This window comes from Dromaius novaehollandiae, chromosome 8 (genome assembly GCF_036370855.1).
Source record: "Dromaius novaehollandiae isolate bDroNov1 chromosome 8, bDroNov1.hap1, whole genome shotgun sequence".
In the NCBI taxonomy this organism is placed as follows: Eukaryota; Metazoa; Chordata; class Aves; order Casuariiformes; family Dromaiidae; genus Dromaius; species Dromaius novaehollandiae.
In genome coordinates, this window is record NC_088105.1 from 41715597 (window position 1) to 42292312 (window position 576716).

Genomic DNA, 576716 nt, shown 5'->3' on the forward strand with positions numbered 1-576716 from the left:
TTTTGCCTGATTGATTAACTTTAATTTTGTATAAATTTTTATAAATAAAACAAGCCTTGAAGAAGAGAGTACCACCCCCCCCCCCCAAAAAAAAGAAAAAAAGAAAAAAAAAAAAGAAAAAAAGAAAGTGAAGCCTGCTGGTGAAACCACTCCCAGGCCACAGTGTGTGATATAAATGCAGGGAACAATTTCTTATCACTAGGAAGGAGAAAGAGCAGAACAAATCCACTTTCTTTTGTCTGTAAAAGTTGCAGAGACCCAGTAAATGTTACTCATTTTAGGTATATAATAGTAACAATCATTAACATAGGATGTTTCAAAATTTGCACTGCGAAAGGCAGAAGTATAGAGATTTTTGCATCAAGGGAAAAAGAACGAGTATCTTTATTTTCTTGGCTCAGTGAGTGAATTTCTTACGGAAAACAAAATTAGCCGGGAGTTAAGTAATACAAATTACTAATGCAGGCAAGAAACAGCATATGCAGGATTGTTCTGGCTTAAGAACCCTGAAAAACGAATCAAGGAAAAACTGTATAAGCTATTCTAGGACACAGATTTAGTTTTCAGATTTGCTCAACAGCCAAAGCTGATAAATGCTGTATCTACAAAAACCTCACGTGGAATGTCAGTCATGCGTGGTAAGCTTAGTGTGCATACACACTATCTATTTGCTTGATTATATGTGCTGCTTTGAAATAAATAAAACCAGCCAGCTTTGTGAAAGCAGGCTGATGGCTAGCTTTGCTGTTAGGAGGGAAGCAGGCACACCGCTTCTAAATTACGTTCACATCTGCTGAGATAAATGTCTTGAATTTAGAGTAGTCACCCTGACTGCCCCCTTTGCAGTAAGAGGAATGTGGTTTTCGCCTCTGAGAAATATGACCACTAAAGACTTGAGTGGGATAACCCGGGGAAAAATGATGATGGCATCAGAGCTGCAGCTATAACCCAGTTCTTGAGTTTACTCTCTGAAATTGCTACTATATTTCATTTTCTTTAGGTAGAAAATGTATCTGTCCAGATAACTGATAGGCCTTTGTACCAGTCCTCAAGTACTAGCTTTGAACTGCCCTTGCCGCCTTGCCAGCTCGCACTTGCAGCAGCACTCCTGGATCTCGTTTCCTCAGTCTGGGAGAAGTTCATGTTCTCTGACTGCTGTTGGGGAAATTACTCAAAGCACTGAGCACAGAAATGGATGCAAAATCTTCCCAGCTGCTGTGCTGGGAAAAGGGTGCACAGAGATAAGTTGAACTGCTAGTACACTGGTGACGGTTCAGGACAAAAAGTGAAGGCTGAGATATAAAATTAAATTATTTGAAAATGGGCACATAGAGTTGAGATGAGTTAGGAAAGGAACAAATTAACTGATACTGCTGTTGCTGAGAAGGTTGATAAGCCTATTTCCCGTGATAAATTGGTAATGTTCCTAGTTACAAACTAGCAGTGGGATAAGGAGGTGGTAGGTAGGCTCAGGAATCAAAGACTGAACACGAATACTGTCTAGTGTAAAAAGCATTAGAATTTATAAAGAGAAGATTAATCTCATGATTTGGAAGGAGGACTATATCTTGCTTTTGAACTTTTGGAGTTGGTAATAGTGTAGTTTTCATTTCGTTTCTCTGCAAGCTCTCAACATGAAAATACATGATTTATTTGCTGTTGGGTCCAAATCCAAAATGGAATTGTATTCTGGGTAATACCAAATCATGTTTAACTTGTTGTTATTACTAGAACAAAAATAAGTGAGACTCTGCTTGAAACTCTTTTATATAATCTCCAGTGGTTGTACACCTGCTACTTTCTCATAGCAAGTGAGTTGTTCAGCTGAGTTATGGTATTAGTGTTCAGCGGAATTTATTACTTAAAAGTATGACTTTGATATAAGGAACATAATTCTATTAGAGTAACCAAAGATGAAGTGCTTTATGTAGAACTTAATGCTGATTTCCTTGTATGCATGATGACAATTGTATGTAGGAATCTTAGATTTTCTTTATTTACTTTTCAGTGACTAATATGTGCTATAACTCATGCAGCTTACTAACCATGCATTTCTGCAATCAGCTAACACTAACAAAAGTGAATCTAACTACTTTTTGACTTGATAATTAGCCAGCATGCAGACTTTTATGAATCTCTCTACTAGAGGCAATTGTTTGAGAAGTATTTAGAGAGAAGTGGTTTCAGCCAGTGGATTTGCATATCAATCTTTTGTGTTAGCTTTTTCCCGTTCTCTTTGATGTTCATCACTGAGACATGTGATTAGATACAGCAACTGAGTAGTACTGGACTGACAAAGTCCTGCAGTGACACAGCAGAAACCCCTCTTATGTTGTTTACTGAAGAAAACTGATTTAAGTAGGAAAGTAAACTTGGGTTAATGATAAGAAATTGGTATTTAATGAAATATAATGTGACTCTACTATTGAAGTAAGTACCCAGTAATTTCACTGTCCTGGTGTTTAAAGGAACACAGCTTCAGCTATGCACTGAGAAGAAAGTTTATACATCTCTAGATAGAGGTTGAGATCCAGTCTGATTATTCATTTCTTCAGACATAGTAATGTGGCTCTATAGTTGTTATTTTTCAGACTTTCTTTACCATCCTTATAGTGATGGCTCTGTTCCATGCTATGAACTTGCCTGGTCATATGGCATGCACCATGTGTATTTTAAATATATGTCGTGACAGTAATGGTATAGGGATATATGAAAAAACAGTAAGGAGAAGAATGTACTTTATGAAAGTATATCTTTAAAGTGCTAATAAAATGGTGTATGGAGATTTATTACGCAGGGATTAGGGAGTTCATGAACACTTTTTCTATGTTGACGGTACCCATTTGCAACTGATTAGAAATTGTATTCAATTTTCAAATTAATATTTAGTGCTGATTAAATTAACTTTAAGTTGATACAGTTCTACTGGCTTTTTCCTTCTTCTGTGAGGCCCAGCTTACTGGTCCCACTGATGCTATGGGATTTTCCCACCTGAGCTGAGTGTCTGGGTACCTGAGAAAACAAGAAACAAGAAAGCTTCCCTTTCAGGTCCTCTCCTGTGGAGAGGTGGTGGTTGGCTGCTGCAGGAACATCCCATTGAAGTGAATTTTGGGCAATGGTGAGATCATCCGTTTCCAAGAATCCCTGGGAAGTACCTGTACCTCAGGAAAGACTCTACCAGGAATACCACAAGGAGAAATCCTGGCAGCTCAGTCACATTTTTTAAATGAACATTTTGTTTCTGAAAACAAGATTCTAGTGTATATTTAATTGTGTGCAAGTGACTTAGCTATGTTTCACCATTGCTGTTTTCCAAGAAAACTCACCCGCCCTCCCAGGCTGACTGATCCCTCGCAGCTCTCGGAACATTCCTTATGTACACAGACTGGGTGCAGGGGTAGCCAAAAGAGCAACTGCTTAATTCGCCAGGCCATTCTTTATTAATATTTGGTATGGATTCCTGAACTGGAGGAAAATGCTGTTTATTCTTTCCAGACTTCACGATGGAAAGCAAGCAGCTCATTCTCAGCATAATTTGTAGAAAATATATTAAATATTGACACGAATTAGATTAGCCTGACTCAGAATAATATTAATATTAATTTGATTAGATTGAATTTAAGAGGAAACGCTGTTTAACTTAATGTTCATAATAAATGAAAAAGCAGGTACTAGTGAAGCTTTCTTCCTCCATAAAAAAAGACAGATTAGAAAATATTTTTCATATTTTAGGCTCTGAAAAGGCATACCTTTTCAGGTAATTACTGTTACTGGTTTATAGTACAATTCCCTTGTACATGAACTACAAGGTAAGTCTTACATAAACTTGATAGTCTGTTACAAATCGTAACTGTTGTTGATCAGATCTTCTGCAACCAGTGAGGTCTGCTGCTCAGAATAAATGGATATCCATTTACCCCAATCACACATGTAGCAGCTGTTCATGGATTAATGGAGTAACAGAAACAGGAATATCAGGGGAAAATGGGAATAAAGCCAGTGGCTCTGTGCACAGCCCGAGCCTGCCTGGCCCAATGCCTCTGAGGCTGCAGATCAGTCAGCTGCATTTGCTACTGGCCTCAGCTAGCTGTGCAGCCAGGCCAGCATGGTGTCAAAAATTCAGGCTGAAGATAGAGTCTTTTGACCTTATGATATCTTTATTTATCTTCTTGTGACAGTTGTTTTTCTCCTTCTTTTGGCTTTACTCCTGAGGAAAGGTCTAGCAGATGGGAGCAAGCAGGTTACGGGAAACAACGTAGCATTTCATCCCCAAAGCAAGCAAAAGCCAGAGGGAATGATACCCCTGCCAGGAGCCCCAACATACTCCCTCTGCCACAGCAATCCCAAATTCAGATTAGGGGCTATCTGCCATCTCATGTAGACTCCCTCTATTCTCTGTCCGGTTTTCTGGAAAAGAAAATAACAAGTCTGTTATCTTGCAACGATGTGATAGCAGAAATCACTAACATCCGCCTGCCTGAAGAATACCTGCTCCTCTTGGGAGGATCAACATTACACTTGCTCTTCACCTACCCGAGAAAGCAGCAGAAAGGAGCACAGGGCTTTTGTCCTTCCTGGTCAAGTGACAAAACATCCCGTTTGGGGGCAGAGGAGTGTTTTGGAGATGCTCAGTGCGCTTCTTTTTTGACAGCCCTTATGCAGCAGGATGCTTCACAGATGGGATGCCTTTCTCCGTAGGCTCCTTCCCTTCTTAGGGTGAATCATCCCCTTGTCTGTCTAGCAGCAGACAAGGAGAAAAGTATAACAATCTTTCAGTCATTTTCAGTATGCCACTGGCATGATACTTGAAATTCCGTAATTAATTTTGCTTATTCTCTCTGCTGGGTTTCTCCTATGAGCTATCTAAACGCTGTGCGTTCTGGTGGCAAAGGATAGCAAGTAGGGCATAAGACTGAGCCTTGAAGGAGCCAGTTTTATTTCTTGTTCTGGCACTGGCCTGCAGAGTGAACTTGCCTCACTGAGACTCAGTTTCCCCCAGACAGAGCTAATGATATTAACTTGTTGAAGGGAGAGGGAAAATGTATTTAGCAAACCAAGTAATAAGGTAAGAGCAGCTGGCACATTCTTGCTATCTAAAAACAATGTGTAGTCATTGCAATACTTTAGTTGCATTACAATTTTTTATAAATACATAGAGATATATTGACTCTTGAAATTTCTCTCATCCTACTCATTATTATTGGCCTATTTTATGATTTCATAATGCTGCCTAATTACATCTCATAACAAAAGTGTGGTTATTAGTGGATTTTATGAAGTCATTGGCACTTTTTAGAGGGAAAACTAGTTTTTCATTTCAGAAGAAAAACTAGCTTTTAGGTTTTTTTCTTAGAATAGGCAGAGTTTTGTTGTTTGAGTAGAGACACTTAATCCTAGAAATAAACATGTATGACCATAAGCAATGAGGACATAGTTATGTCCTACTTAATATATCATCTCACAGTAGTGAAAACAGGATGTCCCAGGGTCTGCTGTGCAGAATTTCTACAAAACAGTATGATTTAACACTACTTTTCTGTATCTCTGTTCCATCATAACTAAATGGGAATTAGTAGCTGTAGATAATTGTCATTAACTGCCTATGACTGGGTACAGATAGCAAGATAAAGATCCTGCCTGCAGAGCCTGTAATTTGGCAACAAACAGGGATATTGCAAAGCTGACAGACTGAAGTTTGGTGGATTAGTTTGACATTTTAGGATGAAGGCTATGTAAAAGTGCAAAGTGCCATTAAAACAATTCAATTTAAAGGCCAAGAAATGGTAAAAATGAATGATATTCATTATCTTAGCCAAGTGTTCATCTTTCAGCTAATTCAACTGCTGTAGCGAAACAAATGACTAGGAAACACATGAAAAATAAATCTCTTTTAGAAGAAGGGGAGAGAACAGGGTCCCTGAGGTGGGGGGATGGAGGGAGGAGCACAATAGTGTAATTCAGGTGATACACAGTTTGCTTCAAAATGGAATAACCTGTTTAGCATGGCGTTGTTGCTATAGCAGCAAGGTTTTATTCTAAAGATGTTGGCTGCAAAAAGGAATATAAGATGTCGGATGTGCAGAGGAATTCATGGTGGTCCTGTGTCCAGCTTTCACTGGCGTTTTTGAAATGACTGAGAGGAAAACTTCCCAGGCTTGCTTCTAGTCAGGATCTGAACTCCTTACATGGCACAGAGAATTCAGTGGGGTGTACCCAAAATGTAGAACTGATCTATGTATTTATTTATTTAAATCAAATTCTATCCCTTCAGAACTAGATTGCAGAGGTGGGCTTTTTCTCTTTGCTTAATTTTTTTTTTAATTTGTTTGATCAGTCTTTTAAAAATTGACTTCTATAGATATGAAGGGAAGTGCCAGGATAAAGAAAATAATTCCTTGACTACATTATATGTAGTGTTTCTGCAGTACTACAGTATTACTATTTTTACTGCTTTCATAAGCAGTCCATAGAAAGTTATTAAGTAGCTGTTTGTTAAAATGGTCGTACACTTTCATGGCCCAGTAAAGCATTTGTGTATATATAAATATTCTTGTATTATAGGCATATAACTAATTAGTTAATTTATTATCTTTTTTACAGACTTTAAAAAAATTGATCCCTAGTACTGAAGTCTCACAATAAGTTTTAATAGACAAGATTCAGTGTCAAATCCTGACATTATTTATGAAGTTTCCACTGATTAATACAGTACAGAATTCTTGATTCCATAGCCTGTTCCGCTTGTGTGTATGTACAGTCTACCAGTGAAAAGACTAACTGCATATAAGGTGAGTGTCTTCAGTTTTTGAAATATGTATTACAATTTTGTGTGCATTAGCTCAAGGTGTTCAACTCTTATGCCAGCATCTTTGGAAATTTTTGAGAACATGATTTTCTTGTCCTCTTTCTTTTAAAGTCACCAGACATAGTTTAGTGTAATGTATATAACTGCTGATAACTGCTGCATAATTCAGCATCCCTGCATCACAAAATTAACCCATCAGCCACTAAATATCGAAAGGCTTATTCATTCTGATTTGTAATACACATATGCGCTTTTTCATGGGAGCATTCTAACTCTGGCAAAATTCCATCCCAGGAAATTAGATTTCACTGATCTCCAGTTGTAGCTCCTCAAAGTATGTGTTTCCATTACAATGCAGGAAATCTAAACTTCTTCCTTTCTGATTTATGTGAAATAATTGAGGAAGTTGTTGCTTCAAGTCCCAGTGGTCAAGAAATTAACAATCTCCCCATGATTTATACACAATCTTGCGCCCATCGTATTACCAAATTTCGAGAGACTTGTACAAAAGGCTTTCTGTAAGCTAAGCAATAATACAATATTCATAATCTCATTTATTTAAACTTTTCAATTAAGGAATCCTGGGAGCAGTATTATGTTAAAAAACAGACCAGATCACTGAGTCAAATTGGAGGAAGGGGGAGGTGATTCTGTTTCTAACTCCATTCTCAAGAAAAGAAGTAAGAAAATCCCCATGCCTATTTATGTCATGGTTCATAGTAAATTGCTTTAGTTATGCCTTAATTAGATATGCCTTAAATTGCCTTAATTATGCCTTAGTCACATGAGCTTTTGGGAATCTAATTTTAATTCTTTATCCTATGTAATTCATTTCTATGCCTTTTCCTGTATTTCTTTTGGTCAGAGAGAATAAGCAGTATTTATTCCCTGTCCCTGTTTTAAAGACAATTAAATCATCCATAACGTTAGCTCCTCTATAAACTTATATGCCAGGTTTTTATTTCCTCTAATGCTGCTTAACTTTATTTGAACTGATGCCTGTTTGAGTGAAGATCAAGTCAAGTTTAATTTCACGTAGTGACTTCTTTTTTAAAGCTAGCTGGAAATGGAAATCCTCCAGTTAACTTCTTTTTGTCACCTAAAGGCAGACTTGCTTCAGAATTTGCTCTGAAAAGTTTAGAAATACAATTACACGAAGTGAGAAATGTATTGCTTTTGTTTTCTCTTCTGAATCTGAAACTTGCTTGGGCTGAAAAGGTCTGTGAGCAAGCATGTTAATGAGTTTTGGGATGCACAAATCTAGCTGGTTTGATGTGATCCTAAATAACCTCCATCTCCTGGAGCATGTTACCGCCATAGCAAGCTTATGGGTTGGGTGATGACAGAATCAGAGAAGCCTTTCCTGGTGTTTCTACTGCACAACTCGGGGGATTTTCTCTTCCTGGCCCGCAGTGCAGGCTGCCTGCTCCTCAGGAGCTGTTGCATACCTGTAGCTGTCAACCCAGCCATGGCGGGGATCGGTCTGGGCAGAGACCATGAAATCCTGCCTGATCAGACCTCCTGCTCACCCTGGCAAATTCTCCTCTCCATCTCTTCCCAGGCATCCTTTGCCTCCACCTTTTACACAGCAAGCAACCTTTCATAGAGCACAGCCTATTTTGTCCAACGATGATAAAAGACCTCTTGCATTTGAGGCTTTGGGGTTATTACTCAAGCAGTAGTGAAAGGTGGTTACTGGTCGTGCTCCTAGATAGCAGGGTGAAGGTTTTGTCAAATCTTGTGTGGAAACAAAATAGATCTTGGCATGATGAGTCTGATAAACGAATTCCATAGGAATTTAGCCGTCTAGACATTCCTTTACATTTAATCTTTACAGAGCAGTGTGTTTATGCTATACCTTTGCTTGTTGCTGTGTTCAAAATGCTTCTCATTTCCAGCAGAAACTTCCATTTTCAAATAGTTATTACAGTACAGTGACCGAAATGTTTCCCTTGCATGCGATCTCGTCCCACTGCATACCTGCAGTCTGCATTACGCTTTCCTGGGCAATGCTTGGCAATGTTTCAGTGAAATATGTTCACATTAAGACACAAACCAACAATACAGGACATTTCAAGCCAGAGGCATGTGAAAGCTATATTTAAGAACAGAATTAAAAAAGTGTGACGGAACAGTTTTGGGGTGGGGGCAATGTAGAGACAGTTGTTATGGTTTAGGCTGTATTTTATGTTGTACTTTTCCTTGACTATGTTATGTTCTTTACTGTTATCTCCCTTTAAGAGAAAATACTGTTCTTTTACACTCCTCCATGTGGCTATTATTCATCTAATTGTCTGCATTTAAAAAGCTGCTTCATTTCTCTAATTTACATGACTTCCATACTTGTGCAAAACTTTCCCAGAGGACTAAGCCCGATCCTATGGGATGAAGCTCGGTCAGAGCCTGCAGCAGCAGAGAGCTTGGTATAGACCAGCTACCCGAGCATTCATGCACTGTTTCAGGCAGGCTTTGCAATCAGGCTGAACCCCGATACCACCAAGCCCCTAAAATGTGACAGCAGTGTAAAATGCTACTTGAGGAGATGGGAGGTTTGGCTTTTGCTCTTTCCCCAGGTGCCGTCATCCTCAGGACCTACCCGCAGTTTAGTGAGTATCCAGGCTTTCACCTCGTGCATTTCCCTGCTGCTCTCCCCTGTAGCAGAGGTGGGACACTTTAGGATTTTCTTAGCTTAAGTGCAGAATCTATGTTTGCACTTACAAAGCGCAGGTGCTTGCAGATTCCTACTCACTTTTATTTAGGAGTTTTGGTGTGGGTTTAGGAGTCTTGCTTTAAACCTGTACAGTTGAACATTTTGGCTTTGGTACTTGCTGTCACGTTGGGATTAGGTGTTGGATGAGGCTGGTTAATAGATGCAAGCACACCTTTGCCCTAGACATCAAAAATGTAGGGAGGAAGTGTCTGTAGAAAAGTCACGACCTGTCTTGATTCTTCAAGACGTTTCTCAGGTCCTAAAAGAGAGGTATTTAAGAAGGGTGTATCCACATGAGAGTAGCATTTTCACAGCAGCCCAGAGGAGCTGAGGTTGGCAGGGACCTCTGGAGATCTCCTCGCCCGAGCCCTGCTCAGGCAGGGCCACCGGGAGCAGCTGCCCCGGACCGTGTCCAGGCAGGTCTGAGCATCTCCAAGGGCGGAGACACCGCCGCCTCTCTGGGCAACCTGTTCCAGTGTTTTGATTAAAAGCTTCTATAAAACAATTGCATAAATATACTTTCGCTTTGAAACATTTATTTTATCAATCTCAGGTGAGCATTGGCACATCTTCAATTGGATTTGTTTAATAAACTGGATTAGCCTCTTTTGGAGTGACTTGTTATCCTCGAGCTGTCTCGTTAACGATAACCCCCCGTTCCTGTTTAATGAGGCCTGCATAATAAAAACAAAGTGACATCACGCGGCAGCCCAGCCGCGTGGTGACGGGTTCCCAGTGGTGGAAGAGCTCTGGTAGCCGAGCATGAGGCACCTTCTCCCTGGGAGAACCCAGGGTGGCCACGGCCAGGGAGCCCACCGAGCCCCGCCCGGCGTTGCCGTGGCAACCAACGGCCGTTGGGCTGGGGGGTCTAACGGCCACACCCTGGCCCGGGTCGCCATGGCAACGGGCGGCAGCCGCGGGCTCCCCAGGGCGCCTCAGCCCTCGGGGTGCCCTCAGGACCCGTCTGAGTTTCGGGATGGTGCTGCCAGCCTTGGTGGGCTCGCCTGTTGTGAGCGCTCAGCAGTGCTTGGTGCAGCCTCCAGAAAGGTGGCCCCTTTCTTTGATTTTTTTTTTCATTTTTCATTTCTTTACAACCGTCCGGCAAAGGCCAAGCAAGGGTTGCTCAGCCTCATCCTGACCGTAAGTGCCTAGTTAGATCTTACTGTGCTTGGTTGTTTTACTCCCCTAAATCTCTGTCTAAAAAAAAATCTGAAGACAAGGCAATTTGTCTTCTTCTCTGCCTGTTGTGGTGTTTAAAAACAAAATTTTAGTGTTGGGCCTCTCCTACTGAAATGGATTCACAAATTCAGTCATTAAAGACACAATTTAATTACCTATGCTTTTAAACTGTGACTAAGTTGTCAAAAGGCAGTTGTGTTTTTCCAGGGTTGTGTAAGAGTATAAATTATTTGGCTGTAAATGGAAGCTGTGTTTGAACTACAACAGCATTTTTATATTTTGCGTTGATGCACAGATCACAAAAACATCAGTTGTCATCAGATCATAACTCAAGTTTGTAGCAAAAACAAAGCAGATGCAATAAAAGTAAAAACTACCCTACTATGTTCAGAGGGTTATTTTTCAGAACAGAGCTGGGAATCGGAGCCATCCTGATAATTCATATTCACAAGAATTCATTTCTATAACATTACAGTGGAAAAAAAAAATGGATGGGCTCTATCCTGCCAAAGACGCCTGCTGTTTGAACAGCGTGCTGTCCCTTAAAAAGAAGAAATGTAGTCATGGATCCAGAAAACCTTTCAGATAAAGAATAGAAAGGTTATTTGTACTTTATGATAATGGCATTTTAAGTGGGGGAGGGATGGGGGGACAAGCAACTTAGCCTTAAAACTGAGAGAGAGATGTAGCAGAAAGGGGTGAAGCAGCTTTTCACCCATGCAGATGCACTGGAAGAGCTTGGCTTTAACACCTCCACTTCTCCTTCCCTGCTTCATGCCCTCCTGGGACGGTAATACACTGGCTCGGTTTTGCCCTCTGTGTCCTGGAGGCCAGGCCAAGCTCTTATGCTGCAAGTTTTACACAGGATTATATTTTATAATGTATTGTATTCAGCTTATCTTAAACTCCTATTAGGTCTGTTTCCTGTTGTTTGCTTTCAGAGAGGCCGAGGACTGGACTGACTTGTTTAAGAGCTGTTTAAATAGAAAGCATGCACTTCGTGGAGTTGTCCTGCCGGTTGGTAGGATGGCGTGGGGGGGGGGGGGGGGGCGACTCCTCCAATGTCACATTGCAGGTTTTCTAAGTCTTTTTTGCCCCAGGAGTTACAGCGTGGCCAGGGGTGTCCTGGTGAAGGGTCACTTTCATGTGCATGGCGTGCTGGGGCAGGCCCTGACGCACAAAGTACCCTCTGCTCTCACCTGCCGCAATCCCAGCTCACCCGCAAGAGCTTGCGCTGTGCCGAGCAATGCACCTCTTGCCTATAGGCAAAGAGATAATTCTGCCTTGGTCCGTGGTTCATACAAACAGCTATACCAGATCGAGCAGCCCTGAGTAGGACAGAAATTGTGAGATAATTTGGGCCTTGTGGGCTGTATTTTTGGAAAAGGATGCTATGCTGTCTGGGCAAAACCAACTCTTATAAAACTTCTGGGTTACAAACAGGCCTTCTTGTTTCTGGGAAGGCAATGGTTTGGGGTAAATTCTTGTAACAGGTAATAGCATGCACACAGCAGAGATTCCAGGGACCGAGCAGCAGGAAAGCAGTATTACATCCTGTCTTCCCAGGACAGTCAAATGTGCATATTAATAGTTTCAGTAAAGCCATGACTGTAATGAACCTGCAGGGTGGTTAATATACATTTAATATCCCTTTGTTATTGCTAAAAGTGATCTGAAAATAGAGTCTACCTGGAAACCCTAGCTGTTGTCCTGTGCCACTGAGTATGATGCATGTCTGTTTATAATGCATGGTGAACCTTCCCCTAATTATTTACATATATATTTCATTATTATTAGCTGTGCCTTGTATTCCAGCTACAGTGTGGCTCCCTTTCTAAAGGGCACAGGACTTGAGGAGCTCACCGCACGCCTCTGTCTGGCGCAGATATATCCCAGCCTCTGTGCTGAAGTATAATTCTTATTCAATTCAAGTTGCAGGGAGTTTTGCCACTGACTTGAATAGGAACAGGTTCTTCTATTGCATATTAAAATGTACTACATAATGCATGGCCTGGACTTTATTTCCTTATCTTTAATTTAATTGTTGGTTATTTGCATTTGTTGCTTGCTTATTTTCAGATTGGCAGGTTTTTTTATTTGTTCTGTCTAATTTGAAAGAACATTTTTCTTCTTACATTATGTTATTGGGGTAAAATTGTTTTTCTCCCCAAACTGATAGGGATCTAATGTGACTGCTAAATATTTTACATAGGCAACAGTAATGACACTCCTCGCATTTGTAATGAAATGTACATATTGTTGTAGATTTGTGGAAAAAAACAAATTCATTATTTCCAGTTTGTAGATTTTCAAAAAACATACCTGTTACTGATATCTGAGTAAATTAACTCACTGTTGGAAATTATATATAAAATTTAAACTCGTTGTTCCTTAAAAATGGGGAGAGAATAATATCTGTCCTGAAACATGTTTGCATCATCTTCTCCTTGACATATTGGTGAAATATATATGTGACATATAACTGAAGCCAGAAAACTACTTGGGGGAGTGGAAGCATAAAAGCTTAAGATTTATGCAAGTTAGCTTTGCATGGAGAATTTATATTCGTGGTGCTCTTTGAACAGATGACATACATAAAAATAATTTAGTCTTAACAACCAAGTGAATAGGGAAGGATGTGGCATAAAACATATTGGTTATATGTACCACAACAGCAAAGTTGTAACTTTATACAGGATTTGGCATAAAATCAGAGATGAGATAATTTAATATGGTTTTAGTAAATGTACTGTGTTTTCTTTAAATTAGTACTTTCATGTTCCTTTATATGTGCTTTAATGACATACAGCAGGATGTTTTTTCTTTCATCTGCCTCCTAACTGGACAAGTAGTCAGTTCCCAACTTTTAATTTGAGAACAAGCTTGTTCCTTTATGAATCAGACTCTGTATCGGGCTGGTTAGTTATTATGAAGATACTAATCACCACCCTGAACGCTAATTTCAGATGTGAGTTTTGCAAATGATTCTTGTTTTCAAAGACCTGAAACTGAAGTCACTGTTTGGAACACTCTCCAGAACCGTAAGGGCTTATTTATGTAGAGAGAGAGAGGTGGTTTCAAACAGTGCAGGCTGAGCTCACCTGTTTTCATTTCTCCATTTTCCTAAGTCTTTATTTGCTCTGCTCTTTATCTGCTGGTCATATGATTTCACTTAAGTAGTTCTTTTGAGGGGGGTCCCCCCCGTTTGTGTTTACCGTTTACTTCTCCTGCTTGTGACAGTGAGTTGGTAAGATTTGTGGTCATCTTGCTTCTGAGAGATAAGTATCACTAAACTTCAGTTCTTGTGAAGTGTGCTGTGATGCTCAGAGCAGCGGGGGGTGGGGTGTTCTTTTGTCTTATTTCTCTTTGCTTAGTGTCACTTCTTTTGTTTCTCTTCATCATTGTAGCTGTACAGCAGGTTCTTGATGGTTAATATATGCGTCAGAAAATATACTGGCTAACTTTTGCTCTTCCTTCAGACTGCGCCACAATTTTCCCTTCTTTCCCTTATTATTTTAAAGGAAGCACCAAGTCAGGATGTTATCTTGATCGGACAGAATGGAAAGCTGTTCTTGGCCTTGTTCAGTAGCCTTACAAGCTGAACGGTCTCCAAACTTGCCACTGTGCTGGCTTCAAAGCCCCGTCTAACTGTACAATTTCACAATCCCCATTGTCCACTGGGACAAGATGTCCCTGGCTGTGTTTATACCGCTCTCCTCTACCCCTCCTGTCAATTACAAGCAACCTATCTGGGATGACATCCTGCATGAAATGATGTTCATTAAGAATGTAGGACTGGATCGCTCTGTTCTCCCACGTAACAGCATTGCACAGTTTGCATATTGAAAAGGCTCCATTTTGACAGTAGTTACTCTTTATGTTCTGACTTCTTTTCCTTATCTTCTTTTCCTTGGTGGCTGGAAATGTTTTTTTAACTCATCAGCATTATCCTTGAGCTTTACATAGTTTCATTCCCCCCCACACCTCCTTCTCCCCAAGCTGTTTATAAACAGCAGGCACACACCTTCTTAGTCTTTCTTTTACTAGGCTAAACAAAAGGCTTCCTAGGATGCTTAAGAAACGCTGAATTCCTCTTGCACTGCACACAGTTTTTCAGGTGCAGGGCTTCTGCATTTCCATCTAACATTTCCCAAAGAGAAATTTATGAGCCCTGTGTACTGCATGTGAAATGTCTCTCATGCTTTTAGGAAGCACCAAAGTTGCAACATGGTCTGGGAGCGGCGGCACAGCTCGGGGGGGGGGGGGGGCAGTTGGCCAATCGCTGCTTCCCAGAAGCATTAGGCTGTGTTGCACATGTTCACCATGCCTGATGTTTGGCAGGTGCTGTACAGTTTATTTGCTTACATTGATATGTGCTGATGCCTAGTGAGAGTTATTACCTGGTCAGACCAGTGTACTACTATAAACCTGGAGATCATGGAAAAATATTACAGAAAATTAAAGTTTATGATAAAATTCTGAGGCTGAAAAGGAGGGCAGTCTGAGAAAGCTTCACCAGTTTTATCAAGATGAGTTTTATCTTTTATAATATAGCATTAATAACTATCTCTCTAAAGAACATACAGTTTGATGCTTCTTTCACAGCATCAAAAATCTTGTGGGTTAGCTTATGAATCTGTTAATACACTTACATCTATCTTCTTTTTTCTTTGAGGATATGAAATTTATAGCAGAATCTCTTGATATTTCATAAGTGCATGAACTGTACTTTGTAATAATTAATTCTGCTTGTTTTATTTTGGCCCTTGTGGTTATCTTGTTCTTTCTCCTCCTCAAGGGTTAGAATGAACGAAACAGAAGGTTTTTGAGTGCGGGGTGTTTTGAGAAGGGTTCCAGGGAAGTCCTGGAGTGAAAGAGTCTGGTAGGGATTCCTGAGGGTTGGATATGGATACAGGTAAATATCTCTGTAATGTTCTTCTAGAGAAAGATCTAATAAAAATTTTATAATTTTTGAAAGATTAACTTTCTAAATACACAACAAAGAAGAGAAGCCAGTGGTAATGGAAGTATCTAGGTATTTTGTGATAGTATAGCTGTCATATTCCCGAAAGGATTGCAATTGGAGTTGCAACATGGTTCTAGGCTTCTGTCTATCACAGTGAATGTTTTCCTCTAAAGCAGAGCTGTTGAAACAGGATTAGGACAGACTGCTGGAATTCATCCCACCCTTCGAGTCCAGGTTTTCCCCTTGGAGTTCATGCTCCATTTGATACTTGCATCTTATGCTGCAGAAGGGTTGTGCTCTGCAAACAATGCAATACCAGTGAAGCTTTGGGTGACTGGCATAGGTCCCTACGTGCAGGAACTCAAATAGAGCAGACAGTGTTGCTCAAGAGATACGAACAATGTCTTGTAGTCCTGACTTAGCACTGGGCACAGAAAACTGGCTTTGAAGCAGATGGAAGAGATCTGCTTTTCTGTGAGCCATTACTTCTTACCAGTCAGATTTCAGACTATAAGCTTCTTTTTGTTCACATGAGAATTTTTAAAAATGTCTTCTTAAAATATTGTTCTGCTCAGGATATGGTTTATATGTCATAAATAGTCTTCCATTGTCTTAAGAATTCTGGAAGTTTAGATCATTTTGGGTTTTGCGGTCTGTCAGTTTTTTAGTGTGACTTTTTTATGTTAGCCAGGTATCTTGCTACAGTTGTACTTTTAATTGAAAGTACCTTTAATTGAATTTCAATTTAGTAAATTGCTTCTCTGAAACTAAAGTTCATAACCGAAACAGAAGTTTGTGCTGTGCTTTAATTAAATGTATAGACAGGCCTGGCCAGTGGTGTTCTGCACTATTTCCTGCATTCAGCCTGACACTGTTTATCCTCTCTTTACTTAGGAACTTAATATTACATGCATCTGGTCTCACTGAGGTATCAGACAGACTTGTGGTGTGGGAGAGAAACTGCTACAATGCGGCTGTGATTTGTGCTATCTAGCTGAATCCTGAGTTTAAAGGAATTGGACTGAAAGGTGAGTTTTCCATAGCTATAGGTTGGCAATGCAGTTGTATTCTTGTCCTGTGCTATGTGTGTACCTGTCTGCCACATAACCCAAGCACTGGGGCATGCCCAGGGAGAGAAGTGCTGCAAGTTGGAGGAATGGGAAGATGCAGTGATTATGGATTCAGCAGAAGTCACTCTCTTGCCCAGGGATGAGATGCCAGCTTGCCTCTGTGCCAGACAGCTGCTCCTCTGACCCTTTAACAACACAGCAAGGACTGCTGCTTTCCACAGAGCCAAGATAAAGTTGATCTGTTATGTCCTTTTGAAGAGGGGCAACTCATGATAAATTCTTTCCAGCAGTGATTCTGAAGAATCATATAAGCCTAATTTCAGTTGAGGAAAGGAAAGGACAAAATGTTGGAATCTTTCCAATAAGCCAAGACTTAATGGCAACCCTCTCAGTTGTAGTTTTGCCAATGGTTGCACCTGCCATAATGTCACAAGGAAAGTACCATGTGTTTAAGTATGTAAACAACACCACCGTACATTGTATTGCAGTGGGCAAGGGAATGAGAATGTCTTCACATCAGGAAAAGACATTATATTTGAAATATCTAGAACACTGAGTCCAGTTCTGGGCCCCCCAATACAAGAAAGACGTGGATAACCTGGGGTGAGTTCAGTGAAGGGCCTCCAGCATGGTCAGAAGCATTAGAACTTGTCCTGTGAGGAGAGACTGAAGGAACAGGGTTTGTTCAGCTTGGAAAAGAGATGGCTTTGGGGGGACCTGACAGCAGCCTGCCAGTGCCTACAGGGGGGTTATCAGGACGGTGGTGCATGCTGGGAGGATGAGAGACAGCGGGCATAAGTTGAAACATGAGAAGTCCTGGCTGGATATAAGGAAAATTTTTTTCCCCGTGAGGACAGTCAGGCAGGGGAACTGATTGCACAGAGAGGTGCACAGGTTGCACAGCCTCCATCCTTGGAGGTTTCCGAGACCAGTCTAGATAAAGTCCTGAGCCATCTGGTCTGACCTCAGAGCTGGGGGTTGGACAAGAGGCATCCTGAGGTCCCTTCCAACCTGAAATATCCTGTCAGCCTATGGTTTTAATTTTTCTGAAGGTATAAAACCACTCTCTCAAGTGAATCTTCAGTTCTTAGTTCTCACACTCATCTTTTGAAGGTTTTTATAGATTTCCTTTTGAGGATCTGGACTAAAGACTGGAGATGAAACAGCTGATTTATGAAAAAAGATTCATAACTTTTGTCCTCTAATAAAGGTCAGAATTGTTTCAAAAAATTTCCACTGTGAAATGCCACCAGAGAAGTGATCTATATTAAAAAATTCAGTAACTTTTCCTATCTGGAGGACTTGTGTACATGAAAACTTCTCCAAATTGCCTAGGCTTTTTTTTACTGTTCCATCATAAAGGAAATTAATTTTTATGGTCTTCCAAAGTTTGTGTGCTGCAGAGGACAATACCAATTACTTCATCATTGGCAGGTGATACTCACTATTTACAATATACGTATCCTGAAGGAAAAATGCTTATCAGATGCATAAAACTTTGCTTAGTACCTCTTGTTCTTGTTAATTACAATATATCTCAGCTAGCTAATGTTTTATTGAAAATGAAGCCTCTGGCTTTTCTTACATGCAAAGAGCAAATCAATGCAGGAATTAGCTGAGGGCTTTCCACTGTACGATGCTACTGCTGCAATTGCAAAGCACTCTGTAATTTGTGTATTAACTAAAGGAGTAATTTTGTTGTTCAGAAGGGCATAACTTGAACACATAAGACTCTTCTTAATAGCAAAATATATTTTTCAAAATTGTTGAAGACTCTTGTGGGTTACAAGCAGCTTCTGAGCCTTGATTGTTTTCGAGGTCATTTACAATAAAAAACCTTTTGGACTTGAAGAAAAGCTTCCCAGGTACGGTAGCTGAATGTAAAATATGAACAATGTGGAAAAGCCGCACTGTCCAAGACTCTGAAATTTTACAAATTCATCATACTATTTTTCATTGACAGATTAACCTTTATTGGAATAAGAAGTTTAGTGTTGTTGCATTTAATTAATTTTATGTCTCTTATCAAAAATAGCTTTCTCACAGTTTGCAGTGGGATACTGTCTGGATATGTATTTGACAAATCACATACTGTAGATCTTCATAGCTTAGTGAGAAGACTTGTTTTGCTATCAAATACTAGGTATTGGCAGCTACCACTAAGTTGAGGTCTGACGATTGATTTTTGTGGAAGGAGATGTTGAAATAAAGGTCTTTCCTGCTCTTTCACACTGGGGTTGCTGCGGCGCTCACCTCAAACGCTCCCTGACAGCAGGGACCTGTCAGTATTCCAGGCATGCTTCATCCAGAAGTGAGCTAGATTTAACTCTCCAGTGGACCTTTGTTGCAGACATGGCACCCAAAGCCAGTAATGCCTTTATATCTGGAAGTAGTAATTTGAATATTCCTTCCCCTCTCACCCTCTTCTTCCTCTGCTCACTTAAACCATCATACATTTAATATACCATCAAGAAATCAGATGTAGAGAAAGCAGAAGTTTTCAGAATCATTTCCATGTACATATCTTGTGCCCCTTTAAATCTGTCTTTTGCTAAGTTTCCTGTTTTCTCAAAAGAATACCTTAAATGCATTGTAAAATCATACTGACTCAATTTAAACATCAAACGTGTATTGGTAATGCCCACCCACTGGGTTGACAAATATGTAGAAATAAATATTGGCTGGTAAAGACATATGCAAAACATTTATGTTTAAAATGACCCCAAGCACATACAAGTTATCTTTTAGATGCTTTCAATTTTTTATGATTTGATAATGAAGACAAAATCATATATTAAAGCAGCAAAACTTACTCAGCCTGGTTCACTTACTACAGTTTTATACCATAATGGTGCTATTGCAGTGTGCGTGCTTTTGTGTTCAGTCAGGTTTCTGTTTTTACCCGCTAAGAAAGAGGACATCTACAGCCTGGACAGGCAGAAGGCTAATTATAGGCTTAAAACATCTACTTCCTTAATTTTGCAAATCTGACTTGCAGATACAAAGTTTCAAATGTGTAAATAGAAGTTTGTTAAACTTCTGTCTATGCCCTTTCAAAAAAAAGAGGGGGGGGGATTTAGGGATATTTGGTAACTTTTTAGTTTATTTCTTTAGGGCTTATCTAGACAGAAAGCACAAGATAGAGAAAAACAGTCATAGCTTCTCCTGACTTAGACTTCTTCCTTCAGTGTTTGAAGAAAACTGGAGGATTTGAATTCCGAAGTGAAGCAGTTAAAATATTCCACTCTGAAGAATGTCAGTTTGGCCATGGCATGCTGGAGTCAGGTGAGTTGGGTTCTTCTCATGTTGATGTCTTGTGGGACCTTACGGATATCACCAGCTTGGTACCACAAGAAATGAATTCAGACGTTGGCACACAGGCCTTGAATGTCACAATAGGAACAGCCTAACTTTTAGTGCTTTTGAAAATCTGGTCTTTGTTTTGATTACTGAAGGGAAGCAGTATCTTCCCTGAATGCTTTTTTTTTTAAGCTGTGCTTTTTCCCCTCCTTGGTGAAAAATGAGGTTAATTATGCGTACCTGTCCTGTCTGTGCATAGCATTTAGCATCCATAGAGCTCATTGTTTCTAGTGCTGCTGTTCCATAAAGACAGCTTATACATAGCATGTACTTGCATTAAATGGTAGAATTAAATTTAACGTGGTGTCTTTAAAAAAAAAATCCAGGCAACACATCCCAGCCTCTGAGAGTAAAAGTCTCTCTGAATCTTTAAACATTTGTATGACCCTGGTTAATGCTGGCAACCGTAACTATGTATTTTTAGAATTTAGAAACAGCTCTTGGCAGCAATTTAAAAAAAAGGCTGGAGACAATGAAATATTAGGTCTTGCTTGTGTTCTGTCCACTTGTGCAATCTTATGAGTCTTCTCTCAAAGTTTATGGTTATTCTCAACTTGTCTCAATAGGAACAACATTTTGTTCAGATTTATCGTATGTTTAAAAGAGTGCTCATGCAGATACCACTTTGAAAAATGTATTTTCATGGAGGGTTTTGATGTTGTTTCAGCAAAATATACTGAGTACTCAAATCTGCAGTCTGTGTGCAAGTTTAACAGGAAGAGCTGATTAACCTTTTTTCTGGCAGCTGTTCAAAGGTGTAGTAAATAGTTTTCAAGGTTCTCTAATAAAGTGCAGTGCCTGAGGTTATAAAAGAGCTTGGTCAATGAATAATCAAATGAAACTTGCTGTACATGAATTCACATTATACTGATGTGTGAGTTTGATGCTGTGTAGCAGAGGAGGATGTGTTAATCACTGAAGCTGGATGCAGCGGCACACTGCAACATCCACAAGCTGGTGCCAAGTTTGATTTTTGACTGTTGGCAACTTTCCAGAGTTGCTTCAGCTTTCTATTTTGATGTTATAATATGGAAACAGTTCAGTAAAGGAGAGGCCAAGAATGTTGTCAATTGAACAAAGGGAGTGTGGTCTTTTGTGTGTCTGATTAATATCTTTGAGTTGCCTTGTCTTGCTAGTTAGCTGTCTCTTTCTAAGTTGTTATCTCAGAAGTTCAGCAAAGTAATCTGTTGTATTTTTAGGTTTGATGTTAAATCTAGGTTAGCCCAAACTGTATTGATCTTTGATTACTGTAGATTTTGGAGAATCATGGAAATGCTAGTCACCTATTTGACAGTAATGTAGAAGTATGTTAATTTTCATATGAACTTCTTATTCAAATACTGTTTTCATGTGTAGTTCATGGCTTTGATACGTACAGAGTTTGTGTTTCCTACTTTCTCCTCCAAAGGAAAACTTGTTCCACAATTGCGAAGAAGCAAACCTTTTGGGGAAAAAGGAGTAGTCAAGCTTCTTGTTAAAGGCAGTTTAATGGAAGATTTTCAAATTATCCTTTTGATATGTAACTCATGACATATTTAATTTTGCCTCTTCAGCCTGATGTGCTGAACCACAAACAAACAGATGTGAATTGAAACTTTACTCAAAAATCTGTGCCTTAAATGAAAAATTGACACATGGACTTCAGTCTGACTTTATTAAATAAACTGAAATGAATTCAGAAAGCTTATATGACTTTGCTATTGCTTCCCACAAGTAAACATGCTGCATTCCTTGATGATAAGAGACCTGATCCTGATCTCCTTTCTGTGCTTTTACTGGTTTGACAAGTATATGATCTCAAAGCCAAAGAAATATAGAACTGTTTTGCACAAGATTGTTTTAGAAACATCTGTGTAAATTCAGAGTGGTAGCATTAGCTGGATCCACAGTCAAGACTTGACTTACTGCTGCGAATTACTATATAGTTGTAGAATTGGATGAACTTAGGGCAATTTTAAATTCTTCCTCTACTTTCAGTTAAAGCAAAGACTGATACAAGGATGGTCTCAGGGATGAGAAATCTTAGAGAAAAAATTAACAGACATTAGAAAATTAGTGGATATGAAAATTACAGACTGACCTTATTATTACGTTACATTTGCTGCGGATGTGAAGAAGAGATGCCAAGTTGTGTTTTATTTAGGGTGACAGGACCTGACGCAGCCCTGAGACTAGAACATTTCATTATTCCATTGCAAATATATTCTGACTTGTGCCAGTGACTGCTATACCAGCACTATCACTAATTCCCGTAATGAGGGGGAGAACTACATGATGATTTGTTTGTTCTCTCAGCTTCCTCAGTAATCCCATATAAATCTGCAGGGGCCCTACCTTTTAGCAGCCATTTATTTTGCTCTGATCAAACTCTTGCGTGTCTGTCCAAGACCCTTTTATTACTCACCTACTTACTGGATGACATTCAGAAAGAGAGCAGGACAGTCATTCTTTTCTGTAGTCAACAAGCAAAGCATGCACCATTCTGGGTGTGCAGCAGACAAAGTGGGACCAAGAGGGGAAGCTGGCCATCTGTGAGCACTGGCACAGTGGATAGGAGAAAATACCAGATTTGCTGCTTGTGTATAAACTAAGCAATTGGAGCTTTGTTTGCAGTGTTTAAGTTAAAATAAATAAATCAAAAGGATAATAAACATGGTAGTGATCTTTACATGGGCTCTTTGCTTTCATCCGTGAATGGCCAACAGCATCTGAGCTTCCAAGATGCCAGTGAGAGACCTGCTGGCCTGTTGGTTTTAAGGCCTACTGATATGTGCAAGTCTTTCCTTTGTATCACACAAGCTATGTGAAATACTCAGACCACAACAGATTGGGAGACTGCAGTGTCTTCTAAATTTCTGGAAGCTTAGACTATAATATACTGTATATCTTGGCAGGATACTTAGGAGAACGTAACCTGGCTTGATACCAGTGTGAAAAGCCTCAGACTTTTTTTATTTTTTAAACAGTTCTTCACTGCTTTCCATCACCAGTACTGTACACAGATCTTGGTGACCACATACTTTGCTGTTGTTTTACAGCTTGGCAAAAGCAATCTACTGGTGCTTAAAAAAACAGGTTGAATCTCACCAGAACGCAGCTCTGGAATATCTTTAAAACCATTCCCCTATCAACTGACTTTTCCCTTTCTCTCCTCCATCCTGTGTCTTGTAAAATTAGAAGCAATGACCCTCTGACCTGAACAGAAAGAAGGATACTGCCTCTCCCTCTGGAAATAAACACTAGAAAATATCTTAAGTTATTGAGTTTAAGTTAGACTGTCTCTTAGAGGTTCGAGGTTAAAAGCCATGTAGGAAGGAGCTTCTATGAAACACTTGGAGTCCTATACTCTTGCAATTATTCACTTGCTGATTTCTCGGTTTCTAATATTGGAGAGAACAAATTTATGCCAACTTGCCATTTTTACATGGCTGACTGATCTTGAAAAATAGTCTTGAAATTCAGAAGTCATAGTTTTCCAATCTGTGAGGGCTCCTTAGGTTACACAGTACAAACAGTATACAGTGTTTGACTTCTCCTGCAAATGGAGTCTGATCACATGGGGCACATGTCCTAGGCTTTCCAAATCTACTGTGAGACCTCTTCAGCTTCATGGGTTCCGTACTGGTCAAGGTAGTTGCACCACTTGGTTGTTTTGACCAGAAGCTGACTGAGGGAAAGGGAAAAACACAGACTGAGGGTTAGAAGATATAGAATTAACTTTCCTCTCAATACTGTTGGTAGGGTATTTTGAACTGTGATGATGCTCTGTTCCACATTAAACAAGATAAACTCTTGTGCGTGCAGAAGGCTTTGTATCTCAGAACACACAGGAGAAGTATTTTTTTCCTCTAAGCAGGAAAAAATAGTGACTTAGAGATGCTTTATCCTGAAATGAGATTCCATGGAGAGGTTTAAGTCTACACATGCGTACATCCTTGAGCTCACATTTACCTTCAGTTACACTTTAACTTTCTTGAGAGTCCCTATATTTAGGCAAATATTAAAACACAGAGGTGCTTGTGCTTTGCTAGATACTATTATTAGTGTCTTTGCATTGGTCAAGTCTGAGCTCACCTTCTTACCAGGCCCTGAATTTATGTACTAGTAAGTGGGTTGTATATCAGTCTACCATATCTATGTTTTAGCTCCATCTCCCTCTAGCTCCGTTGTCTCTGGTAAGGCTCTCTGGCCCCCAGACATGCTTTCCTGGGCCAAATGGATGGGGTACTGCTTCTATGAGGTACCAGTTGCTCTGGGTCTCTGGAAACAGTCTTCTGTTTTCTTCTTTCTCTTGACCCTTTCTTTCCTCATGAAGACTTGGCACTCCACGAGCAAGTTCCCTTCAGGCCTGCAATCAAGTTCTACTTTAAACATAGAGTGCCCTTATAAGTCCTCTGAAGACAAGTGTGCATGTCATTATTTTTTTTCTGGCTTAAAAAAAAGTTTTCTAATACTCTGTGTTGTTGATTCTGATACTCTGCTGGGGAGTTTCCACCCCTGTGAACCTGCCCCTGCAGGCAACCTAGGCTGGAGGATTCTCCCCTAGGATCCTTGCACTGTGGTGTTGTGAAGTGTTCCACATGAATGGAAGACTAATCAAGTCGTTCAAGCTGTAATAAAAATTTTTAGTCCATTTTTTTATCAGCTTTAAACTGGTGGCACAAAATACCAGAAGCTTTAAACTTGAGAGCGGAGCAGCTTTGGTTCAGACTGCAGTGGCAGTTATTTTAACACAAACACTATTCTGTTGATTTCTGGGTAATCTACTCTTTTGGTTTGTGTTTAGAAATATTTAAAGAATGGTGAACAGTCAGAATACATATGACTCCAAACTGAAAAAAGTAATAGGTTATGAAACCCTGTCCTTTTTAAAGTCAGTAATGAATTTCCTGTCAGCTTCCAGGAGGCTGGGGCTTCACACAGGGCACGGAGTTAAACTTGATGTTTTCAGCACTTAAAACTGAAGTGGGATAGGAATTACTCTGGAGAAACTGAAAAGGCAAAGCATGAGCCTGGTTCCTCCCTCACTCCCAGCAACCTATGATCTCTGTTGGTTTAGGAAACTCGCTTGAGACCCCTAGTAATTACAGTGAGGCCAAAACAGAATCCAGAGACTTTACAAGTTTAGTTTTATTAAGAAAATTGCATAAAAGATTTTTGAGTGATATGAAGATGCTGTTGTCTTCATACCAAACCTTTCTGTCACTTTGAACATTTCCGATGTGTTGTAATTTACAAAAACTCGTAAAACAGCCTGTTTCCTTTCCTTTCCATGAAACATTTATCTCTTTTGAAAATTTCTAAATGTTTCTGGCTGAACCCCCCTTCTCCATCCTCCTGCAACACCTAACTGTACTTGACAGGAAGAGGGTTAACAAGCAAGGCTGAAGATAGCTGCTGTGGTATGCTGGCCTGGCTGGCTCTCTCCTTCTCACCGAACTTCCTAGCGCATTGCGGGAGAGCTTGGTGCATCCTTGGGCCCCTAACTCCTAGGGATAACAAATATGAAACAATAGCACGTTTGTAAATGGACTGTTTTGGAGACTGGGTAAAAATGAAAAGGTAGTTTGAAAAGGTAAATTTTTAATAGGAAAGCATGCAGGTCATCTGGAGAAAAGGTGGGAAAGAAAATGGAAAATTGTGAGCTGCTCTACCATAACTGGTATTTACGAACTAAGGGAGAGAGTGCTTGTTTGCTTGTAGGTTGGTATTGTTTGGTATCCTGGCAACTTGCTAACTGCTAAATAATCAATACTCGTGGATGTAAATAAACATGTAGATTGGGGGTAACTGGTTTCTGCTTCAGCTCTCTTAGGTTTAAGTGCTTTGGTGCAAAGAGATAAATAAAACTGCATAAAAACAAAGATATATAATTATCGTGACAGGGAGTTGTAATTTTTCTTAAATGTGTTTATATTTCCCACAGTCTTAACACGTCACCTTAACATCAGTTTGTGCAGCTTTTTAAAACAAATCTATAAAATAGTGTTAAATTCAGTTAATTGCTTGGGACAGTAAAATGAAAGGTAAAAAACAAGATTTTGAGAGGTAAACATAAAAATATTTTCTCTCAATTTTTTTTTTTGCTTTCCCTGGGGGAATTTGCCTAAGTATAATAACAGCAAAAATGAAAAATACAAGATTTTAATTTTCAGTAAAACAAAATGTTTTGACCAAGGTAAAACCAGACTTCTGAGTCACTTTTGGCTGATTTCAAGTATGTGACTGTTAATTTATATTCTGGAATATGTTTTCTTTAATGATTTATGATTATTAGCAGATGCTAATAAGGAGTCAGCCTTTTTTTAGCACAAAAATCTGAAACTTAGTAATGGTAAATTGTGGCAGAACTAAAAAAGAATATGCAAAAGTTTTTTGTTGAAAGAGCATATTATATTTTAAGCATGCTGAGTTATTATACTTAATATGCATCCAGAACAAATGTGTGCTTAAGCCTGAAAGAGAAGCCTAACATATATGCTAGCATGCAAAAATCTAGCAGGCGTGGATTTTTGTTCTAGTGTAAGCAACTGCATGATTTGCCATTGAAAATACTCACCATATGTTGGGGCCTGAAGGCACTCACAGCCCTGAGCCGCCCCACCTAGGCCATGATGCTGTCCACGGCAGCAGTGCCGCCGTGGCCCTGGTGATCCCAGCCTCTCCCTGCAGGCGACCGCCTGGCCCGGCCTTGGCCCTGCCCGGCCCAGAGGGTGCCCGATGCCCGGGGCCAGGCTGCCCCTGCCTGCCCCGCTCCTTTGCGGGGCGGTGGGACCCCCGACCCGACTGCCACGGGGAGCCCCCTGCCCCAGCCAAGGCAGCCGCCAGCCTCTGCAGCGCCCTGACACTGGATTGGTAACATGTTGTCTTATATCCCTATATTAAATAAGCAGACATTTAGTAGATTTAAGTGGAAAAATACTGATGAATAGAATATGGAAAAATGTTGATGAATAGAGAAAAAATATTGAGGAAATAGAACGGGGTAGCTTGAAGAACTGAATGACAGCCAGATCAATTTGTTGCTTCCATAACAAGAGCTGTGCTTTAAATCTCTAGCTACCATGAAACTTCTACTTTTGTCCAAGTGTCTCTCCAGTTCATACCTGAAATTTCTAAGATGGTGAAAAAAATAGTTGGCATCTGATGATCAATAGCAAAAGCTGCATAGGGAGAGCTGAGACCTGATTCACACTTGCAGCTGATCTTCAGTGTGACCTGCTGCGACCATCCCCTCCTCTACCGCTTCCCGTGGAGCTTTGCTGGTAGTTCTTTTTATTTTGGGCCTTTGTTTGGTGTTGTCTGCACGCAAGGAAGTGTATCAGACTTTCTTCCTGATAAAGAAGAAGTCTTAAATGGATTCTCCTATCTACTAAGAGTAAACTCCTGTAGGGCTTCGTGAATCTTAAGTAAACAGAGAGTTACTGCTAGCTTTCTTCCTTTTCCTAAGGCCTGTTTTCCCCTTGAGGCTTGACTCTCTAATTTCAGATTAGAGCACCCATTTAGCATCCCCCCTCAATCTCACCCCCCAAAAAGACGCTCTAGGTGTAACTTTTTGGCCCAGGCTTCCCTATGCTATTAACATTTCAGACTCCTACCCACTTCATGATGGAATGACTTTTTTCCTCTCTTATTTAACAGGAATATCTCCTAAGCACAATGAAAGTATATGTAAACCTGAATTCTTTCAGGCCTGCCTGTTTTTCATTTAGCTCCCTTTCTCATCCTCGGACATTAACAGGTCACTTCTCACTTCTGCATTCTCTGTTTGTCTGGAATTTTTGGGAGGAGAGGGGAAGGAAGATTTACTCTGGGGACTTGAGCATTGGATTTGCATATGTAAAACCAGTGTGTTTAAAAAGAAGAAAGAACATGTCTCTGTGTTCTTCTGTTTGACAATCTTTTCTTCCCTCCCCAGAGAGACTTACAGAAATTATATTTGTATCTCAGCCTTGATGAAAGGAAAATTGAGTACTGAATCTGAAGGAGGAAAAACAGTGTTTTGGGATTTTTTTTGTGTTGCTGTTGTTTTAAAATGAAATGAAGCAAATTTGAAAACTGCTTTGTTTATTATGCATCATACAAACTTTTTCCAGGAATATTGCATTATTCCCTTGTGCTGTTATAAAGCTCTGTGGTTTAGTGTCTTCAAATCATTTTAATAGGTATGTAGCAGCTTCATTTAACATTAGAGAAGTGTTTGTATTGGTGCAAATGGGGGAGTACTGCAGTTTTTTAACAGCACCATCCATGGTATGGGCTCAGGTCTGACACTTGGCACATGGAGGAGAAAAACATTGTACTAGCTAGAGGCCTTTGTCAAGTGGTACAGAAAGACATGCGAAAAACACTCTTTTGGCCAGACTTCTGGGGATGTGATTACTCCAAATTTTTACAGTTCTGTCCTGTGTAGAAGATATCAAAACTATGGGCTCACTGTTTGAACTGATCTGGAAGAAATCTTTCAGGAAGAACCACTATCTTGAAAGTGAAAAGTACATGTTTTTAGTGTGTCTTAAAAAGGAAGGAAATCCCCCAAAAACATTCTTCTATTCTTCCTGCCACTGGAGTTTTCCATCAACTTAAGTACATGTTTTTAGTGTTTCTTAAAAAGGAAGGAAATCCCCCCAAAACATTCTTCTATTCTTCCTGCCACTGGAGTTTTCCATCAAATTAATCATTTCTGTGCTTGTTTCTAGACCCTTTCATTTCTGTCCTTTTGGAAGATTATGATAGCAGCCCAGGTAAAGTTGTTGCTTGGACTTTTGTACAAGTAGTATAAATTTTCAGTGTTTTCTACACACATATTCAGTATGTGGAAATAACCAGACATAATGTTAGCTATATTTTCAAAAGTTCTCAGTGAACCATCCATGGTGATGTCCAGGTTTCTTTCCCATAGAGTTTTCAGTTTATCCAGAGTCTCAAAAGGTGTCTAACTAGAATGGATGACGCCTTCAGTGTGCATTGCTGCTTCTTGGTAGCAGTGATATATAATCTGCCATTTTTATATATATATATATATAATATCTGCCATTGCGTATGTTCAATACTGATTAAAACAGTCTTGTCTCCAAAAAATATAGTTTGTCTCATCAACAGACTCCTGCATCATTCTCATCTTCCCTCCCCCCCTCCCCTCCATCCCCTACCCCCCTCCCCTCCATCCCCTACCCATCTACATGGGTCTGTATTTTGGGAACAGAAGAATGTTCTGCTGAAATCTGCAGCAGTGATTTTTGTGGCCTCCGGTCCAGTTTTAAGTTTCACTGAAGGGGTGTTTTTGTCTGCCTCAGTCAACTTCTTTCAAGAATGTAAATGTTCTTCATAGAAGAAAGTATTTCTCTTAATTGTGTGTTACGTGCTTAAGATAAAACACACCACTGTAGTTATTATGTGAAGCTATATCAAGCCATTTTTCATTATTCTGCTTTCCAAAGAGTACTGCTTTCAGTATATTACACTATGGCCTGTCTTACTTATATTTCTAGGGGCTAATTGATTAGACTGGCTGTCATATTCAAATCTCCATAGTTCAGTTAAGAAAATGAAACAACTCCCAAACCTGTAACGGTGGTGATGGACAAACCTGAATGCTATGCCAGTGACTGATATTACTAATTTAGGGGAACTGGCTGTTTGCCATGTCATTAGAAGTGCTGTTATTGTTTGCAAATGCATTATGTTTGTGCCTCATACAAGATGAAAACAAGCTAAATTGGAAAAGGAAGTATTTGAATCTAGTTACTGGTCGGACTAATATTGCCTCAGAATTACAGTACCACATCATAAATGTGAGAGAGAAGATAAACAAGAATTAACTCACATATTTTGTAGTAGAAAGGCCATCAAATAACCTCATGGTCATAGACATCCTTTTTGTAATACAGGAGTGTATCATTTTCAAATCTGTTGTTGTATCTTTGCTTTCATTTTCTTAGCAAAAACTGTGGCAAGCAAGTGGAAAAAGAAGTTAGCTTTCCATTAATCTTTTGAAATGACCTTTTGCACTTACAGGAGGAATTCAAGTACTGTGCATGTCTGAAGGGCACAATATATCCTCCCCCAAATTACAGTGTGTATACTCGGATGTGGTGTGAACGTTGAGTATATGTGAGTGAACATCATTATCATTCTTACAAGAAACAGTACAAGAAAGAATCTGAGAACTGATCCATTCTTGTCCTATCTGATCTTTAAACTTTACACACACACATATATATATACACACTTATGTTTACATATACCTCATTGAAATCTCTGTATAGCAGAGATAAATGTAACTTGGCATTAGCAAGAATGAGCATTTATTCTTTAAATGTTTTATCTGCAAAAAAGTGCTGACTAATATTACTCCTAATAAGAGAATATCTTGAAAACTTCCCTCTTTCAAAACAGCCCCTATTCTGCTAAAAACCCCCACCAACCTCCCCCCCCAGACCCCCTAATCCCCTTTTCCTCCAAAGTGAAAGCTACCCGATTCCAATAGGAAGTTATGCAAACTGAGGTTTGCGTAACTCAAAAGAGGTTAAAAGAGGTTAGTTTGGCTTCCCCTCTAAGCTGCCTATACCTCTGGTTCTGATGTTACTCTTTCGATACTTTTCTTTCTCACTCTTTCTAGGAGTATCACAGAATAAAAATCTCTTTGGGTTTCCTGATTGCTTTTGAATATGACCACTATTTAGAAAAATCATAAAACCAAACCAACCAACCAAACCTTCCAGATCCAAACTGCTTTACCCTAGAGTATGTGATATTAGCCTAGGTGTAAAGCATCGTGACTGAATGTTTGAAGGCATTGGTGTAGTAGAGAAGAGGATATAAATGGAAGGAGAGGCAATTCTCTGCACACACAGAACGTGTGCGATGGTGAACTCGCTTCTCTCAAAGTTTGAGTGACAAAGGCTATGATGGGGGTGAGATTCCCCAGGTCTGCTGGCCACTGTGTTTGGATGGGGACCCAGCAGGACTTGTCTCCTGCAGAAGCCCAAGCCTTGCAGGGAAAAGAGGGAGGTGAACAGTGGAGACAGTGGAGGTCTCCAAGTTCTGATGCTTCTAGAAATGTTATTTAGCGCTTGTCCTACTCCTGCCTGTTCACACCCTTAGCTTTTTCCCCCCTAACTCCTAAAAGTCACTTGCTGTTTTGACTGTGCACAGCTTGGTGTGTGGCAACCTTGTAGGCTCTCAGGACAGGATCTCCTCAGTGCTCTCCCTGACCCCATGCTAGGGCTGTCCTGTGGCTGCACACTTACTGTGTGAAAGCAGGAGAATGCAGTTCTGGTTGCCAGACAGCCTCAGCTCTGAGCTTTCCTGTGGCAGGACTTGGTGAAATTTTTTTTCTTCTCCCATACATTTTTGCAAATCAGTTTTGTCTATAAACACTAACTACTATTGATAATTGCTTGCAGGTTTTCACTGGAACAGAAGGGCAGGATGGTTAGGTGTTACTTGCTTATTTATTGTTTCTGTAAACTATAAACCTAACATGTTTGTGGTGAGTTAAGTTAGCAGCATTCACAGTTAATGGTTTCTCTTCTAATGAACAGAGAAACCAGGATGCAGAAGCAAGCATATAAAAGTCTAGAAAACAGACTTAAGTAGGTGATTGTCAGGTCCTGTAATCTAGTCACATTACTCCTTTCTTCTTATCAGAATGTATATGGAAACTGGGAATGAAAGCTTTAGATGGTCAAAATAATGTCTGTGAACATGATTGTCATAGAAGCTTGCAGTGATTTTTGGGGGCCAGTCACACTAGACTGAGAGAGTGATGAACAGAGGGAGCAGTTTGTGCCCCTCTCTTCTTTAAAGAGGAATGTTATAGATAGGTTTCCCCGGTTATCCATTTACAGAAAAAAAAAATCTGGAAAACGAGGTATAAATTAGTAAGCTAACGAGGTTTAGAGAAAGAAAAGAAACTTTGGGGAAAATGCTGAATGCTGATTGTGTAAGCCTGTGTCTCATAGCCTTCTGCTGTCCTGATGGAGTTACTGGCATGGTTCCCTGCACAGTAGTCTAGTACAGTGCTGACTCCATTTATCTTATTAGCACAGTATTTCATTAACTGCATCCAGGTTTCTTTTATATTGAAAATGACACTTCTTTCTGCACTGCACCAGAAATGAATAGATGCATTTTGTAATATACATTTCATTTTGGTTAATATTTACTTTAATGCTGTGTTTGAAAATGAAAACTAAAAAAAACTCATTTAATTTTTTATCTTGCTTTGGTGCTTAGAACACTGCTTAAATTTCAGTCTACAAACACTTGGAATAAAATAAACAGCTTTTAGATTACTTGCTTTGGAATTGCTAATAGTTTTACAAGGGCAAATACACTACTTATGTTCTTCTAAGCATTATAAATAAATCTAATTGAATACTTTGAAAACATCTGAGTGTTACATTTTAAAGGAAGATCTCTTTACCCCTCCTTTACAACCCCCCCCCCCCCCCCGCCATGATAGTCAGTGTTGTGTCTGGAAGAATGAGGTACAAGAGAAAAACAGCGCAGAAATCTCTGCACAGTGTGTCTCATAGACTCCAGCCCAGCTGCAGCTGGTGGCCAGATGTGCGCGGGGACCTGGGTAGCAGGAGCATAAGACGAAAGGGCCCAGGTTCTGCGCTGTGTCTGATCACCGCTCTTAGCAACAGCACAGAAACTAGTGCCAAGACTTGGCTTCAGCCCTCAGGAAATGTCAGTGACTTTTCCCAGGCCCTCCAGTCTAGCTCTCCTTCTTTCAAAAGTCCTTGAAGTAAGATCAGAAAACAATAGACAGAAATAAAATAATAACCATTAAATAATACTGCAAAAACCTATGTAGTGCCTTAATAAAAAAACAGTATAGCTGTAGCATGTTTCAAATAAAAATTGCAGGTGTGTTAGCACCTGTATCTCTTGTTGCTACCATTCCAGCTGTTATCTGCAAGTATATATTAAATATAATAGCTGGAATGGCAACAGCAAGAGGCTCATCTGTCGTATGCTGTAGAGTTGCTGGACCATCCCATCTGGGTCTCTGTGAAATGTTTTAGCAAGTCTCAGCATTTCTTCTTAGATGGGAAGCTGGATGAGTGTAAAATAAAAATTAGAATTAGAAGTAGTTTTGGAAGTTAGATATAGCTGTGAAGGAAGTAGGGATTTTTTTTTTGTTTTGGGTTTGGGGATTTTTGGGGGGCATTCCTACTTCCTTCTGGTCAAATAAGTCTCATATTGAATCCTGCACCTTCTTGAGGTGTTTTGACGTAGCGTACCACAGGTATACACTTGATTTGCCAAATTAAGTGATATTCATCTCTAGAGTCTCTGCATTGTTGAGACAACTGTGACCCTCAGGAACAAAGAGACAAAACAAATCAGAACCTCATAACATCTGCTTTCTTTGGCTGCATGTGTGCGTCCGCGTGTATGCCTTTGAGTAGGTAGAAAGGAAAAAAATTTAAGGAGATACATGATGAGTGTTAGTGCTGTTGATGACATGGTAATATCATGAAATTAGGACTAAATGTACCAAGGCACTGCAAAAACTTAAAGCAACAACGCAGTACAAGTCCTTTGTATTCCTTCTCTTCTTTTTTTACTTTCTTTTAAAAGAAGGTCTTTTCTGTCTGCCAAAGGCAATGGAGATAAAAGTCACCTCCAAAGCACTCAGAGCTTTCCATGAGAGCACTGCTAAGTGCATCAGTAAAGGCATCAAAGTGAGGCATCAATAAACCATGGATGCTAGTGAATACAGACAACTAATAAGCGGCAGTTTTTTGGATTTTTAGCTTTTGTTTTGTTGTTGCTTTTTCCTCCCCTCCTCCAATATTTCAGTTAAACCAGGGGCTACAGATTTTTCAAGCACTCGTGAGCACCTCTCATAAATTTGGCTAATACTCTTTGGAAATGCTTAATTACCATTGCTTATTATTGATTATTCATTACCATCATAAAACTCTCATCTTGAAGGCTAATCAGGCCTATCTGGTTGATCTCATTAGCGAAGCAAGATCAGTGTAGGTATGTTTTGGAGTGGAAGCCTGCAGATAGCATCCAAATGCTGTCAGGAAACGGTAGGTGTTGGAATAGGAAGTGACACCACAGGTCCAGACAGATGCTAAAGGGTCTGGGTCATAGGAAGGACTGTTTTTCCAAAGTGTAAATCTGTGGGAGTCTATTGCTTAAGGAGTATGTAGTGTACAAATTGAGTTTTTAAGTTTAAGGGTGACCTAAAGAGGATTTTTTTGGTAAAAAGAACATATATATCAGATATTCCGAAATAAGCAGGAGTCAGGGAAGGAGAAAGCTCCTAATGATTTAATGCTTTTAAGACGAAGTTGGATACTGCCGTTCCAGTAAAAATTATCCTGGAATAGAGAATGGGCCTCATTCACATTGTAGGTACTCAAGTTTCTAAGCACTACTGGCTCTGAAATTCAGACTCCTGATTTGTTTTGTTTCCTGTATAGCTTTGAGTCTATGGGATATTCTGCAAGAGAAAAGTCTTTCATTCTAACTAAGTGACATTTGGATGCCCTAATCTATTCTTCTGAAGAAGAGGCAGCTTTTCTTTCCAAGCACGCAGAAAAATGAAATGAGTAACTAACTCGAACAGTTCTTCATAAACACTTGAATAAAAGTCAGAATAACCTTTAAAAAACTGTATGACTGGGATGGGGGAAGAAAACATGAGGTTGCAAAAATGTGTAAATGATTTCTAGCCAGTGTGAATGTGTATGGGATGTTTCAGAGAACAGCCTTTTATGGTTGTGTGTTGAGCTAGAAACCACTGGCCTGTTCTACCTTGGAAACCTTTATGTTAATTGCACATTGATGAAGTTTAGAAAATGTAATTTGCTTGGTTGCTAAATAGCATTAGAAAATTTCATTAAAAAAATTAACATAATTTAGTGACCACGTTACAAATTACCTGACTGCTGAATATCCTCAGATCATGCTGTTTAACACATGTGCTAGAGACAAAATAAAATTATTCACTTAATCCATCTTTTTGCAAGTAAATAAAGCATTCTTCTGGCATATCGCTACACTCTGATAAAAACCTACTGCAGTGTATAGGGCAACTATGATGCATTTGCTTACTTCGCTTTATATGTTGTCTGTGTTGCTATGCCTGCTATGCTGTTTTTATGTACAGAGCTAATAAGTAGGTTCTATCCAGAAAGGTAGAATCAGTTTGTATACCTGAAGTATTTTATACCCTTTCCTCGCCTATGTCCAGCCTCCCTAACCTCCCAAGTGTTAAACTTCCAAACCTAATGTGTAACTAAATTTCCACAATGGCATGGGCTGTGGCTATTGTTGGAGACACCTTGTGATCTAAAGTTGTGGATTCGTAATATAGTGCTGAGATTCAGTATACGTGAAAAGACAATACGTCACTGGGAAGTAAAAGAGAAGGAAGTAGTTTAAGTTTGCTAAAGCCTGTCTGAAAGCTTGAAGCGCCAGCTTGTTATGTTCCAGCTCAGGACCGACAAACAGCAAGGGCTGAGCTTCCCAGACCTTAATGCAGGTCGTGTCTGTGGTCTGAGAAACAAGTTCCCCAACTGGTGACTGATTTTATAATCAAGAGGAGGCTTAGAAAGAGGTCCACTTTGAGAGACACCAGATAAAAGGAATTAAAAAAAAAAAAAAATCTGCAAACTTTTTTTTTTTAAATTCCTGCGTGCTCAATACTCACTTAAAATGCAATTTCTGAAGAAATTAGGCTATTGAAAGATCTATTGGCCTTGGGACTGTAACTACAAGTCTCTTTGATAATCTACTGTATTACATTGTCTGAAAAGTAAATCAAAGAACATGGCAGCTAATACTTCAGAAACTTCAATCATTAAAGTCTCATTGGCGCTTGGAAGGAATAAACTTGTTTTAATTTTAAGTAGTAGTCTGAGAATTAATATCTTCTCATGTCATTCACAAAAGTAACTTAAGGTGCGTGGCCCATGTCTCAGCTGTGAAAAATTGTCAAAGCTTTGCCTGGCTTGTTTATTGCTTCCATGCCAGTCTTATGGCAGGAGGTTTCAGGAAGTCAACAGAGTTTTATACAGTGCTTATGGGTCTTTTTGTGTCTTTTCATGTCTTTTTGGTCTTCTGCAACCTAGTGACAACTGTAAGTGACAGGAGGCCAGATATATTTTACAGTAAATAGATGTAAGTTTTCTTATGCCTGTTTCAGAAGACAATCTTTCTAGAATGTGACTCTGCCTTTGTGGGTTAGTTGGTTGTGTGTGTTTGGAGGAGGATTTGTTGCTGAAAGGTGAGCAGCAGAGGACTTTCTAAAGAGATAAAAAAATATGTTTGTACAGAGCTTCCCCAAAAAGAATAAATTGCTGCTGTTGTGCTTAATTTATAGTGCTTATTAAATCTTTGCAATCTTTGAGGCTAGTCTTGTCATGTCCTATGACAGCCTGGTATCAATGCCAAAGCGAGGAAAGAGAAGGTCTTCAAAAGGATCAGCATGTTACAACATGGTGTATGATATATCATTTTTTTAGCAGAAAATCAGGAATCCCTGGTTAAGTACCATCTTAAGATACAGTAGAGATGGGTGATATATTACAGAGAGTTGATTCCTACCCAGATAATTCTTACACGTAGAGTCTGGGTTTCAAATCATTCCTTTATTGGAAAGGAAAAGCAGAAGGGGAGAGCACTGTATGAGTGAGAGACTCTTCTGGTAAAGGAGCTGATGTGTGTTAGGGAAAAAGAAATCCTGCATTTACTAAAGAAAATTCATTCAAATGTTTTTGGGGGGTGGTAATAGGAGTAGGGGAGAACCCTTCTAATTAGCTGCTATCTAGTAAATGATAGGGGAATAAATGCTCATGTTCCCCATTTCCCACATCTGGAGAGAATATTAATTAGAAGAGCAGTTCATCACCTCAGCCAGAACACGGCCATTTGTTTTCACAGCAGTACCTAACTGTTTATTAAGAAGAGGACCCTGCTGCCATCACTTTTTTGCTCCTCCGGTCTCAACTGCTGGACCCTGTCTTTTCCTGCTCCCTCTCGCAGCCTGGTAGTGCTGCCTGAAGTCATATGATCTTTCGTGACCTTAATCAATGCCTTCCTCAGCACCCGATGTGTGGGATCTTGCCTTTGGCCAAGCAATATGGAGCTGCATTATTCCAGGTAGAACTCGAGGCGTACTGGGAAAAGTCTTTTGAACCTTAGCCAGGCTCTCTGCTTTTGCTCAACTTCTGTGTATTTTGCAGTCAAAAATGGCTCTGTCCAGCCAGCCATATAAAGCAGTGTTTCAGTCTCAACCAGAAAAAAGCAAACAACCATCAGTTTTCATTCAGTATAGCTGAGACTGGCTATACAAATTTTATTATATGCTCTGCAGCAGCAGAAACTATGTATGCACTTCCCTCCAGAACAAGATGAGCTGGTTCTTCATAATTATGAAAGCTACTGCCAAAAATAATAAAAAACCCTCAAATCCTTCAAACACAATTCTCAGCTTCCATAGTTGGAGGAAAAAAGGAGCAAGGATGGAAACAGGGAGTGTTACCTTCTGGGAAACTGTTTCCTGCTCATGCCCTTGCTGTGGTCCACATACATTTCTTATGCTAATGGAGAACTTCATGTTGCAGACTAGTTCCTGCTGTTACGCTGCTGATATTTCTACAGCACTCATTAGATCTACTCATTCATGCAACCGTGGCAGTGGCTGTTTTTCTTCTCCCCTATGGGAAGAAGTGATGTGGAGGGGCCTGGATCTCCACTATGTAGTGGTGCCGTCTGCTTTTTTTACATAATGAAGAGGAAAAATGTAACTGTTCAGCTGGAGAGTGTTTTGTACAGATGTAAATGATAACATAAATAGCAGAATGCTGGGGAACTGGATCTCTGATCTGGACAAGAACCATCTCAAGACTCTGTGCCCCAGGGTCACACAGCAACTTTATTTCATTTCTTTCCTTTTGTTTCTCTGTCACTTTTTAACACACTCTTTTCAAGTTTGAAAGCACTGCTGGTTATCATCTGTATATTTAAAAAATGTGTCACATAAGTACATTGTTCAGTTTGTTTTATTCTGCTTTCTCTGTGCTCTCTGAATAATGGTCACTATATTTTTGAGTATCTTCTATCTGACCTCAGATGTTAACTGCAGAGGCTTGGAGGAGGGGGAGGAAAACTATTCTGCCTGAAAGATTAATTACACCTTCAGGTACTTGCTAAGATCCTCTTCAATGAAAACTGCTTTTGCTCTTTTTGTGGCTTACTGTATTAGCTCAAGCCTTTTCGATCTTAGATTTTCTAATAGGAAGTGAATTGCTTTCTTTTAAAGTGCCTTACTGTGATCCCCTTTATGGCTAGTTCTGTCTGACTTTTTCTGCCTTGATAATTTACCCTGTCCAGTCAGATTCCATTTCAGACCTTCTTAATCTCATTCTACAGTATTAAAAGTGATGGTGCTATTCTCATTCTCTCTCTCTTTCTTTTGTTAGTGGATTTTTTTTTCTTTGCAAGTAACACTGAGTGAACTGTCACATACTCAATATTTCAGTAAAGATCTGAAACCTTGGTGCTTATTCAAGCTATCCAGACATTTTCAGTGCTCTTTCCCTCTTAATGCTTTTATTTTCTCTACCAGAAAACACCAGCTTTCTAGGAAGGAGAGCCCTCCGTGGCGAAACACAAAGAAAGTCTTCAGTGAGCTGGAGTTTAACATTTTATAGCCGTTTGGGTGTTTCTTCTCACTGCAGTGGCATTTCTAGATGGCATGAAGTTGCTCTTGTTCCTCTGTTCCCATTGCTGAGCTGTGTTTTTTTGCCCCATAGGCCCAAGAGAGAATTACAGACTGGGTAGTGCTGTCCTTCTGCTGGACACAGGATTTTCAGGAGCACCTCACGACTGTGTGATCCGGCCTGCTATCTGTGCCTGAAAACTGTGATAGCTTAGTGAAATTTTTTTCTTCCAAATCATTCTGCATCCCCAAACACAGTAAGCCAACTCTGTAAGGAGAAGAGAAGGAAAATTCTGCAGCTTCTTACCTGACTGCTCTAGAAAAAGACCTTCTGGCTGTGGTTGTTGAATCTGTCTGGCCTAGACTTGTGGGAACTCTCCATCTTGTTGCACAAGGTGTGACAAAAGAGGATGTTTGGAACCCAAAGAAGACGTGGGGGAAAAATAGGTGACATCTGTAGAAGAGAACTTACTTCTAAATAATCTTTGAAGCTGAACCTCAGCATAAGGTCTTGTGTCTGTTTAGACAGTCAGTTGTCATTCATATTCTAAGAGAAGGCGACTCATTTTGGTTCCCTTTCTCCTTCCCCCTGCTCACCAAACTCATTTACAAAAGGCTTTTGGAGGAGTGAAGCACTGCTATTACCTCTGATAGATCTTATGCTGGATGGTATCACCCAGTGGGGAATAATCATCACCCACTTTCATTACACAACTAGAGTTTCACTGAGCTTGCCAGATGTTATTACGAAATGTTTGAAGTATTTCAGTAAAGATCCCTTTGAGGAGCATTGCCAAAGTAACATTGTGTCCTAAAGAAAAAGAATTGCTGACAAACAAATAAAATTAAAAACAAACTTTATCAACATCCAGAAAATGTCAATGAAAAATAGAGAGAGGGTATTTCTATAACCGTATTTTGTCCAATCTTACTGACGTGTCTCAATCTTCTCCCATATTTCACCTGTATCAGCTAAACTACTAGTAAAATAAGCTTTAAAAATTTTTAAAAGTGAATATAAACACAAATGTTCCCTTTCAAAGCAGAGAATTAGTACACTTGAAGCATTTGTCAGATAGCTTTAGGTAGCTTATTGGAATTTGTTGCCTTATCTGACTGCTGGGCCTTTGCTAGATGACAGTGGCTGTCAGATATAAAAACAGAGCGAAAATGTGTGGGAAAGCTACAGGATAGGCATTCCCCGCTGTAAGGTTCTGTGTGCCATTCACAATTTTTTTTTATAGAGGTAGTAGCTGAGAGTTTCCTAATAGTGGCATGGGCTGAAATGGGGTTATAGCTTTGCCTCCATGCAGTGACACCAAAATACCTGTCCCAAGTTAGGTAGTTTAGTAAGTTTTGAGGTTTTGGGGCTCTGTTCTGCTACCAGTGTTTTGAACTCTGTGGTTTTGAGGTTCTGCTCAGCCTGAGCTGGGGGTGTACAGTCTGCCTCCAGGATAGTAGGGAGGCAGCATCTTTTGAGGTACACAGTGAGAAACAAATCTGTAAGCCAGCTTTCTCCAGCAAAGAGCAGCTGTGAGGATTAGTAAGACTACGGATCAGTGCCTTGATTAAAGACATTGATTTGAATAGGTTTCCCAGTAGCTAAAATAACATGCAGTTATAATATAGTTATAATAAACTCAAAACTTAGGGATCCTGCTTCTTTTACATACCTAAGCCTAAATGCTTTGAGAATAAAACTCATAGCTGGGTTTGATAGTTAGTATGCTGTTATTTACTGGAAATAATAAATAGGGTAAGAGGGGATGCTTCCATCTTTTGTAATTATGATGAAATTTGGTTTCGCCCTTGGTGCTCCAGCTCTTGCAATCTCACAGTCCTTTCTCAGTTATCACATAGAGGTCAGCGAGCTTTTAGTTTGTGAAAGGTCATGCCTTATGTACAGCCAATATGGGTCTCAATATATTGTACTATGTATTCAGCTGCTATCAGCTGTGGAAAGTGAATGGATTTCGCAGTCAATGTACTGCTAGCTGCAGGAAATCTAATGGTCAGACTTGCTATAAAAACTGTCTTATTTTATTTTATGGGATATTGCTTGCCCCAGATATTTAAGGAAAGAAAAGAGCAACAGGATGCTATGGTATTTCTAAACTTTTATTTTGTTGATAAGGAACAGTTTATTTTCCAAAGGCTGCATAATTCTCACTGAAATTTTCAGAGCCTAGAGGGCTCTGCAGTTGTTACAAACTCGTATCTGATATACCAGGGATCTTCCTTTGAGATGCGTAAGAATTGCCACAGCTCTTGGACTTGGCACCATGTGTTTTACTTACAGCTCCGTGAAATTGCTGTAAACAGCTGCTGATCTATCTGTTTGCAATAGAATAGATGACTGTATATGGTATACAGCAATAGAAAATTGAACCTTTGAGTATTTGTAAATAATTGGTTAAAAAAACCCAAAGTGTTAAGGGAGCTGAAATCCTTACTAGGAACTACAGCCCATACTTGTTTCACAGAAATAGTTCGACTGCTTGGTATGAAGCTTGCTGCTCCTTTTCAAGCTGGTTGATTTCCACCAGCCTTGTGAACTACAGCAATTTACATTATTTGCTGATCTGCTCCACTGAACTGGAATTTGTCAACCTTCTTTTCCTGTATTTATGCCATTATGGAAACTGAAAATGGACAGGTGGCTAGAAAAAAATTGTCCAGTGTATTTGATTCTGGTATAATAAAATGGTATCCTAAGCACTGATTGCAAAGCTGCTCCAAGATCTGTTTCTGGATCCAATCTTTAGAGTTAGGGCTTTTTAATTTATCATGCTGGAAGCTTTAAAATGACTTAAAAAAATCCGGAGAGACAATTTCCACTAACTTCTGAGTTAATAATATCTGTAATAGGCATTTGGATCCAATACAAATTCTGTTGTTTGGGCCAGTCACTGTTGAGCATAGCTAAGTGACTGCTCTATCTGTTCCAAAGAGCAGAGGAAATGTGTGTGATATAGGTCCTCTGTTCAGGTAGAATATTTTAGCAATGCAGCTCATTTGTGTGCTAAAACTAGATAGAAGCCTCTTCTAATAAACTGATGGATTCTGCTAGATTACGCCTTGATCAACCTTGGATGTGTTTTGGTATCTAATCAGGACAACTCTCCTCATTTCCTTCACTGCTTCATGTTACTAATCAACTGCTAGCTTAAGTAGGTAAAACTTTCTGCTTGTTGACTTTTGCAGACACAGCTGTTATCAGAGGAGGAAAGGATTTTGACAAGATGCTACGAACAGCACTTTCAGTTACATGTCCTGCATCCCATCAGTGTACTTAGAAAAGAAATGTGCCTTGATATGTAAAAAAAGGAATGGCTCATACAGTTTTTGAGCTTTTTAGTGTTTGCCAGAGCTCTGTACCTGGACAAATAAACACCATCTTTTTGCTGGAGTGTTTCTGAACAGCACATTTTGCTGCATGCTCAAGCCGTATTTATGCTCTGGAGGAGAGTTAAATTCAGTGAGAGCCTGTCAAATGCCCTCTTTCCTAGGGACAACAGATTGTTTTGAAATATGTATGTGTTCATCATATTTCATTTAGCAGGATAGAAAACATTGTTGTCTTTAGTGCCATTGAGTATAAGGTAATAAAAGGGGTTATTACTTTCTGATGAAAAACAATAGGCCTGTTTCTACTAGTATGAATCTAGGATGAGTGTGAAGACAGGGCTCTCTCTGCAGTGCTGGTCGTCTGTGACACTGACAGAGTTTGTAAGTGAGCCGAAACTTTGCAGACTATTTTCAGACACAGGTCTCACCTCTTCAAGATTTTCTTCTTCACAGTAACAAATATTTCAACCCTGAAGGTTAGCAGAATTTGAAGTTACAGTCTCTAGAGAGGGAAGAAGAAAATAACATGTATATGTTGCAGAACTAAAAAAAATATTTCTTTGTAACATGCCCAGGTAATGTGATGGCCAGTTTTTTTAAAGCCTCAGCCTGCCTAGTATGAATTATAGACTCTTTATTTCCAAATAGCAAAATCTGTTATTGCCTGGAGGCTTATTATACTTTCCTTCTCATCCTGTGGTGAACTATTAGAAAAGATTCAGAAAAATATGCGATAACTTAACACTATGTTGTTCTGCTTGTGAAAGTACCACCCAAAATTCATAAATCAAATCACATAATGAAAAAATTCTCATGCAGCCAAGATCTGTAGTGAGCAGAGCAAGTTTACTATATAGTATGCTGCTTCTAACAGGTTGTGGGACCACTTGCTTTAATCAAGGAGAACAGAATTTAATAAATACACCTTTTAAGTGAATACAGAGCATTTGGTGTTAATATATCCCTTTTCTAGAAATGCACTGACATAAGCAATGCAGAGTAACTTCTTAACTTTTACCACTGTTACTCCCCTACATTTGGCTGCCAATAGATTATCTTCCCTCTGCTCGTACATTGATGTCTTACCCTGTTTTTTCGTATTGTGCATTTTTGCTTGAAGAAGGGAATGGACATAGGAAAGAGGGTAGGCACAGAGAAGAGGTGGAGGGAAACTTTTTAACAAAATCACTATCCAAACCTATCAGTTCTTTTAAATAACTCTTTGACACTTTGCTGCCATAGCTAAGCATCTCATGTGGCTGATAGTTTGTAGTTAGGTAATGAGCTGTGTTTATGGATTAACATGTACCTTTGCACCTTGCTGTCTGAACAAGGACTAATAAAAAACAAGAGAGCACCAGCTATATGCTAGAGGTAAAGTATTTATTTAAAGTGAAGGTTATTTATGGGAGAAACTTTCCAGGCCAAGATTAGGAGAACTAAAATTTTGGATTTTTGATTGTTGATAAGGAAAAATAAAATCCTAAAACACAGCAGACCTTTTATTTCTACAGTGAAAATGCCAGCACAATGAGGAACGTCTTTTGGCAATGTTTTTCAAATTTTTTGGCAGGCAAACAGTCCTGATGTGTGCAGCATTTTGTGCAATACATGTGCTCCAGATGAAACCCAAAGGCTGCCTTCAGAGTGGGATCATACTGTTACTTCCAGTGTGGGCCATAGGGGTGAGTAGCCAGCTGAGCTGGAGATGAGAAAGCCAGGGAGAGAAAAAGAAATACAGATGGAGCCTCCAAAGCATGCTTTCATATATCTTGAGGAATATTTGGCTCCTCTTATGATGAATTGAGAGAGAGGGGAAATACATTGTAAGAGCAGTTGTTTTGAAGTCTAATAACAATGTAAAACTTAGGCATTTATTTTGTTTAATATACTAATTGAAATGATTTGTTAATGTTAGCATTCTGTATAAAAATGGGCGTGAACTTGGCCCACTGCTTCTTTATAAATCGTATAGAAGCATATACTTCATTCGACTAATGCCAGCTGAATATTTACATTTCAAAGTATGTCAAGACTTTGTAGGTACTGTTGCTTTCAGGACTGACTTAAACATTTATATTCACTAAATTAAAAATAAAATCTTATTAAGTCTTTTATTTGAACTTAAATACTTTTTAATGAGAGGAATCTTTTGCACAGTCTTGAACAGACCTTCATCTACATCCTGTATTGCTCTTTCTAGGTTTCTTAAGCTCATTTCAAATGGACAGAAAGGCTGTCACTGTTTGCACAGAGGAATGGTTACATTTTGTATGCTCACATGTAAATGACTTTGTTTTGCAACACAGCTGTAAACCGTGAACTTAATTTTAAAAACTGCAGAAGTGCAATAAAATGATCTAGTTTCTGGTAGAATTGGCACTGTAGCAAATAGAAGATATGCAACTGGTATTCTGTTTCAGAGGGGTACAAAAGGAAATAGTCTGTTTACTTTCCAGCTTTATGAATTAGAGAGGTTTCATATCAGATCCTAATGGCTTTATTGTTTGAAATGTTTATTATGGCAAAGCTGAATAGCAGGTGGAGTGATCAGAATATCTGTGGGATAGGCACAGTGATCCCTTTTGGGTAGAATCGAGGGGAGACCGGTGCTCTCGTTTCGAGGTTCCTGTGAATTTCTGTTGCTGTGTTCACTGTGCTCCCTCATGGCACTGCCCTCCTCTTTTGCTGTGGGTCAGAGGGTTTGAGAGCTGTCATGAGGCTGCTTTGGCAGTTGCCAACCTTGGGATGTTTCACTTAACCCTTTGGCATAGTACTTGGAAGCTTACATGTTGGCCAGTCCATTATGCACACTTGCTGCCAACATGTGTAATGCCAATGAATAATAATAATAATAATAAACATAAGCAGTGAAATAAATGCTACAATAAATTTAAATTTATTGTACCAGAAGAAACATCTCCTGAATCACTATGGCTTTTCACTAAATTTTTTTGCACAGTTAAAAGCTCTCAGAATCTAGTTTTGCTCTCTATAGAGAGCACATGAGGCAGGGAAATACAGACAGCAGGTTTTGCAGTGAAGTTATTTGCACAAGCTGCCATTCCCTCCTCTCCCTCCCCCTAACCTTTTAATTTGAGGTGCTCAGGTTTGGCTAGCATTCATCATGTGAATGATTCCATTTTAGCATCACATTGTAATAGTCCCTCTAAAAACAAGGATAAACAGGCACATGTGATTCTGCAGTCTATCAGTTCAGCAGGAAAGCTCAGCTTGAAAAGCATTTGTGGGAATCTGGCATTACCCATCAAAGAAGTGAGGCAAAAGTGTTTCAGTCCTGGTCACGGGCCGTCTTTGTCTGAGTGTGCTCCATTTGCATGGACAGTCATCAAGTACCATTAGTTACATTTGCTACAAGGACAGCAGGATTTTTCTTGCCACACTGTGTGGATCTGAGTTCAGAAGAGAAGAAAAAGATGACAGTAGGTACTGTCAAGGACACAAACCCTTTTCAAAATGAGTTTCGCCTTCTGACACAGATTGATATCAGCATAGAATGTTCTATAAATTGCTCACAGGCATTTCCCAAATTGTTGCACAGTTTTTTGATCTCATATGCAATTTTCGAGCTGTGCATCCACATCTAATCTACTGCTGTTTATTTCCTGTTACGTACAAGCAACTGAGACTTCCTGAGAAGTGAATCCTCAGATCAAGCACGGTTATTCATGAATTGATTTCTACACATAGTGTCAGAAAATGTGAGAATTAAACAATACTGTAAAGGTTAGTAAATGCATTCCCGAATGTCCTCTCTAGTAAGCAAATAGCTTGCATTTCGTTTGCTTTGCTCTTTGGAATCTTTTAAAATGTCATATTTATCTGCCATAGTCAAAATATGTTGCTTGTAGTTACTATTGAAAAATCACTGTTGGAACCACTACAAGTTTTATAGTAAGTCATGTACTATTTCTACGTAATTCATGGTGAAAAATCCAGAGAAAAAGTTGCCAGAACTTGTGAAAGAATGCTTCTCAGTGTCAGCACAGTGCTTGTTTTACACTGCATCCCACATCACTGTAGATTAGGCGTGTTCAGCTGTGTGCCCATGGATGGCAGAAACAGTTTTTAACAGTTTGCTGGATCTCATCTCAGCAGGATCTCTGGCGGTGCCCGTGACACTGGTGACAGCTCTGTTTGGTCATGTGCCTGTTCAATCCCGATAACATCTAGCATGCTGTTTTAGTACAGCAGTGGGGCAGAAAGCTATTAACAAGGTAATCATTTTATAATACCTGCCCTTTTAATAATGCACACATTTTGTATATATGGACTGGTCACTGTCACGAGATGTGTTTGGAGGAATGTTTGCAAGAACAAGATGTTCCAGTGCACTTTAAAGAATCACACTGGATTTTTGTTTTGTTTTTTTCCTCCTGTCAGTCCTAGAGGAATTGTCTACATAGTAAGCCTCCAGCATGGCTGGAGAATCTCTTTCTGTTTGTATAGCAACTATATGTGAAACTGTCCCCTCTGTTGGAATGGAAGTAAGCAAGCACCAGACTCCAGGTTCACTTTAAAGTCTCAAAATACTGCCCAGAAAGCTTTATTCCTGTATCAGAATTCTCACTCTCCATAAAAAAATTCCTGTTCCTAAAATAGGTCAGAAACATGTAACCCGAATGTATGCCTGGAAATTGCCCTTGTATTTCATCTTGGCAAGTGTGGGGTTTTTTGTTCCTCCACTTGCTTTAAAACATTATACTGTTAGTGATTATTTTACTTTTGTAGTTAGCAAATCTCTGTGATAATGTGTACAGTTTTCATTGAAATACTAAAACAAGAGCTGTTGTCATCCCAAAGTCACTTGTGACGCTCATGAAACTGCTAGTGTGTGCCATGCCCTCTGATATTTTAGGGAATGTTCCCGTTGCATAGAAGGGCTGAAGAGTTTGGGTATAGAAAATGGAGCAGATCACTCTTACCGCAGGTGCATGGGAAGGGCTCAAGGAAAACAGCCCCCCCTCCCCATACAGTCCACAGTTAGGAGGCAGCTAAATCCGACTTTGTCTCTTGAGCAAAGTCAGTCTCCCTCTGCCCCTTGCATAATGGTTTTCTGCCAGCTGGTAGGGCTTCAGCATGATGAGTTTTGTGAAGTCCTTTCTTTGGGGCCTATTCCTATGCATTGCACTGAGGAAGCAAGGTGCACAGTTTGAATGGCTTTGCAAAGTCTCTGAGCCCTTTCTGAAATTAGAGCTTGGCACTAGAGAGATTGGCCTCACTATCCATTGCTGCTAGTTCAAACCACTACAGAGAGCTTGAGAGAAAACTAGTTTTTCATTCTGAATTCCATAGAAGTGGTAACGTGTAGGTATGTCTCTGAGGGGTGGGCTTTAAATTCCTGGCACTCAGTAGAGGGAACAAGGTCTTCTATTGAATCCTTAGAAGACATTTATACAGGGGACAAAAAACAGAAGGGGCTCAGTGATTTGAAAAATGAATCATATACATAAAGGATTTTGACCTATGCTCAAATAACTTCCAAACGACGATGAAACTGAGGCAGCAATGTTGCACAAGTGTTTTTTGTCTCATCTGGATTAGTAGTTTTCTTATATTATCTGAAGTAGAATGATTACTGTTAGAACATTAATACAGAACTTGTAGCTCCAGTTCTTGCTGATCCCAGGGCACAGTTCTCGGACAGAGCGTGTCTTGGCTCAGCACAGATGCTGCATGGTGCAACTAAGTGTAAGAACCTGTTTACATTGAAAACTGATGTGAGAGACTATGACGTGTCAGAAAAGCCAGGAGAAAAAGGGATGGCAGAGCCTAACTAGGCAAAAGGAAATCAAGGGCCAGGTAAGGTTGTTTTGCTGAGATCCAGACATTGTGTCCAGTAGGGGCAGTTACCAAACCTGTTACAGTACATATCAGCTAGCACAGTATATAAAAGTGAAGGCTGATAATTTCACCAAACTTCAGTGAGATTACACAGGCAGAAGGTGTCCAGCTCAAGTACAGGGAAAAAAAGATGCTGCCTAATAAGTAGTTTTAAAAAGCAATACCATTGTATTTTGGCAGTGTAAACTTTTGGACTTAACAGACCAGATGAAATGGAATCAGAACGTAATAAGAATGGAAGGTGACACTTGACCCCGTAATTCATTTTGAAATGCTTAAATTAAAAGAAATGTGTACCTGAGACGAAGTAATTATATAAAAATAATCAATAATGAGCAATGATTGAGTAGCCCAGTAAAATATCACCTGAATTATTAATTTGTACATTGTTACTGTAAACAAACTAATTTATTGATATTGCTGTAATGCTAATTCATTTCCAGTAAATTAGATAATTCTACCGCATCAATAAGTATGAAAGGAAAGGGAAACAGATCCGAAAGCTACCATGGTTCATTTTTCAATTGTCTTTTAAAAGCATAAGAGGGAAAGAGGAGCAGAGAAAACAGAACTAATTCAGCACTTGGCTTTGAGTGCTTTTTTTTCCTTTCTTTATTTTTCTTCCGAATGAATAGATATAAACTGACCACAGCTATAAGTTTCTGACTCTGATAAATGAAGTTTCAAAAACAGCCTCTGTGTGAGAACAGGTGACAAAAAAGCTTGCCAGTTTTAAATTGGAGATTGATCAGTTTATGAAGTGACTGGAAAGGTCTCCACACATTAAACAGCCCCTTGCTTGAGGCCTTGGTTAGTCACATAGGCTCTAAATACATGGGCAAATGGAGCATCTGGGACTTGTTTAGCTGCTGATAGCAGTCAGTGTTCCTTATTTGCCTTGTTTATTCACTTGTGAAATGTAGACCATAAGCAAGTGGAGGCTCTAGAATTTTGACAGTTAAGACTGTTTTTCATAAAATCCTTTCCTAACAAATTTTTGGGGTTTTTGCGTCCTGGTGGACTCCAGTTCCTTGATCATAGCTCATATGATGCACTGGCATTTCCTTGACCGTAGCTCATGTGAAGCACTGGACTATGTTGCTTTGTTTTACCCTTGTCCAGCTGGAAGCACCTCCGGGAGCACATCAAATGCGATGTGCAGGGCACAGAAACTCACAGTGGAATGGTTGTATTTCCCAGGTGACTTGCTGGGTCATTTATTTATTATTACTTACTGGTGCTTTAGTCACTGTTAATGAACTGTATCAACTATTCCTGCTTTCAGTCTTTCATTTTGCCTTAAAGAAACTGTAACCTGGTTTGGTTAGGCTCTGAGGGGTGATTCAGTAGTGCTCCTGATCTGCTGTGCTGTAAACTGCTTTAGACAAGTCCTTAGTGCTGGCCTACTTGGCCTCTCAGTAACAGGATCAGTTTGTGAATCAGTTTTGACTTTTGCATCTGCTTTCTCTTGGCTTGTCAGTTGCCAAATTGTCTGGTGTTTGGTGCAGATACTTCAGGTCGCTTTCTGATACTCTGTTTGCGCATGTGTCTAGATGTAGATATGGTGGCTTCTCCTGAGCCCAAGGGCAACATCTCATCAGTGTTGCTTTTGCCAAATTTTTAAGTAGTCCTTCACTCTAAAAGCATGTTTGACTCTTTTTTCCCCCCTCTCTATGAGGCAGTGTAAATAAAAGCTCTGACCTAGCTAAATTGATGTCCTACATTAGGGACTCTTGGGGACTGGGCTCAGAGTAGGGCAGATAGACGAGAGAGGTGAGGAAGGGAGCTGGTTCTGCTGTTAGGTAGCCGTTGTTAGGGAGAGATGTGCCAAGCAGGGGAGTCCTGGGCATATGTTCTCGAATGTTTGAATATTGTTGCACTATTGATTTGTTTATCTGGGATAAATGTTCTTGGGTGCTTAACAGCTTTTAATCTCGTTATTTTATGAAGCTGTGTTCATAATTTAGGAGTCAAGGCCAACGGGTTTCTGGAGCTCTCATGGAAGCATGAATCTTTGTCTCCTTCTGAGTAGTGCACAGATGCCAAGGACAATAACATTTAGACCATTTATCTGAGCAATTAAATATAGGCTTAGAAGCCAAAATCTTGGTTTCTGAATCTTAAAATATCAGCCACAGATCATGGGGATGGCGTTTGTAGTGTGTGCGGTGTCTGTGCCCATTGCCTGCTAGCAGCAAGATGCTGATGTACTTTGATTATGTGATGACACTGCGCGTCAGTGAGCACTGAGTCAGAGGCTTCTGCAGCAACCCTGGAGCTGTCTGGGAGCAGTGATAGTGAGCAGCTTGTGGCTTTGGCAAAGGCAAGGTAGATTTAAATGTATTGCATGTAAAAAGTTTATGACAGAATTCTAGATGGTGTACAGAGCTGAAGTGCAACTTAATGATCATGTAAACATGGATTTCTAATCAAAAACAATCACTAAAATAATAGTGAAGGGTTTTTTATCTATGAGCAAAGGGAACTATTTCATTAGCAAATGATGTTTAGCTGCTGATAGCAGTCTCTGCTTCCTTATTTACCTTGTTTATTCATTTGTGAAATGTAGACCATAAGCAAGTAGAAGCTCTATAATATCCTTTTAACACTTAAGACTGCTTTTGATAGAACCTTTTATTGGCAACTGCATGTATGAGTTTGGATTCAGTACAGATTTTGAATTAATGTATAAGATCTAGTTAATATATTGAAGCAAGAGTAGCTTTTGAAGTTTCTAGTCCTGAAGAAGAATCATACCCTCTTAGGTTTGAATGCAGCTTTTAAAAAGTGGTGCAAAACAGAGAGGAACAGAAAGGATAATGGGCTATGACTTTGGCCTATAATTTCTTGAGGTGTACTTGCCTTAAGTTATATCAGTATAAGTCAGGAGTAATTTTTTTTGTCTTCCTTGGTACTCCTCTGGCTTTACACTACACGACAGAATGGGGAGCAAAATTTAATACATTGCTGTCTTTAGTCTTTTGAATTATACTGGAGAGGATGAGGAAAAACACTCTGTCATAGGCTGTTCAGTTCAAATATATTGATATTCATGATATACTAAATGTGTATTTTAATTATACAGTAGCAGCAAGAGATACAGTAGAACCAGGCATGTATTTAATGAGAAAGATGATCAGTAGAACTCAGTTTAATAAACTTCTGTAAGGAAGCTACAATGTTACCTTTATTAAATTTCTGATCAGTTTATGAGACTCTGGAATAGACATTTTAAAATTAGAAATAAATTTTGCCACAGCGTAAAATCCTGCACTGCTGTAAACTGACAGAAGTTTATGGACTTTTAACGGAGTTGGGATAGTTTGTATCTCCCACAGACCTAACTTTCTTTGTCTTGTTGCTAAGCATTTCTATAAACTGAAATGTGTTTCTCCGATATTTTGGTTTGTAGCTGAGTTGTGGAAAAGTTTGAATCATCCAACTATAAAGGATATGCATGGGTCTCAGTGAGCTGAAATAATTCAGGTTTAGGTTTGTTCTCTGTGATTTTTTTCATTAATACTTAGAAAATGCCTCCTTGAAAAATTCCTCTAATCTAATTTTAAATGTTAAAAATTAAATGGCTGTGTAACCTTGGTTGTCTTCAGTGTTTGCTTTCAGGTTGTCTTGAAGATGTTTCTGTACTCCTGGTCTCAGAAAGGGGAAGCATACTGATAAAGCAGCACTCATGCTGCTGTACTTATTAAAGATGAGCTGACCTTCAGTCAGAGAAACTCGAGGTCTAATGCTCACTTTAAAGGTTTTAGGAAAGAACCCCTGTCCAGCAGAAACTTTGCAAAGATGGGATTTGTAAGTTTTTAAAGGAAACCTTTCACTCCTGATCCTTTATCTTCAGAGATGCTTATTTAAACAAAAAAACTCCTAAAATTGATTTTAGCTCTCCAGGATATTCTCTGTCTGATGACACTGGAAGGATATGATAGTGCAGGATCAGTGCCAGCAAGAACTTCTGCTGCTTCAGCAGTGGGTTTGGGATAGGACTGGATCTGAGTAGCTGACAGAAACTACACTTCTCCCACCCTGTCACTGGTGAACATACACGATGACATCTGTGTGCACCAGGCGTCACTGGGGGCAGCCCGGGATGGGTGCAGTAACCGTAGCAAGATCTCCTTTATCTCCTGTAACATACATCTGGGATATGGGCCTCTGGCAGCTTTCACTGAAAATATAGTGCACCTCTGTATTGCACAGGTGTTGCTGATATGTGTCCTTCCCTTTTAGTATGTCCTCGCTGCTGAGGCCACCATGTCCTTGGCAGGGGACAAAAATGAAAATAAGATTGTGCGCTTCGTAATGTAAGTTTACCTGGAAGCTTAAACCCCTCAGACTATTTTATCGCTGCTCTTATCATAATGTTGAGTTGACATTGCTAACAATACTGATTGCTTCTAAAATCAGTGGTGAGTCAATTTAAAGGAAATTCTTCAGTGAAGCAGAGATCATTTAATTATTATTATAGTTTGGATAAAGTGTTATCATTAAAACATTCAAAATGAAATTTGTTGCTGTCACTTTTGAAGTAGCCAGGCATTCTTCTCCTTTTTTCCTGATTCAGAAGATCAATTACTGTAGGAATATTTGAAGAATGAAATATTCCATTTCTACAGAACAGTAATTTGCAGTGTCTTTAGCCTAACATTGACTTCCTTTCAAGGACATTTAAATAAACATCAAGAGCAGCGGCATGAAAGGGATAGGAGGAGGAGAAACCTAATTATTCTGATGCAAGATCATTTATTTCAAGAGTGTTTCAACATACATAGTTCCTATAAATTACTAACTTTCTCACTATTTCTTAGATGCATAGTAATAACACAGATTTAAAAGAAAAATTAACAGCTTTTGAAGAGCAGAAAGGGCAATTAGGGTTGTTATTCTGATGACCTGTTTAGCACATCAGTAGAGTTTCTGTCAGTTGTCCTGACGTTGCCTACCTAATGGAAAAATCGGGTCATGATTTGACAACTCCGGGAGATGGAAAGAGTCTATCACATGTTTTGTAGTTTTTTTCTAATGATATATTCAGTGTTTTAAGTACATAGTGCATAATTTGCAATTTGAAACTGTCTGGTTTTAGCCTCCAGCCATTGGATCTTATTGCATTTTATTCTGCTAAATTAGAGACCCTACAAAAGGCTGATATTTCCTTGCCTTTGTGACATTTATGCACCATAATGGATGTTAAAATTTCAAAAATTCTTTTAAATTTAAAGATTTTAAATTACATTCTTTAAATTTAAAGGTGTAAGACTACTTGAATCTGAATTAAAATATCTAGCTCCTCCCTTAGAGCAAAAGAGACCTAACAACTCCACGTAAGCAAGCGTTACAGTGTGGATGACAGACTCGTTCTGTAGTGGCGTGTAGGCAGGAGGCAGGACAGCAGGGTCGTGTGCCGCCAGACCGCCGAGTCCGGGCGCAGAGGGAGAAGAATAGAAACTACCTTGCTTGTCTAAGGTCTCCAGCATAGCCTAGCATGGAGATGGGTTTCTTGTTTGAGTAGGACTTGTTTTAATCAGTAAAGGATTGATGTTGCAATTCTTTAGCACAGATCTGAGCTTTTATTAACTGAACTCTCCCTTTGAAGTCCAGGAGACTTCACCATAAACTGCTTGTCACTGAGCAGAATGTTCATGCACGCCTGGCCCACCCGGCCCACCTGGGGGTCTCCTCTGGGCCCCAGGGAGCTACGCCTGGGCTGGTGGGCAGCTGGCAGGAGAGCAGGAAAGTTTTGACCTGCCTGTTGTCTGCCAATGTGTGTAAAATTGGCGTGTTCCCACAGGACTTCAATTCCCATGAATCAGTATTTTCCGCTGGAAAATTCTCAGCCAGCTCTATTTATTTGCTCGTTTTGAAGAAAAAGTTCTTTAGGGAAGTAGAGAGTCCTGCAACATGTGCTGGGGTAAGGGATGGGGGGAAGGTAGTTGTCAAAGAAGATTTGAAACATTGCCACCCTGTGATGCCCTGGGGTGAGTCAACTCTTAAATGCAAACTTTGACAAAAGCGATGAAAACTGTAGTAAGCACAGTGTCCATGGGGAACAGTCACGCAGTACTGGAGCCCCCCTCTTTGCCCAGGAATTCAGCTTTAGGTTATAAACTCTTTAAGGCTGAGGAATTCAAGGACTGGGGATAAGCCCAGATTGTTTTACATTAAATAAAAATATGTGGTTCAACCTGAAATTATATTAAATGCCTCACTTTGGGGTTATTAAATGTTTGACTTACTATTTTCTAAATTGAATCTGCCTCCTCAGATAACTTCCAGCTTCCCAAAACCGCCTTTGTAATAATGTTACCCTTGGCACACACACTTTTGTCCTAGCTCTGGTTAGAATCTCAGTTCTGAAACTTCTCTCATATTTTGGGGTGTTGTAAAATATTCAGTAGTGAAGATTGGTCCAGTGAAGATTGGTCAGCAAGCTTTTTCTGAGCAGAACTGGAGGCCTTAATTTATTGGATAGCAATCATGGTGGAAGAAACAGGAAAGGTGAAATCACTGGAACCTTCTTCTAAGTTATCGGGACAGGAAAAAAATTTGTCCAAATCTGGACAAAGGGTTACTCGGAGTATTTTTGTCTCTGGTTTTTAAATCCTGTTCACATCCAGAGCCAGTGAATTGTAAATACAACAGGCAAAAATCCAATCTACTCTGATCTGTCATATAAACTGCAAAATGTTGGGAATTCATTCCTCATGCTATAAAGTTGCACTAAAATGGTGTGCATATTTCTTTTCATTTGCAGGCCTAAAAGCCTTTATAAATGCTCGATTTATTTTTTCCAATGGCTACATCTAGTAACTGTGACAAACAGCCTGTATATCAAAGGATGGAGAAGGTTTGTTAAATCGGTATGTTTACAGAAAGTCATAATACTAGACTTTCTATCCTTTGCTACTATTTATTATCAAAACAAAGCAGCCCAAAATATAAATACACTGTCTTTAATGAAATGCATTTAAACATATTTAAAATTTTATATGCAAAGCCGGTCTTTTGTATTATGCTGTGGATCAAGCAAGGGCTGAATTTCAGTACATCCTCCACTAGCATCGATTTCAGAGCGCGTTGAGACTGCTCTTTATGCTTTAAATGGCAAGGCCTCTCAGGGACAGGCAGCAGTAACGGCCTGTAGTGAACTTAGAGTTAATTCTCCTTTTGACTTCAGTCACAAAGAATTTAAAACCTTCAGAGGGAAACCAAAGCTCGATGAAGTCAGTGAGAATACCATTGACTGAGGTCAACCAGAAGTGATTTGCTCGGATCTACACAGTGAACCACAAATTGAGAGTCCCAAATTCTGCTCTGTTGTTGCTGTTGAACATGCTGCCTGTCAGCAAGCCGGTTACCAGTACTGTTCTTGTCACGCACTGGGACTTTGTAGATGGCTAAAATATGACAAGGATAAGAATGCTGTCAGTACATATTTTTACATGTAATGCTTGAGGAAGAGAGGAGTCTAACAGCCAAAAAACAGACATGCTGTGGCAAAGACTTTGCAAACCTTTGTGTATTTGTGCGTATAGTGCTGTTTATTTTTATTATACTTTTCCTCATGCTACTTTAGTCTGAGATCCATTTCAATGTTAGATGCTTTTTTAGATTTTTTTAAAAAACACCTGTTGGCAATGCACCTGTACGGACTTGCCTTCCAATATTTAAAGTAAACAAAAATCAGTGAAAACACTAAAATTCACTGGCTATCACTTAGCACCCGTGATCCTGCCCTGTGCCAAACAGTTCCAAACTATTTATCACACTTATTAACCTCTAATAACCCTGTGTTTCTGGCACCTGAGCGTATCTCTTTATAATGGCTGACAACAAGTTAAAATACTGACTGAAATGGAAAATTCCTCCTTGCACCTACAGAAGAGAACTGAAACACTAAGAAAAACAGAGCATGGACGTGTTTGGCTAAAAATTATCTAGCATTAATTTTGCAGCATGTACAGTTTGGGAACAGGTTAACTATCAAGTATATAGTCAGTTTTGATGTCAGCCGTGTTGAGAGGAAGGGCGAAATTCTGCCGTGGAGAGAGGGGAGAACTTACAGTCCTCCAAACTACAAGGAAGTTGGGGTGTGCTTCTGTGTGGGCCAAACTGGTCTCAGGGCTGTAGGCTAGGTTTCCCTGGTGTGCTGCAGCAATGGCTGTTCCAAGTAAATAAATAACTGCTGTTTGCTGAAGCTGTTCAAAGCTCTGACTCTCTTCAGTAAAAACACATTAAGAAAGTGTTCACTGGTTTGTGTAGTTCCCACGCTTCCTGGGAGAAAAACATGGTAAAGAATAAAAGGAGCAGCCTGTTAATTTATAACCCTGTTTTTCTCAAATGAAAAAGCAACAGATTAACAGTACACAAAATATGTGTTACAAGGAGCAGAGACTCAACCTGCAACCTCAAAATAATAATATGTACAACATTAATTCCAGAGAGCTACATCCTGAATTGTATCCTCATAAACACAGCTATGATCTGCAGGACTTATCTTGTAAATACCTTTCTGGTCCTGTAGCTCTTGCCAACATTTCTTGGAAAAGATCCACTGGGTCCAAAATTGCTGGGCAAAAGCAACCTATGGATTGCAATCTCCTGCTTCACAATTAAGACAAGGTTTGATTATTCCTGATTTGAATGTCATCAAAAATTATTTTATGTCAACAGGCAGCTGGAGGATGGTTCTTCTTTTCCTTTGCATCCATAGTTGCAGATATTCCTTACTTACCCCCTCACAAATGGTACATGAAAGCTGGGGAAGCCAGTCCTTATAATGCAGCTCCTTCAGCTCTAATTTTGTAGATGTCCTGCTCAGCTATCACAACAAATTCTTGCTAGACAGACACCAGGTCTGATATAAGTTGGTAGGTGATGGCTATGTTTAGGATCCACTTTTGCTGTTTTAGCAGGATTTGAGTCAACAAAGCCCACTTTACATACATCCCAAAGTTCCTGTAACTTTGTACAGAAACTTATATGTCCTTAGAAAGCTTTTTGTCCTTGTACATCATGTGCTTGGGTAGCTTTCTGGCACCTCTTGGCAATTAAATCTATCAGTTGTCATTCTTCCTGCCATTTTTCAAGATGCAATGGGGTATTTTGGTTCCATCCCTCTTAATTCATGACCTTTAATGCTGTCTTGCACACTTCATTTATCAAATTTTCTTTTTAAACTGAGATCAAACTGACTGATAAAAGGAAAGTTAAAGTTAGATGTTTTGTGGGGTCAAAAGACTAGGTGGTCAGGTGTTTCCATCACCATGTGTGGGAGTTTCACTGAATATCAGTAAGAGCAGAGCTACATCAATACTGCATTAGAAAATCCATTTCTCCACTGTGTCTGCATTTACGGTTGCAGGCAGGATACGTTACATATCAGCTTATCAGATCAGCAAGAGCTCAGTTGTGGTCAGCCATCTCCGTAGGAAAGTTTTATCTGGTGGTGTGGTTTCCTTTCAAAGTTTTTTGAAAGAGTCTGTGTAGAGAGTCCTTGTCAAATGTTCTGCCAGTCTCGTTCTCATCTTCGGGAGCTCCGTCAGTCACCTCTGTTCCGTTTCTCTCTGAATTTAGGCAGATTTAATCATTCTGGTCATAACTGTTACTTTGAATATGTAGTTGTAAGGTAAAGCTCAAGCCCTGAACTGTTGCAAAGACTGCCCACCCAAAACAGCATAACGGAGGTTAAGAATAAGTTCACGGTTTGCCTTTTATTCTCATTTGTATTTACAAGCATTTACCTTTTCATGATTAACAGCGCTGGTTGTGAGCTCTACCTTGTTTTTACATTGTCCTCTTATCCTACCGGCTTTTAAATAGGATTCCTCTTGCTGTATTCTACTTTAAAAATCACATTTTAAGCTAAGGGCTGACAACTGCTAGTTCCCTGGCAACTTTCTGATTTCATAGGCCCACTTCTGCTTCCCCTGATACCACTGACAAGCTGTCACATAATTTCAAGACGATCCCATTCAGCTCTTAGCCCTTGTGTTTGACAACTGGAGACAGTATCAGCCCTTTCAGCTACCTGACCCCAAAATCTTACCAGCTGTTGAGGTATCTGAACTGTTACTTTGAAATGATAAGCTAGACAGAAAATTGTAAATGAATGGAAAAAAATGTTAAATGAAATGGTGGGTAGTGATTTGAACGTGCTAAACACTGTTGGAGTGCTGCAGGAAAGGTCTTATGCTATTTGTAGATTATCTCCTTTACAAATCTTGAGATTTTACCAGAGTGCTATGAAGTTTTTTTCCTAAATTATTTAAACTTACCTACGAATGTCGAAGAAATGAAAAAAAAATACAGCCTCGGATTTGTTACTCTTGCCTTCTCAAGCTTATGTTTAATTAATTTAATTTTATTTAGAAGTGGATCTCTTAGGCATATGAGGTCTTACTTTGCCGCATAGGGTCTGTTTGAGAGCTTAGCACCTTCTCCTTGCTAGCTTTATTTTTCTTGCTCCTCTGGGGAGAGTGACTCACACATTACCACTGATCACCGTTCGACTCGCTTATTCTTCCACGGTATAGCAAACACATCTGTTTCTCGCAATTACTTTATTGTGCATGATTTGGCCTTTTTTTAATTCGCTTGTTTTGCACATAAACACATTAGGTAGTGATGTGTGTGTGCAACCTGCTCACTTTTAAATCCATGTGATATTCGTGCACACAGAGGTAATGATCAGCACTGAGATCATCTGTTGATTCGCTTCCTGTTCTCAGCAAAGATCATTTGCACGTGCGTGTGAGAAAGGAGGCAGTGTTGCTGGTAAGGCTTTGCTTAAAGCATTGCTATGGCTGGTGAAACCAGGACGTTCTGCGTAACAGGCACCTTCCACGCAGGTACAGTGTAAGCAGGGAGCAGGCGCCCCGCGAGGCCGGGCAGCGCGGGGCTCTCACCTCTCGCTGGGGCAGCGGTGATGCTGGCCACGGGGCCAGCCTGGGACGACCACCGGGAGTGGTGATGGCCCTGCCTGCCATCGGCTGCAGGAGCCCTGAATTGCAGGCACGAGGTCTGCAGCATGCCTGGGCACTAGCTCCAGGGGTTTGCAGCAGAGCAGCTCGACCAGTTTTGCACCATAGGCTATTAAGGCAACCATTGCTTGGGTGTTTTGCTGGCACAAAATCCGTTTGCTAGATCAGCATTTCTGATATAATGTGCACCAAGCACTGATTAGAAAAGGAAAAAGCCCTACAGCACTGGTGGGATGCTGCTGGACAGAAGACTGTGGAGGCTCCTGCCAAGAGCGAGCGGATGGCTCTGTATGGCAGGAGGCCTGCCAGCCTCGCCGGGGCGGGCATGCTGCTGAAGCAGGCTGCTCCTGGGCCCGCTGGCCCAGGCTGCCTTTTGAGAGTGGCTTCGATTCAAATGGAAGTGCGACCGACAGGAAAAGGAACATTTCACCCCCAAGCAAAAAACAAAGCCCCAGGCTTGCTTTTGTCCTGCTGCTTGTAGCAACTGAGGAGGAGGCTATGTACAGTATTATAAATACTCCAGCAAAGGTGCTGGTGCCAGAAATAAGTGGAATTTTTTTCCTCAGGAAGTTGACCCAGGGGAACTGTGGGTAAATTCTTTCTCTTATACATCAAGGCTACTGAACAGAAAGATGGCCAAACCAATGGGAAGCCAGCAGACAATCCCCCCCCCCCCATCATTCACTTCAGACTTTGCTTTCCTGATAGCGTGAATTCACTGGTCCACCACTGAGCTCAGACAAATTGCTCTATCCACGCAGTGCGGTTAGATCAGGAGTTGGTCAGCATTGTGAGTGCCCGGCTCCTTGGCCCTGGCTGCCTCACAGCCAGACCAAGTGTTGCTGTTGTGCATTTCTAAGCGTTGGGTTCACTCTTTTGCTCTGAGCTTATGTTTTTCTAGCTACTGGCAGACTGTTGCTTTGCAAATATGTTAATTTGTTCTCATTTGGTAGGAACTAATGTGGGGTCACAAAGCAGAACAGCAATCTGTGATGTTCCAAAGCGGTCACAACCCAGAGCACTGTTTTGTAGTACTCCTGCGGGCCGCCTCCCCGGGGTGGCTCTCAGCATCAGTTTTTAATCGACAGCAAGCTACAGAACCTAGAGCTTTTGCTCACAGGTCATATTTTACTCATTGGTCAGTCGCATCATCACACTAGCTGCTGTTGTTTGCCTGTGTGTAGAGAAAACTCACTGATGGTGAAAATTTCCAGCTCTGCAGTGACATAATGGGTTGAGAAAACTTAAATAAAACTGCTTTTGGTATTATTAGTTGTGCACCACTGATTTAGAGATATTTATTTAGCCTTCGTGGTTGTTGACATTAATTCCTGTGCCCAGGTAGCTCATGTAGGAAATGTTTAAATGATGAATAAGCTTCTGCCCTGTGCTTTCAGTCCAGTGGACACGTATATGATGTACATGTACATTGGTACAACACATACATGTGTGTACTTTAGGATAGGACTCACAGAGGTTCTTCTCTCAGTCAGTAAATGGAGAGATTCCTATAAATAGGGTCTTCAAGAGATTTCTTACTCTAGGCACTTACGATTCTTGGTTGATGTAGTTAACGTGCAGTGACAAAGGAAATGATGAGCACAGCTCACAAGGACAGAATAGCTAAGTGATGTGAAATGTAGCTCTTTGCTCCACGAGGCTGTGCCTGTTCCTTCTCCTTTTAAGTCAATGCTTTTAGGCATTTCCTGCAGGTCAGCTCCTCCACACGGTAAGTAGTTGGGTCTGTCATCCACTCCCTTGTGTTCGAAGGGAAGCTGCAGTGATGAAACTCCTCTGGAGTATCTCCTCTTAAAAGATAAAAGCTTCTCCTCAAGTCCAAGTGTGCAACACCAGTCCTATTAAAAGGAATATTTATAAAGAGCAGCACAAGATGGGACTAAAAAGAAAGAAACAATCTACAAAGTTTGGCTGCATACGTTCATGACCGTTAACAGGAATTGTTTCTCGCTCCTCTGTCGTCATCTTTTCCTTTCTAGAGGTTTTATCTGCACCGTTATTTCATGGGCTTAAACTGAGATGTGCATTACACTGTAGTTACAGCTGATTTTATTATATTGCCCCAAACGTGTGGAAATTCCTTTACAGATGCTTAGAATTCAGTTTGACCATTGTAGTGCATTTGTTGATCTAGACAAACTAAAGCATTATAAGCCTTTTGTGGATACCGTTGTTCTGGTTTACAAAAGGCTCTGCCTCAGTCTAATGTAATAGTTTGAAGGTGAATTGAATCTAACTGTGCAAGTTCAGCATGTGCATACAGCTGAAGTAAACGTCCCTGTTTGTAGTGGCCTGGCGCAGAGCTGTCCGTAGGCTGTACTGCTGGAGCTCTCCTGCGATTTTCCCTGGGCATCCTCCCGGCTGAAGTAGCTCCTGCACTTGGCAATTAGGACTTCTGGGGCATCAGCTCACCCAGGAAACAAACCACACTAGAGGGGAGAATCTTCTTTAAGAAAAATAGCCAGGGAAAGCTATAATTTGAAACAAATCATCAGAATTGGTAAGCATGAGCTTTGTTCATTATATCTTGTGTATTAGTCAGCGCCCATTTTCTGGGGTTCCAGTTCAAATTGAAATGTGGTACTGCCACATGACAATTAATATAAATCTACAGAGAAGTAAGGGAACAGGCAGGACATTTGAAATAAGGGACAATCACAGAAAATTACTTGCTGTTTCTATTCTGAAGATTATTTAAGCTCAAGAGAAATTCATGATGTCATTTCACTGACTCGTCGGAGGAGCACCTTGAAATGCATGGTGGTGGATGTTTGGACTTGCCCTTCCTAATGACATTTCAAGTATATTAGTGGAGTTGTGTTGCTGCTCTTCAGTAGAAGTTTGTTTTAGAAGCCTAGAAAAGGTCTGTGCTAAAATTACAAAATGTAGCTTATTTGTGGAAAAAACGTTTGAGTAGGTCGATAATTTTTTCTTTGTTATTTTAGGTGCAGAGGGAGTTCCTGAAAATAGAGGAAACTGAGTCAGAGTGGACCTGTTTCTTGCTCCCACTATGTTCACCTGTGAGTAACACTACTGCATTTGTGAGTATATCCAGTCGAAACAGCTAATTCACTCATAATTCAGACTCAAACTGATTATTTTACTTTTAGTAAGGCAAGTGCTACCTAATTGTGATTCCATTCCACTGGCATGAAATTTTAAGGGAAAATACAGAAATGGCAAAGCTGCCATATTCCAGGAAAACCTATTCATCATCTTCAGATCTTCCAGAATAAGAATCATCCATTCATTGTGACTGACTTCTGCCATTTTCTGATGTACCTGCAGCAGAAACATCACCGTAGTGCCTTAGTTAACTAGTGTTCTGGAAAAATGCCTTTGTGGGTAAAAGGCCAAGAAGCATTTTGGAATTCTGGTTGGTTTGTAATTAACTCTGTGCTTAGAAATGCTCGGCAAATTATTTTTGAGATATTCCTCTTTATTGTCACAACAGCAATTTCATATATGTGTGGACTAGAATGTGCAACAGGTAGTGAACAGAACTGCCATCTGCTCTCCGGCAAGATACTTTGCTTGTGTGTTAGGGTCTGTAGTTCCTGTAGGAGTGAGATATCACCACCGTTGGGGAATGGCTAATATTTGTCTTTTGCTTCTTGTTTTAAAATTTCTTCAACAGAACTTACTTCACTGAGACTGACAAAGACTGATGATCTCAAAAAACTGAATGCAACCCAATATGAATGTGAACATGTGGAATAAAAGAACCAAATTTGTAATGCTGTGCTAAGTAGTTCCAGAAAATGATACTGTAACGTATTGGCTCCTGCAATGGGGACAGGTAGGCAAGTGTGTGATGTGTTCTGGCAAGCTTGAGATGCAGTAGCGGTCAATATGCGGTAGTTGTACACATGCCTACCTTTCTGCCTCGGACCCCTGGGACTCAGGTGGGGGAAGTGTAGGTGCCTGTGGGACATGCGTACTTGTGCAGTTAAATGGCAGCTGTGTTTTCAGGATCTCAGCAATGTGTGTTTATCTTGAATGACTCCTGGGGCATTAAATAATAATTTTCGTGCTTTAGCTATGAGTTCCCGGTCAAGCTTTCTGTCTCATTTGGTGACAGCTTAAACATATTGCTATTTTATCTGTTCTCTTTCATAAGAAATGATGCTGATGTTGTAAATTGTTCTGGTTTTACATCTCCTGAAATACTTACAAGTGCAATAACATAAGTTCTAACCCAACAAAAAATATCCCTCCTTGGAGTGTAGTAGTAGGAACACAGAGCATATGTATTTGCCAGAAGAAAGTCATTCACATCTCACCTCAATCAGCATAAACAAAACTCTCTTCTAATGTCTTCTGTTACAATTTCCTAAACTGATACTGGTAAATGAAAATGATTGATATCAATGGTAAAGAAGCAGATATATGAAAGGGAAAATTTCAGACTGGGCATGCAAATATAAGAGTATTTCTGTATGTTATTCGCAAGAGGGAGTATTTTAGAGTCATTTCTGGTTTTCATTTCATTGCAGAACCTGTAAGTTTCTCCATGTTGTGTTAAATGCCATATATGGAGCATGAGCATATATCTGTATGCACGATATCTATGCAGTAACTTCTGTGCTGCATGTTCATCTATTATTGATCCAGCTCTGGCTAGTTTCCCCTTGGGGAAGGTGCCGCACTGTTACACACAGCCTCAGCTCTTTGCTCTATGCATTTGCAGCTGGGCTGCAGCTCGCGGCTGAGCTGTGTCCCCGCTCTCTATCCCAGCACAGATGCTGTGGCCACAACAGTACTTAATGCGCCCCAGCTCCAAGCACCTAACCCCTGGAAGCGGTTCCTCAGGGCTCTTGCCTTTTCCCCTTTAGCATGGAGATTGCTAAACCATACAGGAATCCTGTGGGAACCGAACAGCCTTTACTGAGGAAGTTTCCACATGCCGACCCCATTACCCTGAGCACATGTTATGCATCTGGACAGCACAACAAGTTCCTAACTGGCCTGCCCGCCTTACGCTTATACGCCCTTCGGTGAACTTCAGCATCTGTAAGGAAGGTCATGGATAGGCTTTAGGCGCTCTTTCTGATTGAGGGATTGGCTACTGAGCACAGCATTTGTAGAAGCAGGCGGTGGCCTTTCTCTTGCTTATACTGGGATTTTCTGTGCTTGAAACCACAGCTTCATAACGTATTGACAAAACTGCCTTAAGACATTTTCACAAGCCTTTACCAAGCTCTTTGCTATCAAACAGGATAGTTCGGTGGCTTGTACTGTAAACTGTAAACTGGATCAGTAAGCTGATACAGTTTAAAAAAAATTCTTTTAAATTAAAAAAAAACAAACAGCCCAACGCACAAAAACCTGTGAAGTCATCAAACTGTAGCACAGCTGTGCTACATAAATGAGGACATCCTCATTTTAGAGGATATGGGAAAGAGGTAGGAAGACCTTAAGCAAGGGAGGGTTGCAGGTCTGATCACCAGAATAGCCTGACACACTGCTTTGCTTAAATGTTTTGCGTGTAGTGATGGGGAGCTCAGGAAGTACCTATCAGAGTCAGGCATTTGCAAAAGCCTGATCCTGCTTTCTTTTCTTATCCAGAACCTACAATGAAGCAAACTAGGGCTTAAAATGAATCCGGATCTGGTCTCAAATTCAAAACCTGTATTGATGCAGTAAAATAAAGACAGCCTTCTTCAGCAGAACAGCAACAAGCCTACAGACAAATGTCACTAGCTGGAAGACTGTGTGCAGGTAAAATCCAACAAAGGTAAACCTGTTAAGATTTGAAGTGTTAAGTTAGCAGGTGGTGCTTTTGCAAAACACATTTAACCAGTTTTTTGGAAGTGCTTGCTACTAATTATTTTTCATCTTTTAATTCTTTATGTAGTAGGATCAAACATTCTTCATTGCCTGCCCACTGCAAATGCTATAGAGATGTTTTTCATCGCTTTTTGTATTGCTCCCCTTTTTAAAGTCATTAATATCCCACTGGAATTACTACTACAAGCTCAAATGTGTATTTTAATCTGGTGTCATGTTGGCTCGATCTAATAGTGAATTGAGGGATCCCATTTTTAGGTGCTTGGCGGTGTGTGTCCCGCCATCCTGGGACAGCAGAGCTGTGGGATGGGGAGGGACTGGAGCTCACAGCTGCATCCCTGCCTTAGCCAGCCAGCTCTGTGCCGTCATCACACCTCTGCCTTTGCTTATCGACCTGATAGAGTAAAATAACATGAGAACTACGATTGTGCCCAAACACTGCTCAAGAACAAGAGCACTTAAAGTGTCTATCTGTGCCCTGCCTTCACATCCAACAATGCTAAGCACATTATGTCCTAAATTACTTTACATCCCAGATTATACAGATGTCGCACAAGAAGTATCAGTTCTAACACACCAGAACAAATCATGGGGTTAAATTAAGGAGGAATTAAAATCTTTAAATACAGGAAAAGCTACCAGCAGTTAAATTCAACAACAAAACTAAATTACTTTTCCCCTAATCTTTTGAGAAGAAAAATTTTGGGCTTTCCTCCTCATGGGAGAACTTTCCCTTGGCATTGAGGAGACCAGGATACTTAACAGCGGAGAAGGGATTACTTGTTTCCGGTCATCTGCTCGGGAAGGTAATGCAAAGCCCAAAAAACGCTGCTCTTGTGTAAACAGAAGCGTTCTTGAAACAACTCATCCTGTATTCATTTCAGTGAAAGGACTTGAGCATGCTGCTAGGCTAATTCTCCAAAAAAGGATCCACTACCCATAGATACCAACCAAGTCAGCTCAGCAATTGGTCCATAAGTGACACTGGGGGGTTGCACTTTCACTGAAGTCTGCTTCAGGTTGAAATTGTTGTAAAGTTATGTTCTAGGAAAGAGTAATCAAGGAAATAGAGACCAGTTATTCTGCTGAACTTTTATTCTGACTGATGCAACACACATTTGTTACACAGACAAGCTAGTTCTTAAGGCAAACAATGATCTCAAAATAGTTTTTCAATACACTACTGTTTCCATAAAATCTTTGTCAGAAGTACAACATATTAAAACCAGTCTTGGAAATACTACTGTAATGAAATTTAAATACATCACATAGAAGGTATCTTTAAAGATATGTAACAAAAATACACCTTCCCACTCAAACAAATAAATGGGAAATAAAAACTTTTATTTATGCTAAAGATCTTTGAATTCATTTTTGAAAGTGCGTTCTTCCAGCCATGTCATGTTATGTCAGTCATGGCCGGCAAATAGTGCTTAAACTCCTTTTCTGTAAACAACTTAAGATATTCTTTCCCGTTTTCTGGTATTTAAAGTATCTTCTTCATATGACTGCACCCAAAGACAGACAGAATTGCCTTTTTCTCTGTATTTAAAAATGTGTCCTATTTTACTATGAAAAGTCATGAAGGAAGGCAATTATTTTAAGCAAACTAAAGCAGAATCATCCCCAACACTCAGGAGTAACAACCCCGTGTCCATTCAATCTAGAACAGAACAGTGATCCACTTATGCAGCTGACTAAGGCAATGACACGTTTTAGCTGTTCTTTCGTTACCACGTGTTTCATTGTTTGCGTACAGGAAAAACTAGAATTTTCCTATTGCCACCCTATAAAGAGCTGATAAAAAAGGACTACTGATTCACTCTTTCTCCCAGACCTTCTCCTTCCTAGCTATCCCAGTTGGGACCATGGAGTGAGCTGCATCCTATTTAAGTGCTGCTATTCAGAAACTTCTTCACAAAGACTGAATCACTGTAATTATTAAGGTCATCCTGACATACTTTACAAGCGACCAGCTTGTTTATTTGGTTTAAAAAGCTAATGTACATAAATTGAACAATACTAATCCTTTGGACAGAACAGGCTTTTTACATTCCAAAATAATTAAAAAAAAAAAAAAAAGTACAAATCATGCAAGGCACTTTTTCAAAGAGAATGAGTAAAATTTTTATTTTATAATACACATTTCACTGTGTTTCCCAAAGTGCGCATCAGTAAATGAGCTAAAGGCTAGCAGTACTGTCCACATGCAGGCAGGGGCGGTTAGGCTCACCGCCTGCCCACACACGGTGCAGCAGCAGCGGCTCCCCAGGGTGCATAGCTCCCAGCGCAGCTCCCACCATCTCAAAGGCACGGCCAGCCAGATTCCTCCTCGCTGCTGGGGTGCAAATGCTGCAGGCTGCACGTGGCACTTCTGGTTTTTGCTGTAGAAACCAGCCTTGCCCTTTGTTGCATCAGCATTTTAAGATCAGAATGACATGCTGTGTTCAGATGGAGGAGAATTAGAGTGCACGCTGAGGCGGAGTGCCGAAACGCTCCAGCAGCTGATGAGACTGGCCCAGGTACATGGAGCGACTGAGTCGCAGCAGCCTGGCACCCCGCCGGGACACCAGCAGCGTAGCCTACCTGTCGCTGATAACGGCAGGCTTCACTCACTGCTTCCTCACTCAGAAGATTCGTAACTGAAAAAGCAATTTATTTTATATTGCCATTAAACTGAAGTGGATGATGAGTATTTATAAAATAAAGGCAGTAGCTTACAAAATGTCAAAGTGCCTCACTGTGGTTTTAGGCTGGTTCTTAAATTAAGAAAAAGCATTAGCTTTTAGGTCACAGTAAACCCCAAGATATAATTAGACCTATACAGACAGTGGATTCTGCTGCCAAATTATTTTTCTTTTAACTGTTATGAAGATAAGCAATTAGATAACTCAGGAGCAGAACAGGAAAAGTGAGTAGCCATCTCTTTTGAGTAGTTACTTTTATAAAAAAAGGAAGAGAAGTAAAAATATAGGTTCTATGCAAGAAATTCCTAGCAGTTGCAGGATTATATTTGCCTTTAAGGTCCCTGAATTTGATATTATATGGCATATAATATATGGTATAAAACTACACAGTATATTGTATTTTATTGTATTTGCATCTAATTTACCCAAAAGGCCATGAAATGGGAGATGTTTGAGGCTATAAAAGGGTAAAGGAAATGGGAAGAAAAATGTAGTTCTTATATAAAAACAAACTTTTGATATGATACACATGGATTAGAAATCATTTTTTAATCAAACCTGAAAGTTACCTGGCAGAAAGGTAATGACTCCTGACTAAAGGACATACTGCTACCCAGCTCTTCCAGTCTATTTTATTTTTAAAATTCCCCAGGCGGCCATACCTCTCAAATTCATCTTTTGGGGGGAGATAAGAAAGAGATCTGTTGCTCTCAGGAAGTATTTTGGCCACTTTGTAGGGTATTTTAGTAATGAAGAAGTTTTGAGTGGCATCCCCATTACTTAAGAATCATTCATTGTTCATTTTATTCCTGGGCATATGCATTTCCAAATAAAACTACCCATATGAAAATAGTATTTTTCGCTTTGCAAGCCTTTGCCAATAATTTACAGGAGGAAGAGCATTTACTGTCTCTTACAACCTCTTTATCACTCTCTCCATCTGCTCAAAGTAGTTTTATAGTGTGCTTTGCTAACAGCAGTTCCTGTTATGCCTGAGTATTTCACAGGCTGCTATTGAAAAAAAAATCATAGATTTCTTACTTGTACTCTTTGTCCTAATGCTACATCCAACTCAGCAGATGAGCTTACTTTAGTACTCACACAAAATGAGCATTTATCAGGGCAAGTCCATGTGTCATAAGACTCATAGTACTTTCACCTCTTGAAAGAACAATACCATCATTGCTTCAGCACAGCCTTTTCAGTTTTAAGCCATTGAAATCCAGAGGAAATCTCCTAATTTTGTCTTCCTTTAATTATTGTATTTTTGACCCTTTCTACCCCCCCCACCTCTTAGCATTAAGATTATATATAGGAGTAGGTCTCTTTAGTAATTTAACTGTTGAAACTATGTTCCAAGTGTCTCCTGATACGAAAAATCACTTCTTCTCCCTTAATGCAAGAAAAATCCTTCCAAAATATATTTTAGGCACACAAAAAGTAATGTTCTGCAGCTCAGTTATGAATTGCAATGACAACAGAATTTAGCAACAAAACCAATTTCTTTGTCTATGCTTGAGAATTTTTGGCACATAGGCTATATAATTATTTGGCACTCTAAGTCCACTCGGTAATACCATTTTCAGCTATTATGCAGACATTAACATGCTATAGATACCCCATTTCACAGTAAGATTTAAAACTTGTCGGCAAAAATAGTTTTCATGCAAATTGATCAATATTCCTTCATGCTGGTGTCCGTCTGATTTCCTCTGATAATGTGATTGATCTCTCTTTCCATTCGTTGTTAGAGCACTTGGAGACAGCACTGGCTGCTTGGCAGAACTTCTGGAGGAGAATCTTTCGCAGTAGCAGGTAAACCCATGGATCCAGTATCTGATTTAGTGAGGCCAAGCGCACAGCTGTCAAGAAGAAATTGCATTCTTTCTGCAGTTCTGAGCTTTGGGCTGCACTGGAGAATCCTTTGCAGTGTTCAAAAGATGTGTGGCTGAAGATCATTTTCAACATCGTTATCTAAGAAAAGTTAGGAGAAAAAATGATATATTTTAAGAGACCACATCTGTATCACTATATGCACATATCCCAGAAAACAAAATTCTGTTGCAGGTTTTTTTCCTCCCTCATCCAAGTCAAACCAATATCACAGCATGTAAGTAAAGAACACAATGACTGTGATTGAGAGAGCGGCTCGGTCTCTGCGTGTAAAATGAGAGTGATAAAAATGCTACCTTCCAGCTATCAGTCAGATTGATTTATGGATCTCATGCTAAAATGAGAAAGAACATGCTGCTTCCTTGATTGAGACATAACAGAAAGTTGTGTACTAAATCCCAGTGATTCAAGATGGACTTGCTAGAATGGGAAATTACTGACCTTGCAAAATTGACTTGAAGGTACTCGTTTTACCATTAGCATAATTGTTATGAACAGCTGGATAACTCATAGTAAGTAGAGCTGTTCAAAATTATGTTATGAACAGTAAGTGTCAGAAAAAATAATTTCAAATATAAAAATATCTTCCTTTATTTTCTAAAAGCTAAGATATTTTATTCAATGACTTTCTAAATTTTAATCTTTGATTTTAAGGTGGACTATTCCATTTATGAACTGAGGTTAATAAAAGGTTAATAAAAGTGTTCTGGGCTAGGGTTGAGAACACATTTTAAGTCAACATAAAAATGTATTTCTGTCTTTTTGCTTTGTCAAAAGCTGCAGGCTGCATTTTGTGTTAATCTGACCTGTATTTCCTCCCATTTTTTCCCCTCAGTTCAGCTCCCTCAGTGACTACAGTAACATATTCAGGCATTCGTTTCCCACAACATCCAAGTTGTCTTGACTGAGAGGTGGTAGTTACACTGTAAAATCATAACCACATAAAAATGTTTCACACAAGTACCACTGTCTGTAATTGATATCACCCATACTTCACGACGGAGCTTAGCGAGCTCTGGCCTGGGAGCCAAGGGCCACGTGCAGGTTGATTAGGGGGACTGACTGCAAGCAGAGGCGGCAGCATCTTCACATGCAGTGCTAGTTAGGCAGCACCGAGCAATAGGAGTTATGCCATGGGTAAGTATTACATGGCTGGCACACATCAGAGCATAAAAAGTGCTCAGCTTTTCTTTATAGATGGCTAGGCCAAACATGCTGCAATAGAGTCAGAAATTTATGCAATTTATTCAGAAAAGCCAGAGAACGGGCAGCATTGAGTAATACTTTCACCCCCAAATCTAAGATAATTTTATCACTTGCATTTCAAAGTGCCAGCTGCTATATTCCAGCACCAGCAGACGGAGATGTCAGTGATTTTATTTTTCTTCTTAAAAATATCATGAAGATGTCAGACAATATTTGTGCTGTTGGTATGCTTTATGAAGAGAGGAAGGCAACAGGGAGGATCAATTTTTCTCATGGATTGCTACAAGGCTTACACTCTTTAAAGGACTTAGCAACTGAAGACTGCACTATAATGATACAATCAGCTAAAACAGCAGTACTTCATACTTCATCACTAACTTAAGATATAAACTCGCTTTACGAGTATCAGTGAAATGAACTTCACATAATTGGGATACCTTTATTCTCATGTTACAGCCTAGAAAAGCAAGACACCAGCAAGGGCTGAACTGATTTGCTACAGATTGCACCGAACACCTGCAACAGAAGGAAAACTCAGCTCGGGATGTAGTGCTCCAGCCGCAAGATGACTGTCTATTAGCAGCTGTTTATTCAGGTAAAAATAGTGAGCAGTCTTTTTTTGTCTTTTAAAGCTAGAGAGATAGTTCTGGGTGTCATAAGACTTTCATATACTAATATATAACTACAGGAAATATCAATCACATTTTGAAAGATATCAAAGATATATTTACTTTTCCATGGTGTAGTTGGTGTCTGCTGTCTAAAGTTTCCCCCTGAGCTTTCTGTATTAACTGCAGCTGTTTTTAAATATAATACCATTTTAAGGGCATTTAGTTGCTTCTCTACAGATAAAGCTACTCTAGATTTTATATTGCAAAGTGTTTTCCCAGGAGCTTATAAATGTCTTCTGAGCAGACATTTGGTGTGGAACTTACTGCCAAGGGATGTGTCTGTCAGCTGGGCACTGAGGAAATACCTGTGCTCTCACACCTGGCTGTGACGCACACCGAAGCTCTTGGATGCTTTAAAGCAGGGTGGGAAGGGAAAAAGACAGAGCTGATGTGAGAACAGGGCCTCCCTTATTACTTATGTCAGCTAAGCTCAGAGCTGGCCTTGTTGCTAGCTACTTAGTTCAAACCATAAACTAAACAACAGTAACGTGAACTGACTTAGACACGTGGGAAGCCAGGAGTAGAGCCTATGTGCTATTCTCTGTACTCCTAGGCCAGTGCTATTGAATGCTGAGTTTTCCTGCATGAGTCCTTCTTCTGCTTGCAAATCTTTTCTGAGCATAACTTGAATGCCTTGACTGGTTGAAGTGACTGTCTCGAAATCCTGCAGAATTGGGATGCAGTATGTCCACAAACTTTGGTGTGTCCGCAGTGTATATGTATCAAGGACACGGTGTAGCCTATGCACAATAGCTTTGACGTACAATTTGATTTACTGTGTTTGCAAAGGTCAGTGGTACCGTATGCTAAATAGACGGGCAGCCAGTCCTGAAAATACAAGGAACAGCCTGAGAGACTACATTCATAATTCATTATTCAAAGCCCTTCAGCCTTTCAAAAAAATCAGCACAAGCTGTATCAGCCGCAGTACAAGCCAAGTGATCCTAGGCAAGGTCTTCTCACAGAATGCCAGCTTCAGAGGGCAGTATCATCCTCCAGTGCCATTTTTGGATTGATGCTGTGTCTGGAAACAGGGACAGTTAAAGGAACAGTCATGAGGAAGAGCAACCACGGAGCAGAGGCTATAGGGGAGGATTTTTTCCATTCAAAGGATCTTCTGTGTGCCAGATCAATAACCATATGTTGACCCTGAGAAAGACTTGCAGGGCAACTTGAACAGTAAAGTAGAATTTTTGTTTGTTTGTTTCTTTAAATAGGAGCAATTGAGGATTCCATCTGCTATATTTAATTTAAAATAAAGATCAAAAGAATTAACCATTGGTAGAGTTTCAAAAAAATACAGGATAGACACAGAGCCAAACTGCATCAAACAGCTTGTTGTGCACCAGACCTATGCAACCGCATGATTCAAACCACTTCCTCTTCCTCTGCCCTTTCCAGATATTTAATGAAGATAATGTCATAGTCGCAGCTTAGCCTGTATGTGTCTGTAACATCTGCACTCTGTGCCCATCCACATTCTAGCATCACCCCCATCCTGACTGGGATGTAAGGCATTGCCATACTATAAATAGTAGCACTATTATGTAAATATGCCTATGCCCATGTTACAGCAAACGGAAACCAAACAATATTTGTCCTTCCACATATTTGGATTACTTTCTTCCAGATCAGCTCCCCTAGCCCTTATTTTTGTGAACTCTGCAATAGCTCTGGTTTGGCCAGCTCTGGTTTGGCAACCCTTGTTGTCTTGTTCTTTTGTTAGTGGATCCATGGAACTGCAAAAAATATTACACCAATAAAATACATTTCTCAAGCAGCCAACTGCTGCTTATTTTTGACTTTATTACCTAATAGTCCTCTACTGGAATATTTGTCAGACCATCAATTGCTCTACTGGAAATTTTATTTCAGTTTGATATTCTTAGAGGTTGTTTATCATAGCCTGTATTGGTCTTCTAAATTAATTAAAGAAAAATTATAAAAGGCCCAGAGTCGCAACATCAGGTGGAATAAAGTCAATGGAATTACACTATTTATGCTAATAAGAAATTTGATCATCAGATCCATCTGTTTACACTGCTGCTCATCTCCCTTTTGTCCTAATCTGGTGCTTTAAAAATTCCTTCATGTGTAGAGAAGAGAGCTGTAGAAGGAACAGAGCATTCTCCTGATGAAATACAAATAGTGGCAGTGACTGTTGTTGGTGAGTGAACCGTGCAGAAGCCATGATGGAGAGGATATGATTTTTCCTTGTAAAAACTAACAATATCCTATCTACCACCTTATTTGAAAATAAAAATCATAACTTTGTCTCACTAAAATTTTAGCACTCACTTCCACAAACTCTGCTGGAACTGAGGCAGAATAAAAGCCTTCAGTTTGAGTGAGCCAAGTGTTACTACAGATGCAGACAACTCCAGCTTCCCAGAACGGACAAGGAGTTTCTTTTTAAGTAGAGCTACTGCCTGTAGTGGGCAAAGCCAAGACAAGTCCAGCCAACTAGACCCGCTCAGGGGCGTTTGGCATCCGCATTAGCCAAACCCCCTCAATATGGCTTGACTGGTAGTGAACTGGAAAGGATCTCATTTCTGTGGCACCTGACTACCTTTATTAGCAACCTTCTCTTTGCAGTAGGGCTGTTCACTGCCTCCTGGGTGCATGGACCACAGATGTAACAGAAATGATATTTCCTGATAACAGGAGCTTCTTAGAGTCTGTTCTGCATCACCTCCATGCTGCTCCCTGCCCCGCACATCTGGCAGAACTGCACGCAGTTCCATCTCATCTTCCCGTCCCACAGGACATTCGCCTGCAGAGCAGCCTCAAGCAAACCACTTCTCTGCCTCCATGAAACATATAATAGCGAAATCATTTGCAATTGTGGGAGAACTACTGGAGAAGGATGAGGATTTTCATACAAAGAACACGTTTACAGGAGATGATAATGCAGGGATGTAGGACAAGTCCCAGTCAAGTCAAATGGGCTTCCAAGGAGAACAAATATGCAGTCTGATTTTTTACCACTTGGTTGTGATCTAATGTGGAAAAACACAGTCCAGCAAAATCCAGGCTTTCCCTGTCAGCATGGCCAAAATGAAATGATCAATATACCAGGGCAATTTTAGCAATCTGAAACAGGTGGCCTGAGACGGAAGTGAAGCATTAGTGGGAGAAGAGTTACTGATTCATAGAAAAGATGTGATCTGTTTTCCTTGCTGTTCAGTGGTAGCATTATCTTTTTTGCTTTAAATAAATGTGCTTCCCATAACTATATTTTGTACATCTAAAAATATTACAAAATACTGTATTTTTAATAAAAATACCTGTATAGAAGAATGTAGTTGATTTCCATCTAATAGGAGGGTTAAGGAGGTCTTTTAATAGGAAAAGCAGCAGAATACATGAGCATTTCTGCTTTAAATACCCTTGAGACTATCTGCTTTAAATACCTTTGAGACTATCCTGTGAGTGAATGGATTTTGTAGTCTGGAGCTACTAAAAGAATTATTATGAGAATTGCAGTCTGTGCTGCACCTGTGTTTCTGTGCAAACAAGGAATAGCTTGCTCTCTTTAACCTCAGACATTCAATCTGCTGTTGGTTTGTTTCAATGACTATGTTCAGTACTTATATACCAAAATAAAAGATTAATGCAAACTGGAAACCACTTATGATAAAGAAATGCAACTTAGTTAAGTGGAACGTTTTTCCAGGTTCTCTCTGCTGAATGCAAGTAAGACCTTGACTGCACCAAAAAAAGGAGAGCTGATACTTGCATTACAGATACGGCACCTCTCTTCTACCAAATACAGCACAAACCAAGAAAAAGAGGGTCACTTCTTTGAAGCATTTAGAGTGCAGCCTAGTTTTCTATTATCAGAAGTTTCACTTTTCTGTTAACTCACATTTGATTTTGTCACTTCCCTCAATACATGAAGCCTAAAAAACACTATTTGTGTAAAGAGGCATTGTTTACCTAACTGTAACAGTTGTCAAGACTCCATCAGTGCTCAGGTACAAAATTCGGACTTCTTTCTGTTTTTCTTTTTAAGTAAAAAATCTCCTCTGAAAATCCCTGGATTCTTACTTAAACTGGATGTCTTCAGCTGCTAAATGATGCTCTGAAGTGTTGCTGTTGCACGGTGAAGCAAATTGTTCACAGATGCACTCTGAACTACCTTACGTTAACCAGCCGGGCAGCAGTCACACACCTGAGTGCGAAGGGCTGCCAGCCAGGACATGTTCAACTGCCCCTGCAATTGCCTGGGGCACCTCAGGCGCCGGCAGCGGCAGCGAGGCCAGGGCTGGCCTCCCACTCGCCTGTCCGCTCTGAGTGTCAGGGGATCTCTGCTGGCCTTTGCCAGCTCCCTGAATATATTCTGATGGTACCAATGTTTCTTAAAGCAGACCCTGCTTTAACTCATGCCTGCTCCGCAGCGGCCTCCCCTTCACTGCCCACAGATCCACTCAGTGAGATGGGGCCAGACTACATTGATTTGGCTTGTGACTTTTGAAACTGCAAAATCACTGGAAGGAAAAAACACTGAGAGGACTCACTGCACCGTCACTGATTTTTCTGAGTTTTCAGGTTTGGAAAGAAGAAGAAAGAGCACCTGGTGTTAGACGTTTTTGCTCAGTGCTACGAGGCTGCTTAAACCCAACCCGTGCAACAGCCTCAGCTGCCTCTGCTGCAAAGGACACAGCAGCACCTGCTTCTAAACAGAAAACACAAAAACAATGGCCGAGAGGCAGATATACTTCCTTGACTGAATCCTAGCAATTGTCATCTATTTTTTCATCTATTTAATTATGGACAAGCATGGAGCAGTAACTTTTGTGAAAGTTAAAAATGTAACTGTTTCCCTTTGGGACTTAGCTGTGCACATCAGCAGCACAGCAGGACTCTGAATAACTCCTACGGAGACGTGGCACAATAATGGAAAAGGTTAGCCAAGACACCTAGGACTGACGGCAGAATTAATGCAGTGAGACGCTGAAAGAGTGGTAGGACAGTCTTTGGGGTTAAGTTATGAGAAATAACTTCCTTGGGGGTTTTAGGAGTAGAATATTGTTCTTTGCTCTCAAGTTCTCTGAATTTGCAGTGTGGTTTCAAGGTTAATTTTGTTACAAGCTACTAACTGTCTCTGTAAAGTTAATTTAGGGCCGCTGATAGATTTTTTTAATTTGTTTTCTGTTTTGGGGAGCTGATGAAATTCACAAGGATAACATTACTAAACTAATTTGTTTTATATTTTTACCTCACACACACAAATATTAGCTCTGTCAGCTATTCCTCTTACTATCGCTCCACTAACAAGAACTCGAGCTCTCTGTACATAGGAAGAAAAAAATCCTTCTCAGACCATGAAGTAGCTGTCACATAACTTCATAATCATTATAGCTATCTACACCTCTTTCCTGCTAAAGGACCCCAAGGACAGAAAGTCCAAAAATCACACTGTCCTCTGACAGCAGAATAAGCTGCCCTTTTTACCTGGTGTACAGGACTCCTAGATGTGCCCTCATCCCATATGGCAGAGGCAGACTGGGATTCATACTTCTGTGAGCCTAAATCATGAGGAGGGATTTATCTCAGTTTGACCAAGGCGGGGGGAGGGGGAACGACATAGAAGTGAGGAAGCACAAAGCAGAGGAGAGATACGCAAGGGTTCTTTAAAAAAACAAAACACTGCCCTAAATAAGATATAGTGAACAATCTTATGAAAACCAGAAGCTACTTGCAAAGCCACAAGTCACAGTTTTTTCTCATAAAGCATTAAAGTAGGGTTTTGCCACAAAGTGGGAATAAATAAAAAGTATTAAATAACTCTTTCCCATTAGCACAGGGCTTCATCTCAATAATGTCTGGATAAACTTCTTCACAGGCTCCCCCAGATGAGGAGCAAGGAGGTACTGGTTTCCCTTGTTCCACCATCTCCAGACCCTGTTTGCACTAGCAAGTATGTAAAATCTCCCTGTCGCGCCTCAGAGGGTGGCAGGAGCACAGACATGTCGTCCTGCCGCTGGAGCCCATTGCTGGCACCGCTCTTTCCACCTTCCCTGTAAACCTCTGTCGTTTGCCCATTGCTCGTGGCTCCTTGCCACAGGCACTGCCAACTTCAGTGTGTTTCCCCGAGACCCACAATCTCCTCACATTCTGCCTTTTCCCTCTTTACAAGACCCTTATTTTCCTGATCATCCCTCCTCCTTTTGCTCCCATTCCTCAGTCTTATTTTTCCAAGTATGCTGAACTTCTGCAGCTCTCATGAAGCTTTCCCAGTGTCTCCCCTACAGGTCTTCCCAGCCCGTCCCCCCCCAAGGCTTTCTCCCTCGAGTCACCGTCTCCCTGCTTCCTCTCCTACAAGGTCCTTCACGGTCACACTGTCCTGCCCGCTTTCCCAAGTCCCTGCACCTCCTGCTCCATCCCGCGCGCAGCCCCGTCTATCAGCTGGGGCCTCTCGGGTGGCTCTGCAGGAGGCCCCGGGGTGGCCGTTCCCGCAGCAAACAGAAAGGCACCTACCAGCAGCGGTGACCAGCACGTGGAGAGGACACACATGATGCCCAGGAGCTGGATCAGCGTCTCCATGGCAATCCGCCCCCACTGCTTGCTGGAGTGAGAGGCCGTGGCCTTGGTGCGGCAGCGAGACACCAGGGCCTCGATGGTCGCCAGGTTGCAGGCCACGGTGATGAAGAGGGAGGAGAGCCCCAGGAAAGCAAAGGTGGAGGCGAAGAAGATGCTGCCGGTGAACGTGTCGTCGCCGGTGCTGATGAAGCACCAGGTGCCGGGCCACTGCAGCGTGTAGTGCCCCAGGCCGGCCACGGGCAGCAGGGCGAAGACGACCACGACCAGCCAGATGCCCAGCAGCACCAGGCGCGTCACCCGCGTCTTCATGTGGCTGGCGTACCAGTGGGGCGCGCGGATGGCCAGGGCCCTCTCCACGGCCATGGCGCTAGCGATGAAGAGCGGGCAGAGCCCGAAGACCGTCATGCTGAAGCCGAAGAAGGTGCAGAGGTGGCCCGAGGGGTCCAGGGCGGCCCAGGCCCGGTTGGACAGGTAGACGGAGATGACGATGGGGCTGGTGAGCAGCTGCCCCGCCAGGTCGGTGAGGGCCAGGGAGCCGATGCAGAGCAGGAAGGAGCGCTTGCGCCGGTTCTGCTTGGTGCGGTAGCGGCGCGACACCAGCCCCATGGCCAGCGCGTTGCCCACCACGCCCGTGATCATCATGGTCAGCGGGAAGGCCACGGACACGGCGCCGCAGCCCTCCGCCGCCCGCCCCGTGCCGTTGCCCCGCGGGCGCAGCGCGCCGGGCTCCGTGCCGTTGGGGCCGGCCTGGCACGGCGGCCAGCGGCTCATGGTGCCGGGCTAGCGCCGGGCGGCGGCGGCGCTCCGCGACCCCATCCCATGGCTGCGCGGCGCGGCGCGGGCTGGCGGCCGGGGGCGGCGGTCGCTGCGCGGCGGGGCGGGGCGGGGCCGCGGCCGGGGCGGCGGCCGGGCGGAGCGCGGGGCCTCCCCGCCCCGCCCCGCCCCGCGGCACCTGCGCGCCCCCCGCCGCCGGCCCGCAGCGCACCGCACCGCGCCGCGGGAAGAGGCGGCTGTACGCGGCTGGCCGCAGCCCCTCCCGCACCGGGCTGGGCACGGCCACGGTTCGTGCGCGTTCGTGCGTTTGCTTCGGTCTGTGGCAGCAGCAGCCGGGCCGCGCCGCGGAGCCGCTGCCCAGGAGGAGCCCACCCGGGGTTCGGCTGCGCCCCGCGCGGCCGGAGCAGATTGTTGGTTTCCGCCTGCCCGGACCCGGCTGGCTGCGGGCAGTAGGGCACGACCGTGCCGCCGCATGGCTTTGCCGCCGTCCCTGCAGTCCTTCCCCTGCCTGTTTAACTCTCCCCGCAATCACGCGCTGCTTTGCAGCCGTCTGAGCTTTTACTTTGAAGCTCAACTGTTGCTGCTGTTGGGCTCTAGCACGGCCGCGGGTGCAGGAGGACGTTGCTGTCACCCGGCACCTCCTGGTGTTGCTGTTTGCTGTGGCCGGGAATCTCCACCCACGGTAGTTACTTTGGCCATCAGAATCTTCAGACACGTGGAACAACCTGAACCCCAAAATGAGCAGAAGGAGATTTGTACCAGAATAAGGAAAATGAGCCAGCTTTGTCCAAGTCGTGGGGGTCGAGCTTGGTTAACCAGGGAGTTTGGATGGGAACAGGAGGCAGCGTCACCTGCCTGGTCCCGCGAGCAGCTCTGGAGGTGGGTGATCCTTGGCAGAGGGGTCGCGGTGAGCAATACCGGGAGTGAAAACAGTGATTTCTGGACTGTTGGTGCCGACTGCTGCCTCCAGCACAGCTGGGAAAGACATCTGTGCACAGCTGGCCTGCCTCAGCACTCCTGGATGCTTGTGTGCCCCAGGTGGCAAAGAACGGGCCGTTCTCTTTCTCTTTTTTGTTTTCCTTTTCTGTGTGACATCCAAGACTCACCCACCCTTTAGCACAGATTTCTGTTCACGTTCAGCTCCATCATTTATCTGCTCTCAGACCATAATGTCCCGGCTTGATTAATTGGGGGGGGGGGGGGTGTGTGCCTCAAATGGTTAGTAGACAAAATACCTAACTAGCCAAAACAGCCACTGCTGTCAACTGTAATTGAAGCACATTTGGCTTTATGCCAGAATTTTTTATGTTCTCGTGTTCTTGGGAGTTTGGTGGGCTCTGGCGTTGCTGCCATCCCTGTATAGCTAACAACTTTAATTGTGCTTATGCTTTAATTAGGCTTAGCCAGCAGCCACAGCTCAAGGGGGTCCTTGATGGCAAATAGGGAGCAGCCAGAGCCCCACAGCAATCTCATTTTCAGCTGTAACACCCAGGTCAAGTCCAATACAAACATCACCTGCAGAATAATTCAGAAGTGGATGGTACTCTGGGCCTGATGCAGCTCTTGCCTTGTATCGCAATTGACTCTTTTCCTTCCTCAGGCGTATTCTTCACAGAATACGGTCAGCAGTTTCTGCTTCAGCTTTGTGGTGTTTTATGCCCAGGCGAAGGCAACACTCCCAGCAAGATGGCTAGAAACTTTCTGAGGTACAGACAGCAGTGCCAGCTGCTTCCCCTTAAAATGGCAAAATATAGCAAATCTGGATTTAGGGAGTCACCGTTGCTGGGGGTAGGTGACATTTCCGTAGCACATTAGCCATGAGCATGAGCATTTTTATGTGTAGAGGGTCTTGTCTTTGTCATTGGCCTCAAACCTGATTCATTTCAGATAGCTTTTTGGTGACCTGCAGTGGAGTTATTTCCCCTTCTCCCTGACCAAGATTTGGAATTGTCTAGGGGACAAGCAGGGCCCCCGCCTGCATCTTGAGCAGCATCAGGTGCTGCTGCCAGCGGCGCGCGAGTTCTCGGCTCACAGGCGCTTGTCAGCTCTCCCATAGTACAGCAATACCAACGTCTTTCAGTCATGCTCATCACCACCCCATTCCTGAAATACTCTACAGGACTTAATTCTAACTTATCCTGCAACTGTTGGTATACTACTGTCATGATAAACTTGCTGCCAAATTGAAAGACTATAAACGACTATACCCTGAATCACGATGTGACGCTACGCCATAATCATTCTTTTGTTACGCTAAGGTCTGAGAGATGCGTTGGCAAGTTTAATTTTAACAGTGATGGAGTCAGAACATAAAAATCCAAGAGACCATTTCCATCATCTCTTGTACACATGGACAGATAATGTTAAGAAGTTTGATTTTTTTTTTTTTTTCCCTCTCTAGCTGGACGAGAGCCTGTGCAGAGCTGGAAGAACTGAAGTAAATGGAGGATATATCCGTGGCTGTGAGAGCATGCCCTATAAATGCTGAGATTTCCCTAACCTCTGGTAGGAGAGCTGAAGTGATTCTATTAACCTTGTTAAAAGAGAACTGACGCTATTTTTTTAACACCTCCTTGCTTCACGCGACAATTATTTCTTTGTTTATGAGGAGGATTTTCTAATCTCGCTGTACGTAGTCAGCTACAGCTAGGGATTTAACTCATCTTGCACAAAGAGCAGAATCAATGCTTTTTTTGAAGCAATGGGTTAAAAGGGGCAATGAGTTAAAACAAACCCTGGTTTAAAACACTGCTCTGCGCTGGTTTTGCTTTGTATGATCAAATGGGCACAGGTTAATTCAGGAAATGGCAAAAGCCACATTTCTAATCAGAACTATGTTAAAATGTATGGCTTTACTTATAAACTATTGAGCAGTGGCTTCTTTGTTCATGCTGCACTTTCTAGGACACATCTAACAATCTGTCCTTAAACACAGGAATCTGAACTATATAGATTATTGTTACATGGTAGAAGGATGTCACTTGAAAAGTTCAGTGTTGGGACCATTATTAGCATAAAACCCAGATGTAAACTGCTTAAAGTAGAAAATCTGGAAAAGTGTGAGGAAAAATATCCCTTTCCCCTTCCATTCTCCACCCCCCCCCCCCTTTTAATTCTGACACGGAGTCTTTGATTTGGTATTTCTCTGGAGTCAGTATACAGCGTCTGCGTCCCCCTTCAGCGCCTGGGAAAGTTTTCAAGCCACATTTGATACTGTGCTTCGTACTTGTGCCCCTCAGTTTACAATGGGAATGTTCCCTGTTAGCTTAGTTGTGTGTTATTTCTGGATGGGGTCCATAACCAGTGTATGAGAAAGCATCAATTTATTAGTTCCAGGAACCACAATTTTCTTTTCCAAACTAAATATGAAGCACACTACTGATTTTTTAAACATGTATATAAGCAACCTCTTTTTCCAGTAAAACTACTACTCATTTTGGTAACAGGAGAACAGGTAAAGTTAGTAAACTGTGCAGGACTTTACTCCCCTTTAGTTTTTATTAGCACTAAAGGGATACAACAGAAACTCCAACCCCAATGAAGTTGAGATTAGCCTTCTCCCAGCTATGCCAGACTGAATATCTCCATCCCTTCCAATCTCAGATGCTATTAGCAGTTACAGGCTTGGCTAATACTGTGATAGGAAAAAAGTCAAAGCTAACATGTCCTGGTTAATGCTGGAATAATTAAAAACCATACACCAAGTGTTAAATGCCTTTGCTACAATCTGTTATAATTGCATTGTAAGAGGAGAGTTGCTCCCTCCTGTTGCCCCCACACCCCCAACCCCTATTTTGGAAAAGTTTGTCCAACTATCTATGAAGTTTTATACTTAAAAAAATACAATTGTCAGATCACGTTATTTCTGATTCATGGGGCTGGGGGAAACTCTCAGCCTCTAATGATAATAGCATTCCTTGTTTTACACACCTTCAAATGGCAGTAAGGTTAATATGGCCTCATAATATATTTGTAAATTGTGTAATTGCTAAAGTGAAGACAGACACCACCAGGCAGCAAGGCTAGGCATTCACATTTCTCAATCAATGTGCGAGTATTTATTATTCAGATGTCTAGGTTTGATTATCACTTTCTTCTTGACCTTGCAAAGACAGAAAGCTTCACATACAGCTTCCACATCAGGTACTTTTATTAAGTGTCTGTGTGTGGGTAGCCCGTGCCAGCTGGGTGTGCAGGTACCTCATGTCATTCGTATACTAGGTAAGTTATCACTCTTTTGAGAATTTCAGTGCTCAGAGGACAGTTTCTCAACAACTGTGTCAAACTGACATTTAGCGTAGAGGGCAATGCAAGTAACGCCAGTCAAAAAAAAATCCATGACGTAATTAAAACTTGCATCTGGTCCCATAAATACTTACTTTAGGGCCTTAGTTGCTCATTTAACTTGAAAGGGACTTAAGCCTTAAGTGTTTCTTGGTGGAAGACAACAGCAAACTGTCACAATTACCAGTTCAAATGAGATGATTAAGGAGAATGAAACTTCTAATCCCAACAACTCCATTCACTTACTGCATGAGTCCGGGAAAGCACAACTTGATGGTTAAGTTCTCAACTTTCAAAATTTCCTTTTAAGAAGCCTTCTATGATACTTGGATGAAGTGTATGAGGTGTAGCACACTACCACTACCTCTACTTAAAAGTTATCCTGTAGTACATTGTATTTTAAAAGTTGTTTTTTCAACATTTGAGAGAACCGTACTGAACTTAGAAAAAATGTTTCAAGTGTCCTCAACAATCTTAATGTTATTTAGCACTGCTGGATGTTATCTGTATTTATTATTCCATAAGGGCAGACTGATGATAGCACTGTTGAATTCAGAACGCTATCACTCCCAAAGCCAGCCTGCTCGTCATAAACCCAACACTGCCTGATCTAACAAGCCCATGCTGCAACATGCTAAAAAACACACAATAAAGCATGGCAAAGGATCAAATGCTTAAAACACTAAATGAGGATGAAAATGTTACAAATTACTAGGTATAGTAACTAATTTGCAGTATTTCATTGCAAACAAGAATCAAGTTTGGAGGTTATTGAGAAATGAGACCTAACACAGCAATTATTCAATCTCAGGTGATTCATCATAGTTGCTTATACTAGTCAGAAGTGCACAAGCATTAGTCACCTGGTGCAGAAATTAAGGAATCTTATTTTAAGACACACTGACTTGTACATTTCAAAGCTTTTTATTAATAATTAAATATTGAAGCTGAATTACTAAAAGAACAGAAGAGTTATTTTTCGGCGATGGATTTTACTCTTTATTGCCAAGTTTAATAAAATTAAAGGCTAGTCTGTTTTTACTTCAACTCACTTTCTAGTTTTCAACTACAAGAACGTTTACACAAAACTGTTACAATTCATGAAAGTATTTAATTTTTCATTGAAAAGCATGTAAGTTAAACTTAACCTAATCAAAATTCTTCCTTTTGGGCCATACAGATTTCACGTATTTTGATGCAGCTGCACAGAAATACCTGTTTAATTCTGTAGACTATTTTTCCCTAAAGGGAAATATTTTCTAAAGTGGTATTTACAAAATTTCCTGTGCTACCAGGGGTGAGTGTTGCTCCCCTCTGCCTCCCCGCCCCAAACCTCCAGCCACCACCTTTATACTGCCTAATCTTAATCTGTTTCAGCCACCACCTTTATACTGTCTAATCTTAATCTATTTTTGTGTTTTATCAGAGGTGGACTGTGCTCCAATCTGACGCTCATTTATTTGCAGATTCAGTAACTAAAAATAGGTATTGGTTAGTTTGTAACAGGCATGCAAGGATATATCACAGTTGCTCTGCCTTTTTATTTAAAAATCTAGTAATTAAAAAACAAAAGGTTTGATATTGCTTCCATTAAAAGCTCTCTGAAAAGCAGATATAGAATATATACAGATGGAAATATCTCAAAATTTTTAAAAAGCTCATCTGAAACATGCTGTTTAAATCCCCAAATATTTTCAATACTTAAGGAACTGAAACAATTTGAAAATTTGTGATACATACAGCCAGGTTATTAGACATACAGCCAGTCTTGCACTGCAGTAACAGAGGACAAAAAAAACCCCCCTGTTAGTAATAGGTTATTAAGAAAGATTTGCTTATGCTTCTAAGAGAAAGCACTCACTGCACAGTTGACTCACAGGCTTTATTTACACTCGTCTACAGATTCATTTTGTCTTACATTTCATCTAAGCCAAATGAAACCATAATTTTCCTTTGTCTGTAGCCTACCATTTGCTAAATTTAAAAGCTTTCATCTGTTAAGTACAGCAACAATCTATTACAAAGCACAAGGAAAAAAACAAAAGGTAACAACATAGCATCTATTAGGTCTGATTTTTACAATTTAGTAGGTGGACTTTAGAGAAGTCAGAGGCACAGTTACAAGACTAACCTGTTCTTGTGCAGTCTACACATACTTAGCAAGGAAATCAGATATAAAAAAAAACACTAAAGAAGAAATTGCAGGGTGTTTTTCTGCAAGATTATCAAAATATTTCTTCACCAAAACCCACTTTGCTTATATACCAGTCCAAAGAAGTTTGTTTCTTAAAAAAAAAAAAAGGCAGAATGTAATTTTGCTCTGTTTGTTTTGTGCAGTTCATTTTACAAAAGCAGCTATCAAATAAGGGTTTGGAAATTTTACTATTGAAATAATTGCAGATATATTGCTCTTTGTTGGCTTAAAGAGTTTTCCTTAACATACTTACCTTGTGATGGCACTGAAGATACTTAAACATGTCTTAACCAAAGGGAGCTCAAAGGTGACCAAGTTTTAATGTGATATTGCTATTAAAGTCCATAAAGCATTTTAAGCCATAAATTGTACATGTTTGAGGGACAAGAATGATTGAAAAACACATTTAAGATGTCAGAACTTTCTACAGTTTATTATTTTTCATTTTTAAATATAAAGAAAATTCAGATACCTTGAAAATTTTGGTCAGCCTAAAATTAATTTTACAGATGGCCTGCAGAAACTTCACTTGATTCCAAGAAGCTAGTTCCATATTTCTCCACCTCAAGAGCAGTTCCTAAATAATCCTTTTATAAGAAAGGATCACAAAATCCAGGATCCATGCATGTGAAAATACTATACTCAGTAACTCCACTGCAGCTAGTACACTCGGCTGACTGCAACAAATACAGCGACAGGCGCTGGCAGCTATGAGATCTGAGCAATGGAGAGGCTAGCGCCCAACGACTCAAAAGTCCTCACACTGAAGGAAAAAAAGTCTAGATCACTCTCTACAAAATCATATGATAGACTGGATATTTAACAGCTATTCTGCACTAAACCTGGCTAAAAAGAAAAAAGGGGGCATTCCGCTATATTTTTACTTCAACATAGAAAAAAAATTAAGGTTCAAAACTTACTACTGTAATCCTATGGGTTATATTAGCCCTACAGCTACACTAATCTTTTGTGGTCCCATAAGAGGTACATTAAAGAAGCTCAGGAGTTGGATGCAGAAAGTTTACATGTTCCTCCCATATCCTCATATACTTTTGTAACTGCCATATGAAGAGTAGAGTCGTATTAGAACAACAGATCCAACCCATGTCTGCTTATACATAAGAGAGCCAGGAATGGAGTAACTGAGTCTTTAAAAATAATTAAAAAAGCTCTTTACTCAAACAATAAAACTTCACACTTCCTCTGGGGAGTTTATGGCTTAAAATGCTACCTTTTTGTCTTGTGAATGAACAAAGCTGCAATTTTCCAGAAAGCAAGGACAGACATGCACCTCTACTAGCAGATTCAGCACTTCTGACCAAGTAAGACACCAACTTCTTAAAAATATGTCTCATGCACTGACTGGATTTTTTTTTTTTTAAATGTGAACTTTAATACATTATTTCTTTTTAGAACTTGTACGGGAACCAGAATGGGAAGATCCAGATGACGATCTGCGGCGTCTGCAAGATATAAATGGAGAAAGCATGCAAAGAAATAAGTTGAAGTTGATTTTAGCATCCACCTTGAGTAGTCTGTATCCTATAATAGCTGGAAGCCAAGTATATTTAATAGGGGCCTTTTAAGAATGTAAGAATAATTTTAAACCACTTTAAGCTCATGAATGTGAATTTAATACTAAAATTGTACAGTAAATTTAATACTGAAAATAGAATACAATTTCTAAATGCAATATTGCTTATGACAATAAATCAATGATATACATGTTAACACTTTCACACGCTGAAAGAGTGGTGACCAGGTCTTTCTATGGAACATGCTCCTAACAGAAGGAAGTTTCATTCAGGAAAAAAAAAAAAAAAAAAAAAAAAAGGCAATTACAGAGGTTTTAAAAGGAAGTAATAGAATAGGGGAAGTGAAAGAACTACTTCTAATATTGGAATAACTGATCAGACTCAATTTTTTTTCCCAGTGAATCTCAGTCCTTCAGGAAAAAAAAAAAATCACACATTTAAATACACCCATTCTTATTCTACATAAACCCAAACCTTTCGGGTGACCGTGATCTCGATCGTCTTTTTTTGCGATCACCAGATGAAGAAGATCTAGAACGACTTCGCTTCCTGCTTCTCTCAGGGGAAGATGACGAACGAGAGCTTGAGTAAGATCTTTTTCTTGGGGTTGAAGACCCCCTGTAGGACCTGGAGCTGGATCTTTATTGATTAAGAAATAAATCAGATTTAATTCTGGTATAATATAGAAAGAACAAATAAAGAACAAAAAGACATTTTCATGAACACCTGCTACTCTATTTACATCAATGTTCTTTTGAAAGAAGTTTGTGGATATTTTAATACTTACTGCTTAGTTAACTTCCAATAAAGACTTCTACCTGCATGGTAGTTCTCTTAATAAATTTTGCTAAATAGTATTTCTCAACATACAGAGCAGCAATGGTTTGGAAACCCCTTTCCAGCACTCTCCAGAATTAGGCATTTTGATAACAAGCTATGGGAGACTGGGACAGGACACAGCCTATCATCTTCCTCAGTAATCCAATTCACAAAGCAAAAAGGTTTGAGAATGACAGATGTCATACTAATTTAACAGTGTTTCACTTTGTATTAAAGGGTATTTCACACTGGAACTTTATTTATCTTAACTAGAATTGGAAAAGCCCTCACAAGGTATATTTACAAATGTCAAAGTAAATTTGGGTAATAGTAAGATCTTCCAAGACCATAGTATTAAAAAAAACCCCAGCTTTTGTAATATAGTCATTTTGGCATTTGCAAGAAATGAACCAGTTTTACTTACAGCACTGAAAAATCACCTCTGTTATCTGAGGGAAAAAAATAGCTTTTGGAGCTTTCAATAATAAGGTAATAGAGCTAGAAAGTCCTGAACTCTAATTCCAAAATTACGTAAAAGCATCTAGCAGGAGTTTTTCAGTAAGCTGGTAAAACATTTTCAAAAACACAAGTTTTTGGTAAAATATTTTCAGAGTTCTCATTGTAAATAATAAAGCACTTTCCTATTTCAAACAAGCTAATACACTGAGGACCTTCGGTGGATGCAGTGTGGCACAAGCCAATAAACCCAGGACAGCTGATGAGTCGTTTCAGAACCTAGAGGGGGCACATGCACCACATTCTCTTCGGAAAGCACGGGCTCCCCTGTCGCACTGCTCTGCACATCATCATCCACAGAATGCTTCTGCCACCAACGAGTGGTGGCACCATTTCTGGTTGGTTTTCTTTCCCAGCTTAAATTTCTTTTCACTATTTTACAGTTTAAGGTTCTCTACATGCATGGGAAAGGGATGGGATCTTCACTCCGTTGCAAAAGAAAAGTTCTGCCACCAGGACGCTTGTGTAAGGACACCTCAAGGAATTTATATGATTTTGTTAGTCTTTCCTGCACAGTTCAGTAATTGGTATACAGAAAATACCAGCTAACTCAAACTCCTGTGACCATCTCACATGATTAACTGTCCAACACTTTCATACATTTTCCCCACATTTATATAGATAATCGCAGCACTATCTAGTGGAAGTCAAATATGTTATCACTAAACACAATAAAACCAGAAATATAGCATACTTTCTAATGTTCTTCCACATCAAATAGCCAAAGTGGAAATAAAAACAGAGCAAAAATTACTGTAGCAAGTAAACATGCATTCAGATTCTTCTTCCTTCAGAGTGAAGATCTGTGGAGTCCACTCGTCTAGCTTTAGATCAGACTTAAACTCTTCAAACCAAACCTCGCATTCTCAAGAAATACATTAGCAGTGGTAACAATCTTGTGCAGAGACCCTGGGAATTCTGACTTCCAAGATAAAAACGAGTTAATGTTTTTTGACCAGCATAATTTTATGATGAAATAAACAAGAGGTTGGTTCTTCTGCCCTTTCTTCCTCTCTGCAAGGAGAGAATGCTACCTCATTCACCTTGATTTCGACCCACGAGATCTAGACTGTTCTCTGGAGCTGGAGTGAGATCTTGATCTGGAACTGGAAGAACTTCTTGAATGGGACCTGAAACAACAGGGAGGATTTTTTCCAGTATCTGAACAGCTCTGGGATACATAGAGGCTGTTCTAAAACGAAATACAGAATTTTGCCTAATAAGAGTTTGAAACAGTATTCTATTATTGTTAATTTTTGAAAAATGGTATTGGTGTTCTTTCTTTTTGTTGTGTTTAGCAGAATAACTACTAGTGTTAGCAGTAAAGCCAACAGTTTCCTATGCGTAAAGACATTTGGGCCTAGATTCACTAAATGAATGACAATCTCCCCCATCCCTCTAATTTCACCACGTTACACTTGAAAACAGAAACATAGTAAGAAGGTGCATTCAAAAATGTATAAAGTCCGGTTTTTATTACATTTCCTAAAACAATGCAGAAAAATTAAAGAGGGTTGCAGTTATTTGGCAAAATGAATCAAACAACTGCATAACCTTTTACTATTTCATGAAATAAACATCTTTTAATTTGTGCCTTAATCTGAAACCATCAGCTTCTCTGAAAAACAAAATAATTAGGAGTATTAGGATTATCTCAAATTTTCTCCAAGTCAGTTCTCACAAACATCTTGTAAACAGTTTCAAGTTTTTGTAAAGATTTTCCTCTGCGTTAAAAATTAAGGAGTTATAAAAAGAAGGAAGTTAATTCTTGGCTGAAACATGGACAAGTCTAACACTACTTGTATGCAGAGACAGAAGCATTTTCAAATTTTTCATGTTGATAGTGTTTCTTTAAGGCACAAACCATAAGAAACGTAAAAATGGTACTGGACTTTCAGTAACAATTGCAAAAAGTAGACATTGCAATCAAACTCTAATAATCTTTTCAGGCAAAATATTTTATACATGCACTCAATCTCCCAGTATATATTGTTACCATGTCTTTTTCATTTTATTCTGCAAAATGAAAGCAGTATGAACACATGCTTTCTAATTAGAAAATATATTTAAACCTTTTAAAAAATGTAATTATCTCGTACGTGTGTCATAACAGACAACTGATACTGCCAATGAATTATGTTACTAGAAGCCTAACAAAAAGTTCAAAGATCCATAATAAATTTCAGATAAATCAAAGTACTTTTTGCTTCAATGTTAAGATTTGTGAATTAATGAACAAGGTGATGGTCAGATGAAGTTTTTGTATCATCTTTGAACTTCCCATCCCTAAATCTAAGAACTACACTCAAATACAGCCCATACTGGCTGCATAATGTCCACACACAGGACAATACAGCCACTTCCCCAACGAGGTGACAGTATCTTCTTCCACACCTCACTTCGTAAAAATTGCCACCAGCCAATCAGCCTAGTCACTAATATTCAAAGTGCTCCTTGTAACCATATGGCAAATACTACTTTCAAGAAGGCATCCGAAGGAGCTGGGAGGTGGACAACAGCTATTTTCAAGAACATCATTTCTTATAGAAGAGGCAGCTGAAGAAAAGTGTGATAGCAATGGGGAGAAAAACAGGCAAAACAGAAAAAGTGGCTGACGTCTGGTTAGTAGGAAGGAACCTGGGCAGTGATCAGAGCGGTTAGAGCAGAGAGGTGCCGTTACACAGCTAGGAAGATGAGAAGAAACTTGAACTTCACATGTATGAACTTTCTGTATAACACCATACGCTAGTACTAATTTGAGGTGTTAAACATATTAATTAATATCATCCTTGTATTAGCTGTGAGGCAGCTAGAAAGCTACAACTTGCTTTACAGAATGTTACTGTAAAACATATATTGAATTGTTTATATATTTCTGAATTTAAGTAATTTCTGATCTCTTAAATCTACCCATCAGATTTTTTTTGTGGCCCCATGACCACTATAAACCTTTCCTGTTACTCTGGCAGCATTGCCACTGTGCTTAGAGTCTTGCCTCTTCCCGTCAAACTAAGTTCAAGTTCCTCATCTTTATTTCCATTCAGTCCTTTCACTGAATCCGTCCGGACTGCATCACTGCCCTCTTCTGCCACTTCTCCCACTCTGACAATTCCCACTCTTCTGCTTCTCTGTTCAACAACTCTATTCAATATTACTCAAAAAGTGCATCCATTGAATGACACATGGCCAACAAGTCTAAAAACAAATCTGAAAATAACACTTTTTATTTTTTTAAACTTCTTTCAAGGATTCAATTGAAACATCAACTTAATTTACTAAAACAAGCAGCAAGATATATGAAGCCTTCCTATTGAGGATCCACAGAAGGCCAGGACAGAACATTATCTACCTGTGTAAATTCTGTACATTAAATTGTTAACAGTATTAACTAAAACTGTAAGGCAATCAAGAAAAAAAAAAAGTAAATAAAGAAGTTAGATACTGACATTTTGCCTGGCGTTACCCTTGACCTGTACCCGTTTACCTGGACCTAGACCTTGAGCTTGAATGGGAGGATGAGCGCGATGAAGATCGTGAGTGGGAAGATCGAGACTTAGAACGACTGCGCCTATTAGATTTCTTTTTCTTATTAGTGTCCTCTTCTTCACTAGCATCAAGATTATATTTTGAAAGGTCAGCATCATCTTCATCCTCATCCTGCAAAATGCAGATACCATGTACTTCAATATAGATGAAAAAAACCCTGAAATTTTCAGTTTTATAACCAAAAATGAAGTCTGTGGTTTTTAAAAGACTATGAATAAAATTCAAGAACACTCCCATTTATATGCTAACCATACAGAAAGGTTCCAATTAATCATGTCAAAAGGCTGGATTTTGATCCCACATAAGCTTTTAATTTTTTATGGTACAGAGTTCAGATGCACACACTTCCAGAAGCTGGAGGTACCGTTATCCTCATAGCTATTCCTCCTCATTGCTGCAAAGGCAGCAGAAAACACAGGCCAAACTTTAGCTACTACTACTAAACTACGCTACGGTAACCCTAAAAAATAGTTGCTAGCAAAACCAAACCAAAACACAGTACCTCATCCAATTTATATTTGGAAAGATCTTCATCCTCATCCTCCTCATCTTCCCCTTCAGATTCTTTGTCTTCTACCTCTTTCAGGATAGATGCAGGACCAACCGGCTTCCCTCTATACTTTTTCTTTTTGCGACCAAACTGAGAAATATTATTCCATTAGAATATGATTTATCAAAACTCATTTCCAACTGTACTTTTTGATAAGATTTCTATGAGAAAATATACAGTAAAATCAATTTTAAATAAAGTTTTACTCAAAGAGAAAAAAAAGTAACATGAAATATCGATTAGCAACAAGAGATTTTTTTAAACAGATACTTGTTTTATACCTAAACTAGTACCTATACACAAGATTAATGGAAATCTAAATGTAACAAAACTGTATTTTACATTTGCATCTATATGAAATCTTTTTATAAAACAATGTTGAACATCTAGCTGAAAACAACATGCAATGCCCTGAAGCCAGTTCCTCAAGCAGTTTAATGAATACAGCTTGTACCAGTTTAATTTGATCTGATTCTTGGCTTTTACCCCCCCAAAGACATAGCTGCATTCACTTTCACTTCAAAACTGTTCTGCACTTCACCATTTGACAGAGATGCATCACGAGATACTCTTCCCCATCAGGAAACCAAATGGAAACGTATGTACCCTAAACACAAATCACACAATATGAGTCTCTCCAGAGTAATACATGTACCTAATCTTACCTCATCATACTCTCCATCTGATTCTTCACGTTCTATATATTCAACATTCTCTCGTTCATTAAATCCTCCTCCATATCCTTTAAAAAGTGGTAAAATAAGACAATCTCTTGGGCTGCACCGAATTCAGCTACATTAAGCACAAACTTCAGAATAAACTTTCACAGAGTTTCTGGAAGCCTTCAGTGGATTTATAAATATACATGCCATAAAAATGTAATATGATCTCAAGAGGAGCGCAAGTTTTTCCCACACATGTTTATTAAAAATAGTTCCTCAGGAACCTAATTGAGAAAATGGATTAAACTGCATAAATGACACAGACCGCAATGGAATTCAAAGGACAGAGGGGAAAAAAGTCAGACCATAGCCCTGCTTAGCAACTAGGTTCACCGAAGAGCTGTGCTGGGCCTGCAATGCCTGACAATCCCCCTGGGGCAGATGAACCCACCCAAGAATGTCTCCACGGGGCTACACCAAGGCTACTGTCCTCGATGCCCAACGCCCTGTCTCTGACAGCGGCCAGCAGCAAACGCCCAGGACAGCAGTAAACAAAGAGCGCGACGAGGGCAACGCTTGCTGACTGCTCCCCAGCTGCTGCTGCCAAAGCATCCCTGGCACAGCCAGGTCCCACGCGCGTGCTGCCTCCGGCACTGCTTCTGGGCATGCCAGCCCGCTCCCATGTTGCAATTACTCCTCTGTGGTATAAAGCTGAATATAGATCCTCAGGGAGCAACAGGAATAAAGAAAACTTCCTGTAGCTGCATTAAATTGCACTTGTGCCAAGGTTTGCCTTAAGAATCAAGCAGTGGAAATGTACTTCTTGGGACATCTCTCTCTCATCCTTATTTAGATAATTAAAGCTTAGAAAAAGATACAGTCTAGACTAAAATAAAAATCAACGTCAGTTTCCTCTGTTGGTTAACTATGGTTTGTGTGATGAACTCAAAGGGAGAAAAAAGAAAAGGGAAGACATGTCACCTGGAACATGTTTTTGCTTAAAACAGTTTTTGATTTCACAATTTAAGTCATGCACAACTCAAACACAGAATCTTGAAATTTAATTTAAAATGTATTCTATTTGGTGGCTAGCAACAAAAACAAAGTGACACCACCTCTCTCTCATCAATACGTTCCAAAACTATCTACAAAAGGCATTTGTTCACTGGCCATATCAATTTGTGTATGTATGTATGTGTATATGCATACAAAAAAATACACACACAAATTAAAATGGTCCTCCTTCTACACTGACAGGACCATTTCCAAAAGTCAATTTTTAATTAATGTTCTTGCCACCTGTTCCTTGTCTGAAGTCATAATTGATGTTTTGACATAAAACTAGCACAGATAAGTACTGTGACACAAAATAGGGTGATTGCTGGAGTAGACAGCACAAACAGGTAAGCTTTTAATAAGAGGTCTTTTTATATAAAACTATGAAAAAAGCAAAATCACAGAACTATTGCTCTCCATAGCCCTGAACACTGGAAGCTGTTCTCTTCTGCCAGACAGGAACACACAGGAAAAAAAAGACCTTAAAACAGAAACCCAGTATGCACTTGGGGAAACTTGGGCTTTCACTTTATTCCTTTTCCTAATGCAAGTGGAGAACTCTAACCTGCTCACTCTAATTTCAGCTAACTTTGTAACTCATGACAAGTGTGCGCAACATGCTATGCATCCCAAACATGACCACAAATTTACTCTGAAGGACACCAGAACTTGAAAGAAATTAAGAAATAATCTTTTTTCTTCTTTTGAGGAAGAAGTCCTGTGCTCTTCTCCATGATTCTCTTTTGTATGCATTAGTGCACATGCTTTAAGCATTAAATTCACTAATACAGCGGTAACAGCATAACAGAGTTATAGCCCCATTTAAGTATATCCTCCATTATACTGCTGAGCTTCATCATTAATGCAGAAGGAACTTCAAATGCATCAAAGTATGACCAAACCGTAAGCCTCATTAAGAAACACAGTCTAATCTGTGCAACCTTCTAACATCGCTCTTCTGACTGTTGATTCCTCTGTAGATGGGCCCTATGTACGTACATCACAGGCCTTGGAATTAAAAAAAAAAATGCTGCATTACTCCTTCAACCTTTTCAGTCACAAAATCAAGCACAGAAGTGGTTCAAGCTGAATGTTCTTTGATCTTCCAAATGAAACCACTTAGACGCTTTATATACTAGTAAAGTAATCATGTCTAAGTACTTACAGATTTACTTACATGTGACAGATTATTCAGCTTTGCTAGTCCTACTATGAAAACAGATTCTTTTAATTAAATTGTATTGTGATTTATAAAAAGAAGTTTCTTACAGTAATTGAGTATTTCAAAATCATACACATCTTACCTGTCCTTTCCTCCAGTTTAGCATACTTAGGAGTATTACACATATTACATTCTGATCTTCTGGCCCAGTTCACATTACCACATCTTCAGAGGGAAAAAGAACAGAACATAAATAAAACGCATTTTGTTTCAAATTAACAAGTCTGAGTGTTGAGGCAACACTTCAGAGAAATCATAAAAATATACTGGCCAACTTCTAGCAGTGATTTGCAGTCACTAATGCAAAACAATTAACTCTAAGGCAAACAGTCACTTAGACCCAAAAAACTGCAAAAGAGTCTGTGCGCATCCTGTGAGCACAAAGATGACAGGAATGGGACCACGCTAGAAAAATCAAGGAGAAAAAAGTAAAATAAACACACAAATGGAAGGCTGTAGAGCATGTGTTAACATACAGTTGAAGTTATGTTTTACCTGAAGTTAAAACTAAAGAGATATTTAACCAAAACAGATTCTGAAATGGCTACGAACTCCATGAAGGCAAAGTAGTCACCAGCAACAATCTTATCCATAAAGGATAAGGGGAACCTCTACCATTACCAGATCTCTATTCCAGAATGCAAGGGGGTGGGGGGGTGGTGGAGGGGGGTGGGGAAGAGAGAGAGAGAGAGAGAGGGAGAGAGAGAGAGAGAAGGGAAAAAAGAGGGGGGAACGATACCATTGCCACAACAAATAAAAAAAGCTAGAGTCCAGTGAACTGCTGCTGTTTTAGAAAAAGGGGAGTGCAAAAAAAAAACAACAACAAAAAACACTTGAAAGTAGCTGCCACCTCTTCCCATTAATTCTGTCTTTTCCCTGTTGTTTTTTTCCCCCATTCTCATCACACCCTGACCACCGGACTGCTACACATCTGACAAATCGGACTGCGGATCTGATTCAGGCTGAAACGTACTTTTCCTCCCATGACCAGAAGAAAAATGCATGTTTCAGCAGCAGTGCTCACACCAAGTGCTCACAGAGCTACTGTGTAAGACAGAGGAACCTTGGTATAACATTTATTGAAAGATGAAACAATGCAAATTCCTGATTACTCTTCGCTAATGGCGTTCAGAGGAATTGATGAACAAGCTAATACAGGAATGATGCTTTTGAGCAGTCACTGTCATCTGCTGATGCACACCCAATTACACCGTTCTGTTAACTGCATTTCTACCTCAGTGTCCTAAAATACCACTCATGCTTTTTCTATCCGCAAAATTGATCTTCAGGATGCTGCCCAATGCCAAACAGGAGAGAAGTGGCCCATAAGATGGCCCATAAGACAGCGTTTAGCTATGAGCTTGGATACACACGGCAACCCTGAGGCGTGCCACCAAGCGGGTTCCTTCCGAGTCGGCGGTACCACGGTGCTGCCCGGCAAAACCGTTTGCCTCTCGCTGCAGAACACCGCAAGCGGAAAGCCATGAAACCGAACAGAGCTACGCTGTGACACAAACAGCCAGCTGTGGCTGTCCCTGCTACCTGGCTCACGGACACAGCACACGTCACGCTGCTTCCCTCTTACAGAGGAAGCTACCTGCAAGCTCGGTTATCTCAAGTCTGCCAAATGACGCAATGACAAAGGTCTCACAAATGTCATCACAGTCTGCTGCAATGTAAGTGCACGGTTTTGGCTTACTATTGCCACTTCGTTTTATCGCGTTGATACTTTGCTTAGTTGCAGCAATGCCAAGTCAGAGAGAAAAATAAAGTGCCAGGTTTCACTGTTCAGAGAACTTAGTTGAGTAATAAAAACTGAAATCCTTAAAAGTGGTCCAGAAAAATTGAAAGATCCTCTCAAAAATTTAAAATGTTTAACTACAGTCTTTTTCTAATTTAGATCTTAGTATTCACAATTGATGGCCTAGATAAAGTCAGAGAATTTAGCTATGTGGTTTTATTGAATAAATATTTAAAGAATAGTAAAAATAACCATAAAATTACCGCAATGAAGGTGTTACTTCCATGTATGCATTTTTTCCAAATTGAGAAGTGCCTTGGCTTATCTGAGAGAAACTTTTGCCTTTCCAGTCTTTACTTTCTATTTCTTTCCAATCACATTAACTAAATAACTGCTGTCCACCAACCAAAATTTAATCCTGTTCTTATGGTAAAGCACATTACTAACGGTATAACGGTATATAACGGTGATTTTGGTTGCTCTTTTCTAGTCAGCACAAACAAATTTATGCTGACTGTTAAATATCTGCTTGCACATGAGCTGTGTGGGTGCAAGAGAACAGTGTACGTTTTTTAAAAAGGCATACGTTTTACACTGCCAGTCATTAGCACTGAAGAGGCCACGACTCTTTTCAGCAAGCGTCTTTCCTATTTCAGTCCCTCCAGCTTTCATCATTTTGGCTTCAGTTGTTTTTTCTGGAAGACAAAGAAAAGCAGTTTTCAAGCATTCTCCTTAAATTTAATATTCTGTTCAAAAAAACAGAATCGGATGAGGGGTGGAATGGATGTAATTTAAGACAGTCACCTCTACCACATCTGTTACAGCTGGTTCTTCTGGCAAAATTGACATTTCCACACCTGAAAACAAAAACATGCTCCAGTGAAGAAGAATTCACTTGTTTAGTAAAGAGAATAAAGAAACTGCTAACTTTTGGAAAATGCAAAGACACACAAGATTTAAGGAAAAACACGTTTGTCTTTGAAGCCAATCTTGTCGCAGATGAAAACACGAAGTTTCTTAGGCCTCGCCGCCCTGGAGGCGGGCAGGGGCACGGCAGGACCTGGGCCAGGCGCTGGGCAATCGTGCAGCGGAGCCCGCGCCCGCCGCCCGCAAGGCCGGGCCTGGCCAGGCCGGGCCCAGCAAAGCCGGGCCGACCAGGGCCGGGCGGGACGGCGGCCGCCCCCTGTCCTGGCCCGCACTGCGGCCCCGCGGGGCTCCCAGGCCCAGGCCGGTCTCGGCGCGGCCCTGCGGCGGGCGGACTCGGAGCCAGTCCCGGTCCCGCGCGGCGCGGCTGCCCCCCGCTCCCCGCCCCCGGGCGTCGCCTCACTTCTTGTCCGGGCAGATCCAGTCCCCGTCGCTCACGCGGAAATTCTTGGTCGACATCTTGGGCCGCCGCCGCCGCCAGCCGAGCCGAGCTGAGCGCCGCGGCCGCGGAGGAGGACCGGGGGCCTTGGCCGGCCGGGGCTGCCCGCCGCGCCTGCGCCCCGCTGCCGCAGCGAGCGCCGCGCCGCCGCCGGGCGGGCGGGGCCGGATCCGGCTCAGGCAGCGGCTCGGCCACCTCAGCGCGGCCGCGCGCAGCGGGCGCGGGGGGAAACGCGTCCCCAGCGGCCTGGAGGACTCAGGGAGGCGCCGGGGGCGGGGCGGCAGCGCCTGCGCACTGCGCTCCGCCCCGTGGTGCTGGGGCGGGGCCCGCTGGGGGAGGGGGCGGGGGCAGGGCGGCCCCGCCCCGGAGCCCCGGGGCGCCCGCGCCGCCTCTGCGCATGCGCCTACGCCTGCCTGGGCCGGGCTGGGCCGGGCCGGGCCGAGCAGGTTGGGGCCGCTGTTGGGGCGGGCGGTAAAAATGCACTTACGGGGGTGCGGGGGTGCTCGGCGTGAGGCGCTGGGTTCAGTGCAGAGCCGAAACCAGCAGGGGAGGCCAGAAGCGTCCTGTCACCCTGCAAATGTGAAAATCATCCTGAGTCGAGGGTGCTCGTTCATGGCAATTTATGTTCTTCCAGGCGAAATGAACTTCGCCTGACATGTCCGCAGCGATGCAGCTCCGCTCCCTTTAAAGACTTGGGGCAGAACTGTTCTGACTGTTAGCAAGAAACCCCCCCAAATCATTAATGACTGGTGTATACTGAAAAAGAAATACGGCCTCGTTCAGCTGCCACAGGGAAACGAGCGTGCGTGGTTGAGATGGTTTTTCCTGCGTGATGGCACTAACAAAATTTCCCCTCGGAAGGTGTAGAGAGTTTTAAATACGAGTAAGATAGCGCATCGCTATAAACGCTCAAATAAGTCCATTATTTGGGAATAATTCACACTCCTTTGGGTGGTGGGTTTGTTTCGGCAGCGAGTGCCACCCTCAATGATGCAGCGTGCCGGCCGGAGCACCCGGCCCTGGGTGGACACTGGGTTTCTGCTTGCTCCTGCAGCCACGCGTGTGCGAGCACTCACCCTCCGCGCGTGCAGACGCCGCCAGCCTCTCGTGTGCTGCAGTTTCTGCCTTCAGCCTTGCCCGAAGCAGCGCAACGCAGCCTGGCCGGGAGCGGGAGGAGGGGTCGCGGGCAGGGATGGTGCTGCGTGGGGAGCGCAGACGAGGCGGCGAAAGTGGGTGTCTGCAAAACACAAAGGGGCGTCAGTCAGCAACGTGCAGTGCTGTGAAGGAGACACTCGGCGCAACGCGGCGCGTCCCCCAGGCAGGACAAAACGAACTCTGCCAGCAGCAAGTGGGTACGACTCCATCACCAACCACGTGGGCATGAGAAAAGCAGTGTCCAGCCCCGACTCCCTGGCTGCTGCTGTCCAAGGAGAAAAGGAAAGAGAACGGCCCAAGGTCTTCATCAACGAGCCACCTCCTGTGCACGCAAAGCCGCATCCGGGGGGGCGTCCGTGCCACACGCGGGGACGTTCCTGCACGGCTTCGCTGCAGGGAGCCTCCTGGGAGCAGGCGTGCTGCCCGCAAAGCTCCTCTGCGCAGCACCTGCGAGGCTGCGGATAACCGACCGTGCCCAGCTTTGGGCACCGGATTTCAAGGGCAGTGTTGACCAAACGTCCGGAAGAAAGGAAAAATGATTAGCAAGTGTGACCTACAGGGGAAAACAAAGGAATTGTTTATGTTGGGAAGAGATCTGAGGAGAGACATGACATCCATCTTCAACTATATAAAATACTGCTGCAAAAAGGGAGAGAGATGCCTTCATTGCCGATTCCTCTGAGCTAGGAAGTAACAGGATTGAACTGAAACAGGGAAGTTTTGTTTAAATTTTGGGAAAGAAGTTCTAACCATACAGATAGTTAAGCCTGGCAGGTGTTTGGGAGAGTGTGCAATCCTCACCAGGCGCCCGTCAGCGGCCGTTGGGGACTGCTGTGCTTCAGTGCGGGAAGAGACGGGACCCCACGAGGTCCTCCCAGCCCACGAGCTCCAAGTCCTGCTGCCCCTCAACCTGTGCAGAGGGGAAAGTGAAGAAACAAAAAGAATCCCCTGAAACAAAGTCTCCTTTTTGATCTCAAGCATAAGGATTGTGAGTGAGGAGAGTTGTTTTGGGTGTTCCGGAGCAACGTTTGGTCACTCGCTGATTTTACCTGCCTCTCTTCCGCTGTTTGAATGAACTGGGACAGGCAAAGTAGCAGCCGGCAGCGGGAAAATGAGAACACAGAAACACAAACGTTCCCAGAGGGAACTGCACAGATCTGTGGGTGGCAGTGACAAGCATAGGATGTTCTTTTCTAATTGAAGGCTGTGCAGGCTCAACAGAGGGTATAACCATGTGCCATGTTCCTTTGGATTCCTCCAGTCCTTTCCTCTCCTGTTTGCATCCATCCTTCTCTTTCAGACCTCCTCTGCTCCCTTTCATTTTTTTTTTTGGAGTAGTAATGATCTGGCAAGATCTGCTACCCCTAGGCTGACCAGAATTACCCTATTAAATACACACAGTGTGGTTACTTACAGCAAATTTTACTTCCCTTGCTGTTTTTATTCCCTTTCCCTCACATGCTGTAACTACATCTTGTGGAAAAATCACGTGGAATCTGCTTATGGGGCTGTTTTGTATCACCTTGAACTCCCCAATCCATGAGGCAAGATCACAGTATTACTGCAATTTATTTACAAAAATATAAAATAGTATGAATGCACTGGAAAAATGTCTTCTGAATGGGACATCTGGGTTTGTCTGCCACAGCAGACTCTGTGCAAACTCCCAGTTACGAATTTGCCGTAATAATCAGAAAGGACTAATCCTGCATTTTACTCTAGGCAGAGGAGGTCCCAGGGTGAAGGTCTGTGCTGGAATTTCAAAGTAGGTTTATGAAAACTCTCCTTGCTTTTCTGTACTCCAAAATTTGAAGAATAATGGGAAAGTACCAGATAAAAAGGAAACGGTGGTTGGGCAGCTGCTACCCAACTTACTGATCGTAACTACCAGTAAAATAGCAACAGGCCCTGCACTGCGGGCTGCGCTCCTGGAGCAGTTCCCTGCTGCACCGTACGCTGGGGATGAGGTGTGGACTGTTCTCATCAGTTTCTGTATTTATGAAAATGAAACAGACCAAAATACTTATATTCTTTTTTTTTTGTACACAGCCTATTTTAAGAAGTGTTTCTTCAGACAGGCAGTGTAGTCTGCTAACAAACATTTTTCTCAAAGTGACATAACTTCATGCTACTGAATAATCAATCCAAGCTCAAAAGAGATGTTGTGGTCTTAGACAGCACTATAATAAATGGAAACAAATCTTCTTTGGTCATTTTGTCAGCACAGATCTTTAGAACAGAGTAAATAAAAATAAGAGCTTGGAAAAAGCAAGAGAATACAGCTGCTGCCCAGACTGCTTGGAAAGATTCATTCCTGCCATTATATGATGTTTTTGTCAATACAGTAGGTGGCACTTTAGTAACATACATTCTTCCAGGGATCGTTATTATTGAAGATTAAAATGCCTGCTTTCTGTTAGGGAATTCAGGGGACATTTTAAGTATCGACTTATTGATGAATCTATCTACAATAAAAATAATCACTGCCACCATGCATGATCCACACTGGAATTTGAATGCAAAATTATCTTAACTTACGCATGATACAAAACAAGACAAGGTACACCAAGATCAGGTAGTACGTGTCTTGATTCACCTGCTCCTACAAGCAGGTCTTTTCCACCATCACCTGCCCTTTTTCTGCAAAACAGACACCACCCAGCTGCTCCTCTGTTTTTGTTTGGGTGAGGCTCTGATTATGTCAGTGGAATAGACTATAGAGAGTAACCCAAGCCAGAAGCTGGCCCCTAGAAGTTAATTCATTCTCATATACCCTCAGGAAAGAGCCTTTCACAAATAACAGGAGTATCACTGGTAAAATATATTGTCAGGGAAACAAAAAACATTAGGACCTACAGAATAAATTGATGTGTGATGGAAGGTGTTTTTCATCTGTAGTATTTTATTGCTTATTGAAATATATTGTCCAAAACTAGTATCTTAGAAGAAAAAAAATGCCTGTTGACTTTAATAAGAATTAGATTGAGTTTCAAGGTGCTTATGAAAGACAGTGTTCTGAAATCTCAGTTTGCTATTGAAATCATTATTTGTGATTTCTTTACGATACTCACAGACCCCTCTTGGGGATCCCTCTCATCTGCAGAAACAACACAGAAGGGACTCTCCACTTCAAGATACTGGGTAGGAACAGTTTTCTTGGATTCCAGTTTCTATCACAATACATTTTGACCTCAAATGTCGGTAAAGAATTGATAATAAGCAAGTCAATGAGAAATACATAACCTATCATTTTAACATAATGAAACTGAACAACTGAGAATGAAAAATGTATAGAAAACTTGGCTTAACAGTCTATAGGCAGCCGTTTCATTCCAACCGTTGGAAATCAGTTTTCCTGAAGAAAAACTAAATGGTACAAAGGCCAGCCAAGATCAAAATCATTTAATTAAATGAAGGTTGCCTGGTTATTTACATCACAAATAAAATTATTAATTTAAATCGCTTGACCTTCAGGGAAATACATCCATGACATTCATTATTACTAACCATCTCCGCTCAAAAATTCTGGAGCTAAGAAGATATATCTGTGCTTCATTTCTCTTTCATTCTGTTTTTCATGTTCCTTCCTGGTATGATGATTGCATTGCATACTCCTTATTAAGTTCTTTGGGGCACATGGTTAGTTTTTTAAGCATCAATGTAAAGCACTTAATACATTGTTGATGCTTTCCAAGACATAATAATAATAATAATTTCAAATCTATGAGTTAAAAGAGTGTAATATGCTTCCATCAGGTGAAATCAAACTATTATGAAAATCTATTCATGTCGATGTAATTGAACATACATTAAATTATACTGGGAAATAATGTTTGACTGTCTGTCTGTTTTTTAAAGAGCATTATGACTTGACAGATACTTGCTTCAACAAGAAGCAGTGAAGAATGCAGTACCAGTGTTAAAATGTGCAAATGCTACAAACCATTCAAGACATTTAGCGGTTTATGATTTACTTTGAAATGTAAGGACTGTTCTGTTGGAAAGCAGTTTTAGAATGTAAGAGTTGGTCTTGCAAAGTCTGTTTCAGTTTTCAAATGTGACAGACATTTGGTTATATAATTTTTCAAGAAAATGATGGGTACTCACATGTCCCTCAGGCTGACATGGTTTTGGACAAAAGATTTTCTTCCACGTCTGATCTTTACAGAGGATCAGACATTGCAGGTCATTTAATAATTTAAGAATAGTTCAAGCCTGCTGAGAATACATAAAATGACAAAATAAATGCTATAAATAATAATAAATAAATAATAGTTTAAATATGTTTATTTTAATGAGAATAGAGTCGGCAAATAATCACTAAATCATATAAATGTGGGACTAGAAGTGACTTCAAGAGGTCACTTAGTCCATTGCCTTTGCTCTGAGATATAATCAAGTAAACTTAGACCATTCGTGACAGCTCTGGGTTTAACCCAAAACTAGAGATTCCATATCCATCCTCTGTAATCCGTTCAGATCTTTACACTTCTTTATAGCCAAACAAGTAACAATTAGAAATATTTTCAACCTAAATTTTCCTTCCTGCAGATTAAGCAGCTTTTTGTCTTTCCATGAGTCAGTATAAAAAAGGCCTGATTACTGTTCTCTTCTATTAACATCCTTTTATATGTGTGAAGGGACTGTTTCTCTTTTCTGTACTCAAAACAAACACATATTTTTAAAACTTTCCTCTTGGCCTTGTTTTCTAGATCTTCAATCATTTTTGTTGCTCATCTCTGGGCTTTGTTGCTCATCTTTCAACAACTGACTCACATGCTTTATTGGATAACAAACTGTAGTTCAGGTCTGTGCCGAACACAGCAGAAGGATTATTTCATTTTGCGTCTATGCAACACGACTTTTCAAATATGCTAAAATTAGGCTAACTTTTTTTTTATAGGAGCATCACATCATGAATACATACTTAGTTTGTGATTCACTATAGCTCAATGCTTTCAGCAGTACTGCCGCTCTTCCAGCTATTCACTATTGAAGACTTGCATATTTGATTTCTCCCTTTGAAGTATGATGCTTTGCATGTGGTCTGACTTGAATTTCTTTTTTGTTAAATTCAGATGAATTCTCCAGTTGTCAAGGTAATTTTGAATACTTAACCTGTCTCCCAAATTTCTTACAGCCATTCTCAGATTGATGAATTCTGCTAATGTCATGAATTTACTCCCTACTACATCACCTAAATAACTAATACAAAAATTATGTTAATATTGGACAGGTCTCTGTATGTCCATCTGTCTTCCCAGTTTGACAGCAAACTCTAAATATAAATGGATTATTTTTTCAATCATTTGTACATTGACTTTCTGTTGATTTGATCTGGATAGTATTTCCTTCATCTGTGCACACAAATGTCATACAGGCTATGTTTGAGGGCTTTTCTCAAGTGAAGGTAGATCTCATCTGGATATTTCCCTCCTACTCAGTGGACCAGTTGAATGGAATGCAATGAGGTCTGACCTGATTCTGTATCACATTTTTGTTTTCACATAAACCTTGTATATTTTTGGAGCCAGGTTTGTTATTTGCTGTTGCACCATATGTTAAATATTATTAAATGTTGTTTCAAAGCTGATAATTGGGAAATATTTTGTCTAAACAATGTGTGAAACTACCTCAGCTTCAAAAGGAAAAATGTGCATGTGCATTGTCTTGACACCCTGCCTATATTATACTCTGGTTCCACTGATCCTTTGCATTCACTATCAACATATAATTTAGAAATAACATGGAGTTCCAATAGACAAATGAGTAGCAGCTATGAAAATGGACCGTATTTCATCACTGCATTTTTACTGCAAAACAATAACATTACATTCTCTAACTGAGCTTCACTGTTGTTTTGATTGACAGCAGCCTTTCCTGCAATCAGAATTGCGATATGGATGCATTTTCTCTGGCAAATTTTACCTGTCAGACAGTTGTCTTAGCTCTAGTACTCCTCAGAAATAAATAAGGATACACTTGAGTGTATCCTTTTGACAGGAAAATCCAAACATATATTTGCCCACAATTTAGTTAACATTTGCAATACAGTTTAGGATTTTCTCTAATAGCCACAGAACATCTGGTTTAGTTTTTAAAATTAACCTCCAAAGCAGATGTATAACAAAGTAACATCTCAGCTTATCATTTAGGAGAAATAACTTATGCAGCCAAGCTGTATTTCCAGATATGTGAAAGAGCATAGTTAAAAGTGACATAGTCAAAGCACAGGAGCTCCACTGACACTGTATCTCCAAAGCATAAGAAGATTTACTTTTAAATGCAGCAATTGTGTTTAATTAAGTATTCTGTGGTCAGTTAGCTAGATCTGACAAGTAGATGTTGTAGCTGACATAATTCAGATATATAGAGTATTTTAAGAGCAAGTAAAGTAAATGTTCTTTACATTTAAAATTCTTTAAAATTGGTATAATTTTTCAAAGTTTTTTTTTAAAGGAACCAGTTTGGGAAACCATCAGTTATATCCATTAGTGAGGACCCAGTTTTGCATGATATCCACTAGATCTTGCCTTCTAAAAGTGGAAGACTGGGAAGGGAAACTTCAGAGCCTCTGAGGTCAAGAAAGAAGCACAGCTGGATTTAACAGTTTGGCTGTTAACTGCTGTGCTAGTTTCTACTGCATTAGGTGCCCAGACTCAGCTCTAAGCACAGGTATTCTTGCCTCTCCAGTTAACACGGCAGTATCTTCACACACTGAACAGTGACACAGAAAGAGAAGATGATATTTGTTATGGATATATATGTATTTTTCATTTTGGGCTGCTTATGGAGAGATTAAAAGAGCAGCTGTCATGATGGAGAGTGCCCATGGACTATGTTCTTCACAGATCCATCTTGTGTCTGATCTAATAGAATATATTTGTTACTGACGTATGGTAAGAGCTAATCTCAGAAGCTGGACGTTACTGACGAGGACTGTATCATCTTACAAAAAGAACTGATGTCTGCTTCACTGAACTGACAGATGTGGTTTGAAATTTAATAGCACAAACTCATGCACTTAGTGTCTGCTTGTAAGGATTTTAGCAACGAAAGAAAGACCTATCAACTACAGATAACAAAAGAGGAGGAAAGAACCAGAACAGGGGCGTAAGACAACGTGAAAAAAGCTAGTGCAGTTCTAGATGGAGCATTTTTAGGGCAGATGGAAAAGCACTGTAGAAAGCACTCATATGACTGCAGGTTTTGCCCACATTTAACAAAGAGGAATATAAATTGGAAAAGGTACCGTGAAGGCCAATTAGTTAATTAGGGAAATTGAATATTGATGTTATGAATGGAGATTAAAAGAACTTGGCTTGCCTTACGCTAGGCTTGCCTTACGCTAGCCAAGTACAGGTTGAGAGATGATGATTCTTTAAGAATATATTCAGAGATGGTAAATATAAATGAAGGATAAAAATTCTCTTAGTTAGAGAATAAATGACAAGATCAAATAGTTATGAGTTGATCATGAATATATTTAGATAGGAATTAGAAAAAGGAATTTAGCCATCCAGGAAATAAAGATCTGTAATGGTTTTCCAAATAAGCTTGTGGGAAGAACGATTCTAAACTATTTAAGATGGAGCTTGGTAAACTTATGGAAAGGGTTATTGATTAAATAGAAGTCTTACTGGAGATGGGAAACTATGTCTGTGACATGAGAGTTTCTGAGTTTCACATACACTGGCTTATCCATGGAATTTGAAAGGTGACTAGATCATGGTTTTCACTACATGGTACTAAACTGGCACTATGCTCAGGGTTTCCCTTAGTCACCTGTGGAGGTCAGGGAATTTTTTTTTCCTTCTTGGCATGAGGCTTCAAGGCTGTTGCTTTTCCCAGCTTTCTGTGAAGAACTAACTGATAATGAGATTTGGAGTGAGGAGGAAATTTGTTGCTGGACTAGATTAGCAGGGACCTTTGGTTTTGGAGGGTTCCTTTGCTTTCTTTCACATGGTAGTGTAGCAGTGTACTTCCTTGGGTCTTTGGGATTTTAACAAGTTCTCTACATTTGCAGGGACCTGGAATCTTGGGGATGCCTGATCTTTCCTGATCTCTTCCCCAGACTTAAAGTGGTTGTAGCTTTTGGTCTTTTACAATGGGTTTTGGTCTGTCGTAATGTGTTGATAAGTACTTTTTGGCAATGCTTGTCTCGGCATGTGGACTTTTTGTGTACTTTTTGAAACTAGACATCTATTCCTTTGTTACTTTGAAATTTACTTGTGTTCCTTGTAAGTACACAAAACATATTCATATTCCACCTTATGTTTTTATGTTTTAGATCAGTTGCAAATGCTTATTTTCAGTGACTTTGTATTTCATAACACGTATTTTGCATATTTGCATATTAATTTAGAGTAATTAGGAAATCTTTAGTCTCTGGACCTGAGACTCCACCACAGAATCCATACTGCCATACTTCCCCTCTGCTGTCAAAAGCACATACATGATGTAAAAGCAATAGCTTCTGTTATATGAGTAGGTTACACCAGCCCCATGAAACTGGTCTACAGCTGCCAGGTGCTTGATTTCTCTCACTTACTCTTTTGTTCCCTTCATCTTTCTTCTGACCCACTTCTGCATCTTTCAGGGATGGACTGAAGTATTCGTCTCTGGAATCAGAAGATTCTGTCAGGAAAGAACAAAACAAAGATTTGTCATTTGTTCCTTTTTTAGCAAGTTGCAGGTGCACCATGAACTCTGCAAATCATTACATGAGGATACCTAATTCTCTTTTTAATTTGGTAACTCAGTGTCTCTGGAAAACACAGAAGGTATTTCTAGTATTCAAACCTGACAGTTTAGGTGAGCAGGTGACACTAGTTATAATGATGGCAGGCATGCCATTTTTGAGAAGCATAATATCTGATAGGGTCTCTGCAAGTAGCTGTTCTGTGCTCTTATGTCACCAAAGGAATAGTAAGGTTCCCAGCAGGAAGAGCAGAAGGCATACACTTTAAACCTGCAATCTGCTTAAGAAAAATATACATAAATAAGCCAATATTTATAATTTTGAAAAGGTATTTTTGAACACCATGTACAATCAGATACACAATAAATAACTCCCCTTATCAAAACTGACAGTTATAATTAGAATGGTTCATGAAAAATTTATTTTGGATACAAATTTGTTTGAGCAAAAGCATTTAATGAGCAAGTGCAGTCAACTTAGAAATAAAGGTGAGGCATGTAAAAAGATCTAATATATATATTTTTAAAAGCCAGGTTGAAAAGTGTTCATCATTTAGGAATTCATTGTCAAGAAAAACAAGATGTGATTAACCTTTCTCATGCTAGTCCTCCCCTGCGCTTCTTATGCTGCATGGTATCATCGTTAATTAATGTGCTGTTGAAATCAATGGAATGGTAGAGTCTCTTGTATTTTATCTACTTGTTCTCTCTAGGAACGTTCGTCACCATGGTATCTGAACACCTAGCTACTGTGAAAGCTCAGATATTCAGCAGCACAGCAGGGATATTTTACTCAGATATACCTGGAGTGTTTAAGAAGTTTCCAACTATTTATGCCTACATTTCTTTACTTAGTCAAAATTTTTCATTTGTCGGTTCACAAATTCTGCCCTTATTGAAATCAACAGTACTGTGTGGAAAGTTTTGTAGCTCGGAATTTGGCATTTACTCCTAGAATGAGACAGAATTTTAGCATTAACTGTCCAAAAGTATAAATTAGTCACAAAATAGTTAACTCCTTCATAACCAATCTATTTTAATCTTTATTTTCCACTGTGTCTCTGTATATATAAGTAAAATGTATTTGGCAAAGCATCACTTATTCTGGCATTCTGTCTATAAAAGTAAGTAATACAGTCCATTCACATGTTTCTCAATTGATAAAAACATGTCAATAGTGCATTTAAAGAGTTAGGAACAATTCCAAAAGAAACTGAGCCTAATAGTTTTTGTACCAATTTTATCTGAAATATTACTAATATTAGCTATATTTTGCTAATGTAAATTGAATTATACCAATGTAGGATTCTGTGAAGTCAGAATTAGGCTGCTGTGCATTTTCAGTGCTGCTTTCATTCTCTATCAGGAAGTGAGTGGCTATTTTTGCTTATTTTCTTGCAGAATGGGATTGTGGATCACAAAAACAACAGTATCAGGAAACTGTGTCACAAATGTGGTTGATCTCGAACCCTAAATAGAGTTGCTTGCTTTTCTGACATCTCTCCCCTGTTTCTACCCTGGAAAGCAGCATTGTAATTATAGTCTGCTGTTTTCACAGACAGTCCTGAGGAACAGCAAGCTATTGCATGAATGTATGGCAAACCTGCAGGGATGACGATCAAAGTGAAGGAAGAAAATTAAGAATGGAAAGTGTGTCGGACTATCTCGCAAGCCCAGTCAGGAGTAGAGGTGAAGGAAATTAAAAAAAAATAGTTTGTTTGCCAAAATCTATGTCTGTTTGACCTAAAAAAAATTTAATCCATTGGTTGGTGAATTCTTCCAGATACAGCAGACCCTAGGGCAAAGCCCTCCTTTGCCAAATGGTTCTTAAATATACACCTCTCTGGAGAAAGTGATAATTACATGTTAATTCATAGTCTCGGTTCTCCTTTTCCTCTTTTCTGCTTGATGGTGTTCCACTTTGTGTAAAATATGTAACTATTCAGCCAGCCAGAGAAATAGTATGTGAAAAGAGCTCTGCAATTCAGTGCTTAGGGCGGACATCAGATGTGGTAGGCACCTACTGAAAGCAACTGGACATTGTTAAATCCAGCCCAGAAGACCGTATGGCACAGCCATTAGGAACTACCTTGGGATGTATGGATTAAAAACTGTGATTTTTTTGTTAATAATATAATTGGAAGGGGTGGGAAAGGAAGGGAGCAGGATGGAAAGGAACCAGGTGACAGGCACGAGGCCAAGAGTTGGAAAATGCCGAAGCAGTGCATTAGGGAAGGTGGAGTCCTGTTCTCCACAGACCACCAGACTTGCTTTACAGATGCTGCCAAAGCCATAATATGTTTCCTCCAAAAGTGAGACCTGGCAATCTATATGAGTTAGCACCATTCACACCTGGCCTTGTTTCCTTGTTCCAAGCAGCAAGGAAAAAAGTCCCAAATCCTGTCCCAAATCCTGCCTCAGCAAAAAGCAAAATGGTATTCAACATACCTGGTTCCATTCAATGGAAGCAGAAATTAAATCTGTCCTTATTTTGTTAGCAACTGTGATTTTTCATTAATGACAGAAATTTTCAATGCTGTGCAAAATCTCTGTGTTGCTATGGTTATACTACAGCCATTCCCAGAGTCTCCCTGAAGCAGCCAGCCATGAGAAAACCCAAAGGATAGTATTAAAGTCATTCAGCATCATCTTCAAGTAGCACTGGGTTTTCAAATGTTTCCCCTGGTATCGGGGGGGAGTGAAGGTGGCAAACTAGGTTAGTACCATCGTCTTAATTCTAAATAATATAAAATTAATTTACAGCTGGAAACTTTTCAATTTAAATAATCTCCCAGGAACTATCTGGCCTAAAAATTTGGGGCAAATTTGTAGAAGAGTGTGCAGGGTCCTTTTTTCCCTAAAGTTAAAACTGTCTATGTTTTCTGTTATCTCCTCTCTTTCCTTCACTGGTTTTTAGCCTGCATGTTCATAGTCTTATCTGGCACCTTCCCTGCTGCAAGCACCGAGAAAAGAACTACCTCCAGAATCATCATTACCAACAAACCTTTTAACAGTCCCTCTGCACCAGGCTGTGAAGTTGCTCCTTCAGTCCCTCAGGCTAGAAGATATCATATCCACATGGTTCCACCTCTCCCTGTCCATCTGGCTGGTCATTTGTGTCTTTGGCCTGGCACCCCAGGCCACCAGAAGAGGTAATTGCTTGTGCACAGTAATGGTGACTGACAATTTCATTTTTAAGCTATTTATCAGTTTGCGCTCTGCACATCAGGTGTCACAGGAGCATGACAACTCTTGTCAGTGAAATAAAAGAGTCTTGTGACAGGCTTTCAATTGAATTTCTTCACCCAGCACTCCGAGCATTAGTACTATGTTAAAACAACTTCATTCATTATTCAAAAAAGAAAAAAAGTGAGACCTTGACAAAATATGTAACTTTTCTTGAATCTTAAAAATGCACCTGATCTTGCTTTTTCAGTGCCTTCAGAATAACCTGTCTTGGTTCATTAAGAACCACTTTATTTGCTGCCAACGAATAAGCTAACCATGGGCCATTCTGCCAATGCGTGCGAGTCATTCTTTTGCCGTGAATGATTTGTAACTTAGTCTGTTTTTTAATAAAATACTCATGCTAAAATTACACATATGCTCAGAAGGAAGGAATAAAAAATTCTCTCTATATTTTCATTAGAATTTATAATAAATGACAATCTAGAGATTTATTCTTTTGCACGCCTGTCCTTACTGCTGATGCACCATACTTGTATATGGCTTTCCTTGGCTGCCCGCTATCCCTAAAATCATTCTGTCATGTTGTTCCCATAAAATAGTTTAGAGAGACAGATAAGTTTGACTTTTATCTCATATTAAGAAAATACTGAAATAGAAGAAGAAAGTAAAAGCTCAGGGAAGCAGCACTGTTTGCATGCCTTCTTACCTTGAAAAAGACAAAAGCAATAGTCTCAGTAATACGATCCATGACTTTTCTCCACTGAGAAAGAAGCAGTACATCATAAACAAGTCACTGTAGTTTAAAATACGTACTGTGTTTATTCATGACATATTTTTAATAACTCAGGAATGTCTGATTATTAAGCATAACACCATGCTCTCCCAAGGTGGAACTAAAACAGAAAACCTAGTAATAATCTCCCAAATTTACTGGGGAAGAGTTCTCAGACAAACCTGAGAAACAGAGCACCAAAACAGATATTGAAATCAGTGTAAAGATGCCCTTACCCCCTTCTGACTGTGCTCCAAGTCCCGCTGACTTCCTTCACACCTGCTATTGTGAAAGTTACGGATGATCCGCTTTGAGGCCTGGAGTGCGTTACTCTTCCCTCGTCACTCTATACCCTTTTCACAGTCTCCTCTAGCTGCTGCCGCTGCTTATTCAAGCTGACACGAGAGTTTCACTGGCTGCAACAGTGCCAAGAGCTGCTATGGGACCCATGCACGTTTGTTGCCTTCTGTTACTCCTCTTTGTCCCACCAAAAGTAACACTAAAAAGGGGCTTCCCCCTTATATCCACCAACTACGGCATGGCCTAGAAACCAAACTCTCTATGCTGCACCCCTTCTCTCCCCAAAAGCCTGCTCTCAAAGCGGATCAACAGATAGCAGTAATGCAAGTCTCCAGGTCAGATCTGTTTTGCAAGGGGCTGTTGGTCTGTACTCACCTGGCAGTGCTATTTCTCTAACCTACTTTAGCAATTCATCTTTATTTAACTCTGGGTACATCTGGGAACTTCCTTTTAGTTTGTGAAGCTACGTAGCCATCCTTGGTGTCACCTCTCCCTAGAGACAGTGTTCAGCACTCTCTTGCAGCAAAGTCCTGAGTCTTCATTGGTTTTCACTACAGTACACCTTGCTCTGCCTCTTGTACGATATCCCTATGGTAAGAAAGCCAAGGCATGAGGTCTGTGAACAAAAGCTTGCTGCAAAGTTTGGAAAATCTCTTTACTGCAAGACAGAGAGTCCTTTTCGTTCTAGCATCTTCTTTTGAGAGCCTACTGTTCCCCAAATTCCAAATTAATTATGGCAATTACTCAAGTATTGGTAGAAATTTTCTACCTTCAGCAGTATAGCTTTTCCTTGAATTTCTTAGACTTAGAAATTGCATTATCTTCTCCAGTTTTGTTTAAAAAGTGTTGGTTGCACCTATTTACCTAGACTGCTTTATACAGAAGAATTAGTATTCTACATGGAAATGCAAAACATAAATTGTTACAGCAGGTCCCCAAAGAATCCTTCATGAAACAAAGCATACTGTGCTTGAACCTGTCTATTTAAAGCCCCAATTAACAAATTGGTAACTGCTTCTCTTTTTCTCTTCACAGCTGCTGAATGATGTGGTACAGATCACTTTCAGGAGCATAATGGCAATCAACATCAGTGCTTAATGCACTGCAGTTTGCCCTTTGATTCCAGCTCATTACAAAAACGGTTTATCAGAGAATTAGCTTCCTTTTTCTCCTGTATTTTTTATTTTAAAGAATATTTTTCCTGCAAATATTTTGCTCATGCAAACTTTAATAGGCTGCCTTTTCTTGGATGCTGAATATGATTTCATTTTATTAATGACTGTTCAGTCCTCTTGCTCTAAAACTCTCTTCTTCACCCTTACTCCTGACCCAATGAGTTTAAGCAGACATCCACAGATTACCCAGATTTGACTTAAAGGCCTCTGAGGACCCTATCTCCTGCTAATCTGTTTCAAAGTTTTTTTAAAGAAATGTATACTTTCATATCTGTCATCTAGTTATTAACCTTTATTCTTCATTTGTTGCATCCAAGTATCTCAGAAAACCAATATTTATACCCAAAGACCCTTTAGATCTCTTGGGTTTATGTAGCAGGATGCTCCAACGTCAATAAAATAAGAATCAGGAGTAGTCTAGAGATTTAATAGCCACCATAAGTACTAGTCTAACTCCACTGTCTTCAATAGCACTGCTGAGGAAAAGTGACAATAAAGGAAAGGTCAAGATGTTATCGTTTGCTTGTTTAGTAGGAAGAGAACTAAACAGAATATAGGCAGATGGATATGAGGTCATTCAAAACTCATACCAAGTAACACAGTGAAGTGAATTGGATGGAAGTTTCATGGCAATCATTGCAAGGGAGCTGATGCCTCTCTAAGTTGCATGGCAACACACTCAAGACAAAAATAAAACATCCATATGGCTTTGAAAGTCTTCTGATTTATTTTTGAGGTAAAATAAGCTTTTTTCCTTTATTTTTTTAAGGTTAAAGTCCCTGAGGAAAATGAGTAATTCCACTGATGCCGGAAAAATTTTCAGTTTTTCAAAGATTCCCATGTATAAATCACAAACTTTCTTTCCTGCTGCTTCTGTAATCTCTTCTTTACTTCTTTCTTACCTGCTCTGCACTTGATCATTTCCTTCTCAGCTTTGACCAATCTTGATGATCTTCCTGCTTTCAGTTGCTCTTCCCATTCTTTGTTTTTTTTTAAAAACCTCTTTTTTATTCTGAATTGGTTTAATTGATGAAAGCAGTTCCTCAAATTACTTCTATTTGAAAAGGAATCTCAGAGCATTGGTCTTAACCTGTAAACTCTGCTGACTGCAAACACACTTTTCAGAACAAAACCATTTTTGTTATTGCATCTTGTACAACTTTGTTTTGTTAGAAGGAGGAAAATATGAGAAATGGACCCTCACAAACTTGAATAGATTTTGTTGCTACAAAGGACTCTGATGCCTGAGATACTGAAGACTCTACCAATCATAAGCATTATGAATCATCTTCGGTTATTACTTAGAATTGTCTTTGGGAAAACAAGTATAAAAAATGCCAGTACAGTCCTTTTATAATTTTGTCCTCAAGCAAGAAGACGCACTGACTCACAGCAAGAGGAAAATCTGAGTTAAGGAATCAAACCTTGATCTCACGGTAATGAGAGACAATAGTGTACATACCAATATAGTTTCTGTGGTACCATTCACCATTGCCTCAGCTAGGCAACTGTAATCATTTTAGCAGACTCCCAAAGGGCAAGATCCATGCTAATTAGTGTCTACGTAGTTACGAGAAATTAGTGTCAATTGCAAACGAGGTTTTAAGCTATTCAAGCGCATGGACATCTCATGTTTCCATTTATTGCCAGTGCCATTATTATTTTCTGAACAACTCTGTTTTTTAATGACAGAGAAACATGAAAAAGCTTAAAGATTTGTGGTCAGATCTTGGTCCTCAGCTGGGCGTGTTTACAGTAAGCAAGCAGCAGCCATGCCAGCATGGGTCATCACATGAAAAGCATTGTATTTGAGTAAACCTCATCTTGTGAGCTGTGCTAGAAGGTGCTCAGAAAACCAGCCTGCATATACTACTACAACTCATGTCTGAACAGGTTTCTTACTGCTAACAGACTTATTTCCCTGACTGGTGGTAGAAGCTGGCATAAACTAGGGCTATTCAGAAACCCTTGGTTATCTGAGCATGTTTCCAACATTTGTGGGAGGACTTCGTGTATCCTTGTCTTTGATTACTTAGCAAGTGAGTAAAGAAAGACCTATTAAAATGGTTCTAAATACCTGCAGTATGTCTTGCTTTATGTCTGTTATCCCTTATGCATGTTAAAGTGGGACAGTTTTTTGGATAAAGGCCTGAACGCGGATAACTCCGTCCAGTAGGTGTCATCACCGTGCTATGACAATCCACTCGTAAGGCTGGTCTACATTTCATTTTGAATGGACCATAAATATTCAGTATCAAATATACTGAGATGTAAAATAGCAGGTGCAGCAAATCTGTGGTGAGGCTACATTTAATGGGTGAGGGATTCAATATTCTATCTACTGAGCAAACAACTGTATATAAAAACTCCATCTGTAGCTTTTTATGTGTTGTTGGGTTGCTTTTTTAATTTAAAAACACAATTTATTTTAAAAGATACAGATACTTTCGTTGTGGAAATGGCTTTGTACAATTAAATGGCAAAATGGATTAAAGCCATTGACAAAAATGTAAATATTTGAGTAATTTTAGGTTTCATCTGCATACATTCAGAACAAAAAAAAAGTTCTGTGTAGTTCTTCATGTTTCATTCCCTATAATAAAATTCCGGCTAGTAATTTCGTTTTTTTCTTTCATCCTGTTTTTCGCTTGTTTCCACTTCCCCTTCTCTTTTCTTCCCCTAGCTCCTATAGCTCTTTATGTTTCAACAACAGTCCTTCATTCTTAGGGGAAATACTGCCACATCCCCATACTTTACTTAAAACCAATGCCACGTATTTTTTGTAATGCATTGGTAGTATCCCCCAGTACTTGTCTTATCTTTCATTGACTACAATTCTTAGGAATCTTAACATTTATACAGTGAATTTTCAAAATTTAGATTAATTTATGCTTTAAAGATCTGATTCAAATGCCTCTGAAGTCAACGGGCATCCCAGCTTCTACCAGAAACTTTAATACTGACCAGATCTTCCCCGTCTTCATATTTGTAATGGTTGAGATTTTACAAAAAGACTTATTTTGGTCATAAGCTACCATCTGAAAAACCTGTATCTGTAACTGATGTCTCAGTCGAAATTCAAAGCCAGAATAAGCAGGCAAAACTCACTGGAAAGCAAAGATGAATCTACCCTATGTTACCTAGAGATAAAATGATATGGAATAAATTCTGCAGACTAGGCTGTATGGCATGAAGCCAGAAGACAGCTGTCTGGACATAATGTTGGGTAAGGCCTTAGGCCTTCACTTGGCTTTAGTGGTAAGTGTCTGCATGGGTTTATATAGTGATTACTCTGAAGTCTGTAGCCAGCTTTTCTTGTCTTCTTGTGACTGCTGGAAAATGCACCAGATAATGGTTAATTTCTGTCGCAGAATCCTGTGATGAACCTCAGTTGTTCAAAACTCCTATCAGGTAGATGCCATATGCAATCAGTCTGCAGACTGCAAGTCAGTATTTCAGTTTTCTGTGGAGAACAATAATACATATGCTGCAGTTTAACTTGCAGGTCACCTACAGAACTGCTAATGCCCTTGTCTATGTTAAGGGCCGCTGGGGAGCCTCGGGAGAAAGGGAAGTTGTGTTGTCAGATTGTGTTCCTGTCCTCTTCTAATGGGAACCTCCACAGCTGGACAATTTCTTGAGCCTGATCCAGTTCCACTGAGATTAATGTCTTTTATAGACTGCAGTGAACACTGGATGAGACCCTGTGAGAGCCCACTCTGTCTGCTGACCAGCCATATGCAGACTTTCATTCTTTTGTAAAATTTGAAATATTTGAAGCACTGCAAAGCAGCTCTGTGGAGGTAGTACAGTCCTCTGCCCAGCCAGAGGGTGGAGGTATGGAAGAGAAGAAACCTGGAATTTTCTTCTGTATAAGGTGGTCAACACTGCCTAACATTTTTGGTTTGTCCTCCCTCATTACAACGCTGTCCTCATCTCATTCACTTGTCAGAAGAATAAAGAAAATGGTGAATCAATCAATCAGTCATACTTTTGAACAGCCGCACAAAGCAGTGATACAGTTGATTAAATCTTGTTCTCAAAGTAAAGTTAACAGAAATAATTACAAAGCTTAAAAAGAAAATCTAGTGTGCTGTCATAAGAACGCTCTGCCTTGGTAAGAATGCACTGAACTGAACTGCTTAATCAGAATGAGAACTGTGGACAAGGTACCATGTTTCAGACTTTGCCTTGGAAAATACTACCTGCTTGTACCCCAGGTAAGAAACTCTCAGAATAAAATATTTTTGAAGAATTCACTTCAGATATGGTCATTAATACATTTTATTGTAAAGATGCAGTGAGTACTGTGTGCAAGGTAGGGTCTTCTGGCAGGGTCTGACAGTCTAAAATAAAGGTGATCTAAAGAAAGACATTTTTAGGTGGGGTTTATAGAGCTTTCTGGAAATTTTACCTTGTGGTCAGCAGTCTATAAAGGGGGACTTCAGCATTCTGGAGTTACTGTGCTGCTGAAGAGACTGTAGAAAGAGCTTCTGATTTTTGCAGTGAAACTAGAAAAAGTAGTGGGCTCCATTTGAGTGTCTCAGAGGACAGAAAGTTTCAGAGGAGAACCAAGGCAGAAGACTCCCTCTGAAACCTGGGGAAAGAGATTTCCTGAGAACTTCTGTGAAATGACTGAGGGAAAACTCAAGATGTGGCTGAAGGGAAGCAAAGCACTGAGAATGACAGAGAAATATTTTGACTATTTACATTTCTGGAGGAACTTCTAACCCTGACCCTGACCTATCTTTGATAAAAGCTGTTTCATTTCCCCAAACCATCTGCTGCTTAAGATCAAGTGTACTGTAATCTCAAACGACAATAGCTGGCACTTTAAAAGCCAAATTATCACAGATTTTTCTATAAACTTTATATACAAATGACTTCAATGCCATTGAAATGCAAACATAAGTTTGAAAAGCATTTTCAGAATAAACTGTAAGTGAAATCATTTCAGCTATGAATATCCTACATACTCAGGCTTTTTGCTGTGTAAAGATTATTTTATCCTATATATTTATCATGGGGCAAACCTTGGGTATAAGGACTCAGTATTCTAAGGTGGGCAAACAGAGAACATAATCATGATTTATGGATAAGCTTACCTATTATTTATGTGCTCTTTTACAGGCTGACTTACATTCCTATTGTATCACAGTCACTTTTCATCAATAATGAAAATATGTCCCTCTTGTCCCCCACAAAAAGCTTTGCATTTCCTAGCATGTTTGAGGAAATGATCTGGCATGTATCAATAAAGACAGCAAGAATTACCATGGGCTTACTTCTGTTTATGCAGAAGAAATTTCCCAGTTACGCATGGTGGGCTGTCAGATGTAACACATCATGCAAATGGAGTGGATTATAAAAATAATTCTAACATAGCCAGAACAGAATTCCCAGAAATATTTATCCTGCTAAGAAGAAAATACAGAAAATGATATAGTAGCTGTTGCAGAAGCAATAAAGATGTACCACAGTATTATCCACAATCGTTCATAAAGATCACTTGACTGTAATAGCAAAACAAATAGAGCTGCACGGTTAAAATGAACTGTCTGGATATAATAAAAAAGTTTTACAAATACATGTATTTATATACACACTAATAATTAACAACTGTTATTGATACTAATATATACTCATAATTAACTACTCTTTCAAATGAGTTAACAGTTAAAGCCTTGATTTAAAAGTGCATATATTTCTCTGATTTCTCTGTGATTTCTGATATTTCAAAATATGAAAATATCAATTTTCCAGTAATTGGCTGTTACTGCATTGCTAATCCATTAGCTACTTGATTATGGTCAGGATGGTGATGGAACTGAATCAGCAATGAAAACAAAAAATATATTCGATGTATGAAAATCAAATGGGTTGAACTTTGACTATGCATCATCATTTGTGGTTGCTACTGCTAATGTTAACTTTGGGAAATACTATATTGCTTACAAATCAATGAAAAATGAAAATAAATGTTGTTTGCAGAAGATGCTAAGCATAACTGAAAGGGTAAAACTTGGCAAATAAACTGTCATATTTATGAACTGTTTGTCTGAAAAAGACTATGTACTATGAGATTTAGTAGTGTATGCATGCAGATGCGTGTTTGTATGCATGAATGCACATGCCAAAGAGGCCTGTGTCGCAGAGTGCTCTGATGTGCCACCTTGAAGTCTTCCCAGTTTTTTAAAAGTTGCCAAATTTGTTATTCTACATCAAATACAACAGTGGAAAACAATTTTCTTTGCACAAGCTTATTGCAGAAATCTGTTACATATTGCTTGTATTGTGGATGAGCTTCAAATGCATGTAAATTTCAGTTGTACAGAGAAAGTGTTTTTAGCAATTAATTAAAAAACTCCTGGGCTGTATTGAAAGGAGTTAAAATTGCTAATGAATCTAATTTTAAAGAATGCATTGAAATTTATCATAATCTGAGGGCACTGAAAATCTGAATGAGAAATACCCAAGATATTAAGAAAAGCTGTATTTTTCATCAAATAAAGTGTTAGTCCATTGTATGGCTCTGTGTGTGTGGCTTAAAACATAAGACTAAAGCATAGGAAAATTTTTTTTTACTGTGAGGGTGATCAAACACTGGAACAGGTTGCCCAAAGAGGCTGTAGAGTCTCCAACCTTGGAGACACTCGATAGAAGGCTGGACATGGTCCCGGACAGCCTGCTCCAGTTGACTGTGCTTGGGCAGCGGTTTGGACTGGACGATCTCCAGAGGTCCCTGCCAGCCTCAGCTCCTCTGATTCTGTGATTCTACTTCTATCCAAGAGAGATGCACATTGTAATTTTGAAGAGAACCAAGAGACTGCAAGCTCATTTTCAGAGAAGGCAGAGACACTGGAATTTTGACCTGTGTTTCAGAGTGTGGCAAGCTCAAAATTCTGGGTTATGAAATTTCGTATACATGAATCATACTCAGAGCATTTTAAGCAAATCAAATCAGAATTATGATCAATGAACTTCCAACATGAAGTTCCCAATCAGTGATCAATTTTGAGCTCTAAGCACACAAAACAAGGGTTTACCACATATAAAAACAGGTTGTGCCAACTTGGATCTTTGGTATTCTGTAAAATATTTTAAATCCAACTTCTCTCTCATTTTGGATATTCTTTCATGAGTATCATTGCACCTGCAGAGGTAAAGTTTGGAAGTTATACTTTCAGGCTAAGTCAATACCAGTAGCCAACCAGGATGACTGAGAGAATGACTACTTCTACCTTGTCATGCTGAGACTGAACTTCTCATCTCACCAGATAAAACACCTCTGCTACAGCAGGTTAATTAGAGTTGCAAATCCATTTCCTAGACATCCTCCTGTTTTGGACTTCTGAAAAGACTTCTTAAAATGCTTTTTAATTTTCTTTGCTATGTATTACATTTTTTGTTATTTCATTTTACCTTTAATCTTCACTAAAATTAGTCATCTGCATATCTTTTATTCTAGGATTAACTCTTTTTATTTTATTTTCCCAGCAGACTGATTGTCAGTCATGTTTCAACAGCTTCAACTACTGATGCATTTCTATAGAGCTGCCAGGGCATCTGGGGCAATGAAACCTGAATGTGTTTTAAGAATGTCTAAAACTTCTGCTAGGGGTGGGGGTTATTCATAAGAACAGAATTTTTTGAAAAATGTGTGCATGTTCTTCGAAAGTAGCTTGACAAATTATTAAAGAACACTGATCCCCAAGAAACTGTGGGTCTTGGCTACAAAAAAAATTCTCCCTTTAAGAAATCTTTATCTTTTATGCCTCATTATCCCAGAAGTCAGAAGATAGAGATCTCAAAGTCAGAGACATTTAAGAAACAAAAAGTCCTCCTCAGAGACATGACACACAATACTACACAAAGTTCTGAGCTTTGGGAAAAAAGGAAAGAATAAGAAAAGGAAAAAGGATTATTTTTGGTGTGTTTTGATTATAGGTGCTTATGATTCAACGCTTTGTATATCAGGGGTAGATACCTGGAGGTGATAGAGTCTGTGTGGGTATTTCTAGAGATTAATTTCCACATCAGACTAACATGGGCAAAGAGAAGCCATTTCTTTTTACCCAGAAGAGATAGAAATTGTATATAAATCTTGTAGAAGAAAAGCACACAATCTTTTTCTAAAACACCCAGTGAGGAGGGGAAAAAAGGTTTTGCAATCCAAGGTGAACTGAGTGACAAATAGTGTCTAGAGGTACAAAATCAACAGGCTGACCCTATACCAAGCCAACAGGCAGTTCTGTACCTGTTGTGCTAACACAGCTTGGCGAAGACACAAGTCAGAGACCCAAATGTCACTGCTGTAAAAGCATAATATATTCCAAAGTTGGTCATCTGGGTCCTGCAGCTGCCAAGAACACTCCATGAGTGATTGTCTGTTGGCTCTCACTGCACTGAGGCATAGATGAGGATGGAGGGAAGCACGACTCGACACCGCAGGCAACAGAAGGAGATCATTAGTGTTGAAATTGTATACAGGTCTGGGCTGCTGTTACTGTGGAGCTCACTAACACACCTTTCCATTGCAGAGACAAGCCTGTTAAAGAGTAATTGCACCTTACCTTGGTGACTTAAAGGCATTAATGCTTTCTCCTACTCTGCTTTAGCACCAGCCACCACAGTGTCCAATCCAACAAAAGTGACATGTTAATGCAACTTACATAACCTTTTATTTACCATTTAGATTGGAGCTGCATCTAATCCTGGCCCACCAGGAACCCCAGACTTTCTAGAGGAAACCTGAGCCCACTGCACAACGGAGGCAAATCCTGTTCCACTTGATTTGTCCAATAGTTTTACTATGGGAGAAGATTTAGTGCCGAAGTAAGAGGAAGAAGCATATCTAGTGATTAGGACATGGGAATAGAGGTCAAGAAACTTGACATCCTGACCTGATATTCTGATAGATCTGATGACAAGTGCAGCAAATCACTTGACCTCTCCATGCCTCAATTTCCACATATAAAATGGCAACATACAGCCATGGTACAATAAATATTACAGCCCATACTGTCATTCATTTCTACAGTTACTACATATTTTAAAGCTATAATAAATTAATCAATTGTCTTTCAGGTAGCTAGTTAAGATGGTCACTGGTGTGGCTTCTTAGGACTTTTCTGGCTGTTTTCCATCTTGTTTTTCCCATCAGATTAGATTACGCTGAGTTATGTTCCTGTGTAATGTAACCTGGTAAGATGCAGCAAACTGAGTATATACAGCCTATTTCACAGAAATAATAATACTTAACACTACTAGAGCATATTCTTCTAAAGATCTTAAACTAATAAGCACAGGAAGCTGAGTCTCTGTTTTACGGATAGAAAAAAAGAGACAAAGAGAACAGAAGGCACTTGTACAACATTACATGGGAAAGCAGTGTCAGGACTGAGGGAGTAAAAGGCAAAGAATAGATTCTTTTCAGCCTTAACCATTGCTGAGACTGCATGTAGGAGCAATAAATTATCTTTTCAGGCATGGTAAATTCCCTTGGTCATGTAGCTACACCTGTATCCCAGAGCCTACATTTAGTAAGGCAGATACCATCCATCTAACGTGGATGGTCTGTGCCAGACTAGAAAACAAGGGTCAGAGGAGGAGGCTCATAACATGACTGCTATGGGTCTTCTGGGAAAGCAACAATACTTTACAGTACTGCCTGGCAAAATTATGCCTGTGCCTGTCCTGAAAGTAGTCCAGAAAGGGAAGATAAAGGTGGAGTGAAGTTATCTTTATTCTCTTGCTCTCAGGGTAGTGACTTCCAGGTCTGTTGGTTCCTAATACTATGCTGTAAAGAATCTTAAGATTACTGCCTAGCAGTTCCTGATTCGTATCATGCAATCCCAGAGATATGTAGTAGGATTGCATGAAGCATAAATTACAATAGAATTTGAACTTGTATGTTTATAGTTGCCCAGGACGACACTGTAACACCATCCTCTTTAAAAGTGAAATGAGGCTTATGTAGGATGAGAAAAGATTTTTTCTGAAGAAAATCCACCCTCATATCCCTTCTGGAATTTCCAAGGAAATCCTCAGATGATATCTGGTTAGTTCCAAACCCCTTGTAAAGGCATCCAACTCATTTCATAATAATGTTACCATTAAGCAACTGCTTTTTATGTTTAATATGCGATATTTATAAATTGATGTAACAACATTGTTTACTGTTTGCATTACCTCTCTCAGCCTGGTTCATTAGTTGTCATTAGAAAGTGCTTACAGCATGCATTTTTCATATCGGAAGGTTGAATAATAATCTACATTCACCCCATATAAACCTCGGTTCCTCTCCACCTTCCTCCTCTTTCCAATAGAGTACTCTGAATTATATAAAATAAACGTAAGAAGGTACGGTCACTCAGAAAATTATTTAATTTTGCTTATGCCAGTAAATTCCATGTTCCCTTAAACTTATAGTTCCTTTAGCTTTAAAGAGGACTACAGAAGTGCTACAAAAAATCAGTAAGGAGCTAAAAATTACATGGCATTTTACAGCTAATATCCCCTTTATTTCTTTCTTTTAAAGGAATCTACCAGATTTCTCTAATAAAGTTATAATGCTCCACTGGAATAAATGCTTTAGAACAGCAGTTTGTAATTTTACTGTTGTTTTGACCTTCTGTGCCTAACAGGGAACAACTCAAAATCCTCTTGTCTTGCTGGGTGGTACCTGTCCAATTCCCTTTTGCAGCCTGGAAAGGACAGTCCTGACCCAGAGCTTAGAGCCAACAATATTTGATTTAAAATTCTGCATTGCAACGCACCTACTGCTCCATCCCTTTTTACTCAACAAATGACCAAAAGTAATCTTTCAAACCTTCTTAGTTTGCAGACATCTAATACTCCTGTTGAGTTGTGGAACCGCCTATGCACAATTTAAGCCTACCAACAATATAGAGGTTACCCAGGCTGAAATGCAAGGGGCAACGATGCAAGGGAAACATCCTGATATATAAGCTGTAAGCTGCAGACAGCAAGGTATGTAAGCTATCTGACCTTATTCCTGCAGGTAAAGTGATCAGATGTGAGAGAGACCAGAAAATCTGGCACAGGAGATTTAGTATGTTGGGTGATGGGAGGAGACAGAGATATATGGCTGGGAAAAATATGGGGCAATTTGGGAACTAATCAAATGATCTTTTAGGTACTGATTCATGAGTTCAGATCCTTTGGAGCTAGTATAATTAGTAGGATTCTTCTCATTTAACTTTAGCCATCTGAAAGTTAGCTGTCTAGTCTACACTAGCATTGTAGTCAATGAAGAGAAAGAGGTGCTCCTAACAGGTGATTTATCTTTACTTAAGATTGATGTCTGAAGGATGGACGTACATTTAAAATTTAAGATGAATAAAAAGATTACCAAACCTTAAGCAAACTGATAAGAATGTAACACTATTTCTAGGCCAGAAAATGATCCATCTAGTTAAGTATTTTCTCTTTCACAGTGGCAACCAATAGGCAATGTTTTTCAAGCCTCTGACCCTTATCAGTTTTTGCTACCCATTCCCCTTTTGCTGCCCCAGGATCTAAAAGAGTTGTATTAAGGATGTTAGAAGGCAAATCCCTTCCTAATACCTTTAGTATCCATGGATCTGCTGTTTATGAATTTGTCTATTCCTTTTTGGAGTCCACCGATCCTTTTCGTGTCCAGTCTCCTGTGGCAGCAAGTTACAGAAGTTCATCTCCTGTTGTGTGAAGAACTATGTTGTTTTATTTATTTTAAACCAACCTCCTCCTAGTCTCATTGACTGCTTCCTAGTTCTCATATTGGGAATCTGGTGAACAGCATTTCAGAATTCAGTTTATTCACTGCCTTCAAGTTTTTGTAAACCTCAGCTCTATCCTCATTCTGCCTTCTCCTGAGGCAGACTGGAAAGTCCAGCCTTTTCCACCTCTCCTCATAAGGCAACTGTTCCACTCAGTTGATCATTTTAGTTGCCCTCCTTTGTGCCTTCTCAAACTCCACTACATCCTTAAAATGCAGAAACCAGCACTAAACATAGTGCACAAAAAGTGCGTGCACCAAGGTTTTATATGATGGCAAATGTTGCCAGTGTTGGCAATGTTTGCCTTGTTCTCAATAACCATTATGATGACACTGAACATTTTCTTGTCTTTTTTGTCTGATATTGCCAGTCATTTCAGAGAATTGTCAGGGATGTCTGTAGAACATCGTTCCTGAACTGTAATTGCCAGTTCTGAGTTCAGCACCATATATTCCCTATATATGCTTTACCTTACATTTATCTACACTGAAGTTCACCCACCATCTTTTTGCTCACTCAGTTTTGTGAGGTCTTTTTGGTGTTCCTCACCACAGGCATGGCATTTGATCGTGTCTGATGCTTGTTTTTCCCTCTAGCATGAAACATAGCTGAGTATCTTGAAGAACAGGAGTTCCTCACACCAAACAGAAATATAATTGAGTGTGATGATTTACAACAGAGTAAAACAGAAAACATATTTACAATATTTTACTTCCCCACCCTGCAACTTATCCAAATTTATTTGAAATCATTCTGCTGTGTTTTATGTACAATGCTATAGAATTGCAGCCACCTCTGAGATTCGATTCAAAGCAGGAAATGTATAAAGACCACAGACAGGCAATTCAAAGTATGGATGGATGAGGTATAATACAAAAGGCATGCAGCAACATGCTGAACAGACATGCTTACATTGTTCTGGTAGCAAGTACAGTGATCTGTGTGATTTTTTACAACAAGAGCATCGCAGAATCGTTTGGGTCATGACCTACAGACAGCTGGAAATTTTGAATTAGTTCATGTTTTAATCTATGAAACATATTTTGAACTAGCCAAGATCTATGGAAATAACTTTGAGTAACTGTGCTGTTTGTGTGTTGCCAAGGCTTCAAATCTGGGGAAGAGAAAGAAAAAACATTTCAGGCAACTCACAAAATGTTCACAGCAAAGTGATAAGACCCACATTTCTCATCTATACTTCGACTGACCAAGGACAAATACCTCAACATAATAAGCATTCCTACCAATTTTCAAGAAAAGCAAAATTGTATCTCCCTGTTTGTCCAGCTGAGTGAAGAGACAGTCCTTCCTCTGCCACAGGACATTAAGCATTCTGATCAGCATTTTCATCTTCATTCCAGTGTACCTTTTGCCCATGCTGCCAGTAAGTGCCTGAGTTACAGAGCTTTGAGAATAAGTTTGGAATTTCATATAAAACAAAGAAATCATTCTCACTCTCCTTTTTAAAATAAACCTCCGCTCCTTCATCACAGTAGCAAATGTCAATCTAATCACATACTTGATAATATTAAATTTATCATATTTAAGCAAATATGATACAACTTGCTCAGATGCCAGGGCGAAGGGCACAACAAATATACTCAGAAATTCTTGATGAAGAGAGAAGCCAGAAAAAAGCATTTCATGTATTTGTCCTTCATTACATAGCTGACTGCTGCTACCCATTCCCTCTTCCGCCATTTGGATCCTGATAGAAGACCACCTTAATTTGAGGGTATCAACGGAGCTCAGGCAGTGATGGTCGCTCTGGCCTCTAAGTCAGATCAATATGAATTGCAACACCACCGTAAGATCCTAGACTGGTACTGCAAGAGCTGGCATGAATGTAGCTGAAGGTAAATGAATTGCTTAAAGTGAAGGCTCAGATTTTTATTCCAATCTCTCAGCAGAATTAAGCTCAGAACCTGACCTCCGTCCTTATGCAGAAACAGGACATGTCAGTCTGTCTTGTGGCAGTCACTGGATCTGACTTTGCAAAATCCTGCTTATACAGGTAACTGACTCATGGGAGTAACTGTCTACACAATTGACTCTTTACATGGAAATAGCAACTCACAGGCACATTTCCAGTGCCAGTTCCAAACCTGGTGTTTATTTATTCATTTTCATTTATAAAAAGATACCCAGTCCTCTGTGTAAGCTGTAGCTAGTGCATAATGACAGTCAATGCTTGCCTACAGACAGCACAACCAGTTTCTGACTTATTACATTAAAGCAATGTACTTTGGGACAACTTGAGTATGAAAGGTACTATATAAATCCAAATTCTATTAGACACTTCATGCTATGCATGTTCATTGTACAGTACTTCACCAGTGCTTTATCTTAAAAAGAGAAAGGAACACAAGACTTTGAAAAATGTTTTGCTTACAATCAGCCAAGAATTATTATTCTAGTGCAGTGCTAATACATTGTCATACAAATGCCAAGGCAGCTAGATAAGAGTTCCACTATTTAAGCTGAAGAGCTCTGTTCTGTCTTTAGATATTTGGGATACATTGTTATTCTTAACTTATTTCTATTTATAATATGGAGTGTGGGTTTACACTGAAGACAATCTTATGCTTTTTTTTAGTTCTGTTCAGCTCTAACTACTCATAGGCATCTCCAAATATTTAATTAATTAATTTAGTCTGAATAGTTGGCATTTTGCAGACTCCAAATCCAATCTTTCAGTGGATTTCAGTAAGTCATCCCTGAAAGCTTTTTTACTTAGATACTGTTTTTTTCACAGCATCAATCATTCTCCTGTTTCCCAGAAAAAAATGTTTTCTCAATCTAGCTTGCTTTATTGGTCTCCATTACATAAATAAAATGATTTATAGAGCAAGAAAAGGAAAGAAAGGAGAAGGAGCAACTATCTGATCTTTTTAGAATTATTTTTTCTTTATCCTGAGATTTATGCCTTTTTTCCTCCTGGTCTTGTATTTGCACTGAAGAAGCTTCTCAACTTTCTGGTGGCCTCTGCTCCTTATCTTTTGCACCGTGCCCTGAAGATTAGTAGAATGTCAGACTACTACTTAGTTTGGGGCTAGATAATGCAGGAGATCTGAACAGCTCTCATCAGCCTGAGAGTACTGCAGTGATTCATCTGCCTCAGAAACCTGCAATCTAACCGCTTCAACACAGCAGATTGGATGAACAAGATCAGAGTGGGGCACTTCCTATTTCTGTAAGATGCTATAGTCTTGCCATGGAAACAAGGGTGCCAAACACATGCGCTCACATGAATGCACACAGATCAAAATTATGTGGTTGCTATGGTAATGCAAGACAAACGATTCTTTCTGCAGATTCATCGATGCTGCCCTGTCAGGTAATCAAGTGCTATGGGGCTGTAACAATTCTTTATCAGATCCTGCCTCCAGCTGTCTTTATTCACAACCGAGTCAAAGATACTCAGACAAAAACCAAACTTATAGCTAACTCTTGGCTTTAAACCTCTCCTCATGTGAAGAGAGTATGAGAGAACAGCACTTTGGTAGCTGCTCCTACACATATTGATTTGAATGACTGACACTGCCACTGCTACAACTTTTAACAGACTGCAGAATATCACTGGCATAGTTGTGCTGGCTAGTTTGGAAATACGCGACTACTGTCATGCCCTTGTGAAACACCTCCCACTCCTACCTTTGTACTTAGGTGCCCAGGACTAACATTGTGCCCGAAGCCAACACAGCAACAGAAGTACAGCATCACTGCAGTTCCTTACGTTACTCAAATGTAACAGTAACAGCTATTGGCCACTAAACATTCCCTATGCTTTTTATTGAAGAGTATCAAAATAGCATGCACCATCAAGTATCCATATCTTGCAGTTTACGCAGTATATAGAGAACAATGACTAGCAGTGTCTTCATGAAACTCTGGTTTGGAGAAAAGGTTTGGCTGAACAAAGTCTTAGAAGTAACTTAACTGGCTTTGTATACCATTATTCTTGGGCAAACAATACTAGTGAAGAATTATTTATCAGAGACATTCTTGTAATTCTGAGAAACAGCTTTTCAGCTCTGTGTTATCTGTTTCTGCTCCTTTTATGCATTTATTGTTTGCTATAAGTTTTTGTTCAACAAAAAAAAATTGAGTATACTCCACAGTGACTGGATGTCTCAGTACTTGTGTGATAGGTTTCAATAATGTATGATTCACTTCTTTTTCAGAAGTATTTCTAAACAGCAATACCCTGTAGACTTACTAAGAGAAATTGCATTTGCTTTTATGCACATTATAGAAGGAAACGGAATCATATAGCTGTGGGAAAAGCTTAAAGATTGAACTATTAGATTTCTAAAGGAAAACAGGAGTCTGCTAGAAATAAGAAGAGTTGCATCTTTTGACCTTTATGTCACCATAGTTTTGAAATAGAATCCAGGATTAGAAGTCAGAGCTATATTTTTGTTCAAAACCTGTCATTTAGTCTGATGTTATATAAGCTTTCCTGGCAGCAGAAGGTTAAACATTTCCTCCTCTGAGCAAAGGAGTAGTAGCTGAAGGCCGCAGCCCACGATCCCAGTCTATTTGTTCAGTAAGAAGGGAGGGCATGTCACAGGGCACTGGCCTGGCCTGCAGAATCCAGGCTGTTTCATTTGTGCCACTGCTCTGGGTGACCTCAGTCAAGCTGTTTTATCTTCCTGGTCCTCTGCTTGTACTTGCTTTATCTATTTAGACTGTGAGGCATTTGGGCCAAAGTCTGTGCTTGTCTCTTGCTAATTGTTTGAACCTCTGTAGCACAGTAGGTTCCTCATCTCAGTTCAGACTTGTGACAGAGGATCTGGGATTTACTGAGTTTGCATTTCCTACCAAAGAATATTGATAAGAAGGATTTAAAGGAGCACAAACATAAATTGGACACAGATGGACCAAACAGTTTTTAAGTTGCCCTTATTTGAAACAATAGTGAAGCATTTAGAAGGTGGTTATTTGCCATCACTTACTGAGGCAATATCCCAGAGTATGAGGGAATGCAGACATTTTCCAACCCATATTGCAGGTATACAATGTTCAGGAAATTGTTTGGGAAAGTAGGAAGAGTTTGTGCTTTGAATTGATGTCAGCCTCAGGTATGGTCACAAAATTAGTCAAGTGAAAAGGGAAGGATTAGCATGAAGAGGCAGCTAAGTGGGAGGTTGAAAAGCATGGCTGGAGAGTATAACTGTGTGGTTGACTGACCTAAGCACACAACTGTGAGTTTATGTAACTGAAGTAGCTTGCAAACAAGAATTAAGTTGTATACCTGTATCAGTAGCAGTGTAACGTGATATAAAATAGCAAAGGAACAATATATACATTCTAATGATTTAAAAATATTAATGGATTGCTGGTATGTAAATGAAAGGTGAGTTGGCCAACTGATACAAGCAATGGGAAAGAAGATAACCATTAAGATGCTTGTGTTGGGGGGAGAGCAACAGTGTTCTCTCAAATGCTGATTGTTTTTGAAAAGGATTTTGGCATGTTGACTATAGATTTTTCTGTACTTCTTTTAGCAGCTACACACTCTAAACATTTTTAAAGCACATCCCCAATACCTATTCCACTATACAGGAAAGGGAAAGAGGACTGAAGAGCCACATTGTACCCTTTACCTTTACATAGTCATAGCAAGCTCAACTACAAGTCTACAAATGACTGAAAAAGGTATACGAGTTCATAAGGAAAATATGAAATTCAGTGACAAAAAGCATTGTAATCAGAGCTTGAAATTACCCAGCTTTCCTCTGGAATATATTGTTTATCAAAAACTCAAACTTTAGTATATCAAGAAATGAAGATTGTTCATATATATTTTTATGTATATGCTATGATAGTGATTTTTGTTAAAATTTTCAGGCTGCTTCTGTCAGGATATGCTTCACTGTACACAGCAAGGTAGTACAAAGATACCTGAGTTACTGGTAAAGGACTAGTAGAGAGCAAGCAAATTAGCAGTATGGAGCTTTTGCCTCCAGTCAGATTGTTTCCAATACCTGAATTTGCTAGTTCAAGTAGACTTAGAATATTAGCAGTTTGAATATGGTTCACCATGCTGCCGAAGAACTGCCAGCCAGAGGTGAACACAATCACTTGTGCGTGGAGTAAAGAAAAAAACAGCACTGTCTTATACAGTCACAGTCTGGGGTCTGCCCTGCATTTTCCCAGACTGGACTGGCAGATTATGGTCTAGCTTGCAAAATGTCTTCTGTGATTTCTTAAATGATTTCTGTTAATCACATTACTGGAAATAAACTATTGGAAGTTAATTTATAGACCACCATAATTTCGATGCAAGCACTAAGTCCATTCACTCAAATAAAAATTTTGGAGTTTATTCAACGAAAATATTTATTGAGCTGATTTGTGCTCCTAAGCCAGGAAGTCTGTACAGAGCTTTGGGAAGTATCTCATCTCTTTAGTGCCATGATGGCTGTCAGGGAGCAGCGAGGGCCAGCTGCTCTGCAAGGGCAGGTGAGCTGGGAGCGGAGCATGATAATAAGGCCAGCATGAGCAGTGAGCTCACCAACAGGAAGATGGGGTACAGAGCAGCAACCTGGGTCAGGATCAGGGCCAGAGACAGGGATCAGGGTGAGATGCAGTTGCCGTCACCCAGCAAGTCCGTAGCAATGAGGCAGGTCCGAGGTCAAGCCGGGAAGCCAAGCCAGTGTGTCCGAGTCAGGGTCAGACTCACGGCGGTAGGAGACCAGCCACAGGCATAGTTGCTGCACAACTGCGATGTCGCACAGGTGGGGACCAGAGGTAAAGCCTCAGCTTAAAAGCAGCTCCCAAGGGAAAGGAGAGGCAGGCCCTCACTCCTAGCTTTCTTCACAAGACCTCTTACCACTGAAGGAGCTGACCTTAGACTCAGCCTTAGACTCAGCTAGCTAAAATCTTCAACTTAGCCAACTAAAATACCAGAAGGAGGATGAACTCTGGGCCCTGAGGTTGGCCTCTGAGCTCTCTTGTATTTGGAGACTGAATTTTTGTCAGCTCCTTAAACAGCAGGTGAGAGGAGAAAATCCTTGTAACCCACTCAGCCTAGTAGGAACCTCAGTAGATGCCAAACTTGCAATGCCTTCCAGAACAAGCTATCTTTTAGAGCAAGTCTGAGGAGCAAAGCTGGACCCTGACTAAACATGTTCTTTTATATATTATAGCTGCTATCCAAAGATGATACATGGTATTAAGAGACATTTTAGTCTCTTAGTGGAACAAGAGACAACAATGGAGTGACAGTTGCTGTTTCCCACCCTACACTACTAGAAATAGTCTCTCAAGTTCTCAGCAGACTTACAGTTCCTCACTTCACTATGCAGGTGCAGAGCCAGCCTCATGATTAAGGCCTGTGACTCTACAAGTCCGTGTTCTTGTTACATTTACTAAATCTTTAAAAAAAGGGTGCAAAACACAAAGCAAAGTCAGTAAAGAAAAAGGGAACTCTTTAGACTTACTCAGTTGTGGCTTTTTAGAGCAACCCTATTTAACATGAATATATATTCAAAAGACAAGTCCATTCAAATGAAAAAGAGTATTAGGTAGCCAGTATGAAGAAGATGAAAGCATTCTCTGATGGAGGACCCAGTGCTGTACCCTAATAAAATTCTGCTAGGAAATACAGCATGTTCATGTACTAGTTTTAAAAAAAAATCAATTTCTCACCTTCGTCCAGATTAAAAAAAACCTTTCTCTGGAACAAATGAATGAATGAAACAAAACAAAATTCAAGGTCACAGCTAAGTATAATACATAAAAAAAAAGAAAGCAAGTAAGCCCAATATGCTATTCAGATACAGTAAGCTGATGAAACCAACTGTCCCTTACCTATTTATTAACATTCTGAAAATGCAAACCATACACCTACACGGCCTATGTGCTTGGGGGGGGGGGGGGGAGAAGGGACAAGAAGATCAGTAGGGCAGTACAAACACCTGAAAGAAAGAAGACAAAAGCAAGGCTTAAATACATTGTCAGGATTATTCACTGACCTCATGCCCTATATATCAGCAACACCTAGAACAAAGACTCCATGATCTAGGCATGTCACCCACTAACACACAGAGTATTCACAGGCAACTCTTAATGTAGAAAGCCAACTTCAGAGTGTTTTCAGCCCATGATATATACACACATTTTTAAAATTCAAAGTCACTTAAAATAATGAAAGAAGTCTTTTCTCTCTCAAAGGCATTGAACTGCTGTGGATGCCTATCCACTGAAGTGCAAATACAACAGGTATCTGCCCTCTCAGTTAGCTAGCTCGCCTACTGTCAGCAGCAAAGCCTAGAGGCAGCACAGGCTATATCCACCAAACAGAAGGACAAGCTTTTGCTGCTACAGCTTTGCTGCTGTCACTAAATAAGCAACAATCGCCTTTCCTGAATGCAGCATAAGCATATGACTTGGAGAATATTTGGGTTATGCTCTCCAGTTCACAAGCAGCTTTTTGGCCAATCTACTGCAAACTTCAGACTATATGTGAGAGAGGGAAGGGCAAGCAGCATCAAGACTTTTCATTGTAGAAAAAAGCTTAAGCTCTACGTGGGATTCTGACAGAGCCTCATCAAGTGATGTCACAGCAGAGAGAAAATAATTGGAATCATCCAAATCCTTGGCACAATTTCATGGTGAGAGCATTGCCTCTCCAACAGAGGGATTACCAAAGCAAGCTTGCTGACATAACTTTCAAGTGATCCTAGACCATGCTCAAGACAGTTCGATTATCACAGTCTTAGGACATAAATGCACCGTAAGAGATACGAAATGAATCTTATTTGTCTTTCCTGAGTTCACTGCGGCATAAAGGTTTTAAGTTTAGAGATGCTTGCACTCAAAAATAATGAGCTGACACTTGCAATTTTCATTGACTTTCTGACTCTCTAAGGTGAGACCTATTTGTTGCACCAGGTATTGCCCTTAGCAATTCCCTGAACTTTCCCCTCTCCCTTATGTTTGAATTCAGCATATTGTTCAGAGAGCTCAACAACAGATAAAGAAGTCTGACATGCCTCTATGAAGAAAACTCTCTGAAGTTTTGGAAGGAGGAAAATTTCAACCCTTCTCAATCGTCTGCTCAAAGAGGTAGATCCAGGCAAGCAAGGCAGAATTCCTCTTGCCACTCCTGAACCAGTGAATGTGGCTTGAAAAGCAAAGTGATGGTTTTAATTTGAGCTTTAACCTTTAGGCATTTGGAATCTGTAGAAAAAAATCACTAATGGAATTTCCTAGACTGGTGGCTGAAAAAAATCATAAATATCAAAAACATCTGGAATTTTATTGATGCTGAATATCAAAAATAATGGGGGAGAGAAAGAGCTGGTTAACATCTGGGCCCTTTAGATAAATGTCACATACTGAGCATTTGCATTAATTTGCTGCATAGATTGTTTTGACATGTCATATTCTGGATAAAATGTAAGAACTGTGCCTTCTGTGGCATTTCAGAGCTAAAAACGCATGGACTGAACCCAGGAATACTTGCAGTGTCGTTTTTCTCTTATGAGATTTTTGACTTAAAACTGCATGCATTTATCTTTAAGCACTACACTGTGCAGGTTCCCATAATTTACATTTCAAACTTGGCAGAGGGAGAAGAATAAAAATACCTAAGAGAATTTCTACCGTTATCTCTGAATTTCTTTGGTTTTATCAGTTTCACTCAGAATCCAGCAAGTCTCTCTAAGGTTGTTTTTTAAAGATAAAAACAGGAATTTCAGGTTGCTAAAGCAAAATATATTGATAAAAAGGGAAGAAAAATTAATTGAAGGAAGAGTGCCTACTTGTATAGTATAACAACCCACCAAAATTATGAACCAGGCATAAAATGTGCATTGTTAATTGTAGGAAACATTCCCTGACAAGAGTCACTCATGCACTTTTATCAGTCTGACAGACTGCTTCTTGCTGCTCTCATGTCGGGTTGCAAGTAAGCATAGCTGTGGTCATGGAAATCTTGGCTATTCCAAGAAATAGTTTTGAAACAGTTTTTAATCAGTGACAGTGGGGTTACATGTGTGCATGACCTGTGGGTCTGAATCCAGCTCCTCTCTCCTTCTATATTCTTTCCAGTGACACTGAACTTTCTTTTAACGTATCTGCCAGCCTTTAATCATGTAAATGTGCATTTAAATTGACTTAACAGTAAAGCAAACACTGCTTTTTCAGAAACACTCTCGAGATTGTAGGTTTCTTAATGATGGCAGCCCAGCCTGGAATACTCTAACGAAGCTGGAGAGTCAGATAAGGAGCCACACACCTGTCATATTCCTCCAATTTTGAAATTTCAGTTCCAGAAAGATATCTCAAGATGGGTACTACTAATCATTACTGAAGCATTTGCATTGCTTTATGTTGTAGAAGACATATTCTGATCATGCAAATACTGACAAATACTCTGATAGTACTAAACTGGACTAAGCAAGTGAAACTGGTTATTACTGCCAAGAAAAAAAGGATTAGTTTTAAGCAGGATTAGTTCTCCAGTTCAATTTCCTAGTTAGCCAGACAAATGGTTATATTATCAGCATAAATATGAAACAGGCCAGGAACAAATGTCTGGTGCTGGAAGAAAGGAAGGACATTTCTATCAGTGGCAATGCTGGTTTAGAGTGTTTATGGAATTACAGCTAGTATAGTCCATTTGAAATCAGTAGGCAAACCACAATAACAGAATTCCACTTCTGCTTGTATATTTATGGGCTCAGAACCACATCCAGGTATGCAGCAGCCACATTTGTTCTCACGTTCTCTTAGATTGTGTATTTAGTAAAATACATTTCCTTAATTCCCTTGACAAAATTTGACAAATATACATTCCATTTATAAGTTTTGGTAGCTCTCATAAAACAGTATACAATCCTGGACTAGTTTCCACACATACATGTTAATTTTCCGTTCTATACAAACAGAAATAGTTGCATTTGTATTTTGGATGATTCTTAGACAATTTATAGAGTATAAAACTAAATTCATAGTGGGAGAGAAAAGGAATAAAATTTCAAAGTTATTTTTCTCCTTGAAGTTCTCAAAGCTCTTTCTCAACAGTCTACTTTTATTTGGATAATATAAATTTAATCTTTTTAGATCAAACGTGCTCTCTTTGAATTTCTACTGTAACAGAGTGGATATATTTCATATTGGAAACTAGCTATTAAAGCTGAGGGAATGCATGGACCAAGCATAGCATGGGGACACAAAATGGCTGGAAATACAGTGAAAGCACCAGGATCTGATCCAAATGAGGCCTTCTCAACAGGGCGAATCCTCTGCTTAATCCAAAGTGGCAATGGGGGGGCCTTTTCACTTACCAGTTCTAGCTCTCTTTCAGCAGGTGAAGAAAACGAAATTAACAACCTCCTATGGGTGCCAAAATATCTCACTATGGCCCTGGGTACTCCTCTCTGAATGTTTCCTAAAGGGAGCACAATTACTTGAGAAGATGCTTAAAAGCTCTGAGAGCAGAGAAGTCAGGCTGGTATAAAAAGGGTTTTTCAGTAGCTGTTTACTTCTTTTCTGCAACTGAGGGCAACTGGACAAATCAGAAGCTCTAGGCATTTGAAAAAGATACAGGTGAACACAAAACACTGATAATGATTGTTTTTGACACTGGGAGTTCTGAAGGTCAAAAGGACGAAAATTCAGGACACCAAGAGTCAGGTCTCTGAAACTACTGATGAATGTCTGATTAGTCTACCAACAAAGATAGGTGAATGTTTTTTATCTTAGTTTATATGTTTTCAGTTCATGGAGAGTTTTGCCTTCTGAGCAGTTCAGATCAGTTTGACTATTTGTGAGAAATGCATTTATTTCTGTATGGCCTTTTCTCAGGCTAGCTAAAGCCAGTCCTGTTTGTGGAACAACTAATGATTGTGACCCTCAGAGTGAAAACAAAAGCAATATGATTTACTATTAGAAACTGTTCATCTAAGAAAAACTGCCACTAGAAAAGCCTATATGCAGCTTTATTGTTTAAAAAGGAAATATAAACCGTCTTCAAACGTGTACTGAGCACTTTGTTTTCCAGGACTACAAATGCTAACTGCTCCAATAAAACGGAGTGCTAGAGCTGCACACATCTGTGTAAAATGGGTGGCATTGTTTATACATCTGTTTAATATCTACAACTGCATTTGTGTTCAGGAACTGAAAAGGAATAACTGGGCAAGCCCACCTGAAAGCATCATTCTTCTTGGCGCTTTCCCTCCATGTGAAAGCATAATGGAGAGATGGCCATTGTAATCAGACAGGAACAATGGAGGAGTCAACAGGGTATTAGAAGAGCATAACAAGTATCAGGAAATGTGGAAAGTCTACCTTTATTTCCACATTCCCCCTCATCATATTGCACAAACACTCAGACAGAGTGTTTGTTAAAAGGAAAAGAAATTATTAGGATCTTGGGATATGGTAGTGCTCTCATGGGGAATCAGATCGCCTGCACAGGATGGTCAGTCATTGTCCAGAAGTGACAGGAGTCTTCATTGCAAGGGTCCTTGCAGCAGCATCTTCAGTTGGTTCAGGAGAGACTCCTCAAAGCACTGTTTTGCTCAGTTCTTCTATATGATCATCCCAACACATGCACCTGTCCAGTCAATGACCAAGCTTCAGATTGGTCCATCTTCTCACCTAGGCAGATGACCAGCTGGGGAGTCCATGAACCACCCAAGGTGGTCCCACTTACAAGCACACAGGCACAGCCCTGATAACCAACTATATCACAATTATACCTGAAGAACAAACTTGAGTTTCATACTTAAAACTCACTTGTAATTTAAGTCCCATAGCTTTTGCTACGATCACTCAATTCACTGTGGATAGACAGAGTATTTTGAATTAATGAGGTACCCAATATGAGAAACAGTTGTCCTATTGTTCTGAGCTGGACAGTTTCCATTGGTACTCTCCAGAGTTTCTCAGATAGATGGTAAATATGCATCTTCAAGATATCAGAAATGTGCAGAAAAAATATAAAGGGACATTCTTCTGAGGAATTCAGATACACTCCTGATGGGGTACTTCAAACCGTATTCCTAAAGACCAAGCCAGTTTTAAAACTTGTTCACCAAAAGAAGACTAGATGGGAAAATTTTCCAAACTCAGATGTGTCACATTTGAGCACCTAAACTGATCAAGTTCAAGGCAGATACTGCAGAACTACTGCAGAACCTAAAAAGAACAGCTGCAACCATGTCTTTTTGTGTTGCTCAATTCACCTCTCAGTGGGAACACAAAAACTGCTTCTAGAAATTTTAAATTTAGTGTTCACTGAACAGGTTCCTGAAACACTGGAGAATCTTTTTAAATATAATGGTTTTCTGAGAAGTTACAATGAGTGCTGGAAAACTAAGTAAATATTATATTCTAGAGCATGCTTGGTCTTAGCAGGACTGAAGGGAATAAATGCATGGAAACTTTATCCCCATGGCAACCTAAATATAACTAGCTACAGCTGTATCTTTAGCATAGATTGCCATATGTTAATGCAAAGACTTTCCCAGGCTAGTACTTCTACACTGGATGGCCTTTTAAAAGAGAAAAGTGGTTGGCTAGAGGAGACAGAAGTATATCTCAATGCAGCAGGGGGAACTGTTCACCTGCGCAGTGGAAAGCCTGGGAAAGTAATTAACACATTTAGCATAATGTTTTGCAAGTTTCTTTTGGTGTACTGGTAATCCAAAACCTGCCTGTACATCAATGCCATAATCCAGCCCTAAATTAAGAGAAAACTGTCTGGATTCTATACAAATGAAGATAGGCAGGGAGCAGTAGAAGGCCTGGTCCAGTTCTGCCGGGGCCTAGAAATAATAAAAATATGTATTTTCAGACTTTTTTCTCTCTCATTAGGGGAAATGTCTGTAGCTGCAGTGGAGATAAATGAGGTAGCAAGCTCTCTGAGAGATTTTTTTTTCTTAAGTAAATAGCAATTTTCTTCCTCTTGGTTTATGCCTGAGTTATGTAAAACTCTAATGTAAGGGAGAACTGGATTTTACTTTTGAAATAATGCTGTGAAAGTGGTTTAATAGGATTCAGACAGAGAAGGTGTGGCAGTTTGCCAGTGTTAAGCCTAAATAAACGGCAATGGAACTTGAACAGTTATTACTGACCGAACCTGTGGCCCTGGATGAAGCTGAAATTTTGCTAGTGTCACACTGGGACTATTGAAGACAGTTATAATTCCATGGGTTTGAGCTAGCAACTGGCAGTTTCACTCATAAAATAAAGAGCAGAAAGGCATCTCCAAAAAATTATTACCAAATGAGTAGAGACTGCTTTATAATACAACAGCAAACAATATTAGACCAAAATTGCTCGACACTTTGAAAAGTGGAATTGTGAAGGCTTCCTTTATGAAATTACTGCATTAGAGTAATAGCAGAATTGTTCCAATTCCCTTCATTGCTTCTGTGGATTAACTGACTTTACATTATTTCCCACTGATACATACTGTATTATTTATTGCTGTAATCAGTAAGATTCCAGTGCTGTAAATAACTTTGCTCACACAATATGTGACTTTGTTTTATGGATCCACATTAATGTATTAAATTAGATTTCACAGGAGATAGCTTTTGCTACAGTACATCCAGAGAACATATTTATAAAGAGACAGCTGCTTGGATGACCTTGTGTTGGAACTTTGGTCATCTACCTACAAAAAAGATTTTATAAAAAGCAGGAAGAACAAAAAGTAGGTTCATGGAGCATATGAGACAACTGAAGACAATCTGAAGATGCATTTTTTCTTCCAAACATTACTTCCTTTAGGACATATCTGGTGAACACCGACTACTTTTGTAGTCCTACTGACTTCAGCTGAACAGTTGATATGAAGTAAGTACTAATGCTGGACAGGTAAGTGATAAAAATTGCTTTTATGAAGAAGCACAGGAAGTGAGCACTGAATAGAGACCTCTTCTGATGAAAGCAGGTAGGCTTCTCAGAATGTACTAAAACTTGACTTGCATACAAAGCCCTTAAAGTTGCCATTTACCTTAACTCACAATATCTGAAATACAGTCTATTCTTTTAGGTTCCTGAACATAACAAATGAAGAAGATTTCTCAAAGACTATTGACAATGAGTAATAGTCAGATTAGTGGTAACAGTCTTATTTTAATGTTAAAAAAATGGCAGCAAACAAAAACCTGTTATAAAACTAGTTTCTGGTATGAATCATGACAGTTAAATCAGTGTGACTCGTTGTTTGCTGGAACGATGTAAGATCTGTCCCGTTACAAGGTTCTCTATAGGTTGTGAAGCAGGGATAAAATGGAAGTAATGGTGACAGCAAAAACTGTTTTAAGATTTAAATGGCCTAAGTGTAAAATCCCAAACTATCAACCTACTATCAACCTACTCAAAGGTCAAGAAAGGACTTTTTCCCAATATATTTGTAAAGAAATGAATACAGTAAAATACACACTTCATAGAAAGAAAAATTTAAATATATTTTACCTGTTTGTTATCAAGGAGGTTGCATTAGACCTTTTTCCCTTTTCCAGCCTCTTTCTTCAAGAGTCTTTCTCGGTAGAAGGGAGTGGCAGGGTGTGATGGTGGAGGCATAGGTCCTCGAGCCTGGAGGCCTGGGACTGGGTCCAGCTTGTGCCTCAGGTTTCTTGTTCCTGCAGCAAAGTCCTCTCACTTCCCTGCACCTCAGCAGCTCCATTTTCAAAGTGGAAACGCCGCTTAACTGACGCCACCCAGAAACGCTCAGTGACACTTATTTCATTAGTTCTTACAAAACACTGACATTTTTACACAGGAAGAGTGACCTCACCGCAACACTGGTGGGGTGGTTTAGCTTTCCGCTGCCGCAGCACTGTGTTTTATCAAAACTGGACACCGCTAGATTGGGTTCAGCATCACACAGGCAGCCTCCAGGACCTTGTGGCGCGCTCCTTCAGTCAGCAGGAGTCTGCGAGTGGGGGCCCTCCCCCCCCCCCCAACACCACACCACGCTACGCCACGCTCTGCTATTGGCCAGCTTGCTGCCAGCTGGCATGTTCTCATTGGGCAGCAGCAGCGCGCTCTCGGATTGGGCGGCGTTCAGCATGGGCGGCCAGACTGTGTGTTCTGATTGGGTGGCCGTGGGGCTGGGCGGGGCACTCTGTGGCGGCTGCAGCTGGCTGAAACCGGTCGGGGAGGTGCAGCTTGCGTGAGGCCAGGCATAGGCGCACCGTGGGTTAGATTAAACCCCACTGCGTTAGGAAGGATCAGGGAAATGTCTGCATGCCATAACGTAGGGTTGTGCCGCACTACCTAAGCCAGCTGTAAATGAGATGTAAATGTTAGCGTGGTGTGTTAAACATTCACATTCTCCAGGGTTATTTACCCTGCTTCGCGGGATGCTGCGCTATGCATCACAGCCTGACACTTCGCTTCGCTGAAATACCTACTGACATCTGGCAGTGTCTGTACAAAGTACAAAATGTCGGTACTTGAAGTGCAAAAGGTAATTTGTTTGTAAAGCTATATTCCTTAGATATTCCCAGACTAGCCTGATTTTTTGCTTTTCTGTTTAGTCATAAATCCGTAAGAGGAACACTAATATTCAGCATAAATGAAAGAAAGAAAGAATGTATATATAGGTCAATATTCATACTTGGAAAAGTTACGTCTGTGTAGCGAGGTGCTATATGGTGGTGCGATTCCTGAATTAGCCCAGACAGACTAGCCGTGCAACAGAGAGTTTCACTGGGTCTGGCATATGCTGCAGAAGGGCAGGGCATACTAATCTACGTGGATGTCAGTGCTACCATAGCTAGGCTTCTGGCAGTATCTGACTTTCCTTTCACCTCTCAGGCAGGTGTCAACTCAAATGCCAAGCAATGATAATATAAATCATCACAAGGGCCATCCTTGGATCATGTAATTTGAGAGATGCCTCATTTTAGTGCGACGAGTAAGTGACATTTGTAGACATGCTCACCTTCTTTTTCTCCCAAACAAGGAAAAGCTCAACTTGTCAACCTTGCGCTGTCTTTTAGGATAACTGAGTGCCTCAAGAAAAGCCAAAGTCAAGTGACACTCGAAGAGCACACCCAATTTACTGTAAGGGCTGCCTCACTAACGCTATCTATGGGGATGGGACTTGCCACTCTCTCCAAACTTTTATGTGTGTCTTGTGTTCTGAGGGATGATGTAAATATTAAAAAAAAATCATGTTCTCTGCAAAACAGATCCAGGAGATTATTTGTAGTAAATAAGAACTTTCATCCTTCTCATCTTTTCCCTTCAAACCTGATCTGGAGAGTTCATGTTTTTAAAAGACAGGTCTCTAACTCTTCTGTGGCAGGAAGGGGGAAAATGCACATTTTTTTGTTCAGCCGTGAAGTCATATAATATTGCAAAAGGCAGGTTTGCCCTCTACAACTTTCCTTGAGTGTATCAGTCTCTAAAAGTATAGAGCAGTAGAGAAAAAAATACGCCTTGAAGAGGTGATCTCTGGCATGAGATAGAGATCATCAGTAACTTCCACCCTGCAGCATCTAAAAAGGTATAATGATCCACAGACACTGCAAAGCAACATTTTATGGCTATTCTGTTGATAGCAGGGTTTCTGGGCTATACCAGTATTACAAACAGATACTGTCATTATGGTGGCTTAAGAAACCAGTCAGCTAATAAAGACAAAGCTTGTTTTTGTTGTTTTGGTTCCTTTTTGAAGCAAAGAAAATCATATCTGTTCAACTCAGGTATCTTAGAAAAATGAGCCTTTCTACCAACAAAGGATAGATGGGGGGAAGCATAAGACATCAGCAGATATTTCTCTTCATGGAATAAAGAACAGAAAATAGTGTAGCAGCCAGATTTGTTCTTATTAAAAGATAGTACTGGGGCTGTAGGCAACATTTATCAGAAATGGTCCCGAAAGTCTAGTGTGGGATTTACCACTACCTATCACTGGAAAAAAATAATAACTAATGAAATCTGCATTTGTTCAAGCAAGTCAAATATCTGATTAAAAAATCCTAGCTGGCATTTCCCAGTAGAAAAAGCAAGAAAACACATTTTTCCAGAGGGGCTGTTCATTAGGAACCAGTCTAATGGAAGCTCTTCTCTGGTGGCCTGACCAGTAAGACTCATATACCAGCTGCCTCGTATGTAAGATTTTAGGAGAGTGCCCTTTGCTTTGGGACATGCTCTCCTCCATGTCCGGTCATGCACTGGGGTATGTATGTCCTTGCACCTGTGCTATGTGACTTGTGGCTGCAGCTGTGAAGAGGGAATGGGGCACAGGTAATGTCTCCTACTCTCTGGATGTAACTTGTCAGTTGTCATCTGTATCTGGCCCAGTGTCCAGGGAGCTTTGCGGAATGTATAAATTCCCTGTGGCACAACAGGAAAACTAAGAGAAGGGCCAGACTTATGAGTCTTATGTATAATGTGTGAGACTTGACGGGTCTATATCTGTCCCTTTGTCTTGTAAGATGGTGTGTGAATACCGGGAGTCAGATTTCTGTCTGTCTGAACATGATCTCTCTTCCTAACAAGTGCCATTTAGATTATCAGTAACTTCATCAGGTAGAGCAATGTTTCTGCCTGAAGAGCACATACTCAAACCAAAACTCCAGGTACATGGAGAAATAGCAGGAAGAGCTTGCTGACTCCAGGTCAGATGCTCATTTGAATCCTTGTCTACAAAGAGCAAAAAATGCATAGAAGTATTTTTTCAGCAAAATTATCTGTTATATTTTGGTGACATATTATCATCAATTAACTCACTGTAGACCAATATATTCAAACGATTATATTTTAGTTATTTCCACTAAAGTACCTCAGACCATCAAAACACATATGGCATCATTTTTTTCTCCATTTGCAAGTATCTTGGGTGAGACAGAATGAACGATATATTTTACTTTAGTAAGGACAATTAGAGAGAGGATATTCTAGTAAAATAAAAGATGATGCTTAAAGTGTTCTTGTACATTTTTTGCTGCTGCAGGATTTAACATACAAATTGTTGTTTTTATCTCACAGCTACAAGCTCAGAGATAAAGAATCTACATGAATATGAATAGCTAAATGTGTGTGGGATACCAAAAAAACCCCCCTGCATGGTAGTCTTTAATCTGATAGTAATCTCTACTTTTAAGGCAGCATTCTTGCTTTCTGTATATTAATTAAAGCAAAAACTAGTTCTTAAGCTTATCTTCACCAAGTAGAAATTATTAATATTCTTCCTTTTTGTGCTTCTTTTTATTGGCTTTTCAGCTAAGGCACAGGAACACCAGCTGAACCAATTAGCTACATAAAGTTTAGGGCTTATTACACATGCTAGAAAATGAAATTCTTGAACGTACAGTAATGAGGTACCTTAAAATGCAAGAGAGTGGGCAGATGCAATCAATCAAAATAAATTCAGTGGGTGATATACTCTTTAACATTTTATTGGTAACTATAAAGTGAAAATAGTCCAGCAGTGATCAGAATAGAAACCTTCTGATTAAAATTCAATTTGTTTTCCCTTTTCATAGCTGAGGAGACTCCATTCAGTAGGTAAAGGTGAGTACACTCTGGGAAAAACAAACAATTAAATGAAGACATCATCTGATTCTGATTGGAAAAAACAAACCTTGTGTTTCTCCCTGAAATAAGAAACCTGACATTACACATTAGCATTGTTAAGGAGTAAAACAAATCCAATTGGAAAGATTGTGTGTTTTAGTAAATATTTTTGTTGTTGTTGCCTGAGACTATATATTTTTGTTTTCAACTCATTAACTTGAAGACAGAAAGAAATTAATTCTTGGGAATGCTGTAATATTGTTAATGGGAGAATTTTAAGGTTCAGTACTCAATGCAATTCATTTCCTCAACACTTAGCAATAGCGCTCAGTTTAATTGTATAACATATAAATATGAGCTTGCCCTATAGCTGCAAGAATGCTTTTGTACTGGGTGGAAGCTTTCTTATCACAGACTGTTGCACTGAGACTGTCTGTGTCTGAATCACATTAAGTGGCACCATGATAGGTCAGTCAGTTTCTTAAATGCCAAGTGGGGCTAAGGGAGTAAGTACTTTTTCAAATGAGACTTGCAAAGTTTTATACTCCAAAGTGCCATTAAAAGCATTGCATATAAGGAGCCACATCCTCTGCTTTGAAATTATATCCTTGGCATTTTTTTTAATCACCTTCTAAAATGTAAGTCTTGTTTTGGTACTGACCACACTCAATAGGTACTCAATGCACTTCTGTTGTCTTCAGTGGGAATCCAGGACAGTTAAGCAAGTGTTCAGTGATACAGTGCCTTGGCTGTCATGTATAATGCTTATATGCACACCAGTGACTTTGTGACTTGTCTGGCCAGAAACAATGCACTTTGATATAGAGAAGATTTTTCAGCAAATCAAGAAAATTTTAAGGAATTGAACTGTCCCATTGGCATCGCCATACCCGCTGTGTTAGGCCTGTCATTAAAAGCTGTGCTGGACAGCCTCTTCGCCCTTTGCAGGTTGCACGGAGTGAGGCCCGTGAGTGCACGGCCATCTTCTCACAGCTGCCACAGTTCTGCTTGCTCTGGGTGCAGTGCATGGTGGCCTCTGAGACATGTCAGGCCTCTCCTGCTGTGCTTGAAGGCCTAAAAAGAGCATGGCTCCTTGTTCCCAAGCTCAGGGGGGGATAAGCCCACATCCACTGGGCCGGCAGTAAGTGTCTGGGCCAGTGAGCATGGCAGGGCTGGGAGATGAGGCCCTTCAGCTCATTTGAGTAATGTGTTGCTTCTGTGTGAGGGGAGGTACCTTTGGTTTTAGTTATTAGTTACATGATAAAGATTGTGGGTTTTCATATGTTTTTCTTGGTTGTAAGCTCTGTCTGGCTCACACACTGAGGTGTGAGAGCAGCCACGCTCGGGTCCACTGCTGAGCCTTGCCTTCAGGGACTGAAATGGTGTTTGGTGCTGGCCTGAGATCCCACTGATATTACACTTGAGTGGGTTAAAGGTGAGACCAAATCTCAGGGGAAAGTGTGTATTATTGAAATTGGATATTTGAACACCATGGCAGTGAAAATTTTGTCAGGCCAAGAATTAGCATGACACAAAGTCTTACTCAGCTTTTGATAGGTCTCTTTAAGATAGTGGGAGAGTCTTAGTCTTCAGAGCTGCATGGTCAACAGGAGTGATACAGGAATCCCACAGTCTTTGATGGGAAAATCAAAGATGCCACAGAAAGTAATGCTGCTTGTTTTATTCACCTCTCATTACAATTTTTCAGTAGCCTTTACTGGACATAATTAATGCCACAATGTATGGACTATCCAAGGTACAACTGCTTGGGAAAGTGGTAACGTCAGGATCTTCAGGACCTGTGCTAATTTCTGTCTGTGTTTTTATATTCTATTTGCCTAAATTGTTTCATTTTTTAAGTCTGATTCATTTGGAATGCAGCTGCTCCAGGTCTCCTGGGGTCTCATATGTCTCAGCATGCAACCTCATTCCCGCATTCCTGCCGTAAGTGTCTCTAAAGCAGCATGTGCTTATTATGATCTACTTTATCGCATGCTCCAGACGGCCCTAGTGTGCTCTGTGCTCTTCCATGGTCACTATGGTTCACCCACAGGCAGCTGCAGTTCAGTGCCAGGTGAAATGATTCTTGTATATGCAAATGTTTCTAAAATGTTTTTTTAGATCCTTTTGAAATGAAAGGCACTTTGAAAGACCTATTGATATATTATTATTCCACTTTCACAGAAACATCTACAGTGTGAGTATTTTCTTGGCAGGGTTGGCTAGGAAACATTGTTGATGTAGTTGATGCATTTTAAAAAAAATCTGTGTTAGACAATTGTAATTCGTTATTTGGTAGGTTACCAGAGGGGACACTTCATCAGCTCAGCTTCACTCAGAATACAGCTGCTCCATATCTCATGGGGTCCAGCCTTAGCTTGCTGCCTCTCTTTCTTATATCTCCTATTGTCTCCCAGAAGTGTCTTGATATTATGATTTTACTGATAAACAAGCAACCTGGGGTTAACTTCCTCTTTTTCTGAATTTTTATTGTATTATGTTTGCTCGCTGACTTAGCTGCCAATGCTAGCAATCTGGTTTGATCACTAGTAGCAATTTTTTAAACTCAAATACTATTTAGTCATCATGAAACAGCTGGACAGCTTGCCTGCATGCTTTTTGTCTCTGGACTCTACTAATACTGCTATGCACTTTTCTACCTTCCCCTTTATCTCTGCTGATATACCTTTATACTCATAAAGAACCACTTCACAATTTGAGTTCATGATATGCTCTTTCAAGGATGCTGAAAAATTTAGAACAGTTTTATTGCTAGGCATCCTAACATAAAACACTAGCTTTTTAATGACACAGTTCATTTTGTTCCTCCTCCCTACCCCACTCAAGTTTGCAAGGAGACAGGCAGACAAATGAAACCTGAGCATTTAAAATAGCACCCAAATAGGCACTGTAGAGAGGTGATGCATCTGATTTTTGTTTATGCTGTTGAAAGGTGGAGCTTAGTTATCATATATGCTAATCAAATAATGGTGTCTCATCACTTCATTTTCTGGCATGGGCATTTTCGTCACTTTAGATTTGGATGCAGCAGACTAGTTCTGTTTAGACTTCTGGCTGAATCTTTAAACAATTTATTTTCCTTAAACAAATGTAAGAGAAAAGGCCATGACGGTTTAAAGGCCACCATCATTATTTATATTGCATCTCATCTCAAGTCCTGCTTCTGTAGGGGGTCCATTGACAAAGTCCTCCACACTGAAGGCTCTTAGCCTTACTCCACCCGTACTTCTCTGTTGAAAGCCCCTGAAGAAGAGTTCTCTGTTACAGTTAATTAATAATATGCCAAAAAATATATCTGGAAATTCATTTTGCATGTTACAGTAGAAGATGGATTTTTGCTCAGTGCAACTGCTGAATTCATTACAGGCACCATTTGGAAGATTTGGAAATTGCTTTTCTTTTCTTAATGAAGTACTTTTTTGAGAAATAAATGCACTTTCCTCTTTAAAAAAAAGTAACGGTTAGGAACAATACAGCCAAAATGTTTTATTTGGGCAATACAAATACAATCAAATCAAAAATATCACAGATTTTCATACATTAGTAAGAAGTTACTGTACACTTGAACAGTTGCCATTTTTACAGCTAACAAAGCTTTACCTTTATTAAAATGTATTTTCCTCTCACATAAAATATACACTTTTCACTGACGTATTTTACATCATACACCTCTCTGGGATAAGAAACATTTCACAAACAATGCACAACAGAGGCCATCTTCTCTAAACCCATACAAAATATTACATAGAAGCGAGAAACACTGGTATATCCTACTAGGCTGCAGCCCTCAAATGTCATAGTCTGTTGCTACTAAAAATACTACATGCATCATAAAATGCTGTACATGGTTTAAAGTTTGGACTTGTCAGATTTGATCATAGTTCCACACGGTACTTTATAGTAAGTGTTAAACATCAACTTTGTATTAATGGCACACTGACTCTTCCATTGTGTTCATATGTGCAATTAAAAAATCCTCAATGTTCTTAATACTAGAGCAAATGCAAATAATTTTGCAATATAACGCCAAGGCTGATCATCTGATACTCTGTGTACCTTGGAGACACACAGTCTGCTCAGTATTCTGACAGCACAATAAAGATCTAAAATGAAATCTTTGATCCATTGAAATAAATGGAAGTCTTGCCATTGACTTCAGTGGAGCCAGATTTTAACCCTGCAGTGGTGTTATATTTCCCTTACAATTAGTACAATACAAAAGGAGGAAAAAAAAAAAAAAGTTCCATGAAGAAAGATTCCAACCATGCTGCAATACAAAGATCACTAGCAGCAAGCATCTCTATAATGTAACGTTTCCATAAGAGCTTCCCCAGGGACTACTGAGAACCATTCTTTTATAAACATTTTCTGATTTAATTTGGAGAACAGATGCAGGAAATAAATACACTGATCCCTACAGGCTGTTACTGAGATTTGGAAAGAATTAGACACTCCGTTAACTTCAGGTTAAACTAATTTAAAAAAAATGGAAAAAATTTTCGCTGTATTTTAATCTTGGGAGAAGTTCTGTTGTTAACTTAGGTATACTTTTTTCTGACGAGTTATGGAAGAGTGATTTTCTTCCTATGCATTGTACAGTAGTAAGGTTACAAGGAAGTTACCGAGTGGAAAATGTCCTTTTTTTTTTTTTTAGAGGCTTTTTTTTTTAATTGCAAATAGTAAGATCTGCCTGATTACTGAGACAGATACAATATGTACTGTAGCATTGTTTATATACTGTTATTTCTTTGCTTGAATCCCTCCTGAAAGGAACCGCCACTTCCCAAGAGCAACCTTGTGGATGCTGAGCCCCCACAACTCCTATGGAAGTAAAACAGGGACTTGGAGGTGCTGAGTAATTCCCAGGCTTGGGCCCATCCTAGTGTGCCTGAGGTTTCAGAGGAGTCAGGCTAGGTCTAGGTTCCAGTAAACATTAACCCAAGCTCGATATCTCAAGGCGCCTTTCAGACATCAGCTTCTCATTTTGCACAGGTTGTTACCATCTTGCTGTCAGGCTGGCTTTACACAGAAACACCCTTCCCACCTTAGCTCATCTCCAGGGAGAATATCCCCTGCTAAGATTTTTTCAGTTACCTTTGGAGTAGGGGATTGTTTCTCTTCAAAAAAATCCTTCAATCCTCATAAATAAGGCATCCGTTTAATGTAGTTACTGTAAACCACTTTTTAAAAACTAAATTTCCCACCATATCACTGTTATCTTGAGATGATTTATTTAGAAATGAATAAAAAAGAGAAATATATATATATATTAGTATTATTTTCTAATTGTAACACAATGTACAGTCCACAACCTGATTCTGGAATAAAATACAATCCTTAACAGAAGGAGTATGAACATAGGGAAAAGTAATTCAATCATCTCTCATTATACAAGTGATCTGTTTACTGTATTATAATGGCTTTATCTTCTCTGTGGCTAATGGTCATTCAGACAGAGGAAATGCAGCCTGCGGTGTTTTTATATTATATATGGTTTCACACCATAATGCTGCAATACTGCTTTAAAATGAAATCCTTATTGTAATCAAGGATTGACATGGTGAATTTGTCAGACTAAGGGATGTGCGTACACAATGGGAATGTGATTTTAGTGTTGGATTTGGTATTTGAAAAATGCACTGACCTGGTTGCTGCTTTAGCCAATATACACTGTCTGGTTTCATTCAATCCATCCCTATAGGAGCTTTAGGAAAGTGCTTTCTGTGCTGCTGATTGATGATATTTAAGCAGAATTTGATGCAGTTGGGTTCACACTTGTAAGGGGAACATTTTTTGCAATGGTGCAAGGGTGACCAGTGTACTGTAAAGAAGTATTTTTCCTTGGATTCACTTGGCTTATACTGTTATCAGCTCTAAGCAAGCTGCTAGAAAACAAACAAATACAATATCTGATCTTTTGACACAGATACTGTGCATCGAACTCAAAGCAGAAATTTCATCAGCAGAAGATAGAGAAAGATGTGATGGGTATCATCCATAATGTGAAATCTGCTTCTGAAATTATGTGAGTGGCACACTATATAGGAACACTTCTAAGTTGTACTCAGAGAGTATTATTCTTATATTTATTACACAATTTAGGCAACAATTTATTTGTAAAAAAGCTGCCCATGCACAAATAAGGGCAGAAGTTGGCTTTTCTTTTATCAATATGCTACTTTATTTGGTCTGGAATAAAATACAGCATTATTTGCTGATATCTGCAAATACCTCCTTTTTAATATTTTAAAATTCTGAAATTCATTAAAAAAGAGGTTGTCATGACTGATTTTTATTCTGTCTAATCATTAATATAATCAGAACAAATTTGCCTAATCTAAATTAAGTGTAATCTTTTGAGCACAATATAAAAATGATATTTTTTTTTATGTTTAAGGTATGTGTATGGAATATCTTTTATACATATAGTTATATCTGAAGTTTTTTATATTCATTTTTTGTGTCTGAGTATATGAACATGCAGTGCATGTTTCCTTTCTTTGGATTACTAGTATGTATTTCATTCAGTAAGGTTGATTGTAGGAAACACATTTTGTAAGTATTAACTTGTCTATTTTACTGTGCAAATGTCTAAAATTCAAACACCTCTGTTCATAGTTTGTTTTTTCTTTTATTTACATATTCGTATGTAATGGTTCTACCTCACTTTCTTTAGAGTGGAAATGAGAAGGGAAGTCCAGTATTTACCATGAATGCATTATGGAAATTCTTAAGTTAATACACAGGGCCTAATTCTGCTTTCTGTTATACTACCCTCAGCTTGGTTTACTTCATTTAAACCAATAAGGTTACATGACTGCAAAACTGAAGCTATAGCAGAATGTGGCGTGTATTGTAAATCTATTGTATATAGCACCTCTGTACATGCATATATCATTATAGAGCAGCTCTGCAAAGTAACTTAGCTGGGCATCAGGAATATTCTGCCAGGTAAAAAGCCTTGCTGCACAAAAACACATGTCTAGCCTCCTAGCTGAAAGGTGACACAACCTGTCATGGTGAAGTCTTCATTGACACAACAATGGCAAAATCTGCTTTTTCACAGAAAATCCAGAGGCTATGTACATTATATACAGATCTACAGAAGAAGAGCTGTACTAAGAAAACATGATGGTGCTTTCTAGGGCAACTCTGCCATGTGGTTCATAATTTCCTATGTAAACTCCCCAAAGTTGGATCTTCCTTCCTTCTGGTCTTAGGATAAAGAGATTTGTACTTTCATTAAATCCACTCATTTTTGTTTTTCTATTTGCTGTAATAAAAGCATTTGGTTATTGTGGGTCATTAGATCTTATGTCATACATGTCAAACCCGACAATTGCATTAAAAATACTCTTTATGAAAGGACAGTTTTATACTTGCTAAATAACACTGATGTTTCACCGTTATTTTTGTGCAATAAAGGGAACACTGGTCTTCTGCAAATGGTTTTTTTTAACATTTGCAATATTAAAACTAACAAACAAAAAAATTTGTTAAATGTTAAAAACATTTGTTTTTATGTGTCAACTTTGTGTAATAAGGCTCCCTCACCACAGATTTTCAAAGGCAGCGTTATGTAAGTGGGTCACACATAAAAGCAAAGGGGTGAGACTCAAACTTTCCCCATACTGAATTTTTCCCATGTGTTCTTTTTTTTTTAAGGCTCAATCCATGAAACACTATTTTCATTTGCATTTACTCAGGTTCTTCCACCTGGGACTTTCACAGCCTAAGGTGCATGAATAGGAAAGTTAAAGACTTCCTCTTTCAGTATGCCAAGGAGTGTCCTAACAGTGTATCAAATATGAACACCAGAAAACCCTTCTCTTTTGCCTGCAAGTAATCACATGGTGAAAGCTGTAATCTACAATCCATATATCCCTAAGAGAGTAAAATAGCAATGCTGCTTGTTTTGCTACTGTCCACTGACACAGCAGAAATGCGTCACCAGAGAGGATATTGAATCCCACCTGTCCTTTCATCTTTCATTATTTGCAGAGAAGTCATCACATTACAAAATAGAAATAATTGTCTAGCAGTAATTTGATTTATGTAAGTGAACTGTTATGCAAACATTTACTTGAGCTGTTAGCAGTTGACATAGAAGCTTTATGTTCTGAACTGATGAATATTGCTAGGCTTTCCCTCCATGCTCCTTAATACTCCTTATTTGCCTTTAAGTAGCTTTGCCATCAAAAGCTGTAATTCAGCTGAGTGATTTTCCAAATACAAGAGGAGTCCTACTGTGTAATACTTGCCAAATCTCACAGTGTGCAACATGACATTGCATGCAGGTTTTACTACTGAGTGATTCCATTTTGCAGTCCAGCTTGTACCATCTTATAATTAAATAACAAACTCATGCAGTGTAAAGGTCAAATGTTTTGAATGTGCCAAAACAAAGGCCACATATGTATGGGACTCAAGAGACTGAAGACCAAAGTCAGCATATATAATAAATTCATCCATTAGCTTAAAATTTAAGACTTGTTATGATAAACAAATTATTTATCATAAATGCACCTCAAGAGAATGTATTTAAATGATGAAGCTTGTGCACATGGCTTGAAATATGCTTCAGCTTTGTAACCTATGTCAATTCCATTATCCATTGTCTTAATTTTTTGAAAGATCAACATCAACAACAGAAAGTAACTTTGCTTGTAAATTCACTTTGATCTTGTTTTCAGAGCCATGTAATTAAGAGCTAGTGCTTGAAAGCAAAGATATTGGGCTTTATCTGTGAAGCTCTTTTAAGCTTTTAAAAACTAAGAGATTAGCTTTCTGAATATTGGCTTCATATCCTAACCCTTTATGCAAATAAGGTTAAAAGGTATGACAACATTCTGGGCCCTGGGTGTAGTACAAAGTATAGTATATTCTGATGTATTAGATCTGCTCTATAAGAAAAAAAAGAATTAAGTGGGTAATAGTGGCTTTATAGTGTCATCCTCTGGTCCTAGAAATGAGCTTTAGTCTGTCTCTAATGGAACTCATCCAGTCTGCTCTTTCTTTTTCTCAGTTAAATATAAATCAGATCCCTTTCACTAATTTGCCACTACAGTTTTAATTGAAAATGTCTAGGCTGGTTCCTACTGGATTCCCTTCTAAAAGGTCAAATCAAACTGTCATAGCACAGTTGGATTGATATCATATTTAAATATGGTGTTTCACTGTAATTGATTTTGCACTGCACATGGGGTGCAAATTATATAGAATATCTAAGCATTAAATGGGTATGCTTGGGCCTCTTGTTATATATCTCTTGTCTTGTGGCTGTGTCCTTAGAAGAAACCGTGTTCAGCTGAGTCCACTGTAGGCATGGATATATTTTTCTTGGGGAGGGGCTACATTGTACAAATACATCAGAGGATCCATCTACATGAGGGCCCTCAAAATACTGGATTTTTTGTTGAAGAAAAGTTGAGAAACAACTATTTTCTAAAGCCATATTTGATCATGTTTAAACATAGTTTTTCTTGAATATGGTATATGAATTAGGTGGCTTTTGCAATGTCAGTGAGAGCAGGGGTTTCTTAGATGGTAGATCATAATCCATATTTATTAAAGGAAAGACAGAAGAATGGAGCAACATTATTTGAACTGTTATGGTTATGAGGAAATATAAAAATGATAACTATTGAGTAAATGTTAATAGACAACATTGTCTACTGATGATGGTAAAAGAGTAGTACCCATTAAGAAGAAAAAAAGAAATCAAATCTCTAGGAAAGCTTTTCCCTCTTGTCATAATGACCAATGATGTTAACATGATTTCTAATGGATATTTTATACTCTTCCCTAAAAATATGCTACCAATAAAAGTCTTATATTTTTATGTACTTATTTTCAGCATATAAAAATGTAGCATACATCCTGTCTGCTAAAACAGCTTTATAATTGTGCTTTAAAAGCATAGATAAGTTGCTTCACAAAAGACACTGATGATAATTGGCAAACCAGCCCACCAAAGTTCAAACATTAAGTATTGACATTAGATTGAAAAGAGAGCTAGTTCTGAAACAAATGAGATAATTCAAGGCCATCTCTGATTCACATTATTTGTTAGGTTTCCATGACCAGTTACGTCTATGGACTATGATGGACCTCAGTTCCTCATTCAAAAAGTATCCCCAAACATTTTGCAAATCTACACTGTAGTTGCTTTCCATTTCCAAATCTCACTAGTGAAACATTAATTTTTATGTCTAGTGGATTTGCATTTGGTTCATTTTATTGACAAAGAGATATTAGAAAAACATGTAATTAAGCTTGACATACTCTGTAAGTAAAGCAAAAGTTCACAATTAAGGGTAAGCACCCTTGAAATAGTCAGAGGTGTCATTATTTGGGCGTTAGCCATGTGATCTATGGAAATCCATCAACACATTAAAACTGGTCCTATGCAGAGAGAGGTTTTCAGTTTATTTTGTTTTTTGGTTTTTAAACGAACGAGCCAAATCTTTGTATTGCATAAAACAGCTCCATTGACAGCTGTTGAAGGCATAGATTGCTAATGCCCATTTTAGCTCTCCATGGTGTTACAGAGAGAGAGCTGCTTGAAATGAGCAGGAAGAAAAATGGAGCTTTATTTTCTCCATTCTGTAAACATCACCTAATTCATATAGTGTAAAGTTCTGATTTACAGCCTCATCCCCTCAGAGATGTGTTCCATGACACTGCCGTTGTATTTCCAATAGTATCAGCACCTCCATTTCTTACTGTTGCTCTAATTACCCTCTTCAAAATAAGACTACAAGTTTCTTTGACACCTCCAACTCTTCCTGCCAAAGGCGCTAGCAACAAATTTCAGCTGTCACAGATTTCTTAGGGTTGGAGAGCTCAGTCCCCCGCGAGTGCTTGTGTCAGGCATTAGGGACCCACAGGTGCTTCACAAAATACAGGTTCTCTCTTCCTGTGAATGGGACCTTCTCCCCTTTGCAGTGAAATGCCTGCGGCGTAAGGCTCCTGAGAAAACCTCACCATTTCTCACCACTGACCTCTGTGACTTAAGGGTCACTCTAAGTCATCTATGAACTGCTGCTTTGATTTATCTCAGTGGGCATGCATGAGAGAGCCCTGAGCGGGTCTTGTGTAATGGGGAAGAAAAACAAATGGGTTGGGAGTGGAAAAAGCAGGTACTTGCCAACCTCGGCTGTAACAAATGTAGCTCAGATATACCTGAATAACTGACCCATTTTATTTTTAACATATTTTTAGTAAAAGTTTTACTATGCTGTATCTTTTAGATGAACGAAAACCTTGATTTGGTATATATACTTCACCCTGCAATAAACTTCATCCTGCTGATAGACTTTATGACCTTTATTCACCTGGGCAGTCCAGTAAGTCCATTACTTACTGGAATAAATCATGAAAAGAAAAGATCTCCTTTCCCTTAATGTTTTTAGGTTCAGAATCTCTATCTTGACTCATTTCTTTTTCTAGACCGGGAAAGATTTTAAACAAAATCTGGATTTTATGTCAAGGTCCTCACCTAGCAATCAACTGAGCATATTGGATGTATCTATAGATATGTTTTTAGAACAAGATATTAATGCAGCAAGATTATTTTATTTATTCCAATTTCACTGCTCATGGCTGTGCACAAAGCCAGAACTGATTCATAATTTTTAATAGGTTGCCTTAAAAACCCAATTACATTACTTGTCTGGAAGTGCTTCAGTTTTCTTAATCGGTTTTAGCTCTAATATGTGTAGTATCATTCACATGTTATTGTCATGTTGTCTTTTTAATTCTAACCTTTGTGGTGCAGGATGCGTTCTTTTAAATTACCTTATCATATGATAATGTGCTAAACCTTTTGCTCAGGATCACTAATGAAAATATATTTGTGGAATAAAGAACAGGTGGCTCAGAACCAAGACATTATTCAGGGCACTGCTGTTTACTGCTCTTTAAAATCCCCACCATATTAGTATAGTAATTAAAATATAAACTAGATGCATTAGTACCTGGGGCGTTTTTACTCAGGACTTGATATGATATTGTATCTCTAGGTTTCCCAGTTACTGCAATGTAAAATAGAAGAGAAAAATCAAAAGTATATCAGAGAAGAGGAATAATCAATAGCTACAAGCTATCAAAGACAAGGCAATACTTATTAAAATCAAGGAACACATTCACCCGTGTTCTGCACTGCAGTATCCTATTAAGATGTGCAATGGTGCAAGGGACTGTGCAGTATAGAAACCACAGAAACATTTGGCTGAATCAAGCTAACACTGCTAACATTTTATTTCATGTGGAACTGAATTTGATTGTACGGAATACATATACTCCCAATTCAGTGCATTAATATATTTTAATTGAAAAGCCTGAATCTATAATGAGAAGCAATCTATCTTACAACCACTGATCTAAAAGAACTGAATAAATAATAAAGCTGATCGGTCTGAGCCGTGTTTAGTATGACTGTCGGTCCTGCATTCAGCATTCTTTTGACTGGATAGAAAATGATAATACTGAAAGAACTATCATTAACTCTGCTAAAGTTTTCCTTCAGTCCTAGCTAAACCGCTAAAGGCTGATGCTTGCCCAGACTGAAGACAGCTGGGTAACATGAAGGCACTCAATGTGTCAGCACGCTGAGCAATTTCCTGAAGCAAGAGGGCTATGGCCAGCGGGCTGGTAATGGATAAAAGGCACATGTTGCTACTCCTGCAAACAGAAAAAAGTGTGAAGCGTGTCTGACCCGATCTTCACTAGCACTAGTCCAAGCCTAGCCGTGTTTCTCTCACCTCAGACCATGTTCTGGCAGGCCAGCACATACATCCTTTATTGAGAGAACACAGTGTTAGCAGACAGCCCATTAAATTAAGACAGCACTATCCCTTTGCCATTGTGCAGCATCGTGGTGTTATTTTGAACTCTGCATTTATTATTATTATTTTTTTGCTTTTTGCAAAGTTTGCTTGCTTTGTAAACTTTAGCCTGTGTCTCAGGAAGATGGCAAACACATACCAAGAAAAGTCAGCCAGTTTGGGGCACTCTGATTTCTTTGACAGTCCAGTCCCTGGTGTCTGTGCTTGATTGCACATGTTTCTGCTGACTGAAGAGAAATGACCTATTCCACTGCTATTCCCCTAACCCCTAGATTCTGATAAGGGGACAGCCCTTCACAATAGTAAATGCTTTCAAAACAGTTGACGTCTGCCTATAATTTGTAGAGACCACTGCATCTCTACTGCATTGCTTCAGCAATCAGAAGTATTATTCCAGGTTGAAACCACAAGGCACTTGATGCTCCCATTTCCACTGGAAGTTAACAGCCTTTTTCTAGCTTGACCCTTCATTACTGGTGCTGAAGCCAATAAAAGGTTCAAATAAGAAGTATTCACAAGTGCTATGGGTTTTGTCTTCCATATGAATCAGATTATTGCAATGACTATTTTGTCCCGTGGTCCAATACTGAACACCAGCATAACAACATACAAACAAAATACAGTTAGGCTCAGGGGTTGCCATTGTTTTTAAGACCTTTCTTGAGAGACAAGTGCTGCTGAGGTCTAAGCTTCTGTAAATTTGAAGGATCTGTAGAAATTTATTTTTTACTGGTTTTCTGCCTCACCTAATTTTTCATCAAAGTGTAAGATGTTATATAATTTTTAGTGGCAGCAGAGCAATGAGCTGTAGCAAATTTCATTTAAAAAAGAATACATCACTTACAGTTCAGATTTGATGCTACTTTTGTCCTGACTAGTGTACTGTATTTAAGGTGGAAGCGAAGCTATCATGAATAGCATTTTCATGCAGATCATTTCAGTGCCAATGCCAAGCAACACGCTACAGAAAAACACTGGTTCTTTAAACTCATGCATATAAGATTATTTCAATATATTATTCCTATCACCTTTTTGTTATGCCACGTTTTATACGTGTGTATATGGAAAAGTGCTCATAGAATGTATTAGCATTTGACCAGAATAGAGTACTTAATTCAGCATGCAAGCATTGACAATGAAGCATATATTATCCCTCCTACACAGCATTTACTGTCATTATAGTCGCCTACATATATTAAATTATTTTGTTGATGATTATGGATGAATACGAGCAAAAGAACTTTGTGCAAAATAAAACCGCAGTTGCCCACCATCTGAGAATGAAGAAGAGAGGAGGGTAAACAAATGGCTTGACTTGCAAATGGCAAACTCATTGTTTTGAAACTATCTTAGGAAAATTAAAGAGTCTATTCAGTCATCTGTAACTTGCAGCACTGTCGCATAAACCTAATGCCTTCAAGACTTTGCTCTGCTCTGATTTCTATTCTTAATTCTTTTTAGTCATAAATGGCAATAGTGAACACACTAACCAAAGCTTATGTGAAGTGGAGAGAAACACTGAGAGAGTGCAACACGTTTTCCAATCTGTGTCATTTTCTTGACTGAGTCAGTAGGCCAAAAGATCATGTAATTCTTCAGTATTGTTGCCTTTATCAGTCAACTGATTCATTGCTATCATGAAGCAGACCTGTGTGAATGATGAAGTAATTCTCCATAATACGTAAATAATGTAGCTGGTATTATAGTCACTTTTATCCAATATGCAATGCTGTACATTTTCATAGTACAATACGAATTAGCTATTTTGTTCATGTTCATTGAATTTATGTCATCATATTGAAGCCAAGGCAGCTAGATCTATTTATGTGGTGATGACACTGGTGACAAACTGGGAATGGTCTAGAAGATTACATCAACAGTCTGCTGCATGTCTGGTTTAACTTGCTCTTCTGCAGTGCTGTACATCAACGACTCTAAATTATTGACTGGGTGATAGTGACTGTAGGTAAAGCAAACCTACATGTATACAGCAGACTGTTATATATGTTTAAACCTTGTGTATGCCTTATTTTATAATTGGATGTTGCCAGAGAACTCTTGGGTGCAGGACTGCAAATTCCCTAAAGACCTGCTTTTGAAACCTGTTCCTGTGATCTTTTAAGAGATGTTGGGAAAAAAACGATAACTGTATCATGTTTTCTCCTGGCTGAGTCTGAACTTGTCTTTGTAGATCTTGCTACTAGTCTTGATCTTCTCGGTTTTACCACAAATCCTGAGCTGACTGAATTTAGCCTAGGTGGCAGAACAACAAAAAAGAAAAGCCATAAAGAATTGTTTAGTATCGTGGTCAAAGGTGGTCTGGCAAGTGCTGTTGGGGCCCAAATGCCAAGATTTTATGTGCCACCAAGGAAAGACAAAGTAAGCTGTGGAGGCTGCATATGAATCCTGCCACTCCTGGGACTGCAGAACTGCCTCCCAGCCAGTGCTGCAGATCAAAATATGGCCTATATGTATGTGACTGGACTAATTTCTCCATTCATTCACCATTTATCACATCATTAGGAAAATAACCCTGCAACACTTCTGTCCTACCTCCCCACAATGAAATACAGACGCAAACAGGACCTGGCATTCTACCTTGCTTGCCTTCAATTTAAAATGATGCAAATTGAAAGACGGAAACAAAACAAAACCATAACCCCTCACAAATTATTACCTATACTGAAGACAGAGCAGAAAATCCATAGCATTTCAAACTTTTCCTAACCATTTACAGAAAAAGAATAATTCATTTTGTATCATGTTAATAAAAAGCAACTCTGCTTTATGAGTATGAAGTTGTTTCCACAGGCCCATCGGTTGTGCAGACTGAACCTAACACCTGTGATTTACTAAGTTACAACAGTAATGCTTTGTAGTTATCTCAGCAGTACACTGCTTCTACTTCAATTTCTACAGAAATTGGTTTTAATTCATCAGAATTTACTATTATTATATTTCAGGTAAAGTATTAGGTTATCATTCACATGTCTAAATTTTATTCATTATAAAGAAGTAGGGTAGACTAGAATAAAATTTTATCTATCTCATTCGAAACAAATTGTAAGTGGCAGCTTTTTTGTCTAGAGGCATCCTTTATAGCTAGTTACATGATAGGACAAACTTACTGAACTTAATTCCTTAAAAAAAAAAGTCTGCATTTATTCAGCATATTAAATATTTTTTTTGTAGTAGAACATAAAAATTTATATTGACTTCAATTATCTGCCCATCTAATATAGAATTGTACTGACAGCACACGGTTGTAAACAAAAGTCATGTTATCTGTTGGAGGAACTTTGTACATGGCATTAAACAGAAAAGTCTGATTATTTTCCCCATACTGTGCCCACCAACACTTCCTCATATTAGTAACTTCTGAGAACTGTCAAAACAATTAATTTTGAAACACCAACTAAAACTTGATAGAGACAAGTTTTCCCCCTTTAGAAGTCAGAATTTCCCTCTGCCCTCTTGGTTTTTCTTATTAAAACTGGATGGTCCAACACAACAGCCCTGCTGTGAAAAGGATACCTTTTCACTGTGCTGGTCGTGAAAAGCGAGATTAGGTTTGCATCTAATCCTGAAATTTCACAAGCTACCAGGCCTTTAAACTGCAGTGCTGTTAAATGCAGAACAGCTGTTTTAAGCCTTCTTTGATGCTTTGTAAAATAGGCTACACTTCCCTTTAGCCTCTTGTTCTGCACTCTTGATCTCATGGAACTGGCTTTTCATCTCAGGTAAATAAAAGTTGCATCTCAGTGTAAATAGAAGCAACTTTTGCAATTGGCGGCTTGTGTTTTTGTGGAGTTATGCTTGGTCTGTGGAGACGTTAGCTTGCTCACACTCAGCTGGCCTAATGTGGACAGGGAGCTGTAGAATAGAAATCATATTTTGAAAAGTCTCAGATCCCTTTTGTTACACTCCTACTGTGGTCTAGTTAAGATGTACAATGCTTTATAGAAAGAGTTTATTACATTTCCTACAATAACTTATATAAGCCAATAACAGATTTTTTTGAAATTCTGTCATCCCAAGCTCAGGCTTATGAAGTGCTATGGATTCGGATACACAGAGACAATTAGAATTACCCATTGCACGTGATTAGTTAAACAACATATTTGGAGTTGTGGAACAGTTTGTAAATTTTTAACTGACCTGTTTTTACAGCTGATCTTCTCTTTTCACACTAATTGGACAATAACAGTGCTATTCCCTGCAATGAAATCTATGAAGACAGAACAGACTTCTCATGTTGTAATGAGAACTTTAAAAAACAAGAAGCCCAAATTTCAAAGGAAGCTCTCCCTTTTGCAGGTTCACTTAGCAGTATCAAAATTTTTCACCTAAAGTAGATTTGTGGGTATGCATTTAAATATTTTCATGTTCAGTAATACTATTTTTGGTGGAAAACTTCTTTTGCAGTTTGTTATTACGCATGTAATACAGACAGGACAGAAGGCCAGTCATATCAAGGATCCCATTGTGTTAGCTGCTATTCAGACAGTAAATGCCGTATTTGAGCCAGACAGCTTGAAAAGTAGCTTGAATTTTGCTTCTAAAATGTTCATTATTTCTTTTTTACATCTTATTTTAAATGTGCCTAATAAAATACTTGAGAAAATCTTCTAGATTTATAGAGGAAGTACATATCTGCCTTACATTTTGTTTATGAATTTTGGTTTGTTCCCTCAGCAATCTAATTCATGTTTATGTAAAGCTGACAAGAACAACTTAGGTGCTATGCAAGAGAAGTTCTGTCACTTTGAGCTTCTGCAGTCGCAAAATCAACCCACAAAAAAGCCACAGTGGAAAATCCTGACAGTGTCAATACCTGTCAGCAGTACCAAATTGTTAATGCATCCTTATTTTCTCTGTCTGCTCTGTGGGTTGGCAGTGGTCTCACCTTTACACTGCTCTGCAGATCCTCTCCACTGAGTGCAAAAAGGCAGTGCGTTGCCACAGAAAAGACTGGCTCTCCTTGGCGGGACAGACCGAATGTGTAGCCTGGAAGGCTATTCTGAGAAAGATTGCATTTAACCTAAGTCTGCAAGCACAGCTAAATAAAATTTCAAAAGGATTATGAACATTCTGAAAGCAAAGAAAGCAAACAAAAAACCCCAGAAGCAGCATTTCATATTCAGAAAATTTTAAAAAAGGTAATAAGCTACATACCTACAATTAACAGGACAAATACTAGCAAAAAGAGGGGTAGGCATTGAATATATAAGGGAGATGGCTTCAGGACTAAGCACAGGATCATCATTCCCAGTGAAGCCACCTCCTTGCCTCACTGGTTGCAAGAGGAAGGCGTTGGGCTCTCTGCTAGGCTCGCTCTTTCGTGCTCAGTTTGCGATCTCTGTTTCGAACTAGAAATTGGCTGCTGTGAATGAAGCTCCATTCCCCTCTTGGCAACATGAAAGTGAGGGAATTGAAATCCTGATGCCAAGATTTTTACAGACTTCAGTGAGACGTGGATGTCATCTCATTTGTCATCTGCAAAGGAGACAGGATTGACTTTGAAGGCTAGGATAGCCATCACACAGCAGAAGGGATTTTACAAAAAAAAAGAAAGGGTTTATTTTTCCACTAGTATAACTGGATGATTTAAATCACCTAAGGCTCTTGCTATGTGATTTTCCCTTTTTAGATTAATATTGCCAAGCAATCTAAACTGGTTTAGGTTGCAGTATTTATTAAGCTTTACATGGCATTAACTCTAGCTGACTGATCATTTTGCTCACATATATGGTATTATATAAAACTGAAAAAAATTAATACAATCACTTGACTGCCAGAAGCACATTTTTAGAGCAGATCTGCCTTGATTTTTATTCTGGTTGCTGCTCAGAGTGTGTAAGACCACAGGAGGAGGAGGCTGCATCACGCGGTAGCTTTCGCTGGGGCTGCTGCTTATCTTGAACAATTTTCTGAGTGTTTGTTCTGTGCCCGCTGATCACATCAAAAAAGCTGAAGGATTGAGAAGTTCAGGAGCTCAGTGAAAGGCAACCTGCACCAATACAGATGAAGTACTAAGATCTGTACATTTTAGCTCTCCACATCAACAAAATGTGCTAAAGATTTGTTCAGAAATAAGGAAACAGATCCTACTAGCGCGATTGTGTTTCCATCTATGGAATAATGCTGCCTAGATACCATTCCTGACAAACCATGCATCTTTTTGTGCCTTTCTGATTACACTGTAAATCTCACTCTCTCATCTGTCATAAAGATTGATTTTTCTTTTATTGTTTCGTCAGTATATGGTTTTATCTCTTCAAACCCCTTCTCTTCCCCTCCATCCATAATCTGACATTTTGCTGAAAGTAAATGTTGTTAGTTCTATTTTATGTTATTGAGCGAAGCTCTAAAAGTGAGTTCTGCAAATTAACAGATATAATAAAAAATAACAGCCTGTAACGTATAGCATGCAGTGGCAGCCAAGAGGGACTGCTCGCTTCTCACTGCGCCTGGCACCCCCACACATTCCCCGTCACGCGTTCGACTGGGCTCAGGCAGCTACGTAGGAGCCGCGAGGCAAGAACGGGCATGTCAGAGAAAGCCTGGGAGAGGGACCTGAAGTTACAGTCTTGTCCTTAGGGCACTTTCACGAAGGTGGTACGAGCTGGGACACGCGTTTGTTCACCTCATCCAGGGGCCGCAGGGCACCTGCGCAGATACCTGTGAGCTGCAACCCAAGTTGCCATTTCACTCAAACATGACTTCCAGCTATAGCGATGTTCAGTGTTATACGTGTTAACTTCTGAATGATGGTAATTATTTTGTGTCACCATTGACAAAGTTGATGACTTCCTTTCCCTTTACCACATTAATCCAGTGACTTTTATGTACGCATATAAATGGCATGTTTACTTTGATTAGACAGAAATTATGAATGCTAAATTACAGTCTGTACCACTGAATCTGCAGCTTTTCTTCTGCCAATTATCATAGACCAATATTCTACTTTGTGAAGTCATTTATGCCTGTTCACATTGATTGAAGGAAAGTACCAACCTTTTTTATTCTATTTACACTGGTCTCTGTTTGCTTTGCACAGATGTAAGTGACTTCAATTCTAAGATTGCACTTCTATGTAGTGGTTCAAAATAGCACAGCATGAACATAGCGTTCACAGACCAGGCAGCAAGCTCCTCAAATGCTATTGTTGATAGTGCACTGTCAATTCTGCAGTTTTGAACAGAGGCGCAACAGCTCAGTCTTAGTTGCAGTCTTAAGGCATGCAGCTTATGAACTGGCAACTTGCGATACTATCCAGAGGGCTTCTGGCTGTCTACAAGCAGTGCTCTAAATCACTGGCCTTATTTGCTATTTTCCAAATTCTCAGAGGGCGCTAAACATTTGGCATACTGTTGATTTGTAGCAACTTTCCATTTATAAACATTTATAAAAATGCATGTGAGACTAAGACATTATTCTATGCTCATAAAGCACTTAAAAGATCTACAAAGCCTATTATTATAACAAGGGCTATTTCACAGTGCTTGGAGCTCAGGCAGGGGGAGGAAAAATGCCCTCGTTTGGCACTTAGCTGGGCAGTGAAGCCTGGTCTAGGCGGGCTCACCAACGAGTGGCTGGGAGCACCAACAGCCCGGGCAGCGAGACCGCAGCCCGCCCAGCAGCCGCCTCCGGCCCCGGCTCCCTCCTGTGCCGCCAGCGCTGCTGTGCCGCGCGTCCGGGGCAATCGGTCTGGGAAGAGGTGAGGCAGAAGGAGAAAACAACTGAGGAAAGAGGGGATGCTTAAAGAGGAGAGGCAGGCTTTCTCTGCAGTGTTTACTTTCTAGCTAAATTAAGAGGGCTGCTTTTCTCTTTTGTTACTTGTTACATCTTCTTAGACCATTTTAGTACAAAATTCTTTCCCAAGCTCAGACCTCCTCTTTGGAATTGTTACACTAGCTGTTTTTTTTTTTTCTGATTACACTGAAATATTGGGCCAGATCCTGTGCTCATATGGACCTCTGTCCCAAATCTCTATATGCAGGCAGGAGCAAATAAGTATTAATGGGTGGGTAGTTTGCAAACAGCTTTATGGTGGTGGGAAACTGAGACCAGTCTAGTTGAAAGGATTTTGGGAGACACTAAAGTTAGAGGCTTCTTTAGTGGCCTCTGGGTAGGCAACCTGTCTCTGTGAGTAACTCGAAGGAAGATCTGTTTACAGAAATATACAAACGTAACTTAGTTTTGGTTGATTTTGTTTCCAGCCTCCTTATCCTAATCAATCTAGGCTTCTTTCATAGAATGCTCAAAATTAAAATAACCACAAATAATATCTCAGCACTCTTTGTAAGCCTCAATTCAGTGAACTGTTCCAGCCCTGGTGTTTTTCGTCCTGCATGCAATTCTCTCTATCGTATTCGGGAGAGAAGAGCTGCAGTACTGCAGTGGTGTCCACACTTGAACAAGACAGAGATAAGATTGGGAAAGGAAGCCATAAAGATGTCCCAGAGTCTAAGCAGGTTGTTTTACAGCTGAAGATGAAAGAAACTCAATGTATTTTACCCAAAAGAAATAGAGGAGGTAACTGGTTGCTGATGGCAGGCGCAGAGAAGGCGTAAGGAGACAGAGCTGGTAGCCCCGAGCGCACCCGCGGGCTCGGCGACCCTCCCGTGCTCACGGCGCCTGGCTGCATTGCTGGGGCCAACGCTGGCCCGGGGCGGCCCCACGGCCACCTGAGGAAGGATGGGCAAGTCCAGAGGGCAACCTTGTGCCCAGGGCAGGGGCCACCGTGGCAGCACAGTGGCTGCTCCGGGCTCTGGGCCCTCCTCCGGCCACCTTGCCGCCCTGCACGCGACAGCCTGCGTGTGACACCACCCTGACACCTCCTCCTCATCTTCATGCGAGAAATTTCTGAAGTTAATTATGAAATTTTTAATGTTAGATATTCAGGAACACTTATTTTTGAATACCTTAGGTTTAATTTAGGTTCTTTGAAATTTTAATATCTTGCTTTAATATTTAATGCTATCCTGACTGGCATATAGTGTTCAAAATCTATTCTTTGATGGAAACAATTCTTAGACTTCCTATATGGAAAGGACTGAGATGGAGAGAGAAAGGAAAGGCTCTATCTTAAAGTGACACAAGTCTCTTCTCATTTTTCCTGTGGATGTATGGATCATTACATTTTCAAAAAAAGTAGCATATACTCAGGTAGGTCAAATATTTGTCTTTCCTCTCTGCTAATTATCAAAGACCATGGTCTTTTAAAAGCTGGCAGTCTGTTTTGGATCTTCTGACTCACTCTCATCTATCAAGTCATGCCTGAACTGCATTGAATCCAGACTTTCCACCATTTTTCAATTAGGTCTGACACTGAGGAAGCACTCGTATTTACTTAGGGCTCCACAGAATACAAAAGACATATAGATCTGGGCAGTAAATTGGATAGAAGCTGCGTTATTCAGAGTCGTTGTGGGTGAAGAACAAACACATTATCCCTGCACATTTTGTTTACTGATCTGATGCCAAACGGGTCACTATTGTGCAGCCCAAGCTAGTTAGCAAGCTGCAGCGCGATCTCCAGGGAGCTTCCTGGGAGCAGAGGCTGCATCGGCATTCTCCTTGCACAGTTAAGATGATATTTGTTTCTGCTCATTCATAAGGCTAATTCATGTAAGAATTCCAGATTATAGTTAAAACAACCCTTCTTACATACCTATACAAACACATATATTATATGTATATATGTAAAAAAAAAAAAAAAATATATATATATATAAATGTCCCTATATTGGGCACGGTAGGCTTACTCAGTTCATATGTCAGCTCTAATTAAAGCCTCTCAGTTATTAAAATCTGGCTCACCTCTTTAATGTTTTCAACCGCAGAATACCTTCAAATGAGAAGCGTTACTTTTTTTTTTTCAGATTTAGCTACCTAATTAACAGACACCATTAATTTGTGAGCTGTATTCAAAGTGAAATCAGTAATACAGGCATTTTGCAATTTTCTAAGAATCTCCATTAGAGTCAAGATGCATAAAAGCACTTAGAAAAAAATCACAAACTGACATGGTTTAGTGTTTAAAAGATATAGGCAAGCCTGCAGCTGGAGGAAAACAGAATGAGTCTTGGGGAAAAAGGGGTTCTTTTTAAGTATCAAGTATGAGACTTGTATAGAGGATTTTGCAGGCTGTCTTATTCAAAAGGCATGGGAAAAATATCAGCTAAAGGTGAATGAGCCAAGTTGCTAGGTGCTAAGTGTCAAAGAGCAAGAAAATATGTGTGAACATGCAAAATAGCAGAAGGATTATTATCGCAAAGGCTCTCTGTGGAAGAGGTATAATGGGGCTGATTTTGAAAAGCAGTTTTGTGCGGTTTTTTGCCTGCAATTTTCTATGAACTCGTAATGCTGGTGCATCTTTATGGACACATTTTATGCACTTAGATGATCACCTACCTGGCTTTTATCAGTTAAATTTCCTTGGGTCAGATATCATGTACTATTTTTCACAGAATATAATAGCATATAGCAGCAGGCTCACCAAGTTCAACTGGACTTGATGTGTAAGTGTAACTTGGCATGGATAAGAATGTCAGAACTGATCTGCAAGCCTGTTTGTGCTGCATAATTCTTGGTGACAAATATTATTTTTGGATATGAGGACACAAAATCAGCTAAAACCATTTTAAATCCCTGGTAAATATCTATATACACACATGATGTATATGGCTCCCTGTAAGCAGTATTTAGTATTAGCGGTAGATCTCAAGCATTCCGTGTGGCCCACACATACTTCTTAATAAACTTTGGGGAAATGTTTGGAGGGAATGTTTTGTTTGCCATTTGGTACCCGATTGCAGCCCTAAGTCTAAAAACACTACACCTGAGGAGTTTGCACCCTGACTTTCAGATCCGGCTCTATAGTGCTAACGTGCATGTCAAGCTGGATACCAGGGCATGGGTCTAAACATCTCTAGAGCATTATTCTCCGCAGTGTGAAAAGTGCTAAGGGCTTGTCCAGGATGGTGGAAAGAATTAGCAAAGTGTCTGGAAAAACTTGTTCTTCAGCTTTCAAGCCTAAGAGTCTACGGAAGGGGATGGGGTTTTCTTGTTTTTGTTTGTTTGTTCGTTTGTTTTTAAGCCTGAATGACCTCTGTGCTCTGGCTTGTTATGTGACCCCGTGACTGGCATAACACCAGGAGCGAGAGGGTGGCAAACTGGAGGCCAGGGGCAGAAACGGGAGGCCAGGAGCAGGGACCTCTTCACCTAGGCTTGTTGCTAGATCTCACCCAACTGTACCCTGAGATTCCCAACAATTTGAGAGAGCTCAGGGAGGCAAACTAACCTATTTACTACAATGGAGAAATGATATAAAATATAATCTGTTAAATGCCAGTGTTAGCTATTTAACACAGCTGTTAGGTTTTTTTTAAATTTTATTTATATTTTTGTGTGTGGAGACTTGCATTCTGTAGAACTAGCCCTATGTTTTCCAGGGGTTTCCTAGGATGGGTTGGAAAGGGGGATCCAAAGCATGGCTAAGTTCGTTAGATGTGTTCAATAGGGTGTTTATTCCCAAGATAGACCTGAAGTGGGATAATGGCAGGGAACTCAGTGCTTAAAGCATGGATAATGAGATCATACAGTGAAATGTGAGCCAAATGCTGTTCTTGCTCACGTGTCAAGTTTGTTAAGACAAGCCTGGACCAGGATTTGTCCCTTTGAGATGACACGTCTATTGGAAGGTCAAGCCAGGTGAATAAGAAATAATTCAAGTCCTGAGGAGGTTAAAAGTGCCAAGATTGTGGTGGGCTGATGATGGAAACTCATTAGCGCCTAGCTGGAGAAGTAACTATGAGTTTCTTCTAATGTAAGAGCTCTGTCAGCTTGCAAAGGAGCAGATGTGCACACAGGATAGATACTTTCAAATAGCCAAAATACAGTTCTGTTCTTCAGGGTTTATCTTTTTTTTTTTCATCTGAAATAAGTCCAGATTGTAGATAGTCTGGAAAACAAAACAACAATATTTGAAGAGTGGGAGTGTTTATTTAACAGGTGGATTATTTAGCAAATGGTTTAATCTTGTGAAAATAATAATACTGTAGTACGCTGCAGCAGTGACTCAGACCATATGGGAGTAGTAAGGCAGTTTTTTGGATTATTACTTCAGAATATATGGGGGTTGGGTTAGATTGCTTTAATTAAGAACATCTGTAGGAGTGCTCTGCTCTTTGCATTTGAATTTATTCTTGTCTTCGAGTCTGATGCTGCATCTTGGGCAGCAGTCACCCCCTCCCCTTCTGCTAGACGTGCAGGAGGTGACAAGACAAAACAGGACTGCAAGGAGCGACGCGCTCTGTGCCCGGCTGAGCCCAGGAGAGGGGGGCCCCGGGCTGTCCGGCAGCAGCGCTGCTTCCCTGGAAAAGGGTAAGGGAGGTCTCAGCAGTGCCAAGGAGTGTGGAGTTAAACCCACAAGTTACTGAGATATATTTCCAGCTCGCACTGATGCAGAAGACCTGTCCCTAAAGCACAGACCTGACACTCAGACATTATTACTTCCCCATGGGCATCAACATATCCTGGAAAAAAGGGAACCTCCCCGCTGGGTGACAGAGGTGGGGTGGCAGGAGCCGAATTCAGGAGCAATCCCAGCCCCTCCGGGCAGACAGGCAGCGCGCTTCCTTACCAGCCGCTCTCATGGCTGAGGCTCTCCGTGCCGAAGGCTGAGCCGCCCTCGTTTGAGGGATTTGTGGCTGTTTGGCTCCAGGTCACAGACACTGAAATCTAAGTTCTGCCACAGGGTGCCGAGAGATTTTGTTTCGTAGGAAAAAACTGTGTATCCTGCTCTTGTTAGCAAAGCCCACGCGGTGCAGAATTTGATAGGGCTGCTCGGGGGGCAAAGCCACCCCAAGCGGTTCAGGGCCAGCGGCAAGCTTTACAGCCTCTCAAAAGTCATCTCAGTAACATATGCCGAGGTAAAAAAAAGAGCAATTTTTACTCATACAGAGCAATGCAGACGTGCTCAACTATAGAATAAATACATATCTTCATAATTTTTTAAATTTGGGTATGATAGCTGGACTGAAAATTGAGCTGGGAGTTACTTTAATAATAATATTTTGAATAGTAGAATGATAATTACACACAAAACCGGTTCATTACCACCATGAGATTTGGCTTTTATGTTAAAATGCTGTCTCTCTACCGCTAGCAAATGCAAATCACTGTTTTTTTTTCCTACACTTGTTTCATCCTTATGAGCCCTTCCAAATATACTGACGATGTATTAACTAGCTGGATTATTACTGACTAGCTCTTGCACAGTGAAAATAGCCATTGAAAAAGAGGAAAGCCCCAGTTCTGGGCCCTGCTTTAAAATGACGTGGTGCAGAAGGTCGTTTTTGGTACCATGGTAGTGGCTGGGCCGTGTGAGCAGGGCGTACGTCGCAGCATAGGCTTTTCTGCCCAAGCCTCAGGTAGGAAGGGATTTAGCTGCAAAATATTTTTAATTTATGGGAACATTAAAGTAATTTTCACAACTCACAGGTTCTGCTACTGGTATGAGCATTAAATGTAAGTTAAATGCCTTTAATAAGATACGCCATGAACACAGTAATTTAAAGCAATTATTAAATTAATAGCCTATGACAACTAACCCTTTTCATTCATTTTAAGACTTCATCCCAGTATTATTTACCATCTAAAACAATAGTGTCATGAGTGTCAGGAAGCAGAAGTTAAGAGTTTGAGGGGAGGTTTGTTTCTTGTTTGAAGTATGACCGAATTCCTCGTTGTCAGTGCTTATGAGAGATATCCATGTTAAAGTGGATATTCTTGCATGAAGAGCCTAGCAGTAATAATTGCACATTTCACCATATGCTCAAATAATTACTTTTCAAAACCATCAACTTAATGAGGAAGTAAAAAGTTTTTTAAGATCACAGTTCAAGAGAAAGACAAACACATTTTAAAAGTTTAAAGGAAGAATCCTGTATTCTTCTCACAGAGGTCTTAGCTGAGGATAAAATGAAGACAATAGAATGCAAAACCTGCAGTAAAATTCAGGGCATTTCTGTTGTATAACTAAGAAAGCCAAATTAAATAGAAAAATGAAGTGATACATCTGCCTTTCACTTTTGCTATCACAAGTAAAATTCCTTCTCAGTTTGGAAAGGAGTTTAATCTTTCCACCTTTCTGTCCATTGCACAGAAACTACCGATGGAGCCTGGTGATGAGCTACCTGAGGAAGGAACAAATGGCAAAATTGTGACTGAAGTATTTTATCATTTGGCTGATGCCACCAACTAAAGACCAAGCATAGAGTAGGCAGGCATTGTAGGTATCTGTCTGAAGAGGATCCATAATTAATCAGAAATGATAGCTTAATGCATAATTATATCTGTGGCTTTCTACACCAAATGCTAACCCTACTCTTCCTTTTTCTGTTTTCTGTGCATGTTTTCCCAGTAGACTCAGCCCCTCAAAGCTGGAAGGCAGAGGAGGAGCAGGTGCTGAGCAGCCAATCTGCTCTGTGATCTTCACATGTTTAAATTCTTTTCCTAAGTATCTCGGTCAAAATTCTCTACTCTCTTCTTCTGTTCATTAACCTTTACCGGAGTGTTAATTCCATATTCAAATATAAGGTCAAAGCCCTTAGCTGAATTTTTTTCAGAAGACCTAAGTGTCTTATCTAAAATCTTCCAGCGAAAAATATTGTGAAAGAAGTACTCATCAGTGCCTCTTGACTGGCATCACCACAATCTCACTTCACAAGGAGCTGAAGTTAGATCTGAGGTGGAACACAGCCATTCCTGGGAGCCAAGTTACTATGGGTGATTAACTTCAGAAATTAATTTTTAAAATGTACTCTTTTACGTTATGTTCCTATGCAAAAAGCTGTTTAATGCACTGAAATAAAGACTAAAACACTTATCAAAACTGCCATGCCAAAAACGAACGCTGTAAAAATTCAGGTACCTGTCCACTAAGTATTTCACCAACAGGGAAAGCAAACCTATAATCAAACATTTCTACTAGTTGCATTATATAAACATATGCCCAGATGAAAAGATTTTAACACCATACCTCGTGCTGCAAGGAAGTCGTGCTTACGTGTCCAGCTTGGGGGAGAAAGTTTTGTTGAGTCAGATAAACAACACAGAGCTTTCAGATGCTTTTAAGTAAAAATCAACCCCCATAATCCTGTTAGAGAAACACCTATATGGTGTTTCCTTTTCCCCAGATACATGCCTTGAAGTTACAACGGCAACAAGTCGAACATAAATACCGTGCCACAGTGCTGTATTTCTTTTCAAAATCCTTCAGCTCCACCAAGGTACCGGCTGCTGAATAACTGCCTACAGGTTGCTCTCTGCTGCTAACTGCAAAGGAACCACAGTGCTATAATCTCGACCTCTTTGCTTAAAATTTCATCTCTCTACTCACAAAGCTTAACATCAAGTCTTTTCCCTTTTAGCTGACTATTCATCTGACACTTTTTTAAGGTTCATCTTAGAAGTTAGAAGCTAACTTTGACAGAGGCACCCTCCTCCTCCCGGAGGTGGCAAAATAGCTCACGTCTATTTTATTGTCACAACGTTGTTTGTATTTCCATTTGAACCCTTCTTTACTCACTACGAAAGCCTGAATGCCTGTAATAACAGTTAAATATCAGTTTAGAACTAAACCCTACTTAGCTGATACAGACTGGTTTTTTTTAGGGATACTTAGAAGAGGTTTTAGTGAAGTCACTGTTATTTTCTTTAATCAGGCTTTTTGCTTACCAACGGATTAAGCATAGGTCTGCATCATTAGCTATTTGAAAAGATTTATGCAAATATCTTGGAACCAAACTTACAGAAAACTGTGTCACCCGCGTTGCTGTACTTTTCCTTTGGATGACCCGTAACTCCACGTGGATGGCTCACTAGCTTATTTTCCACATCACTGAGAGCAATCAGAGAAATCTTGACAGACACCAGCAAAAGCCGCTTAACATCAGAAGCATCAGTTTCTAAAGGGCAGGTGCAGAAGAGCCGCTGAGCAGAGGTTTTTTCCAGATTACCGATCAGTTATGTTTTAGGAGGACGTCAGACCACAGAAGCAGCATAATGCAGTTTGCCTTTCTGCTACTAATGAACATGTGGGCAAAATAGGATATACACAACCCTATTGTTACAAGTAATTTAGAAATGATTCATAGAACTTATGATCCTTAATTTTTGGCACATTAAAAAATCCTTTTTATACAGAAATTATATTGGCAAATGCGATCCATTTCTTTCCTTCATGAAACTCTCAGTCTCTCTGATCTTAAATACACTTCCACATGCTTGGGGGAAATGAATTTGCAGTAGCTTTCTCTAAAGTTAACTTTTTTTTTAAAATAAATGTAAAAAGGTCAAAGTTAATGAAGAAAATAGTGAATTCAAAGTTCCATGGAAGAACAACCCAGAGCTTTTAGCAATTCACTTAAATGAGAGAGGAAAACCAGTTCCTTTAACATTTTAAAGCTTTCATAGCCTAATGAACCGTGCTACCTCCCATAGCTTCTATAGAGCTGAAATTTCTGCAAGAAACTGTCTCATTAGCATTAAGTGGGAGCCGACTGCCCAACTGACTGCAGCTTCCCGGGATGCTTCACCTCTCACATTGGTACTCAGCTGATGAAGTATCACTACCTGAGGCGATACGTCAAAAATGTTAAGCACGTCTAAATGACTACACCTTCGAACCTAAATTAATCTCCCTGAAGATGAGGAAAGCATACTTTCACATAAGAAAAGAAAAAAGGGGAGGGGAAGGAAGGAGCCTGCCATCTCACCACTGGGCACAGAGTAGAAAACAAGCCTGCTGTCATTAAATGACATCTTTAAAGTTTATTCTTGCTTGTGGTTCACATTTAAGTCACTGTCTTTGAGGTTAATGGGAGTTACGTACTTATGACTATAATGGGTTTGATAAGTGGAAGAGCTGATGTTATTGCACATAAATTGCATCATGTAATGTGTGAATTGTGTTTTAGTTTTGGCTGAAGAATAATAAAGAGAAGGATGGATGTGCATTAGGGGAGAACAGACTTCTTAGCTCTCTGGATACTAAATACAATATATATCATCATTACAGGCATTTTTTTAGCTGGCAGCATAAAAAAGGTATGGAGGGATAATAAATACTTTCATATGTGAAAGATAAGGGGGGAAATTCATGTGGCTTTAGTGGCAGTAACCACCGCCTCCCCCCCTTTCCTCCTTTCCCTATCTTTAAATTCTGGTTTGCTGCAGAAATGTAATTTATTCTGCTAATGGAGGCTTAAGTTTACCTGGCTATACAGTTGCCATAGAGGATGAGTAAAGAACTGTGAGATGATGAAAGTGACTTCAAGTAAAATTACTTTCAGCTGTGCTATTTTTCATTACTGTTTGCAGTTCAGTTCAGAGTTCATCGCACCGAAGAGCCAAGTTCTCTGCTCTGCCCGAGTACGCTCAGAGCAGGATCAAAGCAAAAGGTCACTTTTGCATTTCTCCAATCACAGGGATGGCTGTTGGCATAAATTTGAGCAAACCCTAAGGGATAAGTCTGGCAACGAAGAGTTACTGAGACATCAGCATGTAGGTGAAGCAGAGCTGCTAATAGCCGTTATACATCATTTGGCAACTCCCTTTAACACCAGAGTCCTCGGATGATTGCATCGATGGCCTCATGGCAGCTCAGAGCGACTGGGAAAGGAATGAATAAGCCAGAGAAGGTTGGGATTTTGGCCCCACGTCTTGTCCTACAATACAGATTTACATCCTACCAAGGAGAGCTTAATATCCTTTAAAATATAAATGGCTAAAAACTAAGTTATGGGATGTGACGAATATGCTGATCTCTACATTTTTAACACAACAGTTTTCCAATGTAAAGGAACTTTTGATCTCTTCATAAATTAGGCAGAAAGGTGGTAGAAAGTGATACGTGAAAAAAAAATGTATTTCCTCAGTGCTGAAGGTGAGCAGGGAAAAAAATCTTGCGCACCCTTGCTGATACAAATTTTCAGAGCAGGTTTTACTGAGAATCCCTTCCAAATTATCCTGAGACCTTTTCTGCAGTTGTGTTAAACTGGCTATTTTCAGTTATGTTACGGACTTTTCTGAAAGCAGAGTAAATTCCCTCTCTCTCCCTTAATGCTCAACGGAGAAGCATAAAACAGGACTGAAAACTAAAGCCAACCCAACCACAGTGCGTTCAGACCCTCGATTCAGGGGTAGTGAATACACTTAAGTTCAGCCAAACTGAAAGTAAATTCTTCCCTTCAGGGCAAATAGTTATTTATTTACTGTCTGTTAAAACTGAATGAAGAATTTTTATTTCTTGTTTTTTAAGATTTTTTTTAAGAATTTCTTGTTTTGAAGAATTTTTTATTACATGTTTCAGTACAGCCAGAAAGGTTATGGGTGCATTGGCTTTTTTCAGCAGTGCTGAGATAGACTGACTGGCTAAGTAAGGCTGAAGTGGCCCAGGGATGGCTGCCCCTGTCCCTGGACGTATTCACGCTTCCAGAGCCTGCAAGTCAACAGGGACCCCTGCTCGTGGTCCGTATAGTCCTACCTCTTATCTCCCTACCGCCACAAATGGTCCTTCTCCCCGCTCCCTGGCACCACTGCTGCTGCTGGAAGCGGCTCTGGTCTCTCCCAGTCCAGCTTTGAAACCCGCCTTCAGGCCAAGAGCTAGCTGCGGGAGACAGGTAGAGTTATGGGACAGGAGGCTGAGAAGAGGGCGAGCAGGACGCAGGTGGAGGTAATGCATCCCTGGAGGAGACGGAAGACAGGTTAGAAAGGGAGATGTGGCCAGCTGAGCGGTGCATCCTCGCAGAGGGTGACAATCTGCATTTTAAATGAGCGTACAGTGGTCCTCAGTAAAATTCTCACAAACACCCTCGTGTCGATTTGTGTTAACCACTGTACACACACGGTCCTTTGCAACAAGGATGGGGACGGCACAGTACAGTCTCCCCTTCAGAGCCATAACGAGGATTTCGGTGGCAAAACCGAGCTCTGTGTCAGCTCCTCAGTGCAAATCGCCGAGAATGAGTCAACTCATTTCCAATTCTAAAGAGAAAGTGTCAGGCTAAAACTTTATCCTTTTCCTAAACTTCCTCACATATGTCAGTTTATGCAAGAATTTTAAAATTATTTAAGATTGTTTTAAAAGAAACTGATCATTTTTGCTTGCTTTTTTCTTTTTTTTTCCCGGAAAGAAACAAAACCTTCTATGGCAGGTTATGAAATATGGATTATTTACCTCCAGACTGGACACAAGCATGGTCCAGTCTTAGAAGTAAATGCATATTTAGACTTTAAGGCATATTGTTTATCCATGTAAATACATATTTTGGTATACACATTCTTTATAACACAGTTATGTGGAATAAGCAGAGATTTTGGTAGGCATAATGTTTACCATTATTTTTCTAGAATGCTAACTCTGAAAATGTGCAAAAAAGCAGCTTTTACTGGTGATGTTTTTTAACACTCCTGTATCTTAAAAACAGCATAGTTTCTAAAAAAAATATATATATTGAAAAGTTTAAAAAAAGCTGTCTAGCTATGAAGAATACATTTCCTGCCAAATTATAAACCCTTGAGAAACTGCATTTGTTTAAGAAGTTGTGAGACATCCTTTAATTCACTATTGGTATAATATCATGATCAGCAACTGTATGATTAGAGCATCATTACTTCTATATATGTCACCAATGAGATGGTAATTAGTAGACCTGAGTTATTGCACAAGTAGGAACTTACGGTGTTACAGACTTCAGGGTTTCGAATGTGGGAAACAATCTTAATATCAATATTCAGTTATACTGCTTGGAGCTCATCCATTTATTTTTCACATTTTAAAGGTAGGAATAAATATAATAATATTTGATCAGCAGATATGAACAGTATGGGTTAATGATCTGGAGGAGCACAGAACATACCTTGAAATAGTTGCCTAAAGCAAATACACCCCAGAAATTAAAGGGTGAATAGATTTTCTAATATATTATTGTATTCGATTTGCAACAGTCTGCACAGTCCGTTTTGGAAGAACATCCCAATAGATCCCAAACTGCACAACTACCAGTTTATCGTATGGAGCTGATTAACCAAAGAACCAAGTTTCTTTATTTGGTCAATATTGCCTATAGCTCTAATCCTGCAAAAATCAAGGTTGATGAACTTTATGTACTCTATCCTCTGAATTAATCAGTGCATAAAGTTAAGCATGTCTGTGTCTCTTTGTTGGACTGGAGGGTTAAATGGTCAAATTTCCATAAGCAGCCTTCAAGAGACAAACCCTACAGACCCTGAGGGCACCCGCTCGGGTGAGCGCGGTCCCAGCATGCGTAGGGCTGAGCTTGAAAACCTGCACACGCGCACACACACGCATTTCCACTGCTGAACACGCAGATCTCATTGGTCTTTAAATACCTATTTCGTCTACGAAAATGCCATTGGCACCTAGAAACGTTTTTTTGTTTTGTTTTGTTCCTTTTTAGACTCGACAATAATTATGTCCCCAAATGTCCATGCTATTCCAGTGGTATCCAGAATGCAAACAGGCAATACTTCAGTTTTTTTGTATTTAGTAAAACCGCTGTTTATTCTATTCTGCTGCTGGAATTCTCACATTCCCGATATCAGGAATCACTGAAACTCTTTATCAAAATACATAATTTTATCCAGCCACAGTATAGAAGCAGCTCTCAATTTTGTGTGAGAAGAGGCATATGAGTTGGGTTACGCATATCCTAACTCTTTTTTCCTTCTTCACAGAACTGTACTGACATGGTATTTTCTGCAGCACCGCTGTTTCTAATGAATGGATTCTAAAATATAGCACTTTAAAGCTGCAATACAAGAGAGAGCAGAATATCAGGACAGTATATAATATAATTTCAACTGTTTGTATACGATTTCTGGAAAGAATGAATTTTGTCATGTTATTCAAGGTTTTAAAAAATGCCACATTTTTGAAAATAGTAATTGCTCAGCACAACAACTGAAAATAATATAATAGAAATTGTAAAATCTGTCACTGAACAGAAGTAGCGTAACTTAAGACATTTTATTGCCATATTTTGGAGTCAACATATTTCAGTTCATACCCTGCATCTGAGTTAATTAGTAATGACAACAGATTCACTGCATAATCTGTCTACATCTTAGCATGGGATAGTATATACTGAGACTAAGGAAATTCAGAATTTGCATTTTCAAAAACTGGAATATTTGTAAGCTGAATTTGGAACTGCTGAGCTTGTACAGTACTCATCTGGTATTGCTAGCTACAAAAACTTAATATGAGGAGAAAAGGTGTTATATTTATAGTAATTGTACCACCTACTGGAGTTCATATATAAAACAGGTGCATGGAAAGTAAATTAATAGTGTAGATAATTTTTTATTATTTTTGTCTTCAACAGTTGTTTTGTAAGCAAGTCAACCTCTATGGGGGGGTCAATGGGAGATCCTGTATTGAAAGGCTGTTGGACATATCAGGTCCCAGCAATTCACATGGACGACACTTTCAAATTCAGCTGTGAATTGTGAGCAAAATGTTGTATTAATGCTGTATGGAGCTGTGTTTCTAAAAAAGAAAAAAATTTAGCAACATTATATGCTATTTTGAAACTTGTTCCTTCACTGAGTTACAGAGAAGTTAACTGCTGTAGTAAGATATTCGCACAGTATTAGTATATCAGTAATGAAGTTCTGTCTGTAAAGATGCATCATTGGTAACATGCACTTAAGTACAGTTATTGGAGCAACCTCATTTTAATATATATATGTATTTTATATATATATATATATAAATCTGCTTGATACTTTATGTATTTTCAGATATCTAATATTTAAAAGCATCCTTTATCATTGCTAAATTAGCCAAAACGTACAATTCACATAGTTTTTGGCCAATAATAAAAAAGGGACTATGCAGCTTCTCACATATACAGCCATTTAAGGATTTTGATTTAGAATGACTAAGGGAAAAATTGTTACATTCACATGGTGTCTGAAAATAATGTATGCTCTATTTCGTAATGGGAAAACTAGTTTTTACAGAGATCACCTACTGATTAGTGCTAGTAGATGGAAAAAATGAAAAGGCATTGGTGCTATCCTTGACCGATTGCCTAAATATACAACATTGTAGGCTAAGCTTGAAGCAGTGCCATTACCCACTGGAGATGGAAGAAGAGGTATTCTTTTAGCCAATAGCACTTTTGTCCTCAATTAGAGATTAGTTATGCTCAAAAGGATGCTTTAGCCTTTCCCAAAACACATTCCAGATTTGTTGGAAAGGAGGAGAAAAGGAGTTATTTTATAAAGGCACACCCATGCTGAATTTGCAGGAAAAAGGAAAGGAAACAGAAAAGCAGTACTGCACAATGCAGTTATAATACAAGGCTCATTCTTGAAACCTGAATATCATGCTAGAAGAAAATCTAGATATGTGTAATATTCTGAAGAAATATTTCGAAGGCAATATTATTTGATTTTTTTAATCAAAAAAGAAAAAATGTTTCTGTGTAAATGTGGATAGAATGTTATTTAAGAAGGGAACTGAATATTTGTATTGCAGCCTTAAAGAAGCACGTTTTTACTGCAATATTCTTTTTTTTTTGTAAACTACAGTCTGCAGCTTAGCAGACCATGACTGAATGCTTTTGAAAACTTGTAGATTACAAACATGAAATCACAATTAATATCCTCTAAAAGTAATTTCAGAGCTTTCACGTCTTAAAAAAGGACAATGTGTACTGCTTCACAAGGTAATGCAGCTAATCAAAAAAAGGAGTAGAATTAAAGTATTTACATAATGAGCAATTCTACAGAAGGCGATCATCCCCATGTCAGCACTGCTGATTATATCCCACGCTGCTTTTAACAAACTCTACCAGATTGGAGCCAGTCATCAGCACGTTCAGAGAATCCTTAAAAGCCTTTTATGGTTCTTTACATTTAGTGCAGAATGATGTTCTTCAGGTAGAATATGCTGGTGCAAGAGGACAGTGTCAACACGAGGGACCAGCAGCAGAACACCACCTCCGCATCGCCTGTGATCCCGTACTGGGCAGTGCTGGGAGCTGCAGGGAGAAGAACAAGGGGTTAAGGGAAAATTTCTACTCCACACCCCAAAATTCTTCATTTTACTTAATTCTGAGACGATAATGTTTTGGAGCAGCGAAAGAATTCTTCTGAAAACAGAGGCAAATGCTGCAAAACTAGAAAAACCCCCATGCTACAAAACCGAGTAAATATTGCCTTTTGTTTTAATGAGAATAAATCATTATTAATACAAGCACTTAAAAACCTGAGTACTTAACATTAGATGAGTGCATCATGCTTAAGCATCTGAATAATTTATCTGTTTTTAAGTTACTGAGCATTAAAATCCCTATTGAAATCAGTGAAAGTTGAACGCATTTAGCACTGTTGAAAAACAACTCATTTTCTATCATTGCCTAACTTTAGAAGCCAAACTTGGAAAATTTTGCTTAGCCAGAGAGATTCATGTTCACTTTCAGTCTCTTTGAAGAAATTTTTACCTTCTCTAATACAATGCCTTTCTCAAATTCCTAAGTAAATATTAGAGTAAATGCATGCACATAGAATTAAAAATGTAACAACGTATTCTGGAGAAACAACCGAGGAAATAACAATTTGTAAGAGTCACGATCAGCTTGCCTGCTGTTTTCACTGGGACTTTAGCACAGGAAACAGAGTCAAGCATAAACCCTTGAATTTGTTCTCGTAAAATCATAGACAGTAGAACAGAAAATGAACTGTGAAGGCATCTTGACCCCAGCCTGCCACCATGAGATTATTTCTACAGTATTCACGTTTTCTGTCCAGCACCAGGAAGCACAAAAGCACCGGATTTTGTTCTTCGCCGCTCCGAAACCCTCCGCAACTCGCGTTACCTCTAACCTGCCGAGCGCTAAACTTTCCTTCTGTCAGATCGGGTATTTTTCTTTTAAATGAGAGAAACAAATCACTCATTTTCATATGTCTACTACTAATTATTGCCTAACAGACTTGCGGCGAACGCTCCTGCAGACGTGCTGTGCTCATTTTCTGAGAAACCTGGTCACTTGCTGCTTGATTTGGGCCCTATTTTTATCAGTGAATTTTATCCTGAAAAAAATTGAAATGAATCACAAATGGAATTTGCAAGCAGGAATAAAAATGTGGACAGTGTAATTTCATCAGGGAACACCAAACATGAGCATTTCCTTGGAAGCTCAGCACACGCATGATGTGGTTTTGGGGGGATGTTAGTGTGATCTTACTCCCCGGGAAGGCAGATATTCTGGCAAAAACACGAGTCCCTAATTTCTCTGAAACTCTGCTTTTACTCAGTCATTTGTACTTTGTTTACAGGGCACACCTGAGCAGAGAGGGAGTAATACTCAGTCTTTTGCTCCCTTATACAGGTGTTTTTCTCATCACTGACATTCTGTATTCATCCTACTTTTTTAAGAAGGGAACGGAGCCAATATGGTACCATATAAAAAAACCAGAGCGCCAGCCCTCTGCCACCATCCCACTCTCCTCCCAGGTAACACTGAAACTCTCCTCCTACGGCGCCAGTGCCGCTTTGGTGCTGTGTCTGGTTGTCTTGCAACTGCCCCTGTTCGTGACAGCGCAAGAAAAAAGCACATCTGCATATGCTATTTCATCAGCATTTTAGTACTATATTCAAAAATTAGGCTGCTGACACCAGAAAAGATCTTTTAAATATAGATCATCCAGAAATCTCCAAATTATCATCCCTCACTATATAATTTCTACAAGGAATCTGAGACATTTATGAATCGTCCATTTAGAATTCCTTCAGAGGCTTTCTTAGCTATTACAATCACATTTCCTCAAGGTTTATTTTAATTTTATTTGCTTTTCTATGGTACCTTTAAAGCATGTTCAGCTGCAAAGGCTCAATGACACATCCTCCATCCTCCTAACAAGCTACAAGGCTGGGAGGCACTGTACCCATTTTATGGATCAGAAGGAAAGTGAAGCATTTATATGCAAAAATAAACCCACAGCACCAAATAAAATATCTTAATTCCAGAACGAAATGACCTGCTGAAGACTACACAAAAAGTCTGCCAAAAAGCAAACCCCGAGCACTGCCGAGGAGCAGCGGGCCGCGGGGAGACGTCCCTGGGCCTGGGCTGTGCTCGCACATGAGGCCAAAAGCATCTGGAACGAGGGAGCCTTTAATGCCAGCGGGATTTTCCTCTGCGCCGTGGGTCTACACAGCCTGCGACAGCAGCAGCGCTCCAGAGGCAAAACCTTCGGTGTTGATGGGGTAGCAGAAACCAAGAGATGTTTTGGGGAATGTCAGTGAGACCTTGCTCATGACTTTCCATAACGAAGCTCCTCCAAGGCTATGAGACCATGGAAATAGGATATAAGGTCCTAAATGACTCAGGTGCTTCTGAAAGTTTGAGCCGTCATCTGCATGTCTTCTAAAACTGGCATAGTTAACTCTCTTATAAATATTTAGAACCATTATCTTAGACTGTATTAATGTAAATTTGATCCAGGCGGTTGTCTGCACCGTGCTGGAGGCACCGGGACTGATCGCCAGCATGCGTCTGTAAATGTAAAGGTCATCCAGGCACCAGGGTAGGATATTGTAGCTGGATTTGTTCCACTGTTCCCTTTACAGCCGAAAACACACTCTGATCTAAAGGCTTTGATCGGTGTTGACAAGGACCGTGCCAAAGAGTCAATCTGTCGTTTCGCATGAGGAAGGGATTTCAGCGGCGATCGTCTGTGCCCGGGGGAGCTCCGAAACCTGGCAGCTCGCACGGGGAAACGGCAGCAGGGCTGCCCTGGGGCACACACGGCAATGCCCTTGCAGACGTGCGGCGCAGGTACATCCGCTGCCACAGAATTAACGGCAAAAAGTGAAAGTGTTTGGAATAAGTTAGTGAAAGATGAAAAAAAGTTTGTAACTATGCTTAATTCCTCTAAGCAGCAGTTAGAGCTGGTAGGAAAATCCTTCCAGGCCTTATAACTCGCCGCCTGGCAGAGATGGGCTATCCTGCCTGAAATGCTAAATGGTAAAGCTGACCTAATAGCTGCTTTCAATCCTATCACATTTTTTGTGTTTACTACTGCATAATGTTTTCATTTGAGTGCCACATCTGCTGTTGTTCATTGGCCAAAATGAGTAAAAGTTCAGGTAGAGCGATATTTCACCCACTATATATATTTCATTTGGTCCTAAGATGAGAAAGTTCTTAAGTTCCTCACTGAAGGAAAAAAATCAACACTTGCAATTTGTTTTACTACGTATTTTAAAATCCACCTTATTTATAACATTTGCCCCAAATGCTAGATTATATTATGTATTACTTTATATATATTAGAGTCTATATATGTGTGGAATGTAATATGGATAGAACAAACTATTCAAGGCTCCTTGTAAGGTCAGCAGCATGTCAGTGGATTCAGAGATTTAAGGAAGTTGTTCTAACCAGCTAATTTGTGAGCAAGAAACTTTTTAAGACAAACAGAAGTTGCTTCTGAGCAATACGTATGTTTGTTAAGTAACAATAATTTTACAATACTGTTAAGTAACAGTATTTTTTTAGTTTAAATTCAACATTAATGCAGGGCAAGGACAGTACGGAGCAGCCTCTGCTCACGGCAGAGTCACAGAGCCCCCGGCTCCGGGACCGAGTCGTGTCCCGGCCGCCTGATGCAGCCACAGCACAGCCGGCCAGTCAGCTTGGTCTGAATGCTGTAGGAATGGGTGACAAGGACGTAAAAGACAGTAAAACTGTCAATATCTTCGTGGAACTATAAATATTCCCAAAGGCTTTCAACAACTTACTTTTTTTGCAAAAATCTAAAAGCCAGCCATTGCAAAGGGTCAGACTTGTAATTTCTGGTTTTATGATGTTTTGAGCTTTGTTTTTGTAGAACAGGTAATTCAGGCAGTATATTTTGCTTAAAATAACGCGAGAGCTTTCACCGCATAGCTGGGCCCCAAATTCTAGTCGGACTTTATTTACCCGGGTGATTTCATGAGGGCAGGGATCACCAGACCACTGAACGCCGGGTTTGGCAGCTACTGGGGACGGTCGCACTGCCGCAGGCGGTGGAAGCAGCCCGGTGAATTCACGGCAGCAGCCGGGGCCCAGCTGGAAGCAGGGGCAGATGGGCTCCTGCACACACGCGGAGGGATGGCACGAGCTTAACTTCCTTACGAATTGGCCTAAAAAGCTCCTATAAAGGGCTTTAAGGAAAGAGCGGGGGAAATGGTGCAGGGCATAATGTACAGAAGGAACTAAATTAAAAAAATCAACTTCTCTGAACTTTTACCTGTCTGCAGAATTGACTTATCCTAAAAAATTACGCTTATTTTATATTAAAAGAATAGGCAAGGCAAGGAAAAACCAATACCATTAACAAACAGGATTACAGTTTCCTTCACAAAACATTTAGAGGACGATGTGTATAGTAGCATCTGCGACTCATGTGTTTTCTTCTTAAAGCCCTACAAAGTACCTTGATGTTAATACGTCTGGTACCTATTAACCGAGCGCCGCTGACTCCCTTCTCCTCAGTTCGTTTTCTGATATCCAGAGTCCAACCCTGAAATTTCAGGAGAATTTATTCTGGTGATAGAGCTAATCCTACTCTGTAGACCCAGACTTCTTAGCAAACTCCAAACTTTTGGAATCATATTTAAAGACAGCATTCAAAGCAATAGTGGTTATGCATTTATAGTGAAGCCCTTCCCTCTCGATACGCTCGTGAGCAGACAAGAGCTTGCTGCGTCCGTGCTGTGGCCACGAAAGAGCAACGTGCCCTCGCCCACCGCCATGGCCCTCCAGCTGGCCAGTGCTGCGCTAACGCAATAACACGTTTTTTTCCAGCTGTGCTAATGCAATAACACGTTTTTTTCTGGCTGTGCTAACGCAATAACATGTTTTTTCCAGCTGTGCTAACGCAATAACCTGGCTGTTTGGGGCTGGAGCGCAGCTCTGGTGCTCTGGCCTCATGCAGCACTCGGGCTGCCCGGGCTCTCCGCTGCCCCTGGCTCACAGCTTCCCGCAGTCTCCATCACTCAGGCACCAGCAAAATAACCCCCGAATGAAAGCAAGCGCCGTATAGCACTTCGGTGCTTCTCTGCTCCCACTGCAATTTAACTTTGCTGTATTGCAGTAAAGACGAATAGTACAAATAAACACCTCAGACTAGATCCAGCACTCATATATGCTGGTGCCTGCCACCGTTAACTATGTATATTACAGAATAGAAGGTATAGAAAGCTTTATGTTAAGAGGAGTGGGAGGGAGGAGATTGTCATAGAGAAATGGTCACAATTTCTCCCACGCAGGTTCGGAGCATGCTTTAGCTGGAAGCCAGCACTCGGTCTGGCAGGTTTTACAGATGCTGAGCGGCGGCGGCATGCAGTGGAAATACTCAAGTCTGCAGCCGTCTGTAGGGAGAGCGGAAAGAAACAGTGAAATACGAAAGGCAGCTCTCTCATTACCGCACGCGAGAGCCGTGCGCTCTGGTCGAGCATCGATATCAAAGGGTTTGCTTTCCAGACCCTGCGATGACAGTATGGATTTGACGCATAATGTCTCCGTTGCATAAGTCTCATTCCCAGTGCCACTTATATAAGCAGCCCTTGCTTAGGTAAATGCTGTTTTATATTAATATGAGTTGCAGAATTTGCTTTTTTAACTAACCAGCATTCCTGTTTTTTTGCAAAACTTGCTCTGCAGCAAGCGGCGAATACCCAGTGCAGCCACGCTGCCGGCTCCGGAGAAGCGGAGCGCAACTGCTCCGGTGGCTCCTGCAGTGACGGCTCGAGGGGCAACGCGGGAACAGCTGAGCGCACGGGCGCCGCAGCCTCGACGCAGTGTGAACCAACCTGTGCTTGTGCTCACTCATCCCTGCCTGGCACTATTTCATTAAAATCAGCCTGTATGTAGGACTAGGAGAGAATAAAGCAATCAGGTAAGGAAACAAAACACACCTGTGCGTTTCACCAAACCTCGTTTGCTTTTGCAGGACCCCATCGCCTGAATTTTAAGTCTTAATGCAGTTCGAATGCTAAAACATAAACTTCCCTTTGCTTTCTGTACGGAAATGTGAGACACGTTACTGTAACTGGGTCCATTTTTAAGATATGGCATCTTATTAAGCACAGAGTATGTGATAAAAACAAAAATCACTTTTTTTTCCTCCCATGCAAAAAGGTTCAGGTGATTAAACAAACATATAAAAGACCAGACTAGATCTTGATTTTGACGCTTTCACCTATACATTTAGTCTAGTAGCTGATAAACAGGATTAACTGCAGGACTGGGCACTAGCTTCTCCTCATTAAAAAAGGAAGTTTCTTTGGTAAGTCGGTATGACAAATCAACATTAAATTTATTACAAAAATCAGTCTGCAGGCTCAGCCATAGTGTGGGTGGCATTTTATCATATAAAAAGAGTTTCCGCAATGTAAAGATAATTTGAACTACTGCAGCTCTAAAAGCAAGTGGAAAATTATGTAAATCTGATTTCCTGGGTATGAACCAGTACTGTCTTCCTAAAGCTTATTAAATCATACGCAGCTTGGTTCGGCACAAAAACAGTGGGTGGATGAATGGGGAAAAATTACACGTATAGCTGTGTAAACGATGGAAAGGGGCTACGTTTTCCAAAGGTGACTAATAAGGAGAATTTGATGTGAAAGTAGCCTGAAGGAGGAAAAAGTCTGGATGAGTTCAAGTGACAGTGTCTGTGTGAGCTGGATGACGGGCTGCGTTCACGGGCGGTGAAGCCGGCATCTGGAGCAGCCGAGCGGGAAAGGGAAGGTCGGGGCCGAACCCCAGCGCCGAACGAGCCCGGGGCTGTTCCCAGTGCCCTGCGCAGCCCCGCTGGACCCCCCTCCGGCCTCTGCACTTCAAAGACATTCTGCAGATCTTTTGTGGTGTTTTAATAACTTCAAAAAGCAAACAAACTTACTTTTAAGATTCAAACATTCTTGGTATGTTCTTACTCCTTCCTTTGGGATGAATCCTTATTTTACTACTGCTACGTCATGCTAGGCAAGATCATTTTCTACTTGGACTGGTTAATTTTCATGAATTTTTCAAGGTTTTCTGTGTCACATTAAAAACTTCAGTTTAGCAATGAATGAAAATGTTTAAGTGCTTGAAAATAGCATAAAACTTGCAGCTTCTTCTATTTTCCACTAAGATCTTAGCAGTGAAGGCAGTTTTACACACATGCGCGCACACACTGGCACATGCGGTCCTAACATTTGCACGGTGAAATAATCACGGAGGTATCTGTGATTAGATATTAAATAAAAGCATGAATTTATTTGCCTCCCTGATTACATCTGTAGCTATCCTAGGCATTTCCATAACTCCTATCACCATAATAACGGCGCGCTCTGTTTATAACTGATTTTGCAGCGCGCAGAGCGCTCCATAAATAGAGACGGGCGTGAGACGCAGCGGTCGGCCCTCGGTGAATTATCTGTCTATCCAGACTCTCATTGCAAATCTTTGCCACTATCTAAAATAGAAACCAAGGTCAAACTTCTTGGCTCCTCTTGTGCTGATCTTGCAATGCAAATTTCGACGCGATCTGTGCCAGAGCCACCAGAAAACAAAGTGAATCTTTATCTAGAAGAATGAGTTTGATGAAAACTGTGCTGTTTGAGAATATAAGATGATGTCAGATTCAGAAGATGCTACAGCTTTAAAACTTCTCAGCTTCAGCCGCTGAGGGATGATGATTTATTTTGTGCTTCGCGCCGGCTCCCGCTCCGCCGGAGCCCCTTGCGGCAGGGCTCCCTGTCCTGCAGGCTCCCCACTGCTGGGGCTCAACTGGCAGGGCAGGAACGGGTGCACTCAGAGCAAGTTTTGCCTTTGTCCCACTCCCAGCTCCGTAATTCACTGTGCTGTTAGCACTGCCACCGGAAAGCGGCCCCATTTCTTGCTTTTTGCTACACCCACATCCAGCCCCCTTCCCCGGAGCCGTCCATAAAGTGGAGGGGTCCCGGCGAGCAGCAAGCGCCGCTGAGCTCTCTTAGCACAGATGGGATTATATTCAGACATCTCTCCTGGTGGTGAATAAAAAGGAACAAAGTCATATTATATCACTATCTCTAATTAATACAAGAGATTAGGAAAAGTATTATGCTGAAATGTGCTAACCAGCATTTCCTAACACCAAGGACTGCATTAACCAGAAATAATTATAAGCTTTAATTCTGACGCCTTGCAGACAAAAGCACGGACCTCTTTAGGTTGTCTGAACAAGCAAGAGTAATGCTGTTAAATGGATTATACAGGGAGATGTTAATAAGCATTTCATTCAACTATACTCAGGTTAATGATTTATTGTGGGAAAGCCTTAATAATTAGTTTATGTGCAAAATGTTAAAAAAAAGAGAGAGAGAAGTAAAGGATAAACAAGGTCAAAGCAGTGAGAGGCAGAAGATGAAGACCAGTCTGTCAGCAGTGGTTTTTGAAAAGAAGTGATTGTGAGATAATGGGACTCTCAAGTCTCCGCTGAGCCCTACAGATAACATCTCCAAATATTGTTATAGTTGAAGTTAGTTGAGGATTTATAGCTTTGGAGGAACGGGCCAACAGTCTATAAAAAGCCTGAATTAGAGAACAGCGACTTGCGAGAGGAGAGGTGACCTGCTTGGAGGGTGCTGGAGCAGGCGTAGGAGTGCTTCGACCAAAGGAAAGTTGGTCGAAAGAGAAACCACGCTCTGTGCCGCCAAGGCCAGAGCAGCCTCGGGGACAGCCTGACCTTGGGAGAACAAAACCTTGAAATCTCGTACAAAAATGCATCGGTGAAGACACCAATTTGTTTAGTCTTATGCAAATGCAATCACTCCCAAGGCTAAGCGCCCGCAGCAGCAAATTTACAGTGATGGAAATTTCACTCGTTAAGTTAAATATAGATAGATGTGAACGAGGAGGTCCTTTCAAATTAAATGCCAGATGGAGACTTTGATTAAACAAAGCTTTGACCATCACAATAGCACTTGGCAAATGCTGATAATTTAAGTAATTTTGCAAAGTATTTGGACCAGGGCTGTAAAAGCTGGGAGCAGGATCTGATGACTCAAAAGGTCCTCTCCAGCCTGATGCTCCCGTGTCACCGGCACGAGTCACTGAAATCCAGGGTAATGCCAGGGAAAGATGCAGCACGGCACAGGCCTGTCCCCCAGATGCGTTTGAAACGTAAAATGTCTGCTGTGAAACGAAGAAACTGGAAAATGGAGGGCTTACTTGGATTTGTTTCTTCTAATCTAAATGAATAATAAGGCATTTTGGGGGTTTTAAAATACGAACACAGGGAATAAAAGATTTTTGTTATAACTGTAGAAGCAGAAAACAACTTTTTTCACTAAAATATTAATGCTTAGTAATTTTAAATACTTGAGATAAATACACCATCAGCAAGCTTTTAAAGTGAAATACTGTGTGCACATGTGTGCGTGCATGTGTGTTTGTGCATAACTCTGTGCATGCACAGAAAATAAAAAATAAGCATTTCTTGTTTCAGTCACAAAGGCCCCAGTGACAGATTAATTAAAAGAGCTAAAAATACACACGGCAATGTAAATTTTAAGTCAGAGGGCTTTTTGCTTGCTCATTAATGCAATGGGGCCTGAGCCGGTTCTGCGGTGACGCGCGAGGCTCTGCGAACGCCCCGCGCGGAGGGGCAGCACAGCCCTAATGGACGGCGGTTGTCAACTGTGTGCAAAAGGTTTCTAAAAGCACCTTAATTTCTGCTCCCTGCCAACCCTCAGGAATAAAATATTTCCAAAGTCAGCACCTCTAACCTCCGGGAAAGCACTCACTGCAGATCCCGAAGGCGGCCGGCGGCCCCGTCCCCGGCCGCCCACCCTGCAGCCTCCAAAAGCGATCGGAGCATCACACCACCAGCGACTCCTCCTCCCGCAGACATCCAGCTTTAACTCTCACCGTTATTGTTCACAGCAAAATACTTGAAGTTAAAAGTAGTTCTACTTCAGAGAAACAAAAGTCTGTAATTTTTCATACTTATAAATCATAAGTAAATTGTCAAATTGTTGCAAAATGAGACATCCCATAATACTGCCTTCGAATACATTTGAATGTAAAGACATCATATTGCTACTGTTTTCATAATGAAAAAGTATTGTCAAAACTTCATTACCTAGCTCTAATTTGTTTTCAGAGCTATATTTTAAATTTCAGCATAGGGCCACCAGTAAGAAAGTCCCATTTACGAGCAGTTATCACGCCGTGGTAGCTCAGACTCCCTGCAGTTACTGCCCAGTCTGACTATCCGGTCTTGCAGCCATTCTTGGTGCTGGTTGTAAACATGGCCCTACAGTGGAGGCCGGACAGGCACCTTCCGGCTGCTCCACAGTTGTGTATTTACAACGGATTCAGGGATCGCATGGAAAATGTGCACGGGTGACGTGGACAAACTCTTAACGACAGCAGCCCTGGCAGACGATGCGGTAAAGCGGCTAATCAGTGTAAATTATCGATTGCCCACGCGGTGTCTGTCAAACCGCTCCCTCAAGCACGTGTCTTCGGGTATCGTGAAATCGGCAAAGCAGCGGTGCTCAGGTAACGCAGGCTCACGCAAATCGGTCACATACCACAGACACGGTTTTGCTGCAACAGCAAAAGCAAAACCGATTTTAAACCCTCATGCACTATATGTCACAGGGGACATCTTTAATGGAACTTCACCTGGACACAGGTAAATGTGACCACGTCAAACACAAAACCTTCGCTTAAATAGTGTGGAGAGAGGGAATCATGTACGGCATCACCAGGCGCTGAGCACAGCCCCTCTGCCGCAGGGAGCCGGACAGCCTGCACCGCCTGATCTCTACTGCAAGCAATAGTTTGTAAGTGCTGGAAGTATTCACGAGAAAAAACACTGGGAAGGAATAGAACAAAATTGGGCTTTATTCGTCATCCTTCATGTTCACATTATCTCAGATTTTTTTTCCACAGACGGGAAGTGCAGTCACACTAGCAAAAAAAATAAACTATCTACTAACTTCAGAATTCCTGATGCAAATGGACCCTGGAGACCTGAGACCATCTTCAGCGGGCAGCCGCGACACCAGCCACGGCCCGGGCATCAGCCCTGCTCCCCACCGGCTCCCTGTGCTGAACCGCAGAGCGACCAACGGGGACAGGGATTTGGATGCAAGCACTTGCAAACACCAGGGCTGCAATGAGAGAGCGCTGCAAGTGCCCTGGAGGGCAAGATCAAAATTCAAAGTAGATTTAATGAATCAGAGAAATCCTCTGACCAGAAAAGGAAAAAAGAGAGAGTCAATTCAGTGATGCCAAAAAAAAAAATCTGCTCTTTAGCAGAAACAGTCAATTGCATCAATCCTGGAAGAATAATACTCGACTCTGGCAGTTCTTCAGAAAAGCATCTGTTGTTACAGTGAATCATCAGTGCTATGTTGCTGTGAAGCAACAAGTATTTCAGTGAGCGGTGTGGCCAGGACTTGAGCTGACGGAGCACTGCTCTTGCTCTGCTCTGTGCCGGAGCCCCGGGTCCAGCTGCACCGGCTTCGCGTCAGGAGACGGAGAGAGCGGCTGGAGACCTTCCAGAGCCGGTAACGCGGAGACCTCGCCAACAAGGAGAGCCCGAAACGGCAGGACAGACCCCCGAGAGGAGGCAGCGCCGTGGGACGCACGCACGGAGCAGCTCTAGAAGAGGTAAGGCAGCGAGCTGCTGTTGCTGGCTGTAGCAGACAGGACGAGAGCAGCAGGCTGAACTGCTCTCTTCCGAGCTTTGCGTCTAGGAAGGGGATTCTTTTTCTATATCCACAGAATGATTTAACTACGGTTTCTGAATGACATAAGCTTACTGTTTGTTTTTGTTGATAGTTGTCAAGATCACTGCTTTCCATTTGAAACTTTAAAACCTTTTATTATTATTTTAGGCATGCAAAAATATGTCCAGGTGCAGTAACCTCCATATTATTTGTCAATATTCAAAAGTGAACAATCTTTAACTTTTTTCACAAAAGCCCTCAGTGCCCTGTGCAAGGCAGCGCTGCACCCGCCTTGCACTTGCCACAGACAGGAAAATACAAAAGCAACTCACGGCTTTCAAGTCTGAAGCCTTCTGTTCTGGCTGGAAGATCTGCAACAGAAGCAACTGTAGCGGTAGACTGGGACAGCTATAGAAAAGCATCATTTTGAGGGAGACTTGCAAGCAAGGAACAACTAAACCGTCGTGAAATAAGGCAGTGTTATTATGCAGCATCCTGCTTGTGCTGCTGGTTGGCCGCGTGAGGGGTTCACGGCTGGGACCATCATCCAGCCTCTAAACAACCTGTCTGCAGGACGCGCTCAGCCCGCAGCTTCTCATCACCTGGAGCAATATCGGAAACAGCACAAACAATCGTATTGCTCGTTTAGTTTAAATAGAAAAGCATACAGCAGGGTAAGCGCATCCAGTCCAGAAAAAGCTGACTTTGGGTTTTCTGCAGGGCCTCGAGTCTGCTGGATTTGCCCTGTTCAGCAGCGTCATGTTCCAACAATGACCGTGGAGTCACAAATCCAACCGCTGCGGCGAAGAGGCGGCTCCAAGGCAACGCGCCCGCAGGCGCCCGCAGGTACGAACGCACGGGATTCGGGCACTCGCTGTGCCTGCGTCTGTGCTGCCTTCCTTTGCTGCTGCCGCTTTTAAGAAGAGTTTGAGCATTTTAACGCGAGAGAAAAATTTAACTTGGGAACTAATTAATTACTTTAATTTCATAGAATTTTTGGCGCATCTGCATACTCAACAATTACTTACGACTTATGTTGGTAATTAGAGGTTGGGTTTTACACTGAAATATTGTAAATAGCATTGCAGACATCAGCTGAACCTTCTAATTTTTTAGAGGAAATGAATTTATTAGGAGCTAATAGGGAAAATATTTGTACTTCTAACCTTTTGTAAAGCATTCTTTCTGTACTTTAAATGATTGGTTGTCAGAACCGTTTTTCTCAAAATGAAGTGTGACATTGCAAATGAGCCCTTGAATTAAGCAGCGTATTAAAGCTGTGTATTCAGAGCAGTCCCTATTAATAGTCCTCATATATCATTAAGATTTTGTTGGTTCTGCTACATCCAGGCAATGTCATGTAACGTATTGTGAATGATAATTTTTTGCAGAGAACTTTACGGTTTCTGGGTAGTTTCAGCATCACTCTTCTGATCTTGACAGGGGATATTAAGTTAAACAGGTTAGCACAAGATTTCCTGCCTTTTTTAGTGGCTGCGTGTAAGAAGGTAAGTTTTGCGGGAGGAGTTGACAGCCTTGAAACACTTCTTCTAACGGGGTAGTTGTCAGATGATTTTGAGAGAGTCATTTTTTATTCAGCTGTTCTGCTGATTTCTTAAACATTTCTTTGGGTTTTTTTTCAGTTATATTTCTCCACACAGTACATATTGCTCTGGTTTTATACACGTATTAAAACCAAGACCTTAATCCATGGAAGTCCGCTGCTGAACCACGCTAATACCCAATGAATTAATCATCTAATTAATCAATTAGAAAAAAGTGATGGATGATATAAATAACAAAGTCAAACAGTTCGCTAATCCCAGAAGTGTTAAAATACAGCGGTGCTTGAGTCACTGCTGGCGGGCCCAGCGTTACCCGCTGGTTTGCCTCGGATGCCGATACCGCCTCATCCCGCTTGTCACGATGGGTCCGTCTCAGACAGAAGGACGCAGGAGAAGTCACACACAGAAACCAGATCTACAGCTTGCTGGCACCAAAAATTCCTCTAATATGTATTTTTATGAAACTACTATCACATGCTCAGCAGCACAAATAAAAAAGCGTGGTACCCTGGTGATTTTACATTTACTGTGTTAGTGAGTAAAGGCAACGGCCGCCCTCACTCTCCCATCATGAAACCACTGAGCCTTTTCATGAAAGATGATTGCAATTGCCACTGGCCTGTGCACGCAATAAGAAACATAACTCATCAAAACTTGAGCTATTTGCTCTTAAAATACAGGAGCATTTCTCTTGAACAATCGATGTGACATTAAGTATTCATGAAACTTCAGCGCGTCCAAATGCCGCCTAAGCAAGATCGTCGCTGCTGCTCAACCCGGCCGAGCACGGTCAGGGCAGGCGCTCGCCTCGGCGGCCACTGCGATCTCACAAGGAGACATCCTACATCTCACTAGGAGAGATCCCATCGCATCGCTCTCTAGAAGTAAAGCTTATGAACTTATAAACTTATGAACAATAAAGCTTATGAACTGCTGCTTTCGTTCTGCGGCTCCTCATTTGTGATCTTGGAGACCTTAAAACATCATTTAAAGCCCATCCATGAAACATATAGAAAGTGCTCATAATCTAAAAAAATAATTTTTCCATTTCATTAAAGTGCATCTTGTAATAAAAAGTATTTCACTGAAAAATGGTGTGCTAGCAGGCCATTAGCATAAAAGCTCGTGTAACCAAGAAGTCTGATTTCTTCTTTTTTTGCTACCACAATGTAAAGGTCGACCAAAGGGACGTTTGCTGGTGCGGCCACAAGCATGCCACACGAGGAGAAGCAGCTGCCGGGGATCCTGCGGGTGCTGGGACCCCTGCGCCAGCCCCGGTCTGCATACGCTATTGCACGGAAAAGGGAAAATCCGGCTGGGGGTTTCTAAGCCTACTGGGAGCTTTAGGCCCACAGCTCCTCTTAAGATTCATGGCTTTCCAAATCTCTATCAATCAGTACAGTATTTTGGGGAAAATAGCCAGAAAGGGCTAAGGGGGGCTCTTCCCAATTTGCGGGCTGATTAATAACAAGGCAAGAGTGCCTGGATGACGTTACTCGCTCAACACTTTTCCTGCTAGCTGCTCTTTTTGAGCAGAATAGGTTAAAAACGAGCATTTTGTTGAATGAGGAAGGGATGAATAATACCTCAGCGGCACAGTGATTTATGAGGACTGAATAATGGTTAAGGGCAGGTTCTTAAAAATATCTTAATGTGCCTGATGACGAGGCGAGCAGACAAGGTCAGCCTCGCACCCGGGGCAGTGCCGGCCCTGCTCATTAGCGCCGGCCCTGCGCCGACGTGCCCAGCTTCACACCAGCCGTCTTGTTGTTTCTTTTTTAACCCTGCCTTTTCCTAAATCCCTTCTGCTTTTAGCTCTCTGGGTCTGGCCAGCTGCTGCCAAGGGCTGCGCTGCTCCTGCTGCCCCAGCACTCGCTGTTTTGCACGCTTGGTGCCGTTACTTATATCTGCCCGATGCACCGAGCCCCGCTTTGTTTCTGTAGGGTTTCAAGCAGGTAAAGCAAAAGCCTGCAGGGAACTAAGGAGGCACTGCACAGCAACATATCTTATTTAGCAAATACGCTCCTCGCGTGCACCCAGGACCGTCTGCTGCAGGGCACCACCACCGCGTGGAGGAGCGCCGGGCACTGCCGAGCCCACGGCGCTTCTCCTGCCCTGGTACTGCCGGGAAGGAAGCCGAGGCGGCAGCGTGCAGACTGCGGTGCGAGCAGCCCACGTGCGTCATGCGAAATGTCGTGCCTGGACGTGGTGCACTGCCCAAGAGCGGGCCGAACCCCGGGAGCAGCATGACTCCCCAGACCAGCCCTTTTCACTTTGCTTTTTAAACCATTTGGAGCTGTTGTGCAAAAATTTTTAAAAACTATTAAACTATTTAAACTATTGCACAAACTATTATGTTGTGCAGAATTTTCATGACCAAGCTCTCGAAGCAGCAGGTCGGTACACCGGCCGCGGGACCACAGGCTCGGCCCCCCAGCGTCCCCGTGTTTTCACCTAGCAATCCTCTGGTTCTGTTTGCTTTTAACGGAGAAGACCAACTGGAAGAAAAATGTATCCCATAGTCTCGAATTTCCTGATGGCATTTAAGATCTCATCTGGAAAGTATAAAGAAGGACCAAACTTTAGAAAAACAACAGTGTGCAATTGCTCGCAAGCCTCGACGAAGATGCAGCGACAACCCTCCCGCCACCGCTGGGTTCGCAGAAGGAACGGCTGCTCCCGCACCGTCTCCGGCTGAGGGTTTCCAGCGCGAGCGGGAGATGCCGCTGGCACCTCGGCACAGCGCCCGCGTCGCACAGCGAAGGTAGGTGCAGCCGGCTGGCAAGAAACTGAAATTCCCGTTTGGTGAGAAACTCGGATACTGACAAGACAAGACACCAAGTGCTGCCTGGAATGAGACGGGGAGCCTGGAAGGGCGCCAGTGTTTTTTTCTACTCAAAATTTAACACTCTTTTACTTGAATTTCTCTAAAACTGACACATTTGTGGAGATCTCAAATTGGCATTTCCTGATGAGCTCCCTGTCCCCCGCCTCCCCGGCGGGAGCTGCGGGCCCTCCGGCGGGCTGCAAGAACGCGGGAGCCTTCCTGGGCCACGCAGCGATGTCGATGGTTTGAAGCTCTGCACATGGCTACACATCCCGGCCAGACGGAGATGGGCAGATATATTCCTGCAAGGATTATTTTAGTCAGCCGGTTCTGGCCAATAAGACCTTCACATGAGACGCAGCCTTATGTGATAAACAAAAACAAATACTGCTCTCTTTTTGCTAATGAATCACATTTTGGAATCTCCCGCTTGTCTTTTCCTCAACAGCAACATGTCCCAAGAAGCAAATTCTTTTAGAGTAGCTTTACTGTGTCTTGTACTGTCAATGCTGCAAATTGGAAGGTTTATACTGCACATTTTTCCGTTTTAATGCTGCTGAAGGACAGGAGATTGGCACTGCTGCACATATACACTATATGCTACGCCACCGCGAGAATAAAATACCATAGTGCTTTCACGTGTTTCAGAGTAACCTTAACGGAGTCACACTTACGAGTTCAGGGTTACCTACGCATACAGCTGATTCCCAGCACAGTCCTGAATTACATCTGCAGATGAAGAACAGAATTTAAATATACGGATCACTACCCCCAAACTGCCTTGAGAAAAGCCACTTCCAGCCCCTGTGTCGCTGTACTTCCTAGGGGAATTAATCACCGCTCGAGGTACGGGGATCCGGGTGCCCTGCCAACGCTCCCGCACTCATTCCCGCCGACTGCGCCGAGACTAACGCCGGTGGGACGGGGATGGCCCTCGGAAGGGGACGGAGAGGATGATGCCTTTTATTTATATCAATATTTAATAAACAGCATGGAAACACCATGCAGTACCTGTCTTGTGAACCTCCGCAGGCGGCACTAAGGGGGGAAGCCGAGCCCTGCGCCAAAGGGGAGCTTCGCCCCTGCTTCGGAGTAGCACCGACCCCGGCACTGCGCTGCCAGCGCCCTGCCAGCCGCGGGGCCACCAACGCTCCCCATCTGCCCTCGGAGGGATCGCTCCAGAGGCCAGGATCGCCTTGGAGGCCAGGATCACCTGGGACCCTCAAGGTCGGGAAGAGACGCGGGCAGCCACCACCCAGCCCAGCCAGGAACTGCGTATCAGCGCCATGAAAGCAGGACAGCAGGAAGGGTCAATGCAGCAGCGGCAGCAGCAGCAGCAGCAGCAGCAGCGAGCGGGTTACTGACCCCTGTCTGCCTGGCACATCCTCTACCCTTTCCATATAATGGAAACACTATTTCCCAAATGCCTTCTGCACTGCTTCCCTGGCATTTCTCGAGAGCGCTTCTTTCTAAAAATGTGGTATTTCAGAGGTAAAAGTTGCCAGGCCAAAAATAGCAATGACTTTCAAGCAAAACTGCAGAAAACACATCTAGTTCTGCCATTTTCCAACATTTCTAAATTCAAATTTCAACAATACTAAGATACGTGGAAGTTTTTTCCTGGAGACCTATCTGCTTGCAGGAAGACAGGCGGCCCTGGCCAGCGGACACGCTCCGGACACGCTCCGCGCTCTCGCTTCTGTGCGAAACCCCGGCCTGTGTGCGCTGGCGGAGCGAAACGGCGAGGGTCAGGGCAGCTCCTTCACTTACGGGGGCGCTCAGATTTGTAGAAAAACCCATTAATATTGAAATCCCCCATGGGAGAAGTCTGTGTAGTCAATACAACATCAGAAAAAACATTCTTGCATTTTACATACTGGTTCAGAGAGTGGGAAATCAATGGACTAAAAATGACCTATTTCTAATCCTATTTTTCAGCTGATAGAGTAGCTTTTTTGATACTAAGTGATGCATTTATTCAGCAAGCAGTGAATAATATATTTATGATTTACTGGGTTCAAACAGTCTTCTGCAATGAAGCAGTCTTTCAATATTACGGAGTGTCCCTGAGTTCACACTGAGAGTCACTTGAAACATGCATTTTCCTTAAACAGAAACATTTACCTAATTCCGGTTTAGCCTGGAAACGCAGCTTTCCCTGAACGACTCAGCAGCGCTTTGGAAACGCAAAGGTCACCTGTTTACTTTATTTGGGGTCAGCCTATGCACAGCCACTTGCAAGTAGCTTTATATATGCTTTTACACCTATTAACGGGGACAAAAGAACCGATGGTTCTCTCATATTATTCCTGAAGAGTTATTTAACTGTAAAACCAAGGAGAGGGGGTGGTGTGGGGACCCGGCTGTCCCCGGCGGGGCAGCACCGCAACGGCCACCGGCAGCCGAAAGCCCGTGAGAAGGGGGCACCTGCTCCTCCGCTGATGGAGACGCTGCCAGACTCTCCACGATGCAGCATCTGTTCGCCGAGACCCTGATCGTATCCTCACATGCTCCTGCTTGCTGGGTTTGGGGGAGAAATTCCACAAACTGGGAAAAGAAAGAAAATCGTTGCAGCGGGAGCTGGCTAAAGCGAAAGACAGCTGGTCACTGCCTCGCGCGCCAGGCTCGTCCCTGCCACAGCATTAACTGCGCTGGTCCGTCTCCTGCCCCCACGCAAAAATCTCCAGCTCGGTGCACACGACGCATCCCCGCGCACCGACACGGCGAGGGGACGCCACGAGGTCTGGCACTCACGGCTCCAGCCCTGCGCCCTTTCCTCAGGCCAAGTATTTATCAACTAACATGGAAATTGCAACTGAACGAGATCAGCAAAACCAGAGGGTTTGCATGTTTCCTGCGACGCAAACCGCGCCTGATCGCAAGCAGACATCGCTTCATACTCTGGCACATCAAAACGCGTGAGATAGACGTGCAGCAGGGCGGGCGAGAGAGGAACAAGTGAAGTTCGGCGAGTCGCCCGACCTGCCCAGCGCGCACCGAGACACAGGCTGCTGCTCCTGAGAACATTAAACAAGTCAAAGTCCTTCTCTCTCCAACCCCAATTTTTGTAAAAGTGCCGTATAATACGTGAAATCATTAATTAAAGAAGATGCCTCAATTATTCTCTCTGACCCGTTGCTGTTACTCATCCAGGCAGCTCGATGAAGCCGGCAGCATCTCCCAAGGCTGCTCGGGCCGCCCCGGGCGAGCAGAGCATGCAGAGCTGTATGAGCGTGTCTGACAGCGACGGCAGCGTTTGGCCTGCCACCAGTCCAGCCCGGCTTCGATAACCTCTGTACATACACGCACTCTTGTACGCTCGCATTTCTGAGCCCATCTCCTGTGCAAAAACAACTTTTTCCATATTTTTCCTATAAAATAATATTGAATCCTGTTTCTGAAGTGTTCGCAGGTGATAGGAGAGGAACAGGCGGCCAGCTCCGTCCGCAGCAGCCGCGGGAACGGGCCGAACCGCCGCCTCCTGCCGCGCCGAGGCGATTCCAAGGCAGCTTTTCCATCCCGAGTCTGTCCAAAACGACCCGCCGGCAGCGCTCAGGAGCAGCCCCCGCCGCGGACCGCTGCTTTTGGGGCACCGGACGTTTTTTTAAAGAAAGTGCAGTTCAGGGAAACTCTTCCGAACGCTGTGCTCTGCCGTCTGCCCAAACCGCCGTATATTCATACAATCACACGATAAAAATTCTCCTTAGATACACTGTTCAAATATATTCCAACATACATTTCTGGCTTAGCAGGAGATCACAAACAAGTTCACAGAAACAGCTCTAGCTCAAGCAATGACTCTATCAAAAATGACAATATTGAGCAGTGTATTCGTGGTGATGTAGGGCCTCAATTTTTCTCTCAAATAACCCTCTTTGAGGTTTATGTTTTCATTTTCTTCATGCTTTTAGCCTTTTTCCGTCTTTTAAGCATTACTATATATACTGCAAATTCAAATAATTTTCTGTGATCCTATGGAAATCTCTCCTCCTCAGCTTACTGCACACCTATTAAATTCCCGTCCTCCTCCCTGGGGTCTTCAGGTTTTATTTCTCCAAATAAATCCTCAAAGACTTCCAAAAACTATACCTTTTCTTTCACATACAAGAACCTGCCACTTACTTATTCAATACAGTCCCGGGGCCACTTTTATACTCAACACGACTCATTAGACAAAGATGCGCAGATGCATAACACCAGGTAAGCAGCCGTCTGTGACACCCTGTTCAAACAACACCTTCCCTTACATTTCACGGTAGCATATCCACGATATTTACTTTCACTGTAGCTATACCAATATCATTTAAAAGACTGAAATGTTTCATTCTTCTCTCTTTTAGCAGGACACGCCACCGTTGCAGCCAAGGTGACCGGGTCCAGACTTGGGGATGTTTGTCATCCCTGCTGGCGATTTCAGCAGACCATCCCGGTGGGAAATCAGCTGGGAAGGAAACGTGGAGGACGCTACCAAGCTGCCACAGCAGCGGGTACATAACAACGGGACAGGAACCACCGTGTTTTAGCATTAAACGAGTCCTTCAGCGAGTTCTCCAGCACTTTTGGGCTTTGGTTCCCATGAGCACAGGACCCTGCCTGAGGCTCACGGGGATGCTCGGAGGGGCCGGGACCACCCTGGCGGTGACGGGCCCGGGGGTCTCGGGGGCACGCGGGCCACCCCAGGACAATGCCACCCGATCGACGCAGGGAAAGGCTCGCTGCTCAGGGGTTACACGTGCCTTAGGCAGCAGAGCGGAGCTGGGGCGGCAGGGCACGCCGGCGTCCAGGGCAGCGCGGCAGGCGATGCCGAGGGACCGGCACAAGGGCTCCTGCGCTCCCGAAGCACCGTGCCGCCCCGACGCCCCGGCTTTTGACCCCTATTCTTCTGAATAATGGCATTATTAATTCAACTTTCTGGATCTGTCAGCAGAATCGGAGTGAACATCAGGAAGGATTTATCTGAAGACGTAATTAAATGAGTCTCACTCCAAACAAAGCTCTGGCACTGCCGCAGCTGCCGCTGGCCTGGGCGGCCCAGCCTCTCTGCCAGGGCCGTGGTGCTGCTGGGACCCAGACCCAGACCCGGCCCCAGCCCTCGGGAAGCTCCTTAATTGCCTCCGCTGCTCCGTGACCTCGTGGCATTATCTGGACATTTACCACACTGAAATCGGAGAAGCAGGGAGCATGTCACGGCGTTATTTAACCAGGCAACTCAAACAGAACATTTTAACAGCGTTGCTGCTGCTGACACTGGTGCTGCTCTCCTTGGGGACCACTGCTTAATCCCAGGGATTATCCCGTTTGAGGGGTTTTTACCCTCCTCCTGCTGTGGATGTTATTCACCCGGTTCCCCAGCAGTTAAAAGGTGCACATAATTCTGCTTATTCGCAGTAAATCTCGGCTGACAGTACGAAGCCCAGCGAGCGCGCCGGGAAGCCCGCGTGTCGCCCCAGCCTGTGAGGAGCGGCGGCTGCACGGGCTGCGGCTCCTCTGGGCAGGCTCCGCGAAGCGGCACCGGAGCCCCGCGGCGCTCGCCGCACGCTGCCACCCCACCAGCACGGCCCTCGGCCCACGCCGGGCACTGCAACGGGCCGCAGCAGCGACTGCCGAGAGGAAAAAGCAAAGCCACGCTGCCCGCAGGGAGACGGCGCGTGTGCATCCCTGGTCTGCAGCGAGCCTCCCACCGGGCAGCACCCACGGCTCTCTTCTCCCTCCTGGCTGCTGCTAGCTATAAAAAGAATTTCTTAATTTATCTTTAGCTGCTTGGTAGTCTATGGCAACTGTGCACAAATCACAAGAGGACGAAATGTGGTGGGAAGGGAAAGGGAAAGGGAAAGGGAAAGGGAACTCGTCATCGCCCTGCGCCGCTGCATCACCCTGCGCACACCCACCGCACAGGCCTGGGCACCGAGCGGGCAAGGGAAAACAGCAATGGCAGTTTCACAAAAGGGGAAATTTAAGAACAAAGCAAAACACAAAACTTTGAGGAAAGACACACCAACAAATGCACACAGACAGGACAGACCCAGCCGGGCACTACCGCGAGCAGCGCTGCCCGGGATCACTCCCGCACCGATCCGGCGATGGAGGAGTCACAATTCCTCGAGAAAAGTGCCCAGACACACTTGGCAAAGATATGTGGATACTGACCTGGGCTCGAGACGGGACTAGTGGTAGGAGGCTCAATAATGTCTACAAAAAGGGAAAAAGGAAAAAAAAAGAGAACATGTGGGAATTAATCACACGGAAGACAGATACAGCACGAGACAGCACACAGTCATGCAGCCGCGGCGGCCCGAGGGGGATGCACGGCCCCGGCCTGCTCGGAGAAATCACCGTAACTTCTCATGGCGAGTATGAGCCAAGGTAACACCTCCGGACAGGGCATGTTCGGCTGAGCAATAGTTTTTAGCAAACTTTTTAAAATCTGCATCTTTTTAATCATCAAACTTTCCTGGAGAAAACATTCATCAAAAGCACCGAGCCCATTTTGCAGATATTTACTTCACCTGCGGCAGCACAAACAGCAGAAAAGAGTTAACAGAAGACGCGATTTCCCCAGCACTCAGCGTAATGAAATAATCACCTATGGCTTTTTATTGTAACTCCACTTTAAAATTCATTATTCTGTGTCTTTTTATTAGCTTTGAATAGCGCTATGCAAAATTAAAATACCAGTCCCAATCAATCTTGCACAGAGGCAAGCTGCCATTTCAGGGTAGCAATTCAATACTCCTAATAAAAGAGATTTAACAAAATTACCAAGCTCGAAAGATCGTTGACCATATCCTGACTATAACAAGAAACTAATGAAAAAAAATGCAAGTGAGTTGACAACGACAGATATGCAGCTAATAGCAAAATATCCGAACGTTCTCCGCTCCTGCCCAGTTTGGTACTTTTTCCCCATGCAATTATTTTTTAGGTTAATACGATGCAAAAATGATTCTAAGTGAAATAACAGACAAGTGTTTACCAAAAAGAGAAAGTTATAGTTCCTTTAAGCACTGATGGAAAACCCGTAAACTTACAACATGGAGAATTGCGTTAATATAAATGAAATGTTTCAGCTCTCAAAAAAACTGAAGCGCTTTATAAAATGAGCTTGCACACCTGCACAGGGAAAACATGATTTTAGCAGAAGAAAAAGAAATTCTTTTAGAACAAGAGACTCAGACCAGAGTATTATCAACAGCATTCCTCAACTTTGTGTTTTAAGGACTGTTCAAAAATTCTGATACTCATTTGAGTCAGTGGTCTCCCATTTCTTCCAAATCTTTCTGTTCTGAGAAATTCTTGCTTCTCACGTGTCATTGCCAGCTTTGACTCCAGAGCACTGTGAGGACGTGGGTTATTTCTGTGGCTGCCCTAAAACCACAGGCTCTTGCTGCCGTGCGCGTCGGAGCCCATCCTCCCCATCCTGCTCATCCTCCTCATCCTGCTCATCCTCCCCATCCTCCTCATCCTCCCCATCCTCCCCGTCCTCCTCATTCTCCCCATCCTCCCCGTCCTCCCCGTCCTCCCCGCTGCCACGGCGCCTGTGCCGGCCCTGGTCCCCCCTGCTGCGCACTAACCACCACGCTCCCTGCAACCAGCACATAAAACAGCACGGCTCAACAACTTTAAGTTTTCATTAAAAAGCAAAACACTATTCTTAAGCAAGTAGCAGCAGGAATTTTGCTAGTATAGTGCCTTTTTGTAAACGCTGGATATCGACCTAATTCTGGGTACTTGCGGTGGTGTCGCATGAAATCGTGGCATCACCGAGGCTGGAGGCAAGACCAGGAACAGCACGTATTAATCTCTCAAAACTCTCGTTTTTATACATTACTAGATCAAAGATTCGGGGAAATGGAATATTTTATCTCGTTTCAAGTACTAAAACTCTCTTGAAATGTTTATGCGTGAAATCGTTCGGGTCCATGGAGAGAAAACAAAACCACCCGGGTTCCTCGTGAGCGTGTGGCCGGCTCATCAAAACCAGCATCCGTCGGGATGCGCCGGCGCCGGGAGGACACGTGGGCGAGGGCGGCGCTTTGCCGTGGCCGTGGCTGATTTCACCGTTAAACTGCAATCCATGGGAACGCGAAATAAATCCAGGAGCGCGGCAGACCTCGAGGCACCGCGCGGCCCTCGCAGCTGCCGAGGTCCCGCACGGCCACGTGGGGCTGCGCACGAGGGAGAAGGGGCTGCGCTGCAGCCGGGGCTCCCACCGACCCCAGCTCGGCAGCTGCGGTGCTGCAGGAAGCCCGGGGCCACCGAGCTTTTCGGGGGAGAAAACTTGGGATGAAGTCTGCTCCTGCTCACCATCAGGAGCACAAAGGAAACCCGAGGAGAAACCTAATTCTTCATTAAAAAGAGGGCCTATCTCTCCCCTCTGCAGCTGCCCCAAAGTGAAACTGTCCTGGTGTAAGTGATATTATTAGGAGGATTTTACCAATTTTTTAAAATAAACAAATATTCCCTATCATCACTAAAGCTCTCATATGTGATATTCGAATCCTGTATTTCAGCATAAAAAGCAATGCTTTACAAGTCTGAGATACAACTTAATTCTTTGCATTCGTCTCTATTCTGGCGACTGAAGACCTGACCCATTTTACAAGATCTAGGATGAAGAGAAACTACCAAATATCTTAATGATTTCTGGAGGCATCAACGTTTTAAATATTTTGATCCTACGTGTGAAATGACTGCAGCAGCAAACACAAGTCCTCTTTATGTAAAAACTTATGTTTCTTGAAATCTCATCTTAGGATCCGATACTCCCAAGCACTGAAGTGCGGTCTACTCAACAGTATTTTTAGAGGAAAACTGAAGAGCATAAAAAAAGCAGTGAGATACAGAATCGAGAAAAGGTATCCATTTCATCTGACATAACCACGGTGTCAGCATACATTCGAGTTTTATTCCTAATGTTATTCTAGTTTATTTTAGTTTTTTGCCATCTAGATATTAATCACCCACACACTCTAGTCTCTATTTATATTCAGTTTAAAATTCCATGAGTTTTCCTACGACAAATATAAATGATTTCAAAAGCTAAGATTAAATATTCCTATATACTATACATTGGCATTTACTTATGCTATATAAGAGCATAACTGTATGAGATATTCTGTTACAGGATAGGTGGTTATACAGGTGCTTACTAAATAAGATAACATGTAAGGACAGCGGAATCACCAGCGCTGGAAAGCGGAGGCGAGCCCGGCTGCCGCAAGGCTGGTGCGCGGGGAGCCGAGGGGAGCGCGCGGTGACGTGCGATACAACAAGCCCATCCCGCTTCCGTCGGCACCGGCAAAATTGCAGTAACATTTGTAGACTTCCCGCATAACAGAGGAATTAATCACAGGTCCAAAACGCAACTGGCAACCAAATATTAACATACGAACTAATTAAAAAGACTCCTAACTATTTTCATTTCTGACCTTTGGTAATTAACGAGGGTAATTTAATCTAATCTCCTTTGGTCTGTATGAGCTATGCTAAAGATTAATGATTTATTTGGAACTAAAGCTCCTTAAGCCTACCTAAGCCAAAGGCTATTTGACTGCAATGGTAAATGGAAAAATATGTTTAATACTAAACCTTTCGAATGAGAAGTGAAAGTGTATTGGGATTGAGAGATGGCCTTAATTTCTTCCGTATCTTTTACTCACCATTAATAACTTACAATTACAATCTGAGCTGTTTTACAGATTTGAGTTATCACACCTTAATTGCTCAATGATGGTTGATTTTATTTAAATGGTTTGATCCTATATTACGGGATGACAAGTTTATGGTCCCATCACTGGTATCTCTTTGCACGAGTATTTATGATGCAGGCACTACAAAAATCAAGGATGGAAAAAAGTAAAGTGTGCACAGGGAAGAAAAGCATTTCCAAGGAAGAAAAATCTTTACTCCGCTCTTACACCCCAAATCGGGCAGTGACCACTCCCAGCTCCGCAGGCCCAGGGCTGGGCGCGGGGCTGCACGCAATGCAATGCAACACCACGCAATGCAACGCAACGCAACGCAACGCAACTCAACGCAACGCAACGCAACGCAACTCAACGCAACGCCGCGCAATGCCACGCCACGCAATGCAACACCACGCAACGCAACGCAACGCAATGCAACGCCACGCAACGCAACACAATGCAACACCACGCAATGCAACGCAACGCAATGCAACGCCACGCAACACAACACAACGCACCTAGGAGCTGTTTGCGTGCGACCTGACAGACCCCAGGAGCCCACGCAGGGATGTTCTGCGTTTCAAGCGGCCCTGTGGCGAGCAAGGGCTGGCAGCAGCCCCAGGCACCAGCCAGCCGCCCCGCGGGCAGAGCGCTGTCTGCCCCTGGGACCGGGGCCCCGCGGGGCCGAGACACAGAGAAAGGTTTCCGCAGGGGCCGGCGTCCAGCCTTGTGATACCAACTACCGCCTGTGAGCCATAACGGTCACTTCTGCAAATGAAAAACTCGCAAACACAACTTTCTGTAGTCTGCACAAACACATTGATAAAAGATGTTCAATGCCAAATCAAGAAGCATTTCCCTCAGCGCTGCACATCCAGTTACAAGAGACCATCAAGCTGTTCCAAAAATGAAAGATAATGAAGGGCACAACCTATTTGCAATGTCTATTGAGAACCTATATTTATGAAGCCCTGCGCACTGTTTACAATTTTTTCCTATAACTTCTATTAAAATAAGCACTTTTGAGGATATGATTTATAAAATTTCCTTTCCTTGCAGGCTTGAAACATCTCATTTACTCAGAGAGTAACTGCAGCCAGCCACAATGCAGACTGCCAGACGGGAACAGAAAAAGCGCTCGGTTTAAGCATTATCAGCTAAGGGAAATTTTTTGGGGAAGCTTCCTGCGGCAATCTAACCCGTCCCTGTGTAGTCCCTTCCACTTCCACGTTGCGGTTTACTCACCAGTCCCTAAATGCAAGCGTTTGCCACGGGCCCCCCGTGCCCACGCGCACAGCGCCGAGCGGTGCTGCAGCCCCCAGGACAACCGGTCAGTGTGCAAGACAAAAAGCCTTAAAATAAGTTGCATGTTTTTAATTAAAATGAATGAAGGAAAAGCGATGGCTCCATTCATGGAAGAGATAAAAGGGAATTTTAGAGGTCTGCCGAAAATAATCGATAAATGCTTAATTAACCCATTCCTAATCTTTTGCTCATATAAACCAAGCTTACAGATAAAGGACAGAGCTGCACAACCACCTTCCAGAATGAATATGGAGCCAGGAGGGACACCCAGCCGCATTTTCCGAGCGCTGTACTGAACACACACTTCCATGAAGCCAAACGCCAGCACGCGGCTCCCCTCTCCCGCTATCGCACCGCTGCCACGGGATGTCTGTGCTTTAGGCCACAAAACCTGGGTGCAGCAAATAGAGAAACCTGCTTAATTCCTAATTCCCATCAACATTTTAGTTACAACTACATTGCAAATGTTACATAAAATAAAATAATCTTACTTAGTTGTTCAAGTTATAACATTATAAAGGATAAACAATATTTGTACACTAGTCCTTACTTCTTCTTTCAGATTTTTCCAGAGAAAACATCTGATTTAATAATTTTTACAGCTGTTGAGACCACAACAAAATGCAGGAGAAGTGACAAAGTAGCCTGAGTCCTTTTAGTTTGGTCTTTCATTAATATGTATAAATAGGAGCCTCATGAATAATGTAGATGCAAAAATCTGTTAGCATTTCTGCTGCTCAGAAACATATGATTAGTGCTGCTCTGACTCCCAGTAATTATATTCTTGTTCTCAGAGGTCATTCGTTGAATCTGCACAACTGTTACCATATTTCTGGAAGTAAATAAGGTAAAATATACATTAGAGATGCAGCACGCCTGAAATGCCTGCTGCAGTACCACCTCCCTCCTGTGCTTGTAACGCTGCTTTTGTCAGGTGCATGATAATAGGCAGAAAGTAGGACATATGCAGTGAACAAAGCCCAGTCAGAAAAAAATCTGCTAATTTTCTCCCTCTTCCGAAGAGGCAGAACTCCAGGAAAGTCACCTGGAAGCAGGGAATCTTCCCGGAACCATTTCCACTGCTTCCCAGTCCTGGAGCTGGGTTAATCTCTTCGCCAGGTCCTGTATTTCCATCACTCAGTGTGTTGCTCCGGCACGAGGCTGGAGCAGATCATCGTGCGATGCTTCGGCTCCTCTTGGAAAGACCTAATGACGTATAAAACCGTTTCCACCTTCGGGCTGACTGCTCTCTACCCGGACATCGCAAGGATGCAGCCGTGTTTTTTAACAGCGCGCAGTAAAAGCTCTGCGCTACCTATGGAAGATACCTCCGTCTCTGCAAGTACCGGCAGAGACAGTCGCAGCCGAAACAGCCGACCTCCAGATTTAAGAGCTCCGACTCAACGTGCCTGGCAGCATTTTCTCTGTCTGTGCACAGTTGACCCAGGCTGTATAAAAGATCTTATTTGTGGGATAGAAACACTATAAAACATAATGCTGTTCTCTGCAACCAGCAAGAGCAGTTACATTTTTCCCATGGGATATCTTGCCACAATAAAGTGTATTTATATGAGAAAGCTATTTTTTTAGAACGATATCAGAATGACCATTAAATTCGATTGTAGGAACTAGACTTGCTGTGTGAGAAGCGGTTACAACCTCTGAGGGCTTATCCGAGCAAGCAGCACGTGTTCAACACGCACGCGCTCTCCCGCGGAGAGGGAGAGGGACCCGCCGCCGTCGCGCGAGGCTCAGCACACCCGGATGCGCAAGGCAGAGAGCCGCTGGGCTCGTGTCCGGGGAAGGCGGCAGCAGGCTCCACACACGCGACAGCAACGCGGCCCACTTGCTGCGCACAGGCTCAACAGCGCACAGCCGAACGGGGAAAAGGGGCTTTTTTGGCTTTTAAAGTCTGTACAAGATGTTCTAGAGAAGTTCAGTCTTCAGATGGTGCCTTTTAATTGTATTCGTGCCCCGTTTTCAACCATTTTACTCTTTCTTTGGTGCCTGATGTAGCATTACGCCTATCTGGTGTACACATAAGGAAAGCACGATGAACGGGAGGAAGCGTCTGAGACCCCGTCGGTCGCTGCGCTCTGGAGCCCACCACCTTGCCTGCCGGCCCCAGGGGCACCGGGGCAGACCAGAGCCCAGACCAGCGCTGGCAGCTCCCCACCTTCACGGCCATCCGTCCTCTCCTTCAGAGGGTGGAGACACCACGCTCGACCACACCTGAGGAACCTCCAACCGCGGGACCGAGCGAAGGAGCAGCTCCACACGAGGAAGAAAGCCAGGTTGCCTCACCTCTGCTTGCAGCCAGCCGTGCCCGGCTTTGGGCTTTGTGCTGCCAGCCATTGCCACCACCGGGGCATCCGGAGCAAGAAACTGGTAAGAAGAGGAAAGCCTGCGATGGATTTCATGAAGTTTCTGATAGCATCCTGCTGGATTTAAAATATAATAAAGTATTTTGGAGGGTCCAAACAGAATTTTTTCTTGGCACATATTGAGCTGGGTGCTTTTATATTTGTAGCCATCAAACGCTTTGCTCTACATTAATCATTGCCTTTGTTTCTATCTGTGTTACCACTCTAAAATTTTTGGACAAGATTTTAAAATTTAAAAATAAGCACATTTTCAGATAGGTCTAGGCAAAGAACGAGCTTTACAGTAACACACCGAGTTAGAAGGGAAAAATGACTTAAGAATTTGTGACGTCACATACACCAGTTTTAAACAATCTGTACACCTTTTTCAATATTAGACAGTTTGGGGTAGCAACTGATGCCTATGGCAACTCCTTCGTCTGCCAGAAGGAGGGTTCTCAAAGCCCCCAAGGAGACGGCGCTCGGCACCTGCACGAATCCCCACGGCACCACGCGAACGCAGGCAGAATCTTATCACCCATACGAGTACTGAAAACTGCATCGTATTTTGATGCTTTGACTGACATGGATCTAAAAGCCTTCCCAGCTGCCGGCCGTGCTGGGGGCCGCGGCACGGGCCCCTCTCGCCCGTGCAGGGGTTTCGCTCCCGCCGGCGCGGCAGGCGAGGTCTCCGGCGCTCGATCCGACCCGCATACCTGTGACGTCTCCGGCAGCCGCCGGGAAGGGCTAGGTGCTGCTCAGCCGCGCTAAGGCTTGCTCTCACCGACATAGCAATTTGTGAGTAAGTTATTTAATAATTACTGCGTAATTATAGTTCTGCTGATCCCTGATGAACTGAAACCCACAGACAATGTCTATCAAATGAATCGTTACAAATCTCAATAAATTACATGGTGAAATGTGCCAACGTCATGATGAAATTCATAGACCATCTACAATTTCTATAAATGCAAACTTAATTAAGCTGCACATCTCTATCGAGAGTTTAAGAAGGAACAAACTATAAGATCTGACTACAAACTTCCCAAACTTCACTAATCTACAGAACAAATAATTATGCAAGCATGCAAAGGAAGGAAATGCATTATTTATTGCCCAGGGAGCTATTAAATGTGGAGAGCAAAGAACACAAGTCTGTTGCAAATATCCTGCAAGGAAACAGCAAATTCAAGCAAACAAATCAATGGGTTAAAATAAACGACATGTGCATCTCAGAGGACTCACTTATCCTCTCCCCCAGGCATTTAGATTTGCCAGACTGATTAAAAGATAACTTTTTCATGGTGAGGGTGGTGAAATATAGAATATTAAATTATGTGTTATTTAAGTATTAGCATCCTGCCACAAAACATTATGCAGAACAAGGATGACTACCTCCCAAGGTCACAGAGTCCTTTCTCATTTGCTGCTCCTTCAAATGCAGAATCAGCACAACTCTTTAATTTTAAATATCATGCTACAGCTCAGACTCTCATTTTGCAGGTGAACTACCATTAGGATATTATAAATATACTATTAGAATGCAGGAACCGTACATATTGGGTCTGGAAAGAGAAATATTTTTTCTGTTAGATACAAAATCCACCTAAACCTTACTGAGATAACCCTGGCACGACCCTCCTTCCGCAGCTGCAATCCTGCTGCGACCCCTGCTCAGAGCTGAGCATGCCTGGACCAACCCTTGGTCTTCCATTGCTTTCATAACACACAAAACAAACTGACTACTTTTTAATAGATGGGAAATTAAACAAATTTCATCTACAAAAAGACAAATATGAATCTTTTCTTAAATGCAGGACAATAAAAATTCCCTTAAAGGAATCTAGAAATGTAAGTGCCTAGAAACAGGGTGTTAAGTACGGCTGAACCAAGCAAACTGCTTTCATTCATGCTGACCACTTGATAAGCAGGATAATAAAATGAAAACAGTACTAAATCCCTGGGTGAAATTGGGTTTTATTGAGCTTCACAGCAAGTTGCTCATTAGGTTCCCAGCTCTCCCACTGCTGCGCTCGGCTCCTGCGACCTTGGTGCCTTTCATTGCTGGCTCCTAACGACAACTCCTGAGAGCCCGGGCAGGCTTCCTCTGAACCTCCAGCTTAGACAACGACAGGCAAACCGGGCTGTCGAGGTGCTTGGAAATTGTAATTGCTCCCTGTGAAGAAGGCAAGAGAGCTGCAGAAACACGAGGGCCTTTCAAAGAGCAAGCTGAATCCCCCGTGCGCCGTTCGGGGTGAGAGGAAGGCGGGCTCGGCCGGCAGCAGCCTGCAGGATGGCGGAGCAGAAAGGATGCTGCGCGGAAGAGATGCAGCTCCTTTCCTAACCCCCTCTGTACGGAGCAGACCCGAGTCTTTAGGTTCACTTCTTTACCACTGAAGCCAAATCCCTTTGATAAACTTGCTAAGCTTCGTTGTCAAAATTATTTAGGATGTTTGCCGTGCTGGTCCCTGCAGACACTGTTGGAGAGCCTGCTTGTTCTCATGGCTAGAAATCTTCCAATTTCAGCCCGGATTTATTCATGACAAGTTCATATCCCTTCACTTTTGGACCGGCTTCATCCTGGAGGCTGAACAGTGATGCTCCTCATCGTGTGGCTTTCTGCGGAGCAGCCAGCCCCTCCCAGCCCGTTCTGCTGCTTCTCAAACCCGCGTTCAAGGGCGACGGCCTTTCGCTCCGGCCTCACGCGCAGACACAGCCTGGTCCCGCATTTTTACGTCCATGAAAAGTCCCAGACACTTCGGAAGAAACTCCGCACGGAGGGAGGAGCAGCGGTTCCCGTGAGCCTTTCCCACCACAGGGCTTCGCCCCCACCGCTGGAACGTGACTTCTTCAAAGGTCCAGGGACCATGACTTGGATGCACTCGGCCCTCCTGATCTTCAGGGACACTAGAGACCGATTCAGCCGGAAAAATATCAGAAAAGTCTGCAATTTCAAGCAGCTTTCTCGTTCTGTGGCCGTCGTGCGGCGGAGAGGTGGGACGCGGGCGAGCAAGCCCCGGCGGGAGGCACCACGTGCCTCCGAGCGCGGCCCCGACGGGGACGCTGCTCAGCCATCGCAAAAGACGGGCTCCAGCTCTACTAGTTTTGAACTTAAGCTGCCATTGAACCATTTCAAATTTTGGGGCAAATGTTACTAAATTCAAGGTTGAAAGATGCCTTGAGCAAGGCTTTTTTGAGTTGAAAGTGAGATTTTTTTCTTTTTATAGTATAAATTATAGAATTATAGATTATAAAATTGTATTTCTAGATTTTATTTAAAGCAATGCAAGTTTGGTAGGGTATTTTGTATGGCAATCAACTATTACAAAGACCACGAGGAACTGAATTACCTTTTGCATTTGCAATAAGTCTTGCATCTCCTGAGCATAACTCGCTGAGGCCCCACTGCGGATGGGGGAACAGTACTCACAGCCCCACAGCTTGCAGGACTCCTGGCTGAGAGTGGGTGCTGCCACAGCAAGAACGAGCCTTTCATCTGCAGGCAAAAATTGACGGTCTGGCCAAAGTTTTTCAGTCGGAGAGCCTTCTGTCTGATTGGTGACACCGAGATTCAGACAGGATGATGACAAGTATCATAGGGAAACTTTAATCCTTTTTCAAAAGGAATTAAGGATTAATCCTAAATTTAGAAATCTGAATTCAGGGAAGGCATTTTGCAGTTTTGCAAAAAACTGCTACTTTGCTTTTAAACTACATCCACTTGGTCATTACTTTAGAAAAATATACTTTAAAACAGACTGGCTTTACTTTCTATAGTATATTGCTCTGATATTATCGGGAATCTAGGTTACAGAGAAAGGAAAATTAACTTGCTGAAAAAGATAAATCCAAGTAAACCTAAAACTCCAAAGGAATTGTAGTTGAAGAACTGGTGATGAAGAAACATATAGAACTATCTTTAGCCGTAAATCATAGCTTTAAAAACATTAAAGCTTCTATTGTTTTAGACAAAACAGTGTTGGATCCTTACTCCATACTCCAAAGTTAGTTTCTCCAGTGTGGCAGACATTTCCTTACAGATTTGCAACCCTGTGGAAAGCTTAGCAATTGCATTAGCAAAGTAAAAGTGACTGGTACCAGATGTATATATTACAGTCTAAATAAATAAAAGCTGTACCTCACAGCTATGTGGTGGTGCATCTTAGTTCACATGATGACTGCTCTAAAAATTTGAATATTTTTACATGTCCGTGATTTATAGGAAAAGGACTATCACAGCAAGAGTTCCTTATTGCAAAGCAGAATTTAGATTAGTCTTGCAAAGGCTTCACAGTAAATCATTTTAAAGTGGAGATGGCAGCTTTGTTACTTGTAATAATATGTTTGGAGAAAAGTATATTTCTGAAAAATTCATCATAGGTCTTTCCATAAGTGTTTCAAATATCACAAGCAATACCTAAGCATCTGTTGCTAATGTTTTTCCTCTGAGGTTTAAACAAATCCTGAGAACAGTAAGCTTTTATAAATCCCTGGTTTATTATTAAAAAAAAAAACAGTCAAAATCTTGACACACAAAACTTGAGGTGTAATTATGGAAAAAATTGCTTGAGCTGTCTACTTTAAAGGCTTGCTGAAATCCCTCAGCATTTGGTTACTTAGGTGATTCAATACAGAGGTTAATTAGTGTTTATACTGCGGCCTCACTGAAAAAACCCTCTCCCAGTTTTAAATCTGTGAATCTATTTTTAGCTTCATTGCATGAAAATAGAAATTTCTTCTTTTCTAATTTTCTTCAGCTCACGAGCTGCTGAGCTGCGTAGGAACATGCAGCAAGTGCCAGGAAAAGGCACATGAATCCTGCGGAGATCACCTGCATGTGCAGCTATTCACGGTTTTAAGGAATCCTACTAGAGGACTATTCACGAGATAGAAGCAGGCAAGCTTCTCAGATAAATGCTGTTTGGATACAGGCAACTGCTTTTCTAAATAGCCCAGCGTTTATTCGGTGGATCACCTCCCCTGCGCGGCACACGGTGTCTGCAGCGCTGCAGAAGAAACCCCTTGGCAAGTTGGATGAGCAGCATTCAGGCCTTACATTTAATATCTCCACACCTACTGCAGACATTAACATTTACTGCAATGCCATGGATATATTTCCCTGAGTTGTTGGACTGTATTTTATCTGCGAGGAGCCCCGGCGCGCGGGATGGGGGCTGCGGGTGGCCCTGCGACGGGACCCAGCGGCACAGCCCACCGCCCGCCCGTGGCGACTGGGTGCTGGCTGAAACACTGCAGCATCGGGTTTAAAATCTGCCGTGTGCACCCAAATTACAGATACTCTTGATCCATAGCTAATTCTTTTTAAAAGCTCCATAAGCTTTGGCCTCGACAACGTTTTGCAAAAATAAGCTCTACACCTAACAGTGTATTTTGCAAAGGGCGTTTTAAGTTTAAAATTTGCCACTGATTAGTGCAATTGAAAGCTCTCTTGGGCTTGTTTTATGAGAAAACTCCCTAATATACCTATTCTAGACTACAGAATACTTCATTAAGTGTCTTTTTCATTGCAAGATAAACAGTAATCATCATCTTAACCTCCTGACAGAGGAATTTTTCCATCTTTTGTTTCCTATCACCCTTTTATGAACCTTCCCTGCTTATTCTGCAAAATACCCAAGACCAAGTCTGCAGCATGTATTCCAGACTGAGCTGCAAAATGCATTTATACCATTACGTTACAACACCTCCAGTTTTCATCCCATTTGTTATGCAGGTTATTCTTGGCTTTTCAATTTTTCTAAAAAGTTAATTTACTTTGAAGTTTTCTACTTACTCTGTAATAAAAAGAAACATAACTTGAAAAAGAGCTCTGAACTTTCTTTTTCCCAGCCCTGATCTGGCCATGGGTTGTCGCTGCATCCATTATTAGGTTGTAAATAAGTTCCAGAAATGACCTTGAATGTTTAATCATCATAATTACTGGTACCTAAAATGAAAATTTAGATACGCTTCTAGTCATGTACATTAAAACCTCTCTGAATTATTTGATTTCAGTAGGAATATGTACCTAAAACATTGTTATCTATGGCTACAATTGCACAGTTTAAGAAATTAAATAAAAATTTAACAAAACACCTAACAACATAAAGGGTAACTTCCCTAATGATCAGTAATGAGGACCACTGGGAATTCTGCTGGTTCTGCTCCTTAAACCCAGACGTGCTCTCGGGTGTTTAGCCCTTCTCCTGCACCTCACGGGGACCCACCTCGCTGGCGTCCCTCACGCCGCGGGCACGGGCTGCCGTGGCTCAGGCCGGGCTCCGGCCGCCGAGGGGGATGGAGAAGGTGTCTCCTGCCCTCGGGGACCGCGACCCGGCCTGGCAGCTGGTGCCCTTGCGGGAGCATCTCAGACCCGACGCCCGACGCCGTTACAACTTGCACGCAAGGACGATTTGGCCATTTACTCTACCGTGTGCAAATAATGGATATAAGTTGCCAAGTTTTAAACTCTCATGCGCGTCTCGTCTCAGTGATATGGGACGAGTCCCTCAGGCACCTCTGAGGTGTATTTTTACATATATGTCACCACACAACTGTTTTGTGCAGACTATCCAGCCCAGCGGAGACATAACACAAGAATACTCAGATTTAAGTCTGATTTGTTCTGGGGGTCAGTACTTCAGAAATAAAATAGTAAAATCTTTCTTAGGTTATTGGCTGGCAGCTGAAACTGTGAACATGGGAAATTTCCCAAATTTCTCTGTGGAAATGACAAACTGGGTAGCCCAGCAGGTGTATTGAGCTAAAACTTAGTAGGAACCTGTCACACAGCCAAATACCCGCAAACACAGCTTCTCCGTCAGTAAGGAAGCCCTGCAGAGGTGGTGGTACCGGACCAGGAGAGGGAGGAGGCTCCAAGGGGCCTTTGTGCGGTTCCTCAAACCACCCAGGCTACCGAGCGCCCGGGCGCATCCCCGCTCTCCCGGCGCTTGGAGAAAGGAGGGAAAACCCTGCTGCGGAGGGCACAGCAAGCGCGCTTGGAGACCTTCGAGCCAAGCGGGCCGACGCGGGCTCCGGCCGCAGCACGGACACGTTTGCCTTGCACACGCGGGAGGAGCTCCCGAGGGCGGGAGAGACCCACCGCTACAGCCGGCGGTGGAGGGTCGCTCCCGGCCCTGGAGAATGGCCGAGCGGCCACCAGGAACGACAGCAGCCATCGTGGTCCTGCCCATGGCTGGACATCTCAGACGGCCGCTGAAGTCCCTCCAATCCCCAGTTTTTCTCAGATTTTTGTGATTTGGCGCAGCAGGAGAAGGAAAGCCTGCAGACCTAGGTCCTGGTCCACGAACAAGGCTGCTGGGAAGGTACTGGGATAAATGATCGCCTGTCCCAATATCACGTTATTCAGAGGACGAGGCATGGCAAGGCCATTACAGCACTCTGCAGATATTTTAATGGTCTTCACCCTAGATACCTCTGCATCTTTGATGTTCCAGCAGACGTATCCGATGATACACCAATTATACGCAGTAAGTGGGACTCAGTAACATGCATATTATTATATGTTAAGTGCAATTTATAGTGAGTTAATTTACATTTTGGAAGAACATAAATTTTTTTTACATTACAGACAAGAATCTCAGTTTATTAAAAGGATTAATATAGTAGTTTGAGTGGATATCTTTCTGTAGGAACCAGGACACAATGTAATCAACACATATAAATTGAGGGCATGGTCTGGTGCTTACTGGCATGTAGAAATGTTTGAGACAAGATTATAAGCATGTTGCACCACGCACAAGTTCACAGTTGGATGCTTATTCAATAAAGTAGTCCTGTTTAGCTGCAGCAATTAAATTAGCCCAGAAAATACTACCGCATCTTGCCCACACCTTGCGATGCGCTCCTTCCTCTTCCAAGTGTAACTGCTGACCTTTTCTGCAGCTCTGCACAATTATTTATATTTTAGAATAATTATTGATAGTCCAATATTTCTGTACAACCCTCATCTCCTCCGTCTGAAAGTAACACATATGGATCATTAAATCAGCCATTAAAAGTAAGTCATTTCTATGGCAGCTGTCGGCAACAGAGACAGACACTTTCCCCTATATTGCAAGTTTCCTTAAGAAAAGGTCGCAGGTACCAGCTGAGGTGCTTGCGGCATTCACAGAGAATACGAGGGAATACATAGGAGATACTCCGTAAAAATAAAAACCCAAAACCCCGTAATACCTTTACCTAAAGAAAATGACCATCACTTGTGCAGGGGACACGCATCACCCCCTCCGAGGGGACGGCCTGCCCCGTCCCGAAGGGACACACGCAGACCGCCCGGACAGCGGGGAGTTTTACACCCCCGTGTAAGGGGGGGACAGGGGGGTGACAGAGGACGTGGGTCTCAACAGCAGGGTAGGGACAGGGCTTTTCTGTTGCTTTAGAAAAGCAGTTGTATAAACCTGTTCTGGTGCCAACGGTTAGTGCTGACCCCCTCCTCCCACAGGGGCCTTGCGGATCTGCTTGCAGGAAAATGCATCTGTCGCCATTCAAAACTGAGTTAATTTAAAAGCAAAATCTGCATATTTAAGCAGGACGATTCCCTTCTCCCCTGATTCCTCGTCTCTGTAGGCGGCACCTTTTATCCTGGGTACATACTGTAATACCTCTTGTTTTCTGGAGAAAAGGGGTTTAAGGGACCTGAAAACGCATGCTTTGCTCGCAGGAGAAGACTACGTCCTGCTGCTTCTTACGCACCGAAAACCGTGGGGAAACCCAGCGCAGGCTGAACGGCTGGTGAATCAGACCCGTAGATGGCAGGGTGGCTCCGTCCAGGACGCGCTCGAGCCAGCGCGGGAGGATCGCACCGTTCACGCGCCTTCCGCAGAGCGAGGCGTGCTTCCCAAAAGCACCGCGTCTGGATTATGCAAAGGACTCAGCCATGAATAATCAGCAAATTGCCACTCATTATTCATTTATTGGGACCACTACTTCTCTGTATTTTTCCTGCAAGGCTCAGTCTTTCCACTGTATAGCTGCTGAATTTATTATTAATAGCTAGATCTTACGCGTGACTGACAGGTCTTTGATCAGGGATGGGAGAGGTTTCGTAGCGCTCACGGGGAGGCAGCCGGGTCCGGCTCCCCGACAGCGCCACGTCCCTGCCCCGGCCTCTCGCCCGCAGCCCCCAAAGCCGGCTTGCCCCGCGCAGCCCGGACATCCTTCACCGCGTCCCTGAGCCCGAGGGGGCACGCAGGACCACGGCAACCCCGAGCCCTCCTGGTAGCAGAGCAGAGTCCTTTCCCGGTACCCTCGACTTCTGCACCGGCTCGTGATGCTCGTGGTGGAGGCCAGGACCTGCTCTGCCCCCGGAAAGCGTCCCGGCTCTGCACAGCCACGGGGCCGCTTCTGTGTTATACGAGAACGTGCAAAGAAAGAAAATACGGATTCTCTAGCTCTGCCACACAGGATTTTCTTTAAAAAATGCAGATAGAAACAGCCGATTAGCAATTACTTGGAGACATTAGGCAGTTTGCCAGTACCTAACAGCAGAGGTGTGCAGACCTCGACGCAGCACTGGAAGCTCTCGCGCTGCAGCGAGGCTTTGGGGGAGAAATCTGATAAAAATCACTCTGTGGTCTTCTCCTGCCGGTGGCCTTGCTTGGGAGCACAGGAGGACGTCCCGCAGGGGCCCCACAACCCCAGAAATTACTGGCAGCTTTTCCAATGACACTATTCTAACCACTCCACATCTCGTTTTGCATTGTACTAATGCTATTAATACTTTAAAATATACATTTAAATAAGACATCAGTGTCTAATTTTTAATTTTTAATGTCAAGTAACATGATGCTCAAATTATTCTCACAACCCTATATTTGACTATCGTATGTAGCAATTAACCATTAATTACTACTGCTCTTCCCCCACACATACCTGAATGAGAGCATATGTTAAACTCTCCATGATTGCCAACAAAATAAAATGTAAGTAGCTTTTTACAAGATATAATTCTCTCTGAAGTATTAAGTAAGTGTTCCATATTTAATATATCGCTACTCTGGGAGTTTTCTGCAAAGAGATCTCTCTTTCTAGATCATCTTAATGCAAGCTATGAGCAAGGAAAAACGTCCACCCTCAAATTAAATGATCTTAGCAACTGAAACGTAGATCACCCACTTTTGGAAACCATTGCTTGCTTTCATCCGATTTAAAAATCCGGAGTACAAAGTAAGGCATTTTATCGTGGTCTTTCAGTCCAAACCCTGCGCCAACGCCACCGCCGCAGTTCAGGCAGCGAGACCAGACCCAGGCTCCCCCCCTTCTCCCACGCGGTTCCCCTGCACGCATCCCACCTCTCTCCTGGTGCAGACCACCTCTTTTGGGGTGTTTAACAACGTACCTGGTACTTACATGACACTTCCAATCTCTGCACGTCAGAGCGCTCAGAAGGGGCGGCCGGTGCCCGTCCGCGGTGCAGCAGAGCTGCTGAAGCCCTGGCAGGAGCCACGGGACGGGCTCAGCCGCGGCACGGCACGGCACGGCGCGGGGCGGCACGGCATGGCGCGAGGGGACCAGCACGCCACCGTCCCCGCGGCACCGCGCTGCATCCCTGCCCCGGCAAACCCGCGCCTCTGGCTTCTGTGTTACCCATGCACGTGGATCAGGGGTTCACGTCAGGACTCAAAATTAAAGCAAACCTTCAGTTTACCCAATATCACTTCTCTGAATGGCAAATGCACCAAATATTATCCGTTTCTGGCATAACAATCCTTTGTTTTCACTTTTTTTTCTGTTTAAAATATTGGTAACATTGTTTCTCACTTTGCTAATGATTTCCCAAATATGAAATAAAAGCAAAGACTTCCTCCTATTTTATTCTTATTACATCTCTTCTGTAGTAATTAAAAATAACCTTAGCAATAGCTGTTATAGAGGAAGTAGATTAGGAATGAAGTTTCATGGTTAGCAGTTAGTATCCCTAGGACGGAAACAACTGAAAATCTGTGTTTCTACTCAACGAGGAATATCTGTGTGCAAAGGAAAGTACACAGTGTATGCTCTGACTTCTCTCTTTCACTCTTACGGCTAGTAAAATGTAAAAAGATGAAGGCTGAAGTTCAGCTCTGTACGTCCCTCGATACCTCCAACAGATGGCAAGACAATCGACAAATGTAAAATACCAGGAATTCATGATTTAAAACATCTTTCAAGTAGGACATTCGAGACCCATTTTAGTTGAGCTTCATGTTGAAATATCTCAGTGCTTTGCTTTGTCTCTTACAGTGCTCACTGTCTTTTCGAAACGGTTGAACCCCAAATTCGGGTGTTTTCCGTGGCTGGCAGGAGCGGCGCCGTGCAGCAGGGCAGCGCGGAGGTCAGCCCGGCGGCAGGGACCCTGCGCGGCCCCGCTGCTCGGCACAGCCAGCGCTGCCAAGACGCAAAGGGCCTTGAGCGCTGCGTACAGCGACATCGCGGACATCCATCGCTGCCGCTCGGGGAAGGAAGATTTTGCATTGCTAACTCTATCTTTACACCACGACAGTGGGGTGGGTTTTTTCGTAGCTTCATAAAACGTTACCGCCCCCCGAATGTACCATCGCTTCCCAAACAGAAATCCTTCCACAGCCCAGGAGAAGGAATCCGGTTTCTGCAGGCCTTGCGAAGAAGACCAGAAAGACAGGCATACTGATTTGCTGTGCTCTCGCTCCAGGGAAGCGGGAACAAGCACCGGTGCCCGCGTGCCCCAGGTCGGCGCTACTTACGGTTGAGCGGCAGGCTGGCATTGGTGGTCCCTAGCTTGTTGGCAGCGACACACGTGTAGTTGCCAAAGTGCTCCTCTGTCACATTGGTAACAGTGAGAAGTGATCTCGTGCTATAATTTTTAATAGTAATTCCTTGTTGACCATTGATCAGTCTAGAAGGCAAAAAGAAAGCTGCTGTAACTCTCTGACCACCGGCAGCAACGCAGGCAGCTTCAGCTCGTCGCAGACCCAGCGGCTGGCCCTGCACGCGGCAGCGGTAACGCACAACTCCAGCAATTATCCCCTCCTATTTCAGGACGTTTAGCAAGACTGGGGAGCAGGGGACAGCGACTGCTAGCCTTGAAGTACCTGCCTCTCCCACTGTTCCCTTTTTCCAGCTCTGGGAATAGCTTGCATCCTTACACACCTCTAACTGATGGTGCACGGAGATTAAGCAGCCAAAATACCAAACTACTTATAACTGTGACTCTAATTCATTTTACAGGCTTCCATAGCAACAGATTATCCTTGCAATCTGGGAAGATGTGCCATAGCAAGACTAAATCCCGAGACAGCAACCTGAAGAGAAACCAAGTAACAAAGCACATGCAAACCCCAAATCGGCATTCTTTCTACTGGGTTTTATTTCCCTAACTTTAAGCTTCCTGCCCCACAGTCAAATTTCATAGGAACTTTTCAGCTTTCTGATGCTGCTTCCAAAGCCGTGCTGGGAAGGCGGCTGCCACGCTGGCACCACGGCTGCCGGCCGTTTGAAGCTGTGCCATGGCAGGTAAGCTGCATCTCACCAAACAGCGAGCTGCGAAGGGTAACCATGCTATTAAAATACTAGCTATGCCTGCTGCTCATTGCTCCCTGTATTTCACGTAAACAGGAGAGTTTTGAATTAAAGGTACAACTTCTATTTGATATATGAAAATATAGTCATATATCCTGCAGATGAATGCAATCTTGTAGCATTCTGTCTAAAACTACTGCAAGTCTATCATTGTACTTCTGCATATTGCGTGTTGGATACTTTCTATCATTACACGAATGCTCCTGTTCCATTTAATTAGTGCATTCTGCTGCAAATAAATCAGGTTTCGGTTCTCTGTGCAGTTGCTGTTCTCAGGGAAGGTCAGTTCCGCTCTCGATACCTGCTGGAAGAACGCAGGCTGCAACGCACGGGCTGAGGAGGAGCCCGTCCGGGGCCGGGGCACTGCTGCTTGGTGGGAAACGTAGCTTCCGAAGCAGCTAAGGGAAGGTGCTTTGGGGAACAACAGGGGACGGAGATGCTTGGTTTTGGGCGAACACTCTAGGTGGAAGATTCATCTTTTCTCCAGACTCGTGAAAGGCCGAAAAGAGTGTGCTTCCAGCCTGCCTATGTGCTATTGCAAAGGATGTTCCTCTTCCGAAACTGCCAACATCTCCTGCTCCTCCACTGCTCGGTGAGAAACCCCAAAGCCCCGTCCCCGGCACATGCTCCGGAGAGGCCCGTCGCCCCGCGGGATCCCCGCCTGCGCGGCCCCGCTCGGCTCCCGACAGCCCCTCGTGCGGGCGGCTGGTCCCCCCTCCTGCCTGCTCGAGCTGTGACGCCGGCTGCTAACGCCTCCCGGGCTCAGCTCCCTGTTTTCCTGGGAAAAAGATGTCTTAAGCGGGAGCGCACCAATGTGCACATCGATGAGCCACGTAACCAGCGGAGCAGGGAATCAGCGTTACTTTAACCCTGTTATTTCTGAGAAGTCCTGTTTGCAGGTCTACGCACCAGCTGCTGCTACTCTTAAATGAAATCTCGACTTCTGCCGTCCCTGCTCCCAGACCCTCCCTCCCCCGGGCCGACAGCGCCGGCAGGAGCGGTTCGCTGTGATGTGCCCTGGCTCGTTAACTAAACGCGATGCTGATTACTGGTGCTCGTTTCACCATGTTGCTGTTCGGACCGGCACTGCGTGCTAAGCCGTGCGCAGCCACACCGTCCTCTCCCTCACCACACTGCTCTGCACCTGACATCGCCAGGGGAATATCATCCCCGTTTTATCCTGGAGACTACGCCTGAGCATGCAAAGAAAAGCATGCCTCAGCGCCAGCCCCAAGGGGCGTCTCGCTTTGGTTGCGTATTTGAATACATGCACATTATTATAATGTATTAAGCCATTGAAATGAGGTCTGTTGTTGTTACGTTATTTGAAATGTAAGTCTTGTTTGTTTTATCAATTATAAGAGAATTAATATTCTCAGATTAAAGATTTTGGGGCTGCTTCCCTGTGGCTGTTTGATTTCTGAGATGCGATTTTTGCCCAGCCCTGTGACACAACACGCCGGAGCAGCCGTGAGCTGCAGACTCGGGAGCCGGCAGAGAGCCGCCCCCGCCCTCCCGCGAGGACTCCCTGCGCGGCTCGGGAAGCCAGGTCCAGCCGAACATTTCCGTAATGTCAAGACACTTCTATAGACCTTCCCCCAAAACTGCCAGTCCCTTTTCAATGCAATTGTGTATTTTGGGTTTCTAGGCAGGACGTGAAGCCCCAGAGGCAGGAACTCTCGCGGCACTGTCTGCAGCTCATCCCGCTTTTCGCTTCCCAGGCTGCGAGCGCTCAGCCGCGTCTCAGCCAACGCGGGTTCACCGGCAACCCACGCTGGCCGTGCAGCCGCCTCTGCACGGGGTCCGAGGTGCTGCTTCGGGCAGACGCCCGGCCGTCTGCGAGCCCCCCGCTCGCCTTCCCCGCAGAGCCGCAGCGCGACCGGCCGGCACGCTCGCGGGCCCGAGAGGAGGGCGAGCAGAGCGTCGCACGGGCTGCAGCCCTGGACCTCGCGTGGGGGAAGACTGCAAAGCACCTCTCCTTTAGCAGTGCAAAGCACCTCTCTTTTAGCAGGCGCTTAAGGAAAGTTAATGAAGGGCAGCTCCCACGAGCTTGATGACTAGGCAGGATTGGTTCTGCAAGCTTTTTGTCTTGCTGACTGGTAGTTTTAACTGGGAGCAGTCTGTGACTTTTATTTTCAGTTTTAATGACGATTTTATGATGAAATGATTCCAGGAGTCTGGAAATGGTGTTTTTTGTTCTTACTTGGATCAATGCAAATCAATACCGCTTGCAGATACAAAGGCTTCATGATTTCAGACACTGAACATACACTTAGGATTTCAGATCTAGCTCTCACTATTCATTTATCCAAAAATTCATCCAGACCCACGAAATAACTGGGTCCCAATCCAAGACTAATCTGTGAAAATCGGATTCTCTCTGTTCTGCTAGTGGAAAGTGTAGCAGGATGTGGACTCCCACTATATATATTTAGCGTCGCACTTCATCCGCAGACTGTCTGCAGGGTAAGGTGCACGCTCCTCCAAACTCCCTACGGAAGCTGATCCGCATCGGTTTTGCACTCAGACATGGACTGGGCTTCCCAAGCCTCCTCCTGGGCTGCTCTTCCAGCATCCAGAGGTAAAGGGGAAACCCTGGAAGAAGGAATAATACGTATGTATCTTCCTCTCTCCTGCCACTGTAAAAGTGCTAGAGGTTCAGAGCTCCTAGTATCTTTGAGGCCGTACGTGTTTGCACGTCAGTAAACAACGCAAAAACCGATGTACCAATCTTCTCATATCAATACTTCTCACATAACAAAGTTTCTACTACAGCCCCTCCCAGCACACCTAGGGTACAGCGTGCCCTTTGCAACGAGGATGCAGATAAATTTCTTCAACAGAAGAAAAATCTTTACTGTTCCATATAGTAACGATCAATTATATTGTTTTAAAGACTGCTTTAGACTATGGCGAAAGCGCGATAGCTATGAGCATTCAGAGAAGCGGGGAGGGAGAAAGAGCGGCCAACGCTCCTGAAGGGGAGCAGCTGGCCACGGGGAAACGAGCTGACAGATGGTTTTCTCTGAAAAATGGTCATTAATATTCTGTGTCAACTCCCAGGCTTAATGGATGTCGGAGCTGAGAAATCAAGCGCTCGGGAGCCAGGAAATTCCAGAAGCTAAAAGGTGCCTATGTACATTTGCTTAAAAGGGACATTATCGGCTCCGTTTTGCTCCAATATTTAAACTTAACGGAAACAAGCTCTTAGATAAGCTAAGAGCTGTGAAACAAATTTTCCTATTAAAAGAACCCTGCCTAGTTAATGAGCTGCTTTTAAAAATAACGATGATGCTACAGAGAAGTCTGTTATCACAACGCAGCACTTGAGACCTGGGAGCGAAGCTGCGTGCGAGCAAGAGGGGAGCACGGGGCCGTGCGCAGGTCCCGCCGGCGGCCCCCTCCCCTGACGCCGTGGGACGCGGCGGCTCCTAACGCGATGGACCAGGACACCCGGGCACAGCGCGTCCCCGCGCCTGGGACCACACAGGGCAGAGCAAGGTGGGAATTTTTATGCATTAAGGTTTGGTTGAAAATCTTGCTAATGAATCAACCTTCCCACACCCAAAAACCTGCGTAGCAAAGCTGTGAAGATGCCTTTAAAAATAAACCTTTTTTTCGTAGGATCTTTCAGTGCCTTTCTGGTCATTATACCGTAATGGCTGCAATTACTGAAGCATGTTTAAACCTCAGCCTTATTAATGCAATTATCATTATTACAGCTCAGCCATGGACAGCCCTATTACGCCTCATTTATGGGCACGGAAAGGAGGAATCTCCCCCCAGAGCAGTGTCACCAGGCTGCCGGAGGCTTCTTGCAGCCACTACGGCGGAATGGGGAGCCGCGCTAGCAAGCACCACCCGTTTGGACGCGTGCGGGGCGCCTGGGACCCAAAGGGAAACGCGGGCTACTTACTTCCTTTCTCCTTTGTACCACTCAAAGAGCGGAGCAGGAACGCCTGCACCTTCACATCTTATCAGGCCATTCCCTCCAAGCATCACACCACTGGACTTAAGTTCCTGAATTGTGGGAGCAACTGAAAGAAATTGCAAAATAGATATTTGCATATAAATACGAAGGTTGTTTAACTCTGTTTCTCTTCAGCATGTTTTACGATACTCTCAGCCTGGCACATGTTTCCCACCTAGACTCACATCCAACCACGTTTTCTTCCAGCAGCGTAAAAATTATCCCACACAGTAGATTCTGATACAGATCTGCATATCTGGGATAAAAACATAACTGAGAGACGAAGAAATATTAATCCCATATTGAAAAACGCTTTTTTAAAGCTATGTTTTAATGAGTTCCTCAATATAAAGCCTAACTATCTCTAAGGGCTGGCCATCGGGTCTGCCAGCAGCCCGGGCGCAGCCCCGGCCAGTGTCACTCCTCCTCTGTAGTTGGGGACAAACTTACCTTCACAGCTACGGAAGAAGCCTAAATACCACAGAACCAGCATGACTCTCTCAGTATTACACTGCGTACAGACTTGCTTCAGCAAATACCTTTTTTTTTTAATAGTAAACTTTTTAAATTTACAGCTACAGATAAAAATAGAAGGTGGTTGTCGATTGCTCCGGTTGCCACAGAAATCCAAGCATAAGGTGCAAATAAAACCCAGCGAATTCCTCGGAAGGAGGTTAACAAAGGAACGGCTGACCAAAGCACGGCCTGCTCCCTGGAATTCGTTAAAAATGTTCTGTTTTTAAGAAGTAATTTATGTGCATCATAAAGCGCTATAAAAACAAAACCACAGGACTTATAAATAAAAATCTGTTTGTTTTTTCCCAAGCAATTTTCCAGATGTTGCTTTAAGGTGTTTATGCACATGTAAAACGCTGACTCCCGCTCATCTGCTTCTCTCATCATCTCATTCCTCCTCCTGCCTGTCACGTCAAGAGCCCATCATCTTTTATGGTAGCCACCGCGCTGAAGAAGCGACGCAACGGTGCGGAGCGTCAGGAGCAGGAGGTATCGGAAAAGTCCACGGAACGGGCAGTCGCCGGTGCTCTCCTGGCGCTCCCACAGCCCTGCGCATACGCGTCCAGCCAGAAGTCACCTGTGAGCGCGACCGAAGCTACCGCTGAAGTTGGTGGCAACGCTGACGCTGCAGTCGCCGGCAGCTTCACCGTGTCCCGCACATCATCCCCCATCGCCAGCCGCAAGGGCCGCCAGAAACACCGTGGTTGGGCAAAACGCTGGCGTAGGCCAACGGGCTGGGAAGAAGGGAACAGGGCTGCTGCCCACCAGACACCCTCTGCGGGCAGGACGACGGGCACGACTGCTCCAGCCTTCCTCTCACCAGCACATCCTTGACTACGGCTGCCCTGGGGAGGTGTGATACCAAACGGGAACCCAACAACCCACAGAAGACAAACGCACCCTCCTAGCACCTGTGCGCATGTCTCAATGCTTAACAAAACCAGATGAGGATGTTTTAGGCGGGATGAAGCACAGAACCGGCTCTCTTGGCTGAGTCGGGGGATAGCGACGACGACTTCTACAGCCGGCAGCCATTCCCTCCCTCCTCAGCTCGCTCTGCCCCGCGATCACATCGAAGGAATCCATAAATGTATTCACTCTCAACAGGTAACGTTAACATTTCAAGTGCATGACAAACATACCCAATTTCCCATAATTTAAAATGCACACCCAGTATCATGGAAAACTGTTCTAGTGTGTACGGGAAGAAAATGAGCTGCTTTTTCAAAAATGTTACTCCTCAAAGACAACCCTTAAGGGCATGTAGCCCTCAGTCTTTCTTGAGAAATGCAGTGGTTTGCCCAGCCGAGGACTGGATGAAGTAACTGTGCGGGAGACGGACCGCGGGGAGGACTCTACGAAGCCCCGGCGCGAGGCGGGACGTCCCCGGCCGGTTGGGTTTGACAGCCCTGCCGGACGGCCACCGCTCCCACCGCACAGCGTGACCCTGCAGCGACCGACAGCACCGCCGAGTTCAGGCTGTGCTCCCCAAATGTGGAAAGAAAATAACACTCAAACTCCTGCAAGGTGAACTGCACAAGCTGTCACGCGACCGATGGAGAAGGCGGAGGGCCCTGCACTGCGGCGTGCTGAAGGGAGGCTGCCGGAACGGCGACCGTTTCAGACGAGAGGAGGTCTGCCTCCTACAAAGCTTTTTCACACTATCCTGCTGTTTAAAAAGAAAACATAATTTTGCAGCGTGTGGTCTTCTACGGCAGTCGGTGCTCGGAACCGGCCCAGGCGCGTGGCCGATCTCCACCGGAGCAGCCCCAAGGGCGCAGGCTGGGCGGTGCCGGCCCCGGAGCGAGGAGGATGCCGAAGGCCCCGGACCGGGCGCATCCCACCCGGCACTGCCAAACTCCCGGGCTGCCGTGAAGCCGAGCCGCTACCTGTCCAAGAAACCCACAGTCCAGGACACGTTTTTGTGCAGGCAGGTCCAGGCGCCCCGGGTGCCGACCCAGCACTCGGATATCCCTCCAGCCCCACGGCACTCTCATTGCCTCCCTTCCAAACCACTGTTCACCTTATCCCAGGTGATGGGAAGAGCAGCACTAAACCTCTCTTCGAAGAAAGATTTTACCTATTTAAAGACTTCTCAACTCTTCTCATTTCCTTATCGAAACAAAGTCAGCCCGAAACAAGCTCAGTTCTTTCTCTCTTCGCACAGGCCCCACTTCCAAAGCCCGTGCCTGCTCCTGCCACCGCGCACGGCTCCCTGCAGCTCGTCCCTGCGCCCGGACCCGGGCCACGACTCACCGTCACCAGGAAGCACAGCACAACGGTTATTCAGCATGACCTACACGTGACACTTCTGTACGCAAAATCCCTGAAGGAAGATACCCGGCCACTGCTGACTTAGGAAGATGCTTTCTCGCCCATGAGTCCTTGGATTTTCCGTGGCATTGCTGACGACGCAGGGACTGCCCATCTCACGGTTGTGCAAGTAATTATCCTGCGCACAGATACGAGCTCACGCCTGCCCTTCACTGATTTATATTTTAGTTTTTACAGCCGTCCTTCAGTTTTTTCAGATCATTCTCAGATGCTGTCTGCTCCAAAGGGCAGTTCCCTATTCCCTAGCTTCCACGAGTTTACGAGCAAAGGCTCGAGTTACGGAGAAAGATACTTTCCAAGAAGTACCACCCTCGGACGTCTCACTTTGTCTGCTCACCTTTTAATGTTTTAACAGATGCAGAACCTCTCTGGTAATAAAATTAAAAATAATATAATGATACTTAAAAATACACTATTTGGCAATTTGTTTTTTATCTGTACAGCAACGCACTCAAATACCAAGTCAATCTAGTCACAAAAATTCAGAGTAGCTTTTAAGTGAGGTTTCCAGGCGCTCAAGCAAGCAGGCAAAGCTGAGCGGTCCCACAAACGCCGCCGGGTCCCGCACGCTCTGCGCAAACCTGCCGCCCCGGACGGTCTGCGGCCGGCACCACCGGCACCGCGGCTCGGACCGGGCTCCGGCGGGGCCGTGGCCCCCACTGCGCGGAGAGCCGGCGGCTTGGTGCCGGGACGGGGCGCCTGGCAGGAGAAGAAAACCTCTGCTCGTTCAGTGCTGGTGTGCAAAGGTGATACAAAATCAATAGTCTCTGCTCTACGAAACCCCGGGTAGCACTGACATCAGGACACAGGCTGCAGATAGCTTGTAGCCACCTCCCTCTTTCTGACATTTTTCATTGCCAGGCTACTTTCTTGCTTCCCAGCATAAAGAAAACCTGCGAGGCAGGCACATTTCTGGTGGACAGATCGGTAATGTGCTGCCAAAAACCTATCTGAGCCTCCTGCTCTCCTTAGCACGGAAGACTGAATAACTCCAGATAAAATTATAGCTCTAAATACCTGCTGCTCCTGGTTGTCAAGGTTTGCTTCGGAGAGGAAAAAAGCCAAAGACAGGCTAACAGATTCTCAGACCTCGAGCTACTTCATGTACTTTTAAAACGTTTTTCCAATTAGTCAGCCCGGCTGGTCTCTGAGGCGGCATTCCCAACGGGATCTCCTCGCCGCTGCCGCCCAGGCTGGGACGCGGCACACGAGACAACGTGGATTCCCACGCTGCTGGGGTTGCACCTCCTCGCACGCGACAGATTTTGAGGTGACAATAATCCGAAAGGATGCCCTATTGATCTAAATACATGTAACCAGGCAAGAGGAAAGCGCGTATATAAGTTAGCGAGCGCTCACGTGGCTGGAAACCCAACACTACCTTCATTGCTACCCGTACGCACTGCGGTTCCTGGGGGAGCAGCCCCCGCCGTGGCAAGACCTCGCACCCAGGACCGATGGGGCCGGCAAGGTCTGCCCGGCCGCCTGGATGAGCAGGTCCCCGTGGGCGAACGATAAACGCCCAGGGCAGAAGAGGAGTTTTCTTCCCAGCACCTTCCCGGAGCTGAGGAGCTGCCCTGGCCCGCGGCTGCTCCTCTCCCGCTCCCTCTCCCCAGCGCGCTGCCCGGTACCGACTGGAATCCAGCTCCCTCCTCTCTGCAACTGGAGACCCCGAGCAGACGCAGGACTCCCAAGAGGCGCACGCAGGTCTTCCAGCAGCGAACGGGATTTTTCTGTTTTGCCTTCAGCTCCTTTCGCAGTCCCCCACACTTTTCTTCCTGATATCTGGAAGTTCAGCATCAGCTGCAGCACACACTGCTAAACCAGCAGCAGTAACTCAAAGCCGGTGACGGCACACAAACGGTTCCTCCACCCCGTCCGCCTGCCTGCTACAGGACTTTGCATTTATCCGCACGAAATATGTCTTTCTTATCACCTCCACTCCGTCGCAGCCTTCTGCAGCTCTCCGCCCTTGGCTTTGCTGGGCATCGCCGCTGCCCGCGCTGCCTGCAGGCTGCTGGTGCCCGTGCCGGAGGGCAGCGCCGCGCGTGCCGGGCCCCGGGCGCCGGCAACCAAGAGCACCGGACGCCCGGCAGAGTGTTTCCACTCTAGAGCCTAATAGTAATAACCGAACTTCCTAGGGGAAACCATTCAGCATCATCAGCGATACGGCTTGGCACGTTCAGCCGGCTGACTAACACCCCAGGTACTGGCAGAGGCCTTGAAGGCATCTCGAGGGCACGGCAGTCATGAGCGGCCACAGAGAGACCCACGCTTAAAGGCAGGACCAAGGCTTGAAAGGATAAAAGTAAAGCAGCGTTAGTAGAGAAATGCAAAATGAGGGCTGTCTCGGCACTTGCCGGGGTGGCTGCGGGGCAGCGCTGCCCGCCCGCCACCACGGACACGACGGGCCACGACGCGCTGGGCGGCGGAGGCCTGGGGGTTCGGTGCCCGCGGGGGACCTGCGCAGGGCTCGGAGACGTGCCAGCGACGCAAGCGCAGCCCCAGCACCGCTCCCGTCGACGCATCGTGCCGCCGCGCTCCGGCCCTTCGCCAGGGCGTCAGCAGCGAGCAGGGATGTAGCCCCCCGCGGCGTCCCGCCGGCGTGCCGACAGCACCCGCAGCCCTCTCCCGCGCCCCGGGCGCCCCGCGGGACGTGCTGCCCGCCCCGCTGCACCCGGACACCCCCACGGCTCTCCGGCCGCTGGAGGGACGGCTGCACCGACACCGGGGCTGCGCCGGCACCCAGGCCCCCCCGGAGAGCACGCAGAACCCCTCCAGCCGGAACGGGTTTCATCTTTCCACATGCTAATGAGCTTCGGGACGTCTATGCATATTAGTTATGTTGCTCTAATTACTCATCATAATTCTAATGTGCATTTTATATTTAATTACAATGCTTATAAAGATTTGCTACGGACAGTAAATTATTATAACTAGCATGTGCATAATTATTATGAGCTGAATTTATTAACTTTTACACTAGCATTCAGTGCTGGTAACTTCCAGTTTCACCTTTGTGATTAACCATATTGTCTGATTAAACTAGCGTTTCTGTGGCATTAATTGTAAATGTCAGAAAAAGTCTCTTATTTTTCCAGGTTTCATCAGATTTTAACCTGACATCCTTACCAACTCTTTTGTTAGTAAAATTGCTCTCTAATGTGTTAAAATAGAGACATCCAGATAAGAAAACAGGCTTTCTAAGGTCTGTTGACCCATAAAAACAGATATGGGCAATTTTCAAGTATTTATTTTTTACTATATTTATCGTTACTTAGCAATAAGGTAGCAAATTTTTCCTTGTGAAACAGCATTTCACACGCTTTGCAGAATAAAGATGGTCTTTCCAATAATCTATACAGACTTTAATTTTTCTGACTTGCTCCGAGCCCAACCCGGGACCCTGCTGACGAGCTGCTGCCCACCCTACCTGCTCCCAGGTAACTGCGGTGGTTTCACAAACGCCTCCTCATGCCAGACACCTCTCTGCTGCAGGGCAGTATTCGAGAGCCGTACATACCTTTTAACAATCATGGGGCTATATAATTACAAAAGCTTGTCTGTAATCTCTTGCTGATGACTTACCCCAAAATACCGAATTCAGTGGGATCTTGATGCGTGTACGCCTGTATCTTGTATTGTGTATATAAAATTTAAGCCAAAATTCAGTTTGCCACTTGCATTTTCCAGGTGTGATCCAACTGTGATGAAAGACACCATCCCTTTTGTGCTTTTCTCCTTCCTATTCAGAATTCAACTTCACAAAACAATACGCTTTAAACACTGACTAATTAAACAGTCGCTTAAAGACCTGAGGCTAACTGTCAGCGAAGGAGCACGGTTTCAAGCATTCCCTCAAACCGCACGGCCGAGAAGCGGTCCTGCGTGTTGCAGGGGTACCCGACCTTCCCGAAGCGGGACTCCCCTTCAGCTGTGTCTAATGGATTGCATTATAACAGATCGTAAGTCACTGACGAAACTATCACGCAATAAATTTTCTGAATGTAAAACCTCCCAGCACTGAATTGAGAGCAAAGCTTAAAATCTGCAAGTAACTGTCACGAAGAAACCCCCTTACCAACACAAAATAATACTCACTGAGTAAGAGGCAAGTACGCAGGAACCGAACAGTGTGTTTTGGAAGGATTTGAGGGACAAGAAAGAAGAGGAAACGGACTTAACGAAACTTCCCCCAAAGAGCACAGCAAACACCTCTACGGTTTTACCTAAAAAAATGTGAGCAGGTCAGCACACGTCTGCGGAGGTGGAAGGACAACGTCCTGATCCTCTCCGTGCAGTTCTAGGTACCGTTTCTTCTGTCTGTTTAAGTCCCTCCATTTTCTAACAGTTTTCTAACTGTATTCCCTTTAAGGTTGCTCTGTGCATGTGTTTTTCTCTCCTGTTAAATGAGATGCTCTAATGGGGGGATAAAGGCCAGGTGTCCGTTCCCCCCCGCGCACCCTCCCTACCCGATGTCACATTAATCTTAGCAGGAATAATGTGTGCCCATCAGAGACCGTCCCTCACTGCGCAAAAAGTCCCCCTTCCTACAGCTTTCCCATATTTATGAAATTATCTGCGTGCATGATCGTGCACGGCACTAGTGATTTTTATAATGGAGCCAAAATGATTGTTTTGCAGTAGATCAAGCCCTTTCACACGAGGGCTGACGGGGTGAGACGAAGACTCGCCGGCCAGGGATGCGCCCTGGAGATGCCCCGCTGCCCGCCGCAGCCAGGGCTGCCCTCTGCGCCGAGGGGAAGCTCGCGCCTCCCTTCCCTCTCCTACCGCTTGGCTCCAGCAGAGCTAATAATATTCTGTATTTTGCTGCAAATAATTATGCCCCATCTCATATGGCAGCTACGTCCTGTCACTGTTGTGAAGTCACCATAAGAATGAAAACAACTCCAGCTGAGTGTGCTCGCCGCACAGTCAGTCAAAGCAGTCTGCAGTCAAGTTTTCTGGCTCCAGTTTTTACCCGACTGGTCTCTTTACTCCCCAGCCACCCTCACACCTTCACAGGGGCTTCACCGGCCCCGGTCCGGACCAGCCTGCTGAGGACAGCAGCGTCAGAAGGGCCTTATATCTGCACTTATTAAGGGCAACACACTCACCCTTCCACAGGCACAACTGAAACACGAGGAGCAGACACAAAGCTAAGCTGCATTTGCATGCAACGCTTGCGTCTAATTTAGGATGAACAGATGCACAAAAAATAAATACGGATATAAAATGCTCAGTGTTTGGCTTTGTTTGATACAATGGAGTTTGTTTTAGTCTTTCATTGGCCAGCACAGCTTGACTCAAATTCAGCTGAAGTCAAAGTCTTTATATTGACTTCAGTGGGCTTTGAACGAGGCCTGTGAAGAGCTACCACAAAGGAGAATTTCGGAGTTTTCAGAAAAAGCAAGCTACTTGAAAGAGCACTAGTGTAACAAAGACAACTGTTGTCACTGTAATGTCTCTTTTTATACACTATTGCTCTTACTCCTGTAATTTGAGGGAAAAGTTGTCATCAATACTTTCTCATCAGCAAAGAATGGCTGAGAAGCTGTAATTACCTGGGGCAAAAGAACAAATCTCATGACACGAAATACCGAGGTATTGACATAAACCAGCACTGGCTTGGTCTTGTTTGGACTCGAAATACGTGAAGAGGATCTGTCAGACCAGGATTTCGAGTTTTGAACATGGCCTGTAAGGAGGCTGAGGCATCACTTCTGAGTCTTCGCACTTTGGTGGCCAACGCCGGTGAACGGTATTTCCCTGCAATACGAGGCAGCACCTCCGGAGCGCGAGCACCCAGGGCATGTGCATCGGTCTCACTTTCATCCCCCTTGACATTCACTCTGTTTAGCTACGTTTCCCTGTGTGCTGAGAGTAACTCCCCAGACCCCACGCATGCAGACGAAAGGGGAAAAATGAGTGTCACCGCCTTGGAGAGGGAACATCTGGCTGGGAACCTGCGTGTGAACAAACACGAGGTCTTTTTCTTTGCTCTTCGCTTTCCTCTAAGGAAGATGTAAAGCAATGGGCCTCAACAAATGCTGGGATTTAGTAAGCAGATCTTTTGGCAGTAAAGCTAAGGAGAGAGTGAGTTAAGGAAAGCTGGCAGTTCTTCAAGGAAACAATGTTTGGAAGACAAATGCAAAATATCTCGGTGCAGATCAGAAGTGCAGTAAGAGATGTGCTTGACTCCCACGTGAGCACATGCAGAGAGTCAGAACGCAGAAGCAGATAAGGTAGGCAAGAGACATCAAGGGCAATGAGAAATCCTGTCATAAGTACGTTAGTATTAAAACAGAAGTTACTCTGCTACCTAGTACTATCCATACATGATGTGCACAGTACCTCAGCATCGATGGTAGCACTTTTCAGCACCACCACTCTTGCAGCTTGACAGGATCTGAAAATTTAACATGATCACTAATAAAAATCCTGAACACCGGAACTAGAACAAACCCTGGGGACCCGCGTCCCTTTGGCCTGGCAATGAGCCTTTCGACGACAGTTTTCTAAATAATCTTGCACCCTTGCCACAAACATTTTTTCTTGGCCGTATTTCCCACACCTGCATCTGCAAACATGGCATGTCAAAAGCTTGTGAGTGTCAAGAAATGACACCTACTGCCTTCCCTTGTGATTCATGGAAATTAGGGTGCCAACAGGATTTGTTCTTGACAAACTCACGCTACCTGTTACCCATCTCCATATTATCTCCCGGGCACTAACACGGCTCTGTTCAGTCCCACCGTATTTTGGGGACTGGAAGAAGCTGGCTGACCGCTAACTCCCTCCTGAACGACAACCACCTGCATCTTCCATTTCCAGGACCTCACCCAACCTTTGCGAGTTCTCAGAAATAACAGATTCATCTCAATTTGCTTTACACAGATCTTTGATGAAGCTTATTGAGTTCATTAGAGCATTTGAGAAAACAAATCGCTTATACAAGACTGTTCTCTACCAACTTTGGGTTAAGCTGTATTCGCCGGCTCTTGGTGTAACAGGATGGCCGCGGGCACGGAGCTGACCTCCTCCGCGGCATGGAGGAGCAGGGGAGCCAGCAGACGACGCGCAGTACTGCGGGAAGAGGCCAACGCCAGCCAGAGACCTACACCGACAGACATACTGTCCTTAAGTGCAGACCACCTGCTCTGCTGGGCACTGGTGTAGTCTCAGCTGAAGTACCAACTTCAGAAAAGCAGAAAGATTTGGGATTAGTTGAGCTTAAAAAGAAGACTTACTGGAGATAGGTTAAGTCTTTGAATAGGTAAGAGACTGGAGAAGAACGGAAGCGACCCTTCCCCATCTCCTCTATGGGCAGGACAAGCAAAAATAGAACAAAACCCAGCAAGGGAGATCTAGACTTGCTAACCTAAGCTATCGCTGGAACGGACTGCCTAAGGAGACTGCTGAGTCTCCTTGATACAAGCTTTGGTTTTTTTAAAATGGAGTAGACAAGTGTTTGAATGCCAGAGCTGCATCTGCGCTTGGGCAGCAGGATCAGCCGGACTTCTCACCTCCTGCTCTGGACGGACTTTCTGTGATCTTTCATATCCCGGGCTTATTAAAGTGTCAGAACAGCTCCTCTAATGACAAATTCCTTTGCTCAGTTCTGCAGACACTAGTGTTGTATTTGAGGTTGGATACCACTTTTCAACACAACTGGCAAAAAACCTGATTATACTCTTCTCACCTTCTAATCAGAATGAAATCTTCAGGTTTCTGCCTAACTATAAAAATGGGGTAAATAGCGAAAGTTGATTTAGAGTTCAGAAAGAAAGGTAATTCAAATGACAGAATTAGAACTTTTCTGCAGAAAACTTACACTGTGCACCTTGGATTTGATTTGATACAGCCCACATACATAACAAAGTAGCTAGGTGTACTCACCAAAACGGTATTTCTAAGGACAGTGCTCATTACGACTGTATAATAAATGGAAGCATAAGTCAGCGTTAGCACTGAACAGATTGTTTGGGGTTGCAAAGACAGCAGCTGTCACAGTTTGACAGCTTTCTTGTTAGTGAATCAGCTTTACTGACAGTCTTTTTGATTGAAAACCACTGTTCGCTGACAGTGTGTTATATCTGATATACATATGTATCTCATGAAGAATGAGAAGGAGCCATGAAAGGTCTAGAAGCTATTGCTCTATATTAAAAAGACGCCCCCCTCCCCTAATCTGCAGCAGATGTAAGTTTACAGAAACAGGACAGCCTACAGTGATATGTGACAAGCACAAAAAGAGGTAAAGACCAGTCCTTTCTCTAACTAAAAGCAATAAAGTCACAGAAATACTAGTTGCTTTCAAATGCTCTCAGGAAAAGTTTGTATAATTCAGAAAAACAAGTTCTTATGGGAATAAAACAGTGCAGCTCTGAGATGCGGGTAAGGCTCCTCGGCCCCCTGCTAGCCCAAAGGGCCTTTCCTAACGGACCGGTATTTCCAAAGACGAACCAGTTCACTTCGATCCGCATTTGACTTTTCCCTTACACAGGCCGTGCAAGTTCCCCCGAGTATCTCCGTCTGCTCGAACACGGCACCGTGCTGGCCTGAGCTCGTCACTAAACACGTTGACCTACACACCGACGACAGCGAAGAGCTAGCTGACTGTGGTAGGGGAGGGATGTTACCGAAGCTAATGCACCTCTGCAGTCTCTACTTATTTATAGGATATACCCAATTGAAGTGATTTCCTACCCTTTGGTTTTGTGTAATCTCAGCTGATAAAAGCCAATGAACTGGGTACAATGGATAAGTCACCTTTGATTTTAATATCCCAGTTTAAAACGGAGCGTACACAACAGTTTTGAGGGAGATGAAACGGAGCAGAACCATTTCTGAACACCAGGACCTTCCAGGGCTTCGCAGTGGCTTTGTACCTGGTAGTACCTTAATGTTTCTATTGCAGCTGTTCATTTCTGAAGAATGTCTAAAGATTTCTTAGGACAATATACCACAAGTGAACGCTCGGATGCAGGCCCAGCTTTATATCGAGAAGTCTGGAAAAGTGGGATTTCCCAGTTCCTTAAACACTGAATTGCTGCATTGGAAGATAATTCCCGTGGAGGTCCTCTTTTGTCATTAACACCACCAAGCACAGCACCAGTGAGCATCTAAATTCTGAGACATCAGATGTTAAACACCACTTTGTCCCAAATACACTGGAAATGCTGTATTTTTAACTGCATTTGTATAGTCTTTCATGACTGCTGTGATCTCATGGCACGCAGTGTACAGGAGGTATCACGTACAGCGATCCGGCCCGTAACGTCCCTCTGTCTGTCCCCACAAAGTGGCCCCGAGCACAGCCCGGCCTGCAAGGACTCCGGTCGTCACTGCAAGAGTTCGGGTTTGCTCGACAGCTCCAAACTCCAAAAAACGTCACGTGAGCCTCAGAACAGCTTCCTTTGATTTGAGAGAAGAGGCAGAAAATAGGAAGAGAACCAGATAAAAGCTTTGTGAATTATAACACCTAAACAAACATGTTGGCAATTCTTCTCCTTTTTTGTGCCAGCAGCGCTGCTTTGTTTTAAACTATAAAAGCAGAAATCAAGTGAGATATATTACTCTTCAAGGCTCCCGTAGCTCAGATCTAGAGTCTGCATTGCGCTTGCTAATACCGGCCAAATTGGAGGAGTTATTAAAAGCTAATTTAGTGCTCTCAGCAGGGGACAAACGAGTTGTAACAGTATCACTACAGTCCCCACTTAACAGGGCCTGCAACGCTGGGCAGAGCGAGGGGGGAGCCGGGGGCCGCACCGTGCGCTCCAACGCTGCGCTGCACCGACCGCTGCTGCAGAGCCATCTCAGAGCAACTACGGTTACTGCTGAAAAAATTATGGCTCTGGGAGCCTTAGCTTAAGGCACCGCTTAGACTCAGCTTTTCGTGACCCCAGCTGGGGTCAGTGCTGCACCCACGAGCCCCCTTAGAGCAGCCCCTTACAGAGACACTTCCCCGGGAGGGACAGGACAGACCTTGTGTCTTAGACCAGCAGCCACAAGGAACACTGCAGCTGCTAGGGGAAATACTGCTGTGCCGAGTGTTGTTTACTGCTATCGTACTTTATTTTAAGTAATTGTTTCTGCTGAAGAGCAGCCCGGGTAGGTGAATGTTCCTGGCAGCTGAAGAGCTCTCCATTAATTCTGGCTCTGGTTTGGAGCCTAACACAGCGTTTTGTACACTTCACATCACTTCTTGACATGCACAAGCTCCTTCAGCTCATAGCTGAGTCAGCTCCTGTTAATACTTTAATTTTCACGAAGTTTATTTCAGCTGGTATTTAGAGTGGCATCACCTGCAGACTGAAGAGCTAGTGGTGGTTCAGACGTGGGAGGAGGCATTTGACGCACACCGGATTCGCTTCCCAGAACTGCTCCTCTCCGTCTGCTCTCTGCATTGCCCGGCTTTGCACCCCGGCGAGTTTGAGGACGTAAACATCTGGCCTGCGGACGTGTAATTCTGGCCTCTCTGAAGATGACAGCGAACCTCACAGTGACCTTCAAGGGAGCCCGAATCCTAATCTCGGAGGAACCTGCCTGTGCCTCTGCGAGGCTGAAGGAAGGAAACTCGTAAGAAGGTGAAATTCACTGGAGAGAGATGTACGGAGGTGTCCAGAATCTTATTTTCACCATATTTTGGCTTTATAATGATATTGCAAGTGGAAAAGTGCACAACCGTAGAAGCGTCATTAATTTTTATCCCCCAGCCGCTCTCCCCGGATGAGCAGGTCCCGACGCTTCCGGCACGGCGGCCGGCAGCCTGCACGCTGTGCCCTTGCCGGACCATCACCACGTCCCTGCCCGCCTTCTCCACTGGTACCCGCAGGGCTGCTCATGGATGCTCTACTGCTTGCTGCCACCGTTTTCTAGAGACACATAAACACAGCAAACGCCATTTACTGGCGGGCCATATTTCTACTGTGCCAGTAGCTGCAGGTCTACGTATTCTACCATCATGTGCGGATTAATACAGCTCTTTTATTTCAAGGACTTTCCTTCTGGGGGCAGGGGACAGAGATTGCTTTCAAAGAGGCAATCAGGGCAATCCTCAGAATTAACCATGGCAGCAAGGATGGATAATCAGCACCGACAGGCTTCTGAAACACTAAAATACATGTCTGACTAGGAGAAAGAGCCTCCTCGGGTCCCGCCGGCGGCAAGGGGCGGCCGCTCCGCCGGGCCGTGGGCGCACGAGCCACACCGGGCTGCCGGCAGGCGCGGGGTGAAGCCGCCCGCCGCAGAGGTCAGGCACGGATCTGCTTTCTGCGTTGCTTCATCTCCTTCCCGGCTTGCAGGCTGTCTCAAGCACTGACACCACCTTCTCCAAATGCAAGACCTCATTTCGCTTTTCCAGAGAGCCCTCGATGACGTGCTGCGGCAGCAGAGTGCCATCGACACGAAGGAAGGTTATAATCAGTTTTGTCATGCTTCAATACGAGCAACATTTTTTTAGAAATACGCTGTAGCCATGCAGCAGTTTGCAGGACCTAATAGTAACTGCTGCACTACAGAAAAATCAATGTTAATTTAGAAGCAAAATTGCACTTCAGTCCGAAACCTGAACTACATTGTGTTAATCTGACTTTTGAAATGTTAATAAAAACACCTGAAGAACACAAAACAACAAACACTGCTTTCCTAAGAGGCTTCTTTTCCCACCAGCGAGGATAAAAATATTTTCCTTCAACTATATTCTTTTTTCCAGCCAGGGTGGATTTAAACATAAGGCCAATTTTTATCGATCTGAATTGGTATAAGTTGTTTTTTAAGTTAAGTGTTACTGCGCAATAGGACATCACATAACTCATACAAATGATGCCAGTGATGGGAATATCTTCCCAATTAAATAATCGGAGTTTAGCCCTAATGTTGCCCAAAACCAAACAAAAATAAGAAAGCCCCAACTCTGATTATCTGCTGCATGATCAAAAACTTTATTTCAGAGAACAGCAGAAGAGTCTTCAAAGACCTGTATCCTTTGTCAAAGCAGCTGTTCTGATCTGTACTATTTTGTTGTGTTTGAAATATTTTGCTACTTGGTGCTTTTCTAGATGACCTGCTCCAAAACCAGGCTCTGCTGGTATTCACTTAAACCACGATCAAGTTTTCATACTAGCTGTGCTAGCACCTCGTCTCCTTCAGCTACAGGGTGGCTTGATAGTCTCATAGATTTGATGCACAAATATAGAAGCTAATTACACAGTTAGTTATTCCTCTGCTCTCAGCCGTGCTTTATGTGCTGCAGGGAAGAAGCCCTCTCCTTTCTTCCATAAGGCCTTCCCACATCTTTTTAATTAAAATAGTGGCTCAGATGTCTTAGTTCAGTAATTATAACTTTTTACGTCTACAAAATGCAGAAAAGCTGGTTTTCAGGACTAGGTTTGTATTTAATACTAATAGGAAAAACAGGTCGGGAGATGGCTGTGATGGGCGAATCCATGACCCTCCAGAGCGGAGCTCTCCTGGCAGACACCTTACAACTTGCGTACACAGGGTCCGACCTGCCGCTGGAGCCCATGGCACGCACCAGCGTTGTCCTCACCTGCACCGCCCAGACCAAAGATGTTCGAAAAGAAGAGAATTGCAAACCAGAAAGCTCTCACTACACTGAACGGTACCGACCTATCGACAGAATCGAATATTAACTCGTAGTTATGTTTTCAGAAGTCCCCACTGCGACTTAAAAGTTGAAATCCTGCTTTTCGAAAGGTAACCTGAGAATTTAGGAAACTGTTTCACAGAAAGCCAGTGAAACCGCACTCTGGAGGGCTTTCGGCTTCTGAAGGTGCAACCTGAGCTCTTCAGAAGGGTCTCGCCGAGTTCAGCCCTCCAAGGCACTGCGCACACACGCTTCTTGCGATGGTCCACGGGAGCGTGGGCTAGCGAGGACCTGCAAACTGCTCTCCGCTGTTAGAGGATCGGGAAATGTTTCAGGCCCTTGCGATTAAAGGGTGGCCTACACACACGATGCCACCTTAAACGTATGAATTCCAGCCAGATGAACAATATCCGTCACTGCAATATCGAGAGGTCTTCCTGCAGCTGTGTCAGACATGAGCACATCTCATGCGGGTGCACTGCTGTTTGAAGGGCTGACGTTACTGAATTTACTTTTACATGAACGGCACAGTAAAGCGCAGTAGCTTTCCCTCCACAGCTTTGTTCTTTAAGAGCTGGTTTAATTAGTTAAAGATGGAACAACTTGGTAATTGCGTGGAAATGTCCTCGCTGACAGGAGGGAGGGACACTCGGGCTAAGCTCCAAGTCTTTTACAGCTGTTAAAACGCAGTCATGTAAGCAACCACAGCTGAACCTGCTATTGCAAAATCCAGATACAAGGGACAAGTCGGTTGTATCTCCTCAGACTGGTTAACTGCAAACTGTTCCCAGTTTTTGCACAGCAGGATCTAAACACAGTTCTGAGAGACCTCGGACAGACATCTAAAGACCCCAGAACACACCACGGTCCATGGAAGCTGCGCTCCACGGCAGGCTGCAGGATCCACCCTAAACCCTGCAAAAACGAAGGTGCAGCGCTGACCCAAACAATTCTCAATGCACTGTCCACACTGTTTTAAGGACAAACAAGTGTATTTTGAGCCGTAAATGCAACTTCAAGTACACTTCCTCGTTTTTATGCAGTAAAATGAATCCTGCTCCATCACCCTCCCAAAACGAACAGTGACAACACCATCAAGGTTCTCAGCTTAGTCAGGGCTATAAATAGGAAGCTGCACATCTGCAGCTATTAAAGAAGTGAAGGAACCAGAACTATGCATTTACACTCAAACAGAAGCCCCCTTTTCCTCCCCTCTCATATATTAAAAGAAAGTGGAAATAAATGCAAAGTGCTCTGATGAGTGTTATACTGGGCACCAAAGCTGTAGAACAACTGAGGCCTTCTAGAAATACTTGGGCAGCAGCCTTTTTATTTGTTTTTAACATTGCATTCACCTTGATCGAGGGAATTTTTCTTTGCTGAATCCCGATTAAGAAACCTTGTCAAGGAAATGGTTTCTGTAAGTCACCAGCAGATCTACAGCGAGGCACCTTCTCGGGGGACAGCGTCACAGCAGCGTGTCTAGGCATGAGGAGCCCCAACAAATACTGCAGTCCTATCATGTTCTTCACAGTAGGTTTAAGGTTACAGATATAATTAGGTTAGTGACTTGTACAGTATGTCTGATTTCAAAGTAAAATCAGAGTATTATGCATAATATTATGCAAAGTGCCATAGCAACAGTAAGGCAGACTTCTAAGAAATGCTAATGAGTTAAGCTGTTCTGCAAAAACCTAACCTGTCCACGGAAAAAACAAACACGTTACCTAAAATTCATACAGGAGACTCGTGCATTCTCTACAAAAACCAACATAAAACGCCTTATTGAACCATTGCAGCAGAAAAGAAACAAGAAAGGAGACGGGAAGATCTATACAGCATCCACCCTCCGTAATGTACCTGCTGCTGCAGGAAACCGGAGGCCCCGCAGCCCGTCGGGTGCCCGCGAGCCCTCGGCCCCTGCAGATGTGCCGGGTCGAGCCCTGCCGCAGCCGCGAGCCGCCCGCGAAGCCCGGTGCCCGGCACGGACGGGATGGGCAGCAGCCGGCACCGGTGACGGAGCGGGACCGTGGCCGCAGCTGCGACCCGCAGGCCGGGTAATGCAGCGTCCCCGGGGCATGGGGACCCCAGGGCCTGGGGAGGAATAAAACATTATGAGACGAGGAAAAGCTTAGGTGATTTACTGCAGAGCGTTAAACCCCCAAAAATAAGGCAAAGGAGAATCACTGCAAGGACAGAATTTGACCACCATAATTAACTGTAAAATATTCCAGGTTAAGACAGGCAAGAATAGTGTAGCAAGTACTGAAATAAGCCAAGGTGACAGGAAAGCTAACAAACCTCAGAAACACATTCAAGAGCTGGATGAAGCAAATGCAGAACGGAGATGCTACTTCTGAGCCCCCGGACGGGCTGGGCGAGCGCCCGGCGCCTGGAGCATCCCAGGCACTACGGGTCTCCCCAGAAGAGGAAAGAGCAGTGACAGCAGCCGGGGAATTACGAGGCAGCCAGTTTATCTTCGATGCCTATAAAAATTCTGGTCAAGTAAGCGAAGACGCGAAAGCACCTGGAAGATAACGAGAAGATGAGCGCTCGCCAACAGACCTGTCAAGAATAAATTGTGCCAAGTCATCAGTTTCTACCCGCAGCGGGGAACGGCAGCAGATGTAACAAGCCGTCGATAGTCTCCTGCGACGGCGGCGTGAGCAGGCGAGGCTTGGATAAGCCCCTGCTCATGCACAGGGCGGAGAAGGAGCCAGCCCGGCCCCGGGAGCCGCAGCGGGTTGCAGCCCCGCAGGGTCCGGCGCCGCGGCAGGGACCAGGGCCACCGCCACCGGCAGACGCACGAGCAGACGCCACGACCAAGCCGGGCACGTGCCGAGCCGGCTAGCAGCTCTGCTGCCACACCGGCTCCGGCCAGCAAAGACCTGCCCGGTCACCAGCTCATCTGCAGGAAAGCAGCCCCATCTTTACTCTCGGGCCACGTTTTCCAGGTGTCTGACCGTAAGAATCAGGGCTGGTGAACACGGGAAGGTCAAGAGGGTGAGAACAGGGCAGCTGCCTCCAAAGCGATTCAAAGATGAGACTAACCTGCTCTCCGTGCCTCAAGGATGGGCAGGGAACGGGCTGTAACGGTGCCGGGAAGATTCACATCAGACACTAGGAAAAGCTTTCAAACAGGGAGCGGGACTAGCGAGAACGTACAGCGCCGAGCGCCCGTGCAGCTCCCAGCCCCGGAGGCACCCCGCGAGGACGGGGCAGCGGCTGGCAGGGCCCCCGCGGCCGGCCGGGCCCCCGGGCTCGGTGCCGTCGCTGCAGGGCGTCGCGGATCCCACCCACGTCGGCTCGCGCTCCCACTTGCTGCAAAACCCGCGCTGTCGGCCCCTGCCAGCACTGACGACTCCGGCCCTCCTTCTGCAGCCTCCTGGGATGCATAAAGGCTGAAATTAAATTCTTGTCTTTTAATTTCCAACTGAATGGCTTTTTTTTCCTCTCAGCCAGCGGATCTTGTTTCAGTGAAGTCCACAAGAGCCGGCTCTAACTGAGCTGATCAAAACACAGTTACGGAAGACCAGGCCCTTAGTGTGCTTTATCAGGACACCTGAAAAGGAGGAATATGGCAACACAAGCCCACTTTAAAAGTTCATATCTGCTGTTTATTTAGGGAACTGATAATTTCACATAAATTAAAATAAATGCTAGCTTCATGACGCGCACACCCCGTTCTTCATCATCCCGGCACGACCTCAGCACTCCTGGAGACTCTCGCATCTAGCAGCTGCCGTGCTTGCTATTAAATAAGTCATTTATAAACCAGGAGGGAGTCGGCGAAGCAACGTATGTAGAGCTACAGAGCAGTTTTCAGGTGACATTAAAACCTTGCTAATCCAGACACTAGCAGTTTGTTCAAAGGGGGGGCTGAACATTATCATCTATAAGTCAGCATTTGCTGCATAAAAATATAATGGAAAATGCTAATAAGATTTACTGATAAAAATAAATTGGATTATACCTTATCTATTTTGACTCGATTCGGTGTAGTACTGGTTCCTTAGAAGCCAGCATCCTCACGCTATCGTCTACTACGATCTCATCACACTTCCTTTTCCTTCCTCCTTCCGCGTTCACGCAGACACACTGCAAATTCTAAGGCCATCATTTATAAAAGGCAAATTATGGGGAAAAAGATGAATTAAGTACAAATTGTAAATTAGGCAATTCAAAACAGTATAAAGAAACAGAATGTAAAATCATTAGAGCTGTAACAGAGATGCGGTAAGGGCAGGCAGCGAGCGGGCTGGTTGTGTCTGGCTGGACGTCGCCTAAGAAACTCGAAATTCAGAAAGTAATTTAAAACCAGGTAATTTTCTTGTAGATGCTGGGATGACTGAACAACTGCTATATGCAACAAATCCCCATATTCAAAACCACGCTTATATACTGTAATTGCGCCGGGTCCATTGATGCATCCTATTGATGGGGCACAAAAAAAGCTTGGTTTGTTCCACAGCTGAGCCGTGCCGTGAAGACACTGCTCTCCGCGGCCGGGGAACAGCGCGAAAGGCACCGCCAGAGCGGCAGCCGAGCGGCCGCGGCCGCAGCGCAGCGCAGCGCCGAGCACCCCAGCTTTGCCCAGCATCTTCTTAACATTTTTTGCCATTTTCTTCTTTTAGCCACCAGACGCACAAAAGCACTCGGCAGGGCCCCGTGTGCTCTGTGAACTTGCAGGCTGCCCCAGGTCTGCCGCGGGCGCTGGTGCTGGTGCTGGTGCTGGTGCTGGTGCCTCCCCGTCGCGTGCGGACGCGTCCCGCTCGCCCGGCGCTGCGGCAGCGCGGGGACCCGCACAACCCTCGCTCGGGCGTCGCCCCCATGGCACCAGATCACCCCGGCCCCGGGGCTGCACCGACACGGGGAGCAGCCCGAGCCGGGGCGGAGGCTGCGTGCGAGGGAGTCCTCCATGCAGTGTGTCCATCACCCCCAGGCACCTTCTTCTGCCTGCCGAGCTCCTCCCTTCCGCCTCGCGCTCGCAGAGCCCCCGGGACAGAGAATTCCCCCCTCACTAAAATTCCCATCACATGAACTCACTCGGATGCTATTTTTGGCTTGGCAAAAGCAGTCACTGCTGATTTTGGGTCCCTGTTGCAGTAACTTGTGCAACAAACTGGGAGGAGCGGGGGGCCGCCGCCGCCGCACGATCATTCCCATTTCCTTCCCTGAAGTTTTCTCTGTTTCTTCAGAACAGAGCTATAGCAGTACTTCAACTCAAAACAGTGCATTCAGAAACAAAACAAAACACACAAGATGAAGCCCTGAAACAACCCGCAGGGCCTGGTCGGAGCGGGAGGCATCGCGCCCGAGCGGGCGGGTGCTGCGCCCCGGAGCTCGACCCGAAGCCTCGCACTCACCTGCGGTTCCGGGGAGGAGGCACCCGACGGCCTCTTGCGCTGCACTGTCGCCTACGTTATGTGCTTTTTAACAGCAACCTCTGCCCGCTGAGATCTTTATGAGAGAACTGCATTTTAGCAGAGTTTTTTCTGCTCCTCACACTAGGGCAGTAGCATGAAACAAGCTGCTGTTTCCACTAGCAGCAATTTACATTTCCAGCGGGACAGGTCACAGTGACCACCGAAACACAATTTCACAAAGCTTCTCTTTTCCTTACAATTTTGCACAACCTCAACAAATTAAATCAGAACCATCATAGCCCAACAGCCACAGCAGTGCTTAGAAATGACTCAGAGAATTGCTCAAAAAAATCCCCCCATCCCAACCCAGTGAGCCGGATAGAAACACACGGGCAGAGCCCAGGGGACCGTGCTCCTATCACCACCCGTCCAAGGGCGGACGGCAGCCCTGGGCGCTGCCCTTGCTTTGCCGTCCCCCCGCGAGTCCCCCCAATGTCACTGCTGTGATGCAAGGCAGCGCCATGGCTTCGGCACCAGCAGCAGCTCTCTGCGTTATTGCACTGTTATCTTCGAGGCCGAGGCCTTCCTCGCCACCGGGTTTAGCGATTAAAAAATAACGTGACTTACAGTTTACTGTGACTTTCACTTTTCTCACGTCTGGGACGGAGACGTCGTTTTCCGCGCTGCACTCGTATTCGCCAGCCTGGTCCCTGGTAATGCCGTAGATGTCCAGATACTGCCCGCTTTCGAAGGGCTTCGCTGCAGGGACACAGTGGGAGAGCGAGGTTAGAGGCAGCTCGCGGCGCCCCGAAGCCGCCCCGGGCCGCAGGCGCGAGCGGCACCGCCGGCATCTCCCAGCCCTCCCCAGCGCGGGGCCCGGCTTCCCCGAGCGCCGGCTCCCCGGGGGACGGCTGCCTTGCCCGAAGGCCACCCTCCCGCCTGCCCCGGCAGCGCCGCGCAGGTCCGCTGCTCCGCGTCCTCCCACGGCACGCACCGCCCCGCCGGATACAACACGCTAGACCTCATTTTTATTTTCGTGCAATATATCACAGTCGTTATGACAACACGCGCTGGAAACACAGGCCTAAAGGCTGAGAAGACTCGCTGGAAGTGCTTTCCTGCTAGCACGCACACCGCACGCCGTGCCCGCACCGGAGAGAGCCCGAGGAAGCGCCAGCTGCGTACGTAGGGAAGATAACGCCGCAACTGGAAAATCATCATTGAACTGAGCAGTGATAAAATGTAGTGAAATAATTTACAGGGGATGGGAAATTGCACGAGAGTGGGGTTTTCTCTCTTCCTGCTGTTCACGGGAACGAGCCCTGCGCGACGGGGCCAGCTGCACGGCCCCCGCTGCGGTGGCCGCCGCCTTCGCTGCGCGGGCTGGAGCATCTCGAGGAACGTCGTATTTACGACTGTTTTGGGCAGAGACGTGCTTTGCCAGCCGGTGCAGCACAAAGCGCACGTCCCATCCGTTTGCACGCGCTGCTGTCGGCGCGCTGGTACGGCAGTGCATGAAGCAGCACATCCAGCCGTGGTGCTGCCCGAGGAGGACTCGCGCTGCGCGAGCCGCGAGCACCCTGCAGCTCCGTCCCTCCGAGCCCGCATCCCACCTGCGAGCTGAGAGCGACGACGGGGCGACCTGCCCGCCCGCGGGGCCGCGGCGGAGGGAGGCACCCTGCTCCCCCGGCCCGGGCAAGCCACGCCGCCGGGGACCACAGCAGACCTCCCTGCCCCGTGCGTCCCTCGAGCAGACACCGAGCTCCTACCAAAAAGGAAGAGACGGGTGGGGGGTCCGAGATGCCCTGGGGCCCGGTGGGGGATGCCCCGGGTGCAGAACAGCACGGCCGCACGCAGCAGAGCCGGCCCCGATTCCCGGCCTGGGCAGTGTTTCGGCAAACCACGGACGCGGCCTTTGCATTTTTCTGTTCAGAAAAAAGGATCTGCTCCAATTTGCGAAAAGCTTTTTAGCTTTTCAATTTGTTCCAGCAAATGGGGGATTTGCCTGATAATCCCACGCCCAGAGGTAGATGCCATCGAAGCCGCTTACGCCCTGTTTAAGGTCACGGCACGGCGCGGGGGAACAGCAGGAGCAGCGCCCGGGACTCGCCGTGAAGGAGGGGCGCGCGGGGGTGCGGGTCCGGATTTCGGACCGGCAGCCTCACGCGCTGGAGCACGTCGCTGCCGCGCGCTCCTCTGCCACCCACCGAAACCATCGCGGGGTGCCCGGGAGGCGGCCGCGTCACTGGCGAGGGTCCTGAGCTGTTACGTACACCGGGGAAACGGTGGGAAAGACCTTCCGGCCACGAGGTTTCTGATTTGCTTCTAATACCAAGAAAATTACATAAAATGCAAGATGCGCCTGTGTTCCACATCAAAAATTATTTTAAATTATGAAACTGAGATGCTCTCCAACCTATGTACTTCTCCGAATAGATGGTATGCACCAAAATAATAAATATTGAATCCTGGGAATAATTTATGTTGTATTCTATCCCAGTTTCCAATATCAATTTGGAAAAAAGAAAGCAGTTTCTCTGAGTGCCTGGAATGTCCCAAAAATATTCATTCAGGTTTTAGATTTAAGCCAAAAACAAGCACTCTCTGCTTCATTTTTTCTGTTTCAATGTACGCACGACACACCAGGGGATAACCCAGTTTCTTCTCTCCCAGCACCTGCTTTCCTAACCGTTCCCGGACCGTAGCTGTGCTCCTGGCATTAGCTTTGCTACCTGGACGCGACAACATGCAGCCTCAGCCGGGGTCGGCCGACCGCGGGGACAGGCTTCCGTCCCCGGCACAGGCTTCCGTCCCCGGCACGGCTCCGCCGTTGCATGGGCAGCGTGTGCCCCCGGGTTGCTCGGACCCGGCGAGCGGCCACCGTCGCGCCGGAGCAATACCAGCGGCAACGGCGTCTGCCGGAAAGCGAAGGCGCCGCGGGAGCCGCCCTCGGGTGCCGCTGCGGAGCGGGAGCGACGGGTAACGGCTCGCGGCAGCTCCAACGTGTCACGGCCGGAAAGCGCCGAGGGAGCTCCCGGGATAACCTCCAGGAGAATGACTTGCAAAAATGTTGCTACGATTAAACGTCCATCAGCACTTTTTACATACTTTTATATATATACTTATGATATATATATATATCTTATATAACCACTGCATTTATGGGGCTCCTATGCTGGGCTATTAAACTAATTTATGCAGCAGTATTATGCATGTGTTTTTATAATGCTGTAAACCCCATGTATTTTATGCAATTCGCATATGCATTTTGAAAATATTAAAATTAAATCATTTTTAAAAGCTCATGCCCCCAGAAATTTTGCATCCAAATCACATGAGAGAGCTTTAGTAAATATTAGAGATAAATATTTTTCTCAGGGAATACATTAAAAGCAGAAGTCTGGAGTTTTATCAGGGTTTTTTTGCTAACAGATACCACATTTCATCTTTGCTATTCTTTTGCACAATATTTCATCTTCGACTTGTTTTTAGTGCTAGAGATTCCCCACGGCTATGTGGTAGAAATTAAATTGTGTTACGTGAAAGATAGATGCGTAAGCATATGCAAGCACATTCATGTTGCATGCAGGCACACTCTATTTATGAACAGATAAAATGACTCCAGACGTACTATGACTTTCGCATATCCAGCTGAAAAAAAGAACATTCAAAAGAGGTGGAGAGAACAGATGTGTATGAAGGCACTAGTGCAGGAAGAAGGGTTTCACGAGACAATTCAATTCCCTCCCAGAGAGACTGGGAAGAGAACGTGAGAATCAAGAATCCTGGAGCGAATTCCTGGCTCCAGGGAAGTTTGGGACAAAGCTCGCCAGGCACCGCTGTAAGGAGGAATTTGGGCTTGATCCCGTACGTGACGTTTTGGGGGAGGAAGAAGCAGGCGCGCGGGCGCAGCGCGTCCCACGCTGCGGGCAAGGTGCAGCAGCGGCTGCCGGGGCCCAGGACCGCGCTGTGCCGCGCCTCTCCGCGGGCTGGAGAGCTGCCCGGGGGGTTGGGGGACGTGCTCTGCACACACCCCCATCCGAGGTGGCGGATTGGCAACCACGCTTGGTCTCTAACCTTTTGGAGGAAATACGTATTTGATGGTCCACACCAAGACGTTAGGAACATGTCTGACAGGCGTTCCAGGAGCGGGCTGGCCTCTGAGCCAAAAGACCCGCCAGTCTTGTTGGTATCCGAGGAAAAGGCATCTGCAGGGCGGCCGTCTCAGCACCCATCAGCAGCCTCCCACCAACCTGCAGCCACGTCAGCCAAGACTTCGGATCAAGGATAGGAAAAGGCTGTTTGCTGCGGCAAAAGAAACACGAGCAGGAGAGCGCCTGACGTCCCAGGGCACTTCTGGGACAGGTTCAGAGCATCTCTTAACCAGACGCACTGATACGGATAACGATACGCAGTTAATCTGCTCTGGATACTTCAGGTTACCTGATCCGGTTCTCCAGCCAGGAAGGAAACCACCTGTGAAACTGAGCTTAATGCCTATTTTTGCTGCTGTCACATGGTATGACGCCTGATAAATCATCACACTTGTTCTTCCTCAGGAGCGCACACAATTAAAAGCTGTGCTTTCTTGCCACGCATATGGTTCCTGGCATAAGGTGCAGCGTAAGTACAGATTGCCATATGGACACGTTTTCCAGGCTTGGATGCATTAGTTTTGCAGAGGTAGTATTTTCCCCCCTGGTGTTAAACATAATTCAGTAAGAGGAAAAACCTGGTGCGAGGCCAGACCAGCTCTGAAAACCTCTGAGGACTTGACCTGAGCTAAGGGTCATTTTTTCCCCCCTTATTCACTAGGATGTCAAATAACTACAAAATAGCCCCAGTTTAGGAACTGTGATACCTGTTCAGCTCTTAGGACGGGCTTTTATTATCCAATCTTTGAGATACCTCATCCGGCAGTGTGTGAACACCCTTGTAGGAACAGAAACGTGAAGAGCAAGAGCTGGAACTGATGCTAGTCCTGGCTTATTACGCACTCAAGCCACCTCCAGCGAGACGGACAAATTACATTGTGGAAATAAGCGTTTGGATCCCAACCCATGAACACGTATAACCCTCTGAAGTGCCGATATCGCAGCTGCCACCATCAGAATCTTCAATGGCAAAGCAGGGATGACCGTGCTCATCCTTCCTAACCCGAACACAACCCTCCCTCCTTTCCTGCAATCTCTGTAACAGCGGAGATGAGCAGACACAGGCAGCCCTGGAGCCCACGGCCTGAGCGCGTGACCGCAGGCTGGCACAGCGGTCTTGGGGGGACGGACCTGCTGGGGGAAGGAAACGATGAGGGACAGCAGGAAGGAGGGGGACTGGGTTAGGAATCCGTGGATGAGGGTGTCTAACACCAAGCACCCAAGGGATGATGCCACCACGGTATCATCTGACTACCCCCAGAGGCTGTCAGCAGCCCTTTTTGGTCTCGGGGCTGGCAGCAGCGGTCCATGGCACTCCTGCTGCTTCCCGGTGAAGAGCTGCCATGGGATGCTGAGAAGAACCTAAAGTCTGAACTATCGGATTCACCCAGAAAAATGATCTGAAGCGAGTTTTACTGCTTATTGCGGATTCTGGGTTTAAAACTACAACAAAAGCTCTAATTGTATAGGACGCACTCCTCTCCTAGGAGAGTACTGGCAGTCTGCACAGCCAGGTGTCTGTTAGCAGAATGGGTCCCTCACATGAGGGAACATCTAAACACACATGGTTTAAGGACACTTAGCTTTAGAGAAGCCATGCTCCACATGTGAAAAGAAAAATCAGATAAAATATAAAGAAAAAAAAATGCGAACCTGGCAGATAAATTGAGGGCTGGATGAGATCTCAAACCTGAAGACAAGAAGCAAGAAAAGCAAATAGAGCAATTTTATAAGAAAGGCATACTGATAGAAGAAAAGATATATGAACTTAGATCGACTAAGCTAAAAGTCTCAAAGGTGGAGACAAAGAAGGTTACATCTGTATATACAGTCTATAGGTATGGAGGGAAGCATTTCAAGAGCTGCTTATAAGTATGCTCATAGTATGGACAACACAAACGTGAATCAGTTATCAAATGGTGTTGTGCGTCACATAACGATTCATATTTTCAGATTGAACTACATTACAGTGTTCCCTTACCACTAAGGGAAATTCCACAAATAGCACTTTAAAGAAAAACATTTCCCTTTTTTCTTTAATTTTGCATTCAATAGATGCAGAGGGAAAATAACTCTTAGGAAACAAGCATGTTTCTTCCATTTACCGCTGCTTCTTAAGAGCTGCTCCTTACTCACCAGAGCAGAGATCTGTCCTACGAGAGAAGCAGTCAATTCTCTGAATAAAGAAAACCAACTTTCACCTCTGCACAGCACTGCTGTCACACTGCACTACGGACACTAAATCACGATATTTTGGAGCCACTCTGAGTTTTGCCTTTGCAGACCTCGCGCCTGGGAACACGTGCTCAGCTCACACTGCAGAACGTGGACTGATTTTTCTGCCTTAGAAGCAGATTACTAGTATAAGGGAAAGCCAGCCCCATTTCGATGGCTGCAGCACAGATACCGTGAAGCAGATGTTGGTTTGCCACAACCCCCCCGCTTGAGACAGTAGATTTGTGAGGTATCTGCAGGTTTTGCCTTCGGGATATTTGGAGCTACGTGTGTGCCAGGTTACACCCCCTGATTTCTGGGGACCTCTGCTCAAAGCCCGTGCGGAGCGCCGAGGGAGAGCCGTATCTGCAGCTTGTTCCAGCTGGAGGCAGTACTAGAGTTCAACAACTCATTAATGACTATTTTTTGCATGTTTCTTCATAATGCTCCAAAACTACTAACATTTTTAAATAAAATTTTAAAATGGTGATGCGGCGGCGTGCCCAGCCCAGCGCTGCCCTGCCGGCCCCAGCGCCAGCCCCCAGCCCGCGGAGGCCCAACGCCACGAGCGAGAGGCTGCAGCCGCAGCACAGCCGCCGCGGCCCCTCTGCCGCCCTCCCCAAAGAACCGGTGCAGCCCCCGGGTTCGCACGCGCTCTTCCAAAGATCGGTAACTCCCAGATAACCACGGAGGAAGCGATATGGAGAGGAGGAAGAAAGGGTGAAATCTGGCATTGTTTGGTCTGGTTTTGAACAGGAAAGATCCTGTTTCACTGAAGCATCTTCTATGATTCATAAACCGCTTGCTCAAGAACGCCGTGTTTCTCAGATAAAACTGAACCGATATCTAGGGGATGGACAAACCTATGAATGCTCTAATTTTCACAGTTATTTTTTGCGTTGTTAATGAGTTCATCTACTTTCACTGAAAAGTGAGAAATACTTTCTATTTGTTACAAAATAGCCAAAATGTTCATACTTATTTCTGTGTAATGCGTTTGTCCAATTTTAATCTGACTCTTCACATTTCGCTAAGATCGTAATCTTACCCTCACCGCTCAGTTCCTGCACAAAGAGCCAATTATTCAACCGTCTTAGCTGGAACAGTCTTCTAACAGCTCTGTTTTAACAAGAAGGTATTTTTCGGTCTGTTTAAGACGACACAGGGTTTTCGAGGAATACCTTTAATTGTTCCGAAGGAATACCCAGAGCTCTGGAACAGGTCTGATCATAATGGTATTTTTCTAAGCATTTTTCCTCAGCGACCCACTAATTGCAGACGGTGTAATGTTACTTGACCCCAGTGTGACGGGTTGTGATACTGAATGTCCCTTAATTGCATCCTAAGATCACTCGTAGCCCAAGTACGACACTCACGAGCATCACTGACAAAAAGAAAGGCCCAAAACCTGCAATCAAAAGACGTCATCTTCTGTATGGGAGAGGCGTGACTTTGGAGGATCATTATTTTTCGTTTATCCAAAGGCAAAGGGAAGAATCGCAAACAGGCAGTCTATGTTGAGTACTGACGTTTGCATTGCTGTCTTTAGACTGATAATTAATGCCCTCATTTACTCCACTTAGAGCTGCCCACTGCTTCCTCCGGAGCTCTTGGGAAACGGCCAGTGCTGTGGTTAATACTAAGGAACCATCGATTTAATGACAACCAACAACCTTACAAACCGAAAAACGTCACTTCAGAATAGCAAGCCAAGACATCAAATCCATATAAAACATTAACCACAAAAGTTTAAGTCCAAGAAAGGACGGTAACGTAGACCACTCTGCTCCGTAGGGACACCGTGCCCCTCACCAGGACATGCCGGTGCTGCGCGCGTGCCCTCACCGAGCGTGACGGCTCACGGGAGCACCCGGGGCCTCCGCCACGCTTCGACGTTAACAGAAAATCCGTAAGGCGAATAGGCGCTGGGAGGACTGGGAGCAATCCTGACTTCTGGAGGCCTCGAGCCGAGCATCCGATTCGGAGGAGGAAACGTGCCCAACGCAAGATGCCGAGTGGTGGCCCGCGCGCTGCTGCGGAGCTGGGGGGCTTCCTCGAGTGGGGACGAGCTTAACCCAAGGCTGAAAAGGCGAAGAGGAGCTTTCTGTAAATCCAGTCGAGGACCAGGAGGAAAGCTCGGGAAGCCCCGGGGTGTCTGATCCCTGAATTAGCGTTATCTCTGTCAGCGTGATACGCTGCGCAGAAGGCATTACCTCTGAAACCAGCTTGCGCCGATGCTTAACACACGCAGCCAAGATTCAATCTGCCCGTTTCCACCACGGCTGGGCGCAGCGGAGCGCGCGGGCCCGTCCCTCCCGCCTCCTCAAGTCAGAACAGCTATTAGGGACAGATGCCAGAGACGAAGCGGAGCGAAACAGGAGCAGACAATTATCCCGAGGACTCCAGCGCTTATCTCCGCTCCTCCGCTGAGCAGCGAACTTCCCGCTCGCTGTTAATCTCAGCTAGTCCCTGCCGACTGTCCCTGGCCTGACAGCTCTCCGGAGGCTCCCTGGCTTGTCTCCAGGCTGCTCCAGCCTAGCTGCAAGCAGCAGATGTTTGGGCTCAGCCCAGCGACGCTTCACCTGTAAGAGGAACCGCGCTGGCGCCCGCGATCGAGCTGTTGCCGCACGATGAACAGCGCTGGCGTGACAGAGGCAAATCGCTGCCATCGCCCATCAGATTAAATCCCTGAATTGCTTTACCTTCCTTTCCCTAAGCACCTAAAGGGAACTAGCTTGTCCTTCGGTGTCACGCGGCAGTAAATCCAGCTCCGTTTGGAAAAGGTGGCTGCACGTGGCCGGAGCGCACGTCCCCGCGGGGGGAGCGGCCCGTTCCAGCTCCCGGCCCAGCCCAGGCCCGGCGGGCTCTGCGTCGGGGGCAAGCCCTGGGGGCTGCCGCGCTCTCCAAGCGACGGCGGGGCATGAGGAAGCCCTTCCTCGCCCGCGGGGCTCCTGACGAGCACCGAGGAAGCGCGGTGGGATTGCCTGGCGCGTGAGACAAGTGAAGGGTCACGCCGGGCTTTGCAAAGCCAGACTGAGGAACCAGAACAAACAATCACCAGTTTTTAGCTATCCAGGACAAAGCAGCCCAGGCAAAAGGGACTTGGCACCGCAGCAAGGCTCCGGCAGAGAGGTCTTTCAGGCGGCACTGCTTCCGGAGAAGCTGCAGCAACAGCTAATCTGACGCTGACTTACAAGGCCGGGAAGACGGGGCTCTGCGGCCGGCGCCTTTGCCGGGCTGTGAGCACCGGTGTCAGCACCACGGCGCAAAGGCAGCGGCGAAGCAGAGCGCTGGGTGCAAACGGCTTGTCACCCGCCAGAGATAATATCACGCACGTACCAAAGACACAGGGGAAATAACACGCACGACACAGCAGCGCTCTCTGCTAGAGTCTCAGCGTTCAGGAGGACACATGCGCAAGCCAGAAACTTTTGTTTTTAAAACTTTCAGGCAAGAGAAGGAGCATTTTAAAAGATGAATTCACACTTTGTGCTCACACGAAGCCCTGGAAATCTGATCATAATTAATGCAAGTATTTTCAGTCTAAAATCCATGGTTAACAGCACTTGCACTTTAACAAAATACTTCTTACTCCTTTCATGCGTGGATATGTGCAAAACATCTGAAATACTACAGTTCAATATGAGAAGTGCAAATGGAACAAAATATTTGACATTAGCTATTTTCATTCCAAGCTTTTTCTCCCCCTAGGATTTAGCTAGAACTTACAAAAAAAAAAAAAAAAAAAAAAAGCAGCTTTTTTCTGCCTTTTATCAATATAAACCTTGTACGGCCGCGCGGTTCAGGCAGGCTCCTGGGGGCAGCGCTCCCCGCGCGCCCGGCGCTGCCTTTTGTCCTGTAATCGGGTTGAGTCACCTCAGACTCGTTCTTCCCAGACAGCCCCATCGTTCGAGGCTCCGAAGATGTATCACATTAATGTATCGTCAGAACGACAGCGCTATGATGATACATTAATGCAATACAGCTTCAAGGCTTCAGGGCTGTCCAGAAACAACAGCCCTGGCACTGGATTGGGTTCGGTCATGTCACACTCGCACACGCCCAGCCCGACGGCAAACGAGACGTCGTAGCGGGGGAGAGGCGTCACGACGTGAATATGGTCAAGCCTCAATACACAGTAAATGTTTCTGGAAAACTTCAGCTTTCCTCAATGTTAGTGAGAAACCTGCCATTTTGCGTGTGCTAAACAATCCTTACAGATACTTTCTAAAAAGCTTCAGTGTCATTCTTCTTTGGAAAAACAACAAGATTGTCCCGATACTAGGAATTTGCCTTTTTGCTCAGCATGTGAAAATCTGTCTTCATTCAGCTAAATTATTAATTTCTGAGAAACTGCTCACCAAAATATATTCATAAATACACACCGAGTTTGTCTTCATAGTTCAGCAAGAGAACTGGGAGCTGGACTGGAAATCATGGTGATAAAACTGAAAGAAAAGGGTAAAAGCATAGAAGAAGGACTAGAGGATACGAAGCTGGAAGACAGAAGGAGCCAGGCGGAGGATCCAGGATGAGATGCTCTAGAAGGCAGAGGGGAGGCGAGTCAGTGTGAACCAGCTGGAGAAGCCGGGCCGCACGGTCAGCAAACACTGCAACGCTGCACCCAGAGCTGCGGCTAAACAGGAGATTCCCACACGTCAAGAACATTTTTTGCTCTCAGCCAGCAGCCGCGAAGCCTGCGAGCAAAGCGTGCACCAGGATGCCCGCTCCCGTTGACCCGTGCCCCCACGGCAGGCCGCTGCTCGGTCTCTCTCGTTAGCAGGCAACGCAGCGCAACGGGAGCGGCCGCCCAGACGAACGCAGCGCCGAGGACCTGGTGTCCGCACTGCGTGAGCTTCGAGGCTTTACTTGGGCGCAGCTGTGGGCTGGACCCCACTCGCGGTGGCACCACCTAAGCTCACGCCTGAAGGCAGCCGACAGCCGTCTCTCACTTGAGGGGCTCCGCTTCTGCACTTTGGGTCTCTCTACATCAGCACTGCAGTTTGCTTCACGAGGGCACTTTGCAGGCGAGCTCCCTGGCCTCCCTTTCCACGCTGCCGTTCACGTTGCAGAGCGGTTTTGGAGCACGGCCGTCCTCCCAGATCCCGTCCTACACGGGACGACGCGCTCCAGCCAACGGGCATTCAGTCCTGGGACCGGGCTGCAGCTGGCCCAGCACCACCCAAACACGGAGCGAGCCTCTGAGACCCCCCCGATGCGAATCAAAGCGTGTTAAGCGGGACCCAAACAGAGATTCACCCAAAAGCACACCCATGATTCATGCCAAACTATTAACGACCTCTGCCACACGTCCCCTGCGGGCCACGGCGCTATTTATCCTTCTGGGCTGCAGCGGAGACAATTCTCCTACGGGAAGTTTTGCCAAAACCAGCAGAAAAGCTTTTCAACACATAAACCAGAGATCTGTAAAACGGTAACATTTTCTCAAAAGATGCAGGAATGGCTTTTGCCGTCGCTGCTGCGGGCAGCGTCTGCAGAGATGCTCCCAAAGAGGGTGGTGCAACCAAGCGCCACGCGTACAAGTGTTAAAAGGCAGAATTATGATTCAGGCAGACCTTAATTCTTTAAAATTCTGGCTTCATTCTTAAACTATTGATGCTGCACTTTGCTCTTAAATGTCAGAACAAAATAAGTAATACCTGCAATTTATTCAGATGACATTTCAACAATACAAGATTTTCAGATTACAAACCTCAGCTCCATTTTCCTTATGGTATTACACCGAATGTGTAGATTTTGTGGATTTACATAATGGGTTTTTATAATGAATATTTATATAATGAATGCATTTACATAATGACTGCAAGTTAAACATGTACCATAAAGATTACAGGCCAATAATTTATGTACTAAGTTAAAAATCATCTCTAAATAGATTTTATTTTTATTCCTATTAAAGCTTCATTTTATTTCTCGTTCAAAAAAAACAAAAAACAAACAAACAAACAAAAAAGAATTGAATCCAACCTTACCCAAGTAAAGGCTGCACTGATGCAAATCATGATAATATTTTGGAATTAGTCTACATTGAATCATTTGTATTCAGAGATTTGAGTTTCTTATCTTTTAGTAGCAGCTTTGACAAAAAATTTTAGAATATTCTAAATATAATTCTTTAATATAATTTAGTGTTGTATTCTGGATGTGACGCTTGTATGTAAGCCTCATTAATGCCACTGAGAATTACAGGCAAAAATTGATAGAAAACAAACTGCAGATGAACTTTATGTTTAGACAAAGATAATTTGCAGCAGGAAGGATATAAACACTTACAGAAATCTAGCGTTTTCAACTGTCCTGCATTTTCACTAATAAGTCTAGGCTTCCTGTTTGCCAGACAGGATTTTAATTGGTTTTGAGTGTCGTTTATAACTGTCTGCAAAGCAGCACGTGCACCTCAACACATGAATGGTATATCGTTACTGAAATGGAAAAATTCTTCCGTATTTGATAGACTAACAGGCAGACCACAAGTCGTGTGTTCGCTTCCATAGTATTTTACAGGGTTTCTGAGCAAAAAGTTATTTGGACCCTGTTGTGCTTCCATTCGGGACTGAGTCCTGTCCATTAACCAGCTACGGGACAACTAAGGCATGTCCCAGTGCTCTCACCAGCGTTCGCTTACTCTAAGCTTACTCCAGCCTTGGAGATGCTCAGACCCGCCCGGACACGGTCCAGGGCAGCTGATCCTGGTGGCCCTGCCTGAGCAGGAGTTGGACCAGGAGATCTCCAGAGGTCCCTGCCAACCTCTATGATCCTGTGATTTGATTCTGTGGGGTTTTTCAAGTACCAGATTTGTTCAGGCCATGCTTGGGTTGCAGCTAACCTATTGCTTCCTGATGCGAGAGCAAGAGATAGGGCAAAAACAACCCAACCAGCAGCCCTATCCCAAAGTGCATCCCAAAAGAATAATGACTAGTGGGTACAGAGGATTTGCAGCTTTACTTGCCAGTTCTTTGGTCAGGATGCTCAGAGAAGATGAAGTGGTGATTACAGGCCAAACGTGTTTTGCTCTCTCCTACAGGTGTTGTTCACACAAGCTTCAAAGACTGAACTGGGAAGTAGAACGAGCGAGGTCTCGGAAAGCTGAAGCGTTGAGGGGAAGCAAAGAGCAGGTGGTATTTGCCTGGCTGTTAAATCTTTGGTCGTGAGAACTGCTGAGCGCAGAAATACCCCTTTCAGCCTTCAGCTGGCCGTGCCAAATCCACTCGGCTCTGTAAGCGCACGGCACCGCTGCGCCCCGAGCACTTTGATTTACCCTGCGTGTACCAGCAGCACCTTTGATCAGCCTTTTCTTCAGGTTTCATTTTAAATACTTGTTGTGCTATGTCTAATAACACTGTAGCTGAATGGATCATATTTTTCCTCTCGCCATTCTCAGTCCTTCGGTCAAGATACAAAATCAGGGGGTTTACTGAAAGCCCTTGTGATTACCTGTGCTTATTTTGCCTGAAGTCTAAGATGAGGATGATCCACTTCCTCCTCCTACCCCATGTCCACTTTGAGTGCACTAATTCTTCTTTTCTGTTTTTGCCTTTCCAGGAAAACTCTAACGGCTCCCTTCTACAGACTATCTAATGCTTTACGCTTTAGCTCTAAAGTGTCACCACAGTTTCCAAAAAAATTTTGTTTGACATTTAGTTAAAAACCCATTTTTTTGCTACAATGGGTTTTTTCCCTAGCCCATGGATGGACACTTCAAGCAGAATTCATTGTCATTGTTTTAAAGGTCAAAAGTTATTTTTTTTTCAAATCTTGCTTTGTAAAGCAAACTGTTGCTCAGTATTACGACACACTGCAGTAAGCTGTGACAGTCCATGGAAATATTCTTCCCTGCAATTACATGGATTTCAGAGAAGCTGTGTGAGCAAACAGAAAGACCTTCAGTCCAAGATGAGTTATAACCACAGAAGCCATCTAAAAGAACCGGTGCAGTACTAGTGGTGCACGTGACAGGCAGCCAGCGGGACGGCATCCTCCTAAAAAGGTGAGACACCAGAACTTCCAGCACCAGGAACCTGGAGATACAGAGCCAAGGTTTCTTCCGTCCTCAGTGAAAGAGAGAAAGGAACAGGGGCGGCCGAGGCGGAGAGATGATTAAACACCCCTACAGATCTCTTCCAAACAGCATTCCTATGGAAGGACTAGATATACAGCTCCGGGCACTGAATATTTGGTGCAGCTCTCCAGTTAAGAAAACTTGCAGTGAGTTGCCTTGTATCTGCAAAACCTCCAGAAAGCATTTTTTGTATCAAACAGGAAAGAATTTGCCATGTCTACTGAAACTCGAGCTGCAAGGTGGAAACAGCTGAGCTAACCCTGACCCCAGAAGCAGGCTGGCCCAGAGCTGCGTGCGCTCAGGTCTGCACGCGGCCTTCCTCCAGAGGCGGGTTTGCTCTCAGCAAACCAACTTCGGTGTCTCTGAACCAGTGCAGGTAGTCAACCAGTGCAGAGATGCCTGCAATGTTAGCTACGAGGAAAGACTTCCTTTACATATACGAGGAGGAATTCTGTGCTTGTGTGAATTCATAAAAAATAAAAATGTTAAAAGGAAACATGCACTTAAATAGAAACTACATTTTTAGATGCCATTTAGCTTGTGATTTTTTCATATAGAATTTAATTTCTTCGATAAAACCCTTTTAATAAACTATGCTGTATCACAGAATAACTGTAAGGTTGGTTCAATGGTAGTGAAATTAAGTTAAATTTATTGCATGACTTCTTGTTTTTTTTAAACTTTTCTTCCTGGTTCTAGAGAGTTGCTTGTGTTCCTGTTTGTTTCCTTGTTTTTGTTTTAACAGGAATTATTTGGTAAATGTCTACAGTCTTTTAGACAAGCTTCTGCTCAGACTTCTCATCCTATTACATCCTTCCTCTGTCCTTGCCAAGTCACTTGGGCCCACATTAAAAATATACTCCTATTTAGGGTCTCTAATTCTCTGCATCTCTATTTCTACATTCTAATTTTATGTTCCCTCTTTAGTAGTAGTACAGTTTCCACCAACCTCAGCTGAAAGCTGAGGAAGCTTCTCTCTTCTAAAAACCTTGTTAAGCACAGACATATTTAAGGCATACCAAAGTAATGCTGTCGCGCTCTCGAAAACAGACAAAGCAAAGCCTGCTCCTAGCAAAGCTTCACGCAAAGCTCTCCGGGACGGAATATCTGTGCTTACCGGACGGAGAGATGTGTCTCCAAGAAATGGAAGGCTCTGGTTTCCCCGTGGCCAAGCACACAAGAGTAATGTTGCTGCCTTCGTTCACAACGAGGTCATTTGAAATGCGAAATATCTTCGGAGAAACTGAAATGAAACAATAAGAAACTTGTAATGGAAAGCTGTTGAATCGGTTCAATTCCACCAAATCACAGACACCCGAGGAGAGTTTTGACATACATGTTGTCATTATTTAAAAAAAACAAAAATACAGTTGTTTAAATGAAACCATGCAAATAAGCAAAAAAGGGACATTCTGCTTGTTCAGATGTGACCACAGCGGTTTCCATTACGATTGCAGGAACAGCCCATGGATTCGAAATGGGAAAGACAGCAGCAATTTCCTCCATTTTATGTTATTGCTATTTAGTTCCTGGTAAACTGCTACGGATGCTTTTGCTTAAGAGAAGCTTGAGCTTGCTTATGACAGTTTGAAATAAAGATTAAATTAAAATTTTCTTATACTTTGAGAAATAACACTGCCCATTCCATCTACTTCGTATGTACTTAGGGAATCACAGCTGTGCATGGCGAAGACTAAAATACATTCATCTCTGTTGCTTTGTATTTCTTAACACAGCTAAGTAAAAAACAGCTGGACTTTTTTCTTTCTTTAGTGTCATCAGCAAAATTCTTCACTAAATTCCATTTTCTGTATTATTTAGAAAATATTAAGACTTCGGCTGGGTAACAGAGACCATCGAGGCATAACGACACAGTCCCAAATGGAAGGAAAATAATGGAAAGTAGCGGGTGCCCTACCCTTAGGGGAATGCTTTATTTTTTGCAGTATTCCACAAGGAGGCAAGAACCAAGGACTGCAGGAACCAAGGCAGGAACTGGGAATTTCAGAATGACTCTTCAATTTTCAGTATTCCATTACATACTTAATTATGTTTGATATACAAATGAAATAAAAGCAACGATAGCACACCCCTGGAGGGGACAAACGTGTCTAAGGTACCGATACTGCACGTGGCTGCTGCAGAACCTCCTGCAATGGCCATTTGAAAATAAAACCATTCTGCAAAGTAAAAGGGTACCAGTGGAAGAACCCCCGCTCCCCCCCCATGTTTATGATCTTCCCCTTTCCTGATCCCACACTTCTCCCCAGCTGGAACATCACACCCCTGGATGCCGCAGCCCTGCCTGCCGCTTTGCTCCAGTTTGCCCCTACGTAACCTGAAAACCACCACCTGAATCCCTACACCATTGCAATAGTTTGATCAACCAATCAGTCTCTGAAATATTTTACGAATCTCTCTTCAATGCACTTTTTTAAAGTACAGAGCTTTTTTCAGAAATAGCAAGCTGCAGTGACGAGGAACGCAAGTTCGACAGATTAATCTTTGACAGATTAAACTCCAGGTTTCATCAAGAGTGAAGGGTCAAAAAGTGGGAAAATGGGCAACTGTACATCTGTACAATTTGTAGCATCATATCAACAATTTCTGAGCTCCAGCTGCGGCAAGTGGGTGCATGGTACAAGCAAACACCATACACATCGCTGCTGCAGTCCTTCGCCCACACGCTGTCCGAACCGCTCCGTGTCCGTCCTTTCCAGGGAATGCTTTTTGGCGGACACCGATGGCTGCACCAGGCAGACTCTACAGAAAGCTTACCAACCGGCATGCCTGCATAAATCCACAGGGCAAGAGTAAATTTTTCTGAACTACTAAATCTCATTACTGGTAAGTGGCTTATATTTAAAGTTGTTATACAATTATTAACTATTTACTATTCATATAGTCATCTGGGAATAAGAAGGCATATCGCACCTGTTTTTCCTGCAGAGTTTACACTGATGCAATTTGATTTTAATCAAACAGGAAAGCGACCTGACCGGAGAAGCCAAACGCTGCGGGGAGGAAGGCTGCAGCCCCCTCATCACCGGGAGCAAAGCGCTGCTGCAAGGAAACAAAAGCGGTGGTGAGGCCACCGGCACGAGCACCGACCTGCATTCAGGACAGATCAGGCCGCAAATAGAGTTCATTAACTATCTAGCATGTTTATATGCTGATGAGGGCTGTATTTTCTTCCCAAGTCTCCAACTGTATCTAGTATATAATTAGTTTTCAATAAATTAAGCATTATCATTACTTTATGGTTTTAATGCCTTCAACGGCACTGCTCTAAATTTATTTAATGACATGTATTAGGTGATCCTAGTCAAATGTATCAATGAAATTTGCAGACAGCTAGAAGTGATAAAAATAACCTTGCCCAGCTTCTCTGCCACAAGAGCTGGCACAAGATGCAAAAACATAAACGGATCAATTCTGAAGTCTTGTGCAAGCTTCCAGGACAGCAAGTGGGTAGGCAGTTCATTGAATTGGGACACAGATACAACGTACAGAATCACTCACATCTTTGAGAAACTATACTTCACTTTTCCTGCTATTGCACTACCCGCAAAACTCCAGAATAAGCACACAGTCCTGGTTTAACAACACTCACTACACTAGAGGTACCTCAAAAGAAGATTTATCTGTGATAATTTAAAATTTAAGAGCAACCCATTCTCAGATGACATGTTCTCACTCTCTAGCTTTGCACCCTTAGTTTTACTGCTTATCTTTGATGTGAAAAATATTTGGTAAATATTTTTTTGCTAAATTTGGACACTTGTATGACTTAGGCAGAGGAATACATGAACTAAGTCATCTCTACCGACAGCAACCTTTTTTGCTATACAACTCCAGAGTCCAAAGAATCCACAAAGTACTTTTCCAGAGCCTTTTCCTGAGCATCCAGTTTCCATTGAGGACTTTTTCCTACCACTCACATATTTTTTGACCTATGCATGTGCTTATAACCAACCCAAATTGGCACTGTGCACGCAAAATAAAATACAAGCAAATAATGCAAAAAAATACAAGCTTTGGAGTGCTTGGTGTGAATGCAGATGTGGCCAGATGCCTACCCGAGGTGTCACGGCTGCAACCACTCCCGAAACAGCCCACCTAAAGTTATTTTTCATGTTTGTCTTCTGTTTATTAAAAAGGCTGCATGTCATCCAGATGTGTTTGGGGAATCAGTTCAAGTTCTTCCATGCAAATTCAGAGAGGGCATCACCGTAAATATTACAGAGTGTGCACTGTAAGAACCTTAATTTAAGGTATCCTATAAGGTGTGCTTCTGCAGCTATACTGCATTTAAGACCTTAGCATTTCCTTTGGTGACTCCACAGGTGATCAGTTCTCCCATCAGCTGTGGAAAATCAGGTGCTAATTACCCCATGGAGGAACGATGGCCAACGCCGCTGCAGGAGCCGCTGGCCCTGGCCGCCAGCTGAAGCAGCAGCTGCAGCAGAGATCTGCGCTGGCATGAAAATTTCACTCCTGTCTTAGGTCTGAAATATTCTTAAATGAGCAGATGTTTAGATCTTAACGTTGGATGCCATCGACTGACACAGTAGGAAGAGGCCTCGGGGGCGCCCGGCCGGGGCAGCGTGGGGAGCTGCGGGGGCAGCGGGGCCGGGCCCAGCGCCGCGGTCCCCAGCACCACGGTCCTGCCCCCGAGCACACCCGTTCCCGTCCCCTCCCCTGGCGCAGGGGGACCACCTCCCACCCACAGCCCCGGAGCCCGGGCAGACTGTCTCGGTGGGGACACGTCCGCACACGCGCCCGGGGCGGCTCCATGCTCTGGGACTCCTCCACCAGCACAGGCCCCGTCCTTCCACCGCCAGCACCTCAGCTGGGAAAACGAGCCGGGGTCGGACAAGACTTCAGAGCAGCTGGAAAGCCTCGGCTCTTGCTTGTGGCTATGCGTTTGTGAGCAAAGGAAATTAAAAATACTCTACACGAACTTTTAATTAGCAGAGAAACATTGTCTTTAGGGAAAACAAAGGTGCAGGGAAGGCTGAAGCTTTCCCATTTCCTGTGAAATGGAAGTTCAGTATTACTCTCCTTTGAAGTTCAAGTAAGTTTTTCCACATTCCCACTGAAACAGAAACACACTCCTGAATGTGGCAGAGTCTAACTCGCAACGACCCCCGGTTCCCCAAGGGCCCTCAACAGCACGCGTTCCTTACCCTGTGTTTTCAGGATCTCAAACGCACAGAGAGCTATTTCCACGTAAAAATATTTCTGCATAGATCCCTGCATGACTCCATTACCCAAATGCATCCTGCCAAAGCCTCCGCTATCCTGCGGGAGCCCCGACAGCTGCCCCGTCCCTGCTGCTCCGCTCGCGCCCGGGCTCCACCGCCCCCCGGCCCATGTCAACAGCGTCGATACTGCAAGTGGAGCTCTTAATTCTGCGCAGAGAGTATGAAATATAAACCAGTTTCCTAAGTACTGCTGGTGAGGGATCGCATTATCCAAAACGCAGAAGTCCATCGGACAGCAGAACATCACGAGCAACACGGTACAGGTAGTGGCTGTGTTCAGTTTACACCATTTTACAAACATCTTTCTAAATCTGAGCGATGCATGCCTTCTCAAGAGAAAACAGATTTACAGGAAGTCGAGTGAAGGAATGAAGAACCTCAGCAGTAGTTCTCACAAGCAAACATATGCAAGTTAACCGACACAGCACCTCTCGGAGCTGCGGGGCTACCTTCCGGGTTAAATAACCATTATAGCCTATTTTCAACAGCAATAAAGCTTCTTACTGGAGGTTCTGCACCTCCGAAAGTGGAGGAGAGATTTGCTAGTGTTTGCCAGTGACCCCTGAGGACCCGCTGGCTGCGGCAGGCCGCGGGCGGTGGGACGAGCCCGGGCAGCCCGAGGGAGGGCTCCTGCTCCCAGCCCGGGCGGGGGTCACGCCGCTGTTCCTGCGCCCGGCACGGCGAAGGGGGGGTCAGACATCCCTCGATAAATCAGTGTACTGAGCAATGCACGGCTGTAAGCGGACTGACTGATAAAAACAGACTAGAAACACGTTAACTTTAACTTCAGTGGGGATGAAGGGCTCTCAGCACGCTCCAACCCTCAAACACGCCTGCGGCAGAAACCGCCCCCGGGGGCACGCAGGGAGCGGTCGCCAAAGGCCAAAACCTGCCTTCCCTCCTCATCCCTGCGGAAAAAAATGGTGCAAGAACTTTTCTGTTGGCCTCTTTGACAATCCTGAAGGAAAAGTCGTAAGAAGAAGAAAAACAAGCTGAATTTGTATTTCATTTATCCTTAGAAGAGTGTTGACATGTAAATATCTGACGTGAAGAAAAAGTATGGAAAAACTCCAGCTGGGTTTGAAGCCCCAGCTGGGCATAAAATGAAAACTTATAATAATAAAGAAGAAATAAAACTCATCTCAATGAGCTGTGAGAGGTTTTGCCTATTTTGTTCAACAGCCAAATCTACAGGATTTTGTCAAATATTTTAGCTTTGATAAAGCCGTATTTTCTAATGGCAAACATTTTGAAAACCCTTTCCCAGTGATGCGAGCCATGGTTAAGAAGCAGAAAGTTTTATGGGAACAAAATTCAACAGCATCCACAGACCTGTGGGATGGGTGGCCAGAGGGGCCGGGAGGCTCCCTCGGCCCGAGCCCTGCGCTCGCCGGCTACGGAGCTTTTCCCGGCAGCTGGAGGGAAAGCGCAGGGTTCAGAAAGCCACCGCATCCCATCGCGGATGCTCCGGGTGACGCTTGCACTCCCGCGTCTGCAAAGCGCTTCCAGTGATTAAACACCCCCTCGCTGCTGGGAAACGGCATCTTATTTCAAAATCGCATTTCACTAAATTCGACTTTCAGAAATCAGATCTTATTAGGCTTTTGTCTGCAAGACCGAGCATTCCCCATCCTATCAGGGATCTTTTCCATGACTACAGACCTGCACAACATGATAAATCACCTCTTCATCTTTCTCTTTAGATGATTTGAACACCACAAGCTTAATTTTTGTAAGACTTACTAGATAATATTGTTTCTCTCTTTTGAGGATTACCCGAATCATCCCCAAACGCGAGCAGCGGAAGGAGGCACAAGAGCCTGGCAAGAGCCCGACTCCCGGCGCCGGGCACGGAGCTACGGCCCTGGCTCGACCGCGGCCGCGTCTCCTCCCCGGGGCTGCTGCCATCGCCCCTACTGTTCTCCGCGCTGCCCCTTCGGCCCCGCAGCCGTCAGCGGGGCGGGGGGAGCAGAAGGCATTGCAGGTGGATGGGAACGGCCTGCTGTGCTGACCAGCTTCTCATTAAAAACATCACTAATTTACATTACTGCAATAAGCTAACGAGCTGGGGGTCCCTGCTGGTTCCCACCACACGTCACCTGCGATTGCCTCACGAGCAGTGCTACGAGAGCCTTTTCTTAACTCCTCCAAAGGGTCGTATTATACAACTGTATACCATATATTCTAGAGAGTATGTATCATATATAATATATTGTAATATTGCACATCATGCAAATAAAACCCATCTCAATCCTCAGAGAGGGAGAGGAGCAGTGTTTCCAGGCGTCCCAGGGGACAGATGCCCCCGGGACCTGTGGGCTCTCCCAGCGCCCGCTGCAGAAGCGCCCGCTCGCCCCACTCCTCCGCACGCGTTGCTGTGCTGCACGGCAGCGCCGCGGGCACCGCCAAGCCCCCCCGTCCCTCCTGGCACTGCGCGGCCGCGGCGAAGAGCCCGGCTGGCTCCCAGACGTTACCTGCGAGGGGAGCGGGGAGCTGCCCCCGGGAACCTCCCCCGTGTGCCGAGGGCTCCATCCAGCCACCGAGCATCCTCCGGGCCTCGCCGCGACGGCGGCTGCTGCCAGAGGTGTCCGGGGCCGGCGGAGCAGGGAGCCGTGCCCGGAGCGGGGAGGGCAGCGCGGCCGGCGATGGTCCTTCCCGGCAGGGGCTCGACACCCCCAGCCCCAAAGGTGACCACGGCAGAGCTGTGGGCCAGCAGCTACCCAGCCGCCCGCCCGGCAGCTACAGCCCTTCCCGGCAGCGGGGAACGAGGCCCAGCTGGGCGAGGGCGCTGGTTAACCTCCTGCCGCACAGCTGAAGGGGATGAAACACTCAGCTCTGCCCGTCAGATTCCCCCCAGGAGCCGCCAACGAAGGGCTTTTCCACCTGGCTCCTGGGAGTCTGAAGAGAGGTATTTTACCTTTAGAAACCAAGGAATCGCCTACTTGATCCCCCCCCGGTGCTGTAGGCACATCACTGGTACTTACATTGCATCAGCTGAATCCCAGTGTGCTTCACTTCCCAAAAATGACCGGTTTGGTGACAGCCCCAGCCCCGGCCTTGGCCCCGGCCGCAGCAGCCGCCCTCCTTCTCATGGCACAGCCCTGGCACAGCGCTTCCATTTTAGGGATTTTCCGATACTGCTGCCTACGGCAATCAGCACCGACACAACAGAGCAGCTTCTGGCGCTCCCCATGCACACGCGGGGAGCCTTCTCCTTCGTATAACACTTACTGCTCCTGCCCAAGACTCCCCGAGTCGGACAGCTTCCTCCAAAAGGCAGAGCACAGCCAGCTCCCCCCCGCACGCCCCGAGTCCGTGCAGTCGGTGCCAGCAGTGCTGCCTTCCCTCCAGCCACTGCACCAAACGATACGCAACAGCTATGCATCGTTTTTAACGTACAGTACTTTATAGTAGTGCTTATTCGGTATATGAGACTGCCGTTGAAACAAATAAAGGCTGTTTTATTTTTCTGAAGAGGACAGAAACGCTCTGGTGTAATGATGTCTGCTGCCCAGGGTAACACTCTGCCACTATTTCACCAGTACTGGACGGGCCCGGTGCCCCACTGGAAGGCCGCTGTATTTCATTACAGCGCCGTAAAGATTCTCCGTGTAATTGTAACGATGTCTACGATAGGACTGGCTGATTTTATTATTTGTGATAGTTTTCTGGCTGATTTTATTATTTTTGTTTATATCTCAGTGAACTCCTTTTCCCCTAGTCCTGTCTGATGATCTACGACAAAGCTACGACTGAGCCTTAAATATAAAAAGAAGAAGAAAACCAAGCGAGAAGCTCTGTGACTATAGCATGTTATTTGAGCCCCATTCCTATACCCAGCGGTTTTCTGTAGTTAGTGTAATATAAAATATGGAAGACGTTGTCCTTGCCTCAAGGGACACATCTAATGGGACAAACACTCTTCAGATGTTGCTAAAGACTGGAAGGTCTGGTCCAAAAGAAGTGCGGAGGCTTTTGTTTCTTTTTGAGAATAATCACCAGCAATTTTGCAGTGTTTTTAAGGAAAGATTTGGACTGTGACATGGTAGAAGATGGAGAATTTTCCAGACTTAAAGAGCGCAGAGATGAAAGCAGGAATCTGCAAGAGCAGCAACTGGAAGCGATGATTGGGTTGACTAATGCAAAAAGAGATAAGGGAAGATATAGTGTAAAGTTGTATGATGGATAGGAGAGAACATATATTACTTTGGAAGAAAACGTTAAATTTAACAAAGGAGATGGCAGGCAGATAAGGTATTTCAATAGGAAATGACATGACAAGCAGCAGGGAAGGAAGATGATTTAGCAGTAACAGTTTAGATGCAACTGAGTTGAGTGAGGTGAGAAAGGAGGAGGATAAAGTAAAGTGAGAAGTGGCAAGGACCTACGTAGGGATTTTGGTAAAAGGGATGAACAGGATGCCTTATAACATTATAATACCGAAACAGCAGGACGGGGTGACACAGCCCTTTGAGAAGGAATAAACAAATATGACAACCAACCAGTTTTCGAGCCAGGGTGATGGAAAAGCCAGTGAAATTATCCAGAGAAATGAAGAAGGGAGAAAGCAAAATCAGAGAGAGATATGCAAGATCAGTTTTCATTATACTGAACTTGAGATAGTTGAGAGAACATCTACCATCAGCTACTGAACGAGAATGAAGACTTAGCACAGGAGAAGACATATTTGATAGCTCAAAGCAACTGTAGCAGTGGACAAGAAAATCTTGTTTAAGGGAGGAGAACTGAAACCGGTGCCAGCAAGAAACAGGAGAAAAGAGGGACAGAAACCAAGATGGTCCCTGAAGGATTAAGATAAAAGGAAATACAAAGGCAAAGAGCAAAAGTTAATGAAAGTTCAGGTGAGAGTAAGGAAAAAGTGCAACTCTGAGAAACACGAATGCTTTGAATGTGATCAGAAACTCAGCGCTGGGAATTTTGATAAGATGGTCTCTAGAGTTCACTGGAAAAAGCAGATCAGGAAGCTCATTATGAAGTCTGAGGAGAAGCATGTCAAGGGTGTAGCAAAAGGACACGGATTTGAAAAGCGGGAAGACCCTAGAAGTTCTCAGACGGGTTCAGCTGGCATCCCTCGGGAGGCAGAACTGATGGCGAACCCAGACAGACACACGCTACTGAGAAGCAAGGCTACGTACCTTGGATTTTGTCTAGGCAAGGAACTCCGCAAACCTCTCGCTCCATGTGCTGCCTTCCGCCGCAAAGCGTGCAGAGGCAGGAGCCGGGAGGGACTGCCCGCGCCCCTCCAGACTGCCCCGCGCGGACCCCTCCCGGGAGGCAGAACAACCTGGGGCTGCAGAGGGGCCGGGGAGCAGGGAGGAGAAGGTGCAGGGGGGACACGTCCGACACCCGGCACGTGGGAGCGAGTCGCTGCAGGCCCTGGAGACACCGCTGTCTGCACGCTGCTGGGAGATAAATGCAGTCCCAAAAGCAGGCGTGTTCCCGTGGAGGTGACACGCTGCCAGGGGGACTGCGAAGAACCAGCGACCTTAATTCAGCCCAAGGACCCCAGCAGCTGCCGTGATGGGACGGCACACGAGGACGCTCTGCACGCACCGCGGGCAACCCGCGAGCGCTGCCTGCTCACCTGCAGCCCCCGCACCGACACACCTGCGAGCCTTAATTAAGAAAAACCACTTTGTTTTAGTGTGAGAGCTATAAAATACAACTGCAGAAACATGAAAACAAAGCAAGAAAAGAAACCAAAGCGAAAAATGATTTTTAAACTGATACTGCACCACCTACTTAATTGGAATGACCCAGAATTTTCACTGTAGTAATGAAACAATAATTAACAACAGTTTAAAAGGAGAATTGTTTTCTATTATTTATATTAGTCTAGTTTATATAAAGGAGAACATTCTTCTATTCCTTGAAATCTGGTATTACTATTTCTGGTGGAAAAAAATCTGTATTTTTTGAAGTATTGTCTACTTGTGATACTGAAGAAATGGCCGCCGGCTTGAAGCTACCAGTATAAACACACACAGAAAGCTCAGAAATACTTGGAAGGCACTTGTGAAGTGCTCTGGTAATGCCCTGGCAGGCAGGGAAGAAAGTAGTTTTTAAATAAAACTTTAAATAAAAAATATACTTGGAGCAAATTTTATTTTTTTTCAGACAGTGAAGCTAAAGTTTCAATGTCAGTTTTCATCAGCTAGGTGTAGAACTAGAACCTGATGTTTGATTATTTTCTATTTATTATTTTCATTTTGAAAAACAATACTTATGTGATTCGCTCTTAAGTACATGGCTCATTTATTTTCTAACTGATTGGGTTTTTCTTTCATCTAGGTTTTATAACAGGGAAATTAAATAAAATTTAGTAGAAAATGTTGAAAAGTCTTACTACGATAAAATTGAACAAGTTGCAGAATTTATGCATTTGAAAAATAGGATTAAACAGTAAATTAATACAAGCAATATATTAACTAAAATAACACGCGCATTGTTATAATAAGAAGTTGTAAACAACTTTGTTTACAACACAAGCTGTAAGGGAGTAGCGTAGGGCACGTAACTCTCTAAAATTACATACACTATGCAGTATGACATGATACTCATGAGAAGTGGTAGGTGCTAATTATTCTCCTATTTACTGCGTTTTAGGGATCATCCACCGAGATCACTAAAATCTGTGACATTTATTAATTATTACTCGAGTATATCTGCATAATCACGAGTTTTAAGTCTTTCAGTAGGACTCCAAAACATGTTTATTTTGCAAGCACACTTGAGCTAATGTGCCGAAGCAGACTCAGCATCAGGCGTCCCTCAGGCGAGCGCCCAGCCCGGACCCAAGCGGGTGCAGAGCCGCCCTGTGCTCCAGCCCCGGCCCCGGCCGCGTCCCCGTCCCCACCCCGCGTGGCAGCGGCAGAGGCCCGGGAGAGCCGAGAACACAGACGCAGGGCGCGGGGGAATGGGATGCGTCAGAAACAAGGTGCCCAGCACGGATGAGAGACGGACTTGGAGGGGTCCGAGATGGACCGCGCTCGACCACCCGCCGAGGTCTCCGTGCGAGACGCTCCGGAGCGCCCGGCTCCCCGCGGCAGACGCTGCACGCACCGGCTCGCAGGACGCAGGCGGGGAGAGCGGCTCGCCCGGCTCTGCCACGTTAACACCAAGCCCCTGCTAGGGCACCCTGCTCCTTTGCTTTGACCCGCCTTTCCAGCTGAATGCTTGGAGGGATTTGGATTTGGATTTTAATCCAGAATTTAATGCCAGTAACGCGGCATCTATTCAGGCAGGTTCACCTCTGGGCAGGGGAGGAAGCGGCCGACGCGCGCGGACGGAGAACCACCCCGCGCACACAGACCCCCTGTCCAGGCGGTACAGCCAGCTGTACGGTTTGACCCCGCACAGCAAAACGTGGCTTTCAGCTTGTCTGTGGCCCGTACACACGATTACGGCACACAGATTTCACATGCTCATTTTGCACTGGAGCCCGATGCTACGCACGGAGCGCTGGGGCACCCAGGGAGGCTTCACCGGAGGCTCGGCAGCGCCGTCGGCAGGTCGGGAGCGCTTCCGCGTCCCTGCGCCCGGGGCTGAGCAGCAATCACGGGCAGAACAGGCTTCCCAGTGCCTCACGCACAGACCCTGTTTGCTTCCAATGACCCACATTGCTCAGATGAGGAAATATTTTAGAGGCATATTATGTGGAATTAATATTTTATGGAAACCAGTTCCAAGCAGCAGCACTTCTGTCCATTAACATTTCTGCTTGTCCTTTTAAACCCAGGCAGTCCAGACTCAACAGAAACACATCCAGCTGCACAGAAACTCACTAAAAACGGCAATGAAATGCTAGTACAGGTGGTTCCCCGCATCCTTAGCGGTGGTTTCATAGGCCACTTAAAAAATGCAGGGTAAATCAATGGTCTTATGAAAAATGCCACTAATGAGAATAAAATGCAAACCTGCAGCAGATTTTTCACTGTATTCTTTGTTTTGGTGCATATTCCAAGAAGGTTTCACCCTTATCAAACAGCTTTTTGTTCTCTAAATCAGCCTTTTGCAGAGGAGCACCGCTGGTGGATGGCAAGCGAAGCCTGCGGGGAGCTGCCGGCCTCGGCGGCCCGCCGGCGCAGGGGGGCAGCGCGGGGGGATGCTGCAGCGGGCAGCGGCCCCGGCTCAGGCGTTGGCCCGGGCCAGACCTGGGCAGGGCAGCGGGACGCGGCAGGGCGTCTGCAGCGGGCACGGAGGGGACCGCGCTGCGGGTGCTGCTGCTCGTGCGGGGTCTTCCCGGGCTCCCTGCGCACGTGAAGCGGCCGGAGAGGACCGCCGGCGAGACGCCCGCGCGGGGAGCTGCCCGGTCGCTGCGCAGCTCCTGGGGGAGCACTCGGGGAGCAGCCAAAGCAGGTTTGGGCTCCGCTTCGGGAGGTGCAGCGGCCTATGTCTGCCTGGAGCTCCGTGAGAACGGAACAATGCAATTAATTGTCCGTCTCCTTCCCGGGTTAGCAGGACGCCGGGACAGCGTGGGCCAGGAGGGCACCAGCTTACGCGCTCGGGTCAGCAGGAAGTTCTAGGAAAAGCCGAGGCTGCAGGAGGCATTCCCAGGAAACCAAAGCAGGAGCTTAAGAAATTTCCCAAATTAAAAACTACAACCTGCACAACATTCAGTTTTAAGGACTTTATACATAAGCTTGTCACCAACTTAAAAATGTATTTATCCGGAGCCAGACTCTACAAGGTGTCACCACCGTCTCCTCGACCCGAACGCGAGCGCTGAAGCCCCGGGGGATCTGCTGCGAGGGAGCTGGAGGGAGCGTCCTGGCAGCAGAGGAGACACCAGAACTCCCGGGGGAGAAAGGAAGAGGCCTCAGCTGACACAAAACCTACATTTTAAGATTTCAACTGGAACAAACATTTCAAAAAACATTTACGGGACCAAAACCCGCGGGATCATGGAAAAAATCCCCCAGTAACTTCCAAACCTTACCCTGCCAGCCACATCCCATGTTCAATGCACTATAGCGTCTGACCATTTTCTGTGCGCCAAAATAAATCAAAATAATAAAATCAACCCCAAACATTTCTATATTATCTAAACAAATGAGAAAAATTAAATTACTATTTTCATTTTTGCTGATGAAATTTTAAGTGATACTAAACATTGCAGAAAAAGATTTACATTTCAATGAAGCTTCATTTTATGCTTAGAAAGCAGTCTATTACACTGCTCTACTTAATTTTGATTAATTGGGAGGAAAAAATGCAGCAAATGAGGAAAACAGAGAGGCAAATGGTAATTCAGCCTCTCAGGTAGTCAGGCAGGCAACGCGACACCCACAATGTCACAGCGTGGTTTTAACGTGGAAATGCATTTTTGTGCGGTTTTCAATCTCCGCCCTCCCCTTCCTCCACACGAAGGACGACTCCATTCCCTGAAAGGTTTACACAAATGGCCAATAACTGGGAAATTTCAGATTTTTCTATCATTTCTTTTCTCCAGTTCCTTGGGAGAGGGGGAAGGAAGCCTTTAATATAACATGTCTGGAACAGTTAAATGTTAAGAATAGTTATCATAATCAGCTTTAATAAGTAGTTTGTCAACCTTGTATGATATTATTTTGGAGCATAACCCCAAAATGATGTTTATCTGCTTGGTTTGGATAGGGTTTTGCTTAAATATTTACCAAAGCTGAGAGGCACAACAGCGTTAAATAAACCAGCCACCCGCGCTAGGACGTGACCTCGGCCGGCCCGAGGGACACGGCCTTACGCTCATTTCCCTTGGGTGTTTGTAAGAGAGAGGAAGAAATTTGTTCCTGTTTGCAAAAGCAGCCAAAACGAAAGGTAGGAGAATAAGGACCGGCAGGGCTCGGGCAGGGGCTGCTGGCGGGTGCTACAGACGCGGGCGTGCGCTAACAACGGGAACAGCAGCGCTGCTAAGGTGACTCCATCCTGGGGCCACTGCACGGACTCCACTGAAACCGCTTTGTCCACGTTGGTGAGAAAAGGCTCAAAACTCACTCAAAAGTGATAAAAATTCTTGGTTCAACTCTCAAGGCTTTGAAGACAAATAAAATTGAGATGCTCGGTATTTGTCACTACTAGAAACCCACAGCTATCCTCATAAAAACCACGCTGTAAATGCTAGGACACCGTCCAAACCATTCTACCTCTGAACCGCACTTTGTCCTGAAGCCACCCCTCGCTGCCACCTGCTACTGCGGCTGCTCCTGGCTGCCCCCGTCGTCACACCCGGCAACGCCGCCGAGCCGCCCAAACGCTGCCGCGTCTCCTGAGCGGGGAACGACTATTCACGACGCACGAGCCAGCCTGCAGATCCCCTGGGACTCCTCGGTGACGAGAAGAAATGCCGTCTAAATGCAATCTGTCACCATCGGGAGTCAGAAAGCACCGAGCCACGCTCAGCAAGGACGTCCGACGAGGACGGCACTGCCACCCGCGCAGACCTCCCGCACTTCGTCACCCCGGCTCCACGTTTCCCTCGCGAGCTCTGGCCTCGGCTGACACCCGAAGCTCTGCACCGCGGTGGCCCGCGGGCCCAGCGGGAGGGGCGCCCGCCCGAGCCCCCCCAGCCCCTCGGCAGCCCTGCGGCGACAGCGATGCCACGCTTCAGCCTCCGGTTATGTGTCACCCCAAAGGGAAAACGGCAGCACTGCAAAGACCTCTCTCAAAGGCTCCAGCTTTGCACAAACTACCACCAGCCAAGTGGTCACTGAAAGAAAGTCACATTATTGCAATACAAAATCCCTAAGTTGTCATGAATCAGAGTGCATAAAAGATCCCAAGAAGCAGGAAACTCACTGTTTTAAAATGCCATTAAATTCTGTCAATTTTTTGAATTATTTATGCCTATATAAATCCCCTACCTCTGTGGTAAATACGTGCAGCATGTGCATCCTCAGACCGGCGAACAAAAACTTTATACTCCTCTAAATACCTTTAAATGCCACATACAAAAAAAAAAAAAAGTATTTTCAAGAAATCCAAATACCACAAAACCAATTTTTCTGCAACAAAATGATTAGTCGAACATATAACACCATAGACTCCATTACAAAAATGCAGCGGTGCAGGCGCAGCCCTGGCTCGTTGCTGGCACTGGGTCAACTCAACCCATGGCAAGTGCTGGCGAGAGCCTCGCCGCCGCCGGGCGATGGTGATGGTGATGGCGATGGCGCGGGGCTGCTCGTCGGCTGGGTGTGGGAACCAGCCAGAGCCACCTCCCTGCAAGGACCTGCCCTGGCTAGGTGCAGACCAGAGGGGCTGGATTTGGCCTCAGACATCTTATTTTGTACGAAAGGAGGAAAAGAGAAGCAGCCCCACTGAGCTGCTGCAGAGCCGTAAAATGCCCCCCAAATACACGTGAGCTTTGGCGTATTTTTAATAAAGTCTTTAAATCATTAGCTTAGCTAACATGAAGCAAGGGACGACACTGCGCTCCTGTGGCACAGATCTTTACTTGTGTGGCAATCAGTCACCAACCGGGAAAACGAAGAATATTTTTTTCTTTTTTTTGCATTTACATGATTAGAGCCTTAACAGCAGTTTGATTGACGAGCGTTGCTTATCGGTCCCCACCTATCGCTTATTAAACACACTTTGTCTCGGGTGCAGGAGCAGCACCGGCACACTGCTCGTGATGAGATACATTATGGGTAGGCTGCCAAGAAAAATGGATATATCTTGATTCATCGCTTATTTCCAATTTATGTCAATGCAAGAGCATGAGGAAAACCTCATAAAGAGCAGTACTTTCCTAAGCTTTTGATTAATCTCTTTCCTCTTACTTCTTTCATAGCATTAGCAGTATAACCATCATTTCTATAAACTAATTTAATATCCTCCGTATTTCACTAGGAATTTGTTATCATGCATTATCTGTTATCAGCGATCAATTTATTTTGGACCAACTTGAGTATCATTCTTAAAACACAGAAAAAATGACCCGCACTGCCACAGAAATATGACAATGCAGACATGAAAGAAGAAATAAAATCAGAAATTTGTAAGCAGCTAAACTGCTTCCTTTGTATTTCTATCAACGATGTCCTCGAATCAAAGCGATACACCAGGTTTTGGTCGCGAGCAGCGCCCGGAGCTGTGCAGGCCGTCGCGCCCTCGTGCCGCAGCTCGGGCACCTCGTGCAAAAGCTGCAGAAATTGGTCCGGGAGGGAAACCTGCGGCGGGGGGAAGGGGATAGCTTGGACGAGGGATTAAAATAAGCTGCTTTGTTTCACGGGCAGCAACAAAACCAAGCGGCGCAGGCAGCGTGTGCTCTCATCTGTTTGACCTCAATTTGCCGACGGCTTTCGGTCCCCCGCAGCGGCGGTGCCCGGCAGAGCAAGCCCGTGCCCAAGGTGCAGCCAGCTCTGCGCTCCCAGCACAAGTGCTGCCGCTTCTCAAAGGCGACCGTCTGCTTTAACTGCAGCAAAGCTTTACGAAGGCGTGAGAGACTGGGACGACATCCAGCAACGGCAGCCCTGCCGCCTGCCCTGCTGCCGCCCACGTCCCCCCGGCACCCGCGTGCTCCTGCCTGCCGCACGGCCCGTCCCTGCAGCCCGCACTGCCCCCAGAGTCCATCTGTGCCCAGCAGCAACACCCGGGGCGACTGCAGGTGCCCGGATTTGTTGGGCTCTACTCGAAGTGAAGCAGGTGCACCACACGGGAAGGGACCGAAAGCAGTGGTTATTTTAAGAGAGAGGACTCTGAAATCCGGCCCTGTTGAAGTCGGTGCGAGTTTTGCCATGGGTTCACTGAAGCACAGACTTTTCTCTGCACCACTAAAACAAGAACACATCGCGCTCCGCTCCGGTCTCCAAAACACGGCAGAACAGGCGACCCGAGACGCAGAGCAAGAGGGAGCAGCCGGGCGCCGCTACCCCGGAGCAGCCCTCGCCCGCCCGCCCGCCCGCCGGCTGCAAACGAGCCCAGCGGCCAAGCGCCGGCTTCTCTGCAGCAGCTGCCGTAGCGCTTACTGCTGGGCTTGCCTCGTACGCGGCTTTTGGAGGGCTGCAGCTCTCACCCGGCTGTCAGGGACAACGGGAATCACCACCAGGGCAGCAGGGGAAGGGCAGCTGAGCCGTGGCCGGCAGCAGCCGCCCGAGAAGGGCGGGGGCTGCAGGGAGCCCGCTGCTGACTCCGGGCCCGGCTCTCAAGCGCAGCTCTATATGCCCCAAAGCAGATCGTAGCGTGTAGTTTTGAATAAATTTATAAATTCAGAGAGTATCACTGCACAGAACTTCAAGTAATGAGAGTTACGACAAAAGGACTAAATTTCTTACTAAGATCAACAGGCAAAGGTTAATAGAGATTAAGAAAATCTTATTGACTATGTATAAATTGCAGGACTGCAGTTGATTTTGACTTAGAATATGCAAACATTTACCAAGAACTACCTAGGTTAAATATATTTGCATGAATATTTCAATAAAATGTAGAAAATTTAACAAAAACTATCCTAAAAGATCTGAGGCAGACTTCTTCCATTATCACGTAGTGATTTTTTGGGATCATTTTTATACTATTGTACTAATATCTCTGCTCTGTGTGTTTAAACTGATGCTTCTGCTCTCCCCTGTTCTTCAGCGACGGACGCAGAGCTCGGCAAAATACCACGTATGAGAGACGGGTGCGAAGGCTGAACCAAAGCACGACTTCTCTGAGGACGGAAGGACAGAACACCTCATGCTTCCAGCACATCAGCCTCAACCCAGAAGTTATCTGAGAGGCAAATAACAGCCCAAAACTTTTACCCCCGAACACGAGCCTGCTTTGTGAGGCGCTAAGTGTGTGCTCTGAATGAAGGGCTGATGGGCGAAATCTGTTACGATGCTGCAAGTTCTTTAAAAGACGAACATGACAGCTTGCCTTTATCCAAGTAAATCGAAGGATCTTCATCTCTTACCCACAGTTATTTTGTCATGCAACCATTTTTCCATCAATGAAGCAGCAGCCTCTCTGTAGATAATCATTCTTCAATTTCTGATGCCATAGATTTTCCCTATTTTCTGTGACTCATATTGTTCTCTCGGTAAATGCGGAGAGAAGGGAGAGGACCCGCACTTGTTCCCTCTGCAGCCCTTTCATCACTCTCCTACATTTTTTCATTACTGTACTCAATTTATCACTGAGAAAATACAGAAATAGCAAAGCTATGTTCTGTGCCTTGAGATGTTTTTGTTATCACCAGTTTGATGCTTTCTAAAGAAGAAGAAATGCGGAAAAAAAATTGCCATTTCTGTTAATTGGTTTGCAAAAATCTAGCTTTAAATCAGAAAAAGCTCACTGAAACAAAAATCCAGTAACATTTTTCTTTCAAAGCTTTCCATCTTTTTTCCTTAAGCGGAGAGTTTAAGCGCCATTCACAGGACATTGAAATGGCCAGATCACTGGCTCCTCAAAGCCCGTATCCCTCCCTCCACAGCTCCTTCGTTTCCAGCCAAAGGAAGGATGGCACGTACACGAGCCCATCCTGGGCACTGGCTAAATAAACACGTAGCATCGATCCCGAACAATAATTCCTTTTCTGACGGAGAAAGTTACACCAAAAATTACAACGGCTACAGACCTCTGCCTTCTAAGGGCTCTTGGAAATATTGGTTAATTCTTCAATTTAATGATCCTGTGAAAGAGATGTTCATTTTTTACTGAATATATTTCCTATCACACCAGCACTATTTTTAACCACAAACTTCAAAATTCAAGCCACAAAAATCCACCTGCAATTAGTAAGTTAAGAATAATTAGGTAGCTTTGTTGACTCTCTAATTCTTCTTACTTTTCTGAGCACAACCTGAAACTGGTTAAAATGAGCAGCAGAGTACTTGAGCTACAAAAAGCTCCCGCCTCGAAAGCCACTGCAACGGGAGGATGTGGCGCTGTGTCTGTCCGGTTTGAAGAACTGCAATAAAAGGAAATTAAAGAACACGCTTCTGCGATCCATTGACTCTTCCAAGCGTTCACGTCCCATAAACCCGAGCACACGGATGCCTTGCGTGGGCGGCAGCATCCAAACGCTTTTGCATTTCAGAGAATCCCTCTTCACCGCAAGTGAGGAACGGCGGAGCACGGATACAAGGAGAATAAGTTTACTTGGAAATTCTTTACGAGCAAATGGGGATAAGATACGTGTTTGTGGGATTACGGCTTTATGTCCAGGCCTTCGCTCACACGGCAAAGCCCATTCAGCAGGAAACGGGCTTTGCTCGAACCACTGCGAAGGACCGAATCACGTAAATGTGAAAAGAAAAGAAAAGCAACAAACTGCTGCCTAAAACAAAAATTTTCCCACTTGGTGACTGCTTGCTACCTAAATAAAAGATCTGAGCTAGACAAGACAGTCTGTTTTAGTGGTATTATTTAAGCTGATTTAGCACATACTGATGCAAAAATACTCTGAAAAATCAAAGATTCTTTCTGTGTATCCTACAGACAGCTAAATATGTGACTTGTTTAATTATTTCCTCAGAAAAAATGTCAAGTTTGCTTTTCATTTGGCTTCTAAGAGGGCTTCTGGTTCACTTCAGAAACACGTCTCGACAACCCCCCCCCCCCCCCCCCCTCCCCGGCATCGGGGCCCTATGTGATACGTGGGGCTGTTTCTAGGGAAGAAGTAAAAATGATCTTAAGAGGGATTCTGGGAGGGATTATGTCAGATAATACATGTGAAAGTAGCACTCAGTGAGTGTAAATAAACTTTATACACAAAGCTTGCTCTTGAAGACCCTTTTTGACTTAGTGAATTCAAACATTTAGTATAGCCATACCTGCAATATAATGTGATTTTAATGGTGTATTGCTACAGAAAATAGGTACGCTTAAAAACATGAAGAAAGCGATGGAAGAAGACAGCTCAAAATAATACGATATCCAATGTAGTCTAAAAAGTGATCCTTCTCGGCCCCCCCCAGTATTCGTTTTCTAGGCCAGCGTTTCAGGGCAATGACCCCTAAGAAAAGACAAGAAGAAAACTGCTTACACCGGGTAAGCAAGGAACAACCGGGTGGAACAGGACAAACATTCATCAGTAAATACAATCTGAATAAACTTGCATAAAACAGCAAGAACGCTTCAGAAATCTTGTAGACCAAGGCAAACATCTGAAGGTCTCTCTTTGCAACCAAGCAAGCTTATAATGGAAGAGGACAATAATATAAAAGCAAAAATGAATGCTCTACATCGAGCCTTTCAGTCTGCGAGGTACTATTAAATACCTACATCTTCTAAACAATTCTGAACAAGCACTTGATGTCAGAAACTAGGCAACAGAAACAAGCTACAGTCAGATCTGAGGCTAACGTGTAAGAGATTTACGTGCGCCTGCAAAGCGCTGCCGAGGGACACGTGCCGCAGGGGTCTGGCTGCTGCTCTCCATCCACCCCCTGCACTTGAAGCGCAAGACAGGATTGTTTAACGTGGTACCTATACACAGCATGTTTCTTCATCTTTATGCCCACTGTAAATACTATATTATTTCTAAAATTACAAGGATTTAGAATTATAATATTCTAAATCCTTTCCTTCTTCTTATGCCATCAGATATAAGCCACTTCGTCCACATTTCTCCAGAGGGGTCAATAAGTTGCTAGTTATTATACGAGAACACATATATATTAGTCCCTTAAACCCTGCTACTCCTCTTTTCAGTCCATCACCAATGTACTACAAGGTTCAATTTGAAGTCAACTGAAAAAAATTAATTATTAGTCAAACCAGCAAAGCAATGTAATGTAACAATTTGGAATAAACTTCTATTCCCCATGCCCTATCATGGTAGATAAGCAGCAGTTGTGTTCCCTCTTAGTGAAACGAAGAGGCTGCTGATTTGGGATATGCAGATTGCAGACTGTTGTTGTTGTGCACATTTATATATTTCTATATAAATAGCAACAGAAGACACAGAGAAGTGAAAAACAGGTAAAGTGCTGAATTTCACCTGCATAGATTAAAATTTAAAGAGGAATTAAAACATGAGCAGGCACAGAGGTTTTCACTGAAATGTATTTTTATCAACTACATCTAGCGATAGAAATAAAATTTAAGAACGGACAATTGGAGATTAACACTATCATTATCCTTATAGGCAAAATAAGAGTATTTAAAGATTTTAGCAGATAAACAGTAATATACCAGCTGCCACTGTTGCTATCACATGAACTATATACAAGGTCCATAATAAACCAAGATGCTGCCCTGGAACTGAACCATTTTCTTTTGGAGAATTGTATAGTTTTGCTTTTTCTCTAGTAAGCAGGGGTGACAGATTTACATTGTACTCACAATACAGTTATTAAAAGCATTTCCCTTGACAGCCACTATGCATCACTCCCCCTTCTCTGAATCTCTACCCTGTGTCTCCAGTTGCTCTGCATTTTAAGCACCCTGCTCTCACCTGCAGGCACTTGCTTGTCCCCTGCTCACTGCTGTTTGTCGTTAAGTGATCAGGCAATGCTGCCAGCTCCCCAGCTGCCTCCTCAGGCCGTGCACCACCTTCCCATACAGTCGCTGTAACCTCAGCACGATCCACTGCTGCTGTGGTCTCCACAGAGGAGAAGTGAAATACGACTCCCTGCAGAGCTAATGCGGCCCTTCCAGTGACAGCAAACACTTAAATCCGCATCGATATGACTTCAAAGATGCTATAAAGCGGTAACTCCTGGAAAGCTGAGCAGTCCAAAGCTTTCAAATATCTGGGTGACTTCAAAAGTGGTGTGGACCAGTGGGGCTTAGGCAAGATTTTATATCTCATGGAATAAAAACCTTAAAAATGGGGCTGAAAGGAACTGAATCGATCGTCCACTTCAACCTTTCACTCTGACAGAAGCTCAAGAGCATCAAAGACCTCGCTGTCTGTCTAACCTTTCCCTAGCAGTGTCTAGCGGTCACCTCCTGAGATGATCTGTTCTGGTTCTTATCTGCCCACAGGACTAGACTAACTTTCACTCCTGCTCTAAATCTCCTTGCTGCGAGCCGGACTACACTTGTTTTGCCCTTTGCGTCCACTTTGTAACAACAAATGTTCTAACCCCGTAGTATTCTCTTGCACATGGGAACCAAATCTTTCGCATTTTTGTTGAATTTTTTATTTTCTATAGCAATTGTTTATTTTTTCATCATTTAGTTTTTGTTCTCCCTTGAACTTTCTTTACCTTGTCTACAACTTTCTAAAGCTATTCTTGCCCAGACTGGGCATCCTGTCCCAGCTAGGGTCTCATCTGTGCCAGACAGAGCAGAGCAGGTACAGAGCGCTCCATGCACAGGTCCCTCCCACAGCTGCAGCCCCACATGACATCTGCCTTTCCGCAGCAGTGTTCACGCTGCTGTCTGGGATTCTGCAGAATGGCCGAGGCTGGCAGGGACCTCTGGGGTAAGCTGCTCCAACCCCCTGCTCAAGCAGCATCACCTAGGGCAGCCTGCCCGGGGCCTTGTCCAGTCGGGTTTGAGTATCTCCAAGGCTGGAGACACCACAACCTCTCTGGGCAACCTGTTCCGGTGTTCAACCACCCTCACAGTGAAAAAGTGTTATATCCAGCTGGAATTTCTCGGTTTCAGTTTGTGCTCATTGCCTCTTGTCCTGCCGCTGGGCACCACAGAGAAGACTCTGCCTCTGCCTTCTTTACGCCCTCCTGTCCCTCCCATCAGTTTTGTCTACGAGGATGTTATGGGGACAGTGTCAAAAGCCTTGCCGAAGTCAAGGCAAATGTCCACTGCTCTCCCCTGGCCCACCAAGCCAGTCCTCTCACCGTACGAGGCTGTGAGGTTGGTTAAGGACCCTCCCGAGGGAACAGCGAGGCAGCTCTGCGCTGAGCCGTGCCGGTGGCAGCGGCAGGGCAAACGGACTGCGGGTGATGGCACGTGGCAGACATCACCTGGGCACAACAAAGACTTCTGGGCATGCAAGCAACCAACTGTGTCCCATTACTTCCATGTTTTCCTGAGAAATGGTTATTTAAATGTTGCTCTTTCAGTTTGGTGGAGTTGCTGAAGATTTTTTGTTTTTTGGAATGTTTTGGTGACGGGGTGGGGCATCTCCTGGAGCAGTAAGTTCCTTCCACTCTCTGTGGCCAAGGCTCTTCCGAAAGGCCTCGTCCTCCCACAGGAAGCTCTGGTCCGGTCAGCTTGGTCTAGTTGGGCTCCCTTAGTTTCCAGGGAGCACCCAGTCAGGTGGGTTAAATTATCGACGCCCTGGGCAGCCGAGGAGACCCTGGGGAGCCCGTATGAAGGCAGGTGACAGCAGGGCCCCGGGGAGCGACCGAAACAGCACCCGCTCGGGCAGCTCCGAGGTCACTGCGTTACTGTTGAAGGCAGCACCGTGGCAAATCTGGAGATACAACATTAAGAGTCCCAAAAGATTTAATTCCTAGTTTAAGTAAAAATTGTGCCATAATTTCAACCATGGAGTCACTGCCAAAGGATTCAATTTATGCTTCAGCTATGCATACACGCTTTTCTTACAATATACATGTTATTTCCAGGATTATCACCACCCTGAACGTGCCTGTTCACAAAACTCAGTAAAATGGAAAAATTCAAAAGGATTCTATGAACTTGTCCCTATGAAATACAGTGACTATTAAAGCCTCCAGTAACAATTAATAAATCAAACCTGGACTACTATGCAAAAGTATTAGAAAGATTATAAACATTCAAAATAGGCACTGCACTCCAATTAATATCGACTTTTGGTGCCGAATGTTCAAAAGCCTTTTAATTAAGATTTCAACATCTAGATAATGACTTTGCTTGGATAATGCGGAGCACCACTTTCCATCTTAGGTTAAAATTACAGCAGTAGTTTGTCAGTGCTGGGTAACTATGTGACACATCAGATTCATAAATAAATAACCATTTTGCAGCTTGAACAAGCATCTGGATTGATTTACAGTGTTGCAAAATTAAAACCCAGTGAGGATGTTCAGCTGGCTTGGTCAGTGAGAAAGGCAGTGCTGGTTTCCTTCTAGGAAAAAGCAGAACAGCATAAACACCAGTAAAAATGACTAAACTGCACAGATGTCCTTTGCTGTCCTCTTCAGGAAACACCTCCACCAAGACTGGCCTGGTCCTGCGAGAACGGGTCCAAAGCATTGCTGGATCAAGAGCAAAGGCAGGCCGTATCTTCAGAGAACGGCATCCCTATTCAAATATCCTGTGTGGAAAACAGTCCAAAGAGGGGAGATTTATCCAAACATGATTTTGCAGAAGAACGATCCAGCAAGAAGTAACTCGTTGGGCCTGAAAGCCTGACGTCACCGTCCCGCGGTACCAGCTGCCCTCGCACCGGCGCTGAACACAGCAAAACGTAAGTGTTATTGTAGTGATTAGTGACAGCTGTGGTTAAAAGGAGGTTGGGAGAGTAAGTGTCACGCCTCCCTGCCTCGTCCGTAGTGCAGGAATCAGGGTCACGGCCTGGCGGAGGGTGGGGACCTCTGGAGACCGCCTGGTCCAACCCTGCCCCGAGCAGGCCCCCCGAGAGCAGCTCTCGGGTGAGAGCCAGCAGCGAGCAAGCACCACCGTAAGAGAAACACTGGAGCTGCGGGAATTGGAACAGACATACACAGGGCACGATGCGGTCCGAAGATACTTGCTAATATTGCACAGCTTCGAAAGCACTGCCTGAAAAATGTCTAGCTCGGAGTATTTCCATGGGAAATGATGGGCTTGTAGAGAATGAAATCTGCCGTAGCTGTAGCCACTCACATTGTTCAGCTTACCTGGGCATCTGACATCCATCTTTTCTCAAGAAAAAGATAAATAACATGGAGCGGGCAAACCTCTTTTTTCTCCTACCTATTAACATGCCTGTTCCTATGAAAATACAAATTAGCAGTAAAGATGCTAGCGCCTGATTAAGCACTGCGCAATTAAGATGTTTCAGAGTTGGGGGGTTGCTATCATCGTTTTCAATTTTAATTAACAATGTCTGTAGCGAGATTCTTCCAGCTGTTAAAGGAGCCTTTGCAATGTGGAATGCTCATGACAAAACATTATCATCAATGGCTATTTCCATGAGGAAGAAATACGCATTTGCAGTGCGGGATTTGAGGATTTGCTCAACACTTTTTCATTCGTTCCACTGTTCAGTAACGGAGGTTATTAGAGCATCCTGTAAAACACTCATTTTGGGACCCCATTTTAATGAATTCCTCCATGCTGGAAACAGATTAAAGCCTCACTGAGTTAAAAGCACTTTAGCAGCTGAGGTCTTTTTATCTGGAAAATGACATTTCAGGAACAGATATTCTTTTAATTTTATAAAATTGTGAACTGGTTAGGGAATTTCATATTTGTAACTAAATTACTTCTAAAATCTCATTTAGGAAATACTACGGGATCACGGCTTAAGCAACAGGTAAGATGTTAACCACAGTTCTGAGCTTCCTGGTGCCTGGCCCTGGCGCAACGGGTCCGCGCTGGATGAGGCGTTTGGAGACCACATTCGGCGACCTCACGAGGGCTCTGAAGAGCTGGAGATGTTCCCTGCAAGAGTCCGGGAACAAACCTCCGCTTGATTTTTGAGCGTCCAGCGAGTGGTAAATTCCCGTACTGTTGGCTCCAGCGGCCTGTTGCACATGTCGTACGCGAGGGCTGACGCTGCGACGGTGCCGAGCTCAGAGCCGGCACCTCGTGAACGCGTTGCCCTCGTACCGCAGAGACGCGAGGGGCACGAGCGGGGAGCTGCAACATCAGCACGCGGCAAAGTGACCAAAGTCTCCAGTCACGACCAGAGAAAACTGGATGAATATGAGAAGGACTGAACAAATCCTGATAAAAAACCACTGGGCTGATGATGCGACACGGCGCTAAAAAATACAAGATCACATACCAGTATGTGTCAGTGAGGATATCCCAGTGAAAGCTTAGCTCAGACAAATAAAGAAGAGATATACAGAGTAATAATAAAATATTCAATTCCTAACGTCCATGATAATGAATGGAAAGACAGAAAAGGTGAGTTAGAAAGGACTAGAACTGATTATTGTAGAAAAACGGTTTTCAGGAAATACATAGACTAATGCATAACATACCGAAAGGCAGTTTCACTATTTACCTTTTCCCATGATAATAAGACATTACCTAAAAAACATTCAAATAAATGATAAGCAGAAGTTGTTGAGCCAACAGAAGAAATGTATTGATGAAAATGTTAAAAATACCTAAAAATATGTAGTTAATCATCTCCACAAGATCTCACGGTGCCCGGGGTGTGTCCTGGGCACTGTTTCCCATCGCACTGGCCAGGAAAGCAGCACTGGAATTTCAAACCAAACAGTACCTGACCTGTGTTGAGAAAGAAACTTCACAATTTTCCCTACAGCTAAGATGCTTCCCAAGGCAATTTATAAGGCTTGATACATACATATATCACCGCAGGAAGGAACACAGCTTCCTCACCCATTATGCCTTTTTAATGTAAAATAGAATGCAAATTCTGCCTGCTGAGCTGTCACTCGGGTGTTCAGCGCTCCTTCTGAGAGCCCGACTTACTTGAAAAGCAAATAATTCCTTTTGTAATGAAGAAGGACTATCTCCATACAGAAAGTTAGCAGTTAACCGCTTGTTTACATAAATTAATGGTAATTTTGAATAAGAAATTACTTCATATTCATAGCAGACTCTGCGTATCTAGTCTAAGCAGTGTTATGAAGGAAATAATTTACTGTAGCTCATGTACTATGACTAGAATGGGATCTAAAGGAGCCCGGAAAATTAAGCAATAAAACACAATGGGCAGTGTACTTCTGGGGGATTGCCGCAAGGGCTTTCAAACGCCGGTGAAGTGCAGTACTCTTCTGGGCACACGCTTCCTGGAGTGCCTCAGCAGCTATTAGAAATGGAAATTAAAAAATAAAAATCAGAGGGGAGAGAGCGAACAGGTGCATTTCTGAGACGCGATCAGGAACGGAGCAGCATCGAGGACAAGCCACCCCGACCCCGTCGTGAAGCAGGAAGCAGAACCCAGTTCAGATGCACGCGCACACACAGACACACAAACACACTTTTGCTCAAGTGATTTAAGAAAGATTTCACCACAGGTAAAACACGCAGCTGAAGTCCTCTCCCCTTTTGTGCTTTAACACGGCAGTAATAAAGCATTGCTGTTCTTCTTGCAGTACCTGGAAAGGCCTTGGTGAATTCAGCACAGAAATTCTGTTACAATATTACATATTTTTGCATCTCCTTGCTTGAAGCAGACTTGTATGAATAAATATTCCTGGTGTACATAATTATACTCATAAAATAGATACCTGCATAGGTGAATGCAGAGATGAAAACCCAGTATTTATTTGTGTAATTATTCATTTTGTGTTCAAAAACCCAATGTGCTTTCAAATACTTCAGGTGCAGCCAAGGAACCCTGCTGAAAATTTAACCGTAATATTATATTTAATACATTTCACTGCTTCAATTTACATTTCTGTACACTTCTATTTAAAATACGGAATGTCAGAAGACAGAGTGTGCTAAGAATTTACATTGTGGCCACATTTTATCTCACTTGAAACCTACTCGAACATTACATTTTAGATCTGGAAACCCATGACGTACACCTAAAGGAAGAATGGAATTTCTGTATAAGCGGCTGGACTCCAAAGCTGGCAAAAAGCCGATTTGAATACACCTGAGAAAATAAAGGGCTTTTTTGAGGGGTGAAATAAGATTCCTCTGGGGAAACGTGAATGCTCCATTCAGTGCAGCCCCAAACCCTTCATTTCTTGTTCAGGTTCTAGAACTCTTTTTAGCTCAAAAAACGCTGTTTGAAAATGGACGGTCAAAAAGTTGAAGGCAGGAGACACCGGCTTCTAAAGAGTTTAGGTGTTGCGGGGGAACCCCAGTCCCTCACCAAGTCCCCGCTCTCTGCCCACGTGTATCATTTAGGGGCTCTGCTTCCCCCAGCACGCCGGTGGGGCTGCGGTGTATCATGTGCTCAGAAAGCGATGAGCAAAGCCCTGGCCAGGTGATGCCCCATAAATCTGGACAAGCACTTGGCTGGGACCAGGATCTCGCGCGCGGCTTGGGAACTGCGTTGCCCTTGAAAGATGGATTGAACGGCTATGGGTGAAAAGTGCCTGCCTTCATCATATCTCTGTGAACTTAACTAGTACTTACTAATTTGGGTGAAAAGATGCTCATGTATTTTTTTAACCAAACTTATTAAAATATTCCCTGTAGTGTATCAGATACAGACGTTTAATCTTTTAAAATCATTTAATCTACACAGCTGGTTGTGGCACGAAAGTTTGCTAGGTGTCAGACCATTCCCTTTGCTACTATCATGAAGGGCGTTTTCTTCAACACCAACAGAATTATTTTCTGTCATCCTTGGCAATACTACCGTTGCTATTGCTAACAAAGAAACAACAAACCTGGAAACCACATATTAAATTGTTCAGCTTACTTCTGAAGAGAAATCAGATTCAGATTCAATATTGGGGCAAACTATTCTTCTCTCTTCTTTCCCTTTCCTCTGAAAATGTTACCAGAGATGGACAACTGGGTAAGATAGCACAAAAATATCCCTATTCCAGTGAACTTTAAAAAAGATGGTGCAACGAGCTCGTGGTCTGCAGCGGCACATTTCGATAGGAGAACCGCAAGCTCCCGCTGGGGAGGACCCGTTTCGGCACACGCTGCGGGAAGTTAACGACAGCAACACTCAATGAAGATTATAGGCATGATAGAAAATAATCATTTTAAGCTTAGAATTGCAGATATTCTTCTATTGGCTTTTAGTGAATATCTATATTGATTATGCTATCGATTATAATATCTTTATGCTGATTATAATCTTCATTTCTATTGAATCTTAATTACAGTACAGAAAGCAAGCTGCTGAGGATGACACTACCGCGGCCTCACATTTAACGTGCCGTCCCGGCAAGCACCGCCGGCACCAGCCCCTCCTCCGCGGGAGCCCGGGAGGCAGCAGGGCCGGGCGAGGGCAGCGCGAGCAGCGCTGGGCGTCACCGGCCGCGGCGACGAGCCTCAGGGTGCTGCAGAAACAGCAGCGCGGAGGGGAGAGGTGGTGATGTGAAAGGAAATAGAGGAAACGTTCGCCGCAGGAGCGGTACCTGGAAGAGCAGCTCGTCACAGGGAGATGGCAGCCCAGAGCGTAACGATTTCAGTCTCGTAAAAGAGTAATAAAAATGGGAACAACGGTAGATACCTGGGAAGACCCTTATGGTAAAGATTTCTCTTAAACTTCAAAAATCAGTGGCATTACTTGTGAACAAGTGGATACGTATGTTCCTGCTAGCAATTGTTATCACTTATACAGATTTGGGAATGTTTATAGGCTAAGTATTTTAATGTACTAAGTACATTCAATTCATTATCAAAACACATCAATGTATTCGCTTGGATCTTGCCAAGGATCTAATCTATCTAACAGAGCAATCCTGCCACTAACAGGGAAATTTCTTGGTCTTCTCTTACTGATGACAGAAGGCCAAACAATATTATATCTGAAATGCAAAGTGTGGATCATTAAAATTTCAGTCTACGTTAAATAAGTACATTTCTGAATATTAATAACAAAATGACTAATCTGTTGAGGACAACGTAATAACTACCTTACATTTCCATATTTCAGCCCTTGGTAGTATAAAGGCTTACAAGAACACAAAAATTTAACTGTTCGCTTTGTCTCACTGTAATACCTGTAGCAGCGTTGGCCTTCAGGTAGGTTTGGAAACCACAAGCTTATGAATGTGCCTGTATTATCCAACTCCCTAAGTGCCTTTTTATCCATTCAGATCTGGGTGCTTGAATTCAGGTTCATATCTCTTTCATGAAGGGTTTTGTTTTTTTTTTCCTTTAAATGAACATACTAACCTGAAGGGATAAATATTCAAAATGTTGCATGGAAAAATAATACCAAAAAAGGGAGCAAATGCACCGATGTGAATCTCCTTAAGCACAGTTTTCAAAATTTAGCTGTGGGGATAGACTATTTGAATTGCAAAGATTCCTAAGCTTTTACCTGAGTAGCTGGGATAAAAGACCTGTGAGAAACAGGTATAATAAAGAGTAAGAGTCGTATTGTAGGATTGTATTAAGAAACAATGCTATATAGTTTTCATTTTGCTATAGTTTTCTTGTACGGTGTCAAAATATTACATCTTTTACTATTTATTATCCTTATTACTGCATGATAAAGTATCCTATATTACATATACAGCCCCAGTGATGTATCTCATGCAGATTTTCATTATATGGCTCCTTTAAGAAAATTCTTCATAACAAGCTTTGTTCCTAAAAATAATCAGGTTCATGTTACATGACTTGTTCCTTAAAAGGGAACAACATACCTCGTAGGCACACCGGGGAAAGGAAGATAAAATCCTTAGGTGTATCCAAATCCTCAGCATTATCTGATGAAAGCATAAATGCGAAGACAAACCCTTTAAAAATTAGAAGTCCTAATAAAGCCTCAAGTGATGAAGAAGTGAACCACTGCTTTAAGAAAAAAACCCTATTTGAATTTCCCCTCTGTAACTGAGTGTTTTGCTGGATCTTTTAAATGGTAGGGAATAGAGCAGACGAGAAACACCACAGGTACTTGTGCAGGTCAGGACGAAACCACGGCTTTACCCTTCCGCCTTGTCCCGTCTGTTCCCAGCTGGCACTTCCCCCCCCCGGGGACTCCCACTCGCCACTGTGCCTCCTCCCTGGGCATGACGCGGAAGTACAGCAGGGCATCTGGCTACAGCTATGAGTGGGAATTATCAACAAGTGGGAAGTATTTTAATAATTTTCATTCATCGCTGCTGTTATTGAAAATACACTTCCATAGCTGGATGAATAGTTCACTAAAAAAAAAAAAGAAAAGCTCACCGAAAGGCATCGCCGTGTCAGACGCTCAGGTCTGCTGGTCTCTGAAGCACTTGTAAGAGGCTCAGGGAAGCTGCAATATTAAGCGTTTGAAAAACCAGTGCAAGAATGGCATTTTTCATGCCTGTTTGCTTCAAAGGCTGCTCTAATTTTGCTAATTGCCTCAAAGAGGGCTTCGATTTAGTATTTGCTACAAACAGTGGTCTAATCTAGTTTATCCCATGAGTCTGCAGCTGTGTTCAAGTATCGCAGTATGTTTGCTGCTCGCTGAACTGTTCTTCTGAAATTAATTTGCTCAGTTCTTTATGTGAAGTGATTCATGTCTATGTAGACCAGATGAATACATCATACTAGCTGGGGACTCAGCCATACTATTCTTTGACATAACTGCAGGAACTGCAAAACTGTATTTTCATGGCAGGACATAGAAAAGTATTCTCTTAGTTAATGTGCTATAAAAACCTGAATCGCCGCTGTAATGATCAAATAGAAAATAGAAGAATAATTTGGATTCTCCTCTACCGTAAATGCTGGCTTTCTCCAGACCTGAGAAGACCAGCACAGGTCTAGGTGGCTCCAAGCGCTGCTGGAAACCGTGCCATCCAACCGCGCAGCGCCGGGGTGATCTCCTCCCCTTCCCTGCGGCTGGGGCCACCTCCGCGAGGCGTCACGAAGCCACCGCCGGCGAGGCGGCCCGGGGGCGCGGGGAGGCGCGGGGAGCCCCCGCCCTGCCCAGCCTCTGCCTGCTTCTGCGTCGCCTCCCACCGTCGGCCCACACCGACTCCCGCCGGGGTCGCGACTTTCAGCCTCACATTTTTCTGTTGGAAGAGTCTTTAAAACTGCACCTTTTCTCCTCGGATTAAAAGCCCGAAGCCCAGTTTTATTTACAAATCAAGGGTTAACTGAATCCAATTTAGCGATATGAATAAACCACTGATATAAATAAAACTGCTTATTGAAGACCGATGACTTCGATGGGCTCTAGACCCACCGTCTGAAAACTGCCTCGGAAAGCATAATCTCCAAAGTCGTTCTCGGCATGGGGGGGAGCTCCACTCTATGTACACTTTACATGATACTTTAATGTACACACTAAGTGTTACAGTTGCATCAGTCACAATTGTTAAGCACAATTTTTAAAAAAGACTATTTTTTTTTGTTCTGAATGAAAACACCTGTGTGACCGCCTCCAAATTTTGGTAAACATATTTACAAACATATTTCTTTCTTAATTCCTGGGACCAAATGAATTAAAACTTCATTCATTTAGGAAAACTACCTTTGCCTCTAACTGTTTTCTTTGCCTTGAAGAATCTTAATAATGGAATGAAACAGACTTGAAACTTTTCATAAAGAAATCTTCTGCCTGTTACATATTTACTTAATTAGGTTGTAATTAAACTAAGCTATTAGTTGCTGTGACAGTGATTGCTATGTGAGGTCAACAGCTTGCGTAACGCAGCCGAGGCTGAACACTCAGCGCCTTTGACGGAGTCTCCAGTTGCCAGAGCACTTCAAGCTCATGCATTTCGCTCTTTCATCTGGTTTTCCTAATGGGATCTTTCTATCTCTTCCTGATTACGGATTTATATTAATGGACTGGTCACTGGAGGCAGAATATTTTTGCTTATGTATAATTTATTCAGCTTTATTAAATAATCAGGATACTAATAGGTCATGCATCCGTTTCTGCTGAGGCGGAGTTACCTACGAAGGGTATAAATCACAGTCCTTCCCACCACTCCAGGTAACAGTCTCCTGAGGATGTCATTAATTTGAAAGGGGAACAGAAACAGAAGCATGCAACACAGATTTAAATATTATGCATCATATAAGGCAATAAAAGACAAAACAAATTTTCTATGCTATAAGCTTCTCTAGGCTTAAAAATGGAAATGCAGCAGGCAGCAGACGGCTCGTTTTATCGAAAGCATTCTGTTTAAGCCCTCCAAAGTCTACTGCGCGGGCACTGCGTGAAGCACCATTTCTGCTGGTGCTCGGCCCAGTTTCCGTGGTCCGGCTGATGCTTCTCCAAAGAAAAACGACCCGTCCGCCCCGCCGCACGCGCCGACGGACAGCGCTTCTGCCGCGAGGACGCCCCGGGCCGTCCCCGAAACGCCGCCCGCCCCACAGACGCGCCGCGCTGCCCCCGCTCTGCCCCCCGCGCCCCGGGGAGCCCGGCGGAGCCCTGCCCCGCTGCCGGCTGTCACCCGCGGAGCGCCGTCCACGGGGAGCCCTGCCTCCGTTCAACGCTCAGGACAAGCGTGGCCAAAGGGGCAGCGCAGGAAGGAGGGAAACCTGACCAAAGCTTTGATGGGATTGCTGTATTTCGACTGCGGTATTTGCTGCGTCAGGTGCCACCAGTGTGAGACCAGTCTGAAAGCAAAATGCTGACGTGGGTCCCTGAGGCAGGCGCAGCTCCGGAGCCGCCCGGCAAGGGCACCACGTGGCCGAGGGACCCCCCGGACCCCCCCGCCCCCGGGCTCTCGCCCTGTTCAGCTCTCCGTCCGCGTTAGCACTGCGCCAAGCGGGAACGCACCCGCGGGCGCGGCGGGACGCGTCGCCTTCGCTCCCGACAACCGGCGTTCGAAAGCTACTGAAGCAGGAATAAGAGGAAATCAAATGAAAAAAAACCGAGTAAATCACAGTAATCACAGTGATCACGGTGACAGGCAGCGGAAAGCTCAATACGACGTTACAGCGCTTACTCGAGGTAAGGTGTACCGCCAGCACCACTCGCAGGGTCTGAGCGAGGGTAACCAGCAGCAACGCAAGCACCGCCTCGGTTCCCCAGGGCAGCCAACGGCCTTTCGTTACATTAACCACAGTAACCGGACGGCAAAGAGGCTTCTGAGAGAAGAAATACAGTGCCCGCAGTAACCGAGAAACACACACTTATCGCGCCCAAACCCTCCGGAGTTACATGCCATGTTTATCGTCTTTTAAACAATATTCCTGCACTTCACCCCGACTACGAGATAAGTTTTGTAGGATCCTGCTCAAAAGAAAGTACGTCTGAAAAAGCAAGTGCCACTAAAGTATTTGCATTGCCACGATTTATTTTCACAGGATAAATACATTTTTGAGGAATTACAACTGAGGAAATAGTATTCCAGTGTTACAGTCTTCCAAGTAAGTCTTGTGATGAGCGCTGAATCTTTTCTGACTGAAACCGTCAGCAGTTCTGCTGTTGGATTCAGTGGGAGCAGCCGATTCAATAAATGTGAAGCCTTAAGACAGGACGAGGCTGGGCTGCCCTGGTAACGCCTCGCCTTGCACGACCCAGAGGCACGCGGCAGTCCGCGGGGAGCGACTCGCGCGGCTGGGCTCAGCGGCGACGCGGACGCGTCCGGGCCCGGGGTCCGGCGGGGTGGGCGCCTGCCCTGCGAGGGAGCAGCCCCATCGCGGTGCCTTCGGCAGGCCGCGACGTCGGCAGAGCTCCAGAAACGCGGACGGAGCTGCCCACCGTCCTGGGTAAGGGGTACTCAGCATGGAATTATTTTCACGTTTTTAAGTCCAACACTTCCAGTTGTAAATTCCTTAACAAAACTCTTTTCTTTTTCTTCATTTAGATGTGGAAGATTAGGGAGACAACCCTCACTTTAACTAAAGAGAAATAAAAATAAAAAATAGAAGCTCTCCTCATGGTTTTTAATTACTTCCCCCACTTCAGATCGCTCTTACGCACAGTAACGCGTTTCACAGACGCTTGCTGCAATGCAGCTGGGATCCAGGAGATCCCACCCGCGTCTCCCCCCGGCCTGCGTGACCGCTGCTGTGCCCGCGCTCGGGGTCCGGCCCGCCCCAGCCCTGACACCGCCCGCGGTGGACGAGCACCCACGCTCCTCCCTCATAAATTCTCCTTTGGAACCAGCTTTTTTTCCAAAACTTTTTTTTTAATCTTTCTTTCAAAAAGTTTCGTAACGCTTTTGGCAGCTGGAGTTCACACAGCCGTTCCAATCTGCAGCTTTTGTTGTGTTCGAGGCAGACCTGGGTTCGTGGGGCGGGAGCTCATCACGCCAGGGAGAGAGGAGACCATGAGAAACCTCCCTGGACTGGGTGGGCTGTCGCTCCCCTCCTCCAGCCAGCCTTTCCATCAGTGCCTGCATTAACAGGAACGGCAGCGAACATTTCACTGTTCGAGCTCCAGCACTTCACGGTGGAGACAGACGGCTCCTCCTGCTTCGAGGGACTGCCTGTGACCCATTCAGGCATTACTTTTCTAACTAACTTGAAACACAGAATTTAATCGTGTATGTTTTTGCCCTTTGCACTGTATTTTAAGCCCATTAACCTAAGTCACATTTTTTGCTTACCCCCTTGTTTTTTCCTCCTTACTTCTGCTGTTGTTGCATAATGCGAAAAGCTACAGAAAGACATTTTGGATGGTGCGGAAAACATGTTTTGCAAGACTCTCACAGGTCACAAAACAACTCATTCCACTTAATTCAAACGCAATAGAACTAATATCCTTTGGACCAGAGAGCAAATGATTGTTTTGTGTTAATTATCCTCTGCCCGCACACTTCAGAAGAGGGCAATCCCGGGTTTATAATGGAGACTCAGCTGCAGCAGTGACTGCAAGGTGTCTCCACCCCTCCAGATCTGTTAATTCCCGACTAGTGCAACCCTGTCCTGTTCCAGATAAAGTATTCCTGATTTACACCAGTGTCAATGAGATCATCTGGTAAGGCAAAGGGTCTCCATGATTCAAAATCTTTTAAAGCAGGGGAAAAGCTACACATACATTTATCAGAAAGAGCTATCCCCTGCAGCTCAATTTAACGTCAAGAGATGTAAGAATGTAGAAAGAATTTAATGAACGGATAAAAGAATACAAGCACTAGAAAAAACATTTTGACTGGTCATTAATGACAACTCTTGCTTATACAGCCCAGAGTAACAGCGACTCCAAACGCGCTGTTTACTGCGGCGGAGGGCTCCGGCTCCGTCCCCGGGAAGGGTTTCTGCGGCCGAGCGCATCGCGCCAAGCGCCTCGGTCTGCGGAACAATTTCTCAAGGCCTTTTCCTCACTGTTCTGAGCGGGGACAAGATGATAACAGTGGCTGGCACTAGCAAGTTAATTTTATAACTAAAGCTGACATCCTGCTCGAGTGCTAGCAATTTAAAAGAGTAATGGATTGTCAGTTTTAGCTGGAAAGTGGTTGTTACGTGATTTTAGAAGTCTTTTGCATATTTATTTTGTCCCACTTTAAATAAATTTGGGCAAGATTGATCTTGTTAGCTCCAAATGCAAGTCCCTTTTGGCCAGATTGAGGAAATAAATTAGACTTTGCAAACATTGCAAAGACTAAATCAATACATTAATATTTAGGGGACATTAAGGAGGTTTATTAAACAGAAAAAGGGCCTTGAGTATTACTTTGGAAATACTACACATGCTTGAAACAAAACCTTGGTTGCAGTTATGGATTAAATCTATAAATTGTATTTACATAGATAATTACATTATTTACACACACACTGTACCAAGTACAGCTCACATACAGGAATGAAATGATACAGAGAAGGCAGAACAGGAACAAGTTCTGTGTCTGCAGTAGTCCCTAAAGCGAGTAGGATTCAACCTCGTGCGGAGTATATTAAAATCAAAATGAAGATCTGAAGTAACTAATGTAAGAAAGCTTTTGTGCCACAAATTCCCCAGGGTTAGCATTTTGGTAGCTAAAGAAAGAACCGATATAAGCAAGAACAGTATATTTTTATATTTTAAACTTCAGTCACTGCTCGCTTGTACATTTAGGAAATGCTAAAGAGAGGAGGTCTTAAATTTTCCAGATTTTTATGTCCCCCTTTATCTCCCTGTTCATGAAGGAAGCTTACTACACAAATAGTTTGAGTCTTCTTTTTTAAACTAAGTGCGAAGCATCCTGTTTTTAAGAATTAGCTCAGGAATGTTCTTTAAGAGCACGCTGTTAGGGACACACAACTAACATGATAAAACACCAGACCCGTTTAACTGCCCTAAGTTTGGGCATCCCACCGAGACACGCACAGCCAGGAGCCTACGCTGGCGACGCAGGCAGACAGGCGCTTCTGAAACGCTGTCCTCTGGTGTCGCCTACGACCTGAATTCAGAATCAGGACGCGGTGACCAAACCTTCACTGGACATTGAAAGCAAAGAGTAACGCTAGAAATGTGCTTCACGAACGTGCTAGAAGCGTACTTCACAGAACACTTGCTTTTTCCACTTTCCGTAGCTTATGCCTAAAAATGTCCAGAATATCAAGCCACTTGCATGATCCTACAGCAGACTTAACCTACCGTAAGCCACGAAGACAGACCTGGGAAAATACTGCCTATGACTCTGACCCTGTAATGGCAAATAAATGTTTTTTATGAAATGTGCTGAAAACATGAGCCATTGCTACACCACAGAGAAAGACAAAAGAAAATAAAGGAAAACAAAGGTCCCTGCCTTGAGGGGAAATTGCTTTTCCACCCTAATCTGGTATCATTTTAACACTATGAACAAAACATGTGAGTCAGAACGTCTGAGGGTCCTTCGGCATTAGCAGGAGAGCCAGCGAGTCCTAACAGCCACCTGAGCCTGGCAGGGAACTCAGGATCGTTCCTCTACCCCGCGAAACTAAGAGTGAGAGGGAAAAAAAATAGTTCCTGGATTTAGCAAGGAGCTGGCGCGTGCCCTGGAGCACATAAGCACCTGGTGCGAGGATGAGGAGCAGAGGTCCTGCGGGACGGCAAGGCAGAGGGGGCAGGAAGCGCTTTGGCGAGGACGGCAGCTCGAGGCGGCGGTGGAGGAAGTAAAGGCAGGCGGGACAGCGGGGACCGAGGGTGGGGGGTGGTAAAGGGAACGAGACCGGTTTAGCGACAGGTCCGTGCTTAACTGCTGAGTTAAGCTCGAGTTGTGCATCCACCATACAGACCGAAATACAGCTCTGAGGAAAATACCTCCAGATCCAGACCGGGCCTCCAGATCCCGGTGCACGTCATCACCAAGGTTAAGAACATTGCCAGGCACCTCTTTGGCATTCAGAGAGACAAACGCAGCTTTCAGATCTTTATCCCCTCTTAGGAATAGCCCCGGAGCCAAGGCGGACCACCGGACGCAACGCCTGGCCCGGGGGCCACCCTCACCGCACAGGACCCCCCTCGCCCCGGCGCTAGCGAGCTGCACCGGCACCAGCCGCGACCGCCGCCCCGGCTGCTCCTCCTGGACGCCAACCCAGGACGCTGCCCTCATCGTAACCCTCTCCTAATCCCTCAGTAAAATGCACGCATGGCTAGGTCACGTTTGTCTACTCTTGTGCGAGTACTATCCTTTAACTCGCGTGATTATTCTCCCTTCCCAAGATTCATAGCAAACGTATTAATAAAGAGTAACGAATTTCGCTCCGAGCCTCCACTTTGCTAGGTCAAACAAAGCAATCGCTTTCAATTACGTCTCCGTTCCCCTGATCCTCTCGGTACATCTCCGTCGGCGGAGGCACTTCCGAACGCGGTATTCCGGCCTCCGCCTTCCGGGGCCTCCCGCGGGCACCTCCGCAGGCACGGCGGGATCCGACCAGGCACTCAGCAGTGCGACCTGCACCTTCCCGGCAGGGCGCAACGGCCTCATTACTGTATCCTGACACCTGCAAAACGTGAAGAGAACGCGAGACTTTGGGCTTCGACCTTTAACTCTGCCCTAAAGCAAAATTAATTCTCAAGCACACCAGTAAACATGTCTTAATATTTCTGCAAATTGCAAAGGAAACACAAGCTCCGAGGATGCAATTTAAACTCTGACAGAATAAATGTCAGATTAGAAATTGCAGAAATTGCAACCTTTCCCTAGAAAATTATGAGTAATGTAGTATGGCGAGAGGCATTTCATTTTCTGACTTCACTATAGCCAACATCTGATATTTAAATCATCTGCAGTTCACGACTTTGCAGATCAAGCATCTGGCTCTGCTGTAGATGGGATTGATTAAGAACTCCTACCTTCTACACTTTAATTAATTACTTCATAATGCTCACGTCTTTTTAATAAGGTCACTGAAATACTGTTAACTGGATTTTCTTCCTCCCTTTCATGTGATTTTTCCTTCATTGATGTAAATGTGGGCTAAACAGACATTACGCTTTTTTCTTCTTTTATTATTTATCTCATTTAGTTTCCTCGGTACAAATAGATTTAATTACGTAACAGTGATCTAAACTTAACTTCTGGCGGTCTTGTTCAGGCACAGAGCAGGGATTTGGGAGATTCGCATTCAGCTCCCAGTTTGGCCAGAGATCTCCGGCGTGGCCTTGGCCAGCTCCGTGGCCCCGGGAGCCCCCCGCTCCGGGCCGGGGGCCGCGGGACTGCGGCGGGGAGGCGGCGGCTCTCCTCCAGCCGTCGTCGCTGACCACGGCCCTTGTTGGGCACAGGGTCTGCGGTTTAACCTGGGAGTGCACAACGGTCAGGGCGATGCAGCCCAAAGAGCATTTTGGGAAGCTATTGTGAAGGGACAAAAAAATGCATAAAAATGGAAGAGAAGGAACGGAGGGGGAGATTAATTTTTTAAACTGAACTGCCAAGGACAAAACAGGAGCCACTGACAGCCTTGGTCACAGCAGCTAGCAGGAAGGTGGATTTTGTGGCCTGGACCTCTTCACCTTTCTCTGTTTTATTCGTGGGAAATAAGGCATCTTTCACCCATTAAGAAGTATTTATTCTCTGAAACACTCCCTAAATAAGGTTGGAAATTGTCAGCCCAAACAGCAGAGAGAAGAATATTCAAAATGCCCTCTACTAAATATGTGTACTGAAGTACAGGGAGATCTCACAGACACACACACACACACACACAAGAAAAGAAGGAGAGAGGGACTTGCACAGCTTTTAAAAGTGAGGGTTTCACAGCAAGCAACTCAGAGCTTGAACTTCTTTAGGAGCTTATGAGCAGACGTAAATCTTTGTTCTTTTAATTTATGACACGCTGCCTACAGCCCAGGCCCTTTAAATTCTCCTGTTTTCAGTAGGGGAATGTCTTCTTCCCTGCGGAGGAAGCCTTTGCTGTGCAACGGGATATGGCAGTAGGGCAGGGGCATTTTGGAGGGCTAAGACTTTGCTTCTCAGATTTTCCTTTGCTTCTGTTGTTTCATGTGCTGTTGCAGATCTGCTGCTGATCATTTATTCACAATGTAAACTGAAAACCAGCCCTTTGTTTGAATGGTTTTACTTTGGCTTACGATCTCCTTTTCCTTTCATTTATTTCTCCCTAATAGCAGAAGTTATTTCTAACCCTTCAGTCTGAAGTCATGAACACTACTAAAAGAAAACATAAAACTGCCTCTATAAAATGTTATATCATGCCTATGAACCCGATTCAGGAAGACAGGATATACAACCTTAGAGCACCAATTAGCTATCTGATCTCCTCTTTACAGTTGCAGCTATTTTCCAGCAGGTCTATCTCCATCTCGAAGGATGATAAATCTCGCAGCGTTACCTCCCAAGTCACCGCATATGGAAGGTGAAGTGATCGTTTAATTAGCAGTGTAGGTATCAGGCCATATGACTGGAATTGTTTACATGCTTAAATCAAAGCACGAGTTCATAGCAAAGGCCTCAGCCGTGCACGGCTGACAGTCCCTGCTCTCTGCAGCACCCCGGTCTGCACCCCGAACCGGGGCTGGCGGGGAGCAGAGGGCCGCAGCGCGGCTCAGCGGGGCCGGAGCCTCCCGGCGTGGCTGCTCCTGCTCCTGCTCCCGCTCCCGCTCCTGCTCCCGCTCCCGTTCCTGCTCCCGTGCCGCCTGCTCCGGGCACAGCCCCGCTCCGCGCCCCGGCGTCGCAGCTGCCCCCGCGCTGCCTGCTAACGAAACGGCACAGGGGAAACACACGGCCGGCGACGTCTTAAATTTTATCTTGAAAACGGTTCTCTCATCCCAGCTGCGGTGTTCTCGCATTCCAGGTACGGTTCACAGATCTGGCCCCTGTTTGCTATGTAAAATAGAACCGAAATGATATTGAAGTAACTGAATATGTATCCAACTGAAATAACAATTGAAAATGTCAGAACTTCTTCATTTCAGCTTCCCCGTCCAATAGTGCATAAATACTGCCGTACCCCAAGAACTACCTCCCCTACACAAACAACACGTATATGGGCCTTCGCGCGACAGCTGCCTTCCAGGAAAGGTTATGAAAACGACGAAGGTACGGCTTTTCGGCTGCGCTAATAAAATAATATTCTTTATGCAACAAATATACTTAGTTCTTACAAAACTACACTCTGACGTACTTACAAAGCAATAGGGTCAAAAAGTCCAGTGGTTAAAAATAATTAGTCTGACAAACAGTTCGCACATGATTTGTAAGGGATTTTGGTGTGCCATATGGATTAGTAGAGATTGCCATTTGAAGTCTACTGCTTTATATTCATTGCTTTATTACTCATGAAGAATGCAAAAGAAAATGTTAATGATGATTACACCAAAGACTAATAAATTAAAGCCTTAGGTTATACTTTGCATTTCTGAAGATATAAATGCAATCGCTTAATAATTATGCATATTTTTAACTATTGAGTCATTATTTCTCTATATTCTTGTAGTTAGCTTAATTAATTATAAGCTTTTGTTTATATGTTTTATACATGCAATTAATTTCCAGCTTTGTTTTTTAGCCCCTCGTGTGAGGGCATTAGCTATTACAAAGACAATCAAAGCCACGAGCTGTTCACGCTGGAACAGTACAGTAAATACACACACAATGCAAAGCTCACACCCGTGTTCCGCAGTGCTCCTACCTGCAAAGCATCTCATGGCAATAAATGGAGGTTTTTTATTAACAGTATTGGGATCTTAGACAATATTTCTCTGAGAAAATTGCTGTCTGGAAGAAAACAAAACTATGGATTTTTATGTTACAGCAAAAACAGCTTAATTTTTGCCTTCACTCTTTATTTTGGTTTTAATCAATGGTTCATTTCTGTTTTTGAAAAAGTGCTTTATTCATTCTATTTTTATTTTTTTAGGCTGATGAGTTAATTCTTGTTTTTATAACAATGATTACAACGGTGCACACCAGAAGCAACACTTGAGGTGCTCTAATGATATATTGCATTTTTAAAATACCAGTCAGAAATGTAGTAAACTTCCTATTTAAAGCGTCACGGGGGTAGGACAAATCCGCGCTGGCAGCTCAGCTAAATGCCATGGGAACAGGGAGCAGGTCTGGGTCGCGGGGCTGCCGAGGGGGTGCCAAGCAGCCCGACCTGCTCCTCCGCGCAGCTCACCGTCCCGCGAGCGGCTCCAGGAGCGGGGAGAGCCTCCGCGGGCTGCCGGCTGCCCTGCCCAGGGGCTCCGCTGGACCGGGCGGTGAAGCATCTCCAGGCTTTCTGCCGGGCTGCGCTGGAGGAGCTGCCGCTACAGACCAGCCCGGCTTCCCCCCGCAAAGCCCCCGTCAGCACCCTGCTCCTGGAGAAGGGGAGCGGGCGGTGGCGTGCCGGGGCAGCCCTGCATCACGCCGCCTGAACTCTGCGTGACGCGCGGCGCGCTGCTGGCTGTCTCGCGGCATCCATCACTTGTCTTTTCTTTTATTACATGATCATCAAGGCGTGTCTTGTCGTTCCGCTCCATCAGCTAGTGCAACAGGGGCCTGATCCAGGGCGGCTGTTCCCTGGTGTGTCACAGCAGCCGGATCAGCATTGCGAGCAGAACCCTTCTCTCCTCCTTGTAGCCTTGTGCAAGTTGTGCTATTACTCCTTGCCAACCACAAACCTCTCCTTCCATCACTTTCATTTGGTAACGTTAAAAGCAGCTTCAGAAAGCCCCAGAGTATGGGGCTCTATTAGGTAAGCTGAAAGTCAGTCCAGGTACCTACAAACCATTATTCAGATTGCATACGGTCTGGGCTAAGGACCGTAAGGCTTCTGCTTGCTGAGACTGAGAGCGACGCTTGCCATGTCTGTCTGCTTCTGAACACGTCTTGACATCAGCAAGGAAACGAGGATGTTTCTGGCTGGCTATATTTGGTAGCAGCTTTAAAATGCAGAGGCTGTAAACCCTCTGTGAACTCAGTGCCTCATTATGCTACTTCAAATGATGACGAGGCTGAATACTATATGCATAATAACCGAATTTTGAACCATGCAGCAGACCTATAGCAAAGCTGAGGGCTGGAATAGAGACCGCCGGAGGTCCCCTCCCACCTCAGTTATTCTGCGCTTCTATACAGATAAAATTCCCTTGCTTTGCACCATAACGTGGAGACAACACCACAACGGTATTAGAAAGCTGCTTCCACCCTACATGGTAACAGCTGTGTTCAGACACGTACTAGGAGTTACTAGGTCAGACACTTCCTCAGCTGATCATTAGCCATAGCATATTACTAATGCAATACAGCAAAATTTACCGTTAAAGGACAATCAGAGCTTGACTCCGTTGCTGATGCACCAGATTTCATTTTTCATTTCTACTTCATTTCTAGTCTAAGACAGCCAGTAAGACAGGCAATATTGTTTTATATGTACCATAGTCAACAGAGTGAATAAGAAAAAAAGAGGATCCAAGAAAAGGGGGTAGCGTACCAGGGGAAGAAAGGGTATCTTTATGACAGGCTGCAGAGCTATGGCAATAGCAGCAGGGACTTAAACCTGACGTTGGCGAGTTGGAGTATTAATGGTCCCCTTGACGATCTGAATCAGCAAAGCACTCGGCAGGGATTGCCAGGCTGCAGAGATCCACAGACCCTGCCGGGCTAAATATCTACCTCCAGGGGCCTGGGGGCAATTCTAATTTTATACACGATCAATTAAGGGAGGTAAATATAAATTAACTAAAAAAACAATTAGACTGAGGAAATATATTCTAGAAAATATATACTCCAAAAAAGCACTTAATTGACTTTTCCGATACATAAACCTGGATATTTTAGTACATTTCAAATAAAGATTTGTAATTCCTTTGAACACATACCGTGTACAGTTAAGTGCACCTGCATCGTTCTAGGAGTGTGCTGGGTTTGCACAGAACACGTATATGGACCATCATCCGTCACGTCTACGTCCTGTATCTGCAGGCTGTACTCTCTTCTGTTTGCTGTTGCAATGGAAACCCGAGGATCTACAGACCACTTATCACTTCCAGCAAAAATAATGCTCGACCGATTCAGCCAGGCACCTTTTGAAGCTCCATCTTCCAAGTAACACCTGTGGAAAAATAATGAAGCAGTGAGTATGGAAATGTAGGGAGTTTCTAAATGCCATTAACTTGCCATTGATTTTTAGACTTCAATCTAAGAATCAATAACAAGTTACTGGTAAAAACCAACAACAGTCAATACAACCACAGTGTGTTAGACTTGAACCTCAAAACACGAGTCAGAAACTCAGAAAGCACTTTTCAAGATGATTTTGGCGTCTCATAAAACAAAACCCCTATCTTACAGACACTCAGTAAACATAAATATTTTTGGTATGCCCTTCCTTTCTGATTTTCCTATTGCACAGTGTGCAGTGGAGGAGCAGTACAAAGTCTCAGCTACTCCTGAACCGAGCTCCGAGGCTTCGTGCGGCGACACACGGGAGCGCAGCCCGTCCGGCCCCAGGCGCAGCCGGCCGCGACCAGGGGACGCCTGCCGCGAGCCTGCCCCAAACCCCGTGCTGCTCCGGGCACGCTGAACTGCGGCTGGCGTGGGTAAGCGCCTCGGAAACGACTTCCACCAAAACTACATAATGACATCTTAGCATCTAAAAGGAATTTCCTTTCTAAAAGGTTATTTAGATTTACAATTGCTAATTTTATATTTTACACATCTTATTTAAAGTAAACATACATTGTATCAGCTTGGATTTCCTAGATGAGAACAACAACGAAATACAAAGCACAGCTCTCTTAAATAATTTTTAAAACACCAGTGGTATGGTAGTGACTCAAACTAGTGTGATTTATTTATAATGCCATATATCAGCTTTTGCGCAATTATTGTTTATTAGAAAAAATTACCAAACATCCTGTTCTTGAGGCTATAACAGTCAGCTTAACCGGAGCGCTGGGTCACATCCTCTGCAATCGGATGCAGATATATCCCAGACAGATACCTTTCTTTCTAAATTTTATTTTGAAAATATTCCTCCAAAGATTAAAGACTTTCTTCTACGCGACTACGAACTACAGCTAGAGAATGAAAATACATACATCTAAAGCGTTTGATGGCATTTCTGCAGAGTGCCTTGGGGGTGTGAACATGGTGCTTGAGATTGCTACGAAACTGCAAGCTGAATGCAGCAGTGGAGGTTACTGCCAACTGCTTGGAAGTAATCAGCTGAAAAATATAAAGAACGAGGTGTATTGGAAAATCTAATTTGCAGTCAGTGTCACCATCCGCAGAATGAAAACCAGTAGGAGTATTAAAGGTCAGTGTTAACTGAAAATCTTTTCTGTAGATATTCACCCCCCCCCAAAAAAAAAAAAGCATACCAGAAGTATAAGCTACTCAGGTAACTAAGGCGCTGCGATACGCTGCTATTGTCAGTATTTTCTGTTGCGGATTAGAAAACATTTTTAACTTCCCTTTCAAATAGCTTTTCACCTTAAGGAAGCTGCTCGCCTTCGCGGGGCACGCGGGGCGCGAGCTGCGAGGACGCGACTCCACGCCGCTGACCAGCTCCAACGCCAGCACAGAAGCCAGGGCGATACGACACCCTCGGAGGAAAACGTGGTACCAAGCTGGTGTATAATTTTGATGGCGGTTCTTAGCAAGCAGTTAGCAAATGACGGCTTGAGCATGGTTAAATCAGAGAAGAAAGGGAAACCCTGTGCTCGGGTTTAATTTTTCTGTCATCTGGAAATTGGTGATAGGTGTGAGAGCCGGAGACAGAGCGGGTATTAACGAGCATCCCTCAGCCTCCGTGGGCACCGGGGCCCTCTGTTAAGCCAATGTTTGGACACGAGCGTCTGCAGCCTCCATGGCAGTGTCTGCCAGTCAAAGGGACGGCGGAAGGCTGGCTTGACTGGGATGCGCTCCTGTGCTTCAGCCAGAAAGATGATTTTTGTGAGCAGCAAGGAAAAATAGATGAAGGAGCCGCAAATGGAGGAGGAACACGTAATCACGGGAAGAGCAACAGCAAGGACCAACTTGACATGGGACCAAAGGAAGCATGAGAATACTGTGTAAAGAACATAAAAACACGGGAAATACTTAAGTACCGCCTTGCCTCGGACAGGGAAATACTTGCTGTAAGAAGAGGAGGACAGAAATGAGATTTGAGTAAAGGAGAATGGCGATAACTTAGCAAACATGAGAAAACAGGAGGGGAGAACGGTGCCTGGCAGGGACGGTCGGCAAGCAGGGCCCTCTCCTAGGCTGGGAGGCGAGGGGACAGAACGATGGAGTGCACGAGAGGATCTTTGTGGGCTGATTCAAAACACTCCGAGGCCGTAGGCAGCGAGGCTAAGGACATCTAAGTGTCGACGACGCGAGCGCTGCTTTCCAGGTCCCCAGAAGGACGGGGACACCGAGCACGGGGGGAAGGCAACGCGGCCCGGCGGGGCGCAGGGAGGACGGTGCCGGCGGGAAGGGAGCCGCCAGGCTCGCCAGCGCTCGCTGCGTCCGTGCCGGGCCAAGCCTCGAATCCGGGAGCGCGTCTGCTTTGTAAACAAACTGAAAGCGATACTCTCTGCCTGGGAAATCATGCAGGTATTTTTAAGGAGTGCACGTTTAAGACAATGCATATTTAGGAAAATGGGTAAACTGAACCGAGCAAGTTTTAGGTTGTCGCTCACTGGGACCTCAACAGCATTTCTAGCTTTAAAACAACTGTAAGGTTGACGGAAGATAATATAAAGTGCAACAAGAGTCCTTCCAGAATCCCAGAGTAACAGGATGTTTTTATTTGATAAAGTAAGAGGCTTTTTACATGAAAAAATATGATAGGTCTCATCTCTTTGATATAACATTAAAATGGAAATTGGCAGGTGGAAGATGATGATTTTGTAGATGAAGCATATGGTATTGCTTAACGGGGAAAAGATGACATTCCCATTAGGAAGAAGAAACTGGACACATCAGGTTGGATCCATTCTTTGGAATGGATCATGAAAATAGCTATTTAACCATTTAATTAACAATCTCAACGTGAAGCCTGAAGGGGTCTGACAGAAGCTGCTTACGATACAAGATAGGAAACCACGGTCTGTGCAGCACAGAGCGGGGACGTCACAGAAATACTGCTTCGGGATGGGGAGCTCCGCAGGAAGGAGCTGGGCAGGATCGGGACTCGCTCGGAGGACACGGGGAATCGTTCGGAAGCGCTTCTGAGAACTTTGTCCTCGATTCCAACAAACAGACAACTGGGGAGGAAGCAAGAAAACCTCAAACGCTCACGGGTATTTTTACAAAACTCTTCTAGAGCAGCTGGATACGTCCACTTGCAGATGAATGTTTTTGAAGGCAGCGTGTAGGTCCAGTGGCCATCCACAATGACACTTAGCTCGTCACTGTTTACGCACACCTCCACAAACACAACAGCATTGCCACCGGGCCGTCCTCCCGCGCCCGCCTTCTCTCCCAGCACGCAAAACCAGCCCCGCTTCCCAAGCTCCCTGGGGTCTGTACAGCTTCTAAGGAAAAAAATCAGCCTTGCTTAAAAAAATGCAAGTTGAAACGTGAGGGTATGAATTAAAGGTGAAGGCAGACTTTTCCCAGGTTCGGAGTTACATCCCAAGGAAGCTGTGCTGAGGGTGTCCCTGAAACCCTCACGCACACACAGCGCTCCCGGCAGCGAGACGTCCACGCTGGGAAACGGGGAGATAAAACGGGGCCTGAGGGAGCACGAGACCTCCTGCTGTTCCACTCCATGTAGCAAGGCTTTTTGTAAAAAAAAAAGTTCTAAAAATAAATAAATTTTGCTTCATGGATAGAGATGAAAGTCTGCTAAAACCAAGTTTCATTTCTATGCCATTGATTAACAAAATGAATATGAAAACAGGAATAAAAATGGAACAGATTTCAGTCATTGAGGGACATTTTCAAGGTTGATGAAAAAAATCATGAAAGGATATTTCTGAAACTGTAGCCAGGAGGAAATATCCCAAGTTTTTGTTCATTACCCTGGCTAAACCTGGTTGTATTTGGGAAGCACACAAGGCTCAAACCAAAAACAATATTCCGAATAAGGTTCTGGGAAACAGGTTAAATATTTTACCTGTACAATAGACTTTATGTTGTCCTGGCAGTTTCTTTCCAGGGCCCGACACTGTCCTTTCTCCCCATTCACTCACAACCCGTGCAGACTCCCAAGCACGGTGGGAGCGACCGACTGACCACTGACGCAGGATTTGGCTGAACCATTTTTCACGGGACAGCCGTTAAATCAAAGAGCAGCCAACACGCCGTGTCTTCCCAGAACGCAAGCAAAATACAAAGGATAAAGTGTGTATTTACTGCATGCAAGGAGCAATCAAGCGATTCGTTTCAGATACGTTTGCTAATCTAACAAGCGCAATCCCGCTCCGTTTCCAAGTCGCTTCCCATTGCTGAGAACGCAGGCCCCGTCTCTAAGCGCTCTGCAGACAGCCCGGGCTGCGCCTTCCCCGCGGTGTGCGCCTGGTCGCTGGAGGATCGGTTCTGCCCCGAGGAGTGAGAATGACAAATAAGGACTTCTTCCTTTCCACACCAAAGACTGATGTCTGTTTTTCCCAAACATTCATAATTTTCTGACTAAATAGCAGTCTTTCCACAAATATTTGTGTGACACAACCACCAACCCCACAGGCAGGAACGTTTGCAAAGACTAAACGCCAAGGACAGCAGAAGTACCGACGGGGAGCAAGCCCGGGGCACGTGGCAGCGCTCCTGGGTTCGTACTGCGGTACTACAACCGATCTCGTACACAGCCTCTTCGGTTTCTCCCTTAAAATCATCCCTCACACACCTCACCTCAAGAGGTACTCCCTTGTTTTATTGAGGAATGGCATTTTAACACGAATTGCTAAGCCTCACCTAGTAAGCGATAGTTCTGTGCTGTGTTCATTGCATGAACGTAAAAACACCTGGAAACACAAGGGGTTTTTACATCTCCTTTTGACTGAAACACCGTTATGGTTTGAGTTTCTGAAAAAAGACGCGGATCGGCCGGACAGCTTGGCTCGCGGCACAGGCACCCCGTCCCGCTCTCCTGCCCAGCGCGATTCCTTAGGATCAGCCTGGGGCCCAAGCCAGGAGCCTGATCCTCCTCCGACCCGGGTGGGCGTGAAGTGCGGCAAAGGCACCAGCGGGCGCAGCAGGCCGCCGCCGGGCTCCTGGCACCGGGCCGTGGTGGCCCGGCACTGCCGTGGTGGCCAGGCGCTGCAACGCGGGCCGCTGCGGGACCCGTCCCTCCTCACGCTCCACTCCATCACTTACGAGTAATTCAACCCAAAGTATGTTTACGTTCACTGAAGTCTAATAAACCCCCATTTCTTACAACAGCTTAGGAGAAATAACTTACTGAGAAGCTGATAACCAGTATAAAATGAAAATGTTACGAGCCTTCCCTCTCTCTCCCCTCTTAACTTCTGTTTAAACCTCCAGCTCCTCATGGCAGCATTTTTGATAATATAACTTTTAAAATGTATACATAGTCCCAATTATTTTTTGTAAGTTAATAATAACACTGCAGCAATATTAAAGAAAGCAGAGCAATCATAAAATAAAAGAAGCATTTGTTCTTTTTACACTTACATCTCTTGGGAAAGTTTTGATTAAACTGTAGTTGAACATGGAAGATACTTCTTCTAATTTTAAACTTAGATGATTGGAAAAAGACTAATTTATTTTTTAACTGATGATTGTAATCAGAAACACTCTACTCCACACGAATAAAAAATAGATTTTAATGTTAGCTGTCACATATGGATGAAAGTATTTTATTATTTTTCCAGCCATTATTAACAGCAATGATCTTCTGTAATTTGTAAGCACAAAAAATACAGACTCACCCAAGTTCCTTTAAGTTTTGATCCTCTCTTTTTGATACCTCCCACTTTCCTAGCTCTCTAGTCTATTCTCCCCCCCCATAATTAACACATAGACTTGTTAATCTTTGTGCAAACAGTTCTTCTGAGTTGCTTAATTCAAACTGCACATGGTCCCTTTTTACCAAAGCATTCATAGCGCAAGCAGCACCGGCGCTTCCACCTCGCCTGCCCTCGATCAGGCTGCACAGAGATGTGACGCGAAGCTTCTTCGTGCACAATACAGCACAGGAACGTGTGACATGGGCTTAGCTCCACACAGCCTTAAATAGACTGTCTGAGGTCCAATCTGGATAGCATATGCTAGTATTTAAAAAAAAACCCTTCATTAAATTAAGATCAAAAGGTAACTTTTTTGCTCGGTTCTTGTGCAACTACTTACCTGCCTTGGACTGCAAGGCTAACAGGGTAGATGAAGGGAAAAACCTATAAATATGTGGGTGAACTCAACGCAAGCAACCTTCTAACTATGTCGAAGACATGATCTCCCAAGGCAGCAAAGGTATTTCGGAGAACGGCCTGGTCCCTTCTGCCCCAGGTGCCTCCAGTCAGTGCTCCCCTTCTTCCCCTCGGGCGTCTCCGCAGGTGGAGCCGTGCCTAGAGGCGCCCGGGGAGGGGTGCGGGCAGGGCAAGGCCCCTCGCAGGTCACCCCACTTCAGCGCTGCCGAGCCCGGGGAGGGGTGCGGGCAGGGCAAGGCCCCTTGGAGGGCACCCCACTTCAGCGCTGCCGAGCCCGGGGAGGGGTGCGGGCGGGGCAAGGCCCCTCGCAGGGCACCCCACTTCAGCGCTGCCGAGCCCGGGGAGGGGTGCGGGCAGGGCAAGGCCCCTCGCAGGGCACCCCACTTCAGAGCTCCGCTGTGCAAAACACACCTCTGCTCGGAGGACCCCAGCAAGTGGCGGATGGAGAGTCGCTTCCCTGACGAGACGCGTCCCGAGTAGCAGCACAGAGCCACCTCTCCAGAACATCACCCCTTTGGGCAGGGCTGGCTCTCTGAAACAAGCAATCTGCTGAAATTCCTGTGAAAATGTCTCTCTCATTTACACAAGTCCTGAAATCCTTTTTTTTCCCTGAAAACCTAGAAGAATTTAACTTGCCTTTTTTTTAAAGAAAGTCTTATTTAAGTGCTGCTGTAGGTGCCGAAGGAGCTGACCACCACTGCCGCAACACAGGGCAGCAATCCCCTCTTCTGGCACCCCACGAGTTCACCATGGAGGAGAAAGCAGGTGGGAAGCACTTAACAGAGCTGTTATGGTTCATAACATCGTTTTTAAGTCAACATTTTTTTGGAATGAGATATAGCTACTTTTTGTTCAGAAGACAACCTTTCCTGCCAAACGAGCCAACATGGTCACAGTATCCTTCCCCCTTCTCAGCTGAGCAGACTTGACACAGCTGAGGTTCCTTCACCCGGTGTTTGCATTCAAATAATTCATTTAGCACCATATCAATATACTTATTCGTAATTACCTCCTTCAAATAAAGACCTTTCTCCAAATTTACCAGTCTCTATTTTCTGCAATTCTCTGCAGTACCTTACGCTGCTTTCTAGAGTTTAGAATGGAGAGCGGCAAATTTGGGGAGGAACTGAGATAAATCTTTAAATATTTGCTAACCTAAGGACTTCTTCAAAAAGACCAGGTGAGAGTATGAGCTTCTTATCTGGCAAACTGCCTGAAATAAATGGAGTATGTGCTACCTGACTTTTCATGGGTAATTAGCGTAATTAACCTCCCGGCTCTCCCCCTATGTCACTCCCACTGCTCTGGGGAATCAACGTACAGTTTATTAAACGTGAGAGTATGTCACACAGTCTGCTCCATAGCTGGGCACGACAAAGTCGCCAGGCAGCCATCAACCTGCCGACGACAGCCAAGACAAGACCGAGAGAAGGCAGCCTGAAACGTCGTCATTCCACATCTGCAGCCTCTGGACTGCTTTGTCCAAGCAGCCATAGCGGGAAGCTCCTTGGCAGCCAGGCTTCTCAGCAGCAGCGGTGAAACTCAGAAACGTCCCAAGGCTATCTGCCCCTGGAACAGGTACGCTGCAGAGACAGCTCATTTCTTTAATTACAGTTTAAATTTTTTAGAAACTGATAATTTACCGCATTGCATTAACGAATGAATGCTTCTATCTCACTAGCAGTAAATGGATTTTCCAACCCGTCTTCTATGGCATAAAGAAGTGACTGAACCTCAAGGAATTATTGTTATCCATTGCAATAATTTCACTTTAATTCACATATTTCATTACATATTGTATGTTGTCTCTGATCAATACCTGTATTAAACAAATAAGACTTTTACAGCTTAGTCATATCACGACCTTTTTCTTCCCAGAGGCTTGTTGGTGGACATGATTCCTCCCTTATTTTCGTATATCTCCTCTTTTCATAAGCTTTGCTGCCTTAAGATGCATTAAGTTATTATAGAAAACTTGTCCTCAGGCAAATAATGGATTAATTTCTAAATCTGAAAGTTTTTTAAGGAAAATCAGTACCGTATTTAATAGTACGGTGTGACGTTCTTCTTTTTCTCTTAACTGAAAGTATGATTTGGTATTTGTTTCCTGTGAAAAATACCTTGTTTTAACCATTCTCTAAGAACAGTATTTTCCAAATCAAGCAAGAGAATATTTGGTTTAATTTAAACACACACTAGCCTAATTCTGGGCTCACCCATATTTGTGTTACATACGCAAAGTGGTTTGAGGTGTAATAGTTATGGGAAGTATGCGAGTCAAAGGCTAAATTTCAAACGCAGTGTTGGGTAACGCAGCTCCTCCCGACGGGGCTCTTCCCAGGGCCCTGCAGAACCAGGCCGGGGCCCCGCGCGGTGTGGCCAGACGTGAGGGTGGACGGGGCTGACCGGGCCCCGCTCCCGGCCGGGGAGGGCGAAGGCGTCGCGGTGCCTGCAAAGGTGCCTGGGGCACCACCAGCGCCAGCACCAGCACCAGCACCAGCACCAGCACCGGCACCAGCACCGGCACCGCAGCAGAGCGGCGGCGAGGAGGGCGCTCGCCCGCGGCCGGGTAGGAGCTCCCGTTCCCACCTCCGCAGCCGCCGCCGAAGCCTGCTTCGGTGACTGTCTTTGAAAGTCTCACCTACCTCGCCACGTCGCCTCCAGAACAGCCAGGTGTGAGACAAAACTACTGACAATAAGATGTAGCTGGCAAAAGGTTTTCATCTTCCCGTTCTGCAACATTTTTAGTGTATTTTGCCCTATTGTTGCTGTTATTGGTATTCACATTGGCACAGGTTTCAACCTCAGCAACTGCCCACCTATGCAGTCCAAAGAGAAGACCATGTTCACAGACCTTTCCTGGCCTCTAACATTCAGCACAGCCAAAAATGACCGGTGGGGACAACACCATACATTTCCCGACTGCCACATACAAGTGGCTTTTGTCATGGACACACAAAGTGTAAGCACTGCAACTGCAATAAATTTGTCATTTTTATTTACATGAAAATATTTCCCCCCTTTTCAAAAGAGCTGCAGAAATGTTTTCATATCTAAAATGAACAAAAAAGTATAGTGTAAAACTAAGAGTTATTAGTAATTAATTATTATTTCATGGAAGCAAGTAACATTTTCTCTTTGAAGACAATATCAAACGATATCATTATGAGTTCTGATAGTGTCTTGCATTTTTAGTGAGCAATTTCCAGCTTAACCATATTATATGAAATAGCACAAAATCTAAAACATATTCATTATTTGAAGGGTAGAAGATGCTGCATTTGATACTTATTAACTCCTAAAGATTTACAATATAGAAACACTGACTGCCACAAATTATGAGAAAGAATTTGCCAGTGCAGAAAAATAAGTAAACAATTCACTGCACAGTTTTGTTTCTGTTGCTTTGCACTATTTCTAAAGGGAGCGGAATCTTTGAAAATTTGAGACCCAATCATGTTTATTTTATAGAAATAGATAAGTCAACTGTTTCTTCTGATGGTGAATGCCAATCCAGATGGTAATTTATCCCCCTGATTTTTTGCCACATGACACCGAAACACCAATTAGAGGAATAAAAAGCAACATAAGCTCTGAGACCATGGCAAAGCAAAAGCATCATGCCTAGAGGATGAGAAAACATCAGGCCTTTGAAAATATGGTGCTACCTTCAAAACTTTCAAGATCACAAGCTTTTAATAAAGGATTTTAGCATTCAAAAATATGTATCTGAATTAAAGCAGACGTGATACTGGTAAAACAATGATTAACTGCATCTATTTCAGCTTCAAAACAGTTACATTAGTCTGTATCGAGTGAATCGAAGTTTTCTTCCCTGATGCAGTAAGTTCTGACAAAAAATGAGGGCTTAGAGCAGAAGGGTATTACAGCAAACTGCACTCAGGAAAACGTAATGAGCGTGGGATTGCTATTTATACTCTCAACATGCAAATAAATGCCATAACCTGACCATAAATACAGTATCACAGCAATGGCAGGCCCACACCAACTTCAACAAATTACAGGAAAAAAAAAAGTCAACAAGACTTGCTTGCAATGGCGTAACTTCAGGGTATTCACGGGGATGTTTCACATGACCTGGAATCTCTGAGGGCAGACGGAAGTCACTGAGGGTTCAATCTGGAGAATTATCATACTGAACACAAATACTGGCCCGAGTTTTTGATCTCACACTTGTGTTAGACAAGAAGACAAGTGAAGGCAAAAGCAGCCGCATTTCTGGCGCTGAGGAAACGCTCAGAGGCCACCGGAAGGTCTGGAGGAAGGTCCATGGACCACCAAGCGCTGGCCGGGCGGGGAAACGTGGCTCGCAGGCGCACACGCTCCTGTGATGCCCATCCTCTGCTTGTACTCCTGCACTTCCTTGTAAAATGGTTTAGAAGACTAAACTGAAAGGCAGATACGATAGGGATAAAGAGCAGGCACTATTTACCAGTAATTTAAATTTTTTCCGTAATGGAAAAATGTAGGAAAAAATACAGAGCGCTGCCTTGCTGGGCAGCTCTCCCCGCCACGCTCCCGAGCAGCCCCGCTACCAGCAGCTGGAGAAGGGACGAGCAGCTTCCCCGTTTGGCTGGCAAGCAGGGTAGTGCAGCTTCCTCGGCGGGCTCCAGTCCTCCTCCCGACACTGCAGTCCCGCTTACTTTCAGGTTTGCTCCTTGAACTGCGCAGTGCAATAAGCCTGGCAACAACTTCACTGCTACTTAGCTTTGGGAAATTTTATGATGTCTGCTTGTCCAAGCAATAAAGGTAAGATCACCTGAATCTACACAGCTATTCAAAGTAAAAGGCATCAAGCATAAGGAGAAAAAAGTGGCTACGGGGCAAAGTCCTTCCTTATAACGGCATGTATATCCACACTGACCTCACCCAAGGCAGGACGTAGCTGTGGTGTCACGTCCTTTACCGGCTCCTCAGTGACTTGGGACTCTTGTCTGAGGAGGCAGCACCAGCCCTGCAGTACAGTTCCCCCCAGGTTGGCTTAAGTGAAATAATAGAGTTAATGACAGAAGCAAAGCTACCCAGAGAGGTATAATTCATCATGGAGTGTTTCGTGCCATTATCTTAAAAACATACAGTGTAGTAATCACTTGAAGTAGTGATAACACATAATTGTATGCTTCTCATAAATTATAGGTGAATGGGAGTTCCAGCTAATGAGTGCCAAATAGCAGCTCAGGAACCGCAGTGATTACAGAAGATGTGGTGATGAATGCATCTGTTATTGGGGTATTACAAATCTTTTTATAGTAGAGATGTACAAATAAGTGTACAAATAAATAACCAGCCACAGAGGTACCTGCGTATCTAACAGAGATAGCTGAGGTATCAGACTGCCGTTTAACCAGCCTGTTATCCAAACGCATTTTAAAGCTCGGTGGTATCAAAACAAAACGAAAGCCCAACCCAAATATCTGCATCCATGTGCACACTCACACAGCTCTGCCCACCACTGGCAAAAGACACACATTTGTTAGAGCGCTCTCAAGAAAAAAACAGAATATTTTACTTCATTTTTAATGGAAAAACACTCCCCTCTCCCCAAAGCAGCAGTGTTGCTTAATGGTATAAATAAGGTGCTGGACATAACATGGGACTGGGAAGGGAAATCTCACACACACACACACGCTACAAGCCCCCCCGTGAACCCGCCACGTCACAGCAGTGGGTGTGCGCTGGGCTGTATTCATCCCAAAACCCAGCAGATAGATAACGCACGTTTTGGATCTTCTCTTTCTGCACAAACTCCCACAGCCAGAAATGGTTTTCCGTGGGTTTGACGCCAGCAAGCAGGAGCTGCCCCGGGCACCGCCGGCCCGGCGGGAGAGGAGGCCCTGGGCAGGAGGAGCCGGCGTCCCACCGCCGGCACCACGGGCGGGAGCTCGGTGCGTGCCCTTCCCTCGGCTTACGTCCTCCCACGACTGCGGCGGTTTGCATCCAAACAAGTGGATATTGAAGAAACGGATGGACAAAGATCAAACTGGTATTTGCTCCCGTAAACGAGTTTTTTCACCGACTTCAGTGAAGGCAAACTGGGCCCAACCTGCTATTTTCTATGGAGTAGCATTTCATGAACGCAGATTCAGACATTTCGGCCAGTGTAGCTACTTCTTAGAGCCCCATACATATCCCTCAGGTGTGCTTTGTTCTGTGTTTGCTTGCACGTTAAAGATAATAAATAAATAAATTAAATAAATAAATAAATATTGGAATTCAATAAATAAATAAATTTAATAAATAAATAAATATTGGGATTTCACAGGAATAAAATGCGTACACAAAAACAAGTAAAAAGCAAACAAAACCCAGCTGTCACAACACACACTGAGAACAAGGAAGGTTGTCCGAAAAGGCGGAGGAGGACACGGCTGTAACTGCCCCTCTCTGGGCCACCCTTGCTCGGGCACCTCCTAGCTGCCCCGGGGACCCTGGCCTGTCACCGTCCCCCCCCGCCAACACCCCCGAGGGCTTCGCGGTTCGGTGTCGGCGTTCTGCCTCTGCGGTCCCCGCACTGCTACCTCGCAGTCTCTCTAGGCCGTCTGCTCGGTGCGGTGGGCGAGCATTTTGGAAGAATTTGGGTGCTCCGTTGGTTTTTTTTAAAAAAGCTAATTGTGAAAATATATTAAAACTTTAATAAAATCGCTCAGAATGACAATATTCTGGCACTCTGAACTGTATTCTGGCATTTTGTGCACATAATACATTTTGTCTGCTTCCCTGCAGCCCGGCAGTGGGTCGGCTGTCACCAGCCACTGCTGCTTGTTAGAAAAGTGTCCTGTGGCAATTCTGAACCTGAGGCGATAATAATTTTTAGGGGGTAAAGACAACAGACTATTTGTTTTAAAACTGCATAGCTGATAAATAAAATTCGTTTATACAATTTGCTGATTCCTTCCATACTGCTGATCATAAAGACATCAGTGAGCAGAACTGATACAAGACGCTGTGCAGCCTGCAGGCACTCTCTCTTTCTCTCCAGTTGAGTTAAAATTATCTAATGCCTAGAATTAATAAGAGTATGTTGGATGAAATTCTATATATCAAGAGGAAAATAACCCAAAAGACAGGAAGAGAAGCCTGCTATTTCTCCAAAGTTTCTGACATTAGCCTCGACCCAGGTTTGAGTTGCCACTCCTAATGCAGAATGATCTATGACTGAAATCTTTGCTCTCCGCCAGGCAGAGAAGTGACTCACATGAAGGTGTATCACGTTTCAGGCCAGTATCCAATACAATTAGGAAAGTGCAGCTAGCAGAACAAAAAAGGCATTTCACCAATTCCATTTGTGTGAAAGCATTTCAAAAGTTATTAGCCTCCCTCTGCAGAATGAAAACAAATCTAAAATCTCAGAAGTTTTTGCAGCTCAAACTAAGTAACTCAGGTAACTCAATTCTAAGTAACTCAATTCATATGTCTTTTATTAGGGCTGATACAAGATTTCGTCTGTGCTTTTATCTGGGAACATTCAGTTTGCTGACATACTGCTATTTGGAATAATAAAAAATAAATAAATAAAGGGAAAATGTAATTGTGCAGTAATCCTCCACTATAACAAAGCCTTAAAGAGAAAGAGAAGTGACCTCTCTATTTAAAAGAGGAAGAAAGGGTTTTGGATGGAACTGCACTGGCTCATGGAAGTACGTGAACTTGGCACACGGATGTCTCAGGTTGTAGTTGCCAGCAATAGCCAGATTTTTGGATGAACCTCACAGCTGCTTGTTCGATAGTATCACTACTAACACATTGTTAATAATATTATTAAACATCTCCCCAGGGAAGTGCTGGGTCAGAACTCGGCACGATGCAGCTGCTTCCCGCCATGCTACCAGTGCAGCGCCTGCAAAGCAGAGCCTAAGGGCCGGCCTCGGAGAGGTGACACGTGGCTCAAGCAGTCGTCTTCATGCTGGAGCTTCTCCTGATGCTGCTGTAGCAACAAAGCGAGCTTCAGCCTGGAGCTACAACTAGGAAATGCTTCTGCTGGTCTTGGGTGTGCTTATGGCTTGACTGCATCGTATAATCCACTCAACCCCTGCTGCAGCTGCCCAGGAACGAGATGTGCACATCTCACGTTCAAAGGGGATGCTCCACGGCGGCCTTCGGCTTCAGAAGATCTTTGACTTTTCTGTCCTCCAGGATCGTTTTTTTGCACCATTCAGTGTCTACGTCTGACACTAACAACCCGTGCTGCTCTCTCGGCATGCAGTTCCTACTGCCACCAGCGTCTTGCCCAGGCTACCGCAGCTGACTTTGCCTGGCTGTTCGGACCCCGGTCGCGCCGCTTTACTCGTCCTTTGGTCAGTCTGAAAAACCCACTTGGTCCCTGATTCCAGTGCTGTTTTTTATCTTCATGCCTTTAGACTTCCCTTGACAAGGCATCTGTTGTAGTGATGACTAGGGAACGACCACAGAGTCAAAACTAAAACTGCAGAGGCTTCAACCACATCTGTTAATTTTCCCTTTTTTTAAACTTAGAATACAAATTTTCATCTTTTGGGATATGAGAGACAATGGAAAAGATTCAGAAAAAAAGTTTGCTTTTAAAATGGCAAATTACAACACTAAGGTTTTGCAATCACTTGAAGGTAATAAATTTGAGTTCTTGTTTCATACAGTGCTCAGTTTTCTAGTTTTTATAGGAGAAAATCATGTACACTATGACACAATACACTCCTGTCTTTAACTTGGTGGTGCAAAACATATGGAGAATACTGGGTGCTTTAATTAGCCTAGGAAAAGCAGTATTTTCTGTACCTTTGTGTTGAGACTGGAACATGCTGCCATACACACATGCAGTATTGCAGGCCTGAGCAACACGGGCGGCAAAGGAAGAGTCACAGCAATGCAAACTGTCTAGTCCACTGCCACAAACAAGACAACCAGAACTAGCCTTAAAATGGAGCGTGTCTGTGATGTGAACGGCTTATTATAATTCAAAGAGGATGCATTAAGGATTTTAAACAACTTCAAATGTTGTGCCTAAACTTTTAATTTCGTGTGCCCACGCTGCTAATCGGGTGAACATTTCCTGAGCACCTTAGCAGCCTCTTCTCATTTTTCATGCTGTGTTCCCATTCGATTCATTCGTTGTGAAAAGAAAATTTACCAGAAGAATTCAGCTTTTTACAGAATGCAGTCAAGGACGTAGACTACTTAGCAAAGCCGTCATCTCCGCTCAGCTGCTGCTCTTTATCTTCTCACAGCAGATAGGCCCACGGCCGCCTCACTAATCCAGCCCAAGGAACGGGGCCCCTGAACGTGAAGCACCGTTGGCGCAGGATAATCACAGCTAGGGACTCTGACAGGCTTGTTTTTCTGCAAAACTTCTATCTCCTGCCGCATTAGGGAGCTGGACCTGGAATAGCTCCGTTAAGCGAGCGCTTAGCCAAGTTTTGTCTGCTCCTAATTGTTACTCTGGATTCTTATCACTAAGATAAAATGAATCGGGCGGAAACGGCCCAGCACGACTCCCGCCCTGAGGAAGCGACGAGACGCCAGGCTCGTCTCTGCTCCCGTACTGCACGGGCCGCTCCGCGAGACACACGTAGCCAATACACTCAATGGATAATTCGACTGCACTGGTAGTACTCCAAGGCTGTCTTTGAAATGAGGATGCAATTTACAGCAAACGATATCTGTATATGTGAATGACAACTACTCTTACATAGGCAACTGCTCACCTGAACTGCTCTAAACCAAAAAAAGGGAAGGGAGGAGAAGAGAGAACGTCACAGCAGTCTGTATCTTTAGTTCTCCCGTTGTAATAGTAAGTCATTTTTAGACCTAATGAAATTGCCTGAGACACTTTAATTTAAAAGAGCGTACCTCATAAAAACTGGCAAATGAATTCGCTTTGAGAAAGGCCTCTCCCTTTGCAGAGTATCCGATCCAAAGGACTATATACTGTAGTGCAGAGTACCCTGTGCATTACTCCCTTCAGTCCCTTCCACACTCGCAAATGTTCCTCTTCTTCTGCGTGTGGAAGGGACAATCTTTGAAAATACTCCACAAACAGCGATGGTTTAGGAACAGTACTGCTCCCGTGCAAGGAAACAGGAAGGACTCTCACGCTATCCTCTGGCTCACCGCGAGTGCTAGCCACACCTCCGGGCAGGCGCCGGGGGGACACGATCCCCACGGCACCGGGGAACCTGCCGGGTGGCAGGTCAGCGCATCCCGGCAGCCCGGAGGAGCCGGGGTCGGCGGGGGAATAGCTGCCTGGAAAGAACTATGCAGCAACTCTGTCCTCAGTATTTCTTCCCACAGGTACAAACGCATCTATTTATTACTGTGGTTTTAAACTAACGACAAAAACATGGTTCACTCTTTAATTCCCTGAGCCAGGCAAGAGTCAGCAAACTCAGCTCCGTTGCATCCTGAGCGCCAGCGGAACTGTCTGCAGAATTTCAGTGGGTTATAGTCTTGCAAAAGAGTTCTTTTATTTTTTTGATTAAATAAAAATGGAAAGAATTCAGCTTGACTTTCAGAGATAAGCTGAATTCAGAGTGCTGGAAATCAGTGCCTTCCCCCCCCCCCCCCCCGCCAATCTGTCCACGTTTTGGACAGAAATAATTAAAAGTACATGTGGAACCTCACCATGACATTTGTAAAGAGTGACTTCATTAAAAATAACTACATTCTCTACAACTGCCAACCAACCATTCCTAGTCCTTCCCAGACAAACACTTTAAATGCCGCCTGCCAGAGAGCTTATGACATTTCCAACCCCTCCCCTACTTTGAGCCCTTTTTATAATTCTGGTTTTCCTGTTTTGTTGGTTTTATTAATGCAGCAGCCACACTCAGATAACATAAAAATACTCAAAAATAGATGCAGAGCAATCAAGGAATGGTTGTCTCAGGTACACATGAAAGTGGGAGAAGCACTAACATTATTCACCTATTACAGCAGCGGCAACTCAGGGAGACTCTCATCACCTAACCGTTTTGCTTGAACAAGTGCTCAATAGGAACAAAGATTTCACCTGCTTATAAGCAATATTCCAAAAATATTTTTATAAAAGAAAAGAAATTACTCTAGGGAGAGCATAAGAACAAGCGAGGGGGAAAAAAAGATCCCTGCAGGCAATTGCACATCTTCCTATGCATAACTAATTGGAAAACCTATTGCTAAATGCACTAGAAGTCAACTGCATGTTTTTAAGTATATATTTTAACAAGCGTGGGGATACAGTTATTCTAGGATGGCAAGTTGGGTTGAGTTGGTATACTTGGAAAAAATGTACCCTACATCTTTTCAGTATTTTTAAAAATATACGTTTGTGCTATACCAAAAATAGCATCAGAATGAGGCCGTCGGAGTTTTTCAGATGCTAAGTCTTTTCTCTTAGTCATTGTCATGAGGCATAGGCACCTGCAATAAATCTTCTGTTTTGAGATATTTAAGTCGAAAGTCAAAAATGTTACATAAAATCTGATTGATCAAAAGAGATTGTTACTCTGCAAATTTCAGAGTTCACCTGACTTATCCAAGCAAAAATGTACGTTCCACCTCCCTAAAGTCACTGGCTCAGGTAAAGGGAGGACTGCGGCATTACGGCCCTTTTAAGAAAAGGCAAGAATAAAAAAAACAGAGACTTCAAACACGGAACTTAAGGATGGCAGAACTGTGGTTCAGGGAAACCATACTACCATTTTGTCAGAATAATCAGATTGCCAGGGTTCCTGTGTTCCAACTTCTGAGTTAGACAAGTACGTGCAGAATGGGAAACCGGGCCCGCAGAGCCGCCAAGCCGGCAGGAAGCACTGGAAGACTGTCAGCCCGGCTCAGGCACCACGTGGAAAAGCATTCATCTTCCCTTCACGTCCTTCTGCTTTCACTATCCACGTAGCAACTGCTCCAAGGCCATATATATGGTGGATATGAGCAGAATGTAAGTGTCGATAGGACACTTACACGCATTGACAGTAAATTGACATAAGTTGGACCTGATTACGAAGTATTACATCACCACTGTCTAAAGAGGATGCCACTTGCTGAAAGAATGGAGTGCTGGGTCCTCTTACTTTTTAAAGTAAACATGTTCGACTTTTGTTTCTTAATTTGTTTTTGTAAGATAGAGACTTTACCTATATAATTCCATTTAAATAACATATTTGCACACTATTGTAAAAAATAGCTACCTAGCTTTGATCTGTTACACATATTCCACTCACATCAAATGCAGTAAAAGCTCTATGTTTACATCTAGGTTAAGAATTTGACTTAACTATTTGCAATATTTTTAAAGCAAATGATGTCTGCATGTATTGAAGTGTTTTTATGGGAATCCAGGTACTGGAGGATAACGGAGGCTTGACTCTGTGCACTGCCACAGATGCCTGACTGCGTATTTACCTACAACGGGCGTTTTGGTGGAATGACCCAAGCATTTTGCTGGCCATGCTTATTCCAATATCACATGTTAATTACTAGAACTAACTGAAAATATATCTTAACATAGGATGTAGATAGTCAGCCCCAGGTGAAAAGATGAATGAAGGCTTTATGCTATGATCAGAAAAAGAGGAACCAAGTAAGTTAGAGACAGGCAGGAGCAGAGGGGAAAAAGAAACGCTTCCACTTTCTGCCTGGGAGATCCACTGAGGATCCACGGAGTGACCTGGCGCAGGAGAGGGCTCTCGCTGCCTGCGCCCCTGAGCACAGGCAGACGCCAGGCCCCCGGCAGCCGGCCGCGCTCCTCCGGGCAGCTCCCGCGCCCCGGAGCAACGGGAAGGTACTCAGACACACTGAGCAACGCCTGTCGTGGAGGAGTGAGTTCTTCCCCATGGTTAAAAGCCCATCTTCAGAAGGAAGATCCTTGATTATATTTATCAAACTAAAATACAGTTGTACAGAATACATAAAATACATAAACATTTTCCATCGTTTAGAACAGCAAACAGACGCAAAATCTGGCCCGTTTAAAGCCTGTTCATGGTATGTGGCTAGCCGGACCTGCGCGGCAGTCCGCACCGCGCTCACGGTCACGGTCACCACTCCTGGTGACAGCACGTGGTCCCTGGCGCAGCTGTTGTCACTGCCGTTGTTACGTGTACCGAAGCGGCACCCGAAGACGCCAGCTCTGTTTCAACAGCTGCCGAACCAGCGGGACAAGGACCCAACCACACCGACACACAAGTCCGCCGACGAGCTCACCAAACGCCACCAGAGCATCCCTTCGGTAATATTCCCCGTATTTTCCAAAGCAGCCTTTATTTAACTGTGTCTGTATTTGCTGTCCAGAGGTTTAATTTCTCACTGTTAGGTAGTTATATGCAAACCTATCTATAATTCCTGTAATAGTTATTCTCCTTCTCTAGATGAACCTTGTCAATCTAAATTATAGCTTAGGCGAGGCAAGCAGAATCGGAGGCGCCGGTCCAGACGAGCCGCACCACTGTTCAGCATGTTGCTGTAACACATCCCAGACTTGTAACGCACCAAGGCATTGCAGCTGCTCCTGCATACTGTGCAGACAGTCATTTGAGCTCTCAACCGCATTTATTTATTTAGATTATAACCTATAAAACATAAAATATTACCTTTCCCAGACTCTAGGTGCCCTTGACAACTAATTAAAAATGCAATCCAACAAATCCTCAAACAGCACCAGCACATCAGACTTTCTCTCCATGAAACCCTACAAAAGTAAAACTTCTCTACCTGAACTCTCACAAACTGTGTTGCCTCCTGTCACCCATTTCCATTAAAATAACAAGTATTTACCTGCCTTTCTGACAAACTGAAAGCCCTTTCAAGCCAAAGGGGGCAAGAGATTCCCAATTTCCAGGACCTTCCCGCAGACAGTCCTGCCAGCGCGCAGTTCAAGCCGTTTTTGCAGGCAAGGCCCCTTAGCTCCCTTCGGTGGCAGCCGATGGGCTCGTCAGCTCGTGGCTAAGGTTCACCCACGGCATAACCGCCTCCCACACCAGCTACCCGAAACCGCTCTGCAGAGGGAAAGGACGGTGACTGTGGCGGCACTGGAAGCTTACAGGACAGCCCACGGGCAAACAGGCAGGACGGCTGCAGAGGGACTTAGGGAATGACGGAGGGATGGTGTTTTTAAAGTGAAACAGGAGGTGGTGAAAGCGGTAACGAGCCAAGATGCTGAGCGTGGATGGACACTGCCGGTTGTCGCTGCGGAGCCGACTGAAGGAGAAGCACTCACACGACGCAGCCCCAGACAAGGGGGTGGGCAGGCAACTAGGCGTGAGAGGGATAAACCAGCATTTTGCATATACTGGTGATGTCCTTTTGCTCCAGGTGTCTGTCTGCAGCAGCCCCATGAAAAGCACTTAGAAAATACAAGTAAGCAAGGTCTGAGAGCTGCTGTTTCATGGAATCACAGCAACCACAGAGCCACAGGGCAACGCGGGCTGGGAGGCACCTCGGGAGGTCTCCAGAGCAACCTCCTGCTCACAGCAAGATCACGTTGCTCTGGACCTTGTCCAGTTGAATTTTCAAAATCTTGTTTTTCTGTAGTACATTCAGAGCTCTCTGTGCATCTATTTACCAAAAAGGCTTTAGTGACATATGCCCACAGTCTGTCTGAATGTATTGCTCAGCATTTTTGCTACTAGACTTCTTCACAGCACATATTTTCTGAAATAGGAACGATGATAATTTCAATGCCCTTGCATTCTCATGTTACGTTACATGGCTTCATACACGATTTATGAGGCAGATAACAGATCATGGCTAATGCCCTGAGGGTCATACCAGCTGACACAGAGAGATGACTCTTCCATTTGTTCCTCTTCTCTTCGAAGACTTGAAGATCCACAGAGGAAAAGGGAAAATAAAAATTAAAACACAACCCTTTAAATTCCCTTTGATGCAGCTGACTACGCTGTGTTGTCTCGTGTCTATCCTGTACTGCTTACTGCACAGCAGCTGCAACACCATGCTAGTCTCAAAGTGACTCTATTCCTAGCAATTACTTAGGACCATAAAAATCCAAACCATCCTTCGTCAACAAAATCCAAACAATCCTTCATCCACTGAACTGACTCAAAATGACTGGAAGAATGTCCTCCAGTTATAAACCAAAAGCTATCTCCATCGTACACATTATGGTCATTTATCAGCAAAAAGAATAAAACAGAACAGGATAGAACAGGCCTGAATGGAAAGGAAAAATGCAAATAAATCAGAGAAGCACTTCCAGACATATGGTAGTCTTTTTATACTGCTTAACCATCATCCACATTTTAACCACTCTTTTTTTAGATCGGACATTCAGAATTCATAATTATTATTCAAATTATGTGCTCCAGAAATGTCACAGGAGTTCAGCAAGAACCTTCACCTGAATCCTGATCCAGAAAAGCCAAGCTTTGAACTTGAGGAGACAGTTCAGGTCTCATATCCATCCAGTCCTTTTCTCTTTACCTAGTATGATTCTACCTGGGAAGTTCTCCAATGTGAACACTAGCCCACTAGGAATTCCCTCTGATACCAAACAGATTTACTGCAAAGCAGCAATTAAGGTACAAATTAAAAAAAAAAAAACCCTCTCTGATCACATTCCAAAAGCCGTTTTGCCTTGCTCCTTCCTATCTGCAACTAAACAGAAATCTCTGCAGCAGGCCGAGCCGCACCTCACACGCTCTCAGGCCGCGCCGGTTGAGCCGGTAACTCTTAAGCGCGCGCGAGCTGGCAGGAGCCCCGTCGCCGCAGACCCCTGGGACTCCGGCGCGGCAGGCAGCGAATCCCAGCGTTAAGCACCAAGCGCAGAGCTCCGCGGCAGGAACGCTCCAGTCAGCTACCGCATCCCTTGGAGAGGGAGAGATTAATCAGACTCCAAACGTTCAGATTGCTTCAGGATTTACGACCCCAGTTGTGGAGGCTTCATAGAGACGAGGGTAGCACAAGCTGGTGAATATTTCAGACTTTTAAAGCGCTTACAATTTGCAGTAAATATCTCACAGCTGGAAACAAATTTTATAGAGATTAATCAAGGGAATTACTGAAATATCTCAGAGAGGCTCCCGCGTTAACAAAATCCAACCCAATGTTCAGAAAGGTAAAATGCTTTAGTTTCTATTACTTTAAAGACTTGATTCCTAAAGGAAGGTTTCTATATAAATCATATTTTCATAATATAGACTGAAAAGTGTGGCTAGAGCACTTCCATCTAATTTTCATAAACTGTCTCGAGTGAGCAAGAAGTATCTATCCCTGACTGTAGATTTTAGAGAAAATTAAGAAAAGTTTGATGTCTCAGTTAAAGCTTCCCTAAGGCAACTTCAACTGGAGAAACGTGCACTTATTTAACAAATTATCAAGGTTGAATTTTATATATATGGCAATACTAGTAGCCATTTAGGATTTGCTCAGAGGCAGGCTCTTACTCCCTTTACAAATTCTAGGATATGGAGGAAAAAAACCCATGTTTCACCAACAATTAACCCTTTCCCATAAGGATGAAAAACTAACGCATAACTGTGCAAGTGAAATGACCGAAAAAATAAATCTTCAGAAACCTCTGAGGCTTAAGCAAAAAGTTAAACCCCTAGAGAGATAATGGGGCTTCCTTGATCACAGTTTTCAGAGAGGGAGGAAAGAAGAAAATAGTTAAAGTATTCCATTTAGGAAGTATTCAAATATTAACGTGCTACATTCAGGTGTAATTCTTAGCTCTTGGCATGAAGTCCTTCGTTAAAATAAGTGGATAAATTGTCATAAATGAAGTTGGTAATCAAATTCCTCCTTACTTCAGTGGGACTCTTGTCTCATCCATGGTTGATACCTGCTAGAGCTAAAAATCTTGTAAAGAAGTTTGGCACTGCATATTCCATACTTGATCAAAGTTGACATCCTAAGCTTTATTAAATGGTATTTAAAGTCTAACCCTATTTCCCCACTAAATAACAAAAAAGCTACTAGAGCAAATAGAAAATTAGAATATTCTTAGTAATACAGAAGAAGTTACTTTTAGTGGAATACATTTTCTTCATTGTTTTGATCACTGCTAGACCAAAACCTGTATCTATTGAGAGTACCAAAACATTTTTTCAAAGTACAGAAAAAATGGATAAAAGTTTTCAGACTCCAAAGGAAAGGAAATCAGTATGATTACATTTGTGAACAGTAAGCTGGTGCTAAGGAAAACAGAAATTCATGAGATGCTGGCTACAATTTGCCAAATATAAGCAGGATCAAGAGGTTTCCAAAAGCTTTTAAGAGGTTCATGAAGCTGTGAAATTCATGAGGAATTTGCATTAGTATCAATCCATGGATTTGCTTACTAGTGGCGTTTTTTCTCTGGCATGTAAAAACAACATTTTTGAAAATGGAGTCCTTAAATTGTTAGAAAGTTGCTTTAAAAAGGCTGCTTAGATTAAAAAAAAACACAAAGATTATTTTTTCACTATTGAATATTTGAGAAGTATGTGAAATAATCTCAGTATCATTAATATTACATTTCAGTAAGGTATTTCAACAGATTCTTAATTACGTGTAGTTTGGTTCAGAGACGACTTCGCTGCTTAGGGCCAAGCACACGCTTAAATTCCTGTCTTAACTGGATGATAACACCTGCCAAAAGGATTTGTATCTTTCTCCCACATTGAGAAGAGAATTTCTTTGAACTCAGAGAACTCGAGTTTATTTGTTGTGCCCATATGGCCATTTCTGATACTCCAGTGTAAGGCAATACTCAATACTATAAATGTCTTCCAAGGACAGAAAATGTTAGAAAATTTCTTGAAATGTTTCTGAACTTGAATTGTAATTATTGCCCCGACATTATGGGATTCTGCACATGAGTTTGCTTTACAAACAAAGATGTTTTAGATGTTTATTTTATTCAAACCTACCTGATTCTTTAAAATATAGCCTACAATTAAACCATTTCCTAGCACTAGGGAACAGCCCCTTTAAGAGAAGCCATTTTAATCCAAAAGTACACTTTCTGAGGGATATATAGCTGTCCCCCAAAAGAGATGAAAAACAGAGCCAGTTGAATCGAAGCGGATCAGTCGAAACTGGATCCCACCGCAGCCGTTTCCGCAGCTCCCCAGGTCCTCCGAAACGCCCAGCAGACAACTCACAGCGCGGCGCGCATCGGCGTGGGAAAGCGCTCGACGCTGCCGGGAGGCCGGAACAGCAGCCCCAACAGTCAGCTCTTCCCGGCTCCCCAAAAACCACTTTCAGTTTGTCCAGCTAGGTGTTTCCAAACTGCTGAATCCTGCCGACCCTGCAGCGGGAAGTCCTTTTTCAAGAACGTCCACTCCAGCTCGGTTTTTAATGGTCTTCCCATACTAACCGACAGAAGAGGGAAAACCCAGGGAATCCTTCAGCCCCCAATAAAGCAGCTACACTGCAGGTGGAAGCGGGAACGGCTCAGGCTGCTTAGACTGATATTCCTGAACTGCCTGAACAAGGAAATGTGAACAAATGTAAAGAAAAAACAAAGGCATACAAATAATCTGAATGCATGAACAAACACATATGCGACTCTATACCTAATTCCTTCTGCTCTAACTTCATAATTTCCTTGCAAGTCTTAATTTGATAAATTAGTTAAATGATGCATTTTATTTAAATAGTTCTTGATATATAAGGGCAACACGATAATTACAGTTAGTGCCTACACATCATTAGTCAAATAGTGTATACAGGTCTCACACAATCATAGATCAGTGGATTTCAGTAAAAGGAAAAGCAGTATTTCTTGGTAACTACTTAAAAAGGCCAAGTTTCCCTGACTGCGACAGAGGATCCCAGAGATCTTCTGGTTAGCACTTTTAGACACAAGACACGGCCAATGAAGAAGTCCAAAGTCAAACCCTTCTGCGCTCCAGCTGCACTCTGCAAGGGCTAACACTTCTGCTTCCAAAATACTAAAAGCGACACACTTAATTCTCTGAAGCAAGGAAGCTACTACTACCAACATTATCTATAAACTACTTTAATAATGTTTTCTCTTGCATGACTTACCTAAAGGATAGTATATACAATTTCAAGAGAATATACTGAGGGATTTTGAAGCTGAAGGTATATATACTAGTGCTACTGTGTTAGGCAAAAATATTGCTTGGAGAACACCTTTTTTGATAATCAGCTTATATGTTTGCAAGTATGAAAAGAAATATCATCCTCACGCTACAGCAATGCTTTCAGACCAAGCTCTGAAACGGGGGTTTGCTCCCCCTGGCCCTGGTTTCTCGGCAGCCTATCGGGACTGCCTTCGCAGCGCAGCAGCTGCTCTGCTCTGCCTCCTGCAATATTGATTTTTACAACAAGCTCTGTAAATATCAATATTTTTGTACTCCAAGCAGACGAAAAGCAACATAGTGAAATGTACCCTGCCAAGCAAACAGGCAGGGTCACAACGGAGAAATCCAAGACAAGTTTAATGAGAAAGTAAGACAGGAGGAAGCAGATTTGGAAATAGAGAAAAAGCCCGGGAAGAAGATGTGAGAACTCAAGTGAAACAAGGGAAGGTGGACAGAGGAGCGGAGACCCAGTCCCGGGTATGCCGAGCCTGGGAGGGAAACGGTACGGCAGGGGAGACAGCCTAAGACGGGCAGCCGGAAGGACCGCAGAAAGAGAAATAGGATGCTATGTTTCCTGGTTTTCTGTGGGTTTTTTAACTAATCCCTACTTCGCTGTCTCTGACAAAGTGTATACGCTGGTTCCATTCAAAACTGCCGCTAAGAATGGCCTGCACCCGGGCGCAACGCCGCGCCCCGCCAGCCGGGAGCCTCGCCCTCGCCGCCCGGCACCAGCGCGGAGGATCGCGCCGTGCCTCCTCGAGCGGCGGCGACCGCGGAACCAGAGGCAGCGCAGCAGCCGCCACGCTGGCGCCTCCGCCGAGACGCAGCCAAGGGAGCGAGTCAACTGCAAGCCCTGTGAACGTTGTTGGTGTTTTTTCTCATGCCACCGCTGCAGCTTCAGTAACGTCCTTACACAGTGGCTGTAACAGAAAGCTACAGATTAAACTACATTTTGTTATTACTTTTTGATGGCAAGCATTATCAAAATCAGCAAGTCTTGTTGATTGCAATGAATGGCCCATAAGCCACTAATTCAAATGGAAAAAGCTGAAGAATGCCAAAATCGGAGGTTTTCTGTATTTTTTCATTAAGCCACAGAACTAAACACATCTTCTCTGAGGGACTGGTCTTTCTACAGAGAAACCATGTCAAATAAAATAACAAAAACTGTCACTGGCCTCAGCGTCTGTATGAGAGTCAGGTTTTACAGCGGGTAAGAAATGAAGCACCAGAAAGCAGAAACGGTCCCAGCCGGCCGGGTTCGCACGCCGCCACCGCAGCACAGCGCAGCGGGTGCCGGGCCCCCCGCGTGGACCCCCTGCTCCCCAAAGCGCCGTGCAGCCCAGCCCCCCCGGCGGCAGCAGCACACCGCCACTGCCACCACCGCCACCGCCGCCACCGTCACCGTCACCGCCACCACCACCGCTACCACCACCACCACCGCTGCCGCCACCACCACCGCCGCCACCGCCATGTGATGTGTTTTAAGAACTCTTAAATAAAATACCACAGATTCTTCCAATGAGAACTGAGAAAAACTCCTTTTTTTAGGAAGAAAGCCTATTTATAGTAGGCGACCAGCTGTGCTATTACTGTATCTGCCATTATCATATTAACTTTAACTGCTTTCTATGTACCTGACATAGATTTGAGATAAAATATGCACATAAATTCAGTGTCTAAAGAAGGGTAAGTTCATCTGTGAAGCAGAATAATTTCCATTTTTCTAATGCATTTTGGCACTTCCCTCTGTCCAGGTCCATCAGTCTGTAAAAATGTTTCCAGCTTTATCAGCCCCTGAGAATATGCCAAACAGAATGGGGAATTTTTGAGTAAACAAGTCTACACCTAAAGTCCCTCAAGAACTAAGACTATGAACAGTTTATGCATTCTAGATGCGTATAATCATAACTGTACCCAAAAATGTAATACATGCTCCATCAGGAAAAAAATTAGCTTTTTAAGTAAATTTCTGACAAGATATAACCTTAATAGCTTACATTCTTTTCTGTGCTACATATGATTTTGAAAGAGAAAAATAGAGGACATTTCAGACACATTATGCGTTTTGACATTAAGCAACCACAAATTAGGCAAAGTACGTAATTGCATCTTAATGCGTCGAAGGAGAAAATAACAAAAAAGTCTGGAGAGGAGTGTCACAAAACTGAGGTTTTGATGATGGTTAAAAAAATCCACAGGCCTGAAACAAGATGGAAAAATCTGCAGACACTGAAATCACTGATAAAGACCAGGCTGCAAACGAATGTAGGTAAGATTTCCAAAAGCCGTGTTCCTCATTCAGGGAAAAATGCCCGTGACTTGCATGCGGGGCACTTACAGATGGGCTCACTACGCAGCTACAGCCCGAATACTATCTGCGCTACGTATAAAATCACTAAGTTAAGAAAAATAACATTATTGCTAGCTGTTCTACTTTGTACACAGTTTGTTGTGAAAATTTCTCCTAAAGGCTGTGGTATTACAGGTTTCCACAGAAAGGTAAAATTACCATTTTGGAGAAAAAGAAAGCCATGTGATGCAAGTCAGTTTTTGGAAAATCCAGTGCTTCAAAAACCAAGGATACAGAGCTAGGTTAGGTTCATAAAAACAAATCAGAACAAGTAACACCAGCACAGCTCACTAATGAAGACTTTTACAAATTTAGGTGAAATATATCTAGCCAGCAGGGAGCATAAAGTTCTGCATCTGCTTGCAAACAGGAGAGAAATGCAAACTGGATCCTCTAAAGTGGCTAGCTTTGCCAGCAAGACGTTAGGCTCAATCACGTGAAATGTGTCTGTTCCTGCGTCTGGAGTCCTCAGCACTGGACAGACCACCACCACTAACGCACACACTGGTAACACCTCAGCTGCCTGATGTACTTGTCCCCAGGCATGGTGGTAAAAACACACAGGCAAGTATTTACATTAATTTTAGCCCCAGAGTTCTCTAAGATTAGTCTCTAATTATGGAATTGCATGTAGCAGCAGTTGGCACAAGTATATTTTTGCATGTTCAAGTAATCAAGAGATTGGGTGCTTTTCTTTGACATCTGGACTTGCTCAAAGTCAGCAATAACCTTGTCACTTCAAAAGGCAGAGTCTACTGCAATCTGTTCTGCTCCTGTACTTGAAGACTCTTAGTACGTATCATATCTTCCATGATGTACACAGAGACAAGAGATCATTACACTAATCCTTCAGTAATTAATTCCGATTCATTTCTGGTCAGAGCATCTTTATGTAAAAGAGCTCAGACACTAACTTTACCCTAAGTAATTTTTCCAGCAGAGATGTGTTTGTTATTGGAGACCGGCACACATGGCACCGAGTCCTCAGGACGAGAGTCCTGCTAAAACCCCTGATAGTGGCACTCTGTCATGGTACAGTTTTTGCACTGAAGAAATCTCCTATTTCATTTCTCTCTTTCACTCTTGTTGCTCGCATCGCTTGCTGCAATGTCTTCTTTATTTAGAGTAAGGGGAATCTGGTAGAGATTGGCTGAGTCTGATTGCTCCGATTCCACATTTGGGACAGCAGTTATCGTAGGGTTTTCCTAAATACACTAACAGCAGATAGATAAAACAATGAAAGACGTGTTATGCATCTTGTAAAATAATAGATTTAGAAAGGAAAACAAAGGATGTAAAAAACCTCAATTTCCTATCAATAAGTTTTACTGCTGTATCATAAATTGCCTTCCAGGCGACCTGGATGAACTCAGTGAGTATCAATCTTCGCTCAGCAGGTGCTGATGAGAATTCAGACTCCACACAGAAAAAGGGGACAAGAGCTAATACACGGGCTGAAGGAAACCCTCGTGCGCGCAGTATGCCTGTGAAGTTTATTGCGAGTGAGCCCTGCATAAGATACGAGATATAAAGACAGAGGGAAGTTAGTGGGTGTGCTGATATTCGCTGAGAAAGGAGGGAAGGGAGGAAAGTGCTGAGATTACAGAAAACATCTATAGCTAGTATAGTGTTCTGGGGGCTTCAAACAGAAATGTGGCTCAGTGGGCTGAAGAGTGACTGCACCTGCACTAGCTGCACTTCCTCCGAGCATCTAGGAAGATTAGCAGAGTGATAACAGAGACGAAAACAGAAAAATGCCAGACAGACTTGAACCAAAAGCAGGATTCCAACAGGGCAGCATCTTGCCTTCCATTTATTAGCTATTGAACGGTGATGTGGTACTTGATAAAGGCCGAGTTTTCAGGGATGCCAGAACACCTCTTTCAGGACCCTCTCCTCCTTCATAGCGCATGCAGAAGCCCGCGCTGAGCTCTGCTCACCAGCTGACCACATGTGTGCAGGGAGAATATAGGCAGGGCAAGCGGAAAATTATAAAAACTTGGCAACAAAATGATTGGAGATACTGGAGTTGTTCCTGTTATGAGGGCTAGTGAAGGCAGCTCCTGATCGGGTTAACAGAACGAGTACAGGAATGCTAAACTTGCAGGAACACTGATTGTGTCACTCTTGTCATTGCTAACAGTAATCTCCAGCAGAGCTTTCCACAGAGCGCACAGCAGCTGGCCAAGGCGGCGAGTGTCACCGGCTCCATTTCACAGAGAAACGGATGCAGAAAAATCTCGCTCATGGTCTCTGGGCAAGGCAACAGCTAAACTGACGAGAGAGAGGCTTTTGTCCACCAGCTCGTCACCACCAGACAACACCGTGAACTAGGAACTAAAATGTCATAAAACACACTAACATAAAATACAGTTCCCAAAGTACAGTACTGAGACCAAGCACATGCTGCCTTAATAGGATGAGCAGATAAGGGGACTGCCTCACGGTCTGCTACAAGAGAAGGGAAACAAACTCTCCCGTTTCAGTGGATAAACCAGGTACACGAGGTTGAAGAGAAACCTGCTTATTACAGGACACCATAAGAAAGGGCTCTGATATGATCTGGCTTAGCAGTTTTTCCTTTCTTACGCGACTTAACCATGCTCATGCATATCGGCACAATGCTAAATCAGAAACACTCCTCCCGAAAGGGCTGTTTCTAGCTTCTGGGGGAAATGTAGGGGTTTTAGGCATTACACCATTGCATTTTCACTCCACAGAAGCAATCCTGATACGTTTGGTTGAAAGAGTTTCAAAAACCTACAGGTACACTGGGATAATTCAGCTCATTATTTTCTTAAAAATGCTTCATATGAAAATAACAACCATAAGACAGTATGATTCTCTACCCTGCAGAATTTATATAAGGGCCATGAAGTGGTTAGTGGATGCTAACAGATTTATTGAGAAATTTAACATAAGGTAATACAGCTTCACTTCATGGCTTCTCCCATCCTCCTTTTACTGATAGCAAAATAGAGGTAAAATGATTTGCCTGAGGTTATATACGAAATCAGTAGTACTACTGGGAATAAAGACTGACCACTCTTTCCTTAGTGCTGCATTTAAATGCATACATTTCAATTGCTACGGTCTGTCTTCAAATCTTAACAGGCAAAAAAACTAAATGCAAGCTACACATATGTGTGTGTGCACGTGTCCCAAAGGCAAGGTGACAACTTTGTTCAGGCAGGTAAATTTCAAAATGAATATTTCACCACTTTTTTGATGAGCATTTAGGACTCTAAGCACATGCATGGGATAATAAATGATACTGGGCAGTTTTACTTTAAATAAAATTGATCAACAGCTGAAATGAGCTCTCACCCCTAGCAAACTTATAGTTGTTTACTCAATCTTAAGAGCAAATCTTCCTTTTGAAATAAATATTGCGACATAAAACAACATCGCTCAGCAAGCTGTGCCACAAAGCTACTGTAATGTTTTAAGCTATAAAATACACACCCCAGGAAAAATTATATACACACTTGTACGTTTTATTAGGCAATGCAAACAAAATGCTTTTTTCCTGAATTTCTAATGAACAGATTTTCACATAATTTTCCTGAGGTTCCTAGGAATTGCACATAAAGATGCAAAACCTGATCTGGGATGTCTCCGGAGCCACACCATACGCCACCAAGGTGATCACCATGTTTAGTACTGCACTCGTCAAACGAAACGTGTCACCACTACCTGGAAACACACCGATGTCACTAGCTTGCTGAATCCGACAATTGCAGATCCCTGACCCACCCCTTTAATATAAAATCTGCTCACATTGACCTCATTGCTTTGAAAGGACGGTCTACTCCAACGTCCTGGACTGGGGGAGTTCAGGCTTCGTTGCATAACATGCATATCAGCGTAATTAAACCGGTTCTGCCTTTAGAGCAGCCAATCAGACTGTGCAAATGTGGTTGCTCATGGAGCTGCTGAAATAATTTGCCACTTGAGAGTTATAGTAAAACAATTGAATTTTACTTTGCTGCAGAAGGGATTAAGTCAGAAACATGAAGTCTATCAAACTTTCAGCAAACGTTCCCCAGCCTGGAAAGCGGGACCCGCTCCACTGTCCGTGCTCCCGCTGTCTGCAGCGGGAAGCTGATGCTGCACAATCCTGTTCAGGCGAGCCACCCATTTTTATACGACATATCACTGTGTCTCTGAAATTACTTGTGTGAATAACAATTCTGCAAGTAGTTACAGCTGGGTCTAACAGCACAGGTAGCTGCCATCACTCACGATCACAGCACGATCCCCTTTTTTGAATAAAAACACTGACATTATTGCCAGTATGGTGGTATCACACATTCAGTGGGTATTTTCTATAATTAGATGTAAATGAACAGCTGAACTATACTCACATTTTAAATAAACAGAGAGGTTTTCCTTAACTGACTCTAACAACGTAGACCCTTTAGAAAATTGCATATTGCTCTTTCAAACGTTCCCTCCTGTCTGTGTGGCTTCAGAAGTAAAACACAGCACTCTGGCGCTGCCTTGCACTGACGCCTCTTTAGCTTAACTTCCTTTTTAACTTAAAAAAAATGTTTCTAAATTTTGCTCTGTTATGTTCATAAACACAAGATAACTGCACTGACCAACAAAACTAACCAGCCGAACGGTACTGTCAGGCAAAGTGCTCCGGACACGAGGCGTTCAGGGGGCACCGGGAGGCCTGCGCCGCGGGGCAGGGGCAGGGGCAGGGGCAGGGGCAGGGGCAGGGACAGGGACGGGGGTGGCTGGGCCAGGCTCCCCGCTTCTGCACGCTGCGAGCGAGTGCAGCAGCCTCGGCAGCGGCTCCCGCACAGCAGTCCCGCTGCCTGCCCGGGGCGGCACGGCCGCTCGCACAGGTTTCCTCTTCAGCTCCTGAAACGAGCCCTGGGCAGACACTTTCCCGACCGCCATCAAGCCTGCCCTGCTGCAGGCTCCAGGGGAAGCAAGGCCTTGCAGAGCCAGGGCTGGAGAACAGCTGCTCCACGACTTCCGTCCTGCTCCTTCCTAGCACACTGGGCATTTCTGGGTGCAGCTGAAGAGCAAACCGTCACATGGAGAAAGAAACTAGAAAGAAGGTAATAAAATGTCATGGAATGAATTTGAGCAAAAAGGAAGTTTAAAAAAGGAAGATGATTATTCCTGATACTTTGAAGGTAGTGCAGCAACCCCTAAACGCCAAAGAATTAGACTGCATTTTTACTAAGCAGAGGTTGAGTGATGGAGGGGTAGAGCATCCAGGTGGACAAACTAAATTTCCTGAAGGATGAGGTGTAAAAAGATATCACTGCTTTAGTTACACATCAGAGCAAGTCTGTAACAGAATAGGATGTACTTCCTTTTTCCTGTAATCATGTATTTCACTGAACATCCTACTTTAATATTCAAATCACTTAAACATTAGATACACTAATAAAATAATTTTAATACGTGCAGAGCTTGAAAGAGCCCTGGTCCTTGAACAGAAATAGGAAAACAGTGTTTTAAAGTGTCAAGCTTGAAAGATAATCAAATGATTTGCTCAAAAAAGTAAGGAAGGGAAGGGAAGGGAAGGGAAACCCTAACGAGCCTCTGCACATCGTGCCTGTCTCACCAGAAGGCATCGCGGCTGGATCTCCGCGGCGCTGGAGACTCCCCGGGACCCCCGTGACCGCGTGCGCTACCCGAATCCTCTCCGGACCCGGTGCTGTGGAGTCGGGACCTTCCCAGTGAGATGGGGTGGTGGCAGAAATGCGGCTTTGTGGATACAGAAGGGTTTATGCGACCCCTTGGGATGAGTGCACTGGGGGTTCGCACAGGCATCAGCGGCCACGTCCTCCCCCAGATGTTGCCACATGTTCGCAGCTATAAGTACCAGAACAGCGAGACCATGAGAAGATTTCAATTTTATGTTGAAAGATTTTCTTGCATTTGGAAATGGCTACTAAGTTGCTATCTCTAGCTGCGCAGTTATGAACTAATTCCTGAGAATATGGAAGTTAAATTCTGCACTGACTTGAAACTGCTTTTTAATTTTCCTGCTCTCTCAGTAGGGTACAGGGTTTCCGCCATGCACGACTTCTAAATTGCAGCTGATATTAAACAAATTATCCAAACTTAGAAGTAAATAATAATCTCAAACAATTAGTAATAGCTATTTGCTTTCACAACTTCATGGTAAGTGAAACAGATTTTTAAAGACTATAAGTTTTAGACATTTAGGATGCACACATTTAGAATTCTGATTCTTTTTTAGTTTTTATTTTTATGAATTTCTTTCTATAAAGGTAGTTCCCTTAGCTCCAGGTATCTAACCGAAGAGAACAAAGAAGAGGGTTAGCTAACAAAATTAACCTACAATTTTACATGTATAATAATGTCGAAAAGGCAACGTACAAAAGACATGCATGTCTACCATTTTTGAGTAGAATACCGAACACTGACAGGCAAGGCACTTGGAGATATATAATTAATACAATTTTCTTTGTGGCTACTGCAACCACTTAGTTGCTATTAAACATCTTATTCCAGGACAAAAAAACATGCATTAACTTATTTAATAGCATTTTCATTACTCTAAAATTGAAGAACATGCTTTTGTGCCCTTTGCCATTATTAATACAAATCAAAACTGTGTGTCACCCAATATTAACTGCAATCTGACTATAAAAGATTAGACTGTGTTCGGGATGACTTCATGATAAGTGTGCGGCTGTGGGTGCATACTGTTTTCTGTTAAAAGATTTTAGTAGAATCGCCTTCCCTAAACATCGCAGACCGGAGGCACCTATGCAGAGGGAGAGCAGGCTACAAACGGTGTCTGACGCAGCCAGGCCCTAGTGGTGTCAGCAAATAAATCTCATTGCCCTCCAGTTGTGCCACGATGAAGAGGAGCACGGAAGGGTTAAAGACCAGATCATCAACATCTTCACGAATGCTGGTGCTGACTTTAGTGGCCCTCAACAGGCCTGAGACCCACATCAGGGCAATCATGAACATGTCAGGAGTACCATTACCATAATCGGCTGTCGGTCCTGACCCACGCTTGTATGAATACAGAGGGGAACACACAAATCATACTGAGCTACAGTGAAGAAAATATATGTTTAAAAAAATAGCTTATAAAGGTCCTGTGGCTCTTTAGGGATAAAAAGTACAGTGGAAATGTAAGACAAAAGACGACAGCTTCTCAGCGGTGTCTATCAGCGCGGTGCTTCCGCGGCCGAGGGAGCGGTGCTACCTGATAACAGGTTTCGCACCCAGCATATGCACACTCTCGTATTCCAAACTGGTAGGAAATAAAACTTTTACAAACTCAACCAAGGTGAAATATTAACATTACAAAAGCTGTGTCCTCTAGGCTGAAAATATGATGCAAATATTTGCCAACATCTCATCTCTAGTTTCTGGCATCATTATTCTATGTTCGAAAAGATGCTAATTTGAATGTCCATTTAGAGCACTGATCAAATCCATGCCACTGCTGGAATTAAATTATCTTTTTAGGGTTTCAGCATTGCACCCTAAGGCAATATATGTGTCTAACACATGACATGAGTGTTTGTCTATGAGTCTAGGTAATCAGAAATCACAAAAAAGGGAAGCTTTCTAAAAAAGTACTACCTTAAAATGATTCCTTTTACTGAATGTACTTTCTCAGGGATGTTTTAGAGCCAGGCACTGCTCTGCCCAGTCTCCTGTCACAAAGATTAGTGTCTGCCTCCTCCGTCAGGGTAACGTACAATGGGCCCTTGTATCCGAACGCCGCAGCTGAATGCAATCTGATGAATGCTGCTGTAATTCACAGAAACATCCAACTTTGTATTTTCACAGCAGTACATGGAGTGGGACTGTGGGATTTTAAATGTAATGAGAAATACAAAGACTAATTCCCAAATATCAATATCAAAACTTACTCCAGACTTTCAGAAACAAAGTGCAGGGAAAAAAAGGCTAAGCGAAAATCCTGCAGTGGGAACAAAGCCTCCTGGATGAAGAATAACACAGAAAGTTTTCTTCCGAAGGTAGGGAAAAGATTCCTTGCTCCCAAATGTGGCTCACAGATAAACCGAAGGCAGGCAGCACCTCACGCAGTGCTGGCCTGCACTGAAAGATCTTGGCTGCTGCTGAGGTTTGGGGGAGAGGGACGGAGGCGAGGTTGGCAGCGAAGGAGGATTCAGACCAGAACTGCTTTTGCCACGGGCTCTGGGGCCCCAGCTTGCCTGCTTGGCACTGGGGCCAGCTGAAGACATGGAAGTGCTCAAAGTTGTTTTTTATTCTTTTCTATTTAGGCAGAAAAAAATGTGCTACTTCAATGAATTCTCAAAAAAAAAGTTACAGTATTGACTGTGTGTCATTGCAGTTTTTATCTAGCTATGCCACAAGCAAGGGAACACAACTGTACAAGCCTGGACAGTTTGTGCCTCTGCTGCTAAGCCTGAGCAGCGAGGCCTTAAGCTCTGCCTTCTGCACACCAGTATGCGTAACTAGTACCAACGGTGAACTGCACCGTCGTACCACGACCTAGGCAGTAAGGCCGGAGTTCGTAATCCGCGCACCCCCAGTAAAACTGATACAAAGAGGAAGTCTCGAGTGGGATTTAGAGGCACTAATTGCATTTTGTAGTTCATACTTTTTTATTTGCCAGAGATTTCAATGAGCCTTTCCATCTTGGCATAACTAATCTACAGGGAACACATGTACATAGATTTTACAAACCTTTCAGACAAATTAGAATAGATGTATTGGATTTCTGCATTTTTTTGAAATTGAAATTCTGAATTAAAACAGAGCATTTTTATCTTGCCACAGAGTCCTCTATATTTAAGTTTACCTATGAAATGTTAATATTTGTTTCTGTACCTAACACGAGACTTACACATTGCTCTTTCTTTACTATTTAATTTTCTTCCTAAAGAATTCTGGTTGTCTGCACAGATTTGCATTAGTAGGAGTTTTTAGCTGGCAATAAGCAATAGGCTACCAGATGCTGAAATTTTATAACTCTCATTTGAGTGGTAATTGTTCTAAATATTCTCAGTTTGCTCTTTATACCATAGTTGTTAAAAAACAAAGCATTAATAATACAAATACAGTACCTAACCAAATGCATAGCCATCCCAAATACAACACAGTTTCCTGTGGAATGTATCTAGTTAGAAAATATTGACTGCTGCTTCAGAAAAAAAAAGCAGACTTTTGAAATAATCCTCTAAATAAATTCTTTGCTTGGAAAAGCATGAACCTCCCACTGCTGCATGATTACTGGTGGCTTTCCCAAATATACTTGAGCTGATGGTAATGTGAAGAATTAGCAGGGTCAGGGATGCTGCCTTCCACGAAGAGACTCCTTTTCTGAGCCACTGACACCTCTGGAAGCATGGATTAGGATAAGAGAAGGAAAAAAAAATTGTGATAAGGTTGAAAAAGGGGACTTGGACATTTTTTAGAGCTGCTTGGAGATACATCTGCTGCTTATTATTGAGACAAAAACTATAGTAACAGTTTTAATTGTATAATGGATACAGACAATAAATTAATAATGCTTTTAAATGAATACATTAATGAATGTAGTATATAAAATAAAATTTAATTAAAATTGTAAAGTCATAAGTCTTTAAAAGATAAAGTGAATTAACTGAAAGGCTTTATAAATTAATTAATATAATACATGAACTGGAACTGATTTAGATTTTAAAGGTATTTTAGATAGTTCTTGTATAGGAAAACAGCAATCTCTTTTTCTAATGCTAATAGAGGAATACAAGATAGGTAGGTAAGCAAACAATCTGATCAGGTTAGCTAATAAAATTCATCACCATCAATGTATGTCCTCTATACCATACAGCATACTAATTTCTGTTTCTAACTCTACCGAAAATTTTACTATAACTAGAACCACTTCATAACCACTATTTCTTAATAAAGATCAACCTACACGATCCTTCATTGCATACTCTGCTTTTACTTACTGCATTACGTTCTACAATCCCCTGCATTAGAGACCGTGTTCTTCAAGGAGCCTAAAACAACTCCAGGAGCATTTCACATAATACAGCGTTTCACACAATACAGCCACGAAAGGTCTACTTCATTTTCTCACGCGAGCCTCAAGACACCAGCGTGTGCTTCACTCGATAGTCTGAGAACACGAACCGTCTGCATAAAACTGCCTACTTTTACCCCGTTGCTTCCAGAAACTTAAACACACTATACATCATTCTATTTTTCCATTCATGTATCCTACAGCTATTATTATAAGAATATTATTTGTCATTTAGTATTTTGAATGTGAGAAAAAATTGTGCACTAGACAGCCTTCTAATATGAAGGGACCCTACTTCTCAGCTAATTCTTCTCTCTTCCATGTGTCTGTGTCAGCCAAATATTCAGAGGTCTAGGTCTTCCACGTGTAATTGTCAATTCACCAGGACATATTTTTTCAGGATAAAGAATAAGTTCAACAGCTTCAAGTCTTCTAGCTTATTATTTCTTTTTTCTCTGTGCTAACTTTTCTTCAGTTTATCGATGTTTCTTCTATTGATATACAGGTAAGAATATCATGGTCACTGGGCTGAAATAACTTGATGATCTAAAAAAGTATTCACCGGAGGGAAACTATTTTTCAAAGCAGATGACTCTTTAAAACACCAAAACATACCGTGATCCAGTGAGTGACATTTGAAGGCAGATTTTGAAGTCAGTTTAATTTAACACCGGGACAGTTTATCTCAGGAGAATACAGGTTTCCTGTATCGCGTTTGAGTAAAGCTTCAGGTAATGCTGGATTTCTTTACTAAAGGATATGTTTTAGCTGAAAAAGAAATTATGGGCTGGAGACAAAATCACTCAGTGAGGTTATGTGGGTCATCAGATGAAATGACCATTAATGATTTTTTCAAGCCTTAAACTCTATAAATCAATTTAACGACAATAGCACACTGCATTTGCTGGATGTCTGCATTAGCATTCTGGTTCCACTCGACCGTGAACTCGTTAAGAGGATCTCCTGGATACTGCCTCTTCATCAGGTTTCGCTTCACAGCCCAGGAAGGTCACGGAGCACTTGAACTGGATTCCTTTCAGAAGAAACTAAACTGGAGACCGCGCTCAGGGAAGGCACGTAATGTACTCCACCAGCGAAGGGGAAAGCACGGATGAGGTATACAGCAGCCACCCAAAATCAGACAGCTGACTGTTCCAGCTAACAGCCAGCTGATTTCAGCATAATGTGGACACCCGATTCTCTGTGTCAGCTCTGCTGATCCTCTCCTCTGGAGCCACAGTGCTTGCTAACAGACACAGCCTTTGGTAATCCCGGGTCACACTGGGGCCTGCCAGGCAAGGCCAGAGCAGGGTATGGGAAACCTGCGACGGGCACCGGAGTGGTGTAAGCCCCGAGGAACGGGCACGGACGGGATGGCGGAGGAGCCTGGTGAATGACACCGGAACATCCCCATGTGCGTGACAGTTACTGCAACTAATTATTTCACAAATCCCTCCTTAATATTTGTTTGACATGTCAATGATGAAAAATTCATTAACAAAGACTACAGTATCTGACAGCTCTGGCCAGATCTACAGTGTTCTCTTATTCTAATATATGCTTTAAGACTAGAAAATTGTCAAATATGGGGATGATCAGTCTTTGTTACACATTCTCATCTTCAGAAAATGTCCACAAATAAATATTTCAGAATATGCATTTTTTCTTAAATAAGGCTGTATTACAAAGAAATAAACATTTCATGTAAATATTCACAAGCCAACAGGAATTGGAAGTCCAGAAATCTCCAGGGAGATTAGTCCCTAGTAGCTTTTAAGTGCAATTGCTGGAGACTAAATGTGATTTCAAAAGTCCTCTGAAGGGAAGCAAGAATCTAAATGAAAAGTGATATCCAGCCATCATATGACGACAGCCCAGATAAGAAAGGGTGTTTTAGCTTAGCCAAGTGATTTTTTTTTGTTTTTCCTAGAGAAAAAATGAAAGGGGAGCAGTACAGAAAATTAGAGAATGGACAAGTAAATCTTTTAAAACTTCCCAAGGTACCAACTGTAACCATGCAAACTCTTCATATAACAAAAGGCAAAAAAACAATGCCTCTTGGCATTTGATTTGAAAAATGTTCGTCTCTAACGCAGGTTACAAAGTAACACCCCAAATGTACTTGTCTGAATCCTATAGGATGACCCTCGAAAGGAGAGCAGAGATGAGAGCTGGGAGGCTTAAACGCCAAGTGACACTGGTGACCTCAACCATCGCTTCCAAAGACAGGGCACGGCAGGGAGGGTCAAGAGGAACACTATATTACATCACATTCTGGTGGAGACAGGCTTTCTCCTCACTTAAACTTACTCTAGAAGAAAGACGGATGAAGGAAGCAGTGCTCCAGTCTGTGCCTGTGGATCCAGCCCCTGAGGGCGCAGCCACGGCAGGGCCCGCCTGGTCCCCAGCGAGAGGAGATGAGAGGAAAAGGGGCAGCACCCTTCTTCTCATACGCAGAGGCTGATTTCTGTGCTGCCAAGAGCAGAGCACAAACGGGTTGCTATGGTTTCGTGTGGAACTGACTGGAGAGGAGAAAATGAATAAAGAATGACATATGCCAGGGAAACGGAGATGAGGCCTCCACTGCTACTAAGTGCCTCACCCTAACTTGGGGGGTTTAAAAATTCTAAATATAAGGTCATTTTAATTGTCTAAAACTGTGTAAATTACTATAAGGACTAACTACATCAGAAACAGTACTGTTTCAAGACAAACGCTTGTGTATTACAAGGAGAAGCCAGAACTGCAGGGCTGAATAGATTTTTGCGTGCCTCCTTCTGAGCACCCGCTCTGGCGCTCCTCATAGCAGGCGATGCCATTGTACTGAAAATACTGGTACATTAAAAATGGAAAGACTACAAGATTAAAATCAAATGCTTTAAAAGCACTGCTAAGGGATATGATCTCCCTAGGCTTCATTACCAGAATTATTAGGTATTATGCCCTGCTCTGTGCACCCCAGCTGTGATTTTGCTGTTAATCCTCCTCAGTCTCTCGGCATTAGTGTGTAAAGAGGCTGGGGAAAGAGAGAAAGAACAACTATGCCAGAAGAAGTGATCCTGAAAGAGGAACAAATTCTTTGCATTGCCTTTTCCATCATGGGATGAAGATCAAATTAACAGGTACCAGGTGGTTAAGTGAAAGAAGAAGGAGATGCCTCTACGCCTACTGATGATCTTCTGAAACCTCCCTGGCCTGCTGTCCAAGTTATTTGGCAATACTGCAATAAGTAGTGGTATGGTGCTTTCCTTCACGTCAGTATCATAAAAAATTCACACGGTATGGCTCACCCGCGGGGAAAAGACACAATGTTTCACAGCTAGGAAATGCCGAAGAAGTGTATTTAAAAAAACCATCTGGCATGTACGCACAAAGGAACACGGTACTTGCGTGTGGTATGTGTGTTTACCGAAGATGTGGTGACAGGAGCGCAGATGTTTTCTATTACTGCCTTCTCAGAAAACTCCTGTCACATTCAAAGGTGTTGTCTTTTCGATGATCTTATTGGGATTCTGAGAAATCAAATTTCAAGTCTTCTCTTCGAAAAGAAAAGCCAAGTCTTCCAAATGAAGACCAATAGCAGTACTAGAGAGCCATGACAAAGATTTTAATCTACAAGAAACTTGCTGTTTCCTTGAACAAGAGGGAAAGGACAGTTCCCCACGGAGAACATTAACGGTTAGCCTGGAGGGGTGCCAGCGGTGCCCCTTACTGCTGCCCTTGACTGGACAGGAGGGGAAAAGGGGAGTCTGGTCGTGGGGCGGTGCTCTCCAAGAGGATGCCTTTCGCCGTCTCGCTCACGTGAGTCTCCTAACCTGCCCAGGCCGCTAAGCAGCCTGCGAGACTGTAACTAGAGTTCCTTCACAGGAAAAATAGTTTGGTTGCTTTCAGTTTTATGTTCATGCGCATCTATTTTTGAGGTAAACTTCCCTCAGTAAGCAAGAAAAAAAAAAAAAAAAAAAAAAAAAAAAGGATCAGGAACAAGTCATTAGTTACCTTTTAAAAGTACTGCTATAATAAGTAAATGCGTTTAAATCCCAGCAGAATTCCAGTGTTGATTTCTGTGGAGGCAACAGTCCCAGCTCCTTGTGGAGCTTAAACCTACACTAGAAGTGGCCTAGATATTACAGTGATCAGATAGATCAGGAGTTCGGATTTTCCTGTCCTGGGTAAACTGGCAGCTCTAGCAGCACCATGTAACATGGCACTGTGTGAGCACTGGCTCAGCATAAGATAACCAACTCACTCATAAATGCCCTTTTCTTCCATTCTTGTTTCTTTGGGGGATTTTTCAATCTACTTCACTTAACATTTGTTGATTTTCCAGCCTAAACTTACATATATAATATATTGTAACTGAATTGTTGCCATTTTAAGTAGTATTTCTTTCTTTAATTGCAAATGTAGAGATTACAGATCTCTTTGAAATCAGCCATACTTGTTATTGTTAGAGCAGGCTCCAGCTAAGACTGGTGCATCTGCAAGCTCTAGGTCTCCTGGAATATTAAGGGAAGCATCCAAGTTTGAGTTAATGATCTATTATCCACAGGCAGCCACTGTTAAAGATTACTCCAATAAAGAAAAATATATTTTTTCATCTTCTTAATATGTGAATTCATAAATTCACATCTTAAAACTCAGTTATCAAAATAATGCAAATCCAATGGGCACTTCCCATATCATACAGAATTATCTTCTGGAAATGCACGTTTTACACAGACTTACCAGGTTCACAGCATTAGGGCTCCTTTGTTTGCACAGGAGTTAAAGCACGGCAGCTAAGGAGCTTTCACTCAGCTCTGTCTCCACTGAGCTGTGTAGAGCTGTGCAGGTTCCAACCATATTTACTTAAGATTTTGCCAAAGGTACTATCCTTCTCCTTAACAAGCTTCGCTAAGCTTTTACAAGCACATGGTGATTTCTGCTTGTTTCATTTAATCTGATGGGATGAAGTTCTTTTACCTGTACTGGAAAATAATTGCTTGCCTATCTTTTGCAGTGTTCTCAAATCTTCTCCCATGTGGCTAAAGCAGATCCTTCAGCCTGCCGGCCTACGTTCTGTAAGATGGATGTGCTCTGTGTTCCCCCTCCTGCTTCCCACGTGAGGAAACAGGATATTATGTTATCTTATATGCACTGTATGCAAACTAAAAACAATAGAAAATACAATTTCAGTATGACTTGATCTTGGAAATCAGTTGCAAAGGTTACGAGCATGTCAGCCGAACAGGCAAGCTAGCTCAGGAGCAGGAAATCAGGGATACAACGCCCCAGGCTGCAAGTCAGGGGATCTTGGTTCTATTCCTGGCTTTGAGACTTTAAAATAAACATTTTTCATGCATAAATGCATTTACCTTTTAAGTCAATGGGCCCTTTTGAAAATGTTACCCTACACTTTTATGCGCTTCTGCTTGCTTTCTGATCCTAGGTTAAATTTACTTATTTGGATTGTAAACTACTTTAATCACTGAAGAATAGACTGTGATACCTTTGTATTGGGAAACATCTTCTTTCACATCTTCTGAGAGAGATACCAAAGCAGAAAAAAGGAAATGTTCAAGAAGTGAGCCCAGGGATCTCTGTGGAAATCTAACACTGATCATTAGCATGACAAAGCCATATTCCTACACCTCATTTGTATTTGTTAGTCAAGACTTATGCGTAGTGAAAACACTTCCACAGTTCAGCACATCTCTGCGTACTGTTTGTCTTGAGAAACGATATCAAACATCTAACACCTCAATGAGAGTGGATATGCTATTTTTATAATAATTCTCCAAATAATACATCTCAATTTTCATTATGGACCAAATTGTACTTTAAAATAACACTGGAATAAAAAAGTCTGTTGTTTTTTTAGAGGTGCATTGTTTTTATACTAACATGAGCAAGATTACATTCATTTTTCAGAGTATGTATGAAACATTTCTCTCCAAAAAAGATAACACTACTTGTTTAATTAGATATCAATTTATCTTAACTAGCATTGTGTTTGCTTGGCTTTCTATAATTTTTATGAAGAAGATGGTGAAAACTGATGAACCTTAGTGCTCTGTATCCCCCGGATGGCAGAAGATTATTACAGTCTGGGTGCAAACCAGAATCACCCTCTTAAGTCTCTAATCTTTACGAGGTAAGCCTATATATTTCTGCTTGCCTAGAAACATGTAATGAAAGATCTGCGTCATTTACAGTCAATTTTAATAAACTTTTTATTTATATTTCGTCTAGTTAAGAATGTGAGCTAATACAGTTAGCAGCTTACAGAAGTCCTGCAGAACTGGAGATAAATACAGTTGTATCATGGTAACAAAGATGTGTCCAGGTAATGAAAAGAATTAAAAAATGAGAGAAAAAACAGAAAGGGGGGTACAAATGATCCTCAGAATTGCTCCTTCAGATCCAACAGATCCACCAGGAACACAGGAGGAAAAGCCATCAGTGAACCGACGACAGCGGTCACGTAGCTGCTCAGAAAGAGTTCAGTCCAGCCTCCAGACCAAGGGTACGAGGAGATCTCCCTGGCAGCCCAGCACCTGCTGAACGGAGCAATTACGGCTAGCCGGCTGATTTGCCTGCACTGCTAAACTGCCGGGAGAAGGCATGCAAACGTGGTATGTGCACTCGGTACCAGACATAACCTCTTTCCCACTTCACGCTCCGGTAGGGTCTCCAGCTCGGTGCCCTGACCGCGGCTGGCCCTGGTACCTCCAGGCGAGCAGCAAGCACGCAGACTAGCCGTGGCCGCAGCGTTTGGGACGTACCCGCTACCGCTAACGTGCCATCTGGGAAGCCCTGACTCTCCGCCTGCACAAAAAGCCATACACGGCTCACAGGGAATTGCTTTTACCCCTATTTCCTTCTTTATTCAAAGCACATATAGAAATCTTAATCACCTGTATGGCTTTGTTTTAGATTAGCCACAAGATACACAAACTCAAGCGATGTATAAAGATGTAATAGATGGTTAGAGAAAAGAGGTATAAGAATAAATACGCTAAAAGGCATACTCAAGTTAAAATAACAGATTACACGGTTGCTTAAGATAAATATGAACTTCTTGGTGAGTCACTAAATTGATGAGAATTTTCAACTAAAGCTGGAATTTTAATTCTGCCAAAAGTTTGTCAAATTAAAAAAAATCTTAGTTACAGAATATATGGAAATGTTGGCACTTTTGAAAAATATAAAGACTCTGACCTTCATCAGGCTAAAATATTTTAAAAGGACACTGAGCCTAGGAGCCCATTCTTTGAGACTTCTGTTTTTCGACTCTTATCGATAGACCTTAGAAAACCAGCAAGAGGATCTCCAAAACAGTTTTCACCTAGGCTGTGTCAGCAAAGAAGAAAACTGCCAATTACTTCATTATGAATCCCACTATGAAAATTTCAATATTTATCACCCTGAAGAGGTATCTCTTGCCTGTTAGCACTTACTGTCTAGGAGCCATACACTCACCCTGCCTTGTATTAGGGACAATGCAATGCATTTAAAGGGCTTTGGTAGAATTCTGAGCATTTTAGGTAACCGAATTTTAATTTCTTTATCATTTGAAATGATAATCTTTTGCTAAAGATTGTGTTATTTGTATTTTTTATAATTAAAAAAGCTATTATTTATATTTGGGTACATATATATATAATACATAGATACGTTTATAAACACACACAAAGTTTATTTTGTTCGCAAAAATCATTTTCATGATTTGCCTCCCTGTGACACAAGGTGGTATTTTCTCAACAAAAAGCTGAGATACTTAAGAGAGTGCCTGTTAAGAACTGTGCAGCTAAGGGATTACAATCTCATCAAACAAAGATGAGTTTCAGAGTAATCTCCTTTTTTCCAGAAGGACGTAATCTGACGGCAGACTACAGCCAATGCGACAGGGTCAGCCGTGGCTACGGGGGGCCGTATGGGGCCCAGACCACCCAGCAGCACAGGCAGCCCCGGCGCCCGACACAGCAGAGGTGTAGCACAGCACAGCGCGTTCTCCTGCTCCCCGACTCGTCCTGCTGCGGAGCCCTCGCGCCAGTGCCGGCACCCCTCACGCCAGCTCCGTGAGCAGGCAGCCCTTCTCCGACGGCCGCCTGCCTCCCCCTGGGCAGAGCTGGCGCAGGGAGCCGTGGGGCACACGGCGAGGCCCGGCTCTGCCTGGTGCCACTCACCTGTGCGTCTCTCCCTCCATCTTTCACTACCCCCGAAACTGACCCCACAGTTGCTACAAGTTTCTTTGTTTCTTTGTTTCCGTAAGACCCGTTTTATTGATGATCCTGGCTGGAAGTAAATCACCTAATAAACATGGGATGAGTGGCAGTTTTGTAATGAAAAATATGCAGTTTTACACTTATCTAGACAAAAGCATGGTTGTAGTGCATACACTCTCATAGCTGAATCTATAGTTCATAATCAATGCACAAAGCAAATCAGGAGAATTTTGTTTCCTGGGCTTTGCTCGGTTGCAGCCATCAAGCTAAGTGGTATGGCAAAAAAGAGACAGTCACGACGGACAGTCATACATAAACCAGCAGTAACCTTGGTACAAAGCAAACCCAGCCAGGACACACCTCTGTCCTGACAAGGAGAGGAGATGCAGCACAGATGATTACGAGCCGCACCACTTACAGAGCCGCAGAGGAACGGGGAAAGCAATGGGAGAAAAGCACACGAAGGACGCGAGGAGGTGAAGGTACCCACCACAGGGCGAGATTTCCCTGTCTGTGGTAATACATTGGGAAACATCTCTTCTATTATTACAGTCCCAGTATTTTTCTTACATAAACATACTGCAAATACCTTTTTCGATTATTGGGTTGAAGTCCCACACAAGTATTACAGTAAAATTAGGAAATAACAGTTTCTACAGACATTCAGGCCAAGTGGCTGTGACTGTATTTCTCATCCTGCTTAAGACTATACCTGATAGCAACTCCTCCTGTTTTGCATATTCACTTTACACATGCCATACCAAAACCTCTGACTGATAATTGGGCTTGGGACGTTTAATCTTACGAGACGGGGTGATGCAGCCATCTACCTGGTAACCTATAGTCACCTACAGCATATGCTGTATCTCCGATAGGGGCTAACGTCCCTTAGTTTCCTATTATTAACACACCGTATCTATATAACATTGGAGAAGGGGAAGATTGCCCATATTTTGACAATATTTCTCTGTGCTCTGGATGTTGCTTATCACAGGTTACAGGACCCCTTATTTAAATACATGTGTCTAATTTAGTTATACACCTAAATTCAGACAGCCAAGTATCTCCAACACAGCTGCGCTGCAATCAGGAGGCTTGATTAATGTAGCTAGTGAGACAACAGTAGGGTAAAGACACAGCGGTTTGGAAACGAGGAGGCCTGCCTGTGCTGAGGCTCCTCTCTGGCTGCTGCGGCGGGGCAGCTCGCAGAGGAAGGATGTCTCCCCGTACCGGGGCCAGCGTAGTCCTAAAGCATGTCATACGCAACGCTAATGCACACGCATGTCCAGCAGCATGAAATGACTTGTTTTGAAAAAAATCAGGCTATTCAAGTGAAAGCCTCCAGTCTTCATCTGCTCTATTACAGAAATATTTCAACAAAGGTTTCTAAAAGAAATCAAATATGAAATTGCTGATGTATTTATTACCTAGCGCTTAAATTGGCCTCAATATTAGGGAAATGGAAGACAGAGAAGGCAATACAAATTTTTAAGAAAGGCTCCAGCAGCAATCAAATAGACCATTAAGTATGGCTTCCATACTGGGCAAATAGGTGGACACTGATGAAATACAGAATTAAGAGACATACTAAAAAACGGAGTTAACAGAAACAGAATACTTTCACCCAGGGAAGCAGTGCCGCACAAGTCTGTCAGATACCTTGGAAGGAGTCGGTGTCTGTAAGGATGTTCTATCTGACACAGCGTTCCTGGGCTTCTAGAAAGCTTCTAACATGATCTTCACAAAAAACTACAGAACTAAGTTGCCTAACACAGGAGGGAAGTCCTTCTTGGAGATTAAGAGACAACTAAAAGGTAGGAGACAAGGGGTAGGAAAACGGCCCTTTTTTCAAAAGCAGATGGTTATCTATGAAGTGCCAGTGAGGGCTCTGCTGGGATGTAGTTGAAATTTTCATAATCTGAAAAGGAGTAAAGAATAAGATGAAAAAGTTTATTGATGATGCACAACTATTTAGAATAATGTAAGCGGCTGTGAAAAGCTACAGAACGATCTTATAACACTGAGTCACTGATAAAATGGCAGACGGAAATTGGGTATAGATAAAAACAAAGTGATGCAAGTTGAGCAAAGCAGCCCTAATGATACATACAAGGTGAAAGGCCACCAAAGGCCCCAGATGACAGGGTCTTTATGGATACTTTTAAATACTAGCTTAATGCTCAGCATAAGGTACAGACTGGAATTATTTGGAGAGGCACTAACAACAATGGAAAATGCCATTATGCCAATAAAAAATCCATGGGAGAGCCACAATTTGCATATCTGGCAACCTATCTCAAAAAGGATTTAGAAGAACTAGAAAAGGTATGGAAAATGTGACAAGAATGGGTAACTAATTGGAGGAAGCTCTATCCAAAGAAGATAAAATAAAGCAGCATTCAGTCTGGGAAAGAGAGGATGCGTAACGGACATGTACAAAATCATGTACGGCAGCAAAGGGGAGAAATGCCAAACAATTATTTGTTGTTTCTCAGAATGCAAGAACAAAGGGTTGTCAAAAAAGGATTAGATAGTAGATGTAAAACAAACAAAAGACAGTACTTTTTCACACAGGAGGTAATTAAACTGTGGAACTCATTACCATGGGATGTTGTGTAGCCAAACATACAAATGGATTCAAAAAGCAATTAGACAAATTAATGGAAGAAAAGTCCATCAAACCCTATTAAGCACAAAGATGTATACCACTGTTGACACAACATTCATCATCAGTCCTAGCATACTTCTATGCTACTATGTTTATTTTGAAAATGTCATTTTCAAATCCTGACTATTAAGGCAGTACCTTATCTACAGCAGTAGAAATCTTAGGATAGTAGTGACAAGGCATGCATTAAGACAAACACATGGAACGGAGCTTTCTTTGTTTTCTTTTCCCTCTCTGAGCCACTATAGAGAAACTACCTATATGTAGACCTTGAGCTTGCTAATATGGAGGGGTTTAATAACAAAACAAAATAAAAGCTTTACTCAACCCCAAAATCTTTTAAATTAATTACACAAGAAAGAAAAATACTGAAAATATCAGGGATGCTAGGCTTCGAGAATATCACAGCCATTTCTGCTTAGGGCCAAACAAAAGTGGAAATCTTTACTAACTGTTACTGACCTCAGCTAAATTTCCTGAAATTGAGGTATGCCAATGAGGAAAGACTGCATCACTACCTGGAGGCCGGCAGGATATGGTTATCTTTCTTTATTATGTTGGGAAATGTAGTTTGAGGGCTCGTTATTGATATTTTTTGCAGTAACAATAAACGTTGTTTGTCTTTTCTTATTAAAGAAAGGAATTTCTGGATGGTATTGCAATAAGAAGATAATATATAGTTGGCACTTTCAAGAGCTTAAGTTTAATTTGCTTTGATGATAAAAAATTGAAGACTGGTCCTCCAAGACCAGCTATTGTAATTTCTTTCACACAGAAGCAAGGCTAGTTTTGTTCCCATTCTGTTGAACTAGTGTTGAACTAGCCATAGCATTGAGAGGGAATGGGACTGCACATGCAGTGAACTCAAGAAGAAAGCTATGCTTTATTTCTTTTAGCTGGTGATAAAATATTACTTTGCAAAGGTTTAAATCTTCTCCTGATTGTATTGATGAGATATACCAACCTATTTAGTGCAGACTCAAAATTCTGCAAATTCTTATTATGCGGTTATGTTTTGATTTAGGAGAAAAAAATCACAGCTATGGTTATTTTGGAAGACTTTAAAAATCACACTGAAGTGAAAACTGTTCTTGTAATTTAGAATCTGGACAGGAATAAAATGACAGCAAGTATCAGTCCTGGATTACTGACACTCTATGTGATGCCAAAGTTAGGCAAGCTGAATGCAAACTACTCTAACTAGATGCATCTTAAAACAAAATCTCCAGAGGAATAGCATAGGGAAGGGAAGCTACAGTTCCAGGAAATGCTACTCTGTGTAAGTGAAGAAGAATATTTTCTATTCAAACATACTGAGTATTGGACACTTGTATCTTAAGTTACAAACTCCAGCAACAAGATATGACTCTCAGACATGTACTAAGCTAAAAAATTAAGATGTGAAATCCAAACTGTGTGCCACTCGTGCAAACCTATTGCTTGTGTAAACCCATCACAGCAGATACTCCACTTGTAAGTTATGATCATATTTCTAGTAGAACGAAAATGTTTTCTCTTTGCCACAGTCTTTTGAGTTTATAAAAAAAAATATAAATGCAAAAAGAAATCCAACAACTTTATTCTCTAAGATTTCTTGACAGTCTGAATTTAAAATAAGTTTACATTTCTGTGTAGGTTTCTTTGGTTTTACAATATGATGTTTTTGATTTTCTAAACAGTTAGGAATATGACTTTTGCATAGATCTGGCACATAAAAATTTTAGATAGTTTTTTTCTGACATCAATGTAACGCTGATTAGAAATAAATAAAAATGCTTCCATTAAATTCAGTGTATATGGGATCAGACCACATTTCCCTTGTAAGGTAAAATCATTCCAAGGCTGAGAGTGAAACCATTTAATCAATTTTCTGGTCTTGAGTAATATCCATTCTGTTAAAAAGGCACCTAACAGTTGAAAATGTTGCCACCTTTGATTTGCCTATCTTACTGATTTAAAAATACAGAACATCACAAACAGTTTAACATGCAAATCTAACTTCACTGTAGTCCAGATGAACTGAATTGAAATCAATCGCTTTTTAAAAGGGATTAAAACACTGTGAGAACAACCATAATTGGCATTTTTGAAACACTTTACTAATACTCTACCATGAAAATTATGCTGACCACCAAACAAAAATCCTAGTTAGTCCAAAAGTCCTTATTAAAAGTATTAATTCGGTTCCCTTCACAGAAGAGATCAAAAAGCAAGTATTTTTGAAAGAAAAAAGTAAAAGAATATTTTATGGTTTATTCTTATTGGAAAGGCGTTTTAGCCAAGACAGATCTAACCTTTTCATGAAGGGTTTCTATACTGATTTTATATTACGCTATCTAGCAGGAAAAAGAGATTGATTGTAGACTTGTCTTTAAGTTTAATGAAACAGGTCTGTCATGTCGGTTCACCAAGGAGCTCATATTTACGTCTGAATGCAAACACAGGACAAAACCCCCCAGCATACTAGACCCACAAGGATGAAGAGGTTTATATTAGAAGTCTGCAAGATACCATATATGATGCTTTCATACTATGACCGTCTTCACATATAAGAGGAACAATGGAATAAACACAGCTCTGCGTATGTGGACTTCATGGCACGAGCTTGTCAGGCCTTGGGAAAATATATAGAAGGAACCTGGCTTAGCCAAAGAGATTCCTGATACTGATATTTGGGAAAACTGGGATCTAGTGCCAAATCAGCTTGGGTTTTTATCTGCTGACTGAAATGTACTTATACAAACAAAGTGCTCAAAGTCTAAGTTTTACGTCTCTGTGTAACGACTATCCCTGCATTTTTTTAAATGTCATTTTTAATCTTCAGCCTGTAATATGGTATGAATAATACGGTACAAATTTACCTTTGTGTCTTCATAAGAGAGCAATAAATGTTAATTGCCAAAAACCCGTGGCTGCCAAGCCACCTGGATTGACTATTCGGACACCTCGGAGTTTCAGAGGGATCACCACGCGCTCCTACAGAAAACCTCTTCTACTTAACCGTTCTTAAGGGAGCTGCTAAGCTTGTCCTAAGGACCCTTAGCGAATCACAGCCCAAGGGCAAGGACGGCAGTTAGGCCATGCAATGTGAAAATGACAGTGCTTCCATCTGTAGCCTTTCAAACTCTTTTCATTTTTGCTCTTCAAATTATTAAAAACGTCTCTGAAAGTCTCCAGAGGAAAGAGGCCTGACAGAAAAATAACATACACTGATTGCTAATGATGAAGCTAATCAACAGCAGTTTTTATTTCTTGCCCTCAACAGCCCATTTTCCTTTTTTACTAATTTGCAGACCAACACAAGTTTTGCAGTCTCCTCTTTTTAATAGAGGAACTACTGTGCACAATACTCTGAAACTTTCTTCCCTGATACTATTAGACTCGACCAATAATTAGAAATACTAAACCCCACTGTAAAGTCCAGCTTTGCAGAATTTTAACTTCTGCTAAGAAAAGAGGGATAGATACAAGAAAATTGTAGTTACCAAGGCCTACATTTCATATTCAGTCTCTCCCTCTTCCCAGGACACTCACAGAAAGCTTTGAAGTTGCCACCTATCAGCAGTGATTCAGGCAGAAATACTCCTTGTTGAAATAGATTTTCCCGGTTTGTTTCCAAAGCACAGACCTACTAAGAAATGCGCTTACACCTCACTATAGACATCTACATTTGTGTGCCCAAACCAGGAGTCCGGCTTCTGTTGTTTAATTAATGGGAAAGAGAGTTTCCTGGCTGAGTCAGAACATTTGCACAGACTCCTGTCCCACCTGTGGAGGTGACCATAGTATTTTAGTTTTCTGTCTCTCCTTCTTTGGAGCCAGGGACATCTCGTTTTGCAGCCACGTAAGGGCAGTTTCCAGGAGCCGGGGGGGCTGGGAGGTCAGTGCGGTGCGAACCGCTATGGGAAGCAAGGGGGCAGTTCGGACCCGGGGACAGGGGTAAGAGGCGCCGCGCAGCGAGGGCCACCCGCGCAGGGGGCAGCCGTGCGGGCCGCTGCCTGTCCGCCCTCCCGCTGCCTCTGCGCCTTGCGCTGCCGGGCAGGGTCCCCCCGCCTCCTCGCTGCCCTCGCCCCTGTAGCTGCAGGCGCTCGGGGACACTTGTCCTCCGGAGCACCCGCACACCACGGGGAGATGGGGAGGGGAGGACTGCAGCCTGGGGTGGCAAGCGGCCCCGGCGAGGTGCGGCTGGGAGCACGCGCGGTCCTGGCGCAGCGACGGAGGAGCTCCTGCGGCATCTTCCAGAAAACCTTTCCACCCGCCCTGGACTTTACTGACGCAGTACGGCACGGCTACATCCATTCTCACACTCAAAAGTAGTAATTTAGCATTCCCGCAGCGCATAGCATTCACTCTCAGACTGACTGAATGAATTAACTGTGATTAAAATTACTGTGAACACTAAATGAAATATTAATATGCAGGCATTTTTATGCAAGTTCGTATTTTCCCGTTCAGTCCAGACTGTGCAAGAACGCACAAAGAACGACATTCCCAGGAGACAACATGCAGTATGCTGTGGCAAAACTCGTGACACGCAGAAACTTTCTCAGTCTAGAGAGTTTGACTGACTGCAGCACATTCTCAGAAAATAAGGCTCTAAGAGATTAAAAAGTTGGCATTTCATATGTGTTCTCTGGAACATTTCTGTTTGAATGGAATTCTTTCCTAAAGAAAATATCAGAAAAGAGGATTTAGAATGACATTTCGAGTACTGCAAAACTTTCATTTTAAATGTACAAATTCCAGTATATGAGCTTTACAGCCTTACGGCTTTAATTGTTGATGTAAGCAGACAGGCTAGCTTTCAGCCAGAGCTGGAAGACACAGCTAAGTTACCACTATGTTTAAAATTTATCTTTTTTCAATTTAATCTTTTTCTTTCAATTGATCACAATCTTAGTTAGCTATTTAGCAGGGAAACAATTATCAAGATAATTATTTTAAAAGACTGGCAAATATTTCCAGATTATTGACATAAATTTCAGAAAGTTAAGAAAAGTTGAATCTACTCTGATGCAAAAATGTAACACATAAAACTGAATTTTCATTTCAAGAAATTGAGGGAAATCACTTGAATTTTGTTCTGAAGTCATCATGCTGGATATGGACAATGATTCCACAGAGTAGTGGATTTATTCTGTGCTTCAAGTATGATTTTCCAATTTATAGTTCTGGTTTTCTTGGCAGAAGATTCAGCGGCATAAGTTAGGATTGGGTGTCACGGGGGGTTTAGCAATGCAAACGTGACAACCTGATCAGTGTCAGCTGAGGACCTCCCTGATATCAGGGACCTAGAGAAAACTTGTAAACATGTGATGCTGAATTGGGTTACAGTGATCTTTCACGTTAAAAAGACCCTACAAGTGATGGTCTCCAAAACAGGACTGAGAAAACCACCTCAGCAATTGGAGCCCATACACAGCACACACCAGGCATTCCGGTTCTATGGAATAAAACAGAATTACACACGTTACTGAGAGAGGGGAACCAACAGCCCCGCGCACTGTCCTTTTTCCCCTGGTAGCCAGTTTGAAGTGATCAGTCCAATGTTTGTGAATTTCTATACAGCACAAGTAAATAGCCATGATAAATAATTATTAGCCAAAAAGAGATCAAGTTTCTAATACTAAACACAGTGCAGCAGGGATGTACTTTCTGCGTTCATTAGCTGGGAACCAATAAAGGCCTGGTTCTTGGGAGCATTACGTTTACAGTCCTGTCCATTAACCAGCTGTTCCTCTCTCCTGACATCAAGCATAAAGACTTATTTATTATTCTTTAATTTAACTAAAATAACTATCCAAAACTACATACTGTACAGTTGTTGAACATAAAAATTGTTGGCACGCAGACACTAAAATGTGAGAAAGTAATAAAAATTAAACATAAGCACATACACATTTTGATACTATATTTTAACAAGAGTTCCCTAAAAACTCAGGAAACACAAGTCTTTTTTTTTTTTTTTTTTTTTTTTAAAAAAACTTTTGACTCTGCATGATGCACTTAACTTTCCTGTCATAGTAAAACCCCTCATAAGCAGTTCTGACACTGTGCAGCAGGGCAAGAATGACAAATCAATCATCTCTTTTACATCAAGCAATTGATGGTAATAAGTAAACGCTAAGTGAGAAAGTAAGATTAGTTTTATATCATGAGATAATTCAGTGCAAGCATGCTACTCTTACTGCAGAAAACACTGAAATATAACCTAATAAATATTTTTATATAAAACAAAATGGTGATACGTGTCTCTAACGGTTATTAAAAAAAAACAAAAACTACACAGAAAAATAGTTCTGCATGTTCCAGAACAAACAACTTCCAGCTGCCAGCTGCTAAGCACATGCCACCTCTGAGGTTACTGTACTGCTTTCCAATTTTACCGGCAGGCAGACAGCAAAGAGAAAATATCAATAGATTATCTTCCTATCAACCTGTAGGGTAAAGAAGAGAGACTTCCAGTTCTTGTTGAAAAATGCAGTAAGAGTTTCAAAATTAGGCAAGTACGAACTCTTGAACGAACACACGGCAGGGAAGGTGCTCTTGCCAGCGGCCCCCTCGCAGCAGCACCACCCCGCTGCCCCTCAGTGCCCGGCTAGTGACAGGGCTCGTGTTCAGCAGCTGCATTATGTAGGCAGTGCAAGTGCGCGCGGGAGAGCGATGCTGTTTGCAAGTCTGCTGAGCTTTTGCTAAGGAGTACCGCCTAGAACACGCCCAGAGCATTGCCCTTGATTCAGGGCTCTGAGCACTGAACCGCCAGTGCTCCATGCAAAGCGCCCAAAATGACAGAGCCTCCAACAACAAAGATGAAATAGATTTTACAACATGCTGTTAGGAAATTTACATCTATAAACTCCTGGTATTTACCCAGAGACTTCGTATGCTCAGAAGACTTGATATTAAGTCAGTTCTAAACTCAGAATTCCCACCTCCAAATGCCAGATTTATCACTCAGCCACACTGAAGTCTAAACACGTGCTTAGCATGCTCACACACAGAAGTTGCACATCAACCACATCATCACAGAGAACTTCAGTACCTGTTCTGCCGATCACATTCCTGGGGGGCAAAGAACAGTAAGACACGAGATCTAGGAGGCTTTTTACCCTCAGCCAGAAGCACATACTTCACAATAAATACACACTTCACCGCGCAAGTACGCGAATGCCCTGCAGTGGAATCGGGGATTCACAGCACTGTGCAGTTATTGCACTGCTGAAGATAGCGACAAAGCACAACCTGAAACTGCACTGGACAGCGGCACTTGGGAGCCTGAGCGAGTCCTGCTGACAGAGCGCAGGGATGCTGCAGAGCGATCTCCGGGCAGTGCCGGCATGGTGCTGCTCCCCGCTCACCAGCGCCCTGGCAGAAGCAGGCTCCAAGGGCAAGGCACTGTTTTCAGGGCTGCTATATAAGATCTCCCAAATTAAACCTCCCACAAGGCTGATTTGCCCTGCGGCAAAATGATGAAGAACTAATTAAATCTAGGCTTGAATGAAGGTAGAGGTGCTCAAGTAATCTTATGGTCAATAATACATTATTTATGTTACTAATTAATTTCTAATGTATGTCATTAGCATAATTGCCCTATGCTTGGGCCTGATCTAAGCATCTGCTCTCACTGAAATTAAGCAAAAGCAATCACACTAAATTTACACAGCTGTTAAAGTACTGCACATTGTTACTTCCAGGATTTGGGGGTTTGTAACAGTACAATGCAGACTCAAAGGCAATAACTATGTGGGACAGTACAGCTACCATGTAAAAAAAACCCCTCCTTCCAGGCTACTGATGATGCCAGCTGTCATTGCACCAGCGTGTGCTCATATAAATTATTTCAGGTTTTCCTAGATTCCTTGTATTTCACACTAAGAACACACTGAGAATACGAGTCTAAGACTGATGGTCTGCTTGCAATGATGAGGTCCTCCTGAAACATTATGGTGGGTATAGCTCTATTTATTAGTGTGAAACTATTGCAAGAAACTGTCCTGCCATATATAATCTGGTACATCTATTATCTAGACAATAAGGGAAATAGTACGTTTCTATATAAATTTTGTATGTTATATATAACGCTACCATGGCTATTTCTAGGACTTTCTTTCTTTGTAACAGCACAGGGCAATGTCAGAAGGCGTCACTGTGCTGGGCAAACACCGCTCCTGTACAAACCAGTGAAACCCTGACGATGCACATGTGCATTCCCGTTCGACCCAGGTACTGATCCATGCGCTCACACGCACTCCCAGCACTGACCCCTGAGCGCCAAGTCACCTGGCATTTCTCAGAGTTTTAATCACTGACAAGACATGATTGGAGCTTTAATCACTGCCAAGACCTAGGTCTGTGTCTGACTAGTGGTATTCTGGAAACCTGGAAACCTGCAGAAGTCACAGTTATAAATGCTAAACAGAGGATAAGGCAGACTCTCCAGGAGTGTTAAACAGCAGTCCTCCGTGCCATTTTGCAGGTGGTCAGTATGTTTCAGATTTCATCTCCAGCTGGAGTTTAATTCGGGTAGATTCGTAAAACTCAGATTTGTTTTTGTGTGAGTAACATTGTATCTTAAAGAGTATATTTTAAAAAATGTAATTACATTTCCAATCACTGAGATCTTAGCAGGAGTAAATAATCTACAATCATCTACAAGAAATATAAAGCCTTCATCACTGGAAAAGTCAATGGAAAATGAGCATTAAACGCCCCGGAAATCTCCTGTCAACAGTTTAAACAACATAAACTCAAGTAGACCTCAGACATCTATACATCATTGCAAAGGAAAACAGGAGTTTTAATTTTCATGAACTCCTTGTCCCAACAAGAAAAGGCTGATAAAGAGCTGCAACAGTCACAGGCTGGACTGGGTGGGCATCGCTCCCGACAGGCCAGAAGGAAGCTAACAGGAGCACATAAACTTCTGTTACGCTGACCGTTTATGAAGTTACCAACAAATAGACTTGCAGCACCTCCCGTAATGTGGGTTATTTTCCTTCCTTAATTATTTCCGACCTAGTGGAGGGCTTCTTTCTCATTGCGCTTGATGGTGATATTTCCCCGTCTATCCCACCCACAAAATTAAAAAGATGAGGAAAGGACCAGCTTCCCCCCACTGAGGTTCCAAGCCTGTTTTCCAACTAAACTTTCTCTAAACCTGCTCCCAGTTCTTCAGCGCCTGCCTCTTCCCTTCTCAGTCTTCACGGTGCCCAAGCCAGCACGAAGCTCCCCACGGCGGCCACACACCCACACCCGAGCAGGGACCTCCGTCCCGCCCCTCCGAGCTCTCCCAGCCCTGCTCCCCTACTCCTCCTCTCCAGGAGGCTGCTGGCCACCGGAGGGCAAGTCTCGGCTCCTGCCTCTGCCCCCGGGCCAGTAACGGTTCCAGCAGTGCACCATGGCCCACGTGCAGGCTTCGGGCAGCCAGCACAGGCTGCGACGGGGACTGCACACAGCAGCTGCGAGAGCTTTAATCAAACAAGTGCGGTCAGAATATGTCTGTTATAATGTTGATTATGTCTGTACTACACTACGTATTGCCAATAGAGCATTCGAAATTTCTGCTGGGGCCTGGGCTATCACGTTTTCATCAGTTTACTTTTAAAAACAGAAACGTCGCAGTCACTTCAGTTTCTGCCCTTCCTTCGCCAACAAGCCATTTGCACACTCCAAGCTACTGCAAGAGACTGCCTGCACTCTTGATACAAAATTAAACCAGACATTTTCCTCTGCAAAGACTTACACCAGTTCATGATGAGCTTATTTTTCAATCTGGCCTTCTCCTTTTTTGAAGATTCTCTCCTAAATTGAGATAATATGTCATTAGTTGTATCTGTTGAAGGTGAAAATCACGTTTCTAAGGAAATCATATAAGAACAGAAAAAAATCTAAAATTCTTGTGCCTTGTAAGAAAAAAATAATTTCAGATATTTTTGTACTATTGGATCTACTTAAATGCAATACAAAGATAAAAGAAAAAGCTTTCATGAAGGGTTGACATGCAGTGATCCCCTCTCCAGAACCCAGTAACTTGAAGGTGATCACTATTTATCTCAACATTTCAATTTTCTGGCTGTTTGGACTGGATACTATGGTCACACGAATGTTTATGCTCCCTCACAAGAGAACTGCAATGTAATAATTGTGAATTCCAGCAAGAACAGCTATACTGAAGCCAAAGTTTGGTCTCTATAACTACGTTTGTGTTGTTTGGCTATTTTACTGAACAGATCCACTAGTCAACTTGTCTGCTGTATGATAAAGCAAAAAGGACACATTTTCAGTCAGCAATAATTCATTTAAAATGAGTAGTTTGAAACACTCAGTGCAGTATTTGACCACCTGTTAACACTGAGGGAAAGCCAATTAACTAACTACACTCAAAATTAATCTAGCAAACTAAATGTGATTTCTTACAGTGCTTTGGATTAAGTCATTAATTTCTCAATATGATTTAATCTAAAATGCTAAACTTCAGTGACTACGTGGATAGCTTGACAAATTTTTCACACTAGAGTATGTATTTAACAATTCTCGGTTTAGGAATGATCTATGAGCAAACTGTAATGTTTAAAAATTTGCAATCTATTTAACTTTTTAGTACTAATAATTTAAACCCATGGATTATATATGAATTGTCCCAAGTGAACATGTAAGATATTGATGTTATTCCCTAGTCATATTCTATATATTTCACCTACACTGCATCAGGTTTTATTTGATCAGGACTGAATGGCCAAATTGACACAAATCTTGCAAAGTATCTATGCAAACCATGCTATGACTTATAGATGTGTGGTTTTGCATTTACATAATATTTTCCTCTTAGTATAGAAACAATAACAATAAATATTGACAGTGTAATTTTATCATGCTACTGAAAATTCACTTACCCAGAAAATCAGAACAAGATTTAATCCACCTGTAGCCTTTTCATTCCCTGTTTCTATCTCATTAACCACACATATCTTAACTAGTATCCAAACTTCACTTTGCAATCCCAACAGTGCATTTGGTTCTTCCTGCCTCTGTCACACGTTTCCTGAGTCTGATGGGGGATGATCTACATTTAAACTGTAAGAAAATAACATGTCTGTCTCTCAGGGGTCTAGGCAGTCCAGCGCAGCTGCTATTGCTTCTAGATTGCTGCATTTGCTTCTAGGGACTCCTTAGAGACCCATATTCAGGGGCTTTTGGTGTCTTAGATGTCTCATACTCCACTTAAAAAATTCGGTTTCCTCTAGTCCACGCCAGAGTTTTATGGCTGATGGTGAAACTCACTGAAGGGAGAAGTCAATGAAAAATGGCCATCTTACTCAGAGTTCAAAGCGACAGCAAGCAGTGCTTTTCTAAGGCACATGAACGATCGAGACGAGACCCAGAACCTGTGCTACCACAAGTCGTAACGGATTGTATAGTCATGGCCTCTGCAGCAGGGCACAGACTCAGACTTGCACTCATTAATTTCAGCAAGGATTAAGACAGCTCTTACATTAGTCCTTTGTCCACAACTCTGAATACTGAGCCCATTTCCCCATCAATCTACATCTAGCTCTATCACAGTCAATCCTATCTTTGCTTGCATTACAAAAACGACATCTCTAGCAGGTGGTCTTACAAAACTTTTGCCTCCTCCTTTTATTTCATCATTGTGCTTGTCTGAATGAATTGGATATTTCACTCCTTTTTAAGGATGCCACTTGGTCTGTTTCCAGAGCTTTAAAAAATTTACCACAGTCTTTCAGTATAAGATGAACTGCTTTTTTATTATAAAAACTGTCAAATGTTTGAATTGCTACTCTGCATCCTATCACTTTTCATTTCCTCTAATCTATACCAATCACTAAACTTGCAATACTGTTGTCATATTTATTTTTTCCTACATAACAACAACTTTATCCTAAAATAAATTCTCTTTGTAATGAGCATTTCAAAAAAACAAAAAAGAAAAACTAGTAATGTACATTTCTCATTGGTTACAAATAAGTGACTTGTAAAAAAGGGCCCAGGCACTGTAGTAATTTCAACTCACCAGCTAAGTCTAATTAGTAACCTCACATCTTGTTCAACAGGCATAGGCATTACTTTACAGTTCATTGTAGGGACCAAAGACAGGCTGTCTTATAAATCCAGTATCAGTCAATGAATCAGAAGAGCAGTAATTACTAACAACGGGTGCAGGTGAGCAGAGATCTCAGTGCTGAAGCACCACGTCAATGGGTTAGGCTGTGCCACACCTCTGCAGAGAGAGAAATGTTACTGCTCCATTGAATGAAGCCCCTTTCTTCAATTGTTTACTATTAATTTTCTCTATTTTCTCTAGTTTTCTCTAGTAAAATTTTCTCTATTTTAAGGAATAAAAATGGAGGACCACACGGCTTGGCCAGAGTTTGTGTTACAGATAAAATAAAAGCCAAATCTATTGACTGTCAGACTGACGTTTCTATTCGCCATGCGCAGGCACAAACGCTAGCGTGCACAGACACTGACCGCAGAAAGCAGGAGACTGCAAGCAGGGGAACTTGTAACACAAACCAACGGCTTTCTACAAGACAATGACTTTCCTGATTTTCAAAAAACCTGAATTTTTTCACAGCCTTCATAGAAACTGACTGCAGAAATCATTTTTAACTGGTTTCCTGAAAAAACAGATACATTTAATTGTGTTTTGTCTCTCTGCCCACCCTCTCAGTAACTTTTGAACTCATTGGCCCATTTCCATCATGTTTGATTAAAGGAGTGAAAGTTCAAAGAGATGAAGTTTTTATATCTACAAAAGAACTCTACGAAAATGAGAAAAGAGACCCTATCAATGCTTCTACATGGTAAAAGGCAAGAGGAGCTCAGCCTTTAGCGATCTCCTTTGGATAGATGGCATCTAGATCACCAGTTAACATGTCAGACTTGCTGAAAATTCAGCACATGTGTAGCCCCAGACCTGATCACAGCTTATCCTACCTGTACCCAGAAGCATGCTGAGAAAGGCAAGCAGGGGTATGGAAAGTATCATGGAGAAGGGAGAGGAGAATATCCTAAGGAAGAAACTGAGAGTATTTTGATGGGTGGGAGAAATGGCAGCAGAGGACACAGGACCCCATTTTTTAAGAAACCAGCCTTACTTGGTAAAATGTAGTGAATTTCATCACTGTAATAGGTAATGGTGTGAAAATATCCCATTTGCCATCCACTGCAAATTTAGTAACAGAAAATCAGATCTCTCACACGTTCACTATTAGCTCAAATCCAGCAATGCCTGGTAATAGTAGAAACATACTGCAAGAGGAAACGTCCTCCACGTGTTGGAAGGATGATTAGTTATCTCAAAGACTACTAGTAAAATTTTCAGAAATATGTACATGCAGTATGCAGCTTATTTAAACCACTAGCTAGCTACAATGGCTTCTGCAAGGTCTTGCACCTTTTTTTTAAAAAAAGGCATAAAAATTGGGAGCAACATAAAGCTACAGTAGTTAAATTGTTCCTCAAGAGAAGTGAAGCTGGAATTAGAACAAAAAATAACATACATATTGTGTTCACAGATGAGAGAACGAAGTGCATACATTTCTAAGCTGATGGTTGAATATTCTTATTTTTCCAGTAAGAGTTTAACACCACTACAAAGAAGTCATCATAGAGGAAACATATTTTGGTTAAATAAAAAACAGATTAAGATGACCAACATTAAAACAGAAAAAGAAAATACCCTGAGAATGAAATCTTCAGTGCTTGGGTGACCTTGAACGTAATCCACCTCCAAGATATAAAAGGGGGAAAATATCTTACAAAGGTAGTATATCAACCATTCTTATTAAAAAATGAACTATGAAAAGCTATGCTAGGTACAGCAAAAAACGGCTCAGGAATCTGTAACGCTCGGATATACATAGAATACTGTGACAGTGGCCAAAAGAAGAGTATGTAATTACTGTTTACAAACCTAGCTTCAAGTAATATTGCAGTAGAAGATAAATCAAACACTGATATTCAGAGCAAAACATCAATGACCTTGACATGGACAGTCTCTTTAGTGGTTTGAATTACAGAATCTCAAAAGTTAGATTCTGCAGTTCCTTGCAGAAATGATACCGACAGTGACTCCTGCCTTTTTTTCCTATGAATACCTTGTTTCCATGAGATGTGTTTTTTCAAAACTTATTTGCTAAACCACTCTTACCACTCTTACATTATTTCCCCTTATATTATTATTACTAATTTCTTATTTAAAAAGCCTCTACTTTTTGATATGGAGCTTAGAAGTGAACTGACAAATTCAAAGAAGTTCTAGTTGTTCAATATGAAGTTTAATGGCATCCAGCCAAAGGGAATCATGGAACAATCAAATTTTAGGTAAGTCTGTGGCCCCTTCTTTGCTATTCATCATATTGCATATAAAATTTTTGAATTTGGGGTATTCGTCTTTAACTTCCATAACATGACATCATACAAAATTAGAAAAAACAGTAAAACCATAAATACTCATTCTGTTCAACTTCTTCAACACACAGACTCTCCTCTAATATCGCAGTTCTTAGTAACATCTGACCATTATCTCGTGTTCCTTTTTCGCAGAATGTAATCTGCAAGAAAAGACAAAAATACACCTAACAAGATAAAACCCTATGGTCTGCACCTGCAGCAGCAGTCTTTGTTGTAAGCGATCTTTGCAATTACTGGAGAGATGGCATAGAACTTTCAAGAGAAGGGGGAGGGACAGAGATAAAAGGATTTTGATATACGTTAAGAATAGAGGTATAAAATATTAACTTCTTGTAGCTACGTTAGCTTCCACAAAGAGCTGACATACATTGATTCCTTCTGCAAAACCTATCGTCCCATAGCATCTAAGGGAATTGCTATTTATCTCAGTGGTCGGGGCACTGGAGATACGGGTGATAAGCAGGGGAAAATACTGAATTGTTCCTTCTTTTATAATACCATTATGGATTGCCTTTCCTGAAAGAGTTTTCCATAATTTATCTTAAAGGGAACAAGTATTTTATATTTAAATTTTGCTTAAGTCCATGGTTCTGCTTAGATGCAAGACACAACACATCCTATGTAATATGTATGTATATATTTGGGATGAGGTTTGGATAAATAAGTAGCATTTCAAATCCTACCATACTTAATGTGAAACTGTCCTTGAGTTCCATAGGCTTTGTATCAAGCTGCAGGTCTTTTCAAGTATGCCTTGTGTTGACATGAGCCGTAACTGAAATTTAAAATCCTGCATATACTTCTAGAACTATTTATACTTTTAAAAGCCAGCAGTAAGAGATATCAATGTACAAAATCACACCTAGAATGCGTTCTTGACCATTGGTGTATCTCACTGTAAAACACATGGGTATACATTATAGATGTGCAATTGTATACACTGCTGATAAATTACTCCACTACTCTACATCTGTTTCCCCAGCATTCAATAGGTTACCACTACTAGTACTACACATTCATATCTCATCCTACACTTTTCTCAGAACCCCAGATTTGACTCATTACTGTAGACATTTGATTCCTTCTGTAAATATTGGCAAAATCCTGAATCTGAGTTTAAACCCTCCACAATATGGCCATGAAAATCATGACCCCAGAGGAGTCAACACTCTATGGAGAGGCCATGAAAGTTTCCTATTAAAAAAAAGCCCTTAATCAACTGTTAACTAGTCCCCAATATTAAAATATTCAGCCAAGCCTATGACTGAATATCAGGTATCTTGACATTTGATCAAAGCTTAATACAACTACACGAAAACCTAAGACAGATAAGTATATAGGCTAAAATCAGTATCTGGATAATAGTGTAAGGCTATAGACACAGAATAAATAAACTACAGAAGAAAAATAAAGTAGATTAATAGAAATGAAGATGAGATACAAATATCTTCATTTTGACTGTCATTTAACTATGTTTATGTTTATTCCTCCACTTTGCACTCTCATAGTTAAATGTCCTTAATTTGTTCTAGCTGTCTGAATTACATTTTCCAAACTCAATGCTCTTTTCTCATTCCACCCTTACCAGGCTGATATAGGAAGGGAGCTGGTATATGTTTGCACAAAATCCAAAATTACATTAAGAAAGTGTGGGAGCTCCAGTAAGGTTTGTTTGGAGGTCCTTATGGAGCTCTCCTTGCAAACCATAGCAGGGAGTGAATCCATGGCCTCCAATGACTGATTTGTCCCCCGCCCTTTAAGAAACTGACATTTTATCAGATATTACATATTTCTTTTTTGTCTCATGTAAAAATAATTGTTTCACATTTTATGAAAATTTTTTATTGTGAACTAGGCCTTTGCTAGACATTTTCTGAAGATGGCATCAGATTTTACATTTCAGCTAATGCTATATTCTGTAGCCTACATTCTTCTTCCAGTGTTCAGCAGATATTTCCCCAATGTATATATTTTTATTTAAAACTTTTCAAATTATTACTATTCAGTGGCTGCCGTTGCTCTTTTATACTTCAGTTCAATTCCTGAATCTAGAATTTGAGTTTGTTGCGTGTTATAGCTCTACTGTCTACTCATCAGTATCTAAACACTTATTTCTACAATGAAATATAACAGCTTAAGCCTAGATTTCCACAAAACTTTGAGCATGCTAAAGACCAATAAGTGACTTTACCAAACTACCCAACAGACCAGAGACACCTTTTCCCAGAAATGAAAACACAGTAAGAAAGGATAGACTGATTAGGGTGAACAAATGAGAGACAGAGAAGACAGAGCAGAAGCTACTGAAGTGGCAGATCACAAGGCGTAGTATTCTAACAAACTGAGTATTTAAGTCTTCGCTGATGCTGAAGACTACAGGGTCGTCAATACCTAACCTCTTCCTCGGGGTAGATTATTCTCTGCCTAACCGCTGTATTAAGAGTCTTCTAATCCTTTGCTTTCCCCCCCTTTCATTTTCCCCATGAAGAGAACAGAAGCCTCTAACAGATGTAATTTTTCCTGCCCACACAGTGTTTATCAGTGAAAATTTCGGTTCCTCCCAGTGGGATCAGGTGAGCTGATCATTTTCGGGCACTGCACGCCAGCGCGGGGGAACCAGACCTCCTCAGGTGTCCACAGTGGGAGAGCAGCGTAACAAGTCCGTCGCTCGCTGCCTGCCTCTGCCCCGTCCGAGGCTGCCGGCGCCCCGGGGGCGTTCGCTCGCCTCGCTGCCCCCTCCTGCACTATCGCCAGGTGTGCCAGCTCAGGGCAACCGGACAAGTTCTGGTCTAACGAATTTCAGTTGTTCTAACAATTTTCATTTCTAACGTTATATTAGAATCATTCTAATTGGAATTAGGACTTTTAATTGGGATTTTTAGTTAAAATTAATATTTCAAGGGGAGTGAGATACACTCATATTGTCTAACAAAAAAAAGGTAACGCGGCACTTTTCTAAATTTCTATCAATAAGTGCAATCACTCTTACCTGCTCTGGATTTATGATCATAACTGCAAATAGACAAAAATTTTTGCTTAAATACTTCTTTACAGGGAAACTTGGTTTACACAGCAAGTCTATTTGCTTTCAGGTTTCAAGAAGATTTAATTTCCTAAACTTTCCTTTTTCTCTCTCCCACAGCCAAACACACATAGCCTGTGACATTTATGAGCCTCTTTGGATCCAGCAGGAGCTGTTCAAGACTTCCAGGTTACTTTGCAATATGGCAGACTGATGTTTCTTCCCATGCAAATAATGAGCAAAAGAAACAAATGACTTGATATGACATGCCAGAAGAAGTCATCTAAAGTACTTCACAACCTGACCTTATATTTAAAGGCTGTGGTTATCTTCAACAATGCTTTGAAAAGTGAAGTAGCTGAAAGAGTCACCATGACATTGTCATTATGCAAAGGTGACATATAAATAAAACCTCTAGGTAAAAAGAGATGCCTTTTCATATTAAGGTTGAAATAATTCCTGAAGTGGGACTACACTTGTGTGAGAACTGTCATCTCAATTAGAGGTTTCAAGGAAACTGACGTTATAGTTAATGTATTGAACATAATAAAGTGACATTTTGATATGCCACCAGCAAACATAAAAATAGACAGCTGAGTCCAAAAAGTCCAGGAAGATATTTAAATCAGTAATGTTGAAATGAATAAATTAAATGAGCAATTACTACTATGTTTGACAAAGCATGATATCACAATGCATTAGGCGTATATTAACTCAGCCTTTACTCACTGATCTTTGTCTTCCTTTAATTAATGAATTTAATTCACTGGAAGGTTGATTTAAGAACTGCTTTCTACAAGTGAAGCAGGAAAACAATTTTATATTTGGGAGAGGAGAAGCAAAGAGACAAGCAATGGCTCGGGAAAACAACAGGGAGGAGCCACCATCAGGCTGTATTTGTTGCCAAAAACTGAGAAGAGATAGGAGAGTCATTAAGAATTGTAATTCTCACAAAGAATAGTTTATCAAAACTAAACCTGGTAAGACATGCAAAATAACACAAATTCTAGCAAAACTGAAAGGCGTTATAAAGAACTTTTTGAATCTTGGAAAGCTGCGTATTTAGAGTGTTGAACAAATTGTAATTAATTCAAAAGACATTAAGTTCTTCAAATAAGAAGAACAGCTTTACATCAAAGTCCCGAGTACCCATGAAGCTAGCATACTTAGCCATCAGAAACTCAGGACAAGATAAGGTGATCTCCAGTGACCCAGGTTTGAGGCTTGATACTCTTCATTGCCTTAAGATCATCAGCAGACTTCAGCCTTCTTACAGTTTGCCTGGATATACATTTATATTGTCACAGGATGTCTGCAATACAGGGCACAATATACCACAGAGTGTATAGCCCGTTCTGAGAATGCACAAGCATTCTCAGTATTAGAAGCAACCTAGTTACAGCATCATGGAAAATAAAATTAGCCTGTGCTGAACTCTACTTCCAGTATCTGGGCTAGGTCAGCTCCAGCTAAGCTGTGTGTGTAGCATATTTTTCAGTAGAGACAGCCCAAGCACATGTATGCTGTAATGCATTCCCCATTGCTTAAACGGATTAATTATTTCTTTTGTAAAAGCACTATCATATGCTATATTATACATACATACGTACATATATTATATATATTTATATGTGTAGGCATATATATGCAGCTGTATTACACTATGTATATATTAGTGTGTATCTGCATGTATAAGTAATCCAAGAAAGTATCAACAATATCAATTCAGAAAAAAAGAATCAACTAACGAGCACAGAAGATTTATTTTGATACTACATAAGTATCCTTTACAAACAGTGAAGCATAGGAGTAAATATTATGCTTTATTTTTCCCTCTATTTACTTTTGAATTATAGCAGTTTTAATTGTATTTCAAATAACAGCTATTTGTAGTTTTCTCTAATTTCCATACTTGGAGGATAAAATATATGCTTAAACTATCTGAGATGAGTTAAACCTAAAAAGATAGAGCTCTATCCCACAGTTTCTCATAGTAAATTATATTTAAATGGACCATAACTTTGTTAATGATACTAGACTCAAAGCCGTGTTAGGACCAGCACCACCTGAAACAATGAATTCAACTACCAAATGATGAACTATAAATTAAGGCAAAGAAAACAAAAACAATACTTCTTAGAAAGGCTATGAAAAATCACAGATGATCTGGTATAGGAGAAAAATGTATCTTTCATGTACTATAACAGGCCTGAAGACTTTTACATCACTCTTTTTTCAAATGTTGTTCTCTGTCACAGTAAAAAGCAGAAATGTACTCAGCCACTCAAATTCAATTTTAGTAAGCAGTGACCCACATACCTACAACGCGAAAACTGCCCTAGGTAATTCTTTAGAATGCTCTATTTGTAAGTATGGGACAAGCCATGATGAAACCTTGGGAAGTAATCCTCGACGTGCTGGTTTAATATAGCCTCACACTGGCTCTTATTGGCACATGACCAAACATGAAGTAGCAAGACCAAAAAATTACTGAGGGTGGAAAATACTGAAATACTGAAGGCGGACTCTTTCAGACAGTGTTTCTTAGAAAGAATGATTAATCATTTCTCCCTGTAGCCTTTGAAAACAAAATAGAAAAATGAGAATCAGGAAGTCAGTGGAGCAGCTAGAACAAAAAACTCATGAAGATCCTCTCTGTGAAGAGAGACAGAAATAGCCTGGAGCTGTACTGAATGAGAAAAAAAAAGTTCCTTTCTCACATTCTGCATCTTGCAAAATCTGCTTCCATTAATGTGGATGAAGGATATTCAAAATTTTGCTTGGCATATAGTATCAGTGGTAGAAGAACAGAGAATATGGATACTAAAATTTATTTCCTGCCAACATACAGTCTTACAAATGTATAGCTGAAGAAATATTCAACACCTCAGGGACCTAAGTACAGCAAGAAAATGAGAATGTGAGAATTTGAAATGTGGAATACATAGATCCTTCATGAAATCTGGGTTGAGTTTTGTTATTTACTTTTATTTGAGAAATTTTCTTTTCCCACTGAGCCTGCAGTAGGCTTACAAAATGCAGTGTCACTAGGAAGGAGAGAAGTGGTCTGTATGAGCATGAATTCTCAGTTTGCAAAAAACCCCACAAAACCTACCAAAACCAAAATCCTAAAACACAGCGTACCAGTGTAAACACAATCTGATAGACGGCACTGCACAGAGAAAGCTAAGAAGCTTTTGATTAAATTTCATTTCTTCGTTGAAAGTTATTTAGTTATTTTTATCCATACTTTTACCACTACAAAGAAACAGCGGTCTGGAGAAGACTAGCTAAAACTGTGGTTTGTAACTGCAACAGAGAGCTGTATTTCATGACTGGAGAACGTCCAGACTAATGTGGCTCTAACACTACTCCTGCAAGCAGCAGGTGACAGAACTACGTTAACACAGTGACTCATTCGTGTCACATAACTTCGGTTGCTTGAAGGGTGGGTTTTGGGGGGTTTTATAAGGAGGAAAAGATGGTAACGTTCTTAATTCAGGTCTGAGGTTTGCATAGGAAGAAATACAGCTCAGAAAATATTTGAAAGTACGAGTCCTCATAATTTTACAGGAAGACTGGAAATGTATTTCATCACTGAAAGAACGGGTAACCACAAGTATTTACAGTTTTTACAGGGTGATTGGAAGTGTATTTCCTCACTGGCCTCTGATGACAGAGAAAGTAATATCACCTGTCTTTTTGCAGCTTACAATAACTGACTGAACAACTCTTGTCAAAGACAAACTTTTCTCTAAGCGTTGCTGTCGAAGGAACTTTGCAAAGCAAGAGCAGACATCTAACTGTGTCTGACTTTTTTTCATAGACAGGTAAATTATCAACCAGTCAAACAATAATATATCAAGTATTTTAATAATCTCATGAGCTGGGCAGCTTCTTAACGTCACACTGGAGAGTCTACAATTACAAGCCTATATAAAAATTCTAGCTGTATTAAATATTAAAATAATGTTAAATATTAAAACAAAACCTCTGAAAGATAAAAGGGAAACAAAAGTCACAACTCATTCTGTTATTTTATTTCATTCTGTCTCAGAGCTTTTTGTAACAGGAATGGCCTAGGAACTCATTAAAAAGGAAAGGATAGTAACCGGCACTTCATCACAGCGTTAAACCTCAGCCTCCTGTTGACTGAAGAAAAGACAATACTCAAGGATTTTTATTAGCATGACAAATTCATCATTTATTTTTTTCTTTGTTCTGTTGACTGTAGTATGTTCGAGACAAACATTTCTTGGGTGAGTGACACCAAAGAGGGCAACTCAGTTGAAATTCTACCACTGATCTGCTCCTAAGCAGTGAAGAATATCTTTTTCAAAGAGAAAAATATCCTTTTTTTCCTGTATGTTTAGTGCGACTGATTAGAGGCAGGGAGCATATTCATTAAAAAAGTCATAGTTTTGAGATTTGCTTTATTTTCAAAATGGAATTAATTTACCCTGCACAAAAATAAGAGCAAGTGATCAGCCGAGGAATGTCCGTGATTTGGGCAAGAGCACCTCGCTGTGCCCCACGCAGAGGGAGGACGGGGACCGGCTCTGCTCCCCTCGGAACTCGTAGTGTCCGTCCGACGCGGAACGGGGATGCGGACTGTGCTCCGTGCGCCACGCGGGCCAGCGCTTTGGTCATCGCACCGCCGGGACCAGCTCCCTTGCTCTCATCCCCCAAGCATTCCGTTATAACTACAAACAAATCTTATTCTGGGAAGCAAGAAAGACCAACTCTGTGAGTGTGTAAGTCCTGGAGTTTAGTCCTAGGAAAAATTTTAACAAGGTGTTGTATTTGACAATAAACTGTTTCACTGAAATGTTTTCATACAAGTTTGGAATTATTCAGATCCTGAAGGATAGCTTCTCCTTTTAAGAGTCTAAGGTTTAGATCTTTTTTTTTTTTGGCATTTCATACAATTTTTTTGCGTTTGTGTGGGAACAGCAGCTGTTTTGATCATATTAAATTGTAACAAATTGTATTCGAGAGACCTTTCAACACCAGACAGGTAGCAGGCAACCCATCAGAAACTAATTTTCCCTAAAACACATCAACTGGTATCTGAATCATACTTACCACAGCAAACCTGTGTCTGCTAAAAGAGGGTGCCAGAGAAGGAAGGCTAAAGTCTATGTGCGCTCCATCCAAAATGAGGACTTTACATTCAAAGGCAAGAAGCACACAGGTACTAATGTCCAAGCTGTGTTACCAGAGAAGAAAACTTTTATTATATTATTGCTTCTTCCATAGCAGCTGTGAACACCCAAAAGCTGATTGACTGATGAGAAGCAAAAGGCAGATCTCTGTAGATTTTAATAGCATTGAATAGCATAGGATAGCGAGGGAGAAGGAAAGGCAAAAGGCAAAAAAGTAAAGCGGAAAAGGGAGGCAGACAAAAGACAGGAGAAACGCTAAGCTGTTTTGTAAAGAATTGACAAGGAACAGAAACGCCACTCTTTCCAGAAGAAGCCTCCATGGCAAGAACTGGACACAAAAAGGAAGATGTGGAAACACATAAGAACTGATGCTGGAGGCCCCTAAACCTCAGAATTATTTGAGAAAACGTCCAAGCAAAAATACTTATTTTTATCAGTTATGACAGCAATTAGGAATGGGTTTAGTTACGCTATTTTTCTGTATTACTGTATTAAGATGTGCTAAGACATGTTTCCTTCCAAACACCAGATGTCTGTTATTTTTCCAAGCGTGCTTTGAGCCAAAGCTCACTAAAGGTCCATCTAGCTACTGAAATCTAGTGTTTGGGGGAGAACTAACCTATACAAAATAATTAGAGAATAAACACAGTAAAAGACTGTCATAATAGACCAGAACTTATCTCCTCTCAATTTAATAACACATACCGAACTAAAACAGAAAGGACTTCGGTTAAGGGGAACAGACTTCCATGTACAGTCCATTACGCCATACACACGAGATTTCACCTTCTAATCCCTGACTGAACACATCTTTGCTAATACCCCATAGACATGAGTAATCTTTTTAATTACAGGTGCCTATTCACCAAAATTGGATAAATATGCTTAATTGGTTTTTGTTTGTTTGTACAAAGATAGAAAAAAGCACATTTGAAACATGTTAAGAATAAAAAGTAAACAGGATCTACAGTACCTCTTAGTATAATTGTACCTTTTCTTCATTTACCAGTGTAACCATGGTAAATAACTACTTTGTACTCAGAACAGCAATTCACTAGCATTAGTCATTCTTGATGTTGAATTACCTTTTCACAAACAACCAGCTTGTGAACAATTATACTATCATAAAAATGTGATTTTTCTCCTCATAAAGCTTTAGAATATGGCATGTTCAAGATATTTTTCAAACTTTAATAGGAATCTTCTCTTTGCTTATTTGCAGCAAATACCAGCAGTCAAAACTACTCACACAAAACTGTATTTTATTAAAATTATGTCCAATAACAGAAGAAAAAACAATACTAGGTACAGGACTGGTGACCACTTCGATGAGGGTACCGTGAAACGCCGGGTAGCAGGCCGGCTTTACCGACCCAAGAAGAGGGAAGCCAGTGCAGACACTCCTCCTGCCACAGAAAGGGAGTTCCATTATCGGCTTTTTCACAGAGCCGCCACTCTGGCTGTTTGAAAGTTAAGTCTTCTAGACATAGAATTTCCCTCATTTATTGCAAAGCAATGAAAAGGATGCTGGTAAATTAGATACTAAGAAACATTTTTAATACAATGGCTCAGGAGTCTGCTACAAACTGTATTTTTTCTTATTAAATTAAAAAAATATATACAGTTAGAAAATCTTCACTCCATAGTATTTTCTGTAATGCTTCCAGCAAGTCAGACAGAAGCTAAACACTTCCTGAGCAGTCAGGTAAAACGCGCCAGGAGGGACAAGAGAAGCCCAAGCGCGCTGGGGTGCCGCTGGACCGCACTCGCAGGAAGCAGGGACACCGCAGCCCGCGGTGATGTGCGCCGGGGCTCCTGTGGCTGGCGGGCCAGCACCGCCCCAACGGCAAGGGCATCTGATTTTATCATTGACATTTCTTCTTCAAGGCATTCACTACAATACTGCTATAAAAACAAATAAATCTGTCCCGCTTTGACAAAAACGTGCTTAGGGCAGATTTATATTCTAACAGAATTTAAAACATATATTGAAAACTGATTTTTTATCACCTCTGCATTCATGCAGGCAAACCTTTTATAGATCAACAGATTTTGCTATAATCAAACATTTCCTATATTTGTGTAGGTACCAGTATCGCTGTCAGGATATACTATTCAGATCCAGAATATACTGCTCTTATGCAAGCAAAGCTTTGACTTCTATGGAGATAACAGGTACAATAAACTTTGACTTTGGTGTTGCTGGTTTTCATGGTTCAGTCCCATTTTCTCCAAAATTTGTACAATATTGGAGGAAACTGTATCTCACTTCACCCAAAGTCAGTCAGTCAGTCCTCAGGATCTCCTGAACCTTTCTAACTTTTGGTCCTAACGCAATTTCATTTGCCTCTCATAAACGTAGCTAAGCTTGTAAATCAGAAATTACATCTGCTTCCTTCAGTTCCATACATCTAAACCTGTGCAGTGTGATGTGGAAACCGAAAGCTTAGTAGCCGTTAGGATGGACCTACCAGGTTGAAGCTGCAGAGGACACAAACCGTGTGTAAACTGGACACATAGTGAACATACTGTATTTACTATTTTTACCCTTGAAAAAGGAAGCTAAACTATGAAAGGGTCATAAACATAAAGATTACGTCTTTTTAATAAAGTATGGTTAAAACCCAAATAATCCACCCAGACATATATGAGAATTGATAGTAGAAAAAATGTTTAGGTAAATTACTAAAAAAGAATGTAAAATGGAAAAGATTGTAAGATATTTTACCTTCCAAAACTCTCTTTATTTTAGAAATATCAATCAATTAATATTTCTCCTCGCTCTCATATGCTCATAAAACTGTGTTTAACAAATGAGGAAAATTAAAAGTGGAGAGGCTGACGGATGGCAGAGATCTCGTGCAGGTCACGGAGCAGGTGAGTGCCAGAGCACTCCGCTCCCCAGCACCGCAGTCCGTGCCCTGAGCTGCCCACCGGTTTGCCTGTCATTTGTAAAGTCATTTCAGAAGTCAATTAGAGTGACAGGATCTCTGAACAGCACGTGTTAATTTATAATACGTGTACACAGGCTGCACTTGATTACCAGTCACGGTATCCTAGCTCCCTGTCCTCTGAACATGCTTTTGATGTCGTCTGCAGCCACAGGAAACAAAAATGCTGAACTCAAAGCAAACAAAGCAACAAAATTTCAGACCTCCCAAGAGACTGGCATCCCTGCGGCTGGCACACAGCACCGCGCCGGGTTTGGGGGACAGCCCGCAGATCGGGTAAGTGGCTCTTCTGAGCCCCTGCTTCCCTCTAGGGCAGGACCGCGGTGCGGGGTGGAGGAAAGGCTTGCTGTGCCACAGAGCTGGCTGGCCAGACCCGGGGCAGGCTACGGTCGAGGATGTCACGCTGCAAACGCACAAAAGGAATGAACGAATGAACGACAGCAGGAAGATCTCATCCTTTCCTTACATTTTCACGCACTAATCAGTCCTGCGGCCGCCGCGCCGGCTCCCACGCGCACCCCTCGCGGTGCTCGCCCGAGCTTCACGCAGCGCCCAGGAAACCGATCCAGGAGACTGGGAACGTTTTATTGCTGGGACAGCTGTAACTGCAACCTCAGTTCAAACTATAATTATTCATCGACTTGAACGAACGCTGGTAGGAGTGGGTTTAAGTACAAAGCATATTCATATAATAAACTTTAAATCATGATAAATAATAAACAGAATAGTCATTATATTAAATAATAAAATAAATAATAATGGAAATTATGTTCTGTAATAATAAATAAATTTAATACTTTTTTTGCTTTATGTGTAATACCACACTTCTGTTAATAGTATGGAAATGGTCAACTTAAAGTTCCTCTTCTGGTTGTTTTATTCTGTTTCTGTTTTTCATTACAGTTTCAACTGTAAAAACAGAAGGAGCTGCTGCAGAGCTATTTCAACAGTTGTATATTCTTAGTCCGCAAGAGGAAACACATTTTCTACATGCTTTCATGAAGATTAAAAATGAGAATGCTATAGTATGGCACTCTACTGTTTCCTGAATCATATTTTTTTATGAGCTCAGCCACAGCTCTTTAGATTAGATTTCCTCTCACTCTTTCCCTGGAGAGAGGAACATCGCTCTCCCTCAGCTGAGCTGCATCCCCGCTCCCGACCCCTGGCAGAAGCAGGCATGGGAGCTGTCTCCGGGACGGACTGGGCCAACCGGCACCTGTGCAGTTCATCAGAAATGTCTGCAAGTGACTTGTCAGAGAAATTTTGAAAGCACAGGCAGTGCATGTCTCTTAACTCCTGCTCTTATAATGTACTGCCATTTATCAGCAATTTTCACTTTGTAAACTAAAAATGGCACTTGCTAGTTAGGTCACGTTACCTTATTCATCACCAGGACATCTGCATGTATTTGTCACCACGCTCACCTGCCCTGCACTCCGGCAGCAGCTACAGCCAGTTCTGAAACCTCCTGAGAGCCTGCCTGAGGCACGGAAACCCAAACGCTCGACAGAAGTACAAAGAAGCAGTGAGGCACATAAACCCAGACGCTTGAGAGAAGTACAAAGAAGCAGTGGTAGAACAATCTTAATCAGATATTCTTCATGATTATAGAAAAGATACTTGTTAGTCTACTGAGGAAATGCAGATGGTGCACGATGCCCTTAAGGTCATTCATTGGGAGATTAGTACCATATACTATAAATTTATGGTCGTTGTAAGACTTGCCATATGCATATCTTAGAGTCCTCCTTAAAATACAGCATATCTCATATGACAAGGAGAAAGGCTTTGGGAGCCAGAAGCCACAATATTTACAAAAGGCTACAGACACATTTTATTAAATGATTTTCTTACACTAGGACTCCGTGATTAAGTATGATGAAGTTCTCAAAGGAGAAGCGCTTTGCACTGAAGGACTGCTCTGGATATTCTGGGTAGGCGAGCCTTTGGAAAGCCCTCTTCTCATCTAGCACAGAAAATGATTTTGCTGAGCTCTTGCCTTCTTCAAAACTTGCATTTTTGTTACTTCTGCAGAAAATATTTAGATTATCATTTCTTTCAGAATTTGCACCAAGGTAGAAGAATTAATAGCTGTTCTTGCTGTTCAGCATAATGTTTACCATATATTATTAATACCATTTATTTATTATTGTCTCATACTTATTTACCCTATTTATCTCTCATTTATTTATTATCTCATACCTTACTGCGAAGAAACAACAGCAATACTCATTCATACTGCATAATCACATATGCAATACTTGGAAGTCAGAACAGAGTGCCTGGAAAGTAAATAGCATTTCCAAAAGACTTACATTTTTCACTATTAGGTTTGTCACTTCTAAAGTTATTGTGAAAAGTCAATGATAAACTTAATAACCTGTTTCTACTAGGACACAGAAGTATTTTAGATTCAAGGAACAGATACAGAAAGGTACGCGCACTGCAGAAACGGGAATGCCTGCAGTAACAGTACAGCCAGCAATGGGAGGCATATCGCGTTTGGCCTGTGCCCAACCTGATGGCAGCTGAAGTACAGCTCGTGCCTGGCGAGCTGCTGTCGGAAGCTGCCCTCCAGCAGGTAGCTTTCTTCAGCTAACAGGAGCCTCTGACGAAGGAGAAATGCAGAATGCATTAAAGTGTCATTAGCTGGCAGCAAGGGATTGGATTGGTTGTACAACCACATGTAATAAAAGAGTAACAAGATCAGGCAGTTTCAAACACCCTGGACCATAACAAAGGTTATTCTGGACTCTAAACTGAAAACATCTTACATATGCTTGGGAAGCCTGTACACAAACACACAGAGCCGCTCGCGGTCTCAGGTGTCTGAGCATTCACAGATGCAGTCACAGATGCAGCAGTCACATGTAAAAAACAAAGACGAATTTTCAGAAATGTTTTCTGAAACTGAATCACATGCATTGGATAAGCCCTTTGGTTAGAGCACACCACACCTGTACAGATTTAATTTTCAAATATTCAGAGATACAATGAGAAGTAATATTTTTCCCGAAATACTCTTAATTAATTAATGTGTTTTACAAATACAAGTATCTGTTTCTAACCGGGATTGATGATGATTCCAAAAGCTTGTCTTTCTTTGCAAATCTGTTGGCTGGTCTAGCAATAAGATACTGCCAATTCCTATGAACTTCCTCTCACCATCTCAGATCATAGCTGCACAACACTATTATCATGGATATTCAAATATTTATGGACAGCATACTTGAAAGATGTATCTTTTCCTCCATTTTCTTTTATTTTCCTCTCTGTCTCTCTCTCCTTCCTCGGCACACAGCATTTCTAACCTGATTAATTAAGCTGACCATTCTAGTGAGATCTTGTAAATTGGGTTATAAACCGGGCAATTAATAACCATTACAAAGAGCAGTATGAAGTGGTGCTGTACCTCAGCCACGAGCACGCCCTTTGGCATAAAGCGTACGCACTGCCTCTCTGCTCCGCGCTGTGCCTGGGCCAGGCACGGCCCCCCCGCCGGCGGTGCCCCGGGGCCCAGCGCGCGGCACGGCGGAGGCAGCGGCCTGCTCCCCTCCCGGCACAGCAGCACCCTTCCCTCCTGTCCCCACCCAGGGCAGGACTCTGTCCGGGCTCCTCTCTGCACATCAGGACAGATTAATGTTCTGAGACAAATGCCGCTGTTTTTCAGATCTTACCACCTGTGCTAAAACATACTTCTCAGCTGTACAGACTACGTACTACTGAGGATTCACCCAGACATACTTGTGCAATAAAAGCTTTCTCAGCCATGTGTCATCCCCATCTTTTTTCTCATTTTTTTTTTCTGAAATGAATTCTGATAGAAAATAAAAACACTGCCTATCTTTACGGTGTGTTCTTCCGTTTGGCTACCTGTATGTGGGCTGCTAATTCCAACTTCTGTTAATTATTCTGAGAGATCATCATTTTATGAAAAATATATATCCAGTTTAGACAAATCTTTTACATAACCATACACCAATACTTTATAAGCTTACTGTGGATTTTGAGAATAAAGGATGTATTTAACTAAACAGTCTTTATTTCTTAAAATTCAGAATAGGAATTTACTATGAATTTCCTTTTTATGTAAAAATTTCATTCATTTATTGCAGTTTCATTCCCTACTTACGAAATATAAAATCCTAGCAAACTGACACAAGTCCAGCAGATTTACCTGGTGGACAACAATGTACCTAAATCTTACACCCAGTGTTGCTTTCAAATTCCCTGTGGTATCATTTAAATGATATGCCCTGTTCTGTTTGAAAGACTTTTTAGGAAACTTCAATGCTGTGAAAGAAATTCAGACAATCCTGATTTCACATAGCCCATCCCATCACAGGTCCAAATTACCCTCTTGGAGACAGGTCAAGGGAATGCAGCATCAATGTCAGAGAACAGAGATGTGCTGCATCCCTCTATGGATGCACCTAAAAACCTGCTTAGAATACCTTTAACAAAAAAAAAAAAAAAAAAAAAAAGACATTTTTTTTTTCTCCCAGTAAATGACTGGGTTCTACAGACCTGTATCTTTGGAGAGGCTGCAGCCCCCAAAAAGTCCTAGCATGGGGGAAGTACAGAGTGATTTTGTTTCTAAAAGGATTTAAAAAAACCCCCAGAATTTAAATAAGAAAAAACAGAATTCTCAAAACAGAAAAACTGGCTGGCTATTATAAACATAAGCACTTTTTTTCAGTGATTTGCTGATACTGTAACACACACCCAGGAAACAGTTTCAAAATCCTTTCTAAAATGTCTACAAGTTGCTACACAGAATCTCAGGAGAACATATTTACAAATCATTTTATTTCAGTAAGAAGGTAGTAACTAAAAAAAAATCCCCACCTGCGGAAAAAGATCTCCATTCAAAAGAAACCAGCTCTCAGATTTCACCACAATTTTATCAGAACACGTAGACTTCATCTATTTCCAAACAACATTAAACATCAGCTCTCGGCAAGCTGTTCTCATTTATAACACAATACTCTTGTAGTGTTGGCAAATAGGAAATCCCAGAGCCAGCGAATACACAGAAACCTTCATCTACTGTTAACAATCCCTTAGGACCCTATTTGTAAAGAAATGGCCTTTGCAGGCACATGCAAAATCTGCAGTTGGAACACTTGGCAAAGACGTTGTGGATTTAAGTCTCAGCTCTTTTAAAAAACTTTGTTTATTCACAAAAAAAGTCTTTGCAGAGCTAGTTTAACAAAGGGTACTGCTCCGCTGTCACTGCAGTGGATAATCGCTGCTCAGTTAATCCCGACTCACTGAAGCAGCACTCCACACGAGCGACTCCAATGAACAGAATGGGACGGTAGTGCAGAGAAATATTGTCTTTCTATAATTAAAGCATAAGAAAGATTCCTACTATAAGGTTAGCAAAAAAGTCACTTCCAGTCTGGTACCACTATACTATCTCCATGAAACTTTTTTCTCATATGCTTTGAGATAAAGAAAAAAAAACTAACTTCAGAAATTTTGGGCAGTATACGCAGCTCATATAAAGTATCACGGCACCAAAGTCATTAATTCAGATTAGATGAGAATTTGGCCCACCTAATACTGATTTGACTTGATCAATGAAATATATTGCTTTTTCTACAAACTAGAAATTTGCTTTAATTCAAAATGCAGATGAAGATCTGCACCTTCCTCCTTTTTTTCAAATTTATAGTTCCAAAGATCACACGCATCCTGGTTTCTCACTATTTTTACTCTTATTCAGAGTTACTATCTTTAAGATAGATATATGTCTTTACATATAATGTAAATATAATTAACAATATATATAATATAAATTGCCTGCAAGCAGAGGGAGCTCTAGCTCTTCTGAGAATAGACTCTACAGCGATCAGCTCCTTTAGACAGTGCAAACAGATGTAATTTACCTAATCTGTACTTTCACCCCAAATACCACCCCACAGGGTTTGGTTTTGTTGGTTAACCAAACAGGAAATACGTGATCCATAAAAAGGCTGAGGTAGCAGTGAATCAGCAGCTAGCAGGCACTAGAGAAAGTTCATTGCACTCCATGCCTCTCCAGACCTGCAAGCATCAAGTACAGGCTGAATTTTTTTTCTTACTGGCTGTAAGCTGCAGTAGTAGTGTAGCAGTAGTAGTTTCAGTAGTAAATGCTCTAAAGAAAGTATTTTGAAAGAACAGTGGGAACCTTACATAAGATGGTTTATAGAACATACCCTTATTAACTATGCAGTATTACGCATGACAAGAAAAAAAAACCAGGATCACCACTCACTGCCTAATAGAAAATGTAAGAAATTTGCATTTGACCTTATTTTGCAAAGTATAAGTGAAGCAACAATACGTAGTTCAAAGACAAACGTCAGGAAGAAGGGCAAAGCAGTGCAGCGGCAGGCTGACACAGCACTCTTCTCGCACTGCCTCCCTCTAACCCAGGAGTCGTCGCCGGGACTACACAAGACGAAAAGTTACAGCTAGGCAGGCACCTGCTCCACCACACGTACCCCTGCCCTGGCCAAGGACAAGACCCAGAACTACCCAGCAAACTTCACTGCTTTGTCACCTTTTGACTACATAGAAAATAACATAATCAGAAGCATTAAACACTTTGATAGGGGAGAAATAGCCTTCCTTTTACGGAAGAATTTCCTTGAATATATCACAGGTTGAATTAAAGTGACCTATTAAAGTCAAATTTTAAAATTATACCCCAAGTTAAATACATATACTTAAATAAACATATCTCATAATGCTTATCATGATTGACAGTTCTTTAAACAACTGTTTTAAACTTCTGTAGGCACCCATGCTACATGGTAACAGAATAACCAGCATGTACTAACACTATTTCCTTTATGACAGAAGTAATTTTATTGCTTGCTATTTACTATATATTTAAGCATTATCTTGAACTCAGAACTGCCTGAATTAAAATGAGAATTTCCTTTGATGTTCCAACTAAGTGAAGCCAGAAATATTTCTCATTTGCTATAGGATATAGATATTTAAAAGAAAAAAGAAGAGCAAAAAGATAAGCAGTAATGGTAATAGTGTATAATATAATCCCATTGGATTATGGTGATAAATTACATTAGAAGTATTACAGTAAAGTTGAAATCCTCTAAAAGTAAGACACATGCTAAAACCGCTGGAGAACAGCTGGAGAGTCAAGACAAAGTATTCAAGTACAGTAATAAATCATGACGCCTGTATGTCTGACACTGACTTGATCAGGAAGAATGAATTGCACTATCCCAAGCACAAAGAATAATAAAGAGAGGTGCCAAAACCAGTCATACCTGCCAGTAATAATTTGAAGTCGAAATATACTTTTAAACAATGTATATGATAAATCACATGAGACAAGGTTTCCAGACACAAAGGTAAATAATGCATTCATGTGGAAGTAAAGATTTACACTGGAGCTCTGAAATAAAACTAGAGAGATACTATAAATATCGTCCATTCAACATGATGACTTTAATTTCTGAGATGAATAACGCCTATGATTTCCCTTACATTTCTGGACTTGGAACCAGTATTTTTTCTGTATCTTCAGTTTCAAAATACTAAGGACACTTCCAGCCAGCGCTGTCCTCTGAAATCTCTCCCCCCCCTGCCCCCAAAGTTCTGAAGGAAACAATGTATTTGAGATTGAAATAATAAATAAAAACTGAATTATGAAAATTTGCCACATAAAAAGCATTGCTTACTCCCATGTTTACACTTAAAGGAAAAAGCAATCTGTAAGAGGCAGCCCTCCACAAAACGCAGGCAGCTTTCTTCCCTGCTGACCTGGAGCAGGCTGCGGGACTGCCTATATGCTTGGGAGTCAGATACCAGCAATTGCAAAGACACTGTCCTCAGTCGCATGAAAGAAGTCCAGTCTGTGGTATCCCACCAACTGTCTTCTGCTGCTGAACACATCTCAAACCCACACAACACTCTGCACCTTTGTAGGAGGATAAAGCAATGCTGTCCTCGTGGTTGAACCCCTTCGTCTCCTTGGACCACACTTGACCTTCATACAAAGAATTCTCCAGTTTTGGGGAAGGAGAGGGAATATGTATATCTTCAAAATTTGACAGATCTTTTAAGAGGCCTGTGCATTCTCAAGTCTTACAAAAATGCTCATACAGTTACACAAAATAATGGAAACTTGAATACAACATCTTCAGAAAACAAAAAGCTTTTTATTGTTCCTATTGAAGTTGATACTTGTATTAAATTAAATCAGTCAGCTTATACAATAAGCTTTAATGGAGAGTCCAGACTGCCATATGTGAAACAAAACTGCAACATTTAAAGTGTTATCCAGTATTTTTACCATTGCCAATATACAGTTGCAAAGACATACAATATTGCTTTAACACATCCTGCTTTTCAAGCTTATCTAAATACAGGTAAGTTCACCCATGCCATACAGCTATGATTTCTTCCATTCTAATTATTATATACTCATATTTTAATTTCACTAGTAATGTTATAAAGTTTTATATTAAAATTGCAAAATTATCTCTGTATAAACAGGAATGTATCGGTACTGAAATTGTTGCACATCTTGAATGTTCAACTCCAGTAGTTTGTCTACTACCACAAAAAAGCAAGATTCTTATGGTCCTTAAAGCTCAGCAGAAAATTGCACGTGATATGAAAAGAAAGTGAATTATTACACAAAGCAGTGTAAGTGGCACACAGCAAAGGGTGAGGTACGTCATTGCGGGCGCAGGGACGGGGAGCACTCCTCCCGGCGGGAGGCACTCTGCTTACCAAAGGGGCTGAAGGGACACCCCAGCAGCGGCAGCAGGTCATCACTGCTCTGACAAGTGGCGTCACCAAAGGGACTCAAAATCTACAGTTGAGGAGGCAGCAAGACGACAAAATAAACTCACAAGTCAATGAGAAACAAGCTGAGAGGTATAGACCTTTTCTTGCCTCTAGACTTATCTCATGGACATAAGCAGAAGTTAAGGAATTGCTTATTTGATGCAAAAAGGCAGTTAAATAGGCAGTTAATCCCTCTTTCAGATTATCTTTCTAAATATGACATTAAGGATTTTACACAGTATCTAGAATGAGCGACCTTAACCTAGAGTTTAAGACAAATCGCATATCGCTTGTCTACAAGACTATAATTTTGTTTCTAGTACTGTCAGTTAGAGGTGAGGAATCACAAGCAAGGTTACAAGTTCCAGTGAAACAAGTCACTTAATCTGATTAACTGCAGATGCAGAATTTCTGCAGAACAACGGGTAATCACATAAACCAGAGCACTTGTTAATACTGTTTGTAATATTTACATAATATGCAACTGGATAAGAAGAATTTTTTTACTTTTTTTTGTTTTGATCCTTCAGTCTGAATATTTTAAGTTGTAATATGTTTTCTAGGAATAACCTAAGTATAATAAAATGAGTAAATTGTTTGCATTTCTGTCTCTTCGGGGTTGTGCATTTCCTCCTTCAGACATAGCTCTTGTGCTTCCTTCCAGTTTTTGAGCATGCTAAATTTGCGCTATTTGTGTTCAGGCTATCCACTTTATTCTGTGACCAGCCCGCCCACACAACAAGCGCTGCTCCAGTATTAAACAGCGACAGCCAATCAACGCTGTTTCCACCAAGAAGCAGAATAAAAGTCTCTTTGGTTGTTACACTCTGTTGGTATTGCTAACCATTTCACGCAATTAGCTCTGTGAACTTTGTGACTAAATTTACATTGATTGGGTCATTGCATCCTTTCTTGTTACATTTTCTTTACTTGCACTTTCAGGGATCAGATCTTCTTCAGCGATTAAGTACAGGTACTGGAGAGCACAGTATCCCTGTTGCAGGCTCTCTAGGAATACTATGAGAACAGCAATTTCCCTAATCAGAAAAAGGGAATGTACATGTGAATAATAAAATCCAACAGCGAAGTGCTCTTTGTTCTCAGAGATCTCCTACGTCCCTACAGAAAAGGATATTTGGGAAGTGGGTAAATTTTGTATGTCTAGGTCCTACTTAGAGTAGGAAGATGAAAAAACAATTATTAATTGAAGTACAGGTCAAGATAAGCAGGCAAAAATAAACAGAACCAGCAGAACTCCAGCAATGAATTTGGAAGAACTGTATAAAGTAAGAGGAAGTCCTTGCAGAGCATTTGCTGACATCATTGTGGTTTCCAAAACTGACTTTTATGAGCATATGCCAGGACTAGGAAAACACTTCTATTCAAAACTGGAGTTCTTGCTACTACTTAAACACATGTGGCCTGAGGTACCAGGTCAGGTCCCTAATCTTTGGCACCAGTCATGTCTTCCCGGAGAGCTGGAGCTCAGACTCCAACCGCCAAGCTCTAAATAAACTAGTTTTGAATTTGGAAGCAAAGTGTAATTTTGGCACTCAGAGGCAGGTTAGATTGTCCTTGTAGATGATTTCTGCGTTACAGCAATATGAATTACCCCTCCTTCTGACACCTTTGTTTTCCTGACTCCATGAGAAAGCGTGCTAGCGTGATGTCTCTGTTCTGAGTCCAGTCTCCAACACCAAGGCCTCAGCTTTTCTAGCAATGTCTTAGACAAGAAATTGTTCCCTTCAGATAACAAATAAAATGCAGCAAAAAAAGAAAAAAAAACTCATTAAGCAATTTGTATAGCTTTCATGAGCAGGCAACAGTGAGCAGTTGCTTGAGTCTCAGATTCTGAAATGATGGCTGAAGAAAGCCATCATTAAAACCTGAGACTGAAAGCTCAGCACTGACTGAAAACTGACTAACTGGGACTATCAGTAAACAGGGAAAGGAAAGAAAAGGAAAGAAATAGAAAGGAAAAAAAAATAGGGTAAGCAAATGCCCTAGAAAAATCCAAAGCACTAGCAAAATAAAGTCCAGTACATCTTCCAGAAAGACCTTTTGCTGGCTGCAACCAAAAAGAAACTGAAGAAGTTCAGGGGAGTTTATATCAGGAAGCTAAGATCCCCAGACAAATACCTGAGGAGCCTAGAAAGTGTCCTACTTTTATGTTGTAATGAGGATACTTTGGGGGCTACTCCTTTTTTAAATTTGTTTGTTGTGTAGTCTCAGACACATATTTCTAAATATTTTGTAGCATTTTACTATTATGTAGCATTATTTACTATTATATAATATAACGCAAAACAGCATGCATTTTACTGAATTACAATGCTCTATTCATTACTTCATCTTCATCTTTTGGTGTTCGTTGGCATTTTTGATTTGGACTATAAATCGTAGTCCTTGCCAAAGAATCAAAATCCAGTCAACTACTAAGAGCTGTTGAGCTGCAAGTCTGCACTCGAGAAGGAAATGACAATGACTAGTCCCAAAGGCCCTGCAGTAGAAAAAGGGTTGTTTTCTGAAATTGGTGAGTGAGATGTCACAAGATTTGCAGTGATAAAAAGAGGCTGTTTTAATGCAGATGCAGAAGAAAAGCACTGAGCAGGGAGTATGGGGAAGGAAAACATACACTGACAGATTCTTTTTCCTTTCTACATTTTGTCTATTTTTTAAATTTATTTTACTATCCAGAATTAAAAAGGTAGATGTTTTCTGAGTGACAACTGTTCGCACATAAATTATAAATAACCTATGCTTGCCAAAAATTTATAAACTAGGAACATCAGTTACTAGCAATGCATTATTACTACGTCATTACTAGAAGATACAACTTTTACATCACCATGCTAGTATATATATCTTACCATATTGAAAAGATTTATTATATTTAAAGGATTATCTCTACTGCTTTCCACTTTTCAAAGCAATAAATGACTGCCAAGTTTGATTAATGACCAAGAGAAACCTAAGGCATTTAATCAATCTCAAAGCTTCTTATTGCAACTATTCTAAAAAGCAAGAGCTTACTCCTATTACAAAACAAACTGTGGATGAAAAATAAAAATAAAAAGCTATTCTTTCTCCTATGAGAAATTACAATTATCACCTAACATACTGTTGAATTTTCAACTGATTTAACTTTTGGTCATGTGAAGGCATACATAGATTTATATGTGATAAAACGGCATTAAAATAAATAACTAAGTGGTATGTGTGGAAGAAGTTTATCATTTAACACCTGAGGCACAATTTTCTGAATTACCCATGCAAAAATGTGCATGCAATTGCATACCACCAAGTAATTACCTGATTTGCATACGTAATGAAATATAAGGAAATCCCCTCAGTAAAAATTTCAGAGTCATTTTCAATGTAGAGTCTGTCCAGTGCAGAAAGGGAATGAATGTTAGGTTCTCATCTTCTCAAAATTTAATATGAATGTATTGCTCAGAAAAGGATGCAAAAAGAAAGCTGTGGAGGCCAAACATCTCTTCATTTATCTCAAAGTATGGAAAGGAGCCGTACCAGCCTCCCAGTGACATACTTATCATCCTGTCTTACAATACAGGTTTACTTCAGAAGCAAAATAGTTTATAAAATTTCCTGCTCTCTGACCTCTTACAGCCGAGATCTCAAGCTCATTTAATAGGGTGTAATTAATAAATAAGGATGAGAAAATAATTTATTTTTGTACCAGGAACTATGATAAACAGATATGCCTACAATGTATTTTGGAAGCCTTTCTGGACCAAACAATTGTTTGCTTTATGTGTACTAAATATACATTATACATTGTACTTCTGGAAGAATACCTAGAAGCACTCTATATTTAACAAGAACTTAACATAGATCTACCAGAACAGAAGAATGAGAACACAACAGTACCTCTTATGTCTTATGTCTTATATCTAAAGCACAGTCTTTACTATGGCCAAAACAAAACATGGTCCATCCTTATATTTTTTTCTCATCTAAAATGCTTGCCAAAAATATTATTTTTCCTACCGCTAATATTTACGGATATCTGGTGAAACAGTTATGAACTAAAAGAAGGTGCTAGAAAGCTGACATTCCCAATAAAGCAGAGTTATGACAGTGAGTGACAGGAATAAATTTTATTTATGTTTATTTCTTAAAGTTTGGGATTAGTTGTGTATATATTTACCTTGAACTTCTGGGGAAACAAAGCACTTCCTTCGGGGAGATTTTATTGTATTGTGTTGTATTGTATCCTGTTTTCTTGTTTTATTTTGTCTCACTAAACAGGCAGATATGTTTGAGAAGCACGTATGGGAACTGTATTTCAAATGATTTGTCTCCCCGTCAGGATTAATTCATCGTACTTATTATATCGAGGAGTTACCATGCTCCTAGTTTTCATATATAGAAATAATAGCCAACAATGAAAAGGGACTTATCAATCAGAACCAATTCAAGAGTTATGCCATTAAAAATATATAAGGAAAAACTAAACAGACCAATGACATGTTTACTGTGTAAAAATTCTTGAAAATTGACTTAATTTACTTTTTGGAAAAAAAACCCAGAAATTTAAGCACCAATCTAATATTCTGTTTAGTAATATATAACGGGCTGCACCGCAAAATGAAGCTAATAAAAAGAGTATGGGAATAGCCATGGATAAGTTATAGAGTATGTCAGCAGACATGGACCTTTCCCTTTACTTACTAGATATTGACCTAAGTCCATATAATGTGGCTTTACAAAGATCTACAAACCTGCTAACTATGGACCTACGAATGTGGAAGGTGCCTAACCCTGCCATTTAAAATACTGTTTCAAGTTGCCACCATAGTATTTTGTTGTTAAAGTAAAGGAAAATGTGCGCCAAAAGAAGAGCTGTGCTTTAATCAAAACAAACAAAGATGTCCATAAATTTATTTTCTGTAAGCAAGAGCAGTTCTGTACCCGTAACCAGAATAGAGATAACAACGTTCTGTGTACGTAAGAGGGATTTCAGTATAAATGATGGATATGGTATGTAAGTATTCAAATAGCTTTGTAGCTGCTGTCATGTATATGTTTCTTGATTCTAAAAAATTACTCAACCTAAATTTTGTTGTGTTATTTTATAATATTGCATTTTATATCAGTAAAGTACCATAACAAAAGTAAATCTCTATAACCCATACTCAGACAATTACATTAATAGAAGCTTTTCCTAGTGACACTGAGGTAATAATTAACAATTCACAGCAAAAAAAGGGTAAATGGTATCATAAAAAAGCCACTACCTCATAAAAAGGATTAACTAATTTTAAGACTCTATAACAACTATCCTCATAAATATGTTTTGTATAGCCATATTTTTAAAAGATGTATAGCCATCTTTTCAAATCATCTGCACATTAAAGAATCAAAGAACAATTAATACCGGGAGTGAACTGCAGTACATGATTAAACGCAAGTCTTTACTTCTGCTCCCTGCACTGTTTTCATGGCTTTGTTGAAGCACACAGGGTCTAAACTAATTTCTTTATTGGTATAATGAAATCAGTAGGTCTGGTGAAATGGGTAAGTGAAGGAAAATGCTTGAATGTGTGTACAGGGAACAAGCTCTACGAACCCCGCAGGGTCAGCCTTTAGGTTACCTGCCAGGTCCAGAAAATGCGACACCCCTCAGGCACGAAGGCAGCTCACCCAGCTGCAGGAACTCTTCTAGACTCCCGGGCAGGATATCGAGTGTTGCTGCAGCAACCTGTGTTGCTTTGGCATGGGCTACAAATTGCACCAGAAATGAGAATAGGTGATGTACGTGGTGTCGGCTAGATAAAGACAGGATCAGAATGGATCCTAAATACACAGACACACCAAAGAAAACTCTTGAAAGAGCAGAGGTCTCTTGCGGGCCATTACGAAAGAGCTCCTACAGAAGTGGAACAGACTGGTATCTCTTTGTCCTTTTGACTTCACCTTGGGCAGAGAGCGTCAGTCTTCTGCCACACTTACTTTCAGTGTCAAACAGAACTAAAGATGAGAATATAACTATTAGAACATCATTATCACTATATAGAGAATACCAGCACTACAGTATGCATAGCTGTCTGTAAATTAAAATACTACATAAAAACAGTTCTAGGAAATACTTTAAGACCTATATGCCAGGCCACAGAATTTAACCCCATTATCTCTGCAGTAACTCAGACAACTTGTGACATACTTACGTCTGTTGACCATGACACTCATAAAATATAACACAGGTGATTATGAAACACTGTTCTGAATTACTAACATTATACATGATTTTGTATGAGTTACCATGTTAATTTCCTTGCTATACTTCCAATTCTTTTCTGCGCATAATACTTGAATGCACTTGTTTTTTCTGAGAGGAAATAAGAGGAAATGTATTACAATACATGTTAATTTTTAAGGTGTCTTAGTTGTCTTAGGCATTTAGATAAGAGTACCAAAAAAATAGAACCAACATTATCTAATACAGTATATTACCTCTGCTGTCTAAACTAAACTGAAAGCTCAGCCTGCAGTTATGGACATTACATGAATAATACCAACAACAGTCTAGACTGATACTCTCCAAATTCTATGGCCAGAGTCAAGATTTATCTTTATAGTACCTCTCCTTTTATAAACTTGTGAAAAAAGAAATTGCTGAAGAGGGGGTATTTGAGCATGTCTTAAAGCCACCATAAATTGGAACTTCCAGGGACATAGTTCCCTTTCACACTTTGAAAAATCTGCCTGGGAAGAATTAAAAAGCAGAATTTGGTCATACACACGTCTAGAAGTTTCAGATGTCAGCCAGAAGATGAGATGTCTGGAAGTCCTAAAGAAATGAATGTTTTGATAGAATAAACTATGCATGTGCAGTGAGTCCAACATCCCAAGACACCCCAGAGCATGTGAACTTCTGCTTTGCAATATATGCCCTGAATGCATCAGACTTCTTATGCATCTAGTACACAGCTTGCTCCTATGTTTCTCTGTATGATTTCCCATGCAGAAAACTGGGAACCTTAAGGAACTTGCTTTTGCATTTCAAGCATGCATGCGCGCACGCGCACACACACACACGCCCAAATGGTGAATGGTCTGTGCCTTTAGAAATGTGCTGTGGAAGAAAAAATCAGAAAATAGAAAGAAAAGCTCTACAATTCAAAATGGACAATAACTGTCAATAATGCACACTTTCTTCTGTGTTATCATTCAGTTATTACGGAGAGTCATTTACTGCCACATTTATAGTCTGCACATATATATACCCTGATTCAACCTATTTATTTATTACATTCTTGGAGCAGTAACATACTAGTCATCTTATACGAAGGAAACATTTCCTTCACAGAAACTCAGCTCCCAGAGGAGCCGAGAGTAAATAGCAGAGAATCCTAGTGCAGGTCAAGATGGAATTTTAAGCCTATGCAACTGCACAAAAGGTACTACATTGATTTTGTAGGAAAGTTTATTAATATAGTACATCTTCAGTTATGCAAAGATCGCAAGAGAGATGGAATAAGTTAAAGATAATTGATGGACTTTTTGGTGTATGGTAATTACCTTATTTCAAATAGGGAAAGGTTTGGATAATTGAAGCAGTACTGATACTATGTCAAGCATTCAAAGAATTACAACTTATTTAAGAAAAAAAATTCTGTGCAGCTTCCTCTGTGTTTGACATATCATATATAGGAACCATATACAGGAAACTGATCTTTCTTTCTGGCAAACCTACCCAAAAAAGAGGGCAACTTTTTTGTGGCCAACAAAATATTTATATTTACAGTGAAGAGAAACAGATTTGTGACGCTACTTCTTAATACAGAATTCATGGGACTGAAACAGCAACACTATAGCGCTCCTTGTCCTTGAATTAAAAACAGCCTTGGACTTTTTTCTTCTCCTATGATAAATTCATAACCATGCAACAGTTTAAACCTTCTACATGTATGTGGTAGTATCTGGCCATAGGGGCAGCTGCCTGCTGATTCAGTAGACTACATCTGGGATTCAAGTGCCCCACAAAGCCAAGTCTGTTTGGGAGTGTGGGCAGGGAAAGAATTATCCTGTGTTTTGTTTTGTTCTCCATATAGATGTGGCCCATCTAATTTCCAAACATTTAAAGCCTTTTTCTTCTGTGCACACTCATGTTGGTCATTGACTACTTATTATTTCTTACCAATGCATTCTCAAAGCTTTTTCTCCAAAAAATGGACAGAGTAATTGCAGAATAAGAGTGTTCAGAAGTGTTGGGGCAGATCCTCAGTTGATCCAGTGTCTTCATATTGAAGGATTCACCCCCTATTTAACAAATATTCTTCGCTTTTTAAGATTTACAACAGCGTAAGGTTTGGCTATCAGTGAGATCAGTGTGCGCTCTCAAAACCACAAAAGATGCCTTTTAAAATTATCTCAGCACAGTAAAGAAAACTATTCAGCAAAAAAAAAAGTGAAAAAGAAATTTTAAACATTAAAAATAATGCTAAAAATTGTTTGGGCAATGGAAACATTCTCAAAATGCTAGACTTCCCTAGCTAATTAGCACAGTTTTCTCTGCTTAATTTCAGTCTTACGTGCACATCCATGTTTTTTTATTATGATACACACAGTGGAGAAACACTTGCTAAAAGTTGTATTTTCAAACAGTAGTATTTAGAGATATGTATTTGTAAAATAATTTAGCTATGAATTAAGAGTCATAAGTAATAACTGAGTAATAATGACTAAAATTTTGATTCTTACATCCAACTCCCTAAGTGCCACTCTTGCATGGAAGCTATTTATATGTCCAGATGGCATCTAGAATATTTTGGTGTGTATTCTAAGAGCCTGTCAGCTGTATCTTGTTGTGCTCTTCACATATCAATGCTCTGAATCCTGCAATAATTTGCCTAGAAGTAATTCATATTTTATAAGCAGTAAAGGTCCAAAGCTGAGTGTCTTAGGCTGCAAAGATTTTGAAGATTTCCTCTGCCATTCATTTATTGTCCTTTAATATTAATTTGAATCACCAGTGATCCTGACACCTGTCACGAAGAACAAGCCTTTCAACCTAGAAAGATACCATGAATTTGTAACTGACACACTTTGACTTGGGAAGAAAAAAGCAATTTATCATTTTTTTTTAAAGGAATGTATAATGAAAAAAGAACCCTGCCTGAGCTTTCTCCATTAATGGTGGAGGTTTAAGTGATTGGAATAGAAAATCTTTGCACTAACCATGTTTAAAAATAATTGCAGAGAAAGGGAATTGGATTAAAAGGACAGAATTTTGTGAGAATATATGAGGAAAATTCTACTCCTCAGATGAGTGAACTGCTTGATCATTGCAGATTTCCCAGTCTAGTTTTTTTTTTTAATGTTGTTAAATATAATACTTCAAAGCACATATATAATTTTTTTCATTCTTATATTAGAAATGTAGTGGATCTTTGGAATTACCTGGATTATATATCGGGTAGTTCTAAATTCATTTTTATGACAGCACATGCAAATATGAACAGCATACAACTATGGTCAAGAAGCTACTACACAGGAAAAATTGGCACTGAGACAATGCTGTGGTTGTCACATTCAGAGTATCTCTTGCAGCGTAACTAAAGTGTAAGAGATATTACTAAGTGTTTTAACACAAGATTAACATTGGAATTTAACTTTCACTTCAGGAATCCAATCATTAAAAATATACAAAATTGCACAAAAACATAAAAAATATCATTAGCAAAGTTATATTGACTGCATGAAACAACATAGTCTTTAAAAAAGTTATTGTGGTTTTTAAATCTCTTTAATATGTTATGTTAAATGAATATACCATTATATTTTAATTGTCATTATCTTAGTGCCATAATTAAACTTATATAGGGCCAAATCCTCAAATACAGTACATCAGTGACTCCAGTGAAATCACAGTTATATGCTATGCAGAAATCAAAAAAATATTCCTAATTATAGTGCAATATTCTCAGTGCAACTATAGTGCACTGCCACTTTGCAGGATTCTTCCCCATTTTTGGCAACATAAAACCATTTCTAAACTGAAGACTAGTCTATATTATAGTAACAGCTGTTATGTCTTTACATAGGTATACAGATAAAGAGAGTAGTTTATTAATTTTTTGCACTGTCAAATACAGTAGACAGTATTTTAAAGACAGAAGAAAAGCTTGTGTTCCTTAGACAAGCAGACATTAAAATTTAAAAGGGCAAAGTACTGCACATTAAGACAAATCTAAACACTGAATACCATTTAGAGAGATTCAGCATAAGCCTGAAATAGAAATTTAAACTTGTAGCTATCTAGGTTTTTTATCATGTAGTGTTTCCACTTTCAGACAGACAGTATCTTAACTCCATCATCAATGTCTCACAGATTTAGTCATAATGTCTGATAATCTATTTCACACTTCAGATACCTTTCTGTGTCAGAAAGGATATCTTAACTTATTCTAATATCTGCCCATTGAATTTGAGTCCTCACTGTCAAGCTTCTCTTTGTCCTTTCACAAATTCTCAAGGTATGATTGTCATCAAGGGCTGATTTTCTTTCTATACTCTGTCTCTCTCAAATTTGAAATTTGCTAATAACTTAATTCCAAAAAGACAGCAAAACGTGGATCTGTGGAAGATACATGGAGGGCAGGCAGCAATTAGCTTTTGTTCTTTGGTGCCAAGTGCTGTTGAAGTATCAATAAATATATACATTTGGTATTCACAACAGAAAATCCTGCTATAAGACTCAGATAAGTGAGTATCTTGAATAGCAAGAATGACTAACTGAAAATTCTAATATTTAAATGTTGATGGAGACTAGTCATATTTTTCAACAAAAGGCCATAATTTATTGAATACTTCCAAATCATCATTTATTTAAAGGACATTGTTTCAAGAGCAACCAAATCACTCATTTAAGTGGCTTAGTTAATAATCCAAAGATAGTCAGATTTCCATTTTTTAATAATTAACATTTGGCAAATATGCTAAGTTTAAGAATTTGTATTTTATACTGGGCAATTAGGCCAATTGCCAGAAAATCTATATTTCTAATTCATAGATACATTTTTATTATAAATATTAGCATGGTATACGAAGAGTGATGTGCACTGTCACATTTAGTAGTGTGTGCAGATAACATAATCCCCATCCAATGAGTTGTTCCATGAAGGTGGCCTACGCAGGACAATTACATTTCCCTGGCACCACTTATAAATTGCGTATACTCAGGTCTGACCGCACCAAGTGGTGACTTTGCATTCAAAGACTGATGTGCCAAATAATGCCAGGCAAGGTTGATGCATGTAGGTTGTTTTTTATTCAACTGTAAAACCATACTGTACTTCCTAATGGTCTCCTAACAATCATGCAACAACTCATAGATTTACTTAACTGCATACACCGAACGGTCCTTGATAGTAACTTATTTAGGGCTATTTGCAGGTAATACAAAGTTATCTAATTGTGTAAGTCTTTGCATGACTGTTTTCAAAATTCTGTCCATTCATTTTCAACTTGATTATCAATCTTAACACGCTTCATATGCTGAAAACAAAGTTATTTGAATATGATGACTTAACTGCAACCATGCACTTCTCAAACATTTTTTCACCCAATTTAATCAGCGTGTCTGGAAACCTGTGTTCTAGATCAGTGTCCAAGAGATGTTCCACATTCAAGGAGAGAAATCCAGTTCTAATACTTACTATATATTAAATGGCATTTATTTTTCTTAATGACAACTTCCCCATATTTTAGTAACATTGTATCTTTTAAAACGACACCTTCTTTCTGCAAACGAGGTCATTAAAATTCATTGCAACAGTTAGTCAATGCTTTAACATGCTACATACTAAACATGCAGCATGATGATGTGTTAAAATCAGGCCTTTTATTATTATTTTTAGCCTAAAGAAATGATGCATTTGAAATAATACTGTCAGTTTTTCCATTTGTCCCCTGCACTTTCTGAGCCGGTTGTCTATTTTGAGTCCTAATTAACAGAAGGATGGCTATCTCAAAGACAAAATTTACACCAGTGCCATAAAAGCTGCCTTCTCCCGGTGAGATGAGATGGGGAGGTCCCTCCGCGGGAAAGGAGGGCTCTGCCTTCACTCAGAGCAGAGGCAGCCGGCCGTCACTCCGCACACTCTCCGCTTGCACCAGCCACAGCACACGCTCCCTTCTGCCAGTACCAACCGGGAGGCGCACAGGGCGGTGTGGTGGGTGACCGAGCGTGGGGTGCTGAGAGCACGATGGCAAGCGGCAACTTTAAAGCAGGAAATGGGGCATGAAAGAACCTGGAGGAGCTAAAGAAGAACGCTGGGAGGGATCGGGGAGAAGGATGGGGCGTTTTAATGCCACAAGAGAGGGGGCAAGGAGAACAGGGATTGTTGCATGACACACACAGCAGTGGGACAAAACCTCTGTCAAAAAAAAAAGTCTTTGTCATCAAAGCAGTTTTAATTTTTCACTGCTCGTAGAACAATTTTTTACCATACTGATTACTATTATTTATTTTGTTCACTGCCTTACCATACCACTAGATAAATAAGAGAGCAAATAAAGAAAGTGAAGGAAAATCTATAAAGGTATCATTGGGCTAATATTGTGACTGTGACAGGAGGCTAATATCCCATATCCTGTGATGAAATTATAACATCTGCCTATATTACCTTGGTAACAGTGGCACTGTGGCAGTCTCTCATGGCTATCTACACTAGCCCACTTGCTCTAATCATGACTGTCTATAACCTCTGTACCACACTGTTTCCACTATCCTTTACAAAAGCTACTGGTACAAAAAAAGCTCAAATGGTTTTGCAATACTAAGTAGAGTTCCTTAATCAATAAAGCTTCCAAGGAATACTAAATTTCAAGAAAGAGAACCTAGATTAAGCATAAAAATTACATTTTGCCAATGATGGACAATGTGCAAGTGCAGTTCCTCTTTGCAGCATTTTAACAACTATTTGCCTTCTTTTATATATGTACTTAGATTGCCTTAATAAAAGTGGCTTGCTCCATCCAGCAGAAACAATCCATACTTACCATTTTTCCAATAGAGTACATAGCTTTTTTTTAACCATTCTGCAATCACAGTCATTTCCTCAGACAGTATTTTTCAAAATAATATTTTGCTTAAGCAATTGCTTCATTTTTTAATAGAGTGAGAAGAAAATAATTGACTTTTCTCAGTGATAACTATCAAAGTTAACACAGAAAAGCAACAAAAAAGGAATGAGGTTTGCACCCTAAGAAAGAAAAACCACTTCAGCTATCCTCTTTAGTCATACTAAAGTAATCAATTTGAAAACCATCTTGTTTGCCAGCCAAATTCATATTTTCCCTGTGCTTTCACATTAGCTATATCAGTGAAATCTAGCTGTCACATGATAGCAGGATTTTTCGGAACCAGCTAATGGCGGCTAGATGAGCCCATGTTAATTGCTAGAACAATATTACAAAATACTCTTTACATATACCTAAAAATGTAGCTACTATACAACATTCAGATTTAAAAACTGGCCAGTTTTTAAATGTATATAATTAGAAGTGAGTACTAGAAACCGCACTGGCCTTCTCAGTTATATTCGTTTATGTGCTTTCCTCAGCATTCTCTGTTCCCCTCACGATTCTTGCTGGCTCCCGACACCGCCCAGCTGCTCCGTCCCGGGACCAGCTGGGCCCCTCGCAGCCGGAGGACGACCACCCCGCAGCTGATCAGGCACAAGGGGCTGTGCGGGGCGTGGGGCTGCGAGGACGGGGGCTATGGGGCTTGCGGCCGCCCCCCCGCTGCGAGCCGCAGGCTGGACCACCCTCCCTCATCTCTCCCACCGTGTCTAAAAACTCACTCAGCTTGGAAGCCTTCGTGATCAAGGAGCTCAGGGGTGCAAAACCACTTGGGTTACTCTCATAAAAAGATTTCGTAACTGTCATGATCATGACGGTATGAAAGCTTTACTGCAAACACTAAGCCCTGCTGTGAATATCCTGGGACCGGGCTGCGGTACGCGGCCCTGGCAGGAGCGGGGAAAGGCCTAAAAATTGCAAAAATATTCTTGCTTATTTGGACACCAGCAACAAAAATAAGCCACCTTGTTCACTTCATTTCGTTAAAAAAAATACATTTGCAGAGCAAAAATTGTCTTTTTGCTCCTATTTAAGTTGACAGAAGAGCCCTGTAGAAAACAACGCCAGCACAACTGACAAGCAGCCACAGGAAGGTGCAAACAAGCAGCGAGGGGAAGGAAGGGAATAGGGAAATACTTTGAAGCGATATTGCTGAGAGCCCTTCATGAGCTGAAATCACAGCCTCAGGCATGATTCAGCACAAGCCAAGCCAGAGCTGCCTTTAGTAATATCAAAGTGCAAATAACATTTTGCAGATTTCATTCTTTTTCCAAAATTACATGCATATTTGAGTGTGTGTGTAGAGATACAATCTTTACAGGCCTGCGCGGTATGTAAATGCAGGAAAATCTGTGTATATCACAGTTCTTTGAGAATAACATTCTGATTTTTTAAGAGGAAAAACAAAGTTGCAATGACATTCAAAGGAGTATTTAATTGCACTTTGATAGCACTAACCACTACCTATTAAGTGGGTGGAAGTAATGATTTTTGAACTGCATGGCTGCTAAGGGATTTGTGGGTGTAACTTGTCTTACAGGGGATGGAAGAAAAAAATCTACACTACATACTGCATGTGCTGTATCCCCAATATGCGACTGAGAGCTCAGAGTGAAACCCTCTGCTACAGAATTTCACTACGGCTAACCAATGAGCCAAAACTTCATCTAGTGTTCAGCATATTGCGGTAAGTATTTAGACTTTTCCTCTAATATATTTACAACTATATGTATGTATGTATATTTTAATATATAAAATATGAAAATTTTTAATATTTTAATTCTTATAATTAAGAATTCTTGTCATTTTAGGACAAAAGGCAAAGTAACAAATTTATTCAAAAGTTATTTTAATTGCACTTCTGTATCAACAAGTACCTCAGGCACTTCTAAAAAATCCAGGACATGTTTCTTTCTTTTTAGGAACAAGTCGATTTTGTGTTTACTTAGCTATAATGTGGTAGCTCCGACAGATAACTTAACCCTGAATTAGCTAGCTATTAATTTACAATGCAGACTAATATAAAATTAGTGAAAAATAAAACCAAGAGAAAATTAAGTATTGCCATTTTCCATATCCCATACCACACTACATTTCCCCGATAAAGCTTTGGGCTCATCACATTATAATTTTATAATTCTGTTACAACTGTAGATTAGTTTTTACCCCTGTATAAAATTAATGTAAAGTTGGTTATTGACTTCTGTAGGAGGCTTCTGCAGTAGCCCAGAATCCTGACTCCTCAGCTAGCACGAGACAGCACCAGTGCAACAAGCCTGTAATTTCTAGGACAGGAAATGTGCTAATTTCCCTTGAGTTGAATACTTGGCAGTATTCACTACTGCAGAAGTGATCCCAATCTTAGAAGTTTTATCTCTGTGTTGCCCTGCAAGCTAACATCCAGAGATGCATTCAGCATCCTGCTACAGAGCAAAACAAAAAGATTTGTAGTGAGTCAACAGCATCTATGTTCTGTGAGATTTTTCTCCACTGAGCAGAAGAACGGTGATACTTCTGTTTCTTTTCATTGGACTCACTCATACTCGAGGACACTGTGATAGAACAACCTTCTGGCTGCAATTCACTATATTTTCCTTTAGTAAATCGAAAAACTACATTGCCACATAGCACAATTCCATTTATCTTCACTACCTCAACTTAAAATATTTATACCATAACCATGTTATAGTAATCCATATTTTGATATTGTTTTTGAATCCTTTTCATTGAAAATATCAGAGTAAATAAAAAACCTACAAAATCTTCTTTACATTTTATAGTCTTTGTAGTCTTTATTATTCAACAGATTTCACATTTACTGTGACTATAAAGTGATAATTGACTCCAGAATGACCTAGAAAGGAAATTTCTTTGTCTACTATAAGCACTTTCTTTGCTTCTAATCTTTAGCAAACTCTAGTACTATGGTATCATGTATAACAAAACCCAGACTTAATAGTTCATTCCTTTTAGAGTAGTTCTACACCAAAATCTTTAAAATAAAAAGAGCCTGCTCACAAAAAGAGTGTGCTTTGCTTTTGCTAAGCAAAAGATGCTCAAAGTTCTCACAAATATATAGTATCCTGATCTTTAGAAAGTTTCTAAAACTATGAGCTTCCTCCAAGAGATAGGTCAGACTTACAGAAGCTGTTTTAGTGTAATACACAATAGTACAGAGTATGAAACTATCAAGATTTCATTCCTTTTTCCAACTCAAACAGCTGTGACCACTGATGAAGAGGCAGGTGCTGATGCACGAACAGTATTACTGCTAAAAAGAACAGACTATTTGGTGATAACTTTTCTCACTAGAATATTATATCAAAAAGACTTTTAAATTCCCTAAAGTGTTCAGCTGGGAAAGGAAATTAAACTTCAGAAGTGTATTTTGAGAGAGAAGAGGAGAGACAATTGTTTTTATTACTCACCTTCATTCCGCTGTAATTAATTGGGGTTACATCCGAGAAGAAGAGATTTTTTTTATTTAATACTAGGTTGGATGACAACTGCATGGCAGGTCTCTTGGACTGCCTGGCTCCACAGCCAGCTCCCCACAGTAGTGAACCAAGCTGAAGGAAGCTGCAGCACTCCGGGAGGCTTAACCTTTCCGAGCGTCCTCACAGCCGGATCCATCTGCCACAAGGCTCAGGCCCAGCGGTGTGACGCTAGGTGACAGTGCCACCGGCAGTGCTGGGGGAGCTCAGCCAGCGCTCGGCCCAGGGCCCTCTGTCTGCTTCTCATCAACTGCAGAGATGGCCTCCAGGTAGGTGTTGCTTCAAATGTACTCAACTTCTCAACATCACCCTAGCATCAAACTACACGAATGGGCATTTTGGAGGTGAGCTCCCAGGAAGTTACCTATGCTGTCTTGAAACCCAAAAGCAAATAAGGTTGTGATGGATTGCTCTTACTTCATTTTTGTTTGATTCAATAACAGATTTGGAAATATTTTTAGAGATGAGATGGCATGTTAAAGAGATTCAGAAATCACTACGGGAGAGGAAACACTGCAGTGTTTTGTCTCGTGAAGCAGTGAGCACTTTGACAACAACAGGTTTGGTACAATAGTTTACCTCAGAACAAATGTTAATACAGAAACATTCACAGAAGGTGCTGTGGCTCATGTGCACACAAAATGATAAACTCAAGGCTGATTTTTAGAGTTGAGAAAAATAAACAAGGTAATTCCAGTCAATCAGCATTACTATCCAAACTGTTAGACTGGTGCTGAAGACAAAAAGAACATGATCTGTTGCAGTGGTAATGTGCGTCTTACTCGTGACCTCAAGGAATGTTGCTGCCGATGGCTCTGACATCAGCTCCGCAGGGAAACTGCCCCGCTCAGCGAGGCAGCTACGGAAAGGCAGAATGAAAGTGAACCGGGCATGATGCTCATCAAAGCCAAGAGGTGGTCACATACGTGTAACTGGCATGCCTATTCTGGAATTAAATAGTGAATTTATACGAGAATAACTATGTGGAAAAGCTTAGTGATATGATTTTGTAGATACTAAGTTTTTAGATCATTGGGTTTTGTTCATCAGATGTTTACGTTCTTGCTTGTACAGACTTCATCAGAAAAAGGCTGTTTCGATAGTAGCTCTAGGTGCATAACTGGTTGCAGAATAAAGCTCAAGAGATGTATTTGTCTCTCTGCTGTTGTTTCAGAGAAGCTTGTGTAGATATTTGGTTTCAAATTGCATGAGAATTTTATCACTTACAATTTAAAACCAAGATTCAGATTCAATCACATTATGACACACAAAACAGAACTCAGTCAAGCTCACCATGATGCACCCAATATTATACCATATTTAAATATAAAACCACCAGATGCCTTAATTAATTTTTAGCTGTCTTCAGGTTTGCTTGAAAAGTTTAAACTTTATTCTAGAATTTTTCATGGAAAAATTTTCATCTTCCTTTCTCCAGACTTTCTCCCTGGTCTCCAGGGTCTGGGATTCCTTCCTCCACTCATGGCCTCAGCCCACCTTGCCAGCCTCACCACCTCCTTCCAAGCCAGCCACCAACAACAGCCAAACAAATTTTATCCCATCCTATATAGCTCACTTTTTGAGCAGAAACATATAGTGATAATTTTAGTAACAGTCTACCTGCAGTAAAATACAAATGAGATCTGCATGACTTAATTAGTGATTTTATGGAGAACAATGTACACAAGAAACAGAGACCATCTGATTTAATATGTGCTATTACAAACTGGAAAGGTACTTTTAGCTGCAACTAGATGTGGAGACAACTTGATTTTCATCAGGTGCAATATGAACTCAGAGGAGTGTAGTTTGACACAGAAAATCTCTTTCACTGGTCCATTTTTGAAGCCTGCTATCCTATCACAAGTATCAAAACAGATTTTACTTAAAACTACATAGAAAATCAAGTGTTTGTGTAGCACAGGGAAGTTTGTAATGTCTCTGCAACCACAGTTTCAATATGATTTGTTATTTTTTCCTTCTTTTCTTTCTTTTACTTTTAGTGAAATAACTAAAGATAGACAACATGTTCACATACCTTACTGGAGGAGGACATTGGTTAAACATGCACAAAAATTACTTTGGAACTTTGCTTTCCTAAATAATGAAAATTCAAATACATCTCCTTTATATGCATTTATTAAATATATATATATATATATATTCTAGAAAAAGGATTTTCTTTTTAAAAAACAACCATACTTTAATAAAAGGAGAAAATAAAAGAAGAAAATATGGAGAATGGATATATTTCAATTTCTTATAAAAATATTTGTTACTTAAGAAAAAATCCCTTACCAAAAGCTGGGCTACAGAGTGCCTTTTAATCCTGAATTTCAGTACATTAAAAATCTATAAATCCACACCTTTACAGACGGATGGCTGGAGATCGCCTTTCTTAGGCCATTATTTCTGGAGAAAAAGCTTATTTATCAGTGAGCTGGAAACAAAATGAAGCTAACTAATACAGGAAAACTTGTGATGCTTGGGAGGTATCACCAAAAGACAGATTACCCAAATGTAATTATGGAAACGGTTATGGAAAGGGTTGGATAATTTAAAACTACTTATGTTTCTTTGTGGTGAAAATAACATTTTTTTCAACAAATGCTAAACTCTAACTCTCGTATTATATATATTCCTTTTTCTACTACTGTCTACTACTATAGGGCTCAGTGTCTACAGACTAGAGAAAGGAAGTGCACAACCCCAAGCCTGCTCACGCAAGTCACCAAACAGTCAGTGTACCCTCCCAGCGTGTGTGAGAACAGCACCGACATATGTTAATGGAGCTGCTATCACCCGATAGCCAAACACCATTAATACGTCTGAGCTCAAGTTCTCAGGCTCAGGAGTCACTGTCTCCCGTGGAAACACTAGCTCACAATAACGAGACCAGTCATGGCACCTCAGAGGCAATTAGAAGCAACCTAACAACATTCATGATTTAAGTACTCATTGGTGAAGTGTAATTTGCTCACACACTTTTCACCATCAGCTGCAATATAAAAGATATTTACCCTGTGGAGAGCAAATAATGCTGGCAAGCCGTCCTTCCCCCAGATTCCACCACTGAAGGCAGCTGTAAATTGCAGCTAACTGTACATATTAATCTATAAGTCAAAGCCTCTGTTATATACCATTCAGGCAGGGTCCAATGCAGAGCCATTTCTGAGGTTCTACCCCTTCTCCTTCCAGAAAGATTTCTTCCCACAAGGATCCAGGCCTCTTGCTTATGCTTACATAAATCAGCCTGCTGTATTCTTACTGAATAATCAGCTCAGAAGTATCACTATACAGTTTGTTATACTGTTTGAATTAAAGAACATAAAAACAAACAAGAAAAGAAACCCAAACTATGTGGCAACCTTATATTGTCATCCAGCCTCAGACAGCTCAAGCTGTCAGTTAATCAAATGAACAGCTCAGTCCGGTAGCTATTATTTAACCATAAGCACGTGTAGAGGACCAACGCTTCCTGCCCCACAAGCCTCCGCTCCATTCCCACACTGTGCTGCTCTGAGCGAAGCCCACAGCAACAGAACAGACTCTCTGCTCGCTGACTGGGTTCACTGTATTTCTCCCTCTGATCTTCTGACGTCGAACAATCCACGGGCCTCTCTTTTTCTTCTCACCTTTGTCATCCACGTCTGTTTCTCTGGATTGTAAACTTCCTTGGACAAGGACTCCGTCTTACCATTTGTTTTCATTTTCATTAGGACAAGAAGTCCTAATCTTCTATTCTAATTTTGCATATTATTAGGTCATCTCCACCTGCAGCTCATCAAACCCTGACCTAAACATTTCCAGGGGCTTTAGTCCCACTGTTTCTTATGGAAGTTTACAGTCCCAGGCCAATAATGCAATGCTGATGTAAGCTGACACAACTTCAGAAAGTTATAAAAAATGTAGGAATATTGACAAGTTATCAGATACTAAATTTCTGCTCTTCATCTTGGCTGTATAAATGATGCCATAGGAAGCAACCAACTTTGGTATTCAGAGGCCACTATAAGAAGACATCACCAGTTCAGCCAGAAAGGATCTAGAAATGCCTAGCAAGTTTTCAAGAAAAAAAAAAATTGTCTTGCATGAAGCAAAGATGCCCAGGTACAAATTTATCTTATTTTTGATATAATACTTCAAAGCTAATGAGAGCTCACACTGACAAAAGGAAGATAACACAAGATATTTCTGTTGTCATCTCTTAATGATGACTAAGCAAGAAGTGAAAACCTGGATCAAAATGGGAGGTATGAAAAATAAGACTGACAATCAGAAAAGGAAAACTGATCCAAATGATTTTAATCTGGGAAGTATACTGTGCTTATGAAGAAAAGGAAAATAATGCAATGATACACTAAAAAAAAAAAAATGTGCCAGCCAAAAAAAACCATTACCTCAGAGTTCATATCACATTTACCTAGAAGTTCCTAGTTCTTAAGTCAGCAGGCTCAGGATCACACTTGCTGCTTTCCAACATAAGACTGTTTTTGTCATTTCCTCACCTCAGTGCTCTATAAATACTCTTTCAACCTTTCAGGAACATACAGCTTCCACCAAATTAAATCTTCTGCACCCACTGTATCCCACTGCTCTTACAGAACCTCCAGTCAGCTCCTCTCTCCAGCATCTCGGCAGGGCCACTGTGCTCACACCTTCTCACCTAGCACCTGGGCACCTCGCAGTGCACAAAGGTGCAAACGACACCAATTATTTAGGCTTCTTGCTGACTTTCCTCACTATGTTGTATTTATCTGTTCTCTCAGTCTCCCTCTGTCCTTTGCGGTAGGCAGCCACCTTCCCTACACTAAAATGTTCTCCATTTGTTAGATCTGCTGGCTGCATTCTGCTTTCTAGCTGGCATCTTTCCTCGTCTCTTCTTTCAGAGTTTCCTGGCTGGCATGCTCTCCATTCCCACTCTCTGTTATTTTGCCAGCAGTATTCAATATTTCCCAGCCGGCACCCTTCTGCAAAACTGCTAACAGGATCCTAGTCAGACACTCAAAACAGGCACAGACACAAATTCAAAAGGATCAGATGGGTGAAGATTTCTGAAAATACAAAAAATATTTTAAAAATCAGGAAAACTCTTAACATAAATAGTTTTCCAAGCCTGCTCCAAATTCCAGCTAGCTGAAAAAGCAAAGACTATTGCTGTTTCTCAGCATATTTCACCATCTGAATTCAACCTTACTGCAAAATAGTATGTGAGGGAAAAAGACAAAAGTTTCAAGAAGGAGTGAGAGCCAAGATGGAGGAAGGAAAAACAGTATTTCCTATAGCTAGGAATACCATTCATTCATCAGGGAAATACATATTCCAAGCTTCACAGTGCATGCCTTTCACAAAGATGTACGTGTTACTAGATTTTTTTTCTTTTAAGTCCTGACAGAAAAATGGATGTGGTGAAAACTCTAGATTTCTGCCCAGGAAACGGGTGGTCTGCCTTGGCCACCCCTTTGTGTTTTGTCTAAGTAAAATCCAGCCACGCAAGCAAAATAATGTCTTTAAACTCACGCAGTTTCACTGACTGCAATGCAAGTAAGATAGACACTGTCTTGCATATTTTATTTTTGGAGTTTTATGACTTGTAAGCAACAAACGGCAAAAGAGAAAAATACTTGGATTGAAATTCACTGCTGGCTTGTTTTCAGTCATCTTTTCTATTAGTTATAGAAATATTATTTTTTTCTCATTAACAGTCTTTCATCACTTGTTCTCCTTATTCGTGTTTGAGTGGGGAAAAAAAAAAGAAAACAAATGCAAGACCTCACAAAATATGCACAGCAAGCATTGCAAGCATTAACTACAGAATGCAACGATCAGTCATGTATTGCAAGGTTTGTTTTACTAGTGCGTTCACCACGTTATGCAAGTATGGTTAGTCACCCCAAATGAACAGTTACTAGTCACGTAGCTGTTTTGTAAGTGACAATCTTTGCAGCCTTTGTGCTACAGCAAAACATGACAGCGTTCTTCCTAATCAAACTCTACTGATGCTTCTGAAAGGAGTTGATTCAAAAATGTAGTTACACAGTTAGGCAGGACTTTTCCTAATGGAAATGACATTTGCTCATATTTGTGGGTATTTCCGTATCATCATTTTATGTTTTAGAGTTTTTCTCCCTCTGAATCACCTAAATTGTAATGAAGCTATATCAAGTTGCCTCAACAGAACCTGCTCTTAATATTTACTCAGATGTTCCTCATTCAGTCCAAGCACCTCAAATTTTAAGAAAATTCTAAAGGCTTAGGCTTCAAGGATTAATTAGAAAAGACTGCAGAATGTGGATTTACATTTCAGACTTTCTTTTTATAAAGGAAAGCACCAAACAAAATAGTTATATTCATTTTACGGTACTAGCAGTGCTGATTGATGAGAACCTATTTATATTTAGAAAACAGCATAAATTAACAAAATAAAACTCCTGATACTAAGAATAGAAAGCAGAGAAGAAGATACTGACTTCATGAATTTTAAAAATCATTAACAGTAATCACATATAAGAGGCCATTTTCTGACTTTCCTTTTACACGGAAACCAAACCCTAACATGCCGTGTTGTTTAAACTGCCCAACTCTGCTGAATTCTAATAGAATCTTAGTCATTTATATTCTTGAAATGGCTCATATACCGTGCACAGAAACACAGACAAACACAACTGGTCAAGTCAAAAGTATTATTGCCTCATCCCAACTATAGACACAGCACTAAGATATCTGTAAAAATGCTTTTACTTTGCAAAACATACTATCTTGAAGTGGTTCTGAGATAGGCCTGCTGAAGACAGGCACATTTCATGCAGCCTTATGATTATCTTTAGCTGAGATGTCAAAATACAGCATGGAGTCAAACACTGCCCTGTAAATCCCCCTTCCATAAATATTTACTATCAACTAGCTGCTATCAACTAGCTAGAATTAAGATGAATTTATCAGACCCTGAGTGTAAGAATGAAGCAATAAAAACCCTACCCAAGTCAGTATTTCTGGAAACATAAAGAACAATTAGAGAAACTTAACAGCATTCCACTGTGTATCTGGAAGCAAAGGAGGCAAGTTAAAGAAAGACACCCCAAAAGTAGGCTGCTTCTGACAACTGCTTCTGAAGACTCAATGTGTTTTCTACTTTTTCATTCATTCAGATAGTTGTGTTAATTCTATTCCATTAATTATTCTCTTACAGAAACTTTAAGAATGTGGTATTTAGTGTAAAAATTAGATGTGTGACACACATTCTTCCATCACAGGACTTAAAAAGAATTCTTATGGAAGAGCTTGTTACTGACTAGCACAGGTTTGCTAATTCCAACTATCTTCATGCACTTGAGGAATCAATGTGATGCAGACAGCTATCCTTAGAAAACCTGAGCACACATGTTCAGCTTTTTAATTAGAGACATTATTTCCTCATCCAAACACCTGGGTAGTGTTGGCATTCAGGTGTTTCACTGGAAAATACAAAGTTTTAGGGTTTACCCAAACACGAAGATTTGATGGATCCACATTTTGATCTTCAGAAAAACAGCTAAATACCTAACAGGAAAACACTCACAATAAAAAGATGTTACAGCAGGTTTAGCTGTAGATCATAGTAAAATGTAAGTTAAAGTAACTTTTCCTGTCCCACAAAAGTAGACAAGATAAAAAAACATTCCTAGAGATACACTTTTGTGGAGGAAATGGAGTAGGTACAGGTTTTTGCAATGAAGTCTGGATTTAGAAATCACTTAAGATTGCTGCATAAATTTAATAACATGCTACTGTATCAAAAAGTGAAAACTTTTACAAAATTGTCATACCCTTTTCTAAGGTTTCTGCAATTTTTTAATTCACAGTCCAAACATCATTTTTCTGTTTTATATATGAACCAGGAACAAAGTTTACAGCCTAAAATCTATTCTATGCTTTAAAGGTAATTTTGAAATCATAAAAACTAACTCAGCCCCTCCACATGTACATGGACAACTTAAATTAAGGGATCTTCAGGATGAGAATAGCTTCCACACACATTTAAATTTCTAAAGCCAACATGAAATAAATGTGAGAAGAAGTAACTGCATAATATTGAGCTGTCAAAAAAAGCAAAAAAAAAAAAAAAAAAAAAGCTGTAGCAATACAAATGTTTGTAGTTTAGAAAGCAAAACATTCTATTATCTCAAAATCTGATCAAAATTACAACAAAATAGACCTTAAGGGAAATAGATATACTATTCATACTGCATTTCAACAAATCAAATTCTGTCTGAATATACAGCTTTGAATAATTATGGTGGTTTGTTTTTATTTAAATTCCCCCGGATCGGAAGATCTCTGTAAGATACTTAACAAATTTCATTTTCTATTTTTATATCCTGGCAGATGGACAGTGACCTCAGCGATCCTTCCAACCCAAGGAAGTTTGCAACCCAGGAAAGCAGGATGGTGCATCTGCCTCTCGCTTCACCAGTTTTAGCCAATAGCATACGGTATGCAGAATGGCAACACACCAGCTCTGCCAAGCTTGACCTTCTGCCTTTATTCCGAAAAAAATAAATCCAGTTTGTAGTATAAAAATTGAAAGGGTATGTGCGTGAAGAGACTTGTATAAAACATAGGACCTTGATGCATAAGCACCAACAAAAAACCTTTTTTCTAGATTATATTACAAAAAATAGGGGAGATGGCTAATGGAAAACGAAAAGCACACTCTCAAAGATCATGTGCCAGCACATGTAATTTCAGATTAAAGCAAATTATATCTTCTTGGGAAACTTGGGACAGAGATCTATACCTTTTATATGTGAGAGCATCAGATCATGAACCAAATCAGTCTGAGCAAAGGAAAAATGAGAATGATAGTATAGTCTTTAAAAAGCTCTTAAGGGTGACAATTTAATGCAACAGTCTGACTAAAATAAGAAGTCGTGTTTCTTTTAAACTGCCAAGACAGTCTCATAAATTACCCATATGTCAAAATGCTGCCTTATAATATTTTGGCACTGAAAAGGAACATATATCCTCTCGCTCTTCTCCTGTGCGTTAGATTTAGGAACTCTAAGGAGAAGATCCTCTGTCTAATGAAAACTTCAGATCAGCTCCAGATAAAGAAATTGCCATTAGAGAATCTCAGTGAAAGATTACTTCTGAAACTCCTGAGACATAAAAGCTAAGTGCTTGTTACAACTATTCTCACAATTATTTTAGAACTATTCTCACAGTCCTGAATTTTAACACATTCACCTAACCACTCTTTCTCTGAAGGAACTGGTTCCCTTCTGTTGTTCTCTGTGCCTTTATCTCCTACCAATACAATCTTTTAAAGAAATAACATTTCCTTGCAAGAGTGAAGTTGGGAATGTCTGACAAAGAATTCGCTGTGCTCTCATCGTTTGAGTGCCTTTGTACGAACAGATCAAACTATTTAGTTTACTATTTTATATGTACCTCTATAAAACTGGAACAGATGACTTTGAATAGCTGAGGTCAAAAGAGGCTGTAAGACTTGGGGGAGAATAAGCTGTAGGTCCAACCCTCCCTCTGGAGGGACTGATCAGGGAGTGATTTGCATGCTAGCTTAAGTATGCTGTTAAAGTGCAAAGTCACCACTGGGCCAAAGGCAGAAAAAAAATCTCATTCACTAAAACTGCAATTGAGAGAAGAGATAAAGCATGGGTTTTGCTTTATATTTCATTGGCTTAGAGATTTTCAAAGATATATTTAGTTCAAATGTGAGCATTACCTTCCAATCATGGATTTATCAAGAGTACCACAAATATAACTGTATATGCAATCAACCTGTGACTGGCAGAAATCAGTGTATCATGACTACTATGAATATTTCTCTCTAGGATTAATTTTTATTATCATTTTGATTTCTTTTTATATATCTAGCATTGATTTGCAAGAGCTGCTTGCATTTTAAATCACAACTATGTGGTTTTCATTTACAATTCAAACAATGTACCTTATTATGATGGTGCAATGTTAATGTTTTCTCATTTTAGCAGAAAATAACTTACTGCACAAGACCTTTTCAAAGTTTGCTAGCCTTGAGCCCTGTAAGCTACTGGACAGTATGGCTTAAATCGGTAAGTTAGTAACTGACTTCTGAAAACCATGGGCGTGGTTAAAGTAGGTTTTTAACAGCAGGCCACACCATAAGAAATCACTGCACTTAACACTTGTCTGAATTACTTCATTGTTTAAGAACATAATTTGTCGAAATGAAATGGAACTAGACATTAAATACTGGGGTTCGGCAGATGAGATAGTTTAAATGGAAAGTAGGACTGTAGGGTGAAAAGTCACTGACTTTATTTGTCTTCTATACATCGCCTTTGGAAATTAAGTGATCCAGAGGCTAGGAATAGAGTAAAACAACTTATCCACCAGGACTTTGTCAACCTGTTCATTTATACAAGAAAATTAATAGTTATTCCATCAACATCAAGGGGATGCTATGAAGAATCATTTATCACTGTATTTAACACTAACATGCTTTGAGTTAGTTATAAAGTAAAACATGTGCTACATATATCACATACACTTGAACTTGAAAGTTTTGTCTCACAACAGCCTTGCAACACTGAAAACCAGACAATTCACTACTCACAACTGATAAACAAGTTATGGAAGTCAACCTCCATATAGTGTTTGGGTTGTATTCTTTTGGGGTGGGGCTCCATGGGAAAGAGGCTGCTAAGTGACTTAATATTTTCATGCTCCCTTTTGTGCACTGCTTTACTGAGAATTGCATATAGATTAGAAATTCTCCCAAACGCTGCTTCCAAATAGGTGAGATACTGACTTAGAAGAGCATGATGCATCACGCAGTCAAACAATTATAAATCTTTTACTGCTTCCTCTATTCCCTCTATAGTATGTACTGCAGATGTGAAGGTTTTTTTTAAACAGCATCACTACTGAAGTATATAGCTACATTTCATCCTCTTCAAAGTAAGTTTGAAATGAAGGAAAACATTTCAGCACCTTTTAGGAGATACAAGAAAGGTGTAAAAACCCTGAACAACAAACTGGTATCAATTTTATGATTTAAACATTTCCACAACATATCTCTCTATTGAATGGGAATTTAGTCATCAACCCAAAGGGTTTCAAATAAGATGACTGCTTCCTTACTTTTTATGCCTTAGGCATGGAAACTTGGGCAAGATAAATGGTTTTCTGCACACTTTGCACAGGTAAGCCTCTATATAAACCAGTGAGGTATCTGGCTCCTTTTTCTTTTGTAACCATTTCATAATTAGAACTGTATTTTATAGTTTTCTAAGTTTCTTCTTCATAGGCATAAATATATACCATTGAACTTTATAGTGTTTCTATTAAAATAACACGTGTGGCTGAATGATTTGAATCTGAAAAACATAAAATAGCTTAAAACCTTTATTTCCAGTAGAGGAAGTAGGAGCAAATAGTAGGAGGATACATGAAAAGCAGATATATCTCCTTGACTGAGGAAGCTGTTCTGTGGTCTCGGAGACCTCTTTAGAAATGAGTAGTGGGATACTAATACATCAATGATCTACCACAGCTGCAAGTAGAAACAAACAAACTTCAAAATAATAAATTTAACTCATTGCTTTTAACTCTTTAACCTTTATTAGAATGGCCAGATGTTGCCCCATCTTTTTGACTATAAGCAGCTATTTTTTTTTAAAAAAAATGTTTTCTACATTGAACATAATAGCTTGTTGAAGGTAAACCACCTTTGCCTTCTGAGGACATTCTAAGACAGCTGAATTTATTCTTCTTTGTCCTGAACCATCCAAAATGAACTGAATGGATGCTCAGCACTCACAGACAGTACTGATCCAGATCATGAATATATCATGCATTCCTGATACAGGAAATAACTGCTCATTTTCACTTTAAGTTCTTGCAGTTCTCTCTTAACTTTCTGCACTGCAAAAACTTCACTGGAAAACAAACTCATTTTTAATTCCCTCACACACAAACACTCTAAAATATCTGAATAACATTTTGTATAAAATCAGGCTCTTGATTTATTTTTTTCTTCCTTTAACAGATGCTATAGTTTGTTCACCTTTTTAGATGTGCTGTTGATTCTTCTGATGTAGAGAAATTGATATTATCTTATTTACTGTATAGATACTGTGTTGTTTCATCTCAGTAAACTGCAGTTGGAAACACTCTAAAGAGTATGCAAATTTGTTGTAGTCATTCCATTCTCTATGTAAGCATAAAGGTAGATATTACATGAATATAGATGGGAAATGAATCATAATTTGGCTTTGGTCAAAATCACCTGCTTCATGAATGAAATCCGAAATTCATGTTCAACTAGAAAGGATACTGTTGAATTAGAGCTTTAGCAAACATCTGCATACAGATCACTAGAACACTGTTAAAGAACATGAAGCTTTCCTGGACCAACTTGCAACTTGTAAATTTATTAGAATACTAATTTGCAGACAGCTCCCCAAACTGAAAGTTTATATAGAATCAACATGCTGATTTTTAAATCATAGTTTCTGTATTTGCTGATATCACACAGAAAAATTATTAAAATATATTATTGGCTCAAGCCTTCCAAATTCCAAGTTTCATTAGCAACTGGAGAAAACTGACAACTGGCCAGCTATTTTTGATGATGATTAAACACTTCAGGAAGATATTTGTTCATCAGCTGTAATTGTTTGGGACAGTACATGACAAATGCATATTCAGTGAGGAGTTGAAAAGAATTGGCTAGAACCTCTTCTGAAAACGAAAAATGCACTAAATGACAGAGGAATTTAGTTGAGAGTTTCACTTCTTGATGCATATGAACTACATGTGTTTTTAGGGTCGTCTGTGTTTCCTTTTCCCTAACACAGCTTTCTGTGAGTGGTAAGCTGAAGTGTTTTAAAATTATGTTTGCTTTACCAACTATTTCACCAATACGATACTCATTTTCTATAACCTTAACATGCTTGCCACTGCCACAATGTTTTATACCTCAAGCACGTTATGTTCTGCTCTTCCAGCAAGCTCCTTTTGGAACCTAACCTTATACACGGATGTGGTATTCTGAAATGAAGTCTTTAGCCATGATAACACCTCACTGTGGTGCTTTCCATGACCTATTTGCTTCTGTTCTTGTATTATGGCAAGCCAGCCATCACTTCTGGGATGGCTGAACTGTCAACTGAATTAGAAAAAAGACCAATTTAGGAATAACCTAGCAAAAAGGTGGTGTATTTTGTTCTTTCTTTAAAGCCCAAAGGTTCTGAATTCAAATCACAATATGGCTGCACAAGCTCTGTATGGAAGAATGAATAGCAGGGACTGGGATTGTTTTAAGTTGGAGTTTTGCTATCAAAGACAGTCTTGTGAAACTATAGCCCCAAATGCCGCCCCATACTTGGTTCTATAATAACTACAAACCAGCTTGACTGCTTGACAGTAACTCCTTCCAGTTGCAGATTCCTGCCCCATGTCTTGCATGCTACTCATAGGGCAATGCAGTGAGCAGGCTTAGCAAATTCATCTGTTTTCTCCTTTAGACAAGCCAGGTCCTAGCAAAGTGCAGCTGTGAGCCCTGGAGAGACGGCAATGCTCTTTTCTTCAGAAGCCCATATTTAGATCAGCTTAGAATGATCACAGAGCTGCAGCCTCAGTTGTATTCTGCCTGTATCCGATATTATATCATTTCCAGTCAATCAGTGTAGCTGCAAAGCATTGCAAAAAATCCAAGATGAGATTTTCTCTTAGTGAATATATATAATAGTTTTATGCCCTAATGTCAGGTCTTTTACCATTTTCTATTCTTATCAAGGAAAAATACCATGTTTACCAAAAAAAGAAAAAAAAAAAAGGAAAAAGAAAGGTTTAAATTGAAAAATACTGTAATTGCTGATGAAAATGTCTTATATAAAAACAGGCTGCATTAGAAGTCAAGATACATGACATGCATCATACATCCATGGCTTCACCTCTACCAGCACACCATGCTATACTGTAATAAATGATATTAAACTGGTTTGCCATAATTTGTTCCTGACAACTCCACATTGGCTGCTACCTCTTGTAAATTTTTTTTTTTTTTAAATTTGGGGGGAGAATTAAGACCAAGCTCACTTGTGTACAATACTCTTTTTCCCATGTTAATGTGCATCTGTGAATGCATAACTGTTTCCTACCTTCCCATTCCCAACTTGAGATGCTATGGCTGGACTGAACAGACCTGGCTAGTCAGGGCTTTGGAAGTCATTCTTCACACTTTTCCCATGTAGGAGGAAGCTCTGCTGAACAGGCTTTCCTGTTAGAGCTTTTTAAAATAAGATAAACTGCTTTAACATATTTGATTTTTTCTAAATAGTTTACTGAATTTTGTAAGTTGAAATAAATCATTAAAAATGTGCTTTTATCCTCCTACATATCCCCATACATATTTCTACATCTCATTCCTCCATAAATCATATTTAAATGTATTGCAACATTAAATATTTCTGTGTACCGAACCAGCCAGAGACAATATGAGCAACAGATGTAATCTTCTGTACTCTTCAACAAAACATTAATTTGGAAGTTTCTAACTTTCACATGTAGTAGAAACTTCATAAGCTTAATTTCCACTATCCAAAAACCTGTATCTCTATATTTGTATTCCATAAGCTCACTATTTGGTCTCACTTGACAACAGCACATGTATTACAGACCATCACATGGTTAATAAGGTTTTTATTAAGCAGACACAGGTCATAATATTTTAGCTATATATTTATGTATAAATGCGTCTGATAAAATCCACATAGATTCATTGTTTAATCATTTTTTGAAAAGCCAAATGTGAAATATTCAACAACTTTTCATAACAATAGTTTGAATGATCTCTAAACACTTACCAAAATTCTCCATATAGTCTACTGGCCTCAGAGAAACATGCTTTTCCTCTTTCTGTTTCACATTTATCTTCACACACATTTCTAATTATTTGTTATAAGAAGTGTAAATTCTTCAGCATTTCCTTACCCATATTGTGAAAACCAACAATAGAATTTATGTGTTTAAAATTACCTCTGTATTGTTCTAGAGCTTGTCCAGCATCTCATTAGTAGCTTCCCTTCACTTTACAACTTTAATTAGCAACTCCAGTCTGGGATTTACCTATGACTGTCATGGGTGAAAAGTGCTAGCTAATGAATTATTCAAAATAAATTAAGAGACTGAGGGAGTTCTCTACCTGTCTAAAACTAATACACACTTCATTAGCAAATATTTTCACCTGTGACAGTCACAGGTACCTCACAGACTAGATTTTTATGCTCACCTGAAATGGATTCTGTCCTTGTCCATGTTAATGTCAAACCTTGAGTTTTACTTCTATAGAAATTACATTAACACTGACAGTTAGTAAATTGGATCATCAAGATTATCGTATATCTTTATTAAACATGGATAATTCTAGGAACAGATAAGTAGACCACTTGTATCCCTCTCAAAATACTAGAATGTTACTTGTCAGTATTCCAACAGTGTGATTTATCACTAATACTACAGACTTAGTATATTAGCTTAAACTTTCTGATGACTTTAACATTATTTTTATCAGAAAATACAAAGAAAGCTTCAAGTTTGTTTTACCTAATTCATCCTATGTCACCACTATGTAAAAATCTACATTAGTTTAACAAGTTCATCTTCATAGTAGCTATTTGCTAGCCATGAAAACTCTTTCTTAACCAGCATTTTAATAAGATCTGATCAGTAAAACAGAACTTCATATAAACCTCCAACAAACTTAGACAGAAAATTCATCACAGTGAAATTAGCAAAAAGGTGATTTTTTCTGCAGTCTTTGCCTAAAAACACTATGGGAATGTTTCTATACAAAATAATTACTTTTACATAATAGATACCTTGGTGAGCTGAAACCAGAGCACAATGAAGGACTGCAATTTGCTAGTATAAGATGATATCACTGGGAAAAAAGAAGTACTAACCAAGCTAGCTCCATGTAACTGGGGAAAACACATAAATACTTGCTCATGTAAAAGCCAAAAGGTTTAGAAGATAAAACAGGAATCTTTCAAAGCCTTTGGGCTTTTACATATTCCACATTTGGTCCCATATCAAAACAGTTGTATGGAATATGCTGCTTGCTTTCTATTCAGTTAAATCTCTGAATCTTTATTCAACATTTGCTCCTCCTTAACTAAGCATACCAGTTTGAATTCTTTTGTATCATAATAAATAGCCTTGAGTTAGAGGAAGGAGTTATTTCAGTGAGAGCAGTTAGCTGCAGTAGTTAGTCTCTCCCACTTGATTGCACAGAACTCAACGAACCTAAGGACTGCAGACATCAGATGGAGATCAATACAGCTTGGAGCTGCGACGGCTAGTCAAGCCCACAATCGAGAGCGGGGATCTGCACACTTCATCGGCTACGGCATTTCCAGCCCAGTCTACCCAGAACCACTGCTTGCAGGCTGCACCCCGATCCAAGTCAGGCGGTACAGCCCCACAGCCATGACCATGCTTCGGTGCACAAGAACACACTCTGCACTGACTAGTGCTCCGTGGTGGAAAGAACCAAGGGGAGAACAATTAAAGCATATCTTCTCCTGTGCTGGAGAGCGTCCTCCAACGTCTCGGTGCCTCCACAGCCAGCGTAACGTAGACTAGAACTGAGCAGCCGTGGAACGTGGAGGTTCTGGCAACAAGTCTGTGAAACAGGAAGATGCTGCCTCACATTGTAATAGTGCTTATCCTTAAAACTAAGAAAGCAGACCTATCATTGCCTTAGATTCTTACAGAGAAGAACATTATAAACACATAGTAAAATTCTGAAACCATTAGCAGATTATCAGTCAAAATTTAGTACTTGAAACTTCAATGCAGTTTATTATATGAAATATTTTTTGATTCTTGATAGCTATGTAAGTTAAAGCAAATAAATTACCAAAAGATATCAGCTAAATTCTAATCTCCCTGTAACACGACAGCTCTGCTATGGCATAGATTCCCAAAAGGTAAAAAGTACTCGCAAAGACGCTGATTTGCTCCGTTGTTCTTTCTCCTAATTGTTACCAGTGCAGTCCCCTCCCATCAACCAGCTCAGCTAACCAGTAGCAATAGTCTACACAGTCTGAATATTCATTATCTAGATAGGTAACAAAGTCAAGGCCTAACTAACCTTTTTGGATATAGATGGCAGCACACGTACTTTATATGCTAGAAATACAACTAAAAGTAAACAAACAAATCCTTAATCAGGACTCCCTTAAAAGCAAACAAAAACAGCCCAAAAAGAATATAAAAACAGAGCAGTGGTTACCGATCCAGGCAATATTTGCACTTGCAGTATTTTAATGTGCTTACAGGATTGAAAGCTGTCAGTGAAATAATTATATAAACACTCTTCAAGAATACTATATCAATAGAGTAGAATAAATATACACGTTGCCAGATTTTCCAGAATGAAATAGGAACCAATCAAACTGTAATACAAAGGCATCATTTTGTTGCTGAAAGAAATCACAGGTTCTAAAAAGCACTGCCTTCCACAATCTAAAGATAAAATTGAACATTAAAGACAAACTGAACTGTTTATGTATAGAAAAGATGTATGGATGTATGAACAGAGGACACAGGAATGCATAGTTTGCTAAATAACTGTGGGGAAAAAAGGCACAAAAATGTTTTTAGTTTGCTAGGTTGATTTCATGGGCAGCTCTAATATGAACAATCATACTTTGCAACTCTTTGCCACAGGTGTAGCTAAGACAAGATAAATGGCAAGAATCTTTTGAACAAGTTCTGTATTTTTTTCCATAGTTACAAACGATATTAAAATATTCTCAAACTCACATTTACACAAAACAACTTTTATTTAGGTCATTAAAGAAATCAGTTTTAACATAATTATTAGATGCTAATTTAGTATATCTTGGAAGAACTGAATTAATTTCACAGACAGAGACTCTCAACCACTCTCTGAAAAAAGGTTTAAGTGCAGAAGTTTTCAAGATATGGTAAATGGTAAATCTCTGACCTGATTCATACATAATGGGGCTAGTTAGGCAAGTTTAAGTTCAACAGAATGCTATAGCTCCCTTTTACTTCAGTAAATGGAATACTTCATATAACTATGTCAAAGAAAACAATCATCTTTCTGACAAAGTTTCTTAAGTATCCAAAATACTAGTTTTATAAAATAAATATTTTATAAAATATCCAAAGTACTAATTTTTCATTTTATTTCAATTTCATTAGCTCAAATATAAAATGCAATGATAACTTCATTATGAAGAAATTATAAGAATTGATCATATATTTTGGAATTTCAGAGCATGGACGCTACTCTGGAGAAAGTCTTTTCTATGGAGCTGCTATATAATTATTTGGAGAGTTATTTGGGATCAGTTACGTTTTCTACATTCAGTTACATAAAAGTAGTGCTTGCTTCATCAAGTACAAGAAAAACATTTACATATTTTTATTTATTTATACAATAACAGAATGTTAAAATGTTCCACTAACCAATACATTAAGATCAAATGTAAAATCTTATATCCATCAGGAAAATAAGATTTCCAATGAAATATGGCATGACCTTCAACTCCTACTATTCAAAGAAGAATCTATATTCAGCCATTCATACATATATTCATAAATTCAGCATTCATAAACTACATCATGAGATTGATTTGGCTTTAGTGAATGCTGAATTCTATCTTTCACTTATGCCCATCTATCACAAGTAAATATTTACTAGCACACCCATAGTATTTTCTTCAATACTCATTCATTTCCTGACTAAATGCAGGTGTTTTTCATCTGTAACTCCTATTGAAATTCAAAAGGAATTTAGTAAATCAATTATCTTTTAGAAATACATTTAATATCACATGTCTGTGTCCACTCATTCAAATAATAAAATGTTCTCCTTCCTATCTAATTGTCTTCTATTCAGTAATTGTAAACTCAGCAGTTAAACCCATAAATAAAGAACTGTGAAGTGCTACACAGTCCAACAGAGACAACAGGTCATCTTTGTTGCTGTCTCATCCAGGGCAGTGGCCAAATTTGTAGACATCAGAGAAAACATAAAAATAATTTTACATCTAGAAATATTTAAAGACATTCATCTTCATGGCTGGTTATTGCTGACTGATAACCTGAAGGCTAAAACAATTAGATTATCCTTGATGAGAAGAAGAAGCTGGAACCAGAGGAAACAGAAGCAGAATACCAAGAGGAAAGTCTGAAAACATTTGTAGCAGCATTCTGAAGACAGGTACTGCAGCAAGATGGGTTTTATTTAAGCAGAAGGAAAAATAATTCATTAATCAAGTTGAAAAATCCTGAATAAGAGTTTTCACTTTGCAAGTCAAAAGTTAAATTTCAGAGATGTTACGCAAAAAGAGTCAGGAAGATTAGAAATAGCATGGATATGAGAACTAAGAGAGGGATACAAGAAGATAACAACATTACAGGTTTGTGCAAGCAGGACAGCTGAAAAAACATTTATGGGAGACATGCAGGAATGAACGAAAAATGCTCTTTTTTAAAAAATGTAAAGCTTGAGCCCCTTGGTAGACAACTACAAGGAGATTTCATAGGAATAAATGGAGATTTTAGCTTGCAAATCCAGGATACACACCTGAAATAAAAATAAATCTGCATGTCCCCTTCAAGGAGATAGCAAGTTTAATTCTCATGAGCAGAGAGACAGGAAATGAGAGAGTAAGTTATAAAGGGGATCCAAAGGCTGTGTCACTCCCACATACCAAAAGCATGGAAGAGGATCCTTCAGAAGATATACTTAAGGAACAAAATAATAATAAAAAAAATAAATAACAATCAAAAGAGGGCAGAGACGAGTCAAAAGATGATTTGAAGAAGAGTACAGCTTGTGAAGTTAAAGTCGGATGACAGATCATAAAAAGTGAAAACCATGTTTTGACAAAAGTCTGCCTCTCCTCTACATGCTCAGGTTTAATCCTACCATAAATATATTATTTGTCCTGACAATATTCAGTGGCTCTGAGATACTCACGTCTGCCATGTAACACTCCAGAAGGATATGATCTTTGCTAATGTATTTTTATGGGTTAGGATTGGTTCATCTTGTTTACAGCATCAATTTCAGAAGCTAGCAATTAAAGTTTCTTGAGCTACAAATTATTTAAATTTAAAGATACAGACTCATCCCACCTAAGATATTCACATTCAGATTTCAGGTAGCTGGATCACTCTCTGAATGTGTTTATTTCTCTCTGATGATTATAGTAACTAAAGTCCTAACCTAGGAACCTTAATTAATCTCCAACAATGAAGCAAGGTGATTCCACCCTGATCACTAGCCTGAATATTAACTGTATTTCAAAGCACCTCTGGCCTTTACATTTTGTTACTTCTTTTACTATTTCCTACAGAAAATTACCATACAAGCGAAGAAAAGCCCAGTAGCTTGGCATAGCAAGTTTGCTTTAATCCACCAATCCACAAATCGTCACTGCTTTGAAGAACTGCAACATCTTTTAAATGTTTTTTATAACTAAAAATTCCCAGGATATGTTTGAAAAGTAACTACATGTATGTTTACAAATACTTCTAGGAAAAACGTACTGCATATTGGAAATTAAATTCGTTACTGTCACTGACATGATTTGGACAAAGAGAGAAATTGAAGTAACTTTTTTCTCGTGTCATCATTGCAGGTCACTTGGTTTATATGCCAGATGTTCTTCCTGCCTGCTCAGTCTATGACTCCGTAGTAAATGTCAGAGCCTCACTATGTCTGCCTGATAAGCAGGTTTCAGAAGTCCCTCTCCCTGTTTTCAGAAATGACTCAGACACACAAATCAAAAGTATTTAGGCTCCTAACTGCTAAAATTACCTTGGAAAATAAGTTGCAGGCCCCCAAGTCACTTAGATCCTTTTCAAGGATCATCATTTGTTCTTTCACCCAAAGACAACTTTAAAAACACTTTAACATTAATTGAAATACTCAGTGAATAATCAAAGCAAACTTAGTACAGGCCTAAGGAAAGAAATGCAAAAGAAATAGGTTGTGCTGTGCATAAATCCTTAGCCATACTGCAAACTTCTCCAATGTTTCCAATACTCTGAAAGTGTAATTTATAATAAATACTAATTATTTGTTCTTGTGATGAGACACTAATGACAATAGTGCACTAATCAGTCATATGAACATATTTTGGGATGTTTAATGTATCTTTATCTAGGAAAAGTATTCATAACCATACTTATTAGATATCTTTTTGGAATAGATGGTAGATAACCTAAACTATTGGTTTCATTTTCATAACAAATCTGAAATATCCTATTAACTACTGTACAAGTTTTGTCCTAGAAAGAGACACTAATTAAATGAATCTCGAAAGAAATTTATAAAGATACTGCATGGAACCTTTCCTGAAGAACTAAATATTAATATGATGCATCCCATCTCCAATGTAATGGAAAACAAACTTCTAGGCCAATTTTTAAAATAGATCCACTGCAAAAAGTAGATATTACAACACACACACAATATACAAATACCTCCAAAAGAGTATCTACGTCTCTCTATTTAGCATCTGTGTAGTCTTCATCCACAAACAGCACATAGTAGCAATGAAGAGGACATACTTGAAAAGGAAGGTAGAAATAATAGGTTGAAAAACAGTCTTGTGCTAGTCTTCAGGTAGAACAGATGCAAATAAACTGTTCTGACTTTATAAAACTAGTTATTCAGAAAACAGTAAATGGAATAACAAATACCAATGCTGTACTTTCTTATGTAGTCTTATAAAGACACTCTAACTTGAAAAATCATTAGAATGGATGATAAAATCATTCTCCTGCATTGTAAACATTGCTTCTCCCCTTGACTTGACCAAGAACATCTGATTATCTGAACACAGCAAGATGCAACAGAACAAAACTAGTTTCGCTAAGCAAAGCTGGCCACAATGAAGCTTGAAGCTACTAACAGAGTTTCTCTCTCTCCCCACCCTCACCCCTTTGCCATATTCTCCTCCTCCCTGCTTCTCTGGGGCTTCTCCTGTTTCTCTCTGATACCTGGCCTTGTAACTGCAAGCAAACTGATCTCTCACTGTTGTATTTGTTACGTTCTCTCTGGGAAGCCCATCATTGGCCAGCAATTATTTCAACTATCACCTAACAAAAAAAGCATTAAACTGTGTTCTTGTTTAGCCTCAGATGATAATGGGTTTTTTTCTACGTACATTGTTGCAAATACGTTTTGAACTCTCATGTACCTAGAATACAAATACAAGATTTGGTATAGCTTCTTTTCCTGGTATGCTAGAAATTTATAGCCTAAGAAAAATCCAATACATCCAATTCTATGTTTTAAGAATTTTGAAATCCTTAAAAAGGGTTTATTTGAACTAACAGTGTCTCAGACAAGAAAAAACAGAGAGAGGCGATCAGTATTGTGAATTGTTTTCAGGTTCTTTTCTCCCAGAAACCATATAATCATGAATTTATATTCAGTTATGGAAACAAATTTGCAACCAAACTTCTCTTGAAGTTAAATATTAATAAACCTAATTCTTCATTTCATTATGCATCCCCTGCAACATCACACCAGCAAGTACAAAATCTTTATGCTGTTGCAAATGTTTTTTGAATACCCACTTTAAGACTACTCTACAGTATGAATTTGAATTTACACAGATAAAGATAATAAAAATTACCTCTTTTCCTAAGTAATCTAATTGAACTAGTTTACTAATTTAAAATACATCAGATCAAATAAAATTGTCGGATAGTTTCAAAATAAATGAAGTATGGAGTGAGGTTACATTTAATAAAGCCGTCATGCAAATTAGCAGTTTCAGTGACTGAGTACTATCTAAAGCACTTCTTGGCTAGTGAAAATGTTTTTGGAACAATTATAGCAACTGTCTACTTTTTGCTAAAGCCAGGTGAACACTAAAAAGTACACTCCCCCAGTATAATGATCTTAATCATATAGTCATAAATCTTTGCTACCTAGGGAAACTCCGTATCAGTTTGCTGGAGTGGGGGGAGGTGCCAGCTACAGTAAGTATTTTCCAAAAATAACTCCCTATATGCAATTTTACATACCACTGCCAGAAAAAATAAATAAATAAATAAAAAGGCTTAAGCATAATATTCTAATAGGAAGAGAAATATAGGTAATATTCCCTTCTGTAGGAAGATATAAAAAGGAAAACTCTCTACATAAATACCACTCTATACACCAGCCCTTAAAACTCTGCTCAAGCTGCAGCTTTCCTGGGCTTGACTCAAAGCTACCTGAGGCCTCTCAGTGCCATCGCGACCAGGTGCTTGACAAAGGCTAGCAGTGAATCATCAGTAGCACACACTCAAGCTGCACATTTCCTTCTCAATACCCATTATTTTTCAATAACTAAAACCAACACTACATAAGCAGAATTTTATTGCATTGCATCACCTATTAAAAATGACCAAAATTGTACTTTAATACTGCCAAAGGCACTTATTTGTTAATTGTTTGAGTGGTTCTCCTTCTTATCAACTGATTACTCTAATTAGCGTACAAGATGGCATAACTTTATAAATTGGTTGACACCTTCAGTAAGCAGTGTGATGAATTTCCACTATTACTTTAGATGAAGATGACTGATTCCTATCCAGATAAACCATAAGAAAGAATATTTTTTGATTCTGCTATCACAAATCTATAGATGCATATTATTAAACAGCATATATATAGAGACAGAGAAATTAGTTTTCTTAAATAGGTAAATAAAAGTTCCTTTATCCCTGCTATGAAAATATTTGTGTTGATCTTCTGCACTCAGTCAAATTTTTGGCTACTAGATGTTGTTTGGATATTGTAATTTATCTGTTTCTAAATTGGGAATAATGTGTCAAGTCATCTCCAGAGATAGCAAACTTTTGCACAGGAACTGTAACCTCAAATTGTCAAAGTATGGACCAATAAGGCACAAAATTTGAAATCTTTCCTGTTCCTGTAAATGAAAAAGAATTTGCTCTCCTGTCTGACCAAATACCCATCAACATTCTTCTAGCATCTGAGTTAATACTCTTCTGCCTCATTTATAATAATCCTACAGGACATATAAAGCATATTTTCTACTGACTGTTTCTGTGAGTTATTATCATTTTCTTAAGCTACTGAATATCTTTAACATGTTAGGGCCATCCAATTTCATTTATTATGAACAATCAACATACATGTCTCAACCTATGAAACATATTTCATATTAAAGGAAAATATATATTCCTAATTTCTAAAATAAAAGTGTTATAGGCAACATAAACTTTCACCCACAGTAAATGTAGTACATTATTTGCTACTATATAACATTATATTACTTTGTACTGTTACAATGTATTGCCTTCCATCCAGAAATTTAGAAGGTTTACAAAAAATTTTAAGAACCTAAATCTATCCTCCCCTCCTCCCGACCCCAAAAATCCCAGGAAGTTGCAAACACACTCTCATTTACCAAATATCAAAAGGTTTATGCCTGTTTTGTCTGGTGGTTGTTTTTTCTTCTGCACTTAATAATTACTGAGTATTGCACCCCAAAAGTATTCTATCATGAACTGTAATCTTAGCGAGATAGTGGTGCTGCTTTATGATTTACTGGAATTGCAATAAGCAGGTTAACTGTCCATACGTTTAGTGAACATCAAATTATCATTCAGAATTTGTGAGTGACTATCTCCTCCCACTTAGTCAGTACTCAACTCTTGGCTCCTACACTGTTTTGACTTGGCTTTTCTGCGACTTATTACTTCCTTAATTCACAGAAATAAATGCACTAACCATCCTTAACTTTGTATTCCATCTCTTTACACAAGTATTATTTTCATGAACACTTCAAAACAACATTCCCTGTGATCCTTCACTTGGTTACTTGCTCAGAAAGGTTCTAGAAAGACAGAACTTTTTTTGTGCTTACAAAAGATACATTTTCTAATCCACATTAAAAAAGCATTTACTAAACCTTGTAAAAAGAAAATTTATTCTGATGTATCTAAAATATTAAAAAGTATGCCCTTCAATGTAGTATTTCTAGAAAGATCTTATTTCATTAAGAAATAAACTTTGTTATATAAAATTCCTCTTTCTCTATTCACTTCACCTCACTAATATAAAAAAAGCAGGAATCAGCATAACCCATTGGAAATGTGATGTTTCAAGAGTTATTTCCAAATATATATATGCAATATTCAAGGTTATGACTGTTTCCATAAACAGAGTAGTGTGTTCCCCGGCCATAAACAGTTTCTTTATCGTAAACATTAAGGCTATAGTAGATGGTGGGGAGGGAAGGGTGAACTACCTGTGGGGAGAAAGGGCAGTAGATACAGAAAACATTAACATGTTAGGTAGTAAAATTACTCTGGAATGTCAACTACCTATATTTGGAAATATCAGGCATCCAATGATAATATTTATTCATATTACCACTTAAGTCATATTGGTATTTGTCAGGGAATGCATGTTCACTTGAAATATTTAATCACAACTACTGCACTCGATGAGATGAATTACATGTACTTTATGACAGAAAGTGCTCTTTACACCTCCAAAACTAAGACTGATTTTAAATCCACCACTCATTCATTCATAATGATTTTATCAGTCACAAATGTGTTATACAGAAACAAAAAAAAATCACGATCAGATATTTCAGTATAAAACATGAAAGACAGAAATACATAACAAAACAATCCTGCAATTTAATTTGCAGGGAATCATATCATCATTCAGAGTGTAACTCAGGTCACTAGACTTTCACATCTGTACATTTTTGCTAGCGCACATCACGCTGCGTAATTCAGATACACCAGTATTATTAGCCACAACTTAGACCAAACTCCCTTTGACTAAAGCAGTCTGTGTGAAAACTGCATTTTATATAATCTCCTGATAAGAACATGCAGTTGTGTATAAAAAAAATTTCAGAAAATTCAACTACCATATCTATGCTAAGGACTCTTAGATCTCCTTCACTCCACAGCTGTATCCTAAGTCTAATTTAAAATTTTGAACAGTATTTGACATTGCATAGACATTCACTTACTGGCTCAGAGGTGCTCTCAATTTTTCTTCTTTTCCTCTGCCCTCACTCCTTCATGCCTCCTCAGTCACTGCAGACAGCCTCAAACATTCTGCCTAGTATTCAGGATTATAAACAAAACTTCTCACTCTGTTTTGCACTAATTGCTCCCATCCACAACACCACTGCAAAGATCATGACTTGTCTCACTGAGGTGGCTGCCACTCAAAATACATTCCTTTACAGGCTCCTCTAATGTATCACATCAAAATGAACAGCTAATTTCTACTTTAAAAGTCCACACGGTCCATCTCCTTGGCTCTTTCAATCAGTTTTGAGAAGTTAGTTTTCCCTGCAGAATGGCCCATAACAACAATCTTCATTATCCATATCTTAAATCCACTTCCAGCCAAATCCATGACCCCACAAACTGTCCTTTATACTGGAAGCTGGCGCGAGTCCACAAAGTACGAGTTCATCTACTGACCTGAAAGATGGGCACAAAAACATGATTCTGAAACTATCCAGCCAAAATACCTCAGAGATCATGGTACAGCTGTTAGTTCATTCAGTAAATGAGAAATATTACATAAGAGACATATTTTTATTGTTGCATGTATCACATAATAAACTCTGGCACAAAAGAAAACCCTCCAAAAGTAAGCAGAAGATGTGAGTAAGACTTTGCTTTCTCACCATTTAGGCCACTAAAGACTTTGCATTGACTACGGAACCCCCCTCAGGAAGCATGGAAGTTTAAGGCATAAATGAATAACTAAATACATTTGAGCAGCAGCCAAGTTGCCTCATTTACCATTTAATTCGTGTACATGCCACAGATTGTTTGAGAGAACACAACCATACCTACTACGGTGGACAAAAAATGTTTTTCCCCAAGCATTCTTGAGTCTTCCAGCCACCCTGCAATGTTCTGTGCTCTTTCCCACCTGCAGCTACAAACAATACTGTACCATGGCTCTCTATTTCCTTTTTAGATTTAGCAAATTCGGGGCAGATATTCTCACTTATTACTCACACACAGAGAATGAGTACCTTGTAAAATGAGATTCCCCTTTCTTCAGATAAAGTGGCTAGGTTTTACTGTAGTACCTATAAAACCACCCACATTACCACCACTGCAAACACTGCAACTATTACTAGTAATTCCGTTTAGGATGGAAATTGCCTGCTTCATCTTCAATTGCAAAAATTGAGCAGATTTTATTAATGGATATTCTAAATTATGTTACACTAAGAAACTGATTATTGTTCTATTTATTAAGTAAATTACAGAGCAAACAGGTTTACTGAAGTTATGCACATCAATAGTTTATCAGAATGGGACAGAGATCTATTTAACTCATTGTGTGACTCTACTGCTATGAGTAGCTGAAAAATGCTTCTGCTGAAGTTTGAAGAGGCTGTTCTTTGGCAGCTTTTCAGTAAGTCCTGCTCCAGGAACTACAGAGAGATTACTCTTGCTCTGAATGAAAGCAGCCTTTCAGTGAAAGCTGCAGTGTCTAATTCTGCCCTCATATACAGCACATACATGCATCAGCACATACATGCATCTTTCATTGTGCTCAGAGCCCTGTCTCAGAGGGTAGAGCTGGACCTACATACATGTTGTGTTCTGTATTTTATGGACAGATATGCAGGGGTCTTCCCTTCTATAAAACAATGAAATCTCTAGGAGTCCAAACAAACTGTCACCCATTTAAAACACACAGGGTTTGATTCTGTGCTATATAAAGTAAAAATCTGAATGCAATACACTTGACAGAATTTCCTACAGAAGATACCATAAGTTTAGCCTAATGGATCACATTTCTAAGCCTGTGGAAGTACTAAACTGAAGGGCTGGAATCAACTATAAAAGATTATGTTATGAGAATTTAATTTGCAGACCATTTTTTATTTTTAGCACCTACATCTTCATACTACTAGAAATGTAAAATACAGAAGGTTTATGCAAGTAAAAAAAGTAAAAATTAAACATAATTAGATACATTTAAAATTAAATTCTAGCCATGTTTAAGATACTATACTAAAACACCGTAACTATGACAAATGATGTATTTCTTTCTCCCATCTTCTGCTACTTAGTGGTCTTCAAAAGGAAAAGTCAAGTACAATTTTCTAGATCAATTGTTCCAACCAAGGGAAAAATTGCTTATCATAATTAGGCTATTTTCATAACGCATTTACTCATCAACTTGACCAAAGCGTAGCACTTGTGTACTGATATGTTCTTCATGACTGGCTGTTCTCCCCATAATCTTCTCATCTAGTCTTGATCTTACTATGTACTTGTTCAAAGGTCACAGACCATACGCTCAGAAAGAAAGTAAAGTTCAGCAACTTTTTTTTCAGAAGTTGTTCAGTTTTTTTGATCTTGGCATTTTTACATGTAGTTTTGCCGGTTTTCTTGATATATACTAGGTTATAATGGATGCCTTGAATCTGGATGTGAAACCATGGGACTTGCTCTCTTTTTAAAGCTTCAGAGCTTAGGTGGTCCAAAACTATGTGAAAAATTTGCAGAGTGAACGGACACCAAGAAAAGAATTACTAGAACACTTACATGGTTCCCTTCAATTTCTCACAGAGAAGTATCTATTATGATTTTGCTTTCCGTATTTATTCTTTGTACTTCAGAAGGGAAACAAGAGTCCCAACTGATAACATTGCTTTTGATGACAGAAGCATAGGAGAGACCTTCTGTACCCTGAAAACCTTCCAGTCTGAACATCTTATGATGATGTTTATTAAATAATTACCTTCAATATGACTTGTTTACATAGTAAACAAAACTTGTGGGTTTATTTCATTATTTAGCTTGAAAAATTGTTTGATGGGTTGTTAATATGTGACTTCACAGGACAAATGCAACTAACAACCCAGAAACATCAAAAAGTTGTCCCTCCATATTCCGCCCACATCTTTTGACCAAAAGGGATCCTGTTAGTTCTGTGGTAAAAGCTGACAACATAATGAAAACTTCTTGACCAATATGATTCACACAATCTGAGTTCCAAAACATTTCAGGGAAACCTCGAAGAGGAAATCTGTCAGGTAGATAATCAAAGTTCTATTGAAAAGTTCTATTGAAAGCAGAAGTCGCAATCTATTCTTGATTGTATAGCCAGGAGCAGCTGGACCATAGTTGCAAATTGTAAGCTACTGTTTTGATCCCTCTGAAGTAACACAAATTTCCTATTTAAAAAAAAATATAAATACATACACAAAATTGTCTTATATACAAATACTGGAGAAGATAAACAGATATCTCCAATAATAGAAGATCTTTGTGATAAGAATTATAGATATTGTTTTACACAGTATATGAAATATTTAATACGTTAATTACCCAGAAACAAGTAAAATTTTTGAGTGAACTTATTAAACAATACATGTAGCACTACACAATTTGATTAAATACATATTTTTTGTACAGCTAGCACTCCTAGAAATTTTAGTAGTAGCATGAAACAAATATTTAGTATTTCTTGGAGAGAACTAAGTGATTCTCCAGATTCCAAGACAGAATAAACTGATAGAACACCTGAATCTCTCAACAACAAGAAGTGAATTCATGACCAACTTCCAAGTTATGTCAGGAAAAGTGGTGTTTGCCTTGACTCAGGTAACACAGCTGGCAGATCTCTGCAGGGGTGATAAAACACAGAGAGTTTTTATCTGGAACTAGAATGAGATTCTTAGAGAGAGGCTTCTCCAATTCTTCCTCTTGCTTCTCCCACTCCCCCTAACTAGGATATTTAATGGGAATCAGGCATTTGTTGTTGAATGCTGCAAAAAGCAGTATCAGGATAGGATTCATGAGATAAAGCACAAATGTCATAAAAAAGGAATGGGTTTTGTCACAGAGTGACAGAACGGCCGACATTGGAAGGGACCTCTGGAGATCATCTAGTCCAGCCCCGCTGCTCAAGCAGCGTCACCTCCAGCACATTGCCCAGGATTACGTCCAGGCGGCTTTTGCGTATCTCTAAGGAAGGAGACTCCACAAGCTCTCTGGGCAACCCGTCCCAGTGCTCAGCCACCCTCACAGGAGAGAAGTTTTTCCTGGTCTCCAGGGTATCTGAGATTCCTGAGGGCTCGTCTTATCACTAAAGAGGAAACAAAGAAGGCATTCAGTATCTCTGCCCTTTCTGTATCTTTTGCTTTCCGTATGTCATCAAATTCCAATTAAAGTAGTAATCACAGAAGAGCAAGAAGGTTTTAGAAAACAATACTGTGCTGTGAATTTAAAGAGGAAAAAAGAACAAATAGCCCCTCTATATAAAAGCCTCAGTGAATGTTAGGTAACTGTTTTATTAGGAGGTAAGATTTCAGTTTTTCTAACAAGCAACATGAGTTCCAAATCCTAGAGGGCTGAGAGTCACTACTGGTACTGCCTGTTCTCCCTGGACTCACGCAGCAAGACACACGCATAGTTGGAACAGAATGTTGATGTTTTAATTTCTAGTTGGATAGTCAATCCAACAGTTTACTTCATGGTCCCTCTGTCTCCAGAAACAGCCCTAAAGGATTTTCAGAATTAATTCTGTATTGCACTGTAATTCAGCACACCAACATCTTTTGAAGTACTTTTTCAAAATTATTTGAACAGTGTATATTATATTTCTCAAGCCATTGCAAATTTACACCCTAAAATGTATTACAAAAAAATCCTGAACAACTAAACTAAACTGAACAGTAAAAGTTTTCTTTGCAGAGAGCAATATCATTTCTGTAACAGGGAAATACAAGTTTAACTCTCACATGTTATCACATACCATACGTAAGGATTTTGAGGATCAGAATGGATTCCTATAATCACTGACCCACCATACCTAAATGTCTAGGACCCATCATAAAATGAGAACTTTGATGTGAGATGCCCTTATTACCTGAAAGAGAACCTGAGACTAATAAGCCTATTTTTTTGCTGTTTATATTAGCATTTCAACCACATTTTTAATATTTCATTTTAGATTTACTTAATAACTGTGTTGAAGGAGAATGACAACGGTATAAAATTGCTGAAGTGGGAGCATGATTAGAATTTAGAAGTGGCCTGGTGAGTCCAATCACAAAAAGTATGTCTTAAGTGCAGCAATACAATTTAACTTCTATCAAGGCGACCTAAAGTAGTAGCTAGATAGCGAAACACTTTAATATTTCTATAAATATTACACATCTTAAAAGTAATTTTGCCAGGTTACCCATGTAATTTCTATGAAAAATGAGAATTGTTCAAGATAAAAGTTATGACACATAACACTGATAAATGCATACATACTTCTTAATATATTACAAATCATTATTTTGTAAATATATTATACCATACTATTTATAGTATAGTAATTTTATCAATAATGTTTATTCACATAAATATTTTTATTTATTGCATTATTATTTACTTCATTCTGCATTCTGTAAACAACACAATACTTGTCAACATACTGCATTTTTTAATTCTCACTGGTATGAGACTTTTCATCACAGCTCAAATATGTACTTTAATAGATAACTCTGTATTTCATAAACACAGATCCTAGAATAAGTCAGTTGTATAATGCAAGTCCTTTCTGAGACCTCCATATACAGTTGTGCTCATTTTTTAACTGATGTAGTTAATCTGATCCAAACCCCTCATTAAAAACTGCTGTAATATCACATTAAAACCAAAACCAGTTAGGAACAGAATAATTGCAATAATTACTTTTAGACCAGATACAGATGCCCATTGAAACTATACTTTAAATAAAGCTAAAATAATTTACCTTGTAGAAATAACCCCAGCCTTTCAGATTTTGTGACTGAGTAGACAAACACAGGAAGACTGCACTTTTATTTATCTATTTATCTTTGCCAAGACATCCATCCTCATGGCTTTCTTTGAAAACTTATTATTGCTTCAGTTCAGCATATCAAATTATTTGGGGATTTTACTGAGAATTATATCCAATTTCCTAAAGACTTTCACCACTCAAAGTCTGGGACAGCCTCACCTGTAATTTACTTCAAAGTGTGTTAATTCTGTTCAACTCCTTTTAGGACAGTTTCCCAATTACTGTTACAATTAAGCTAAAAGAGCATCTTACCAATCTAAAAATCCAGTAAACCTAGTCTAGCAACTGCTACACCTTCAGGTTACCTTTATTTCCATGGCAGAAATCAGTAAAAATCAACAAAAAATGCTCATGAGTATGATTTGAGGGACTGAGATGTATATAAGTATATATATATTGTATACAATTAAAAAAGAAAATAAAAACTCTCCAAAAGCTATATTACTTAATCATTTATCTTTGGTTAAATATTACATTTTCCTTTCAGCATGAAAATACCAGTCCCATCACCTAGCATGGAATGTACAAACTGCTGTACCAGCTCTTACTGTAGGTAAGTGTACATTACAGTGGTAGAATCCAGCCTTCTAAAACCAGCACCATATGTTTCATTTCTAAAAGACCAAGGGCAGGTAAAGTCTTCTGCATTCCAGTGCATTTCTCTACAATGTGTCAGTCCTTCAAGTGTTCAGGCAGGATGTCCCTGATAACGGAGATGGATGGGGAGTGGGAGGAAAGACTGGATGGACTGTGCTTCATGCAGTATGCTGACATACTGTTTCCAAGGAGACTTTGTAATGCAGAGAACAGTCTAGACTGCTGTCCCTTAGAGGCAGATAACCCAAGAGCTCTGTGTGATTGTTGATTTCTGTTGCCTTCTTTTCACTTCAGCTCTGGGCTTACTGGAACAGGCAGAAAAGTCTATATGGAAAAATAAAACCCATCCTTTTATCCTTCATCTGAAGCATTTGAACCTCTGCTCTATTCTCCTTCACGCTCCCACAAGTCGCAGCAAGGAAGTTACTCTCCTCCTCTCGTCTGGTGTCAGAAAGAAGTTCCTGACCTTTATACAGCCAATTTGAAGACAATTAGCAGTTTCACATCTTGCTGAGTCTTCAGTGCAGTACAGCCCATTAACCTGGGCTTCACAGTGTGCTTTACCTGTAACTTTCTAAAGCCTCACTGACGAACTTGTGGGTCCATTTCACTAGCTGGGAACCACCAGTGTAATGACACTGAGCCAGGCAACCGGCAAAGAAATGCATAAGGAAATACACAGTCTTTCTGAAGAGTCTCAGCGTTCATAGAACCAAAGCTAGAAAAGCAGGAAAAGTAACTGTGGTGGCATCAACTATTACTGGGAGGTGCTGATCCCAATACTTTGGTTTAAAAACTCAGTATACAGCTGTGATGACACAATTTCCACTCATAATCAAGCACGATACTTTTCTTAATGCAGACTTTATTCCCTGCATACACATTAGAAGAGGCACAAGTGGAACTCCCAAGTTCTCACCAGTGCATTGCAGTAGTTTCCCACCACCAGCACAGGACATGTTGTTCTATAACATGTAATATTAGACTGTATTTCAATCATGTGGGTCTGATCTAAATACAGAGTATCTGATCTGCTAATAAATTACATCAAGTAATAATATATACTTTATTTTGAACCATGTCACATTCAACACAAGATGTGTTTATTCCAAGCCTGCAATGTACCACTTACAAAGAACACAGGCTTCAATATTTAACATTTTCATTTTACCATCATGCATTTACAGCTCTATTTTAAAATTAAGTGACACCATAATTTATCCAAAGCTACAGTTATGTCTAGAGCTCCAGTGTCACGTTGGACATTTTTAATGGGTAGCATCACAGTCACAAAGAACAGGCAAACATAACGTGTTAAGTTCTCCTCTCCCCCATTAAGATTCTTTCAGATAATTAAAAACTAGTAAATTGACATTTCACAATTCAAAAAACAAATTGCAGAGCCATATTTCCTCAGAACACTTCGTCCCAGGTAGTTCCTCACACCTATACTCCCAGTAGTACATCTTAGTAGCTGGCAATTGCATTTAATTATTACACTGAGTATACACTACACATTTTAAATAGGTTTTCACCTTTCAGCAGAGGAGTGCCTACCAGCTGATAATTAATAACTACTAAGTGCTTTTCAGACTAGCATGATATCATGAAGAAATATCATAAAGTGTTGACACAACAATCACCCAGCCGAACGTCTCAAACAAGACTGTTTCTCCCTTCCCCCTCCTGCCTAACTCCCTCTACACTTGTTGTTTAAAGCCAGCACAGCACAGTGCCAGCTGGCTAGCAGTCTTCTCTTCTGCAAATAGAAGTTGGCTAGCCAATGTATTTATTGAATACACAAGACAAAGGGAACTACAATAGTTAAATGAGAGTTTCATGAATTTATGCAATGCACATTTTGAATATATGTCTGATGAACATCTACAATCCAGGCTCAAATTTTGGGCACATATGTCAAAATGAATAATGGACTCAAGTACCCAGTAGCAGTATGTCAGCACCTAAGTACAACACCACAACAATGAAAACCTTCACTCTGCCAGACCACCAAAATCAAGAAGTATTCCAGGGACGGCCTAGAAGTCAGTACGCTAGACTGTATTCCTGCGCACGCTCACAACCACTCTGGCTTTGAGAACTTAGCCTTTTGGGCTCTCTTCTGCAGTTTGATCATCAAGCCCAGCCGAGCCACCACTTGGATCCATCAGAAGGAACATACCTCTCCCTCCAATCACTCATGCTCCCACCTTTTACTCAAGCAGTGGTGCCTGTCTAGCCTTGTCAGAGCCAGTTCAGAGTTAACAAAAGTTTTAAACTGGTTCTGAAGATTGTTCCTCCCACTTCAGTTCCCAGAACTAGCTCAACACAAGCTCAGATAAGCACCTGTGCTGGTAAAAGTGAAGCAACAGGACTGACTATTTTGGATTGATATCCTCTAAGCTGGTTTACATGAATAGTGCAAACACTGCCTAAGTTTCCCGAAAGTGCTTTTGCTTGTTACCAGATCTCTTATTTTGAAAGTGAGTAAACTTTGCTGAATTAAACAAACTACGAAATCCAGAAAATGAGCGTGGTTGTTCATCTTCTAGAGAGGGTCTTGTGCTCCATCTAACATGCTATCTCTGCATAAACTTCCACCAGTGTTATTAAAACCTGCAACTAATGAAACTGACATAAAATCTCTGTCTCAGATATATCAGCACTGCAGCTGGGAGCTCACTAAAACATGCTAAAACAAACATGGTAAAAAAGATTTTTCACACAAGCATTGTACTGGATTATTCACACAGATTTTAAATGTATTTAGCAGTATCAATGAATCTGATTCTTCAACATATAACGTCTACTGGAATGTGTAGTATTTCTTTAAAACAGGGTAGAAAAAACAATTGAAAGGGAAATTCTAGGCAATCAGCATAGTGAAGAAGAAAGAGAAAGGAAAGAAAAAGGAAAAACTGGTTTAGAATACTGCTTCATTTATTCTAACAAAATTTTTGTTCCACAGTAGCACAAAGTAACCCCTTCCACAATACATTCCTGTTTTCACATGACATCTACCCTCATCATAACCTAGTGCCTGCTACAGCTATAGCTGCTATCAGAATCATTTTCCCACATGTAGTATGTAAACATTTTTAAAAAAATGAATGAAGCAACTTTCCAGAACATTCAATGAAGATACAGCTGGTGATGCATGTCAATATATTAAAGTAACAAATGTATTTTAATTTAAATGGTAAGAGAAATTATCAACAGCTACATAAAATTAACAGCTTTAATATAAAACCCAGCACTAATTCTGTAAGAATGCATATGTGTGTGTGTGCGTGCACATGCTCATATACACACACACACATTAATGGCACACCTTTTCATTATTTCACATACCTTAACAAACAAATCATGACAAAAAGATTACATTGTAGATGAAAACATATTTGAAGTTTAAGAGTTTCCTTATCTACGAAGAAGAAAACGGAGGCAGAAGAAAAGAAGCAAGTAGTAAAGAGGACCTTAGCCATCTCTCACCCTGACTTTTTTCCTCTCTTGCCCTCACTCTCTTCCCCCTCGGGGCCCCACCCCACACATGCTAGTTCAACTTCTCTTGCACAACCAAATCATACATGGGACTAAAGACTGAAAATATTATTACTAGAATTATTTTAGAATAAAATTTCAATATTATATACTAGAATTATTACTGAAAATTGTTATTAAATTTCTAAAATTAATACAAAAAATTTATAGAATTCACCTCAGTTCAGTAAATTTTTTTTTTTTTTTTTTGCATACTGAATCACAAGCTTCTTGTGATAAATGGAGACTGCGATCAATAATAGTGAATGTTAAGGGTAAAACTGAAAAGGAAGTATATTTTTCTCCCACAAGATTGACAAAATCAGAATCTTAGTTTTACCACTTCCTCCTCTCCTACTTCCTTCCTGTGGCACAACGGACTTCTTGAAACCTTAGAGACAGAATATTTGTTCGACATGAGTGTTGAGTTGAGACAGAATTTGATTTAACCATATCTCAATGTATGAAAACCTTGTATGCAACATAAACAGATACTTCCACTATGCCATACACCCTTTAGTGTCTCATTTTTTACTGTGTGTAATTCCTGCATCACTACCTTCACTGTGTAGAATAACCTTTTTATATAATTATGTTTTGTTACATTTTGCCTACATATGAAGCACCTTCATCATACACATCACCAATTTTTAAAAGCAAAAATAATAACTCATTCTTAAATGTAGTGATTTTATAATACTGACCACTGTCCGCTCTGGAATGCAATAAACTAACCGAGGTTATGTTAGATCTCTAGAGGAAAAAGAGCCTTCAACCCTCAAAAAGATTGTTTAGCATCTTATTATTTTATATTATTTGGTTTTTATTCTCCTAACAGTTTCATTTGTTCAGCATTAATAAAAGACAAGCTTTCAAGTGCAGTAGGAGACACATTTTAAAATAGTTTGATAATTTGATTACTCATATTGGCCAAAACCATACAAGTCCATATAAGTTCATTATAGTCAAAAGACTTCCTTCCCTACAATTACTTTAGTCAGAATAAAAGTCAAATAAAAATCAGATGTTTGGAAAGGAAGGACTTTATTCTCAAATGCTATTTTATGATGGTGAATTATATTCTGCTTTGACAACGGTTTAAAAAAATTTTTTTTAACATGAACTGAGTGAAATATCAAAGGAATACAACAGTGCTGTAAATTATGGATGTCTATGTTTTCTAAAGGGAATAAAGTTCCCACATATTTTTGACAGAACTGCATTATGTAAATTTAACAGGTACATCACAGATGCTATACTCAACTGGTTATCTTATTCCTGTATATTTAAATAAATATTGAATAAATTGAATAAAAATTGAAAAAATCCAGCATATTGTACAGAAAATATATATTTCCTTCATTTACATTGAAATTTGCATATAAAACCTCTTGGAGATTTCTGCAAGAAATGTTGTATGTTAATTAGATTTTTCCAAGACAAAACTGTTAACGCCAGCAGTTGGATACTCTTTGTTTTAATTATGCATGACTAATGATAGCTGTTTGCCTGTTTGACCACCAGATTGCCTGCTGTTGCCAAGGGAAAATCTTTTAAAAAAGATTGACTCTTTTTCTGTTATAAAACAGGACATATTCCAGTTCATCTTTTCTTTCTGAAATAGTTTTTCAGGTATAAAAATCAGAACTTTATCTTTCATGATGACATAATCCTTCAACACTGGCATGTATGCCCACATCCACTCAAGTGCCCACAGAATGATTCTCTTCCAACTAAGTATAGTCTCTGAAACTGCAAAATCATCACCAGCACTTGAACCAGCCTAATTACACATTGAACTAACTGGTGGGCCATGCTCACTATAAAGTCATCATCAAATATCTACCAGATTAATAAGTAATACACCATGCAAAAACAGACTTGCAGTTAATCTACTAGCTTCATGTGCTGTTAAGTGCATACAACTTACTATAGAAAAAGTATTGAGAAATGCTACTGTGATTGCTGAACGTTTTATTGGGCCTATTTTGCATATCCATCTACATGCAAATGTACGTGCACTAATGAATCCAGGATGTTCTGGGGTCTCTGACAGCTGTAATGTTGGGAAAAAAAATGTGCAACCGGCAGGAGGAGGAAACATTTTTTTCTGGTAAGTTGAAAAATAATAATAATAGAAAAAAGCTCAGGTTTCTGATAGGGTGGAATAAAACTCAGTGGTATTTGGTATGCCTATACAATATAACACAGCACAGCAACCTCAGCTAGCTCCAAGAGCCACAGTGTGTTCATGCAGTACTATTCAATGCTGCATACAGAGATTTTCTCCCATTCTGAAAGCAACATACACACACTAAGCAGTCCAGCCATCTAGCTCAGCTATTTAGCTCCGGTGAAGAGTCACTAAATCAACTATGCAGTTCCTGTTCCAGGGCTAGCTTGGTAGTAAGGGCTTGGGATATCTACACCAGGCTAATAGGATGGTGGAGACAAAACTACAGACAAAAGGCAGAAGAGGGACTGTCCTGATTGATTAGAAACTTAAACAAGCATACCACCAAGTCAGCATGAACCATAAACTGCTGTCTTGGTTGAGTTTGGGGAAAATGGATATTTTACAAGTTCGTAAATTTATTTCCTCTGCTTCTAAGTAGGACCTTTCTTTTTTTGCAAGTACAAGGAACCTGTACTCATCATCAGTTTTCAAAGGCTAATAGAGAGAGACAAAAAGACAGACAAAATTGAAGTGAACTCAGAAGACTACTGCCTACTTCTGCCAAGTACAGACAGTGCCCTAATAGAGGATTGTTTAACAAAATTTTATCCCCACGTCCCTCACTAGGATTAGCATTCTCTAAGGAAGTCAAAGGTTTGTCTTCCAACCTTATCTTTCCAGATCATTTTAATTTACAGATGAAGCTAAATAAAGACAACCAGAGCCCTAGTAGCAAAAGTCTGTGGATGATTATGATCAGCAATCTGACTGATTTTTAAATCTTAAATCATCGGTTATGAGGATCATTGCCTCCACTGTCACCAGCAAAATCCAAAATCTCACTGAATTTATCCAAAACTGTGGCCAGCCTGATTAATCTATACCTGCTTTCAGTTACTTGCTGATTTGAACCTCTCCAGTTCGAGGGGGGAGGAGGAAGTTGTTTAGTCTCAGGCCCATCTGTTCCTTTCCCTGCACCAAAGCAGTACTTCAAGGGACAAACGTAAAGTTTTCACTGTTTGAGCTGTGACTCACTAAGCTATTAGGGCAGTAATGAGATTTTTGCATATAAAATTTCTTTCTTCTAGTTTCATTATTATGAAGAACGACAGTCTCATTATGGAAGAGGGAGAAAGAGGATGATGCTGTCTTAGAAAGAATGGCCCACAATATTAAAATACTATAATGCACTTAGAGAACTGTAGCTGGCATGGTCCAAAACCATGCAGAGGGGAATCAAACAATGTAGATGGTAACATGCCAGTGCTTGATAGGGTTCCCTGACCCTGTCTGGCCATAAAGTATAGATGTAGACATGTAAGTCTACATCTGGTACATATTTGAATTCATTAGTCGAGTGCAAACCTTACTGTACCCATAAATCTATGCAAGTCTCAAAAAGGAGCTGAAATGTCTCCAGTTTCATTCTAAGGGCCTGTTGCAGCACAGACTTTAGTTTCCAAGCACAGTGCAAATTTGCTGGGTCAAATTTCTGACAGGAGATAAAGTGGTAAGCCAATACTGCATGTCTCTGGCCTATGAAGTAAGACAGTGTGAACCCTTCGAGACTTATTTCTCTAGGATGTAGGCTACAATCAACTTTTATGCAAGATGACAAGAAGAAAGTAATTTAAGTCTTTTCCCCTCCCTCAATAGAACAGCTCACATCTTATTTGGAAGCAATTCTGTTTTACATTCCTTATTGATTCCTTATTTTGTTCCATTTCCTCTACATAACATCTGAAACAGTCATGATCATTCAAAATGATAAATTATTTTAATTTGCTCTAAAATTATTTATTTTAACTGCACAGACAAGAGGCAATGTGCTTATTTAATAACTGGCAGGGATTTGGAATGTGAAAATCCTGCCTAAACATCATCTTAATTTTTACAGGGTTGTGTGCACATGTATGTCTATACATAATACAATTATATTTCAGAGATCATAGAGAGATCAGAGAGATTTCACAGCAAAATAATGTATGAGCTTGAACTGTACAAGAATGTGAAAAGAGTATGAAAATCAAGAAATGTACCTTTTAAAAATGTAATGTAAAGGAAAGTGGAAATATTTTTTATTTATTACACCTCTTATCCCCCATACAGACATATCTACATTTATACATTTACGCATACAACTATAGTCAACACTGGTTTGTGGATATGCATCATAGGGACTCTAACATTAGAATATATATTATCATCTATATACATTATGTACACTTGATATTCAATCAAGTTACTCACGCTGTTTTTCACACTGCAAAACTGTCATTCTGAATGCCAAATTCTCAGTAATATGAATGATGATGGACTGAGAACATTGGTTGATGTGTCAGTGACTCTCCCTGACCATTCTTGCTCTTTTGGCAAAGGTTATTGGCTTTAAAGTGTAGTTCTTGTTGGAAGAGAAGCTGTGACAAAGGCAAAAGTGGCAAGTGATTAAGTCCCAATCCTCAAAAGTGACTAGCCCCCCTCAGCAACTTAAATACGAATTAGGCATCTAAATCCCCTTGAGAACATGAATGTGAATGGCTTAGGAGTCAAAGACTACTTGACATTCAGCATGATACAGGCTCTCAATCCACTTCAGCACTTCTGTTGATTTTGACAAGAACAGTTGGATGTTTCTCAGGGCAATTTATATGTGAATCTGTAGGATTGCACAGCTCCAGAAGTATCAGCAAGGAGGCCCCACAGAAGAAAAACCATGATGATAACCATAATTCTGTAATTTCATTCCTGAATGCCTGGAATCAGGAGAAGTAAAAGCAAGAACTAGAAATGGTCTCGGCAAGATTTCACTTGGACAGGAATCCCCTGAGCCAATGATATGGCAATGATGTACTTTATGGGGAAAGGTGAAGTCAGATCTGAAAAACATGTTTTCAAAGACAGAGAAACGGAAGACATGGATTAAGATGCCACTGCCAAACTTCTCTTGCCAAAATAGAATTTGTTCCTCTCCTAGACTCTGGTTTCAGGGACCCAGTGATTCCAATAGAGCCAATATGACCCATATTGATAGAACAAGAAAGAGGGGAAAAACAAAAACAATGCCCTGGTAGCAACTCCCTGAAGCAGTCAAAATCCCAGGTGACAAAGAGTAGAGAAACCAGTGATCTTGATAGAGATTACCATTGCTGAAAGTTTAACAGACAGAAAACTACAAACCCCTTGTTTTAAAAAGCCCGTGCTATACTGCTTCAACACTTCACCCCTGGACACAACTTCAGGAGGGAGTTAAGAGGTGTTGATGGTAAATTGATTAAATTCTTTTTGCTAGAATTTATTTCATTTACTTTGATGGCTTCTTTATACAGGCTTCACACTCCTATCTAGTATATAATTTCTCATTGATTTCTCAAAGAGCCAACATGTGAAGAACTCACTTTAAGTAAAGGACCTGAACCTTATGTAAGAAAAGAAGAGTTAGTCCAGATATTTGGTGATACCAAATATTTACAACTCCTCCTTTTGGTTATCTTAGGCTATACCTAATACAAAGAGCTGCATTTGGCATCCCTAAAGGAATCTAGTTTAGAAAAATGTTAGATGGACATTTCCTCCTTGAGCTGTAAGGAGAGAAACAGTGAAAAGCAGAAAGCATCTACCTTTCTGATACAAGCAAAAAGCATCCAGGAAAGTCTTTTTCAATAAATGGTGAGAACTGTGATCTCTATGAAGCTCAAGAGAGCCACAGTGAAATAAAAAGTCATTAGTACCGTACAAGGAATAGCATTCCTCTAATTCACTGCTTTGAAGCATTGTGTGCCACCCCAGGAGGTATTACAGTGAAAACGCTTGGTACCTCTTGGAGGAGGTGGAAGTCACACTTGCTGGATTTAGGTTTGTAGATCCCAGGCCCAAGCAGCAGCTGTTGTAAACAAAGACCCTGAGAGATACTGAAGAAGCCAAGAGTCGCTCCTCCCATACCCTGGCTGGCAACTTGTTCCACCAGTGGGAAAACTTGTGAAAAAAGATAAGTTAATTTACTGTAAAAGCAGCCATCAAAAGAAATTGATAGAGATTCAGATCATTTGTCCACTATGCACCAAACCTTTTAATACCAGCAAGAAATGCAGAGATACTAGTTGTGGAGAAAATGGAAAAAAATTGAGTGAGAAATAGAGGACCCAGGCCTGAGATAGACAGTTCCTGCCTCATGACTACAAAACACATCCTGGTACCAGCAATTTCGGGCTAGAAGGTAAAGCTTGTCATCCTGTTAACCTACAACTCCCCACTTATCTTCTTCAGCGTGCCTCTTCTTGTCCTCTGCAAAGATGATTACGCTGTTAAATAACAGAGGGGATATATATTGCCTCCATATGCTGCTGTTGGATCCAGTAAACTGTTGTCTGTGTGTTAACTTGTTATTACATGGCCTGTTTAATGTACTCCTACATAGTATTTATCTGCAACTATTTGGCACGCATGTAAGCCCAAGTTGCTGTCCATCTTGTATTACCTGCTAGCTCATATGAAATGTTTGAGGATTACCTCAAGCCTCCTAGGCAGGGGAGAGTATGACCCCACACCATACAGACCTAAAACTCTCAAAGGTGGCAAAAAAAGGAGCAAGCCTACATGTAAGAAATTCAAATTTAGAAAACAAAATAAAAGAGTCCATAACCCTCCACCCTATGATCAGGAAAAAAAAAAAAATTCTTCAGCAATTTTTCTTCTCAGGTGACTGTTGGCTTCTCTGTCATCTTGAACAAAATTCACATGGGATGGCCACAAACAGACTACTGTTGTCAAAAACAACGAGGATGGAGTTTAATCTACCTGTTAATGAAACTGGCCTAAAATTTATCTCGGATCTTCTCAACCAGGTCAGACAAGAATTGATGCCCACTTGAACTGACTGCTATATGTTAGATAGAAAAACAAAGAAACATTTCACTTGCACAACAAACTTAGCACCATGCACTGAGAAAGAGTTTTCCACCTGTAATTCCCAGTGGTGCCATGGCAGCAGTGCTAGGAGAAAGCAGTGCTAGAGGCTGCAGCCTAAACAAGGCTCAGGCATTTAACTGCTTTGTTCTACAACCATAACTGAAGTGAATTATCTGTTTTACAGCTTTCATGACTGCTACTCTTCACTTATACCCTTTGGGAATCTTGATCCAAAAGATTCCAGGTAGATATTTAACTCTTTGCAGTGAAAATTTCACATTAAGTTATTTTATATACTCTAAGGCATATATTTCATTAATTATTCCATAATCACATAGCAGGAAAGAATCTTTTGCTTATTTTTAAAATGTGGTAAGTTCTAAAACTTAATTTACTGTGATTATAGACAATATAAAAGTACTACCAGGTATATCAGCTGTTGTTATTCATAAACTATAGAAAGGTAACATGCAGGAAAAAGGACTGCTTGCTAGAGAAAGCCATATTGATCACCTTTAGATCTGTACATTGAGATATCTCAAGGGGATTTTGTTTACAAATCACAGAAAAGGTGTGTAGGGACTGTTAAGAAACATGAACTATTTTCTTGGGTATATAAAGGAAAGAGGGCCACATACATAAAACAACCACAGACTAGACTACCATCATTATAGAAATTCCAAAGAGAAATTCTCTTTCAGCTCTCCTGGGCAGAATAGCCTTTTGTTACCAGACTGATTATCAGCTCTCCAGCTGTCCTTCTTGCTACACCCAATAGCACTACCAGAGGGAAGGGGACAGAGCAGCAGCTAGCCACAGTGAAGGTGGCTTTCTTACTCCCAGAACAACAAATCCTCAAGTATAAACACCACTCAGGAGACAGGAAAGAAAAGAAACAGATTATGCACGTTTGCTCCCCACAGTTATGATAATCTTAACTTAATGAATTGGTGTTAATTTGTTGCCTTTCTTAAAAGGTTTATGTTCTTGTAGTGCCACTTCTGTTGTCAAAATGTTACAGGTACATTGCAAACCTATGCCAATCACTCTGTTTCTACATGTCTTTAAAGAGTCACTAATGAACTACAGTTCTGAAAACAGAGAGTGTTTCCTGTATTTTTAGCAATTTAGCAATCTATTTTTTTAAATAAAAAAACTTTTATATATCTTCTTCTCTCCTCCCTCACGTGTTCTCATTAAATCTTATTGATTACCTGGGAAGAATCTAGGAAAAAATGTAGGACAGATTTTATACTCTAGAAAACGTTTCTTTCTAAAATTATTTTCTCATAGAAAATAACTAAAAACTGATATAATTTCTTATAACTTCAATAAAAAGTGATACAAATACTGTAGGGACAGCATGCATCAAGCACTGATTGAAGAAAATCAAGAAGAGTCATTTTTTAATTACTGAGAACACAGAAATGACTCATCATCAGAACGAACATCTTGGTTAAATGAGAGTTTTTCTTTAAAAAATTATAAGATTGTTTCCAAAAAAAAGTGTGTTGAATAGTATATTTGTACCCTTTAGCATTTTTTCAAACTATTTATTAGGCAAGTACATTTACAGATTAAAAGTGCCGTGTGCCATTTCCTTTGTAAAAGTTGACAATTGTTGGCTATAATTAGAGGTATTTTAATACTATGTAGGCCATGTCATCCAAAGAATATCAAGAATAGGCCCAACCACAGCATGCTCCAGGTTGTATAAAATGGAAATGTATTTATCTCAAAAGAATGTAGTAACTACAAAATGGGAAGGCCTTGTAAAACATACAGCCAATTTAAACACACTCTGCAGGGAGTAATATTAAGAGCTTTGCTTCACAGCATAGTATTAGAAAAATACTACACGTGTGTTTGATGCAATATTGATTAAATACACTCTAATGTGAACTAACTGTTTGAAAAAAAGGATCCACACTACTTATTCTACATCATGTTAACACTTAGGGGCTTTTATTTGAAAACCTCAGCATTTAAAGAAGACTTTAGTCCTCATTTTTTAATAAAGAGGGTGAAAACTTAATATGACAATTGAGACTGGAACTCGGGTACTCTGCCATGTTGTTCATTGAAATATACTATTTGTTTTCTTCAGTAACACCTTGGCTCAAAACAAGACTTGCAAGTAAAATTTATTCTCAGTTCAACACAGGTAAATCCATTTATTCACAGTTACTGAGGTCTACAAAATGTTTATCTATGTGCAATTAAGCTAAACTGCTAAGTAAAACCACTGAAAAACAGTGCCACAGTCCTCAGAACTGGAGCAGGGATGTGTTAAGAGCAAGCACTTGTGAAGTGCCTTCAATGCCCAGTCATTCAGACACAAGTAAACATTCACATGCATCACCAACCAGTGTAATCTTTCTTCAGCCTAGAAAATGCGGACTCAGTTATGTGAATGACTCCCATAATCTATCTTTTATTATTAAAAAATAAATGCTAAATGCTTTAAGCACAGTGTTTTCTGATTTTAACAAGCAAAGTAAGGAGTAAAATTTGAAAACCTTACTTCTGGAGAAGAGATAAAATTGGGGAAGTCTGGTGCTACCCTCTTGGAGGAAATCAACATGTGCCAAAAGACATAAACTGATGGCCATCTTGCACAAAGAGGCAGGGTACTACTACACACAGCCAACTTTGAATGCTGCCATGTACAGTGATAGAGAAGATCTAAATATAGAGGTCTACAGAGCTCGAAGAAAGAACTCCTTTCTCTTATGTCCAAATAACTGCTTTATCCAGCTTACTGGAATTTGTAATTAAAATTGTCAGCTTCCAATATTTAAGATACTAGTAATTTCCTTTCATATATATTTGAGAATATTTATAAAACAAACATCAAGTGAGGAAAATTTCAGGAGGGGTGGTGAAGATTTGCACCAGGAGATTCAAGATAAACAGCTCTACCTATCTTCTGTATACTCTTTTGAAAATTTTTTCCTATAGTGATCCTACATTTCCCCTTTCAAATTATTTTATTAGCTGAGAACAAAGCATACTCTTACTTGAAAAAGAAAGCCCACAAAGAGTATGAAAAAATGAAAAATAAAAGTTAATCATTTACATCATAGAAACAGAAGAATGAACAAAGAGATACAACATGTGTCATTTCAACATATAATTGCTTCATTCTGCAGTTAAGTAATGATGTTTATGTTCTCTTTAACAGCACCTTTCTTTCCAAAACAGATATACTCCCTCAGTTGTGAGCCAAATGTAATCTTTTAATCTTAAAATTCGATTTTCCTTTATGTAACCTATCCAGCTGCAGAGACCGTTTCAAGCACAATTTTAGGCCCAGAAAACTGAATGTGTTCTAGCTACTCTATAGCTGAAATCCACCAAGAGGTAACCTTTAGAGTATCTGTATAATTTCTGAATAAGGTGGTTCTAAATGTGCGTGTGTGTGTACGTACACACACACACACGTCTCAATAACACTCAGCACTGGCTGAAGATCTGTCTGAACTGTCTCCCAACTCACCAAGTTACCTCCTGCGCAACCTTTAAATCTGAAACACTGCAAATAAGATACTTTTTGTTACTATATTTCCTTTGATTCTCCAATTCTATAGACAGAACAGATGAGGACTTCAGGACGTGAAAATACAGAGTATAACTAAGGTATACATGAAAAATATTTGTCAGCTGCCCTACATAGACATCTACTGTATTTGCAACAGCTACTACACCAGAAGCAAACTGGCTTGCTCTAAAACAATTCCAAATTTCTATTGAAAATACTTTATGTAATGTTTTTACAGCAGATTTTAGAATCGTTAAAAATGCATATGGCTAAAATACTTTATAATCTGTGGACCTAAGTGAGTGACACCCTAAAGAAAGATAATACAGCCAGATACTATGTAGCTTAAAACTACTGCCTATTAAATTAAAGATTTGTCATACAAAAGAAGGTTCAGCCTATTGCAATCATATTCCAAATAATGAGAAAATGTATTTTTCCTGAACTATAGCAACAACCAGTATCATGACAGAAGTACAATGTACAAATAAAAAGGTAAAATTGAAAAAATTCAAATCAAGCCAGAGGATTAATGAGTTGAAATCAAAAAGAAGGATTCAAGTAGATTAAGTACGGTGTACTACCACTGGTAAACAAATTTCACTCCAGTCAACTGGACTTTAAAAGATACTGTAACCATACAGAATGCAAGCTTCATTAAGAGAAGTATTAACGAAGCTATGGTAAGCATGTAATCTCCTAATGGCGTAAAGCTAGCTTTTCAAGGTTAATCATCAAAAAATAAATATGTAAAAAATAACAACACAAATACTTATAACTGTCCGATGCTTAGTACCATATTCCAGCTGAGCAATATCGTGACAGTGATGTTTGGATTACAGATTCCATAACAAGTGCTGCAAGCCAAGAACTACATCATTTTTTCGAGCAACACCGACTTCCAAACTTCCATAAACAAAGTTGTTATTCCAAAAATAAGTATATACCTTTTGCAGCCATATAAATGGTATTGCAAACGTTAAGAATGCCTCTGTTAACAATATGCCTGCTTTCTGTTACTGCCTTCAAACATAAATTCACCACCGATCATTATCTTGGAATTTATAAATGTATCAGCTTGTGGTTTTAAACTACGTTTTACTAAATATAAAACACTTAAAATTGGAAATTACTGCCATCACATATCAGAACTCCTTAAAGGTTACCGTAGTAAAAAACTAAACACATACCACGCCCAGCGAACTAAACTACAGCTACACTGATCGGTAGTCCTTATATGAAGCTATCTGCCACTAACATTCAAAGAGAGAGACATAAAGCATAATTTAGGTGATACAACTTCTCTCTGCTGACCTGAACCGTGACTACGAACACCGCAAAAGATGTTTCGCACATCTGACGGGGGGAGTTTACGAGGAATTGCTGAAGTCTGAGCGCGGACGAGCATCCACCTGCCCCTTTTTTCCGAAGGGAAATACTTGTCCGGCCGCCCCGCTGGCTTCAGGGACGGCGGGGATGCAGATGGTCACTGCCAGGCTGCGGGGCGCAGAGCGCGGCGCGGGAACCGCGCTTCGCCAGGAGCCGCAAACTTGTTTCCACGGGAAATGAACGCGGGCAAAGGGGATGGCCGGGAGGCGGCGGGGGGGGGGGGGGGGCCGGGGCGCCCCGCGGCCTCCCCGCGGCTGCCTGCGCCCCGGCCCCTCGCCGCGCCGCCCGCGGTGCGCGCCCCCGCCCGCCCCGGCGCGGAAGCGGCTCGGTCTCCTACCTAAGCACCGCCGTGTCCCCCTTCCTGACGACCAGGTGGTCCACAGCCGCCCCGGGGAAGTCGGCGCTCTGCCCGCCGGGCAGGCAGGAGGGCAGCAGGCAGCACAGGCTGAGGAGCACCGCCGCCAGCCACTGGTTGGAGCAGCAAGCACCCTGCACCAGCAGCATCATGTCCATGCCGCGCCCGCTCCGCGCCCGCGCCCGCTCCGCGCTCCCCCTCAGGCCGGCGGCGGCGGCGGCCGAGCGCTGCCCCCGGCGGCGGCCCTCGCTGCTGCCCGCGGTCGGCGGCCGAGCCCGGAGCGTGCCTCCTCTCGGGTGGCTGCCGCACCATCTAGCGAGGAGGGCAGCGCGCCCGGCTCTGCGCGCCGCGGCGGCGTCAGGCTCCGCGGCGGCAGACGGCCCCCAGGCTGGGAGCCCGTTGCCACGCAGCCGTTTCCTTAGCAACTCGTCCTGGCGACTGGCGGCGGAGCGGGGAAGGCGCGGGAAGGAGGGGACTCCGCGCACCGCGGCGGCGCCCGGCGGAGCGCTCCGCGCGCGCCCGCCCGCCCGCGGCCCGGAGGCCGCCCGCCCGCCGCGGCGAGCCGCCGCCCTCGCCGCCCTCCCTGAGGGCCAGCGGCCGGGCCGAGGGACACCCGGGGCGGCGGGAGCGCGGCCGCCGCGGCCCGCCCTGGCGCAGCCTCGGCAGGGCCGCAGGGCCCGGGCTGCAGCCGCCGAGCGGCGCAGGGCTGCGCGGCCCGCCGCCCGCGCACGGCCGGGGCGCTCCCGGCGGCCGGGGGCACTGCGCCCGCCGCTCGGACGGCGGGGTCGGGGGCGCCGGACGCAGCCCCGGGCGCCGAGGGCCGCCGCTGGCGTCCACCGACGGGAAGTGTCGGCTAGGGCCCGGCCCTCGCTGGAGCGTGTGGTACCACGCTGCCTCCCTTTCTCCTCCCACCCCCCTGCGAACCCCGGGGCCCAAACAGGGGCCCCGCTTCCTCTCAGAGGTGTCATTCCCCTTGCTCAGGTCATCAACAGCTCCTCAGTCCCTCTCATAGTGGCAACGCACGGCATCGAAGTGCAACCCCACACTGCACTCGCGAACTTTGCTATTTTCTGTTTAGTTACACCTCCTTGCAGCACACAGATTCAGAAAACATGGCTCCTCCTTGTCTGTCAACTGAAGCCCGAGTGCACTGTCTCCCTCTTGCCCACAACTGTCCACCATGCCCGATTCCTCGCAGAGTCGAGCCTACCTTTTTCCTGCTTTCACAAGGTAGTTGTGTGCCACAGCTAACCAGAAACTGCTCCCTCATATCCCTCAGTGATACATCCTCCCTTAAGAGTTGATAAGAATTTACCACTTTGTCAAAAGCTAGCAAGCCAAAAACTGCTTTAAGACAGTGTTGTTGAAATTCACACTAACAGCTCCACACAGAAGCATCTTCCTCCCTTAAGGAATTTCCAAAGAAATAATCTAGTCATCTCTGGATACATGATCAGCCACCCCAATACCCAGTTTTCAACTTGCTACAAAATACCACCAATTTAGGAATTCTGTTTGCTTGGCTTGTTTACCTTAACACATAATTTCTAGTCTAACTGTTGCATGATAGGACAAAAATTGTACTTCTCTCTGATCAGTCATAATCTCTTACAGGAATCCCTCTAGTCAGTTTGTGAGAAATTGCATAAGCAGTGCATTGTTACATAACAGGAACTGCATGATTTAGAAACATTCTCACAGTAGTTCACGCATCTCTGGCCAATATAATGCTCTAATTAGTCCTTCATATGAGTTCTGCAGCTTCAAGTTGCCAGCCCCTGATACAATGTGTACTAGTTTTCATGCAGGATTTTTGCTTTCACCAGCTGCTACGCAGTACATCTTCTGGTACGCTGTTTCTTCCTGCTCTCACTATGCCTGGTGTGTACCTCCTGTACAGGAAGCATGCTTTCTTCTGTATGCTTTACCCTTCTTTGTTTCATCCCATTGCCTTAGATCTTTCCAGCCATCAAAAGAAATTCTAGTGTACACAAAAGGCCATTCTTCTATCTAGTCTTGGGGCACGTGATACTAGTTTCCTTGACAAGATGCTATGTATAGTTTCTCAACTATGAGAAAGAGAGAGAGAGAGAAAGAGAGAGAGAGGGAGGGAGGGAGAGAGAGAGATTGGCTTACAGATTTTGGGTATGGACAACTCACTATCAGTATTATCTCTGTAATACAGTAATGACTTCTCAAACGTTAAATACATACTCCATAGCAAGACAATTCTTTGTGCTAGCATATATGCAACTTTCGGTTGTCCTTACTATGCAATACCCATCTATTGGGATCAAGACTGTAGAAACTCCCTGCAAACAGAAGCTGAATATCTAGTATCATGAAATACTTCTAGGAAATATTTCCGAATAACTGGTTTCTGAAGAAACACCACGTATTTAGAAACAGATTTCTCAACAGGACAGATTCCAACTGTAAGTCTCAGTTGTTTACACTAACAAAAAGTTGTTTATAGCAAGAAGAGCCATCCCACATCTCCCACCATCCCACATTCAAATATATTCAACAGTTTCCTTTAGAACCTTTCCAGACCTGTATCCTCCCTGCCGTTAGTGCTATTAAAGCTTAGCAGCAGCAAAACTTGACATTCCAAATACACTTACAGTAAATTTGTCATGTCTGTGTAGCTTTTGGATATAGTTTTTACCATCATGCACAAAGTTCTTTTGTCAGTAGTGTCAAAACATGTCTCCAAACACCCTATCCTCAAAGTGCTTTTCTCCACAAGAACCTCAGTAGCCCAGTGTTATTGATCAGAATTTCTTCACTGATATTTCACCTGTGGCAGTATCTCAGCTTCAACAGACATTTTCTGTCTTCTGCATAATTATTAACAAAGGGGTTCCTCATGAAATGATGAGCAACTGGTGCATTCTCTGCCAACTGGAATATTGGGAAGCCCATCAATTTATCCTACAGCCAAACATAAAATATTGCTCTGTTCCTGATCCTAGCATTATATTTTCCCAATCCACAAGCTCTGATGTATCAGGTTTTCTTTCTACCACCCATCCCATGTGCTCCTTGTGCACTCTACTCCTCTGGTTAACATTTTAATGTGCAGACTCGTGCTGTCTGTAAAGCTGAAAAGGAAGTGGGCCTTACTGAAGTAACTCTTTAACAGGACTGCAGTAGACAAATGTTTTCTGTTGCCCAGCCCCAGGATTCCAAGCCAATTACCAAATTTCCATCATCCTTTTTCCCCCCTCTCAAGAACTGCAGAGAGAGGACGCTCAACATTCAATGAAAAGTGTAAGTATTCTCAAACAAAGCCAATTTCTGATTCAAAGATCTCCTACTTTTCAGATATCATCATCAAACCCTTTGCCTCCTTTTCAAATTATTGGAGTTCCAAACTGAGATCCAGCATCTGGATCTCTAAATACTCTCCCATATCCTGTACGTACAGGAAATTCGGTCTGAAAAATGAGTGGGCTCAACCTGACCACAAATGGTTACCTAGATGCATTGATGCATCAATATACCCTTGTCACAACAGCAGCAGGACAAAAGATTAAAGCATGCAGAAATTTTCACTAAAGAGGCTTATTATACCAGACACAGAAATGACAAATGCACCAACATCTATCCTACATAAATGGGTCCTGAAGACCTATCAATTTTCCCCACACTTCTCCCTTCCAAGGTTGCATTCAATTAAACAGCCATTAGGAAATGACTTCCATTCAGCTGCTCTCTAAGGGGAGTATTTCATCTTCCTCCCTTTTCCCAGAATGCCTGTTGCAATGACCGAGAGAAAGAGAGTTCAGATCCATCAGATCAGTCCCTTACCTTGGAAACACATAGACTAAAGTGAAATTTGGGTCCTAGTGCAACAGACATGCAAAATATTTCTACTACAGCTGGTCAGACAGCATTTGCCAAATCATTTACCAATTATGTTTTCCAGCATTTGAGACAGAACGTTTATGAATGTGTTTATGTGATTGTCAGTGTTATTTCTTAGACTTCAGGGGAAATTTCTTAGACTTTGGGTGTAGTTTCCATACACACATTTGTTTGCTTTTGAGATTCATATTTCTGAAAGTGTTCAAGTATTTCAATCTAGTTGCCAACCGAAATGTCTACTTTGCTTCAGTTTCTTCCAATTTACCCTGAGATCAGCACTTAGATTGGACTTAGATGAGCATCATCCATAGTGTCTGAATGCCCACCTGAGGGCTGTCATGAAGTGACACTGCCGCAATAAAAAAACTTTTGTTTTCATTTCTTAAACAGATGACAGACATTTTACACTGGAAAAAAATCCACATATCTACTTTGACTTTTCAGTCAGAGTCAAATTTTGAGTCAAAATTCACAAATGTTTTGGAATTTTGAAACATTTTCACAATGGCTGAAGAGCAGTAGAAACTTATTGGTAATGAATAAAGCATTCCATGAGGCAAAATTAATTTTCAAATTTTAATTGAAAATCTTTAAGGAAAAAAACACACAGTAATAATTTCTATTAGCACAGGAAAAGTCCAGAGTCCTATTCTCAGGAGACATTCTCTAATATATGTGCTTCCCCACTTTTTCTCCTAGTGGGAAACATCACATAAATATGGACAACATTATGTTATTATGCTATAGTGCAAATTCTTCCAAGAAGCATTCAGCCATTGCTCAACATTCTTAAGAAAGGTCTCAAATTGCCTAAAATTTGAACAAACAATGTATGGTACCCAAATAATCTGTCAACTTTAGATTTCAAATAAGTGATTTTTGATGTTTCTGCAGACCTGCTGTTAAAGAGCTTATCTGGAATGATTCCACTGGATCATCAGTTACGAAGTTAAAAAGGCTTCACAAAATGCATTCCCTAAAAATTTCATTGAGGGACAGGATAGAAAATGGAAAAAGGGATAAAGCTCAGAAAACACTGACACAACACAATTTTTGTATGTCTCCTTTCAAATATGTATTTTGATATTAAAAATATCAAATAACCATCTCTTTCACAGATAACTTCAGAATCCATGGCAGTAGCATGTTTTTGCCAGAGGATTGAAAGCAAACATCGAAATCTCCATAATATGCATTTTCCATCTTCTGCATAGTCTATTAAGTGACTACGTACAGAACTGCTTAGTAAAAAAACTCTACAAATTATTTCCCATACTTCAAAAATTGGAAGAATCCTGAGGTACTATCTTCTGAGCTAGCATTTATGAGTTTTTAAACAACTAGTACTATGAGCATCAGAACATACAGACTCCAATTTCCACAGATTTGACATAACAAGGCTGCCTATATTAGACATCAGTGATGTGCATGTAACGGAATATCCAAAGGAGAGGATGAATGCATGGGCACCTACTTTTGAAACACAAGCTCCAATTATACCTCTCTCAGACAGGAGGCATTTGTATCGCTTCTCTGGGTTTTCTCATGTCTAAGAAGATTTGACTTGCACTGTGTTCCCCCCATCACAATGGAAAGAAAGACATGCTGCATGTGCAGTGACATATACTGAAAGCCATGAGGTATAAGTCCTTTCCATCATCTAAGCCTGGAGACTCAACAGTGCAGAAAAAAAGGTTGAGCAATTTCTTCCTCAGCCTCTACAGAGACAGCAGGAAGAGCAGTACTGAACTAGGGTCGTGTAAATCAACTATCTTAACCCAAGAGATGCATGGAAATTCTACACTTCAAGACATTCATTCTGAAATCTAGGCTCTTCTGCTTGACAGAAGTGCACACATGTCTTTAGGCTGTTGATTTTCAAGCTTAACCAACCCATTGTGGGGTAAGATTGCACACAGTACAAGGCTATCAATAAAACATTAGTCATATGTGGGTGAATGAAAACATTTTCTTTACCATATGGTATACTATGGAAATAATTGCCAAATGACAGAAGCTCACTAATATTGATGCCAAATACATAGATAATACTGTCAACTTGTGATCAGCCTACATTCTCCTATTTTAAGATATACAAATGAGTGCAGTTTGAAAACATCCAGAAGAAGCTTCATACTGAAGAACTCTAAAAAGAAATATACTCCAAATAAGCATATAAAGTAGCTTTTTGAATCCGCTGGGACTCTTTGAATCACAAAGGTAAAGAATGGAATTCACTGTCTGAAGAGTTAACCTTAAACACATTTAAGAAAAAAAGGTAAGTGACAAAACACAAGCATACTCCCTGACTTGAAATATGCTTTCTTGAAGCCAGTGTTCTCTAGGGAGTAAATATCTCCACTGTTGTGTGTGAAAGTGGAGTAGAGGAAAGAAATCTGGAGCTTGTGGTGCAACAATTTGCAACTTTCTACGTTCAATATAAGTCGAGACAACACTTATTTTAATAGGGTGATGATGGTCTTTCAAATTTCCTTACTGGTTAATAGAAGGTAGTTTTAAGACCTCCAGTTAGTTATTCTAAGAAAGGATGGATAACGACAAAGATTATGGCTTTCACATGTAACTTATCAGGCCATTCTATGTTATTAATGCCAATGCGTTTTGAAAACCTATGGATTATATACATGCATGGTATTCTGAATTTAACTTTCAGACTGGAGATGTGCAGAATAGTCACTACCAAAACCACCAAATTTTAAATCACATTTCCTAACCAAGATATTGATACTGTACAATAACTTGTATTGGGATCCCTCATGATTACAGACAGAGTTTGCAACTTGGACAAGACAGGATGTGCTATATATCAAAACTTAAGAAGTTTGGACAATCTGTGAAACAGCCAAGATCATTCTTCCATGTTAAGATTTCTTTCATTCATCAGAGAGTATTTTGCCTAAATAATTTCTGACATCACACAGAAATGTTTACACCTTGGGAGAAAAGCTCTTTAAGCCCATATGCCTCACAGGATGGAAGGATAGAGATTGCATATGCAAAGCAGGAGGGATCAGAAAAGTTAGGACACTATCTCCATTTGTTGCCTGATGATAAAAACCCCTGTTGTGAACCTGACAGCAGGACAAAAAGCTGCTACCACTATCGCAATGATCATAAGTTACTGCAGTCTCCTAGATTTGGGAACGGACACTACTCCCTATTTGCTGAGGAAGAGAATCTTCCTTTCGAACAAAAAAACATTGTTCTTTCTGCCCAGAGTATAAATGACACACTATCCTTTGGGAAGAAATCATCTACAGTGTAGTATTATGGGATCTCATTTTTTCTTTTTAAAGCACCATAAAGAGCACACATTAGTCGTCTGTGCAAATATGACACCTTGTCACACTCAAATTGCTCATCTAAAAGCATTATTCTTTAATTATTTAGGCTAATCAAACAAAATTCTTCCAATATGTACTCATACCCACCCCCCAATCACTCCTGTTAGTATCTTTTGGAAGATCTCTAATTGGTCTGCAGTGCTTATTGTCCCTGCTAGTTTGGTGACATTTGAGCACACCTTATTCTATCACTGAAACCACTGTAAACCCATAATACTAAGTAACCTGCTCAAACTTCAAATCTGGCCCTGCTCTGAGCAACAGGTTGGATTAGGTGCCCTGCAAAGGTTCCTTCCAACCAACACTGTTCTGTTTCTAAAATTCAGACTAGTACTCAATCCAAGCTAGGTTCACCCAAGGTGTAGCACTTTGTAGATCATGCCATTTTGACAGTAACCATCTATAGCTGCATTCAATAGGAATTTCTGAACCATCATGAATGCATTCTACATCAGCTTATCTCACTAACTTTTGGCGTAGCTTTCTTGTAAAATGTTGTGTTGGGAAATACCAAACCTTCCTAAAATGAAGTAGGTTTCCACTAGTGTTCTTGCCTTATCCACAACATCTGTTATTCTGTAACAGAAACAGAAAGATTGATACGATATGAAATGATTTTTTTTTTTAAAGTGGGGGAGAAGCAACTTTTTTGTCATGCAATACATGAAAGAACATGAAGACCACTGATCACAGCATATCAAATAAAGCAATTTGATAAACTGATTAATGTGCTGATTTCATACTATCGCACTTCATTCTCTATTTGATTTACACATATAATTTATCTTATTCATTTAATCTTGTTAATAAAATATCGCATTGGAAGTCTGTGCAGATTGTGTGTTTTCTCCCCAGGTATTAGGATTAAAAACCTGAGGAATCTCTGGATAGTGACTTTGTAAATCTCTGAGAGATGGTACAAAGAAATGCCTTACAGCAGATCCATAACTGATGCCCGAATCACAACCCTGTCGGAGTCTACAGGAAACTATTTGCATATCAGTCATTTCTTTTGACTAACAACAGGGGTTTCAGAACTTTTGTAGAGCTGCTGCGGTGGATATAAACCAGTCATCAGAAACGTTGATCACTTTCCTGAAAAAAAAAAAAATCAATCTCTGCTTCTCACAGCGTTGTTAAGTGAAAATGCACCTGCTCCATTTGGATTCAATACGATGACTAGGGTTATGACATTATTAAGAAAACACATGAATAAGACAATGAAAATAAACTCAACTTTGGCCATGCTTATGATCAAGGAAATGAAATTTCATGGTCACATTAATCGGAGACCAACTATCCTTCCGAATACTAAAGAATTTGTATGAGAAGAGATTAACGTAGAACAAAGTGACAAATAAACAGCTATGAATAAGGATTTATCTAACCAATCCTAAGCAAGCAGCATGGCCCATATCTTGAATATTCACACTCCATCCCCAGTGCCGCATGTTAAAAAGATACTGTATCTGTCAAATAAATTGAAATAACCTCAGGAAATGAACCACAATCTGCTAATGTATGGTAGACCTACAAAAAGGGTTATTTCATCAAAAAAGTATATCCTAACAATGTAGGTATTCTACAACATAGATGCAAATTTTGTTCCAGTATATGGAGACTACTACTAAAGTTGCTATAGATACATCAATCTATTCAAAAGGCTGAATTTTGAACAAACATTTTTCAACATCATTTCAAGATAATCATTATTATATATTCAAACAAAACCGAAAGATCATTGCCATAAAACCTGCCAATGAAACACTCATTTGCACAGTTTTTAATAATTCAAAATCAGAGGAACTTTAGAAGATGAGTCAGATGTTACTGTCCTAAAAGTGAAAAATCTCCGTTGACTTGCATAGTTTTTTAAATTATTATTTATTCAGACTGAAACGTGAGTAAAATAATTTTGCCTGACCACAGCGCCTGAAAACGTTACGTATCCAGCATAAACCTGTTTAAGCTGTAGCATATTCTTTAACCTGGTTTGTTAAGAAAGTGAGCTTATGTCACCAGATATGTTTTTATTTGTGTGCCTGTTTACCGTGAACTGCTTTGAAACTGGTTGGCTTATTTCAGTTGCACTGACGCAAAGACAAATGTCTAAATGATAACATGTTTCTATCAACATCAAGAAATTAAGTAACCAGAGAGACTCTGTTAGTGCTTCCACTTAAAAAACTGCAACATGAGCTTATCCCTTTCTTAAAAATCAAGAATCCAATCTTGAAAAGCAAAGTCATGGGAAGCTAGGCTTGCTTAAAAAGAAATCCGATCTTGATTTTTAAAAAATAAATTAAACGTATATGACAATATCAGATGCCCTTGGATAGGTTACTCCTGTGAGAAATGTCAAATATTTTCATAATTTTCTTAGGGCAACTTTGTCTGCTTCTGCCGCTAACTCTTCGTATGCCTTTGATTAAAGAATCATGACACCGTTAGAAACCTTTCCCATGTAGCTGCCAATTGGTAACGATTGCATCATCTCTTCACCTTTAAGTGCGTAATTATAAAGGCATCTTTTCCATACCTTGAATCATCCTTGTCATGCTCTTCCTAAATCTTTCTAATTTTTTAACATGTATTTAAAGTCATTGAAACTCACAACATAGCACAACAATCTATATTATAGCAGCAGTATCAATACTGCTGTATCACCTCCTGCTACTTCATATTCCCAGCCTACATATCCAAAGAATGGCCAGGTACAAAACCAGCAGTGGGACCTCACTTTCATGTTGACTATTTATAAAAGTAACCAAGCATCAGTATATCATTGCATTCATTTGTGTATTGACATATCTTCTTTTTCCATAGTTTTATTAAGTTAAATGTAAAGGGTTATTCAAATTCAGAATTCACTTAACCTGTGTGGCTCTAAGTAGGAATTACTGACTGTCATGCCTAGTGCTTAGGGAAAATGACACAACAGAGGATGAACTTGCTGCATAAATGACAATCTCTAACATGTCAATGGATGAGCTAAATCTAGCCAAGATTAAATCAGAGACCACGATGGAAATGGTCAGCCATAAGTGGTAATATTATTTGGCATATAGACAAAAAGATATTTTACTCACTGTAAGACAGTGCAGGGTTCAAATATTTGAGACTGAAGGATTAACAAGAAACAACTGATTTAATCAATGTAATCATCATCATCGTAAATAGTCTAGGACATAATTTCAGGCCTTAACTGAAGTCCTAGAACTGATGTGGCTGTTTCTAGAAAACGGAAAGGCAGAAGAATGAGTAACTAACAAATGCCAGCAGTACTTTATCTTCTCCTGTAAACAAAACAGAAGATTTACAGAAAGGTGGGCTCGCCCAGAGCAAAATCTGGGAATTGATGTCCTAATTTCATCATTTGTTAATAATTAGTCTTAACAGTTTGAAATAACACTTCTATTACAAAAATAATAGTGTTTATTTATACCAAATTCCCAGAAGTCATGGCATACCAGAAGCTCAGGAATCAGTGAATGGATCCTAGTGTATTGGCAGTGAAGTGTAAAGATGCTTATTAGTAAAATTCAAATACAAAGTACCGTATCACTGAGAACTCCACAAGCTATTGTATTGAGGGAGAAGAAAAATCAGTACACTATCAAGGGAGAACATGATAGCCAGAGGTGATGAGCCCAGGCCTGGCTTTTCACAGTACAGAAAGCACATTGATAACTGTCTGCAACTCGCCACATCACATACTGGTAAATGAGAGACTTTAGGGGGGGAAAAAAAAAAAAGAAAAGAAAAAAAAGATTTCTCTATGCTAGTATCAGGGTACTCATTTCCACTTAAAAGGATGGATCAAATGAAGTCAACGCAACAAAACCAAGACCAGGATTGCAGCAAGTTTGCAGATAGTAGATCAGTGACTGTATTAATGAATTAAGTCACTCAGCTAGTAGACAAAATTATTACTCTTAAGCAGATAAAACATTCTGCATTAGTGTATAATCAAACACTTAAAGGTAAAATACTCAGATGCACTAGCTGTATGACAAAGCAAGAATAGTGAAGTGGGATAAAACCTTGAGGACAGTGAAGAGCATCTAAACATGAAATGTTAGATACCAGAATAACTAAATATATCACGCTATTAAATAATGCTATCAAAATGATTTAACTCAAAAAATGAAGAAATAACAAGTTTCACCAACAAAAATACACAGATAAAAAGTTAACTGTACATAGCAATATAATACTGAGGTTGCAAAAACCCCTGCCACAGCATATAACAATGTAAAATAGATGGAAAAAGCCACAGAAGTTATTTTCCTTGCTCAGAAATACAGTGATCTACAAATTCTTGTTTGTTATGGTGTCCTGTAACTGTATCGGACTTGGATACGCTTACAGCCAAAGAACCTGGGACTGGAACTTTCTGCCACACCCATAGTTTAATTGGAAAAAAAGCAGACTCCCATTCTGCAATTGCAAAAAATCCATTAAAAATCATCATTCACCCCATAGAATTACAGCAATTGTCCACACATTTGTTGTTCTTTACAGCTTTGTTGCTGAATACGTTGTTTTCCCTCCATTTTCTTATAACAAAATCAAATAACTATGATTGTCTTAAGAGATTAACCTCATTTTTCTACCAGAAAGGCCTACTACACATCTGTGTCATCACATTTCTACTCATACAAAAGGACTGTTTCTTTTGAGAGAGAAATTATTCAGTTATGTCATTCTGTGTGACTACCAAAGACCAACACAATCTTTTTTCAGAGTATATTTTCAGTACAGTAGCAAATAACGGAAGCACATCCTTAATGGAAACAAAAGGCACTGTATGGAAGACAAAGCTGTCCACAGGAGACTACTGCTCTATAATATAAATCATTGTGAAGCCATAGCATCAAATCCTGTGCTGGTCTAAAGCTTTCACAGTTCCACTGACTTCAGCAGAGCTGAGTTAAATTCAATGAAGTAATGATGATTTACAGCAGCCTCACAATCCTGGTGATTTTTCTGTGAGTAGTGACACACATACATATATATAAACACAGAGGGAGGAAGAGACGGACAGACAGACAAACATTCCATTAAAGCACTGCCAACACTCCTTTTCTGCTATGGAATAATCGCACATACTGAAATATTTTATCCAAAGGAAGTAAAACAAAACTACTTACCCCAGTACAGCAATTGTAGTCACAGCGATCTTTCAGGTGAGGCAACATACGAAACAGGACAGGAGCTGCTCCAGAGCCAGGAACTGCTCTTTCCCTTTCTGCCTTAGGATCGAACGTGTTTGTTTGCTTTGTCCAGTCACTCAGTGGCCACCTGGCAAACGGTTCAATGCTCTTCTGTAGCCCGCACAGAGCAACACTCCACCCCACACCGTGCAGATCAGGGAGAACCGGCTCTCTTGCTCTTTCCAACGTAGCTGCAAGCAATGTCCATCCAAAAAGGGCCCAAGTACAGTCCCTTTCTGTGATCTAACCAATGATGCACATTCCCTTCCTCAGTCCTTTGTTTCTCTGAGGAATATTTGTTTTCTGGAGATTGAAGAGTAACCAAGCACCTTCCTGAATTCAGCGCAGAGGACACCCACACAGCGCGCTGCGCGGTCGCGCGCCACAGGGTGCCTCAAGCCGTGGAGGACCGGACCGGGCGCCCTGCCCGCGGCTCCTGCCGCGCTGTGGGGATGTGCAGGACTCGTCCTGCCGGTACCGCGACCTGCCGGGCCCGGTGCTGCCGGACACTGTGCTTTCACCGTCCCTTCTCCCCGCAGTCCCGAGCGGGTGTCGCAGGCAAAACAGTTTCGACTTGGGGAATTTTTAATCTCTTGCTAACTAACGCAAATTTCCAGTTGCTGATGCAGGTATTGAGAAAAATGGGAATATAACCAGGAAGCAACTTCCCTCGTGCTCTCCCCGGGTTGCGCACAGCCTGCCCGACTCCTCGCCGAGGAGGGCAGCACAGCAGCCCGTGCACCTCACGGCTTCTCTCTGCCGGCCCTGTCGCTTACTGGCCTCTTTCCCCTGCTTTCTCCTCACTTCTCGCTGTCCCTGCCCGTGTGGGCAAACCACGGGCCCGGCACCGAGCAAAGCCCCCCGCGGCGCCCGGCGCCCGTTCTGGCGGGAGAAGGCAGCCGGCGCCGGCCGCAACCGGTTCAGACCGGCTGGAACCGGCCGGGGCCGCGCGGAGCTGAGGCGGCCGCCGTCACTGCCCGTGCGTCGCCGCGAGCGCTGCGCGGAGCCGCCGGGGAAGGCGCCGTCCTCGCCTGGCCGGGGGCCGGGCAGCCCGCTGGGCTCTGCTCCGGGTAAGCTGGTGATGACACCGGGGAGGGGCTAGCGAAGCGCTCCGCGGTTAAAATGCGCTGAGACACCTGTGAAATAAACCACCCCGCCCGGGGTGTGCGCCGCAGGTGCGCTGCTGCGACGGCTGTGTGCAGACTCAGCCTCTGGTGCTCACTGAAAAAAATAAATAAGCCCTGCTTTACTAGAGACTGGCTTGGGAAAACAGACATGTGGTTTCTTTCATACGTCTTCAGGAGATTTTCTTAAACTCTGTCGTTTTTGATACACGGGTTCGTGTCAGTCTTTAGGGAAATCTTCTGTTACCTGGTTATTTCCTCTCCTGCTCCTCCCTGGCATACATTCACCTCTGCTTTTGTTTGTGCATGTTTTGGAAAAAGATTTTAATTCTTGAATTTCTACTCTCTTAGTCATACACCTAAAATTTGGTGGGAAATACTTTCAAAGTTTATTGTGTGTGGAAATTTAAGAAGTGAGAGTAAGCGATCAGGCAGAGCTCTTTAAGAAGCTTTTGTTCTATATAATTTGTATTTATGGTGGCAGTTGTCATGTGAAGAATACTGACTTTAAAACAACCAGAAATTGAAAATCCTGACTTTCAACATTTTAGTTCTGTGTTGCTTCAAGAAAAAGATACATTTTTCTGCTCAAATTTGGTTCCTCAAATTCAGTTCCAACTAGTTTTGAAACTTAAATGAATTTGGAATGAAAAAAAACCCCAGAGAATATTTTTGTATTTTCCTATATTGAATCAAACCTTACCCACAGTCTGTGCTTTAAACCTACCGGCAAGTAAACACATAGGAGGAGTGTTTCTTCCATTCAGAGAGTTTAAGAAGCATATATAAAAATAGTTCTGGTTTTGGCATACAACTGAAAGACAGGGATGAGCAAGAAGGGGAATTTTGTTTAATATTATAGCATCTTTCAAATAGCTGCTATCCAGTCATGTGATGAATGAAAATTAATCAAATAGAAATTTCTATTCACTTGATCCTAGAACAAAGTAGCCTTTGCTATATTATAGTAAAAGGGAGCCTCACTTCTGCTTGCTAACAAACAGAAAATGCCCTCCTGCCCCCCCCTCCTGAAAGGGTCCTTCCTTGCTGCCTTAATCCAACTGAAAGTAAGAAGATACAGCAACCATTCAGAATTAGGAAAACTGATGAAATGGCAGCCTTTTAATAGGTTTTCAACAGATAAATGAACCCCTTTCCTCTGTTCCCCAAAAGAAAGTTCAATCAATCATTATAAAACCACAGGAACTGTAAACTCTAAAACTGTAACTTTTTCCTCTATATCTGTCTTGATGTCTGGAATTCAGAATATTGCTCCTGATTTTCGTCAGAACAGGCTGAAGCACAGATCTATTAATTTTATGCATGCAGTGGTTTGTACAGTAGGTAAGTGGTGGTGATGGTATTTCTGACAGGAAAATATTCTTGTAAAAAGAAATCCAAAACACCATTTGACAACTGAGCATTTTTGGTCAGAGAATTATTCTTTTTTAACAAATGCTTGAATATATATATAACTAGCTTGAGCTAGTTTTTTTGCTGGAAGAGTTGTTTTGTTCAAAAATCTCTTTAAAAACTGGGTTTCATTCAAATTTTAAAGCAGCCTTTAGCTATGTCACCTACAGCGATAGTCTATTTAACACAGGCTTTTTTGTAGAATACATACTTTGAGCAGTCTTGTAACTTGCGTAGCCAATTACACTGTGGCAGCTCTATACACTGATGTTTTTCATCCTTAGTAGAAAACAATAATAACATAATTCTGCCCTTCAGTTGAAGAGAAAGGGACATCATTCTTTTGTTTGTGATGGCCAGGAGAAAGGTCAAATGGGGTACCAAAATTTGTTCCAGGCCTTTTGAGAGATTTTAAAAGCATGAAAATCTTAATAGCTTTGAGCAGTTACTTTACTTTTTACAGACTACTTCATTTATCGCAAGGAATGATGCCTAACATTTTGGTATTAGCTGCTTTGCTGCAAGGAGAGGACAGCTCATGCTATGAACATTATCAAATCTGTGAGATCGGATGGAAGAGGAGTGACATGCCTTCAACACAGTGGATGGAGCATTCGAATGAACTTTGTTATTAAACTTCATCCTTGTAACTGGGACAGTGACCTAGTTGTGTTAGGCACATTAATTAATTTTGAAGTAGACTTGGGTGAAATTTAAAACAACCAAGTATTAGGAACTCCTTCAAAATCATAACACCTCATTTCCAGACATACTTTAGACATTTAAAACTGTAACGTTGAGAAAAGATCTGTAGATGTTACAAAGATGTTACAAAGCATGTTACAAAAAGTGTTACAGCACTTCTCTGAAGTGGCATTTCTCCTTCAGCAATTGCATTTTATTTATTGCTATTGTTTCTGTCTAGGTTCTGTCTTCATGTCTAGCACTGATGGCATTCCACATATTTGAGAAAAATCTTCATGGCAAGCCCTCCTGCTCACAAACCTGATCTGAAAAAGTTATGAGCCTCTGAGCAAATACAGGTGGACAGCATGGATTTATGGCAAGGTAGGAGCTGAACGGGTTCAAATGGAGCTCAGTCAATAAAGTTGGAAGTTGTTTGCTGATGTCTTTTGGGGCAGATAGACCCATTGGCCAGTTTCTTCTTTGATGCTGTGACTATTTGCATTTGTTGGTCACAGTTTCTCTGAAATGCTACAGTCAGTTCGGTGGTTAGTTCGGGTTATGTTTCAGATATTAGCAAGCTGCTTTCAGAACCTGCCAAAGGAGCAGGGCGTGTATTTTTCCGTCCACTCCAATTTTCAACTACCAAAATTTCTAGGGAAAGAAGGAAATTGCTGATGCCTCCCTACCTTATCCATACTTATTTCATACCCATTTCTCTGGGGTCAATTTATTTTCATTCACAAGAAGCATAACGCACAGAGTAACTCAAATTTGAAGAGGCTTCATTGGGTGAAGAAGTTTCCTGGTATTCTACTTTACCAGTGATATTTTTGGCTTCAATACAGGAAGATTCCAACTTACATTTCTTTACTGCAGATATCTGCCAGATTCTCTGAAATTGAAGTATGTCCTTTCCCCTGCCTCTACTTGCAAAACTGTGCAAATGCAAAAGAGTAACATTTATAGTTTGCAGTCTGGTACTGACTCACTCATATAAGCATTTCAATCACATATAATTAAGCTGTCAACTCTTAATTTAGGGAGAACTATTGTACTACTTAAAAAAAGAAAATATAAATACCAAAACAATGTGACAGAAGAATAAAAAGAAGTATAACTATGATCTATTTTTATGGCCAAAGAAAACATAGGCCTCTTACTTTTCTCAGTATTCCAGTTAAAAATGGGAATTAAATTGTTTAAAATTTCAGCTGAAAAAATCTAAGGCATATTTGATATGAGATTTAAATCTACCTGTGCCCTACTTGTGAACAGGTAGCTAACCTTTAGCATAACCTTAGCACTGCAATATATTTATGAAATAATAAGAAGCAACTGGTTATTAGGATCCAGTGTTATAGAGATACACAAAATAAATTCCTGTTCCAAAGAGCATATAGGGTAAGTCAATGGGGATGAGGTACAGAAATGAAAGACAGGCAGGTCCAACGTACAGTGGAAGTGGTTTCCATTTTTATGGAAAATAATTTTTAACAAAAATTAACATTTTGATTCAAATTATTACATTTTTCCCTAACAATTTGAACAATTCTAAGGAAAAAAAAACATTTTGGACAGTTGTGATAAAAGCTGATTGTGCACTGTATTGGTTAGATAGTATAGTTTGCACACACTGTGCTGTATAACACCAGTGGCTTACAAATACTAAATGTCACTTCATTGAGTACAGACAAAATTTCAACATGTTCTGTATTATGATTCGTGTTGGTCAATTTAATTTGCTGTATGTTAACAGCTTCCAAAATGATTGGTGTTTTATCTATTTACTTTTATTCTGGTTCTGAATGATATGTTGTAACAGTAAAAAATACATTTGAAAAACTACCGTTATAATTATCTTCTGATTTTCATTAACTGGAGACTGACATCAAGAAAATGGTTTACTATTCCAAAGCAGATACATGTTTCCTGCCTGAAACACAATGAGTATATGATTATCCTTTTGTAAAGCACTTTGGATATCAAGATCGTGATAAACCCCCACAGGTCTCAAAGTCTACAGTAAGTCAAGTGCCTCTGGGAGTTGGTGGGGGTTTCTGATGCCTCTCCCAGGTGCTCATTTGGGTTAACATCAAATGGAATTTTCAGAAGTCCTCAAGATCTTTCGAGATGCTTGACAGCTGAATTTCAAAACTGATCTTCTCAAATTCCAGGAAGATTTTGATCTTTGGCATCAGTGACATCAATATATATTTCAAACATAAATAACTGGTAAAATCCAATGTCTTCACTGACCCATTTAATAAGCTAAGTGCCGAGTGATTTCCTTTCTTATGCTGGAGGATGTATCCAAGGAAAAATGTTTTATAAAAAAAAATTGTAATAAAAAATCTGATCCGGTGATTTTGATTCTTTCTTTAAAAGCTAGGAAAGAATCCAGAGTGACTTTTCAGTAATGCTAAGTACCACCTTACTCAGCAAGTATCCCAATGAAGCAAACCTAAAAATAGTGGAATTTATCCCAATACTATATTCAGTTCAGCACTTTGATTGATTATATTTTCATTGCAGGGACATCCAATAAATAACGTGAAAACAATCAATACAGAATTGTAATTTTTTTTGAAAGTTCTTTTTAAAAAGATTAGCAAAGTTTTGAACATGGTCATATCCTCTGTTCAGTGCCAGGTATACATTACTTGCATGACAGATGATAGTTAGATCAAAATTTCTGAAATCTCCTTCTTTAGAAGGCTATACAAAATTTTGAGGAGGTAAACATGGATAACAATCTGTAATTCAAATGGATTAGGTACTGCATTCTTCTAATTGCTATGTCATTTCCAGGCTGGGCAATTATAAAAGGGAAATCATTAGTCCTAGAATAAAGGATATTTAGACATGCAAGGCACCTAGGCATCTCTCCCTACCAAGGCAGTCGGGTCAGGGAGAGCCGGGCTGGCATATCCAGAGAGACCACAGTAACTTACAAATATTCCCAGAAAAAAAAAAAAAAGGCAAAATTCTAATACTAGAAATGTTTCATATTGAACAGGTATTTCTCACTAGTTGCACCAAACAGTTAACAATCTTAGCTTCTTTGAGCAAATTGCTTTGTTGCATTTTGCATGTTTTCAACAAACTTACTGCAGTAACAAGGAAAGCCCCTCTAAGGAATGTTGCAATAATCATATTTCTTTGTAAAATATGCAGAGTCTTTGCAGAAGCCATACAAAGAAATCTGGGTAAGTCCTGCAACTGCACAGGGGAAAATGATTTAAAAAAGAACACAGAGTGAAACAACTCTTCCACCACTAAAAATAGATAAATAAATAAATAAAGATCACTTCACAATACCGTCACATATTTTTCCACAGCAGAAACATCAGAGCATTCAGAACAAGATAGCTGGGAACTGATCTGATAGCACAGTTAATATTAGCTGTTAGAGATTAATTCTATAAAATTCAAATCTAATTTGTTGGCCTTTATTGACCAACAATTCAGTGTTAGGTGAAGCGTTGCAGAACGGACTTCTTGTCGTTAATACTATCTCTCAGAAAGGCAACTAGGCAACAAGCATATCTCCTTATCAATACTAGATGCACTGAAAAAAAGGTAATTGCTTGGTGAGATACTGTCTACAGAATGAAAGGTCAGATTTATATTGGCAATAATGTCTTTAAATTGTAATTAACAATAATTTAACAGTTTAGCTTACTCTAAAGAGAAAGGTTATGATTAAAGAATTATAGAAACGTATTTGCATCTGTCATATGAGGAAAGGCTGAGAGGGCTGGGACTGTTCAGCTTGGAGAAGAGTAGACTGAGGGGGATCTTATCAATGTGTGCAAGTATCTGAAGGGAGGGTGTAAAGAGGACGGGGCCAGACTCTTTTCAGTGGTGCCCAGCGATAGGACGAGAGGCAACAGGCACAAACTGAGACGCAGGAAGCTCCGTCTGAACAGGAGGAAAAACTTCTTTCCTGTGAGGGTGACTGAGCACTGGAAGGGATTGCCCGGAGAGGTTGTGAAGTCTCCTTCCTTGGAGATAGTCAAAAGCCGACTGGATGTGATCCCGGGCAACGTGCTGTAGGTGACGCTGCTTGAGCAGCGGGGCTGGACTAGATGATCTCCAGAGGTCCTTCCAACGTCAACCGTTCTGTGATTCTGTGATTTCATGATACTGCATTTCCAGTGCTATTTAAACATCCAGATACCCTAGTGCATTACTTGGTCAGTTTAGATGAAATGGTCTGGCCATGCATTTAGTTCATACACGGCCAAACTGGGCATGTAAAATAGTTTAATAGGTTTCAGTTGGCATCTCGAGAATTCAGGCTGCAGGGTATAGCCTAGGCACACACCCTTCTGATGTAGCAAAGCAGATGGAAAGTTTAAGTGCGTTTTAGAAAGAAGGAGTGTTTGCCTGGCTGAACGCTAGCCTAACAAGGTACTGTGCTTGGCCTCCCAGGCAGAGCGGCAGGGCGTCCTGAGAGAAAGGTGGTATGGGACCATCGAAAAGCCTTTGGATTCTGTCTGCTTGTCAGAACAGCCACACAGAGTGCTTCACTGCACTAAATAATTTGAAATACGGCTGAATTTATTCCCAGGATCCAGAGTTTGCAAAGGTAGCACAGACCTCCATCAAATGTAACTTGGCAAGACTTAGAGGATCTGAACATAAGGCAAAATGCAGTTCTTTCATCCCTGAGACATTTTCAGCTGAAGTCCGTATGTTTTCAGTTATTGTTCGTATGAGTAAGATGTCCTTTGAAACATGTGTTTCCATGTTACTGCTTTACTCCATTTCTAAGACTCTCAAAATACTAATGAGCCTGTCATTCCAATTGCCCTAATACTTAATCTGTTTTGGGTGTTAGCCATAAAACTCGGAACACCTTTGACAAGATATTTTTTGCTGTTGCACAGTAATACAAAAGCCTATTCGTAAAGCCTATGCATTTGTCAATATGATAAACAATATTATCTCTCAGAAGCTGAGTTCCTTACTTGCTCTGATGCTATCAGTACTTAACAGAGTACTAACAGATGAAGTGAAGAGAGCATTAGGAAATAGATTGCCTCCGTATTAGGTGTTTGTAAAGATAAAAGTAAAAAAACATTTTTATTTGCCAGAAATTTTAGTAACTGAAGATGCCTTTAATTTCCACCCATTCTAAAGGCAAGTCACATCAATTAAATTTGAAAAGCAAACCATCTGCATAGCTTGTTGCATTACTCTAGTTTAAAGCTATCTCTCCTCTGAACATTTTAGTACATATTTATTAAACAAACAGAAATGTACTCATTTTTCAATTGCCTTAATGCAGCTGGATAACAGACAATAACAATAATTGCTTTCTTTAAGGTCTAAGAAGAGGGCCTGAGTATTTTGAAATGTTTGTAACTATGGCTAGCATGATGACCTTTAGGGTGCTCATTTATGCTTGATTATTTCAGTGCTTTGGCACATTCAGCAAATACACACAGGAGATAGAACTGCCCTTGGTGCAGCTCTGACATGATATGTTTGCAGGGTGAACTAAGGGAGAATGTTCAGCTCTTCTCTTGTTCAAAGTGAAAGAAAATCACAGAGGTAAATATGTAGTTGAGTTCTCTAAGGACCTCCCTGTCTAGATTCAGAATAGATAAGAAGTCAAAAGAAAGGGATAAGAATGTGAAAAGTTTGAGGGGATGAATATTAGAAGAGATGGTTTTCAGTATTAATGATTATAGGTATTTTCATTTATTCTGGATGTTAGCCCCCTGTGGAATCTAAGGAATTTGCTAGAGGACAAAACTGTCATTCTTTGCCACTTGAGAACTTTGTCTGGACATTCAAAAGCAGCCGAATTCAGCAGAAAAATAATCAATTGCCTCCTCTACATTATGCCAAAAAGCCGTTACTGCACATGAATCATGGAAATAAACCTGGTCACTAGCAGTTTGAAAACAAGTTAAATGAGGTCATACCCGGTATATATCTAAACTTCTTGCAGACAGTTTGTGAAGGAAAGTTATTTTAATACCAAGATACTGCCTTATACAGCTAACCCTGATGGTGATCACCCCCACATTCTACTGGATCAGATCAGTGGCTGGAATACATTGCATAATTAAGAGCAGAAAACACTCCATCATCATCTACTACTTTTCTGCTTTAACCTTCAATCCAATAGCAGTGGATGCTGTATTCGAACAGCATTAAAATAGTAGTCTAGAATGCATATAATTGAGTTTGCACATAATGAGCATTCATGACGGTCACATCATTTTTAAATGTTAAACATTTATGAATATGTTTTTAGACACTTCTGCATGATCATCTAAGAACAGGAGCCATCAGTTAAGCTTACAAATCTGAACATTGGAGAATGAAGAGACACCTCCATAAGTGACAGTAGATACTATGTATTCACTCCCTTTTCTCCTAGTTAATCTTCTAACCTATATGAGGTTAGAAATAACCCTCATACTTATTGGGTTTGTTCTTCAATCTCACGAATAATATTTAGACATGATCTAATCAGGTTCATATCACAAGCAGGCAAAACAAAAGAGGCTTTTCTGAAATGATTGGGGCATACAAACGTATTTTTGGCACCTAGTCATACGGACTAGTACATAATTTAAAAAAATAGATTTGTAACAATGGCTGCAGACTTGCACTCTGAAAAGGACCACACTACAGGAGGATTGGCCTCTATTGTTTTGTGCTGTGCAGTAAGTTTCAAAGAAAGTCCTTGTGAAGTATCAAACTATCCATTATTTAAGGCTGAATCCTCATAAATACAGATATATTTGTTAACAGTTTTCATCTGAAAATCTCAAAGCACTTCACAAAAGAAAAGGATTTTTCACCAAATGCACAGTATGGGTGGTAAAATGAGACACAAAGTGCTTACCTCAACCAGATTCAGATGAAAAGTCTGTCGCTCAGCCGAAAGTAAAAAATCTTTACAAACTTCAGTTCTTAATCATCAAATCTATTGCCTTGTTAAAAACATATTCAATTGATGGATCTCTTAGTAAGCAGTTGCATGGACTAGAGATCTTTTTAGTAGATTAGTTTTGATTTTTATTAAAAATCACACTGTAAATCTCTCAGTTTTGTTGTAGATACCACTTCTCTCTTTTCAATATATCTGTATGTTTGTTAGTGACTGACAGGTGCTTTTCCTTTAAAATTCTTTTGCCACGAGTATACTGTGAATACTTCACTAGCTGTAGACAGATTGACTTGTAGACTTGTTCTCGTGCTTCCTGTTTTAAACATTATGTACACCAGAAGTATATTTGCTAGCCAGAGGCAATTCGGTATGTGCAGATTACATTTTGACTGCAGTAATGAGCATGACATCTATATAGTTATAATACATATATTTTAAGGGAAAAGCTTCTAATAAGCAGCAATGTTTCTAGATTCTAGATTTGCCCAGAGCAAACACGATGATTTTGTTCATATCTCAAAAAAATCCCCAATATTTTATTTTTACTTCAGGACTGATACAGAAAGAGTTGTGACACTGTCAAAATTTGATAACAGACTTTTCAAGAGAGCACTTTGATCATTAAAAAGCCTAATCATATTTATACTTTTCCTATGATATTTATCATTCATCTGCTTCCCACTTTTGTGAACTCCAGTCACAACTAGTCTTAAAGGATAGAACATATCCTTTTCCTAGCAGTCTTTATTGATTACCAATATGCCATAGGTTTTTAAACTTTGATATATTGGATTTCTCTAGAGAAGGCAGCCTTTCAGCTGAGGGAGACTTGTATTTCTTGCTTTTATAAGCAGAGGAATCTTTTGCAGGATTCCACAGAGAAGCGGCGTTTTCAGAAAGTCTGAAGCCTATTGCTACAAATGGAACATTTCTTAAGTCTTAAAACTTAAGACACATTAAAACACATTGGCACCAAGCCTCTAAGGAAAAGACAAAGCTAATAGTATTTCTTAGCACCCAGCTGCAGGTAGAGACATTTATATACTTAAATACATATATTTGAATGTAAAACTGATTTTAAAATAATGTTTTTGACTACAGGCACTTGTAAAATTGTTAAACGTAGCTCAGGTACAAATGGAAAAGATAGTAAGTATAAGAATGCTATCCATGTGACAGGTTATGTAATGAACCCTGAGGAACACTGCTTATAGTAGCATTTACTAGCTAGCTGGTATTTACTCAGTAGCTTCTTGGTATGTGCAGCTATATACAGCATACTAAAATTCGGGAACGAAGTCCACTCCTACTGTGAATGATATCATAGATTGAAACAATATGTGATAATCCAAATGAATCAGTTAATGTGAGCAAAAACTCACGTGAAGTCTTGTAATTAAATACAATTTAATTATTATAATTAGGGAAAAAAAGGAACTCAAATCTCTTCGATAGGAAATTGCCGTGTCCCTTACTTCTGGTCAGTGACTGAAACAAATGCAATAAGCCCGTTGCAGAATTCAGCAAATTTATTCATGCAGTTTCTCCTATTACAGCTCTGTGATTACTATCAGCCTTCAGACTTTGGAGGTGGCTTTGCATAAATTTGTTTAGCATAAAGTTTAGTACTTCACAACAAATAATCAAAAAGGCTACCAGTGAACCTTGAGACAGACATGAAACTGAAATATGAAAATGCACTTTTACAATTTTCTTTAAAAACAGCTAACACTATTGATAGAGACTGATAATGCCTGCTGACTTAACATGGCCCAAGAAACAGCCTAAGCAGAAATACACATTAAAGTAAGATTTGTCCTTGGCCATGAAACAATTAACTCTCTAGCTAAAAAAACAAAAACATTTTTATATATGAGAGTTTTGAACAGTGTTTTCAGCTGAAGACAATCTGCTTTTCTGTAACATGTAAGTAGAAGAGCTAGAATATAATTGTGCCATCCAATTTATGTAATTCAGCTATTTGTGTGCAAGGTTTACATGCTGCCCTATGAAACAATCAGGGGAATGTAAGAGGTAAAAAATCGGAGACAACTCAATACAAAATGGTCAGTCAGAAGAAGGAAAACAAAGGGACTCTCATAGACTAAGGATCTGCAGGAGAAAACAGAGTTGGGTAGCTGCTGGTTTGCTCTCAGTGTTTAACACAGGGCCCAGAGAATGCGCATGGAGCAGAGAAACTTAAACCCCTCTCAGTAACCTCTCCATTCTAAGAAGTGAGACATAAAATCTTTTACAACTTCTACAAGCCTCTCCCGGCCATAGCCCCTGGAGCCAAGTTCTCTTTCTGAGACCCCACCCAGGCAATCTGCATTTCAAAGAGATGCTGGAGTTTGAGGGGTCTCCTTTCCATTTCCTTCTACTCCCAGGTGTTTGCAGAACTCCAGGTACCAGTGGAACTGAAAGGCAATTAGGAATTGACTTCAGCCTCCATGTCTGTAGTCATTATTTTTCCTTCAACTGTGGAAGATTCAGAACCAGACTGCTTCTGTTTTCTTTCACTGCCTATAGGCAAGAATTCTACAGCATAGATGTGCCCTGTTGACTAGCAGGTTAGGTGCTATTATGACCATTATGCCACACAGCAACCTGATAGAAAGAGAAATTTTGCTGTTATTAGCTATGTCAATTTTTGTACATCTCTTCACCTACTAAAGCATTTTAAAATAGCTCTTGAACAAGGTACCCATCTTTCAGCTGACGGAGGCCATAATTTTTGTTTGTTGGCAGCAGCAAGGAGTATCTAAAACATATCAAGTATTTTTTAAGTCTAGATTTTGAATAACAGACACCATATACTGCTGGCATTATTTTTTCTTATTGAAAGTAAGATTAAAAGGCAATTTTTTTGAATGTATTCCTAAGAGGAGGAAATGAACAATTCACTTCCTGTTTTACTGCTATGCCTTTCTGGGTTGGTTTGTTTGTTTGTTGGTTTGTTTCCCATGGTCTCTCACCCATTGATTAAGAATGACACATTCATAAATAATCTGTATATATAGGCAAGTACAAACCTACTTTTCTTTTCTATTGATCCATATGTGAGTTTGCTCAGATGACTAATACACATTTTTAAAAAGGAATCACATACTCTTTATAGATGTCCTTATGCCAGGGATTCCTCTACAACTGTGCTGCTGAAAAATCTCAGGGGCAGTTTAAGATAAGACTTCTAGGCCCCTCTGTATTGCCAGATGAGCACTTCCAGACTGTGGGAGCTGGATACCTGCTCAGACTTCATACTGTGCAAAACCTGGGCATGCACCAACCAAAGCATATTCCAAATGGGATCCGGCCCCGGTTACAGGGACAACGGCTCTGGACACCCTGCAGCCTGAGATGCTGTGTCAGGGCCTGCTTTCTCCTCCCAGGGCGCTTCACTTGCTGCAGTGCAAGGAAACCTCTGGAAGCTGCATTAATAGCAGACAGGTGATTCTGTGAATCCCCAGTTGTTTGACTAGCATCAGAGCTGCTGCATCTCATTGCCCTGTTTGGCAGGATGTTAAATATTCTTTTTTCTGTTAAATATTTTGAGGAAGGGACAGAACTTCTTGTGACCAGGAGTATGAACTATTGTTACAGTACAACTGTGAAAGAGGCATATGCAGTTCTACAATGTTAGGCAAGGTGAAGTTGGAAAGTATTAATGTCGTTGTACCGGTGAGACCTTGTGTGGAATAGACTTACATTTCTGATCAGCATGAAATGGCAGGATGACTGGGCAAACTGGTACATGGGAAAGCCTTTCTTTAGGCTACCAAAGAAGAGGTGGGGGACGTGCAGAGGAGAGGGTGGAATTCTCTCTAGATGCAGCAGAGGTAAATCCAGGGAAAAGGAGAGCTGAGGAGATGTCAGTGGCATAAGCCTAAAGGGCATAGACAGTCGATAACGTGATCAGCATGAGAATTAGAAGAAGGTTTTTAACGATCAGAAAAGCATTCTGGAACAGGAGAGCAGAAGAGAAAACTAGCACAGGAGGGAGCCCAGCAGTCTGGAGGTCAGGAACAAGGAGGCAGTAATGCTTCCTGGAAAGGAGTGCGTGTTGGTCTGAATGGCCCCAGCGCAGAGACAGCACATTTGAGCCGTGGCCTTAAAGGGGACTGCAGAGTCTTTCTTTTTTGTCTAAATCTCCCCTCCAAGAAGTTTCTTCAGGAACACAAGTATAAGTGCTGACTAGAATTGCTCTTCACTAATGACTACAATGCTTCCACATTTGTTCAAACCTTAACTTGAGATAATCTGAAGCACACTGGAACTTTGTAGCTGATCATGTTAGAACCAAAATGACCCTCATCTGTAGTTTGCCAGAAGACCTCTTGTTCCAGAGACTCTTCATTTGTTTGGGGCAGTACATGCATCATATTGCGTCGTAATGAGCTCAGAGCCAGCCCCTGTGACTGCTTATATGTTTTTGTTAAAAGACGTTTGCCATCATCCATTCGTTTTTGATATGTTATGCTCTTAAAGTGGTCAGCTACTTCAGCTTCTGTTGAGACATGATTTATCCGAGATGCTATGCGTGATGCTTAACGCTTGCGTTCCCTTTGTATAGTGTCTAGTATCATACAGGCCAGAGTTCATAACTGGGGCTCTTAGGCACTTCCTCTGTGCGAATAAGTAATGATTTATTTCAGTAATGGTAACGGCTTCTTTTGAACTGGCAGAATATGATAGCTGTTAGCCTTGTTCCATGATCCCTTTTTGTAGTGCCTTAGATAAGATGCTTCTCCCTCTATCCCCGCTTTTTTTAAAAACTGGTCCATGGCAAGACAGTGGCTTTCTGCTTCACTTTCAACCGCTGCAGGGAAACACAACTGGGATAACAAAATGAAGCTCTCCAGCTACGATTTCTTTGTTATTTAAAGGTTACTTGAAGTGACTATGGGCATTTTCTAAATGACTTTTGTGTGTGTGTGTGTGGGGGGGGGGGGTTGTCCTTTTTACAGTCAGGGACACAGTTAGATGTGAGATTTGCGGAAGTTCTCACTTTTACTAAGATTGTTCCCATTCCTATCAATGGTGGGCCTCCCATTAAAGGCAACAGAGACTGGGTTAGACTGCTGCTGAATGTATTTGAAAACCACCCACAGGAAGTTTCTTTATTTTATCTTTGCATTTGATTGTTTTAGAATTGTGATTTTCTTCTTACTGCCCTCTTCTTCATTGATCATTCATCCATTCTGATCTTCCCTTGCATATTCAGAATACTTCTGCTAGTCAATTCTACCTCAGCTTAAAATCACAGTCCTTTCTGCAGCTTTCCCTGCTCCTGTGTTTCACTCTTTTCCATGCTTGCTCTTGTGCATGTGCACACTTGCATGATGCCACCAATAAGCAGGAGAGCAGTAGCAGCTCACCTACTTCTGTTTTCTGCACCACTCCTCACATCAGTGGCATAGGAGCCACCTTATTCTGACACAAAAACTGCCACGTGAAAGGACGCATGCATGAAGAGGCCACCGGTTAACTTCCTAGGGATTTATGCTGATGCAGTATCAGCAGGTTCTGTGAAAGATGAGTCTGACTGAAGCACTACTTAAACGATAGCGAGGGTTACATGGAGTTAGTGAAAAGGAGTGAAAGTGAGCCAAGTATCTGTTCTCGAGTCAAAGAACTTACAGTTAAACACACTGGCTTGAGCCAAACAAAACCAAACCAAACATGCCTTTTACTTCAGAAACACTGCTTTGTTGAACACAGAAGAACATTGCAAATAACTGCTTGGAAAATATAGCACTGGTTGCAGGGTTGCATAGCACCCTAAAGAAGAATACAATATAAGACAGAGCAGAGGCGTGAAGGAAGGAGGTACTTATTGAAACATGTAAAGCAAGTGATGGATCCACTGTAGCAAACACTGGCACAAAGGGGGACTGAGAGGAACAGAAGTCTAGTACCATAATACCATCTGAAAAGTATTGCACAGAACCTTGAAAGTAGGTAAAGAAAATTTGATCTATTTTATCAAATGCAGAATTGATATAGTGTTGTTACAGCCCTGCTAGATTTACTACCTTCTTCTCCATCTGCAAATAAACAGACTGCTACCTGTATCTAAGGAGAAAAATGATAGAAGCTTTGGTTCAATCAAACCATGAACATAGGATGGATCGAGTCTCGATTGTGGTGTATTAGTCTGCAAACTCCCTGCCACAGCTGAACTGAAAGAAAAGGCCATTATAGAGCAGACTGTGAGCTTTCTTTTTTTCTTTGAGAATCTGAGAAGTGTTTGTGTACGTTAAAGTTAGCTTCATAGAGCTTCAGTGAAAAAAAATATATTGTTTCAATTCGCATAACCTTCATAAGAAGTTGAGACACTTGTCAAGGTTGCTCCACAAGTCTGTGACAGAGAGTGTAGGAGGCCTGAATCCTGTTCCTACATGGACATGCCAACAACATTTTAGTAGGGTGGGGCAGAAGGGAAGGCATTCGGGGCTGAGAGGAACATTCAGCCTAACAAGCTATTAGACTACCTGCCAAAGAAACACCAAATTCCACCATAAATTTGTACTCCTGGGTTGAAATTAAAGCAGCTGAAAAAAAACCATTTCTAAAAAGCATGTGAGCAGTTATTTTCATATGCTGTTTTAGGGATATTTCTGTAAAATTCGAAAGACTTCCCTTTCACATTGCCGTGTTAACAAGATTAATGTGCATTTTCCCTTTCATAATATACAAGGAGTTTTACGTGGAAATGTTTAAGACAACTTCAGTAAAATCATCTGAGCATCCTCTAGAATTTTCAGCCAAGGAAAACACATCTACATGAAGGAAGTTGGTGAATTTTTTAAAAAATTAAATATCTAGCAATAGATTGTTACTTTTTTCTCAATATTCATTTATCTGATTTCTACAAGAAAATAGAAAATAAAAATTTTAATTGGTTCACCGAATATGGTTTAGCATGCTCCACACAGCTAGCTAAGGCTTTCAGGTATTAAGATCAGTTTTGGAAGGAAAAGACCCTTTTGCTTCTACAGTCTGAAATAGATCTGAAGAAACACGGATGATGAACAACATAGGAAGAAATAATAGCAATTATCATTCAAGAGATCAAACAAAAATACTCTAGAAGAGTCCAGTATAATGTACAATCAGGGAAATACAGGAAAATTGTATTGGCGCTGTAACGCAACAATTTGAATCTTGTCACATTTACATAAATTGGTAGACAAAGATGATGTTAAATGATTGTCAGTACCGATGAGACAGTCTACAGGCTAAACCTATAACAAAGTTGGTTAGAATTTTAATGCTGTCCTCTACTTTTGTAGAGACTTTTTTGTGTGTTTTTCCTTTTTGAAGTGAGCCAAGCAATTATTTTTATCTATGAAAGTCAGTTGAAATGGCCAAATTCAGCTTTTTAATAAGCAAGATGATTCAAATAATAATAAAAATCAAATAGGGACCTTCATATGAGACCCTACCTTTTGTAGGCAGGCCTTTCTTAAATCTCCGCTGGACTGTCCTGTAGTTAATTCATTCGATATTGTCCGTGTGATGAACATGGCTCAGGGCATCAAAAATTGCTGGAATCTGAAGTCTCAAGTTCTGCTGTTACAAGTTCAATATAAAATGTCAAGACAGATTAGACTGGACAGCAAACGGTAAGGGAGCTGGAATTATTCTGGTAGGAAAGGCACCTTAACTGAGGATGTAGGAACACCAGGAAGGCTAATGCAAGATACTTGCTTGGATTGTTGCTCCGTTTGACACAGGCCTCCTACTTCAGGCATCACCTGCCTGCGACCAAGCAGGAATGGCATGAGCAGAGCCGAGCCGCGAGGACTGGCTCCCAGCAGCAGAAAGCAACCTATTCAGGTTGGGCACAGCCAAAGTATAATTTGTTCCAACTGAGCAACTGTTGGCTCTGGACCAGAGACATGCACAGTAGAGCATGCCTTCCCTAGACACCTCAGTACACAGTGACAGGTCCATCAGCGCCTGGTCTCCACAAGACAGCTCTGCCCTGTGGCTGGAGTAGGAAAGCACTCATTGAGGCTATCCAAATCTCTCACGCTGCTCAGCACAACTTCACTTCAAGGACTTTTATTCAAACAAACAATGAAAACCTTTATACTAAAACTAAACACAAGTTCATGTGCGACAAGAGAAACGATGTATGGGAACCACTTCATGACATCTCCCTCAGTGGAAGGATGAAAGCCGAGGGTATTAGACAAACAGAAGTCCTGAGCACATGCTCAGAGGTGCAGACCACCTGGGCTGCATTTGTTCCCGTGTCTGTAGCAGAGCTGTCCTCTTTCATTCTGCCCGGTGACACAGCTGCTGCTGCCCAGTGCACTTCCACAAGCAGTGACCCGCTCAGCACTGCTCCCAGGTAGTTTCCATCAGAGCTCACAGGGATTTCTGAACTGTTAAAACTTCCTTAACTTTTCTGGTGGAAATACAAGCAGGAACACACACCCTTTCTTCTTTGTGATGTAGCTACTTACAGATATACAAGGAAATATTCTTCATCTCATGAACACAGATGACTAGTTGCTACATATACAAGAAGCCTGGAATATTCCTAGTGACACTTGATTTCAGAGTGATAGACACTGCATATGATAAGGACAGATATGCATTACTACACAGAAAAAAAAAAAAAAACCATAGGAATTTTAAGTAGCAGTCACTGACTTACAATGCTTGCAGAAAGAAGCGCCTGAACTGCAAGCAGAGGGGAGGCACGCAAACAGATACACCGAGAGGAAAAGAAATGAACAACAAACAAAACAAAAGGGTTCAGAAGGTTACCGAGGTATGAGAGATTTTGTATCATGCAGGGAAAGAAACACAGCTGAAAGATGAAATGGGTCCCTTGGTAAGTAAGGGTAGCAGTAGCAATGGCTAGATCTGCACAAATGGTTTAAACAGTGGATTCGAATTGAGGTTGTTGTCTGAACACTGCCAGCCTCAGGTTTGATGGTGACTACAGGATTGCCAGAGCACAGTGAAGCTTCCACGGCCCCTTCTCTTGCCCTCTCTTCGGCAGTCATTTTTCCCTTAATGTGATGGTATGGAGAATAAGGACATAGGAGAGTCAGGGCTCGAGGCTAGTGTCTGAACACCACCAGGGAATTTGTGTGTCTTCATTTTGAGCCATTTCTGGCTCCTTTGCACATGTGGTAAAACAAATGATAGAATTTGAGAGGATACAGCCCTGTGCCGTTCAGGCGTTCTTTATTCTTTCAATGTGGGATGTAATTCTTTCTTCACTGCATTCCTTATTTGAAATGACAGCAATAGTGTTCATATTTTTACTCCATGACAGATATCCCAAGCAATGTGGATATTCTTTGCCCTCTTGGAATTCTTTCCATAATCTGAATGTTCAAATAGGTCAAACTGTAGTTAACTGTAGTTAGCCTGACTTCATCAGGGGCTGAAGATCAAAGATACAAATAATTTCACCCATATATAGGCAATCATAGTATTTAGTAAGCACTGGAGAGAAGCACCCTGCTCAGGGAATGCTTTTCTCTGTGTACAGCAAGGAGTTGAAGGTTGAAATCCAGCAGGATTTTTCAGAATCCCTTCTGAACTGAAGAAATCCAGGCAGCTACGATATAACCTAGGCATGTTCAGAACAGTGGTAAGACCCAAAGGACTATCCTCTGGTTCTGCCTTTTTAATGCATTTATGAACGTGATATTGGTGTATTCCCCTCCTACCCAGAACCTACTTATTATCCAGGACAAAGGGGTGCAGACATATAAGCTGCCTTTTTCAACCATTGATATTTCAATCAGTTCCAATTTCAGACTTGAACAATTTTTGTTATGTATTGAAAGTGTGAACAGACTTACCTGGCTCAAGTACACAACTGCTTGTGATAATGTGAAGTAGAAGTCCCCCAAGAGTTTGAACTACTAAGAAACCAGCACCCTCTAGGTTTTCCTGCTGAATTCATGATTTAAATTGCATAAACCATACATAAAAAGGTCATGAGCAAATAATTTATGGCCCTATTATACCTTCATGAAAATTAGACATGAAAAATGGCATGGAACATTGTTATTGCTACACGTCTATACCTCAGTCCCCTTTCTCTGATGGTATTCCTAAGATGTTAGGTCTCACAGCTTTACTCACAGAGTAAATTCATCCCTTACTAGACTTAAATTCTTCACTAGGCCTTGTCTGTTAACCCTGCTTCCAGTAAGCTTAAGAAATTCACAGCCCACTTGGGCAGGATTTTAAGACTAGAGATACGGAATTATCAGACTATTTCCTTAAAACAAAGAATTATTTATCAAAGCAAGATATATAACCTCACAGAAGAGCTATTTCAAAGCATTCTGCATGCAGAGTTGTTGCATATAAGGACTTTTCATCAGAGTATGGTAACGCAGGCAGATTTACTGTGTACTATCAGCCACAGAAAATTTTCTGCAAATCTGCAGCAACATCCTAATACTTCAGCCCAATGTCCCTAACTGGCTTCTTCCCTCCTTTTGAAGGTCCTCTCCCAAAGAGGGAGCGAGTTAGCAAGTTAGTCTTGCTAACATATTTTCCTCCTCCTTTGTTTCTGAGCTTCAGCCCCTCCAGTGAAGAGCAGTCATGCAGGCTTAGTAGGATGGTGAGTTAAGAATCCTCTGCAGTGCGGCTCCAAAGCTGTCCCTTAAGGGACATTTGGTATCTGCTGAGAGAACACTAACAGCGACCATTCCCTTCTCTCCTGCCTGTTTTGTTATTTCTTTCCCCAGGTAGTTCCTTTTGAATTAAACCTATATACTCATCCAGTACATATCCCAGTAACCAGGCCAACTCCAAATCTGCCGGACATGCATAGTTATTTGTAGGAATTATTTGAACAATTTTTGGCAGCAACTATATTCAAAGAAACCCCTAACCTTCTCTGGTGTAATTTGTTAAAAATTGAGTAAATTATTAACGACAAATTATTTGTTCATTATTTGCTTAATAAGACAGACACTTGGACCCTCTGGCTGAACTGGATAAGAGTTCCTGAGCTCCTTATTTTACGAAGTATTTTGTGTTTGCATGCAAAAAACGAAGAAATGAAACACTTGATCAGCCAGCCTAACAGAATCTTAAAATCAACCAGGTTTCTTCTTACATGCCTTCATTATCGGTTAGGGAAAAAGAAAAAAAGGAAAAATTTGAAAGTAATAACTACATTCCTATAATATTTGAAAACATTAGTTATATGTATATATGTGTGTATATATATACACACACACAGAGCTATATATATATATTTATAGAGAAATCTTTTAAACACATCTGAAGACAAAAAAAATCTAAGAAACAGGAATGATTTTCAAAAATATGAGTAGGTGTGTAGTATACAATGCCAAAAGTATATAATGAAAATTGTTTGGAAGTTTCCATGTCCTAGTATTGCTGCACTTCATTTTCTATAGAACAGAACTCAAGAAGCTGCATAAAGCAGTCACCGTGTTAAGAAAATGCAATCCATAGATACCTTTGATAGGGCGCTTAAAAAAATCTCAGTTTTATTCTCCAGTCTGAAATTTTTCATTAAATAAAATGTATGTCTCACTTCCGTGCCACTTGTACAGTAAAGGCAAGTTTCAAATATATCAGGTTCATACTTACAGTAAGCCATTTCTAGAGAAACTTAGTTTAATAACCATGAAGGCAAATGAAACAAAACAAACAAAAAAAGAACATCCAAGATGGCTAAAAACCTGGCAGTCACTATGTCAGGCCAGAAGGGAGCACAAATTCCTTCTCTCTTTAAATTTCCTTCCCTTTCTCCTTAGGGGCGTTTTGAACCCCTACTTCTGATATGTTTTCTGCTATAGCTGCTTCGTATTTGTGCAATGCTTTCTTAGAAGCTGGATAGTATCATTTATAGCATTACACACCTGTCCATAACTCAGTTACTATGCAGCTGACAACTATTGACCCGCTGAGCCTATTCTCAGAGGCACCAGTTTACATCTGTTTGCCTCTTCCCCCAAACCATAGCAGCCCTGCAGGAACTTCACAAACCTTGTTTCTTCTAAATCCTTATTAGGAGCAGGCAGAAAGGAAGTAGTGAATGAATCTGAATTTGGAAGCCATCATATATAAAACAAAACTCTCAGTTTACTCTTCAAAGTCCTCATCTTCATAAAGAACTTCGATTTGTAGGTGTCACATGAAAAAGTCAGTCATTTGCTAAGACCTCGGTAGTGCTCTATATTTTCTTAAGACAGAATAAACAATTCTTCCTTCAGAGCAAAGGGTTTGCCTGAACTGTGTCCTTAAAAAAAAACAAACTGAACTCCTGCCATAACCAGATCTTTGAAAACCATGTTCTGATCTGGCTGAAATTCCTACTTTGTTCTTCATCAAGGCTCTCTCATCTAACATGAACACAATACTAAATAGTAAAATTTATTATAACTCTTTATTATAACTCGTAACAATAAAAGGTATATATAAGCAAGTACTTTGTCCAAGAAGAATGTTTACAAAGTTAAGTAAATTAGTATATACTAAGCTCCATGTGGCTGTGGCTGTTTTGCTTCTGGTGCCTAGGCTTCCTTATTTATGAAGTGAATTATGAACATATTAGAAGAGAAAGATGACCCAAAATATAGGTCCATTGCTTGGCAAACAAATGGCCCAGAGAGGGTTGAAATATTCAGTACCTTTCTTATCCAGCTTTTCATAAAAGAATTAATTTTAACTGCAGAGGTTTAAAAGCCATGCTAAATAGATTTGAAAGGTACTCGCTAAGTATTTCTTGGAGATCATGAAATTTGTCCTAAAAGAGTTACGTAAGTGGACAAGCAATTGCAATGAACAAAGGCGGCTGTAAAGGTCTGAAAGGCAAAAATACCTGGGATTGAAGGGTGGATGAAGGAGAATCTAGGATGCTAGAAGTCCATCAGACTAACTCTGAAAACTGGAAGGACACCAGTAGTTAAGCAGCTGGTTTGTAAACACCTACTAGTTTACAACAAACAACAACCTGGAGTCATCAACAAAACTTGGCAAACATATTCAATACTATTCTTTGTAAGGGTAATTGTGTTGGCTGTAGGAAATGCAGCTGAATCTAAGGGCCAGGTATAGTCAGATGCGATACCCTTATATGCAAACTTGTTTGTAAACCATACTCAAAGAGAAACCAGTATGTGGAACTGCAAGATAGACAACTAAACTTTGTATGCAGGCACATAGCCATAGACTTACACAAAAAACATGTCAAGAAAAAACCTACATACATTTTGAAGGCGATAGAAAGTTCTCTTAGCCTAAACATGGGGATAAGTAAGCGTGAGCTCACATCATCGGGAGGAAGCATACACCATCGGAGGCTAAATGAGCACAAGATGCTCCACTACACTTGAATCCTCTTTAGAGCTGGCTTGAGATTTCTCCCGTCCTAACATGATGTTGTGGGAGGTCCACCTCATGAGAACAGCTGGCTTCTAGCTTCTGAAACTCCAGCCCTCCCTCCATAAAGACAGAAAAGATGAAAAGATTATTTTTTTAGCCTTTATGCTGATTTTCCTAAGATTTGTCATATTAGCTCACAGACTAAACTCTCATTTAAATGTAATTTTTACTTTGCTTTCTTTTCCCCCCTTTTTAAAACTCCAATATTTTAATGAAATATTTGATGGAAGTTTTTAAAACAAATATGATTTACCTGGAATAATGAACAAACATTCATTTAGCCTTGAGTAAAAAACTCACTATAATTTTATTTTTTCCTAGCCTATCCACTAGGCTTGCTAAAATGGACACCAGTACAGAGAACTCTGTGTGTGTGTATGTGTGTGTGTGTGTGTGTGTGTGTACATGTGCGTGTCTGTGTACACACATGCGTGTGTGTGTTCATATATGGATAACACGTATTAATTGTTTCTTGACATGATCACACTTGGCTAACATGAATGATTGATTAGGCAATACTTTAAATAAATATTCTTTGCAAAGAAGCTGATCAGACAGCAGTTAATTTCACAGGTTTTGGAAGAATATACCCTATATACAAGTTGTTTAATAGGACATCACTGAAACAGAGCACCAGCTTTTCCAGTGCCAGTTATGGTAGCATTAATTGATGATGCTAGAGTTTGAAAATTCAGATGATCAGATTTTCAGACCTGACTTGGTAGTACAGTAATACATAGTCCAAAGAGGAAGAAGAAGCATCTTCATAAAGTCATTTAGTCCCATGAGGAAAAAGAAGAGGACAGAGTTTTCTACACAGACTGTTCAAAGTTCCTCACAGCTTGTCTAAAAGGTGTCAGTGTGTGCGCAGATGATGTCCCAGCAGATCTCACTAGTTGTAACTCTTGGCCTTGCCCAGCAGTGCACGTGTACACACACACAATCCGCAGGCAATGTCATTTATCTCGGAGTCAGCCTGGGGCGTTCCTTATCTGCCTAGCAGAGGCAGACAGCCCAGCCAGTCTTCCCTGTGCATGGAAACTGCCGATTCTAACAGGTGTCTGGAATTCCCACTGGAGAGCATTGCCCTCATACTGCTCACTGGTCCTCTGAGCCCCAGCGACTCATGCAGCAGCACAGGACAGGTTGTGAACATCACATTCAAAACAAGCAGAAGTGATAATGTTGCTGGTGTAGCTCTGCTGTAGATCTCCAAGTGACCACAAACACCTACCACTTCCTATACTGCCTTTGCCAGACACAGAACCATTCTAGGAGAGATGGTTTAACTATGCAAAATACATTTTAAACAGCTGTGAAGCAGTAGCTCTTCCTGAAGATTTTTACCCTTTAACATTGTGAATAAATCCCTCTAGCTGTGTGAAATCTCTTGCAGTTCCTGTCTTTAGGCAAATACTATTTTCACTAAGTTTTACACCTCACTTTCAGAGATGGTAAAGAATACAGGCAGCTGAAATTGCCCTACTCTGTTTTTTAATATTCTAATAGCTACTGACTTTGAGGCATTACTGAAGGAAAAAGAAAAAAAAGAAAAAAAAGAAAAAGTCTGCTCACTGTGCTCCCAGAAAGTCTCACTCACATCCTGATTTTACAAGTTTCAAATCCGAGTGCATAATTCATCTCATCAGACACGCTATGAGTAAAGGTGTGGCCTGTTCCAAAAAGGCTCTCCTGGAATCTCACTGTTCTCAGATAAGTGTTTCAGATTATTGAGGAGAATTTTCAGAAAAAAAGAATCAAGTGATGCCTATATATTGCTTATCAAACATCCACAGTCATAAAATAATTATTATTTAGCACCTTTCCCTCACTGTTCTTATTCTTCTCAAATATTAGAGACTCCTGTGAGGTAGATACCTATTAGTGCATTCACAGTATTCTGGAAAAAAAGAGGTGAGGAGACTAAATCATCTCATGGTCACAGACAGAATCAAGGACGCTAGTTCGTAACCCAGCACTCTAAACTGCTCATCTCCTTCTCCCATCAGAGCTTTTGTTGTGTATCCTTCCCTTTCTCCACTATCTTCCATGGTGTCTTACATACCAAGCTGGCTTTAACAGTGGTGTTAAGTATAATCACTAAGAGAGTTCATACATTTTATCTTCTACTAGTGCTGAATATTGTTAAAGCTAATGCATACTTTCTATCTTTCGCAATAGACCTGGAAGATTTTAACAAAAACTATTATGTAAACTGGCTTTTCAGTAAATGTTTCTTCAGTGAAGGAAATAGGTCTGTATATTTTTAGAGCAGCAGCTTCATTATGAGAGGTGAAGAGCTCAGATATGTAGACATTTCACCCTTTTCAACATCTCTGGCAGTTGTTGCGCGCTGTTAAACAGCTCTAATAGAAGACGAACCCATCCTCCTGCTCTAAGGGCATGAAAAGTGGGATTTTTTCTTTTTTTTTTTTTTTGGCTTCACCATCTTCATGGTTTGTTAAGTGCAATGTATAGATATTTCTCAGAAGCTACTGGACCCCAGCAGGACCTGACAGTTAAATGAAAGCTGTCAGTGCTCCTCATGCTCTATTTAGATGGGTAATAGAAAAGGGAAAACCTAGAAGCAACACTCAAAACTTAGATCAATGGTCCAAACAAGCAAATTAGATTTAATGAGGTCTTAAAAATGCAATAGGGAAAGCATATTTTCAGGTTTTTTCTTCTGCTACTTACTAGCGGCTTGGCTAACAGTAACTTACAAGCAGTTATAGCTATACATCCATAACAAAAGTTTATTAAAATTAAAAGCATGTCTTATAGTGGCTAAGTAAGAATTTTGTACCCTGATAGTAGCTGAAAAGGATCAAGCAGGCAACATTGTTAGGATCACAAATGCTGTGGAAAGTTTTTACAAATACAGTTGATTTAATGAAAGGTAAATAAGGCTTTAGAGGCACTATTGATTCATATGAAAAGGAGTGTACATAAAAAGATTTATTTAATTGCCTTTGCTTTTTAGAAGTGTAGGTTACAGCAATTAATCACTCTGAGTATAGACATGAAAATGTCCTAGCGATTCAAAGTGTGTCAGCTTGCTTTTCAGTATTCCATGGGAAGACAGAAGTAGTTTTTAGAATGCGGTTAGTGTGGAACCTCACATTTCAATTGAAAAGTTGAAAATGAGGTACAGTAACACTTGTAAAATAAGCATTGAGTGGACATCGTCGAAGAATATAAGATATGTACATGTGCAAACACCTGAGAAAAGAAATAATAATTTTAAAAACAGAAGATGTTTCTATTTGCTTTTTATGCCCAACCACAAGCATTATAGTTCACCTAAAGAGAACCCCTCCCCAACACTACCCCGCCTCTAGAAAGCCTAAGAGGAAAAAAATTCACTGCAAGTCTTTCTTCATCTTGGAGCTAATGGTTTAAAATTAAAGTCCTATTCTTACAGAAGTGTTCTACAGCTAACAACTAGCTTGCTTACTTTTTAAAATGTTAAATGTAGAACAGTGTGGAAATGGCATGTACTATGTACTTCAGTAATTTTTATTTGTCACTATGGGACTTGAGATGAGTTACCCTTACTTTAAGGATGTTTTCCCTTTCTCACTTCCACTTTCATGACAGGGGAAAATAGTCTCACACATGCACATAGAGTACATGACATGGCATTTGATAGTTGTGTATCAACACAGAGTTGCATTCCTCCTGTAATTAAGAAAGATTTTTTTCTCTCATGTGACCTGGATAGTAACATAATTCTTTAGCTCATTATTTCTGGAAGTTATCCAATCCTAGAGCAAGGAAGTAGCTCAGCTTCTGAAGCTGAAATATTTGCTATATTTGCTGGATAAGGTGTGAACTATATAGTTTTTTTCCTTCCTCTTGGCCTCATCACACTCTAGTTAGAGGGCCAATGTGCTGGGATATTGGAGCGTGCTATTCTTCCTATAGAAACTAAAAAAAAAATAGGAACCCACACATCCAACAGTGGGAAGGCATCAGCCCAGCCGGATTCACTACTGAAGTCATTAACAGCTACTTCACATATACTCCAAACACTTGAAGTAGGCAATAGGAATTCATAGAAATGCAGCATTTTTGATGAATAGTTTGTGTCATTTTCAAAAATTGTTACTAAAGACTTTAAATCCATTTCTGAGGTTATAATAACGGTGATCTGCCATAACAGAAGATGACAATTCATTCAATATGATATAGCTATTCCTACTTTCACTAAGGAAATACTGTCTTTTTTCCATATGCACAATCTGTGGAGACCAGGCAGAAGTATGTGAATGTTTGATAATGAAACTGATTTTGGAAGATTAGCAGCTGATTCTCTGTGAGCGTCTTGCCTCTTTCTCCCAGCTGCCAGAAGGATTGTGCACATGGTCTCAGCGGTTGTGGCAGCCTCTGAGCCAGTCTGTGTTAGGTACCTTGATCCTTTTGCTCCAAACTTCTGACATCAGTCTGACAACCTCAACGGGGTATCCAGTAATGCAAAGCACCTGACCCCTGTACTCTTTTGCTAGAAATAAGAAAGTTGAAAGCAATTCTTTAGAAATACTGTATTTTTCCAGGCTGATTCACTACCTTCCTTAACCTGGATGAAAGCAGTCCTAAGGATGTTTTCTCAAGGAAGAGTTTAAGTATCATGGCTGAATAGCCATGACATTTTTGTCACGAAAAGATTAAGTATAATCTTACCCAGTATTTTCCTGGGTAAAGACAGTGATGGCTGATTGATTGATTGTGTGCCCACTTACTGAAGCCAGCCCAAATTAGGTCTGGCTCTGGCATGGGAAGCCACAGAAAATGCAATAACTGGCGGTTGACTTCCTCATTCAGTTCCATCTCAGAAAGAAGATTAGTGTGTAGCAAGGGTTAAAACTGGATGAAGCCATGCCTGCTAATGCCTGGGCTTCAGATGATACTGTAAGTCTAACCCACAGAAAGTGGGTCATGTAACAAGTATGACCTCTGCTAAATGTAAATAACATCTGGATCTCATTTTAATCACAGCTCACATAGCAACTGGGAGACAAAGAGCTAGCCTCCATTTTCCTCCAGAAGGTAGGCTCTGAAATAGTTCGAGTATGCTACTTTTTTTTGTGTGTTAAAACTAGAATACCTTAAAAGTTTGCCAGCTTAGTTTCTTTATGCCAAATATGCAAATTATCCTGATTACTACTAACTCATTAAATCTAAGATATGTAAAACATTGCCACATCAATTAAATTATAATAAGGAGATAGAGAGTATTACAGTTTGTTCATCCAAATTATACATATTTACTTTATGCAGAAATGGTTGTTTCAGAAAATGTGAAAAGTGAGTTGTGATATGCATTCAGTAACAATTTTTGCTTTTACATCAGTATGCAAAATTATAATAATGATTCTTATTTTATGTCTCATTTTGTCACACAGTCGCTATCCTTGACTTTCAATAGCAAGTATATCCTCATTATTTAACGCAAACCAGATTTTGAAAGAATGTACAAAGACAGACTTAGGAATCTAGGTATTTCACACCACTTCTAACTGTGAATTGAATGTTAATCTGAATACGGATTTCAGTGCTGCTAGCTCAACTCCTCTGCATTTGTAATAGACCTGGCAGTGTTCTCATAACAACTGGAAGATATTTATACTGAAATGAAAAGTCAGTGGATGAGTGCAGAAGAGAAGAGGCAATAAGCAAAGGAGATGAAGAGGCTTGTCCCTGTTAAGTACACATTGTTTTCAGGGTGATTTATGGTCAGGCTGAAGTAGTCACCCCCCGCCCCCCCAGTCAATCAATTGATAAGTGAGCTCTGCAGTCCTTCCCTTCCCCGGTATCATTTTGCTTTTCAGCATAAAAGTGTGTTGACTCCTGTAATGATGTGGTTTGCTCCAGACATCTGGAACAGTTCTCTAAAGAAGCAGAGTCAAATTCCTTCTTATTCATAGTGCTTAAATAACAGGAAACTAATTCCCCCTCTTTTTAAATACTCACTTGTTTCATCTCCCCTCCCACTGAGCAAAGCCTTCAGACACACGGTGGGGGAGAGGGGAAGACTTGTTAAAATAATTTTGAATACATTCAAGTATTATGGACATTTAGAAGTCTTTTGCGTGGAAATCCTCTAAAATAGCATCTCTAACAAGTTCAATAGAAGTGGTTTTATCACACAAACATCATAATCGCAAATGGAAAAAGATAGAAAAAGCATTTACTTTCTAAGTGAAAATGAACCAAATTAAAAAAAAATCAGTATCTTTTAACATCCATATTAACAAGAGAAAAATGGATAGGATCTTTTAACTGCTCTTGCATCTGGCACTGCAAGTACTGCTGATTTAGACTAATGCCAGCAAGTACAATAGGAGGTGAAATTTGTCTAGGCCACAGTGCAATGGTGTTCAGTGCTTCTTCTCATAAGAAGTACCCATTCATTTGTGGACAAAACCTCTTCTATAGTCCCAAATAGTGTCACTGGGGAGGATGTGGATTGGATTAGAGTTGCAAAAAGGAAGCACTAACGCTGCAGTTGACTATGCTGTTTTGCCTTGATACGAATTATACAAACCGAGATAATCAATAAGGTATTAGACTGTTGAAAACCTATTAGCACGTGGTTAACATGCCAGTGTTCACAGCAGTACTCTGCAGTGTAGAGAGAGGCCTTTGGTGTAGCACACTTCAGTGGCTTAAGTTCAGTAGTAATAACTCTTGTTTAACAAGAGATGAGATTGACTCTCATAAATTAGAAGATTGTTTTCATGATCCATCTAATCTGCTCTATTAATAAAAATAGACCAAATCCTTCTAGCACAATTCATTTCTCACTTCCACTTTCAAGTGGTCTCTAAATGTAAGAAATCATGCCTGCCCAATTAATCACGGTACTGAACATCTTGAATACCTGTGGAGAATGCGAAACTATAGCTATTCAAAAGTTTAAATTAAACACTTGAGCTAAATTAGGGAGTATTTTAAATAAAGTGACTGTTGTCCAGTAGCAAGTAAGAACTAATCTCCTGGCTCATTCCTTTTCATCAGAAAATTTCAAGAGAGGAAAAAAAAAAAACCCACAAAATGGTTGGTTACCGTAGGGCTTTTTGAATCTGGCTGATGCCATTTTTATAAAGTAAGAAAATAGAGAATAAAGCCCACAGGTAAAATATTTGAAGTTCCACATTATTTTAATTTACATCTTAGTGACACAAACAGGCTTTCACATATAGCATCACTGTGTTAACTGAATTTTCTCCACCTTCTACTATTTAAGCACCATGCCGACTTGGCAGTCTTAAGAAGAAACAGCTGAATACAATGTATCATGTTATTTCTACACTTTGGGAATTGTCATATTGCGTCTGTGGGATTAAATTTTTTAAGGAGTTGTCAAGTTTAATTGGAGAGTTCACACAATCCCAGCTCTGGTGCTGTGATGTAGCCAGCAAGTGTTTTTCTTTTGTCACTTTACACTAACTCGTAGATCTAAATAAAACCATCTGTGAACAAAGCCTGTGGAAATAGGCAAACAGCTTTAGTACATTGTTTTTCCTAAGGTTTGATTTGTACGTTTTGTCATTTGCTGGATGTTTGATTACATTTTAAAATTTTAAATATGGTGTTCAGTGATGTTGATGCGGATAGCTTCAGCCAGGCATAATTGCACAAACTACTCTGCTTGCTGTGCTTCAGCCCCCGTCTACCCCAGCTGCTTGCCAAGGTTTTTCTACATCACAGGAGAGGCTTTTCCTTTTGAGCCATGCTCCCTGATTCTCTGTGATCATGGGCACTGAAAACATCAGGACTGATGCCTCTGTAAGAAAGAACAGCGTCGTCCCTCTGTGTTACGCTGCTCACAGGCCAGCGGAGGTTGGAGCTTAAGGCTTCCTCTCAGAGCTCCTCCCTCCATATCACACACTGAGTAAGTGCTTTGGGGAGCTACAAACGTTGTTCTCCCCCACGCTCACCATTATCCTTTTCCTCACTAGCTGTTGCAATGCATGAACATGTGTTTCCCTGCATGAATTACAGGCTCTCAGCCATCTCTAGAACCCATCACAGCCTGATGAGACACTGCCTCCCGTGCACATACAATGTGTTTTATTATAAATAAGGTATAGATTATTTTATTATAATAATTACAAATGCCAGGCTTGGAAGCTGAACAGCATAGGTACAAATTTAAATCAGTATTGCACATCATGAGTCAGAGCAAAGTATCTATGTAGCATCTGCTGGGCCCTTTAACACCTCACAGCAAAATGAGGCAATACTACATTAGTTTTCTCTGCCCAGCGTTTGAAGATTACTGCAGCCTTAAACAAACTCATAAAAAGCAATAAGCTTTTGCTAAGTTTGGCCATGGTAAAACTCAGATGGCATTCAGACCTGAAAAGGCTGGTGCTCAGTATGGTACTACAGTTACATAAAACAACTACTTGTTTGAACTATGATGTGTGGTATTCATAAACTTGACAGACTATCTGTTACCTAAATTGAGCTTTCTGCGCCCTATTTGGCAATGTGTGACTGAAAAAAAGGGAAGAAAAAGTGCATCAGGGATTACTGCCAGTAATCTTCAGAGTTGACCATAGCCTCTTGGGGCAAACACATATGCCTCAGATAACATTAGTCTCAAGATGAGTGTTTCTGGTTCCACTCAGTGCAGTGTTCTCTCACTGTCAAGCAACAGTCCCAGAGATGTCTTTATTTCCAGCACAGGATACATGCAACAAGTGTTTAGCAGGGGAGGCCAGGCACTGGCTAAGTCCTGGCCTTTTTCTGAAAAGACTGAGTTTAGAAACTCGCCTCGCAGAAAGATCCCGAGAATGAAGATGAAGGGGCCACTTTCACCCCTTTGAAGATGCCTTTAGGCACAATCTCACCAAAAACCATGACCATCTGTGAGGTGCTGTATCAGCACCAAGGAGAATATTGTGTTACCAAGGCAAGTCCTCCAAACCAGGCTGAGGTGGCAACAAGCTGGATGTGAAAAGCTGTGCAGGCTCCCCTTGGCCCCAGAGCCCTACCCCACTGGCTGGCGCAGCTACCATGCAGTGAAGCTCTCGCCTGGCTGTTCAGTCATTCCTTATGCACATTATAATAATACACTACGGAGCAGACTGCTTACCAGCGGGGTTTCTGGCTAAGAAGGAACAACAGATCCCAACTGGAGAGGACTGGAGTGCTAAGATGTAGGAGCAAAGTACTTAAAAAAAAATCTCTTAAATTTATTTGGAAAGTCCTTTTGACTGTAAATTGCAAGATATTGGTAAGAGAGTGAGTGTTATTTGCCTCCCTAAATACCAAGAGAACTAAAGCCAAAGTCTTGCTAGGAGGCGAAGCATTGCCTTACAATATAAGTTGTAATTGCTTCAATTTTTCCATGGAACCGATTTGGATTAATTTCTGTATTATCATCAGAGGCAAGAAAATTGATAGGAATCTTCTTTTAACTACATGTGGAGAATGGGAAATGCAATTTTGATCAGAAATATCATTCATTTCATCACTCATCAGCAGACAAACTGTCAAAGACTCAAGGTAGAGTGTCCAGTTAAAGTTAGTTACCTAGAACTTAGAACTCTTAAAACTTAAAGCAATTTTCTCCATGTGCCTTTTGGAAGATGTTTCAGCTTGTGCTAACTCTCACCTGTTCTGATGCAGTGCCTATTTGTTTTGCCTCTAGCATTTACTTAATATTAGTTTACAAGCTGCAGGTAGTAAATGCATGGTGAGATTGCTGGGCTAGGGACTGAGTCATAAAAGCCTTTTACAGCACTTACTTAATCTTGGAAAAGTATGTATTTCGTAAGTGAACTCCCAGTAGCATTATGCAAGCAGTGTTCTGGGGTATTATCCCTTCTGTTTCTCTATGCAAATGGAGATCTCTCTTCCATGTGGTGAGAGTCAACAGGGAAGATACATATACACTCAAGATGTATTTACAGAGAAAGGAAACTACTCTAAAATATCTTCCTTTTCATTTCTTACAATCTTTAAAATACTTAGAGTGCTCATTTGTAGATACTTATTCTATTTAGACAAAAACAATCCCCCAGAAAGCCGTATGCTAATCCACAAACAGAAGAACACAAACTGAAACCCTTTGCTTCCTGCAACAGTGGTGGGAATTATCCCAGCATAAAGATGAATAGCTTATGTATGCATTCATAGAAGATACTAGTAATGTGTACCAATTATTTATTTGGTAGGAAAATATATTTATCTTTACAAAACAGCACAAAAATATACATGAAAACATCCAATCATATATATGCCTGTCCAAAGTTATGTAAGAAAGGTAGCTAGTATAAATTGTAAGAATATGGATGGCTAAAAGATTTTGTAGAATATATGGAAATTTTTTAAAAGACATCTCTCAGTAATAGTTTTGTTATAGCTGATCATGTCTTAGGGCTAGACTAAATGACTTCATGTACCTTCTGGGCTTATTTTCTGTGAATGTTTTATAAAACGTATGTGATCCAACAGTTTATCTCACTAATATGAACAAAAATTTGGAAGCTGAGACCCACTTTTGCTCAAGTTCTCAATTTGCAAAAGAAGGAGTTATATATCCCTCCTCCTTAAAAAAAAAAAAGGAAAGAAAGAAAGAAAGTAAATCCCATTAAAATCTAAAACACTGACACAAACTTTCATCTTCATGTTAATTTAAAATTCTAGAGCCTATGGAAATTGAGTTATTCAGCCTGTGTTTATCATTATGTTCTTACTACTTTTCATTCTAGTGTCCCAGACAGGGATCAGAGCCCATTGCAGTAGATGTAGAAGGAAAAATAAAGTCTTTATTCTAAGAAGCCTACAATCAAGTTAAGTATATGTTTGGGAAATAAGTTTAAGCAGGTGGTTCTACTGATCTGCTCCTCCAAGCAGAGAATTAAGATGTAGGTCTCATTTTGAGCCGACAGATAAGAAAAGCAGAGATGACGGTATCAAGTCAGCATCTTAAAAAACCACTGTGTGCCCCTCATTGAAACCAAAGTTCTTGCTACAGAAGTCTATTATAAGACTTCAATCAGATCTTTTATGCCCTTCAGTGATTTCCTTGGTTTGTTTAAATGATTCAGCTTCACATACACACCAATGTCACCCTCAGAATAGCTCACACCACACATTTCTCCAAGATGTCAAGATATTGATGTATCTCCAAGCCCATAAAACAAGGCTTTCACAGAAAGCCTTCATCTCCAAGAGGCCTATCCTTTACTACAGGATAATACATTTGTGAGCTACTAGTGGTTTCACTAATCTCCCTCCTGCCTCCATTTTACTTTGTAGCTGTAGTCCTTAGGGGAGAGAATAGAGATTCAAGCTGTAAAAAGTTTGGGGGGTGGGGAGAGAAATAGCAGAAAATAGAGATGAAGTAAAAGGGATCCAATGAACTTCAACCTAATCTGTGTATCAGTTATCCAAACACAAATTTTCATGAACCCCAAGCAGATTATTACCCACGCATCACGTAGTGCAAAAAGCAGAGAGGGCAGTTAGATGTACGAGAAAGAAAAAATTCTTATACAAAGTACGATTTATTAGTGTGATGGCATTAGCTGATCATCATCCAATAACAGATACAGCTTTCTTGATTTAGATATTTGTTTCAGGGCTAATGTTTTCTCTGACAGGACAGTCACTAGCCATAGTCACAAGCAATTTTTAATATTTCGAAGTGTGAGCAATACTAAGAATATCTCGTATTTAATTCTGTGCTACACAGTGGCGCCTAAATACTTTGGCAAAGGCTCAACTGGTTCTGAAGATGTTATAACATCTTTCATGCATATCCATTTCTTTTCTCTAGATTCCCTTGTAATTCAAAACCAGTTGACTGGGAGGGAGGGTGGGGGAGGAAAATCTTTACACTGAAGAAAAAGAAAATCTTGTTATGCCAGAAACTGCTCTCCCTTGGCCTCAAAATTACCACCGTACGTAGCAAGGAGAGTAATACATGGTTGACCATGGGCTCAGCTTGACCCGTTTAACTATTAATATAATGTTTCCATACCTTTCTTCCTAAAGTTATTCTTTAGATGAGCTTTATGATGACAATTCATGCAGCGATGAATTGCACTTTATGAAACTGTACATTTTGCCTCAGCATCCAGATGTTTTGTTGTTGATGTCGACCATAAATCTTTTCATAGTTTTGCTTAGGAGTAAAGCCTTAAGAAAATCATTTTCTTAGCCAAAATACTGACTTACTTAGAAGATGTACATTTTGTATGAAACATGTACAAGGAAGAGCTATTTTCCTGTGACATATTCTCATTTGTTAACATAATTTTGACAGTCTCATTCCTGAGTGCAATGCAGTCTGAAGACGTAAATGCTAAGCAGTGTTATAATTAGCATGTAATTTGCTCTAGACTTCTCGTTCCAAAATAATGAGATGCACAAATGAAACAGCTGGACTGACAGAGGGGCTAGTAAATATCTTTGATAAGGCTATTGGCCATAGATTAAGTCTCTTTTGGGCTTTGCAGAGCAGGAGTTCAGGAACTGAGTCTGAATTAACAGGATGACACTAGTGTCTCCCACTGCAGATGCCTGGGAATGCCCAGTTTTAAACCTGTCACACCAGGATAACATTAGAGTCCTAATGCAGACTCCTGTATTGTTTCAGGTCAGGTGATCTGAAAGCTGTAAGAAACTGAATAATATGACTGCTAATATGCTTCAGGACTAAAAAATGCAAAGAGACACAGAACTGCCAGCTTACAAGTACTAAACTCAAGTTGAAGTCCTCCCTATTCAGAAACACACTCATAATTTCTTTCCCAGTCCACTGAAATTAGGCACAGAATATTGACCTTTTCAGTTGTTATTGTTTTAATGCTTTCATAGAAAAGTAGGCTTTCCTTCATGTCCTTCTTCAATAAATTCTACTGTAAAGAAGAACTCTCTTTGAAAGAGAGAAGTTGGAATTTTCGTGTATTGATAGTTTGTACAATTGCTTGATGGAACACTTAAAAATGAGTGATCTGTAAGTATAGTTGCACAGTATATTTGTTTTGTCATGAATATGTATACCTCTATATATTTGACATTTATTATGCTAAATTTTATAGGCTATTTTATTCAAGCATCAGTTGAAAGCCCAAAGATCAGAGGGCATGATATAATTCAGAAAGGCTACACTCTACCTTTCATTGAACTCTACACAGTCTAAAATAGGTAGTTTGTTGTAAAGCCTTTAGTCAACTCAGTCTGTTTTAAAAGTATTCATTGTGATGTACGACGGACTGTTCAAATCCCCAGGCTTTTGACTCAGACCAGTTGTTTACATCTAAATTGCTTTCTTCAATAAGCTCAAACTTTAATTTCCAATATATTAAATTTGTGTTGTTCAGAACAATAAAAGGTTCTTTTTATTGGCTTTGTTCCTACAATTATTAGATTAAGAATGTCATTAAGTAGTAGTTTATCAAGATTTCTTGTAGATATAGTTTGACATTTGTAGCTATGAACAGAGAAGATTTTTACACCAGTTCAGAAAGGTTAAAAAAAAGCCCTCTGCATTTGATAGCCCCATACCACTCCACTGTGTCTTATTAAAAATGATACTTCTGTGGTGGGTGAAATGGACCCATGGGAAGAACACTGGCAAAGCTTACGACCTGCTAGCTGTGCTCCACATACGCTCCTCTTCAGACAGCAGGGAACTTGGCTAGAGGTTTTGATAGCTGTCCTCCCTCCTGCCTTTCCTAATACATTCTGTAAAGTGGTGAATCTAATGCTGAAAGTTTGCCGTTTTGCTCTGTTAGAAGTTATCTTGGTTTTGTTTCTGATGAATGTGAAGGTGAACACAGGAGTTATCTGCTGTAAAATAGCATAAGCCCACCTTTTTCAAAACAGTTTTCTTATACTCAAAATGATGCTCAAGAGGTCATTAAAAACAACAAAAAACAAATAATTCTTTAAGTAGTGAGAAGACAGCTTTTTAACTGTCTCATCACAAACAAGAGTCAACTTTGGCTTAATAAAACCAGCTTCCCCAAATAACATTTAGCACCAATTCATCCTGCAAAGGACAGGACATATCTTGTAGCCTACTAAATAGTCAGTAGCACAACATACTACCTTTCATGGTGCAAGATGGCAATATGATATGTAAAAGTCATCCCCCCAGCCCCTCAGCCTGTGTCCATGCCACCCTGCCGCCCTTGCAGCACCTCGGGAGATGGGCACGAGCAGTGCCCGCAGGCCAGAGCCAGCCTCTGAAGCAGCTTCCGTATCAGCATAATGAAGTGCTCTTTAGACACCAGCATTTATATGCATTAGTGGAACATCGACTTCATGGCAGTGTTCAGAAAACCTATGTTACAGTTACTGGGAACAATGCCATTTTTAATTTCTAGTCTTTTATCACGTACTGGTAGAGGTTGCTATATAGTCTGTGGCTGCAGACAGAACAGGCAAGCAAGAGGAATTCCATATGTCAGGGTGCAATGCAGGTGGGATATCCTTGTATTTTATCTCTGAATAGAGAAATACTTGTTATATGTTTATATTGAAAAGCCCAAGTGCCTTAAGACCTTTGGGGCCGTGATTTTAGTATGCACAAACACTACACACACACACACACTTTCTTTAAACCAAGTGACTCTGCCTGATAGTTTGCTGCAGAGGTAAACTGAGATAGTTTATGTGCAGTGTATCTTTATTTTCCTCTTTAAAATCATGTAACCAAAAATCAGGCTTCAATGTCAAGGATGAATAGTTTGACATGCACCTATGAATATATGTAATGTGTAATGGATTTGTGCAAGATTATCTTTACAAGACTGACAAACATTTTGTCTTTACTGTAGTTATGGTGCCTGCATTTCAGAGAATAATACATTCACGTGAAGTGACAGTGATCAGAGTCATAAAAATGAGTGGTGAGGAAGCATTTTCAAGCACACACGCTGGCTTTTAAGACAATAATCGGTCCCAGCTCAGAACACACTGCACAGTGAAAGAAGCACGTGGACCTCTCTCCCACCTGTGGCCGGCAGACCACCCTGTTCTTGCCCACATGTGGCAGCGCTTTAACGAGGCTGGCAAAGAGGGATGGATGTTGTGCCTGACTGAACAAGGTAAGGACTGTCTGTAGCATTAGCAAAGAGAGCAGGAGCTCTCCTGCTTCTTGTTCCAGGGCTGAGGAAGAAGGAGAGCCAAAATTTGAGGAGACTGTACCCTGAGCCACAGGAATACCTCTTGTTCAGGGCAAGGGCTCAACTTCCTCTGCCTTCAGCACTGACGATGAACATACTGCGGTGTGCAGCCCTCATTATATCGCAAAGCACTATACAAGTGTTCACATTTACCTGTCAGCTTTAGGTACAGTATGTAGAGTCCTTTGACATAGCCCTGGATATTACTAACCTCTCTTAGAAAAGCTTTCAATTTGGTCATGTCAGCCTCAGGATTCTCTCCTTTAAGTGACAATAAAGACTGTCTAGGATGAGGCTCGCATTGGCAAAGGTCTGTTGTGCTTTTTTCTCTACAACAGACACACAGAACGTAGGGAAATAATTCCACCTCTCCTGGCTTGCAGGAGCACTTAAATATGCAGAAGCTTAGTCAAAGCATACAAAAGCCAATAGATATTCGGGATTGAGCACTTGAAATATCAGTACACATCCAGTCCCACCTGTAGCCACAGCCAGCTCACTGGAATAGCCCAGCCCTGACAGGGGTAGGTCATTGAGGAAGTTAAAGAAAATCTCATACTCCTTTTTTGTTCAGTTCCTAATAAAATGACACTCAAGAAAGAAAGGACAGAAGCTAGGGGTGAAAATTAAAGCAGTATACTTATCTTGAACTGCTGTGCAGCACAGATGAATGCTTTCATACCATTTTGCACTTGAGTTTTGACCTAGGGCAAGGTTTTCCTTTGAGGTAAGAATCACTCAGTAACATCCTTATTCTTACTCAATTAGAAGTTTTTTATTAAGAATGGCTATCAGCTCTGAACTATTTGTTAATCTAAATGTCGTACTGTATTCATTTTAAGAATGACCTCTGACAGCCAATCATCTCTGTTTTACACTAATTAAGTTCCGAGTGTCTGAAGATGAAAGGAGAGTAATATACAATGCATCATTTGGGAAGGAAAGCTCTTTTTGGTTCTTACTCCCCCATACAAAGGAATTTTGTTTGAGTTGTTTAAAGTACATGTTTTCTGTCTAAGATGAGAGACCAACTTACAATACTGACTTTCAGAATCTATAGATAGCATTCATAAGGCTTTAAAGAGAAATCTGTTTGGGCACAGTTTAGAACTAATCACAACCTTTCACTGCTATGGTTGATGCCAAAAACTGAAGGAACGGATACTGACTAGAAATGGACAACTCAGTGTCTAAATCCAAGTTAGAAAGATTCTTTCCTGCCCTCAAAACACGCTTTATGGGCTATTGTCATACCCCCCCACCAATGTCTCACAGACATTGTAACAATGTCAAGTGTATTTGTCCATAAATTAATGTTTATGGAAAAACAAATCTGAAAGTTGCTGGGGCTTTAGGTATGCTGAATGTATATGAGAGAATTTAAGGATTGCTGATAAGGACGAAACGTCCTTGCTGACCACAAGGAAAGAGGAAATGTTCGGAAATAAACAAGTTAGCATGAAACATCTGGTGGCAAGAAGATGTTGAGAAAAAAGCACTCCAACGGATCAGAGCAAGCAGAAAGGCGCGTGGACAAAGCATGAAGATTGTTATCGGCTAATGAAGGACGCTGCTTTTGCACATGCAGCATGACTAAGGGAAAAATGTATGCATAAAAGCTTAGCCGGGAAATGGAATAAACGGAGCTTGATTCCACATCATATTGGTGTGATGTTTCTCTCCCTTCACTCTTCGGGCCGCAGCAGAAAGTGGCAAGTTTAGCCAACAATTTTCATTCTCCTCTCTTCTGTCTAATAACTCAGATCAGTATTGCCAGTAAGATGGGAACATTTCTCTGCCAGCCTTGCAGTCTTAAACTCCATTCACATATATTAGGCAAAAGAGACCACATAGACATTGCACTTGACCTTCCCATAATGTGGAATTTTATCCAATGATCCCCATATCAAGCCAAATAATGACTGTTTTCCCCTAAGCACTCTTTTACCATCTGTGAAGGGTAGATAACACATAGACTTAACTAATAACAAGTGAATTGTCAAAGTGTATCTCTCCCATCCCAAATGAGAGTGAACATTTTAGTGAAAAGAATAAACTAATTAGATACATGTACCAAATTTTATTGTGAACTCTCTTTAGATGTAGATCCTACCTCCCAGGTGGAAAACAGATTGCTCATTTGTTAAGACAGCTTGCTGAGGCTTTTTTTTTTTTTTTGGCTTTATAGGTACATTCATGAAGGTTTGCAGTTGATAAGTGGGGCAATTTGCATACCTAGTTGGGATATGGAGTTTGATGTATCCCTCTGCAATGCAGACAGCTCCAAGCATTTATAAAAGCAGGACACAAGTGCAGCTGAGCAGTACTGTCCTATCCCACAGAAAGGCACATGATGCTTTTTTAAAACATTTGTGCAACACTCTCATTAGCTGATAAAGCATGATTGTTAGAGACACTTTCTGCACCTTTAGCGTCTTTGTCTTCAATCACTAAGATGTGTGGCATTTCAAAAAGTCAAGTGGGGGGGATTAGACTCAGCTGAGAAAGATATCTTTGCAGAGAGATTGCAAATACCAATTTGAATGGGAAGCACATTTACAAAGAAGGGCAAAGCAGAAATCATTCTGTCTTTATTTCCATAATAAAAAGGAAGAGGACCTTAAGCACCATGTATCAAAACAGAAAGACTTATCTGATGGCAATCAGAGATTACAAATAGTTTTGCTACAAATGAGCGTACTTCCTCAGAAGTGACAACACCCTTTCAGTAAATAAATCATTAATACCTAATATTCTTTTATACTGATTTGCATATTTTAATAGCAGAAGGTTTGTTCTCTTTATCTGACGGTAGCTTATGATCTGAACCGGAGCAAAGAGTCCTGTGTTCACCTCTTAAGACACTGGGAGGAGAGGAAGGAAGGAGGGAAGGAGCTCACACAGCACAACTGTTATTGCTCGAGGCAGAGCGTGGCAGAATCGTCCCGGCACCACGACAGAGCTCAGTCCAGAGCTCCTCATTCCACTAGAGAGCCCGCACGAAACTGCCCTCCCCCCCAAATCTGTTTGCATGGAGTTGTGGCAATGCTAGTAGGTCACAGGAGCCAGGGATAGTGACCGCAGCTGGGACAGCCAAGGAGAGCCTGTGTGTGGGACAACCCCAGGACAGTCTCGAAGAATGAATCTACAAGCCAGCCAAGGCTCTCTCCTGCATGAGCAGCATCCCTCAGGGCACATGCTAATTCAAGGAGGCAAAAAGTGTTCACAACTGCACACCAGACCACAGAGCCCGGTCAGCTAGAGCAACCCTGCCAGCAGACCAAAGGAGGGTTGTGGCTTGGGTGACCTGCTGCCTCGGTGAACCCCTGTACTCCCCCAATGAAGCGGTTTCTCCTCCCTCAGCCAGGCAGACTGCTGGAAGGATAACTTACTTTGATTAGCAGCTAACAGACTACCCAAATTGTAACCAGCCCCCAACGGAAACCTTTCAGCCGAAGGCCCTCTCACACAGGTAAGAGGAGCCTGGACCAAACCACCCCTGCATTAGGGAGCAGCCCGTTGAGAGCGCCGGCCCTGGCTGCAGCTCGGGCAGCTGCAGTGCTAGGCTGGGCTGGCCCCAACTGCACATCCCCAGTCTATACTGGGTGCATGGGCTTTAAAGGTGGTCACTTTAATCAGAGCAAATGGAAACAGCTTCTCAGATCTTAGCTTAATACTCACACATAATTGTTCCAAAAGAACTACTTGCTTTTTAAACTTTTTTTTTATTAATGAACAAGAGAAAAAAATCATTTGAGGCAATGAAAACATAAGTAGAAAAGCAGTTTATATCCAATGTTTTAGTCTCAACACACTGGCACTGTCCTGTTTTACACTGTTATTTATCAGTAACTGGGAATGGAAGACTAGAAGATGTTCTTGTTGCACCTAATTCTCAATCAATTTTCAGTGCATCTTCTTGATAGTAGTTATTTATCCTTTTTGACCTACTCAGAACAATGATTAAATAGAGATTATAGCAAATACTTAAACACTTCAATCGGTATACCCCTTAGAATTTCACCAGTTTAAACTAGGAGAGAAGCAGACCTGCTTTTTATAGTCCTTGTAATAAAATGAAAAATGTTTCAGCTGACTTGTTCTGGCATCCTTCAAATGTTTATATAATACAATTATATTCTTAAACACAGCCCTAATCCTATTTTTAAAAAAGGTATATGTGATAGTTTTCATTTTACTTGCATCTCTCATGCATACATATTGGGAAATGTTTCCTTCAAGCAAGGAGAAGACTGTTTTAACATTATTCATTACTTAGAATGATACTGAGACAGTAGACCAGCATAAAAAAAATAGATGTGTATGCATACACACACACACACACACATATATATATATAGCATTCACCCTGGAGGAATTTAGAGAGAACTTCATTACTTTACATTCTTCTTCACATCTGCATATTGCTCCAGCACAAAAACCAATTTATTACACCTTCTACTAGCATCAATATCCTGCAACTACCCATCATTCTGGGTTAAGATACTAAAGCAGAAGAAAGTTTCATACACTCCTCTCTACCTACCTGGGAGGAAGGGAAGGGGGGGGGGGGGGAGGCAGACTGCCCTGCTTCCCTTCACACACTGATTTCTAGCACCTGGGACAGATTAGAGCAGCTTAACTTCACCTGAAGCTCTGTGACTTTATCAGTAAAGCAGCAGCCACTAGCTGTGTAGAGTGAGAAAATTTGTCCCTATCCAACCAATGTGCCCTCATTTAATTAGGGCAAAAGGACAGAGACAGAAGTAGAACACAGAATAAGGTTTGTCTGACCAGCCTGCTATCATTTCCTATGGCCTGCCTGTAATGGGTAAAATTTAAATTACTGCTGGGTCTGTAATATTTTGCCTTCTTTTCAACAACAGTTTTTCCTATCTGTTCTAAGGACTCTCTGAACAGGATCACAGGAAAATGGATGGATGAGAGACTGCTGGGAAGACACTGTCTGAAGAAAGGACCAGTCAGCTGTCCTGTACTTTTGCTGCTCTTAAGGGCTACTTTGCCAATTCAGAGGAAACGCCAAGCATCACAAAGCAGTAAGTTGTAGAGGCAGACAAGGAAGGAAAACAAAAGCAATAATAAAGAGATCACACTACTTCTCAGTAGGGAACAAACACATTATGTGACAGCCCCAGTGAGTCCAGTTCTAATTTACCAACTCTGGTATTAGAAGGAAGAAGAAAGACAAAGCCCTGTTCAATTAGTTACAGTTTATGTATTTAGAGAATAACACAGAAGAAGGAATGGTAGCAGGAGTAAATCAAGTGTGCTAGACAGATGAAAGGGTTAATTAGCAGCTGTCAGTAGTTACACTTTTTTTTACATATCCTGAGAAAACAAACCCTATTATTTAGCCAGTGAATGTACATGGTGGTGACATAATGCTTCTATCCTCTCCTTCATTAGTAGATGGAAACATTACACAGATGTATTTCTGGAACTAATTAGAATGATCCTGTTCTTTCAGCTTGCTTGTGCAGCTTAAATAAGACTCCTATTAACTCAGTTGTTTTCTTAATCCAGCACTAGACTTTTAAATACTGTTACTACTAACACAACAGTGACTTCAGTCTGAGCAGCTCTGTTCCGTAGACACATTACTATATTGTTAATGTGATTTAAACCTTGATGCGTGCACCTTCAATACTTTTTTTTTTTTTTTTTTTGTGCTACTGATAAGCAATTTGAAAGGGTGACTTTGAAAAGGCTCAGGTTGCTGGAAAAATAATTCAGTCAACAGATGAAGAACGCTTTTCCAATAGCAAAGCCTGCTACAGAACAGCCAAATTCACCCTGGCAATCAATGGCTCTGGTTTGCTCAGAAAGGTGCTAATAATGTCTCCCAGCTCTATGCTAGGACCTGCGACACAGCCCCCCAGCAGAAACACCCTGCAGTCAGCTGCAGAGAACTTGTAATGTGGGGCCCATCAAAAGATGTAAATATTGCATTAAGATAATGATGATAGAGAAAGAAAATGTTAAATCTGCTGTAAACCCACTGACTATCACAAAAAGGTATTATTTAAACTTTACCCTGTCAACTGAATAACAAAAGTAACAAATAGTAGGTATCAAATGTTGACAACTTGTAGAGGACTGAACTTTACCTGGTACAGCATGTAGAGTATATTGCCCTGTGTGTCTCCCATGAAAAGAAAAATATTATTTTAAAGGCCTTAATAGGTGTAGTGACAGTGGCTCCCATCCAGCATTAAACCTTGAACCTCTCCAAGCCACTCTCTTCTCTCACGCTGCGAGAGGAGCTATGTGGGCTATTTCTGTTTTATCCCAATGCCTCTTCACATTATGGAAAGATGTAAGCTAAGAAGTGTCCACCCTGGGCAGGTGACTTCCCAGGCTAGCAACCCCTGAGGCTGAGGGAGAGATGGCAGCGATTCGTGTTCCTACAAAGGACAGTCGCCACTGAGGGATGACTCTAGAAGCTGCTGGTCCTGGGATGAAACCTAAAACTGAAGTCTTGAAGTCTTGTAGGCTTTTCACCCATTTACTTACACTGACTTTCAGTTAAACATGTGTATACCAAGTTTTAGTGAGTTAGAAGAAGAAGCCTAAAATTGCAAAGCTCTTTGGTATGTTTCCAGTTTTAAGTGCTGTTTTGTTTCTAGGACAGTTGTTTTTCCATCCATTTTTAAACCAGTTTCCATTACGTATTAACTCTGAAGGAATCTGATAACGTTCCTCTTCATTTGGCTAATATTCTATCTATTTTTTCTTTCCTTTTCTGAGATGCTGAATAGGATGACTATGCAAAATTAAAGTATCGCCCCATTCAGCTCTCTGAGTAACATTTTATTAATAGGAAGGCATAGTTTACAAAAGGATTCCATGTTTTTCAAATATAAATGTGTTAGTTAAAAAGAATAGTCTCAGCTTTGGGAAGCATAAGATAAACTGAGTTACTTTACAGGTCATTCTGTGACTTGAAGAGTCCAGGCACTTTGCTCTGCATCATACTGTAATTTGTAATTGACAGTTATCTTACCAGAGCTTTGCAGCCAAATCAAGAGATTGTTCTCCATAGACAGTCAGCTGGGTAAATGTCAAGAGCTCAAAAAGTAAATTATAGTGCAAACAGGTTTGATATTTCTATGAAATGAAAGTTAAGCACATTTCTTTTTAAAATACAGAATTTTATTTAAAACAAGTGAAAACCTTCTATTGTGACCTTTATGAGATTCCAAACAGTGACGAATTTGGTCATTACAAATAACCTTTTCCTAGCAAGAGCTTTACCAATGGGGACTTCCTTGCAGTAATATATATGAATTAATATGAATTAATTTCCATCCTACAAAACAATAAATAGTATAAAAATCTTTTAAAATACTTTATCTACAGTAAAACATTAATAAAAACAAAAACAGAAGTAGCACTTTAAAGTGCCAACATCAAAACAATTCCATAGCTCTTCTACTATTTCAACAGCAAATAAGTATTCTAGGATTTGCCTTGCTATTTGTCTATATGATTAACCTGAAGGTGAGAATGAGATCATTAAGCTGGGATTACTAGCATGTTTAGAGCTCTCATCATGCCTGCGGTACCTTGTTGTACAAACTAACAGTATTCCCAGCTTCTCACTTTCCTTTTAACTTTACATTGACAAGCACTATTCTATACTTGCAAATTAAAAAGAAAAATCAGTAGTCACTAAATGAAACATAAAGCTCTGAGCAGTTTACTCAAAGGATACCAAATCACATCTCATGATGTAACTGACACACTGATACTGTGCTTTGTGAAACAAACATTATTCCATTTACCAATGGACGCTCAAAATTTGTTCATGTCTTTCAACGCATTAGACAATGAATTACTATGTACCATTTTCAATTAGAGCTAATTGCATTCTGTTGCAAATATATGGTAATATAAAAATAGAATCAGCTGAACAGTTGACTTGAAGCTGCACCATCAGTTACATTATCAGACATATGGCTTAATACTGCCCAGACGGAACTAGAAAGCTCGTGTTATTTTTCCTTATCAGAGTAACTGTGACGTTCACTGTACTTCAGATGAGAACTGCAGTGCAAACTGCATGTAGATCACAGGTGGAAAATACACAGATATTACCCTGCCTGCTTTATCACATATGTAAAAGAAAGCCCCCCAAAACACTCTGCTTCCACTTTGACGTAGCTTCAAAGTGACTCCTAAAAATAAAAGTGGTCACCTTAAATAAGCAGTTTAATGAAGAAGAAAGCTAGATTGAGCAAAAATAATTTTGAAGCCTATATTCTAGCTCTGCCCCCATTAATGCTGATCCTAGTCTGAGAAACTCACCTCCACACTAGCTACTCTATTAAACTCCTTCCAGAGCTCACCCGACACTAGCAGAAATATTTGGTGTGCCTTTAGGACGTTGCATGAGTCCCACGAGGGAATAGCAGGGTGCAGCCAGTGTACTGAATATTAATTGCCCAAGGATATAAATCCTAATTGTTTCTTACCCAGAGGGGTGCTCGGGAATCCAGCTCCCACTGATTTCATGAAAAAATAGGTATCTTAATACATTTAATGATCTGGGCCTTTAGCTTAATTGGACTCCACGCTCTTCAGACATCCTTTTGGCTAAATGGCACTTATGCCTGCTTCAGTCAGAAGCATAGTTTTCTCTGGATAAATCAATCTGACCGCTGTTTTTCCCTGCTTGCAGGTGGGATGGAACATAAATCCTACCAGCTGACAAAGACATAAAAAGGATCTTTGAGGCTGGACAAATAACATGTAGGTTTCTTTCTCCACAGACCGCTTCATAGACTGGGTTGGTTTCACTCCCACATCATTCCTGATCCTCATAAAAACAGATGTCATTGCCAGTAATATCCAGCCTGATAGGAGAGATTTGTTTTATTTGCTGAAGCACAACATTTATCACTCAAATACACTCAACCATGAGGTGTATAGTCAGCTTCAATAACTGAGTGCAGAAAACCCAAATGGATACCATTTTCAATTAGAGCTAAATTAGAAGGAAGAGTGCCATATGCTTAGTTAGTAGTGCCATCTCCTACCGCACACAGGGTTTTCCCATCCAGATACACAGTAAGTATGACCCTTCTGAGCATTTGTCCAAGAAGGTGCAGCTCAGGCTGTCAGGAGTTTGAAGACCTAATTTTGAAGGTATATACGCCAATACAAAGCCACTGCATGCACAGTGTCCTAGCAGATTGCAGTATATTGCTATTATTACTAAAGGCCCTCACTGTATTTTCACATATGATCATGATGGTGTTTTTTTGCTACTGATAAATAGAATTTCACTTTTCAACTTTCCAAAATAGCACAGATGTTCTAAAGCTGAGTGACTCTTGCATTGCTATTTGGGAAATACACGTTGTGAGGCTCGATTTCAATGCATGTGATACAGGAACATACCACAACCCTACATATTGCATCTATCTGTTCAGAAGAAACATAAAGCAATTGTTGTAAAAGTTTACAAAGACCATGAAAGCATGTGCACAGAAGACAGAAAGAAGGTAGATGAACTTATCTTTATTTTTTATGGTCCTTTACAGGTAGAGCGTTATGTTGTCTTTTTGCTAGACTTTGAATTGATTTTTAATCACTAAGAAGTTATCTAAATGTGACAACACATTTAGCAGTATTGATAATAAATTCTTTCATAGTTCATACTGTGGCATAAGTAAAGCCTCTGCTTTAAATTCCCAGACAAGATGATGTAGCATTTGCTATTTAATTATATCTAAAATATGAAATGCAATATCTGCTTCATTATTAATAAGCATGATATAATGAAGGCTAATGTGTTAGAAAGTTTTTGTAATAATTAAATACTTTGGCTTAATCAGTTAAATTGACAGATTTAAAGGCTGCCATTTCAGGAACAAATCTCTGCACTTTTACAAAATCAACAGTTCAAATATTCCAGGAAATCATATATGTCATATGGCTACATTTTTGGGCTTACCATTTGAAAAAATTCCACTCTCCTTATTTAGTCTAAACTCCTTTGTGAAGTCTAAGGAATCTGGTCATTTAAGAATAAACAGGTTTCCAAATCAAAACCAAGATCAACGAAAAGTGCTGATATAATTAAATTTGTATGCAGCAGACAGAAATCACCAAGAAAACATCACCTTTGGACAGGAAGGTGTTTCTCAGGATATGACAGCTATTGGAAAGCAATACCTGCCTACAGTTGCAATACAGTGGTTTAATTCCCATATTTAGAATAACTATCTTATCGCAGAAAGGGGTGAGAAGTTAACTGTTGACTAGTGTTAGTTTTGTATTGGTGGTGGTTGTATAGGTAAAAAAAGAAAAAATCATACAGAAGTGAAGGAACTATTTGAATTGTCACTGCAGTCTCTGGAAGAAGTGTCCCCGTGTAGTCATTAAAACGGGAGTCCCGTCTGGCGCTGTGTGGTTACTGCAGAACTAGGGGCTGGGGAGTGGTACAGGCAGTGTCTGCTGCACAAAAAAGACTCCAGAGCCTTTGGCACAGTTCATAACCATGCAGCTCTGTCGGAGCTCGGTAGACAAGAGGTCCTTAAACAAATAAGATGAAAGAAGTAATCAGTGCATAAATCTCCTCACACTAAGGCGTTAGAAGCAAAAGTATTTATTAAAGGGTAATACAGTTTTCTAGCTAGAGATGATGCATGGTGCATGGAAGACATAACTTGAATAAACATTGCAGCAGCATCTGCAAAAGCAATGTGATCATCATCAATCTGTATTTCAGAAGAATGAGCAATGCCTCTATGGCCAGGTGCTCCCTGTAATAAGAAATCCTTCTATGGAACATTAAGTTTAAAAATAAACATTGGGACATTTACATCTGTGAGTTTCCATCAAATAGACTAACCAGAATCAAATAAATAAATAAAGGCAGACAGAAGCAGTATCAGCAAGTAATGAAAACTGAGCCTCTATTGCTGGAAAAACTGAAGCTGTTGGGTTCATAGGAATACTAAAAAGTACTGAACAAAGAACAAAGCCCTGGGGAACTACATTAACTGAGCAGAGTACCTCAATGCATAAAATGCAAGTTGAGACCCGTTAAGTAACTAAGAAGAAAGCTATGTAAACACTGAACTAGGCAATCCAACAAGATGTTTCCATTGATTGGGAAGGGCTACATGATCTACTGCATTAAGCACAGCCAACAAACCCAGGCACGTGATTCCGAGCTCCTGGTACAGCATGCAGTACCATGCATAGAGTGGTGTGTTTTGCAAGCCATCAAATTTGATGTGTAAACGTGCAAGCATCAAGAAATCCCTGGACTTAGCTTGTGGCCAAGGAGTACTCCAGACTCAATAGCGACCATCTTGGTTCAGCAGCCTTGATTCAAATCCAGCTGAAGCTTGCTGTAATGTAAAAATGATATTACTGCAGAAAGGACTACAGCCACAACACATGCGCCAGTCTCAAAACTTCCTTTTCTTTGTCTGTGCTCAAAGTGGTACGAGAGGGTCCTGGCGGGCAGTCTGGAGGTGGGAGTCAGGGTGGAGTGGGCTGCCCCTGGGGCTGTCATTGCAATGCACACAGCTGCTGTTTTAGGAATTGCCATCTGTATTAATCATAACAACTGGAGAATCCTTTTGGTAGCATTTTGCAGAAAGAAAAGAAAGTATTTCATTGAAAAAAAAATAAGGAAGTAGCCAAGCAAATCACATATCTCTGAGAAGTTACAATTTGTGCTAAACAAATACAGAAAACCAAGTATTACAAAAGAAAGCAAAAGAAAAACAAAATGAATTTGTGAGTGTTAGTTAAATTCTTATATTTCAGGAATTCACGAGCAGAAGTGAGTGGAAGAGCTCCGTATAGGCACAGAGCAGAAGCTCGCAGGGCAGGGAAGCAGACTCAGTAGCTTAGCTCTTTTTGAATGCAATTACAGCTTTTCTCTTTTGCTGAAGAACTTTGAGTACTGTATGATTTTCTAATTCAGGTAAGCAATAATAACTTCATACCTAACAATGAAGACACAATGGAAATTGTAGTTTTTGGACATTAATGTCCAGGCTATGGAGCCTATAAAGTCAGAGTACCACAACACAAACCACCCTAATTTGAGGTACATGAGCCACCAGCACCTTATTAATTTCATTTTGAAAACTCTTAAAAGACAGATTTAAAATCCACCAAATACATTTTATTTATTCTCATACGAGGACCCAGATTTCGCCAGCCTGATGTGACATGGTGAGGTGTCAGTGACAGAGCAGCTGAGTGGTACCCAAATGGAGTTTGAGGAGGAGGCAGACTGGAGGGGGGTTCCCTTTCGAAGAGAGACCCAAAGTCCTTCGCCCCCAGCGCGTGGAAAGTCCTCACAGCCCTGTTGTGCCACGCAGTTGGAACGCACTGGTCCCACCAGGATCTGGAGGACAATCCCTCCCCTCCATCTCCTGTCAGGACGTAGCAAACGCAAAATACTGCTATTTTGAGGCAATGGCAGCGGGTAACTCTCAAATCCAGGTCGAATTTGGTGAGACGTTTTAGACTGAAAGTGAAGGAAGGCATTTCAAAATGTACTGAAATTTTTTTTAACTTTTCAGAAATTACTTTTATTTCAGAACTTTAAAAAGAAAAATGAGCAAATAGATTTTAAAAAGTCTTTTAATTTTATCCAAATTATATGTTTTTATTTGTGTCCTATCAAAACATAAGGAAGCAAAACACAGAAAAACAAAAGGATTCGTGTTTTTTTGGGAGGCGGGGGGGTGTGTTCAGCATCTGGATTCCAGTCTGCAGTAGTTGTCTGTTTCTGTCTGCTGTTTCTTGTCTATGAAGGCACCAGCTTATTTCAGTAAATTTTTACAACTGAACTTAAGAGAAATGTTTCGTATTCTATGTAGGGGTCCCTGGATATTCTTTTGGGGCCTAACCTTTGGGTGAGAAAAAGTTCAAGGTAGAGAAGCCTGAGAGCAAAAAATAATTGAAGTCAAGTTCAAAAAAAAAAAGGAAACTATTTTTAAATAGTGTAATTCCTGCCTCTTGGGGTTGAAAAATTGATCTCCAGTTGCCCATGCTTGCCTCAGATTGCTGCTTTGATCATTACAGCCCACTGCTAGCCATTTGCAACCTCCAGGGCTGTCTGACTAGAGTCAAGCCTGATAGAGGTTTGAAGAAATGATCACTATTTAGATACAGCTTCTTATTTTTTGAGAGCCATCAGTGTCCTTGAAGCTGCACAGAAATAATAAAGGAAATCTTTGCCTTGAACTCTGCCACTTTATAAACAGACACACAAAGATGTTCATTAATTTAGGTGAGCCAGAGGATTAAAGAATTGTTTTAGTTTGCTTGTATCACTGCTTTATTGTTCTCTTATCTATTTCAGTTTTAGTAAAGATTAAGGGAAAGCAGACCTGAATTAAAACATTTAACAGAACAAAGGACTTGAGACAGAAGAATTCCCCAGATGTCTGGCTTAGTTCAATGGTCAGTTGTTTTTGCTTTGTCTTATCCATTATCCAAAAATTTTTCTATTACATACCCATTTAATAACTCTTACAGATGCTTCTCCTCTGCCCTTCCTTCTTTTTCATTCCCTCTTCTATTTTCCCTTAACATTTTCTTCCTCTGTTCATTGTTATAATTGTGGCAAATAGAGTTTTACAAATTGAATTGCTCTTTTACTTATAGTTTTAGTATCATAAGAATGTTAATTATGTTTGCTTGTGTATTGGAAGCTATTTAAAATATACTGTAAGACCATACACTGTTCTTCACTTCGATATGCAACTCCCACCATTGCTAGTGAAAAAAAAAGACGTGAAGACTGTGGGCTCCTCTCCTCTCCTCTCCTCTCCTCTCCTCTCCTCTCCTCTCCTCTCCCCTCCCCTCCCCTCCCCTCCCCTCCCCCCCTCCTCTCCTCTCCCCTCCTCTCCTCCCCTACCCCTACCCTTACCCTTACCCTTACCCTTACCCCTTCTTCTTGTAGTATAAAAAGAAAAGAAAGTTTAGCTTTCTAACTTACGGTCTGTTAAAGTACCTCTGAAAGTCAAAAACTAAAAAATCATTTATTCTCACAACTCTACTGGAAATTTCCATTCCTGTCTTCTCTACAGGACTTCTCAGTCACCAAAGGCTTTGTGGCATAAAGACTGTAGATGCTTCACAATTAGAGCTTGCCAAAACCTGGAATTTGTTCTCTGCAGAAAGTCTGGCTTTCAGAAATACTCTCATTCCATTGAAATGTGTCATGCCAAAAAAAAACCTTTGACTGTGTTTGAGGGAATGGGAATCTCTTTGTTGTTTGCTTGGGAAAAAAGTATATGCATGTTTTCCTAGAATAAGGAGCATTTCTCCCTGGTGCCCTGGAAGCTGTCAGGCTGCCCTGTCCGCGGGGTCCCCTGGTGCTCTCGAGGTGAAGGGCGCAGGGAGCCCGGGGCCGCGTGAGAATCCTGGGTTCTGCGGGGCCAAGAGCTGGGCACCTCTGGGGACCCGGAGCCTTTGTAGTCACTGAGGGCATTTCATGGAAAATCTCTCCTCCAGCTGCTCAGCAGATCCGCTAGCTTTTTCCTCCCACAGATGTAGGGGCTGCGGGTCACGGAGGCTCCTGCCTCTACTGTCTGTGGGGAATATTTCTTCAGGCTGACATTTCTACAGGAACAAAAGAAGTTGTACACTCAACTTCTACTGCATTTCAATGTAATTTGGATGATTAATTTGCTTTTGTTCCCGTGGAAATTTCAGCCTCCTTTCATGTGCGCCAGGAAGTCCCTGGAGCATTATTTGGCTGGTTAGGCTGTGTGCAGGGTGGAGGATTTGGCCTCATACATTCTCTCTAAGGACACTCGAACAACACAGATTTCATCACAGAATTTCTCCATCTATGTAACATAAGGCAAATATAAACCTACCTTTACGAAAGTAGCAAATCCTGCTACCTGCTACCGTTTGGTGTTCATACCTTTTTATTGCTCGTAAAGATTGATATCTCTGCCTCAAAGTGATGGAAGATAAAACAGTACCACTGACCTTGTTGTAAGTGGTTTAACGTAGTACGCTGGGAAAACAGGTGTTTGTATAGTGGGAAAATCATCATTAAAGTTGATAACATTCTTCCATTGTTTGACCAAATAGGTTCCTGAGGGCTTATGTGTCGGCAGCAAAACCTTGTTCTGTACAGAGAGTTATTTAAGGGGTAGAAAAGTAGCGAATTATAAACAATCCAGCAAAAAAGATGTAATGGTAGAAAATGAATTAAAATTATACCCAGCAGTTTTCATGAAATGGAGTAGAATGCTAGGTACGATACAGCTTTGCTCTTGAAAGCAGAAGTGCATTTGCTGTCATTATTCTAGTAAGCTGAACAGCATAAAACAAGATATACTAATGCCAATGCTTTTGACAGTAGCTGAAATAGCCTGCAGCAGCTTTCTGTACTTTACCTGTTAGTGTTATGTAAAATTAAAAGACTGGCTTGAGGAAATCTACAGGGGATTGTTCCTATCAAATAGGAGTGAGAAAAGAAACATTCCGCTAGTTCTCTTTTGCAATTTCGTTCCTTTTATTTTAGAAGAGAATCCAGAGTAATGCTGTATGGAAAGAATGTTCCTATGACACTGCTGAGATATGCAGTATCTCCATTTGCTGAAAAAAGGACAGACTCATGTAAATTCTTTATGATTAATATATTATATTTTACCAGAGTAAATTAAGGATAGAGATTTCAGTATTTCTCTACATCATTATGGAGGAGCAAAAAAAGCATAAGCAGCAAATGCCTGCTGCTAATAGTCAGGTGGAGGGGCTCTTTAGGTGAGAAAAGGAAGACAGTAGAAAACTCCAGTGACTTGTTTGTGGTATCCCATGTGAGGCACAGAGCGAGCTTTGGGATCTGCCACCTAGCATGGTTCTCAGCTGCCAAAATCCAGTCTACACTCACAGTTTGAATCCATTCTTGTACACATATATGTACTTCAGAGTAACTGAGAAGGTTAATAAAGCTAGTCATGAAGGCAGGGCAAGCCTGATTTTTCAAAGGGAAGGATAATTAACTACATATGTATATATGTTTGCTATACAATTACCTACATATATACATATATCTATTTATATATTATGGGAAACAGCCCTCAAATCCTCTGCCTCCTAACTGGACTGCAGGACTGCAGGATTGTCTGTTGGCTCCCACAGTTTCATGCCTGGCTCTGTGGTCCTGCTTTCCTCGCTGCTCCTGACACTGGCAGAAGAGTGAACAGAAAATCAGTGGACTTTTCCGATCTGAACTTCAGGAAAAAAAACAAAGAAAAAACAAAAAACCCCCAGACTTCACTTCATATTAAGGCCAGTCCAGCAGATGAAGCGAGATAATGAGGTAAATGCAACCACGTTTATATCCGTGATTATGTGTTCATTCACATGCGTACCACAGATCACAACAAATAAGGCTCACAATGACACTGCTTAGGTGAAGTAAATCCACTTTTATTCCTCTCACCTAATGTGGATCACTTTTGGGCACAGGCCCCAGGAATACCTCGCTCACTGAAGGGCCAGAACATTACCTATTGGCAAGGTCAGAGAGATCGGCAGCTGGAGAAAAGTGTCCATAGTCTGTTGACAAGTGTTGTTTCTCAAACACTTAATATTTTTAAAAATTAGAGATTAAGTCATGCAGAGAAGAGCTGACCATGCAATTGCAACTTAGAAATATGAAGAATACCGCACTTCATAGAAGAGTCAAATATGTTAAGAGCTGGTCACTGAGGGTGAAGTGCAGTTCTGGCTACCATTATCTGATAATACATCAGCTTGTAACTGAGGTCTGCAAAAAGCCCTGACAGACATTCAGACTGGTTGAAGAGTCTGTATCAACCCTTGACAAGCCATTGTGCATCGATGGAAATTACCCAGTTCAGACCAAAGATAATAGAACTAGCATTTTTGATATGATATGATGATCTCATTTCAGATGAGAGTCTGAAATAGTAACATCAGCACAGAAAGAAAAGTTAAGGTCTCAGAGATTACAGATGAATAATACCCAGCATATACAGTGATGTTCACACACTCACTGAAGGCATATGTAAAATAAAATAATGCATAAAACATGGGAAAGGCCCAATTTTGTAAGAGTGACAAGGAAAAGCATATCCATTGTTGAGTAAAAGAGTGGGGCAAACTTCATATTTGAATGGTATATTTTGAGGTCTACACAGGTGGTCTGGAGAGAAAGACTTGGCCTTCTTGGGAAGCATAGCCAAAGACCTGTGTATTTTAGCTTGCAAAAAGCCTACGTTCTTCCCTGAGATGACCTTATAATGTACTAAACATGTGGCTATACATATGAAATCAAAAATGGATCTGTTTTCAGACTCTTTGGCTCTGAATGATTTCTGAAGGCCACAGGTCCCAAATTCTAAGAGGCAAGCTCGTTCCCATGCTCCCAGTGCACCTGGGAAGTGCCTGTAGCTTTTAAAACCAGAGAGCCCGATGGTGCCCACAAAACAATAATATACTCTGCAGATTGTGCACGAGAAGTCCATGATGCTGCCAGTGTGGGGGCTATAACCTGGGGGTAAAAACTGAACTGTAGCACTGAAGAAGTTGTTTGCCTGCAGGCTGACACATAAGCACTGCCTTAGTGGCTATATATCTGATTAGGAACTGGGCAAATTCACACCACCCCTGCAAGGGTATTAATGTTACAGCCCCTTCCTTGACATCGCTTCGCAGGAAGGAAACAGCCGGCTGCGTGTGAAGGAGCCCTCACCTTGCCGCCCCTGTCTCAGCACCCCGAAGGAGCTGCAGACACGCCGCGGCGGAAGGGCTGGTAGACCACCCCGGGCGCGCGTGCCTCACGGGCACCCGCGCTGCTGCTCCGAGCCCAGCCAGCCAGCTCGGCTGCCAGGGAGAGGGAGGAAAAAGGTCTCCAGGGTTACTGCACTCCATCAGTTTCCCCAATCACTTCAGCCAATTAGTTCTGAGGACTTTTTGATTAAATTTACATAAAGCGCACCCTCCTTCCCTCTATTGCTTGTTATATTTGCTGGATTATTGCTATTTCTTGTACAGCACTTTTTGAGAGCACTGATGATTTGCAGCTGTAAAGGATCTTATTATGCCTTCAGCAGGCCTTCCAGAACGCGTGTGCGGATCACAAGTCCCCAGGCTCCCCCATCTCCCAAGTGGATTTACATGCCACATTCTTTGCGGTGAACCATTATTATTACTATTTTTAGAAGAACGTAACTTTCGAATGTTTTTTTTTTCCCATTTGAGGGAACATCTTCAATAGATTCAATGTTAATAGCTTTAGAGCCAGAGCAGGGCCCACCCGAGCGGGGTCTGCCCGCTCCAGGCTGGCGGGTGTCCGCGTGAGCTTGCTCGCCGCAGGGATGCTGCAAGGATCTGCTGTGCCGAATCCGAACCCCGGCCGCTCTTCGCACCCGCCGGCACTGTGCGGCGAGCCGGGGCTCGGGTCTTGGCGCTTGCTCAGGATCCTGAAACAGGGAGAGTTCAAGCCTGGCACTCAAGTCTAGAGTAAGATAGCAATCGTTACATAAGAGCACAAGAATGTATGAGGGCACTCTTAGATTAAGAGCTGGTTGAACTGCCTGCATATCTATCAGAACAAAGATACAAGCGTAAAGAAACAATCTACAGCACCAATTTTTTTCCTCAAGACAGTATGAAAGTTCACACAGAAAATATTTTTCCGTAATATGAAACAAGTGAAATATGTTTGAAGGGAAATGGTGAAATTCTGACCTGAACAACATGGCCATAACTCTGAATGAATTAAATCAAACCGGCAGGCCTAGTTCCAAGAGCACAGGTTCATATTCAGACAACTCGATCGTAGAAGTAACTATTAATTACTAGAGTTATTGCACTGATAAGAACAAGTATCCTCCTTTGAATAGTAGTTGCTAATGATGACTGGTATTTCTGAGCCAACTAATTGGTGCAATTATATGAGTGGCATTTCCTGTGGCACGGTGCGAGGCTAGGAACTCCAGTGCAGTCTACGTTAAAGCTATTTTAGCAGACACGAACAGAGCTTCAGTGGTTTCAACAGGAAAGTCTTGTTGATATAGCAAGGGTTATAAATTCACGAAGGCCCACTCTGCTGATGGGCCCAAGCAACAAACTCAAGCAAGCCAGGTTTATGCAAACACAAACTACAGCACTTTACTTTGTAAACTGGGGGATCCAAATTGTGAACAACATTGTAGATGATGAACAAAACATAGGCTACATGCCACAGGCTCTACTTTACCTTTTTTGACTGTTTTCCATTTTTTAAAATTGTACATTAACAATTTAAATATAGATTGCATTTACATAATGAATTCATTTTCCATTATTTAAATCCTACTATTCCGTCATGCATGTTGGCTACCTGAGTACATGAATATAATGATCCCTTCTAGCCTTAAGATCCATCAGATGAGTGGGACAGCTCTTCAGCTGGCACAGCCCAGCTAGTTCTCTTGCTTTTGAATGTGCATATGCTGATTTTTCAGCTTTGTGTCAGCCCCATATAAACATGCTTGTCCAGCAAAATATGAATTTGTCCATTTATCCAAAATCTGATATTGGGAAGAATATGAGTTTTGGAATCTGCATGTCAACTTCCCTTGTTTGTGAAAGTCATACTGCACCATCTTTTGCCCTTTAACTTCATAAATGAAACTATGATTGTTACAGTTACCAGCATATATTAAGGAAATACTTTCTTCAAGTCTTTGCATTTGAAGATATTTTTGACTTTAAATGTTTTACGTACTCCAGAATGACTTTAAAATAATTTATGTATACATTATAATGCACATTTTATTAGGAGTGGTTTCATTATTCCTGACATTATCTCTTAGTTTACAAATACAGGACAATGCAGGAGACAGAGATCACTTCCTGCTTGCTGACATAATTTCATTCTTTCCTCCAGATTTATTGCTCTGATCCCTATTTGAATGGACAGGAAAAAGAACAGGTAAAGGATTGTGTGAAAAGCCATTGTAAACTTCCTGTAAAGTTGTCAAATACAGAAATATGTCTGTAAACCTAAATGGCCAGAGGCTTGCATGCATTCCTTCTGGCTAATACCTTACTTCGTGGTGGTATTTCACTGAGGACGTCCACATTGTCTTTGGAGGAGCGTTTCCAGCTACTTGAGAAAACAGATTAACTCTGTCCAAACATCCCTGCGAGAGCAAGTCCCAATGAGACGGTGCAGAGAACCGGGGGGGTGAGCGTGCCGCGGCTCTGGGGTGGGCAGGGGTCACTGAGGAGCCGCTGCGTGCTGCCCACGGGCCGTGCTGGAGCCGTGGGCACCGGCAGTGCAGAGGAACGGGCTGCCACCACCATGTGTGGGGCTGGTGGGACTCAGCTCACAGCAAGGAGCAGTGAAATGCATGGTTTCAAGTCTCCTAATAGGCATTTGAAAAAAAAAGCCAAAAGCCAAACCTTATACTAAAAGCCAAACCTTACATTAAGTGTACTTTGGAAAACTGTGACCCACTTCGGAACAACTCACAACATCACAGCTAGCTGACACCAGCCACAATTTTTATTTTTACTGTCCTAGTTTATGATGATTTAATAATGTGCATTGTCAAATTTTGTCTTTAAATTTTAATTGCTAAATTTCATCTTTGAAGAATATTTTTCAGTATCAAGAATGTAAATAGAAATAGGGCTGAAGAGGAATAATATGAATAATTCAACCTTACAATATGCAAGTTTTATACTTGGAAATGAGTGATTCACTCCTACTGTATATTCAGTCATCACAGAGTGCAGACATTAAAATATGGAAAAAAATGTGAATAAGCCATAATTATTTAATAGCATTGTAAGATTATTATTTTTTAGATTGTATTTTAATTACAATGTACCTTACCGTGTGAATTTTATGTCTTGAGTTTATAAAAGAGCTAGCTCACTTCAAAACAAAGAACTGTCTGGTGTCAGCTAACTATGACTGATATGTTTGTCAGTCATCCTTAAGTGGGTCATGGCTTTCTCTGAGGACTTCATATAGGTTTCTTGTTGCCAAGTAGGAAATTTGACATTGCATATAATGCAGGTGTTTTCTAATGGGAGTTGCAAAACAATTTGATCTATTCATTCTAGTACATAAACATGATCAGGCCGTAGAAGTCCACCCTAAATCCTTCCAGACACAAGCTCTTTAGCTATTATGCCATGAGCCGTAGGAAATTAGTGTGTAATGACTGCTAACAGCCCTGACTTTCCTCACAGGCTCACCTACATGAACCAGGAATTAGCCCACGGATATGACGGTGGATAAGCTAAAGGCAAAGAAGAATCACTTCCAAATTTATTGCATTAAGTTACCTGAGTTTTACGTTTTGGCTGGAGGCTGCGTGGCTGATTCGGCTTTCTTTGACGGTAGGAGCAGGAAGCTCATCTGCACCGTCACCGTGTACAAGGTCGTGGCCACGCGGGTGGCTGAGCCGGTGCGTCTGGCTGCATGGGTTGGCAGCTCTGCCGACAGGCCCGCGGCGGGCGAGCGGTCCCCACGGATGGCTGGATCCACCCCGCGTGGTGGGATGCTCCCTCGGGCACGGCGGCAGCGAGTCCTGCCCCAGGGGCAAGTCCCTGCTCCCTGGTCACGCTCTGCTAAGGTCCGTGCGGGCCCAATGCCAGCACTAGCGGAAAGAAGAAAAACCTGTCTCCGTCTAGGTATGCCCAGAGGATTTTGTCTTTTCTGAGTAGAGAAACAGTACATTGTGCTCAACACTCACCTACAATTTTACACCTGAGTGATTTTAATACAATGAATACCAGATATCTAGTATCAGCTCTCAGCTCTCTGAAGGAGGACTTAGGTGGTGCAGGTGTGCCTGTGATTTAGATTCTCTGCAGAAAGCCATCCCGTGCAGTTCTGGATTACAGTTTTTTCTGTCTGACTGTTTGAATTTTTACTTTAAAACATTCTCTATAGATGCACGTGTATATGTATATATATGTTGATACAGGTGAACTGTATTGACTTATCTATGCTGACTTAATTTTAGATGATGAATTTCAGAAAGAATTTCACGTGTGGACCCAGATGTGTGTTGTGAAGATCTCCGTTACAGAATACCGAGAACCGAAGCGCAGTATATACAGGTGTCAGCTGAGGAACAAACTGGAGGCAACAAGTCAACCAAGGTGGGCTGTAAACACTGCCAGCACTTCAGTGGAAGGGGTTTTCCTCGCGTGAGGCTGCCGTTCTCACACCAGATGACAGCGGGTACCGCTGCATGGAGCCCTGCTTCCTTCCTGGTGCTGCGAACGTGGGCAGCCCGCAGCCCCGTGGCCCACGCGCGGTGCCTCAAGTGGGGGTCATCATTCTCCACCAGCAGCTGAGAACTCTTGCAGTAACGCTGCCTTCCCCCCCCCCAAAAAGGCATCTGGGAAAAAAGTAAACACATCCCAGCCGGTTGTGACTGTTTCTGAATGTTTTAAGAACTGTAACCAGTATTTCTTCCATTTTTCCGTTTCTTTTCTCTCTCACAGCACAACTGACAGCAAAATTATACTGAGAGATTCAGATTTTAGCTGTTCCGCGGCGTCAGCAGCAAGCTGGCTCTGCGGCAGTTGCGTCTGTGGTCTCCCAGGCCAGGGATGGACGGCGAGCGTCTGGCACTGCTTGTCCAGACGGCTGGAGCAGAGGGAGAAGATGAGGAGCGCTGCCCACGAGTACTTCCTTGGGAAAAAGTTCATTTTAGGAGGCTGCAGAGCCAAAGGTACGTCTCTGCACTGCCGCAGCAAAAGGGCTCTGGCAAGGCGACGGCTCGGCTGTGGGACGCTCCCCTGCCGGGGAGCACGAGGCAGGTCGTCCATCATCACAGCACACGCCCGCATCCCTGCGAGGGGACCAGTCTCTGAGTGGGGAGCACGCACAAAAACCAGAGATTTCCCCCAATTCTGCTGGAAGAGGAACATTTTAAACACAGCCATGGCACCAAAAGCAGGACCTCGGTGCGAGGACTCCCTTGGCAGCACTCCGCGATCCCTGTTTTGTCTCATCTCTGCCCGCTTCTGTTCTCGCGAGCAGGAAAGGCCCTTTGTAGCAGCCACTCGCCCCTTTGGCGGCGGTGGCTCGAGTGGTCCCAGGGTCTCACCGCCGGGACGGGAGCTGGCCCTGGCTCCCGTCGTGGCGAGAAATGCCCTCCCGAGCCGCCGCAGGGAGTAACGAGCTGTGTGAAACTGCGGCCAATTAGATCAATGCTGAAAACCATTAGCAGTCTTATCTGGGCTCCAGGCAGGTGGAATGAATACCCTATAAAGAAAATGAGCAGAGAGGCATTGATTTCCATGGCACATTCGCCATAAATCATTGAATGAAAATTAAACATAAATTTAAGGAAGCAAACTGACACTATAAACATTTAGGTTTTAGATTTACAGAAACAGTAGCAAACAAAGGTACAAAAAAGGGTCTGCAGCATACGCATAAACACAAATGTTTATATTTATGCATCATCAGATTTATAAATATAAAAGAAAATCTAAACATATGCATTATCATTAATACACTCCTTCATAAGCACCTGTTTTTCCTACAAAAAGGGAGACTACGTGTATTTTCCAAGCCAGTTTAGGTTTGCCAAGTAGCAGATTGCAGTTTAAAGAGCCGTGCGAGGGTTTCCAGTCTGGACCGGCACAGACAGAGCGCTTGTGGGCCCTGCTGCGCCTGCTCATCCCTCCGCCTCGGCCGCTGGAGACGTCTCTATCCCGGGACGGCGGGATGTGAAACCTCCCGGCCGCGGCGTGGACCCTCGCGGGGCCGGTGCCCGCCAGCACCCCTCCTGTCCCCCTGCTTATCAGGCGTGCTTGGTACCCCGAGCGAAAAAGCGACGGTTAGAGCTAATCAAAACACTATGAGAAATAAATTGTTTCTCTCTTTTCTGTACAACATGAAAATAATTGCTTCTGTGGCTCCCACAGTGATTTACAGTATATGTAAGTGAACACGCACCCTGATAGGCAGATGTCTGATGGCAAGTTACGATAAATATTCATAGACATAGCTCATACTAAAACATTTTCTTCTCTGCTACTTCCACTTTACTTATTTCTGGTTGCTGGCAAGGTAGACATATTAAAATATTAATTTTCCGCTTTACTGGAATGATTTCGGAGTCAAGTGCCATTAGAATTCTGAATGTAAATACGAGAAAAGAGGATATGACTTGCACTAATCCTCTTCATTGGCTTTGAAAAAAGTTTATTTATTTGCAGGTTTTTTTGGAAACTTCTTCAGATTTTGCCAAAATGCTTTAGAGAAGGCTTAAGCCAGATGTGTATCAAGAGTACCTCAGGCCTCACAGGTCTGCGGATGCGATTTGCTGTGTAAGAGGCAGTTGCATTTGGGGATCTGAGGGAAATCTGTGTGGATTAAAACCTTCCTGCCTGTCCATGCAGGCTTTACGTGTACGTAGTATTTAGAGTGCATGATTGAGCCATTTACCCTGCAATTGAGATAACGCTTTCTGAGTATATTGTCATTTGCACTTTTTGTAGCACTGTCTTTGATATGGGAGAAGTAATCTGTCAATGAAAGGGGTAATCTGCTCAAAGTGAAAAACAGGCAGCAGGTTAAATTTCGCATTTTTCCACTGAAATTGCACATGGTTCCTTGCAAATGGCCAACTTGGTATTTTCATTGAAATGTGTGTATTCAGCTCATTTATTTATTTAAATTCATCTCCTTGGCTGAGATATCAGAGGAAATAGCATTTTATGACTTCTCGAGAAATTTCCGCTAAACTTGTTCCACCGTGAGAAAATGGGTCCCGTTCATGTTCTGGCCAGGATGCAATGTTCAAAGCAGGAAAGCTCAGCACTTTGATTTGGGCTCAGCCTTCGTGCGGTGATTTGATATTAAAAAGTAAAGTTGAGTGTTTTCTTTCTCTAGAAAAAAAGCAAGTAACACTACTCTGAGCAGGCAGCAGAAAAATGGGTTATGAAGACAGAGAAAATATGTGGAAACAACAATGTCTGATTTTAATTAAAAGATAGCGTTTCAGGAGGGGAGTGTTTTTTTACATATTTTGGTGTCATAATATAGGCAGTTTGCTCATTCTGTGGAATCTATTATCATATAACTTGTTTTAGGCAGGTGGGAAAAAGGATCTCGGGCACTCTTTAAGATAAAAAAAATGCTGTCTCTCTTCAAAAAGTCCAGTTCAATCATTATTAAATCTTTTGGTAAATACCTTGAAGGAATTAGGTCTCCTGGTGTTTGTGCTCGTGGATCAAGGAGAGAAACATGAAGTCAGTCTGCGGGTAAGTAAACAACTGCGGTTTTTTTATTTCAAATCGTGGGTAGAGCACTACCTAAAGCCAGATAAAACCACATAAGCAGACGCCACGCATGCAGGTGTTTTTCTAGGTACCACGCCAAGGGGGAAATGCTTCAGGCGCTCCCTGAGTCCTGCACACCCGGCAGAAACCCCGTGCGCGGTGTGAAAACCCCGGCGTGTCGACTCCTCGCTGCTTGTGGGCGAGCATGCCGGCTCGGAGCCCCTGCCGCAGGACCGCGGCCGCGGGCAGCAGCTTTTCCCGTGCCCGGGGCACCGGGCGCCCTGGGGCTGCGCCCTGGGCCCTCCCCGGCTCCCGGCTGCGGGGTGCAGCGAGAGCGCCCCTCTCCCCGACCCTGGCTTTTTATTTCATTATTTGTTTAAATACGATGTTAAATCCCTTGAACCGCACCGCCTCATTTTGCTTTTTGGTTTTGAAGCATGTATATGTAATTTCAGCGACCTACAACTTTGAAGACCTGGAGGAGGGCATTAACTGCTCCCCGCGGGCTTCCCTTCCCGCGGGACGGACGCTTTGCTGTGGTCCCTGAGTCAGCAAGGCAATCGCTAGTAAGCCCCAAAAGACATAGGTAACGTTTATAATATTAATACAATAGTCTCCAAGTATTATACAGTTCTGTAGCATTTCTGACAGATGGCTCTAGCAGAAATTTGCTGCTATTATAAGATCACATTTAAAATTTTGATATCTGCTTTGAAAGGGCAAACTCTGCCTGTTGACAAATTGTAAGCGGCCCCTTTGTATTCTGCTCCATTCTTATCCATTTTTCATGCTTTTGCAAGGTGAAGCTTTCTAATCAAGGAAAAGTAGCATGGGCAACAGCAGATAATATATTTTGATGGAGGTTTGTAATGAATATGGTATTTATTAAGACACAAGTCATTAAAAGAAACCTTGCATGGTTGTTTCACATTATTTTATTGATTTTCTTAAATGCATGAATCAAGGCAAGGATTATACTTTACAAGAAACATTTCTATTTCTAATCTTTAATTTGATAATGCATCATCATATTTGTTGATTTGTGCCACTTAAGGTTTTGTTTTCTTTCCTGTAGGCATGCTGTGAATTCTGAACTCGATGCAAGTCTGAAAGGAGAGGGCTCCAGCTGTAAAGAGTAACGATGAAAGTCTGGAGAATGGATTGACATCGCTGGGTTTATTTTCGATCCGTTCTCGTGTATGTGCACGTACAGGGTGATCTTACTGCCACCCAAGTCAATTAAAAAGCTGCTCGCTGTTGCGACGGTGCAGGGAGAAGCTTCCTGTAGACATAGCAGATGCCAAGTGGACAGTCCTGGGGAAGGAGGAATTGCCTTCCCCCACGGAGTAAACGCGGCCTGGGCACCGGCAAAGGGAGTTCCCTCGAATTTCTCGCCAGTAGACATTAATCATCGCTGGAGTTAATACGCTGCGACGGTGGTGTCCGTGGGGGGATCCACCCCCTCCTCACCAGCGCGGCCCTTGGCATCTCTGCTCAGGCTGCTGTTTGGCAGACTGCGCGGTTGTGTAAACCCAGTGTTTTTGGAAAGTACGGTGCTTGGGGAATGGCCTGGTTTATCAGGAAGCCGTACGGTGCCGTTACTTACCACTGCCAATCATTTCACATGAGACTGTGCTTGACCTCGGGATTTTTTTTGCCTGATGTCTGCAGTATAGCCCCATGGTCTTCTGCCTTCCTAGATACCAAAAATACTTTATATTTTTTCTATAAAAAGGATAGGAAAAAGATAGGAAAAAGAAACTAAGATTAGACTTCCAAAACACTGTCTAAGTCAACTGGGGCCCTGTAACAACTGCCTGAAGGAACCCGACTGAAGAGCGTGGCATGAACGCGAAGGCAGTGGCCGGACACGGGCTGCGGGAGGCAGGGGGTGTCGGGGAGGACGCGACTCCTCAGAGCTTGAGAGAGAGGATCCATAGCAGAAGCGCTTACTTTATTTTATTGCTTTGTTTATATATTATTTTTCTCATTTTATTGCCTTGCTTTCCTTTATTGTATTTATAATAAAATAATATATTGACATTATATTTAAATAATACATAAATTGCATATAAAATTATAAATAAACTTCACATATAAGATGAATAGTTTATGTATATAATAGGATTTTTGTGTATATAACTTTATATATAAATATATATTATATGTTAGACTATGTACCTCTATACAATATAATATTATTTACATATGATTTTATATTATGCGCACACACATACACACACACACAATCTATTTTTTGGTGGTGCTGTGATAACTAGCAGTGCTGTGGGATCGGGGTCTGCGCGGCGGGCACTTTAGACGTGCAGATAATGTCTGCATTTCTTTAGAGATAGGCACAAGCTTAATGATCAGGAAGAATTTTGCAAATACAGTTTTAAATGAATTGGTTAAAAATAGATTATTGTTTTCTATATCTGATCAGCAGTCTGGTATAAACAAGTCTTTTGTGAAGAAATACACACACAAAAAAGCACTGTACTTTAATCCCTTGTCGTAGTTCAAATAAGCCCTGTCACGGTCGAGGCTGACATGTGGTTCAGTGCAGGTCTGTGGTTCTCGTCCGCGGCTCCTCTCCAGGGTGAACAGGGAGCTTTTCGCCTCCGCGGGACCGGCGGGGCTCGGAGCGGGCCGGGATGCGGGGGGCCGTGAGCGGTCGGAAAGCCGCTGACCCTGCCGTGCCGCCGGACCTGCTGGCCGCGGAGGTGTCCCTGCCCTCCGGCGCGGGAGCGTTACACCGGAGAGAGGTGGAGGAGACGCTGTGTCTCCAGGCTCTGGGGCTTCTGGAGAGACTCCACCACCCCGTCTGCTCCCTGAAAAGTACAGCAGATCAGACAGCGTGTGCATCTAAAAATGCATAGCACCAGTCTATTGAATGAGTCAATCACGCTATTTTTCAAACATTAACTTAATGATCAACAAAGTCCTGTAACAGCTTTTGTACCCGACGAGACCTCCCATCACCGCCCCTCGTGGCGCAGGCGTTTGCCGGGGCCGGTGAGGACGGTGCCGGGAGGCCACGCGGGACCGGTGGGAACGCCGCCGCCGCGGACGGCGGGAGGAGCGGGAGGAGAAGCGCGGGTCAGGCGGCGAGTCGGGAACACCCCGCTCCCACGGGATTTCAGTCGCATGTTGCACGGGCTCCAGCTGGCTAAATTATGTACTATTGAAGAGTGAATAATATACTTCAGATAATCTACTTAATTTATCCTCGGTGTCTCTGCTATTTCTTCCAGGAGCTCCCTGATTTTTGTATCTATTCATCTTCACCAATCCCTAATATTTCTCCAAATAGAAGTATTCGTCACTTGAATTTTCAGTATTTAAAACGCTCTGATGAATTCAGCATGTGGTATATGAAAATCACAGTTTACAGCAGCTTCGGGCCGCCTCGCCGAGACCGGTTGTCCCGAGCCCATGGTGAACTGAGTGAAATTTGTGGTCAAACAGTGAGAAATTATGCTGTCGAGGTAGCAAATGCATCAATGGGATTTTCAACTTTACCTGGTGAAATTGCGTGCGCTGCTGGGAGAGGTGGGCACGTGCCTCCGGGAGCGGGGCCGGCGGAGCCGAAGCAGGGACGGACGCTGCCACGTCCGAGACGCTCCCGGGTGTTGTCGTGGCCTTGCACAGCCTGCACAGCCAATAAAGCCCTAATGAGCGTTTCTGAGTTTGGGCTCGACCTTTCCGAATTAGTCGGTCAAGGATATGGCTGTTACTGAAGCCTCAATGACAGCAGCAGCAGCAGCGCTAATAGCAGAAACCCCCCAAAGCGGGGAGGAGCACTGCTCTCTGCGCAGGCGAGACCGGCCGCGAATGAGGTGAGAAGCAAGAGAAATGTGCAGGGCCGCGAGAGCGGTCACGGAGCTGTTACCGGTGCCGGGGAGCCTCTGGTTTTATCGGTACCTGGAGAAGCTGCCTCATTCCAACCGCACCGACACTACATGAAATATAGGGTAATTTGGCGGCTCGTCGAACCCCGGTACCCGTTCTGCAGAGCCGTGACCTCTGCTGCGGAGCGGTGACAGGAGGAAGACAACCTCGCACATCGGCTCTTCCGTCTTGCAGATGCCTCGACCTCTGTAATTAGTTCCATCACATGATAAAGTTCTGTTTGAAGCTTGGACACTGAATCAAAAAGTAGCATAAATGTCTGCTAAAAAAAGCAGATATGCAAACAGGCTTTCTGGGCAGCGGCCTTGCGTTGCCGACGTCTGCCTCACCGGGTAACGGAGGATGCTGTGGCTGCAGCGGCAGCAGGGAGCAGAGGTGGCAGCTGCGCAAGGAGAATCACTAAATAAACAAGCCAATCATGTTACAAAACATTTTATCGCTTAAATAGCTGTTTCTTGTTTCAGCGCTCCGTTCATGCATTACTACTACATTTTCCCCAGTCTTTAAGGTGTCACTGTTCTCTAAAATGCGCAGGGTGAATTCTCAGTCTTGAAAGTGCAAAACAATTTTTGGGACCCGACTACATATGGAATCATTTCTGCTGAAGTTGCTGTGTCAGAAAAGGGGCAAACTGGCAATAAACAGGAAACCAGGCAGAGCGGGGGCTATGTGAGCGTTTTGGGATGCAACTGTTGGACAGCCGGAGCCTTCTGGTCTGCTCTGAGCCCTGTCGGCGGTCTGTCAGCACCCACCTTGGGCAAACTTCCAGCTTCAACAATTTTCAACAATTTCAAAACATATGTTGTTGTTAGAAAAATTAGACTTTTTATCCAGAACGAGCTTTAGTTGAAAGCATGCTTTTGTCCAAAAGCTGTTGCAACTGGGACACTTCTTACCAGCCTGACAAAGCCGAGCAGCAGGTCGGGAAGGGCGGAGAGGGAGCGATACGGGCACTTGGAACAAGACAACTTCCACGTCCCCCGTAAGGAATCCACCTGTACCTGAGTTAACAGCCATGCTACAGCATCATAGGTCATTAAGCTAATATCCTGTTTAACTACAGCTATCACTCATTTCTTCATTAAAACCTTCTGTGGATGCCAACAAAAAAATGCACCTGAAGCAGAAGACCTCCCGGGGAGCGCGGGTGAAGCGAAGCAGATGGCATTTGTAGGAAACAAACTGGGAACTGGCTGTTTTACCGATCAAATCCATGCCCCGGGCTCCAAAGCAGCCTTCGAGGGACCGTGTGTTCCCCTCCGGCGGAGAAACGCGGAGGGATGGGAACGGCTCTGCAGCCGCCGCAAGGCCCCACCACAGTCCTCGTTCCCTTTTTTATATATCACCTCGAGTAAGGTGAGTGTTATAAATCTTGAAAGAAATTGTTAAAACTAATCTTTCTTATGTTGCATGATTTATAGAGCTCTGCAAGTGCATTTTAAGGAGGGCATAAAGCGGGAGAAGTAGCCTAGAGGCAGAAAAGTAATCTAATCAAGGTATACAACAGAAAAGTTAATTAAGGAGCCCTGGAGAGGCGGGTGAAGGGAATGACCAGACTCGGCGCCTCGGCCCGGGCTCGTTGCCCCTGCGCAGGCCGCACCGCGGCTGCTCTGCATCACCGCACGGGCCGCTGCGACCCCCGGGCCACCGGCCAGCACCCGTCCGTGCCCCCGGCGCAGCGACATCGCATCTCCGCTGTTTGCATCCACCCCGGGCTTCGTCTCTGCTCCGTGAGCTTGTGCTGCCATTAACCCAGCTACACCCAACCTGGTAAAAACTGGTGCAACGCTGTAGAAATTGTTTTCTCATCAATCTGATTTGGACAATTTACTCTTCTGCTGCGTCTTTTTTTTTTTTTTTAACCAGATGCCCTTGAAACCAGCCTCACCATAGCAACACACTTCATTAAAGCACATTGTAGATCAGTTTAATCTAGCAAAAACAAATACACAACTCTGGACCTTAAACTCGCAATGAGGGTTCACTCAGGCTCGTCTCCCCAAAACGCGGTGAAATCAGAGGCGTTTTAGAGATCCTCGAGATGCGGCATCACAGGGACGTGGTGATGAAGGGACCCCAACAGTGCTGCTATTTGGGGCTGCTCCGAGCGCGCGGTACCCGGAGCACCCGGGTGACGTGTGGGGATTCACCGGCTTCCCCCCCGCCACGCACGGGGCTGGACCTGCCCTGCTGCCGCAGCTTGCATGTTTACCTACAACAACATCTTCTGAGTGACAACATACTTCACTGCATTTGAATTTGACATTTTCAGGCATTTTGTGTGAATTTATTCACAAAACAGCAGCGGTCAGATGCCGTGAAAGTCAAAGCCCCATACATGAGAATGAAAAGAGTGATCTTTTTCTGGCTAAAACAGTTAAGAGCACAGGAAATGCAAGAAAGAAGCCAAATGGCAATCATGTATGGTATCTAGTCATCTGGTCAAGCATTAGGGAAAACTGTAAAACATTTTAGCTAAACAGCGAGTGTTTATACAGGAAGATGTTCCAAGGCTCATGCTGCAGTCGCGGCAAGCTGTGGCGGTTTCCAGGGATGTCCCAGCAGACTCTGATCCTGCGACCTTCAGGTTCATAGGTTCACAGTTTCTAGTCTGAGATAGATAATTTCCAAAAATTGTATTTCCAAACACAGTTTCCAAAATCCCTTGTATGCCCATGTAATGAAAGTACCACATATTAAAATACACATGTAGATTGTTCCATTTTCTCCATGGATGTCACTTAAAACGTCCTGGTATTCAGCTAATCATTCTATCAGTGTCTTTGCATTCATTTTACTGTGTTCTCCTTCACTAGTCTTCCTCACTTTTGAAGGACAAATAAAACAGTTTTGGTTCCAGTTCTTATGGATCCAAGCTCGTAACCTGACTGCGAACACATACCGCTTGGCGTTTCCCTCGTGCCGCCTCGTGCGGGCGGCAGGACGCGGTGCCTATAGAACAGACCAGGCAACAAACCCGCTTCGCTCACGTAGAGACGAGCGATGACTGTACCACAGCACAGCTCAGAGCTGCTGATGAGATTGGGTTTGCCGAGTAGGTCACGATGAGAAGGAAGACATTTCGCAGGAAGGATATATATTACCAACAGCTTTAATACTGTGAAACTGTCTAGGGACTTTTGCTCAGGAATAAAATTAAAATGTTAGCACCGGCTGCCCCGGCGCTCCGTCAGCCGGGCACCTGCAAACACAGGCGGCGAGGGGAGGTCGGCTGCGTGAGCGCCAGCTGCATCGGTCACGTTCTAGCTTGAATTAAGGCAGAAATAGTCAAGCTCAAATCTCGCCTGTCCTCGCTGCTGGCAGCACGGCTGGCAGCCCCTCCTTTGCATGGTGCACTCGGACGTGAGATATTGCTGGTCCCCGCTGAGCTGAGCACCGCTGAGCCCGGCTCTGTGGAGCCAGGTGGGTTTGCAGCTCGTCAGCCCTCACCGCCCAGCGCCACTCACTTCCCCCCTGGGGCCACGTCCAGCCCCACATCCAACCCTGGTGCTGCAGCGTGCGAAGTGCTGCTGCTCCTGCTCTGCTGGGTCCCCCCTGCTGTCTGAGGACCGGGACCGGGACCAGCACCAGGACCAGGACCGGGACCCCGGCCCCGACCCCGACCCCACCCCAGCATGGTGCAAGCTGACCTGCACCAGCAAATTGGCACCAGGAGGCAAAGAAAACAAACAGGAGCAACCGGGCTGCCCCAAAGCTGGTGAGAATGTGCTCAAAACCATCGGCTGGAGGAACGTACCTGTGTCTGGAGGGGTTTATTTCTTCAAGAAAAGTAAAAATCATCTAAATTAACTTCATGTGCTCTTATACTTAGAGCTTGGTCCAAAAAAGTTTAGAAAAATTAATTCAAGTGATCTCTTAACCCCAGTTCACTAGCTGCCATTGAAATTCTGCGTAGGACCCTGTTCAGCATTCAAGGGCCTTTCTCTAGTTTAGCTTAATTTAACTCCACAGTAAATTATATTTAATGGTATGACTGCATGGCGCTGAGCAACTTCAGGATTTGTACTTGAATAGCTGGAAGGTGCTTTTTGTTGTGCTGGCTTTTGTCTTGCTGGAAAAAGAGTTGGAAGGATTAATATTTAACTGAAAATTGAGCTTTTACTTTAGACATCCTGACTTCAAAAATGCAGTGTTAAATCAACATATTTTAGATTTTCAATGAAATATCTATGCAAAGAATCTTTCAGTGTAGAAATAAAAAGAATAGAAAATGTTAGGTGCAGCCAATTTGCATGTACTGGAGAAATAGGAAAGTCACATTATACCACTGGGCAGTGCCCCAAACCACACTTCCACTCGACCTTTTAACAAAACAGCATTTTAGGGACTTCATGCTATCGCATTTTATTACTGAGACTGGAATGAGGTTTTCATATTTGTAAGGTCAGAATTGCTTTTAGAAGATTTTCTGAATTTTATTTTTCTCTTAAATTAATCTCCAAATTTTTGCATAACACACCAGGAAATTTCCTTTTGAAGATGTCTTGCCTAAAAATAATCACAACATTCAAAAACAGTTCCGTTGTCATAGGGACTAAAGCCCCAAGCAGGGACACCTCATAAAGGGTTGGATCAAATTGTTACGTTAATAGAATTTTTAAAAGTAATTAGATCACAAAGATGTTTTTGTCTTTTCTAGTGCAGAGCATAGGATAACACCGCTAAACAAATTATTGTGAAAATAATAACTTGTTTGTTTTAATCAGATATTGTTGTTTGAATACCTTGTCAGCTATCTTACAATTTTCAGTCATGTTCACACTGCAAAGTTGTCTGACTTGATTCTTATCAACTCTGATTAATCTAATTTTCTGGGCATTTCACTTGAAGCTTCTGTTTTGGCTTCTGATCAGCTGAAATTGTGAATTTACTTTGATAGCGCAGCTCAGGAGAAAGCCAGGCTTTGAAGGGGATCTGGGTTGAAATGCAGATCGCTGGGGAAGCCTCATTTGGACCTGCCCCAAAGACCCAGCTTCTCTTCGGCAGCTGGCTTTTCTTCTCCTCGCTTTTTCGTGTCCAGAAGACTTTCTGTTGCCGTGGAGGTTTCTGGTGCTGCTGATGGCAAAGGCATCATCTCCCGATGCTCCTGCCGGAGCCGCAGGTCCGTGGCGCGGTCCGGAGGCTGCCGGCACGTTCCCGGTGCTGGGCTGCCCAGTGGGATTTTGGCTGGGAAAACATGCCGATGCTGGACACGACTGCTACCTGGGAGAAGACAAGGAGTCACTTGTTTGTGGACGAGTGTGAAGATAAGCTTTTGGTTTTGTCTCCGTGTTCCCTTCGGGCGGGTCAGGTTGCCTGGGTGATGCTGGGGCAGTATCCAACAGGGGCGGAAAACCGAAGTAGGCTTAAAATTGTTTTGAGCAAATAACTTTTCAGTTCTGTAGCTGAACCAGCAACCTTGGGTTAGGCTGAAGCAATGTGGTCAGTGCTGGGTCAGCTTCACTTTGGATGATTTCAAAACATCCTATGGAACTTACTGCCTGGTTAAATCCCTTCGTGCCTTAATCGGCAGCCGAGCGTGGCTCGTGCTGGAGGCAGCTTTGCACCGACGTGATCTCCATGGCACGCTTGTGTCGATACACAGCGCGGGCACAGAGCTTTTGGTCAGAGGGATCGTAGAGGTTTTGGGGATGAATTCGTGCACTTGGTGGCTGTTGCTCTCGGCCACAGAAAATGGTATCAAGGCGTGCTGCTGCTCCCTGTCTTCGTGGCGCGGGTGACTCGCAGCGCTTCCCCGGCTGCCGCACACGGGGATCCCCCGCTCCGGCCGCTCGGCTTGTTCCTGCGCCTGCTCCTTCGCCAGCCTGGTGCGGGCCCTGCAAAGCGCCGTATCCCGCTTTTTTACTTTTGGCACCGGTCTGCGGCCTCCGGAGGGGCTTTTGACGGATGACGTTTTTGCGTTGAAAACTGGCCTCGTCGCCGTCCTCTCTGTTCCGAGCGAGGAGCCGCAGCCGTCGTCGCGCTCCTCTGCAGAGCAGGGCTGCGGGGCCTGCGAAACAAGAACTCCCCTTGCGAAGGCACGGGCTGCCACTTCAGGTGATGCATGTGGTAACTGGAAATATTCTTCAAGATTTCACAGACTTCCCGGCTCCCTTTGATCCCCCAGCGTGCGACTCGCTGTCTGGAAGAGCTGCGTGAGCCTCTGGGTTTGGGAAATCGGACCTAGGGAAGACCTGACTATTAAAGCGGCCGAGATGGAGGAGAAGATCACCTCATCTTTGCGGTGCCAGGTTGCTTTTTAATACGTTTCACCATTTGCTTTTGCAACAGGGAAGAGAACGGGTTAAAAATGCAACTTTAAAAAAAGCTGAAGTAAACTAAATGATCCCAGCTGATTACATTCGTAACTGCCTTCAGTCTAGACTGCAATGACTTGATTAATATCATACCTGATTTTTTTAAAGGCAATGTAAGGGGAACGAGCTGTAGCACGCAGCCCCTTCCAAAGCCTGGCTGAAAGCGGTGGCGGGGCGGCCGCGGCGGGATGCTGTGACGGCACAAAGTTGGGGTGAGAAAGGAAGCGTGTAGAAAGAAGCAAAGACGTGCGAGACAGCAGGTGCCTCTGAACATTTAACATCTTAAAACACCCTTGGCTCCGTACTCTGCACCCCAAACTGGTGAGAGCATCTTAGCTCTGGAAATAGGCAGTGCTTGAAGATAAACTCCTTTATTTCGTATTTCCCGTCCGTAAGAGGTGGGCCAGGACTACCTGGTTTCCAGGGAAAGCCCGTGAGACCAAGGGGAAGGAAGGCCACCCCTCCTGGCCGGTGGCCTGCTCCCGGGGCTCCTTCCCGTGGGCTTCGCTGGACGCTGGTCTGGAGAAACGGTCCGGCTGAAGGCTCACGACCTTGCTCACCAGCGCTGGGGTCTGCAGCCCCGAGCAAGGACGGCCCGTAACGTTGTCCCGGCATCGGGAAAAGCTGCTGCTGCCGCCGGCTGCAACGAAGCGCTACCGGCCTGAGATGTTAAATTTAAATACTGGATAGACATTTAACAAACAGGCAGGTTAACCGGATCTTGTAGGAAAGGCGTTGCCTGCCTCGCTGTCCGGGACTGCTAGCTGGCCCCCGGAGCTGCCCCGGGGAGAGGGCACGGGGTGCCGGGGGCAGGCAGCGCCCCGGCTTGCGCACATGATGACCAAAAACTGCCGTAAGTCGCTAAATGGTCACCTGAGGGATAGGGTAGGTAAAGCAGCGCCTTTTTTTTAATGAAAGACAAGTTATTAAACTGTTTGAGCTTTTTTTTAAATTTACATATATATGTGTATATACACACACACACACACACACACACACACATATATATATATATCAGTCAACAGAAGAAGACTCACCGTGAGCTTTCCTATTGAAATCCCAGGACGAAGGTGCGGGTGGTATTTGGGTAACTCGTGAGCGCAGTGCATGTACTGGAATCACACATGTAAAACCAGGTGAACTGGCTGATAACACAGGAGAGGAGGAGGAGGAGGAGGAGGAAGAGGATGGCCTCCCCATGTCCCCTGTTTCGTGGGTAGTCTGCATACAGATCCTTAATATTTTATGTGCGCAGCAATGCTTCGATAATAAAAAAAGCTTTACCCATTTAGAGGCGAGTTTGGAATTGCAGTGCGTGTGGTAAATTTTCAGTCCCGCCTTATTGGCCATCCCGGATTTATGGAGGGCCTGGAAACACCATTACGGCCTATAACGTTCTGACGGCGGCATGAAGACAATGTTGTAGAAACTGCTCTGCGGTATAAACTGCAGAGTGTTATCACACAATCACCATAAATCTGCTCATTTTGCAAAAATGTTTTAAAGCGCTGGTTGTTTCCCATTTCAGCGGAGAAAAACCTGTTTTCTGTCAGAGTATCTCCGTGGTGAGTCCCGCTTGCCGCTGTGTGTTCAGCATCCCGAAAGTACAAACAGTTCCATAAATCTGCTGCGAGGTTTTTCATTTTGTTGTGGTTTTGTTTGCTCTTTTTTTTTATTTTTTACTTTTTTCCCTTTTGCACTTGCGTTTTTCCTGGGCTGCAATGGGCGGCCGGAGGCCGAGCCGGCCCCGCGAGCGGCGGCGGGGAGCATCCTGGGCAGGAGCATCCCGGGAGGCAGCGCGCACTTAAGCAGAACGAGAGCCTAAATTAATGCTAACGAGAGCTGGGAAATCACTGGTTTTAGCTGACAAGACCCGTAGTTTGTGTCACCGGCACTTGGCTGCGGAAGACGGACAGATGGCCACGCTGTCTGTCTTACCAAGAGCGAGCCGCCTGCCCGCGCAAACCCTCGAAGATCCGGCAATCTGCAGGTCCGGCGGCTGGGGCGGCACCAAGCCCTATTTGTGCAAAAAGGCTCCGTGAGACGGAACCAAATAGTGCAAGCTGTGTGCATTAACCGTCAGCATTGCCCCCCCCCCCCGCACATATGCTGCGTATTTTCGAGGATGGGGTGAGCGAGATGCCGAGGAGGAACCCGCAGCCATCCGACAGTCCCCCAGCCTTTCCAATTAGTATTTTCTCATTAGAGTTACCATTAACCTGGTTGTTAAATTATGATGTTTATTAATAAAAATACTAAAACACGCCAACCCTGTAATGACAGTGCATCAAATGAGGGAAAAATTAAATGCTAATTTCGAGTGAAAGTGAGAAGAGGTCAGCAGTGTTTTATCCTGTTATTGCTGCCTCCTCCATATGGTTATATTTTTCACTTTGTTTTTGTGACAAGAAGTGAAGACCCAGGAATGCATGAGCACGCTTAATTATTCACAGAAAAACTCCTTAAACTTCAAGTTTTAAATGGAAAAGGGGGGGAGGCCCTCTCTGCAGCGAGTGGATGGGAGGCAAAAAAAGAAAAATGGTGATGTCGGAGCAGCAGCATATCCACACAGTGACCGTTCGATCCGCTCTTCCCCCGTTAAATAGCAGGGGAGGAAGGGCTGGGCCGGGTGGCGGGGTCCTGCCGGGGTTTCCTCGCCCGGGACCTGGCCTGCGAGTTTCTGTGCCTTCATCAACGTGCAAAATTTAAGACAAAGCATTTATCAAAAACTGAATGACATAACCGTGTGAGACTTCTGTCATCCGAAGTAGGAAATAATTTTGCATTTATTGGATCCAAGTGGTCTGAGAGAAGTTAAGGAAAACTTTGCCATTTGTTTGTATTGACGCCATTCCTAAAATAACAACCACCCTCCGTGGCTTTTGCAAAACTTTCTCCTGATCGTGTTATGAAAAGACTGATGCCTGTCCTTGCTTTTTAGAGGTAAAACTCGCCCGTCCTCTGGCAGTTTCCAGCACCGGAGCTCCGTCTGAGCCGCCGTTTTCCTGCTCGCCCAACCCGACCGGGCTTTAGCGGTGCAGGTGCAAACTCTGCTCCGTGCGAGTCGCATACGTTAATAAATGAAAACAGCACTTTCTCCTAAAACATCGCTCCTGCCTTAAGGCTGCGCATTAAAGCACAGGCCGTCGGAGCGCCGGGATCGCCCCGGCTGCCGGGAAGCGGTCTGGGTTTTCGGGATGGAGGCGGCAGCACTTGCCGGCCCCGGGAAGCCCATTACGGGGCATCCTCGCTCCCGAGAAACCTGCGCTTCTTTTTCTCCTTCCTCCACAATTCCCACCTGCTCCAGCAGACCTGTTTCCACACTGACAGTATCCCCTCGCGCTGACGAAGGCTTTGTTATTACTTGAGTCCAGCCGGCACAACGTTTCAGCAAGATGCTGGGAAAAGAAAAAAAAATTGTCACAGGGAGCTGGAAAATAATGATAAAAAATCTTTTATTCCTTCTGCCATTACCTATAGCATGTATAATACAGCACACGTGTTTACATGTAACACCTCAGGATTTATTTTCTTAAAGATGGAGTTCTCATCCGTATTATAATTTAATATGCCATATTTCCTGCAAGAATCCAATTCCAGTCACCTCAGTAAAATTTCCTGTCACATTTTCAATGATATTTAATAGTAATGCTGAGAATAAAAATCTGGTCACATGCGTTGAGTGGGATGCTAACAGAGATGTAGAAAACCTTTAGGGAATGTGACCTAGAAAGTGGAGCCTTGCTGGGAAGAATGTCAGTGGGAGAAGAAATACCGGTGTGTTTGTGTAAAAAAGTTAATTTACTACATAAAAGAGGCAAAATAAACACATACAGTAAATGCTATTATTTCCATTGACAATGAGGTTAGGGCTTTAAATGACTACTTGATGGGTAGTTCTCAAAGGCATTTGTATACAGGAGAGATACTTATCACAGCGCAAGATGGTTATGTATGGTAATAGACTTAAAATGAATTAAAATTCAGCTGTTATCTGTATGCAGGGGAAGGGAGAAAAAAACCCAAGATATTAAAGTGAAAAGGATCAATTTATGCTTTACTAATTGGAAATTCTTAGTATGAGAGAAGTTATGCAAAATTCACCAACCTTTAGTTTTCTTTGGTTTTCAGCACTGTGGAGATCCAAGAAGCTCCAGTCGAATGTAATTGCAGCTGGCACTGTTAGCCAGGAAAATTACTACGGCGCAGAAAGAAGGAAAAACCAACCCCAAACCTGTCGCTACGTGATCATTTGCAATCGCTGCTCAAGGTTGCAGGCGAACAAATGCTCACACTTCCCGACTAATTACCAGCAAAGGTCAGGAAGAAACCTTCCCCTCCCCAGCTCCCAGTCCTTGTTTCTGTGGCTGGCAGGGAGGGGAAGGTGCTGTGATCAGTCCCCAAACCTGGTTTTCTGGGTGTTTCTGTTCACCCCGAGGGACCTGGGATCCAGACTTCAGCCCTAGACTTCATCATGTGCGGTGCCAATCGGACCTGGGCTTGCCTGGGAGAAAGATCTTCTTAGGGTCTCCAGGGAAGATTTCTTTATTGTGTAATATAGGACTATAAATTCATGAGTTTTCAGCATTATGCAAACATATTATATGTAATATTTACATATTCTCTTCCCTGCATATGCAAAACTATTTCACCTTAGTGGGACGCCTAAGCTAGGTCAGCTTGATTTCAGAGTGCTATACGTTGAATTATGAAACGACTGAGGAGATGTATGTGCCATTAAGCTGGGTCATGTCAAAGCAACCCAGGAATAATGCATTTTTTATACGGTTCTTTTTATACCCTGATAGGTGTGTCACTGATTAAAGACCACACTTAGCTTCCCAGTTTTTCTTCCTTGAAGCTGGGATAATAATCTACCTATAGAACAAAATATTGACACACGTACTTCTAAGAAAAAGTTCCTTATTCCATCCCAAGCCAAATTGTAGGGTTCATTCCTCTTCACGCAGTGAGTACCATTAGACTGCGAGGTTACTACAGTGATTATTCATGTTCTTAAATAGCAGAACAACAGCTAGAGCAAGGTTGTCTCCAAAGTGAAAATTAGACCCACCCCTGGCAGAGCTAAATTAGGAACTTTTCTCCTCTTTTTGATCATTCTTTTTCTCTTTCCCAGTGTGCTATGTTTCACTCAGATACGTTACTCATTCCTTTGAGGCGACTGGACACGATGTTTTTAACTAGGCAAAGGACAACTGCCCATTCAGGGCCATTTGGGGCAGGCAAAGACCTGGTATGTCTGCAGGGGGTACCAGGACTCTCTTTAATTTCTGAAAGCAAGGCAGGAATATATCAAGCAAAATACACTGTTGAGGGTTAGTTTCTTGTTTTATAAAATACAGCAGCTGAATTCTCAAAAATGAACCAACAGCTATGACACGGATCTGGACTGTAGTTAACAGCTTGCATTAATATATATAATCATTTGGGTCAGCACTGAAAAAATGCACAGTCGAGTTTCAGAAGGTACATTACAGCTGTGGTGGCACCGCGTGGTTGACATCTGGAGAGACTGGGCATCTCTTCTCCTTTTGGTGACCTGGGCCAGGGGCATATTTCACATTTGCGGGAATTGCTCTCTGAGAGCAAGGAAAATTATGTTATTACGGCTAGGTTTGTTCCTTAGTGAAAAACATTTACCATTCTGATAGATTTTGCCGTTAGAGATAAAGATACGTACCTGCGTACATGTGCCCTCTAAAGAGAGAGTCTATCTGAGAGCAGGTGCAGTGGTTTCAACCCTATGAGAAAAATATGGAATGAATGTCATTTGTGAGCGTATTAATGTCATGTTGAGACACTCTGGGTTGTTTGTGGTCACTCTTAATCCAGTAAAACACTCTGGGATTTCATCTGTGAATTTAGAATATGATAAAAAAAATGACTTCAGGAAACAGAGATGAAAGGATTCTTTTTTTAGATGCGTATCAAATTACTCGGAGTAGAAATCAGAAGATGTTTCCTTCTGCCAGTCTTGCGAATTCAGGTCAAGTTCTGAAAGCCCAAGTTATCCTTCTACTGGGGATGTGACGAATGGTGAGATAAAAGTCTAGCGGGGACGTAGCCGAGCGCGCGGCTGTTCGTACGCCGGGATGCCCCGCGCTGGCATCCTCGGTAGCAGCTCGGCTGCCGACGAGAGCAGCCGCGGGCGGGACCCGCCTGCACCTCGTCACCGCTCCACCGCGGTTCAGCTGCTCGTGTCTGCCACCCGCTCCGACCACGACGCTGTCGCAGATGGGAGAAGCTATTTTATCCCCCCTCCAAACCCATTCAGTCGAGAAGTATCTTCTAGCCCTTGAATGGCTTTCTCGAATTGGCCTGATACCTGTCTGGATCAGTGTCCTGTCCTTGATATTGGGTGTTCTCAATGTTTTCTCGTAGCACTGAGTAGTGCAACTTGTGAGGAAACATTTTCTTTTACCAGCTTTTAACTCGCTGTCTCTCACCCTCCCTGAATCTGTATTTATTCCTGTACATGAGAAAAAAGGAATAGCAAGATCTTTTATGCTGCTCTTTATGTCTTCCTATATACTTAGGAAGAAGTTTCCGATCAAGGCTTATAAAATATATAAGGACTTGTCCCGAAGTCTTGTGGAGACTTCAGTGTGATTTTCACTGGAAATCAGAGCACGGGATTAACAGCTCTGGCACCTTCACTCTCTCTGTTAGTTGTTGTCTCATGCTGTGGACCAGCTTCATTGACCTAATTTCAAATTTCCTCTACGACTACCCAACAGGTTCAGATATGGCACCCAGAACGAAAGCCAGTGTTCCACTTATATTCTAGCAGAAACAGAGAACATGTTATGATCTGTTTTCCCTGCCATGCAAATGAGTCTTTTTTGAATTTTCATTAGCTCTTTATGAAAGTGTAAAACCAGGTGCATTTTTGTTTTTATTCTATTTCTCCATCTGTCTCTTTTAAGAGGCGAAGAGCAATGCGAAGTGGGCCTTCTCTAACAGGACTAAGAAGGGGGATACACCCTTTCAGCAGCAGTGTTGACTCAGATGGATGGAAACAGACTGTGAAATGGCAGCGTGTTCTCAACTGCTTCAGAAATTTGGAACTTAATAAAACTTTACACATTTTTAAAAGAAAAAAAAAAAGGATCAATATCATTCCTGTTTCTTCTCTATATGCACAATGTGTAAAATAACCGGGAAACTAGAGGCATGGTACTAATCAGAATTGGTTACAGATTGGCAATTTGTCGCTACACCGCTAGTCAAGCTAATGAGAGCTAATCAAGCCATTCATTGCTAACAACGTTTCTGCAGCCTGTCCGCTTGAAACTACAGCGTTTTATTCCCAGTGAAGCCCTGAATCCTCCCTATCCTCTGGAAACAGCAAGCCGCTGTTCATTCTTCTTGGGAAAGAGGGTTGGGAACAGCGCAGCGGGGGAGCCCACCCAGGCCCTTTCCCTGCCTCTTGCCTGTAGCTGAAGTTCTGGTGTTCGGCCCCAAGTGCCCCTTCTTGCATTTCATGCTGTTAAGTTTCTCCGGTTACATTATCCGGTTCTTAAGGTCATCTTGTTCGTTCTGCGTGACATTCCAGCCCTCCTTGGTATTGACAATATCTCTCAGCTTTGTGCCATCAGCAAATTCCATCAGTGTACTCCCACTTCCAGTGCCACCGCTAATGAAAATTGTAACTGTCTCATTAAAGAGTCCGGAGGAACTTCCCTAATGACCTTCCCGAGCTCGACACGTTCCCTCTCGGAGCTGCCCATTGAACATGTACATTGCTCAAGCAATGCTTCACCCAGGCCCACTCCCACCTCCAGCTTCGCCAGCGATTTCCCACCTGGCATTGTGTCAAATCCCTCCCTTGCCTTCAGGCAACCGAAGTCCCTCACACTTCTTTAAGGCATTGCAAGAAATTAAAATATCAAGATAGATAGTCACGAAATCGTGGTTTGCTTCCCTTTGCTGCTTCGTCCTCCTTTAATCAATCATCTTGTAGTCAGAGAAGAGTCAGAAAACGTGGAAGATGTAAATGAAAAACCTTCTCCCTGGTGTGAGATGAGCCACAGGAAAAAGGTAAGAAGAATGCTACCTCTTGGCGGTTTGGGTATTTTGAGAAAGCTGAGACTAGTAAGGCCTGGCCTCTGTTCAGATGAACTCTTCAGTGCCTTGCACAGACGGAGGGTGGTAGCAGGAGTAAGAGACGTGACCATCCAGACGTGTGATTCATTTGTTTAGGCAATCCGCCTGGTTTAATGATACTAAGTTATTATGTTACGTTATATATGTTATAGATGTTAACATTAGTTATAATGATAAAGTCTATGAGCTGATCCTCTGGAAGAATAAGGCTTTTCCAAAACTTTATTACTTCATTTACACATTATTCAGTAGCAGGACAACACGTGGCCACTCTGCCACTGCTTCTCAGGGGTTCCTTCTCCTAACCATCCTGCTTCGTTCAGGAGCAAGATGACAGACTAGACCAAGGGATGCTGATCCTCCACGTCATTAGCAGTACGGACTTTTGCCTCTAACTTGCAAGGCGAATCAGGTGCTCTGGCTCTTCCCTGCCTTGGGCCTGTTACGGCTGATGTTGTCTCCTGTGCTTCTAACTGCACAACTCCTTCTGCAAGAGCTTCAGCTGCTTTGCCCTTGGGTCGTGTTCACACGAAACAGTGCTGGCCACACGAGCACAAACACGAAGCTCCTTACCTGGGAGAGGACGCGAATACGATTCCCTTAATACGCTCTGTTAAGCTGGACTGGTGCTTGGCTTCACCGTTTCCGTGAAACCTAGTAAACCTTACATTTAGGGAAACAGACTTCTTAAACGTCCATGCTTTGTCAGGAGGTGTCTGCAGCAGAGCCAGGGGCATCCGTTTACCAAGGTTACAGCTGAGACTGCTAGTTCATCGGAAAAGACAAACCCAGCAAGAAATGTGTCTTCTTCTAGTGTCGGCTTCTGCTTAAAGCAAACACGACCCGAGGAAACGGCGTCAATAATAGTAAGGCCTGGAGTACCATGCACATTTCTGTCTGCATCTGTAACATACCCAGCCGGGCTAAGGCTGGGAATAAGCTTCCTAAGGAAGCCGGCACCTTAAATAGGTGAGGAGAAGTGAAAACAAGTGCTCTTTAAAGTGACGGCTCGGCGGAGCAGTTCACCCCACAGAGCGCAGGGGTTTGGGCACAGCTGCTCCGTGCTAGGTGCTCCTCGCTCGGCCGCGTGGTTTTTGTGTGTGTTTCCTTAGCGAGCCCAAGGCGATTGCTAGCTCGGAGACAGAGGGTCACTCCAGCCAGCTGCTCTTCTTTTAGGCCACGATGATCAGGGATAGAGGCAGAGTCACCAAAAAAAAACCCCTTCACCTTCTTGGAGGAGCAAATTTATTGCAGAATTCAAGCTTTTTAAGATCACAACTGCTGTAAAGCAGTGAGGGAAGTTGCCAAAAGAGCCCGCCACGATTAAGCAAACGAGCCCGTCGTGGATCCCTTCCCAGCACCCTCGGCACGCGGGGCCGGCTCCGCGCTCACGACGTGGCATGCTGTGGCCCCGTGCCCTGCTCCAGCTGACGTGCCCTTCTCCACGGCAGCCCTTCTGCCCGTGGCCGTGCCTCTGCCTCCTCCCTCACAGGAGCAGCCCCGGCAGCTCCCTCGAAATACCTGCTCACGCAGCACAAAACGAGCGCCCTTGTCCATGATGACGCGACAGCTCGTTTTAGTGGAAGCGAAGCAACTAACCCGTCGCATCAACGCCGAAGCCCCCGGCCCATCTCCTGCGCGGGGGCACTCACCCGGTGGTGGTTTCTGCCGTGCCGTGCCGTGCCGTGCCATGCCGTGCCATGCCGCACCGTGCCGCGCCGTGCCGTGCCGTGCCGTGCCGTGCCGTGCCGTGCCGTGCCGTGCCGTGCCATGCCATGCCGTGCCGCGCCGTGCCGTGCCGTGCCGTGCCGTGCCGTGCCGCGCCGTGCCGCGCCGTGCCGTGCCGCCGGCCTCCCGGGGCTGCTGCCCGCTCAGGGCAAGCCCTCCGTCGTGACTTGAAAACGGAGAAATTGAATAATTTAGAAGGAACCAATTTTCTTCCATTACATTTATTAGGACCAGGAACTACACTGTTTAAATAAAATAACCTCCAGAGATAGGACACTAATGATATTAAACTAAGCGATGCCATTTCAAAATAATGTATTAAACTTTGTATTTTAAAACCATTTTATTGCTCAGAATGAGCTGAAGTACTTTTACTTTTTAGAAACTTATGTATCCTGCTATTTGCTTTTTATGGTTAAGAAAGACATAAACTTGAGACCCACCTACTTTATGTAAGCAAAAAGCTGTGTGATTGTGCACATTATACCAATGAAATAAAACCATGCTCTCCTATGATTTGCTCTATTATTTATAGTACTGCCAAGCTCATTATAATCTAATTTAAAGACAGATCTTGCAAAGAGACATATGAAGGATGATCTGAGTTCAGGCCCTACAGCAAATTGCTTGAATCTTGATCTAATTACCCCAGAAGAGTCAACGTTACAAGCTTTTCATACTTGGCAGGGAACCTCTGAAAATGAGCTTGATCAGTGACAGAAAGTTTGGGAAAGAGACTTTTTAGGTGTTTGTGGTAAATGTGCTCATGGAATTGCCCATGAATGACTGAGTAAATGAGCTGGCCGGCTGTCCGAGTCCCTCAGGTGCTTCTCTGAGGTTCCAGTTTTGGGCATTTTGGGATTTCTGGACACCGGTGCCAGGTGTCGGGACGGTTCCAGGGCACCAGCCAGTGACACCAGCGCGGCGTGGAGCGGTGCGCCCAGATCTGCTGCCCTGCGAGTCAGAGACGAGGTCGTACCTGCCCGAACACGGGGCTCCGAGCCCGGGCCGCAGCGGCAGGACGGTGCAGCTCCGTCCTCTCCGAGGCAGCGGGGCCGTGGGGCGCCGGCCCTCCGAGGCACCCCGATGCCGATGGCTTGGAGCATCTTCGCCTGAGGATTTGGTGCGCGCGGTGCCGCGTCGCCGCGTCCTGGAGAGCGCAGACAGCTCTCCCCGCGCGGGCCGAGGCGGGCGGGAGGCCGTGAAGCCCCCCACGGCGTCCGGGAGCCGGAGAGCTGAACAGCAGATCGATGATTATTCATGCCTAAAGTTCAACTCGATTTTAAAGCAGCAATTGAACTTTTTGACCTCTACCAAATGCTTTGCCTGGCTGAAAACTGTAAGCCAGAAGATAAATTCACACGTTTTAGTAGGCTTTTGAGTCATAATCACTCTAGGACCCAATACATAACCGAATATTGCTCTTAATTAATGAGACAATTAGACTTTGATTATGACACTACAGTACCCATTATCATTTTTATCTATCATGACCCTCTCTTACAAAGCATCCGCATTTCCTTATATGCTGCTGTATTTCTGTCTGGGCTAATATTGGGAAATAATTTATACAGCAGCATAGACTGGAGAAGCATTCAAATCGCCTGTGTTATAACCGGATCGCTGGAATAACGAGCAGCCGAATCGGTCCGGTGGGCGCACGGGAGTGCGACGCGGGCCGAACCCAAAGGTCTACTTAGCATTTCTCGTGCGTTACGTAGCGTGGAGGAGCTCCCTCTGCCCCCCGTTCGCCGTCACCTCCCGGGACGCCCTGGGTTGCTGGGGATTTTTGTGCTTTCACGGACACTCTATGTACACGGTTTTATCGTCCTCTCCCACCCACGTCTTTCTCATCGCCGCCTCGGTCGCGTTGCACCTTGCCTTCGGCCGAGCCCGCAGCCGCCACGCGACGTGGGTCATTCCTCGCAGACCTGGCACGCTGCCGTTCTTCAAAGGCTGTACCCCCCCTTCTCCCCGTTACGGTGGAGGCTTTATCCAAAGGCTTTCCTGAAACCTCACGCTAAGGGAATTGTATAGAAGTAAATTAGGGTGTATATGGCCTAACGACATCCTTCTGAACGGCTTGCAGAGGTGCCGTCGCAGGACGTGTAAAACGGTGCTACAACGTGTCCTGCCTGTGCTTGCGGGGAAGCAGGGGAGGGTTTGTCTGGCGGCAGGTTTGTTATGCCGTGCCGGACCCAAACGTTTGCTATTCAAACTTTTGGCTCTGCATCCACAGAAAACAAAACAGACAATTCAAAGTGCTGCTATTTTAATATTACCTGAGTTTCCAAGGGCTTAAACAAGATCAAATCCGCTAAGATTGTACCAACTTTGCTTTTATGTCTGCCTGCTATCCAGGTAGACTTTTGTTCAACCAGTCAAGGCAAGCGTGCTGAGTGGCTCGCCTGGAGACGCTGGAATAAATCAGCGGGAACGAGGAGGTAAAACCCTGCCGCTCTCCGCATCCGTCGTCCCGCCGGCGCTCCAGACCTGCAGCTATTATCTGTAAAACTATCTGCCATGGTTCATAATATCTAAAATATTACACGCCCTGCCAAAAATACTCTCCGTATTTTACGTGCTGCTGTGCCATTGTGAAAGCCTGGGAAGAACCAGCGGATCTTGTTTCCTAGCAGAGCCCTTTAGACATTCAATCACAGCACAAGAAAAGATTCTCTGATTGTCAGAAAGGCACCGCTTTTCAGCTGCTGTTTTACAAAAAACAGAGAATTGCAGACCATTTTACTTCAACTAACAGCTAGTTTAAAAAAAAAAAAAAAAGAAAAAAGTCTCTACCAGCTGCTGTAGTCTATAACCACAGCACCGAGTACTGCGGTTTCCAGTCGTGATGTGCCAGTATTCCAGAGACGAATAATCCAACTTTTCACAAAGCTTATTTAAGGCAGGGAATGATTTCAGTCCTGACTTTTCATGACTTTTAAAAACTTACTCTCACAGACCCATAAAAGTAGCTTTTTAAAATAAAATCCTTTCACGAGTTATTCCTCTGAGAACTCTAGGAAAGCTCGGGCTGGTATGGGATATTGGCTGCCGCAGACAGATTACGGGCTACCTCGCTGACGGACAGCTGTCAATCGCCCTTTCCTCTCCGTGAGCACTTGCATTGCTGGATGCTTGCTGAACCTGCGGGCATGGTAGCAGGTCACTAGATTTGGATTGCAGATAGGGAACGCAAATAGTCTGCAATAATTTAGCAAAAAGTAATTGGCAGACAGCTGAACAACATTAATTGCCAAGCTAGAGATAACGCAGTGAGTGCGGAGAGCTGGCTTTTGTCTCTAATGAGGCAGGTTCAGGTCTTTGTTTAGTTTGCAAATGAAAACGAGCTTGGCAGCCTCGTCCTGCCCCGTTTGCTGGGGCTGAAGCCGGCCCGGGCTCAGGAACGCTCCCTGCCCGGGGCTGGTCCCCGACGCCGGACGCAGCGTCGCTCTCCTTGCAGCGCAGCAGCGAAGATGGAAACCTGAATTTATCAGCTTTCAGCTCGGATAACATCTCATCTGATTTGTTTTACAACCTCTGCTCCAGTTTAACTTTTTTTTTACATTGTGTGCGTGTGTGTGCATGTGCCTTATTTGAACATTTGTCTGTGCAAACCTCTCAGATACTGAATGGTGCCATTTAACTGCTGTTCTTTGATTAGACTTCAGGCAGGCAATTAAAACTCAGCCCCATTACACCCCAGAGAGGCCTGGTGTGCTGTAACGGCTTGTCAGCGAGTCCGTGGTCAGCGAGGCTGCCGCGGGGTCCCGACGAGGCAACACAAACCGCCTCGCCTGGGGGGTCCATAGAGAGAAGGCGGCTAATATTTTTCCGAGAGCTGTATTATTTCCATAGAGTGATGAATATTCCATAAAACAATTTGGAAAGCAGTTTACAGGGACATTAGCAGCAGTACTTAATAGCTCTCTGCACTGTACTATCTTTCAGTAAGGATTTTTATTAGCGCAGTACCTGAAAATTGTGGTGTTAATATGCTCCTCATAGAGCTGGGATTTGAGCTGTTAATAATGATCATCTATTTATATGGTAGTTTGGGAGTTGAAGGCTCTGAAAGTGGCAGGGCTGTGTTGTGCTAGAAATAATAATATCCAAGTAAAACAAATGCATGCTCACGTTCCCAGTGTAGCTATCAAAACGCTGCTAAGTAACTTGTAGATATGATCTACAAAGCAATAGGCAAACTGTCCTCCTCAAAATTTCTCACTTCCTTTCTTTTACATTTCGTTACGATTTGGACTGAAAAGTATTTGGAGAGAGACTGTGGCGGAAACCTGCCACGGTACTTTATGAATTCAGGCATAGCAATGCTTCCAAAATCCTCACCCAAGCCGTCTTTCCAAATGTCAGTTTGTATCCTTGTATGCCTTGGAGAAGCAGTCGTACGTGCGATCCTACGGACGTGAGAAGAATCTGCTGTCTTGGCCTCCAGACAGGAGCGGTTTCTGGCACGGGGCAGGTGCCGGGAGGAAGGCAGCCCCTTGCAGCCCGCGGTCCAGCCCGCGGCCCAGACTTGGGGCTTCGGCCAAGATCTGGCGAGCTTTCTTGGTTTCCGACACGGCCACTTGCCGTAGTTGTGTCGCAAAGCCAAAACACGCAGATGCTGGCAAGCAGCTCCTGCTCATTTCTGGGTTGCACCGAAGGCGGCAGCAGCAGGTGCCCCCGACCCCGCGAAGCCGCTGCTGCCTGGAGGGGCCTGAGCCGGCAGCCCAGACGCACGCAGGCGGCTCTGCTGAGAAATGCCACCCTGCAGGGGCGAGGTGGGACGTTTTCCACGCACTTCTTTGGAAGGGCTGGGGGGAGCTGGGACCGCCGCGCACCTCGTCCCCTTTGCCGAGCCCGCCGGAGCAGGAGGGGACCGGGAGCTCGTGCCCACTTCCCATCCTGCGTCCTGGGGGTAAAAAATACATAAAATACGTATATAAAATATAAAAAATATAAAAAAACAAATAAATCCTTTTTTCCTTGTCCTTTTCCTGAGTAGCTGGAAACTCAGCCCGGCACTTCCCTGCCCGCGCTGCGGGGCTCTGCCGCCGAAGCCGTCCCCACGCGCGCCTCGTCCCCCAGCGAGCAGCCGCCGTCGGGGCGCTGCGGAAAGCACCTCCGTAACCCCACGGAGAAAAGCGCATGCAAGCAGAGTCACGCCATCAATTGCTGGTGACCCTGCGGTTGTGGGAAGCAATGCTATTTCTCATTTGTCGGGCATTTCGGCTGTGCTAACTGCTGTGGTGAGATACAGCTGAAACGTCTGCTTAAAAGTTCCCCAATTATCGTCCATATGTCCAAGCATTTGCAGTGAAAATGGGAGCTTAATTTCATCCCTCACAGCATAAATATCATCCTTCCCGGGCTGTGCTTTTGCGTCTGTTTCTTTCTCACTCTTTTTTCTTTTTTTTTAAATCAAATTTGCTTTGGATTTCGCAAGCTTTTGCAGCATCATGGAAAGATCAGGGATCACTTCGTGAAGTAATGCCAGCGAGGGAGTGGAGCGAGCCGGTTTGGGACCGTCGATCACCGCAGAGCAGCACGTCCTGCGGCGACCACGGCGAGCGGGGGCCGCCCCGACCTCCCCCGGGAAGCCGAGCTCCTGCCGGCCGGGCCCCCTCCGTCCCCGCGTGCCCAGGGCTGCGCTGGCTCTTTTGGGGCACCGTGAGCTGTGCAGGTTCTGCTGGCTCCACAGACCTACAGACCTGCCCCGTAAAGTCCTCGTGCCCCTTGGGTGGTACCTGAGCACCTGGTCGGGCTGATCTGCCCAGCGCTGACTTCCGTTATGAAAAATCCCGCTGATACTTATGAGAGATTTGAACTCCCTAGGGCAAAGGCTGTGTGCATGTCTCTATTGCACCGCTCTCCTTCACAAGGCTCAAACCCTAGCTTTCAAGGCTGGGATTTATGCATTTACTCTTTCTGGAAAATACGTTGTGAGAATTAGGTCTGGGATGCTAATAAAGATATAGATTGCAATGATGCGTTTAAAGGATTTGTGGCTCTTTTTTATTAAAAAATCATTACGGGCTCCCTTGGACCCCTTTCTACGCTGTGTGTGCTTTCCAAACGGGGAACATGGCAGCTCAGCAGAAGGTGTGCATAAAATCGTTAGCAGCGAGAGTCTGGCCGGGGACGGACTGTCTGCTGTGTCTGCATCCCGGACCCGGAGGCCGGGGACGACGCTGGCTGGCGGCAGGTTGACACGAGCGGCTGTGGTCGGGCCCTGACGCTCCTGCCTGCAGCGTTCTGCCGTTGCTAAAGGCTGCTGCCTGGGAAGTGAGGGGGCAAAATCGTGGAAAAACCATCCCTCGGGAGGTGTAGAAGTGCTGGAAAGATGGATCTTTCTCCCAGGTTACGGCAGAGATCCGAGCAGGGCTCCACTTCCCAGTGAGGCTCGTGGATGCGGTCCATGCTGGAAGCGGGAGCTCCAGAGCCACACCGGCACCTGGAACAGGGAGCATCTTCCATGGAAACTCCATGTAACCACCCATTTACAGCAGGGTTTTCACGAGTCTTCGCCGTTACGTTCAGAGCGTCACCGCGTTCGCTATTCAGGTAGCTCTGCCTCCACGCTTAATGTGGATCTTTTTCCGTAGTTATGAGCTCTGCTCAAGAGCAGAGCTAGGCCAAGTCCTAAGAATTTGGGAAGTTCTGACTTTCCACCGTCATTTCTGATTGATTTCAAGGGAGAGGTGGGCATTAGACTATCTAAGAGCCGACCAACAGTTCAGCTAAAGCAAACATAAATTGAGAAGTGCATTAGTGACAATTTAGTTCTATGACATTTTTAACATTGCCTTCAAGCACATATTTAAATGAAAAAAAAAAAGAACAAGAAACTGAAATAGGAGACAGTGGGTTGAAATGGAACAGATCAAAGAAAAACACGCAGTGTTAAGCCATTGCTCCACCTTTAATTTCCCGTCCTGTGTCGAAATGCTCTAGTGCTGAGTAAAATCCTTTGATGCCCCTTGATATTTCCAAGGAGAAAAAGGCAGTAATGTTGGATATAGAATTTCTTTGCTTTTCTCAGTTTTGGTCAAAATTTTTCTTATTTCTTTCAGGCATTTTTTGATATTCATCAAACAAAGTTCAAAATTATGATGCAGGAGGATTTTGAGATTTATTTGCCAGGAATGGGCTAGTGTTGCTGCAAGGAGCAATAACACATCAAGGGAGATGCTACCCGTTGTCTTTAAGTACATCTCAAGTACAGTTATTACCTATCAAATGTATATAACTCCATCTTTACGACTGCCTTTTGGATTTTTTTTTTCTCCAGTCACTTTACAGGAGTGTTACTGAGCTAAATTATTCCTTCCTGCATGTGAAAGGCATAAGAGCAGAAAGAAGATTAGAGAGAATACGAGGAGAGGTTGGGAATCGGGGAAATGAGAGATGTTAAAACATAAGAACAGCTCCTTGACTGAACTGTATATTTTTTTTTTCTGAATTGTATATTCAGCACCTGATTTACTCCAAGAGCTGCATAACATGAACATACACAGGATGTAGTGGAGACGCTCAATTTTAACAGTAATTTAGTGAAATTTCTCTTAGCATAGTATAGATTTGTATACATCTTTTCTTGTAATAAAAGTGGTAGACACCTCATGAAATAGCATTGTCATGACTGCAAGATCTTTTTAACTCGTGATTTTTCCTTCCGTTTCTGTAAAATTGGGATGCAGTACCATGGAGTGGGGTTTTCCACGGCTGCTGGAGCCCATTTCCAGTTAATTTCTACGGGAACCTGGGTGCAGCTATGCTCTGTAAGTCCTGCCGAGTCCGACCCAGGCGCCCGGCAGACCTGTGGCTCGTCGGTCTGCTCGCAGGGGACGGGCAACTAAGGGCGTCTCGCACCGCTGCGGGGAAGCCGCAGTTGCGCTTAAGGCACATTCCTCTCTCACCACGTTCTTCGCCGTGTGCCTGCCTCGAGCAGCCGCACTGCTGCCCACCCAGACGCTTTCTTCTTATTATTCCTAAATATCAATGCGTTGGGTTTACAGGGACCGGTACAGAAGAACACGTTCTACTTCTTATGCAAGTATTAGCCAGCCACATTTAATAACTTTTCCATGGTTTATATCTAAAATTTTCTCGTATTTGAAGAATAATTTACAGGTTTATTCAGCCTAGTAAGTATGTGTTTATATACGTACGCACAGAGCTAAAACTAACAGCTGCATGGCAGAAAATAAGCATGTTTCAATTGATTTTCCCCGTGCAATTTTGATTGTTATTCTTTCAGATTTGGAAAAACCCGAGCTGAGGTACCAGCCCTCTAGCTATGGGACAACGGCTTGCTTCTCAGCGGCAGGCGCGGGGGCTTTGTCCCCCGGCTCCGTCCCCGCAGCCGCCGACGTGCGCCGGCTCCCCGTGGCTGGGTGCGAGCTGCCGCCAGCTGGGGAACGCCGCCCGCCCCCCGGCATTTCTGTCCCAAAAACACGCCTGTGCCGGGGCTGACGAACGTGCAACGACACGCGGAAGAACTGTCCTTCATGTTTACTTTGGGCAAAAGCGTCCCGATAAGTGCAATAGTGCGAGTTTTATGCTCATTCGAAATGCCCCAGGTGAAGACAACGGCCTGAACCCTCCGTGCACGCGTCCTTGCCGAGGAGCTCCTCGGGGTACCCGCTACGGCAATACGAAGAGCTGTGGCTATCTGAAAGAAGCCAAGAGGAAATCCCTGTTTTAGCGTGAGGAAATCGCCCAGCCGGTCTGTGCTGGAAGACCAGCACGTGCCAAACCGCCTCCTCCATTCGCCACGCCAGAAGCGGGCCGTTGCCAGAGGCACCGAGGTTGCTGGCCCCGGACCGCTTTCCCTCGACAGCCAGAAGGGCCACACGCGCAACCAGTCTGTTGACGCCCTTAAAACAGCCAGCACCGTTTGCACTTACACATGCACACTGGAGCGCGGAAAAATAACTCCCTTTCTAACTGGGTGCTGTTCTACGACGTTAGTTTGTATCACGAGAAAAATAAAGCTTCTCACTTAATTAGACCCCAAGTAGCAAATTACAGCTGCACAGGAAAGAGGATAAAATGCACATTTAGCACATTGCATCGCTTACTTTCAGGCTGAGCCCAGCCCATAGTGGTAGGAATGACCCCTCTTTAGGCTGAGACGTAAAACAGAGGCCCAAATCAATTAAAGTACTTAAAAATCTTATGGTACCTTCCCTGAAGTACGGATGTAGGTTAATCTTCATTTCCTGGACAGTTTCCAGCTTTAATAATTACATTTTGCCTCCATCTAAATTTCCACTGTATTTTTAGTTGCCTAAGTTATTCTCTCCTTAAAAACCTTGTAGTAAATACTGTTGTCAGAGCAGAAGGGAGGACACACTCCATTTCGATGGCAAGGGGACGAATCCTTTTTACTGTGCTGAGTAGTTTGAGATCATCTAATATAAAAATCACTATAAACATTTAATATTCTTATAGAAGTAGTGTCAGCGTTGGCTGCCTGGGAACCCACCCCAGGAGAAAAGGGCAGAGATCAAGGAAAATATTCAAAAAGATAATTAAATATTTAATAAAAGTAGTTAAACGTTGTGGGCAAGAATTACTGCTGGCATAAATCAAGATGATTCCACTGGTGGAGCTGTGCTGATTTATACCATACCAAAAAATGTTCTTTTTTCCTCTTTTTGGTCATTTACACTTCCTCAATTTATTAAGATATCTTCGATAAGCCAGGACAAGCCAGTCAGCTTATTCAGTAACTTTTCCCTGAATATGTCTTCTGTGTAACAGAGACCCTTAGTTTGGAAATCAATACTACTCTGCAAAATTTACAATTAGACAACTTTAAATTCAGCTGACTAATTAAAGGAAATAACACTCTAACTCAGTTCCATAATTTTCAGTCATGTGAGCCGTCCTTACGTACGTGTCATCCCAGTTTGTCTTTTCTTTTCGGCTGAGACAGACCGCTACCTAATTCTGTGAGATTGTCTTGCCTAGGCCAGTTCATGTTTCTGGTTTAAATGATGAATTGCTGTTCCTCACGGGAACGAGGAACGCTCTCCGGCAACTAATTACCTCGCTGTACCAGCTCCGAATGTTTTTAGGGTTTTTTTCTGCGTGCAATAACAAAAAAGCAATCTAGTTCTATTAGAGCCAGAGACTCATACCTCTGATGTGGGCACGGTGCACCCATTTCAATAAGCACAACACTGGTAGGTAAGCACTGTACAAATAAATATTGATTTTTCATCTTCGGTGTTTCTAATCTTCAGTAATTTATTACCCAGGAAGATATTTTCTCAGACAATAAATAGGAAAATGAAAAATCCTACTGGCTGCCTTTTTCCAGGAAACCCTGCTCTTGCAACAGAATTCTTGTGGTCTCGATCATATAGTCAACAGCTGAATCTCCCTGAAATCACTCAGGTTTGGTACCCGCCCTAAGGGCTACGCCCCGGCTGGCCAGGGCCCTGCTGGGAGGTCAGCAGCCGGTGTTGCGGATGTACGGTGGGTAACAGCTGCGACACCTACGGCTATTTGAAAAAGGCTATATACATGCACATATATGTATATATATTTATATATATATATATACATGTGTGTGTGCATACACACACATATGCATACATATATTCTTATATGTATAGAATTAAAGGCCATATGATATAAAGCCTGGAAACCATCACTAGAAAATATCATCTAAAATAATATTAGCATCTGAAACAGCATCCCGAAAACCCGGAAAATAATGGAAAATGGAAAAGTACTTGCAGTGGTGAATCTGTGACGGTTTCGGAGAGCCAGGCCAAAGCATTCCTCACCGCTGGCAGGGGTCCGAGGCTCCCACCTCCGGCCGTGCCGGGATCTTCCTTAAGAGGCTCCAGTGAGGCCCCGGCGTAACAGGTTCATGAAAACAAATTTGAGATAAATGTTGCCCAGAAAAGGCAAGAAATAGTGATGCCAAGATAGAATGAGCTTGTGTGACAAGAACAGGGGTGAACGGAGTGAAAGCAACTGTGTCGGAAAATCCTGCTTCCAAAACATGTATATTTGTGTTCTATGCAGATTTGTATTACTGCTTAATAAACTTGAGAAGCATCAGGAATATAAGTAATAACTACAGGCTAAAATTAGTGTACGCCACTAGACAAATCTAAAATAAACATTTTATTTTCCTTTTCGTAAGTAATAGAAATATTGTTAACTTTAAGCATACGATTTAAAAAACCCCAAGAAACAAAGCCCAAATAGTTTTTCCGAACCCTTCATACTTGCGTGCAATAATACCTCTTAGGGACAGAAGCAACACCGGGCTCGTGCTGCTGCAAGTCGTGGAGTGCCAGAACAGACCCCTACCAAAAACCAGTTCCTCTTTACACTGGGTTTTGAAAGCCGAAAGTACAGTTTACCCCACTATCTAATGAACAAAGGCCAGATTTAATTCTGCCAATAATACAGTGTGTTGTGCTGTGCAGATAAATGAATCCAGTTATAGTATTTATTGCATAAAACCTTGCAATTCTCTACTGTTTTTATATTATCTCTTTTTTCACGTGTCATCAAATAAGAGCATGAAATAGTATTTCGTGGCACAAAGAAAGTTATAGGTGATGTTGCACAGAATGAGGGAAGGATTTCTGTATGCTGGATTCGTATTTTATAATAATGTCCTTGGTCTGTATTGCAGTCACACAGATTCTGGACATTTAAAATTAGTTTCACCACAACTTCATTGTGATGAGCAAATACATGACATATATTGTTGGACAGGAATTGATGACACAGAAATTGGCTATATGATTCATCATGTGAACAACTTTCATTACTTGAACTGTTCGTGGAGAACTGAAATCCTCCCCACGTGCGGTCTATAAAGGCACCGTACCAAATCTAAACGAGAAGCTCATGTTAGCTATTTCCATTCATTTAATTGTGCCAATATTGTAGTATTTGTCTCACTTTTCTAGAGAAATACTCTAGAGATTTCCTCCAGGACCTAGATGAGAGCTTTCCGGAACCGACCTCCAGGCAAAGGCAAGGCTCCTTGCAGGGCTGCCTGGGCCGAGCGGCTTCTCACCCGGAGCAGCAGTCGTCGGGGGAACGGCTCAGCGAAGAATGGCCTTCTCGCGGGCACGCAGCTTATTGCTTTGGGGTCTGCTTTCAACGCTGTATATCCCTGTTATTATTCCCATTACATTAAGGTCATTGTATTGAATTTTAAATACATATTATATCAGAGTTGCTGTATTTGAGAAGAGCCAACGAGGAAATCCTTGAAAAAATCTATTATCAGAAGTTAAACATGATTATGAAGAAAATCTGTTTAAAAATGAAGTTTTATGGACTGCATACTATGTACCTGGCACTGCTAACAGATACTGCATGTAATCACTACTTTTTAGCAGGCAAAGAGATCGAAACCGTTCTGCTGCCGCACTTGCGAGAGCAGACCGAGGCAAAACACGTTAAAGCAGTACGACCCCCGAGACCTCGTAAAACCGCAGCACTGGGCTTCGGTACCCGTTTGGAGAGGGACCTTAAGCACATGCCTGCGCGGTGTGGATCCGGCCCCGCAGCAGACCGAGCACACGCGACTTGGCAGATGTTCACTGCGGCGATGAATGTTTTGACTTTGCGTCTACGACCGCATTTGAGTTTGCAGCAGTCACTTCCCTAATTCAGAGTCAGAGCAGCACACTTAGACTCTAACTTGGCAGAGATAACAGCTCTTAACTACAGAAGAGAGTTTTTCCAGATTCCCCATTTCTGGCCCTTTTCCTCCAAACACCCTCCATCAGGACTTATGTCATCTTTAATCCCTTAGCACACACATAATAATTGGAATTATTCCTTATAATATATCGGCTTGCATTGTAAAGCACAGAGCCAAATGCAGAGGTGAAGTGTAATAGGATTAAGTAAGTTTAATTGAGGTCAAATTGATGTTACATGTCTAGGAGCTAAATGAAGTTATAAGTTGAAGTGGGAGATGGCCTACATTAACTTACACACTCCTTGTAGTTTCTTTCATATTCTTTCTCTTTTTTCAGCCCCTTAAGATAAAATTTTATGAAATTAGTCCATTTTGGACTCTGCAGGCTAAATTTAAAACCAATATATAAGCAAGTGAATTTATGCTTTGGAAAATGAGTGCAAGAAAAAATTGCTGCTGCTTACAGTCTAAGAAAATGACCAGCAAATGTGCTGCCCAGAAGCCGAGATTCTCTTCCATATTTATGGATGTAAGGTAAGAGTTTTGAAAATGCTGTTTTGAGGATGCTGCGTCCGGACACAACAGCGAATAATACATCTTTAAGACACTGCAGGTAGATTCTCCTGCATCCTGCTGTATCAGTGCGGAAGGGGAAGGGACGGGAGAGCATGAAAAAGTAACGGGAGTCTGTGCATGCAGCTGGACTGCTCGGGTGGACTTCACCCAACACGAGGCCAGGCCACCGCTCCGTGCAGGCGCGACGCTGCCGCAGCCCGGGAGGGCAATCGCTACCCACCGATGCCGTGTGCGATCCCGTTGTTTCTGCACGCAAATGTTGGGCGTCTTTGAGGACGGTGACTCGATGCAAGTCCCAAGCAAAGCAGGAACATTATCCTGCGGAGCAGATGGAGAGAGGTGATTTGCAGGAGAGGTAATTGCAGTAGATGTTTATGAGAACACTGGAACTCGAGGCATTTTGAGGAAAAAAGTCCTACAACTGGGAATTTCCTTCCTCGAAGGGATCTAGAGAAGTTTGAGAGTTTAAGAGAACTGTATGTGGTTGATAATATTAGATTTCAGAAATACCAAAGTGATCTTTCTAAAATTTTATTTAGCCTTATTTTGAGCACTTATGCTTCTGTCACTTACCAGAAATTCAACTTTCAGGAACAGATTTCTCTTTCTGGCTGAACATTTCAGTTTTGTTAAAAGTTCTTTGTTCAAACTGGTTGAATATCTCACGAAACTGGCCACGTGACCTGACCTCCCAGACCCCTCTTTAGTTCTCTCTGTACTTCACCTTTCTTTTCTCCACACTCTTTCTTTTCTCCATCTTTCTGCAACAAAAATACATGCAAAACAACCTGATTTCTCTCTCTCTTTTTTTGTTCCCATGACATCAGATTTGCACTGGTTCTTATAATTGAATGTTTCACATGAGTGGCCAGGACTCTTGGCAGTCCTCCTTTGACTGACTAGGGTTTCACTTCAGTGCAGTATTTAAATGTACTAATAATTTAAGTTTATGCTTAGTGTCCACTGAAGTCAGTGAGACAAAAGTATATGAAAAATAGGTTTGCTGAATTAGAGTGACAATAGAATTACGTTGGTCAGTCCTGAGGCCATGAATGAATGAGTTGCTATAAAACGAGTTCATTTACTGTGTACAAGAAATAAAGTTTGACCTTGAGTTCAGTGATTGTTGGGGGAAAAAAAGTGTAAAGCTCTTAAAAATTGAACTTTTGAGTGTTAGAAATGTATGATATCTATCTATAACAGTATGCATATTTTCTGTAAAATGTTCAGAGATAGTTAAAAATTTCAGAAAATGTGTCTGCTTTTCTGATGGAGCGCGATCTCGTGGAGGTGAGCTCAGTCATGCATCGTCACCGACCAAGAAGCTATTAAGTAATCCTCTCACCTTAGCAGGAATGCAGTGCTTAATTGCTAATTCTCCACCAGCGGAATCCTTGTTTTTCGAAATTCTGCTTTGTCTTCCTCGGCAGTTATATTTCAGTAAGCCTGGTTATTAGTCACTGATTTTTAGCGTGTGTGGGTATGCAGTCTGGCTAAGCAAACCTCTGCTGCAGCAGGCCCGGTGCTGTTGTTAAAGCGTGAAATGATACCGCATTTTGGTAACGCTGGTTCTGAAGCTGTTTAAAATGAACACACTTTTCTCCAGCTCATACTGCGCCTTCATGTGTGAAGACAGTGCTGAGAAATGGGTTAGTGCTAAATATAGCACAGCGGTTTCTTTTAAACCTTTTTATGAGCGAGGAGGACGGGGGTCCGCTCTGAGTGACGGGCGGGGAAGCCCCCCCGGCGGAACATCACCATGCCCTGCAAGGGAAGGGAGACAGATCCCCACTCCTCCCTCCGAGGTGCCGAGAAGAAATCCATAGCCGGTTATCTGGGAACTCCTTTTGCCTCCTCCAACGCATCAGGAAGCCAAGGGACGGTCAGATGTTCTGCTACGTCCAGGCATGTGACTACCGCAGGGCAGCAATTTTATCACAGGACGTTTACTGAGGTCACGCTTGGCGTCCTGCCTGCTTTGCCCTTGCTCCAGAGGCGTATCAGAGTCTCTGGAATGTGGAGGATTTATGGTTTATCTCAAAATCATATTTTATCAGGTGTAGGCAATTAGCATCCGCTGGCCATTGCATTTTCCGCAGGGATAACAAGCACTGCGAAGCTAGACATCACGAAAATTTCTCCTTTCACATGCAAGCACCTCCTACCCCTACCCTACCCTTTTTGTTTGTTTGTTTTCTAAATATAACCCAAGTTGCCCATCTGTTCGTTTTTTATGTAACAATCTGCCTCGTTTCCATTCAATTTTTCGCAGCATGGTCATAGCTGACACCACCAGAAATGCCCTGGCGTGGGATGGAAAGGCCTGAAAGGCAAGTCTAGACGGGGCAAGGCCGGCCACGGCGAGAGGGTCTCGGAGCACACCCGACATCCTCCCCCCGCCACCGGTGGGCCACGGCATCAGGGACCGTCTTCCCACTTCCAGGACTTTCTGCATAGGAATGACGAGGTCACCTCTCGGTGCTGCAGAGGAGGAAGCATTGCTGACGGTGGGATGGGCATAAACTTGCTCCAGCTTTTCCGATTTTTACATGAGGAAAACAAAAAGTTGGGTGGAACTACCAAAGCTTGGAAACTTAATTTTCGGACTCACTAATGAAATGTGTGTGCTTCTGATTTAAAAACATTTCAGCTTATATTTTTAAGTAGAAAAAGTTATTATTTTCATTAAGAAATGTCAGGGTGCCTTTCAGTTTCAGAGATAAAAGAATGCTTTGAACTGGAACAAAATATACCAAAGAGTATAATTTAGGGTTAAATGAACCGTTTCGTTTGACCTGAAATGACTTCTAGATTTCTTGGAACTGCCAGAATATTGAGAAGTCATTTATTTGTGCAGCTTTAATTAAGCAACTGCCTCCAGTTATGATTTATGCTGTCGCTCAGAAAATTGGCCATTCACACTGTGTTTAATTTTTGCCACTGTCCTTAAAGACAGCTTTCACACAGACAAGCAGTGGTCCGGGCTATTCCAGCTTTTAGATGCAAACGTGTCTGCGTTAAGGACCTCTCAGGGCTCTTGTGTGACGGGACGGAGATGCTGAGCACCACGGCAGGCCCCAGGCTGGCAGGACTGCAGCAAAAGCAGCGAGGGTGGGTGTCAAGACAGACGGCACGCCGCCGAAAGCAGAGAGCGCGTGGGGGAGCGGTGCCGGGAGGGCAGGGAGAACCGCAGAGCCCAGCGCTCCCCGCCCCGCTCCCCGTCTGCGCGCCTCCTCCCAGAGCCGCGTCGCGGTTTCTGCACCGTGGCACCACGTGGTCTGCAGAGCCGGGACCGAAAGCCTAAAAACTGGGTCCCATGTTGTTAAAGAAGTCACGAATTCCACCGGACTCATGGAAAAGTAATGAAATCCGAGATGGACAGACTGCATGACCTTGTAAATAATTTCCCCAGCTATCTAGAGTTCTGAAATATTTCCCAAATACTGTGATTCAGAGATCAGAAGCCCAGAAGAGACCACAGGGAATATCTAATATGAACTATTGCACCGACTGAGCAGCCACACCCTGGACTGGAGCAGCTCCGCTGGAAAGCATGCAATCCTGATTTTAAAAAATTGTCAGGGTTGGGAACTCCTCCCGGCCCTGAATGGCCCTTGATAACGAGTCCTAGTCCTCACTGAAAAGGATTAATACCGAATTTCAGTTCCAGTTCATAACACTCCAACTTCAAGCTGCTGAGTTCATGCCTTTTCGTTAATTTGAAGAGCCACTAATTAATGTTTTCTCTAGTGCTTTTTCTTCATGTGCGTGCTGGTAGACAGCAACTGTCCCACTCTCTAATGAACTGAGCTCCTGGCATCCGTCACTGCGAAATACGCCTTTGAATCTGCTCTTGGCTGTTTTGCTGCCTCTCTGCAGTCCAGCAGGACACAGGCTCCGCGGCTGCTCCGCCGTTAAAGGCGCGGGCAGGACCGAGGCACGGCAAGCGAGGGGTGCAGCTGGTCCTGCCGGGCACCCAGGAGCTGCGTCACCCCGCTGCAAGCCGGACCCCGGGGATGCCGCTGGGAGGGCGGCGGCGGCTCCAGATCCGCAGGGACATCCCGAGACCAGTCAGCGAACCAGCTGCTAATGCGCTGCTTGTTTATGTGCACTTTTTTATATCTTTCTAGTTTCTTAATGAAAATGTCATGTGGTACCAAGTCAAACGCTGTACAGACGTCTGCTGCAACAACACCATTATCTTTATCAAAAAAATCATAATCTCTCTAAAAGAAGCTGTCAATCTGGTTTGACAGGATCTGTTACCGGTACGCGGTGCTTGATTGGCATTATTTATATTACCCTTCTTTAATTTATTAATTGAGTCCCGTGTCAGCTATCCCATTATTTTTCCCGGAATAAATGGCAGTCTGGCAGTCCCATACCCACGCGGGCCATCGCAGCTGCCCTCCGCGGGACCGGCACAGCGTCGGCTTCCCTGCGGAGCGGAGGGACCGCCACCGCCCCGGGACGCGGGACGAGCGCCGCGGCCCCAGAGAGCACCGCGGCCACATCTTCTAAAACACTTCGATTGGAGGTGGCGTGAGGTTCTGGCCCTGGAAAGCCCAGCTTTAGTGGATTCCTTATAGTCGATGTCCTGGGTTAATTCTAGAAGGAGAAGAGTTTCATCTTCTTATGGTATGACGCTTTCTCCCTGATACAGAACTGCCAAAGACACCGGATACTTCTGCCTGTTCGACTTCACCATTGAAAGTGTTTCCATTTCCATCTCAACATGCGCCAATCCCACAATTAGAATTATTTTTATTCACAATATCCATTAGAAAACCTATTTTTACTGTTCTGACTTCTGTTAGATACTGATTTGCCTTCTTTCCTTTGCTTCCCTTAATATTATTTTAAGTTTCTACCACTTCATTAATATTACTGTTAACTTTTCCTATATTCCATTTGTTTTTCATACATATACCTTCAGTTTCCTCTGTCTGTTGAATTTTTTTTGTTTTTTTATTTTTTTTTCAATCAGTGCAGATTTCTTTCTTGCTCATACAACAATGACATTTTGAAGGACTTAAGAATATTTTTATTAAGTGGCTCAGAATTGGAATGGTTTATTTACATCCAAGTAAGTAGAATAAACTTTATACTTTTATTAGAAAAGGTTATATGTTAATTTCTAAGATATTTTGTACTGACATCTTTTATGGCAGTTTTGGTTCCCTATTAATGTAGAGTCTAACATGCCAAATTCTAAGTACTAATAGCAATGTATTAAATAGGATAGGAATATAATAATAAAACATGCTACAACTCTGATTATCCTCCAGGTCCTATCAGGAGTAATAAAGCGTTTGACAGAAAACTTTGCAGGAGTCTTTCTTCCTCCCCCTCCAAAGAATCTGGACTGTTTCACCTTAAATGCTCAACCTTGTGCTTGTTTCTTGGTTTTAAGAGTGGCATTTAATTAAAAGTGCTCTTGCTGGAATAACTGTTGTTGTGGATAAAGAGAACTGCAAACTCTGAGGTAGTGAATTGGTAAAGGCAATACAAATTCTTTAGTGTCATTATATATCATGTTTAAAATGTGATATACTATCTAATTTTGTATCGTTTAGAAGCACATAGGGGTTTTTACTGGTTGAATTAACACACAAGATGGTATAAGAAGCATTTCAATTAAACTCATAGTCAGATAGATATCAAGGAAATTCTACTTTATTTGAAATGCTGTGCATAAAATTATTCAAGCATCACATTGCAGAAAGAGGATTCACAGAGTATGAAATCGGACCAAAGTTTCTGCTTGGAATTGATGTCTCTTCCTCTTCATAATATGCAGTTGTTTAACAATGACATTTAATAATGTATGTGAATAATTGCTCGAATTTACTGCTCATTACTCCTTTAAAAACCCAGGAAAACAGTAATAGCTCTTTTTTTTTTTTAATAGAAAAGAATTCTCATTATAAAGCTTGAAACAAAATAAGTGATCTTTACTTATGATTCAATAATTTACTCACTGTTTCTCTCTGGTATTTAAATTCTTAAGATTGCCATTTCAATCGCATTTGTGCCGATTCTAAAAAAGAGGGCTTAGTAGATGGGCTGTTTATTTTACTAAGCAAGGTGTGCTGAAAAATTGCTTACCACCTGCACGATACTACTGCAGATGTCCTATGTACTCCACAATATATACTCCTACATACTCCTGTGTACTCCGAATGTCGGCATTAATACCAATGTTGTATTTGGCAGGCTGTCCTCAGGTTGCAGTGACGCAAACTATCGCAGAGCAGCAGTTGATTCTGAGTTTATGTTTTGGCATCCAAGGGAAACCAGAGATTTGGTCTTGGGTCAGAGTTAAGGTTTTTATGTCGAACTATATTTTAATTGCAGTGTTAGGTATTACTCAATTTTAAAGCAACTTTTTAATTCGTTGCCTTGCTTGATGAGGGAATGATACAGGCACATTACTCACATGGACATGAACGTGTTTTTCAGTGTAAGGGTTGGTTTTTTTTTAAATTCTTCGCATCGGCTCGCGTGATTCTCCATAGCTCCTCTTATTTTGACTGGGAAACTCTCCGGTTCTTGGCACACTGATCTTTTCCGAGCCCAGGTTCGGGGGGGGATGTCCTGCTCACAGCTGCCGGCCCCTCGGGCTGAATAACGAGAGTTCAAAGGACGCTGTTTCCACGTTCCCGGAGGCGGGTTTTCGGGTCGTTTGCTCGTGCGGTCCCTCCGCTTCGCGGTTCGGCCTGGGGAGGCCGTGGAGAGGCTGCGCTCTCCTGGCTGCAGAGACTTCAGCCGCAGTCCCACGCTCTGCCTGTAAACCAGCCGCTGCCTGCAAACCCTGCCTTGCCTCACTGACGCGGTGACTGCACGCCCAGAGGCGTCTTCCAGAAGCTTCAATAAGACGATACAGACACACCTATCAAGACGGCTCCCACGGGGACTCTCACTCTTAGCATGATGAATAACCATTTTTAATTATTTCTGTTTTGAGGGGTGCTTGTGCTAAAAAGCAGCAGGAGATAGAGTTGTGCTGGGCTTGAACGGCTTTACCTTGCGCAGAACTCCACCCGGCTCGCTTCGCCATGCGTCGCCGTAAAACAGCCAGGCTCAAGGGCATGAATTACAAACTCACCTCCGGAGGTGAATCCTTATCTTTTCAAATGGGCTTGTGATTTTTACTCGTATATTATCTGGAGAAACTAAGAAGACTACAGGGTCTTGTTCCAAAATCACCGTTCTTTTTGATACGTATTTTAAAAGAGAGCTACCCGATGTGTACATGCACGCATACTTTAAGTCATTTACACATGGGAAAGAAAGGACAGGACTGTAACGGGGCATGGTTTGCAGGACTGCCATATGGTGTCCACGGCATACCTGCAACAGAGCTCTCGTAATCCCTGCAACACGCAGCAACGCATAAATGCACTAATTGAACTGCAGTAAGGGGAGGCACTCTGGAGATGCGTTTCCACGCTAATCAGCTGGAGAGGCCTGGATGCCTTTTCTGCACTGACTGGTTGTTGGAAAACGGACTGAACAGAAAGACAAGCGAATAATGCAGTTGTGAAAATTATTGAACACTTTTCTAATTCATTTTTCTCAGGAATTGTTTTATTCTGCGTGCTTGCACGAGTACGAGCACCAGAAGGCCACCACCTGCTTTGCTTAACATCTATTCGGGTGGTAAGAAATCCATAATGGCATAGAGCTGTCGTATATCTCGTATTGGTGCTTTAGTAGGAAATCAAATACGTTTTTGTATAATGTGCAAGAATTAATACACAGATAAGAAGTTAAAGCAACACGTTTTCACACTTACTACATTTGTAGCCCGTATTTCTTGGTATAACAGTTACTTTGCATCAGATGGGACTTCTCCCTGCTGCCCGGCCCGGGCTTGGCGCGTCCGAGCTGCCAAACGCTCGTCCCCGTTGGTGGCCTTTGAGTTTGCGTTTCTGTGCTGCACACCCCGCAGCTGGGCCGGGTGCAGGGGCACAGCCATCACTCTGTTCTTATCTAGACTTTCCTTCGAGTGCCCGTAAACGTCAGTATGCCTTAACATCCGCCGGGTTATTCACGCGCAGCAGGAGCACAATCAAGTGAGCAGCAAATAATACACAGTGCATGCGATCTCGCACGCGGCAGGTAGACAAGCCCGTGCGGAAGCACGGTGAGCTTCTGCACGGATGGACGGACGGACGCTCAGGTCTGCGCTATCCCCTGGATAAAGCACTTCTGAGCCAAAACCCAAACTCGCCCTGCGCTCTCTACAGCCCTGCCCATTAGATGCCACCACGGCTCGTTAGCAAAGGGTCTGGAGATACCGCAGCAGCGCCGGGCCCTTGCCGCATGCCAGGATCAAGGCCCAGAATCTTCAGGATTTTGTGTGTTTTAGGCGAATACTGACAGGTCCTTGGCACATTTCTTAGGAAAGGCTTTATTAATTCGCTTCCCACCGAAGTAACTTCAAACGGGAAAATGTTATATGATGGCTTTGCAAACAGAAGAGACCTAATGGGCAGATTGGTGGAAAACACTGTGCTCCATGCTTGAGAGCAGATCCTTCCTTTTATTTCTTGAAAAGCGGTCACAAAGCAGACAAGAGTGTGCTCCGGCTGTGCGTAAGAGCCGCTTTCTTCTTTCCTACATCTATTCACCAGCGTACAGGGGAGAGTCTCTCAACACAAATATTATTTACTTCTAGCTTCCTTTTAAGCTCAGAGTTATCCAGTAATGAATGAAGAGAGCAGTCTAATCAAAGAGATACTTGCTATGCTGTTAGGAGAGAATCGTCTCACAATTTGCAGGCTCAATCATTTTCCAATCACAATTAATGTCATGTTATCTAAATAATCACAAGTGAGAAATAAAGGATGGGGACCTCAGCAACAGGAATATGGCGAAGGCTCCAATACCGCTCATGAAAAAACCTCCTGAGCTCAGGTCACTTTATGATGAAAATCCTTCCCAGGTAAAACTGAAGAAACCAGATACTCTCAAAATCTGTAGTTTTTCCCAACTAAATCTAAGGAACAGAGCAGAAGCCGACAATACTTGAATCTAGTGAAGGCTTTTGGGTGGCTGTCCCAAACTTTCAGATGAAAAAAGCTTTCCACGGTAGTAACGGACGGAGAAAGGTGACTTTCTTTGGGCTGCCGCTGCCATCGCAGCCTTGCGGCAGGTCCCCCGGAGAAGGACCTCTTTTCGCAGAAGCACCCCTAGACAGCTGCGTGCCACCTCATTAAAGGCTGCTTTATTAAACTTTGCAAGTCACAGGATCTGGGGTCAGGTTGACTAGCAAGGCACGCCTTCATCCTTCTGATGGTCCAGGCTGTACCGTATTCTGGACGTATGTGACAACAGAGGGGATGCGGATGTCGTGGGCAATCATGCTTACCCTTTTTCTCAGGGATTAAATCAAGCCAGTGAATTACAGTTTGCAGATAGTCGTGTCAGCTGGTGACCCTTTGTGTTCGTCGCTTTGCAGAAACAGAGCATTGAGAATACATCTTACCCAGGAAGCTTAAAATCCAAGCTGAAAGATGACTCCGAAAGTGTACATGGCACTAGAAGGAAGAAAGGTGAGGAGGCAGTGAACGGGAAATAACCGTGAAGTGACATGGTTGTATTTGTCAGTTGCTGTTATAACCCTATCATTCATGTTTCTTCCATCTAAAATCATTTCAAATTGAAATTAAACCTTCCAAGCCCCCGGTTACCCGGCTGCCAGCCTGCAGCTATCGCTGGTTGGCTCACGCTGTCGTCTCGGCAGCAGCTGCCACTGCAGGTGGAAGGATTCAAAGCATAAGGGAAGAATTATCTCCTGACATAAGTCTCAGGTGTTTGAAGAAAACAAGCGCTTCACAGCTCCATCGGCACACGGGGTTCCTCCGCCGCCGCCCGCCGTACCCTGACCCGAACCTCTGCGACGGGGAGTCCCGCACGCCCGCTCTGCTGCGTGCCGCCCGCAATGGCCGGGAAAGCTCTTCTCGATAACCGGGATCTTCTCAACAACGAAGACCTGAATGAAGAGACAGCATCTTTGCAAACACTATGAGAAAGAGTAAAGCCAAACCCACCAATGGGGATAACTTTACAACAGATATATGCTGATGCAAGAAATGCAGAGTTTGACCAGATTGTTTTATCTACTAGTTATACTGAAAACAAGATAAGTGCTTGATAGTTTCGTTAAAGAGCAGCATGTAAGGACCGAGAGGTGCCATAAGCGGCTCCAGAGCGAGCCATCCAACAGCGAGGGTACAATGTCGAAGTGCCATTCCTTGGCTCTGCGTATCGCTAACGAGCACAGGCAGCCCACTCGCCGCCTCGACGCTCGGGAGACGGTCACCCAGCAACACGGTCACCACAACAGCCAGGACCCCGGTCATCAGCCGCTCCCGACTGTTGTCCTGCCGGTTCGGAAGAGCCGCGGGCGAAGCGGGGCTGAAATCCCCCCTCTGCCGCGGGGGAAGCTGCCGGGTCGGTGCCGCCTCTGCGCTGGGACCTGCTCACCATCCGCAGGGGACCAAACGCCCCTGAGCGTCACCAGTGCGGGAGGAAAGGGCCAAGGACATCCCAAATCCAGCAGCCGGGTGCAGAGCGACTTGTCAAAACTGCTCCCTCGAACAAACTGTTGTTTTGTGCAAAACCCCCCTAATAATTCACCCTACCTTAAAAACGATAAGTTGAGCTGCCCCAAGAAGTACATCTCCTGTAACTCCTCTAATTGAATATAAAAGGATAAGTGCCCTATAGCAAGGAGATGAACAAAATTCATGAGATACAGCCAAATAACATGCATATTAAATCCATTCATTGAATTAAACGGGATGTACATTTTCTCTCTGGAAGCATTTGTCCCTGTAAGAGCCCTGCTGAAGCTGAACAACAAGAAAATAGAAAAGAAGAGTTCAAGTAACCGAGTTGCAGTTTTGCAGTGTTAAAAGAAAGAAGGGCGTCTCTTCTTAATAGTCGCTTAAAAGTCATGGGAAAAAAGTCATCCCCCAAAAAACAACCCGCAGGAAAAGGTCCCAAACGCGCTGTACATCACTGGTACTTTCCGGCAAGCTGTCACGCGCAGACAGGACACATCTCTTCGCTTTGGGGGTGCCGCTGGCGGGTGTCCCCCCCCCCCCGGGACAGTCGCCTCGTGGTGCAGCAGCGGGGGCAAGCGGGGAGCCCCGCGGGCGGCACGCTGCGTTGCAGGGCGTGAAGGGTTAGAGAGCTGGGGGATCCCAAAGGGCTGCTAATGCCTGGAGAAGCCAGCGGGAAAGTTGCTACGACACAGCAGAGAACCTCCAGCTTTCCTTTAAAGAGCGAGTATTTTTATTTCTACTGTTTAAAACAGTGGAAGTTGCTTATTTGTTGCACTATTTCTTTTACATAGACCCAAGTTCAAATCCAGACCTTAATAGTTATAAGAGAAAGTAAACTTAGACAATTATTTTTATTTTTATTTATTTATTTATTTATTTTAGCACACAGGAAGCAAAACAGAAATCATATTCCTAAGAATATATTAGAACAAGTAAGTTGTTGCTTTTTGGTCAGTTGCTGGAAAGATAATAAATTCACTGTAGAAATTAAAGAAATTCTAGGGCCTCATAAATTAATGCAATTAAGACTTTTTTGGGGGAAAAAAATCTGTGTTAGTACTTCTCCTGAGTACATTTTAATACATTTGCTGAAAGAACTGCATTTCTGGTTATAGAACATGCCTACATTCAAAATTAATTCTACCCTTGGTCAATAAACTTGACTTAAGGCACTCCGTTCTTGGTGAAGCAGTAAAGCTGGTGCTTGGCTAAGGAAACCAGCCCTAGGAATAGAAACTAAAAGCGAGCAAAGGTTGACCCGAAAAAACAGCGTGGAAGCAGCCAAGGGAACGTGCTAC

General features: G+C 42.1%; 3 protein-coding genes and 3 long non-coding RNA genes across 8 annotated transcripts; 3 read left to right on the forward strand and 3 right to left on the reverse strand.

Annotated features, from left to right (window-relative positions):
• Positions 1-43553: 43553 nt before the first annotated feature.
• Positions 43554-81659, forward strand: LOC112982247 (uncharacterized). 3 transcript variants are annotated; one of them, XR_010390303.1, is made up of 7 exons: positions 43554-43820; positions 61961-62056; positions 62653-62814; positions 64584-64736; positions 69244-69307; positions 71048-71186; positions 80984-81659. It is a non-coding gene; the product is annotated as an uncharacterized LOC112982247 (long non-coding RNA). The 3 variants fall into 3 exon arrangements; XR_010390301.1 differs by having other exon boundaries at positions 61961-62035; XR_010390302.1 differs by lacking the exon at positions 80984-81659 and adding an exon at positions 75278-77195 and having other exon boundaries at positions 61961-62035.
• PTGER3 (prostaglandin E receptor 3) lies at positions 65883-78686 on the reverse strand. The gene is made up of 2 exons (XM_026098523.2): positions 77746-78686; positions 65883-69466 (listed from the first exon to the last, which is right to left on the reverse strand). Exons 1-2 carry the CDS (start codon positions 78577-78579, stop codon positions 69179-69181), a joined length of 1122 nt encoding a protein of 373 aa, XP_025954308.2. The 5' UTR covers positions 78580-78686; the 3' UTR covers positions 65883-69178.
• Positions 81660-84729: 3070 nt separating the features above from the next.
• ZRANB2 (zinc finger RANBP2-type containing 2) lies at positions 84730-98266 on the reverse strand. The gene is made up of 10 exons (XM_026098487.2): positions 98035-98266; positions 97512-97564; positions 97294-97402; positions 95049-95131; positions 92692-92768; positions 91979-92116; positions 91415-91587; positions 88974-89060; positions 87070-87234; positions 84730-86523 (listed from the first exon to the last, which is right to left on the reverse strand). Exons 1-10 carry the CDS (start codon positions 98088-98090, stop codon positions 86460-86462), a joined length of 1005 nt encoding a protein of 334 aa, XP_025954272.1. The 5' UTR covers positions 98091-98266; the 3' UTR covers positions 84730-86459.
• A 49860-nt stretch (positions 98267-148126) lies between these two features.
• Positions 148127-455494, reverse strand: NEGR1 (neuronal growth regulator 1). Its single transcript, XM_064516359.1, has 7 exons — positions 455021-455494; positions 306884-307116; positions 262977-263102; positions 248039-248170; positions 226532-226652; positions 221781-221932; positions 148127-180597 (listed from the first exon to the last, which is right to left on the reverse strand). The coding sequence occupies exons 1-7, from the start codon at positions 455194-455196 to the stop codon at positions 180473-180475; spliced, it is 1065 nt and encodes a 354-aa protein (XP_064372429.1). The 5' UTR covers positions 455197-455494; the 3' UTR covers positions 148127-180472.
• On the forward strand, positions 349582-352882 carry LOC112982242 (uncharacterized). The gene is made up of 3 exons (XR_010390341.1): positions 349582-349878; positions 350802-351391; positions 352627-352882. It is a non-coding gene; the product is annotated as an uncharacterized LOC112982242 (long non-coding RNA).
• A 40524-nt stretch (positions 455495-496018) lies between the features above and the next one.
• Positions 496019-528340, forward strand: LOC112982275 (uncharacterized). Its single transcript, XR_003258945.2, has 7 exons — positions 496019-496082; positions 505841-506110; positions 511095-511245; positions 519549-519649; positions 526113-526157; positions 527429-527578; positions 528208-528340. It is a non-coding gene; the product is annotated as an uncharacterized LOC112982275 (long non-coding RNA).
• The last annotated feature ends 48376 nt before the right edge of the window (positions 528341-576716 follow it).

Coding starts and splice junctions, on each gene's coding strand:
- PTGER3 (XM_026098523.2), bottom strand. CDS start 78,579: ATGAGCCGCTGGCCGCCGTGCCAGGCCGGCCCCAACGGCACGGAGCCC. Junction 69,467..77,745: donor CGTGCTGGTCACCGCTGCTG/GTAGGTGCCTTT, acceptor AACTTTTCTTAG/ATAACGATGTTGAAAATGAT.
- ZRANB2 (XM_026098487.2), bottom strand. CDS start 98,090: ATGTCGACCAAGAATTTCCGCGTGAGCGACGGGGACTGGATCTGCCCG. Junction 91,588..91,978: donor CCAAATATAAATTGGATGAG/GTACTGTGTTTT, acceptor TGCATTTTGCAG/GATGAGGATGAAGATGATGC. Junction 86,524..87,069: donor AGATCACGGTCACCCGAAAG/GTTTGGGTTTAT, acceptor TATATCTTGCAG/ACGCCGCAGATCGTCATCTG.
- NEGR1 (XM_064516359.1), bottom strand. CDS start 455,196: ATGGACATGATGCTGCTGGTGCAGGGTGCTTGCTGCTCCAACCAGTGG. Junction 263,103..306,883: donor GGTGCACTTAACTGTACACG/GTATGTGTTCAA, acceptor GTTTCATTTCAG/TTTCTCCGAAGATATTTCGC. Junction 226,653..248,038: donor AGTGAAAGTCACAGTAAACT/GTAAGTCACGTT, acceptor AATTTCTTTCAG/TTGCTCCCACAATTCAGGAA.